The sequence below is a fragment of the Mirounga leonina genome, unplaced genomic scaffold, assembly GCF_011800145.1.
Source record: "Mirounga leonina isolate KUSES-001 unplaced genomic scaffold, KU_Mleo_1.0 Mir_357, whole genome shotgun sequence".
In the NCBI taxonomy this organism is placed as follows: domain Eukaryota; kingdom Metazoa; phylum Chordata; class Mammalia; order Carnivora; family Phocidae; genus Mirounga; species Mirounga leonina.
Genome location: NW_023270702.1, coordinates 12,949,628 through 13,417,200, shown reverse-complemented (window position 1 = coordinate 13,417,200; position 467,573 = coordinate 12,949,628). Strand labels below are relative to the sequence as shown.

General features: G+C 36.5%; 2 protein-coding genes and 1 pseudogene across 3 annotated transcripts in view; 2 read left to right on the top strand and 1 right to left on the bottom strand.

Moving 5' to 3' along the window:
- The first annotated feature begins 7,493 nt into the window (after positions 1 to 7,493).
- Positions 7,494 to 274,717, top strand: LOC118027114 (bifunctional heparan sulfate N-deacetylase/N-sulfotransferase 4). Its single transcript, XM_035030328.1, has 13 exons — positions 7,494 to 8,471; positions 117,333 to 117,420; positions 134,387 to 134,541; positions 164,775 to 164,960; positions 166,770 to 166,898; positions 235,783 to 235,965; positions 252,824 to 252,920; positions 258,705 to 258,828; positions 260,713 to 260,887; positions 266,509 to 266,679; positions 267,606 to 267,715; positions 271,205 to 271,307; positions 274,598 to 274,717. Exons 1-13 carry the CDS (start codon positions 7,494 to 7,496, stop codon positions 274,715 to 274,717), a joined length of 2,619 nt encoding a protein of 872 aa, XP_034886219.1.
- Positions 274,718 to 396,748: 122,031 nt separating this feature from the next.
- Positions 396,749 to 467,573, bottom strand: part of UGT8 (UDP glycosyltransferase 8) — a 124,820-nt gene continuing 53,995 nt past the window's right edge. For both annotated transcript variants that reach the window (XM_035030326.1, XM_035030327.1), the window contains 5 exons: positions 448,901 to 449,724; positions 405,245 to 405,387; positions 403,239 to 403,315; positions 399,872 to 400,091; positions 396,749 to 399,282 (listed from right to left, as the gene is read on the bottom strand). In XM_035030326.1, coding sequence (XP_034886217.1) covers positions 398,919 to 399,282; positions 399,872 to 400,091; positions 403,239 to 403,315; positions 405,245 to 405,387; positions 448,901 to 449,724 — 1,628 coding nt within the window. In that variant the 3' untranslated portion in view covers positions 396,749 to 398,918. The remainder of the gene's footprint in view (positions 399,283 to 399,871; positions 400,092 to 403,238; positions 403,316 to 405,244; positions 405,388 to 448,900; positions 449,725 to 467,573) is intronic.
- On the top strand, positions 403,619 to 403,941 carry LOC118027113 (annotated as a pseudogene).

Sequence of the window (467,573 nt, the reverse complement as noted above, 5' to 3'; positions counted from 1 at the left end):
TCTATCTCTATCTCTATCTCTATCTCTATCTCTATCTCTATCTCTATCTATCTCCAGGAAATGGTGATAAAAGAAATTGCCTGACATTTACTCTTCTATTTGCTGAGTTCTCTTCATAATCTTTTGAAGTGTGAAATATAGCTGATAGCTCAGAGCTATGTGCCTAGTATAATATTATGTTACAATACAATATGGTGGTAGTAATATTATCATTATGTTTGAAATGACACTTTTAGGAGTTTACTAATAAAAATGCACACTTTGGGGCCTAAAATAAATTTATGTCACTGAAATCAAGAAAATATGAAATGTATGAAAGTTCAGTGATAGTCAACTGGTTTTATATGAGTAATAAGATCATTATTTCAGAAAATCATAAACTAAGCATACTACTTAGATTTTGATTAAATATGACAATTACCCATCACTTTGTACCTTCATTCTGAGAAAAATATATATATATAGTTATGGTTGTGCTGAAAATATCACAATATTTTGAGGCCTGGAAGCTGAAAGGAGCTCCAAGGGATCAAACCATATGATATCAACCAATTAGTCTCAAATTCTGTTGAATTAATAATGGATATTTTCAGAAAGCACTCAGAATCTTAGGAGAATAAATTCTTCTTTAGCTAAAGCCTCTGTGATATTTATAATTCTCTTAAAACCAGGTTAAATAATTTGAATTAGCTGTGCCTTCTGGAGTAGTGTTTTTCAAGCATTTTTTATTCTGACCCAGAAAAGAAATAACCTTCATTGGGATCCAGAAACACAAAAAAACATACACATACAAAGCTATGAAACACACATTTCCTAAAGTACTACTTCCCCTCACTTCATGAAGTACATCAATATTTCTGTTCTGGCCTATTTCATTCCCATTTATGTGTTGGTGAACTATAATTTCAGAAAAAAAAATGCATCTTTCTTGAAAGATGATTATAAATTTTGGAATTCTCCCCAAGAGAGTGCAAGTATCATTAATATATGGGAATAAATGGTTAAGTGTTTACATAACAAAATTTTTAATTAAAAATCACTGCTTTATTAATATGAAATATGAGCTAGTTCTTTATAATATTCCTAAAATCAAAGAGAAAACTCAAGAAGCATGTGCAAATGCGATACTTGATAAAATATGTTCTCCCCTGCCCCATGTATCATGAAAAGTCAAAGTTGAACTACTGCAAATTCTTAGGGCATTTCAACTTACAACACAGTTTCTTTTGCGCTAATTCAGTTCACATCTAGACTGTTTTCTGCATTTTTGGTATATATTTCTGGCTTTGAATATCTGAACTTTTAGAATTGAAGTAAAACTGGCTGATATTTGGGTTAAATTATTTAATTATGCTAACTTCTAAGTTTTTGGTTTCATCTAACTTGGTTTTTCTCACCAGTGCAATGGTGGAACATAGAACCCTGGCATCAAAAATCACTCACAGCATGATCTCAGACCCTTTCTTAAATCTTCTAAATTTCCATTCCGTCATTTTAAAAATAGGCTAATAATGACTAAACAGGATGATGAATGCAAAATATGTAGCATAGTGACTGTCAAGTAGTGGCCTCTCATTAAGTGCTAGTAATTGTGTTTTTACCAGCATTAAATGCTGGTAAATATTGTGGGTTTTTTTTTTTTCAATTTCAGCTGAATTTTAATGAGCCTCTGTGATAATCTGTACAGCTCCTGACACCACCTTCAAAAAGGAAACAATCACTCGTACATTCATTGTGATTCCTAGCCCCCAGCTTACTTCTGAATTTCCTTCTTTCCAAAAAATAGCAATCATGTAATAGTTTCTACAGTTGCTTTGTTTACTAATTTTTCTGCTGCTACCAGAGATTACTAGAAATTTACAATGATTGAGAACCCTTGGTAAATGGATTTAACAGACTATTTTTAAAAAAAAAATCTATAAATGCATTTTGGAAATAAGTCAAAGAATATTTTTAAAATGGATACACTAAACAATATTTTTTTCACATTATTTAATCTTAAAAGAGAGTGAAAGATTCTGAGAGATATTTATTCCACTACCACTTAGGTGATGAGTCACACTTGGAAGGCTAGAAGAAAAAAGAAAGAAAGGAAAAAAGAAAAGAAAAGAAAAAGAAAAGAAAAGGAGAACAAGGAAGGCAGCACCTAAAAGCTTCTTTTTTTTTTCTCACCAAAGCCTGAACAGGGGACATGCACCCCCACTTTTTGGGATAGGTTGTCACAAAAAATAATAATTAGGCCTCCCTTTCCAAATTTTTATTTATTTTTTATTTTTTATTTTTTTAAATATTTTATTTATTTATTTGACAGAGAGAGAAACACAGCAAGAAAGGGAACACAAGCGGGGGAGCGGGAGAGGGAGAAGCAGGCTTCCTGCTGAACAGGGAGCCCAATGCGGGGCTCAATTCCAGGACTCTGGGATCATGACCAGAGCCGAAGGCAGACGCTTAACCAACTGAGCCACCCAGGCGCCCCCCTTTCCAAATTTTTAATGATAGATATATTAGGACATGTGAAAGGCAGATTTAGCAGACTTGGGATCAAAGTTTATTTAACTCACTTGGTATGATGGTTAAGGAAATAGATATTTTTCACAGATGCTTTTTACTTGGTCACCCATGCATTTGCCCATTCATTCTATAAGGAAAGACATCATGGTGTAAGGGGAAAACAGGGCAAATAGCTCCTGCTTGTGCCTTTTGTTGCTAACCAGCCTCAGGTTCATCTTGCACACTGCACTGGATTAAAGTAAAGTAAAAACTTTAGCATATCACCTAGACTCCTTAAGAACACATAGCACATCTTTTTAGACTTTTGGAATAGCATTTTAATGTCTTCACCATTATCCTCAAATGAATATCCCTAATTTTATATGTCTCATTTAACATGCGTGTCTTTTTAAAAATGATCTCAATTTTATTTGACCTTTCCAAGGTTCTTAAATTGGTGTTCCTACCCTACATGCTGCCTTGCTTTTTTTTTCTTTGTGACGCGCACAGCACTAGATAAGTGTATAGTAAACTTACTTTTCCTCGTTGTGTTTCTTCTTTACATTCACTCTACTACCACTCTCATAACACTTCTGACTCTAGATGTATGGGTTTTCCCACACAAGCAATGCTTTGTGACACCAACTGGGTGTCCTACAATTCAGTTCAATTTGGATATGACCCAGAGTTAGTGCAGACCACACAAGTTAAGGACTCAGTCCCAGGAGACTGACCCCACCCACTTCAGATGCCAATTGCAAGTAGTAGATCCCAGGTTCTTCTCGCTGACTTTGAGACAAATCAAAGATTCTTGTGACCTCACCGTGGATTCAGATTCGATTGTTTGCTAGAAAGCTCACACAACTCGGAATCACTTACTTTCATTTACCAATTTATTGTATGATAAAAAATACAGATGAACAGCCAGATGAAGAGATACATAAGATAAGGTATGGTAGGGTCCTAAGTGCAGGAGTTTCTGTCCCTGTGTATCACCCTCCTGGTTTGTGGATGTCTTCACCAACCTGGAAGCTCTACAGACCCCCAAATTTTAGGAATTTTATAGGGGCTTCATCATTTGATCATGATCCATCATTGACCCAATTTCCCTCTCCCCTTCCTGTAGGATGGGGGCAAAGCTGAAAGTTCGAAGCTTCGAAACAGGGCTTGGTCTTTCTAGTGACCACCAGGATCCCACCAAGCATTGCCTCATTAGGAAAAAAGCTACCGCTATCACCCAGGAAATTCCAAGGGCTTTAGGAGCTCTGTGTCAAGGAACCAGGGTCAAAGACCAAATATTAGAACAAAAGATGTTCCTAGTGCTCTTATCACTTAGGAAATTACAAGTGTTTTAGGAGTTTTGTGCCAGGAACTGGAGGGCAGACATATATGTATGATTTTTTCTATTATTTCACAGTAAGAGATTCAGACACATCACAGACTACATCGCTTTGGCATCAGTAACAATGCCAAACTGTCTCCTATCTCAAGCATAGAACATAAGTAAACATCTTTGGTATACCATCTTTTATTGTCCAGACTTCCTCATTTCCACTGGCTAATTTTTGTTAGGGAAGGATAAGTGGGAGGATTGAATGGAAGGATAACTCCTTAGGTTAAAACACACACACACACACACACACACACACACTCATACTCAAACTCACACACATTCAAATTCACATATCTACAATGGCAATAATATGTATCTATCATTCTTCTAACTCTGAACATATTAATGTTAAATAAATGTCACATTTAAATTTTATTTATTCTTTTGGTTGGCAGATTCTAGTTCCATATGCTTTTTAGTTTTTTTCACTATTGCTTATTAAGATGAGCTGTTCTAATATGCAAAGCTGACATCTCATCCTTTGTGTATTCAAAAATAAAAATCACATCTTTGGGAGTCTGGGTGGTTCAGTCGATAAGCGTCTGCCTTTGGCTCAGGTCATGATCCCTGGGTCCTGGGATCGAGGCCGCATCAAGCTCCCTGCTCAGCACAAAGCCTGCTTCTCCCACTCCCCCTGTTTGTGTTCTCTCTCTCTCTGTCAAATAAATAAGTAAAATATTTAAAAAAAATAAAATAAAAATCACATCTTTAATGTCAGAATAGATAAGGATGTAACAAAGTATTAACTTGTCATGCATTTAGTTTCTTTTTAAATTCCCAACTAAATTTATTTTTAAAATACTAAGCAAACCCCCAAAGTATGTGGATTAAATAGATTTCTGCTCTTGTGGGTGATATGGGGGGTGGGAAGATGGGGATGGGGCTAATAACATGTATGCTTAAATGGATTTCTAAATCTAATATGTAAGCTTGGAGATGTCTAGTAATAGACATCATAGAAGACTACATAATTTCCTTTGGCAAATTTCAATTTTCTTTCAATATTTATTATATATATTGTTTAATTTAACTTTTAGTTTTAAAATATACTTTATGAAAATTGTCAGATACATATAAAAGTAGAGGATATGGTATAATTGGTTTATATATTTTAACCAAACCAAAGCCTTTTTATTGCTGTATTTCATTTGTTTTTAGTAAAATGCAATTCAATTTATTTATAGGGAATAGAATTTTGAAACACTTGAAAAGTTTTTGGAAAGCAAATAATCATCTTAAAGAATTATGTTTCATATCAGTATTAGTAAGTCCCTGAAATGGAAGTAAATTTTCCCTTAAATTAAATATGAACTCACTGGGAAGGTTTTTCAAATGGGTTTACTGTCTTTCACAAGCAAAAATTCAAGTGTCTCTCTCTCTCTCCAAATATATACATACAGATGTATATATTTAGAATCTGAAGAATTAAAATGGTAGAAATTGTAAAATTTCAAATTATAGATTTTTGAGATTGTTTTAATTTTTTTCCAAAATCTAAGGTATAAATAAGTTATTTCAAGTTATTACTGAACTTTATTTAAATTACCAACTAAGAAAAATGTATTTCAGAACATAAAAAATATAAAATGGAAGTAGTGACATAATATTATAAAGTGCAATCATTTAATCTTTTAATCATTAAGTTTTTAATCATTAATAACCATTAATTACACAGATTCCTTAAATTTAAAAAACAAAATATAAAAACCCATAAAGTATTTACAATATGTTACAATATATACAATATGCAACTCTTATAATAGAGGCTACTTTGATTTTTTTATGATGTTGTATGTCAATAATATACAGCATTATTATATATTAAAGTATATGTATCACAGATTGAAAGCATGAACTTTTTTTTGGGCGCCTGGGTAGCTCAGTCGGTTGAGCGACTGCCTTCGGCTCAGGTCATGATCCCAGGGTCCTGGGATCGAGTCCCGCATCGGGCTCCCTGCTCCGTGGGAAGCCTGCTTCTCCCTCTCCCACTCCCCCTGCTTGTGTTCCCTCTCTCGCTGTGTCTCTCTCTGTCAAATAAATAAATAAAATCTTTAAAAAAAAAAAAAAGCATGAACTTTTTGATTGTTTCCACTAGTTTGACACTAGTTTGGCAAACTGGGAAATGGAAAATTCCATAAATAGTCTAAAACAGTTTTGAGAAGAATGAAGAAAAATTTTCTAGAAAACAATTCACTAAAAATCAGAGTCATCCATCCAAAAAAAAAAATCTAATGATGGAAAATTATGTCCATTTGTGGTGAAGCCATTTGGGGAAGATTTTTTTTTTAATTCTATCTACATTCCTTTTCTTTTGAACTAAAGAAAGTGATAGGGAAATAGAACATTTGATAGTTGGACAAAAATTAATAATGAATAAAAATATAAATTAATAAAAATTCCATTTTAATTCTGATTACAGGAGTAAGCCAAATTTAGGAATGCGCTTTGAGACAAACATGTCAAAGCTGTCCTTCTCATCTAGGTTCCTGGCCCCTTATTAGAGAGGTCTGAGGATGGTTGTTCCCATCTTGTTCTTTCTCCCATAGCTTCTCTCTCACTTTGCTTCTAAGAATAGAGGAGAAATCTTGTCTATGTGACAGTGAAGAAGGCCAAGTGTGTCCTTGTACCTTCAGAAAAGGATATGTTATTAAAGGGAAAAACCTGTAACAACTATATACTTAAGACAAAATCATTCCCTCAGGTTGGCTCTCCAGATACTTAACAGATACTTAAGAGCATGTTTCGGGCGCCTGGGTGGCTCAGTTGCTTAAACGACTGCCTTCGGCTCAGGTCATGATCCTGGAGTCCCTGGATCGAGTCCCACATCGGGCTCCCTGCTCGGCAGGGAGTCTGCTTCTCCCTCTGACCCTCCCGACCCTCCCCCCTCTCATGTGCTCTCTCTCTCTCAAATAAATAAATAAAATCTTTAAAAAAAAAAAAAAGAGCATGTTTCACTGTTCCAACTTCCACACAAATATTTGATTTCCTAATTCTTTATGTATATAATGTTTACTAGTCCTGTAGAAGCCATCTTTATGGTAATTAACATTTACACTAAAGCTTTCTTTCTTACCCCTCTTTTTTTTTTTTTTTTGAGATGGTTAGTTTGAAAAATTATCTCAATATGTGTGTATATATACTCTTTGGCAAAATCAAATAAGATCCTGTATTCTTGAGGACATGAAAAAAATCTACTCTAATAGTAAAAACCTAGACTATAAACTTCAGACTATTAATATTTTAGCATATTAACACACTAAAATTATCTTTGATATGTATGTTTCTTATATATAAGTATCTAAATCACATAAGTATTTCTATTTCTATTTATGGTTAGTCATTACATTTCTCCTTTTTTTCAGATAATGTTTAAAGGATTCTGCATCAGTATTTGGTATTGGACAAATTCAAAATCTCTTCTTCAACTTTTGATCTCCTGCTCTATTGCCTTCCAGCTTTAACTTACTTGTGATCCCTTCAAACATTTTACATGGTTTGCGATGGTTACATGAACTTGTGGGAAGTGATATTTGCACCACCTCATACTTTATTCACTATGGCACTTTAGGAAAAGAAATTGGAATAAACTTCCAAAGCAGTATTTTGAAAAATGAATCTTATTGTGAAGCTTCGGAGAAGTTTTCGAACATTGATTGTTCTCTTAGCTACCTTTTGCTTGGTGAGCATTGTCATTTCTGCCTACTTTCTCTACTCTGGCTATAAACAGGAAATGACACTTACTGAAACCACTACAGAAGCAGAATGTGCTGACATCAAAAGTCTACCATATCGGTCATTGGAGCTAAAAACAGTGAAACCTATTGATACATCCAAAACTGATCCTACTGTCCTCCTATTTGTGGAGAGCCAGTACTCTCAACTTGGTCAAGATATCATAGCTATCTTGGAGTCTAGCCGATTTCAGTACCAAATGGTCATTGCCCCCGGCAAGGGGGATATACCTCCTCTTACAAATAATGGCAAAGGAAAATATATTTTAGTCATTTATGAAAATATTCTGAAGTATGTCAGCATGGACTCATGGAATCGAGAGCTTTTAGAAAAATACTGTGTGGAATACAGTGTTAGTATAATCGGTTTTCATAAAGCCAATGAGAACAGCTTACCAAGTACACGATTAAAAGGCTTTCCTTTAAACCTTTTCAATAATCTAGCTCTGAAGGATGGTTTTGTCAACCCTCAGTCTCCTTTGCTGCATATTACCAAAGTCCCCAAGGTTGAGAAAGGCCCTCTTCCTGGGGAAGACTGGACTATTTTCCAATATAATCATTCAACCTACCAGCCCGTGCTTTTAACTGAATTACAGACAGAAAAATCCCTTTCATCCTCATCCAGCAAACCACTCTATGCGACAGTGATTCAAGATCTGGGACTTCATGATGGAATTCAGCGAGTTCTTTTTGGCAACAACTTAAACTTTTGGCTACACAAGCTCATCTTCATAGATGCCATCTCCTTCTTGTCAGGGAAGAGACTGACACTGTCCTTGGACAGATATATTCTTGTGGACATCGATGATATCTTTGTTGGGAAAGAGGGAACAAGGATGAATGTCAACGATGTGAAGGTAAGAACATTTATAAATAACATCGTAATTTTTATTTCACTAACTGTGGTATTAATAAAATATAATTTTGAATATTTTAGATTCCTAATTACACAAAATTTTCAGATGTCATATGTTTGAAATTAATTAGGCATTTAGAAAAATTTTGAACTAAGCCTTGAATACTCCTCACATACATCTCTCAGATGTTTCGGAAGGGATAGAACTAAAATATCCCAAAGAATATTTGAACTTAATCTCCTGGTCTCTTCTTAGACCTTGACCATCTCAGGTGGAACCCTGTAGAACTGTCTCCCCTTTCTAGATGTTGTGCTTTGTAGCTGTGAGACTAATATAGTCATAAAACTCGATCTCCACTGATCCCCTTGCCCTACTTGGGTTTGACAATGGTGGTTGAAATACAAGATGGAGAAGGAACCCAAGGTCTTTTGTAACTTCCAGGAAGCATAGTATTTGTTTATATGAAATGTCCATACACTTGTAAATATAGAGATGAGCAAAAATATAGTTTTATAGGGAAAATGTATTGGACTTGAACTTAGAAGTCTTCCATTATTATCTCTTTTATTAATTTATCATATTGTTTTGGGTAACACAACAGTGTTAGTACTTCCAGTTATGATCAAATTGACTATATAACAAATTCACCTTGCAATTGCTATTAGATAAAGAAAAAGCCAAATCTGGTATACTAGGTTAGGTAGGTAATTCTGAGAATAATTCCTTCTTTTTCATCTTGATTTAATATTCTCATTTGTGCCTGTCTTGTCCTGTATATAGCTAAATTCATTCTTGGACAAATAAGTTTAGCAAACATATAAACAGAAATCATAGGGCACGACTTAAAATTATAATAGAACTAAAGATTGTTAAGATCATATCATGTTTTTGAACTCCGGTTTTTTATCCCCCAAAGATGAAACCTCAATCAATACTACTTCAAAATGACAGCATTTTTCCCCATCCTAAGGCCTTATGACCACCAAAGTAAAATATGATTAAGACCAGTGATATAAGATCACTTTTTAAAAATCTTCAAAGTACATGTGAACCAGTGAACTTTGTTTTTAATGAACCACTGAATGAAGCAACACTTGACTGGTACCCACATATTTCATTTTTGACGTTGTTGTAAAGGGATTGAGTGATGCCTCTTGAGTTCTGTCTAGATTTTTCTGTTTTTTTTTTCTTACTTGTTTTGTATTTACTATTACTTTAGTATAAATTCTAGTTTTATTTTTATTTCAAAATCATAAACTTAAGAAGAGGTTATATGCTTCATAAGAGTCTCTGAGTGATTCCTATCCTGAAATCCTAAAAGGAGAGGGTTTCTTAATTCAGTTTAACAAAATATATGACTTGAAAAAGTTTTTATAACTAACAAATTTTTTTCAGTTCATATTCAGCTATTTCACTTACTCTGAATAAAAACAAACAAATAGCTATTCATCACTATACAATATTCACTGATGACTTCTTAAGTGACATAACCCCAAAAGGAGTAACAGAATACTGAAATTTAACGAAAACTAGAACAATGTCACAGGCAGAGAAAGGATCAGAAATGTTGTATGTGTATTTGGAATATATGTAGTTTGTGTATGTATGTGCACATGTATCTTAATTATATACTCTACACACACACGCATACACACACATACACACACATACTGTCACTTTGAAGAAAATCCTTTTTCCTGCCCCTTTTGGTGATTCTTCCTCAGAACTGTTAATCAAAGACTATCGGAAACTTGATTGGAACTGAGGGCTATTACCTTCTTGGTTACTTAAAGGTCAAGAGGAAATACAGTTTTCCACATATAAAAATTATAGTCCCAGTACTTGGCATTTGATTTTTATTTTGACCTTATTTTTGGATAACTCTGATTTTGTGGAAAAGAATTTTAAATTATGTGTAGAAAAGTTCTCAATACTCCCATGTTCTTCACCCTCATGTCCCTTTTCTGGTGTTGTAATATTCAATCATACACTGGTAAAAATGAGGAGAAATCCATCTTCCCTCAAATTCTCCCTGAATTTCCTAGAACAAGAGTATTGCATGGTCACTGAAATTTTTCTATATAATACTGAAATAGAGAGTAGAGGTATTCTGTTCCTCAGCAGAACACATATGGGAAAGCATATGGGTCATGGTTGAAAATTCTTGGTTATTTACATGATTGGACTCTCCCTGGGCCACTCCCACAATTAAACCTGGAGCATATATCTGGGAGCATTTACAACAAATTCAAACACAGTTTTGCCTGCAACACCACCTCACTCTGTTGACAAAAAATATATTAGCATATTTTAGCTTGAGCACATTTTCCCATTTTGAGACAAAGATTCTGGATACTGCTAAAGAATTAACATTTTTAAGGCACAGCATTTGATACAGTGGAAAGAGAACGAGTTTTGTTGTTTTTTTTTTAATTGAACTTGAAAACCCATATTCTTTTCACTTCATTCTTCTACCTAACCTAAACTACCATATATCTAGCTTCTTTTAGAAACTTACATACTTTATCTGATTTCATCATGCCTTCCTCCAACCAAAGCCCTTGAGATAGAAATCAGTAGGTTCATTTCCAAGGCAAGCAAAATTAAGCTCAGGCATTTGCAGTAACTATCATCTAATTGTTGCCAAAATTTTATCATATATATGTATAAACTCAAGATATAAGAGAAAAATTATTCATGTATATGATCTTATAGAAACTAATTATATTTCAAATGATTGTAAAATATTAGTTATCAATAACATCAGAGAATATGGTAATATTCCTGTGTGGTCTTAGAGGCAATCACAAAATATTCCTGTACATCTAAACTTCTATTAGCAGGATGACCTCAGGCTATTTAGGGTGATGTCTTATACACTTGAATCTATTCTTTACTAGAACAATTCTCAATTCATGATGGCCTTAATTATATGTATGTAATGTTAATTCCAAATGTGATAACAGTTGAGCAATAATGTATTTTTAGGGAAAGCAAAAATAATAAATGGCTATACTGATTATTAAAATTTTAATTAAAAAAAAACTTCTTGCAGCCCACTAATTTGATTTCCATGGAAAATGCTTTACCCTTGGTTGGAACATTTTGTATAGTCTTGGATGTTTGGTAGAATTAATGTGTTTTTTTCCATAGTTTCCAAAGATAGAATAAATGTTCTTTCCCAATAAGGGATTTGAAAACATGAACATGGTGAACATAAGCTTCCACATGGGCAATGAAATCAGATTTATTATTGATGTCATCAATAATTTTGGTGCTTTAATCAATTCTGTGACCTGTTGCTGCTTTCTCTGTTGGCAACAAAATATCATTATTAGCATTTTTATTTGTCTTTACATTTCTTAAAGAAATACATTTATTTATTTATTGAACATCTACTGTATATAAGACTATAAGACATTATCTGCCTAATAAATCTAAACTTCTTATTTTAAGGTTCTATATGGTCCAGTTCAATATACCTTCTCAACATTTATTCTTACTATTTCTCAATACATACTGCTTGTAGGGGCACCTGGGTGGCTCAGTCGTTAAGTGTCTGCCTTCGGCTCAGGTCATGATCCCAGGGTCTTGGGATCGAGCCCCACATCGGGCTCTCTGCTCGGCCAGGAGCCTGCTTCTCCCTCTCCCCCTCCCCCTTGCTTGTGTTCCCTCTCCCGCTGTGTCTCTCTCTGTCAAATAAATAAAATCTTTAAAAAAAAAAATACATACTGCTTGTATTAGGTTAGCCCACTGTCTATTCCTCAGCTATAGCTTGCTCATGTCTATCTTGACCTCTTTTCTCAGTTTCTGTGCCTTGACTAAAATATATTTTCTGAATCTACCTATATTTCAAAAGATATCTTAAGTCCTACTTCTTATGATAAGGTGATACATGTCCTAATAACCCCAGTAGGTGGGGATTTCTCTTTAAGTCCCTGAATAATCACTGGCCTTAAGTCTCACTTAGCATCCTCATGTACATGAGTCAACTTCAAAATTAGACAGAGACATTTTTCTCATACATGTACATATGAGAAAGTACATAACAAGGAAACTTAGACATGATTTGAAAACATTTAATTGACAATTATTATACTGTCTTTAACTATTTGGTGAGTGCAGGACTAATTAGTCATAGAATTGATTTACTACATTAAGACAAATAATTTAAGGGTAGTTTTGAGGTTTGTCTCAAAACAAGTGGCTTGTATATTCTAAGTAGGGGGCAGAACTAGAAAAAAAATTATGTTGTAAACCTGGAATAAAAAAAAAGAAGAAAGAAGAGAGAAAGAAAGAAAGAAAGAAAGAAAGAAAGAAAGAAAGAAAGAAAGAAAGAAAGAAAGAAAGAAAGAAAAGTCAGCAAGCTAATTGGTTTCTTTTTCTTTTCTTTTTCTTTTTTCCCTCCACATGGTGTTTTTAATGGATGTACCCTAGACTAGTGCTAAGCCTTGATCCAGATAAAACAATTTAGCAATATCTTAACCTGGATATTTTCATGCATTTATTTGACTATATATTTCCTGAGTTAAAAATCATTTGTTCGAAGATTTAAAATGCAAAATAAATTGTGTAAATTGAATGCCCAAAACATGAAAGATGTTAATTTATTAGATATAAAGGAGACAATTAATAAAGGATCTTACAATACAGGTAAATGAGTTTTGGTTACTTCCAATAGCTATTTGAAAGCTTTTACACAAGAAAATTATATAATGAAAATACTTGTGCAGTTTTTTTCCATTATTAATGTAAATATTTAAATAAAATCTCAGTTCAAACATTTGTAGGAATTGTCACATTTAACAGGGATCAGATTGCTATGAATAGGAAAGAAGAAATCTACCATAGAAAAAAAATTTAAAATCTTGATTAATCATTTGAATAAGGGTTGGAAGAGAAAAAGAAAAAAATCTCATGATTTCTAAAGTCATGATCTAAGAAAACAGGAACTTATTGGTGCTATGAATATTGACACAGAAGATGAGAAAGCCTACATTGGTAATTGAAAAGATTAGTTTTCTAACATTTTTATAATTAGAAATGAAACAGGTTGTTACATCTAACAAATTAATAGGGAAACATTTTTTTTTTTAGAATTCTTGATATCCTAGACTGAATGGATCACTATCAAAAAGGGAGCTGAAAAGTAAAAATTATATGTGATAAACGGAGTCCAGATTTGACACATATCAACGAGTGTAGATTCAGCAATGCAGAACAGTCCAGGCAATAGGAGTTGGATGGATGGCCCAGTCAGACAATCAAGCAAGCAGCAACTGAAAGTTCTTTGGCAGTTTCTAAGTTTGCAAAACATGCATCAGTATGGGTAGCAGAACAGCTAAGTAGTGGCCCAGGCAGATGGGAGTAGCTTTGATCAAAGATATTTCACAACAGACTGAAGGTACCCAGTCCTAGAATTAGTCTGTAGGCAAAGAAAGTCTTCCACCTGAGAAAAATAGCACAGAAAGCAGTGTCCTAATCATAGAAGAAGGGTAGGATGTGACAACATATGACAATATGTTGTTCAGCATAGGGGACATGACAGGGAACTTGGAAGGCAGGAGCCCAGGCATAACAATAATGCTGTACAGAAGAGAGGAGCCATCAGCAAGATTTGCTGAAATTGCAGTCCTTACACTGACCTAGGACTCCTTAATCCTTAGAACTCTAAGAAAAGGACTGCATTTAGTATCGCATGGAATCCTTAGATGCCCAGCTGCAAGAATTAGGTATACTATTTGAAGGTGCTCAGTTGGTTCAAAAGATAAGCAGACACTATCAGAGGCTTATTATAAGAATGATTCATTTTCTATATAAACATAGTTAGAATCACTGTGTCAATTAAGATATTTTTGTAAGCTGAGTTTGGCTTGATTGAAAAGAGATGCCCTACGCAATACATTTTGTCAAAGTTAGTAGTGATCTCAGAAAACCTCAAACAAAACCTGAATTTTGGTTCCAGGCTTGGAAGAGAACAGCCACCATATAGATGTATTTAATAAAAATTTTCCTTCTTTTATTTATAAGCTCAATGTAAATGTCTCAGATTTTCTTCTGAATTTTTGCATGTGGCACCATACATTTGATTTGTCAATGGAAGAAAAAACTGTCTCTTCCAAAAAAAAGATTTCTTTATGGAAGCAAATAGAGTCTGTACTTAAAAAATTACCAAAGTGATATAAAAGTACACTTTTAAATGATAAGAATGAAAAAAAGAGAAAATATATACTAGTAGTATCCCTTCCAAATTGGGCATTTAACTAAAAACATTTACATTTTGTATATTAACTTCATATAATTTAATTCAATCATATTTTTATATAAGTGAGAAATCATTATTTCTTACCTATGAGCTCCTAATGTCATTTTTTTATTATAGAATTTACACAAACATAAAATATTCAGTTCTTGATTTCATTAGTATAGGCAGGGCATGTTCACAATTATCTGCATTACAAGGTAGAATGCAATATATACCATGGCAAAATGTGGACAATGGGAACAAAGAAGGGGCTATAGTAGGAATTAGGGAAATTTCATGGAGGAGGTAAGATTTGAGTCCTCTATCATGGTATGACAGAACACTAGCAAATCCAGAAGGGGAGGTATATTCATGGTCAGTGGATCAGCCCAAGCTAAGATTTGGCTAAAACTATCAGATTTTGGGGAATGGTAAGTTGTCTGTGTTGGTTGGATGATTAAGTAAGAAAGAAAAGTAAGTGTTATTAAATGCTGAAGATACTGGCTGTGGCCATAATATAGAACTTTGTTGACAAAGGATACTATTTGAGTCACTGAAAATTTTAAACCAGAAAGTAACATGATCAGAGTTAGGATTGAAGAAAAATATATTGTTTGAACCAGGGATATGTTTTTTGTGGACACCTCTCAAAGAACCTATTACAACAATATAGAAATAATAATTCTTACATATTTTTAAAAATAAGATTTATTTAGCCTAGCAATACATCCTAAGCACTGTGCTAATAATTAACAGGAAGTAAATCATTTAATACTCATAACAACACTAAGAGGAAATATTTTGTACATTTGTGGAATGAATAAAATGAGGCTTGGCAATATTAAGATACTCATCTTGCTAATAAGTGGCAGAGCAAACAAACCCAGACTGTCATGAATGTCTAAGTTTTCTTTTAGAAAACAATATTGTGGTTTTGGGTTTGAGTCTCAGTGCCAGCAGTAACCAGTTAACTTTGGGCATGTTTACTAACCTCTCCAATTCTCAGATTATAGATCTGTAACACTGGTGTAAAAAGACCCACTTCTTAGCATTATAGTGAGCTCTTAATGATATAAGACATGGAAAGTTGTTAGGACAGAGCCTGAACTGTAAGATTTACTCAATTTAGTTTGGTGGCAGTTAGGATGGAAAGGGGAGATTGGGAGAGCCTATGCACAAGCAGAATTGACAGGACTTGGGCACATACTCATTGGAGGAGTAGAGAAAAAGGAGGAGATGTAATGGCATCATGGTTTTTTCCAGGGTGTATGCATTAACATATGCAGAAACAGGTGGAAGAAAAGGTGTTGGGAAGTTAGGAGTTGGTTTAAAGTCTAATGATTTAATGTGGGATATTCAGATGTAGGCATTTAAAAAAGCAAGTCTAAATTTTTGGACACTGTCAGAGGTGGCAGTATAAATTTAGAAATCATCAAGTTTAATCTTAGTGATGATCACTAAAGGGAAATGAATCAAAGAAGGAAACAGGTTGAACACATTTTTTGGATATCCTGTAAAAAACCCAAGATTATGACAAGTTAGTTTCAAACAGAGGAAAATTGTTTCATGTATTAAGATAGTAGCCTTCCAACATCCTCTTCATTAATTATATGAAGAAAGCCTGAAACCTCAATAAATGCTGGTTGTCCAGAGGAATAAAATTAAAGGAATGCCTAACTGAGAGCAGCATGGTGTTCATGCAACACAGAAGGCACAATCATTTGTCTGGAATTTGGCAATTTCAATTCTTTTTCCTTCTTATTTATGACCTCTTGATCAACAAGAATTGCAATATGACCCCCTCCTAACTTGACAGTGAGGTGTACCAAATGACTCTTTACCATAAATATCCCTGAAATGTGGAGTGATGTATAGGGGTTAAGAATAAAGAGAACAAGAAAGCTAAATCCTCATTTTTAGTTATTGTGTCCAGAAATTATATTTCAAAGAAAGATTTTTATTTAGTTTTTATGTGTTTATTCTCTTGATGACAGTGTTCATTCTGAACATGTCTGCCTTTTTGTTGAAAACAAGAGTTTAGAGGCATACTTTCATTTAAACCTGTTTTCTGGGTATCAACTAATTATTCTTTAAAAAGCACATTTTAAAACAAGACCTGTTACCAAGTTAGGATTTTCTGCTCAGAATAATTTTTAAAGCTTTTTATATAAAAAATCAATTTTAATTTAAGATTGGGCATTCCCTGAATTCATTTGCAACTCAAAACAGGTTAAATAGTAATGGATCTAACACTAACATGAGTGCTCACTTCTGTTAGTTTACAGTATAAGATAATTACTGAGCAGAGAACAATCTCTTGATACACCAGGGGAAGAATACAATTAAAGCCCATGAGCTCCATTTTGCTACTGGAGATGTAGGAATTGTATCCATGGGAAAGAGAAAATGTTAGAAAATATTTTGGTAAAAGCAACCAGGCTAGCCAGGTCTCAGCAAGGTAGAAAACAACCCTGATTAGAGTTCTTACATCTCACTTTTAATGCCTAAAAGCCCTGGAGATAGTTATGGGGATATTTTCTGATTAGTTTAGTATATTTTGTCATTCTCTGTGATGATATAAATAGTGATTAATGCTTAGATTATAATAAGCCTCTTTAGCTAAGGTCACCATGTTTTTGTTAGGATAATCATCAAAAGATACTACGAAATGGTTTCATTTCTAAAGAATAACTAAAGAGAAAAAAAAAAAAAACTTACTCCTTTTATACTCCCTATAGAAATACACAGCATGTTCTGAAATAAATAATCATATAATCCTGAGGCAGCTAGAATATTATTATTATTATTATTATTATTATTATTATTATTAGGATAATAGATTAAACTATCAAAGCATTTATAGACATTGAATTTTATTTCCATTCAACTCATAATTTTTCATGTCTACTCTGAGCTGCACTCTCTAGTTTCTTGCTGGGGTTGATAATTTCCACCTGCTATTTTCTTTTTTCAAATAAAGCAAATATTTCTCTGATGTGTTCCTTTATTATTAAACTTTTGAAACATTTCATACATTCTAAAGAGTGTATATGATGAATATTATTTAAAGGATGATAAGGAAAAAAAAATGGCTTTGTCCATACCACTTAGCTTAGGGTATAGAATATGACCACCACCTTTCCATCACATACCACTTTTTCTCCTGGAGAGGTAGTGTCCTGAATTTTGAGAGTTACCATACATTGTGAATGTTACCATACATACAATACAAATTTTCTGCCAATTTCCCCCTTTTATTCCTTAGATTTACCTACACTGATGCTTATAATTCTAGTTCATGAAATTTAATTTCTTTGTAGTATTTATTTTTTCCAATGTTGATATTGGCAGACTTTTAATTTTTTGGCTATTTGGTGGATATAAAATTGTATATGAGTTGTTATTTGCATTTCTTGATTATTGATGAGGTTGAAGAGCTTTTATGTACTTGATGACCATTATTGTTTTCAAATTTTCGTATTTTCAATTGCTTTGAAAGTAAGTTGCAAAACATCAGATTTCATCTTTCACTACCTCAGCATTGATTTCCTAAGAAAAGGATATTCTCCTTCAATAAACATAATAACAGTATCATACTTAAGAAAATTTAAAAGTACAATATTTATTATAGTCTATATTAAAAATTTATCCAATTGCCCCAAAAATTTCTTTATATCTTATTTTGGTTTTTCAGGATCAAATCAAGATTTGTAATGTAATAATGTTTATCAATGCAATCTCTTTATTTTAATCTGAAACAGTTCTCTCACATTTTTTGCTTTCATCACATTGACTTTTTTTGTTTTGACTTTATTTTTTGAGTTTTAGGTTTACAGCAAGATTGAGAGGAAGGTCCAGAGATTTCTTATATATCCTCTGCCCCCACACATGCATAGCCTCCCCCATTATTAACATCCCCCACCAGAGTGGTACATCTTGCAACTGATGAACCTACACATAATCATCCAAAGTCCATAGCTTATACTAAGTATCACTCTTGGTGTTGTATTGTCTATGAGTTTGGACAATTGTATAATGACAAGTATTAATCATCAAGGTATCCTACAGAACATTTTCACTGCCCTAAAAAATCCTCTGTGCTCCACCTATTCATCCCTCCTCTCCTACGTTTTCATAAATTCTGCAAAGCCTGTGTGTTGTTTTCTCATTTTAACTTTGAATTGTTTGTTTTTATACTGATTTCTAGTTATTTATATAGTCTGGACTCATCCTTTGTTGATGATATGTTTGCAAATATCTCCTCCTGGTATACTATATGTCTTTTCACTTCTTTTAAAGGTGTCATTTCAATGATGAAAAATATTTAATTTTTATTGTAGTAAAATATATCAGTGTTTTAAATACGTTATTTGTGGGCATTTTTTTTTGTATGTATGCTTTGTCATCTCCATCTCAAGAAGTTTGTGAAACACTGGCCTTATCTGTTATTTAAATGTTCTCTAATATTCTCAACCTAAAAATTTCATTTGGGGATACATTAAAATTAATCACTTTTAAAATGATTATTATATATTCTTTCTTTTTAAACTATCTTTATGAGTTACTTTATAATTTATATTTTCAAGAAATTTTTCCATTGCATTGCTTCAAAATGTCTAGTTTAAATTTGTTCACAGTAGAAATTTATTATATTTTAAATCTCTCTAGCAGTTGGTTATGTCATAGTTTCATTTCTAATGTTCATTTTTTTTCTTTTCCATTTTCTTGGTTGATCCATTTGGCAGAAATTAGCTAATTTTATTTTCTCTTTTTTCAATACTCTTCATTATTCCTTTTTATTTCCCTTTCAATGTTTGCTTTTATCTTTGTACATTCTTGTGAAATTTTTGTTTTATCCTCATGTTCTTTTTCTGTCTTCTTTAAATAAATAACTAACTCATTAAGTGTTACCCTTTTTCTCTCATCTATATAGCATTCAGGGTCATATATTTTAAGATTATAATTTAAATAATTGTGTACTTTCTAAAAGTGGTATAGTTATTATCATTCAGTTGAGTTTTGTCTAATTTTTATCACAATTTCTTTTTTTGACCTTTGAATCAATCATGACTGTGTTTTCAAATTTTCTTAATATGTAAAGTGTTTTAAGTATTCTTTTAAAACTGATTTCTAATTCAGTATGATCTGTATAATCAGTGTTTGCTAATTTATTGGGAGTTGCATTATGGGGGAGTACAACGTTCCATTTTCTTTAAGGTTCCTCCTACATGTGTGCTTGAAAAGGGTGTATCTTCTCCAGGTTCAGAGATCTAGTTAACAATCTTTGCACAATATTGTTAATTGTGTTGCTCAAATCCTTTGTATCCTTTCTAAGTTTTTGTCTGTTGATCTCTGTATATTTTACCTGACCTGTGAGAAGTATGTCTATATCTACATTGACTATGGTAAAATCAGTATTACTGCTAAAGCTTTCAGTTTGTGATTTATGTATTATAAAGCTCTGTTTTTTTTTTTTACTTCTTAGACATTTACTCTTATTATATCTTTCTGATGAATTAAAACCTGTATCATTATCATTATGAAATGACTTCCATCATATCTGAAATATTTTTTTACTAAGATTTTTTGTTGTTGTTTAATGTTATTATAGGTCCACTTCAGCAGTTTTGTTGACTAAATCGTTATGCGTGTTTTTATTCCCAACCTTTCTATGTCCTATGGACTTAGTTGTGTCTGGCAACAGAAAGAATTTCATATTATTAATTTTTTAAAATATAGTCTGACAATCTTTTTTTAAACTAGTGGATCTAATCAAATCTCCAGAAGATAATGAGATGTAATATTCAAACAATAATAGCTCCGACTTTTTCAAAATCAATGAATGACAACAATTTTCCAATACAGAAACCTTCCTCACAAAAAATCTGCAGCAGAATAAACCAGAAATAACTCCCTACCTATATACATTATAATGACACAAAATAACACAAGACCAAATTACTCCTCCCAGAAAGAAGAAGAAGAAGAAGGAGAAGGAGAAGAAGAAGAAGGAGAAGAAGTGGTTAGACTGGCAGGTGATTTTTGAAAAGCAGCAATGGAAGGCAGATTTAAAATAATCTTTTTTAGGGATGATAGTCTTCTTTTTGCAAAACAGAGAAACAGAGAGGCAGTTTTTGTTTTTTTGGTTTTGGGGGTTTTTTGGCATAGAAGCTGAATGATGGGAAGATGCTTCATCCCAATCTTAAAATTCTGCTTCAAACAAATCTGATCTAAATACAAATTGCTTGTTTTCCAGACATGAACATGTTTCACTGAAGGAAACTTGATTTGAGTGGGAATAAAACCATTATCTTTGTAGGCAAAAATAATACTTAAAACATTAGTTTGAGGTAAGGATTAAATCCTGACCCTATTGGTCTTTAACTATAATTTTGTGCAGGTTAATATTATGTGGCACACTTTTTCCTCATTTGTAGAGTGAGATCTAATAATAGCACATATTCAACAGGTGGCTGTGAATATTAAATAATTTAATTGAATAACACTGAGGAAAGTACCTGACATTTTGTAAAAATCAGCTAATTTTCTTGATAATGGAGTTCAAGAAAATGATTCCTTTGATTTTTTCAACAATTTGGTTACTATATTTTACTGATTCTAAGACTCACGTTTAGTTTAATATTTTATCATCTCAGACATTATGATATGCCTTTTAATTCATAGCCTCTTATATTTTATGAAGTGTAGTAAACTAATTTTGCTTACTTTTTAAAAAATATTTATTATTGAAACATAGTTAACATACAGTGTCATATTAGTTTCAGGTGTACAACATAGTGATTTGACAATTCTATGTGATTCAGTGCTCACCATGATAAACCACCATCTACCACCAAACAATGTTATTAAAATACTATTGACTATATTCCCTATGCTATACTTTTCATCTCCACTACTCATTTATTTTGTAACGAAATTTATACCTCTTAATCCCTTTCCCCTAGTTTGTCTCCCTCCACCTCACTCCCCTCTGGCAACCACCAGTTCATTCTCTGTATCTAAGAATGTCTGTTTGTTCATTTGTTTGGTTTTTTTAGATTCCACATATAAGTGAATTATATGTTATTTGTCTTTGACTGATTTCACTTAGCATAGTACCCACTAAGTCCATCCATGTCACAAATTGCAAGATTTCATTCTTTTTTATGGCTCAGTAATATTCCATTGCATATATATATCATCTTTATTATCCTTTCTTTCTTTCTTTCTTTCTTTCTTTCTTTCTTTCTTTCTTTCTTTCTTTCTTTCTTTCTTTCTTCTTTCTTTCTTTCTTTCTTTCTTTCTTTCTTTCTTTCTTTCTTTCTTTCTTTCTTTGTTTTTTCTTCTTTCTTTATTATCTTCTTTATTATCAATTCACCTATGGATGGATACTTGGGTTGCTTCCAGGTCTTGTCAACTGTAAATAATGCTGCAATAAACACAGTGGTGGCATATATCTTTTCTAAATTAAACTAATTTTGTTTAAACTGAGATCATAGTTTTTTTTTTATTTACCCACCTAATTATTTAATATAAATTCATATGATGAAATCTGAAGGTTGTCAATATTAGGTGTTTCACCTCCTTGTATTGAAAAATAAATCTACAAAAAACATCTTTGCTCATCAGAAAGATAATATATGAAAAAGTACTTCTAATTGTTTATAATAAAGTTGTGGGAAGTATATTTCATATAATTTTTATGATGTATTGAATGTGATTGCAAATGCATATAATGAATGAGGAATGCATCAAGCCATAGCACAAAGTTTTAAATGAAAAAAAGTGCTCTACTCATTTAATGTTAGAACACAAAAATAAAAAGTTTCTGAAGTCTGTATTCCATAGTTAAAATTTGCATAGTCATTTATTTAACATTAGCTAATGTCAAGGCATTGATGGTATTTTAAAAATTTTAACCACTTTATTGATGTATGATTGACATGTAAAAAGCTGTACATATTTTATATACACAACTTGATGAATTTGAAGTTAAGTATACTCCTATAAAACTGTCACCCCCAAAAAGGGCATACATTTATCCATTACCTACCTTCCAAAGTTTCCTCCCACTTCCTTTATGATTGGTTTTAGTGTTAGTCTTAGTCTTGGTGTTATGGTGGTAAGAATACTTAACATAAAATTTACCCTCTTAGCAAATTTTAAATATACAATACAGTAGGGCACCTGGGTGGCTCAGTTGGTTAAGTGACTGCCTTCGGCTCAGGTCATGATCCTGGAGTCCCTGGATCGAGTCCCGTATTGGGCTCCCTGCTCAGCAGGGAGCCTGCTTCTCCCTCTGACCCTCCCCCCTCTCATGCGCTCTCTCTCTCTCAAATAAATAGGTAAAATCTTTAAAAATAAAATATACAATACAGTATTACTATCTGTAAGTATTATGCTGCACGGTGGATCTACAGAACTTATTTATCTTGTATAACTGAAATTTTGTATCCTCTGGCCAATACCTTCTCATTTCTCCCTCCCCCACCCCTTGGCAACCACCATTTTACTCTCAGCTTCTATGAGTTTGATTACTTTAGATTCCACATATAAGAGAAATCATACAGTATTTGTGTTTCTGTGCCTGGCTTTATTTTAGCATAATTTCCTCCATGTATGTTCATGTTTCTCCAAATGTCAGAATTTCCTTTTTTTTAAGGTTGAATAATATTCCATTGTATGTGTTACCAAATTTTCCTTATGCATTCATCTCTTGATGGGTATTTAGATAGTTTCCATATCTTGGCTATTGCAAATAATGCTGTGATAAACGTGAGAGTGCAGATATCTCTTCAAAATCCTGGTTTCAGTTCCTTTGGATAAATACCCAGAAGTAGGACTGCTGGATGATATGATAGTTCTGTTTTTAATTTTCTTAGGAAACTCCATCCTGTTTTCCATAATAGCTATAATTTAAATTACTTTTAATAATCCTTTGTTAATCTTATATATTAAGAGAGTTAAATATTATAAAAATTATAAAGCAATTCTAATCTAAGACAATGAAACAAATAGAATTTATAGAACATATGTGCAAAAATATTGCATTTACATAAAAATAAATGTTTCAGAGCTGTAAAGCCAAACTTTTTTAGAATTTATAAAAATATATAATTGAAAGAACAGCACAATTTGTCAAGCATCCATTCTTTTGATTTGAAAACTGAATGGATTACGAATGAAATGTAATACAAGTGGTTTTTTTTTTATTTGCTTACAAATAACTGTTAGAGATAATATTTGGTAAAAGATATTTGATATCCAAATGCTTTATGAGATTAACACCACATATCTGCTATATCTGTTTTTCTTTTTAAAATCTGTTTTTCTTTTTAAAACTTTTCTTTTTAAACCTAAAAGAAGGTTGCGATGAACAAAGCACCAAATAAATGTAAGTTAAAAGGAAACAGGGGTTCCTGTGTGGTTCGGTCAAGTTAAGCATTAGACTCAGTTTCAGCTCAGGTCATGATTTCGAATCATGGGATGAGCCCCACCTCTGGCTCATGCTCAGCGGGGAGTCTGCCTAAAGATTCTCTCCCTCTGCCAGTTCCCCTCCACTCACGCGCACACAGGTACACACGCACTCTCTCTCTTAAATAAATAAATAAATAAATAAATAAATAAATAAATAAATAAATCTTTTAAAAAAAAGAAACAAAACTTTGCTTCCTTAAGAATGTCTGCATAAGTAAAGCTTATGTATGGCAAATATCTTCTTCTATCCTTGAATAATCTAACTTCTTTTTAAAAAATCTAATTATCTATATACAGTGCTAATGTGCAATGTTCAATTATTCTTCAATTAATTTTATAAATGAAATTGAATTCAATAAATAAATGGTTTTCTAATGTTAAGTTTATCATTTTCTATTCAACTTAATATTCCAGAATAGCCACCATACACAATGAACACTTCATATCTAAGATGAAACATGTAAAATTTGCATGTTTTTTACACTATTATTTTCCCAACATTAGTGTCATTTCACATATAAATAGAATACTCACAACTTTTAGACTATTTCACATATTTTAATAATAGAGCAATAATCCAAAATCTTATTTCAATTTACTCAGAAATTGCTCTAAAATACTTAAAGGATGAAATTTGCTTACTTTATTTATGTGTTATAGTTTCCCTAATTTGTTTAATTATTTTAAAAACTTCTCACTTTTAAAAATGCTGCATTCGACCTATAATGAAAGAAGAATAACATTTTGGGTATATGGAAAATGTTGGTACAAAATATTGCTGCTAGAGAAAAAAAATGTATGATTCCTTATTATATGAACTCCCAAATATATACCATCCTCCAAATAATGTTTAATACATACCTAAGATGGACCCTCATAATTTGCTCCTTTACTCCTTAAATTCAAGACATAAATTTTAAACTATATGCTGTGTTTCAAATATTAAACTCCTATCCTATTTGAATATATTTTTTAAAATTTTTTATTTTAATTTTTAATTAATTTAATTTTATTTTATTTTCTTATGTTATGTTAATCACCATACATTACATCATTAGTTTTTGATGTAGTGTTCCGTGATTCATTGTTTGCGTATAACACCCAGTACTCCATGCAGTACGTGCCCTCTTTAATACCCATCACCAGGCTAACCCATTCCCCCCACCCCCCTCCCCTCTAGAACCCTCAGTTTGTTTCTCAGAGTCCATAGTCTCTCATGGTTTCTCTCCCCCTCTGATGTTCCCCCCCCTTCATTTTTCCCTTCCTACTGTCTTCTTTTTTTTAATAACATATAATGTATTATTTGTTTCAGAGGTACAGGTCTGTGATTCATCAGTCTTACACAATTCACAGTGCTCACCATAGCACATACCCTCCCCAATGTCTATCACCCAACCACCCCATCCCTCCTACCCCCCACAACTCCAGCAACCCTCAGTTTGTTCCCCGAGATTAAGAATTCCTCATATTAGTGAGATCATATGATACATGTCTTTCTCTGATACTTATTTCACTTAGCATAATACTTTCTAGTTCCATCCACGTCATTGCAAATGGCAAGAAATCTTTTTAATGGCTGCATAATATTCCATTATATATATATATTTATATATAGATATAAATATATCTATATATAAATATATATAGATATATTTATATATATCTATATATATATATAAATATATCTCCAGATGAGTGGAAGTTGCTGCAGCTGAGGTTGAAGAGGTTGCTGCCTGTGTTCTCCTTTAGGATTTTGATGGACTCCTGTCTCACATTGAGGTCTTTCATCCATTTTGAGTCTGTTTTTGTGTGTGGTGTAAGGAAATGGTCCAGTTTCATTCTTCTGCATGTGGCTGTCCAATTTTCCCAACACCATTTGTTGAAGAGACTGTCTTTTTTTCCATTGGACATTCTTTCCTGCTTTGTCGAAGATTAGTTGACCCTGGAGTTGAGGGTCCATTTCTGGGCTCTCTATTCTGTTCCATTGATCTATGTGTCTGTTTTTGTGCCAGTACCATACTGTCTTGATGCTGACAGCTTTGTAATAGAGCTGGAAGTCCGGAATTGTCATGCTGCCAGCTTTGCTTTTCTTTTTCAACATTCCTCTGGCTGTTCGGGGTCTTTTCTGGTTCCATACAAATTTGAATATTTTTAAATGAAATTTTAATTTCTACATGCGTAACTATTTTAAGTTTAAATTTTGTTTTTAGATTTCTCAGAATGTCATTAATAATTCACTTGATTGCAATTAAAGCTTTTAGGATGCTTAAAGAAGGCCATCTTGACCTCTCAAAATAAAAATACTTTTTGTATTTTTACAGTGGAAAGGAAGTAGTAGTAATTTACAGTAAATATAATAAATTGCTCCTTCAAAGTTTTTCCAAATTGAGATGTAAGAATGTTAATGATGAGAATTGTTCATCCTAAGGTTAATAAACCCTTTTGGATTTTTTTCCCAAATGGCACAAATGAAGACCTAGCAGGCTTTGCAGAATGAAGTAGGAAGGCATGGATTGGTAATCATGTATCATTACTCTGGAGTATAAATAAATTCCACTTGAAGAATTTGTGCACCAGATAGCCACCATTTGTTACCATATTGTGTTTGTCACTTACTACATAGGACATAAACAATATAGAATTTATTAAATGGGAATTATGGGGAGGTAGAAGGGGAAATATTTGAGGAAACACCAGAGACAATACTTAAAACGACAGGATTTTAGAGGTGTAGTGGCAATAACTCTAAAGGTAAGACATTCCAAGTAGTTCCTATAGTAAAGCTTTAGGGAGAGCTAACCTAGAAGATTGGGTGAGTTCCAAAAAACTATTATAAAGGTTTTAAGATTTCTTGTGGGCTTCTTGTATATCTTTGTAGAATCTGTTTTCCTTGGTTACTACTAGTTAAAAAACTTGGGACCCCTGGGTGGCTCAGTCATTAAGCATCTGCCTTTGGCTCAGGTCATGATCCCAGTGTCCTGGGATCAAGCCCTGCGTTGTTGGGTTCCTTGTTCAGTGGGGAGCCTGCTTCTCCCTCTCTCATACCCACTGCTTGTGTTCCCTCTCTCGCTGTCTCTCTCTGTCAAATAAATAAATCAAATCTTAAGAAAAAAAAAAAAACTTAGAAAACTGAGATGCCTTGGTGGCTGTGTTGGTTAAGCATCTGCCTTCAGCTCGGGTCATGATCCCAGGGTCCTGGGATCGAGTTCCGCATTGGGCTCCTTGCTTAGCAGGAGCCTGCTTCTCCCTCTGCCTGCTGCTCCCCCTGCTTGTTCTGTTTCTCTCTCGACAAATAAATAAAATCTTTTTTAAAAAATTAAAAAAAATAAAAAGCTTAGAAAACTTTTAAATAGCTGTGACCAATTTTGGGGGGTTAGTGGATAGTAGAACAACTGTATTAATGCACTGCTATTTAAAGAAAGAAAGTGGGATAAAACACAAGACAGATTGGAAAAAATGGGTGAAAAGGGAGACTGTTTATGTAAAAAAAATTCTTCAGAAGAGTTTATAAGGAAAAATCATTGAATTACATAGGTTAAATAATGTTGTCTGTAGCTTTGACATTTTTCTATAGCTATCCTTGGTCTATGCACACCTGTATTTATTCTCAGCTTATTGGAAAGTCGATTGTATCTCTTTGTGGTTTTCATTATAAAATATTATATCTAAGTATGGCCACATGTGTACCATATGTAACCCCTTCCTTAATGAAGGTAATTGCATGGTAGAAATAAGATACTTTTTGCTTGTAGGTACGTGGTCGGTGTACTGTGAGCAATGGGGCAAAATGCAATTTTTATTTCCTAAAATTATATTGCTCATTCTATACCCAATTTAATATTCCTTCCGATCAATTTCTGGTCTCTTCACTTTGGTTATGACCAGTTTTCATTTTACTTATTGTTATAACCTCATTTTACTTATGTTTACTTATTGTTATAATATATAATCAATATATATATTTATATATAGTCATTATAATGATTGTTTTGTCTGTTTTATCTTGGTTGTTGAGGGATGAAGTTATTATACTTGGACAATTACTCTTCATCACACTAAGTAGTTTTAATAGCTTGCTGTTCAGTGTTATGTGCTATTAAGAAAAAAAGAAGTTCTTGGTTTGTGGCCTCTAAATCTAATTTTGAGTGTGTGTGTGTGTGTGTTGTGTGTTTACAACTTAAAAGCACTTTCTATACTGTCAGCTACTCATCTGTTCTGATTCTCTGAAACCATTTTTAAAAATAAAAAAGCACAATTAATTTTTGCTCTCTGCAAAGTTTATGTAATTTATTTAAGTCTTTCTACTGTACCTAAAAAAAAAAAAAACAAAAAAAAAACAACTTTGGTGTTCCTGTGGAGTATAATTTCACTTTGTACATTACGATTGGAAAAAAGGGAATTGAAAGAGATCTTGAATTAAAACAGGTCCTGGAAATGCTACACTCAAACTTTGTTGCATGCACCTCAAAGCAGGAGAAACCAATTCAAAATTTTGTGTTCTGCTATAGAAAAGCCCATCTCAATTGCAGTGTCTTAAAATGTTAAAAAAAAAAAAAAAAGAAAGAAAAAGAAAAAAAAAATGTAGGAAGGGTAAAATTCAACTGTGTCTTAAAATCTCAGAGCAAAATAATAAAATTTCACAAGAAACAAAAAGAATTGTTTTTTATGTTGGAAAAAAGGACATAGAAAGATCAAATATCTTACTAAGATATCTAGCTCATCAAACTTAAAAAACAGTCATATAATAATTACCTTGAAAACTCCTGTTGCAATAAACCCATCACAAAAAAATGTCAAATATATGGCATTTCCATTTACAGTGGTATTATTAAAGTTGTTTTGGGCGCCTGGGTGACTCAGTTGGTTAAGCGACTGCCTTCGGCTCAGGTTATGATCCTGGAGTCCGGGGATCGAGTCCCGCATCAGGCTCCTTGCTCAGCGGGGAGTCTGCTTCTCCCTCTCCCGCTCCCCCCTCTTGTGCTCTTTCTCTCTCTCACTCTCTCTCTCAAATAAATAAATAAAATCTTTAAAAAAAAAAGTTGTTTTGCTATTCAAATGAAAATAAAAGAATAAGCACTTAGGGAAATAATACAGTTAATATCATTAACATTATTCAAGCAGTTTCTAAAAAGTACTGTTAGTGTTGGTAATGGCACTGGTGGATGGACAGCTATATAAAAGTAAAAGTATTATTTCCTATGCTTAGTAAGGAGAACAGAAAGATGGGAAGGATCCCCTGTGCGTGTGCGTGTGTGTGTGTATGCATATATATATAGTGCATACATGTATAAATTAGCAGGCAAGTGCATGTGTGTGTGTTTACACATATATTTATATATGTATAAATATATCTGCATATATGTATATGTGTGTGTATTTACACACATATGTAAATATACAATATGCATTTGCCTACTAACTTTATTAATTACTAATATTCTACACTTTTTTATGGGCTTTGCAACAGTGATATAATCATATCATTGGCCTCTCTCTAAAAGACATCAAGCAGCTATATAAACAGGAATCACATATCTGAACACTGTCCATTCTGATATGTGTGTGCCCTGTAAGTATGTGTGCATGTGCGTAGGTATATGGTTAGCTATGTAGAAAATTTCTAGCCACAGATAACAAAACCAAAGCTGTGTATCCAAATCACTCATTCAAGTATTGTGGCTGAATTGATATGCTTATTAAGTCAGCTAAAATAATATCCCTGGAGAACTAAATTGAAATATTTAAACAGTTAATATTACATGTAAACTGTATACCTATAAGTAACTGGAACAAAATAATTGGATTTTCAATTTTTGTACTTTTTGCCAGATGTTTCATAACTTTAACATAGTTTTAATGTATTTATCAGGGTTGGTTAATTTAACTGAAAGAGAAATGAAATAAGGATGTCATAATAATGAGTGAAATGAAGTGTTGAAATGAAAAATTTTAACTACAAAGCAGTAAGTATAAAAGTAACCATAGTAAAAAGTGATCTTTTTTCTACTATTACTCCGTGCAAAGCATTCTTCTTAATGTTCTACAGATTTTAAAGTCAAATCTTCAAAGCAATCTAATTCATGGTTGCTTCTAGCACTCCATTTTACAGAAGAAACAGCAGAGATGCACTGTGGTTAAATAACTTGTTCAAGGTCATATTTTCAGAAGGTAGCAAAATTGTTTTTTGGATTCTGGAAGTCTGTCTTCAGAGTTTTAATACCTACTAACTACACTACAATACCTCTCAATATTGACTTTTGATCTTGAGTTTTTTCACCGATCATTATATTTGTAGATTTTTTTCTCTACCTCTTTTTACTTGAACAAATATTTTGTAATTTGACTGTCCTCATTGGAAAATGTGACTAGCAAATGGAACTTTAGGATAAGAACCAATTCAGAATTTTTTTCGTTGCAAATTCATCTAATACCTTTTTCTTTTTTAACATTTTATAGTGAAGGTTAAGTTAAAAATTAGGTATTATTTAGCTATTAAATTCATTCATGATGAGCATTTTGATAAACCATACAAATGCACATATGCATATGTGTTTGTGTATTTAATAACATTCATAAAAATGATTTTTTCAAAGGTCTGAATATTTGTCTCCATGTAGTTAGTCTATCCTCTAATACTAGAAGGGAGGAAAGCTTTTCAGAAATTATTTTTTCCCCTGAAGGCTAGTTTTATTTTCTTATTTGTGCAAAAAACACAAAGCCCAAAGCTTGAAATGGAAATGAGTATATTTTTTAGCTTCTCAACCAAAACTGGTTTTTTCCTTCATGTGGATTTATAATTTTTATATGGAAATTTGATTTTCCATTTTAGAAAAGAAATTTAAAACTATTTTAACTAATCAAGAATGTATAAGAAGTATGTGTGTGCCTTCTCAGTCTTATAGTAGCTGGAAACTATTTAACTGCTTTTAGACTATAAACAGGTCATATAAACAAAGTTGAGCTCCGTAAAGCATGTTTCTGATGATAGTTTTTTAAAAAATTATTGATCAATAAGTCATACCTCCTTATGCTTACTTTAAAATTTTATCTAATTCCAATAAATATACAAAGTACTATATGCTAATGTTCAGTTATAAAAGTAATAATACAGAAACATTTCAAATTTATCTGATATCTTCCAATTACTGGTGGTCATAGAGTGCAACAATATTTAGGAGATGGTTCTCTATATAGAACTAGATTAGCCATGGTTGAGAGTCAAAGGAATTGGATTTCTGTCAACAAAATGTATTAATGAAATTCCTAGCAATCAAAGTACAATTTTATATGTTTAGGGCTAGAACAGAGTATGAATAGCTGGAAATTTTGAATAAGATCTATAGTCAGCTATTATATGCAAATAATGTACTATTGTATGCAAAAAAAATTTCCGTGTGTTATAAAAATATGACAAAAGCACCTTACAAATAAAGGGTCAATTTTAGCTACTAGATTGCTGAATAGAAAATTAATCGTGATAAGAATAACCAGATAAAATTTTATGGAGAATGTGGCCTTTGAACTAGGTCTTCAATGAATAAGGGAATGCCACCAGAGAACAATCCAGGTAAAAAGAATCCCTCAGCAAAATTCTGAGATGGGAAGGTGCAATATTTATCGGGTGTGACTTGTTCTTAGATTTGTGTGTAAAATATGAAAGGGAGACTAAAATGCTACTTTTGTATTATTTAAATACCAAATGTAGAATCTCAAAGGACACATAAAAGAGTTTAGGCTTTATTCTGCAATAAATGAAGAATCAATGGATGTTTGGGTGTTTTGTTTTGTTTTGTTTTAAGCAGGAAATTGGCCAAAGTTATGTCTTTGAAAAACAGCAGAGCAAGATGTATGGGGGGAGTTGAGGCAGGAGACAAGCCCTTAGAGACATGGCTCAGGGAATTGTGGCAATAAATCGACAGACTTTAATAAGACCTGAATTAGCCCTCTGTCAGTGGGACTAGACAGGAGAGGATGGATATAGAAGACATCCAACAAATAAAAATTTACCACTTTAGAAGAAGGATAGAAAAGAAGGGGAAAAAAAGGATAATGGTGGTGAGCACCTCAAAGGAAAAGAAGAAAAGAAACATTTTAAAATTATTCTAAAGATTGAGCTAGGGTCATTTTAAATACTGGTGATGCCATTAGGAGAGAGAAAAATACCAGCATGCATTTTAGGGTCATGGTTGGGGAGTGGTAAGCGAGATAGCAAACTACAAAATAGTGAATGTATTACTGTTTAAAGAATGAAAAGGGAGTAAAATAAGGTTGAAAAAAACTTAGGCCAATTTCACGATGATGCTGAATATTGATCTGGTTGTTCAAGAAAGGTTAAAGGAGGGAAATGAGAAAGGGCTCCCCATGGAAACTGCAATAGGGAAGGACGGTAACGATGAATGATTTTTGACGTCCTTGTGGGGAAGCATTAAAAGTCACAAATGAAATTAGCTAACACAAGCGGTGTCTTTACATTTGGTTTTGCTCTTACAGACAGATCTATGGAAGGGGGTGGTGTAGGTTTGCCAGGAGAGACTTTCAAGGAAAGTTGTGGTATACTGAAGCAGGAATTATATCCTACATGAAATTATATCCTAGAATGGACTGTATCAGGGAAGCTGGGCAGCATGGAGTGCTGCTTCAGTGAAGTGGTGGATCTTACATCACAGTGGCCACAGTAAGTACTGGAAGGAAGAGATAAACCTGAGATACTGGATGAACATATCTCTGAGCTCAGTGAGTTGAATCTCTGAAGCAAAGATCACAAGTATAACTTCAAGTTTACATTATAAAACTAGGAAGAGAGGCAGAAGGTAATCCATTGACATAAACAGGACTGTTAAAGAAGAATCCAATTTGAGAAAGATTTGAAGCATGTAGACTTTGTGCCATACAAAGCATTAGAAAGACAACATTTGTCTAATGTTGGAAACACATATTTATAAATTAACAAAAGAGGGGAAATGAATGAGAAAGGTTTAGAAAGCATCTGGTGACTTTCTTCCTATTATTTATCAACAATGTGAAAAATTATACTTTTAATATATATTTTGAATGTATACATTGCGATAGGTATTTTACATTCCCTCTAACCTCAGTAATTTTAAAGTGGTTATATAATTATACTTATGTTAAAGATAAGAAAGATGAGATGCTATAAATATTGAGTGCTTTATTTAAAGCCATACAACCCAGAGGGAGACACAGAAACAGAACTGAGCATTCTGTCTCTACATCCGGATTGTTCCCTTGCATATTGCCACATTCTCTTGATTTTCCCAAAATACCACATAGAGCACTTATTTATAACAGATTTCGAAGGAGGTTTGTAGTTTCAAAGGAGACTATACTACAGTACTACATAACAATAAAAACAAGTAAAACCCAATACTGTATATTGAACTTCACAAAATCTTTTAGCCACCTCCATATCTGAAATGAATTTCTGGCTGGCATTTTTCTGCAAGTCCCTCATGGATTACAGTATTGCTGAGACTCTTTGTCCCTCCACTCCCCTGCTCCTTTCCCTCTTCACCTCCCTTCTCAGTTCCCTTTGCCTTCTCATCCCCCCTCCGCCTCCTCCATCTTTTTCTCCTCCTCTCCCTCTGCTTCTTTCTCCTTCCTCCTTTCAGTTGCTTAAGGTTCACTGGAGACGGCCAATTTGAGGTAATCTGTTGTAAAGAACAATTTACACAACTTTCTGTTTAGCTATTTCCTCTTCCCTTCCAATCTACTCCCACTTACAGGCTGAGGTTGCTGCACAGGGGTATACCTCCATTACTCCAGAGAAAAAAGATCTCTTTTTTATAAGCGGAAGAAGCATCAGCCTCTGGAATTATGTACTTCTGATTTACCTACATATATGTCACCTTGGGATAAGTAACTACAGTGCAATATACTAATACTCTTCCCATTTGACAATATATTAATACAAAATATCAATTCTTATGTTGGCAACATCCTCATTTAGCAATACATATTCATAAACACTGAATATATTGATGCCCTTCCTATTAGGCAATATATTATCTGCTATAAGGCAGTCTGTTGGGCTGATCTATTTGACTGCACTTTTCTCAAGTTTAGATGACCAACAGGCTATGATACACTGTTCACTAAACCACTGACATAATAGTGTAATATGGCTAGATCATTGGTAATAATAGCAACTCCAAGAAGGACAGCTGACCATATTTGAATTTAGGTGTTAAGTCTAAAGTAAATACTTGCTGTGATCATATTTATGATATATCTTGCTCTCAGGTTTCTTTTTAAATAAACTTCTTTACAAATGTGTGGGTGTGTGTGTGTAGAGTGGAAGTGGAGAGAAAAAATAAATAAAAATAGTAAACCAGGAGTATTAAGTTAAAACCTTTTAAAGCATTTATAACTACACATATACTAATATGAAAATTTAAGACAAGTCTATTTTTATTTATATTAAAGTCCTTAGGGAAATAAGTGCTGCCTGAAATATGTAATCTACGAGGAATACCAATTCCACTTAAATTAAAATTTTAATTCCTAAAGGTAATTTTACCATGTATGTGTGTGTGTGCATAAATAAGATACACAAAAAGAAAGCATAAAAATACAAAGAAGATCATCCAAATTGATGTAGCTTTTTCTTTCAAATTTGTTGCTATTTATTGTTATCATTAGAATTTACTACAGCATAGTTTTCAAAGTTGAAATATCTGACCATAAGTATCCAGAGACATAAAGGGTTTCTTTTTTTCTATAATTTAAATTTCTTAAAGGAAAAGCAATTAGCTTTTGGAAATAAAGAAATCATATTAATATTGAGATCCATGGTCTTAGAAGTCTATAAACTATGCTTAAATCATAGTATAAATATTTATTCACTGGACATGACCAGAAATATAGTGAAAAGCTTGGTTTTATGGTGATACAACCATTTCTAATAAAAGTTGTATGGCACATTGTGAAAGTGGCATTCTATCATAAACTGGGCAGAGGGAATGTGATTCTAAGTTTATTTCCTATGGCCGATGAAATGGCCTTTCAGAATGCTTTATGAAACTACAAATCATTTGAGCTGCTCCCTGACTGAGAAACTTAAATTGCAAAGAACCTCCAAGACAAATCAAGAGTCTTTTGAAACTGAGTTAACTCTATCAACATAACCATCACTCTTACGTGATTACAACTAAGTTAGAGGCAGGCCTACAAGGGTTGCTTTACTCTTTTAAAAAGTATAAGCTAATATCATAATTTTAGTGCAATTTACTATTCATTGTATTTTTAGTCATATCCCTATCAGTGTTTTTCAAATTCAAATGTTTTCTGAGTCCCTTTTAAAGAAAAACAATTATGAATCACAGTGATAATTTAAATCATTTTATATTACAACAAAAATTGTTAATATAAAACTATATGTAATCTTGTAGTTTGTATTCAATTATGGCCCCCCCAAATCTATAAATTTAAACAAAGTTACCCAATGGTTAGTACCAAAATAAACATTAATTTAAAGTGATAGATGATGTTGTTGCTTAAATTAAATGTTACCCACAATGTAAGTAATGTGAATGGTGTGAATACGGTACTATCTGCTGTGCAAAGATTCATTTGAGTCCAGCTTCCTCACACTTTCTTTTGACCTCCATGACTCTCTCATTTGTATATCCTGTTGGCCTTTACTTGGTGTCATCCCACCACTTATTAATTATCCCTATGTTCTTTCTCATTAACTACAGAATCAAATAAGTATTACTTTGTACAAATTACATTAAAATAGAGGACCAAATTAGGCATTAATATCACCTGTACAAGGCCATAAGATGGAAGGATAAACAAAACCACAAAATCTGTTTGGATTTAAGAACTGATATGAATGACAACTTGAATTAAGGTTAAGCTTATTTTTATTTTGCTTTACCTCCAAATGAAAACAACAACAACAACAACAACAAAACAGTGAAAGGATTTATACAAGTCAATAACATAGTAGAGAGATACAGCTTCAGATGTTTCCAATGGGCCATATAAATGTAATGGAATAAGGAAAACTCCAAGTCAAAGGTGATTTGAGTTTTTGGGTTTTTGGAATTTTATAAAGCAATCAACCAATGGGTAGGAATTATATCAAGAATCAAGAACCTAAGATTTCCAGATAATAGTAGCATATGAAGAAATTCTTGATTTGTAATTGTCAGGTCTTTACCATAAACCTCATTGCAGGCCAGCCATTGATGGCCTTTGGCGTTTCTCTAGATCAGCAGTCTACCAAAGAAGTTGCATGCACCCCATTGGAATGCCAAGAGAAAACATCAGTTTCAGCTCTTTAGGTTTTTATCTTACCTTTCTAATAATTATATTTTGTAGCATATCTGTTTAAGTCTACATAAAATCAAAAAGTTTGGTGATTATATTTCTATTTGATCTGAAACATGCATTATACTTTTTTAAGGATAATCATTAAAAAAATACAAAATTGTGTATTATATGAGTTTAACAGAGAATTTATATTATCACTACTATAAATCCAAGGACTCCAGTTTGAAAAATACTGCCCTAGATAAATCCAGCAAATCACAAAGAAAATGATTCAATTCAACTACTTTCTGTCTGATATTCCTTTTTTATTTGGTACAAATCATATGTAAGTGTGTGACTGCAATGATTTCTTGCCTCACAGTAGATATAAGAGGTTCTGTTTGTCTAGTTTTATGATTCTTATGTTGGGAGTGAACCTGTCATGTCTTATCTTTTTATACCATTTCATATCTTTTTAAATAGATTATGCTTTCAATATTGTTAATATTCATTTATTTTTAAATGTTATGAAATTTTTAAACTTAATAATTTTTGTTATTTTTTTTCCTTCTAAGAAACTCATAGTGACTGATTAGCATTTAAAGAAATCAGTGGGTAACATACATAGAGATTCAGTAGATAAAAGATTCTTTACTAAGAGCCAATATGATTAAGACCCAATGTTTCTATGCCTGAAATAATGAAACAATGAAACTTTAGATATTAAATAGATATCCCCTCATTGTAAGAAGGGGCAGTATCACTGTCAAAACTGAGTAGTTACAAAAGGCTAAAAAACCAGTATGGTGTTAAGGAAATCAGAAGTTCAGAGACAGTTTTGGGGGAAACCACATTATCTTGATTCATATTTCCTAACTTTCTTCATCAGACTACTTTCCCTCACAGTGTAAGTACGTGCTAGGACAGTAGTTATTATAATAATAATTTTGATAAATATACACAAGATTTTTGCATTTCTAGGAAAATTTTTATATCCTTGAGCACCATTTTGTATGTGATTGTGTTCATCATTTAAGTGTCAGAGATATCCAAGCATAGTAAAGTAGTCTGGGAGTACAGAGGATAGAATTTAATAGTCAATGAAAATTTCCCAGAGAAGAGCATAAAAAAGAAAAGGAGGGTGCCTGGGTGGTTCAGTTGGTTGAGCGACTGCCTTCGGCTCAGGTCATGATCCTGGAGTCCCGGGATCGAGTCCCGCATCGGGCTCCTTGTTCAGCGAGGAGTCTGCTTCTCCCTCTGACCCTCCCCCCTCATGTGCTCACTCTCTATCATTCTCTCTCTCTCTCTCAATAAATAAATAAAATTAAAAAAAAAAGAAAAGGAGACAGAATTAGGTCTCAGACAGTAATGAAGGGTAGAGTACTGAGACAATTATCTGATAATTTTTCATCTTTATTGAGATATAATTGACATAATACTGTATGTTTAATGTGTATAGCATGTTGATTCAATACATTTATATATTGCAAAATGATTACATAACTCTCATCATTTTTTTTTTAAGATTTTGTTTATTGGGGCACCTAAGTGGCTCAGTCGATTAAGTGTCTGCCTTCGGCTCAGGTCATGATCTCAGGGTCATGGGATCAAGCCTCACGTGGGACTCCCTGCTCAGAGGAAATCTGCTTCTCCCTCTCCCTCTGACCTTCCCCCCACTCATGCTCTCCCTCTCTTTCAATAAATAAAATCTTAAAATTTTTTTTTCTATTAATTTACTTGAGAGAGAGAGAGTACAGGGGGAGGAGCAGAGGGAGAGGGAGGAGCAGAGGGAGAGGGACAAGCAGACTCTGTGCAGAGTGCAGAGCCCAACCTGGGCTGACTCCCACAACCCTGAGATCATGACCTGAGCCAAGATCAAGAGTCCAATCCTCAACCAACTAAGCCACTCTCATCATTTTTAAAGGATAAGTCCATTCTATTTCAGTACATTGAGTATGTTTCCTGAAATTCTAATAATTCTTTACAGAAATATATGCTTTATATGAACTTAGGTAAACAGTATGTAGAGGCTCTAAAATTTGAACTACTGTTGGGAATACCTTTAAAACTAAATAAAATCATAAAGCAAGTAAGAATTTAATAAAACTAGAAAATACAAATAGCCTACTGTTGTCACAAACAGAGTAAAAAAAGGAAGCCAGTGAATAATGTCTGGTTCAGTAAAATCTTATAATTTAAGAAAGAATTTTACCTATAAAAATTGTTTGAAATTATAAAAGTGTATTCTTATTTAAATAAGTTTGGAGGTACTTAGAACAATTTTACTGCAATGCTTACAATCTAAATAAAATGCAATATATCACTCTAAGAAACCATTTTCCACTGCTTAATCAGAGGATTTATTTCTGGAATTGGATTCTCTGCATTACAAACCCATAACATTTTTCTGTTCAAAGGAGATTTTATATTATCAATGCATGTACAACCTACTTATTTCTACAGTCATAAGAATTTAATGTAGTGTAGCGTCTCATATCTCACATTTTAGAATTGTGACTAGTCACAGTCCTTTTGGGAGGAAACATGCAAACACAGACTATGAATCCTTTATGATTCTTACAAACTGTGCATGTCTCCTCGCAGTAGTACCTGCTAAGATTCATGGATACAATAACCAAGCATGATTAAGATATTATAAGCTAATTCTACTCGATTTGTTATTGAAAATGAAAACAAAGTTTTCCATAAAATGACATTATTATTTCTATAAAAACTGGAAATATGCTTCTAAAGCATAGCCATGACCATAACCATAAGTATCATAATATCTCTAAGCAGCCTCTGAATTATTTCATTCCATTAAAAACCAACTGAATAGTGGGGTGTGTGTGTGTGTGTGTGTGTGCATGTATTGCTTCACTTTCAAAGCAACATATGCCAAGTAAGCCAGTATAACTTATGATAGATTAAGTAAACTCTTACTGTTCACATACTTCTGGAAGGTCACTTCATAATATTTGCAACTGATGCTTTCAGAGAAGTTTCAATGGCGGTACAGTATATTTACAAGTTTGAGGATTGTGATTACCCAGGACACTGACATAGAACAGACCCAAAATATTATCATGAGGGTCTTTCCTGTGCATGGAAGAATAAAACTTTAAGAAATCACTTCATTTGTATTCTCTCTGGAAGAAAAATCTGAACTTTATAGGAGTTGGTAAGAATACATAACATGAAGGCAAGATACTGAAAATAAGTCACTTCTGGAGGGATGGAAAAAAAAGCAATGACCCAGATAATCAGAAAAGTCAGATTTGGGTCCTAACTTTGATAGAATTTTAGGCAAAACCCTAAAATCACTGGGTCTCAGTGTCTTCACCTGTTAAATAAGGATAATGGATTAGAGGTGCTATGATGAGGTATAAAACCTCCAAGTGTACAATCTGTTTAATCTCAGACACTCAAGGAGGGTTGGGAAAATCAAAATATTGTTAATTTTATTACAACTTTAAGACTGCATTATTTTTCATAAGATGCTTTATTGGAAATTAGAGAGAAAAAGAGAAAGATGATAGTTAATAAGAAGATAAAAATGTAGATACATAGATATATAGCCATCATAACTATGAAGTTGTGGATTTGGCTCAATTAACTTCAACATATCTGACATTAAACCTAAAAAAAAGCAAGTGTGGTCTTTACTATCAAGCCTACCAGCCAAATCAGACTTATTTGCTCTCAGAGAGAGCAAATTAATTGAAAAATATTCCAATTACATTTAAAAGAATGAACACCATTAAGTACTTAAGCTGTTAGAATGTGCTTTTTACTCCAGCTAAAGGTACACACTTGGGATGAATTTTGAGACTATGTGAGATATATTTATTCAAAAATATGAAAAGGAAGTATCTTTTAGGAGTTAATATTTCATGCCAGTTGTCTCTTTGATTTGCTCTTGGTGGACCTTTCCTTAAGTGCAATGAATTATTTGACAACAATTCAGAAATAAAAAATATATTAATCAATAGCTGTCATTACTCCTATCACCCCCTGTTTCAAATTTGTTTTTTCTTAAAAACTTATTTATTTATTTTAGAGACAGAGAGAGAGAATGTGAGTGAGTATGCAGGGAGGGATAAAGGGAGAGGGAGAGAAGCAGACTCCACTAAGCATGGAGCCCAAAATGGGACTTGATCTCACGACCTTGAGGTGATGACCTGAGCCAAAATCAAGAGTTGGTCACTTAACTGACTGAGACACCCAGGCGCCCCTCAGATCTGAATAAAGAACTAAAGGCTAAAATGCAAGCTTAACAGATTACTTTTAATACCAAATGTATCTCTATATCTATCTAATCTGATACAAACACACATAACAAACAGGGAAATATAAGAAATCGAATGAGTATATGGTGAATCATTAATAATTAAAGGAGGCTATCATGAAATCAATATCATGAATTACCCCTTTCTCCACCCCCACATACACCCAAGAGGTTTTTCACCTTTAGAAAATGCACCACAGTAAGACACAATTGAGGTAAGGGGTATAGCTTTCTTTATTGAGTGGCAGAAGGACTACTATGAATGCAGGAAAATACTAAGCAGATTTATAATAAAAAGAACATATGGAAGATAAAGATCTGGACAGTGATTTCCTTTAAGTTATCTTAGTTTGGGCTCTTTTTTTTAAAATTCACCACCATTTTATTTTTTTCAAATATTTATTTGGAAATTTTATTTTATTAACTAGTTAGTTAACATATTGGTTTTAAGAGTAGAATTTAGTAATTCATCACATACATAACACCCAGTGCTCAACACAACAAATGCCCTCAATACCCAACAACCATTTAGCACATCCCCAGCCAACCTCCCCTCCACCAACCTTTGGTTGGTTCTCTGTAGTTAAGAGTCTCTTAAGGTTTGCCTCCCTCTCTCTTTTTTTTTTTTCCCCTTCCCCTATATTCATCTGTTTTGTTTCTTAAAATCCACATAATAAGTGAAATCATATGGTGTTTGTCTTTCTCTGACTGACTTATTTGGCTTAGCATAATATACTCTAGCTCCATCCATGTCATTGCAAATGGCAAGATTTCAATCTTTTTGATGGTTGAGTAATATTCCAATATATATTCCAATATATATATCCCAATATGTATTCCAATATATACATAAATATATATATATATTTATATTTACATATATATACATATATATATCCACCTCTTCTTTATCCATTCATCTGTCAGTCGATACCTGGGCTCTTTCCATAGTTTGGCTGTTATGGACATTGCTGCTATAAACATCAGGGTTCATGTATCCCTTTGAATCAGTATTTTTGTATCCTTTGGATAAATACCTAGTAGTGCAATTGCTGGGTGGTAGGGTAGTTCTATTTTTAACTTTTTGAGGAACCTCCATACTGTTTTGCAGAGTGGCTGCACCAGTTTGCATTTCCACCAACAGTGCATGAAGGTTCCCCTTTCTCCACATCTTCATCAACATCTGTTGTTTCCTGTGGTGTTAATTTTAGTCATTCTGACAGGTATGAGGTAGGATCTCATCATGGTTTTGATTTGTATTTCCCTGATGATGAGTGATGTTGAGCATCTTTTCATGTGTCTGTTGGCCATTTGGATGTCTCCTTTGGAGAAATGTCTATTCATGTCTCCTGCCCATTTCTTAACTGGATTATTTGGGGCTTTTTTGGTTTTGAGTTTGATAAGTTCTTTATAGATTTTGGATACTAACCATTTATCTGATATTTCATTTGCAAGTATCTTCTCCCATTCCATAGATTGCCTTTTAGTTTTATTGATTGTTTCCTTCGCTGTGCAGAAGCTTTTTATCTTGATGAAGTCCCAATAGTTCATTTTTGCTTTTGTTTCCCTTGCCTCTGGAGAGGTGTCTAGCAAGCAGTTGCTGCAGTCAAGGTCAAAGAGGTTGCTGCCTGTGTTCTCCTCTAGGATTTTGATGGATTCCTATCTCACATTTAGGTCTTTCATCCATTTTGAATTTGTTTTTGTGTATGTTGTAAGAAAGTGGTCCAGGGGTGCCTGGGTGGCTCAATCAGTTAAGCATCTGCCTTCGGCTTAGGTCATGATCTCAGGGTCCTGGGATCGAGTCCCAAATTGGGCTCTCCGCTGGGTGGGAAGTCTGCTTCTCACTCTCCTTCTGTGCTCTCTCGCAAATGAATAGAATTTTTAAGGGGAAAAAAAAGAGAGAAAGAGAAAGTGGTCCAGTCTCATTCATCTGCATGTTTCTGTCCAGTTTTCCCAACACCATTTGTTGAGGAGACTTTTTTCCATTGGATATTCTTCCCTCCCTCGTCGAAGATTAGTTGACCATATAGTTGTGGGTGGGCTCTCTAGAAGCAGACCCTGAACTGGGAATTTTTGTTCAAGAAATTTATTGAGAAAGTACTTAGAAACAGGGCAGTGGGGAGACAGGATGGGGCAGGGTCAGGTAGGGAAGAAAGGGATCTCAGCTAGAAACTAGCTTCAGTCTTCCTCCATGGAGGATCTCTGGCATAAGCCACTTCAGAGTCATTTGTCTGGGATAGGAGTGGGGCCTGGGGCTAGTTCTGCATAATTGCCTGGCATTAAGGCTCCTGGGCTGCCTAGGTTGTAAGTGATTCTCCAAAGAAGGGAACTGCTGTGGGCCATCAGCAGACAGTACTTCAGTGGTTGGGAGATGGATGTACCTTTTGGTAAAGGTGATTTGGGCAAGGCACCAGCAGATCTACTTCAACTATTCATAACCCCCAACCTTTTGCCATTTCAAGAATTAGTAGACTTATATGTAATTGATTGCTCATGGACTGTGCAATAACAATTCTCCCTCCTCTCTCACACATCAATTTTTCCTTCTACTAAGTAAGACTCATTACACCCCCACTCTTGCTATTATATCTCCACCTTAATCCAAACAAAATAAAACACAAAAGTTCTGTAAACAGGGAAGGCAAATCCATGTCAGGAGCAGATGTCACTTCTGCAAAGATACTCACTGCCTGCTCCAGAGGAAAGCCGACTCAAGGGATGGTAGGAGATCAATTGTTCAATGTCAGTCTCTATGGCTGAGAGGTCAGGCATTCAGCAATAGCAAGACCTAGAACACCCTTATGAGAGAAGGTCCCAATTGAATAACTTCCACAGCTAAAAGCATGCCCATTCCTTTCATATATTATTCCTATGGAGATTACTACAGTACCCCGTTGAAGTTGAATTCCTCTAAGAGATCTACATTCACTTATATCAATCTCCTAGGGGACACTACCAAAAAAAGATAATTTTTAATTTAATTTCCTGGTGAGGTTTTTTGCTTGTTTTTGTTTTGCACATCATAGGTAGCATGATTTTGGACTTCAAACATATTTAAGAGTTGGCTTACCGCTTTAAACTCTTCTACAACCTAGGCAAATTTTCCCTACTACCTAGGCAAATTTCCTTGTTCCCCTTATGTATGTAGGTTTATTTTCCCCTTACCCTTCAACTATGCATGTAAAAACTTAGGTCTCATTTATATGTGTTTTTCTTATTAGACCTCATTAGAATTTTTCTATTAGTAGAATTGCTAAGTTGTAGAGAATGTACACATTCATCTTTATGATTAGTGCCAAATTGTTTTATAAAATGATTCTACCAATTTGCATTCCCACTAGGAGAGTATAAAAGTTCCCATTGCTTTGCATTCTTGCCAACATTTAACATTTCCAGACTTTAATTCTTCTTCACCCAGTGAGTGTGAAATAACATCCATGGTAATCTAATTTGAATTTTCATGATTACTAATGAGCTTGAGAATCTTTTCATATGTTTATTGGCCAGTTTTGTGAAATTTGCCTGGTTATTTTTGTTTTGTTTTGCTGGCTTATTTTATCTGTTTTTCCTTACACATTCATACATAATTATATTGTATTACTTCTCTAATAACACCAGTATCTGGTATTCTTGGTAGTCTAAATCTGCTCCCTCCCCTTCTTTCTTCCTGCTGACTTTTACTTATGGTCACATGTTTCCTTACATGTTTGGAATATTTGATTTTGGGTTTAACCTGTGAAAATGTGTAGGGACTAAATTTAGGGATGCTTCTCGCCAGAGTGAATTTGAATTTTTTTTCTACTACTGAATTAGTAGTTACAATTGATGTAGAACATTTTAATTCTCATCAAGGTCCTTGATTTAATTGGAGAATCTCTAGTTTGCCTTCCCATCTTGCCATTGTGCCAAGACTTAACTTGTTTCCCTATAGAGCACAAACATGGGTATGTGCCTTAATGGAAAAAGCACCCTTTACCGTATATACCCTCCCCTACTCACTTGCTTCTTCCTTATTGCTCCCTACTCATGTTTCAGTTTATAGTTGTGTGTGTGTTTATTACTCCTGAATCTTTAAACTTTCTTCTCTTAATTTTAGTGAGCACACCAATATAAAACATATATGCCATTGTAATTTATTACAAGTACTGTAATTTTATTGGGATATATCTAAGTCCACCATACTATTAGAAGGATCAGCCCGATTTCTGTATTATTTGATTCTCAAATAAAATTTCCAACTCCAATTCTGCTCATTCTTTAAACAGTTTCTGTCAAACTATGGGGCATAAAAATAATTTAGAAGGTTGTTTAGAAGATGCATCAAATATAAAAAGCAAATTATTATTTTGAATATATTAAAATTATATAAACAAAGTTTTAATGAGTCAAATAAAAAAGCATTTATTTGTATGTAGTCATGGTAAAAACTTTGAAAGTCACTTCTTTAACCTACTTTCAAAAGCCACTCCTCTAACATCTTTTTTGATCCCTCAAGCTGTAATTTCTTCCCATTCTGAAATACCACAGCCTTTTTTTATTGTTATGTTAATCCCCATATATTACATCATTAGTTTTAGATGTAGTGTTCCATGATTCACTGTTTGTGCATAACACCCAGTGTTCCATGCAGAACGTGCCCTCCTCAATACCCATCACCAGGCTAACCCATTCTCCCACTCCCTTCCCCTCTAGAACCCTCAGTTTGTTTTTCAGAGTCCATCGTTTCTCATGGTTCATCTACCCCTCCGATTTCCCCCCCTTCATTCTTCCCCTCCTGCTATCTTCTTCTTTTTTTTTTTCCTTAACATATATTGCATTATTTGTTTCAGAGGTACAGATCTGAGATTCAACAGTCTTGCACAATTCACAGCACTTACCAGAGCACATACCCTCCCCAGTGTCTATCACCCAGTCACCCCATCCCTCCCACCCCACCCCCCACTCCAGCAACCCTCAGTGTGTTTCCTGAGATTAAGAATTCCTCATATCAGTGAGGTCATATGATACATGTCTTTCTCTGTTTGACTTATTTCGCTCAGCATAATACCCTCCAGTTCCATCCACGTCGTTGCAAATGGCAAGATCTCATTCCTTTTGATGGCTGCATAATATTCCATTGTATATATATACCACCTCTTCTTTATCCATTCATCTGTCGATGGACATCTTGACTCTTTCCACAGTTTGGCTATTGTGGACATTGCTGCTATAAACATCTGGGTGCGCGTATCCTTTCGGATCCCTACTTTTGTATCTTTGGGGTAAATACCCAGTAGTGCAATTGCTGGATCATAGGGTAGCTCTATTTTCAACTTTTTGAGGAACCTCCATACTGTTTTCCAGAGTGGCTGCACCAGCTTGCATTTCCACCAACAGTGTAGGAGGGTTCCCCTTTCTCCGCATCCCCGCCAACATCTGTCATTTCCTGACTTGTTAATTTCAGCCATTCTGACTGGTGTGAGGTGGTATCTCATTGAGGTTTTGATTAGGATTTCCCTGAGCCAAGCGATATTGAGCACTTTTTCATGTGTCTGTTGGCCATTTGGATGTCTTCTTTGGAAAAATGTCTGTTCATGTCTTCTGCCCATTTCTTGATTGGATTCTTTGTTCTTTGGGTGTTGAGTTTGATAAGTTCTTTCTGGATTTTGGATACTAGTCCTTTATCTGATATGTCATTTGCAAATATCTTCTCCCATTCTGTTGGTTGTCTTTTGGGTTTGTTGACTGTTTCCTTTGCTTTGCAAAAGCTTTTTATCTTGATGAAGTCCCAGTAGTTCATTTTTGCCCTTGCTTCCCTTGCCTTTGGCGATGTTTCTAGGAAGAAGTTGCTGTGGCTCAGGTCGAAGAGGTTGCTGCCTGTGTTCTCCTTTAGGATTTTGATGGACTCCTGTCTCACATTGGGGTCTTTCAACCATTTGGAGGCTATTTTTGTGTGTGGTGTAAGGAAATGGTCCAGTTTCATTCTTCTGCATGTGGCTATCCAATTTTCCCAACACCATTTGTTGAAGAGACTGTCTTTTTTCCATTAGACATTCTTTCCTGCTTTGTCAAAGATGAGCTGACTATAGAGTTGAGGGTCCATTTCTGGGCTCTCTATTCTGTTCCATTGATCTATGTGTCTGTTTTTGTGCCAGTACCATACTGTCTTGATGCTGACAGCTTTGTAATAGAGCTGGAAGTCCGGAATTGTGATGCTGCCGGCTTTCCTTTTCTTTTTCAACATTCCTCTGGCTATGCGGGGTCTTTTCTGGTTCCATACAAATTTTAGGATTATTTGTTCCATTTCTTTGAAAAAAGTGGATGGTATTTTGATGGGGATTGCATTGAATGTGTAGATTGCTCTAGGTAGCATTGACATCTTCACAATATTTGTTCTTCCAATCCATGAGCATGGAACGTTTTTCCATTTCTTTGTGTCTTCCTCAATTTCTTTCATGAGTATTTTATAGTTTTCTGAGTATAGATCCTTTGCCTCTTTGGTTAGATTTATGCCTAGGTATCTTATGGTTTTTGGGTGCAATTGTAAATGGGACCAACTCCTTAATTTCTCTTTCTTCTGTCTTGTTGTTAGTGTATAGGAATGCCACTGACTTCTGTGCATTGATTTTATATCCTGCCACTTTACTGAATTCCTGTATGAGTTCTAGCAGTTTTGGGGTGGAGTCTTTGGGGTTTTCCACATAAAGTATCATATCATCTGCAAAGAGTGAGAGTTTGACTTCTTCTTTGCCGATTTGGATGCCTTTCATTTCTTTTTGTTGTCTGATTGCTGTGGCTAGGACTTCTAATACTATGTTGAATAGCAGTGGTGATAGTGGACATCCCTGCCGCGTTCCTGACCTTAGGGGGAAAGCTCTCAGCTTTTCCCCATTGAGAATGATATTCACTGTAGGTTTTTCATAGATGGCTTTTATGATTAAGGTATGTACCCTCTATGCCTATACTCTGAAGAGTTTTGATTAAGAAAGGATGCTGTACTTTGTCAAATGCTTTTTCTGCATCTATTGAGAGGATCCTATGGTTCTTGTTCTTTCTTTTGTTAATGTATTGTATCACATTGATTGATTTGTGGATGTTGAACCAACCTTGCAGCCCAGGGATAAATCCCACTTGGTCATGGTGAATAATCCTTTTAATGTACTGTTGCATCCTATTGGCTAGTATTTTGGTGAGAATTTTTGCATCCATGTTCATCAGGGATATTGGTCTGTAATTCTCCTTTTTGATGGGGTCTTTGTCTGGTTTTGGGATCAAGGTAATGGTGGCCTCATAAAATGAGTTTGGAAGTTTTCCTTCCATTTCTATTTTTTGGAGCAGTTTCAGAAGAATAGGTATTAATTCTTTTTTTTTTTTTTTTTTTTTTAGGTATTAATTCTTCTTGAAATATTTGGTAGAATTCCCCTGGGAAGCCACCTGGCCCTGAGCTTTTGTTTTTGGGGAATGTCTGTGAAGTCCATTTGGTCCAGTGTGTCATTTAAAGTCTTTATTTCCTTGTTGATCTTTTCCTTAGACGATCTGTCCATTTCAGTGAGGGGGGTGTTAAAGTCCCCCACTATTATTGTATTGTTGTCGATGTGTTTCTTTGCTTTTGTTATTAATTGTCTTATATAATTGGCTGCTCCCATGTTAGGGGCATAGATATTTACAATTGTTAGATCTTCTTGTTGGATAGACCCTTTAAGTAGGATATAGTGTCCTTCCTCATCTCTTATTATAGTCTTTGGTTTAAAATCTAATTTGTCCGATATAAGGATTGCCACCCCAGCTTTCTTTTGGTGTCCATTAGCATGGTAAATGGTTTTCCACCTCCTTACTTTCAATCTGGGGGTGCCTTTGGGTCTAAAATGAGTCTCTTGCAGACAGCATATCGATGGGTCTTGTTTTTTAATCCAGTCTGATAGCCTGTGTCTTTTGATTGGGGCATTTAGCCCATTTACATTCAGGGTAACTATTGAAAGATAGGAATTTAGTGCCATTGTGTTGCCTGGAAGGTGACTGTTACTGTATATTGTCTGTGTTCCTTTCTGGTCTATGTTGCTTTTAGGGTCTCTCTTTGCTTAGAGGACCCCTTTCAATATTTCTTGTAAGGCTGGTTTCGTGTTTGTGAATTCCTTTAGTTTTTGTTTGTCCTGGAAGCTTTTTATCTCTCCTTCTATTTTCAATGACAGCCTAGCTGGATATAGTATTTTTGGCTGCATATTTTTCTCATTTGCTCTAAATATATCCTGCCAGTCCTTTTGGGCCTGCCAGGTCTCTGTGGATAGGTCTGTTGCCAATCTAATGTTTCTACCATTGTTCGTTACATATCTCTTCTCCCAAGCTGCTTTCAGGATTTTCTCTTTGTCTCTGAGACTCGTAAGTTTTACTATTAGATGTTGGGGTGTTGACCTATTTTTATTGATTTTGAGAGGAGTTCTCTGTGCTTCCTGGATTTTGATGCCTGTTTCCTTCCCCAAATTAGGGAAGTTCTCTGCTATAATTTGCTCCATTACACCTGCCCCTCTCACTCTTTCTTCTTCTTCTGGGATCCCAATTATTCTAATGTTGTTTCATCTTATGGTATCACTTATCTCTCGAATTCTGCCCTCGTGATCCAGTAGTTGTTTATCTCTTTTTCTCAGCTTCTTTATTTTCCATCATTTGGTCTTCTATATGACTGATTCTCTCTTCTGCCTCATTTATCCTAGCAGTTAGCGCCCCCATTTTTTATTGCACCTCATTAATAGCCTTTTTGATTTCTACTTGGTTAGATTTTAGTTCTTTTACTTCTCCAGGAAGTGTTTCTCTAATAACTTCCATTCTTTTTTCAAGCCCAGCTAGTATCTTTAAAGTGATGATTCTGAACTCTAGATCTGACATGGTACTAATGTCCATATTGAGTAGGTCCCTGGCAGTCAGTACTACCTCTTGTTCTTTTTGTTGAGGTGATTTTTCCCATCTTGTCATTTTGTCCAGAGGAGAATAGATTAATGAGAGAACAAAATGCTAACAGGGTAACAACATCCCCAGAAAATATACTCTAAACAAATCAGAAAAGACCTGAAGCAGTGGGAAAAGAAAGGGAAAGAGAGAAAAAGAAAAAGAAAAAAAAAAGAAAAAGATAAAGATAAAAAAAAAACAAAAAACAGAATGTGATCAAATATGATCAGGCTGGTATATAGATCAGTGCCACACATTAGATTTGGGGCGTATTTTGGTGTGTTAGAAGAAAGTGCCTCCCAAAATTTTAAAGAAAGAAAAACTTATATATGTACAAAAATAAGGGTTGATATGATGAAGGGATGGAATATGACTGTAAAGATGGAAATTATAAAAAATTTTATAAATGGAATTGATAAGAAGTTGTTTGAAAAAAGAAAGAAGAGGATTTAAAAAAAATAAAAGAAAAAGAAAGGGAGAGAATGTGATTGGGCAGGGGAGTAGAAAAAAACATATACTAGAGATTTAGGGTATATTTTGATCTGTTAGAAGAAACGATCTCAAAATTTTAAAGAGAGAACAACTTATATATACATATGCCAAAAATACAGGTAACTACTATGAAGGGATAGAATATGACTCTAAAAATGAAAAATAAAAATGTTTTTTTGAAAAAGGGATTGATAAGATGTTGGTTGAAAAAGGGAAAAATTCAAAAAAAAAAGTTAAAGAAATTAATTTTGAAAGACTAAAGAATCATGGTAAAAAAGCCATGAATTCTATGTGCAGTATTCCCCTCATGCTGGAGTTCTGCCGTTCTCATTGATCGGTAAACTTGGTCTTGGCCGGCTGTTCTCGCTGATCTTCTGGGGAGGGGCCTGTTGCCGTGGTTCCCAAATGTCTCTGCTGGAGGCGGAAGTGCCCCGCCCTTGCCCCCTCCCGGCTCCCGGCTAAGTCATCTGCTCGGGTTTGCTCTCCGGGGCTTTTGTTCCCTGCGAGCTTTCCGTACAGCTTTGGAGGCGGAGAGTGAAAATGGCGGCCTCCCAATCTCCGCCCCGGAGGAGCCGAGAACTCGGGCCCCGCTCCTCAGTGAGCCCCAGAGAAAAGCCGTCAGTCACTCCCGTCTCCCCGGTCTCCGGCCGCACTCTGTGCTCACCTGGCCTGTGACCACGCGTTTCTATCTCTGGCACCCGACCCCATGTGGAGTCTCCAAACCCAGCAGATCCCTGCGGTGCACTCCCGCGTGGCTCCTCCCGGGGGAGGAAGGTGAGTCTCCCCGGATCTGCCGCTTGTTGGGTCCCTGCTGGAGGAGCAGGGCCCCGACTGTGCCGCGGGTCACGGTTCATGGCCACCCCGAGCTGAGAGCCCGCGCCTGGGCTCCGCCTCTGCAGCCAGCTTCCCCGCTCTGATACCTGGGAGCTCTGCCACACTCAGGTACCCCCGATCTTTCTGTGACCCCAAGGGTCTTGAGACCACACTGTCCCCACGAGAGTTCCAACCCTGCTCAGCCACCAGAGTGATGTCCCTCAGCGGAGCAGACTTCTAAAAGTTCCGATTTTGTGCTCCACTGTTCTATCACTTGCCAGAAGCGGCTGACAGAGGCCACTCCCCCCGCTGTCTATCCTCCCGAATATGGCCTCGGATTCACTTCTCCGCACGTCCTACCTTCCAGAAAGTAGTCGCTTTTCTGATGAGAGAGTTGTTGCTCTTCTTTTCTTCGATCTCCTGGTGAGTTCGTAGGTGTTCAGAATGGTTTGATCCCTATCCAGCTGAATTCCTGAAAACAGACGCAATCCAGGTCTCCTACTCCTCTGACATCTTGCTCCGCCCCACAGCCTTTTGATTATATTATTCATATACTACTTTATGAAGTCAACTTTTTAATATCCCTTCTTTTATTTATTCAATATTGATTCCATTAACAACATATATAAGTATTCTTGGTATCATTCAAATCAGAACAAGATGCAAATTGAATATTATTTGCCCATTTTATAGATGAAGAAACTGATGTGCAAAGAGATATTTGGTAGGTTGTCCATGGTCTCACAGTTATTCGTTGGTTGATCCAGGATTTTATTCCAGGTCTCTCATATCTGAAAACCTAGATTCTTTATCATGCTGCCTTCATGTAGCTTTAAAAGGCGGTTTCTGACTTCATATTTCTGCAAAAATTATGCCCCATGATGAACACACATATGTTAACTATACTCATGAATGTATCTTATATAAAGATAGTAATAAACAATTTCTGATGAGCTAGATATGCATGTAATAGTTTATTTCCACCATTCAATAAAATATATAGAAATGAAAGTACATTTTAATAACTGAATCATCTTTGTTTTTAAAATGTACATCATTCGGGGAGCCTGGGTGGCTCAGTCATTAAGCGTCTGCTTTGGCTCAGGTCATGATCTCAGAGTCCTGGGATCGAGCCCTGCATCCAGCTTCCTGCTCAGCGGGAAGCCTGCTTCTTCCTTTCCCACACCCTGTGCTTGTGTTCCCTCTCTCACTGTGTCTCTCTCTGTCAAATAAGTAAAATCTTTAAAAAAAAATAAAAAAATAAAATGTACATCATTCTCAAACCTTGCGTACTTTAGCTAATATTAAAGTATTCTTATAATACCTCTGCCAATTGTTAGATACATTCAAGTGTATCAGTAGACCATGACTGAGAACCAATACTTTAAAATACATATTTATTGGAATTTTATTTTGCTTTTCTAGTTATAATTTTGTTTGTATATTGCCTTGATTTTTTAAAAATAGTTTTTAAAATTGATAGGATATTTCTGGTTTCTTTGTGTTCAAAGACACAAAGACTAGGGATTGCTTTTTATATGTAAGCAGCATCTGTAGTGGTTAAACAACTAAATCTGCATTTCCCAAACTTTGTACCTAGGCACCCTAGAGCATGCAATAAATTCCCAGGAGTGCCACAAGATCTTTTAAATATTTGAGAGAAACACAGGGACATCTGTCAGGCAGGCACCACATATACTAGTATTATTAAGTTTAGGAAACTAAATACATAATAATGACACTCTAAGATTTTTCTTATGGTCTAGAAACACCATGAAGTAAATTACTGGGACACTAAAGTGTTGTGAATGGAAAAAAATTAAGAACCTCTGACACAAAATCTGGAACAAAACTCTGAGTTTAAATCACAGATCTGCCAGTTGTAAAGATGCCGCATATAATAACTACTATAAACTGTTAAATAAATTTAGTAAGTAAATCATCATATCTCTAGCACCCCCTTAGAAGTTGGCATATAATGGACACTTGATAAATATTTGATGACAATGAATGCATTACTGAGTAACTAAGCCCTCTCACAAGAAGCCATTACTTCATAAGGAAAAAATTACCACTTGTTGTTAATTTCTCAAGTTACACTCCACAAATATCTGAGGGATAAAGTCGTTACTGAGTCTGTGTTGAAAAAATTCATACCTATAGGCAGGGACTCAGACTATCTCACAAGTACATAATGTGCTGTGTCAGGAAAAAATAAATGGAAAACACCAAATTCTGGTTATAAAGATCAGTAACATTCTTGAAATGAAAAGGAGATAGATGTCAAAGTTGGTGATTAAATTAACTTCAAAGCGAGACATGATCTTTTTTCTTTACATTCATATTTAAGCGATACACTTTCATTCAGAGGTAATCCTTCTCAGAGAATGTCATTAGCTAGGCTGTCAGCACCGTGGCTAACCAGAAACCACCTTGAATTGATTTCCATCATAGCATTATTTAATATTGAGGATTTTTTAAACCTGTTTGAATTTTCCTTCAAGGAACTGGCAAAATTCTTTTGGAAGGCTGAGGCCCTTGATAATCACATGTTTTCATAGAGTCATATTTAATAAATAATAATAATGAGAACCAAGAAAAAACAATCATTTGTTAAATAATTTGTCTAATACTATGTACATTCTATAAATTGAGAGTTGGATCTAGAGACAAGGTGAGACTCAGATTCAATATTTAAGTAAGACTTCTTCAAAAAGGAGGTTGTCTTCTTTTATCAGAAGCTAGATAATATCTGGCTGTCTGCGTAGTTTTAACAGCCATTAATGATCAATGCCTAGCTCCATTAATTCATTAGGTGTTATAAAATGTTGATATTGTAATTCCTTATTTATTCATTAGCTGAAGTACCTCTATAAAGAGAAATGTCTCTACTATTTGGTTGCTACTGGTACAGTTCATAAAGGGTGAAATAAATGTTTATTTGTTTGTTTGTTTTACCTACTAGTTTTCAAAAGAGAGAGTTGATTAATTGGTCTTTTCCAACTATGGATAGTTATTTGCTTTTTATTTTCAGTATCCTTATGAGTGAATGAATTTAAATATATACATATATGTGTATATATAAGTTCATTTATATATATACATATACCTGCTCTGAGAATGTCCATTGTTTTAATATAAAATGCATTATCTAAATGTCATATTTTCAGCTCAAATGAACCACAAGGTTTTATTTGTTTCACATGTGTATCTCCTTTCTCCAATGCTGATACACATTTAATGACACTGACAGGAACTGAAGAACACAAATAATTTCTTTGCCATAGCTCACAATATGTCTTATCTCCCAACATTATTAGAACAATAATACCAATGTAATTATAATAACAAATTCTTTTGTAGTTCTTCTTGTTCTTGAGGTTTAGTCTAGTAGAAATGTACAGAACAATTACTTTGCTTAAAAGGCCCTTTGGATAGTACCCTACTGTGTGGTTATACCTCTAAATAAATACATATTTATCTTCATTTCTTCATTTTATTTTCACTATTTATAGATGGCTTTTTGAAAATTAATTTTTGAAATTTATGTAAAATTGTTAGGTGCTTCCAAAGAAAACTTCACTAAACAAGGCATAGTCAAAGAAGTCTGACTTTTATCTCTATCTTCTCTTCTGTCAATCCCATGTAGGTTACCTTTCAAAAACTAGTTTTGATTTACCATTCTATTTTTTTAATGTAGGTAGATACATATATATTACTCATATACCATCTTTTCTTAGATAAAAGTTTTATACACTGTGCACTTCTCTATACATTGATATTTTAACAAAAGAACCTAGAAATCAACCCATAATAGTGCAGAGAGATACCACTTACTGTTGGATTTAGCTTTGTTAGGCAATGTGAATACATTTTCTTCTAATGGATGAGTTAAACCATTTCTATTTATTGGTATAATCAGTATGGACAGCTTTGGTTCTATTATATCATGCGCATATGTGTGCCTACACACACACACAGACACCTTTTATATCAATGCATATGCCCTATTTTCATTTCTCCCTCAATTTGGATTCTACTACTAACAGTTTTTTTTTTTCCTCAGTATAGAATTTGTCCACACTGGAAGCTTCTGTAGGTGAGTTCTGAGGTTCGTACGCCTAGATCTCTCTAGCTATTCTAAATACAGAGTTGTCCTTTGACTCCTCTATGAAAAGAACGTGTAAAAACCTTTCCAGCTCAGCAGCTACTCTCCAATCAGCACATAGTACCTTCTTCAGGTCAGTGATGTCAGGGTACTTTTCTCAGGTGCTTCACACAACCAATTACTTTCCTTTGCTTCCTCCTCTACAGATACAAAATTACATGGATCTTATACCTCTAGGGAGTCTGACCCTACACATATACTTTGTGGGTTTCATTGGCATAAAAGTTCACCTGCTTTTGTTTCAGATGTAGTCTGTAATTTTTAGTTTCTCTACACTCTTATGTTTATGGGAAATTCAGAGAAATCTGCTACCATATTCCCAGAATATTGCTTATAATTTAATCTTACAGGAGAAAAAATCGCATGTTAAAAAGTTTTTTAAACAGGTTCTTTTTGAAAATAAATGATCATAAAGCTTTTCTTAATTAATTTTTTTTAACTTGTATATAGTTAACACACAGTGTTATATAGTGATTCACCATCCCTATATGTTATGCTAATCTTACCACAGGTGTAGCTACCATCTCTCATCATACAACACTATTACAATATCACTGACTGTAAAAAACAACAGCATTATTGACTATATTCCCTCTGCTGTGTTTTTTATTCTTGTGACTCATTAATTCCATAACTGGAAGCCTGTAACTTCTGCTCTCCTTCACCCATTTTGCTCATGCTTCTACCCCTCTTCCCTCTAGCAACCATGAGGTTGCTCTCTGTATTTACAGGTCTGATTCTGCCTTTTGTTTGTGTGTTTATTAATTTGTTTTGTTTTTTAGATCCCACATACGAGCGAAATCATATGGTATTTGTCTTTCCCTGTCTTACTTCACTTATTTCACTACCCTGTAGGTCCATCCATGTTGTCACATCCCTAAGCTATTTTAAACCATAATAATATATTTAATTTTCCTATATGAATATACAATTAAAGATTGGGTACCTATTTTTTTTAAAGATTTTACTTATTTATTTATTTGAGAGAGAGAAATCATGAGCGGGGTGACAAGCAGAGGGAGAGGGAGAGAGAAGTAGACTCCATGCTGAGCACAGAGCTTGATGCAGGGCTCAATCTCATGACTGCACGATCATGACCTGAGCCGAAACCAAGAGTCAGATGCTTAATGGACTGAGCCACCAAGGCACCCTGCTAATTTTTTTTTTTTAATTTGTAGAATGTTAAATTTAATGAGTGGATGTTAAGCCACTGCATCCTTTGTCAAGCCTAGTTTGGCTTCCTTAGCTGTCTTCTGTTGCATAAAATCAGAGAAATTTAGGCTTCTTTGACGGTTTTCATCATCCTTTCTTTTGCCTAGGGTACCCGTTTCTGTTGTCATCCTTTTCCTCAGCTTTCCTCTTCCCATTGTCTCTGAAGTTAAGAACAAATCTAATTGTAATGATTATTTTAGCCAATAACTACATAAAAAAGACCGAAGACAGCAAAAGAAACAAACATGGGAAAATTTCAAAGGTTATTGGACTTTCTAAAATTTATTACAGTAGTCCCTGTTTATAGTTTCTTACTCTCACAAAATAGTAAAGAAAACCCCACTTAAGTCCATTTATTCACTAAACAAATATTAATTGAACTGATATGATGTGTAACACAATGGTGCTTGACTCTAGATTCACAAATATATAGTCTATTTTAGATACATGAGGTTTGACTTCTGATTTTCCCCTCAACTTTCTGATTTTGCGTTCAGATGCAGTCAAAACATGTATTTAATATAGAAGTCACCTATGAACTTACCTCAGATTTCCATCTTTGATGACCTATTTATTTCACTGGGTCATTCTCTTGTCCTCTAGCTGCTCTCTTCAGATATTTTCTCATAAATTTATTTCTTTTAATTTAAATTTAGGGTATTGAAGCTAGCATAATATTGATGGCTTATGCTGTTGAATACCTGCATCAATAATGATGATTCAGAACTAACAGTTACTAGAATTACTAGGATTCTAACTTTGGCCTTCAGCATTGGCTATTTATTGGGAGTTATTCAAAGCAATTACTTATTCATTAATTATAAAAATACTTGTTGAATACAATGTTCCAGATACTAAATTTATGCCCTGAAGATATATTTAAATAAATACTCCCTGATCACAAAGAACATTCTGGAGACAAAGACATATATATCATACCTACATATATATACATATACATATACATAACAATATAGTAAGAACAACCAAAAATGCTCCTGCTGGGGATTTTGATGACCTGTAGATAGATACTTCAAAAGACAAAGTTACATATTTCTCGTTTGTTATGAATTTATAGACTCAACTTTTGATCCACAAATTAGCAATCATATATCCAATTCAAAATTCAAAAGGCACCCATAATCTCCTTCTTTTCCCTTGGTGTTACATTTTATTCATTTACCTTGACTTCTCTGGCTTTGACTCTATTTCCTCGGGTCACTAGTCTCTAGCAGTGTTCACTGTGATACAGATTACTGTCTCTTTTCCATCTTTTTTTCTTTCTGAAAGGTTCATTAATGGCCACCATTCTTACAAAGGAGAAACAGCTTTCGGATCATAGCCTTATTGATCTTAATTAAATTATCTGATTTCTCTTTTCAGGAAAGCCTTGTAGTATATATATCCTTTCTCTGTCCCCTCTCTCCTGTCCATCTTTCTCTCTCCTAAAATACAACATAATTTACCAAGTGAAATATTATATAAAAAGTTGTTTCCTGTCTTATGTATTTTAAAGGTTTTATTCTTATATTTTAACTAACTTTTGCTTCATATTTCACTTCTATTGCTGATAAAAATATTAGCTTGAGAATAAACAAATATGAAAGATATTATATAATTGTATTCCCTATTTGATACCAACATGATGTTTGAGAGTTTTTGTTACTATTCAATAATGGTTTTGTTTTAATATTTTTATAGTTAAGAACATCTTTAGACATCACACTTAGGAAGTAGATTAGTCATGTATCATTAAAGTATATCTTTATGTTGATGTTTTATATTTAGAAAAGATACAAAAACTTGTAGGAAATTCCTGGGAAGAATTTTGGTTTTGAATTCTGTCTGTCTTAGAACCACAATTTTATTAATTTTATTGATAATTTTATTAATCTGTTGTTTCAGAATCTACATACATAAAAAGAGAATACATAAAGATTTTTATTTTCATCCATCCACTGAAATGACTGGATGAAATAATCTATTCTAGATAACTTTATAAATTATATATATTTACTATTACTAGTTTTCCTTTTTAGAAAATTAAGACTGATTATGATCTATACATACACACACATTAGTATATTTAAAATTATAGATATGTATTGTTTAGATTAAGTCTATATAAAAAACAGTTTACAGATGTAAACTATTGAAACCAGAGATGTTTATATTAAAATAATAAGAAAATAAACAGACAAATTATAGTTTCCTTTGAACTTGTGTTCAAATATCTGGTAAAGTGGTTCCTGGGTAGCTCAGATGGTTAAGCGTCTGCCTTTGGCTCAGGTCATGATCTCCAGGTCCTGGGATCAAGCCCTGCTTCTGGCTCCCTACTCAGCAGGGACTCTGCTTCTTCCTCTCCTCTGACTCTCCCCACCGCCACCCCAGCTCATGCACACACTCTCTCTCTCTCTCTGTCTCTCTGTCTCTCAAATGAATAAATAAAATCTTAAAAAAAAAAAATACCCGGTAAAGAAAAAGCTCTATTAAGAAATGGTATACAGTAGTTACCTTAGAGAAAATTTTCTAACCTGATGAAAATATTCTCCTTTGAGAACTAAGATTATTGAAATAAAAAGCACAATTAGTATTTACTTTTTGTTAATTCTGTGTTCCCCCATTACCTGTTAAAACTGGTATGTCTTAAACAATCAAAGAAAGAAGTCTAAAATCTTTTATTTGAATCTTTGTTTCTGAAGATGACTACAAAAGCTCAGAGTCTCAATTATTTGGCCTGCATACAGTGGCATAAGATAAATCCAGGTTATGCTCTCATTATCTTTCTGTATCCTTACTGGTAATGACATTCTCCAATGTAAGCAAAACTTTATAACTGACTTTCATAGAATGGATTAGATTTTTTTTGCTACATCTTTGGTATGCAGCTGACAAAGGAGCCACTGAGCAGGGAGTCAGAAATCAACATGGTACTTCTATATCCATATGTGACTGATATATTCATTGTGTCAAAACATTCACAATGCACATACCTGTATGTGGGGTGTTCTTACTCCTTAACTAGTAGTTCAAATAGGTACACATACAGAATAAAAGTCAACTGATTAAACACTTTACTAGGTTATCTTAAAACTAAAAATGTTATTATATTTTAAATAACATGGCATATATTTTAATATCCAAATTTAATGTTGACTACGAACAATATTTCCACAATTTATTCATTACTTTTCAAAACTGTCCCATATTCCTTTCACTTAGCTATTCTATAGTTTCTGTGTCTTGTTATCCATACAATTTCTGCCATTCTGTTCCCTTATATTACTTTACCTTGAAGAACCAACTCCAATCCTATGATCATGTAGACTTTACTCACTATTTCAACCATGACTTTTATCTTTTCACAACTCATAGCCCTTGTTTTCTATTCTTCTGCATCACATAATTAAATACTACCTACAGAAATTTTTTATTCTATTTTGCATACTCTTATTTTTAAGTTAGACACAATCTTGTTTCTACCACAACTTTTCAAGTTCTTTAATGTTCCTTATCACTTAATGGGGTGATATTAAATGTATGTTAAACAAATTAAAGTTGCAAGCAAATAAAATAACAAAATAATGGTTTATAATTTTACTATTTTCTGCAGCTGAATACAAGAGCTTTGGGGAAAAATAAGAGAAAATTTAAAACCACCAATAATCCAATCAATAAATATTGTGTTAGTTCGAGTCCTTTGAGGTGCAGATGCCAAGTTGGGATTGTACATGCAAGAGATTTATTAGAGGGAAGGAAGATGGAGAAAGTGAAAAGAGCTTCAAATGGGATGCTGAGCTAACTACTATGAAAGAGATAAAGAAAGAGGGATGATACATAGGAAGAGTTTCAGACTGCAAAGCAGCTCTAAGAAAGTTTAGACGAGACTGATGAGAAATCCTTGATTCAGAGATACCTACTGGAGGAGTCATGTGTCTCTCAGGAATAGTCCTGAATAAGTACCCTTCCCATATTTAGTAATCAGGTGGGAGCAAGCTGGTATGAAGGTATGAAAAGTATGAAAGGCAGTGGTGGATCCAGAGGGGCCACAAATGGGATCATCAATTAGTGATGTTCCCATAGGAGATTAAAACAGCACATTTTTATAAGTGCCACAATTATCAGATGATATTTTAGTATATTTCTTCCAATCATATTAAGGTATTTATATTTAGAAGACAGTAACAAACATTTTACCCTGCATATTTCCGTTTTCTATTATAACACAAGTATTTCAAATGTGATTTAAATGATTGTAAATATTTGTTAATTGCATAATATTTCATTATTATTTAATTACCTCCTCTTCACCCTATTGGTGAGAGAGGGATTCCCACCCTGGGGTTGTGGAGATGGTTGAACACATAAAACTTGACATTGGGCAGATGAGATCGATAACAGTTTATCAGTCATATATGCACAAAGTCCGAAGGGAAGAGGACACCACAGACTATGCAGGGCCATATGGGGGTTGCACTTGGGGACAGAGTGAATAACCAGGGATGTGGAAAGCAGCCTTTGTCGTAGCAAAAGGATGGGGTGCCTCTGGTTCCCATAGAAGGATATAACTGGCTTGTTTGAACAACTGAAGGCTGGAAGGGAACTGAAAACTGCTCCTCAAGAATAAGGAAGAACTGTGCCTGGTCCCCTTGAGAGGGAGGAATTTTGGCTAGGGGGCCTTATCTACGGGAGCAAAGTGCAGAGGGGAACTTGCAGTTAAGGTCATTTGAGGCCCTCCCTATGTCACCAGATGTCAAGGTAACACATGCTATTGAACATTAATGTGCCTCACACCATAATTATTTGGTCAGTATAATTAAAATGTTAATACCAAAATACAATTAACTTATTTTAATATTGAGTTTTTCATTTGTTTATATCTAGTCTAAAATGTTAAATAATTCTTCAACTAGCATATTGAGAATAATTCCTTTGTGTAACTTAGATTAATCCTAAAATAGCTTTTTAGAGTGTTTCCTATTAAACAGGAAATAAAATTTTAAATGCTTGATAAACATTGTTCAAGTTCTATCCAAAAGACTGAACAACCTGCCACTAGGTTTATGAAGTGCAGCTTTTCTATACCATCATCACTAAGAAGTATTATCACTTTTTTAGTGATAAAAGTGGTAATCCTAATTGATGGGTAAATTCTTTATTATTAAATACATAAAATTGACTTGTGGGAAAAAACAAATGAGAGCTCCCATTCCACACAATGTATCAATCTAACTTGGAGTTAGATTTAAAAGTTGGATATTTGGGGGGCACCTGGGTGGCTCAGTCGTTGAGCGTCTGCCTTCGGCTCAGGTCATGATCTCAGGGTCCTAGGATCGGGCCCCACATCGGGCTCCCTGCTCGGCAGGAAGCCTGCTTCTCCCTCCCCCACTCCCCCTGCTTGTGTTCCCTCTCTCGCTGTCTCTCTCTCTGTCAAATAAATAAATAAAAATCTTTAAAGAAAATGCAAAAAAAAAGTTGGATATTTTTAAAAAGAATATAGAAGAAAACAATAATATGATGAAGAAATGTATTTTTTAAAAATTGAACATACATTTAACTACTTAAAAATTGATAACATCTTTATGTTAAAAATAACAGGTCAGCAAGTTGAAGCCCCTTAAAATCTCACCCAGTAGATAAATTGACAAAGATAATACTGAGACAGAAATAAAAGATAAAACATAATGGTAAATAGACATTTGAAAAAGATAGATAATAGTTTACTAATAATAGAAGAAAAATAAATTTAACTTGTTTACTTACAAAATTAGCATAATTCATAGCAACATTATATCAAAGTCATGAATGTTGTTGAAGAAAACATATCTTTTGGGAAACTCAAAGGATTTGATTCATCTTTCAGCCAATGAATTTGATTGTTTTTGGCCAAAGATCAAACTTCTAAAACAACAATGACAAAAATTCTTATCTATCATGTGGTCTTGCAATGAAGTAAACATTAATCAGAAGACTTAAGAATATATGTGACTACGAAAATATGTAATGTGTCTGAGAAAATTTCATAAACATCCTAATCAAAACCCATACATCACTCTATCATTTACTTATAGAGTCAACATAATTTTAACTCTAATTTTTGAGGCAGTACAGAAAAAACACCAAATTCTGTTAAATCTGGAACCAACATAATTTTCTCTTTTTATATGGTTTGAGTGAACACTGATATAGCTTTTACCCTGAAACTTCTCAAATAACTCCAGTGATAGAAAATAATTTTTAATATAATTTTATTTAATTAGCCTATCAAAGAAAACATTTTAATAAACATTTATGAACAGAGATTGTTCCTATATGAAAAATTAATAATGATGCCACTGAAAAACAGTAAATTTAAAGCAAAATAAGAAAACTATAAATGCAGTCAGGACTACTGCTGACTAAGTTTCTTTTTCAGATTGTTCCATGACTATCATTTTATTTTTTTTTTAAGATTTTATTTATTTATTTGACAGAGAGAGACATAGTGAGAGCAGGAACACAAGCAGGGGGAGTAGGAGAGGGAGAAGCAGGCTTCCCGCGGAGCAGGGAGCCCGATATGGGACTCAATCCCAGGACCCTGGGATCATGACCTGAGCCGAAGGCAGACGCTTAATGACTGAGCCACCCAGGCACCCTCATTTTAATTTTTTAATCAGAGAATTCAAATTCTTACTAAAGACTAAGAGGCAGATTGCATACTTTAGCATTGGAAAAACTTTGTGATCTTCCAGAAGAGGATCATGCTTAGATATGATTTGACTCTGCAAAGTCACTAAATAGTTGCAAAATCTACTTGAAAATTAGAGCAGCTCATTACTTTATAATAGATGGGACTCCCTTCCTCATTTGTATCACTAAAAATCAGTGATCTTGATTCTGCTTCTGGAGTTAGAGAATATGTCTCTAATAATCCTGGTCTCTAGATACCCTTAAGTACAATAAACATTAAGTCTTTTTCAGGATAACAAGAGTAACAAAATATTCTATGGGGCTTTTCTTTTTTTTTTTTTTTTTTTTTGAAGTCCATGGACATTAATTGCCAACACATTCTAAAAAGAGGTGTTGGATCATGGGTGGACTTTTTGTCCCTTTCTTACATCTCAGTTATAAAAAGGAAGGGAAAAATCAAAGGAAGCCGTTCAGAGTGATGATTTATTTATAGAGATGTATATTCAGAATCTTTTCTCCACTCTCTTCTATTTGGAGAGAGAAAAGTTGATTTCTACTCCCCAATCTGCATGCTTAAACTGTATGAGGGTGTTCAGAGAGCCCCCAAATTATTATGGAACCTGAATGGTGGGTAGGGAAAGAGTTCTTTAAAGAGCTTCAGTAGAGCTTAGTGGAGGTCAGAGGAGAGAAAGCTGTTGCCTTACTCTTACTTGGAATAATGTTAAGGAATCATATTGGCCAGAGATGCCTGTCAGAGCAGAGTGAAGAGGTGTTAGTGGGAGGAGCCACACTTTCAGAGTGGATGGCACAGGCTAGACCCATCTTGCAAAAGTTCCACCTAAGCAGTGAATTGATCTCAGCAATTAGTCTCTGCTATTCAAATAAGATCTTGGCCCTTTCCCACTCACCTATTCCATGGGCCATGGAAAAGCCAGGAGCAGCATGTTCCAGAGAAGAGGTATTAAAGGACCAGATAGAGCAAAAACAAATGAGTAGACTGCTTCTCCCTTCCCCCCAATGCTTTCTCCCCATTAAATCTGATCTGGGAGAAGAAGAGATATATTCAATCAGATAGGGGATCAAAGTTTTTTTACTTAATGGGACTGGTTGGGTTTTTGTTGTTGTTGTTGTTTTGTTTTTTTGGTTTTTTTGATCCCTGAAAATTTAACACTGTAAAGTAAATAGGTTATGAGATATGCCTGAGATCATAGCAGGGATAGAGAAGCAGGACCCAATATAAAGGGGATAATGACACTGTGAGTAAAAGAATTAATTCAACTAGTTGCATTGGCTACAGTTGTTTAACCATCCCTTACAAAATATGGTATCAAGATTTCTAATATCCTTGTAACACTTTTCTGAATTATCTATCATTTCTCCATTAAAGTGTGAAACCTCAGTACTTGCCTCATTGTAGCACTATTCTCAAAAGAATATGACACTGTTTTTTATTAATTCCTAGTTACATGTTCTTCATTTTATCTTACACACTTCTTTTGAATGCTGAGATCTTTGGAGAACTCTCCACCCAACCCTTTATTTTTCTTACCTTGCTTTAAAATTTTCATTGTAATCATTTACAACTGTATGATCAGAATTACATTTTTAACATTTTCTATTCATCCCTTTTGAGTTGGCTTTTCAGTTAGTATTTCTGACCATTAGATAACAATAAAATATTCCTGTTTTATTATTTTTTCTCAAAAGCCTGACTTATCTGTCAGAATTCCATTCTTTCTCTAATGAACACTGGATGACAGAGCTACTGTGACTTAAGGTTTCTGTCAAGATGACATTGCAAGTAAGCATTTTTGTGGAGGTCAGATTTAAGTTCAAAATAGCCATTTCTCTTGTAACTTCTAAGTAAGACAATTGTCTGCAAATTAGATTTTTATTGGAATTTATTGGATGCTCAGCATTAATGGAATAAAAATTATAAAAAGCATCCAAATAGATGCTGCTTCTGATCAGACCATATTTTGTATATTTTTATATTATAATTTGTGTTAGGAAAATGTCTTTTGCATCTTCTGGCTTGTTGGTAACTTCTAACATATTTCAGCAAACATATTACTTCTGTTTCTCTATTTATAAGCATTCAAAACTCTTCAACTCTCTAACTTACAGATTTATGCATAGGAATGTTCCTTCTTCACTGTCCCTCTTCACTGTATAGGAGAAAACAGTACTAACAATAAAATCACAAAATGAGATAAAATATATTGACTTCCTTGTTTTAAAAGAAAAAAATAAAGTAGGTATACATTATACTCACTTATTCCTAGTTTATAAAAAAAGTATTTTCTGGGGCGCCTGGGTGGCTCAGTTAGTTGAGTGGCTGACTCTTGATTTTGGCCTTGAGATTGTGATCTCAAGGTTGTGGGATCGAACCCCACATCGGGCTCCCATCTCAATGCAGAGTCTGCTTGAGATTCTCTCTCTCCTTCTCCCTCTGCCCCTGCCCCTGCTTGCACTTGCTCTCTCTCTCTAATAAATAAATATATCTTTAAAAAATTTTTTTAAATTATTTTCCACTCGCACCTATAAACACTACCCCAACCTTCATTCTCTGCAGTGTTTGTTTGCTTATGAACCAACTCCCTACTTTCTCAATCTTTCCACAGAAGGCTTTTACCTTATTTTGCCTTAACTGAAAGCTGTAACTTGTAGAGACATACCTTTCTGTATATCCCTCTCTGTACCTAAAAAGATACTTTATGTTGTCCTTTACTCAACAGCCTTCAGTCTTAGTAGTTTTATCCTACACTTTATAAAGAAAATGAAGGCCACCCAGATGATGTCTCTAAGATAATATTTCCCACACATAAAACATATCTATATATGCATAGATCCTTTTTTTTTCCCTAAAATATAAGAGGAAGAAATGTGTCTCTTCCTATTTAACACCAACCCCTCAACCTGTACCTCAACCCTAACTCCATCTCCTCTAGAATCTTGTTTTAATAATGAACAGTTCTGGTTCCTGTATTTTCAACCTGTCCCCTCTAAGACATCCTTCTTCATAGCCTGTTAACATGCTCAATGCTTGCTCACTCTAACAACCCATCTCTGACTTATCATGCCTTCTTTTCTGGTTCCAGCTGATTTTTCTTCTCTCCTTGTTATTGAGAGTTCTTTAACAGTCTGTTCTAGATCTTAACACTCTTTTTAATCACATTTGTGCTAGATATCTTACGTATGCCTCTCCAGATCCAGGCTGACCTGTATGGATTATATCAATGAACTACCTTGTTCTACAATGTCCAATTGAGTTTTGCCAGTATGAGGCACATGTAAAATCTTGGCAGAAGGAAAGTGAGATAAAAAATATCCATTTACTGTGGGAACTCTGGGTGAGTATCTTGACTGGAACTCTCACCTCTCTCAGGCAGTCTCTCTACAGAATTCTTTTTCTCTCAGTTCTGGCAACCTCTCCCACTTCATTATCCATAGGTTTGGAAGTGATAATGGAGCCCTACTTTTAGGTCCTAAGCTATTGTATTATCCTTTGTGGTTTTTCTATTTCCATTTATTATTTATTTATTTATTTATTTATTTATTTATTTATTTATTTATTTATTTTTATTATTTTTTTTTAGAGAGGGGATGGGCAGAGGGAGAGGGAGAATCTTTTTTTTAAATTTTATTATGTTATGTTAATCACCATACATTACATCATTAGTTTTTGATGTAGTGTTCTATGATTCATTGTTTGCATATAACACCCAGTGGTCCATTCAATACACGCCCTCCTTAATACCCATCACCAGGCTAACCCATCCCCCCCCCCAGAACCCTCAGTTTGTTTCTCAGAGTCCATAGTCTCTCATGGTTTGTCTCCCCCTCCAAAATCTTAAACAGGATCCAGGCCCAGTGCAGAGCCTGATGCAGGGCTTCATCTCACAACCCTGAGATCATGACCTGAGCCAAAATCAAGAGTCAGGCGCTTAACAGACTGAGCCACTCAGGCACCCCTACTCCCTATTATTTTTATAACTCACCCCTTCATAAAATGCCCCTCTAATTACCTTAATTTTAAGGATCCTTCCTGCAAGGATCTTAACTAATAAATACTATGTTCAGTTATCACCCAATGTCATCTGGCTTCTACCACATCTGTGTGGTAAAGCTGTTCTTTCTAAGTGTTCTAAGTACTACCTAATTTCTATTCCCAGTTAGTCTTTTTCAATTCTTACTTTATTGACATCACCACTTCATACAGTGATAATCTCCTGATACGCTTTTCACAAATTCAGACATACAATAGTTTTCTTGTTTTCCTTTAGCTATCTCTTCTTCTTTGACTCTTTTTTTTTTTATCTAATATCTCCTCAGAATATTGTTGCTCAAGGTGATTCCAGCTCAGCCCATTGTTATTTGTATTCTGCACCTTCAGATTTGTGGGGTTGATCAATAGACAGAGTTTCAGCAACCACCTATAGACTGATATATTCCAAATCTTTATTTGTACCTACATCTCTTCCCTGAGATTCAGATTTTAATACTAAGCCACCTGTTAGGCATCACCCTGGCAGTCCTTGTCCAAAGTGTACCCATCAACTCTACCCTTTTGGAAGGGTCTTTACCCTGCATTTTTAAAATTATTATTCTTTGATAGCAAGTTCATCCAACCAGACTCCCATGCTAAGAATCCTAAGAGTCATATCTAATCCTCCATAACCTCTAACATCTAATCAAGGCTTATTACTGACTATATCTCCTAAATATCTCTTGGAATTTATGCCCTCCTATCTGTCTCTACTGTAAGTGCTTTTATATTAATCATTGAGATAATAATTTCTTCCACTCAGGGTTATTGTGAGGAGTCAGTGGGTTGATACATGTGAAGCTTTTCTAACAGTGTCTGCCAAAAAATTTAAGTGCACAAAAATGGTGCTTTAATATGATGTTAAAATTTAAGTTTCCAGCAAGAAGTCAAGGTATAATAGATATCAAGTTATAAAATCAGATCAGGATATGAAGGATTTACAAAGGAAATAGTCAAAAACCATATCCATGATATTTGAAACTTCACTCTCGCTATGAGACTATAAAAAAGATCAAGAGAGCAATTTGAGAATTTTTCATAAAGATCTTGTGAAATCCATCCTCCTTCCCAAGAGAAGATAGAATGTAGGTTGCTCTCTTTTTCATCTCAAACACACAGACATTGCACTTCAGGGAGACAACTCAGAGAGTTTGATGTTTTACCTACACTTTTGAGACATATTGTTCTCACCCGTAAATCTAGAAATCACTATATGGAGTGACAGACCGGTTTGGGGGAGAAGTTAGGTGAGAGCAGGGTTTCACTTCCCATCTCAGATGCAAAGGATGCATCTCTGTTTCAGAGGGAGCAAATGTAAGATCTAGGGACAGAAAAAAGGAGTCAGTAGGTTTTTAAGTCCTGTTCAAGAGGAGCTTCTGGTAGTTTATGTATGGAGCTCTCACTTGTTAAACTCACTGGAAAGGAGTGGCCAACAGGGAAATAAAACACTTCACCTACATAGCATGCAGAAATGCAGCCTGAGAATATTATGGCATTCACAGCATTGGGAACATTCAAAGAACCTGTGAAAACACCCCAACAGAGAAGGGGTCAGCCAGGTTACCTCTTTTCCCTATCATCCTTCTTTAAAATCTGGATGGGAGTTAAACAGCAACTAGACTTTGAGGAAGTGTGGGGCTTAGTGGAGAAAGGAAAACTGAACATGCCTCGTTTTCAACACAAGTTGTAGACTGAGGTAGGGAGAGAAGAGAAAAGTTTTACTTTAAAGATTGACTTGTGGGGTGCCTGGGTGGCTCAGTCAGCTGAGCTCCGACTCTTGACTCTCAGTTTCCACTGGAGTCCTGATCTCAGGTTGTGAGGTCAGGCCCCCTGTCAGCCCCACATGGGTCTGGGTGCTCAGTGGGGAGTCTGCTTCTCTCTCTCTCTTCCTCTCCCACTCCTTCTGCCCCTCCCCCGTGTGTGTGTGCTCTCTCTCTCTCTCTAAAATAAATAAATAATCTTTAAAAAAAAGATTGACTTGTGATTAATGTGATTAATACTTTTGTCTGAATACTTTTAATTACCAGGTGAATGAGCCTGTGAAAAACTAGGACTGCATACTATCTAGGATTGAGCAGCAAAGTCAGAAGACTGCTCAAGTTTTCTTGCAGTGCAAGAAACACTACACTTATTGAATTCATTTTAAAAGAATAGTGGAACACAAAATAAAGTCAGGTTTTGGTTACGTCATAAACTGAGTACTCCAACCATAAAGGTACATTAGCTCCTATTATTATTTCTATTATTATTACTAATGATGATAATAGTGATGGTTACTTAAGGTTCCTATCTTCTCTTTTGTAAAACTGTAACACCCTCCTAACTTTTTACTGATTCTACTTAGATTCCTTTTAAGTTCATTTTCCATAAAATTACTAGAAGAATCCTTTTAAAACACAAATCAATTAAGTCCTATATAGTCCTACTTAAAACCCTTCAGTGGACACTATTTCTATAAACTTCTGTGCCATACAGTACCCACCACAATGCTGTGCCTGCTCATCTCTCTTGTGGTACAGAAGATATTGGAGATGAAAATCTGAATCAAGGCAACAAACAAACAAAAACATGGTGAATGAGGAATGGCAAGTTTCTCATATCTGACTTTAATTTGGCTGGCCTAGAGAAGCAAGACAGTAAACCAAAGAGGTGATGAAGGTCAATATCATGGTTTCTTTCTTTAAACTGGGATTTATGTGAAAACTAAATTCTGTGTGTGTGTGTGTGTGTGTGCGTGCACGCGCGCACATGTGTATGTGTGAAATATAGTCTTCTCCTTCAAGAAATGAGACTGAGAAAACGTGTACCTTAGTGTGGTTGTAGGCTGATGAGTGTGTGTGTTTGTGTGAGTTTGTGTGTTGGGGGGGATGTTTTGGGAAACATGTAGAAACTAGAGCTCAAATACATCTTACTGAAAAGTTAACCTCCATCATATTCTTTAATATAGACAACAACAATCATGATTTCTACTTATAATACATCTCTCTTTGAAAGCTCTGTCCTGACCCAAACCAATATGTTTCAGTAAAAATCAGCTTCAATAAAGTCAATGATACACAGTTTGTTACACTATGGAAAATTAATTTCAGTTTTATATATATATGCAATCAAATGGAAAATTGGCTACCCAAAAAAGTTGAAAGGGAAATAGAGTTTTATTATTCTAGAATTAGAGCAAAGAATGTTAGAAGTAAAGCACTCTATATTACATTCAATAATATGAATGGAAAATCATAAATAGTAATTTTTAAGACTAAAAAAATGACTTCAATGGTAATGTCAGTATTGCCTAAGTGACACTTTTATAAAAAGGAATAAGCCTAATAGATATTATTTAAGAAAATGGTTTAGTGTATAAGAGATTTTTGTAGAATTTACACAATTTTCATCAATAAAGTCGTATGGAGTAAGTATATACCTTGGGTAAACATGTCTTTAGAAATATATGCAGGACTAGTAAGCTTGAAAGTAAATAAACCTAAATTTAAGCACCACTTTAAATTATGTCCCTGTATACTAAATTCTAGTTCATCTAGTGACAAATAGACACCACAGGATATGTGAACTCTAAAAATGTAATGTCTATTATTCATGTGATAGCAGGCCAATAGTATTTTTATGGAATAATTCTCCTTTGATTGTTGCCATTATGTAGAACAAATAACAGAGATGGTAACTTACTAATGAGTTTAAATTCTCTCTGAAAATTAAACTGTCAGAAACTTTCAATAATATTCTTCAATTTTAAGTCTGTATTTGAGTGTACATTTTGTTCTTCATGTTTATGAGATAAATATTGTCAGTAAATAACCTATATTTGCCTCATCAAAGTCATTCATTCTCCAAATAAGAGTACTGGGCTAAGGGGCACCTGGGTGGCTCAGTCGGTAAAGCATCTGCCTTCAGTAAAGCATCTGCCTTTGGCTCAGGTTATGATCCCAGGGTCCTGGGATGGAGCCCCTCATCGGGCTCCCTGCTCAGTGCGGAGCCTCCTTCTCCTTCGCTTTGTGTGGCATTCTCCTAGAGAATTAAAGATGCTGAGTTCTGTTAGTAAAGATAATAATTTTCAGCCAGGGCATCATTCTCAGGGCATTTCAGAAGCCAGGTCTCTTCCTTCTAGCTATCTAATCAGTCTACTTACCCAAAGATTCAGATGACAAGATTAGACTGGGTCCCCTGCTTCTTTTTTCTGGGGATGTCCTCAATAAAGGGAGAAAATACATCATAGGTGAGCTGTTCTAAATCCTCTTTTTCCAGGTACTATATTCTATAAAATACTTCACATAAATGTGTAATTCTTCTTTAAAGGAATTTATATTTTTAGAGGATTTTTTTTTAAAGTGGTATACTTAGTGGTATATTTTGTTTGAAGGAAAACTTAAGAAGACCATTGGACAAGGTTACTAATTTACCCACAATTACATATTTGGCACAAAATGACTGAAAACATGCTTTTAAACATAGCTAAATGAAAGCTAGGTAGGTGATGAATCTTCCCTTAGCACAAGTTATTTGACAACCACATTGTTGATAAGGAAGGATCCAAGAGAAATGGTAGGCGAGAACAAGAATTGGGCTAGTTACATGAATATTTAGACCAAGAAAACAAAAAAGAAGAAAAAAAAGAAAGAAAAAATAGTTTTGAAGAGAGAGCTACACAGAAAGAAAAGAAGTATTCTCTCAAAAATAATTATCACCTTACAAAACTAGCAGTTGTTTTCTCACAGAGAAATTTTTATAGGAATTTACACATCTTTCTGAAAAAAAATGAGTTTTAGAAGATCCAAGTTTTCATATTCTCATATTTTTTATTTTCTATTGTATTGAGTGAAACATTTTGAGTAAGCATGGGCAATAAATCTAATAATTTCATAAGCACTTTATTAGCTCCACAATTTATTTTTAAAATATTCTGAATTTTGCACTCTTAAAAAAATAAAATAATACACATCTGCCACATATACCACTTAATTTTAGTTACTGGTATTTATGCAAAACTCTGCATAGGGTACTAATTGATAATGGAAGATCTATAGTTCATCTTGAAATAACTGACAAATCACTTATTTAAATAGAATAATTATAGAAACACACTCTAGGGGCACCTGGGTGGCTCAGTTGGTTAAGCGACTGCCTTCAGCTTGGGTCATGATCCTGGAGTCCCGGGATCGAGTCCCGCATCGGGCTCCCTGCTCAGCAGGGAGTCTGCTTCTCCCTCTGACCCTCCCCCTCTCATGCTCGCTCTATCTCATTGTCTCTCTTAAATAAATAAATAAAATCTTAAAAAAAAAAAAAAGAAACACACTCTAATAATTTTTATTGCATTTCTCAATTTTTACCCATTTGTGAAAAAATAATTTAAAGTCAAAATAAGACTGCTGAGATTGCTTACAAAGAAAAGACTATCAATTTAAAAGTATATAGTTAAAAACTCTTAAGTATATCAGCCCCCATATTGTTTATGTACAAAAGGAATTCCATAAACAAAGTCTAAATTAATGTATTTCCATATTATCCTGAGGATTTTAACTCTGTCTTCTACTAAGAAATCTGTCTGCTACACATCATACTCGTTAATGTGGCAAAATTTCTGCTGTACATATGCAAATACTGCAAGTTAGGCTAGACACTTAGAAATCAGTACATCAGGAGTAGAGTTGGTCATTGGTCTCAATGACTCATTTTTTTAAAGATTTATTTATTTATTTTAGAGACAGTGAGAGAGAGGCCCTGTGTGAGTGCTCACACACGCAAGGGGCAGGGAGCAGAGGGAGAGAGAATCTCAAACAGACTCCCGGCTGAGCTCAGAGGCTGAGGACTTGGGGTTCAATCTCACAGCCCTGAGATGATGAGCTGAGTTGAAATCAAGAGTCCCACACTTAACAACTGACCTACCCAGGCACCCCCATGACTATCATTTTTTTTATTTTTAAAAGTAAATTATTAGTTTAATTTCATTTATAATTACTAATTAAAATATTTTGAGTACAGATATGTTTAGTGGCCTATGCCTGCTTCAACAGCATTTTAACTAAAAAAACAAAAAACAAAAAAATCTAGATCTTGAGAAAAAATGTTTATTGTGGTTCAAACCACAACCATACCCTATTACTAACTCATAATGTCATACTTTTATTAATACAGTAGATATGTATTAAATTTTTCTTTTCCAATTTTTTTGTGGAAAAAGACCTCTAATATTCATACCCTATTACTAACCCATAATGTCATACCTTTATTAATATAGTAGATATGTATTAATTTTTTTCCAATTTTTTTTGTGGAAAAAGACCACTACTTGCTATAACCAAACAAATATGTCCTACCCTACACTCCCCTTTGTGCCCCCTAAATTAAGAATGGGCTATGAAGTTGGGCACGAGGAGCCTTTGCTTTGCTTATGGATCAAAGTTCAAAGAGTTCAAAGAATTTGAGAAGCACTGCTCTAGATAATACTTTTTTAAATGATTGCTTTATTATTCCTAACTATCAAGACATTCCATGGTAAAGCTAGGTAATTTTTACACTGGATTCACCACTTGTCATCTGAATGTTTTACTATGCATTCCTTTAGAAAATAAAATGGCTTCCTTTCAAGGGAATGAATTAGGTGGCAAGGGAAAATCAATCCTACACCTGATGTTGCCCTGACTAACCTGCTGGGTGTTTAAGTATCCACCACCTAAATGCAGGAAAATGATACTGAGAATTGAAGTGTGTTTAGGGAAAGAAAGAACAGCTAAAGAAAGAGTACCCTGGAGAAAAGAGTATTGTACATAGAAATGTTTCATGAAGAAAGAATATTATATGGCTCTTTATCTGGGTGATGTGTTTTGTGAGTAAAACAAAGAAGAAAAATATATGTGTTGAATAAAAATGGCTATGAAATATAATTGAACTCTATAGAACTTGAAAGTGTCATAAAAAAAGAAAATACTTAGTAATCCATCCTTTCTTTTTCTGTAATAGTATGCTGAAGTTTTAAAAAGCCAATTTTGTTTATTAAATAGTACGTTCTCCCTTAATAACAATTAGCAATGTTTGACAGTTTTTATGTGTTTGTTATATTTGAGTGACTTAATTATAATTAAAACAAATTTATAATTAAAAATCAAGTAACTAATTGAACAATAAAATTTACTTTTACAGCACAGTAAATCCCTAGCTTCTGTTAAAGAAAAACTATTTCCTAATTTTAAGATCTCTCAGTTGTTTTTTAATTGTTCTGAAGTCTGATGCTGATAGTTAACAATTCTTTATTGTATATTTGCAAGTTGCTAAGAAAGTAGATTTTAAAAATTATCACAAGTGGGGCCACCTGGGTGGCTCAGTCAATTAAGCGTCTGCCTTCAGCTCAGGTCATGAACCTGGGGTCCTGGGATCAAGCCCCGCATCAGGCTCCCTGCTCAGTGGGGAGTCTGCTTCTCCCTCTCCCTCTGCCTGTTGCTTCTCCTGCTTGTGCTCTCTGTCTAATAAATAAATCAAATCTTTAAAAAAAATTATCACAAGAAAAAAGTGTGTAATTGCATGAGGTGATGGATGTTAAGTAAACTTACTATGGTAATCATTTCACGGTAAAAACATACATCAAATCATTATATCAACCCAATATAGTTATATATTCAGGGTTCTCCAGAGAAACAGAACCAATAAGATAGATAGATATAGATTGATTTATAAATAGATATAGATATAGATATTGTAAGAACAAAAGAAATAACTATGAAACTTGGGGATTCTTCTAAGTTGAGGGAATATATATATATATATATATAGAGAGAGAGAGAGAGAGAGAGAGAGATAAGGAATTGGGTCACATGATTATGGAGGCTGTGAAGTCCTATTATCTGGATACCCAGGAAGGCTGATGGTGTACATCTCATTCTGAAAGCTGGCAGGCTCAAAACTCAGAAAGTGTTGATTTTTCATTTTGAGTCTGTAAGCAGGAAAAGACTGATGTCCCAGCTCAAATAGTCAGGCAGGAGGAGTTCCCTCTTAGTCTTTTTTTTCAAGTCTTCAACTGATTGGATGAGGCCCACTCATATTAGGGAAGGCAGTCTACCAAGATTACCAACTCAAATATTAATCTCATCCAGAAACAACCTCACAGACAAACCAAATAATGTTTGAGCAAATGTGTGGGTACCCATGACCCAATCAACTTGACAAATAAAAGTAACACAATGAATTTCAGTTAATTGAGCTACTCATTCAATAAATATTTGAGGCCCCACACTAAGTATGATGGCAGATACAAATATTATGGGCTAGTCTTAAATCTAACCTGAAATATAATGCATCAATAATATGCTCATGGCAAATGTTATCAAGAGGTATAAAAACTGTACTCAAGGTAGATTGTGTTTAAACACAGTCCACATGACAATGCCATTATTTCAAGCTTGTCGGTTAGGGAGGCAAGAGTGGCATCACTTCGACTCACAGGAGAAGACAGTATTGCTCTAGGTCTTGAATTATAGATTCAACTTGAATATGTGAATATGAAACATAAACAGAATGTCATTCTTCAAAGAGGATATGACATAGATGATGTCCATAGAAAATTTTTCTCATTTGAACTTCATTTAAAATGACTTGGACTTGGGTTGCATAAAGAAAAACCCTGAGAGGTAGGCCAGGAAAATAATGTGTGAGACATCTATTGGAGGATTGTGTATGCCAGATAATAGCATTTGAATAACTTTTGATAGATAATATGTAGCCATGGAATATTTTTGAATGGGTTAGCACTGACAAAGAGCTAGTATTGGGCTGATAAGAGTCCAAAGTAGTTAGAGACGATGAAAATATAAAGAAATGGATCGTGGATAAAACTCTTGAAGACATAGTAAGTAGATATTGGGAGAGTGGAGCATGCTCTTCAGCTTTTTAGACTGAGTAAAGCACTAGAAATGATTGTGGCATTAGAAGAAAAGGGATAACTGGAAGGAGTGCTGATTTTGAGATGGAGATGAATTAAAGTTTAGATTGTATTAAACTTGAGGTGAAGAAAGTCATTTGACTTGAGAGGTTCATTAGGCAACTGAAAAGTGGACTGTGACTCAGGAAAGAGTTCCAAGTTGGATGTGTATTTAATGGACAAATACAATATGGTGGTAGTTAAAATACATTTTTTTAAAGTAAGTGAATTTTATAGGAGTGAAAGAAATGAGTATGGAGCTTGGGAATTCTACATTGAAAGATAAGGAGAGCCCCTGCAATAGAAAAAAATAAAGTAATAGAAGGAAACCTACTCTATTCAATACCATGCAAAAATGACGAGAAAATTTTAAAAATGTGATCAAAGAAAATGAAAAATGGGAAAAAGATATATTCTACAGCTAGGTTTTATTAATAGAATGGTGTTGAATTTCTGATAGTGCTAATTCTAGCTAAATATTGGAGGGAAAGCTGTAAAGATAGCCTATTTTTTAAAAAACTGATAGTTAAAAGACAGAATAGTACTCTGAGAGTGCAGCAAGTTCTATTGTCAGGTTTTTTTTTTTTTTTCAGGAGAAAAAATTATTTGTATTCTTTATACATTTAAGTATAGTTTTTAAAAAGACAAAAAAAAAAAAAAAAGCCGCACCATTTAGAGGTAGGAAATTCAGTTATTTGAGAGAGATACAATAATTCATGAAGTGCTTGATAATTTAACAAAACTAATATAGTCAGCCAAATTATGGTATTAAAATATATTTGGATCAACCTTTATATTAAGAATCATGGGGCAAGCATATACCAAATACAATGTTTCTTTTACTTAATTTGGGTGAAAAAATGCAGAAAGAAAAGAGAACAAATGAAGTCACTTAAACTCTGGTGTTGGGATGATAGTTGTGTTTTGTAGCCATCAAGTAATAACACCTTTGATTTAGAGTGACATTGAGCCATAACATCAGGTAGTGAAAATTTAAGATGCTGGTTCAATTTCGCATCAGATAACCCAGCCATTTATAAGTGAAAGCTCCCATATATCAGTGATAACTGTAAAAACAAAAAGTTTTGGTGGTTGTAAAAAATGGTCTCAGGAAAACTGGGCTTTGATAGGCATAATATCTAGATTATAAATTGATAAATTGTCATTTGTTTTATGATGTTGTCATTGGTGGTTGAAATCAATTATGGCTTATTAGTTTTTATTTTGTTTTTTATTTTGTTTTCTGAAATAATGGATTAGCTCTAAGCCTCTAGCACTCATTCTAGGTGGTCATTAAATTCCCTTTCACTTTATCCACTTCATTCTTGTCCCTCCCCCCACACACACAAAGACTTTTTTTCTCTTTTTCATTTTGTTATGTATGTATCCTATTGTAAATTATTGTATGAATTATTAAAATTCTTCTACTAAAATTAATAAACTATATGTGTTTATTGTAAACAGGAGAAATTAACACTGGTCTATGTATCTGCAACACTATTCATGTAGAACCATGTAACTATCATAAGCTAAATAATGTTATTTCTTATTACTGTTCTTAGTGGTTGGATTCCATGTGAAATAAAGTTCTTTTACCTTAGGAAGATATATTGGAATATAAAATAAAATAAGTTATATAGTTTTTCATAGAGATAAAATATTTTTTAGTATTTTAATGGAGACTATATTGTTTATGATTCTGAAATGAGTGGAACTTGAAAAAATAGTTTTTTATTGTTTATTATTAACTGGAATTGCTATTTTTCTAACACATGAAATTCTTCACTTACAAAAGATAGTGTCTAAGTTGACAGCAGTAGTCCTTACAAGAAATGTCAGTTTATAAAACTATCAATCATTTTAGAAAAGCAAGTATACATGGGGATTGTAGCATGAAAAAAATGATGCCTTAATGTTTTTCTGAAACTGTTGTAAAAGTAGGAGGTTTGATGGTGCATGAAGTATAATGAAAGGTTAAGAAATAGACTTGAATGGAGTATCTGAAGAGATAAGTGATAAGACTTTTTTCAGACTGTAGAAATATAGATAAGTACCAGAATGGCATGACAGCTGTGAAGTGTGAAGTGAGGTTAAGGTAACTGTTTAGGGTGCCAGTAGACATGTAATATAGGGATGAATAGAAACTATTCAAAAGACAAGGAAGTCATAGAATGGGATATGATAAACACATTATATCTGACTACTACACTTCTGAAGGCAAACTGAATGAAAATAGTATGGATGATTCTGTCATTTTCCTTTTTTTTTTCTTTTTTTCATTTTTCAGTTGCCAGTTGCCCAGTACTGTGGTGACTGTGGAAAAAGAAAAGCTATGTAATTAGATTATATAAAAAAATCAAATTATGATCAACGTGAAAAAAGAACCCTGAAACATAGGCTTCATTGATTATCATTTTTTTAATTGTTTAGTTCTAAATTAGTGATAAACTTCAACTTTATATTTAATCAAATAGTTGTAAATTTTCCTAAGCAAGGATTCATTTCTTGTCTGTAAGCAAAGCACCTAACAGCTTCACTTTTAGAAACAGTTTAGAAGAAGTTAGATTGTGTTTGAAAAAATGAAGAGTTTAAAAAAATACTACCAATATCACACAAATTTTTAGAAAACAGAAGGAGATAAATTTCCAACTTGTTTTATGAAGAATGCAAAAACTTGATGTGAACTTGACAAGGACACAATAAAAAAAATAGAATATCATATGATATCTCGCATGAACATAGATGCAATTCTTCTTAACTAAATATTAGCAAATTGAGGTCAGTCATATAAAAATGATAATAAATCATGACCAAATGAGGTTTATTCCAAGCTTGCAATGTTTATTTTATAAAAGAAAATCAGTGTAAAACACCACATGAAGAGAATTAAAGAAAAAAAATGGGATCATCTCAACAGATGCAGAAGTATTTGATGAAATTCAACAATGATTCATGATCTAAAAAAAAAAAAAAAAAGAAACCTCAGCCCTCTAGAAATAAAGGAACATTTCATTAATCTGGTAAAAAGCACTTTAAAAATACCTATAGTTACCATCATATCTAATGTAAAACATTAAACCCTTTTCTCTTGTGATCAGGAAAAAAGTAATGATGTTTGCTCTACTTCAATCAACATTTACTAGGTATCTTAATCAAGGAAATAAGGCAACAAATAGAAATTAAAGGCATAAAGCTCAGAAGAGAGCTAAAAAACTGAAGATCATGACATGAAAAGTTTTCCAGGTCATCTATCTATCTATCTATCTATGCATATATATATCTTAAAGTGCATTGAATTTTAAATTTATACTGTAAATCCTTAAATTCTAATTCTCTCCTATCCTTTATCTCTTACTTCATCAGTAAATCATGTACTTTCTTTTGTTTTATATAGTATGTAAATTTAAATATATACAAATTTAAAAAGTTACTTTCCCTTTATATGTGTCCATTTCTTAACAGTTTTTTTTTTAAGATTTATTTATTTATTTGAGAGAGAGAGTTCGAGCAGGGGGAAGGGAGAGAGAGGGAATCTCAAGCAGACTCCCCACTGAGCATGGAGCAGACTCAGGACTCTAACCCATGACCATGAGATCATGACCTGAGCCAAAATCAAGAGTCTGACACTTAACTGACTGAGCCACCCTTTTCTTAATATATATATATTGCTTGTGGTTATTTGTAAGAATTAGGAAGCTGGGACTTCATATCTTACATTTACATTAAAAGTGAAAAAAAATCCCTTATACCCTCAATGAGCCTATTTATTAAATTAAAAAATAACCAGATAATATTACTTTATATAAAAAATATAATGGAATAGTGTGGCATAAAATAATAAGTTGTCATCTTGCAAGGTGATAAGAAGCAGACAGGAGAAGGTACAATAGGATTACGTCTTGAAGAGTTAATACTAGTCTGATCTCCATACAAATATTTTAATAAATGATTTTGAAGATGACAGTCCAGCTGCATGTCTTCCCCTAATTCAATTCTCTCTCTTGTTTAATTATCTGTTTTTGTGAAATAATTCTCAAAATTTTAAAGAGAACACAGCATATTAACAACACTGTCAAATATATCAATGACTCATTTGTCCAGAATAGATAGTTTAGGAGCAAGTGAGTGGTTAATTCGGTAAGTTATATGAGGAGTTTTTCCCCTAGGAATCCTTACCACAAGGTTACTCTAGTAAATTATTTAGTAAAGCACTGAAAGATCAAGGAAATTGCTGTGACCTCATCTCAAAACATTTGAAGCTCTGAAATTTATGGGAGGGCTAATAGGCAAATTACATCAGCCTCAAAAAACACAGTATACCAGCTGACATCCATATGTGGGAGTACCAGTGTATGTAATTCCTTGAGGCAAGAGTAATGGCAATCTACTGTGTTAACTATATGCGTGTGATATTTTTGTTGGTCCAATATTATAAAGTAAGCTGTTTGTAAACCCTATAAAGCTGTGCCCTACGTCTTCCAATCACATGACGTGACTGTCATTTACTATCGCCAAATAAATATAGAAGGTAAATTAAGTAGAGGCAAATGCAACAACTTCTAGTCAAAATTACCATCTAAAATTTTAGTTGAAATCTGGAAGAATTCTTAAGTAAATTATGAGTGTAGGTAAAAGGAAAATTTTCTAAAATATTAAATTTATGGGGACATCTTGGTGGCTCAGTCAGTTAAGTGTCTGCTTTTGTCTCAGGTCATGATCCCAGGGGCCTGGGATTGAGCCTTACATTAGGCTCCCTGCTCAGTGGAAATTTGTATTTAAAAAACATGGGATTATCTCAACAGATGCAGAAGTATTTCTGCTTCTCTCTTTCTGCCCCTCTCCCTGCTCGTGCTCCCTCCCTCTCTCTCTCTCAAATAAATAAATAAAATCTTAAAAAAAGAAATAAAATATTAAATTTATGGACCCACTCTTAGATGGTCAATGAATTTACTCATTGAAGAACCACAAAATCGTCAACACAGGCTATGAATATATGTAATTGGTAACCCCATGGAAATAAAGGAAAGAAGAATGGTATATTTATGATATAATAGTTTTTTATTATGCCCTCTTGAAATAGGTTACATTTGAGGTGTGTATGATGAAAATTATGATAAAAAATGCCTGAAAAGACAAAATTTTAATTCCCCCCAACTTATCTTGTCCATCCAGAAAGATCTATCAGAGGTTCTCATATCTCTGAAGTTAGTTTTGAGGTCACCTCAGAAATTCCCTTCTGGGTCAGTAACCTAAGAAAAACCCACTAAGCTCTAGGTCATTCCCTAGGTTTCTAATTAGATTGAAAAGAAAATAAACGAATTTAATAACCATCCTGTGATGGGTTTAGAAGTTAATTTTATTTTAGTATCCTCTGAACCCCTTGAATCCCAAGGCTAACCAAAACACAGAGCGAGCTTTTATTCAGGCCTAACTCCTTACAGGAGTGATACAAAACAGAGGCCAGATAGGAACCAGGCAAGATGGTCTTTGCCATATCACATTTATCTCTAGAGAAATAAGAGGAAATGCTTGGATGTACTGGATGTATCCTGGACAGTCTTCCTGTTGTCCTGATTATCTGAGGAGATGTCAGTCAGTGAGGTTTTCTGCTTTGTTTTGTTTTGGTTTCTTTTGGTTTGGTTTGGTTTGGTTTGGTTTGGTTTGGTTTGGTTTTGCACAGTAAATTATTACCTATGTTTTATATACCACCTCTCCCAACCTTCTCTGATACTTTACTCTATCAATCCTTCCATTTCTTTCTTGTATCTTCATTCCCTTTTTCTTTTTCTTTTTAAATAAATCTTTTTTAAAGATTTTATTTATTTATTTGAGAGAGAGACAAAGAGAAAGCACGAGTGGGGTGAAGGGCGGAGGGAGAAGCAGACTCCCTGCTGAGCAGGGAGCCCAATGCAGGACTCCATCCCAGTACCCTGGAATCATTGACCCTAGCCGAAGGCAGACAGTTAACCGACTGAGCCACCCAGGTGCCCCCATCATTCCCTTTTTCTGCTGGAATTTTCAACTCACCTTACTTTCCTCTTAAACAAACAAAAACAAAATCATTGTTTAAATCCACATATATCTCTAGTTCCTGATTCATCAATTTTCATCTTTTCACTGCCACACTTCACAAAATTGCTGCCTTTCTTTGCTTCCCACTTAACTCCTTAATGCCATATAATCTGCATCCATGCCCCTATCATTCCACTGAAATTGTTCTTGTTATTCCCCAGTCATATCGATTGTGAAAGTAAAAGCACATGTTTCCATCACCATTTCACAAAAACAGCAATAAACATTTGGAATGTGGAGCCAGACAGCCTATACACTTTGCTAGTTCCGTAACCATGAGCAAGTTTACTTAAACTTGCTGTGCCTCAATTACCATATAAGTAAAATGGAGTGATAATAGAACTTTCCAAAGTGTGATTGTGAAAATTAAATTATTTAGTCTATTTAAGATAATAACAACAGTGTCCAACTCAACAAGTTTAATTACTAGTATTTCTATTTTCTGAGATGTAAAATGGGAGAGTGTAATAGTTCATTTCATGCAGAGTGTCTGTGGGGCTAAATACCTTAACCAGTGTAAAGTGCATTAGTAAATATTCAAAAAAACCTAAGTATTGTAAGGCTTGATTACTCCTCCCCTCCATCATCATCATCTCTTGTTGTTTCTGGTTACCAGTCTCCTTTGCGGCCTCTTTTCCTCCATTCATGCCATAACTGTAAATATTCCCAGGGTGCTCTAGTTGGAATTTTGCTTTACCAATTCCACATATTCTGCCTGTAAACCTTATTCAAACTTATGGTTTCAACTTCACCAGATAAGTGACAACTTCACCAGATAAGTGACAACTTCAGACTTTCTGCTTATGTAGCTCTTATATATACCATTTTTGGGTATCTCAACTTGAATGTCCCTCAAGGACCTCAAATTCATCATGTCTCAAAATAATGCCATCATCCATTCCCACAAACTTCTTCCACTGCCTATGAATGTCATTCCTACTCCTTCACATGTTCAAAGCAGAAACTTGGGAGTTAAATTTGCAATCTCCTTCTGACTCCCCCAACCATCTATCTAATCTGTATCTATTTTTTTTAAAGATTTTATTTATTTATTTGAGACAGAGAGAATGAGAGAGAGAGAGAGAGAGAGAGCACATGAGAGGGGGGGAGGGTCAGAGGGAGAAGCAGGCTCCCTGCCGAGCAGGGAGCCCGATGCGGGACTCGATCCCGGGACTCCAGGATCATGACCTGAGCCGAAGGCAGTCGCTTAACCAACTGAGCCACCCAGGCGCCCCATCTAATCTGTATCTAGTACCTGTATATTATACTAACTTGATGACTCTCCTATTTATTTCTTCTTTCCCAGTTCAGGTTTATCCTAGATTATAGCCATAGGCTTCTAACTGCTTATGGATGGACTGGCTTAACTTCAGTCTATCTGCAATAAATGTTATCTGAATGTTCATTATTCCCCTGATTAAGAACTTCGATAGCACTCTCTAGCTTTTAGAATAAACTACAAATCCTTCAGTTTTAACATAAGACATCATCATCTCCTAATCAACTATTCCTTAGTCATATACAATTTCTTGTGGTTTCACGAATATATTTTTGTGTCCTCTCTCTCCAAGACTTTCAAATTCTCTTCTTCCTCTCCTTTCCAGATTTCCTCATCCTCTCATCTCAACCTTCAGATCGCACTAATTTCTTGGTCACCTTCTTTAGAAAGATCCTAGTCTCTTACAGAAGCCCCATTCACACCTAAGATTACTCTGAATATAGCAAATCCTGTACTGTACTTGAAATATCAATACTCTTGTCTTTTTTCCCACTGGACTATGAATTTAATAGGGACAAGGGCTTATCTCCCACTACTCTACCTCTTTCTCCCTCTACCCCAGTTATACTGGCCTCCTCGCTGGTTCCTAACCACCTTTGCCATTTTGTTCTACAAGGATATAAGCACTGCTCGTTTCTTCTGCCAAATATACCCATGGGTCACTACCTTCCCTCTTTCAAAGATTTGCCCAAATCTCATTACCTTAGTGACAACTGCTGTGACCACACAATTTAAAGTGAAAACCTCTCCCAAAAGGCTCAAACACATTATCTTATTAACCTCTATGACATTATGTAACTTATTCATTTGGTTTATAGATTGTCTCCTCCATCAAAATGTAATCATGAAAGATGATCATTTGTTTATATTATTCTCAATTGCATTCCTAGAACTTATTTGTATTGTTCTCTATTACATCCCTAGTGCCTAGGACAAAATACACAAAGTACACAAGTCAACACAAATCATGAATAGATGGGATAACAAATGAATTATTCTTCCTTTTAGATTATATAGCATCAAACACATAATAGGTATTCAGTGACTGTTCATAGAGTTAATGACAAAAATTCAAAACTTTGAACTATTTGATTTTAATAATTAAATATAAGCAACTAAAAAAATTAAGTTCTTGTTAAAATTAGAGGAAAAATTCCCCCTTTATGGTAAGATTGAAAAATAGTCAACCTTGTAAATTCAGCTATATTCCAATTTGATCACCTGAAAATTAAATTGATTGCAGCTTAATTTTCCTGTGAAAGAGGTTAAACTATTTCCCACTTTTTCTCCCATCACCAATTTAGAGAGAATCCACTGAACCTTTTGCCCAATTATCCCTGAAAAGGGTAAAATATTAAGTGCCGAGGAAAAACCATACAGGTCATGTACAACTCACCGAACTAATACATCTGTTATAGTAGAATAACTTTCCATCGTATGTTCAAATAGTCCTGTAATTTAGGGTTGACCGAGAAGGGGTGGTTAGTGTGACAAGCAGCAAGATGAAGATACATTTATACCAATTCCGTGCTCGAGGGCAGCTTTACCTGCAAAGTGGCAAATAGATACGCGTTTTGTCCGCCGCCGTCCGGAATGCCTATTGCATTAGTCGCACACGGTGCACTCACAGCTCAGGGGTTGGGGAATTAAGTGTCAACAAGTGCCATGTGCAAAAGCAGTCTGCAGACTTTCCTCACTTTGCAAAGGGATGAAAACTGAATTGTACCGTTTGGAAGACTATACCTTTTCTAGATCTCCACTGAAGAGTCTTATATATCTACTATTTTGTAACCAGTAATACAAATTTTGAAGCCAAAGTATGTATTAATGTTGAAGGGTGATCAGGATTAAAAAAAAAAAAAAAAAAAACCTCTGGGTTTTTGTTTGTTTGTTTTAGTGGGCTATGGCATTGTATTCGTATAAATCATTGATTTTTCAAGTGTTTATATTTTTGTTATTATTTTATTTTAGCTCCTTAATTAAAATAAATAAAAGCTTAGGAGATTAAATCCATAGAGATAGGCAAAGGGCAGGACATGTATTTAACTTCTAGAAGTAAAGGTGGCCACATATCAATAAGTAAGGACAGGGGCGCCTGGGTGGCTCAGTCGGTTAAGCGACTGCCTTCGGCTCGGGTCATGATCCTGGAGTCCCAGGATCGAGTCCCACGTCGGGCTCCCTGCTCAGCAGGGAGCCTGCTTCTCCCTCTGACCCTCCTCCCTCTCATGCTCTCTGTCTCTCATTCTCTCTCTCACAAATAAATAAAATCTTTAAAAATAAATAAGTAAGGACAGAGTAGAGCCTTGCAATAGTGATACAGAGACCCAAGACTTCTCCCCACCCAGCCACTTACTTCCTGACTACCTGAAGAGGCAAAATCCATTTAAACATTTTGGGCCTCATTGTCTTTATTTATAAGATGATTATAAATAATTAACATTTATTAAATCTTAGTACTAATTTTATAATACTTCTTTTATATCATCACATCGGAGCCTCACAACTTTAAGGTAGAAGTTATCCATTTCTTCTTTAATAAAAGAGGAGTCAGACTATATAAACATTGCATAACATGCCCCAGTTGACAGAGCTCCTAAGTGGTAGAGCAGGGTTCAAACCTCGGGCTGCTCATGCTCTTTCCAGTTTGTAATGCTGCCTTCAGGCACGATGATAACACCTGCCCTGGAAAGTGTACACAGTGGATATGGAAATAAGTTCATTTTATGAAGTAAATTGAAAACTCTAAATTGTTATTGAAACTGGCAATCATTTTAACAATTACTTATTAAGCAATTATTTATTAAGCAACTGCCCAGTTGAGGGATGCCTTGAAAATAAAGTATCCTACTTGTTTCAACCCTGAAGGAATTTGTAATTTACTATACACACAAGATTAATACATCAAGAAAAAAAATTTGTGAAAGCACTTATAAATATGTAACTAAAGTCTAAATATAGGACTTCTATAAAATTACCTAATATACACAACTATTGTTCTTTGTCAATCAAACAGGATTAGACTCTGGTTATCCATTTTTTTAAGATTTATTTATTTATTTTAGGGGGGGAGGGGCAGAGGGAGAGAATCTTCAAGCCAAGTCCCTGCTCAGCCCAGAGCCCAGAGGGACATGGGGATCGATCATACAACCCCTGACATCATGACCTGAGCCAAAACCAAGTCAGATGCTCAACCAACTGAGCCACCTAGGCACCCCAAGACTCTGGTTATCTTAAGCCAAATCGATTCTTTGGAAAGTATACGATAGTTCATATATTTGTATTGAAAAGCTGGAGGGGAAATTAAAAAGACAGGTTTCAGAACGGAGAGAAAGACACCTCTGATAGTCTAGACCATACTCTCTAGAGCATCATTTTGATGGGTCAATCTGCTTTAACTATTCTGTCTATGGGTTGCTCCACTGAATAATCATTCCTGGAATAAAGAGTCTGGTTGAATGCATGCCCATCCCTTGGATAAGGCAGGACCAGCATTAAGAGTCCCAGTAACACCTCATGCAATGGAGGAAAATTAAGGTGCAGTTACCAGTACAAGGAAAGTGAATGATTGGCAGGGAAAATTAAAATGACCACTCTAAGCAGAAGAATCAAAGATTATTATAGGTGTAAGACTGCTGAAGGCTTCAGGAAAGATGTAGATCTTGAAAGACAGGATTTGAACACTTGGGTGCAAAAAACTCTTGCAGAAGGAAAGGAATTTTTGTGTAAAAATTAGTGTCATACCAAGACTATGGACAATGAAGACAAATCTCTAAGTTTCTACCTTAGGGAGTTTGGGGCTTGTTTTGTTTTACTTTGCTTTATTCTTAAAAGGATTGTCAAGTCAATCTACCTTGAACTATGTTTCAACAAAGTCGTCACTATATATATGGAAAGGCGTTTAAAACATCTTAAAATCTTTTGTATCATGAGTTGATTAATGGAGATATTTGATTTCTTAGCAGACTTCTAAGAAGCAGATATTCTCATGAGACAATATAAAAGAGAAATGAAAGATTAAATTCCTGGGAAATCAGGTAAAATGTTAAAATTGCGTTACTTGATTTTCCCACATTATAATTTATGTCAATTAACTTTACTTTCACTTTATCAACCTTTTGACTTGGCATAATAGTCAAATCAACTCCCATTTAATGTCAGATGATCTAACTGCTATGGTATTTTAGAAGTGAATTCGATTAATAAAATACAGTTTTTAAGCAATTACAAAATTTAATATTTTAGAACATATTCTTTTACATTATGTTGTTGCATCATAACATAGAATAATAGGTGTTCATGACTGCTGATTTAAAAAATCAGAAGTATATACTTAATTACTGATTTTGAATGTATTCTAGAGAGTAATGTTGCCACTTAAACTAAGATTGGTGAACTGAGGATTGATAAGTATAGGTCTTTTCATTGAACACCTCCACCAAGGACCTTCCAAATAGTATATACTTCCTAACAGTCCTTATTATAATGATTCTTTCTCTACTGCAGCCCATATTTCAAAATAATCTTCCTGGAAAATCTCTGATTGCCCACTGTCTAAAAAATAACTTCCAACTTTTTAGCTAGAAATTGAAAGAAAGAACTCTCAGAATATTTCGCTATTTCGGGAACATGCTATACTTACGATAACTCTGTCCTTTTGCATGCATTTGTAATGCTTCAAATCTCCATTTGGCAAAATAGGGTATCCAGTTAGGTTTCTTTAAATGAATGCACATCCAGGTAACAATTATAATATGTTTTTAAATTTATCATGATAATATTAATAACTTATTTTTATTGAGCACTTTCTGTATACCAGAAAATAATTCAAACACCTTCTCTGTGTAGCATCTCAATTATTCCTCATAAGAAACCATTCGGTAGATGCAAATATTAGTCCCATTTTACAGATGATAGAATTGAGAGGTAAGTGAAAATCCAAATTGACACATGGCTAGTAGTTAGCAAACCAAGATTCAAATCCAGAGATCCTGAAAGGGCTCTGATGCAAGATCACCTATGATTAAAGCCAAACTTTGCCCCATACCAGCTGTTTTACCCTAGGCAATATACTTAACTTCTGTAAGCCTCAGTTTCTTCATCAGTAAAATGAAGTACTAACATAGTAATAGTAAAGTGAATGAGTTAATATGTATATAGTGCTTAAAACAGTGCTTAATAATTACTCAATAGAGGTTAGTTTTTTATTACCTATTAATTGCTGCGGAAGTAAAACCTATACGTATATTTGCAAAAATGAGCAGGTGATTAAATATCTTGATAAAACACATAAATCAAAGATACTGATGTGTTGATCTATCCATTCATTTGTGCACATGCACTGAGTACATGGTACAAACCAAGAACTGTGCTTGGCATTTGGTGATATAACAGTAAACAAAATATACACTGACTCTGCCTTCATGAAACCTATCCTCTCAATCTTTTGTGATTATAATAGGAGATGAGCAAGATACATTCTCAGCTTAATCCAGTTTTATCTCATTAGGGAAAGTATAGCAAATCATGCCTTGTTATGAGGCATGGTGGTTGAGGTGACTCCTCTAAGAAGGGAAAGCCAAATTTAAATCCAAGGCCTAAAAGAGATCTTTCTTTGCCAGCCAGAATCCCTCAACCAAAGGGGAAAGTATATGACATGACGCAGTTTCCTAGGCAAATAGAGTGAATACCACAAAATACTGTTGATGAAATCTAGGGGTAAGCTAAAAAAAAAAAAAAAAAAGCTCTGATTGCAAAACTATAGTCAGACCACAAAATTTCCTCTATCAGCAATGTCACTTTGATGATATATCTGAAAGCAATGAGGCTTAAAAGCCTGAATTCTAGCACTTATGTTATGAGGCTGCTTTTAATTCATGCCCAGAACCTGCTTTCTTTTAGAAACAATGTTTCCCTAAGGCCTTCATCAAGAGGCTGAGGTATGTGCTCCTCCAGAATATCTGCTATCCAGGGAATAGTTAATGGAGTTGCCCAACAGGAGCCATGACCTCTAGGTCTCTGCACTTTGGGGAATCCATTTTCAACTTAGATTCTAAGCTGGAAGTGATTCTTTCCATTAAAAGAATTTTTAAAAAGCCTCTCTCATAACCACAGCATGCAAGAAAAAGTTGATCTCTAGAAGAGGCTGTAGACGCAGGATGTTCACTTTAGAAACAAAGAAAGTTCCAGTGTGAAGCAGCCATTCTTGCATTCAGCAAAGCAAACACTAAGTTTTGTAGACAGCTGGAAGAATTCTGAGACTAGAAGACATGATAGGAAAGCAGGCAAGGGATAAAAGTTGCTGGTGGAAATGACTAATCCCCAGGTCCTCTAAGTACAGAAATCCAGTCCAAAGCAGAATGATTCCATTAGCCACACTACTTAAGTTATCATCAGCAGAGGAAAACCAGAGATGACTATCACAACATATTGTAGATGCCTATGTATCATAGACCACATATAATTTCCAATAGAGTGCCATTTCCAACAAATCCTTTAATCCTCTTCAAAAAGATACAAGTTTAAAACCCCTAGCACCAGGGAGATATTACTACTCCTCTGTTGAAATCAGAATTTTGATGGTTGAAGTGGGTGAAAAAGAACATCACTTACATAATTCTTTCATAATGAGTCCTATTTCTCTCTAGGAATATTAAGAAAGCTAATGGAGTATTTGAATCAAATAATTCAATCGAATACCTGCTGGGTCTGGATTATGGATAAGGTACTGTATTTGTTTATATAAGAAATATAAAGGCAAATAAGATTCAGTTTCTTCTCTCTGAGTCGATATCATGCAGGAAGTTAAGATCATGCAGGCCCACAAAAACTACCGTACAAGATTAAATTCATAGACACAACTTTCCTCAGATGTAATGTTATGCTTACACATTCAGGTTACTTGTACATGGAGGTAGACATTATTTTCTACCTTACTAAAAAAAAAAAATCTGTCACTGAACAATCAGAACAGTAACATGTTTCATACTTTTAAGAGCTGATTTTATGAATTTTTTATAATATTATCACCTATTTGACGGATATGTTTTTCCTTTAGGAACTTGGAGTGTGCATCTCCATTTTTGTTTCTCATTTTATCTCCTTCATATATATTGATGCTAAATATGCTAGATAAGGAAAGGAAAAAAATAGAAAGAAAGTAGTATGGAAAAAGAAATTATCTCCTAATGAGGAATCAGGAAAGTCATCATGAAGGGTTTGCATTTACAAGTGGATTTGGAGGGAGAAAAATTTTTTAATAGATAGAGCTAAGGAAGTGAAAAGTATCCTACATAAACAAAATGTCAAGTTGGAAAATGAAGCATATTTGCTAACCAACAAGTCATATCATCAGCCTGGATAATAGGGGCAAAGTGAAGAAATGAAAAAGGTATTATACAAGACTCCCTCCAGGGTCCCTATATTTAACCAACTAAGGAAAGCATAGCCAGATTAGGTAGCTGCTTCATGGATACCTGAAGCGTCTGTTCAGCAGAACACCTTGAAGCATCATTGATTTTTAGGAATGCGCTGAAGTAAAAACAAGTAGTTATTTATTCTAAACATGACTTTTTTTTTTTTTTTTTCCATTTTGGTCTGTGAGGCCACCTATGAAGACATGGAAGGAATTCTCCGGGGTCATTTTCTAATCTAGCCCAAATGAAGAGATGCACATTGGCAAGTAATTTGAGTTCTTGATTTAACTAGTGGAGGGAGGCATACTGAATGAAAATTGGATTTTTAATACTGGCCTTGTTTGAATAACCTAAGGAGTTTGTCCTAATAAAAATGATGGATATTGGGGCGCCTGGGTGGCTCAGTTGGTTAAGCGACTGCCTTCGGCTCAGGTCATGATCCTGGAGTCCCTGGATCGAGTCCTGCATCGGGCTCCCTGCTCGGCAGGGAGCCTGCTTCTCCCTCTGACCCTCCCCCCTCTCGTGTGCTCTCTGTCTCTCTCATTCTCTCTGTCTCAAATAAATAAATAAAATCTTTAAAAAAAATGATGGATATTTATCCAATTCTAGGCTGATCACCTTTCTGACAGGTACCAGGTGCCAGGGTTGGGGTAGGCAGGCAGACTTGCTGCAGAAAGCGAGTACCTCCAGAACACTGAGGCAGGACTTCGGAAGCAGAGATGAGAGAGGAAGATTCAGCCCTCAGAATGCTTCTTATATGTAAATACGTTCTCATCGTAAAAATGTGTTCTCTGACAGGACAATTTGGAGTTAGACGTGAATAATAGCAGTATGGCATAATAGAAAAAAGAGGAATCCAAAATCTGAATCCCAATCTCCACATAAAATGAAATTCCCATGGGAATTTAAGCAATCATATGATCATTCCAGTTTTCTACTCTTTATACATAAAAAATTATATGCACAAGGCAGACTTTTATGATTTATCTCATGTATATGTCATTGATTTTTTGCAGTAGGTTTTTTATTCCCATTTTAAGGGTAGCAAAAACAAAGTCTAGAAAACTCACTCTGTCAATAGACAACCCAAGTTTCTACTTTACATCTTTACTGCATTATCATTTTAATGCATCACGAAACCAGTAGAAGTTTTTTTGCATGGTAACAAGAGATTATAAAAGATTGTTATCATAGAGAAATTTTAAACGATATTTGTAAAAATCAAACACAATATAGGAAAGAAATAAAACCAAAGGCATTCCAATTAAAATTAATGGGAAGACAAGTTTGGAGAATTCAAATAAAATTCACACAAAAATGTTAGGATCACTTAACATCATTTAGTCTCTGATCATATTGGTGGCCTAGAAGAAATGCATTGGGAAATACAAAATGACTGCACTCATGTGTCTAATGTAGATGCTTATTCAAATTAACGTTGTACTTCAATGTCAGAATTTCAGCACTACCTAAAAGAGATGTCTAAATACTTTCACCTTTCATTACTGCTGGATGAAAATAGCAGAAGTATCTGTTTAGTGGAAATTAATCAGTATAGATTTTTGTGAATCTAATCTCTTCTTAATTTAAATTAAAATACATGTCAACATATCATTGTAAATATTTTATGTACCAATTCCATGTTCACAATTCCTTTAACAGTAATGAGATAGCTTTGACTTCATCTGATTATACTGTTAAACAGACAATTCATAACTGCTTAACTTCCTGCCCAGTTTAGATGAAATTAGAAAAAAATTAGAAACAATAACTTAAATGCTTCTTTGAGATTCTAGAAGAAGAACTGTGTGAATTAGAACAGCCAGTTCAGCACACATTTTTGTCTCTAAATTTATACTTCTGGTACCACTTCAATGATCTGTAATAGTTACAAATCAGACAGACTTTCAGAGATTTCTTGAAGTGACCTATTCCAAGAAAAGCAGATAATTTATTCAGAGGTTTTTCTGCTCCTGCTCAAGAAATCTATAGAGATTTTTATAATTTTCTCCATTTAGCTTGGCATTTTCTGGTTAGTTAGTCATTAGTATCTGGTTAGTTCCACCTTGCTGATTAATTAATAGGAAAAATGAAAGTCATTAATTTTTTTTAACTCTAGGGGTTTATTTTTTACAAGATCAAAGTGTTCTTCAAGTTGTAATTTTATTGTGGTATCATCTGATTATCTAACACAACAGGCTCAAATATCCAGCTATATAAAATGGCTCAGTAACTAAGGGAAACATAGTGTATATTTGAACATGATTCCCTATTCATCTCAGTCAACTGACGGTAATTGCAGTTGCACTGGAAATGTCTTCACCCTGGGGCTATGAAATTTGAACACCTAGCTCCCTGTAATTGATTTCCATCCGTTCCAAATACTACCATCATTCATTCTGTGCCTATTTATTGAGCATTCTATGTTCCAGGTACTGTTTTAGCCTCATGGGATACATTAGAGTACAAAGCAGGAAAGATTCTCTATCCTCATTTGAGCATGTGTGTGGGCAGGAGGGGGGAAGATAGTTAACATATAAAATAAATAAATAAATTATATGATACTTTGAAGGTGTTAAATCTTATGGAAAATGAAGAAAATGTAGAGCAAGTTAAGGGATACTGAGTGGAAGTTGGAGGAGGCTGCATTATTAAACAGTGTGGTGGGGGTTGGCTTTTGGAGTAGGGGAGATTTGACGGATGAATTGAAGGAAGTGCCTGAATTATCAGTATTGCCTCAAAAAACCAAGGACCCTATTTTTCCATGTGAAAAACAAGAAAATCATTGCTAGCCAAGTATAAGCTATTCAAAATAAATAATTACATGAAATGAGGCAACATAATTCACATTACATTTGAAATGTAAATTATACTGAATCACTTACCAAGAGTTTCTTTTTTTTTTTTAAGATTTTATTTATTTATTTGACAGAGAGAGACACGGCGAGAGAGGGAACACAAGCAGGGGGGAGTGGGAGAGGGAGAAGCAGGCTTTCCACTGAGCCAGGAGCCCGATGTGGGGCTCAATCCCAGGACCCTGGGATCATGACCTGAGCCAAAGGCAGACGCTTAACGACTGAGACACCCAGGCGCCCCTTACCAAGAGTTTCTTTCCAAGAAAAAGAGATTGGGCCACAGTTGTTTTGTTTTTAAATAATAACTTCATCAGATTATTTTTAGTCTCTTCTATTTAGTAAATATTTTTAATATATTCTAGCACATATTGAAAATCAATGTTCTAGAAGAGAGGGAGGAGTCTGCTAATATATCACAAAAGGAACTGACACAGGGGTCCCCACACCTTCAAAAATATCATATTGAAGACTGACAAAAAGCAAGGAGGTTTGAGGTAAAGCCAAATAACTCAAGCATATATGTACATTTGCTTTGTGGAGCTAATATAATAATACATTCTGTAACCTGCATCAACTCAGATGATTCTTTGTTGCCACCTAACAACAGCAACAACAGTTTATAGTTACTGAAGGCTAATTATATACTACACTTTGTTCACATTCAGGAGCATTATATCTTTTTTTTAAATTTTATTTTATTATGTTATGTTAGTCACTACACATTACATCATTAGTTTTTGATGTAGTGTTCCCTGATTCATTGTCTGCGTATAACACCCAGTGCTCAATTCAGTACGTGTCCTCCTTAATACCCGTCACTGGGCTAACTCATCCCCCCACCCCCCTCCCCTCTAGAACCCTCAGTTTGTTTCTCAGAGTCCATATCTGGGAGGTAAGAAACAGAAGGCATAGAGGCTAAGTGGTGGAGTTCATTTTTGAACCTATGCATATTGGCTTCAGACCCTGAACTCTTAACTATAATGTGACATTGACTCCTATAGGAAGTTTCGACAAGCACTACTCCAACGCAAATAAAATACAAGACAATGCATTATGATGTGTGTGGGGGGGAAGTATTAGGATATTGATTAATATTCATCTAAAAGTAAGAAAGATACTGACCTAAGATATTATTTTATAGAGATGAACCCCGATGCCCCACTAGGTCGAATCTCAGGCAGCCTTGTATCCCCGACCATATGCACAGTGTCCTTGGGGAAAAATGGGCATGTCACAGTGAACAGGACTGACAGTAGCACCTCACTGTTTTCTTCATTTCCATTCTTTTGCTACATATTGGAGTTTATGAAACAGTTTAAAGGCGTTTACCGATTTTGGCTCTGTTTTGACTAAATTAACCTTCACAGATAAAGTTAGCATTTGAAAACTCTTCCTATGAAGAGATTGACTACTAAACACAATGCTGATAACTCAAACAGAAATGAGCAGCAGGAAAATGGCACAGGAACATTTCTTCCACTTCCTTAGTGCATGCATTGTCAGTCAAGTCACACTACTGATTTCAAACAAGGATGTCTGATCTGACCTATTCAAGTAACATTCCTTTACTTTAAGACATTATAATTTTGGTTCGCACCAACAAAGGTGCTATGCTTTTAATAAATGGAATAAAATATTTAAAATAGTGTTCATTTAATTTGATTATTTCCATTTTGCATATTTAATAAAGCAAATACATTATAAGAATGCAAGTATATAATTTGTAAAACTAAATATTCATGTATTAAGAATGCATTCTCAAAATATTTGCTGATATTTGTGAGGACACAGATCTAGATCATCACAACAATTACCATTACAAATGGAAATGGATTTTTATTTTTTTATTTTTTTTTTAAGATTTTATTTATTTATTTGAGAGAGAGAGAATGAGAGACAGCATGAGAGGGAGGAGGGTCAGAGGGAGAAGCAGACTCCCTGCCGAGCAGGGAGCCCGATGCGGGACTCGATCCTGGGACTCCAGGATCATGACCTGAGCCGAAGGCAGTCACTTAACCAACTGAGCCACCCAGGCGCCCTGGATTTTTATTTTAAAATTAACATCAATTTACTTCTGCAGTTGACATACAAATTAATAGGAATTAAACATCCATATGTATAACTTTTAAATAATGTCCCTAAATGTCTGAATGAATCTTACTGCTTTGAGCTTAGTTATAACTCTGATTTTTTTCTGTTCTTTTATAAAAGGTTATATTTGAAACATATGTGTGCATTTATGCACGAATATCATATGTTTAATTCATTTTCAGGTGATTTTAATTCAATTAAATATGTAATATTGACTCTTCATTGATGCACCATCCACACTAGTACTTTCCTTTAACTTCATTATCTTTCTGTCAGTGGGCTCTGGTTATTCTCAGACAGTTAGGCTTAAAGCTTTCTCTATTTCCTCTCTATTTCTTGACATATAAGTGAACTGACAAATCATATTTTTCTTTCCCAAAAGGCGCTCTCATTTGTCTCTTCCTTTCCATTCATTGCCACGACCATCTAAGCTCTTAAAGTCCAAGTAGATACTATTTTAATAACTTCTTTTGTGTTAGTCTCCCCTGTCATGCCCAAACCCTACATAACAGCCAGGATTGATCTGTTCACAATTGCCAGATTATTCTAATTTAAAAGATTAAAGTTTTTTTTTTTATTTTTTAATTTTAATTTTAATTTTTCTGAAGAAATCATTATGAAGTAAATTCTCCCACATGACTCCTGGACTCTCTGCCCCACCTGTTCTATCTTGCACTCTTTGGTCCACTCATTCTGTCTGTTGTCTGGTACAAGACAATAATGCCAAGGTCCTTTTGAACTTTTATTGCAGTTTGCTGATAAAATACTTAGGACATTTTTCCTGCTTATTATTATAATTACTCAGATACATGTTTTCCCTTGTATTGATTACCCTTGCAGATAGAGACTATGTTTTACACATTCTTTAAAAATATCTAGCAACTTCCAGCATATTTGCCTGCTCATAAGTACTCAAAATTAATATTTGATGAGTAAAAGTACTCTAAAATAAAGCAATATTTTCCTGTTTTTTTAGAATGGACCTTAACATGTTTGAGTCCCTTAGAGGCCCTAATATTCTCTACTTGTCATCTATCAGTGTATTTGAGAAAATGTCAGCGAATAGAAAGTTACTGTATATGTAGAAACTACCTAGACACATCCCCAAAGAGGTTGAAGAAATTTGACAGTATGTCATGTTATGGGAAATGTGAAAATTAAGTATATTTTTACAGCCAGATTGTAGGACATTATTTAGCATAACCTGGTTTTCTCCAAAATCAGAAAAGAGAAAAGAAATACAATTTCTAAAAAAAAAAAAAAAAAATTATAGTAAATAGTTCACCTTTGCATATTTTCTCTCTCACATTTCCCAGGATTATTTTCTTTTTCTTTTTTTACTCTAAATCAAATATTACAGTTTCTTCAAAATCTGTTTAGTCGTTTACTTACTGAAACCTTCTCTGATCAACACTACCCTTCCACTGTTTTCCTTAATTTGGATTCATTAAGCATTTGCATCGGCTCATTCCTCCTATATCATTCTACACTGCCTTTTATACAGTTTTATTTTGTTTGTTCAAAAGAAAATTGCTTATTTTAGATGTAGGAACAATTATTTTATTTATTTATTTTGGTTCCTACTAAGATCATGGAGTGGTTTCAAACATATACTAAGTACTCCACCAATACAACTTTTATAGACTGGGAGTTAGAATATCATTTTTAACAGGTAGAACACTATATCACAAAGGTCAGCACATTCTTTTTGAGATTGTACCAAGGTATCTTAATAAATTAGCATGGATTACTGGACCAAATAGCAGGGTCAAATATGGCTTTCAAAAATGGGATAGATGTAGGATCATACTTCTAACAATTTCTTTAAGATTTGCCAATAGACAGTGTCCATATAAAAGAAGATAAGCAATATAGTTCACCACTTATGAATCATGAATAAAAACAGAGTTACTAATCTTTAAATCCTGAATTGAGGTGGTGCAACTAAAATTAGGGGAGCAATGTCTTTAAGGGGTTCACTTTAAGGACAAGATGTAACTTTTTGTTGTTGTTGTTTGTTTGTTTTTTAGAGAGGTGGGAGAAAGAGGGAAGGAGAGAGGGAGGGGCAGAGGGAGAGAGAGAATCTTAAGGAGGTTTCACTCCCAGTGTGGAGCCCAACAGGGGCTTGATTTCACAACCCTGAGATCACGACCTGAGCTGAAATCAAGAGTCAGACGCTTAACCAACTGAGCTACCCAGGAGCCCCAAGATGTAACTTTAAATAGCTACAGAACTACTTAACAGAAGAGTTTATGAGTGCACAGGTTTCAAGATTAATATAAACATATATAGACAGTTGCCTTCATCACTTGGTTTTGAAAACAGAACACAAATATAATTTTTTAAAGTTATCTTAACTTTCTCTGTCAAAAAGAGATGTGAAGAACACATTCTTTTTCAACAAAAACAGTATAAAAAGCAGCAGAATATGTGTCCATTGGAAGGTATCATACCAAGTTGGAATTAATTCTGAGATAGCTACTTTCTATGTCTTATTCCTCTACTTAACCACTACCATATTTAAAACTAGTCTCATTTAAAACAGAAACAATAATGTTAAGGTTAGAAGGCAAAGAAACACCCAAATAAGTTTGTTACCTATCTTACTCCTATCAGATAATTAAAAACTCATGAAGAAATACATTACTAAATCATACTATTGTCAAAATAAATGAGTCCTAAACTTTTTAAGTTGTTTTAAATCTTGGTTTTCTCCTCTGTGCATTGGGCAAAAGCCAAAGTGAAGAAATTGCCAAAGAGAAATTTTAAAAACCAATTTTACTGTCTCTCTTAACTGGATATTTTTGGCTTTGAGGCTAATCTATATTAATATTTATTGGATAACTCCCAAGTGTACAATTGACTATCTTTGATCTTATTTAAACATTTTTAAATGTTTAAGTTAAATAATTAATAAATTATTTATAAATTTTATTTATTTATAAGATAAATATTTATTATTAAGTTATATATAATATATATTTTATATATAAAATAAAATAATAAAATAGTATTTAGAGAAATATCTAAAGGGTTTTTTTAAAACAATACAGTATTTTAAGCTCCTTAAAGACAAGAAATGTTTCCTATATTGTCTCCTTCCCACCTCATTTTACTGTCATCCATATTGCAGTGCTATGTACATAAAAGATGCTCAATAAAAACTGATCCGACTTCTTGTATTGAATTCATTTAGCAAATAAGTTTTATTCCAAGCATGAGCCATGAAAGAAAAAATTAGTAAGTATGATTTAATTAAAATTTAAAACTTTTGCTTGGGGCACCTGGGTGGCTCAGATTGTTAAGCATCTGCCTTCGGCCTAGGTCATGATCCCACGGTCCTGGGATTGAACCCCACGTCTGGCTCCTGGCTCCCGGCTCGTCAGGGGGCCTGCTTCTCCCTCTCCCTCTGCCTCTCCCCTGCTCATGCTCTCTCTCTCTCTGTATTTCTCTGTCTCAAATGAAAAAAATAAAATCTTCAAAAAAATAAATAAATAAAACTTTTGCTCAACGTAGAACAATGCTGGGAAAACGAAGAAACAAGCCTGACTGAGAGAAAATATTTATAAAGCACATCTGATAAAGGGCTCGCATCCAAATATATAAAGAGATTTTAAAATTCAGTAATAAGAAAATAGGCAACCCAATTAAAAAGTGGGGAAAAGACTGGAATGGATAACTCACCAAAGAAGACAAACAGATGGCAATAGCAAATAAAAAGATGCTCAATATCATATGTCATTAGGGAATTGCAAATTAAAGCAATGAGATACCACTACAGATTGGTTAGAATGGCCAAAGCCAAAACAATGACAACGCCAAATGTGGGGAGTATGTGGAACGACAGGAATTCGAATTCATTTCTCATGGGAATGCAAAATGGTACAGTCACTCTGGGAAACAGTTCAGTGGCTTCCCTCGGAACTAAACATACTTGTACCATAGCATCCAAGAATTGTACCCCTTGGTATCTACAAAAATGAGCCAAAAACTTACGTCTCCATAAAAACCTGAACATGAATTTTATAGCAGCTTTATTCATAATTGCCGAAATTTGGAAGTAACCAAGATGCTTTTTAATAGGTCAGTGAATAAATCATGGTAATCCAGATGATAGAATATGTAAACGACAAATATTCAACTGAATAAATTTAAAGGTCAAATTTGCTTTATTCAACAATTTATGAATTGGGCAGCATCCCCTCTGGCAATAGAAAGAGCTCCATCAAGCTGTAAAAAAGCAAAGGTTTTTAAAGGTGGAAAGGGGGTAGTAAAAGGAAATTATGAGCAAAGGATGCAATGTTTTAGGCAAGGTTGCCCTCCTAAGGGAAACAAAAGGGGGTCTATCAAGAGGATCACCTCAAGAGTGTTGACCAGGTAATTTCAGGTTGACTGGTTAAGAGTTACATTCCTAGGAGACATTGAAGCTGCTATTAGGTTAGGTGTTAAGTCTTGGTTTGCTGGCATGACGTTTAGCACAAGTGACTCCATTTGGGGCCTGCTGTCTCCTTTGTAAGAAATATTATTCGGCATCAAAAACAAATGAACTATCGGGCGCCTGGGTGGCTCAGTTGGTTGAGCGGCTGCCTTCGGCTCAGGTCATGATCCTGGAGTCCCGGGATCCAGTCCCGCATCGGGCTCCCTACTTGTCAGGGAGTCTGCTTCTCCCTCTGACCCTCCCCCCTCTCATGTGCTTTCTCTCTCTCTCATTCTTTCTCTCTCAAATAAATAAATAAATAAATAAATAAATCTTAAAAAAAAAAAAACAACAAACGAACTATCAAGCCACACACACACACACACACACACACAACCCATAGAGGAATCTTAAATGTGTGTCACTAAGGAAGAGAAACAAATCCAAAGGACTACATACTGTATAAGCCCAACAAATGACATCCTAGAAAAGGCAAAACTATAGCAACAGTAAAAAGATTAGTGGTTGCCAGAAGGAAGGGGAAAGAATGAGTAAGTGGAATGTATAGAGTTTTTAGGGCAGTGAAACTATTTTACATGAAACTATAATGGTGGTTATATGCCATTCTATTTTTCTCAAAACCCATAGACTTTACCACCCAAGGAGCAAACACCAATGTAAACAATTTAGTTAATAATAATGTACCGGTATTTACTCACCAGTTGTAACAAATGGGCACTCTGTGGATACGGAGAAGAGTTATATGGTAATACTGTTCTTCCTAAGTTTTCCTATAAACCTGAAACTGCTCTGAAAAAAGAGTGTGAATCTAAAACCAAGAGGAGCCTAAGAAGATAACCAGTCAAATGTAATGTGATATCTTGATGGGATCCTGGAATAGAAAAAGAAAATTAGGGGAAAACTGAGAAAAATGAGAATATAGTATGGACTTTAGTTAATGACAATGTATCGATATTAGTTTATTAATTGTGACAAATGTATCAGAGTAACATAAGGTTCAGTGGTACTGGCATGTGGAAACTGCACTATCTGCAAATTTTCTGTAAATCTAAAAATACTCTAAAAAAGAAAAGGTTACTGAAATATTTATTGATCATATGCTCTAAGCCAGGAACAAAGCTAGAAATATAAAAAGGTACGTAGATTTTACACATAAAGTTATTGAAGATATATGTTTAAATAAATAAAAGTATAGGGGCGCCTGGTGGCTCAGTTGCTGGGGCATTTGACTTCAGCTCAGGTGTGATCTCAGGGTCCTGGATCCAGCCTTGTGTCATCATCATCATCATTGTCGGGCTCCTCTCCCCCTCACTGCCTTTCTCCCCGCTCATGTTCTCTTTCTCAAAAAAGTAAAATCTTATAACTAAATAAATAAATGTATATTAATAAGTTATTAAAAATTTAAATTTTAAAGAGCGATGTACAAGACTAAACAATCCATATGTAGAATGTGTATGTCATCAGCGCAAAATGAAAATATTTTGGATTTTAATGTAACCACACTATTTGTTAAATGCAAATGTTCCATTTGATTGTTATGCTCAAATGTCTTGGTTCCATTTATATTAAAATTTACAGAAGTAGCAAGTTGTTCATAATATCTGCTGTGACAAAACTATATATCATTTAGGTTCACCTTTCTCCTGTGGTTAGAGATATGCATTGCCAGCCAATGCAAATAACACCTGACATCCCCAGAAATTTCTCTTTAGCAGCTAGTTTCCTCTGAAGATACATATTCTTTTACCTCACGCTAGGTCAACATTAGTCCCTAAAATATTGAGTTGCCTTTGCTTCACTTTCTGTGATAAAATAATTGAGGATTAGTTTTTCTTGGCTCATTTAATATGGCATGTGTTCTCTGAACTCCATAACTCATTGGTCATGCGAAAGACGAATCTTGCTCCCGCAGCCGTATTGATCCACGTGGCCCTTTTGGTTAGGAGTAAAGCCTCTTTAATTACTTTGGCTGACTTTCATTTTTTACAAAGTCTTAGGCACATTAGCTATCATGCTGTAGTGTTCTCATTTGTCTTAAATTTAGATGCACCTCGGTCTCCTGAGATTGATTGACTGTCTATATTCTTGCGAAACCACCGCCTACCCCAGCCTACGCTAGCTCTGTTTAGTTAAGAAATCTGAAAGAGCTATCTCTCATCTTATCCCAGGGCTTGATAACCTCTTCCTTTTCCTTCACCAGAGGTGTTTTGACCTTTAATTAAAAGGAAAATTTGTTGTCTTCCTTTGAGAAGACAGCAAATAATGAACTCATTAAAATGAGGTTAGTGTTCAGGCCTTAGAGCAATAAGAGTTGAAGTCTCATTAGCAGCTAACAATGCAGAACACAGCACATAAATAAACCTAATATGGCACAGCCAAATGCCTCTGTGCATTAAATTTGAGCAGAATCAAATGTTTACCGTCAATGATGTCTAGGGCATGAAGTTTTAATGCACTTAATAAAGGAAAGCAAATTGCTTCCTATTAGCCATGAAATGTTACCACAGAAAACGCCCCCAAAAATGTAGTATGTAAATGTGGGATATGTTAGTAATTAACAAGGATATGTAGAAAAATATCTGCCTTGCTTAATAGATGCAGCAATTAAGAAGAATAAAGATGACTCAAAATCTCTAAAGGTAATTCTAGAGTTTAATGTCAAATAATGCAGAATGTGAGAGTAAGATTTTTTTAAGAGACTTTATCTCATATGTGACCCAAGGTGAGAGAAATTTGCAATGTCAAACTAGAGTCAGTTAATAAAATGAAACCTCCCTGTAGTTGATTAAATATGTTCTGGGAAAGAGATTCCTTAAGAACTTTAAATTTTAAAGAGCTACTATATTTCATTTACAGAAGCAGGAAGACTTTGTTTCAACAAATTCTAATGCTTTGTAAGTTATTTTATAATGCTAAATGATCCATAGTTAGTGAAATAATAAGTAGGAGTTTCATTTCAACAGTTCAGTGAATGGGCTAAAAGTATAAATTCTTTATAACATCTAATATCTGTACCACAATATTTACATAAGAAGATTGGTAATGATATGTTCTTTATTCTTCATGTTTCACATTTCTTAAGTAGGGTTAGATAGTTGTTTCACTATTACATTTCCTCTGCATTTAACACATATGTAATATACTTCTTAAATTAAAAATTGTTAGAGCAGTATTTTTACCCTATAATTTGTTCCATCATTTTTTTTGTCTAAAATATTTTTTTAAAGATTTTATTTATTTATTTGACAGAGAGAGACACAGTAAGAGAAGGAACACAAGCAGGGGGAGTGGGAGAGGGAGAAGCAGGGTTCCCGCCGAGCAGGGAGCCCGACGCGGGGCTCGATCCCAGGACCCTGGGATCATGACTTGAGCCAAAGGCAGATGCTTAACAACTGAACCACCCAGGTGCTCCTTTTCTCTAAAATATTTGAAAAAGCTTACCTTCATTCCATACTTCTTGAACTCTTATGAAAACCCAAGAAGAAGAAAAGCAAGCAAGAAGAAAATATTGTTTGAGCCAAAAATTTTAGTAGATTAGGGACACCTACTTTACATAGATGAGGCCAACTCACTCTGGGGGTTGAATGATATTGGGTAAATGATACTCTGGGAATTTTGAGATTATTTCACTTCTGGACAATAATTGCTACTTCCGGTGTTCATCTAATAGCCCAAATCTGAACAAATCCCAGCGTCATTACACCCCACACCCAATTCTTTCACAACTTGCCTTCAATTCATCACTTGATATTTAGAGTCCCAGAACCTTTATCCTCAAACTATATCCCAAATCTGACCATTTCCCTCCTATTTCACCACCCACTCCAAGATACTCATTTTGCAATTAAGGTATTTGTTTCTCTCTCTCTCTCTCTCTCTTTTTTTTTTTTTACTATGTTATGTTAATCACCATACATTACATCATTAGTTTCTGATGTAGTGTTCCATGATTCACTGTTTGCGTATAACACCCAGTGCTCCATGCAGTATGTGCCCTCTTTAATATCCATCACCAGGATAGCCCATCCCCCCGTCCCCTCTAGAACCTTCAGTTCGTTTCTCAGAGTCCATAGTCTCTCATGGTTTGTCTCCCCCTCCTATCTGCCCCCCTTCATTTTTCCCTTCCTGCTGTCTTCTTCTGTTTTTTGTTTGTTTGTTTTTAACATATAATGTATTATTTTTTCAGAGGTACAGGTCTGTGATTTAACAGTCTTACCCAATTCACAGTGCTCACCATAGCACATACCCTCCCCAAAATCTATCACCCAGCCACCCCATCCCTCCCAACCCCCACCACTCCAGCAACCCTCAGTTTGTTCCTGAGATTAAGAGTTCCTCATATCAGTGAGGTCATATGATACATGTCTTTTTCTGATTGACTTATTTCGCTCAGCATAATACCCTCCAGTTCCATCCATGTCGTTGCAAATGGCAAGATCTCATTCCTTTTGATGGCTGTATAATATTCCATTGTATATATATATGTCACATCTTCTTTATGTTTCTCTCTTCTAAATGCTTCCTTCCCTCTCCCATTTTTGTCTTCCCCTTACCTGGCCAATTCTTCATGCATTGGCCAAAGATTCAAAGTATGGTGAACACTGTATCTTTGCTTAAAACTCTCCAGTGGCTTGCCAGTACACTCTTCTTATTATACCATTATATTATTTGTTTATTGTATGTCTTACCCATTAGAAGATATACTCCTAAAGAAAGTACTTTTTTTGTTCAAAGCTGAATCTCTAATACCTAGAATAGCTGGAATATATTAGCTACTCAAATATATTTTGAGTAAGTAAATAAAGTAACAAATTTCATTTATTTGAGAATCTTTCTTAAAATTACAGCAAAATTCCTTTATTAAAAATATGTGAAACTTGGGTACGAGCAGTCACAGAACTCTAAAGGATACCATTTACATAGAAAATATTTTGAATATTGCCTTCTTTCTTTGGGAAATGAGAGCTGTGCTGGAAAATGTTACCATTAATACATTTTTGTTTCGTTGTTCTCCTTCACGAATATCTCACTAGTTTCCCTTCATCTTCAGGAAAGCAGAGTTGGTAGACTATCAGATGATGTCAAGCCTGCTTCATTATGAATGTGAATTATAATTAGGCTTTAAATAGGATTGAGCTTGAGGAGGTGACAACTAAATCTCACAGGAGCTTTTTTTATTTTTGAAACCCTTAAGTCTTTGTCAGAGGGAGAGGTTTGCTAGAAAATGGTTTGTCTACTAAGTACAGGAAAAGCCCACCTTAAAATATTATATATACCATAAACTGTAATATATTTTGGTAATGATTTCTATAACCAAATCAAGGTTCTGTATAGATAATGATGTATGTTTTCATATTTATAATAAAACCTAAAAATCAATGTATCTCTACCTTCCTAGCAGTGTAATGAGAAGATTCTATTACACTTAAGCTTAAACAATAAATAAGCTTTAATGCTTCAAATATGTATACATTGATTCATGATTTGATATTTAGTCTTTGGAAAAGATTTTTACACATTTAGAGATATATGTATCTGAATGTGTGTTTGCAAAATGTTTAACTATGTGTCATATGAAAAATTTTCAAATGTTTATAAAGTTGATCACGAAAATTGTAAATAATGCAGATTTATTCAGATATGGTAAGATAGCATGAAAATAAAACACAGAAACATTTTCATATGCAGACTACATATATGTATATATAACATATTTATATAATTTTTATATAAATATATTTATTTATATATAATTTTTAAATGTGCACAATATATTAGCAGAGCCTAGGGCCTAGGAGACTACTTGGAAGGTAAAAGTGGCTCAATAAATGCTTGCTGGAGTTGAGTTCCTTATGGAGACAAAGTTTTTGATGTTTACTTAAAGTGAACTTGGTAACTACAGGTAGTTGCATTTATTTACTTAGAATAAACTCATATTTGTTAAATACTGAATTTATTCTGTTACAATGTCTAAATGAAAAACCAGCAGTCATTGTATTTTCAATTCTATTATCAGTAACAATTTTTTTTGTTTTTCCAAGTCATCAAGGGGATGTTCCTGATTTTTTGACACTCCTATCCTTTTATCCAAATATGTCAATATCCTGATACAAAGATACTTTTAAAGTCTAGGCAATTAAGTTATTATGTATCATATCAATAGAGTAAACCCTGATAATAAGGATTTTGCTATTAGATATAGCCTGTTTGTTCATCTATTAGCCCAACTATGTATTTAAAAACACATATCCTTTTTATTCAGAAAGAAAACAGATATATTCATTGTGGGACATGAAACATATATTTATCAGCATGCCACCTATCTTACATGTGTTATGCAATATATCAGTACCCAACAAAGTCAATGACTTATCTTTGTTCAAATCATTTGTAGCATATCAGTTGAATCATTATTGCACACAACTGTTTTCACCATTATCAGCTTTTCTTATTTACTGTTGCTTGCTCTGCCCTGATGGTAAACTGGTTTGACAGAATTCAATCTATGAATATAGCAATAGAAGTAGAGCGAAATTTTCATTCTTTTAAATTATTAACAAAAAGACAGTAGTAAAGTTAAAATGTATGGTTTATAATTTCACGCCTGGTCTAAATGAAATTAAAAGTTTGGCCACTGGAAAGGTCATACAGACTTTAACCTGATAGTCATTTACATTTAAGGTAAAGAGAAATTGTGACTGAAGCCACATAGAAGAAGGGAAGAAACTATACCTTTCCTAAGAAAAAGTAGATAAAAACCTACAGACATCCTCAGATACTCTCAGTAATATTTCCCTTGTTCTTGTGAGACAGGAATGATGGATATTGACAATTTTTTTCTTTTTAATATTGAATGAAATGGCTGTGGACATAAAATTTGAAATTAAAATCCTGAATACCTACCATCTACAGAATTCCCCTTTTATGGTTTCAGAGCATTTTTAGGAGAATTATTATAGGACCAACACATGGCTGCCAAGACTATGCCAAGCATCTCTGAAACTTGTCTTCAAGACTCTAAAAATCTGATGCAGAGTTTAGGTGTCTCCAAGGTGCACTGACATATGAAAGGGGAGCTGTATAAAACTGGGAATAGAAAGTATACTTCTCTGTGCTCAAGAAACATTGTGGAATTGTTACAACACAATATTTAATCAAATAATGATACAATATAGCTAATAAGTGAATATTTTAACGATGAAGAGATTCCTAACCAGTATGTGAGCAGGAAGTATTTCTAGAGATGAAGTTAGAAAAGTCGGTTACAATACCAGCCAACAATCATCAAGTACCTGTGTTGCACGAGTATGGCTGTAAGCCCACCCTGGACTCACACTGAGTGAAGAGAGGGTAGGGAATGAGAAATGGAAATCACAGCCATGAGCAAAGGAAGAAGCAGGAGTCCTAGGAAACAATGCCAATATTTGACCTTGATAAAGGAGATGGTTGCTTTGGAGGCCTTCATTTTTTAAGGCCTAAAAAATAAAATGATAATTATACTTAGAGATTTTCAATCTTTAAAGTAAAAAGTATTTTTGTTAATGAAACAACTTAACAGTTGCCTTTAATAATTTCTCAACAAGAATAAGATGCTCCAAGAAGTAATACCATATTTATCGAAAGTGTAATTGTTATTTCTGAATTTTTTCCACAATTTTGTAATATTAAGAAATTGATCTGAAGTCATTTAGGGATATCTTGTAGTAATGGAAAAATACTTCTCTCTTTAGATCACTTACAAAGAGCTAAGTTATTACATGATTAAAGGCATACAGAGAATCACATTTTATATAAAATCACAACCATTATATTCTGCAACTTGCATTGGACACCAAACAGGGAACTATAGCATGAATCCAGGAAACACTTCTACTTCCAAGGGATTAACCATCCACTTAGTGTTTTTTCCTAAGACAGTATGTATCAAATTTGGGCAAGTGGAAATGTGTGCTCCTAGCTAACAGTTCAGAGAAAAAGCTAAGGTAAATCACATACAAATTTTTTCCTACTAAAGAGCTCAGTACATTAATGTGAATTAAGAGCCTCCCGAGAGGGGTATGATATAGTGTCACCCAAACATTTTGAACATGGAATTACGTTTCATAGAATTGTTAAATTTCACCGACCTAGTGAACCAAGGATCAGGGTTTGGAAAACACTCCTCTGTAATCAGGAACTCTGTTTCACTGGTTATCCCCTCATATAGTAAAATCATCCATGCCCAAGCTTCCACACTCCAGAGATCCCAATGCAACTCTGAGGAGGGTGATTCTGTGTCTGTTTTGGAGCTTCCATGGCAGTACACAGCATTTCTATCAAGCTGGCTCCCCAACATAGGAGCCAGGATTATGCAGAGTGATTCCGTTTACATTTTATAAGTTCCAACCGAGCACACAGAGATTTCGGACCAATTCAGTGCAGACTCTGACTGAGAATCCCTGGAAATACGTTGAATCATAAACTTCTTTCTGCCCACCCTCACCCAATAAAGGTTTGACTTTGTGATTTTGCTTGTGTTGTGTGTGCATGTGTATGTTTCTCTCAGCTATCTGATTCCTGATTATTCCTGGAACCATCTCTTAGTCACTGAGTTTACGATCACCATTTTCATTCCACATCCCCAAACAAGTCCTAATATAAGGTAGCTCTATCTCAATATTACTCTATCTACTTAAATATTTTAGCTTAGGAAAATAGACAGTCATTAAAAGCATGAAAGGCTTTCAAGGAAAACAATTAACAAACTATGAACTCTGAAGTTATATTTTTAACTTTTTATAACTCAAAAAAATTTGTAGGCCATGATAGAGACTTGGAGCAAAGCCTATAGGAAAAGTAAATTAAATAATATAATTAAAGACCAAGATTGGAGGCGAACTTTTAAAGGAGAATGCCAGTAGTTCAAATAATAAATGTATAAATTTATCAATTATGTATAATTTATACATAATGTGGGGCACCTGGGTGGCTCAGTTGGTTGAATGTCTGCCTTCGGCTCAGGTCATGATCCCAGGGTGTCCTGGGGTCGAGCCCCGCATGGGGCTCCCTGCTCTGGGGGAGTCTGCTTTTCTTTCTGCTCCTCTCCCTCCTCCCCACTCATGTGCTCTCTCTCTCGCTCTCTCTCTCAAAAAGATAAATAAAATCTTTTTAAAAATTTATACATAAATGTATAAAACTATCTGTACAAATGTTTGTCCTAATAAAAATGATGGATATTGGGGCGCCTGGGTGGCTCAGTTGGTTAAGCGACTGCCTTCGGCTCAGGTCATGATCCTGGAGTCCCTGGATCGAGTCCCGCATCGGGCTCCCTGCTTGGCAGGGAGTCTGCTTCTCCCTCTGACCCTCCCGACCCTCCCCCCTCTCATGTGCTCTCTCTCTCTCAAATAAATAAATAAAAAATCTAAAAAAAACAAAAACAAAAACAAAAACAAAAAACAAAAAAAAACAAATGTATAAATTATCTGAAGGATCTTATAGTTCATATTTGATTCAAATGTATTTAATTCAAAATTCCAATCAATTAGGTAGAACATGGAAAACATGGAAATAGAACAGAACCCACTCATAGTTTGAGATGATCTACACGGACTGAAAATGAGAATACAGTTGAAGAGAATTTGGGGCTGATAAGAACTGGGCAGTATTTTACCTTGCTTAAGGACATTTTCTGATTCCAGGGAGATCAGAAAGCAGAAGCAGAAGTTCATCTCACATACTTTCAGAATGAACTGAAGTAAAAATGGCTTAGAATTCCGTGAACACAAAGTTGCTCAGGACACTTTGCAGTAACAAAGTATAGGGCACAAGAAAAATCACACCCACTGGGAAAGGAATCAAAGTCATATGGACTGTTTTGCTGATGCAATCAAATAAAATTTACAACACTGTAAATGCTCTTCAAATTTAATTTGTATAACCTTCATTGTGTTCTTTGATAATCAAGCAGAAAATGCAAACTCTTCACATACGTGACATGAGTTAATATTATTTTACAAGGTCAAACCAATTTTCAAATTTTCTCTTCTCTTTGCCAGTATCTTTAATCAGCATCAATGTTTAACCTTCCAGTATGCAAAAAACACTCCTTACGCTATGAGGCTACTCCCCTTACCAATTCATACATTCCTTGTGCAGTTAGTTCCTGAAGTTTACCCTCCACTTATGGATAACACAAGTTTAAAAGCAATGATGTTTTAGGACTTTAAGCTCTGTCTTTCCTGTTAGGAGTGTTACAGAGGTTTCAACAACACAGTCATCCTGTTGTGAGAAATAATGTTTAGTGTAGCAGTGCAAGTATTGATTTTTCTCAACTCTTCCCCCATCTCATTGAATGTCAGAAATCTGAAACATCAGTGAAATTACACCCCACCTCACTTCCCACAACAGTCCATCAACAATTACACTACTTCCTTCCTTCCATTCCCAGTACCCCCAGTAGAAGCCATGCCTTTATTTTGTTCTTACTGGAACTTCTGCAAAAGCCTCCTCAATGACTTTCCTGTTTTTGCTCCAGTTTGCTACAATTCCTTCTCAGCAAGTAGTCAGAGGAATCAATTTAAAATGTAAAAATCGTATCTTATGTAAGATGAAGTAGAGTGTGCTGTGTCAAGATACCAGGGTTCTTCCTGACACTGAGCCTTATTCTTACTGCCCTGTTTCCCCAGAGCACACTCCTCCAGAGCCCTGATTTGGCCTTTTATTTTTCGTGCCTCGACTAAATTGCTACTTTTTCAGAGAGGCTGCATAGAGCACGTTGCCTATCCTGCTGAAATGTAGGTACTCTGTGTTTGTTTTAATAATAGCATATACTATAACACTATTTTTGGACCACTAATTACAATTTGCAATTAAATAATTATCTGATTGATTTTCCATGTGTGTCATCTGCGTGCCTAAACAGAACCTAAGTTCCACGAGAACGGCAAGCTTATCAGTTTGTCAGATATTTTCCAACTCCATAACCTTATGTAGCTTATTTAGTCTCTCTAAAGCAGGGTTAATTAGGGGATCACAGGGAGATTTAAAGAGATAATTCAAATAGAGTGCTTCTCAAAGTACCTAACACATAGTAAAAGCTCAATTATTATTAGCGTTCTTTCCTGTGTCCTTAGTACCTAGAAGAGTGCCTGAAACATAGCAGGTGTTCAGTTAATATTGTTTCAATGGATGGATGAATTCATAATGGCACAAGGAGGAAGAGAGCCCAGAGGGTAAGTTTCATATCCCTGGTTTCCTGGAGGCTTCGGCAAGATTGAGAGATGGGAGTGCAACACTTAAGTGATGGAATGAAAGACGAGAGGGTAATTGCTCTGAAATGCAGAAGTGTTTTTCTACTTAGCAAGTTGTTCTTCAAATTGAGTGTGATTTCTGCAGAAGGATCCCCAAACTTTTCTCCCCACAAAAGGCCCCCACATTTCTTCAGTATTATTATTACATTCATTCATTCTTCCTTAGTTAACTCATCCATTCCAGAATCATAGCCAAACCGTTCAATGTAAAAACACTGTGGAAGACTTGGTGTGTTGATGTGATAGATTTCTCTCAATGTATAAATTATATCAGACAGTTTCCTTTCTGAGTGGCAGTTAAGAGTTCATTTTTAGGGCGTCTGGGTGGCTCAGTCGTTAAGCGTCTGCCTCAGCTCAGGTCATGCCCAGGGTCCTGGGATCGAGCCCCACATCGGGCTCCCTGCTCAGCGGGAAGCCTGCTTCTCCCTCTCCCTCTCCCCCTGCTTGTGTTCCCTCTCTCGCTGCCTCTCTCTCTGTTAAAAAATTAAAAAAAAAAAAAAAGTTCATTTTTAAAAAGAGAGGGAGAGGGGGGTGCCTGGGTGGCTCAGTCGTTAAGCGTTTGCCTTCGGCTCAGGTCGTAATTCCAGGTCCTGGGATCGAGCCCCGCATCAGGCTCCCTGCTCGGCGCGAGGCCTGCTTCTCCCTCTGCCTCTCTCTCTCTCTGTCTCTCATGAATAAATAAATAAAATCTTTAAAAAAATAAAATAAAATAAAAGAGAGGGAGAGGGACCCCTGGGTGACTCAGTCGGTTAAGCAGCTGCCTTCGGCTCAGGTCATGATCCCAGGGTCCTGGGATCAAGTCCCACAGTGGGCGCTTTGCTCAGTGGGGAGCCTGCTTCTCCCTCTGCCTGCAGCTTCCTCTGCTTGTGCACTCTCTCTCTCTCTGACAAATAAATAAATAAAATCTTTAAAAAGAGAGAGAGAGGGAGAGTAGGTTTCTGAAAGAGTGAGGATTGCTTCTAAGTGGAAGGAGATGAACAAGAAGGGAGGCAGACTATCAAAGGCAAACTTCAAAAGCTTCATACATTCACCCTGGGTCAGCCCTATTCATCTTCATTTGTACATTGACAAATAGTGTGCCCAAAAGTTCATGGAATCCTGAGTCATTTCATCCTGGGTGGCCACACAGACTTACTGTAGTGAGACCTGAAGTTATTAAGGTTGGACCAAGTGTTAAGGCAAACATACTCAATTTTGGCCCTTTCCTTGTGTTATCTGGGTAGGCCATTTAAATTTTCCATGATGCGATTTTATCCACTTGGACAATAAATATAGAGGTAACCTCTTCTGATTCCCACCTTGAGATCTTGTAAGATAAATAAGAATTTATGAATTCCTGTATATATTAAAAAAACTGTACAAGACAGTTAAAAGAACAAAAACTATCACCCTTATGTATTCAATTTGAAATTTTGAAAGTATAAGACTGTATCAATATATGTACATAGTCATGCATTATTAATTATGTATATTTAGGGAAAGGGTTAGTCTTATATTAAACTACCTGAATATCTGAGTGGATTAAAATTTATGTAATCTACTTTGAACTTAGATAAATAATGCACTAATTTAATATTTCCCAAAGTTCCTTGATGGTTATAATCTCCAATTTGAAGCTATAAGAATCATTGTTAAAATTAGTTTCCTAGGTTCCATTTTTTATAATCTAATTCAGAATTCCCAGGGCATGGGTCTGGAAAAGTTATTTTATAAGCATTCTGGCAATTCATCTCTTATGGGTAACTTGGAAACAATTGCTTTTGGCCGTTTTTATAACCAACTGGGGTCCATGATAAAATACACAAGCCTGGACCTTATCACATAAGACTAAATCAATAATTCTTCAAGTGGGCCCCAGAATTCACAATATTAGCAGTCTCTTCTAGAAAATTTTGTGAACAATAAAGTTTGAAAGCCATTTCTTTAACATTTTGCAGTAGGGTAAGTTGGACTTGCTTTATTAAATACTGAGGAACTCATTATAAGAACATCAAGTGAATGTAAGTAACATTTATTAAAAGAATGAATTATTGATTTTTCTTAAGTTATATATATTTATTCTCTTTAATATCTAATCAAGTAACTTAGTAAATTCTTCCTAAATAATGCAAGGGAACACATCAAAGCTGTTTATATTTTTTATGACATGTACTATTAAAGAAATAACTGAGATGTATTGTCCAAACATTAAATACATTTCATTTTACATTTATGTTCAAAAGTTAGTCAAACTTCCTCACAAATATTCAGATAAAAATAAACATATTTACAGCTACATGCTATTTCCTAAGCTTTACAACTTGATTTTTGTCTCTAATTGAGACATATTACTTCTACTTTATAAACAAGTTTTTCCAAAGTAAGTTTTCATGATATTTCATTTATTCATAATTTTGTATTTGTATTTTTCTTGTCTAACATTTCTTCTGACATTTTACGCTTTTCCTGTATTTATATTCTTTATTTTTTTCTACATTTTTTCTTTATTTTTTTGTGGTTTAACACTTTTTATTTTAAACTTATTTCTGATTTTTATTTTAAAAATTAGACCTATTTTTTCACTCATTATTATTTGTGTCTTTTTCCCTCTACCATTGAAAGACCACAGAAATTTTCTTTCCCTGAATTTTGGAAATCAAAGAACATTTTTTTTTTTATACTGAAGTAAACAGGCTTGGAACCTTTTAGGATTTGCTTTTTTAATCCATTTGTTTTATTTTTTTTTTACTTATGGAAATTGTCATTTTTACTCCCACATTAATCAAGATTACATGTTGGGAGAATATGACTAGACAACTTTATTTCTTTCAACAATGGAAAGGTCTGTCAAATTCTTCATAGAGTTAATTAACACCGGTGGAAAAATATTCATCTGTCCTCACTTCTTTGAGCTTATCTTACTAGGCAATCTATAAGATAAGATTATAAAACATCCATGATATAAATGTGCTGGTGAAATGTAACATCCTATTCATATTGTTCTGATATCATTTAATGGTATGGTCCGTGAACCATGTTTATCATTTTACCATCAGGAATATGTTACTAATAAAAATAAATGAAATTAATTCAATTGAATGCCTTCTACATATACAAAAAATATATTTTAAACATAAAAATAAGTAAGGTTTGATTGACCTGAAGGCACTTATAGACTAGGAGAAGTTAGATAAAAGGCGATGTAGTAAAGTGGAAAATAATGCAAGTCTTAAGAAAAATAATTTGGGAACTTACTTTGGGAGATGAGAAAAGGAAAAGGTTTGAGGCATCAGGACAGCTTCATACAAAAAGGGTGGCATTTGGACAGAGCTTTATTTTTTTAATTTATTTTATTTATTCATGAAAGACAGAGAGAGAGGCAGAGGGAGAAGGAGGCTCCCCGCTCCGCTAGTCCCATGCGGGACTAGATCCTAGGAGGCCAGGATCATGACCTCAGCGGAAGGCAGATGAATAACTGACGGAGCCACCCAGGCACCAGAGCTTTAAAGAATGGATGGGTTTGGGGAATGTGATGGGGAACAGCTGGAGGCTAGCTAGGCAAAGGGAACAGAGTGAACAAAGGCATGGAGAAATGTAGGCAATGGAGATAGTCCTTCAGTTGCAGTTGAAGAATTGGCAGAAGGACAAGGTGATTTGGGGGAAATAGCAATGCATGTAGCTTAATTGGAAATGAGGAGGCACCAACAATACCTAGTTGGTTGGGAGAGAATGACATATTGAGTGCTCATTAACAGCATCTATTGAGTTCCTACTGTGTGCCAGGGACTTAGCTGAGCACTTTGTATGCCTTATGCAATATAATCCTCACAATAATAGTGTGAAACAGGTGTTAAGCATTATCCCATTTACAGATAAAGGAAAGGATTAGAGAAGTGAAATGACCAACAAGGCTGTCATTAATTGAACAGACTCCCTGACCCCAAGGGTGAAGTACTTTTACTGCCTTTGGGGTGTTAGCATGATTTCAGAATATAAGGCAGAGTAGAGGAAGATAAAACTGAAGGGTAGGAACAGGTTAGCGGACCACAGGGTTTTAAAAGCCCAAGAAAAAGACAATGAGGGAGTTCCTAAAGTCGTGGCAAGTTGATTAAGGGAAAAATAGATTGATGTTTATTTGATTGTCCCTAAGGAAACATCAAAATTGTGGGCCCACTCCCTCCGTATAAATTAAAATCCTTTACTGCATCTCTCACAGCATGCTCTAGAACTTATGAGCTGTAATTACACATTTGTTTGACTATTTAAAATCTCTCCCCCTTTCTAGGCATTGACATCCTAGAAAAGGACTATGCTTGTTACACTCAACACTGTATGCAACTACAATACGTACTTAGTGGATTTAAGGATGGACAGTGGAGAAGTAAATACAGAATAATGACTTCAAGAACTCAGAGCTAGAGAGTTGGAAGGGGGTTGGAGTGATAAGGAATACAGGGGAAGGGAGAAATGTTTTTAAAAAACTCAGATATGGAGGCCCAAGGATTGTGCATTGAATAAAATGAGAAAGCCAGAAAAAGGAACTAAGATAAAAAGATGCGTGATGTTTTCTATTTAAGGCTGTATTCCACAGGATTTACCAATATGCCCAACTAGTTCAATAGACTTTATTTTTACTCCAACTTCTTTTTAACATTTAGTTGGTTCTTTGTGAGAACTTTAAAAATATATTTCATACAACTGACTTAAACTAATTTATTTTTTTTCCTTTTTCTGTTTAATTCATAATATTTAAACAAAATTGGCCAAGATTACACTCAATGCAACTAACTGTAACCTTGGATAAACATTGATTATATAGTTACCAACCTTTTAGTTATTCTCTTTTCTTTTATTTAAACTAAGTTGCAGGAGTCCTCTTAATTCTGGGGGAGTAAATAGTTTTACAAATTTTTAAAGCAAATGCTTAGCCACTGTGACTAATACTCAGAAGAATTGTCTAAATTTCTGACTCTTTATTCACCTTAACATACAGATAGCAGTAACCAAAAATAGTTTGAAATAAGTTTCTCATTTTCATCAGAATAAAGTAAGTCCCCTTTAAAAATTTATTTAAAAACAGGAAAATCATTCTAATCAATAAGCAAACTAAAAAACCCAAGGATATGAGAGTTCTGAATTATGCTACATATGTTGGTATAGGAATAATTGCAGTTGAAGGACGGGCAGAAAATTTACAGGACTAAGTATGACTCTAAGATTACTCTTCATGTGTTCTTATCCTGTCTACAAATAAGAAATTAACATAGAATAATTTCAAATACAGAAAATAGGGACATTTTGCCACAGTTGGAAAATTTTTCTTTATGAAATTGGCTATGTACTTCCTATCTGTCCTTGCCTTATTCATATCTCAACATTTGCAATCAACACCCTTTAAATTATACATTTCTCTTTAGTTTGTATAGTAAAAACCCAAGCCTTAAACTCAATGATTATGCTTTTAAAAAACGATAGGGAAGGAAGCACAGTTAAATAAATACTAAATTGCAACTCAGATGTTACCTTTCTATTCCTTACCAACAAATGCAAGACTTGCCTACATTCAACAACTCTGAAAAATTTCCCCCAAGGAAAAAAAGTGTAATAATCTGAAATCAAGAAATGTCTCACATGGAAATGAAAAATGATTTCAGTGCTGTGTGGTTAGAGAATTGCCTCTCAGCAACTTATAATGTGCTTAGGACTTAACTGCTTCATAATTTGGTGAACTTCAATAAAAATAACAATAGTGATTATAATACCCGAAATATGAATAGCAAATAACAGTACCCATCAAAAACCCAAAAAGCAAGAAAGCCCATATTATTTTGTTTCACTCATGCATACACATTTGAAAAAGAGGCATCCCAAAGCTTCATATTTATTTTTCTAAAATCATGTTAATTTCTTATTTATTTCAGGCATTACTAGAGACTCAAAATTTACTGCGCACTCAGGTTGCAAATTTTACCTTCAACCTTGGATTTTCAGGGAAGTTTTACCACACAGGTAAGAAGGAACTTTGTGTTCTCAGGCAGCTACATATAAATAGGAGCGAGGATTTTAAATGTTTCATAAGTAGGAGGAATAGAATATCCGGACTGATTATGGGAAAAACTCGGGTGCATTATATGAGTAGCCAAATCCAAAATCAATGAGCTTGTTTACTTTGGCAAATACTGTTAGAATCAAGGACAAAGGAGGAAGACAATTGACTTTTTCAACTCAGTAAAAAAAGAAACCATGATCATTGTTCTGTGACTATGCATCTTGTCTCTCAGCATAGTCCAAGTAGAAAGCAAAGTGATTGTGATGATGATGATGATGATGTTGATGATGGCAATGACATTCCAATAATACTAATAGTGGGCAGTGTTTTTAAAATGTCAGATACTCAAGGTGACAGACATTTTTGTATATATTATTCCTTTGGAAAACATCTGGTGATCAGAGAGGAACTTTATAGCCTCAAAGAAAATTAATAGAGGGTCATCTTGCTTAACTTACCTTCCCTTGCAGGATTTTTCCCTAAAAATATTACAATTTGGCCCAACATGCATTAAAGCAATCGTAATAAGGCTTGTATTTCTTTCCATCTCTATCCAGCCACAGTTGCACTTCTTTTCAGTGTCGGCTTCTCAACAAATTCTTAAAATGTGATTGGTGTTCATGCACTACTCTATGTTCTGATATTTCTCACCTCTTTACCCATCTTCACCTCCAAAATATGACTTTTATTTTATGGGTATCAGCATTCTAATGTCTGGCACTCGTATGGAGAAAAATATGTGCAGAGAAGTGACTATCTTATAATAATGACAAAAATAACACAAAATGATGTGTTAGAGCCTGTAAGCAATACCTAGTATCTGCTCCTATTTCTGCATTTGTGGTATAAACCAAATACTTTATGACTTTGCACTGTTGTTACTTCATAGTTTCTTAGTGAAAACATTCCATGGGATTCTCTATGCATGCATGCAAGTTATTGACATTTAAAATATCCCATGCAAAGGTAGTCTTTAATTATCATAAATGCAGTTCATTTTACCCAAAGAAGCTTTTTAATGTTTAACCAAGGAGGCTCAGCATGGTTTATTAGAATATTGAAGCAGTGATGTCTTATTGGCTTTTCTTTAATGCCTTTTCCCTCCTGCTTTGAAACATGTAAATCTGTTTAAAGTAATAGAAGGAAAATTAGTATTTAGACCATTTGATAAATCAAATGATTGCATATTTTAAAAGGACATTTTGCAGAAAGAGATTTGGGTCATCGTATCTGCACAGGCAGAGTAATTCCAGCTTACAATTTTGAAAATGGACATGGTTTTTTAAATCTTCTTCAAAAGCCCCCTCAAGAAATGAGTTCAGGCCTAAGAAGCTCTGACTCTGAAGTTATAAAGCAGATAACTCTAAAAGCTATATCTACTCATGCAGGGGAAAAATTATGGGATTATCTGGAGTTCACACACAAACAATACTATTTTGTCTTAAATAGCCATATAGTGCAAGTAAAGCCATTCTTTTGGTTGAAATATATCTGGATAACTGCCTCATCTCTTTTATTCGCTTTTCCTATTCAGAACTATTAAAGCTGCCAGACATTCACAGAGTTAATGTTGATAGCAGGTTATAACACTTCTCATTTCTTCTTTATGATCCTGAACTTGTACACAGTACACATCCACCAGGAAATGAACAACACACTAGTTAATATCACAGGGATAGTTGTTGGAGGAAGATACCAAAAAAAAAAAAAAATCATTTTAATTTTATTTTTAAGAAGACCTTATTGACTCTTTTGACTCTTTATGTTGGTACTAACCTAACAAAAATAATGGAAGAAACACTTTATTCTGTTATGCTGTGGTGATAGTACACTTTAGAGATCAAGCAATATATATAAATTTGTAAATCCTAGAAGCTTACTTTCCTTCACATAGGATGAAACTTTCACTGACTTGATACTTTAAGTGTAGAATCATTGAAAGGCATCCATACTGTATTTCAAAGGTGCAATCATATTATATTGAGTACTTACTAATTTACTCAAGAGATGTCAAGTTTTCTCCTAGAGTGGAGTTAACATTGGTGATGTCCACTCTAGGGAGGGCATACTTCTGTCTTATCTAGTTACATTCTTATATGCAGGCTTAACTATATGGAACAAAGTTTGCAAATCAGGGAAGTGCTTTCCTTATACTTGCACTCCGCTGTGATATGTAACTATTAGAAGATGGCCTTGTCACAATGACTGTCTCAGCTCTCTCCCAGGATGTTCTGATTTCCCAGTGCATGAGGATGCTGATTGATGAGCCTCATTGTATTGAAGACATTTAATCACATATGCCCAGTGTAATAATGATAGATTCTTCATTTCTTAGACTGCTCCACTTATTTGTATTTCCCGTGTATTCTTTCCTGTTTGGTTTCTCTGCCCTTCACATGCTACAAACAACCTCACCCAAAAGGACATATCCCTAAGCTTTCCCTCGCAGTCAGCCACTCACAGGTGCCAAATTGAAAAAGGAAGGACATACTGTTGATTAAAAGGAAAAAAATAAAAGTATGGAGTTTGAAATAAAATGTTTTAGTCTGAAAATATGTAAAGCTTGGTTAGAATTGCACAATGAAAACTCAGAGAATGAACACATTAGAGTGTTAAGATGTCTTCTAGGGGTAAGGTGTTACAAATATTATTTTTGTAGGGCATAATTTCTAGTGACAATCATTGCCACTCTTTGTAATTAATAATAAATTGAATATGACTCAATCAATTACTTCATGGAGATTTACAAATTGTATTAATATTGTTTTTTCATGAGAGTTCATTTGACAAAATATAGGCCCTTTATATAAAACTATTAACTTTTAAACATGATTTTTTTTTAAAAAGTATTACATTCATTTACCTTTGTTTGCTTTTTGTTTTTTATTTTCTGTAGAAATTACCAGTTCAGAGTAGGTATTAGAAACAGACTGCTTTTGGGGCGCCGCCTGGGTGGCTCAGTTGGTTAAGCGACTGCCTTCGGCTCAGGTCATGATCCCAGGGTCCTAGGATCGAGCCCCGCATCGGGCTCCCTGCTCAGTGGGAAGCCTGCTTCTCCCTCTCCCACTCCCCCTGCTTGTGTTCCCTCTCTCGCTGTGTGTGTGTCTCTCTCTCTGTCAATTAAATAAATAAATAAAATCTTAAAAAAAAAAAAAAAAGGAAAGAAACAGACTGCTTTTGTTCAAATCCAGACTGACATTTACTAGGTTTGTGAACATAAACAGGTTACTTAAACTTTCTGTGCCTCAGTTTCTTCATCTCTAAATGAGAATCATATCTCCCTCATCTAGAACAATGCATAGCATGTTCTAAGTGCTATGTGTTTATTATTATTACTTTAAAAAGTATTTTTGTATATGATTGATTTTATCAAAAAAGTAAACTGAATAATGTACATCACTTTATTTTCTAATTTTGAAATTGTAGGTTACATACATACATTTATTTATTTCTGTATTTATTTTTTTGCCTTTAAAGAGAGTTTGCACTGCAGTGGGGGGAACACAATCATTAATTGAAATAACACTGCTCTTATTCACATACAGAAGTAACATTCTTAGAAACAACTTTCATGTATGTGCCTTACAAGTTATTCAGTGAAACAACGCATAATAAACATATGTATACAATGGAAAGATAAACTATACTTATCGATACAAGTAACATTCTTAGAAATATGTTTCCCACGCGTCTTTGAAGGTTTTACATGCATTGCAATGTACCGAACACATTTTCTGAAGTTAATTTTTAAAAATTTTTAATTGAAGTATCATTGACATATGTATGATATTAGTTTCAGGTGTACAACATAGGGATTTGAAAACCATATCCAGGGGCACCTGGGTGGCTCAGTTGGTTAAGCATCCCACTCTTGATTTCCACTCAGGTCATGATCTCAGGGTTGTGGGATCGAGCCCTGTGTTGGGCTCCACACTCAGCATGGAGTCTGCTTGTCCCTCTCCCTCTTCTCCTCTCCCTTGCTCATGAAAGAGAGAGACCTCTCTTTCAAATAAATAAATAAAATCTTCTTAAAAATTAGAAAAAATGATGGGCACCTGGGTGGCTCAGTTGGTTAAGTGACTGCCTTCGGCTCAGGTCATGATCCTGAAGTCCTGGAATTGAGTCCAACATGGGGCTCCCTGCTGAACAGGGTGTCTGCTTCTCCCTCTCACCTCTCCCCTCCCCCCTCTCATGTGCTCTCTCTCTCAAATAAATAAATAAAATCTTTTTAAAAAATTAGAAAAAAAGAAAGTCATATGCATTACAATATGCTCACCATGGTAAGTGTAGTTTCCATCTGTCTCCAAAGTTATTACACTGTTATTAACTATATTCCCTATGCTATACTTTTCATCCTGGTGATTTATTTATTTTATAACTGGGAGATTATACCTCTTAATACCCTTCACCCTGTTTCACCCATCTCCCACTCTCCTTCCTTTAGCAACCACTAGTTTGTCCTCTCAATATATGAGGTTTTTTTTCTCCTTTGTGTTATATTATTTGTTTTGTTTTTTAGATTTCACATTTAAGTGAAATCATAGGATATTTGTCTTTCTCTGACTTATTTCATTTAGCATCATACCTATCCATGTTGTCCCAAATGGTAAGATTTCATTCCTTTTTATAGCTGAGTAATATTCCATTATGTATATATACCACATCTTTATCCATTCATCTATGGATGGACATGGGTTGCTTCCGTATCTTGGCTCTTATAAAAAAGGCTGCAGTAAAGATAGGTGTTCATATATCTTTTCCAATTAGTGTTTTTGTTTTCCTTGGGTAAATACCCAGAAGTGGAATTATTGGATTGGATGGTAATTCTATTTTTAGTTGTTGGAGGAACCTTCGACCTGTGTTCTCCAGTGGCTGCACCAGCTTACATTCCTGCCAACAGTGCACAAAGGTTCTCTTTACTCCACATTCTCGCCAACACTTCCTAGTTCTTTATATTTTGGGTACTGGCCATTCTGACTAGTGTTAGGTGATGTCATTGTGGTTCTGATTTGTATTTTTCTTCTGATGATTAGTGATATGAGTATCTTTTCACATGTCTTTGGGCCATCTGTATGTCTTCTCTGGGAAAATGTTTATTCAATACCTCTGCCCATTTTAATTGGATTATTTGTGGATTTTTTTTTTTTTGGTGTTGAGTTGTATGAATTCTTTATCAGATGTATCATTTGCAAATATCTTCTCCCTTTCGGTAGGTTGCCTTTTTGATTTGTTGTTGGTTTCCTTTGCTGTGCAAAAGCATTTTAGTGTGATGTAGTCCCAATAATTTATTTTTTTTATTTTTTTTTATTTTTTATTTTTTTTTATTCTTATGTTCATCCCCATACATTACATCATTAGTTTTAGATGAAGTGTTCCATGATTCATTGTTTGTGCACAACACCCAATGCTCCATGCAGAACGTGCCCTCCTCAATACCCACCAACAGGCCAACCCATCCTCCCACACCCCTCCCCTCTAGAACCCCATTTGTTTTTCAGAGTCCACCGTCTCTCATGGTTCGTCTACCCCTCCGATTTCCCCCACTTCACTCTTCCCCTCCCGCTACCCTCTTCTTCTTCTTTTTTTTTTTTTCTTAACATATATTGCACTATTTGTTTCAGAGGTACAGATCTGAGATTCAACAGTCTTGCACAATTCATAGCGCTTACCAGAGCACATACCCTCCCCAGTGTCTATCAGCCAGTCACCCCATCCCTCCCACCCCACCCCCCACTCCAGCAACCCTCAGTTTGATTCCTGCAATTAAGAATTCCTCATATCAGTGAGATCATATGATACATGTCTTTCTCTTTTTGACTTATTTCACTCAACATAATACCCTCCAGTTCCATCCACGTCGTTGCAAATGGCAAGATCTCATTCCTTTTGATGGCTGCATAATATTCCATTGTATATATATACCACCTCTTCTTTATCCATTCATCTGTCGATGGACATCTTGGCTCTTTCCACAGTTTGGCTATTGTGGACATTGCTGCTATAAACATCGGGGTGCATGTACCCCTTCGGATCCCTCCTTTTGTATCTTTGGGGTAAATACCCAGTAGTGCAGTTGCTGGCTCATATGGTAGCTCTATTTTCAACTTTTTGAGGAACCTCCATACTGTTTTCCAGAGTGGCTGCACCAGCTTGCATTCCCACCAACAGTGTAGGAGGGTTCCCCTTTCTCCGCATCCCCGCCAACATCTGTCGTTTCCTGACTTGTTAATTTTAGCCATTCTGACTGGTGTGAGGTGGTATCTCATTGAGCTTTTGATTTGGATTTTCCTGATGCTGAGCGATATTGAGCACTTTTTCATGTGTCTGTTGGCCATTTGGATGTCTTCTTTGGAAAAATGTCTGTTCATGTCTTCTGCCCATTTCTTGATTGGATTCTTTGTTCTTTGGGTGTTGAGTTTGATAAGTTCTTTATAGATTTTGGATACTAGCCCTTTATCTGATATGTCATTTGCAAATATCTTCTCCCATTCTGTCGGTTGTCTTTTGGTTTTGTTGACTGTTTCCTGTGCTTTGCAAAAGCTTTTTATCTTGATGAAGTCCCAATAGTTCATTTTTGCCCTTGCTTCCCTTGCCTTTGGCGATGTTTCTAGGAAGAAGTTGCTTCGGCTGAGGTCAAAGAGGTTACTGCCTGTGTTCTCCTTTAGGATTTTGATGGACTCTGTCTCACATAGAGGTCTTTCAACCATTTGGAGTCTATTTTTGTGTGTGGTGTAAGGAAATGGTCCAGTTTCAATCTTCTGCATGTGACTGTCCAATTTTCCCAACACCATTTGTTGAAGAGACTGTCTTTGTTCCATTGGACATTCTTTCCTGCTTTGTCGAAGATTAGTTGACCATAGAGTTGAGGGTCCATTTCTGGGCTCTCTATTCCGTTCCATTGATCTATGTGTCTGTTTTTGTGCCAGTACCATGCTGTCTGGATGATGACAGCTTTGTAATAGAGCTTGAAGTCCGGAATTGTGATGCCGCCGGCTTTGCTTTTCTTTTTCAATATTCCTCTGGCTATGCGGGGTCTTTTCTGGTTCCATACAAATTTTAGGATTATTTGTTCCATTTCTTTGAAAAAAGTGGATGGTATTTTGATGGGGATTGCATTGAATGTGTAGATTGCTCTAGGTAGCATTGACATCTTCACAATATTCTTCCAATCCATGAGCATGGAACGTTTTTCCATTTCTTTGTGTCTTCCTCAATTTCTTTCATGAGTATTTTATAGTTTTCTGAGTACAGCTCCTTTGTCTCTTTGGTTAGATTTATTCCTAGGTATCTTATGGTTTTGGGTGCAATTGTAAATGGGATCGACTCCTTAATTTCTCTTTCTTCTGTCTTGTTGTTGGTGTATAGGAATGCCACTGACTTCTGTGCATTGATTTTATATCCTACCACTTTACTGAATTCCTGTATGAGTTCTAGCAGTTTTGGGGTGGAGTCTTTGGGGTTTTCCACCTAAAGTATCATATCATCTGCAAAGAGTGAGAGTTTGACTTCTTTTTTGCCGATTTGGATGCCTTTGATTTCTTTTTGTTGTCTGATTGCTGTGGCTAGGACTTCCAATACTATGTTGAATAGCAGTGGTGATAGTGGACATCCCTGCCGCATTCCTGACCTTAGGGGGAAAGCTCTCAGTTTTTCGCCATTGAGAATAATATTTGCTGTAGGTTTTTCATAGATGGCTTTTATGATATTGAGGTATGTACCCTCGATCCCTATACTCTGAAGAGTTTTGATCAAGAAAGGATGCTGTACTTTGTCAAAAGCTTTTTCTGCATCTATTGAGAGGATCATATGATTCTTGTTCTTTCTTTTGTTAATGTATTGTATCACATTGATTGATTTGCGGATGTTGAACCAACCTTGCAGCCCAGGAATAAATCCCACTTGGTCATGGTGAATAATCCTTTTAATGTACTGTTGGATCCTATTGGCTAGTATTTTGGTGAGAATTTTTGTATCCATGTTCATCAGGGATATTGGTCTATAATTCTCCTTTTTGATGGGGTCTTTGTCTGGTTTGGGGATCAAGGTAATGCTGGCCTCATAAAATGAGTTTGGAAGTTTTCTTCCGTTTCTATTTTTTGGAACAGTTTCAGAAGAATAGGTATTAATTCTTCTTGAAATGTTTGGTAGAATTCCCCTGGGAAGCCATCTGGCCATGGGCTTTTGTTATTTGGGAGATTTTTGATGACTGCTTCAATTTCCTTAGTGGTTATAGGTCTGTTCAGGTTTTCTATTTCATCCTGGTTCAGTTTTGGTAGTTGATACATCTCTAGGAATGCATCCATCTCTTCCAGGTTATCTAATTTGCTGCCATAGAGTTGCTCCTAATATGTTCTTATAATTGTTTGTATTTCTTTGGTGTTGGTTGTGATCTCTCCTCTTTCATTCATGATTTTGTTGATTTGGGTCATTTCTCTTCTCTTTTTGATAAGTCTGGCCAGGGGTTTATCAATCTTGTTAATTCTTTCAAAGAACCAGCTCCTAGTTTCATTGATCTGTTCTACTCTTCTTTTAGTTTCTATTTCATTGATTTCTGCTCTGATCTTTATTATTTCTCTTCTCCTGCTGGGTTTAGGCTTTATTTGCTGTTCTTTCTCCAGTTCCTTTAGGTGTAGGGTTAGGTTGTGTACTTGAGACCTTTCTTGTTTCTTGAGAAAGGCTTGTATTGCTATATACTTTCCTCTTAGGACTGCCTTTGCTGCATCCCAAAGATTTTGAACAGTTGTGTTTTCATTTTCATTGGTTTCCATGTATTTTTTAAATTCTTCTTTAATTTCCTGGTTGACCCATTCATTCTTCAGTAGGATGCTCTTTAGCCTCCATGTATTTGAGTTCTTTCCGACTTTCCTCTTGTGATTGAGTTCTAGTTTCAAAGCATTGTGGTCTGAAAATAGGTAGGGAATGATCCCAATCTTTTGGTACCGGTTGAGACCTGATTTATGACCTAGGATGTGATCTATTCTGGAGAATGTTCCATGGGCACTAGAGAAGAATGTGTATTCCGTTGCTTTGGGGTGGAATGTTCTGAATATGTCTGTGAAGTCCATTTGGTCCAGTGTGTCATTTAAAGTCTTTATTTCCTTGTTGATCTTTTGCTTAGACGATCTGTCCATTTCAGTGAGGGGGGTGTTAAAGTCCCCCACTATTATTGTATTGTTGTCGATGTGTTTCTTTGCTTTTGTTATTAATTGCCTTATATAACTGGCTGCTCCCATGTTAGGGGCATAGATATTTACAATTGTTAGATCTTCTTGTTGGATAGATCCTTTAAGTATGATATAGTGTCCTTCCTCATCTCTTATTACAGTCTTTGGTTTAAAATCTAATTTGTCTGATATAAGGATTGCCACCCCAGCTTTCTTTTGGTGTCCATTAGCATGGTAAATGGTTTTCCACCCCCTCACTTTCAATCTGGGGGTGTCTTTGGGTCTAAAATGAGTCTCTTGCAGACAGCATATCGATGGATCTTGTTTTTTAATCCAGTCTGTTAGCCTGTGTCTTTTGATTGGGGCATTTAGCCCATTTACATTCAGGGTAACTATTGAAAGATAGGAATTTAGTGCCATTGTATTGCCTGTAAGGTGACTGTTACCGTATATTGTCTGTGTTCCTTTCTGGTCTATGTTGCTTTTAGGGTCTCTCTTTGCTTAGAGGACCCCTTTCAAGATTTCCTGTAGGGCTGGTTTTGTGTTTGCAAATTCCTTTAGTTTTTGTTTGTCCTGGAAGCTTTTTATCTCTCCTTCAATTTTCAATGACAGCCTAGCTGGATAGAGTATTCTTGGCTGCATATTTTTCTCATTTAGTGCTCTGAATATATCCTACCAGTCCTTTCTGGCCTGCCAGGTCTCTGTGGATAGGTCTGTTGCCAATCTAATGTTTCTACCCTTGTAGGTTACATATCTCTTCTCCCGAGCTGCTTTCAGGATTTTCTCTTTGTCTATGAGACTCGTAAGTTTTACGATTAGATGTTGGGGAGTTGACCTATTTTTATTGATTTTGAGAGGGGTTCTCTGTGCTTCCTGGATTTTCATGCCTGTTTCTTTCCCCAAATTAGGGAAGTTCTCTGCTATAATTTGCTCCATTATACCTTCTGGCCCTCTCTCTCTTTCTTCTTCTTCTGGGATCCCAATTATTCTAATGTTGTTTCGTCTTATGGTATCGCTTATCTCTCGAATTCTGCCCTCGTGATCCAGTAGTTGTTTATCTCTCTTTTTCTCAGCTTCTTTATTTTCCATCATTTCATCTTCTATATTAGTGATTCTCTCTTCTTCCTCATTTATTCTAGCAGTTAGCACCCCCATTTTTGATTGCACCTCATTAATAGCCTTTTTGATTTCTACTTGGTTGGATTTTAGTTCTTTTACTTCTGCAGAAAGGGTTTCTCTAATAACTTCCATATTTTTTTTCAAGCCCAGCTAGTATCTTTAAAGTGATGATTCTGAACTCTAGATCTGACATCGTACTAATGTCCGTATTCAGTAGGTCCCTGGCAGTCGGTACTACCTCTTGTTCTTTTTGTTGAGGTGATTTTTTCCATCTTGTCATTTTGTGCAGAGAAGAATAGATTAATGAGAGAACAAAATGCTAGCAGAGTAACCACGTCCCCAGAAAATATACTCTAAACAAATCAGAAAAGACCTGAAGCAGTGGGAAAAGAAAGGGAAAGAGAGAAAAAAGAAAAAGAAAAAAAAGAAAAAGATAAATATAAAAACAAAAACAAACAAAACAAAACAACAACAACAAAAGAAAAACCAGAATGTGATCAAATATGATCTATATGGTATATAAATCAGTGCCACACACTAGATTTGGGGTGTATTTTGGTCTTTTAGAAGAAAGTGCCTCCCAAAATTTTAAAGAAAGAAAAACTTATATATGTACAAAAATAAGGGTTGATATGATGAAGGGATGGAATATGACTGTAAAAATGGAAATTATAAAAAATGTTATAAAAGGAATTAATAAGAAGTTGTTTGAAAAAAGAAAGAAGAGGATTTAAAAAAAGAAAAAAGAAAAAGAGAAAAAAAAAGGGAGAGGATGTGATCAGGCAGGGGAATAGAAAACACCATATACTAGAGATTTAGGGTCTATTTTAATCTGTTAGAAGAAACTATCTCAAAATTTTAAAGAGAGAACAACTTATATATATAAGCCAAAAATAAGGGTAACTACTATGAAGGGATAGAATATGACTCTAAAAATGAAAAATAAAAATGTTTTTTTTTAAAAAAAGGGATTGATAAGATGTTGGTTGAAAAAGGGAAAAAGAAAAATTCAAAAAGAAATAAAAAGACAAAAAGACAGTTAAAAAATTAACTTTAAAAGACTAAAGAATCATGGTAAAAAAGCCGTGAATTCTATGTACAGTATTCCCCTAGCGCTGGAGCTCTGCCGTTCTCATTGATCGGTAAACTCGGTCTTGGCCGGCTGTTCTCGCTGATCTTCTGGGGAGGGGCCTGTTGCCGTGGTTTCTAAATGTCTCTGCCGGAGGCGGAAGTGCCCCGCCCTCGCCCCCTCCCGGCTAAGTGATCTGCTCGGGTTTGCTCTCCGGGGCTTTTGTTCCCTGCGAGCTTTCCGTACAGCTTTGGAGGCGGAGCGTGAAAATGGCGGCCTCCCAATCTCCGCCCCGGAGGAGCCGAGAACTCGGGCCCGCTCCTCAGTGAGCCCCCAGAGAAAAGCCGTCAGTCACTCCCGTCTCCCCGTCTCCGGCCGCACTCCGTGCTCACCCGGCCTGTGACCGCGCGTTTCTCTCTCTGGCACCCGACCCCGGGTGGAGTCTCCAAACCCGGCAGATCCCTGCGGTGCACTCCCGCGCGGCTCCTCCCGGGGGAGGAAGGTGAGTCTCCCCGGATCTGCCGCTTGTTGGGTCCCTGCTGGAGGAGCAGGGGCCCGACTGTGCCGCGGATCCCGGTTCATGGCCACCCCGAGCTGAGAGCCCGCGCCTGGGCTCTGCCTCTGCAGCCGGCTTCCCTGCTCCGTTACCTGGGAGCTCTGCCACCCTCAGGCACCCCCGGTCTTTCTGTGACCCCGAGGGTCCTGACACCACACTGTCCCGGAGGGTTCCACCCCCCACTTAGCCACCAGAGTGACGTCCCTCCCCGGAGCAGACTTTTAAAAGTTCCGATTTTGTGCTCCGTGGTTCTATCACTTGCCAGAAGCGGCCGCCGGAGGCCCCTCCCCCGCCGTCTATCCTCCCGAATATCGCCTCGGATTCACTTCTCCGCACGTCCTACCTTCCAGAAAGCGGTCGCTTTTCTGATGAGAGAGTTGTTGCTCTTCTTTTCTTCGATCTCCTGTTGAGTTTGTAGGTGTTCAGAATGGTTTGATCCCTATCCAGCTGAATTCCTGAGAGGAGACGAAATCCAGGTCTCCAACTCCTCCGCCATCTTGCTCCGCCCCTCTCCCAATAATTTATTTTTGCTTTTGTTTTTCTTGACTGGAGAAACACATCCAGAAAATTATTGCTGAGGTTGATGTCCACAGATTACTGCCTATGTTTTCTTTTAAGAGTTTTATTGTTTCAGGTCTTATATTTAGATCTTTAGTCCTTTTTGAGTTTATTTGTGTGTATGGTGTCCAGTTTCATTCTTTTGCATATAGTTGTCTAATTTTTCCAACACCATTTATTGAAGAGACTATTTTTCCCCCTACTATATTCTTCCTTCTTTTGTCATAGATTAATTGACCACATAAGTGTGGGTTTCTGTCTGGGCTCTCTATTCTGTTCTATTGATCTATGTAGCCTTTTATTGTGTTGTTCTATACTGTTTTAATTACAATAGCTTTGCAGTACAGTTTGAAATCTGGGAGTGTGGACCCCCAGTTTTGTTCTTCTTCCTCAAGATGGCTTTGGCTGTTTGTGATCTTTTGTGGTTTCATACAAATTTTAGGATTATTTGTTCTTGTTCTGTGAAAAATACTATTGATATTTTGATATGGATTGCACTGAACCTATAGATTGCTTGGATAGTTTGGATATTTTAATATTTGTTCTTCCAATTCATCAGCGTGGCATATCTTTCTTTCCATTTGTTTGGAATTTCTTCATCTCCTATTTCTTTCATCAATGTCTTATAGTCTTTAGAGTACTGTTGTTACACTTCCTTGGTTAGGTTTATTCCTAAGTATTTTATTATTTTTGGTGCAATTGTAAATGGGATTTTCTTAATTTCTCTTTGTGCTCTTTTGTTAGTAGTGCATAGAAATGCAGCAGATTTCTGTATATTGATTTTTGAACTCTGCAGCTCTGTTGAATTTATCAGTTCTAGAACTAATAGGTAACCATAGGTAACTTTTAATCGATTTTCATCACCACACAGTTCTTTTATTTATTGTAATATTTAAAATTAGTTTAGTACATACCTACCTATATGGAACCATGCCAGATTCAATATACAGAGAAAATACAAACATCTTCTTACCATTCAGGAATTACAATATTTCATACATAATGAGCAAATATAAAGCAGACATTTGTACAAAAGCAATAATGCAGACACTGGAATTTTATAAATTGCATTTTAACATTGCCTTATGGGAATTAACCTCTAGCCCAGATCTTGCTAAAATTATCCTTATATTGGCAGACTTAAAGAACTTTTAGAAGTATGCTATTATTTCATAACAAGATCATCTACAAGTGGTAACAAAAAAGTAAATTCTTCAATATTTTACTTCTGAATTTAAAAACTTCCTATTTATTGAGAATTTAGAGAGGTAAGAGGGAAAAACTATTAAGTGAGAACAAAAAATGCTACATTTTTAATTAATAATGATGTAGATTTGGGGGCGCCTGGGTGGCTCTGTTGGTTAAGCAGCTGCCTTTGGCTCATGCCATAATCCTAGGGTCCTGAGATTGAGCCCACTGTTGGGCTCCCTGCTCAGCAGAGAGCCTGCTTCTCCCTCTTCCTCTGCCTGCCACTCTGCCTGCTTGTGCTCTGTCAAATAAATAAATAAATAAATAAATAAATAAATAAATAAATAAATCTTAAAAAAAAATAATAATGATGTTGTAGATTTGAATCTAGATCAGATTAGACATAAAAGGCTAAATATGAACACAAATTCTTTTAATGGATTGTAACTTGTGTTAAATATGGTGATGTATGAACTACAAATTATATCCTCACATATTAAATTAGGTATAGAAAAATATGTGTTAATAGTATAGAAAAATATGTGTTTATAGTGATCTGAAAATTTAATATTTTCATTTAGTTGGATTTTAAAACATTTGAAATTCTGCGTTGGTCTCTCAGCATGACTTGGTATCATATTTTTCTTTTTTTTTTGGTATCATATTTTTCATTAAGCTATTTCTAGTGTCACAAGCTTGCCTCACATGGCTTTGAATTATAAGACCTATATAAAGTAAGAGAAAGGCTGATGGGAAATTAATCTATGAGGTGAAAAAATAGTTTTAAATATCACTCTCAACCTTGTGAGGAGTGTTTATAAATTAACTCAATCTCTAGTATAAAAATTATTAATATTTTATGATCAGTCATGTATCTGTTTATATCAATAGTCTACAAATTTCATTTAAGTTGATTAATTGACCTCCTTCCTGGTCAAGTATGTGTTTTGTGATTCCTGCTACTTTCAATAACGATCAGTGAAGTTTAAGGTGAATGGAAGCATATCTCAAACATTCTGTATTCAAAGCACAACAGAAGGGTGGGAGAACTGTCAATTCATTCATTGCATGTGACACAAAGTAACTCTAATCTGTGCTTCAGTGGGCTAAATTATGGCCATAAGAAACATGGTCTAAACACTTCATGCTTGAAATCCATCTGAGGAAATGATAAACTTTTCTCTATTTGGATTTCAACATTTGAAATTCTCTATATTAACAAAGTCAATGAATTGCAAATCTGTCTTATAACAATTGTAGCTAAAGTTAATAAAAATTAAGGATTCTGTCTGCTCAACTGATTCATAAGACTTTATCACATTCAAAACTTCTATTTCTTTACCCTTTGTATAGTAGCAATTATTACAAGTAGTATGGTGCCAAAACTCTAATTAAACCTGATGGTCCTTACACCCTCTAAGAACTATGCATTATGAATTGTACCATAGAAATAATTCATATACATAAATACACACAAAAGTTTCCATGCACTTCGGTGGACATATGAAAGCTCTGAAGTTCACTGACATTATATTAATATGGATTGAATTAAATTATTCACCTACTCACTGCTCTGGGGAAGTGGCATAATACTGTGCAAGTTAAAGGAATCCAATCTCTGACTTCAAGAAATTAATAATCTAGGCAAGCAATGTTTTCAAGAATTTGTAAAAATATATAAATTTAGAACACTGTAAGTATAAACCTGTAGATATTATTTTTAAGAAGAAAGAGATCCTGATATTTATGAAGTGCTTGCTATCTGAAAGTCATGATATTAAGTGCTTTAATAAATCAATCTCATTCACTTTTCACAAAGACCCAATGAGATAGGTATTTATATCTCCATTTTAAACCAGGAAACTGAGATTCAAAGAAGTTGACTTGTCCAAAATCACATAGTAAAGCAAATGGCAGAAGTAGAGACACTACTTTTGTATTTATTGATATCAAATATACACTTTAACCATTTCACAGCACTCTTTACTGCATGATCAGTGAAATCTTTATTATGAGACACATAAATGAAACATTTGGAGAGGATTCTTTAAAAAAAACTTTAATATTTATTTGCTTAGTATTAAATTAAGCAGCCATCTGTAAAACATATTATATTGTGGAAAAATAAACCAAATAAATACACCTCATACTCTAAGACAGAATCTGTTATTTTACTTCACTTATTTAGTTAAGTATCTAGAGACCAAATAGGAATCAATTCTTTTTTTTTTTTTTTTTTTTTTTTTAGGAATCAATTCTTATATTACTGATCCAGAACGTTTTAAAATTAGACTGCATATTGTAAAATTGTGCAAAAATTGTATGATTTCATACAGTGAAAATATTTGTTGGTATCTGCAATGAAGAGAATTCCCTGAGAATTAAGTTGTTATTTCGTTCTTTTTTTTTTTTCACTTGTGGCATGACAAAGGGTTTTTACTATGCCTTGAACACAAATTTTCTTAAGAGAAGATGAGAACTTTATATTAAAGTTCCCAAGCCAAGGTTCTATTGTGTTAATAACTTCATTGTTTAAGTTTTAAGAAATATTGGTATCAAAATAGGAAATGTGTATGTTCATAATATTTATGTTAAAAATGTAAGGATACAAAAGTAATTATACAGTGTTAGCTCAACTTTTAAAAAAGCAGAAAAAGATTTAAAAGAAAATATCAAAATACCAAAATGTTAGCTCTAGATGATGATCTTTGTTTTTGTTTTGTTTTGTTTTGTTTTTGAGATTCATATATCACTAGTCCGTGCTTTTTTTTCACTTATTCAATAAGCATATATTATTTTTCTAATCAGAAAAAAATTAACAAACTTTATCACTTAAATTTTAAGCTCAATTTTAGACTCATATGCAAGAATATTTTTAAGAATAAAAAAAAATCATCTCTGATCAGGTTTCCCCTGTGCATGCAAGAGGAAAAGAATTATCAGTTAATAATTTTAAAACAAAAATAAATTGTCTCAAATGAAGTTTGTTTATTCATTTCTTACCATACGCTAGCAATCCTGAACAGTGTCAGTGACAAAATACCCCTAAGTTCTAAACTAAACAACTATCTGCACTCCAACTCATCACAACCCCCAGCCACATTGCCTTCAGTGTAATTTAGACTATGGTCATTTCTTTTTATTATGATTAAAACAATGCAAAATAGGATTTATGTATCAGTAGTAAGAAGAATAACAAAAATCTGACAAACATCATCTTCAAGCCAATACGAAATATTCATTCAAACCATTTTTAACCTCATGTTTTACAGGGACTGAAGAGGAAGATGAAGGAGATGACCTTTTGCTTAGGTCTGTGGATGAGTTCTGGTGGTTTCCTCATATGTGGAGCCATATGCAACCCCACCTCTTCCACAATGAGTCATCTTTAGTTGAACAGATGATTCTCAACAAGGAATTTGCACTGGTGAGCATATTTTATTGCAGTATTTTTCAAACTCCAAGTTGTAATGTATAAGTGGATTGCAAAATCAATTTACTGGAGTGAATACAACAGAAATAGAACAGACAATATCAGAAAGTGCCTCACACGTATTAGGGTACATATTCCTTTGTGTTATTTTGTTCCAGGCATGTGTGTGTATATGGATAGGGCCATGATATACTATAAAATGTATTTCAAAAAGTAGGTCATTGTCAGAAAGTTACCATTTTTTGTTTTATGGAAGAATTATTCTTGCACCTATGAGGAGGAAATCTAGTACTTTATCCACTGTATTCCTGATACATTATAATTACATCTCAAAAAGCATTTATTGTAAGGAGAAATGAATGGATGGGTGAACTGAATCATCGAGAACCAGTGGTTCTCAAACTGCAGCATGTATCCTTTTCACCTAAGAGACTTTTTAAAACACAGACTGCTGGGTCCAATTCTGAAGTTTCTGATTCCATAGATTTTCAGAGAGGCCTGAGAACTTGCATTTCTAACAAATTATCAGATGGCCCATGGGCCAAATTTGGCCTGCTGCTTGCTTTTTCTTGTCCCTGAGCTAAGATATTTTTCATCTTGGGGTGGGTTTTGTTTGTTTGTCTTTTACATTTTTAAATGATTGGCTAACAGTCAAAGGCACAATAATACTTTGTGACATAGATGTTATATAAAATTCAAATTTTAATGAACATAAATACAATGTTGTTGGAACACTGCCATGCTTACCTTTATACCTCTATAGCTGCTTTTGCACTACAGTAGAGGTGAATAGTTGCAAAAGAAACCGCATATGGCCCACAAAGTCTAAAATATTTACCTTTACTGAAAAAGTTTGCCCACCCTGCTCTATATTAGGTAAACCATATATCCCTCTAACAATCTAAGGAAAAACATTTTTTTTTCCCAGAAAAATACTCAGATGCCCATTCTCACATCTTCACACAGAAGGAACAGATAGTCACAAGGGGTATGTGGATCACCCAAAGACCCTGGGCCTCAGTTAAACCTATCTTAAAATAAGCAGTTTTCATTTAAAATAAACGACGTGCATGGAACTGGAGGGTATTATGCTGAGCGAAATAAGTCAATCAGAGAAAGACATGTATCATATGACCTCACTGATATGAGGAATTCTTAATCTCAGGAAACAAACTGAGGGTTGCTGGAGTGGTGGGGGGGTGGGAGGGATGTGGTGGCTGGGTGATAGACATTGCAGAGGGTATGTGCTATGATGAGCACTGTGAATTGTGTAAGACTGTTGAATCACAGACCTGTACCTCTGAAACAATACATTATATGTTAAAAAAAAAAAAAAAGAAGAAGATAGTAGGAAGGATAAAATGAAGGGGGAGGAAATCGGAGGGGGAGACGAACCATGAGAGATTATGGACTCTGAGAAACAAACTGAGGGTTCTAGAGGGGAGGGGGGTGAGGGGATGGGTTAGCCTGGTGATGGGTATTAAAGAGGGCACGTTCTGCATGGAGCACTGGGTGTTATGCACAAACAATGAATCATGGAACACTACATCTAAAACTAATGATGTAATGTATGGTGATTTACATGGCATAAGAAAATTAAAAATAAATAAATAAAAATAAATAAATTAAAGAGTTAATTTGCACTGCATGATCGTTAATGTTTTCTTTTTTTAAAAGCCACATTAGGAGGCATAGACCTAAGGCCAAATAAGCACTATGATATTTTCTGAAGTTATGCTTAGTTATTATGTTAATGGTTCACCATTCTTTCCATCTCTAAATCCCCAGACCTGTGTAAGATCTGTGCATAGTATCCTTACAAGTAAGTGTGTGTAGCACAAAAAGCAGTTAAGATCATGGACACAGGCACCACAGTGCTTGGGTTTAAATCCCAACCTTCCATCATGGTGCTTGTTCTTGAACAAAAATTACTTACCCTGTGTCTCAGTACCCCCATCTGTAGAAATGAGGATAATAGTAGCAACTACCTCATAGGATTATACTGATACATATTTGAGGATATGATACATATTTGAGGACACATATTTGAAGATACATGCTTAGAGCAGTGCCTGCAATACAGTAAGCACTCAATAGGTGTTAACCAATTATGATCTTCCAAAATCCAGACAAGCACACAATTATGTTTCCCTTTATAAAAGCCAAATATTTTTTTAAAATACAGATTTACAAGAGGTTGATCTTCACTTAACTTTCAAAGAATATCTAATAAATTTTGTACTACTTCATAGCATTGTAAAATTAAGTAAATATTCCCTTTTCAAAAAATAAACTTACCTTGAGTAAGCATGATGAATTCTCTCTTTGCAGTTACCTTGACAATAAACTGTTTATCATTTGACTTCAACCCCACCTACCTCACTTTCACTGTGAAGGCTTGCTTTTTAAGCATGTGGGTTATATTTCATAATGGTTGATTTCGCCTGTTTGTATAATTTCTGTTTTTAAAAGGCCATGCCAAAAACACTGGGAAAGACTCAGATGTAATTGCTTTGTAATGAAATGTTGAAAGCTATTTAGAGTTCATTCAGAGCAATTACATTGTTTAGTCAGTGTGGCTAAATGCTAGACTGAAACTTATAAATACATTTTGTAAAAAATAATCTTATTATATGTTGCATAAGCAAAATATTACAACTAAAATGAAGTCTGTTAAACACACATACTGAAATGACATTGTTCTTTTCCTTCTGGAGTTCACCTCGATAAAACTTCTCAGGACTCTTCAAGCAGTGACATCCAAAACCCATCTTTAGCTGTAAACATAGGATGACAGTAAGTGTGTTGTCCAGAGAGCCAGGGAATGTATTTCTTTCCTATTAAATTTTATCTTTCCACATCCAGATGACACTTCAAAACCATCAACAGTATCAAGATGGGATAGGATAGTGGAAAGCACTACATGAGATATTGGCAGGCTATATTTTAGTCCTGACTGCAAGTAACACGTTCTAATACAGTTGGCATCTCATTTAATGTCTTCATGCCCCAGTTTCCTCCCCTGAAATAGTAATGATTTCTTTTTTCATTCTCTTAACCACAAAGTTTTTAGATAATTAATTTACATCAGCTCATCTGCCAACCAAAAGTACTGGACCAGATAATCCATTGATCATTTCCATTTCTAAAATTCTGTGATCATTGACATCGGCGGTCCACAAATCTGGAATGAACGTCTTGAAATACTCATCTAGTTGCAACTGAAGCAATTATGGAAAGAGATTTTCAAACTAAATGACCAATTTAAACTGAAAAAAAAAATGTTTAAATCTCTTTTTTTTTTTTATTCCAACCTGATATTCTTTGGTATGACCTTGGCTGTCAGAGGGGTTATCAGTCAAAAGCACGGTTATTCTCACACTTACAAAAATGATTCAAATGATGTATTACTAGTTTTATATTGATGTTTCAAAAGCAGTTAAACAATCAGAATGGTTTTATTTGTAGTGTTTGTCCAAATTCTGTATGGATAGAGTTCATTTTCTGTTGTAATATGCCTAAAAATCAAGAGAGAAATATATTGCAACACTGTTTCTTTACTGTTTCATCGTTTTAGAAGAGCTTTTATTACTGTAAAGCATTGCATTTCTTTTTTTTTTTTTGTCAATAACATTTTTTATTGAAGTATAGTTAGCAGTGTTATATTAGTTTCAGGTGTACAATATAATGATTCAATTCTCTACATTATTCAGTGCTCATCACAGTAAGTGTACTCTTAATTCCCTCTATCTATTTCATCCATTCTCCCACCCACCTCCCCTCTGGCATCCACCAGTTTTTTCTCTGTATTTAAGATTCTGGGTTTTTTTCTTTTTCTCCTTTTACTTCATTTGTTTCTTAAATCCTCTATATGAGTGAGATCGTATGGTATTTGTCATTCTCTTCCTGACTTATTTCACTTAGCATTTTACCCACTAGTCAATCCCTGTTGTTGCAGATGGCAGGATCCCATTCTTTTCTATGGCTGAGTAATATTCCATTGTGCATATACTACATCTTCTTTATCCATTCATCTATGAGTGGACACTTGGGTTGCTTCCATATCTTGGCTATTGTAAATAATGCTACAATAAACATAGGGGTACATATATAAGGATACATATTTTTTTTCAATTAGTGTTTTCATTTTCTTTGGATAAAGAAAATTCTGCTACCCAGTAGCAGAATTGCTAAATCATATGATATTTCTATTTTTAGTTTTTTGAGGAACCTCCATACTGCTTTCCACAGTGGCTGCACAAATTTATATTCCCGCCAATGGTGCACAATTGTTCCTTTTTCTCTACATCCTCACCAATGTTTGTTATTTCTTGTCTTTTGTATTCTAACCATTCTTACAGCTGCAAAGTGATATCTCATCATGGTTTTGATTTGCATTTATCTGATGATTAATGATTTTGAGCTTCTTTTCATGTGTCTGTTGGTCATTTGTGTCTTTTTTTGGAAAATTGTCTATTCAGGTACTCTGCTTTTTATTTTGGTGTAGTCCCAGAGGTTTAATTTTGCTTTTGTTTCCCTTGCCTGAGGAGACATATCTTTAAAAAAAAAAAATGTTTCTATGGCTGATGTCAAAGAAATTACAGCCTATGTTTTCTTCTAAGAGTCTAATGGTTTCAAGTCTCACACTTAAGTCCTTAATCCATTTTGAATTTATTTTTGTGTCTGGTATAAGAAAGTGGTCCTATTTCATTCTTTGCATATAGCTGTCCAGTTTTCCCAACACAATTTGTTGAAGAGATTGTCTTTTTCTCATTGCATTTTCTTGCACCCTTTGTTGTAGATTAATTGATCATATAATCATGGGTTTATTTCTGTGCTCCCTAATCTGTTCTGTAGATCCATGTGTCTATTTTTGTGCCAATACAATACTGTTTTGATCACTACAGCTTTGTTCTTCTTTTTTAAGATTGCTTTGACCAGTTGTAATCTTTTGTGGTTCCATATAAATTTAAGATTATTTGTTCTGGTTCTATGAAAAATGTTGTTGGTATTTTCATAGGCATTGCATTAAATATATAGATTGCTTTGGGTAGTATGCATATGTTAACAATATTGGTCCTTCCAATCCACAAGCATAGAGTATCTTTCCATTTGTGTCATCTTCCATTTCTTTTATCAGAGTTTTATAGTTTTTGGAGTACAGATGTTACACCTCCTTGGTTAGGTTTATTCTTAGGTATTTTATATTTTTGGTGCAACTGTAAATAGGATTGTTTTCTCAATTCCTCTTTCTGCTACTTCCTTATTAGTGCAAAGAAAGTCAACATTTTTTTGTATATTAATTTTGTAATTGTAATTCTATAATTTGTGACTTCACTCAATTCAATGATCAGTTCTGGAGGTTTCCAAAGTACTATTATTTTTAAATCCATGCACACTTATATATGTGGTGTGAATGCATGTGTGTTATATATAGGAGGTTATGTGTATGTATATGCTTAATCCATGAACACATGTATATTCAATATATGAACGTGTTTATGTGTGCATATATATATGTATGCGTGCCTACTGCATAACCATATATGTCATGTGAGTATCTTTATGCTTGTGTAGAGGGTGTTAGTTGAATGATAAATATAGTCAACCAAGATATGTTTTTTTTTTTAAAGATTTTATTTATTTATTTGAGAGAGAGAGAATGAGAGACAGAGAGCATGAGAGGGAGGAGGGTCAGAGGGAGAAGCAGACCCCCCTGCCAAACAGGGAGCCCGACGCGGGACTCGATCCCGGGACTCCAGGATCATGACCCGAGCCGAAGGCAGTCGCTTAACCAACTGAGCCACCCAGGCGCCCCTCAACCAAGATATGTTAATTATAAGATACTATACTTGTATGGCAGTAGGGTAGGGAAAAAAAATTTTGGATTCTTTCTTTTAGCAAACCATACATTTTTTGTTTTCATTCTGTTGCTTGAAAATCTCACTAACTAGAAGCAACACTTCAAAGATGACAACAAACAAAACCTCGAGAGAATAAGAAACATGGGCTAACATTAAAGTGCTTGATGAAAATGTTCCCAAAAATCATTCCTGACTTAACCTACACCTCTTTTTCAAACCTAGAGAGCAAGAGTGCTTGTAACATAAGCCAGGATTATTTATTTTTATTCCACAATAGATTTGTGAGGGAAAAAAGAAATTAAAAAAAATTGTTTTGTGTACAGACTCATTAACATTTTCAAAGGAATGAGGCCCTTCAGTTCACTAATAGTAGTAGTAGACCATAAATATCCTGAAGGAAAAAAAGAAAAATACAAACTTGTCTTCAATGATACCTTTCCAATAATTATGTGTTTTTCTTGATATTTGGTTAAATAGTCATGCATTTTATTTATGAGTAAATAAGTTAGGAATTCTTGAAATAAAGGCATAAGTTTTAAATTCTACTTTTAAAATGCTACACATAGGGGCGCCTGGGTGGCTCAGTTGGTTAAGTGACTGCCTTCGGCTCAGGTCATGATCCTGGAGTCCCGGGATCGAGTCCCACATTGGACTCCCTGCTCGGCGGGGAGTCTGCTTCTCCCTTTGACCCTCCTCCCTCTCATGCTCTCTGTCTCTCATTCTCTCTCTCTCAAATAAATAAATAAAATCTTTAAAAAAAATGCTACACATATTTATGAACTCTGTATATTTTTTTTCATAATTAGACAAATTTTCTGATAAGAAAAATGCTGACATTTAAATTCTTCTCATAAAAACTCAAACTCATCAAAGAGTAACTATGGAAAATTTTTAAGTATCACTTATGTAGAGGTTTTAATTAAAAAATAAAAGGAGTGGGGCATGTGGCTGGCTCAGTTATTAAGCGTCTGTCTTCGGCTCAGGTCATAATCCCAGGGTTCTGGGATCGAGCCCCTCATTGGGCTCCCTGCTCAGCAGGGAGCCTGCTTCTCCCTCTCCCACTTCCCCTGCTTGTCTTCTCTCTCTGACTGTGTCTCTCTGTGTCAAATAAATAAATAAAATCTTTTAAAATAGGGCGCCTGGGTGGCTCAGTTGGTTAAGCAACTGCCTTCGGCTCAGGTCATGATCCCGGAGTCCTGGGATCAAGTCCCACATTGGGCTCCCAACTCAGCGGGGAGCCTGCTTCTCCCTCTGACCCTCTCCCCTCTCATGCTGTTTCTCTCTCTCTCTCTCTCTGTCTCTCTCTCAAATAAATAAATAAATAAAATCTTTAAAAAAATCTTTTAAAATAAATAAATAAATAAAAATAAAAGGAGTGTAATATTGGAATTCATGACACAAAGATATAAAACTGACAGCTGCCTTTCAATAGCTGCTATGCCTGTATCTTTACTAAATTATGCAGTATACAGACTTATGCTGTACAACAAATACAAGATATCAAAAAACCCTGATAGTTACAGTTAATAGGGTATTTCAAAGATAGAAAATTTAGAGAAGGGGGTGCCTAGGTGGCTCAGTCATTAAGCATCTGCCTTCGGCTCATGTCATGATCCCAGGGTCCTGGGATCGAGCCCCGCATCGGGCTCCCTGCTCAGTGGGAAGTCTGCTTCTCCCTCTCCCTCTGCCCCTCTCCCCTGCTCATGCTCTCTATCACATGCTCTCTAATACATAAATAAAATCTTTAAAAAAAAAAAGAAAATTTAGAGAAGGTAAGAATATTTAATAAAAAATAAAATTGTGACCAAATATTGGCTTAATGAAAGTTCACTAGGTAGCAAATAATGTATTTTAAAGGTTCAATAATGAACAAGGCAGTCTGTGCACTCAGCAGAATAGACACTTACATAAGCATGAAGCATTTAAATAAAAGATAAAGAAATAAAAATATATATATAGTATATTAAAAAATATATATATATATATATAAAGAAGCAAAACATCCAAGCATAGATAAATTTGAGACATTTTTGGCAATAGTGTGAGCTTTTAAGAGATCTGGAACTTTTATAACCTAATCTCAGAAATGAGATCCTATCATTTTTACCATACACTACTCTTTGGAAGAGAGTTATTAGGTCCAGCACATCATCAAAGGGAGGGGAATTCAACAAGCTAGTGAATACCAATAGGCAGAAATCATTGGAAGTCATTACAGAAACTTGCCTTCACATTTAACTAGAAATAAGAGACATACGGACTCCTGTATGGTAGAAGTCACATTTATTCTTTCATTAATTTGAAAAATATTTGCATATGAACTCAAACATTAAACTCCAAATCTTTATTCTGAATCTTAATGCCCATTATATCCCACTGAGCCAAAAATATTGATTCATCTAACACTTCTCTTTCTCTCATCCAGTCCATTGCCTTTAGTTGAAAATATATTTAGAGCCATTGAATTCTCACCACCTCTACTACTAACTACTTAGTCTAAGTTATAGTTGTATCTTTTTTATCAGCTTTATCGATATTGATATTAACATGTCATACAATTCATCCATATAAACTTCAGTGATTTTTAGTATATTTACAGATTTGCGCAAATTTCACCAAAATGAGTTTAAAAACATCTTTATCATCTGTACCCATCAGTAGTCATTTCCCTTTCTCCAACTCCCCAACCCTAGGAGATAATTAATTTACTTTCCATTTCTATAGATTTGCTTATTTTGAACATTTTATTTTATATAAATGGGATCATAAAATATGTGTGTGGTCTTTTATGATTAGCTTTTTTCATTGAGCATAGTGTTTTGAGGTTCATATATGTTGTAGCTTGTGTTAGTAGTTTGTTCCTTTTTATATCCAAGTAATATTCCATTGCTATATTTGTGTTATATTTTATTTATCCATTCATCAATTGATAGACTTGTTCCTACTTTTTGGCTATTATTTATAATGCTGCCATAAGCATTCATTTACAAGTTTTTGTGTGGACATATGTTTTCGTTTATCTTTATATTTACCCAGGAGTGGAATTGTTGGGTCATATGGTATCTCTATGCTTAACATTTTGAAAAACTGCCAGACTGTTTCTAAATTTTCTGCACCACTTTACATTCCCACCAACAGTGCATGAGGATTCTAATTACTCCACATCCTTGTCAATCCTTGTTATTAACTGTCTTTTCTATTGTAGCCATCTTAGTGGGGGCAAAGTGGTATCAAATTATGTTGTGATTTGCATTTCCCTAATGGTAATGATGTTGAGCATTTCTTTTTCATATGCCTCTCAGCTGTCATATGTCTTAATTGGAGAAATGTCTATGCAGACCTTTTTCCACCTTTTAGTTGAGTTAGTGGCCTTTTGTTATTTACTTGCAAGAAATCTTCGTGTATTCTTTATACAAGTACTTTATCAGACCTATGATTTGCAAAAGTTTTCTCCATATGTGGATTGTTTTTCACTTTCTGAACTGTGTCTTTTGAAACATAAAAGTTTTTAACTTTTACAAAGTCCAATTTATCTGTTTTTGTTTTTATATTGTTTTTTTCTCTTGTACTTTTTGTGTCAACCTTAAAAAGGCTTTGCCTAACCCAGGTCATAAAAGTGTAATCCTATATTTGCTTCTACGAGTTGTGTAGTATGACTCTTATGTGTAGTTCTGTGATGCATTTAGTTAATTCTTTTGTGAAATACAAGTTCATTCTTTCACATGTGGATACCAGGCTGTACCTGCATTATTTGTTGAAAACACTATTCTTTCCCCCACCAAATTGTCTTCATACTTCTGTCAAAAATAAATTGACTTAAATGTAAAGAAGTATTTCTAGACTCTCAGTTCTGTTATTTATCTCTATGCCTGTCTTTGTGCTAGATCTCATCATCTTGATTACTATATATTCACAATAAGTTTTGATATTGGGAATTCTGAGTCCTCCAACTTTGTTTTTCTCTTTCAAAATTGTTTTGTCTATTCTGGGTCTTTTGCAATTTCATATGAATTTTAGAATCAGCTTATCAATTTCTGCACAATGGCTAGGTGGGATTTGGACAGGACAGCATTGAATCCACAGATCAATTTGGGAAATGCGCCCATCTTAACAATATTAAGTATTCTGATCTATGTACATGAGCAGTTTTTCCATTTATTTATGTCTTCCTTAGTTTTTTTCAACAATATTTTCTAATTTTCAGAGTCTGTGCTTTACACTTTTATTAAATACATTCGTAAGTATTGTATTCTTTTTGATGCTATTATAAATGGAATTGTTACTTAATTTCACTTTCACGTTGTTTATTTTTATAGAGAGAAGTACAATTGGTTTTTGTATATAAAGCTTGTAACCTTCAAATTTACTGATTCTAGAGTTATTTTTATTACTATTTTACTATTTTATTTTTATTAGTATTATTACTAATTCTAGAGTTATTTAAGTGGATTCTTCAGGATAGTTTATATATAAAATCTTATCATTTGTAAATAGAGATAGTTTCATTTCTTTTCTAATCTGGATGCATTTTATATCATTTTCTTGTCCAGTTTCCCTGGTGAGAACCTCCCCTATAATGTTGAATAGAAATGGCAAGCACAAAAATCCTTGTCTTATTCCTGATCTTAGGAGGGAAGCATCCAGTCTTTCACCATTAAGCATGATTCTAGTTATAGGCTTTTCATAGATACCCACTATCAAGTTGAAGTTCCGAGGTCTATTCCTACTCAGTTGAGTATATTTTTATTATTAAAGAATGTTGGCATGTTCATACATTTTGAGGGAGGTCTATTCAGTTGGTTATGTTTTTCCCTTTGTCTTATTGATATTGATGTATTACACTAATTGGTTTGTAGATGTTAAACTAACCTTACATTCCTGTGATAAATCTCAATCCTGGTGTATAATGTTTTTTATATGTTGCTGAATTTAATTGCTAGTACTTTGCTGAAGATTTTGCATGTGCATTCATAAAATATTGGTTTGTGGTTTTCTTTTATTATGATATCTTTTTCTGGTTTTGGTGGTAGGTTAATACTAACCTCATAGAATTAGTTGAGAAATGCTCTCCCCTCTTCTGTGTTTTGAAAGAATCTGTCCATGATTGGTACTAATTCTTCACATGTTTGGTAGAACTCACCAGTGAAACCTGGCCTGGTTCTTCCATGTGGAAAGCTTTTAAATTATTAAATCAATCTCTACTTGTTATAAGTCTATTCAGATTTTCTATTTCCACTTGAATCAGTTTTAGTACTTCATGTGTTTCTATGAATTTATCCATTTCACCTAAGTTAGCTAATTTTTTTGGCATAGAGTGTTCATAATATCCCTTATGGCTATTTTGATTTTTATAAAGTTAGTAGTGTTGTCTTCTTTTGTTCCTGATTTTACCAGTTTGAAACTCCACTAATTACCAGCAGCATGCTCTACGGTTTTCAATGCCTTAAGGTGCAGACTTTACCATAGTCTGAATCAATAAAGTGCATTCCTTTTTTATAGAAAGTAGTCTTTGAGGTAGGTCTATGAGACTTTTTCCAACCACAGGAGTGTTCTTAGCTGTCCCTTTCCTTGGTTCTCTCTAATAAACTTCTTGTTTGGTCTATTATTAGCTTGTTGTGAATTTTAATTAAAATAACAACAGCCTCCTCTAAATTGCTTACCATCAAAATCTCCATTGTTTTCAAGGGTGACCTTAGGCTTGAACTTTTCCATACTCCGTCCCAAATAAAGTAACTTCCTTTGGAGAGAATTTAGGAGCTCTCTCTTTCTATGAACTACATCTCCTCCTAGGCAAAATCTGTGCATCCACTGTCCGAAGCTGAAGTGGGGACAATGACCTCCTTCTCTCAAAGTGACACCCAGATTTATGAGCAGGGTGCTAGGTTGGGATGGTAGTCTCTGGGCTTCTCAATTTGGGTCTCCCGGCTTAGAACCACCACCCTACAACTGAGCTGGAGCAAGGACAAATCATGGTTTCAGTATTTTTGGTTTCTGCCATCTAAGATACAAATGAGGAAGAGAGCTCTAGATTGCTCAACTGTTCTTGCCTAGAGTAGAACTTCTGTGCACAGAGCTAGGAGAATGAGAAATTCTCATGGCCTGACACTCCCAGGGAGAATCACAGCTTTAGACTGGAATCTAAAGAAAGAGAAAAACCTCTGTGTTCCTAGCTGCACCTTCCTGAGGTAGGAATTTTGTCATTCTAAACTGAGGCAAGTGGGGAAGGGTGGGGGTACATGGCTCAATTGACATATGCTTTCACTGTTCTTTCCAATCTTCATAGATTTTCTTGAATAATATTCCTTCATTTGCTGTACATCCTTAGTTCATTTCCCAGAGATTTTAAATGGTTGAGGTTTTTTTTTTTTTTAAGATTTTATTTAGTTATTTGAGCAAGAGAGAGAGCACGAGTGGGGGGAGGGGCGGAGGGAGAGGGAGAAGCAGACTTCCCACTGAGCAGAGATTCGGGACAACTCAGGGCTTGATCCCTGGACCCCGAGATCATGACCTGAGCTGAAGGCAGATGCTTAACCAACTCAGCCACCCAGGTACCCCTAAATGGTTGTTTTTTAAATAATTTCTATAAGTTATGGTTGTCAGAATTCTCCAGAAGTCAGAATTCTACCATGATATCTTGACTAACTTAAAACAGCACCCTACTGGTGTCCAGTTCCACTCTTGGCCCTCTTGAATCTATTCCCATCAAAGCAGCTATAGTGACCCTGTTAACTTCTAATTCAGATCCTGTTACATTTTGTCTCAAAGCCCTCCAAACTACCTTAAAATAGCCCGTATGGCCTTTGCATCTGACCCCTTGTTTCCCATGCCCCATGTTCCCATCTGATATTTTAATGGCTGGTACTTGAAAGTCTCCAGTAATTTTCCCTGATGTGCTAGAATTTCTAGACTGGGTTTTCAAATAAAACCCACAATGTTTTGAAATAATTTGTTTGTTAAATCTGCTGTGTCTATTTTTTTTTTTTTTGTATTAGTACTTTAAATCCTAAAGCAGGGTAGGCCGAAAATATTTTTAAGTTTGAAAAAGCATTAAATAATGAAACCAAATATTAATGGCATTTCCTTGGAAGACAGAGCAGTAAAAATTTGCTAAATGTTTCATAAATGGACTATTCATATGATCCTGAATATATTTAATAATACTTATTGGAAACCTATGATGAATGAAATGGTCTTAGGAAGGAAGAAAATAATAAAATCACAGTGGGAAGATTATAGAATAGCAATAGAAAACTTGAAGCTCACTTATATGAGCACTTAAATGATTTTGTACTGAATACAGAGCATTTATTTATAAATGGCATTTTATAACAATTTAAAAGTATTTCCATATATACACCATGTGGTCAGTAGAGATCTCTCTTCATCATTATAACTATTATTTTTTCTCTTTATGTTAAATATGCATACATTTCTCATATATTGTTCAAAAATATCATTTATAGACACAATTTATTTATCACCATGTTCCTTTACCATGACAATATTTTGTCCATCATAATTCTTTATACCTTCCTATTAATACTTGTGTGTTTTATCTGGGATACTCAAAATTACACACCTATAGATTCAATCTTTAATATATGCTGTATCAAGATGGAATATTTGTATTACAATGTGTGATTTATCCATTTGTCACTGAAAAGCTTTAGCATCTGGGTGATTTATTGTTTTAACCATTTCAGAGAGTAACTTTCTGAAATCATAACTTACTGCTTTTAAATTAATAAATGCATACTAAGCATCATGTCTCATTTTTCACAAGGACTAAAGGTTTTCACTGTTAATACAAATGATTTTACTGTGTTCTCAGAGTCTGCTGAGAATATGTAGACTATTTGCTTCTCAACTGTGTTCTTAAAATATTTGAATTTTTGCATCTACTTTTTCAAGTTTTCCAATTTATGGTTTATAAGATTGTTAACTTTCTCTTCTAGCTATTGTCATGTTATCTGAGTATAGCAGCCAGATTCACATTTTATTAAAATGAAGTGGTCAAACTAAATAACCATTGAGGTCCATGATATCTCTAAAATTCTATAAATCTGAGTTTCTCTGAGCTTGGAAATCAGATATAGCAAGCTTCTTAAGCTTGTTTCCAAAGAGATAGTTAAAGCATTCAATTTCACAAATGAGAAAACAACTCATGTGTAAATGGTCACACTGAGAACCCATACTCTGCTTTGTGGTTCCTAATCCAGTGACCTCTGCAAAGCTGAAAAATTGTTGAAGAACATAGACCTTTCTTTCTGTATTGAAAGAAATAGATGTTATTGCATACAAATTTAAAAAGTTAATATGGAAAATTGAAGTGTGTAAGTGGTATAATGATCAGAGTATTGCATAGTAAGTGAAAATATTTTTCTTTTTCTTTCAGCTACCCATTGCCAGGAGATTTTTTACCCTTTTTACAAGTAGAATGATATTGTTTCATAAAGTTATTAGCTAGCTTATTCAAGCAGCCTCTAAGGTTTTCATCAATTCCTATTTTCACCAAACCTACAACATGAAGAATAGCATGAACTTTTTGCCTAAAAATTAGAATTGGTATTTCATTAGCTATTAATATTCATACTGCTTAGCAATGGATTTAGAGGGGAAAAATGGCTTTTGTTGTCATGTGTTGTATCATGGTAAGTCTTTGACTTGCTGGTCTGATATTGGCAAGTAGATGAGAGAATTTCCCTTAGACAGAAAATCTCTACAATACATATTTATCTATTTGATTTTCCTAGCAGAGGGCAACATCAGACCCACCTACCCCCCAAATTGCTATTTTAGTTGCAGCATCTTTTTTCTGTCAAGGAGCTATTTTATTTCTGAACATGTTTAACCTCAAAGGAATAAATGCCACCTACAAAATTAACTTTAATAATGGGCAGCAATAATTGAAGGAAATAAATATTTATGTCATTCAAAATATTTTAAGAGTAAATCTATCAAGGTTTGCACCTATCTCTTCTGAATACTTTATTGTCTTTACTTTTGGTAAATGTAAAGCCTTGAAAGTCATTCCTTCTGCTTTATGGTTTTTATGCATTTAAATAATCTTTTAAGATTAACTAGAGGAGCTCTAATTCTTTTCAAGTGTTGATACATGAAACAGTTGAAGCAGAGGATTTCCCCCTAGGAGATAAGCTGATAACTGCTTAAAGTAGTTGTTAATATTTAATTTACTTGCTTTAAGGCAAATAAATATTTCCTCTAAATATTAAGTTTTGTTTATATTATACAAAACAGTAAACTATGCACAAAATACAAAAGACAAAGTTATGTTGCTCTGAAAAAACAAAACCTTAGCTATTTTTACACATAAAAATCTTTTGTGACATGAGTTTACCCTGTGCAGGCCTTTGCCTAATTGTTCAGTGTATTAGTTAAGACCAGGCACTGGACTTCAGACCTATCTTAATTCAAATTCCATCTTTGCCAATTACTAAATGGGTGACCTTAGCAAGCAACTTAAAATTCTTGTGCTTTTTATTTTCAAATATGTAAAAGGGGGATGATAGTAGTTCGTACCTCATAGGTTTTTATGAGGATTACGTGATGTATGTACATGTTTGTATATGTATAATGCTTAGCAAAGTATTTGGCACATAAGTGTTTCAAAAAATATTTGTCATCGTCATCATGATCATCGTCATGGCTACCATCATTTTCACCATATTTTTTCAAGAAACATATGATCATTCCTTTTGAAATAAGAGGTTGGTGGTGACAATAATACCACCAAATGACTTTTTCAAAGTTATGTAATATGCAAGTTGGGGACAGATACAACATATTCTCATTTACCTTGCCATTCTCTCTCTATCCATAATTAAATACTGAATATGATCACTAATTTTTAATAATTAAAAGAAACTAGTATCTTACCAAACATTCCAAGAAAAAAGAACATGGATGATAGAAGTTGGGTTTTTTTTTTTTTAATATTTTTTTTATTTATTTATTTGTCAGAGAGAGAGAGAACACAAGCAGGGGGAGTGTCAGGCAGAGGGAGAGGGAGAAACGGGCTCCCTGCTTGGCAGGGAGCCCGATGCGGGGCTCGATCCCAGGACGCCGGGATCATGACCTGAGCAGAAGGCAGACGCTTAACCGACTGAGCCACCCAGACGCCTCTGATAGTAGTTGTATTTTTAAAGAAATAAGTAAAAAAATTAGAAAGGGTTGATTTATGTACATGTGAACTCTTAACTCTGAAATTATTGTTTTCCAATTATGTCCAAAAATGTTCAGATATTTCTTCCAGTGTGAAAAAGTAACTCTCTCCTTTCATTCACACATTTGTTCCTTCCTTTCTTCCTTCCTTTTTCTTTTTTGCAAAGAACACAAAAATACTAATTCTTCTTTCCTATCTTTCTTCCTCTTTTCCTTCCTTCTTCCCTTTCCTCAATAGACAATTAATGAATATCTATTATCTGCTAAGCATTTACTTGATATCAAGGATGCAGAAATGAATGAGATGCTGCTTATTCTCAGGGTTTTTATGTAAGTGTAATAAGACAGTATTTTAGGTTTTTGAGAGAAATATGCAGTTTAGAGCCACAAAGGAGACACTGGTTAGTTAAAAGGGGGAGTAAAAATTTTAAAAAAACAGGACAGACCACTGAGATAACATGAGTGAAAAATAAATAAGTGTGCTTGAGGGAGAAGACAGGAGAGAAGAACTAGGCAGAGAGAGCAGCATTCAAAAGAGCACAAGATAACGCCCGAATAACATGTTCCACTCTTCTGGTAAAATATATATTGCTTCAGCACTGACCTATCAGTGGCTCTGGAAACACTGCTTGTGGGATTTGGCCTGTAGTCTGTTTTTATAGGGCTGGTGTACTAAGGATTGGTTTTATATTTTTATTTTTTTATTTATTTTTTTTTAAGATTTTATTTATTTATTTGACGGAGAGAGACACAGCAAGAGCAGGAACACAAGCAGGGGGAGTGGGAGAGGGAGAAGCAGGCTTCCTGCGGAGCAGGGAGCCCAATGCGGGGCTCAATCCCAGGACCCTGGGATCCTGACCTGAGCCGAAGGCAGACGCTTAATGACTGAGCCACCCAGGTGCCCCGGCTTTATATTTTTAAAGGATTATAAAAAACAAACAAAGAACAATGTATGACAGAGGCATTATGGTGCTGGCAAGGTCTAAAATACTTACTACATAGCTCTTCAGAGTAAAAGTTTGTCAAACTGTGACCCACACACCTAATGATCCAAAGGAAAGTATATCAAATTGCAATCATAATGATGAACAGTATTCCATGAATCCATAATTAATCTATCCATCAGTGATTATTGATAACCTCCTGTGTCCTTAGAAGGATGAAATTTGTAGAATATAAAATAAATTTCTGATAATTCTTACCTTTACGAATCTCCAAAAGGAGCATAAAATGTTGAGGAAAGGAAGAAGAAATTGATTTGGTGTCAGAGAAAGCTTTGAGTTGGGAATTAGGAGATGAGCCTGAGCAGCTCATGTGGGGCCAGAATATGCAGGAAATTTATACTCTAGGCCTCAGGGCCTCAGGGACCTAAATCCAACCGTACTGATCACCTTTGCATAGAACTCTGTCTACCATTTGAAATACTATTTCTCCAGATTCTTCTATCATCTCCCAACGTTCCTAATTATTCATCCTAATTATTCATCCAATAATTCATTGCTCTTCTATAACCTTCCAGATCATTATTCTTGTCTTTTGTACGTAAGATTAGGAAGTGAACTGCTTAGCAGTAGGGCATGGGAATTCTCATTTCTGCATTCTCATTTCAGGGAATAGATGTCTTTCGTTCTTGGTTGTCACTTCTTTTTTTTTTTTTTTAAAGATTTTATTTATTTATTCATGAGAGACAGAGAGAGAAAGAGGCAGAGGGAGAAGCAGGCTCCCAAAGGGCAGGGAGCCCGATGTGGGACTCAATCCCAGGACCCTGGGATCATGACCTGAGCCGAAGGCAGACGCTTAACCATCTGAGCCACCCAGGCACCTTGGTTGTCACTTCTAAATGCATACTTAGTATCCATTGTTTACATTCTTCCTTACTGAATGAACCCAAAGTTTGCTTGTGGAGCCAAGTGTCTGGCTAAAGGACTGATTTTTCACCTTTTATTTCAGGTAGAAAACCATTAACATGTTTCTGGCCATTTAGATATAAGCCTAAGGTGTGGTATGAGGCTCCAGGAAAGCAGGTTAGATACAGCTGATGCTTGCCCTTCTACCCTTTGCCTTTGCTCCTTTGTTTTGCCTTGCATTTGGTCCGATTGGCTGGAACTAAGGTAGCATCTTAAAACTATGAAGGAAAGGCTGAGAGAATAAGAGACCTCACGTCTGGCATTCTTGAACCTCTGAGCCAACTGCTTGTCTCCCAAACTCCCATTACTTAAGTAAGCGCCTTTCTTTTTTAAGCCAAAGGATTTAAAAAAGAGTTCTTTGTTTTCATTTTTGTCTTTCTGGTACAGAGTTTGAACCCATTCCCTACACAATGTTTTTACATTGCATTTGTCTTCAGCTGTTTTGACATTTGCCTACATTCAAATTGTCCCAGTGTTTAAAATTTGTAGACCATCCAAAGGAATATTTATATAGAATACCCTGAAGATAATGGCCCAAAACTTTTTAAGAAGTGTTGGTAGCAGACTTTACAGTTATTTATCAATCAAGACAGTAGTTTTGTGAGTAGATTCTTAGAATGGTCAATAATAGCATAATTAACTTTCACTGACAGATTTTAATTTAACTGCTTCACTGACCAAACTTGTTTTTAATTATTAAATGACTGTGAAATAATCAAGAGCCAAGATTTTCAAGAATTTCTTTTTTTTACTTAACTCCTACTGTACCAAGTAAACTCTATTCAAATTGGATAATCCATCAAAGGTGTTTGTTACCACATATTTTTCTTTTCTTTTTTCTCTTTTGCCTTTTTCAACTTGAAAAATTCTTTCAGCTTAATAGTTTCTTTCATACTTTATCTATAGTGGCTGAACATTTTCATCATTCCATGATTACCTCTTCATAGTTGACATTTCAGTCCCCTACAGTCATATCTGCAGTAACTTGAACAATATGGGAATATGAGAAATTGTTTCCAAGCATGTTGACATTGGAGAGAGGTAAACTGATTGATAATACAGGAGAATTAGCGGGCTTGAAGTCAGGTTGTTTTGAGATGAGAATTGTATCAATGCTGTGATTTCCAAATATGATACCTCTTTAATATGATGATAACAAAATGGAAATATAATATTTTGGTATGATTTTAATCTGAAACATGTCAACATATCTACAGAAAAGTATAATAATGTAATCATCTGTATAGGCAGTTACTTAAGTGGTAGTAATTTAAGGGATTTTTATTAATATATAGGTACCATTTAATAACATAACTTACTTTTTGTCTAATGAAATTTAACCTATTTTAAATGGAGTAAAGCTTCCCCAATATTGGAAACAATCACAGATATGAATATTTTAACTCTTAGAGAAGGCACAGGATGTCACAGAGGGATTTTAAAATGCATTAAGACCCTGTATTTTGGGGGTAGGGGAGGGAATTGACAACCTAAGGGATGGCACATGCCTATACCAAATGTTTAACGCATTTTTCCATAAATGCATTAAGATGACATTACAGGGAAAAAATGACTCTAAGAGAAATCTCAGCTGTACTCAAAAATAATATTAGAAATGTATTCCATTGCTCAGAGAAAGTAATAGTTTATGCAAATCTATATCTGCAAAGTAATGTGTTTAAATTACTGATTCCAACCCATCAGTTACATAATTGTGTAAGCACCCAATAGGTTTGGAAATGTGTTCAAAATCAGAAAATCAAGGGCATTCTAGCCAGCCTTAAAAAGGGCAAGTTGCTCTCTTCGACATTTCTACTTCACACACACACACACACACACACGCACGCACGCACCCTAGCCATCCCACCTAAAATAGTGCTTTATTCCATGAACATAGGCAATCAGAGAATTAAATAATAATAATAATAAAATTTTAAAAATAGCAAATGTATAGTGTGTATAAATTCTTGAGGTACTAAGAATGGAGAGAAGATATGGCAAGATAAATTGAGAATATTATTTGAGATAAAATTACAAATGAAACAGTGTGAAGATAGTTTAATTTGTATTAATCAAAATTATTTTGAGTACCTTCTTTTTGCATGTGTCTGCTTACAGTAACTATAGGAATGGTGTCATAATGGGATGGGTAGTACTATGCTTGTTTCCATCTGACTCTGAACACATCTAAGAGTCTTTAATGTTATCATTTCTTTCAGGTTAAGGGCATTGTGAGAAGCTCTAAATACTTAATATCTGGTACTGTTTCTCTTGTTACTAAATTAAATCTAGAACTAAATCTTTCCATGTAGCAGAGGCAACAATGAAGGGAAAAAGGTACTGAAATGCAGTCTGGCGTTTCATGAGATATTCTCATACCACATCTCTGCCACCCTTCACTCTTCTCAGGTTCTTGCTTTCCTCCTTATTCTACTTATTTCAAGAGCCAATCAGCATAAGCGTTCCCTTGAATACACTCTGAACTCCTTTGCACTTCTTTGTTCATCATACTGCAAAGCCTCAACCTTGTTTGGATCCAAATCTCCACCTAATCTATGCCTGTACCCCTGAAACAATGTTTGACTGGGGCCAACATTTGATTTTTCTCACTTTAAAGTCATGAACACAGACCTCAAGTAGACCCTCAAAACTTCCCAGAAGTTACGCTGCAAGTCCTCACTTTGTTCATCATCTTATTCTCCTAGGCCACTGTTGCATCCTCTCTGCAAACTGCTTCACATCTCCCCCATCCTCATTCTCAGCTGATGATCTTATTTCACTGAAAAAAAAATCAATAAATTAGAAGGAAACTTACAGGGGTGCCTGCGTGGCTCAGTCGGTTAAGCATCTGCCTTTGGCTGAGATCATGATCCCAGTATTCTGGGATCAAGCCCCATATCAGGCTCCCTGTTCACTGGGGAGTCCGCTTGTCCCTCTTCCTCTGCGCCTCCCCCCTCCTCGTGCACTCTTTCTCTCATTTGCGTTCTGTCTCTCTCTCTCTCAAAACAAATAAGTAAAATCTAAAAAAAAAAAAAAAAAAAAGGGAACTTCCACATGCTCCCATTACTACAACTAGCCCTTCAACATGATGATAACAAAATGAAAATATAATAATAGGTATGATTTAACATAGTCACAGAAAAGATATATAATTATAATAATCTTTACAGACAATTACTCAGTGGCCATTACTATTTAGTAAAAGCTTGTGGAATATATTGTTACCACTTATTAACATAAGCTGTGTTAATAATAACATAAATATAAATTGTGGACTGACATCCCATGAGGGAAGCACACAATCTTGGCTTCTGCCTTAAAATGATGAATAAAAGAACTAGAAACACAAAGGCCAAATTCTCCACTTTTGTGCTCAATCCCACCCCATTCCAACTGTTCAAGAGCATTATTCCAGCAATTCTCCCCTCTCTCCTAAATCATTTCCCTTTCTGTACAAACATACTACTATTACTCCCATCTTTAGGTAACCTTGCGCTTAGGTTTGCTGCTCCCTCCAGCTACGGCACCATTTCTAGATTCTCCATTTTAGCAAAACTTCTTGAAATAGTTATTAATACTCACTGTCTCCATTGCAGATCCTCGCATTCTCTCTTAAATTCATTCTGATGTGCTTTCCCTTCACCTGTCCGTCTGAACTCATCCGGTTCACCAGTGCATGTCCAATAGTAAAACCAGTGGGCAATTCTTAGTTTCTCATTTAACTTCATCTATTAACAGCACTTGACATTCAGACTCTTTTATCAAACACTTCTTCAGTTGACTCTCATTTTGTTGTGGGTTCCTAGTATTCCTCCAGTCTCACTTGATACTCTCTTTCTCAGTATATTTCCTGGATTTCTTCTCTTCTCCCTGACTTTGTAATGTTAAATGCCCCAAAGATCTATCCTTAGACTTCTTCTCTATTTATGCATTCATTCTGTTAATGATCTTAATGAGTCTTATGACTCTAAATAAAATTCATGTATTGATAACTCACCAAATTTAGATCTCCAGCTGAACTCTCTCCTCTGAATCCTAAACTTATTTATTTGACTTCCTATCTGACATACCCAGTTGGATGTCTAATGTCAAACATATGTCCTATCTTTCTCCCCAAAACCTGTTTTAACTTCCCAGTCTCACTTGATGGAAACCCTATCCTGTTAGTTGAGCATTTCTCTCATGTTTTCTAGTCAATCAATCATCCAATCCTGTGGCTCCACAATATATCCAGGACCTAAATGATCCACACCTATTCCTTCTCTGCAGTGATGCTGCATTATAGAGCTTCCATGAAAACATGATCAATGTGAATAGTGCCCCTTGGAGTTGTTCAGTAAATAACTTGTAAGGTTATTTGCAGCAACCCTGACTCTTGACATCACCTCTTATGACTCTCCCCCTTTACTAATTGCACTCCAAAAAACAATTGAATTTTTATTCATCCTAAAAAGTACCTGAGGAGCTTTTAACTCAGAGTAATGTATGTACTGTCACCTCCTCCCCCAAGTTATCTGTATGGCTTAATTCCTCACAACTTCAGATCTTGATTCAAAATATTAGCTGCCCTAGGAAGCCCTCCTGAATAACCTATTTAATATTGCAACCCATATCCCTTCAAACCTCCCCTTTTCTCTGCTTTATTTCTCTCTGTAGCTCTTAGCATCTTCTAATATATTGTACAACTTAACTACTTATTTTGTGTAATCTTGGTCTCATCCCATTAACATATATGCTTCCTGATGGCAAAGATCTCTGTCTGTTTTGTTGATTGATATATTTTCAGCACCTAGAATGGTTTATAATACATCATGTATATAATAAATATGTATTGAATAAAGGAAATTAATGAACCAAAGTGTATTGAACATTTTGATTATCAATAAAGTAAGAATTCTAACCACAAAAATTAACAATGTAAATGCCTGATCAACTACATTTCATACAGTGTGAATGAAGATTTAAGTTTTTCTGTTAGTTCCATTTAGGCAACAAAGTAGACCTTCAGCAGGATCAAGAATATTAAAGGGATGAGTCTCAATTGCTCAAAATGGCTCTACTTAGAATCGGAAAGTTCACACTAAACAAGCAACACCATTGTTATGCTATTTCTTTTTCAAAAGAAAAATCCATTTGTAACACAGAGCTCTCCAGAGATTTGTCACCATATACTAGGCTTCAGTCCAAAAAGTGTCAGGATTGACCCAGCCAATTTCCAGAGTCACACAGTCATTGCTTTTATCACTTATGAAAACAGAAGACAATTTCAGTTCCCAAAACACAGTGGAAAATCAATAATCCTAGGGTCATCCTCAAAGTTGACAATATGATTCCAAGTCCTTATTAAAAGGAAAAATAGATAATAAGATCTATTTTCTTTAGCACTAGTGCTGTTCCCTAGAAGTTGTGTATATGGGTGTACAAATCAATACTTCAAGTTCAACAGGATATTGTTTAATGCATTATATTGTTACTGAAGAAAATGAAGTATATTCATATATGCAGTCATTATTTTACATATTTTCCTTTTATAGTCATTCATTAAATATCTATGATTAATTTATTTAATAACTTTTTTTACTTATCACTTCCTTTAAAAATATTTATTAAATACCAACAATGTACCAGGCATGTTGCTAAGTGCTGGGGATATAAAACTATCTTAAATGTATTGTGGGCTGTTTTTACAAACAATATCTCCTGAAATGCAAACATAAGGACATAATAATAGGAAAAATACCATTTGTCTGGTTCTTCATCATTCCTGTATCAAGACCTCCATCTACTCTTCAGGTTTCTGTCCAACTGTTTGTGGGAGATCTGGGGATCTCCTATATGGCCATGAGCCTATTTTTCTCCTTTTTATCTCTGGTTCCCTATGGTGTATCAGGTCTTCTAAAAAATATCTACAGTGGGGGCACCTGGGTGGCTCAGTTGGTTAAGCGACCGCCTTCGGTTCAGGTCATGATCCTGGAGTCCTGGATCGAGTCCCGCGTCGGGCTCCCTGCTCGGCAGGGAGTCTGCTTCTCCCTCTGACCCTCCTCCCTCTCATGCTCTCTGTCTCTCATTCTCTCTGTCTCAAAATAAATAAATAAATAAAATCTTTAAAAAAAAAAATATCTACAGTGACTGACCACAAAATGCAACTCAAAAGTGCTGCTCATGTTCAACCTATGGGCCTCTCTACATTTGCATGTGATACCTACAAATCCCTTTGACTATTTGTTAGTATGTGGTTATCATTTTGAAGGAATATTGCAATGCATGTTGGCACAGAGGCACTTGTGGTCATCCAGATTAATCCACTGGACCAACGTTCCTTCAATAGAATTTGTCCCCCTTCTTTATATTACCTACATTATGTGGTTTCACCACATGTTGGCCTATGTTAAATACCTGTGGTATTTATTATTTAAGTAAACTGGTCTCATATTTATTTTCTCTGTACGTTACCCCTGGCTGACCAGTACATAAAATTAAACAGTCATACATATTACATTATTACATGAAAGTATCCAACTAGACAAATAGGTGTTTGCCATATATCAATGAGTTTTCTTGAAGAAATATTGAACAGAGCTTTAGCAAACTCTTCCTCTGTTTTCCTAGAATTCAAACCACTGACACCTGTATGAATCCTTTAAACCTTTCATACTTATTACAAAGGGGCAAAAACTACCTGTATCAGTCAGGATTCCGTGGTAGAGGCAGAAGCCACTTGGAGTTATTTGAAGCAGGGGGAGTTTCTTTTTTTCTTTTTTATTATGTTATGTTAATCACCATACATTACATCATTACTTCTTGATGTAGTGTTCCATGATTCATTGTTTGCTTAAAACCCAGTGCTCCATGCAGAAATGCCCTCTTTAATACCCATCACCAGGCTAATCCATTCCCCCACCCCCTCCCCTTAGAACCCTCAGTTTGTTTCTCAGAGTCCATAGTCTCTCATGGTTCGTCTCCCCCTCCAATTCCCCCCCTTCATTTTTCCCTTCCTACTATCTTTTTCTTTTTTCTTTAACATATAATGTATTATTTGTTTCAGAGGTACAGGTCTGTGATTCAACAGTCTTACACAATTCACAGCGCTCACCATAGCACATACCCTCCCCAATGTCTATCACCCAGCCACCCCATCCATCCCACCCCCCACCACTCCAGCAACTCTCAGTTTGTTTCCTGAGATTAAGAATTCCTCATAACAGTGAGATCATATGATACATGTCTTTTTCTGATTGACTTATTTAACTCAGCATAATACCCTCCAGTTCCATCCACGTCGTTGCAAATGGCAAGATTTCACTCTTTTTGATGGCTGCATAATATTCCATTGTATATATATATATACCACCTCTTCTTTATCCATTCATCTGTCAGTGGGCATCTTGGCCATAGTTTGGCTATTGTGGACATTGCTGCTATAAACATCGGGGTGCACATACCCCTTTGGATCAGTACATTTGTATCTTTGGGGTAAATACCGAGTAGTGCAATTGCTGGGGCTTATGGTAGAGCAATCTACACATTTAATGCAATCCCTATCAAAATATCATCCACTTTTTTCAAAGAAATGGAACAAATAATCCTAAAATTTGTATGGAACCAGAAAAGACCCCGAATAGCCAAAGGAGTGTTGAAAAAGAAAATCAAAGCTGGCGGCATCACAATTCCGGACTTCAAGCTCTATTACAAAGCTGTAATCATCAAGACAGTATGGTACGGCACAAAAACAGACAGGTAGATCAGTGGAACAGAATAGAGAGCCCAGAAATAGAACCTCAACTCTATGGTCAACTAATCTTCGACAAAGCAGGAAAGAATGTCCAATGGAAAAAAGACAGTCTCTTCAACAAGTGGTGTTGGGAAAATTGGACAGCCACATGCAGAAGAATGAAACTGGACCGTTTCCTTACACCACACACAAAAATAGACTCCAAATGGTTGAAAGACCTCAATGTGAGACAGGAGTCCATCAAAATCCTAAAGGAGAACACAGGCAGCAACCTCTTCAACCTCAACCACAGCAACTTCTTCCTAGAAACATCGCCAAAGGCAAGGGAAGCAAGGGCAAAAATGAACTATTGGGACTTCATCAAGATAAAAAACCTTTGCACAGCAAAAGAAACAGTCAACAAAACCAAAAGACAACCGACAGAATGGGAGAAGATATTTGCAAATGACATATCAGATAAAGGGCTAGTATCCAAAATCTATAAAGAACTTATCAAACTCAACACCCAAAGAACAAATGATCCAATCAAGAAATGGGCAGAAGACATGAACAGATATTTCTGCAAAGAAGACATCCCAATGGCCAACAGATACATGAAAAAGTGCTCAACATCGCTCGGCATCAGGGAAATCCAAATCAAAACCTCAATGAGATACCACCTCACACCAATCAGAATGATTAAAATTAACAAGACAGGAAACAACAAATGTTGGTGAAGATGTGGAGAAAGGGGAACCCTCCTACACTGTTGATGGGAATGCAAACTGGTGCATCCACTCGGGAAAACAGTATGGAGGTTCCCCAGAAAGTTGAAAATAGAGCAGGGGGAGTTTTATTCAACAATTTAAGCACCTTCAAAAACTTTAGAAGGGCTGATGGAGCAGATTCTAGGCTGTATTTCTCAGGGGACTCACAAAGCCAGACAGAACTGCTTCCCTAGGAGGATGGCGGGGACACCACTTCAAAAGCTGCCACTGGGGCTCAGGCAGAAGCAATAAGTTTCCACTGCCTCCTTGCAGTGGGGCACCAAATACTGCTCCAGGAAACCTTCCTGTTTTCACGACCTCACGTATCAACAACAGGGGCCAGGAGCTGCCATGCTTTAGCATTTGCACACCTACTGCCTTCTGAAATATGTCCTGAGTACATCTAATTGGCTGAATTGTGTTTCCATAAAAAACGATAGCTGCAGAGAAGTTTGGGAAATGTAGAATTTTGCTTTATAATCTCTCCAAGTAAAAACCAGTCCAAGTGGATAGGAGTTCCAGTTCAGAAATACATACTGAGGTCAATTCTCTTTGTAAAGTGCTTCCAATCATTAACTGGGGTTGGGTTGGGTGGGGATCACAGTAGCAGCAACTTAGTAGAAAAGCAAATGAAAAACCTATGAATTTAGAAGACTTGGTTATAATTTTAGCTTTGACATTTAGGAATGTGAGCAAGTCATTTGCCTTCCCTGTGCCTCAGTTTCCACATTTGATAATAATATCCGGACCACCTCACAGGGTAATTATGAGGATCTCGTTAGACATAAATGTGAAAACACTTCATGAATATTAGATACTCAGCAACTGCAAGCAGATACGATCAATAAGAATGATTAAACAAAAATAAAATGAGATCATTTCAGTTACTATTAGATGTTTAGTGTTAAATGCCTTTTATTTTATTCTAGGTCTTGAAAAATGGCAACCCTATTTATATATAGTCTGTAAATTACCACATTATCTCATTTCCTAGTCAACTGAGACCGTAATGTAACTGGGAAGATTTAATCAAGTTAAACTAAATATTTGTGGTGTCATACCATAATATCATAGAAATCTTGGGTCCTATAAGGGACGTTGTTTTAATAAATAATAAATACCATGTTGGAGTTAGTTTATTCTGTCACTTTATGTCTATTCTTATAGTTTCAAATGCTTCCTTTATTCATGTTAGCAAGTCTTTTAAATTTTGTAATTTTTGTCATCTTGTATAGATATAATGTTTAGTTCACTTTTTAGTTGACCAAATCTCTGTGAAGGGTGTTTTAAGCTCTGGACAGTAAAGAATGAAGGTTTCTAGTTCAGCAAGCTTTTTGATAACAGAAAAAGAGTTTCTGGGGAATTACTTTTCATTTTGTGTTATCATTTAGATTGAAAAAGCATAAACTCATAATTACCTAGTGTGATTTACTGTTTTGATTGAGCTCTGGTTGTCAGTGTGATAAGATGACCTTATGAGCAGTATAACATTGAGCCCCCAGAAATCAATAAATATAATAAAATCCTTTTACTGCTCCTTCCTTCCTACTCACTAAATCAATTGCTTTTTACCTTCTGGTTTTTCATGAAAGTTCTACAATTCATTTTACTACCTGTCAAAATTGAAATGTCTTTTTTTTTTCCTGAGGAGATACAGTTGTTTGATATTTCAATTCTGTTCATGATTTCATTTTTCAACCCTTTGTTTCTAGGACATTTACATACTTACCTTAATGTTCTAGGTCCCAAATTTGGAATAACATATTATACAGGGATAGAAAATGAGGACTAGAACAGTGATCAGTATAGATTATTAGGATTCATACACTGTTATTTTGCAAATCATGGAACAAGATGATTACAAAACTCCATATGAATCATGACAAAGTAATGAGAGTATAACAGATTGTTTTTCCTTTCTTGCAAATCAGGAGTCCTTCTCTAAATAGTCACGTGAGTTCTATTTACCACATAGAAGGCTTTGAACACCCTCAACCCTATTACTTCTCCCATGAGGAAGTTCATCTGTATCTCATACCCAGTGCACCCACACTGGCTACCTGATGCTACTGCTCCTCAGAACACTTTGCCTTGCCTTGTATTGAAAATATAAGCTGGGAAAAGTATTTTTCTTCTGCACACACCAAGAAATGAATTTTCCCCAGTGCCTAGCGAAAGACTCCAGCTCATTTTATAGCATTGATTTCATAATACAGTCTTTCTACAGAGTCATTTATTGTAATAGATGTTAGAAAACACATCGTCTTGGTGAAAGAGAGGTAAATTTGGCTAAACGATGAGAGTCATTCCATGAAAGGAAAAATGATGGAGCCTTGCAAAATATTTAGGGCCCATCTTCTGAGCTGAGTGTGGCATGTGACTTAGGCACTGCAGATATTTGATCCATTCACCATTTGCTTATTATGCCAGACTGAATTCTTTTCCTATGCTGTGTGCCATATAATGGAAAATATAAATGGCAATTGTCAACACTTTTGTGTTCTGTTTATTGATTCAATCAACTTTTATATAATACTGTACACTATCATTTATAACCTCACTGATGAGATTCAATCCTAGAAGGAGTCTTATAAAGCAGATAAGCATTTAAACAGAGAGATATAAAAAAGGAGAAATTAGAAAACTGCAGATCTGTATCATGTACTTTGCAATATAATATCATTCTTCAACATTTTTTTTTCCATTTTCTTATTTTAAATTTGTTTTCCTTTAGACTCAACTGTTTATCCAAGGCAAGCATCTCATAGTAAAGTTTATGTTTCATAATAAGTAAATTGAATTGGTATGAACCAAAACCAAAGGAAGAACCTTAATTTTGCTTTTCCTACCCTCTGTAACCAAAACATCACTGGGTGTCATATGACATTTGTCCCCTGGCTTTTAATTGGATCACCAATAATCAGTCTAGTCTGGATACCCGTGTTCCCTCTACTCTGCACCATTTTACAGTAACTTCTAATGCACAGCCTTACTTAATTCATTTCCTCCCCACTTTTAGTTCATCTTAACGTGTTGTCACTAGGTCCTTCTGCCAAAAACATAGAGCAGATCATGTCTCTCCATGCTCAGAGAGCTTCCTTATCTACACTATCTAAGTGGAATTCATTCCAAATCCCTTAGTTAACAGTAAAAGCTCATTACTTTATAGTTCATACTTACCTTTCTGGTCATCTTCAATGTTACACACACACACACACACACACACACGTACAGCGTGCTCTTCCATCTCTCATATTTGGCACTTGCTCAAGTGACACTGCTTTTCTTTTTTTTTTTTTTTAAGATTTTATTTTTATTTATTTTTATTTATTTATTTGAGAGAGAGAATGAGAGACAGCACAAGAGGGAAGAGGGTCAGAGGGAGAAGAAGACCCCCCGCCGAGCAGGGAGCCCAACACGGGACTCGATCCCGGGACTCCAGGATCATGACCTGAGCCGAAGGCAGTCGCTTAACCAACTGAGCCACCCAGGTGCCCCGACACTGCTTTTCTATCTGGGGAAAGTCCATGTTCTATTCCTATCTTCTTCCAAAACTTCCTGTACTCAAATTTCAGAATTAAACTCACCCACATACCACATGTCAAAGTATTTACTATGTCTATGATACCATGAGTTCTGTAAGATTATGAGCTGTTGAAAGACAAAAGTTCTGTCTTAGGTTTTGGATTTCTTGTGCCTAGTATAGAATTCAACATATACCAAATAATGCTTATGGAAACAGTTTTAATTGGATTCAATTGCCCACACTCCATGTGATGTTCTCGCTTTCTTTTAGGAACATGGAATACCTATCAACATGGGTTATGCAGTGGCACCACATCACTCAGGGGTCTACCCAGTCCATATTCAGTTGTATGAAGCTTGGAAGAAGGTCTGGAGCATTCAGGTCACCAGCACTGAAGAATATCCACATTTGAAACCTGCACGGTACCGAAAGGGCTTCATTCACAGTAACATCATGGTGAGCATATACTGCTGTGTGTAATGAAGGCTCTCAATACCTGTATGTGGAATAAATACGAGACATGACGTCAGAGCTCTCTAACAGAACATCATAAGTTCCTAACATACCACGGTGGTAACTGGTCACACATTAACACATTGTTTGGCTAGTAGCTTGCTTCATAAGCTGTGGGTGGTTTTGCCAAATCTAAGACAAGTTCAAAATCCTGAAAATGAATTTCAAATAAATCATCCATGCAGTTTCTCAGTTAAAGTTTCGTCTGGAGACCTTATACTTCTGGGAGTTTCTCCTTGTCTTTTGGAGTTTTCCAGGCAAAATGTCAGTCCATAGATCAAGAAAATAGCTCCCAAATCACTACACTATCAACAGACAGAATCAAACAAATAGCATCTGAAAACTAAACTTATCTACTCAGTTTATTTGGTTTTCAGACACTTAGAGTATCTTAGGATATTTTTTTCTTATTCTTCTATCGTTTCCTTGCATTCTCTAAAAATGGAGGTAGATATATCTTTTTTCAGATATATTGATTGAAAAAAATAATCTGATGCAACAATGGTGTATCAGTTGCTATAAATGAGAATAGAATCAAATGAGTTTTACCTGGTAATTTATAAATACTCATTGGAATGAAAAAAAATATGGTATTCTTCACTTTGAAATAAAATAGCCCATCTTAAAATGTCCATCTCTAATTCCAGTGCCTGAGGTTATGTTCTCATTATCAGTTGCCTAGATCATAGCAAGGGTCTACAAACTGTTCTCCTACTTTAAATATTTACATCTTCCCAATCCATTGTTCAGATTGCTATTAGATCATCATCTATCTAATTACTATCTAAAACCAAAGAAAAGGCACTAACACACATGCCTAGCCACAGCCAGTACTAGAAGACCTTAAAAAGCCTCAGATTTAAATGGAGCTATTCATTATGCAAATAATGGTATTGACATTCGTAAAAATCCAGGAGGTATGGAAAGAATTGCTCTTATATAATTTTGAATTAGAGTGAAAATACCATTTCCCTTTACTGAGTTACATGAACATTTGACTATTATAAAATAAAACATTCATTTTAACCAATATTACATGCATCCACTTAGTTTGAATTTAATACAAACTATTATAGACATAAAGCAAAGAATAGATAAAATTATACTCTGTTCAATTGGATGCATTTTTCCATTAGATTATAAACAGTTTATTATTCAAAATCAACTTTTGGAATAAAATTCCCCATTTGCTTCCTCTGTTGAACATTCAAATTTATAACAGAATTAACCACAGAATGTATCAGAAGCAGTCATTAGATGGTTTGACTACTACTGTGACTAAAATTTAAAATCAGAGTGTAGTAAAAACAAAATTTATAAAAGTGGAAGAAGTGATGAAAGTTTTGAATCTTAGAAACTGAGTACCATGAAAGATTGTATTTCAGAAGCAAGCAGAGTAATGGCCCAATACCATGAAAAATGTAACTTTGGAGAATCTCTACATTTAAATTAAATTAATCCTAAGAAGACTTTTATTTTTTGGCAGTCCTTTAACATAACTCAGCTGGTGGGTGAGATTTATAGCACTTCGTGAAAATGCTTTAGCCTATATGTCCTATAGCCTTGATTTGGCAACTCCTTAGTATTTACATACTTACACCAACACCGGGTCTTGATTTCAGTAAGATTTGACTTTAGCAGCCAAGGAGAAACTCCAATAGGAAATGATAATCTGCAGACTCTGAGGTCATGAGACAGTGGGGGAGCTCTTAATTAAGTAATGCATATGCTGCTTTCCCCCCTTTTCCTCAGGTTCTCCCTCGACAGACCTGCGGATTGTTCACCCACACTATTTTCTACAAAGAATATCCAGGAGGACCCCAAGAATTGGATAAAAGTATCAGAGGAGGTGAACTTTTCCTCACAATCCTTCTAAACCCGGTATGTATTCTATTTATGCTTTTTATAATAACGTGAGAATGTTCAAATACATGTTTCGCTTTGTTTCTATTGCCGATCCTTTCACAAGAATAGTTGGTAAATACTAGCCCTACTAGAAGGAAATTAGACTACATCTCCAAGTTATTCCAATTTGATTTTTAATTTTTATGATCTTCAATCAAGAAAAACACAGATTTGTTAAGAAGCGTATGTTGAATTTAACAACTAAATGTAATATAACATCTCAGTGCTGACTTCTATTCTTGAATTGTAGTAAAGACATAATATGCAGCTCTCTAGCCCAGAATTAACATTCACAATGTCATCAGTGAATGCATATTTTGTCCATAAGTCGAGTTTGCTTCTGGCTCCAGATCTCAGTAGGCATACAATTCAGTCTCTAAAAATAATCACCATGTAAAATCACATTGAAAATATGTAACTAGGTATTATCTTTGTATACCAGGGCCCTCTGAGGCCTATTTTAAAAATCTCCACTAATTTTATTTGGAATCAAAGTGGAAAATTTGACCCTTTTTTCTTTAATTGTGTCCCTTTATCTGTCAAAGTTTTACAGTTTTATTTCCTTTTATGTGTGTAAAAGTATATCAAGGTAGGGATATGGTATAATTAGATAATGTTGAAATTATTTCAGCTTTCTGATTTTTCTCCCATAAATGTTCCATTTCTGAGGTTTTACAAAAGCATCTCCTCTTTTACATCTTTGTGTGCCTCAAAAATATGAAGTAGCGGGTAGTATGCTATGCCCACTTTGCTTAATGTAACAAATTTTCATACTCAGAGAAAAAGATTCATGCATTAAACAAAATGACAGCTCAGTTGTCCGTGGTGAAGGTGTGTTTAAAATGAATTATTTAGATAATTTTTCTATGGTATTTTAAATTCCTGAAGAAGTCAAATAAAAACCTACATTGTGTAAAAAACGAAAACTTGCAAAATGGATTAAAGGTGTAGGGGAGTGGGGGTTAAAATGCTTTAAGTATGAATAAATATGAATAATCAAAAAACCTTTCCCTCAAATGGCATAGTTATTGAAAACAAAACAAAATTTAAACAAGGTATGTTGTGTGGCGTGGCACTATTCTAGCGAAGAGCTTGAACACTCTATGATCTTTTACAAGAGACCATTTCTCAGAGCTTGCTTGCTCTTCTGTAAAACAAGCTAGTTGAGCTAAATAATCTTCAGCTTGCCTCACAGGTATCCCTTATGGACATAAATCTGAGATATTCCAATGTTTTGTGTATAATTCAAACTCATTGACACTTAAAAGATACCAGGATATTCTGTAAGTATTTTTTTGGAAATTGAGGTGTGCATGTAAATGTTAATGAAAGCAAATGTGGAAAATCTTTCTGTTTACCCCTTTCCCCACTAGTTGAGATTTTGATCTCCACAAAGGCAAGGGTCATTTTTTCATACCTTTTTCATTCCATGGCTACACTCTTGACCCCAAATCTGCTCTACCATTTCCTAAGGGGAAGTGGATAAGCATCAGAACACTGATGATTGCCTCCCCTAAAACTCTTTCCCCCAGATCTGATTGCTGTTGCTATAAATTATCTGAATACCTGTCTACTTGTCATTAAAGAGATGGATTCAAAACTTTTTTTTTTTTTTAATTTTGAATTCAGTACCATTCTCCTCATAAAGGGTCGTTCAGGGACTCATAGTTGGTTCTTTAAATAAAATCATCATAAGATGACATTGGCATCTAGTATTTCTACCAAACTTGTGAACTCACAAAACAACACTAACTACTGTAAACCTTGCTTAAAAACATTATCAATGTCATACAGATCGATTTTAATTACAGGAGGAATGGAACAGTGGAAGAGGGATGTTTCAGGAGGCTTCTTGTATCCATTCACAACTGTGCTTGCTTTATCATTGTGAATTGATGGTGAACTCAAAATATGATACATGAATAAAGAAGAGAGACCTGGATAGACACAGCAGAAAGAGCAATGCTAGAAATGGTTAATAGTGTGGATAGGACATCATGAAGTATGGTAATATGAAGCCTGTACCTGGCAAATAGTGGCCCACAAAGATGTGAAATTAAGGAACGATGTTGCTTAAAACATGGATAGTGTACACCCATAAGCAATCTAGGGAGATGCTACTCGTCAGCTCTCTAGGGAGACAGGCAGCATCTGGTGGTGGTATCCGTTAAAATGGGGATTAATTCCAGACCTGTGTAGGCAGAAGTACAAGTCAGCGTTCTCCAGAGAAACAGAACCAGGAGGGTGAGGGATGGGAGGGAGATAGAGAGATTTATTATAAAGAACTTGCTCATGGATTATGTAGGTTGACAGGTCTCAAGATCTGCAGTTGGCAAGCTGCAGACCCAGAAGAACCAATGATCTAGTTCTAGTACAAGTCCTAAGAACTTACCTTAGGCCTGGGAATCAGGAGAGCTGATGGTGTAGTTCCAGTCTAAAAGCTGCCAATATCAAGACCCAGGAAGAGCCAATGTTTCAATCCAAATCTGAGGGCAAGAAAACAAACAAACAATCAATATTCTAGCTCAAAGACCATCAATCAGGAGTTCCCTGTTACCCAAGGATGGTGAGCCTTTTTGTTCTATTCAGGCCTTCAACTGATTGGATGAGGTCCACCCACATTAGGGAGAGCAATCTGCTTTACTCAGTAGACCAATTCAATTGTTTATCATCCAAAACACCCTCACAGACACACCCAAAAAAATATTTGAGCAAATATCTAGTCAGTCTGGGGCCCAGTCAAGCTGACACATAAATTAACTACCACACCAGATGAGAGACTTAATGTGAATGAAATGAAATGGGCCACACTGAAAGAGGGGAAGAAGTGATGAATGAAGAAGCTTGGAATGTAAGCTTTGAAGTTTTTGTGCATTTGTCCCATTATGAATGGAGAGGCACCTTAGGTGGTGGGCTATGTTCAATACACTGATATGGAGAAAAGAAATAAGATGCTTAATTACAGTTTCAGGTTAGATGGTTCCAGCAAGTCTGGCTAGGAATGGGCTTATGGGAATGGAGTGAGGAAAGAAGAAAACAAAAAGAGAAAATTCATACTGACCCCCAGCCCTCCCCTTTGATCTATTCTTTTTCTCCAACCTTCACTTAATTCTTTGTCAGAGTAAAAAATATCTCTTTTACTCTTTCACCAAAATCATGCTCAAGAAAACATCTGAAAGTTCATTGATGAGAAGGTATGCTATTGATATGAGTTAATTAATATGTTAATTCTAAGAATATTTGTATTCTAACAGAGCCAGTTCCCAAAGGAGAGGTCTATGATTGCATTATTTTAGATATCAAAGTCCCTTGTGAAAATAAGTATTAGGAAACATTCAACATCCATGAAATCACCTGCAGATGACCACTTCCTCTACCTACTGTTCCAAATGACTTGCAATGTGGAAAAGTGATTTTTGTGAGGACTTTTAAGTAGGACAAGTGATCACTAGTGTTAGCATAAACTCTAAAGATTAAAGGCCAATCTAGCTTTAATTTGTTTTTCATTGATGAACTATATTTTCACATCACAGAAATACTATAGTAATCATAGATATGACATCTTTCTTGTATGGTCATTTTCTCTATGGGTTTGTTAAATAGTGTATAGATTTCCGTTTGTAGCATTGGGTATTTTCTATGTTGATGAATGGATGAATAAGGATATAGACAGCATGACACAAAGCTAGCTGTGATAGTAAATACTCCAGAATAATATTAATATCCAGTTTTTCTTAGCACATTAGAATGATAGACAAAATCTAGCAAGATGAAAATTAATAGGAAATAATGCAAACCCCCAAAATTGTTTTCAAAGAAAATAGTGGTACAATTTCAGCATTATATAAGGATAAATATTGTATAACAGTAGATTAAGTCTGCCAGAAAGTTGTATGGGCTGCATTATGACACATTAAGTTCCTTGTCTTGAAGTTTCCCAAACAGAAATGTTGTAAGAATATGGAATCTATTACATTAACATCTCATTTGATGCTTACAAATCTGTGATTCTATTCTTACTCAACTAGACATGGAGTATATTTCTTTCATCGTAAAACATTAAAACATATAAAGTAGGTTTAATGTTAAATATTACAAACCAGCATTATAAATTGGTTATACTCTGTGATTGTAAGGTCAGAGGAAAAGAAGAAAGAGTAACTTATCAACATGTATACAAATACGAGAAGAGACAAAATGGAAAGTATTTCAGTGGCAGATGTATTAAAGGAAATGTATTGAGAAGAAAAAAAATTTTACATCATCAGTATACTGAAAGAAATATTACTGCTGGATTTTGCAGAACTATTTTGAATAGATTGGTAGTGTCTGGATTCATTTGTATGTAAACATCCTATGAGGCTAATAAAAGCTGGAAAAAGGATATGAGGGAATGTTCTGGAATCTCCTTCTCTAGAGTACTTTAAAATAGAATCAACAACTATAAAGTTCTTTCTTATTGCCTTGGGAGTTCATCTGCCTAAAGGAAGGGAACTGGATTAAATAACCTTGAAAAGGTCCACATATTTTTTTTCCTGGTTTATAACTTCCACAACTCTGCTCTGAAGTCAAAAAAGCACAAACCTTTCTGCAGAAATGGACCCATAAATACACAGAACAAACTGGTGTTGCCAGTGGGTAGGGAGGATGGGGGATGGACAAAGTGGACGAAGAGAATGAGAGGCACAGGCTTCCAGTTAGGGAATTAATTAGTCATGGGGATGAAAGGCACCAGATAGGAAATAGAGTCAGTGGTGTTAGAATAGCAGTGTATAGTGACAGTGGGAGCTGTACTTGTGGTGAGCTGAGCATGACATAGAGGCTTGTCTCATCACTACGGATACACCTGAAACTAATGTAACATTGTGTGTTAACTATACTTTATTGTTTTTTAGAAAATGATACCATAACACAAAAGGGGTGGGGGGAGCGTGAACCACATCAAGACCAGGGCAGTTTCGTCTAGCTTCCGACTTAGGGATTCACATTATTTTGTATTGTTCCCTCTAGAATAGACCTGTATCATTTCTGTACTCAAAAGTCTCTAATATTTTTTCTTTATGTATTTTCAAGGTTTTGGATTTTTTTTTTTTTTTTTGGTAACTCTAACTGGCATCCTGCTTCTATGCATATTTTAAAATATGTCATTATTTTCTGGGATGCCTGGCTGACTCAGTCGGAAGGAGCGTGGGACTCTTAGTCTTGGGGTCATGAGTTTGAGCCCCATGTTGTGTGTAGAGATTACTAAAATAAACAAACTTTTAAAAAAGTAAATTAGGGCGCCTGGGTGGCTCAGTCGTTAAGCGTCTGCCTTCGGCTCAGGTCATGATCCTCCTGGGATCGAGTCCCACATCGGGCTCCCTGCTCAGCAGGAAGCCTGCTTCTCCCTCTCCCACTCCCCCTGCTTGTGTTCCCTCTCTCGCTGTTTCTCTCTGTCAAATAAATAAATAAAAAATCTTTAAAAGAAAGTAAATTAAATTAAATATGTCACTATTTTCTAATCTACCATAAGACAGAAAATACAAATCGGAATGTATTTTACATCTTGACTCACATATGAACTCCTGTTACTCTTGTGTGTTAGATCTTTTGATTCAACAAACTTCAAAGAATAGGGTTTCTTGATTTCCTTCAATACCACTTGTTTTGCCCAGATGAATCTAAATTAAGTGATATGAGGGCCATTTGAATGGCATTTCAAAAGAATAGCTAGGCATCTGTCCACTTAACATTCGGATAACTTCCTCCTATTTTTCTTAGATTCTATCATGACCTCATCACATATTGATATTTTCTTGCACTGTTCCACACTTGTCAAATACTAACATGTATTTCCCTGGTGCCGAATCCTTCCTGTATTTTCAATATAATCTTTGTTCAGACAGGAAGAAATATAATTTAATCATGTATGAGGTGAAACAGCTTATACCAGGTTAACCCACCATCATTCAAGTCGAGACACTACCCTATAAAATATGCAGCAACTGACAATAATAAAGGAAGTCTGGAGTCTTATCAGATGGTGTCACCAGTAACTATAAAAGCTTGAAATGAGTATGTTCTACCGGACTGAATTTTTTTTGACTCATTTTAATTTTGTGCTACACAAAGAACAATATGAAAATAGAATTTTCTAAGTTTCTTAGCAGATAAGCTTTAAAAATGTTCAGATTCTAGAATGTTTTAAAATGGGAGTACTGGGGTCAGGAAATCTATGTTTTCCGAAGTTCAAAGCAGTGTCTAGACTCACTAACCCTTACCTGTATTTTGGCCAATTGCAAATCCAAGTGAAGAAAAAATATGTGCCCGAAAGAGCGGTGTTCTTGAAACTGACAGTAGAGTATAATGGAACTGCAGTGATATACTTCTCCATGTGCTGTCTGCTGAACGTTCATTCTCCGAGACTGCTTAATGAGCTTTCCTTCTTCATGTATATCAATCTCCAAGTTTGTGGAATCTAATAGCAGGTGCAGTACCTTTTTGGATTAGTGCTGGCTCTTAAGACAAAGTAGGTAAGGTATAAGAAAACATCAACATGAATAGTCTGAACCAAACTTTAAGTTCTTTTAGTTCTGAACTAATACAGAATCAGATATGTAAGATAATTCCCAGGAACATATTTTATGTGCAGCACAATAGGAAATGCAAGAAACATCCCAAGTCTATTTTAGAGCAGATTATAAAGAATTATTGATTACTGATATCAAGACATCCAAGTATTCTTTGATGATCTTGATTTTGATTTCTTATAAATGCTGTGCTTTATAGAAAATTGTAACAATCAAATAATATTTCATGTAGAACAAACAATTACATATTCTGTCAAAATATACTTCTCTACAAAATAATATATTAATAATTCTAACTCGGGGTCACAGGAGATTTTTACATGTGTTCCAGCACTGCTTATTTAAAATAAATAAACAAATAAATTGACTTCTAACTTTGCTCTACTATAGTGAAATCTGCTTCTTATCTGGGCAGGGGTTTTGAAGCAATTAGTGTTACCGGGAGCTGTGGGGCATAGAGCCTGGAAGAACAGCCACCAACTGTGAAAAGAATGGACCCCTGTAGAGTATATAGATTGTGGAAAATTCTATTTCCACTCACTGAAAGATCTACAGTCACCTCTTTTTTTTTTCCTTTATCTGTTTTTTTTTTTTTTTTCCTTAAAGATTTGCAGGACTAACCTTTACAAAAGGACATGAATCACCACTTCTGAAGTGATTCACATTCACAGCAGGGACTTTGTAAAATCTGGAGTCACCTAAGATCCTTGGCCTCACTATGTATGATATTATTCTTTCTATTCACACCAAAAATCAGGATCAGAGTTAGTACAAGGATCTAGAGAATGTGAAGAAATTTTGCTCTTTTCTAATTTGGGGGGGTAGTGCAGTTTTTGTTTAATTTTCCATAGTAGGATTTACACAGAAATTAGAACAGAATATTTTTGTCTTCTAAACCTGAACTTTCTCTTCATCAAATAAGAGGAAGATTGCTATTATTGTGTAGGCATGCTTCTTTCTAATGCAATGGTTGCTACAGATCCTGATGGAATATAATTTACATTCATATATATATTTCTAGACCATGAACAAATCCATAAAATTGCTTTGGTTTTTTTCAATTTTGTTTCCCTAGAAAAATAAATGAAAGAGCAATATTTTATTGGGGAAGTGTATTTCATCTAGCATAACTGGATCATTTAGTTTTCCCAATGCATGTTATGAAAGGTGGTGGAATAGCTCTTTAGCATAAATAAATTTTCAACAGCAAAAAATACAACCTCTTATTTATGTGGATGTTAGTCAATAGATAAACCTTTTTTTCCCTTTTCTTTATTTTGAAACTTGTAATATGGAAGTATTAGGTGCATGATGTTCTTGACATTCAGGTATAGTTTGGAGGCGAAATCAGTCCATTTGTGGTAATAAGAAAAAAATAAATAAAACCTCTCTGCATCACTGTTTATATGGCTTAGTGGGCTGGTGGGATAGTAGGAAGGTAAGTGGGTTTTGTAGGACTTCACAATGTATGCTTTTTTCGGTTTGTGAGTTTTCACCTCATTCTTGATTTTATCATCTCTTTCACTAATTATGTAACACCTAACTATTTCAATATACCTTGTTTCTTTTTCTTCATATTTTTTTCCTAATTTTGAAGTACAGTGAAGTAGAAAGACCATTTGTATCACTTTATTTCACTTTGTTTATTCCTACTTCATTTTCCCCTGGCTATTCTGAGGAGTCAGACTAATGTGAAGATAAAAATATGAGCTCTTTCCTAAAACATGTTGGTATTTTCATATTTTTTTAATACCTGGAGACCAAATTATTTAGTCTCAATTTTCCATTAGTGGTTACATGCTGATATAATGAGTATTTATGTAAATACTTAATTAACTGGTATCCATTGAGGAATTGAAAAGAAAAAGTCTTATAATTTCTATCCTTAGTCTTATCAGCAGATGGCCAAAAAGATTCTATCACTAAAGTTAGCTTGAGCTGACATTTATTTGTTAAATTTTTATTTGAGATTGACCTACTCTTAAATGTAAGAATTATTGATAAATATAATTGGAAATCTGGTGCTTAATTTATAATGAATTGTTACAGTTGCTTAGAGAGCAAACCCCCACCGCTATTTTTATCTCAATTATTTCATTTCTTTTTTTATTCGATTTTTTAAGGAGATCATCCTGATGACACTATCAATTAGTTCTAGTGTGTGGATATTCATATATGCGCATAACTCAGTCAAGGAATGCAGGGGAATGCTGTCCAGCGGAGTTGATATTTAGTAGAGATTCATCAGGCAAATGAGGTGGCACCATGGGGCTGTGGAGTGGGAGTATGCAGTAGGAGGTTTTCCAGTCAGAGAGAAGAGATATAGAAAGTTAGAGAGGGTAAAATAGCCGTCGCAAGTTTGGGAACTGTACATGTTTGGGTTTTGCAGGAGTACAAGATGAAGATAAAGTTCTAAGAGTAGGTAAGAGAAAGATCATAAAAGTTTTGTATGACATGTCAACAGTTTGAATATCATTATTCTGTTGTAGGAAGGGAAGGAATTTGAGCAAGGGAGCGACGGAATCAAATATTAACCGTTACTTGTAATTTTAGCTGACATTTCAGGGTCTGTCCTAGATAGAGGACATTAGTATACACTCCCCCTTATGCCGACAGTACTTCGTGCCTCCACCTCACTCTTTATGCCTCAGATTTCATCTCTACTGTCTCTTTCTCACCTGTGCTGTGTGTAGCCCCAGGCATGAAGTGTTGGTTTAATAAGTATTTGTTGAATAAACCCATAAATGGGTGATAACATCACAGCTGCGTCTGTCTACCATGTGCTGTTTCACACAAGTTGTTAGAGCAACGTCAAAAGCAAAGGGAAAGGAAGGGAGAACGAGGGAGTAGAAAGGAAAGTAGAGGCAGGGGAGAGGTGACAAGGAAAGGAGAGGGGGAATATGGAAAGGAAGGGAAAGAATCAAGGATGGAAAGAAGAAAAAAATGGAAAACCATTCCTTTCTCTTTCATCAAATCAGACGGGGCACAGGAATGTAACTTATCTAGTAACCAAAATTCAGAAGATCTTATTTTATTTTATTATTTTTATTAATTATAAGAAAAAGTCATATCATATTCCTAAGGCTTCCGAATTTCTGTTTATAAAATGAGGAAAATAATGTTAGTCCCCTTGCTGTTTTACACAGATAGTATGAAATGTGGTAAAACAAAGTAAGTGCTTTGATTTTTCAGAGAAAACATAAATAATTTGGATAGAATTCTTATTTGAAAAAGTAGAAGTATATATCATTTTTATTATCAAATGATATTTGAGGTATGTTAGCAGCCCATAAACTCTGGGTTTATTTACAGTTTGAATTTTGCTTGATTGTTCCTCCCTGCTTGAACACATAAATCAGGGATAAAGACATTCTCTTTTTACCAAAGCTTTTAGTTCATTATGTTTTGCTTCTGAAAACATTCTTGGTTGTGTTACTTTATTGTGCTTTCTGAGCTATTTTTAAATGATAACATTTCTATCATTATTCTTTATTCCAGTGAAACAAATTGAGTCATCAAATGCAGTGCTTTCTTGGCCCCTCAAGACTGCTTTTTTAATTTGGCTTTGGTATCTACCAAAGTACCTCAGATGTTTTTGTCAAAGGTTTTGGTTTTGTGGTTAGTGTTGCTGATTATATTATTATTGCTAACAATAGAGAGGTTTTCTGGAAACGCTAGGTCCATACTTTTTTAATACTTTATAGTGAACATTGTCTGTTGTGGAAATTTTGCTCAAGTGAGGAATACATAGAATTATAGCAATCTCTGTGTTTAGTACATAAAAATTATATGAAAAATGGAAGATTTCCCAATTGTTACATAATTATAGATAATTTAGATGAATGAGTTGAACTCAATAGAAATAAGAAAACCCAATCCCACAGACTAAATAGAAAACTCTAGACTGGATTTCATTACTTATCACAAAGGGAAAGGATACTGTTCATGTCTACAATTATTGATCCTATAGATCTGTCTCCATTGAACTTCACACCTAACAGAAGAGTCAGTGTTCAATTACCTCTGTGAAAACATTAACTAAAACTAGAGAAGGAGCCAAGAGATTTAGAAGTAAAGAAAATGTCGTGTTCTTGTAAACGGCAAGTTCACAACTGCCAACATCCTTTAGAACTATGTGAAAATTACTAGCTTGAACAATATAAAAGATTCCAAGCATGAAGTGTTTCCCTGATTTATAATTGTCACTTTTAACACGATTTAAGGTATCCAATAATGGCATTCAAAGTATAAAGTGTAAGTAGCGGAATTTTGCTCCTTCTTCAAGCTGTTATTATATCCACTTAAATTCTCTTTCACACACAGGTACACATTCAAATCAAATGTGAATAAAAGATGTGACTTGAAAATTGCCATCCTCCTGAAATTTCTTCTCAGAAGCCCATTCTGTAGTTCACTTAAACAACTTGCTCAAGCAATCAAATCTATATAGGCAGAGCTTTCTACATGGGCTGATATGTTATGCTCATAAACACAGAGTTTAAGAATTATGAGCTATTTAGAGAAATAAAAAGGAAACTTAAACACATCACATTGCCCCGAATTGGAAGTAGCTTTTATCCTATCCTTTGCCAAATGCTTCTTTAAAAAGTATATGCTGTAGCATATAATGACTCTTGAACCTTTAGTAATTTAGATTTTGAAAGAGAAACTCATCTATAAGCAAGCACAGCCATAGTGACTCACAGTGCAAGGAACCATTGGCTGAATTATTATGGTTTTGGTAATGACTTTCTAGTGAGCAAACTCCCAGTAACATCAGGACACATTACTTTTACAAGATGTGCCCATAGTAGGTCCTATTACATATCCGTTGAACGAATAAGTCCATCAGTAAGTACTGCCAACCCTACTTCCAAAATATATCCCAATTAGTGCTTTTTTTCTTTCCATCTCCGCAGTGAGCCTACAAGACAGTGGCTCCATTATCTCTCTCCCAGACAACTGCCACCATTCCGGCCACACAGAATCCATTATTCCAAGAGCAGTCAGGGTGATGTTGTTAAATGTACAATAAAGCATGTCACAGCCATTCTTAAAGCCCTCCAGTGGCACCTCATTTAATCTTAGAGTAAAATTCAAGTTCTGGGCCATGACCTGGCCATCTTCTCTGCACTTATCAAGTTCCATTCTGTCCTTTACTTACTACACTCCAACCACACCATCCCTATTTCTGTACAGTCTAAATATGCCAAGATTGTTTGTCCATCAGGGCTTTTGTGCTTTTGGCACCTTGCTTGGAACAAGCGGCTTCCAGAAATCTGTACATCTGCTTTCTTCTTCCTTCCATGTCTCAGGTCAAACGTCACTTCCTCAGAGAGTGGTTGCCTGACCTTTACCCAATAACCATCTATCACTTAAATGTCTTATTTTTTCGTGGCAGCTATTACTCTCTGAAGCTATCCTGTTGATTTATGTGTTCACCATCTGTCTCTTTCCCCCAATTCCATTTCCTGTCCTTATGCAACCAAGGACCTACTCCACATTAGCTCCACGAGTCCAGCAACATTTATGTTGGGGTGGAGGGTCAGGGAGGATATGAGTGGCGTAGAGATCACTAAACCACTTGATTGTTAACCACTGTATATTTCTGGATAGATGTCTCTGTGAGCTTTAGCAGTGATCTTTAGCCAAAGATTTGAAATGTTAATGTGCCATTGAAAACAATTCTATATTTTGATCACTGTCTGCTTGTTTGTTTTGGCACACACAGATACCTTGTGATTTTTATGGGAAACAACATATACTTGAAGTGCTTTATAATGTTTATGCAAATATGACTTAAAGTAATATTTTATTTTATCTTACCAAACTGGTTACATTAATGTCTGCCTAAAGTTAGAAAAACATAACTAGTAATAATTTCCTAAGAAACACAAATCTGGGGGCACCTGGGTTGCTCAGTCAGTTAAGCGTCTGCTTTCAGCTCATGTCATGATCCCGGGGTCCTGGGATGGAGTCGGGCATCGGGCTCCCTGCTCAGCGGGGAGCCTGCTTCTACCTCTCTCTCTGCCTGCCACTCCCCCTGCTTGTGCTCTCTTGCTCTCACTCTGTCAAATAAATAAATAAAGTCTAAAAAATAAAATAAAATAAACAAATCTAAATCTGAGATATGAGGGTAAATCTGTAAAAGTTTCTGTGATATCCAAGCTATTTTCAACACCCACTCAAATATTATTATTATTTTATTATATTATTTTTAATATGATGAAGCGCTCTTTGTTCTATTTATAGTAAATAGCTAGCTAGTACTTATTCAATGTTTACTCTACCTAATATTCTAAATGATTTACATGTATTAACTCATGTAATCCTTCCAACAACCATATGAAGCGGATGCTATTATTATCTCCATTTTCTAAATGAAGAAACTATCCAGAAGAAGTTAACTAATCTAGTATCATGCAGCTAGGAGATGGGAGAACTGCAAGTTTCACTTAGGAAGTCAGGTTCCAAAGTCGTCGCTCTTTTCGCAGTACATTTTGCTGTCTCTCCTAGTCAGACAACTGTCAAAATAGTAATTTAACTTGGGAAAAATCTGTCTCTTTGAGGGAAAGTGATCTTAGCAGCAATAACTGTACTCCATCAACTTCCAGGGTTGAATACGTTTGTGTAATTGCAGAACTATATATACCTTTCAGAGTTCGGTGCTCCGTCAAAGCCGTAGGCGCCTCGATTCATTTAACAAGCACCTATTAAATACTGTTCGTGTATCGGACAAATAAGAAAACAGGGTACAGTCCTCATAGACTGGTGGAAGAAATAAACATAAAACAAAAAATTTGGATAAAGTTTGATGAACGCTATTTTAAAAAGGAATAAAGGGGCGCCTGGGGGACTGTCGGTTAAGCGTCCGACTCTTGATCTTAGCTCAGGTCTCGATCTCAGGGTAATGAGTTCAAGTCCCAAGTTGGGCTCCACATTTAGCGTGGAATAGCGAGTGACTTTTGACAATGTGACTTTTGAGCTGGACAGAGTATATAGAATTTTGACTGTCATTGAAGGAAAAGGTGTTTCATGCTGACAGGAAGCTAATGAGCTAATGAGCTTAAGGCATATACAGAAAGAACAATAGAAACAGGGATAAGAGTGAACGGAGAGGGCGCCTGGGTGGCTCAGTTGGTTAAGCGACTGCCTTCAGCTCAGGTCATGATCCCGGAGTTCTGGGATCGAGCCCCGCTTCGGGCTCCCTGCTCGGCGGGAAGCCTGCTTCTCCCTCTCCCACTCCCCCTGCTTGTGTCCCTCTCTCGCTGTGTCTCTCTCTGTCAAATAAATAAATAAAATCTTAAAAAAAAAAGAAAAAAGAAAAAAGAGTGAACAGAGAGGAGGCTGGAAGAGGCCTTGGGGTTACACTGTACAGCTTTTTATGCATCATGCATAAGGGCATTCAAGTAGGTGAGTGACATGATACTCAGGTTTAGAAATAAAGTGAATATTCTAATTTCTTAATATTCAAGCTATTCCATCAAAATGGTGACCTTCCTTGAGAAAGGATGTTTTTTCTTTTGTGAGACGAGGAGTAGTTTGGTCCCTTGTTAGAACCTTCAAAAAACTCTCCTCATCTCAATAATAAACAAAACTTGTTAGTCCATCGCTCACAAAAAAAGAGGCGGTAGTTTGAATGTGTTATCCTTTCTTCCAGGCTGTCTTTGCAAAATGAACAATCTCAAGGACTTCAGATTAACCTTTTTATTTTTTTTTAATATTTTATTTATTTATTTGACAGAGAGAGAGCACCAGAGGGAGAAGCAGGCAGAGGGAGAGAGAAAAGCAGGCTCCCCGCGGAGCAGGGAGCCCGAAGCGGGGCTCGATCCCAGAACCCCGGGATCATGACCTGAGCCTAATCAATTAATTTAAATTAATACTGTGTAACAATGGAAACACTGCAGTTTTGAACCCATAGTCTTTGTGGGGTTTTTCCCTGTTTTTCCTTTTCTATTTTCCCTTTCCTTTTTTCTTTCTTTACTTCCTTCTTTCTCTTTGTTTCTTTCCTTCCCTCCTCCCCCCCCACCTCTCTCCTTCTTTTCCTTTCCTTCTTCCTCCCCTCCTCCTCCCACTTCCCCCATTTTCCTCCTTCTTCCCCTCTCCTCCCCCTCTGCCCCCCTTCTCTTTCTCTTGTTCTCTTTAACGAGCAACTTCAGCTCATTATTTCTTTTTTTTTTTTTTTTAAGATTTTATTTTTTTGACAGAGAGAGAGAGGGAACACAAGCAGGGGGAGTGGGAGAGGGAGAAGCAGGCTTCCCGCTGAGTGGGGAGCCCGATGCGGGGCTCGATCCCAGGACCCCGGGATCCTGACCTGAGCCGAAGGCAGACGCTTAAGGACTGAGCCACCCAGGCGGCCCCAGCTCATTATTTCTAGAATCATTATATTACTAGACAACAACAAAAAAAACATGTAATAATATTACATGTTACTGTCCACTGACTTTTAATGCCATCATAATGATAAAAATAATGACTTCAGTTAACAACCAATGAAGTAGATTTTAAAACAAACATATTTAGGAAAACACACAGGCTTTATACTACTACATTTAGTGTCTTTAGTGAAATGTTTTCTGTATTTAAAAGAAAAAAAAAAAAGGAGTCAGTTCTTGAGACTTCATCCCTAAGAAAAATGACTTTATCTTATAATTCAATCATGAAAAGAAGGGTTGTAATTCTTTGCATATTTTGACTGCTAACAAGTAGATGATTATAAAAGAAGAATGAATTTAATATCTAGTATATTTATCTTAACTTCTAATTTGACTCATTAGCCTCATTGCATACTACCTGGGGTCAGTGGGAAGAAAATAGCAAGCCGTGAAGAAATACAACTAAATTCACGTACAATTGGTTCACTGGCCCCATTATGGCATTGGCCAGTCTTTTGAGGTTCCCTCCTAGAGATGTGACAGCTTTGTGATTTTGTTTTTAGCAGACTGAGCAGAGAGGCCACAGAGGAAAGGCCTATTTGTGATTGCTCAAGAACCCCTGAGAAGGGGGTAAGGTTAGTGAGAACATTTGACTTTAGGGATCTTCTTACCAATTCTCTGGAGGACCTTGGTTTCAGTATTTATATCTAACACCTTTGCTAAGCAGTATGTTATTCAATTTTTCTTCATTTTAAAAAATTCTTTAAAATAGTGCCAGTTTAATATTTTAAGTGAAAATAAAAATCAGATCAACGTCTGTAGCAAAAGAGGAATTATAGGAGCAGACATAAATAATGTCCCTATTTTCACATGCCACTGTCTTGTGTCCAAGTAACCTATTCCCTGTTCTCTATCCGGCAATGCCAGGAGTGAAAAAGAAGTTAATGAAAGATTAAAGGGAAACAAGCAGTTGCTCTTGTTTTTCAAAAGATAGTGATTTAAAGCATGGACTGGAAAAGTCAAGTACTCTCCACCTCAATTTCCTGCCGCCTCAGCTTTACATAAGCAAATTGCAAAACAGGAGTTTAGTTAGTGCCACGACTGTTGAAGTTTCAAGGAAATATAGAAATAGGGGTACTAATTCTGAAAGGATGATTGTTACCTTATTAAAAAGTAAAATGTTCCCTGTAGTTTATACACAGTCACCAACTTGTATTTAAAAGTATTTCCAGGCTATTAAAATATGTTTATTATTTCTCTCCCCAGGGTGGGGAAAAGGAATTCCCTCTAAGGCAGTGGTATCTAACATTTTTAGACGTATACCATATCAATAAAAATGATTTTGAACAGGTTGGGCGCCTGGGTGGCTCAGATGGTTAAGCGTCTGCCTTCAGATCAGGTCATGATCCCAGGGTCCTGGGATCGAGTCCCGCATCGGGCTCCCTGCTAGGCGGGGAGCCTGCTTCTCCCTCTGCCTCTGCCTCTCTCTCTCTCTCTCTCTCTCTCTCTGACTCTCATGAATAAATAAATAAAACATTTAAAAAAATGATTTTGAACAGGTATCCACAAAATATTCATAAATATTTATTTATGTATAAGTTCATTCCCACTATGCCAACGCATTACTATACCACACATTACATTGAGATGCAAAATAAAGACAAATAAAATTGTAATGTTTTCGGGCGCCTGGGTGGCTCAGTTGGTTGAGCGACTGCCTTCAGCTCAGGTCATGATCCTGGAGTCCCAGGATTGAGTCCCACATCGGGCTCCCTGCTCAGCGGGGAGTCTGCTTCTCCCTCTGACCCTCCTCCCTCTCATGCTCTCTGTCTCTCATTCTCTCTCTCGCAAATAAATAAAAAATCTTTAGAAAAAAAATTGTAATGTTTTCTCGTGGAGATGAGTTTATTAACCCTGCTGGCATTCTTGCATTCTGGGGACCACTGCAGTAGTAGATTGAAAAGCTGATTAAGAGATAGAAAAGTATTATAAGTATGCAAAAGAATTTTTACATGTTATTTTGTATATTTTGTATATTCTTCTAACCTCTCTTTAGTATCAGGACCAAATCATGCAATGCCGTATAGGCCATGGAAAGACATTTTACTCTTTATATTACTATAAGTGTGTTTTTATATTTTTATAAGGATTTTATTTACATAGGGGTGATGTGAGCCATGGGAAGGTTTGAATAGGGATCTGATACAATTAGATTACGTTTTGAAAGAAATAATCTGGATGCCGAATGGAGAAGAGTCTGAAGTCAACCAGTGTGGAGGAAAGATACCAATTAAGAGGATATTTTAAGGCAGAAATTAATGCTCGGACTAGGCAGTATTAGTGGAGGTAGTGAGACGTGGTTGATGATAGCATACATTTTAACTAGTGATGGATTCTATGTGGTGTGGAAGAAAGAAGAGTCAATGATGACCTAAACGGTTTAGTTTGAAGAAGCAGATGGATGAAAGCACAGTCACTAATATGGGGAATATTGGGAGAGGAGCCAGTTAGAGGAAGGGGCTATCAAGAGTACATTTACTGATAAGCTGGGTTTGAGGTATACTTTCACATCCAAAATATTAGTCATTTGGCTACGTGAGTCTGCACTTCAGGAGATTATACTAGTGAGATATATTGGCATCAAGATGTCATATAAAGTTATGGGACCGAACGAGCAAAATTATAGATTCAATAACATGCAAAGTATCTTTCTCATATTTAGGAATATTATCCTAGACACTGCTATTTCTTATTCGTAATTGCAAGGAAAATCATCTCATTTTCTCTGGGACAAAGAACAAACCACTATACACACACACAGGGCGCCTGGGTGGCTCAGTTGGTTAAGCGACTGCCTTCGGCTCAGGTCATGATCCTGGAGTCCCGGGATCGAGTCCCGCATCGGGCTCCCTGCGACTTCTCCCTCTGACCCTCCTCCCTCTCATGCTCTCTCTCTCTCATTCTCTCTCTCTCAAATAAATAAATAAAATCTTTAAAAAGAAAAAAACTTTTATACACACACACGAGCCCCTTCCTTTGAGTGACTGTCATCATATTGAAATATGATAATGTCGGGCGCCTGGGTGGCTCAGTTGGTTAAGCAACTGCCTTCGGCTCAGGTCATGATCCTGGAGTCCTGGGATCGAGTCCCGCATCGGGCTCCCTGCTCAGCAGGGAGTCTGCTTCTCCCTCTGACCCTCCCCCCTCTCATGCTCTCTCTATCTCATTCTCTCTCTCAAATAAATAAATAAAATCTTTAAAAAAAAAAAAGAAATATGATAATGTTCTAGGGCCTCCTTTTTCTCTAATAGAAATGTTCAGTTCCTGAAATGGCAATTCCGAGAAATTAAGGACATGGATGATTGAGACGAGCTTTTCATTTTTGCTCACGTACTACAGTTTATGCCTCATGGATACCTTTAATTTTCCCCCTATTTCCTTACCAAGCTTTTGAGTGGGTCTGAAAAGAACGTGCTTTGACATATTTAAGGCATTCTGAGACAGAATCTGTACCCATGATCATATCTCTTCAGTGTCCACAAGGTCTCATAGTATCTTTTTCCAGCTCATCTTTCTTGCTCCCTTGCCATTTTGGATGATAAAGAACCAGCTCATAAATGTTTAACAGACAAGATAAGCTAATAAATACTTCTCGAAATATCACCCTCTTACAATAGTCAAAGAATTATATGTCCTAGAATAATTCCTTATGCCAACCAAAAAGAGCTCTCTATAAAGCCAAACTGTTTAAGTCAAAATTAAAAATAAAATCTACATTTCAAATGAGATATTAGCAACTCTTCTGGCATTTTAATGTTACATCTTGCTACTCATCTCAATAACCTTTTAATTTCATACTAATGCATAAAATTGTCTTTACTAACGAGTAAGGATTTACTCAAGGAAATTGGGGATATCTTAAATTATAAATTCTTGAATGGCCATTGAATTAATCTAGATTAGAAATTTAGATTTCTAATAGGTCTCAGTGGCTGAGAATTTTTAAGCCTCTAACCCTGAGCCATGTTAGCCTAGATGTAATGATTTACCACAATTTCTCCTTCCTCGATATGCTTTATTCATAATTGTCATAATGATTAGAGGTAAACATTATTTTTTTTAAATGACTGTCGTTTCCTTTTCATTGAAGGATATCACTAATTAGGAGGGGGTAATTTTTTGATTAAGTGAATTTTAAAAATAATAAAATTCTTTAATTATAGGGTTTGGATCAAATTGACATTTTATTTTGATTAAGATATTGGTGGATGGCATCATATTGAGGTAATAGAAAAAGAATCGGTCCATTCCAAGTCTTATATCTTGTAACATGTTTCATAAAATTTTCCCTTATATATATTTAAACCTAATAATATCAGAACACTTTTCATGTTAGTTAATTAAACAATTTTAAAATATATTATTTAAGCCTATGGTTTACTTTCTTCACTATAATTGTGAAAGTAGAAAATAATGTTAAATTGAAATTGCTTCCGAATAGTAAAATTACAGACTTATAAGCATTAGTTTGTTGTTCTAAGAAAAAAGGTTTGAAAAGTTACTGTTCGTGTGTGTGTATATGTGTATGTATTAACGTGTTTCTGGATTTTGCTCTATTTTTCTGAGTCTAGTTATAGTAAGGAAAAAATCTTAACCTTGGATAACAAAAAATTATTGTCTAAATCCAAATAAAATTCATAATTGAAACTGTACCAGTCTCCTGCAGCAGTTATCCAATAAAATGACTTTGTATATCATATTGAGCAAAATGTAAGGGTCGAACATTTTATATTTAACAAACTCTATGTAATTAAAAAGTAAGTTAACATAGTTTTTTTTTACTACCCCAGAAAAGGAGAAAAACTCACAAGAATTTAATTCAACTGAGTTGATTTAAAATGTTTAACAATATGTGGATTTTTTTCCTAATGATAGAGGTAATAAATGCATGCTTACTTAGGACAATATGAAAAATAAAGGAAAATAAAACAAGACAAAATCCACCTACCTCCTGCCACATTTTACAGTACTGGGAAGTGCTTTTTCAATATGTATGACCATAGATTATATAATTTATATCTTGTCTTTTTAATTTAGCATTATAGCATGAGGATTTTCCCCTGACATTAGAATTATTTAAAGTTATTCTATGAATGTTATATTATACACAAAAATATGACTTTAACATTATTCACTTGATCATTCTCCTGTTGCTGTATATTTCTTACCAGTATTTCTCCTTTAATTCATCTTCTATACATCTGCCAGAGATATATCTTATGTTAAATAAAAATCTTTTCATACTATTCCTCTCAAAATTATTTAATGATTCTCCTTCAAGTCCAAACCTCTATCCTAGATACACATCTCTTCTCAGTGTAAATCTAGTCAGCACTGGTCTCACACCATCCCAAGGTTGGCAACATCCAGCCATGTGGGTGTTGGCTGCTTTCCAAGAGCCCTTTTTATTCATGCCTATAAGATAGGGCCTATTCTCTCCCCACTCTTGTTCACTTTCTTTACCTAACTTTTTGCTCTCTCCACTCAGTTTAGGTACAATATCTTCTTTGAAGACTTCCTGACTACCCCCCACACCAGGTCAAGTTAGGTGCTTCTCTTCTAAGTTCCCATACTAGCTTGTATATACTTCTAACTTAGCACCTATCATCACCCCCTTTTAACTTGTCTGTTTACATGATGAGCAGTTTCTGGGCTGTTTGCACATGAAATTATTTTTTGCTTTACCAATAATGCAACTTAGTGCTTATAAGTGAATATGTTAATTAAAATAAATTAAAACTTTTTTTTTTTTTAATTTTCCTATGTACTAGGCATTGGTATTCCTGGTCCTTTGTGTGTATTAACTTAATTTCATCTTCAAAATAACCCTTTGAGAGAGGCACTATTATTTACCTTTTTTTTTAAATAGATGAAGAAACTGAGGGATAGCAAGGGTAAGTAATTAACCTGATTAAAGTTAGACATTTAATAAATATCAGAGCCAGGTTAGGAGAACAGCCCTCATAAAAAAGACCTTATGCTCTGCCTCTGAGCCAGATGTGTCTTCTTAAAGTTTACAGTGAATCCAAGGACAAGCATAAGATTTGACTTTGGAACAAAGCAACCAATTAAAACAGCACACACACGTTCAACGCCTCCACTTTATTTCCCAGAATTTAAAAAAAAGAGAGAGAGAGTAAGCAAAGGTAAATAATTTGCTAGTTAGGGTCTTAGCAGAGAACAATTAGTTCTCCTTTTCCTCATTCTAATGTACTTTCAGACTAGATTAAGTGGACTTAGTACTTCTTTTCTATAAAATTAAGACAGAGTTGCAAAGAAAATAGAATTATAAATCACTAAAAGAACAAAGAGTTATTACTTTTATTTATTGAAAGCCAAAATTTTACAAAATATGCAAAGACTTCAGTCTTGATAAACAGACTTAATTGTGAAAAATAAATGCACCACAGTCCCTTCAGAAGAGCTAGAGTCCTAGATCCATTCAAATGCAAATCAATTGGAAGTTTGTTTCTAGTCTAGACAAAAGCCACATATATCTATATATCTATATCTATAGATATATCTATCTATCTATATATCTTAAGGTAGATATACGTTTAAGGTCAAGGCCTAAAATAAGATAAAGCAAATGATTTTATTGTGCTTCAATAATATGGGGGAAATGTAACAATTAAGTATTTTGCATATCTGTGTCTTTATTAGCATGAGAAATTAACTACAGGACAGAATGGGTTAACCATATCTATTTGTTTAAGTCTGGAAATTCAAAGATCACATTTATAATGAAAAGTATGTTACTAAAGAATGCTTATCTGTGCAATAATCTCCCCCAAATATCTCCTTTCATAACAAGAATTGCTGCTAGAGGTGATAACATGATAGAAAAATTACAGTACAAACGTAAAAGTCAAAGGGACTTTTATCATCCAACTCTAGATACATGATTAAATCTGTTTCTTCTTAACTCAAGTTTTTCTGCACAATTTTTCTTCCCTAAATATGCTTGTGTAAGTCTATTTTTCTTTTCAATCCTCTCCTTCATTTTCCTTCTTAATACAGTTCCTAAATGGAGCCAAAATATCAGGGCCTACTGAGAATAATACTTTACAGCTTCACATTTTAGAGTTAATTATGTTAGGACTCATAAAAAAAATTGATCCCAAAGTTCATAATTTTTCTTTTTTTTTAAATTTTTTATTGTTATGTTAATCCCCATACATTACATCATTAGTTTTTAGATGTAGTGTTCCATGATTCATTGTTTGTGCATAACACCCAGTGCTCCATGCCGAATGTGCTCTCCTCAATACCCATCACCAGGCTAACCCATCCTCCCACCCCCCTCCCCTCTAGAACCCTCAGTTTGTTTTTCAGAGTCCATCCTCTCTCATGGTTCATCTACCCCTCTGATTTCCCCCCCTTCATTCTTCCCCTCCTGCTATCTTCTTCTTCTTTTTTATTTTTTTCTTAACATATATTGCATTATTTGTTTCAGAGGTACAGATCTGAGATTCAACAGTCTTGCACAATTCACAGCGCTTACCAGAGCACATACCCTCTCCAGTGTCTATCACCCAGTCACCCCATCCCCCACTCCAGCAACCCTCAGTTTGTTTCCTGAGATTAAGAATTCCTCATATCAGTGAGGTCATATGATACATGTCTTTCTCTGTTTGACTTATTTCGCTCAGCATAATACCCTCCAGTTCCATCCATGTCGTTGCAAATGGCAAGATCTCATTCCTTTTGATGGCTGCATAATATTCCATTGTATATATATACCACCTCTTCTTTATCCATTCATCTGTCGATGGACATCTTGACTCTTTCCACAGTTTGGCTATTGTGGACATTGCTGCTATAAACATTGGGTGCACGTACTCTTTCGGATCCCTACATTTGTATCTTTGGGGTAAATACCCAGTAGTGCAATTGCTGGATCATATGGTAGCTCTATTTTCAACTTTTTGAGGAACCTCCATACTGTTTTCCAGAGTGGCTGCACCAGCTTGCATTTCCACCAACAGTGTAGGAGGGTTCCCCTTTCTCCGCATCCCCGCCAACATCTGTCATTTCCTGACTTGTTAATTTTAGCCATTCTGACTGGTGTGAGGTGGTATCTCATTGAGGTTTTGATTTGGATTTCCCTGGTGCCGAGCGATATTGAGCACTTTTTCATGTGTCTGTTGGCCATTTGGATGTCTTCTTTGGAAAAATGCCTTTTCATGTCTTCTGCCCATTTCTTGATTGGATTCTTTTTCTAATTTCTCCTGTTCGAAAGCTGCCTTTTCACCATCTCCTCGTTAATGTAAACCGATCATGGTCCTTGTTTGAAAGCACTTCATCAGAATTAGCCTCAAGTGAGTCAGCTGATGGAAGAAATAGTAATAAATGAACATGTGTCAATGAGAGAGCTGTTGAGCAAAAAAAATTCAGTTACCTTCCAGCACAGACCACAGGATAATTTATTAAACTGTCAGAAGCAAACCTTTAAGGTAAAAAATAGAAAAAAATAGCTGATACAAAATTCTCTGATTATCCAAAATGAATCTTTAATATAAGTAAATGGAAAAGAACAGAATTGCAACTGTGCTGTTCACCATTCTAAATTAATTGGAAGATGGTTGGCTTGAAAATATGATACTCAGGCGCCTGGGTGGCTCAGTCGTTAAGCGTCTGCCTTTGGCTCAGGTCATGATCCCAGGGTCCTGGGATCGAGTCCCACACCGGGCTCCCTGCTCGGCGGGAAGCCTGCTTCTCCCCCTCCCACTCCCCCTGCTTGTGTTCCTGCTCTCACTATCTCTCTCTCTGTCAAATAAATAAATAAAATCTTTAAAAAAAAAAAAAGAAAATATGATACTCTACAATGAACTGACCAAATAGTGAATAAAATTAATTCCAAGGTTTATTTATATATAGAACTCCAAAATGAGTGTTAATTATCATTTCCAAGCACTTTGAATCATAAAAGTTATCTTAAAAAAAAAAAACGCATGAAATCAGCTAGATAAAGGAAAACAAAGAGAAAGTTCATGTAAACAAATAACATCTTTTTATATCTCAATTGCACTAGGTCTTTCCCATTTTTTATTACTTAAATGTCAAAAAAAAAAGCATCCTTAATCTAAGGCAAAGTCAAATAAAACCCTTTATCTACACTTATAAGGACATTCTGATTAAAAAGTCAGATTAAGTCATCTCTGTGAGTAGCTGATAAATTGATAAGAAATCCCTATTAACACATTATAGAGAGATTCAATTTGTGTGTGCTACACAATGACTTTAAGAAGAAGCTAAATATTATCTGTATAATTCTATTGAGGATGAATAGCCTACTTAATCAGCTTTTATGCTCACAAATTAGCAGTGAAGTGGCCCACGGATGCATAATGTAGGAATTTTATAGGGTGGTATATTAATTAGATTAAGGCTATACATGAACCACAGACTATTTGTAAGAGAAAAAAAAGAAAGAAAGAAATAATATCCATCATGCAACTGTATTTTGGGCAATGCAGATGGAAAAAAGAAACTGACTTCAAATAACTTATTATAACCTCTTTTTCATTTGTTTGTTTATTCGTTTTCCATCTCCAGCTTGGTTTGATAGTGTATATAAAGTAGCTTTAAGTCAGATTCCTTCATTTTAAATAATTATTGATGTGTTAGTTGTGAGAGGACAAATAGATGAAAAATGTGTGATATGTATTAGAGTAAAAAATTATCTCACTTGAGTGGGAAATAGGGATTACTTCATAGTCAAAAGTACTATTACACAGATTTAATGCATATGGAAAAGTACAGCATTTTGTGAATTAGAGGGTTTCTCTTATATGTCTGCCTCTTTTTCCTAAACAATGCATTAATCAAAGGGAAAGATTTTCATATTTAAATCACTAACATTGTGAAAGATATGTGACATTAGAACTAACATTTTTTAAAAACATTAATATAATAAGAATTATAACGTCAATCCCAAAGGAACTCTAAACTAAACCCTGCAGAATCTTATTTCATTCCATTAGCTTTGAATTTGGCATCTGTAACCTAAGTGAAAATTCCCATAGATGTCAATAATCTAGAGATTTCCAAATATGGAGAGTTAAGATGGGAAACCAAAGTCCAGATCACAAGTGCTTCAAGTTTAAAGATAGTGCATGTGTTGTTTTATAATTTTATTTCTCCTTTGCTTTTCTTTATTATAAATCAATCTAGACTACAGTTTTGTGGTCTGGCATGTAAAGAGCTTGGAAGTCATCATTCCATCCCAACAGCAAATAAAAAGCTGAACAAACTAAAAAATTAGCAACTCTTCTTAGATAGGTCAGGTAAGTACAGTCACAGGGCAAACTACTGTCCCCCAAATTGGAGATACAGACAAGTGAATAGAATCACAACTTCCTGAAGCAGAAACCTCCATGGGAACCAGTGGCCAGGTAAGAAAACATGAACTGTAATTAAGAAGTTGCTGGAGGCTCAGTGGGGACAAGTTGTAGAGTCAAATACTTCAGGGAGACCATACATAGGAGAACCCCTACACCTTTGTAAGTTTTGCATCCAGATGCTCAACCTCATTCTAAGAGTGAATATCTGAGAAAAAAATCATTTTGTGCTGCTAGCAGAGGGAGGAAAAAGGAAAAATTTCAAAATACCCCAAAGCATTCTGTTCTCCTTAACAAGGTCTTCCCTAAGGAGGAACTATTAACCAGAGCCTAACCTACAGGGTTTTATCAGAATGTAACTGACCTGTGGGAAGAAAAATATATAACTCCAGGCCAGTCTAGTCATTCTCTCCTACCTAAGAATGGAGAGGATGGTTGAGAAACAGTTGAGAAATTCAGTCTGAGACATAGGCTCACTACAAGACTGAGACCTAATCATAGGACTATAGAATGCTTCACACACACACACACACACACACACACACACACACACACACACACAGCTCTTCACTACCACATCAGTAAAGGCCTATTTACAGCAATTCCTTTTACCCAGTACATCATGTTTGGCTATCAAGAAAAACATTACAAAACATACTACAAGGCAAAAAATCGTATAGTATACACATAAGAGGAATATCAGAAGGAGAAAAAAAGAGAGAAAGGAAGAGAAGGATATTTGAAGCAATAGGTTTTTTTAAAAGATTTTATCTATTTATTTTGGGGGGGAAGAAAGCACAAGCAAGGGGAGCAGCAGACAGAGAAGAAGCAGACTCCCCAATGAGCAGGGAGCCCAATGTGGGACTTGATCCCAGGGCCCTGGGATCATGACCCGAGCCAAAGGCAGAAGCTTAACCGACTGAGAATTTCCCCAAATTAATTGCAGACACCAAACCATCAATCCAGGAAGCTGAGAAAACACCATGCAGGACAAACGCCAAAACAAAACAAAACAACAAAAATACCTACCCTTAGGTGTATCATATTCAAACTACAAAAATCCAAGATAAAGAAAAAATTCTGAAAGAAGCCAGAGGGAAAAAAATATCTTACCTGTAGAGGTGCAAAGACAAGAATTATATCCAACTTCTCCTCAGAAACCAAGCAAGCAAGAAGAAAGTAGAGTGGAGGGGCTCCCAGGTGGCTCAGTCATTAAGCATCTGCCTTTGGTTCAGGTCATGGTCCCCGGGTCCTGGGATCCAGCCCTACATCGGGCTCCTTGCTCAGCAGGAAACCTGCTTCTCCCTCTCCCACTCCTCTGCTTGTGTTCCCTCTCTCTCTGTCTCTCTCTCTCCATCAAAATAAATAAATTAAATGTTAAAAAAAAAAAAAAGGAAGTAGAGTGAAATACTTAAAATGTGAGAGGGGATAAAAAAAAACTAACCTAAAATTCGGTACCCTGAGAAATTATCCTTCAAAGTGAAGGAGAAATAAAGACTTTCTCAGACAAAAATTGAGGGAATTTGTTGCCAGTAGACCTGCCTTGCAAGAAATGTTAATGGAACTTCTTTAGAAAGAAAGAAAATTATATAGGACAAAAACACAGATCTACACAAAGAAAGGGAAAACATCAGAGAAGGAATAAGTGAAGATAAATTAAAACCTTTTACTTTTCTTGTTTTTAATTGATCTAACAGATAACAGTTAGTTCAGGATAATAACAACAATGTGCTCAATTACGAATGCATGTATGTGTGTGTATGCTTCTGTATAAATTTAAATGAATGGCAGCAATTATTCAAGGAATGAGAGAGCAGAATTGGGATTATTTTGTTATTATAAAGTACTCACCTGTGAAGTACTACCTGTGAATGTGTATAGTTTATTTGAAAGTGGACTTAGATTAGTTGTAAATGTATATTGCAAAGTCTACAGCATCCACAAAAAAATGTAAAAAAAAGAAGTATAATTGATATGGTAAGAAAGGATAGAAAATTGAACCATAAAAAAATGCTCAAGTAAAGCCACAAAAGTCAGAAAAAAAAAAGAGTGGAAGACAAAAATAGGAACAAAGAATAAGGGTAACAAATAGAAAACAATAAATATGGTAGATATTAATCCAACTATATCAGTAATCAATTATGAGTGTCAACAACTTAAATATACCAATTAGAAGACAGAGATTGTGAGAGAAGATCAACAAACAATACACAACTATATGTTGTCTACAAGAAATCGACTTTAAATATAAAAAAGTGTATACATTAAAAGAAATGGATGCAGGCAGATATACCACACTTAGCACTAGTAAAAAGAAATGTGTGAATATCTACATTAATTTCAAACAAAGCAGACTCTAAGGTAAAGAAATTTATCAGGGATAAAAAGGGGCATTACATAATGAAAAAAGGGTCAATTCTTCAAGAGGACATAATGTGTACACATCTAACAACCAACTGTCAAACTATAGGAAGTGAAAACTGATAGAACTGCAAGAAAAAAATAGATAAATGTAATATGGTATTTGGATACTTTAACACCACTTTCTCAGAAATGGATAGATCCAAAAGGCAGAAAAACAGCCAGGACATGGTTGTACTCAACACCATCAATCAACTGGATATAACAGACGTCTGATAGACTAATTCATCCAAAACCAGCAGAATACATACTCTTCTCAAATTCACATGGAACCAAGATAGATTACTTTCTGGGCCATAAAACACACCTTAACAAATGTAAAAGAATATAAATCATACAATATCTTCTTTCAAATCACAATAGAATTAAACTATCAAACAATAACTGAAAGATAACAGGAAAATCCCAAAATATGTGGTGATTAAACAGCATACCTCTAAATAATACATGGAGCAAAGAAGAAATCTCAAGAAAAATTAGAAAATATTTTGAAATAAATGAAAATAAAAACACAATTTATTAAAATTTATGGGACACAGCAAATAAAGTGCTTAGAGGTAAACTTATAACATTGAATGAATATATTATAAAAGAGGAAAGATCTAAAATCAATCCTCTAAGCTTCCTCTTTAGGAAACCAGAAGAGAGAAGAACAAATTAAATCCAAAGTATCCAGAAGACAAATAAAATAATGAAAAATATAGCAGAAATCAATAAAATTGAAAATGAAATCAGTAAAGAAAATAAATGAAACGAAAAACTGGTTTGTTGAAAAGATCAATAAAATTATTAAGATCCTAGCAGGGTAAGAAAAAAAGAGAGGACACAATTACTAGGATCAGAAATAAAAGAGAAGACATCACTATAGATCCCATGGACATTGAAAGTATAATCAAGGAATACTATGAACAACTCTATACCAACAAATTTGATAACTTAGATGAAATGCATCAATCCTTGAAAGATAAAATTTGCCAAAATTCACATAAGAAGTAAGATAGTTGGAGAAGATAAACCAGATTGGGAGAAAATATCTGCAAAAGAGACATCTGAAAAAATATTATTATCCAAAATATACAAAGAACACTTAAAACTCAAGAGTAAGAAAACAAACCACCGAATTGAAAAATGATTGAAAGACCTTAACAGACACCTCACCAAAAGAGATATATGGATGGCAAATAAGCATTTGAAGAGATGTTTCATGTCATATTTCATCAGAGAAATGTAAACTAAAACAACAGTGAGACACCACTATGCACTTATTAGAATGACCACAATCCAGAACATTGATAACACCAATTGATGATGAAAATGTGGAACAGTAAGGACTCTCATTCATTGTTGGTGGGAATGCAAAATGGAACAGCCACTATGGACACAATTTGGCAGTTTTTTACAAAATTAAACGCACTCTTACCTTATGATCTGACAATTGCTTTCCCTTATATTTCATTAAAAGAGTTGAAAACTTATGTCCATACAAAACCTGTACATGGATGTTTATAGCAGTTTTATTTATAATTGTCAAAGCCTGGAAGAAACCAATGTCCTTCAGTAGGTGAATGAAGGGGTAAACTGTTGTACATCCAGAAAATGGAATATTACTCAGAACTAAGAAGAAACGAATTATCAAGGCATTTAGAGACATGAAGAAATCCTAAATATGTATTACTACATGAAAGAAATCAACTTGAAAATGCTACATACTGTACAATTTCACCTATATGACTTTCTAGAAAGGGAAAAACTATGAAGACAGTAAAAAGATCAGGGGTTAGGAAGAGAAGAGAGGCAAATAGTTGGAGAACAGAGTGTTTCTAGGGCAGGGAAACTATGTACTTTGGGTGATAAGGATGTGTCACTGTAGGTTCATCAGTTGCAACAAATGTACCACTCTAGTGGGGGATGCTGATAATGGGGGAGGCTATGTATGTGTGGGAGCAATGGGTTTACGGGAAATCTCTGTACCTTCCACGCAATTATGCTGTGAACTTAAAACTGCTCTAAAAAAATAACATCTATTTAAACCAATCAATCAATTTTTAAATTTGATATAGTTGACTCTGGCAAACATTTTGGTGACAAATTATAACTTTCTTAAAAATATGCAAACAAGCAAAAAATAGTGATCCTAAAAAACAGGTAAAATAGCTATTTGCTTTTGTTTTCCTGCAAATAATTTGCACTCAATCTGAATGATCTACCCAGAATAATATTGATTTTTCCAATACATAGTTGATTGTTGGTTTTTTTTGGGGGGGGGTCAAAAGCAAATAATTTAGAAACAGGCAATGATACCTACCTTCACCCTCACTTAAGAGGCTATCATTATTGAAAATCACACTAATCAATGTCTTTGTTCTCAGTTTTAACTAAAAGAAATACAGACAAATGATCTCAAAGACTGAGTCAGGCCAGTACCACAGAAACAGATGTTCATAGTTGTCACTGGTTAAAAGTTATCAAAGCTTCTATATCCTTAAAAATTTCATCTCATAATTCCATGAATATGAATATATGGAGTGTTTTATATTGTTCAATTATTCTTTTATATCAGAACCACATTTATTTTTTGCTTTGTTAGCTTAAATACAACATACTGGATTCTTAATGCAAATTTGTTAGGTAGATTTAACCCTTTTGAAAATGAAGAAGCAGATACAGACATGATCTCAGAATTCTACAGTACTGTTCTAGGCCTTCTCTTATCTCTCTAGCATACCCATTTCTATCTCAATACATACTTCTCTAATAATTAATGAATTAGTTGTGAGAAGCGTAGTGTACATGAATGCCTTTACTTGCATTATATTAAAAGCGCCTGGGTGGCTCAGTCATTAAGTGTCTGCCTTCAGCTCAGGTCATGATCCCAGGGTCCTGGGACTGAGCCCAGCATCAGGCTCCCTGCTCCGTGGGAAGCCTGTTTCTCCCTCTCCCACTCCCCTTGCTTGTGTTCCCTCTCTCACTGTCTCTCTCTTTGTCAAATAAATAAATAAAAATATTTTAAAAATAAAAAATAAAAGCTTTAGTATGATATGAAATAAGGATTTTGTGGTAGTGAAATGTAGTGGTCACTCAGGCATTATTCTTACACAAAAGGATAGCATTTTATGACTCTCGGAAAAGGAAAAAAGTAAGACAACTCGTACTAGATATGAAAGCTTATTGTAAGTTAATTTAATGTACCTTTCTGTATGTGTGCTATATTTTAAAGCATATTTTAAAAAATTAGGATAGAAAAACTTAAGTAGGCTAATAGTACAAAATTATTCATAATATATCCAACTATAAATAATGTATATGTATTTATGATCAACTCTTAAATTCAATAATTAATATTAATTGAGCAATTATAAAAATAAATATGCTGGGGAATTTACAAAAACAGATAAAACCCAATTCTACCTTTAAGAAGTTTCCAGTTTAATAGGGAAAAATATTTGGTTCTACCAAGTAAAATCGCCTCACAATTACTTTTGGCCTATATAATAGTAATTTCATATGGTTCATCTAATATAACAAAAATCTCAAAGAGTTTATGTGGTAAAGGCAGTAAGAGAAGAGTGAAGTGCTATAATTATTTAGGAGGTGAGCTTGAAGGCATACACTTTCCAAAATTGGAAAGGTGAGCACACAGACAAAAGCATATACAAGGGTGTGGGTAAGAAATATTATACTTGAGGAATGACAGTGGCATGCAGTTATATTGGAGTCAAGACCTGGGTTTGTAGGATTAGATCATGAAGGGTCGCAAATCCTGTTGAATCAGCTTTAATTCTAATCAATAGATAACTAAAAGCAATGAGCATTTCTGAGGGAGTAAGGTGGATATATGCTTTGTGGGAATATGTGATGGTTGTTGACTGAATGAATTATGGGGCAAAGATGGAAGTTGAGACCAATCAGGAGATTCTTGCAAGAAACTAAAGAGACATGAAAAGACTCTACATTAGAATGATAGGAATAGAAAGGAAAGGACTAGACTACAGCAAGAGAAGTGCCAGAATAGGGCGCCTGGGTGGCTCAGTTGGTTAAGTGACTGCCTTCGGCTCAGGTCATGATCCTGGAGTCCCGGGATCAAGTCCCACATCGGGCTCCCTGCTCGGCAGGGAGTCTGCTTCTCCCTCTGACCCTCCTCCCTCTCATGCTCTCTGTCTCTCATTCTCTCTGTCTCAAATAAATAAATAAAATCTTTAAAAAAAAAAAAAAAAAAGAAGTGCCAGAATAGAATCAAAGTCAAATGCCATAAAGATTCCAAAATGATGGAAATGGTGGAGAAGGTAGTTTGGAGGGAAAAATAAGTAGTTGAGAAGAATGTGAAATGATCTAAAGACATTCATATGGAGAGGTCTTACATCTCAGATTGGAAATGTGACACAAAAATGTTTCAGCTTTTAAGGTATTTCTTCTTTTTTTTTTTTTTAAGGTTTCTGATTCCTTTAAGATTCTAATTGACCTTTTGTAATATTAAGAGAGGACATCATATAGAAAGAGCAAAGGGAGGGGCACCTGGGTGGCTCAGTCGGTTGGGCATTTGCCATAGTAGCCTTGGGTCATGATCCCAGGGTCCTGGGATCGAGCCCCACGTGGGGCTCTCTGCTCAGCGGGGAGCCTGCTTCTCCCTCTCCCTCTGCCTGCCACTCCCCTTATTTGTGTGCTCTCTCTCTCTCTGTCAAATACATAAATAAAATTTAAAAAAAAAAAAGAAAGAGAAAAGGGAAAGATTGTATGCAAAACTCAGAGGACTTTTCAAGTAAAGGGAAGAAGAATGAATACAAGAGAAAAAGGAAATGTGAACTGAAAGTTATCACTGTGGAAGATAAGCACATCAAAGACAGACAAAGGTCATCATTGTCGAATAGGGTTGAAATGTCAAGGGGGGATGAAGACCTCTAGACTTGGCAAGTAGAAAGTTATTAGTGACTCTCAAAAGAGAGAGTTTGTGGTATAGAGCAAAATCAAAGCCAAATATAAAGGTACAAATGAATGCATGCTAGGGATAAAAATGAAGGAATTTGAAAAATTCAGTCAGAGGGAGATAGTAGAAAGTTTGCATAACAGCTCCAGGGCATAAGTAAATTGAAAGCTATTTTAGAATAAAGAGACTAGAAGATTGTAGGCAAAGTGATAGTGGAGAGTAAGGAAAATAAATTTGCAAGAGTATAGAAGGGAGTGGGTAATTAATAGGAAAAATTCCCTGAAGCCAAATGAGAGCACACAGGATTAACTTTGGGTGGGCCAGCCTTGTCTAGTCTATTTGGAGGAAGCAGGAGGAGTGAAAAAGATGGGATAAAGTTGAAGTTATTTAGAGATATTGGAAAAGAAGTTGCAGGAATTCTTAGCACCTTTCTTATACTAAGATTGGAGAACAACTGTTACTCCTGTTGGGGGAAAGTTTCTGCATTGTAGTCAACCTCCGTATTTTTAGTGAAAATATTTGGTGGTGATGACTTGAGGAAAAGGTGTTCTGGGGCTTCTCCCAGAGCATTTCCCATAAAGAGTCCTATTCTGTTACTTGTCAGGTGATTCTCTATGCAAGGTTTTGTATGTTAATGAAGTTTTATCAAAATGCCCCTGGTGGCCTGTTGTTGCTTATTTAAAGTTGCTCTAACATTTTATTTATATTCTTATCCGACTTACAGTTTTCTCAGTAAACTATATTAGATTTGTAAATATTCTTACCACCAAACTGTAACTTGGAAAATGGTACACATGTAGGATTTACAAAAATAGATATCAAGAGACTTCAGAAAGCAGAACTTTACATTCTTAACTATTCGAAATTTGTATACTTGCTTTACAATGACTGAAAGAACTATCGGGGATAAAAGAGCAAAAGCTTTAGAGTAATACAAAGCCTGAGTCTCCAAAGAATAGCTTGAGGAAAATACCACAATTTCTTAAGGCCCACCTCTGCCATTGCTGTACTTTCATTGTACATTCAAAACCACAAGTTTTGTGTTTACTATGAGCCAAGTATTTTCCTTCTCACAACAACCTTACAATGTGGTCATTATCCCCAATTTGCAGATGGAGTCACTGGGGCTATGAGAGGAGAAGTAAATTCCCCAAGGCCATTAGCTACAAAATGATGAAATCAGGAGTTACCAACAGGTACATCTGCTGTCAAATTCTGTGCTTTCTCCCCCACCTAAGACTACTTCCTCGGAAGGTGCAGCCATTTCATTTGGAGATAGCACACAACATTTTTCAAAGAAGTTTATGATTGATGTTTGCTTTGACATTTTCTAAAGGTCTTTGTAAACCTCAATGGGGATTATCAATTTTGCTACACTTCTCTTGAATTTTGTGCTTTGTTCCAAGTACGGCTTAACTTCAAACACTTTATTACCTAATGTGAACACACGTTTTATTATCTCTGCCAGAATGTTCACATTCAGCATAGACTTTACGATCATGTGCTTATTATTTGACTTAATATATTCTTCAAGGTCATCTTCAGTCTACTCACTTCTTTGTTTGACTTCTTAATATTTGATAAGCAATAACCAGTTATATAATTTGTATATTCGTCACCTGCCTAGAGTGAGTGGGACTCAAATCCATTTAAGATGCACTAAAATGAGCAATTTTCAAGCATCTTGGGAAAGAAATCTGAAAGAATAGCCCCATTTTCCAAAGAAAGGATACAAATTGAAGTATTCGATTTGGTGACAAACTGGGTAGCTGTTCTTCTGCTCAAACTCATGTGCTTTTTGGAGATATAAAAATCCATGAAAGTTGATTTGAAAATGTAGATGTGCATGTTTTATACCGTGAAGAAAGTTATTTAAGAAAGTATGATAATATCCAGTATGCCTAAATGTGGGTGTGAGGAACTGACGTGTGGATGAGGACCTGGAGGTGGAAATGACATTTAAAAGAGAAAAGAAAGGAAATAAAGGAAAGCAAAATTGAAATAGAAATAAATTAATGGTTCTGATCTTCAAAGTATCAAAAATTTATGATGAGAAAAAATTTTAAAAATCAGCATGCATATGGGATGTAAGATCCTGTAACTAGATTGTCATGATCTATACAGAGGAAATAAAATAATGATAGACTGCATTTATTAGAGCCAGAGTCAAGGGTTACTCACTGAGCTGATCAGGAAAGCAGTAACAGGCCAACAAAATTAAAGACGTCAAAGAAGGAATTGGTATCGAATATAAGAAAGAAATTCAGGCATTAACAAAAAAGTTCTACATTGAACACAGAATAGTGTTGAAGAGCCTGGGTTTGGGAATCGCAAACTTGTGTTTAAAGCTTAGTCTGTATTATTGTATTATGTAATCTCGTTGAGTTTTAGCTTCTTTATCAATTAAGTCAGTGCTATAAGGCAGTTGCAAAGACTAAAGTGTAGGTGCTTTGTGGGTGTTAGTGATTAGACGTTTTTAAACTTCATCTATCCTCTGACTCCGTGACTAGGCAAATAAATGCTTTTTAGCTTGATCCATACTGAATGAGCAGCTTAAGACTGAACTGATTATACTTCTCAGGTATGTTATTCCTCCCTGGAATTTACCTCACTTGTAGTAAAGTGTAGTTACTTTCTAAAATGAGTGCTAGCTGCAATGAACAGGCAGAGAGCAGAGGTGTCAATATACAAAACCAAAGATTAGAAGGCTTACTAGGACCCAGATACCAATTACTTGTGAAGATCCACCTCCTTTTTTTACCCTCATGGATGCAGTAAAGAAAACTTGAGATTGCCTAGTGACAGCAGTTGGGAAATTCCTGGGTAGATTATCAATGTCCTTTGTTCACCTGTAGTCCAAAAGGTGAAAAAGTAAGTTGCATGTGGAAAACAAACTCATTATTTTAATAAATGCATTGAACATGCTCCAAGTGAGCAGATGTATTATCTAATATTTGAAGGATTTTAAATGCCAAATTACTTTAAGCTAGATAGTTTGGGATTTCATAGAATAATTATTAAGCAGACCCACGCATGGATGCCAGTTTGTTTTTGTGCCAACAGACAGGCAGTCTTTATAAGTTTTAATCACAGAGCCTTTTCTGTGTACCTGCAGTTGAATGTCAACTTCTCCTTGTTAATAGATAAGTCAGCGCTAAGCCTTATGGACGTATGTCCAGGCATACATCTCCTTAAACAGTTGTCACTTAAGTACTGAGCTCCTGTTCTGGTTGATAATCTTCTCCTACATGATTCTTTTTTTTTTTTTAAAGATTTTATTTATTTATTTGAAAGAGAGAATGAGATAGAGAGAGAGCATGAGAGGGGGGAGGGTCAGAAGGAGAAGCAGACTCCCTGCTGAGCAGGGAGCCCGATGCGGGACTCGATCCCGGGACTCCAGGATCACAACCTGAGCCAAAGGCAGTCGCTTAACCAACTGAGCCACCCAGGCACCCCCTCCTACATGATTCTTAAAATAATTCAGATTTGATTGTCATAATATTTGCTAATTTCTATTTATCTAGTTTCTTTCTGTATATTACAAATCACATTTAACTTTTAAAGTAAAATAATTTTTACAAAGAGTTTGCTGTTGTTCCTAGGGATATCTGAAGATAAACCAGATATTCTTAAAAGTCTTTCTTCATAATAACCTAGTTTTTCATATAGAACATGATTCTGAATTTAGATTCTTTGAGAACAAAGCTTTGGCACATTTAGGAATACTTGGTTTTAAATTTGTCTCTTTTGTTGCTGGGCAGTCCTTTTCTGAGTGTAATTCACAATGGATTTATTGCTATTATGCACCTCCTAAAAAGAATCTACATGAGCCTATCTAATAGATAATTCCACATACTCACAAAAAGGTATAACTCTTTCTTATCTTTACTGTTTTTTTTCAGTCCTCTAGTGAGTTCTTTTGTTTGCAAGGGGTTCATAAATGTAAGCCCTTGATACTCACCTATAAATACTCAAAACTTCAGTTTGTTATTTGCCAACAAGCAGGCTAGGAAATAAGGACATGAGGAAAACCCAGTGCCATGTAGCTGCTGGATTTCTTTCTCTCCATCACTCACTCCTTCCTCGTGTGTTTCTCATTTTCTTACTGAATGAAGAAGCTGATGGTATCTCGGAGAAATTAATTTTCCGATCAAGAGTGATTATTTCTACCAAAATCTACGAGGTAATGAACAAAACCATAAACTGTAAGCACAAAAATTTAAGAGGTTTATAGCACTTCACAAATTAGATAATACTCGATGGTGTGCAACTTATTCCATTATTTCAAGTTCAAAACCCGATTGCTTGTGTTACAAATATTTATTTCTCTTCACCACGAATTGGGAATGTGAAATCTTCACACAAAGTAGACAGTAACTTTCAGGAAAACAGCAAACAGCTCCCAGAAAGTGATTTCTGTGTTCATCTCAGAGTTCCTTAATGACTCCAGGCACTTTTCTTTATACTTAGAATGATGTGATGTACATTTGGTTCCATGTTCAATTCCAAGAATGAAGAAGGAGGACAGTTACACATACTGGCCCTTACTACATAAAACAGTGAGACAAACCCCCAGCCTCCCACACCACCCATTCCTTTGCCTGTCACCCTATAATATCGTTCTCAATGCTGATTGACACAGAGATCTCCTCCATCTGGCTAAGCTTTCCTAAGCTGAATCCCACTGCTTCTTCTTCCTCTTCTTCTTCTTCTTCTTTTTTTTTTATTAACATATAATGTATTATTTGTTTCAGGTCTGTGATTCATCAGTCTTACACAATTCACAGCATTCACCATAGTACATATCCTCCCCAATGTCCATCACCCAGGCACCCCATCCCTCCCACCTCCTTCCACTCCAGGAACTCTCAGTTTGTTTCCTGAGATTAAGAGTCTCCCTCTCTGGTTTCGTCTTGTTTCATTTTTCCCTCCCTTCCCCTATGATCCTCTGTCTTGTTTCTCAAATTCCTCAGATCAGTGAGATCATATGACACTTGTCTTTCTCTGATTGACTTATTTCGCTTAGCATAATACCCTCTAGTTCCATCCACTTCGTTGCAAATAACAAGATTTCATTTTTTTGATGGCTGCATAATATTCCATTGTGTATCTATATACCACATCTTCTTTATCCATTCATCTGTTGATGGACATCTAGGCTCTTGCCATAGTTTTGCTATTGTGGACATTGCTGCTATAAACATTGGGGTGCACGTGCCCCTTCAGATCCCTACATTTGTATCTTTGGGGTAAATAACCCAGTAGTGCAATTTTTGGGTCATAGGGTAGCTCTGTTTTCAACTTTTTGAGAAACCTCTATACTGTTTTCCAGAGTGGCTTCGCCAGCGTGCATTCCTACCAAAAATGTAGGAGAGTTCCTCTTTCTCTGCATCCCTGCCAACATCTGTCATTTCCTGACTTGTTAATTTTAGCCATTCTGACTGGTGTGAGGTGGTATCTCATTGAGGTTTTGATTTGGATTTCCCTGGTGCTGAGTAATGTGGGCACTTTTTCATGTGTCTGTTGGCCATTTGGACGTCTTCTTTGCAGAAATGTCTGTTCATGTTTTCTGCCCATTTCTTGATTGGATTATTTGTTCTTTAGGTGTTGAGTTTGGTAAGTTCCTTATAGCTTTTTGATACTAGCCCTTTATCTGATATGTTATTTGCAAATATCTTCTCCCATTCTGTCGGTTGTCTTTTGGTTTGTTGACTGTTTCCTTAGCTGTGCAAAAGCTTTTTATCTTGATGAAGTCCCAATATTTCATTTTTGCCCTTGCTTCCCTTGCCTTTGGCGATGTTTCTAGGAAAAAGTTGCTGCAGCTGAAGTTGAAGAGGTTGCTGCCTGTGTTCCTCTCAAGGATTTTGATGGGTTCCTGTCTCACATTTGGGTCTTTCAACCATTTTGAGTCTATTTTTGTGTGTGGTGTAAGGAAATGGTCCAGTTTCATTCTTCTGCATGTGGCTATCCAATTTTCCCAACACCATTTGTTGAAGACACTTTTTTCCATTGGACATTCTTTCCTGCTTTGTCGAAGATTAGTTGACCCTAGAGTTGAGGGTCCATTTCTGGGCTCTCTATTCTGTTCCATTGATCTATGTGTCTGTTTTTGCACCAGTACCATACTATCTTGATGATTAAAGCTTTGTAATAGAACTTGAAGTCGGAATTGTGATGCCACCAGCTTTGCTTTTCTTTTTCAAGATTCCTCTGGCTATTGGAGGTCTTTTCTGGTTCCAGTCAAATTTTAGGATTATTTGTTCCATTTCTTTGAAAAAAGTGGATGGTATTTTGATAGGGATTGCATTAAATGTGTAGACTGCTCTAGGTAGCATAGACATTTTCACAATATTTGTTCTTCTAATCCATGAGCATGGAACATTTTTCCATTTCTTTGTGTCTTCCTCAATTTCTTTCATGAGTATTCTATAGTTTTCTGAGTACAGATTCTTTTCTCTTTGGTTAGGTTTATTCCTAGGTATCTTATGGTTTTGGGTGCAATAGTAAATGGGATCAACTCCTTAATATCTCTTTCTTCTGTCTTGTTGTTGGTGTATAGAAATGCCACTGACTTATGTGCATTGATTTTATATCCTGCCACTTTACTGAATTCCTATATGAGTTCTAGCAATTTTGGGGTGGAGTCTTTTGGGTTTTCCACATAAAGTATCATATCATCTGCAAAGAGTGAGAGTTTGACTTCTTCTTTGCTGATTCAGATGACTTTTATTTCTTTTTTTTTGGTCTGATTGCTGAGGCTAGGACTTCTAGTAATATGTTGAATAGATGTGGTGATAGTGGACATCCCTGCTGTGCTCCTGACCTTAGGGGAAAGCTCTCAGTTTTCCCCACTGAGTATGATATTCACTGTGGGTTTTTCATAGATGGTTTTTATGATATTGAGGTATGTACCCTCTATCCCTATACTCTGAAGAGTTTTGACCAAGAAAGGATGCTGTACTTTGTGAAATGCTTTTTCTGCATCTATTGAGAGGATCATATGGTTCTTGTTCTTTCTTTTATTAATGTACTGTATCACATTGATTGATTTGCAGATGTTGAACCAAACTTACAGCCCAGGAATAAATCCCACTTGGGCGTGGTGAATAATCCTTTTAATGTACTGTTGGATCCTATTGGCTAGTATTTTGGTGAGAATCTTTGCATCCATGTTCATCAGGGATATTGATCTGTAGTTCTCCTTTTTGATGGGGTCTTTGGTTTTGGGATCAAGGTAATGCTGGCCTCATAAAATGAGTTTGGAAGTTTTCCTTCCATTTCTATTTTTTGGAACAGTTTCAGAAGAATAGGTATTAATTCTTCTTGAAATGTTTGGTAGAATTCCCCTGGGAAGCCATCTGGCCCTGGGCTCTTGTTTTTTTGTGAGATGTTTGATTAATGCTTCAATTTCCTTACTGGTTATGGGTCTGTTCAGTTTTTCTATTTCTTCCTGGTTCAGTTTTGCTAATTTATAAGTCTCTAGGAATGCATCCATTTCTTCCAGATTGTCTAATTTGCTGTCATATCGTTGCTCATAATATGTTCTTATAATTGTTTGTATTTCTTTGGTGTTGGTTGTGATCTCTCCCCTTTCATTCATGATTTTATCTATTTGGGTCATTTCTCTTTTCTTTTTGATAAGTCTGGCCAGGGGTTTATCCATCTTACTAATTCTTTCAAAGAACCAGCTCCTTGTTTCTTTGATCTGTTCTATTGTTCTTTTGTTTTCTATTTTATTGATTTCTGCTCTAATCTTTTATTAATTCTCTTCTCCTGCTGGGTTTAGGCTTTATTTGCTGTTCTTTCTCCAGCTCCTTTAGGTGTAGGGTTAGGTTGTGTATTTGAGAACTTTCATGTTTCTTGAGAAAGGCTTGTATTGCTATATACTTTCCTCTTAGGACTCCCTTGCTTCATCCCAGCTATTTTGAACAGTTGTGTTTTCATTTTCATTGGTTTCCATGAATTTTTTTAATTCTTCTCTAATTTCCTGGTAGACCCATTCACATTTTAGTAGGATGCTCTTTAGCCTCCATGTATTTGAGTTCTTTCTGACTTTCCTCTTGTGATTGAGTTCTAGTTTCAAAGCATTGTGGTCTGAAAATAGGCAGGGAATGATCCCAATATTTTGATACTGGTTGAGACCTGATTTGTGACCCTGGATGTGCTCTAATCTGGAGAATGTTCCATGTGCATTAGAGAAGAATGTGTATTCTGTTGCTTTGGAGTGGAATGTTCTGAATATATCTGTGAAGTCCATCTGGCCCAATGTGTCATTTAAAGCCTTTATTTCCTTGTTGATCTTTTGCTTAGATGATCTGTCCATTTCAATGGTGGGGGGTGTTAAAACCCCCTACTATCGTATTATTGTCGATGTGGGTCTTTGATTTTGTTATTAAGTGGCTTATATAATTGGCTGCTCCCATGTTAGGGGCATAGATATTTACAATTGTTAGATCTTCTTGTTGGATGGATCCTTTAAGTATGATGTAGTGTCCTTCCTCATCTCTTATTATAGTCTTTGGTTTAAAATCTAATTTGTCTGATATAAGGATTGCCACCCCAGCTTTCTTTTGGTGTCCATTAGCATGGTAAATGGTTTTCCACCCCCTCACTTTAAACCTGGAGGTGTCTTTGGGTCTAAAATGAGTCTCTTGCAGACAGCATATCGATGGGTCTTGTTTTTTTTATCTAATCTGATAGCCTGTGTCTTTTGATTGGGGCATTTAGCCCATTTACATTCAGGGTGACTATTGAAAGATATGAATTTAGTGCCATTGTATTGCCTGTAAGGTGACTGTTACTGTATGTTGTCTCTGTCCCTTTCTGGTCTATGTTACTTTTAGGCTCTCTCTTTGCTTAGAGGACCCCTTTCAATATATCTTGTAGGGCTGGTTTAGTGTTTGCAAATTCTTTTCGTTTTTGTTTGTCCTGGAAGCTTTTTATCTCTCCTATTTTCAGTGACAGCCTAGATGGATATAGTATTCTTGGCTGCATATTTTTCTCCTTCAGTGCTCTGAATATATCATGCCAGTCCTTTCTGGCCTGCCAGGTCTCTGTGGATAAGTCTGTTGCCAATCTAATGTTTCTACCATTGTAGGTTACAGATCTCTTATCCCGAGCCACTTTCAGGATTTTCTCTTTGTCTCTGAGACTTGTGAGTTTTACTATTAGATGTCAGGGTGTTGACCTATTTTTATTGATTTTGAGGGGTGTTCTCTGTGCGTCCTGGATTTTGATGACTGTTTCCTTCCCCAAATTAGGCAAGTTCTCTGCTATAATCTGCTCCAATATACCTTCTGCTCCCCTCCCTCTTTCTTCTTCTTCTGGGATCTCAGTTATTCTAATGTTTCACTTTATGTTATCACTTATCTCTCGAATTCTCCCCTCATGATCCAGTAGTTGTTTATCTTTTTCTCAGCTTCTCTATTCTCCATCATTTGGTCTTCTATATCACTATTTCTCTCTTCTGCCTCATTTATCCTAGCATTTAGAGCCACCATTTTTTTATTGCTCCTCATTAATAGCCTTTCTGATTTCGACTTGGTTAGATTTTAGTTCTTTTATTTCTCCAGAAAGGGATTCTCTAGTGTCTTCTGTGCTTTTTTCAAGCCCAGCTAGTACCTTTATAATTGTCATTCTGAACACTAGTTCCAACATCTTACTAATGTCTGTATTGATTAGGTCCCTTGCAATCAGTACTGACTCTTGTTCTTTTTTTGAGGTGAGTTTTTCCATCTTGTCATTTTATCCAGAGGAGAATAGATGAGTGCGAGAACAAAATGCTAAAAGGGTAACAATGACCGCAGAAAAATATACACTAAACAAATCAGAAGAGACCCGAAACTGGGGCGGAAAAGAAAGGGGGGAAAAAAAAGAGTATGATCAGGCTGGTGACTAGAACAGGGACACACCCTAGATTTTGGGTGTCTTTGGTCTGTTAGTAGAAATTGCCTCCCAAAATTTAAAACAAAGAAAACCTTATATATATACAAAAATAAGGATAAATATAATGAAGGGATGGAATATGACCGTAAAGATGAAAATTTAAAAAGATTTTAAAAAAAGAATTAATAAGAAGTTGGTTGAAAAAAGATTTTTTTAAAGAGAGAGAGAGAATGTGATCAGGCAGGAGACTAGGACAATGTCATACACTAGATTTAGGGTATATTTTGGTCTGTTAGAAGAAACTGTATCACAAAATTTTAAAGAAAGAAAACTTAGATATACACAAAAAAATAAGGTTAAATACAATGAAGAGATAGAATATGACTGTAAAAATGAAAATTAGAAAAGATTTTTAAAAAGGAATTGATAAGATGTTGGTTGAAAAAGGAAAGAAGAAAAATTCAACTAAAAAAAATAGAAAAAGAAAAAATAAAAAAAATTAAAGAATTAACTTTGAAAGAGTAAGAATCATGGCAAAAAAGCCATGAATTCTATGTTCTGTATTCCCCTAGCTCTGGGGTTTTGCCATTCTCATTGATTGGTAAACTTGGTCTTGGCTGGATGTTCTTGCTGATCTTCTGGAGGAGGGGCCGGTTGTGATTCTCAAATATCTTTGCCCGAGGCAGAATTGCACTGCCCTTGCCAGGGATCAATCTAAGTAATTTGCTTGGGTTTGCTCTTGGTAGCTTTTGTTCCCTGAAAACTTTCTGTAAAGATTTGGAGGATGAGAGTGAAAATGGCAGCCTCCCAATCTCTGGTACTGGAGGAGCTGAGAGCTCGGGGCCCCACTCCTCAGTGAGTCCTCAGAGAAAAGCAATCAATCACTCCTGTCTCCCTGGTCTCCGGCTGCACTCATGCTCACCTGGCCTGTGACCGAGCATTTCTATCTCTGGCACATGACCCCATCTGGAGTCTCCAAACCCAGCAGATTCCTGCAGTGCACTCACGTGCCACTTCTCCCCAGGGGAGGAAGGTGAGTCTCCCCAGGTCTGCTGCTTGTTGGGTCCCCACTCAAAGAGTAGTGCCCTGACTGTGCCTTGGATCATGGTTTATGGCAAACCTGAGCTGAGAGCCCACTCCTCAGCTCCTTCTTTGCAGCCGGCTTCCCCACTCTGAAACCTGGGAGCTCTGCCTCACTCAGGCACCTCCAGTCTTTCTGTGACCCCGGGGGTCCTGCAACCACACTGTCTCAGCAAGGGTTCCACCCTTAGCCACTGGAGTGACATCCCTCAGCAGAGCAAACTTCTAAAATTTCCAATTTTGTGCTCTGCTGCTCTATCACTTGCTGGTAGCCAGCTGATAGAGGCTCCCTCCCCCGGCGGTCTATCTTCCCAAATATCACCTCAGATTCACTTCTCCACACATCCTACCTTCCAGAAAGTGGTCGCTTTTCTGTTTATAGAATTGCTGCTATTCTTTTCTTTGACCTCCTGTTGAGTTTGTAGGTGTCCTGAATGGTTTGATAACTATCTAGCTGAATTCCTGGGACCACATGAAATTTAGATCTCCTACTCCTCTGCCATCTTGCTCCCCCCCCACTGCTCCTTTACATACATCCTCTACTCCTGCTAAAATGACATGCTCACTGCATTAGATTGCTAGGGCTGCCATAACAAAATACCACAGACTGGGTGGCTTAATTAACAGAAATTTATTTCCTCACAGTTCTGGAGACTAGAAGTCCATGATCCAGGTGTCAAAAAGTCTGGTTTTTTTCTGAGGTCTCTCAGGCTTGCACATGGCTGCCACCTAACTGTATCTTCACATGGTCTTTCCTCTGTACTCATGCATCCTTGGTATCACTTTCCTTTTCTTTAATGATACCAGTTAAAAATGGATTAGGGCTCATCCTGAGGGCCTCATTTTAACTTAGTCACTTCTTTAAAATTTCTATCTCCAAACACAGTCACATTCTGAAGTACTGGGGGTTAGGGTTTCAACATATGAATTTTAAGAGGACACAATCAGGTCATAAAATTGTCTCTTCCCCAAAGTACCTTTGTGTCTCATTTTCATGCTTTCCTTTTTACCCATAGCAAAACAATACCAAGCACTTTCTTCTTGAGGTAGTTAAAATTTACTTATATTCAAAGTCTAATCGAAGTTGCTCTTATTTCATGAATTCTTCCTAAACTACACACATACCAAAACACAGAAGACCCCCTCTCTATTCTCAAAGCAAATGCTATCTATTGTGTTCATCCAAAATGCCTTACAATATGTTAGCATTGTTTGTTTTCATAATTTTTATCTTACTTTCTTTGTTGACATTTTTATTGGATTATATTTTGTTTCCACACAATAATTGTCAATGATCTCTAGTAAATATAACTCAGTAAGACTAGGAAAAATGCTGTAACTGTTCAATATTCTCTTTTTGCATCTGATATTTCCCTATTAAACAGCGATCTCATGGAAATATAAATATTATATATGATAATTTTATTATGAGCATAAAAAGTTTTCAAATTGCATGAGTGCCTGCAGAATTTGAATAGTTGCTTTCCCTTTAATTTAAATATTTTAAGCCATCATATACTGATCAGGCAGTCTTCCACTTATCTCTGTGAATTTCTAAATTTTGATATGTATGTTTAAAAAAATGTTTTTAGAAAGCTCAATAATGATTTCATTGTATTTGTAATAATCTTATACATTTGCCAGAGAGCCACATGGATCTTATTATTAAATTTAGAGATTTATGAAGAGATAAGTAAAAGACTGTTTAATCAATAAGTGGTGGCTTAAAATATTTAAATTAAAGGAAAAGCAACTACTCAAATTTTGCAAGCACTCATGTAGTTTGAAACTATATCTTTATGTTCTTCATTTATAAGTTTGTATAGCCAAAAAAGAAATTTTACTGCATTTTATCTTTTCAAAGTATCTGTAGAACTTTAATCTCATTATCAGTAGAATTTATATTAGTTTTATTAATTAATGTAAATGTATGTGATTTGATAAATGATAAATTTAAAAATATAAACAACTAGTTAATGAACCATGTTTCAAAATGCATAGGCTATGGAAATATATATTTTTTGATGCCTTGCTCTTAGCCATGTATATAGCCATTTATTGAGTACCTTCTTCAAAGTTTGAAAAAAATGCCAGCAAATGACTTCAATTCAGCTCACATGTTTTGCTTGGGAAGTATATCGTTCACCATTAAAAAAAAAAAAAACTGTAAATGTATTAGCAAAAATTTATAAGTCTTTTTAAAAATAACATGGCCATCTATTGGACAGTAGAGAGCAAAGTGTGAGCTTAGCTGGTCAGTACTAACACCACCATTCCCTGCTGTCTTGAATGTGAATTTGAATTTTCTATTATGTATTTCTTTTTTTTAACTGATAAATGCAAGCTGTTTTATTAGAACTTAATTGCTGACCTCTATATGCGTCTGAGTTTGGGGCTCTTGTTCTGTCTTATGCCAGGAAGTACACAGAGTCCAAAATAAAAAAATTTATAAAATTTATCCCTGCTCCAGATGTGCTTAGAGTCTAGTGGAAGAAATAATTAATTATTTAAAATATAGTAAACAGGAGGAGGGGGAAGATGGCGGAGGAGTAGGGGACCCTATTTTAACTGGTCCCTGGAATTGAGCTGGATATCTACCAGACCACTCTGAGCACCCACAAAACCAGCCTGAGATGTAAGAAGATCTGGATCTCTACAAACAGAATAGTCACAGGCGGTTGGTTTTGAGGTACGAAGCTGGGAGCCGTGGTTCCACAGGAAGATATCAGAGGATATATGGCAGCGGGAGGGGGAATCCTACACCACAGGTGAGTGAAAGCCTCGCGCGCTGTGGACGGGGCACAGACTCACAGACCGGTAGTGGTGGGGAAAGGACTCTAGGGCATCCCCTGGAACAGAAACCTGGAGCGGTGGGGTCGCACGTGTGAACTAGGAGCAGCTGGCAGTTTTAGAAGCACAAAGGGCAGAGACGTGCCCTGACCTGGAGGCAGGACTGGGAGCACTGCTGAGGGGCGCACAACCCAGGCCGCTGTAGTTTATAGCAGCACAGACAGAAATGGAGATGGTGTGGCCTGGAGAGCTCACTGAAGAACAGACTGAGGTCTCTCTGCTCTGAGGCAGAGGGCTGGAAATGGTCTCTTCTGCTCTGGCTCGCAGAAGAGATGCAGAAAGCTGCCAGGGAAAGCAGCCAGAGAACAAAAGCCCCCAAAACTGATTCCCGCCAAGCCCAACCCCCACCACGGGAGGCAGGGCAACTCCGCCCAAACAGGGTTGCCTGAGTAACAGCACGGCAGGCCCCTCCCCCAGAAGACAGGCTGGGGAAACAAGAGGCCAGCAACCCTAAGGTCCCAAGAAAACAGGTACTTCTTGCTTGGTTCTGGTCAATAATTTGGACTCTATACATTCCCTCAAACACCCATCAACAGAATGACTAGGAGGAGGAGCCCAAAAAATAGAAAAGACGCAGAGATTATGACTTATGCTACAGATTTACAAATGGATGCAGGTATAACCAGGATTCAGGCTAGCAATTGTGAAGACAATGGCTAGAATGGAGAAATCAATTAATAGCAACATAGAGTCTCTAAGGGCAGAAATAAAAGGTGAATTGGCAGAACTTAAAAATGCTATCAATGAGATCCAATCCAATTTAGATAATCTAACAGCTAGGGTAACTGAGGCAGAAGAACGAATAAGCATCCCAGAAGACAATATAATAGATAAAAAGGGAAAAGAGGAGGCCAGGGAAAAACAACTCAGAATCCATGAAAATAGAACCAGAGAAATAAGTGACACCATGAAGCATTCCAATGTCAGAATAATTGGAATCCTGGAGAAAGAGAGAGAGAGGACTAGAAGAAGTATTTGAGCAAATCGTAGCTGGGAACTTCCCTAATCTGGGGAATGAAACAAACATTCGAGTCCTAGAGGCAGAGAGGACCCCTCCTAAAGTCAAGGAAAACAGGCCAACACCAATAGTAAAACTTGCAAATCTTAGAACCAAGGAAACCATCTTAAGGGCAGTTAGGGGGAAAAGATTCCTTACATACAAAGGGAGGAACATCAGAATAATGTCAGACCTATCCACAGAGACCTGGCAAGCCAGAAAGGCCTGGCAAGACATATTCAGGGTACTAAATGAGAAGAACATGCAGCCAAGAAGACTTTATCCAGCAAGGCTTTCATTTAGAATGGATGGAGAGATGCAGAGCTTCCACAACTGGCAGAAACTGAAAGAATAAGTGACCACTAAGCCGGCCCTGCAAGAAATATTAAGGGGGGGTTCTATAAAAGGAGAAAGACCCCAAGAGTGATATACAACAGAAATTTACAGGGACAATCTATAAAAAGAACATCTTTACAGGCAACATGATGACAATTAATTCATATCTTTCAATAATCACTCTCAACGTGAATGGCCTAAATGCTCCCATAAAACGGCACAGGGTTGCAGATTGGATAAAAAGACAGGACCCATCCATATGCTGTCTACAAGAGACTCATTTTGAACCTAAAGTTACATCCAGACTGAAAGTGGGGGTTGGAGACCCATCTTCTATGCCAGTGGACCTCAAAAGAAAGCTGGGGTAGCAATGCTTATTTCAGACAAATTACATTTTAAACTAAAGTCTGTAATAAGACACACAGAAGGACACTATGTCATTCTTAAAGGGTCTATCCAACAAGATCTAACAAATGTAAATATCTATGTCCCCAACATGGGAGCAGCCATCTACATAAGTCAACTGTTAACCAAAATAAAGAGTCACATTGATAACAATATGTTAATTGTAGGAGACCTCAATACTCCACTCTCAGCAATGGACAGATCATCTAAGCAGAAAATCAACAAGGAAACAAGAGCTTTGAATGATACATTGGACCAGCTGGACCTCATAGGTATTTACAGAACATTCCACCCTAAAACAACAGAATGCTCATTCTCCTCGAGTGCACATGGAACTTTTTCCAGAATAGACCATATACTGGGTCACAAATCAGGTCTCAACTGATACCAAAATACTGAGATTATTCCCTGCATATTCTCAGACCACAATGCTCTAAAACTGGAACTCAATCATAAGAAAAAATTTGGCAGAAATTCCAACACTTGGAAGCTAAAGACCACTCTGCTCAAGAATGTTTGGGTCAACCAGGAAATCAAAGAAGAACTTAAACAATTCATGGAAATCAATGAGAATGAAAACACATTGGTCCAAAACCTATGGGATACTGCAAAGGCGGTCCTAAGGGGGAAATACATAGCCATCCAAGCCTCACTCAAAAAAATAGAAAAATCCTGAATTCACCAACTAATTCTACACCTTAAAGAACTAGAGAAAAAGCAATAAATGATGCCTAAGCCAAGCATTAGAAGAGAAATAATTAAAATTAGAGCAGAAATCAATGAATTAGAAACTAGAAACACAGTAGATCAGATCAATGAAACTAGAAGTTGGTTCTTTGAAAGAATTAATAAGATCGATAAACCACTGGCCAGACTTATCCAAAAGAAAAGAAAAAGGACCCAAATTAATAAAATTATGAATGAAAGGGGAGAGATCACAACTAACACCAAGGAAATAGAAACAATTATTAGAAATTATTATCAACAACTATATGCCAATAAACCGAGCAATCTGGATGAAATGGCCTTCCTGGAAACCTATAAACTGCCAAGACTGACACAGGAAGAAATTGACAACCTGAATAGGCCAATAACCAGTAATGAGATTGAAGCAGTGATCAAAAACCTCCCAAAAAATGAGAGTCCAGGGCCTGATGGATTCCCTCGGGAATTCTACCAAACATTCAAAGAAGAAATAATACCTATTCTACTGAAGCTGTTTCAAAAAATAGAAACAGAAGGAAAACTTCCAAACTCATTCTATGAGGCCAGCATTACCTTAACCCCCAAACCAGGCAAAGACCCCATCAAAAAGGAGAATTTCAGACCGATATCCCTGATGAATATGGATTCCAAAATCCTCAACAAAATCCTAGCTAGTAGGATCCAACAATACATTAAAAGAATCATCCACCACGACCAAGTGGGATTTATCCCTGGGATGCAAGGGTGGTTCAACATTCGCAAATCAATCAATGTGATAGAACACATTAATAAGAGGAGGGAGAAGAACCATATGGTCCTCTCAATTGATGCAGAAAAAGCATTTGACAAAATGCAGCATCCTTTCCTGATTAAAACTCTCCAGAGTATAGGGATAGAGGGAACATTCCTCAAGTTCATAAAATCCATCTAAAAAAACCCACAGCGAATATCATTCTCAATGGGGAAAAGCTGAGAGCCTTTCCCTTAAGATCAGGAAAACATCAAGGATGCCCACTCTCACCACTATTGTTCAACATAGTACTAGAAGTCCTAGCAGCAGCAATGAGACAACAAAAAGAAATAAAAGGTATTCAAATTGGCAAAGAAGAAGTCAAACTCTCTCTTTTCACAGATGACATGATACTTTATGTGGAAAACCCAAAAGACTCCACCCCTAAATTACTAGAACTCATCCAGCAATTCAGTAATGTGGCAGGATACAAAATCAATGCACAGAAATCAGTTGCTTTCTTATACACTAACAATGCAACTGTAGAAAGAGAAATTAGAGAAACGATTCCATTTACAATAGCACCAAAAACCATAAGATACCTCGGAATAAACCTAACCAAAGAGGTAAAGGATCTATAGTCTACAAACTACAGAACACTCATGAAAGAAATTGAAGAAGACACAAAAAGATGGAAAAATATTCCATGCTCAGGATCGGAAGACTAAACATTGTTAAAATGTCTATGCTACCCAGAGCAATCTATACCTTCAATGCCATCCCGATCAAAATTCCAATGACATTTTTCAAAATGCTGGAACAAACAATCCTAAAATTTGTATGGAATCAGAAAAGACCCCAAATCGCCAAGGAAATGTTGAAAAAGAAAAACAAAGCTGGGGGCATCACGTTGCCCGATTTCAAGCTATATTACACAGCTGTGATCACCAAGACAGCATGGTACTGGCACAGAAACAGACATATAGACCAATGGAACAGAATAGAGAACCCAAATATGGACCCTCAACTCTATGGTCAAATAATTTTTGACAAAACAGGAAAAAACATGCAGTGGAAAAAAGACAGTCTCTTCAATAAATGGTGCTGGGAAAATTGGACAGCCACATGCAGAAGAATGAAACTTGACCATTCTCTAACACCATTCACAAGGATAAACTCAAAGTGGATGAAAGACCTCAATGTGAGACAGGAATCCATCAAAACCCTACAGGAGAACATAGGCAGTAACCTCTTTGACATCACCCACAGCAACTTCTTTCAAGATACATCTCCAAAAGCTAATGAAACAAAAGCAAAAAAAAACAAACAACTTTTGGGACTTCATCAAGATAAAAAGCTTCTGCACAGCAAAGGAAACAGTCAACAAAACAAAGAGGCAACCCACAGAATGGGAGAAGATATTTGCAAATGACACTACAGATAAAGGGCTGGTATCCAAGATCTATAAAGAACTTCTCAAACTCAACACCCAAAACACAAATAATCAAGTCAAAAAGTGGGCAGAAGATATGAAAAGACACTTCTCTGAAGAAGACATACAAATGGCTAACAGACACATGAAAAAATGTTCATCATCATTAGCCATCAGGGAAACCCAAATCAAAACCACATTGAGATTCCACCTTACACCAGTTAGAATGGCAAAAATGGACAGGGAGAGAAACAACAAATGTTGGAGAGGTTGTGGAGAAAGGGGAACCCTCTTACACTGTTGGTGGGCATGCAAGTTGGTACAGCCACTTTGGAAAACAGTGTGGAGGTTCCTCAAAAATTTAAAAATAGAGCTACCCTATGACCCAGCAATTGCACTACTGGGTATTTACCCCAAAGACACAGATGTAGTGAAAAGAAGGGCCATATGCACCCCAATGTTCATAGCAGCAATGTCCACAATAGCCAAACTGTGGAAAGAGCCGAGATGCCCTTCAACAGACGAATGGATAAAGAAGATGTGGTCCATATATACAATGGAATATTACTCAGCCATCAGAAAGGATGAATACCCAACTTTTACATCAACATGGATGGGACTGGAGGAGATTATGCTAAGTGAAATAAGTCAAGCAGAGAAAGTCAATTATCATATGGTTTCCCTTATTTGTGGAACATAAGGAATAACATGGAGGACATTAGGAGAAGGAAGGGGAAAATGGGGGGCGGGAATTGGAGGGAGAGATGAACCATGAGAGACTATGGACTCTGAGAAACAAACAGGGTTTTAGAGGGGAAGGGGGAGGGGGGATCAGTTAGCCCAGTGATGGGTATTAAGGAGGGCACATACTGCATGGAGTACTGGGTATTATATGAAAACAATGGATCGTGGATCACCACATCAAAAACTAATGATGTATTGTATGATGACTAACATAACATAATAAAATTAAAAAATAAATAAAAATAAAGTAAAATATACTGAACAATAATATAAAGCCATGTTCAAGGTGCAGTGGGCATGTAGAAGAGCAAAAAAAAATTCCATTCACATGTTAATCTCTGACTTTTCATTGGATAAATATTACTAAGAAAATATTTAATTCATGTCAGGTGTGCTGAAATAAAAACACATGATATCTAGAAGGGTACCAAATTAAACACAGAGACATTTTTCTGGCATGTAAATTACTTTGTTTCAGGAGCAGAAGGGTCATGAATATGAAAAGTGTTGATTTGTGAGACAATTTGTCATTATTAAAATTAGTGCTCTGTCAACCCAAAATCTCTTTCAGCAATCCTTTTGTGTTATTGCAGCTGTTTGTTGAGTTACCAGATCCAAATGTTCTAGGAGATCCAACAGTAGTGAATGGACTATACTTTTTAATCTATAATAGCAGACTATCATCTGTAATGGGAGATTATCAGGATATGACACATGTTAAACACTCAAATCTCAAAGAACTGCTGTGACAGATAACCAAGGATGGAGCTGTTTTGGTACTGGGAAATGGACACTTGACAGGAATGTTTTTGTTCCCAATGCTATTCATGTATTTTAAAATATAGCCTACTGGCATGCAGATCAGATTTGACAGCTTGGGAACTATAGAACATTTTGCTAGTATAACAAAAATACTGAGGCCAGCAAAACCCATAGTTATAATAGTATACAATTGAGAGTAGAAAAGAAGAAAAAGAGAGAAGGGGGAATAAGGTGAAATGGTGAGATAAAATTTTAGTTTTTTTTTTTTTAAAGATTATTTATTTATTTATTTGAGAGAGAGAGAATGAGATGAGAACACATGAGAGGGGATAGGGTCAGAGGGCAAAGCAGACTCCCCGCCAAGCAGGGAGCCCGATGCGGGACTCGATCCTGGGACTCCAGGATCATGACCTGAGCCGAAGGCAGTCGCTTAACCAACTGAGCCACCCAGGCGCCCAAAATTTTAGTTTCTTAAATCTTATATACACATGGCAAAACCACTGTGATGTTACTATCACACAGTAAGGTTGGCCCCCAAACCAAACCCATTTTAGCCACCTGGTTCACTGTAATCAAAATTTCAGTACCTCCATTTTTAAATATCATAATATGTACTTTGATATTATTTGTCACTTGTGATGTTTCAGTAGAGGATTTATTCTAATATGCTTTGTTTAGTGCAAGCTGGAGAAACATTCATATCCTTTACACAACTTCTCTACTAAAAGGCAATGAAGGCAAACAAAAACAAAAACAAAAAAACCCACAGATACTTCCATATAAGGAACAAATACTTTGTTCCTCCCTATAAGCTACTTCAAATCAATAATACAAGTGATATTGATTTAACACATGTTAAACCAAGTTTTAACATAAATGTTCCCTCTGTTAAAGTATTTAGATAAAATATTTTTAAAAGGTACCATATCACTATGATCCATTACAGAAATATTGTTGAAAAACATATGAATATATACATTTATGAGAACTCTCACCTGAGCTACACTGAACGCAGCTTCCTGCGAGGTAAAGGATTCCATAAGAATATCTTAAGCAAGAATCCATAACTCTATAGCCACTTTCAGTTATAAGAACATTATAGATATTTTAAGTTGAAAGTTGTGATTTTAAACCCAAATCAAAATTCTTTTCTTCTCCCAGTGCTGACTATGTCAACTTGTCTCCCTGGTAGCTTGGAGTTGGTGTGTATGTGCACACATGTGTATGAGTGAATGTTCAAGTGAATGTGTGTGAATACATGAGTATATCTGAATCTGTGTGTGTGTGTGTGTGAGAGAGAGAGAGAGAGAGAGTATATGTGTGAGTGTCCAAAGTCTGGTGTCTACTCTTCACAGTGTATATACTATTTATCCATGATAATCTTTCTTATTCTGAAGCCTGCTTTTCAGAAGTTAATGTAGGTACTCTGACTTTCTTTGCTTTGTGTTAGCATGGTATATCTTTCCATCCTTTTACTTTTAACTTAGTTAAGTCTTTATATGTAAAGTCAGTTTTTTGTAGACAACATATAGTTGGGTCTTTGTTTTTAATCAATTCTGACAATCTCTATATTTTAATTGGTGTACTTAGACCACTTACAATTAATGGGATTACTGATACAGTTGGATTAGTACCTACCATGTTTTAACTGTTTTATATTTGTTGCTTTTGGTCTTTGAAACCTTTTCTTTTCATGTTTTCACTAGTTTTAATTGAGCGTTTTAGATGACTACATTTTATTTTCCCTTTTATTATACTTCTTTAAAAAATTAGTAATGGCTCTGGAGTTTGCAGCATACATTTTTAAGTAACCAAAGGCTATTTTTAAATAACACTATTCTGCTTCATGTGTAGTGCAAGTACCTTGTAACAGATTATTCACAATTCTCTCCTCCCATTCCTTATTCATAAGGTATAGTTACTCAATGCATTGTTACTATTATTGCTGCATACAGTTATCTTTTAGATCAACTAAGAATAAAAAAAACTAAAATATTTTAGTTTACCTTTATTTATTCCTTCAAACACTTTTTCTTCTTTATGTAGATTCTGAACTACAACATTTTTCTTCTTCCTCAAGAACTGCTTTAATTTTTTTTTATTAAAAATTTTTTTCGGGGCGCCTGGGTGGCTCAGTCGTTAAGCGTCTGTCTTCAGCTTGGGTCATGATCCCAGGGTCCTGGGATCGAGCCCCGCATCAGGCTCCCTGCTCTGTGGGAAGCCTGCTTCTCCCTCTCCCACTCCCCCTGCTTGTGTTCCCTCTCTCGCTGTGTCTCTCTCTGTCAAATAAATAAAATCTTTAAAAAAAAAAAGAAATTTTTTTCAGCAAGTTTGCTGGCAAAGAATTTCCTCAGTTTTTCTTTGTGAAAGTATTTATTTCTCCTTCATTTTTCAGGGATAATTTTGTTGGATATTGAAATTTAAATCATTGGTTTTTAATCTTTCAACATTTTAAATATTTTCTTCCATTCTCTTCTTGTTTGCATGGTTTCTAATGAAGAGTCCACTGTAATTCTTATCCTTGTATGCCTACAGGTAAGCTGTAGTTTTCCTCTGGCTTCATAGGTGTGGTTTATTTGTTTGTTTATTTATTTGGCATTTATTCTGCTTGGCATTCTCAGGGCTTCCTGGATCTGTGGTGTTATATCTGTCACTAATTTAGAAATTTTGCAGTTATTATTACTTTAAATTTTCTTATACCCTATTCTCTTTTCTTATTCTGGTATTCCAATTATGCATATATTATACTTTCTGATATTTTCCCACAGTTATTGGATGTTTTGTTTTGTTTTCATCATTTTTTTTTTCTCTTTACACTTCTATATGGGAAGCTTTTCCTTACCTCTCTTCAAACTCCCTGATTCTTTCTTTGGCCTGGTTGAGTCTATTCATGAATCACCAATTCACTGCTTAACACCAGTTCATCCAGGATAGTCTCAGCATGGCAGGCATTCAAATGCTACCCCTCTCAGGAGGCCTGTGTGTATTCATTAGAAGTCACAGCAGTGATGGTTGGCACCCATATCACATAGCACAGAGAATGGATATGGGAGATCCAAGTTCTACTCAACCTCTTTCACCAATACCTTCAGCTGCCACTGAAACCACATATCCTAAAGCCTCTTGCTCTTTGGAATCCCTTGCCTCAAGGGAATTTCTCTTTGTAATTATATGCAAAATAACTAAAGCCAAGATGTTTTCCCTGTTGTCACCTTGACACAGAAGAAATTTATGAGTCTTACCATGGAAAACTGAGCTAGACCTAGAAAGAAGCTTAAAAATCCTTCTATATAGTTTTAACTTGAATTCTAACCTAAGAAGTCATTTTTTCCCCCTTTTCAGGGATCCTACTCGCCTTCTTCATCATAACTCTCCAAAGGTAGGAGAAAGAAGAGAATCGGCATAAGTGAATTCTTTATTCTTTTGTTCCTCTTTTAAAAGGGCATACTGCATATCCCCAATTTCATAGTTGTCATTTATCAGACTACTTTCTTGCTGTTTAAACAGTTAGAAGGTAAGCGAGTTCTGTGGAGTTAAAAATGGGTAATTGTCAATGTTTCTCAATGCTCCTTGGTAGAAAATTATAGGTAAAAGTATTTTTTTTAATATGGTTAACCAGTAGCCATAAGGTGAGTTAATTAAAAAATAAAAATAGGGGTGCCTGGGTGGCTGTCATTTAAGCATCAGACTCTTGATTTCAGCTCAGGTCATGATCTCAGAGCCCTGAGACTGAACTCTGCATCTGGCTCTGCGCTCAGCAGGGAGTCTGCTTCAGATTCTTTCTCTCCCTCTGACCCCCAAAATAAATAAATAAATCGTTAAAAAAAATATATATATATATATATACTTTAAAAGATTTAAAATGGGTGTGCCTGGGTGGCTCAGTCAGTTAAGTGCCTGACTTCGGCTCAGGTCATGATCTCAGGGTCCTGGGATTGAGCCCCACATTGGGCTCCCTGCTCAGCAGGGAGTCTGCTTCTCCCTCTCCCTCTGATGTTTCCCCTGCTCGTGCTTTCTCTCTCAAATAAATAAATAAATATATATATATTTAAAATAAATAATTGAAAATATTACTACTTTTGGAAAGGACGGTGGGGATAATTTCTATCTCTATCTTCCAACAATTACTAAGAAATCCCTTGTCCCACTTTTCTTCCATTTCATTAATTTGTCAAATCCCCAATTCTATAAGAATTCAACTGTCTTCATCCTTCAGATCTTCACCTGGCTTCCAACTAGTGCAATGCTGGAGAATATCATGCATATTGAAGTCTATATAAATTTTTATGGGCTTACAAGGCTCTCAGAGCAGCCACACCAAGAGTCTAAGCTTTCCTTTTTAAATCTCTGGTTCTCTATAGCCACTATTTTAAAGTTTTTATTTCTCTTAATATTTTGTTCTATTCATTCTTTCATTGTTTCCTATTTTGTTAAAATTGTTCCAGTATCCGTTCAGTTGCCTAAGCCAGGAAACAGAGTAAAATATTTGATCTGTTCTTTTTTTATCCCTTATAAGCAATCAGAAATAAATCATTAGAGATTTATTACCTTTTCCCCTTCATTGAGCTATAATTGACATATAATATTGTGTGAGTTTAAGATGTACAATGTGATGATTTGTTACACATATTTCACAACATATTACCACAGTAGTTAGTTAATACCTCCATCACCTCACATAATTACTATTTCTTTTTTTGTGATGAAAACAATTAAGATTTACTCTCTTAGCAACTTGCAAGTATATAATATGAGGTTATCTATAATCACTATGCTGTACATTAGATCCCAGAACTTATTCCTCTTATAAGTGGAAGTTTGTATCCTTTGACCAACCTCTCCCCACTTCCATAGTCCATCCATATTGTTGAAAATGGCAGGATTTCCTTCTTTCTCATGGATGAATAATATTGCACAATCTCCATGTGTTTAAGGTCAGTTACTGTAAGATTATTACGATCCTTTGGTGGTGTCATGTTTTCTTGATTTTTTATGTTCCTTGAGCTCTTGCATCTCTGTTGACAGATTTTGAAGTGATAATCACCTCTTCCAGTCTTCACTAATTGACTTTGGGAGAAAAACGTCATCCTTCAGCTCTGCTCGGGATTCTGAGGTTTTCTCAGTCTTTTTATGAACACACTTGCTCCAGGCTTCTTGCTCTCTCTTTTGGTCAAATTCTTAAACTTATATGACTTCTCTTAATCCTGCAACACACCAGGCTGGGTTCTGACAGATTCCCTTTTGCTTCCCCAAGGGTGGGGCTAAAGCTCACATTTGTGGTTTCTCTGTGGCCAACAGATTCCGACGTTTTCTGCATGTGCTCACTAGTTATCTTTAGTGCTTGTTCTTGCCACCCCTTGGAGCATGCACTAAGAGACAGCCACAGGGTGAAAGAGTGTGAGGGGAGGGATGCAGAGCACCGGGGTTGCCTGTGGGCTATTGGGTGGGGAATCTGTGGGCAGATGTGCTCAGAGGCTGCTGGACAGGCTTTCCAATGGAGTCTGAGAAACAGTTAGAAGGATCCATGTCCCTTTAAATAAGAGTCTTACTTGCCACTCGCCAAGCCTGTTCCCACCTTCCGGTCACACAGTCCATGACTCAGTACTCTGGATAAGTTGTGAGGGAAATGGGCCTCTTTGGCAGCATTCTGTACAGCTATGGAAGGCTAGTGCTGGCTCACACCATCTCACTTTCTCTCTCAGGAGAAATCATAGCTTGAGAAAATCTCTCTTGGCCCTGACTGTGCCACTCTGGGGGAGACATGATGTGGGTAAAGTCAAACTATTTCTCTTAGCCTCTCCAACATATCCAAACGTATTTTTTTGCTATAACAGTGATGGGCTGGAACTTCTCCACTGGGAGCCAGCTTTCACAATCTCTCTTATCTATAGGTGATTGTCTAAGAGAGTATTCTCCTGGACCACATCCAAGAGGGGATGAAACCAGTTTACAGGCCACTGCAGGGTCCACAGTTGGGACCAAAGTCTGTATTCCTATTACCCGATGCACTACTGGGAGAGACTCCTTCCAGGTTCCTTGGCATATGATACTGGATCCTATAGCTCCCTCAATGTTACCTTTGTCTATGGATATATACCAAATTGTTGTTGGCGGGGTAGTGGGAGAGGGGGATGGACAAGAATGAGAGACCTCTTATTCAGCCATGTTGCTGACATCATTACTTGAGATTCACTATCTTAACATCACTTGAATCTTAATCTCTCTCCTTTCCTATTGCTATTGTTCAGGTCATCATTATGTATCAATCATATGCCTATAAAAGCCTCCTAATCTCTAATTTATACCTTTTTGTAAGACAGTCAGAAATTTCCTAAAATGTATATCTGACTATGTCTCATCCCTACTCAAAATCCTTCATTGTTTCCCTGTTGTTTTTAGTATTAAAGTTCAAACCCTTTAAGAATTTAAAAGATATATATGAACTGGTCTTTTCTTTTCTCTTATTACCTGACTACCTGTTATGGGTCACATTGCAGTTTTAGTTTCTAAAATGCAGTTCTCATCAACCACCTTTTACATACACAGATCCTTCTATCTAAGCCCCATGACCTCAGCTATATGTCACCCACCACTACTCCAACCCATTTTTCTCACCTGAAGTGTCTGTAACTTGCCATATTTCAGATCTCAGCTCCAAGGTCCCATTTTTCAAGAACGCTTCCACAAGTCATAGGATCACAGGATTTCCAAATCACATTGTATTATAATCTGCTATTTTCTTTTCTATATCCCCCATTTGATCCTAAGCACCTTTAGTCAAAAAGCTATGTGTAATTCATTCATGATTATATCTCTAGTTCCTAATAGACTGACAGGCACTTAGTAGGCATTTAATAAATATATGTCAATTGGTTGAGTGGATAAATAGAGATGACTTTTTCTTTTTTTCACTGAAAACTGTCGAACTCTGAGGCTATTAGTGCAGCTTACATTGATGACTAATGGACATGTTTTCCCTACCCATTGGCATGCCCACAATTATTCCTGGGGTTATGATTTTGCACTTCAGTGACTTTTATGTGGCATCACTGCAACATGGTTGGAAAGTAGATTGATCTCTTGAAAAGAGAGTAATGCTAGGTAGCTCACCTGGGAAACAGTTTTGGTTGTTTGTCTCTTTGTGTGCAACAAAGGCAGATCTTTGCTCAAAATCAGAGAATTCTAAAAGGCAATTACCATGACATCTAAAACCTCAGTTCTGACTTGACTACTAAAAGGAAAACAAAACACAAATATATGCAATAATGATATGGTTGGGAGCATGAGTTGCCTTTTAATGACTTAGGCCTCTATTAATGTACAAGAAAAATGAAGAGTAAAGCTCCTGCTCATTGAAATATAGCAGGAGCCTTCTGTTCTCTGTTAGAACAGCTGCCCTATTTACTGCTGCTTTGGTGAAGTCACTGCCCAACTTCTCTATTCGGGAAGATCAGTGTTTACACTTTAGTTGGTCTTGAATCAAAACAGTTCTGATTTGTTAATAATTCACTAACCAAATATTATGACTGAAAAACTGGGACACCAGTAAATAATCAGATGCAGAATGGAACTTCTGTTGCATTTAGCCTGATAATGGAAATGGAAAACACAAAAAGAAAATGTAATTTAGCAATCCATCGTATCCTGTTAAATGCCAACTCTTTCCAGGGTTTTAGGATAGTGTTTTGTTTTTCGCCTCACGTCTTTAGAATATGGGGAATAGTTAGAAACCAGTTAAGTCACTCCACATTTTCTATTAGCAAAAGAAATCTATGTTACCAAGAACTCATTTTTTATTTAATGAATATTTGTTGTGCACCTAGTTTGTGCCAGGCATCTTACAGAACACTGAGCATACAGCAGCAATAGCGTGGCTGGGCTCAAGGAGCTTCCATTCTATCATGCAAGTGAGGGAAGCAACAATAAACAACCAAACAAATCCATAATCTGTCAGTGTCGTGGAGGGCAAGGAGATGGGGAGAGGGTTGGGGGTGCTCTTTGATTTAGAGTGTGAAGGAATAAGGCAAAGAAACATCAGTTCATTGCACAATAACCCTTGAGTAATGTCTGTTTCTAAAATCTACTCATTGCACTTCTTGAAATGAAACAAAGGATTCCATTTAACAATCTCCCCCATATTGATTTTTAACTGCAGCTGTCAGAGGTGATTCTGGAGGATAAGACTTGCATTTATTAAGAAATAACATGAAGACTACAAAAGAACTTCATGTATTAGGTATTAAACTTGGTAATTTTTACTTTGTATACATGTATCCAGCATTTTTTGGTTTAACTGGAAAACATGTTAATTATCATAAACATGGTATATTTACAGTTGATTTCACCAGAACAAAGAAATACCAAATTTACTTAAAAATATATTATCTCTGAGATATAAATCAAATAATTTAAAATTGTATTTGATATGTTAACTATCCTATAAGTTACTTTAATTGAATATGCATGATGATGATAACTTTCATATGTTTTTTATTTTAAAAAATGTTTCAGCATACCCCAATCCATTGAGCATCACCTAGACCTGTAAACTAAGTTAATGTTTTCCTTTTCAGTAGAGAAGTCTGAGATTCAGGGAAATTAATTGGTACAATGAGGCAGAGATAGTCCTCATACCCAGGCATTCTGGTTCCAGATTTCATGTTGGTACTGTCCCACTGTAGGCAGGCTAAACCAATGTGAATTATACCAGCAACCGAAAATCATTTTCTGTATTTTCCGACTTATGTGATAAATAAAGACTCCAATAATAATATTTTAATCACTATCTCTTAATTTTTACATTGTTTGATTGGCATTATTTTCTTCATTAAACCTGCTCCAAATTAAAAACAAAGGTCTAATTTTTTTCACACACCCAAGCAAGTCTTCCTTTCAATAGACAAAGGTATGGGATGTTAAAACATCAACTAAAAGAATAGTAATTAATTATTAATGCCTGTGGTGGTGCACATTTTACATGAAACCACACTGAAAGTCACATAGAGCAAGAGCCTCCTTTACTTAGTGAAGTAGCCTGAGTAGGAGAATCAATAGTTGAAGTTTAATCTGTGGATATTTAAAGACATGAACTAAATCATTCTTAGTAGCTTAATTTTTTCCCCCTGTCCATCTGACCTACAGATGATAAGATATGTTTGATTTGGGAGCTTTTCTGTGCTTCTCTCTCCTTCCTTCCTTCCTTCCTTCCTTTGTTCCTTCTTTCCTTCCTTCCTTCCTCCCTTCTTTCCTTCCTCCCCTCCTTCTTTCCTCCCTCTCTCCCTCCCTCCCTTCCTTTCTTCCTTCCTTCTTTTCTTCTTTTCCTTCTACTCTTCTTTCTCTTTCTAAGAATAGTTCTTAGACAAGCCTGTTAAAATCAAATGTGTTTCTTTAAGATGGGAAGATTAGAGTTACTTTCTAGTTCTATGACACATTTCCATTAAGAAACATCTTAATCTTCCCAAATGAGATAACAATTTCTCTCTTCAGTTTATATTATCTTGAAATGTTCAGAGTCAATTATCAGTTGAAATGTACATGTGTGTAGAGATGTAGATATTGAAATATAGACTTTTATTTTGTCCATTTCTAAAAAATATATAAAAATATGTAGATGAAATGTTACTGGGCCAATTCTAGGAATAGTATACAATGAAATGTTGTTAGTTTTAACCTAACATTATTACAAATAAAATCTACCAGGTAATTAAAATGATAAAAAGAGAGAAAGCAGGAAATACAAGGAAGTTAGATGAACTTGTTGCCAAAGCCTTTGGCAGAACCTTATGTGGGAAAGAGCACTGATTCTGAATTCACATGCCCTAACTTTGAGCACTGGATTTTCTGGGAGTCCCTGTATAACCTCACAAGGATCACTGGAACCCTTTGGGCCTTGTTTCCTTTTTTTCTTAAATTGGATAGTTTTTTAGTACCTAATCAAGCAATACAACAAAAGAGAACCTAGGACCATATGGCAAAGTTATACAAATAAATTAACACTATGATTCAACAACATAGTGTGTTAAAAAAAGATGAACCATTGACCAATTATTCAGTATGTGTTACATTTTTAAAAAATAAAGTGGTATATCTCAATAGTGAATTCCAAGCTAACGATGGTCTTTTAGATTGAGTGGCAGAATAATATATTAGGTTCAAGTAAATAGTCCTTACTTTTGGTATCTGAGAACATAGATGTAAACATTTACCAAGTTATTAGTTGCCCAGGACTTGAAAGGTATTGCTTGGGGTGTCTATAATTATTATATCCCGTGTGGGGCTATTTTTGTGTGTGTCGTGTGTGTTTAAATCTATAAGTATATTGACATTCACATTGGTAAAGTCTGACACTCACAGTCTGACACTGAGTATCTCCTGTGTGGTTCCAGCCTGTATCCAAAATAAAATAAAGACACAAATTGCTTTTTATAGGAAAAATATGAGTAGAATGCCAAAGCCCATCAGATGGGCAGTCAGGGATGTCTTCCCCTATATTCCATCTATCTTCACATTTTATGAGAACTAAAAGCCTAATCGATAATTTAACAAGCTAATGGGGCATATTTTTAAACACAATGGAATCATTCTGAAAAGGGGCACACCAGCAGGACCACAGAAGCAAAGATGGAAACTAACTGATAATATTGAGTGCTTATCTTGAAAAGTACTATGTTGTGGCATGAACATAGGGCATGCTGCCCTAAAGAGGGGTGTATCTCTTATTCTGCGAAGCTATTGTTTCTTTCTGTATTTGTTACAATAACGTATTTTTTTCTGATGAACATGTATCTGACTACTCTGTAAATGACTTGCTTTTCAAAGGTACTATAAAGCACAGCACTAATATCCAAATACTTAATGTCTGCTTCATGTAAAAATGTATGCTCTGAAAAATGATTTGATATTCTAATTTAAGATCCTGTATTCGATATTGTGGCTATGGATATTAACATCCACACAATTTACCATGACATTCTGTTTGTCATACAAGTAGGAAAAGCAAGGAAGCTCTTCTGGTATTAGAAGTCTGAAAATATTTTAACCCAATTCAGAGGAGGCTGTTGCTTCATTTTATGAATAAAAATTAGGCCTTTGTGTTTTTATTTCATTTTTCTCTTTTTTCTTTCTCCATTATTTTGGATGTTAGTGACTTCATAAGAGGCAAAGTAAAATGCTTACAAAATAACAAATTGTATAATTTGCAACTAAACAGGAGGATAACCACTTGCCCACATTTATATAATACTTTTCCATTTGTCAGTATGACAGTCCTTCTGCCCATATTTAAGGATTTTCCATAGAGTTCAATTATTTTTCTCCAATTCCTTACTATCAAGATTTATATATTACTGTATTTAAATCCTCCCTTTTCCTTGGACTATAGATACATCGTTAAGTGGATTTATTTCACAGGTAATGATCTCAGATTTGGCGGAAGCATATTGCGTCTAGCGTTCAGAAAAGCTGTTTTGTTTCTAATGAATAATTAGACTATGAGAGTGCCTTCAAGTTTGGCTTTCAGCTTTACACCAGATAAAAGGGAGTGATGAGACTTGTTTCATGCTGGTTATAAGGGAGTTAAGAATGTCGCGAGTTGAGGGAGGGACTTAGGCCGAAGTGTGGAAAGTAATGGAGAGGCAGCCCAGAGGCCGCTTGATGACAGAAGCCAAGGCTCCCAGACCTCAGGGACTCCCTGGGAGGCCTGCCACAGTCAGCCTGCAGACATGAGCACTTGATATCTTATTCGCAAGCTCATTCATTGAACATGATGTCCTTGCCTGTCTTGGTGGAATGAGTGAATCAATGTGCATCTCTGAGCCGCGATATCGTGAGGTACTGTGCGTTGCATCTCTAACCATTTGCAAGAGTGGAGGATAGTCATACCTTTTCCAGGTGATGCTTTGGGGAGTATTGAGCAAGAGTATTCTTACTATATAAGTAAGAAAATAACACTCAAAATAAATAAATAAAAAGGGCAGGATAACCAGAGGGACATGCACGGTCATGTAAAAAATAGGAGCAATATATCACCAGCCTGTGAAAAATTAATTTGCTGCTATTTCATATTGCACATTCTTTGACTTCCCTTCTTTATACTTCAAACTACAGTGATTCTTAATTTGTCTTATTCTCCCTACACTCTCCGAATAGGTTTTGTTTTTTAAGCAAGTCATTTGTCCAGCAATGCTAAAACTAAAATGTTCTCTCTGCACAATAGGTGTTTTTAGCAAGTCAGATATGCACAGTTAAGCTGTGCCTGCAGAGTTTTTCTTCTTAAAGTGCAGTCAGTTGACCATGTCCCAGCACTAATTTGTTTCTAACAGGTAAGGCAGGTAAACAGGTGGCCCCGTACAACAGTGACGGCAGCCATCATGGCCGGGGCGCTCCTTCTGTTCTCAGCCGAGGGACGTTTAAATGCAGAAGCATGCCTCAGCTTAGAACCACACGTCTCCAGACTCTGATTCCCTCGAAAGGCAGATTTTTTTTTCCATTTGCCCAGCATTAAGTTTGATACTTCCATTTAGAAAACAAGGCTTGTTCTCCTAAGGAAATTCTGCATAAATGACTTAAAACTAGTCTGGGACAAAAATCTTTTAAAGGCATTATGTTAACACCCTAATGAAATGATAATATACATCTGCCCATGATATAAAAATAATCTTTACAGTACTCTCCAAGTAGTATTTTTATTTACAATTTGGTCAGATTTTAGACACTCACAGGTGCCTTAAATTTCCATCTTAAAATAATAATGCTAGAGGGCAGGTGGTAGATTTCTAGGACATTATTATATTTCTTCAGGCATTTAGCCGGCAGCTTGGTTTTTCATAATAATTTCAGTCCTGAGAAACTATAATTATCCTGAAGCACACTACTTATACTGTCTTATTTCTTAATTACAGTAGCGACATGAGATAAATGCATACTTACTGGGATCAAATGCACATTATTTTGTGGTGATTATAAAGGAGTTCTCATGACAACAATTGCAATTATATGGTCATCAACTACTGATACTATGTTATGTTCTAGAAACTCTGTAATTAAGTCCTGCCAAAAGGACACTTCCTATTTGGGGGCAGGGGGTGGGGGGAGCGGTGGCGGGAAGCTTAGAGGGAGAGAAGTTAGCCAATGTAAAAATTACTGAGAGACATAGATCCCCCGAGCCTGTTCAAATGATTCTACATGAATCTCAAGTAACAACATTGTATCAACAAACATTTGGGGAATTTGATTTAAATTTCTATCTAAACAAGCTATATAAAGAATCTTCTTTAAAATAGCCTCTCTCTTTTCTGACCTTTAGAATAAAGAGCTTTGAATACACCCCACCAGGGAAAAATGGACTGGAAATATGATAGGAGTGATACTGCCTTCAAAAGATAAATCTGCAGGCAATCAGTAATATTCTTTCAAATACTATAATTCATCGTTTTAAAAGTTTTCATGTAAGATTCCAAAAATAATTTATCTTCTGTCATTCCAATTTAAAAGAAGAAAAGAAAAAACTTTAAGTTACCAAGATACTACTTACATAGATTTTCCACTTTTTTCTATAGACAGATAGATGTCTTTGCCTTTTTTTTTTTTTTTTTTTTTTTTTTTTTTTTTTCAAAAAAAGCAGAAGGAAAGAAAAAAGATGGATGTCAAACTCTATGTATTAAACTCTTTGGGTGAAGGTGTCAGATATATCATGTGTCAGATTTGGGAATCAGATGGCCTGGGTTTTAAATTCTGCTCTGCCTTTGACTAGATGTGGGACTTGGACAAGTTCCTTAACTCTGCCTCAGTCTCTTCATCTGTAAAAAGGGACAATAACTGTATCTACCTCATAAGAATTATCTGTTAAAGTATTTAAACTTTTTGTATATATAAAGGGCTTAGATTCATGCCTTGCACATAGTAAGCATTATATACTTTATTATTATTATTATGGTATTATTTTTTGTAATTATTTTATGGTATTATTTTATGTAATACAGGGATATGAAGGACAATGGGCCAAGCTCTCCCACTCTCCTTCCCACCTTCATCCATGGTGAGGAGTATCTCTAATCATTTTAATAGGCTTTCCTCAGAGAATTTTTTTCAGCATTCTAACATAGCACATTGAAAGAGAATGTTTTTTTTCCAAGGTAAAAAGGACATTCAATGAACCTGATATCTTTAACTTATAACTTACTCTGGCAATACTTTGCCAGCCTATTGTTTGTTTTATTTTGTTTTTTAAATTCTGGAACAAGCTAATGCCTTGTTATCTTTAACACCAAAAGTATCCTCTTTGGACATTTGCAGTTATCCAATGACATGTTAGGTCTTGGACGCAATAGTTCTGCAATGTATAATCTTTATTGCATGGCTAGCATTCTAACCAGGTTGCAATGACATGATATTGGAATGGTTACTGCAAACCGGTTTTTATTTTCACAATATTTCAAACAACCCAAATAAGCACACCAAGAAATGTAAACCCTTAAAAAAGAGGCAGTAAGCACCCATAAAAAAATTAGCCATGCAATACTTGACTTTCTATATACTGACGTGTGGATATTATTTTCTGGTTAACATCACATGTTGTATTTGTTTTAATGTTATTATTTCTAACATTCTATTACTGTTACTTTTCCAATGAAGTTAATAAAATATATGTTAACTTCTCTGAAATATTTATAGTTCTAAATAATAAGTAATAAAATGAATTTTTGAGATACATGCAAATATAATGAGATTGAAGAACAAGTACAAATACTGTGTATGGTAGAAAATTATTAATTCCCTTTTTATGACTTGCATTAGTCATCTCTACATGCAATCTCTACAATTTAGATCAAGAATATACAAATTCTCCTTCATTTAATATTTTAATATTCCAACTGCAATCTCTGATGGATTATATATCAGATTATATCTGTAATCATATTCAAAATTTTTGTTGCTGTTTCCAGAACAATCAACCTAGATTTTACTTTTTCTTAGTCTCTGATCTACAAAAATACAATACCAAATGCTATGATATTTTTAGAGTTAATATAGAAATAGGAAATATTGCAAAAGGATTAATAAGTATGGAGGAGTTTTTTGGCTAAATGCAATCAGTTTCAATGCAAACATTAACAATTTCTTTATTGCAGTAACTCTTCATTAGACCTTTGAGTCTAATTCCAGTTTGAGTCTAAATCTAATTCAATCTATGTACATACCTAAACCAGTAAAGATCTGTAACAATTGTTTTATTTTAGAACTAGTCTAATTTCTAATTCTGGTTCTTCACTAGCCTGGAAGTTATTAGGTTATTCGGTTTGATGATGTTGATTCTACAATAGGGAAAAACTAATATGGAAATTAACTATATTTTTAATGAACAGTGAGGGGGAAAAGAAAAATGCAACTTCAATTTCCATTTTAAGAGTGAGTTTAAGAGTGATTTTAAAATAGAAATCAAATGTGTGGCTTTCCGCTTGTGTTAGCTGTGCAAACTGCCATAAGAAGATACCACAGACTGGGTGGTTTAACCAACAGACATTTATTTTCTCACAGTTTTGGATGCTAGAAGTCCATGACTGAGGTGCCAGCAAATTTAGCTTCCTTCTGGCTGTGATAGAGGGAGGGAGGGAGATGGGGGTAGAAAAGGAGAGGGAAGAATGCAGAGAAGAGAGAGGGAGGGAGAGAGAGATGGAGGAAAGGAGGGAGAGAGAGGGGAAGTGAGGTAGGGAAAGGAGGAGAGAGGGAGGGAGCAGGGGAGAGAAGGAGGGAGAGAGAGAGAGAATGAGTGCAGGTATCTTCCTCTTATAAGGGCTCAAGACCTATCAGGGTGCCTGAGTAGCTCAGGTCATGAGCCCAGGGTCCTGGGATCCAGCCCCGTGTGGAGCTCCCTGCTCAGCTTCCCAGCTTCCCCCTCTCACTCTGCTGCTCCCACTGCTTGTGTACTCGCTCTCACTCTCGCTATCAAATAAATAAATAAAATCTTAAAAAAAAAAACTATCAGGACTAGGGCCCTGCCCTTATTACCTTGTTTAACCATAATTACCTTCCTATAAACCTAGTCTTCAAAAAGTCACATTGGATGCTATGGTTTCAACATATATATTTGGGAGGAACACAATTCAGTTTATAACACCACCTCAAATGATAATTACACTCTCAAGAAATTCCAAGGTTAGGTGAGGTCCTGCCTAGAGCTTCTATGCCGCTTCTGAACTTAAGTATGTTATATTTTATGGTCATTTTTATTTATCTTTTATCTTTCAGATCAGCATTTTCATGACCCATTTGTCGAACTATGGGAATGACCGCCTGGGGTTATATACCTTCGTGAACTTGGCCAACTTCGTGCAGAGCTGGACCAACCTGAGATTGCAAACTCTGCCCCCAGTGCAACTAGCACACAAGTACTTTGAGCTCTTCCCTGAGCAGAAAGACCCTCTCTGGCAGGTAATGCTGAACATTCTGTCCTGTAGTGGAAGGAAAGAAACCAGTACCTAATTTGTATTAGGAACTCTGGTGGAGGTATTAAAACTGACATTTAGCCCAAACTTTTTTTATTCAATAGTTTCGTTCACTTCAATAGCATTTTTTGTTTTACAGATTAAGTGTATTTTTTGTTTTTCTGGGGTTTGGTTGGTTGGTTTGGTTGGTTCCGAATTTTTGCTTTGAGGAGGCTGTTTTATTGTTGGTGTCTTCTCAGTGTTAATCATTTTGACTCTCATTTAGTGTGAGCACTAACTGGCAGTAAAATAGTTAGGCACTGGGTATCTAGGGAGATAGAAACCAAGAGCAGTCATAATCTAAGACCCTATAACTAAACCCTAATATGCATGTATAAACACAGATAGTATAAATAAAAAGGGAAAAGCAATTTTTATCACATGCTTATACAGATTCTGTCTTTAATATGTCTCCATATTTCTTTTTTTTAATATTTATTTATTTATTTGTTTGACAGAGAGAGACAGAGCGAGAGAGGGAACACAAGCAGGGGGAGTGGGAGGGGGAGAAGCAGGCTTCCCGCGGAGCAGGGAGCCCGATGTGGGGCTCGATCCCAGGACCCTGGAATCATGACCTGAGGCAAACGCAGATGTTAGGGGCCCTTCCCTATTTCTTTTAAATCTAAGTAATCTTTCACCAGGACCAGATCTATTGGTAAAAGAAAAATTGTCAGTTTTAGGATTGCTTTTACAAATAATTCAACTTCATGTGGGAGCCACGCAGCCTCCATGTATGAAAATGTAAACTATCTGCTTCTTAGCAGTTTTCTAGGAAAGTGCCACCTCCCACTTTCTCGGTTCTTTATGCACTACATTGCATTGACGCACACAGTCAATAAGCTGGCTGCAGAGACAGAGCACGTTGGGCCCTGCTAAGCGGCTGGTAGAGGGGTAGCATCATCATTACTGAGAAATCATTGTGAAACTGACTTTTTACCATCCATCCTCTCTCTCTATCTCCTCAAAACTATGTGTTTCTCTTTATTCCATAATTCACGTTACATGCATGGACTCTGTGTCTATGCAGTCCGGAATTCATCCAACACATGTTTCTTAAGCATCTACTATGTGTAAAGCAAGGCTAGTTGCTCTAGAGAATGCAAAGAAGAAAACACAGTGTTTTCTCTCAAAGTCAGTGAAGGGTTTCCTTGTTACTCTGATTCACTAGTATGTATTTCAGAATGTGCTTTAAAACTGACTGCTACAGTAAGTCATACTTTATTCTGATGATTTATTCAGGAACTCTTCACTATTTGTGTTTATGTTGAACTACACATTCTAATTCTTTCACACTTCTTTTTTTTTTTAAAGATTTTATTTATTTATTTGACAGAGAAAGACACAGCGAGAGAGGGAACACAAACGGGGAGTGGGAGAGGGAGAAGCAGACTCCCTGCCGAGCAGGGAGCCCAATGCGGGACTCGATCCCGGGACTCCAGGATCATGACCTGAGCCGAAGGCAGTCGCTTAACCAACTGAGCCACCCAGGCGCCCTCTTTCACACTTCTAATAAGTTGCTTGATCATCTGTCTGGTGTATAATTATTATGGTGTATATAATACCAAGTAGCGGCTGGATTTCATAAAGGCAAAGCATAAATAGTGTTATTCAAAAGTGCTCACACACTTATAGAATTGATAAATCATTGATAGTAAATCAATTCTTTTCTCACACGTGTTTATTTGTGAGATATCTATAATTCATGGTATGGTAACAATAAAAAGTAGCCAACTTAACAAAGGTTGCAAAGAGTTAACATATAAAAATGAGTCAATAGCCCCAAGCTCTAATCTTCCTTTTCCTTTAGAGGCAGAATTTTTTTTTAGATGAAGGATTTGTATCTCTTACTATTGTGTGAGTTTTTTTAATTAAGAATTGTATCTATTGATATAGGTTCAATATCAGTGACACTGTTCCTTTTTGGTAAGGAATGAATATAATCAAAGATACACTAGTTCTGAAGCACCTGGTGTTCAGTTGGTTAAGCATCTGACTCTTGATTTCAGCTCAGGTCATGATCTCGGGGTTGTGAGATTGAGCCCGGTGTCAGGCTCTGTCTGCACTGGGCTTGGAGCCTACTTAAGATTCTCTCTTTTCTTCTCCCTCTGTCCTTCCTTTCTTTCTCTCCCTCTTAAAAAAAAAAAAAAAAAAAAAGATATACCAGCTCCAATATGATTGGTCAATTTGATGATTCTAAATATTGATTGAATTTTTGTTATGTATGAAATACTGTGTTAGTTGATTGGGAGTGTAAATGAAAATTAGAAACAGAAAATAGAACTATTTCTTAGAAAACTATATTATTTTGAAAACATAAGAACATAAATATATACACAACATTTGTAAGTGCTGACAATTAATTTTGAATAGCATCATAGAGTTAATTCTTAGGCAGTTCTTAATAAATGATAAAATTAATCAGAAAAGGCTTCAGAGAGTTCACAAATTTTTGTTATTGCTGTTGTCATTTGTATGTTTAGCAATTTTAATATATATTATCAAAATAGTTTATTATAAACATATTTAAATAACACTGAAGAGTAAATATTTACTAAAAGAATCCCATTTTATCAAGTGAATTATATGGTTTCTTTGGACTGAAAAATAACGTTGCAAGCATTTCTCATTAACTAAAGTGCCATGTATTCTAAATATGTTTAAAAAGGAAAACAAGAAATAGAAAGCAGAAGAGCAGTTAAGTTCAAGAGAGAATTATTCAGGTACGTGAGATTGTGAAAACAGTTGACCTATTGAAGCAAATCTGATAAACTGCGCCAGTGATAAACCACGTTCATGAGACTGCAAATGGTTAAGTAGAGATAAAGTGCATAATACTGTCTGAGTTCCTTTCCCTGGCAGTTATCTCTTCTTTCCATATTCAGATTTATAATGATAAACAAAGCAGCTGTAAGCATTATCATCATGTTCTTTAAACAACATGAATTTAATTTTACAAAAAAACATATGAGCATAACCAGCACTAATTGTGTTGTAGCCCACTCATCACAGGCCTACAGAGTTAAGATAGATTAATATTATGTGTCTGTCATCGTTACATATTCTCAAAATTGAGGTACTTTTTTGTGTTTCAAAGCATGCCTTCTTATTTAGTGTATTTCACTTTTAAAAAGTACGTCAACTGTTATTTTTCTCTAGATTTTTAATTCACACTTTTTTATTACTACAAATAAAAATAAAACATGAAGAATGATGATCTTCACATCTATTTAGTTTCCTTTGGTTCTTTATGCAAATTTTCATTAGCACCAACTACCATGTCTATGAGACTGCTTTGTCACCTAATTAAAAAGTGCAATATGAGTATCTATCAATGGACAGCATGGTAAGAACAACACAGAATGTGTCTGTGCTCCCTTCACTGGAAGCTGCTTCTTTCAAAGCTGCTAAATGTGAGAATATATGCTGAGGACACACATGGAACTCTGTCCCTTGAGTTTATCCTCCTCAGTGTAGTCCCGAGTGTGTAAGATTCTTAAAAGTATTCTCACGGGTTCCTGTTAATTCCTACCCCTTTTTGTTTGGGGAGAATAATTACTATGAAGCATGGAAGAATAGGATTTCCTTTTTTTTCTTTTTTTTTTTTTTAACTCTCATTATAGAAACCAAAACCACAACATAGAGGCATTTAGAAGGTCAGATTCTTGCACATTTGCTAATCGATGCTTTTAAGCTCTCAAGCTGTCAGGTTAGCTCAGCCTCAATCATCACTCAGTCACTCCAGACTCTCACTATCAACAAACATGCCAAGCATGATGTGGATTCCTGCTTGCCCGCGTGACCAAGGGAATGCTCAAAGAGCTGCAGGGTCTCTCTCTCTCTCTCCATGCCAGTATTGCCAGGATTAAAGAAGTAGGAAAGAAAATCACAGGGTGCTAACCTTGGGAGGTTAGCACCTTTGTTGACTCTGGCTGTGAAATCATCCAACTCCAGCTTACAGAGCATGAGCTGTAACGTCACATGTCATATGTCATATGTCACATGTCATATGTCACATCCGTGACATACACAAATCAGAAGTTCTAGTGACACACACACTGCAGATTCTATTACTATATGCCTGTTGAAGGAATAAATGAATTCTGACCCAGAGAATTATAGATTGTAAGAGTAGGAGAAAAAGTTAGGGACATCTAGCCCAATCTATTCAGTTTAGAGAAGACATAAGTGACACCCAGCGAGGTGAAATATCTTGTCCTAAGTCACTCGGATTACTGGGGACAGGTCAGGAGTAAAGCTCAGGTTCTCTTATTCCTACTCCAGTGTATTTCCGGCCACACCAAGATGGTGGTTTTACATTTAGAAAAATAAATCTACTTCTATCTTGGACTCTCTCTGTAGGATGGTTTCAGGCATACATTGTTACTTTAGAAGAATCTGGTGGTGTATTCGGTGTGAATTTATTTGACCTATACTTTTGAAGTACCTACGTAATAGAAAGGTCTTTGCTTTCACAGAACTTACAAACCAGAATAGCTCCTGGTTATGTGAACAAAATGACATTATGAATTTGTTTTCATATTTATTCCTCTCTCTTCCACTCTAGTCCTTATTTATGACTCTATTATTGCATTTACTGTATGGTCTTGCAGAGGCTTATGCCTGTCATACACCAGCTCACGCAGACCTTAAGGGGTAAGACTAGGTTTATACATGTTTGTAACCTAGAGCCTAGCATGGTACCATAGCTGCCGTCATTACAATGTCATGAATGAATAAGCCAAAGCAGAGGTGGGTGCCTGTGCACAGAGAACAGTCAAAGTGGCACACTTGTTTCTTAGAGAACAGTAGGGATCCAATGGGAAATAACCTTGAAAAGCACATACAAGGCAGCTGGGAAAACTTTGAAAGCTACCAGAGTCGTCTGGATTTGGTAGGCAACAAGGAACCTATATGTGTAGGTTCTGAAGATGAGAGTAAAGTAATTAAAAAAAAAAAAAAAAAAGGTTGGCCAATAAAGATTATACCAAAAGTCTTTTTGCAGGACAGGTAAGAACAGGGAGGTACCAAAGTTAGGACAGTAATGTAGCCATGAGAGAGGGAAACCCCAAGTAGCTTCATGGTTGGGAAAAAAGTGAGACCTTTAAAGAAGTGTGGCAGAAATTGTTTGTGGGGGAGACACTGAGATGAAAGGAAAACTGATCTGCAAGTAATCACTCCACAGCTGGGGAAACAAGAGTTCGATAATACCATAATTTACATTTCCATTTATTCATCCTTTAGCCCCTTCCAGTGAAATAGACAGAATAGTTCCTCCTCACTTCATAGATGGTACAGCAGAGGAATAGACATCATTACCATCTTACGTATTTTTTCCTAATCATAGTTTGAATTTATGTATTTGTTACATTTATCTTCCTAATTCTAGTATTCTAAATTCTAGTATTCTAAATTCTATTCTAAATACTAGTAAGACTAGTATTTAAACCTTTCAGGAATGCTTCCCAAATATGTAGATAATTTCTCATGATTTTAATTTTTTTAAGGTTTTTTTTTTATTATTCTTTGAGAAAGAGAGAGAGGGACAGAGCGGGAGAGAACATGAACACAAGGGGTGGAGCAGAGGGAGAGGGAGAAGCAGACTCCCCCTGAGCAGGGAGCCCCATGAGGATGCACGAGGCTCGATCCCAGGACCCTGGGATCCTGACCTGAGTCTAAGGCAGATGCTTAACTGACTGAGCCACACAGGGGCCCCTAACTTTTTTTAATTTACACTGAAACACTTCCCTACTTGGTTATACAAGGCTGTCAGACATTCTGACATCCAGAAATGGTGACATAAGTCATGGATTTTCCCTTTCCTGTCAATTTGTTGCAAATATGATCTTGTCAAGTGTCAAATTCCCCACACAACTTACTGAGGTTTAGTAATAGAAAAACTACTTGCAGATAGTGCCATAAAAAATAAAATATAAAATAAAATAAAATAAAATGTTATACATACTTCCATCCTTTCTGAATCAAAATCATCATAAAACATGGATTTTTCAGAACTAATCCAAATATAACAATGAAAAAAACCTGAATTTTTTTGCATGTGTGCCCTACAGATATGTCTGATTACTGTGAGTGAATATGCTATAGTAGATCAACCTATTAATAAGAGTTTTAAAATACAGTTTTTCTTAATTGAGTTTGCTATCTAGATTCTCTGACAGGATATTCATAAAACCATAAATAATAATATAAGGTACTATCTGCAGGAATGTGAAGTCATCTGTTTGAATGAACTCAGAGCTTCAGAGTAAACCTGTCATCTCCTGGGGTCAGTTTTACTCTGAGACTATTTCATGGGAAAATGCCAACAGTATCAATTTACTTAAATCAATATGGGTATAATATGGTGACAAGTGCATAGATGTTTAAGGTAGATCAAAGGTCCTTTGTGCTTAAAGCAGCTTTTCATGGAGCTGTTACCCCAGACGCATACAGAACCACAGGCTCTTTTCTACCCACTCCCACCTCGGAAGTGGGTATTTCTGCTTCTCTGTATTCAGACCACTTTAGGAGGCAAGTTTGAGAAAGAATCAGACTATTAAGTGCTACAGGAGCTCTGTGGAGAGAGCATTCATTATAAATCAGTGCACTCAGAAAGGAAAGGCTTTTCAAAGGAGTTGATGGACTAGCTTGAGTTTTATATAGCACGCAGGGTGGAGTCAAGCTTTGTAAAGATGGTGTGTGTCTCCAAGTTTCTCCAAAAGGAATTGCTGGTTGAAATACTGAGAATAGACATCCATGGCCTATTAAAATTCCTCATCAGTGTATGTGGATTGTATTAGGCTTAAATGACATTGAGAGACAAAAAATTGAAAGTCACCCGCTTGTGTAAAACAGATTGGAAAAGGATTTTGTTTTAAAGACAGGTACATGGCAAAACTCGGTAAGAAGAACTTTTGAAACAACACAACCAGATAGGGAGGAAGAAGTATAATGTTAAAAGAAAAACAAATACACCTTTCGTAGCATTCTTCTTTAAACAGTGCGGTCTGAACAGCAGAAGGTGAGCAGAGAGGAAATGAAGAGGAAACCAATAACCTCTGAAACGTTCATAATCAACAGAATAATCCTACCATGAGCACTGGGTGTTTTTAAGGTTCCAGTTAAGTCTAGGTATGTCCCAGGTATCTGCAACAGGCACATGACTTGAGAGCGGGTAATCAATCTAACTGATGATTCCATGGCGTCCTTGTCAGTGAAGGATGTGGAGAAGCAATGAGCAAAGCAGATTCTTAGTAGAGAAAAGGCAACATAGGTTGGAATAACTAGATCTAACGAGAACAAAAGTTGTTTTCATGTATATATTTCATGTATTCATAAAAATATGAACTTCAGGATAAGGTAAGTAGTGTGATTTTTTTTTTTTTAAATACGTATTTTTAGGGCGCCTGGGTGGCTCAGTCATTAAGCGTCTGCCTTCGGCTCAGGTCATGATCCCGGGGTCCTGGGATCGAGTCCCACATTGGGCTCCCTGTTCGGCGGGAGGCCTGCTACTCCCTCTCCCAGTCCCCCTGCTTGTGTTCCTGCTCTCGCTGTCTCTCTCTCTGTCAAATAAATAAATAAAATCTTTAAAAAATAAAAAATAAAAATAAAAAATAAATACATATTTTTAGCTTGGTTATGAATTTGAAATTTTTACTTAATTGGAGAGGAAAAATCTGGGTTTTCATCAGAATTTACTCCCCTTTCTAAGCCTGGCCCATCACCTCAGAGAATCTTCTCTCCACCTCTTTTATGCCTACTTAAAAGCAAATCATCCTCACCTCATCATATAGTCCATGTATGAAACCACCTGCGTCCCCTTTACCTGTGTGAGAACTGAGTTACCTGCATTTTTACTAGACTGGCACAGTAACCATACGCTGCTTACAGCAATTTTAGCTAAAGTTTTTTTAAGTTTCAATATATCTATAGTGCTAGGTACTTAAAACAGTAAATTATTGTTTACAACAGTTTCAGATTCAGGGAACAATCAGATTAGAGAATGAAAAAAGATATAATTGCTTTATAATTTTCTGACTTTTGAAATTAAAATAATAACAATGGAACAAAGTATGAAAGTGCAAGCAAATGCTTAGCTTTTTCTTGGGAAGACTCTTTTGACCTTCAAAATCACTGCCAGACACTCTTTTTCCCTCTCTCATTCTCTCTTTCTCTTCCCTCCCTCTCTCTCTCTCTCTCTCTGTCTCTCTCTCTCTCTCTCTCTCTCTCTCTCACACACACACACACACACACACACACACACACACACACACGATATTTAGCTGCAGAGACAACCCGAGCTTTGGATTCCAAATTTGAAACTAACTTGCTGTGTGACCTTCGGTAAAACCTAAATAAAACACCTTGCATCTCAGCCTCCTCAGGTGTAAAGGAGGGATAATGATATCTGTCTTGCCAGGTTGCTTTGAGGATTAGAAATAATCTATGCCAAGCAAGTGCCTGGAATATAGAAGGTGATCAATAAAGGTCAGATATTATGTTAGCTGTTATTCAAATATTCAGACAACATAAGAAAAACCAGAGTAGGAAAAAATCTAAACAAATATTTTCAGAGTATAAAATAGGAAATGCAAACATCTTGTTAATAAAGTTACGATTAAGAGACACAAGGGGAAACATGCAGGAAAAGAGGTGAAAGAAGAAATACTGGGCATCTGGAAAGTCTTAAAATAGCATAACATAGAAGGAATGCAGTTATAAAGATAGGCAATCTGCCTAGACTGAGGTATACACATGCCACCACCTATAAAGTACATACAGGAAAAACCAAAGTAGTGTAGGTTGAACTGTTAGTAATAAAAGCATTTGGAACAAAAGGTATTATAACAGCATTCAGGGAATTTTATTTGATAGTTTACATCTATCAGTATAATTTCTTGGGAGAGCACAACTAGAAATAATTAGTGTCTTTATCTACCAGAACAGGGCATGTTTATTCATGTTCTGTATGTAAAAGAAAACTCTTTTCAAGTCTTATATAGCATTTGCCCATTTCTGTGAATGATTTATTTCACTGGTTTTGCGTGCAGAAATTTGAATGGCAAAGGCACATGTACTGTGATAAAGAAAATAAGTGGCCTAGTTGAACATAGAGAACCAGAAAGATCTCATGAAAGACACTTTCAGCAGTGGTGCTGAATAATTGATCAGTTTGCTCATTTACCTTTGCGAAGTATAAAGAAACCATTAGAGCAAATGAATTGAGCACCTAATCTGAGATTTGTTCTTCACTGGGATATGTGTGCGGAAACTTGGTAAGTGTAGGTCATGGGAACTGCCTTTCTATTGTTTAATATATAAAATACAATTGAAAACTAAAGTTCTTTACAAATGAAGCAGTTAAATAATATGAGGAAAATAATGTTTAAGATATAAAGTGATGACTTACGGAAATAGCAAAACGAGCTTCTGAGCCACCCTGAAAAACATCATTGGAGATTGCAAATATTTTATTTTTGTGGGAGTTTTGCAAGTAAAATGTCTACCCAGTTCATATTATGTTAGTTTTCAAGCATATATCAAAATCTGTCTATGCCTATTACTAAAGGTTTACTGTGCTTGTCTCAAGTCAGTTATTCAGTCATTCAACCCACATTTATCAAGCACCTTTCATCTATTAGACAAACAGAGGTCTTCTCTTCAGAGAACTTACTTCTAGTTGAGATAGAATTATTATAAACATAAATGTATTATATCATATATATGTAATTTAAAATTGCTATAAACACATACCTGAATAGAATCATTTCAGGTACTGAAATACAATGAAGAAAATATAACCAGCAGCTATCACAGAAAGACAGGAGTGGGAGAAATTGCTTTGGTTCTGGTCAGCAGGGAAGCCCTCTTGCATGGGGTGATATTTCAGTAGAGACCTGAGTGATGGCAAGTGCTAAAACAATAAAACAGATGAGTTGCAGGAGTGAGACAGCAAGCATATTCAAAAATAAATTGAGTTGGGATTATATAGGGGTCTTTGGGTCTGGTAGGGCAATCTATATTCTGAAGTTTGCCTGAAGAAACACCAAGCTATTTCCCTATCAAATAAGTCATACGTCCCAGAAATCCAGTCACCAAACTGTGAATTTGTCCTGAGAAGGGGCAGCCACCCCAGGTGCTAGAGTTCTGACAGTGGACCAGGAAGTCTGCTCTCAGGAAGGATATCTAACATAAACCAGTCCATCAGCAACTGTAACTTCTTTCTTTTGCTTCAACTGACTAATCTGGACAAAGGGGGAAAAAAAAAAAAAAAGGTTAACCTGGGATCACATAATAATTACTCTCTTTTATAGAGAACAATTTAATCATTTTAAATATATTAACTCCTTTAATATATAATAACTCCTCAATAACCATGTGAGGTAGATACCATCAATCATTATTTTCTTGATAAGGAAACTGAGCCCAGAGAATTTAGGAAAATTCCATAAGACACAGGCAGTCTCCCTCCTGAGGTCACACTCTTAACAACTGGACTATGCCACCCCTCTAAAATAAAAAGGAAAGTTTATGGGACATATTAGCTTACACTAGAATAATTGGTGAAATTTTGATTAGATTGGTAAAAAAAGGAAATAAGAGCATTCCATAGAAAAATAAATTGTTCAAATAAACTTCAAAGAATCAGGTGCAAATATGAGTTTATCTATAATAGTGAATACAGATTAACTGAAACATCAGATTGGTTTTGGCAAAGGAAAATTTTTTTTTTTGTCTTTTTAATTGAAGTATAGTTGACACAATGTTTCATTAATTTCAGGTATACAGCATAATGAGTCCACAAGTCTATACATTGTGCTAAGCTCACCACAAAGGGAGCTACTGTCATCATAGACTATTACAATACCGCCCACTATAGGGGCGCCTGGGTGGCTCAGTCGTTAAGCGTCTGCCGTCGGCTCAGGTCATGATCCCGGGGTCCTGGGATCGAGCCCCGCATCAGGCTCCCTGCTCAGTGGGAAGCCTGCTTCTCCCTCTCCCACTCCCCCTGCTTGTGTTCCCTCTCTTGCTGTGTCTCTCTCTGTCAAATAAAATCTTAAAAAAAAAAAAAAAAACCAATACCGTTGACTATATTCCCTAGGCTGTACCTTTTATTCCTGTTACTTAGTCATTCCATCACTGCAAGCCTGTACTTTTCGCTCCCTTTCACACAGTTTTCCCACTATTCCAGCCCTCTCTCCTCTGGCAACCATCGGTTCTTTCTCTGTATTTATGGGTCTGTTTCTGCTTTCTTGTTTGTTCACTTTTATTTTTTAGATTCCACATATAAGCAAAATCATATGGTATTTGTCTTTGTCTGACTTACTTCACTTAGCATAATACCCTCTAGGCCTATCCATGTTGTCACAAATGTCAAGATCTCATTCTTTCTTATGGCTGAGTAATATTCCATTGTATGTATATGCCACATATTCTCTATCCATTCATCTATCGAGGGTCCCTCAGGTTCCTTCCATATCTTGGTTACTTAAAAAATTCTGCAGTAGGGTGCCTGGGTGGCTCAGTTGGCTAAGCAACTGCCTTCGGCTCAGGTCATGATCCTGGAGTCCCAGGATCAAGTCCCGCATCGGGCTCCCTGCTCAGCAGGGAGTCTGCTTCTCCCTCTGACCCTTCCCCCTCTCATGTGCTCTCTTTCATTCCCTCTCTCAAATAAATAAATAAAATCTTAAAAAAAATAAATAAATAAAAATAAAAATTCTGCAGTAAACATAGAGCTGCATGTATCTTTTCAAATTAGTGTTTTTGTTTTCTTTGGGTAAATATCCAAGGGTGGAGTTATTGGATCACACAGTATTTCTATTCTTACTTTTTTGAGGACCCTTTATACTGTTTTCTACAGTGGCTGAACCAATTTACATTACTGCCAACAGTGCCCGAGGGTTCCTTTTTCTCCATGTCCACACCAACACTTGTTATTTCTTGTCTTTGATTCCAGTCATTCTGACAGGTGTGAGGTGATATCTCACTGTGGCTTGATTTGCATTTCCCTGATGATGAGTGATGTTGAGCACCTTTTCATATATCTGTTGGTCACCTGTATGTCTTCTTTGGAAAAGTGTCTGTTCAGCCCCCTGCCCATTTTTTAATCAGATCTTTTTTTTTTTTTTTTTTTTGGTGTTGAGTTGTATAAGTTCTTTACATATTTTGAATATAAACCCATTATCATATATTTCATTTGCCTATGTCTTCTCCCATTCAGTAGGTTGCCTTTTCATTTATTGATGATTTCCTTTGCTGTGCAAACGTTTTTTATTTTGGTGTAGTCCTATTAATTTATTTTGGCTTTTGTTTCCCTTGCCTGAGAGGACATATCTAGGAAAATGTTGCTAAAGCCAAAGAGATTACTGCCTTTTCTCTTCTAGGAATTTTATGGTTTCAAGACTCATATTAGGTTCTTAATCCATTTTGAGTTTATTTTTGGGTATGGTGTTGGCAACTGTCACTTCAGAACAGGGCTACTCAAAGTGTGGTCCGTGGACGGGTTTGAATTGTTTGTTATTGATTTGCCATGAGATAGGAAGTTTGTGCCATCATATGAGCCAACTATATCACTGAGCATGCTGGCTGCTTCAGGTGGAATTTTGCTTTTTTTTTTCTTATAGCAGGATGTTCTTATTGAAGTAAGTAGTTCAGTAATTCACATGCTGACACAGGTTCTTTACCTTCTCACAGACAAGTGCTCTGAAACACCTTGAGTTAGAGTACAGGCAATGTTGCTATCATGATGACATTCCAAACAGTAAATGGACTAAATAAAATAGACACGTATTTCTCACTCACACAGCTGTCTAAAAACGGGCAGGCCATTTAGGAGAGTTAGACAGCTCTCTTCCACATGGCCATCCAGGGCCCCCGGTTGGCAGCGGTTAAACATCTCTGAGTCCAAGGCACCTGCTGTAATTGTATCCATTTTACAGCCAGCAGTCAGTCAGAAAGGGGAAATCCAGGGAGAGTGGTTTTATCCTTAAGAAGATAATTGACGTCATTTTGGCTTTCTCTCCTTTGGACTGAAATGATTCATATGAAGAAAGTTTGATTCAAAAGAGTGAGTGAAATACAGTCTCTAGCTGGAAACTTACAGACTACGCAAAATAGGGAATGTTCTATAACTGAAGGAAGAAAAGGAGACTAGAAAGATTACCCTTGTCTGCCATAGTGAAAATTATGGCTAGAGAGTTAAACTGAAGCTAGACTATTGAGTATTTGAGATTAAATACCAGATAAAATGATGGCAGAAAGACACTGGTAAAAATAAAATAAAATTTCAATTATTATGCAAAATAAATTTAAAAATGTGAAGTTTATTGGCTTGTAATTAACTCCTTTTATCACAGTTTCTACAGATGAATTCATAGAAAAACCCAAGATATATAGCCTAACTTTTTCCAAGGTGAATTCTCACATAGTGCAGTTGTCTTTATATATCACTGGTCTTTTTATATTGCACTCCACTCTTGTTCCAATGGAAGCTGGGGATGGAAAATATGTTAGGATCAAGTCTGAGATAAGAAATTTGGTTCCAAATGATTTATTGAAGAGATGCTCTCAAGAAAAACCTATAAGGGGAAAAAGTGAAACAGGAAAGAGAAGTGGAAACAGTTTCTGTGAGTAGAGAAGGCAAAGTCATACTCTGAATATGTGTGAGCGGGGCTCAGGATGAATCAGTGCCCTTTTCAAAATGGAAATGTCCAATATAATCAATTTTCTACTAAGTGGTAGGCTAGTGCTATTTCTGGGATTTAGAACTGGTCTTTGTTACTGACAAGTCAGATATTCAACAGTGGCTATAACTAGAGCAGACTTAGGAGAAGGAGGCCCATGAATGGCCTCCATCTTGCTATCATGGCTACTCCATTACTTCAGCAATGGGTTGGCTAAAGACAGAGGTTAGGTGGTATGTGGGAATATTGGGAACTGGCTGAATCATTCTGTCCACTTGGTTGTTTAGTGCTTCTACACTGAATACCCTCAGGTGTACATTAATGTGTAGTACAAGTTCCTCACACTTTTTGATCACTATCATGCGTTCATCCACATGCCTTTTTCCTAGAACTTATTAGCCCTAATATTTTCATGCTGCCCCTTTTAGTCCCTTGGCTAATCCATTCACCACTGCCTATTCATCTGCTATATTCTTACACTGCCCTATTAGTCTATCCACAAAAAAGTAGATGACCAGGAACATTGCCCAGAACTCTGTTCACTGGAAGTTTTCCCTTAACTACTGGTTTTTAGGAACCTCTCTGAATGGGGCTGTGGTGCAACAGCAGTCTATCTTAGCCCTCTGCCAACATACGACTCAACCTATCTACAAACCAAGCTTGAGTTTCCCCCCTTCATCAGCAGATTGTAGGGGGCCTTCAGTGAAACTGTAGGAATGAGCTGATATAGAGATATTGGTGAACAGTGATAGTTGACAGAAGGGTCTGGGCCACTCATTTATAAGGTTACTTGTAGCCTTTGGATCTGCTTGAGACCAATCCCAGACATACCACTCCCGCCTTACAATGAACTGCTACTGGGTACAACCCAATATTCAGCTTATGATGACCACTTATGGCCACACAATCACTTTGAAACTTCATGGCAAACACTATCTCTTCTAGGGCTCTGTAGCATACAGGAGTAGATACCAGTTGGGATGGTCCGCTGCAAATGGCACACCTGCTGCAGAACCTTGGGGGTGTACTTCGTGCTTCTCCTCCGGGGCTTGACCAAAACTCTATTTGCCATCCTTTTATACCACAGATGCCGAAGTACCATAGGTCTGCCCAGATGTGAGCCAAGTGGGAGGGCTGCTTTTGCCTCAGTCTTATCTTTTGCAGGACTCTTTCTTGTTCTGGGTTCCACTCAAAACTAGCAATTTTATGCATCACCCTGTCAATGACTCCGAGCAGTATTCCCTAGTGCAGTAAAATGCTGCTTCCTAAACCCAAAGAAGCCTATCAAGCCCTGTGCTTCTTTCTTAGTAGTAGGAGTTGCAAAGAACAAGAACAGACCTTTGCTTTGGTGGGGATGTCTGGGCATGGTCCAGACCACTGGACCTTGAAGAACCACCAAAGGTGGTAGGCTCCTGAAACTCTGCTGGCTTTTCTTTCACCCTCTGGAGTGCATGTGTCTTTCCAAGGCAGCCAGAATACTTGACACCTGTTACCTACAATTAACATCACATCATTAGTATAGTAAACCAATGTTAAGTTCTGTGGAATGTCAAGATGATCTAGGCCCTTTCAGTCTATATAATGACCCTGAGGAAAAGCAGCTTTGAATATGATTTTTGAGAAAAATATTAAAATATTATTTTGAGAAAAAATATATTTACATAATATTTTTCTCTTCCCTTAGTGCTTTTTGTCATCTTAAAAGAAAAAGGCTTCAAAGCAAGAAGGGAGGAGACTAGACAAATTAAGTAATGAGAATTCAAATAAACTAGAGGGTTTAATTTGGCATTCTTTAATTGAACTTTGGAAGTTCAACTGTGGTAAGCATTTCTTGATGGATCTCCTATTTTTAATTAGACAAATTTATATTCTGTGCTGGAATGCAATGTTGACACTTTTGACCATTTTGCCAAATACAAGTGCTGCAAAATCATAGACTTCTCAACATTGCATATTTTTCCCCAGTTAAAAATGTAGTGGTCTATAGAGAAGAGTGCATTGAAAGTATCAACATTTTCAAATTTATTAATCATGAATGGAACTTTGAAAGAGATTGCAGGCAGTTTTATGGAAAAGTAAAACATAATAGGATCATACTGAAAACATTCTTTAGTAGAACTTTGCTGATGTGGTATTAGAAAAAGATGTGACTAAAGAACTGATTAAAGTACATAAATATGAAACATAAATGATTAGTCATCATATGTCATTTTTAATATTTGGATAATAAAAATAAAATTATAATTGTTTTAATGCCTAACATATGGTTTTAGACAGAATTTTATGAAAATGATTTTAATATATTATTTAGATTAACTATTAATAAAATCAACTTGTCAGTCAATAAGTATTTTAAAAATTGTACTGTTTTCATTTAATGGCCCTTTTAATTCTCAAAAGTGTCATGATTTAGATAATAAATGTGGGTCACTTAAATGAAATGGAAGGAGAATGGAACAGGAGAAGGTTGAGATGGAGATAAAATTGGACCTGTGGATATGTTGGATCTGGCATTTCCTCACCACATCTATACAGCAATTATACAAATGCAATTTAAAAATAGGTTAAGAGCTCAGGATGGAGGTATAGGCTGGAAATGCTTATCTACTTGCCATCAGCTTATAAGGAATAGCCAAACATTAGGATTTGCTGGATCAGCACAGAACAGTGCATAGTGTAAAAAGGAAGGGAAAAGTTGGCCAAGTGTGGAGTTCAAGGATGGCCCTTCAGCCTCTAGGGAAAAAGAAATAGGAAAGATTAGGGCAGAGCTCAGATATCTGAGAAACTATGGTCAAATGAAGTTAAGTGAAAGCTCAGATATACAGACATGAAATGTAAGTCCAGAGATGGAGTGGAATCCCAGCACTTAGAACCTGGTCAAGTTGCAGAAGAGGATAACAGCAAGATCAACTTGATGCTGAGTTCTAGCCTTGGGGCTAGAAAAGGAAGGAAGGTGCCATTGTATAAGGAAACAGTTTGGAAATCAGAGAACCAGAACCAGAACAGGGTCTAACTCCTAGTTCTAGGGTATCAGGCAAGATTTTGATCCTGTCCTTTGAACAATTTTTACATTACACAGCCAGAGGTTCATTACACAATAAGATTTATTATTCTTCCTTCCTGCAGAATCCATGCGATGATAAACGGCACAAAGACATTTGGTCCAGAGAGAAAACTTGTGACCACTTGCCAAAATTCCTTGTCATCGGGCCACAAAAAACAGGTAGGAATAGCCAACTGTGCTGTCTGATTCTTTTTCTTTTTTTTTTTTTCTTTTTTTTTTCCTTTTTGTCATGAAACACACTGTCATACAGTATAGTTGGATTAGGTCTCACTTTGTGAGATATCTAGATATCCATCCAAGTTCATTATTTGAATTGTTCTTCATCCCTGTGGATCATCCTTATGCTATGATCCTCAAAGGGACCCTAAGGCTGCCTATTAATTAGACTTAAGGACAAAATTTTAACTATAGATTTTAAAGCTGTTCAACAGATGTCCAGTTTTTGACAGCTTTGTGTTAATGTACCACAGTTGCAGTGTCTGATTTTTAATCCCTACTTTTTTGTAGCTTTGCCTTAATTATCTCCTAAATTAAGTTATAAAGCAAGCACTTGGCTTGATTTAAACTAATTTGCACTGTATATCAGCCTTGAATTGATTTTTTTCAGAGCTATTGCCATTATTACTTTCAAATATTCCACATGTGTGATTTGTTTTTTAAAAATAATTATTAAGTATAAATATGGTTTGGACTTATTTCCTGATACACCTGAGGTTCATCAGGCATTTTTCCCTTAGTGTTTTCTCATATGCTGAAGGACAAGTGTATAAGACTGCAGTAAAAGGAGTGAAAGTATTTCACCAATGAGATGACACTTTCAATTAGAATATTTTATACTTTCTTCAGCATGTGACAGTTTTATACACTTTGCTCATGTTCTGATTAATTAAAGTTTTTATTGAGTTGCTGTATTTTGAATTCACTACTTTGACCAGAAGCATTTTCATCAGTGAGTGCACAAACCATAACACAAAACAAACAGTCACAATAAATAAGCCTGGCCCAGATGAAGATATTTGTAATACAAGCAAGTAGATCATTTTAAATGTTGTGGGCAAAATTTCCAGACTATTAGATATTGGTTGTTGAAATCTTTTCTTCCTTCAGGAATATAAATTGTATTACAACAGTAAGTTACACATGTGCAGGGAGGGGGAAAAAATCAGCACGTATTTTCAGATATATCACTTGTGTTGTTGTTGTTTAAAATGTGCATTAATTTTCTACCAACTCTCTTATAGCAGTGCTAACTCTGGAAAGACTACTAAAGAAAGAAAACATTCTTGTGTTGTAAAATTATGCTAAAAATTTAATTTAAAGTCATATCTTTTATCATTTGTCATTGAATATTATTACTTCTTAGTTCTGCTAGAAAACTACAGGTTAGTAAGTATAAATCTAGTTTTCCTCCTTGTTGTTTGTATTTATAAAGACAATAACTTACACCTTTAGATTTTAATATTTGACCTACCAGTATGAAAATAACCGAGTTTTCAGCGGCTTTTGGCATCCCCAAGGCAAACAAACAAACAAACAAGTTAAAATAAAGGAATTGGATGATAATAATATTTTATATGCTGTGCAAATGCTATTCTAATGTGAAAACGGTTGTGATAATTCTTAAAATCTGTTCAATCATAGAAGTCTAAAGTCTTCTTTTGTTCTCCTTATTGCTTTAGTTGGCAAAATTCCCACTGCTGTCAGAGCTGTAAATTTCCTGGACACAGCAATTGCTAAGAATCTGGTCTTCAAAGCGAAGTTGTCTTTAAACAACTTAAACATGGCCTACACATCCTTTGCAATAAACATGAGATATAAAAGTAGTCCTCAAAGCCCTATTTTCTCAATTGTTGTGAGGTGCGAATGGAAGGAACCGCTGTCCCACTTCTCCATTGCTGAATCCTGGAAGGAATTCCTGTCAGCTGATAGTGGGGCAGTGAATGAGGCCAGGCAGAGAGCAGGGTAGGCCTGGGTTTATGGCACTCAAAGCTTAAATCTAAGTCCTACTAGGATCCTTAGGACAGGTAGGCATCTTTCATGATTCCAGGTCAAATTTTGATATTACCAGGTTAGGAGGGGATTTCCAAAAGGGTTAAATTTAGCACAATAATTCTTTTTTCTTTTTTTTTTTAAGATTTTATCTATTTATTTGAGAGAGAGAGAGAGTGCAAGCGGGGAGAGAGGCAGAGGGTGAGGGAGAGAGGCAGAGGGTGAGGGAGAGAGAGAAGCAGACTCCCCACTGAACTCGATCCCAGGACCCCAGATCAGGACCTGAGCTGAAGGCAGACGATTCACTGACTGAGCCACCCAGGCACCCTAGCACAATAATACTAAAAGCATAACTTGTTGGCCTTACCTCTCTCAGAAAATCAGTGTCCCCATTGTCAATATTATTTTCTCATGATTTGATTGGCTTACTCTGGTAAAACTAAAAACAAGATTGTATATAAGATAGAATGCAGTTTCTCTGAGAGTACTGTCAGGGATGAGGTCTTTTTTACTTCTTCCACAAAATATTTATATCAAAGGCATTGGATAAAAACAAATGTCAGTAATAGATGAAAATACAGGTGTTAATAAAATAAATACACATTTTTGGGCAGTGGGCCCAGGTTCTATGACTGATTATGTGAATGTCAAGCCACATACCTACTGTCCCCAATTGAAAGGGCTTTCTCCTTCCTGTCCTTTCTCCCTCCTCCTCCTCCTCGAAGTCCCTCCTGCTCTCGGTGGCATGAAGGTGCTGTGCCTTTGACTTTATATAACTCTGGGGAGATCTGGTATAAATCTGTGACCATCAGGGTGATTAAACATGTGTACGTGCTACTGAGTGAGATTATAAAGTATTTATTTTGCGATATTCAGCAATAATTCAAAAATATTCCTTTATCTGTACCCTGGATCCATCCAGTCTCAACATCTCAGGGATATTAAACTATCAATATTCTCAGCTCTCTTGTGTGTCTCAAATCTCGCTCTCTCGCTCTCTCTCTCTTTCTCACGCATGTGCACACATGCACACACACACACCATTCCCATCATCAGTTAAACATTTTTATGTAGGTCCTATCCTAGAAGGTATATAGAAAGAACCCTTCTGAATTCCCTGCTCCCTTCCAAATACTACTATACAGTACTCTAATTTATTTCTTCTCCCTGGAACATTTTCTTTTTTAAGATTTTATTTATTTATTTGACAGACAGAGACACACAGCGAGAGACGGAACACAAGCAGGGGCCTGGGAGAGGGAGAAGCGGGCTTCCCGCCCAGCAGGGAGCCCGATGCAGGGCTCGATCCCAGGACCCTGGGATCATGACCTGAGCCGAAGGCAGATGCTTAATGACTGAGCCACCCAGGCACCCCTCCCTGGAACATTTTTGTTCCTCCTCTCATAGTTTTTCCTTTTTGAACTGTTATTTTCAGGAGCATTTCAGATCAGTTCTTGAGGACTCCATTGCTCCTCATAATTTTATGTCTGTGTTTTTCAGTGTGTCTGAGACAGTTCTGCCTGGTCCTTTGGGCCTCTAATTCAGTTCCTAACTAGTTCTGACTCCTTTAATTTTTAAATTGAGTTTATATGATTTGATTCCATTTTTGCTAATTTTCATTTTATCTTTTTTAAGATTTTATTTATTTATTTGAGAGAGAGAGAGAGAACACAAACAAGGTGAGGGGCAGAGGGAGAAGCAGCCTCCCTGCTGAGCAGAGAGCCCGATGTGGGGCTCGATCCTAGTACTCCCGGATCATGACCTGAGCCTAAGGCAGATGCTTAACCTACTGAGCCACCCAGGCGCCCCTATTTTTGTTAATTTTTAAAAGTTGTTTTGGGGCGCCTGGGTGGCTCAGTCGGTTAAGCGTCTGACTCTTGGTTTTGGCTCAGGTCATGATCTCAGAGTCCTGAGATGGAGCCCTAGGTGGGTTCTGCACTCAGGGTGGGAATCTGCTTGAGATTCTCTCTCCCTCTTCCTCTGCCCCTACCCCTGTGCTCACTTGTGCTCTCTCTCTCTAAAATAAAAAAATAAATCTTAAAAAAAATAAAAATAATTAAAAGTTGCTTTTAATTAGTAATTAAATTTCTAAGGGCATTTATTAATTTTTACCCTCCCGTTTCACTAGGAGCCACCTATTCTGTATTCCTTTCACCTTTCTTCTGTCCAAGGTGTTGGTCCCCTTAGATCTGTTATCACTTTCCTTTAACTACTCATGCCCCTATTCAGTCTTGGTGGTCACGTAAAGCTGTGAAGATCCAATCAGGTGGCCATCTCATTAATACTTAAAGCACAGTAGCCTTTGCTCCTATGAGCTTAAGATACGTTGGAATAAAATGCCAATTCTCTGATGATCTGCTCGGCTTCCAGATCCCTAGCTGCAATTGTAACTGTCCTACCAGCCCACCTGTGTAGCTCATCTCCCCCTCTGCTAGGGCTAGGAAATCCAACTAACCCTCCTGGGTCCAATGTGTTACAAAAGGGATCTTTTCCAGAAGGGAAATTTTGATTCACGAGAACTATGAAAACCCAGTCACTCCATGATTCTTTCCACCGTGGCCCTCAGTCTCTGGCCCAACTCAAACAGAAACAAGGGTCAGAGATTACATCTGAGCCTTCTGTGATGTGTACGCTCTGTGGGTTCTATCAGCCGGTCTGTCCAGCCTAGTGCTTCAGTTTATCAGATCAGATTGCCTCATTTAGCCAGGTAGGACATTCAAATGGTCATCTTTCCAGATTCCTGCCCTCCTCTTTCAACCTTACTGGGAACACTTAAGTTTTTAAGGTACAAGCTGAGAAAATGCTTCCTTTTGGAAGCTTTCGCTGACTTCTCAAGTCTAAGTCACCCATTCTCTCATGTGTTAGAAAAGCACTCTGGTCTTCTCTCACTATGGAAACTGTCTCACTATGTTGCAATTACTTGTTTACTTGACCCAAGTCCACACATACACTTTAAGATGATCAAGGCCAGCAAATGAGTTTTTCTTCTCAAGAGTTCTCACCAGGGAAAAAAAAAAAATTATCACCAGGGATTCACATAGAGTAGCACCAGTCAGCATGTGTTGAATAGTTTGATTTAATTTAATTGATTTGAATATAATATTGAGATCTACCAGGTTCAGGTATAGTGCTGGATGCCCTTGATGCTTTAGCCACTCACCTGACTCCCAGAGGGAAATTGAACCACCAGTTTCTGAAGTTCTCTCCCAGCTTAAAGCACAGTATCATCCCCTTCAGATGCCCAGTTTTGTCTTACCTTTGTACAACCACCTATGTGTTTTTTGCATTTTTTGTATGTTATACATCTCCTGTGGTATCTTATTTCATATTTTTCTTCAAATAAACTGACTTTTACCTCAAATAAAATAATTTAAAGCAGAAACTCTGTGTCACCCTATAAACAGGAGAATAGGTATTGCATATCAAACAGAAAAAAATGTAAAAAAAAAAAAATCAGAGAGGGAAAGAGCTGTATCATCAGTCTGCTTCACTTTGCTTATGTACTAATATTAAATCAGATGTTTAGGTAAATGGAATCATGAAGACTAACAAAAGAAAACTTAGATTGTTGCCACATGAAATGCACCTAATTGATTTTAAGGAAATCATTTTTTTAAAGGTTTTACTTATTTGAGACACTGAGAGAGAGAGAGAATGAGAGCATGAGCAGGGGGACTGGGGGGGGTGGGGAGGATAGAGGCAGAGGAAGAAGCAGACTCCCCGCTGAGCAGGAAGCCCTACATGGGGCTGGATCCCAGGACCCTGGGATCATGACCTGAGCCGAAGGCAGACGCTTAACCGACAGAGCCACCCAGGGGTCCCTTAAGGAAATCATTTTAATACCAGAAAATTTGGTCTTCTGGATATTACTTTTTGAGCAAAAATTTTGCTAAAATAGTATTTGTCTCTTCTTTTGTTGCCATATATAACCCTTTGCCTCCTTTTTTGCTATAGGAACAACTGCACTTTATTTATTCCTTCTTATGCACCCTTCCATCATCAGCAATCTTCCCAGTCCCAAAACATTTGAAGAAGTTCAATTCTTTAATGGCAACAACTACCACAAGGGAATCGATTGGTAAGGAAAATAATGAAAAATAAAGACCATTATTAACACATGCTCAATCACAGCACAGCGATTATAGATGTATGTGTGGCATCTACATAATTACAGCATAAATTTGTTATGCTCAATTCTACCATAGTGAATTAGAAATTAATTTATAACAATGATATGTTTAATCAGTGTTGCCTATAATTTGATTTGGACAGTGCAATAATGATAATATTTTTCTGGTAAATTAATATGATTGAATAAAAAAGATTATGGAATTTTTTTCAGAATTATTCATAAGGAAATTTAAAATTCTGCTTAAGCATATTATTATTTTACTGCGTCTAGAATTTTTTTTTAACTACATAATTTGTCTTCACAAATGATTCTTGAGGAAACAAATAAATAAGTTATTTTATACTCTGTGACATGTATCTTCATTAACCACATAGACTATAAAATGTTGTATTATAAGATAAGCTGATATTTGTCATGCAAATAATAACATAGCATTTCCAAAACCGTATTAATGCCAGCCGTGCACATGCATAAAAGGAATACTACTTTGCATTTAATAAATTATGAAAAATTTTAAAATCACAATATTTTCCCTAAACTGAAATAGAATAAACCTGATATTAGAACTGGTCTTTACTCTGGGGCTTTTTTCTAGCTTTATTCCAATTTTCTAAGAAACTATCACACTGATTCCAACTTCCAGTTATATAAGGCAAATCTCCTCCAGGGAAAATTCCCCTAAATGCATAACTCTGCAGTGTGTAACTTTATGTCAACACCACATATGAGCCTGTCCTCAACAAGAGGCCTGTTCTGTTTAGACCCAGCTAGGGCTAGAGTAGGGGAGGGGCAATGCCGGTAAGCAGATCTGGCTTCCTATCACGGGTAGAGATGTGCCCACTCTGCATCTAAGATATGACTATTCTACCTTACTTTAAAAAGACTAAATGAATTTTGGAAGTGCATGCAAGTTACTAAAAGCAGAACAGCAATTTTTTCTTATCTCTGAGCTCAAATGGAACACAAATTGTTAAGCAGGAATATAGATGAGGCTTTTCACCACTTCACATTTGGGAAACATAATAACAAATGTCAAAGAGGAAAATAAGTGTCTTATATGAATTCTTAATTGCTCTCATTATTTATTTCTAGAATATTTGAGGGTTAGAGAAGTGATGAGCTGTAAGGAGGATTACACACATAATTAAAGCCTTGCACTGAGTTAACCTCCGAACATATTGATTCCATAATCTACACACAGAGGAATGTTCCGACAGCATATGGAGGAGTGAACCTACCAAGGCACCACAGGATCAACTGGCAGGAAATATCCTCTTAATGACTCTAGATAGACTATAATGTGTTCACATTGCTACACATACAACAAATTACGCAGAAGTTAAAAAGGAGGAGGGCAGCTATGCCCTACTCTGCTTAGGATTTTATAGCTCTTCTGACTTACATCCTCCTCTCTTGTGCACTTTCATCTCAAATTAAAAATTTTGCATTCAAGCTTGCAAACAAGAATTTACTATTTTAAAATATTTACTAGGCAAGACTTTGTAATTTGCCTTTTGCCAAGGGTAAACTTAATTTTTCTGGATTTGACTTATGATAGCAGAGATCATCATCCGAAATCTAAAAGATTTTCCCTCTGTTCTTAACAATCCACCTATTTCATCTCCCTTTCCCCTGCCCTACATAGTTCATTAAAACAGTAATACTTCAGATTGTCTTACTGCCAAAGTATATAGCATAGCCATGATTTCAACTATTATGACACTAATAAGTAGACATCAATATAAATGAATGTAAAAATGTTCAAATATTTAATATCCATAGCATGTTGAAGAAAAACTTAAATCTCTGATTATTTTTCTCTGCCTTCAGGTATATGGACTTTTTTCCTACTCCATCCAACATTACAAGTGACTTTCTATTTGAAAAGAGTGCTAATTACTTCCATTCAGAAGAAGCTCCCAAGCGAGCTGCATCTCTGGTCCCCAAAGCCAAGATCATCACCATCCTCATCGACCCCTCAGACCGGGCATACTCTTGGTACCAGGTATGAAGCAGTAAAAAATACTTTTAAAAACATTTGGCCATAGCTTAAATGTAAGCAATGGTAAATACCAAAATAAAGTCTAGATGTCCAGATGTATTCAACAGTCAAATGTTACAGAGCTAACACCCTCCAAAAAAAAGAAAGGAAAAGAAAAGAAATTACAAGTGATAAAAGCTGAATATTTGATTCGTGTGAAGTTGGGCAAGGAATTTCAAGCATAAAGTAATAGAAAACATCAGACATAAAAGATTAATAGATTGAATAGACAGTATAATGTAAAATATTAGTCTGTCAGAATTAAAATAAAAGTACATATCTAAGTAGAGCATCTTTAATAATACATGGTAAATGGTTTAGTACCCTTAATTTGTAAAAAAAAAAAGTTTCTGTAAATTGGTAAAAATAAAAAAATATAATATCTCAGTAGAAAAATGAGCAAATGAACAAAACACATAGATAGACATTTCACATGCACAAAGACACCCACAAATGTAACTGCTCAGCAGTTTATATGAAAAATGATCAACCTAATTAGGAAGCCACAAAATATAAATCAAAATGATATTCTTTTTGAATATCATTTGACAAAAATTGTATTGTTTATTCTCCTTGCTGGCAAGGGCGTGATGGTAAAGATATTCAAACGTTGCAATATAGATGGAGATCTTTTCTGAAAACTAATTTGGCAATAATTATCAAAATAGTTTTGTAAGGGTCCTGTTGTGCTATGGATCCTCTTCTGGAATCAATCAGAAACTTCAAAGGGATGGACAAATATTTATCCCCTTATACATCCCAGTACTAGTCAAAAAATGTGGGGTAGAAGGAGAGTCGGGGGGAGGGAAAAGTATATGTGGTCCCCTGGGTGCAAGGAACCTTAGCACATTTACAGAACTGAGGAAACTTCCATGTGGCTAGAGAGCAAAACCTGAGGTGACCTGTGGGAGATCAGTCTGAGACGTACACAGGGGACAGAACTCAGGAGGGGGAATCATGTGGCTGCCATTCTTCAAGCAACTGAAAGCCTTTGAAGAGTTAAGCCAGTGTGTGACTACCAGATTTCCTTTTAGAGGCAGGTAAGAAATAGAGGCAGCATTGACAGTGAGAGTAAGAACAGACTGAGTGAAGTATAAAGTATCAAGGGACATGTAGGGATTAAAACCAATAGAACCTGGTGAGGAAACAGTCAAGGATGAACCAAATTTCCGATGTGGACAACTGGATGACGAGTATAGATTCCCATAAAAATAGAAGCACTGAAGAAGGAAACAGGACTGGTTGGGGGGAGGGGTGCTAAAGATGTGGCACAGGCGGTAACCATGAGGTCCGGACTCACTGTCATACGGAGACGAACCGCAGAGTCAGCAGGCACTCTGGGGAGAGGTCGGAGCTGGAGACAGAAATCTGTGAATCAGAGGCAAAAAGCCACAAACATGGGGAAACTGCCTAAGGAGAGAGTTTAGAGAAACAAAGTATAGAGAACGATGAGGCAGCCAGGGAGACAAGAGAACACAGCCAGAGGAGTAGAAGAAAATCCAGGAGTGTGATGACACTGAATACAAGGGGACCGAGTACTACCAAATGGAGGAGGTGACAAGTGTCAAAGGGCTGCTAAGAAATTAGACAGTTGGACCAAACAAGGCCTGAATTATTTTCACTGAGTTGAAAGACATTGAGAGAAGTGGAACCTTTAGTGAGACAATGAAAAGAGCAAAACCAGATGGATTTGGTGGAGGAGAAACTAAGTGGGAAGAAGAAAAAAAAAAATGTGAGATTTCAAAGGGGAAAAACAAGACACAGGCTTGTTTCAGAGAAGTTAAAGTGGGTTCAAGGAAACTGTGCTCTATGGTGGTCGTGATTTGAATCATGAGATGTTTCCAAAAAAAAAGGAGAGATGTTTAAGGCCCAGGAGAGAAATCTGGGTATCAGTCCCATGAGGATCCTGAGGAGCTAGGAAGAGATGACTATAGGAAATAACTTAGATGGGAGGGAAGCATCCATTTCCAGACTTCACTCTTCTGGTGCAGGGAGCCTCCTGGCAAGCTGCTGGAGTCTATGGTCCCATTTCAGAAACACGTTTGAAAAGCATAAAACTACATAGAATTACAAAGAAACAACTTTTTAAAAATATAATTATCAAAGTAATTTTTAAATCAGTAAAAAATCTTTATTTATTTAAGAATTAAATGGCCAGGGGGCGCCTGGGTGGCTCAGTTGGTTAAGCGACTGCCTTCGGCTCAGGTCATGATCCTGGAGTCCCGGGATCGAGTCCCGCATTGGGCTCAGGTCATGATCCTGGAGTCCCGGGATCGAGTCCCGCATCGGGCTCCCTGCTCGGCGGGGAGTCTGCTTCTCCCTCTGACCCTCCTCCCTCTCATGCTCTCTGTCTCTCATTCTCTCTCTCGCAAATAAATAAATAAAATCTTAAAAAAAATAAAAATTAAATTAAAAAAAAAAAAGAATTAAATGGCCAGATCTAATGATGGGACCAATACTGCTGTAATGTTGAAGTAGGATTGAGCATGAACAGCATTTTGATATATCTGAAACACCTGTATTGTGATACAAAAAGACCTGATTTTTACTGGTATAATACATGCAAAATTTCATTTAAAAGTTACTGAAAATAAAAAGACTATTTTGTTGTTGTTGTTCAGATCCAAGTTCATAGACCCTCTGAATTATATCAGTAGGGCTCTGGTTAAGAATCCTTCCATTAAAACTTAATCTGAAGGTCTGAGATAGAGAAATTGAAATGATTCCAATGGTCTCTCCTTCCTTTGGAAAGTTGAGAATGAGTTAATCTGATGAAAAAGAGGGGGATAATTTGGGCAATGGCAGTTTGAGGAGAGAAAAAAGGCAGTGTGAAATCTTTGTACAGGGGTGAGATAAAGTTGACCACAAAAATGTAAAATTGCCTACAGCAGTAAAAGCCTAATTAAAGGTTATCCTGAATTTGTGGTGGTAATAATGTACATGTACTAAAATCCCATGATATGAGTGCATTTGTGTATGTGTATGTTTAATGCACATATAAATTAATGCCCAAAAAAAAGGACTAAAGGGAATTTTTAAAGAGCATACGAGAAATTTTCATTTTTTATTACTTTTTTTTTCATTTATTTTTTACCCATTCTTTATTTTTTTATTCATACTTTTTCTTGACTTTCTTCAATAAACATTTATGGCCAAGAACAAATAATAATGGACAGAAAAATGTGACCCTGTACATTGGGATTACAAGAGGTCAGGGATCCTAGGAGAACACCCGGATTGGGAGTAAGATCCAAGTGTTATTAGAATCCATGAGTCACTGTCTCCCTCAAGATAGAAAAATGTGCCTTTCTCACTTTATGAAAATTCATATTGCAAAGCAACATAAACTTACTTTAAAAAAAAAGTAACAAAAGCATTGAAATATTAAGCCTTCATTAAAAATGTTGAATATAAGTACTTGGGGTCAAATGTTGCACATTTCCTAGCAGAAAACATAGAACAAATTTATATGAATCTTTTCTCACATAGATTAAACTATTTAAATAAAAGAGAATCTGTGCCTGCTTCTTCAAGTAAATTCTTTGAACATACATGTTTGAAAGGAATTATTTTTCCTGATATTTTTATTGCCATATTGCTAAGAGTAGGGTCCCCAAACTGCTCCACATTTCAAAATAATGCAGCCTATTACTTAGCTAAGCCTGTCTATTCAGTAAATACCATAAATCCAAAGCTCAGCAGGTATAATTCAGAAACTCCTACAAATGTCACCTGCCACTGTAATTTCTATCCCACATTTTTAAAATGGGCCTCACAAAGAAGCTATAGTGCTATTTTTTCCATAAAATATGTCCTTTTGTGACTTCTGGTCATATTTTTATGCTAATCTTCTACTTGCAGGAATATAAAGAAAAGTTGGTGTTAAACTTTTATAAATCAATGTAGAGAAGATTAAGTACAGTTCCATATTATCACTGCTTAAAATAGAAATTTTAGCATTAACATATTAATATGCACATAGTATTTTTAGATTCCTTTATTCAAGTTATGTAGTTTCTACACATAGTATTAATTCAGTGTATTATGTAGTCTCTATGTACTCAGCATAATGCATATACATATAAGAATGTCAATAAATATAAAATAATGAGAGGCCTTCAAAAGTTTTATTCCACCAATCTACCACTCACTGGTTACTGTTTAACCACTTCTTACTCATCTTTACTTTTTTCATTTTTCTAACTCACATAGATAAACTGCGATTACACAATTACATCAAGTCCTAATACACTCCCATCCTCATCCTGTAGTTAATTTTCTTTATGTTAAACTTTTAGATATCTTGCAAAATCAGTTCATCCATTCCCACAATTCACACACTTTCACTCAAACTTAAGAGATCAATTTCTCTTAGTTTCTATGTTTATTTTTTTGACTTATAAAAATCTCTGTTATTACATTTTAGCTCAAAATTTTCAACCACTTAAAAAGATCCTATCATCGGGCGCCTGGGTGGCTCAGTCGTTAAGCGTCTGCCTTCGGCTCAGGTCATGATCCCGGAGTCCCGGGATCCAGCCCCACATCGGGCTCCCTGCTCGGCGGGAAGCCTGCTTCTCCCTCTCCCACACCCCCTGCTTGTGTTCCTGCTCTCGCTATCCCTCTCTCTGTCAAATAAATAAAATATTAAAAAAAAAAAGATCCTATCATCTTTCATTCAGAATTGATCACCTATTGGTCTGGCTACCAAAGCAATATATATGACTCTAGTCAAATATCTGACTTTATTATAGTCTGTTAATCTATTGCCTCCCATAGAAAATTTTTATTTCTTTGAAGATAGAGATTACATTTTGCTTGTATCTTTCTATCTCCAGAATCTATAGCAGTTTTTTGTTCTGGTAAGGAGCTTAGTGAATGCTTATGAAATTGTATTGACTGCAAAATCTCTTATTGTATTGGGCTCTTGAGCTTGACTATTGATGGTTTGGTATGAAAGACTCAGAGATTTGGTACTGAAAAGTAGTAGTGGATCAGTACTTGTAAATTAGCACAGATAGATGGAAATTCTTGGGAGAGCAAAAGGAAAGGACTTTGGGCAACACCAACATCTTTATGACACCTAAACAAGTATTTGGAATACACATCCACTTTCTCTATGCTCATAGCCTCTGCCACAGAGGGATATTGGGGAAATGTCAGAACCTGTAGGAATAACTATGATGAGACGATGAGCAGAGTAATATATGAATCTGCTCTCGCCAATCTAAATCTCTTTTCACTGGGCTTGATTTGTCTAGTCCCCAATATCTATTCACTTTTAATCAGACCCATGAAGAAAATCCTGTACTCTCTCTCTCGCCTTGTATGTAAACGCAAAGACAACCACAGGCTTATGTGCATACCACTTGATATACATGGAAGGCTTGTACTTTAAATAAGCAATATGCCATTGCCTGGCTTTTAATATATGCACTCTTTATTTTTTCATTCTAAAATTAATTTATCATTTTCATTACTTTTTGGAAATAAAAGACACACCCATGTACATACATCAAACACAAACATGCACACATACCGTGCATGCATAAAGAACACCAATTTTACAATTGACTTTCTTGTTAAAGCACCAACGATCACATGAAGATCCAGCTGCCCTGAGGTTTAATTTCTATGAAGTTATCACAACCGGACATTGGGCCCCATCTGACCTAAAAACTTTACAAAGGAGATGCCTAGTACCTGGATGGTATGCAGTCCACATAGAAAGATGGCTAACTTACTTTGCTACTTCTCAGGTAAGGTCCTAAAATTAATTTCTTCTGTTTAATATACCTTGGCTGTATTGCACTTGACGAACAGAAAATAAGAAATAACATTGCCACAGACAATTCATAATAAGACAATCATACCTAAAGAAGATATGTGGATTTTTTACATTTTTAATGTCAATAATAATGTTAAAATGTTAAGTGGCTGTAAAACATATTCTTGGGATCTTCTTTTGGGTAGTAGCTGGTCTCAGAGTGCTGAGTCCTCACACAGGAGACATCATGTGATCCGTAAGTAGTAACTCAACTACTCATAGAACAGCCATTTAGACAATACCTTTATGGAACACCACATGCAGATAGTCTGACATCTGTCCTCTAGGGCTCTTAGAGAGGAAGAGGTCACACATTAGACTGTCAAAATGGAAAATGATGTAACAGCTCCAGGAGTGTGGGATAGAACAAGAGGTAAGGATTTGAGGGAACATTCATACTATTTATATTCTTTACTCCAGATTAGGTCATCACTAAAACCTGAGTTCTTTGTCATGGTTTATAAGGAAAATAGATAAGTAATTTTCATCTGAATGACATTTCTAAGTCTTTGGCTCCAAGGTTAGCTCATGGGATTCCATAGGCTGAATAATTATCTGATTACATGACAGATGGAAAATTGAGTTTCTCCTGAACTACTAAATCAAGAGAGTTTCTGTGTTTATTTCTGATTTACAATCAAGTTAGTTAAGGGTTATAAACAATGCCGATGGCAAACTTCAATTGTTGTTTATTTGGAAGGACACAATAGTAAACATTAAAATGTATCCTAAGTAATGCATATTTTCTTCCTATTCACACTGACCTAACTGATTAATGTCATACCAGATCAAGTGAGGCAGTTCAGTCTATTTAATTTAGTCTTGTTCTTCACAAAGTGACTATTTTTGACTTTATAGTTGCTAATTATTGATGGACAGCAGCTGAGATCTGACCCAGCTACTGTGATGGATGAAGTCCAGAAGTTTCTGGGAGTTACACCTCATTATAATTATTCTGAAGCACTAACGTGAGTCTATTCTCATGCTTGATTTCATTTCCATTATTTGCCATCATAAATTATCACTGGTAGGTGTGTATATAGCATTATTAATACTAGCTATGAATTTATACATCATTATGCTACTCAAAAGCAGTCAAAGGAGTATCATTATTCATGTAGAGTCTTCCTTTAGAATACCACAGATACTTTATTTTGCCAAGTGTTATCCTATAGGCATTTTATATATCACAAACTCCCTTCTTGGTGGGCTTTTTCCCAATATAAGTTTGGTTAAGTAAATTTTTTAGATGCCTACTCTGCAAAAATTGTCCTAGAAATTGAAGTTACAAAGGTGAAAAAAATTTGGGAAGACCCCAAGTAATTCACAGGTTAGAAATGAAGTGCTGATGACCATCATTAATTCTGTGAAAGTGACCAGTATTTGGGGTAGAATTGGAAAAAGGATAAATTCATATTACTTTGTATTTATTAAATTATGTCTAACCAAATGTAATCACATGCAATGTTCCAGTTATTTATTGTTGCATGACAGACCATCCCCAAACCCATCAGCATATTACCACAGCCATTTTATTATGCTGATAAATTCTGGGGGCTGGGAATTCAGACAAGACACAGCCGTAACAGCTTGCCTCTGCTCATAAAACCTGGGGACACAAGGGGGGAAATGTGACTATCTGGGTATGAATCAAATGTCTGGGGACTGGAATCTTCTGGAGGCTTCTTCACTTCTTCACTCATATCTCTGGCTTTTAGACTGGGATGGCCCAAAGGCTAAGCTCAATGGGATGAGACCTCTTTGTGTGGCTTTTCGACAGTGTAGTGGCTGTGTTCTGAGAGGGAGTGATATGTTAAGGAGGTGTGATCCAGCACAGCCATAGCGTTCTCTGACCTAGTCTTGCAAGTCGCACAGCATCCTTTTCACTTCACCTCATTTTATTGGTTACAATCAAGTCACTAAAGCCAATACAAATCCATAGTGAGGGCAATGGACCTACCCCTCTTGATGGGGAGGGGCAAGAGCATTCTGCAGAAAATAATATGGGAGGGGAGATATTGTTGCAATCATCTTAGAAAAATAAAACCATATACTTGGGTAACTAAAGATGGGGGGGAAGGTAAAGAAGCACAATAAACAATCAAAACCTCCAAGGAGCCAAAACATATTTTAAAAGGGCATGTACTTGACTCCCTCACAAGGCTTGATACAAAGCCTGTTAAATTTTAGACAAAATTCTAACAAGCCTGATTATATAATTTCCCAGGTCACAGCAGATTAGAATTAGCAATTAGACAATTAGAGAGGGTAATGGAAGGACAGGAAAAGCAGTAATAAGATTGGGTTGTTCCTGATCCACTCAAACAACCCTAATGAAGTTTTTACCTACACATGGAAATAACAATACAAGGCATGCCCCTGTTGATTAAGTAGACAAAGCTTCCTAGAATACATTTTACATTAATAGTTATTGATGTTAGCATGTCTTTCCCTGCCTCCCTGTGGTAGTTTAAGGAATGGTTCTATCTTGTTTACTACAAATAGTTGCTTATGGTTCAGTAAACCTGTAAAATCATACTTTTCAAGAAGAGATTACAAACAAGTACCAAATATATGGTTTTTAATATGTCTCACATCACAAAAATTAATAACTGTAGTGATGTTCAATGTAATAAAAGAAGTCGTGTGGCAACCAATTCGTTGTTGTCTCAAAGTTGTCCAATAGTTATTTGAGAAAGGCTTTGCATCTTCATTTCACAATTTCATGCCTACTAAAATAAAACCATAACAATGAATTCATATAACTTATAAAAAGTAAATGCCCTCTGTTAGAGTATATAACATCAATGCAATAAATGAAACCAGGACAGCAAAATAATGTGGAGTCAAAGCTATGACAGCCCTATCTAAAAGCCCTATCTGACTTTCAATATGGCCCTTCTTTCTCAAGTTGTATTACGGTCTGCCTAACAACAGCTGCTGTGGAAACAGGGAGAGACTGCAGCCCGTCCTGGGATCTCCACACACCTGAGAGGAAAAGAGATGCTCTCAGCATGGGTATAAATATCTTGGCTTTGTTGCCAGAACTGTATTTTACCTTAATGCAGTTAAATATTCTCATCCTAAGGCAGAAAATGCTGTTTAGGGGCACAGTTATGCCGACTTCCCCATCTCATTTTGCAGAGCATGCTGAATTGTTTTTCCTCTTGGGAAATTAATGAAAACTAGAGAAAGGACTGTGATAGACAAGGAGTAGATTGAAAAGTCCAGGTTGGAAATGACTTTGTCTTCCTTTTATCCATTTAACCAGTGATGTATTTAATTTTAATTGATAACATGTACTAGGACAACCTGGACTGCAAGGATCAGGTCTCTAAAAATAGGATGGGCAGGGAACTGTGAAGAAAAGTTCCCTCTCCCTCCTAAATGAGTTCACATATGTGCAGAGGCAAATTGCAGGTGCATGTATTATAGGAATGGGCCCAGGGCAACAAAACATTCTGCAACTAATTAACTTTACATCCCCGTCAATTATGCTTCATCCTTCTAAAACATCTGCTGAGCAACAAAATGCAAACCTTTTCGATGTTTTATGCATGCAGCAAGTCCCATAGCAATAAATTTAAAATTTCTCTTCTTATTTGAGTTATTCTTCCATTTTTCCTATCTTGTTATTCCTAAACAAAAGTTCTTATATATCTGAGTTTAAATAATTAGGCCACACATCCTTTCTTTTGTAACTTTGTGCAGCCATAGGAGCAAAACATTAGAATTTTCTTTAAGAGTATAGGGACCTGAATTATCCCATAGGATCATTTGCCTTCAACAAAAGAAATGAAGAGTTGTCTAATCTTCCATTCACCACTTGCATGGCCTGTGCCTCATGTTGTTTGAAAAAAATATAATAAATTCTATTTTTAAAATTTTAATTTCCTCCTTAAAAAGTGTAAACATTTTGAACTTGAAAAACTATAGTATTCTTCCAAATTAGAAGCTTTAATTCATGTTTACATTCACAAAAGTATACTTACATTACATTCAGTCACTTTAATATATACCATTGAATGATTTCAAAGAAATCTGTTAACATATTTTGACAGGGAAATCATATTAATAAGTAAATAAATATTTTAAAAGTCCTGTGTATATGGGTTGCAGTTTTGATGATTGGTCCTTGATCTTTTATAGATGAATAGGTAAAATATGAAATTTAAGTTAATAATTTCAGTCTAAGATTGGATTAAAGATTTTCAGGTCTTTTTTCATTCAGTAGAAATATTAAAAAATATATAATAACATAAAGCTTATTTAATCTCAATTAGACTTTTAAATCAATTCATTGAATATTTGTAGAACTGAACTAAATTAAATTGAAACAATGGGCATACCAAAGTGCATTTCTTTATCCAACTGGTGAGGCTCTCTCACTTAAAATTCTGTATACAATTTATGATCATTATATTTTTATAATCATGTATATGTTTGATCTTTTGTAGGTTTGATCCCCAAAAGGGCTTTTGGTGTCAACTACTGGAAGGAGGAAAGACCAAATGTCTTGGAAAGAGCAAAGGCCGAAAATATCCATCCATGGATCCAGAGGTAATATTTTCCTAATCTTTGAAACACTCTGGTAAAATTTCATGCATACAACTCGGTGTTTCAAAATAAGGGACATTGTGTTTGCTTCCTTTTCTTCTCTTTCTTTGCTATCAATGTTTTATATATTTAGAAAATAGGCTCACAGAGATCAATAATTGAGAGATAGTCATAGGAATTGTTTGCCTTTAGGATGCAGTTGAAACATAAATACCTACTGAAGAGTAACTATTTTCCAAATGTGTAAAGTGCTTAAGTGAATTGTTTACTAAACAAGTAATTTTGGATAAAATACATAGACATTATTATTATATATTAAATATGCGTATGCTATGCCTGTACCATGCATGGGTACTGAGGTGAGCAATGGAAAGCCAACATGTGGGTGGGGAAGTTTCTCCACACTACCAATCAGTGCTCAGACACCAGCTAGGTATCCAACAATTCAACTCCGTTCTGACAATATCTACCCTGAGATAGCATTAGATTTTTTTTTTTTCCAGGAGGTCAGGAAATATTTTATTGACAACTAGGGACATGGCCATAAGAGAGGGAAGCACACAGGACTGCAAACTAAAACCCAACAGGCAGCAAGGGCCCTTTGGGCCAGGAACCCTGAGTCCTGGTGTCCTCACGGTCTCCCACCAAACAAGACTGGGCATCCAGGAGAAGGGGCAGTGGCTCTGGTGTCCCACAGAGTGAGAGGATATATGATGCCTCATTACGAGCGACAGGGTAAGGAGGTAAAATGGAGGGAGGGTCCATCACTGCCTAAGACCACCTCCTCCTCTCAGAGCCAACACGAGGTGGAGGACTGAACCACCTAGGATCTTGTAATCAGCTGCTGTCTTCTCATCATTCATCTGTTTTCCACTGTAGATGAGCCGCTGCTGCTGTGGGGGGATGCCCTCTTTCTCCTCCACACGCTCCTTGATTCGCTCCACCTTGTCTGTGGGTTCAATGTCAATCTCAATGTTAAGGGCTCTGTTCTGTAAGGCTGTCTCTGCCCACCCCCAACTTCAGACACCCGTTGCAAGCTCAGGTTGTCACCTGTGCTTTTGACCAACCAGCCAGCCATAGATTGAAAGTTCCAACATTCTTCTCCCCGGGTTCAGTTCATTTGCGACAGCGACTCACAGAACTCACAGAAATGTCACTTACTAGATCATGTGTTAATCATAAAGGGATATAACTCAGGAGCAGCCAGATGGAAGGGATGCATAGGGCAAGTTATGGGGAAAGCCCTCTATGTGAGCCACTCTCCCCCAATCTCTTCATGTTCACCAACAGGGAAGTTCTCTACACCCAGTCCTTTTTGGGTTTTTATTGGAGGTCTCATTACAGAGACATAATTGATTAAATCTTTGGTAAATGGCAACTGATTCAATCCCCAGCCCCTCTTTCCTCCAGGCCAGTGGGGTGGGACTTAAAGTTCCAACCTTCTAATCACATGGTTGGTTCTCCTAGCAACCAGCCCCCATCCAGGCGGGTTCCAGAAGAATGTTAATTAACATAACAAAAGATACCTTTATAACTCTTTCATTCAGGAAATTCCAAGGATTTTAGGAGCTTTGTGGCAGAAAAGGGAGCAAAAACCAGATATATTTTATATCATAAATCACAATATCACAAAGAGGATACAGGATAAAACAGTTATGAACCCAGATTTTTTATAGGAGAGTAAATTAGTTATTGTCATTGATTTATAATAAGATACATAAAACAATGACAAACTACAAAAGCAGGAAAAGAAATTCTTAATAAAAGCGATGGTACGGGGCACCTGGGTGGCTCAGTCGGTTAAGCATCTGCCATAGGCTCAGGTCACGATCCCAGGGTCCTGGGATGGAGCCCCACATCAGACTCCCTGCTCAGCGGGGAGTCTGCTTCTCCCTCTCCCATTCCCCCCTGCTTGTGTTCCCTCTTTCGCTGTCTCTCTCTCTGTCAAATAAATAAAATCTTAAAAAAAAAAGAAAGTGATGGTATGAGGAAGTAGACTAAGGTTGGGAAACCAATTAGTCATCAGCTGGGCCAGATATAATGAGTATCTCTCCCAAGGCAAGGTGGGCAAAGGGAGGATGGAAGTGATTCAGGTGTTACTATGGAAATAGAAGTACCAGAAAGTCCTTAAACTGTACCTTTGAACTCAATAATTTCAAAAGAGTTTCAGAAATCACTAATCTGCCAGGAAATCAGTGTGATGTTCTCACTACTTTTACAAACATCTTATCCAGACTTTGAAGTGTTTACAATCTGGTTTAAGGGAAGAAATGTAATGAAATATTCGATGGATGGTACAAAACGAAATGTAGTTGTCTTAAGTCCATTTCCACAGTATGCACCAAAGTTGCCAAGGGAGTTTTATGAAGAACAAGACTCATTTGTGTTAAAATATTGGAAAGGGCTTAAGTGAGATGGTATAAATTCAACAAGACCGAAAACTGTTTGGGCCATTGCTCCTATACTTCCACAAGGAAAATTGTTCATCTGTACTATTTTATCAGAGACACAAAACAATGTTCATTGGGTTATAATATAAGGTAAGTGACATCCAGAGACAAAACCCAATTATAAATTTTCTGGTTTCCCAGAAATACAAGAAAACATAAAGACTACTGATATAGTTGAGCATTCTTTTTTTACCCACTCATCTAATAAGGGCCAATCATTCCAGTTTGACTAAGAATTTAAGAATCACAAGAAAATTCATTATAATGATTTTTATAATGAGATCTTATACTATTTTTGAAGTAAAAACTCTTGCTTTAAAAGCATAAATTTTTGTCCTGAACAAACAGAAAATATTTTTGCAAAGTCATAGGTTATTTCTTTAATCATGAATTTCAGCTCTTAGGGTTATTTATGTTCACTTTTTATGCTATGGCACAATTTTACACAAAGTGACCAATTTTAAAGGAAATGTCTGTGTTTTTTCTAGCTCACTTTTGTAGATTTGGTACCACTTCAGGTCCCTACCTCATTCTTCTGTAGTGTCACTACATCTCATCAAATTTTCTCTCTGCATAGACTTGACCAATACTGAATAAATAAGTGCCTCAGTGGTATATAAGCCAGAAAAGATATACCTGTACCTATTTTTATTTTATAGCTACAGTTCTGCCAAATCTTTTTAAAAGGTAAAGATGAGCGATATCTAGCGAACAATCCAAAGAAATGCATATTTTATAGACACCTATATTGTAATAGAATTTCTTAAGAAATGTAGGTTGCATAACTCTGTTTAATGAACTAATAACGTCCTTCAAGTTTTTTTTTTTCTTTTTGCTTTCCAGTCTAGAACTTTCCTCTCTAACTACTACCGTGATCATAATGTGGAACTGTCGAAACTGCTACACAGACTGGGGCAGCCTCTGCCATCCTGGCTGAGACAGGAGCTGCAGAAAGTGAGATAGCAGTGGAGACAAGAACCAAGGCTTGAAGGATGCTTCCTTTTACTATTAAATAGAATAGCAAACCCCACAACTTTTACCCCCGTACTGCACTTGTGATTGTCAACAGAGGACTGTGTGAATAAATTTCCTTCTATCTTTTTCATAAAATGAAAACTGTTATATATGCACGCATTGGCAATTACTAGCATCCATCCCTGTGTGAGCTTCTGGGAAGTAATGTGGGGTTTTGTAGCATTATCTAGTTTCCAGTATAGGGATCATAACAGAGCCCAGTTCCTCTGTTAACCACAAAGTTTCAGAAATTCTACATAAAACCGAGAATCCTAATTATATGCAAGTGACAAATGAGAATCTTGAGGAAAATATAAGAACAGAGATATATGTAAATGAAGGTAGCAGGAACCCAATATCTGAATTTAAGGGCTTACATTTTCTCTTTACTAATTTAAAAACAAGTTTGTTTTTGTTGTGAAAAGAAATCGTATGATCCCATACTCTTATTTTGAGCAGTTATTATTTATTATATTTAGCCCACATATTTTCCTCCGTTACTCCTCTTTATGAATTTCCTTGGTTTGTTAGAGAAGTTGTAAAGTTGTAGCCTCCTCTGTTTGTCGTCTCTTTTCCTTCTATAGAAGGAAAAGATCCACATTCACGGATAGTACTATTTTATCTGGCAGGGCAATCCATTCTGAGTGAATTCTGCAATATGGGTCCAACAAAATCTATCAGAGATTTTGGGGAAAAGGCGTGAGAATGCATACTCTGTGTAGTATTAACTAATATGTATAAGGCCACCTTTCCATGGGACCATAACCTTACCATATTAGTAATCTAGGTATCTCCACCTTGACAATGATGCAGTATTTATATATTTTTTTCACTATCTATGGAAGAAAAAAAACTTTATTGATAAGATATGGAATGAAACCATCACCATGGGTTTACAGGTAGAGTGGCGCACTTGTGCCTTCTGTGGAATATTATGTCAATCATTTTAAAGCATGGACTTTTATATATACCAGTACATATATTATTGCAGAAGATTATGTTTTTAATGCCTATTTAAATATAAAATCTAAAACTTACCTCTTTAAACATTACTAATTCTCTAGCCTGAACCCTATTTCTCAGCCATGCTACCCAACAATTAATTTCTAGAGGAGAAGTGATGGCTCCTCCTCTCTTAGAGCTTTAGGTTTCTCTCCTATTTGGAGGTTATTGTCATGCTGGTTGAATTTTTATCCCATTTTTCAATGAACATATATTAAGGCTTTGTTAATCTCTTCAGTGTGATACATGAAGGTAAAATTTCAAGAGAACGGTAAATCAAACGCTTTAGTAACATTACCTGTCAATCCATCCTTCCTCCAGAGTAATTTTTCTATAGACTATAAATAATACTACTTTTTCCTACAATTTGAGAAATTATGCTTAACATAATTCAATGTCTTTAAGGAATCTGAAGATCTTTGTTTATATTTGTTCAGTTTTTGTTGTTGCTGTTGTTGTTGTTTTAAGCAAGCAAATGAAATCAAATCTGAAAGAGAATCAAGAATTTTCACCTATTTTATTTCAGAATTCAACTTTGGATTTATACTTCATTAAAATTTTTGTTTTCCTGTTGTTTTCCCTTTGTTTTCCCACTGTATCTAGAGGCTTTGGATCTTTTTGAGAAAATGTGAAAATTTTTCTTGGGCTTGAGTTAATAGAAATCACAAATTATTACTTTGGTTGTTCCTTTGTTAACTGTGAGACTAAAATTCTCAACCTTACTGTTACTTACGTGATCGTGCGCTTGAAAGCATTGCACTAAGCACACTATAATCACAATAGTTGGGTATTTAGGCCTCTAACATTTGACTTATTTGTTCACTAGCTTCCTCCAGTTTATATTCTAATATTTTCTTTTTTGAACTACAGATTAACTTTTTTTCCCAAGTGGGATAACAGAAATGTTCTTAGGAAAAAAAAGGGAGATATTTTTCATATTAAGTAAAATTCAGACAAGTCAAAGTCCAACTCATCACCAGATTTGTAAAAATGTAACTCATTTTTGGCATTCTCATTTTTCCTAAGTAATGTATACAGTATCATTCACATATCTATAGACATCAGAGAACAAAATTCCCCCAAATTCAACCAGTTGTTTCTCCCTGGTTCATTTCAGTCAGTGTGTACATTTTTCTTATTAAGATTGTAATGAAGAAAAAATAAATTTTAATTATATAATTCATCTTCATCTCATAGTAAGCTACTTAGAGGGACTCTGGGCTTTGGGAATATTATAATAAATCAGGAAAAATTTCAGCTTTAAGAATATCTTGATTTACCCACTGGCTACTTCAGAATTATTGAGTCAAGTTTAATATATGTAACTCTTTAAAATTTTAAGTCAATTCTATTTCTTGGTCTTGAATTACATACTTTTTTAAATTTTAAAGAACTTCCTAAAACCTTTAAGCAAGACAGTACCTTCTCCTCTTTTCTTCTTCCAATTGCCTACTCACAAATACAATCACTGATTACTTCACATTAATAAAGGCAGGAACAATATTTGATTACAAGCCTAAATCAAGATATAATGGCATGCTTGTCAAATACCAGCCTCTAAAAATTATATTACAAATCTCACCCAAAACCAAATTTTGCTCATATTTAACAATGCCCCCCAAAGAATTGAATAAGCAACAAGGAAGAATGTTAGTGAGAAAAATTTATAGTCCTCTTATTACTGTATTTTTTTCTTAAAAAATGCTCTTAGTCCATTTAGAGATTTTATTTGCCTCAATTTTAACAAATTCATTTATATTTAGCTTAGGTAGTTTTTATCCTTCTATCCTACTGTTTTAATATCTCATAAAGTGTTCCATTTGCCATGAATAATTGATTTATTTTTAGTTACACAGACAATTCATAGTGGAATAATATCTTAACAGTCTGGTTTTGGTGGCTAGATAATATATCACCCATTTGCTTGATGGAGGTACCTCAAAAATAATGCTGACCAACTATTTTGAAAAGAAAGAAATCTAATAGTCTTGTACATAGGATTTTATCTCAACTACAGGAACACAGCTTAGCCATGGGTACATATATATGCCCAATATATGTATATATATTCAAATTAACATTTTTGTGTGTGAGAGCTGGTGAGTTGGATGGGAAAAGCAGAAAGAGAACTTGAGTTTACTGATATTGTTAAATAACGGATATAGTACACGCGTAACATATCTTTGGTTCTTCTTCAGAATGAATACTACCACTGGTATGGCCACTAGAGTAATGTTTCTCCTCTAAAATCTAAGGTTTTAATCAGTAGGTGGTTCTTTTTCACTATCTTTTTTTTATCTTCCTATTCTTTATCTGTATACATATTCCCTAAACGGCAAACATATAACTACTGTAACCAAGAAGTTATGAGAGTAGAGTTTGGATATCTGGATTCTCATACCAGTTCTGCCTCGCACTAGCTGTGTGGCCTCAGACAAGTCATGGAATCCCCCTGAGTCACAGTTTCCTTTTCTGTAAAAGAGGGACAATAAATGTTACTTACTCATTTGGTTATTGTAAGCATTACATGAGAGTATATTTAAATAACTTAGCACAAGGCCTGATGTAGTTATGCTGGAACATATTTGTTACAAAAATAATGTATAATATTCAAATCACTATCTCTTCTTTCATCAAACAAGAATATGTTTTCTATTTCCTTTAATAATAAAACATGTATGTCTTAAACATATAATTAATTGTATTTAGTCAAAATGGGAAACTGTCTTCTGCATCACTGTCCAAAAATGATAATGTGCTGTTCTCTGCTATTGTTCTGATCACCATTTGGAGCAAGGTAGTTCCATCTCAGTCCACCCTGTTGAAATCCCTTTCCTCCTACCTATTTTTCCTCAATTTATTCAGAAGAGTGTCTCCCTTGGACCCTTTCTTTATATGACTTTCTTCAGTTCTTTTGCAACCCAACAGATATTCTATCAGGAATATCAAATCTACAGGTATGACTTCCTCAAACCAAGTAACAGTCACAAAATTTAATGAAAGTATAATTATAACAATGAATCAATACTTAAAAAATCATTAAAAAGTACAAGAAAATTTCTCTGCATTCTTCACCAGTCTTTATCCCCAATTTCACCTTCTTCCATAGATCTCTTTTCCACAAAAGAAACATTTTATTACCCCTTAATATATTACTTCATATTATATTTGTTAATATCAAATATTATTATTTTTTGAAATTTTTATTACAAATGCACAATATTTCAGGTTTGAAATAAGACATTTACATAAATAATTTCCATCCAAAAAATATTTTATTGTTTCTCATATGTCTAAAGTCCGACATACTACCAAAAGCCAACACACAGTAGATACTCAATAAAAATTCATTGAAATATGTTGAAATGTGTTGAGGACTACCAATATACTTAATTATTTGCCTAACTTTAATATACATCATTATCTATCTTGTTAATTTACATTCCAGATGTAGAATTTATTCAATGCTTTTGATGAACTACTGACTCCACAGAACTAGTAACTCTAAAATCTGTATCCCAAGCCCCTGAATTCCAGAACTATTACCACCTTACTCTGTTCATCCAGATCAAAATATCTGCCTGACTCCTAAATTGAGCACATCCTTTTGAATTCTTGATTGAACTTTTCTCTTTTCAGGGAAATTTTCTGCTTCCCCTCAATTTCCTTTTCTTTTTAAAAATACACCCAATCAGATCAACTTTCAATCCTTCTACTAATCTTTCTCTTCCACAAGCCTGAGGTACACTGATTCTTTTCCTGAATGTTTTTCATTAAACCATATTTGCCCAGTAGAAATATGTGAGTCACAAATGTAAACCACATATATAAATTTAAGTTTTCTAATAACCACTTTAGAAAATTATGAAAAGATTAATTTCAATACTTCATTTAATATATCCAAAATACTATTTCAATATGCAATCAATAAAAAATTATTAATGAGATATTTATATTCTTGTGTTCATACTGAGTCTTCAAAATCTAGTTTGTATTTCCCTCCTAGAGCACATAATAATTTGGACTTGCCACACTTTAAGTGCTTAATAGCCACATGTAGTTAGAGGCTTCCATATTGGACAGCACAGCTCTAGCCTCTACCTTCTTCATCCACTTATTCTTGATCACCTCCTATTCACCCTATTGGTGAGAGAAAGATTCCTGCCCTAAAGTTCTGACCAACACACAATCTCTAGCCAAACACACAATGAGCAGCACTGGACAGATGAGATCAACAGCAGTTTCTCTGTTACATATATTCTTAGTCTGGGAAGGAGGGCACTGCACACCATACATTGCACTTGAGAAGGAATAAACAACATGGGCTGTGAGAGACAGGTTTTATAGCACCAAGGGTGAGATCACCCTTTTTTCCCACAGGAACATGTGATTTGCTTGTTTGAATAATTCTGCAGTCTGGCAGGAAATTGAACTCCACTACCCAGGAGAAACTGAACTCCACCTGGTCCACTAGATAAGGACAATTTTGGGCTAGGGTACCTTACCCAAGGACCAAAGTGAGAAGGGAAACTTGTGGTTAAGCCATTCAAGATCTTCTCGTTTAGCAGATGTCAAGGCAGCACATAATTTAAGTCTTTTAGGCATCATCCCCCACCTCTCACCACTATTTTACTACAGCCTCTCTTCATCTCTCTTGTAGAATTTTGTCACAACTTCCGAACGGGAGCTTTCACTCCTCTCTAAATCTTATACCACATTACTGATAGAATGGTCTTTATAATTTGTAAATAGGACCATATTATTCATTATCTTAAAAACCCTTTAGGTTCCCCAAACCTAAAAGACATGCAAGCTCTATAACATATTCAATGAAGTTCTTGTATGGTCTGGGATTTTGTCTACCTGACCATTCTCTTTTAATTATCTTTTTAAAAATTACACTCCAAATTCTAGTAACAATCAATGATAGTAGTCCCCCTTATCCATAGTTTCACTTTTGATGGTTTCAGTTACCCAGTCCATTGCCATCTGGAAGCAGATGGTCCTGCTTCTGACGTATCATCACAAGGTTAATCAATAGGAAGTAGCTTAATGTTGCATTACCATGCCTATGTGTTTCACCCCACTTCATCTCATCACATAGGCATTTCATGATGTCACATCGTTACCAGAAGAGTGAGTGTAGTACAATAAGATATTTTGAGAGCGAGAAATCACATCACATAACTTTTATTACCGTATGTTTTTATAATTGTTCTATTTTATTATTAATTATTATTGTTAATATCTTCCTGTGCCTAATTTATAGATTAAACTTCATTATATGTATGTATGTATGTATGTATAGGAAAAAACATAGTATATATAGAGTCTACAGTTTCAGGCATCCACTGAGGGTCTTGGAAAGTATCTCCCGCGGGTAAGGGGGCACTGCTCTATCTGCAATTCTCCAATTACTTTGTGATTTTTACATTTCTAGGCTTTTGTATGTGCTGCTGCCTAGAATGCTTTTCATCCCTTCCTCAACCAATCTCCTATATGAATTGGCATTGCTGATTCACTCACACAGTAACACTTGAATCTCAAGTAAACTGGCTATGAAAGTCCACTCCCTTTTGCTTCCTAATTGCTTTATATCTAATGCACAGAAATATCAATCCTCTCCACTTTAGGTCTCTGGCTTTAAGTTGTACCAGAAATCTTCCATTTCCCTTGGCATTACACCATCAATATCTGGGATATAATGATAATCCCAAGAACAAGCTTACTAGTCATATTAGACCATTATTATTGCACCTACATTGTACTGTAACTTTTCATATGTAAGTTATCAATATGAGAAATAGCTTTTAATTTTTGTATCTCTCATGCATGATACAGGATCTGGCACAAAACTAGTAACTGTTAAATGAATGTATGCATTGCTTTATATCTTATGGTGGTGGGAAACTGGACTTCATTTTGTAAGCATAAAACAAAAATATAAAGTTATCCTTGCAATCATAGCACCAAGATATACATTTTCAAGACCGTTGGGTTTAGGAGTATTGCTTGTTCTCTAAGAGGCTCTTTGTTTGTACATCTAAGTCACCTAATCTTATCAATAAGACCAACCAAACAGACCAAATTAAGCATCCCTAGACACATTAGGAATTGAACCACATGGACTGCTGTTCTTTCAGGTTGGTTTAAAGATCTCACAGTATTGCTCCCTAAAAATGTTTGTTAATAATCAGAACAAAGCCGAGAGCTGCCTGTCTACAATGCACTTTGGGTGGTGAAATACATGGCTTAAAATTAAAAAGAATTCACCATATTGAAGAGGATAAGAGGTCATTGACTTGCTATTTGATCACTGAGGCCCTTGAGTTATACTTTTTTTACTGAAAAAAAGAACAATGCTCATTGTTTAATGATGCATTTATAATGTTTGTGGAAACAATGCCAAGAAAAAAGATAGGTGGAATTGTTATGTCAAAAACATTGGCACTTTATTTTTTAGTTCAACTGAAATTAAAACATCCTCATATAAGATATTTCCATGTAAACACAATTATTTCTAGGATGTTCTTAATCATATAAGACTCCATTCTGATTTCTGTAAACCTTACAAGTCTGTTCAGAAATCTAAATGGTGTGGCAGGAATAAGACACTAGCAGCAGGATAAGAATATACAGCAGAAAAGAGAAAACAGGAACCAATTTGTGAGGACACAAGAGAATCATGACTGCATTCTTATGCCTACCAATGACTATTTCTAAATCACATGGTTTGGTGCAAGAGAGAAAAATCACTATGGGTTGTATAACTGTCAACAATGTTTGTAAAAAAGCAGGATGAAATTTTCACTGCTTTTGACCTAGAGTGAAAAGTGGTGTCTTGGTACATGGACCAAGCCACACAGACATACAAGAGAGAGTATGTAAGGAGAGGAAATTTTACATTGAATATATTTTCCTCTATTTTGTTTGCTGATGAAGATGGATCATAAGTCAAAGATAGAGTAGTATGTGGTGGGAAGTTTGAGGACTGGTAGGTTTATTGTAACCCACTTGCCATTTGAGGTTCAAATCCAACAGACTTTCGTTTGTCTAGGGTATTTAGACAAAAATAATAAACAAAATAGTAAACAAAAATAGACTCTCTACACTCTACACTCTACAGAGTGAAACTGTAGACATGTTTTTCTCTCTGTACTTTCAGATGCCAAAATCTACCTACTAAACTCTCACATGTCCAGGTCAAGTGTTTTTGGTTTGGGTTTTTTGTTTGTTTGTTTGTCTAATTTTTTTTTCAGTTTTGATTTAATGTCCAGGTCAATTGGAATTCTCTCCTTCATGTTCCAGGATGTTGCCTGGAAATTACAATCATCCAGAAGCCTTTAACCTCTTGATAAAATTAAGCACATGTAAACCTATAGTTCTGTATTGAAGAGATACATAATGTCATCCACAAACAAGATCCTGGAGACACTTGGATCCCATTTTAGTAGAGTGGGAAAGCTAAAAAGAAATATGACAATAAACTTAAGTTAACAAGAAGTTATGCCTTTGTCACAGGTAACACACATACAATATATGTAGATGCCAACCACCTCCTCCCTTAGCCTTCAACAAAGCAAGCATTTAGCATTTTGTGTGATATTCTCTGAAATGAAAGAATGGTATGAACCCACCATAATTTCCATAACAAGGTCTATCAAACTATTTTAAACTATTTCAACCTAAAGAAATACAGTGCATAATGTGGTACATGGCTCTCTGAACCAGAGCCACAGCCCAAAGCCTGGCAGTATCCCCTACTCATAGTGTGAGATTCCTCGAGCATCTCTTACACTCACCGCGCTATGATTTCCTCATCTTTACAATGCAAATAATAATAACGCCTATCCCTTGAGCTTATTATGAGGATTATGGGAGTTAAAATATGTAAAAGCACCTAGAACAATAGCTGGCACATAGCAACCACTATAATAGAGTTTGTTGTTATTAGTTATTTTGTACGTATCTATTTGTAAATGTAAAATACACATTTATAAAATATGTACCAAAAAAGTTGGCCTCATATAAAATTAATTGCATAAAAAAGTAAGCATACTTGGAAACACAAGAATCTACAGCCACAAGAGGTAGATAATAACAAGGCAATAGCGAAGTAATCAATTGCAATATTTCCACATTTTAAAATTCTAGTTCTGGCAACTATTTTCATGTGCTTGACCAAATTACGGAATTCTTCTGAGCCTCATTTCTTCCTGCATAAAGAATTGAGGATAGGCGCCTAAATATAGAGCACTGATAAATGAATCTAAAGTCTAAGATTGATGAATAAAGAAATTATAATAGAAAACTGAAATATTCTCATTACATTCAAGTCTCCTGGAAGGGTTGGATTTATTCAAAACATTCTGAAGGAATGTGCAATGTAGATCATCATACTTATAAGAAGATAAATTGATTAAGTGCTATTATTGAAGAATAGTAAAAAGAGAAGTGCCAGAAGACAAGAGAGTAGAATATATCAACTTATATACATACATATTTTTCAATCTTTATTTTTAATTGGGTTTAACAATTAAAATATTATATCCTGTAAACCATAGACCATTGAACTTAACAGTATTTACTTATGGGGAAGATTCTGGAATTGAGGGTTTACAACTAAATTTGGCAAAAGTATTCCACAGAAAACTCATTGTCAGTACACAAATTAAAATGAGATAGAATATCCAAATTCCTCCCGTCATCCAAATACAAATGGCCTTCTGATAACATTTTTTGAAGTTTGGAAGAACGCAGATATTTCAGCTTTTGAAGCCCCAAATTTAGGTAAAGTATCTATCTAGACCTCAGGAGGTAAGGGGCAACGTTTCTTTTATTGTTTAGGTGAACAACCAAGAGCAATATGAACTTCAGACTAATGAAGTTTGGTAAATCAGCAAATGGTTGAAGAAGCATAGTCAAAGAATATTATTAATTAATAAATGTCTACCTAAAAGAAAATTTTAGTGGTTCACTCCACAGTTTTGTCCAAGAAAAATTTTTTAAAAGATTTTACCCATTTATTTGACAGAGAGAGAGATAGTGAGAGAGGGAACACAAGCAGGGGGAATGGGAGAGGGAGAAGCAGGCTTCCCGCTGAGCAGGGAGCCCGATGTGGGGCTCAATCCCAGGACCCTGGGACCATGACCTGAGCCGAAGGCAGACACTTAACAACTGAGCCACCCAGGCACCCCCAAGAAAATTTTTATAAACATATTCAGATGAAGGTTTAAATCAAAGATCCCAATACTACAGTCTTTGGAGATACCAGCAATAGATTTTTTTTAATTAATTTATTTTATTGGTGCTAGGTGGAGCATGTACTTTTCAGTTCCCTAGGATGCACAGCCAACCATTTTCCTATTACCAGCTCTCTAGATTCTGAAAGTGTTGGGTTTACAGGCCCTGATCTGAAATTTATCACTAGATAACTGGATATGGGATAAAATTGGAAAGGATATAAATCTCAGCAAGCAGTGTTGTGATCTGGATTCAACATGAATAAAGTAATTAAATACAAGTTCTTAGTCTTATGTCCAAAAACCCAAATGGTCAAGAAAAGGGGATTTAGTTAGGATTTCTTAAACTATTGTGCTATAGTAGATAAATTGTGCAAGCTTAATAAATCAACACAATCAAACTTTATTTTGCACTTACCTAAAACCCAATCAGTGGGGAGGGAGAATGGGTAAGGGAAGAAATTTTGCTCCATGTTGTCATTCAGAAATCCAGTCTGTTCTAAGTTTGACATCTTTAAACACAAATATGGCTTCCCTTGTCACTATAGGTTTTGGACATCCAGCCCTGCATGACAGAAGAAGGGAGAATCAGAATCATTTAGGAGTATTTTATGGGACTCAGAATAATATATAAGATGCTAGTACACATCACATTGGCCAAACTTTGGTCACAAGCCCAAATTGACTGAAGGGAGGTTGGGAAATGTTGTCGAACTGTATGCCAAGAGGAAAGGGAAACAGAATAAACATTCTCTGTTGTAGTCCACCCTTCCAGTTATCAAATATCCATCACATTCTTCCTCCTACACATAGAAGACATTCACCTTTTCTCAAAGAAGATGATACAAAGTCCTATCTGGTCACTTCATTCAGTTCAATGTAGAGATGCTCTGAGTCCTCTGTCAGCCTCTTCTCTGGGTCCAGACATGGTTCTCGTGGTCTGATAGTCTGTGTAAAAGGCATCTTCTTTCATCAAAGACAGATATACAATGATGGGCCCAGGGCATAAGAACCACAATAAACACTCCCATTTAAAAATGGGAAGGATAGGAGACCTATGGTTGTCAATAGATGGCAATGATGATGCATTTCTGCTTGGAAGACAGGGAAGTGTGAAATTTTTTTCTCAATTAGAACCCAATTTTCCCCACTCAAAGGATCTGCCTTGATCATTTTTTTCCATCCTGATAGTTCCCATCTCTACCCTCTAGGAGTCTTTTTTACCAAAAAAATCTGGACTCATGATTTCTTTGCCAATATACTTCCCTCAAAAACTTAGTAGGTATCTAATCTAGTTGTTCCCATTCAGTTCCATGTGCCAGTGATCATCACCAAAACTCTTTCCTAGAACTAATACTCAAACCTGCTTTATTCCTTCCTTTTCTTGGCCCAGGACTCTCTCATTGTCTCTACTCCTCTCTCTGTTTCTTCCTTCCCCCATCCTTCCCTTCATCCCTCAATTTATGGCAGCTCCCATTGTGCCATCAGGCTTGTCGAAAGGTCATATTCAATCTCACTTTTATCAAAGAGCTGAGTGTAATGGGTCTTTGCTATTGTTTTTGTTTGTTTGTTTGTTTGTTTTTAGAGAGGGGGAGGGGTGGAGGGAGAGGGGGAGAGAGAATCTTAAGCAGGCTCCATGACACAGGGCTCAATCTCACAATCCTGAGATTATGACTGAACTGAAATCAAGAGTCAGACGCTTAACCAACTGAGCCACCCAGGCACCCCTGTAACAGGTCTTTGTAATTGAAGTTATCTTTCAACCTTCCTCATAGTTTGAGGTTTAGAGGATTTAGATTTTTCAGACTTTTGAAGCTTCAAATATCTGGAGTCTATTTCATTTTATGTTTGCCTATAAACCAACCAATTCTTGACTGAGTTCATCTCTTCCTTCTATTATCTTCAATTATAAATCAAAAGTATTCTATTACAAAATGTCTCTACATAGCAATATAGTCTTGGAAGCTTTGATCTGTCTTTCAAATTATCATGCATGACAGTTCTACCAAATGTTTTGCCACTCTTATCCAATCTCCTATAACCATTTTTTCATTAGCATGTACCCACACTCTGGGACAATGTCACAAATGTTCATTTACCTTTCAATAACATCACATCTTGAATTGCCAATATTAAAAATAATTAAGGTACTACTAGCTACTGTAATAGGTTAACACCAAGTTCTTAGTAGTAACATAAAATAAAAATTCATTTTTTGCTCACATATACTTTAAATAGTGGAGGGATAAGTGTTCTCTTTCACCCAGAAAATATGCCTCTTGACTATGTAAAGCCCAAGATTGACTCTTGTCAATATTTAGAAAGCAGCAAGGGTAGGAGAGAATGGAGACTTCCTAAGTGAGAGATTTTTTGAAAGCCAAGCTTAGAAGTTATGTTTATCATTTCTACCTATGTTCCATTGGCCAGAACTCAGTCACATGTCCACTCTTCACTGCAAGATAGACTGAGAAGTATGGTTGAGCTGTTTGCAAGGAAGAATGGGATACACATTTGGTAAACAAACATCTAGCATCTGGAACACAGATTGGGGATGAAAGGGACACCAGGATCTAAATTAATGGTAAACTCAATATGAAAAATAGTGAACATCCACAAGTGGTAATGCAATATTGGTGCCCATGAAAAATAGTATATTTAGATCATGTGAGTGAATAACAGTAAATCTAGATTATAAAAGTTGATCATTTTGCTTTATTTTGTGCTAAACAGATCACACCTTGAACATGGAATTTCTCAAATAAACGTCATATTATGAGAGGGTGATGTGTGAAAACATTATAACCAAATGGACTATTTTTCCCTTCTAAGAAAAATAGGTTACCCGTTTACAGAAAGGGAGATTTCATTTGTTCAGCCTAAAAATTACAGTCAAATATGACTCCCTTCTTTGTTTCCACAACCTTCCTCTATCAATAATTCTTGTCAGCTCTATCTTTAAAACGACTCAGGTTCCAAGAACATCCTATCACATCCAACCTTAACACCCTAATTAGAGCTCCCATTATCTTTTTCAGAGGGAATTAATAGCATTTCCTACTTACAGATTTGACTTCCTACAGCCTATTTTCCATTCTGGCCAGAGTAATTCTTTGACCAACTTACCTATCACTACTCCCTCTTAAGGCCACACAATCCTCCTGACTGTCCTCTGGACATGCCAAACAGGCTTCAACAGTAGAACCTTCACATTCTCTGTTCCCTAAACATCTGCACCCCTCACATTCCCCCTTTCTTCAACTCTTTGCTTAAGTGTCACCTTATTATGCAAGTCTTTCCAGAACCCCACACCAGCATTTTCCCATGTACTTTCCTTTCTTGATCCTTCCCTACCACTTATCACCAACTGACACATGAATGATCTGTCTGTTCATTTGTCTGTTCACTTCCTTAACTGTATCATAACCTCCATGAGAAAAGGTTCTCTTTTGTTCATTGTGGTATTCTGTATGGCTGGTGCTCTCTGGGATTTTGTATTAAGCCCTCAATAAAGATCAGTGAAAAAATGAAAAAAGAAACCAAGATGATGAAGGAACATAAAACCCTAACACATGAAGAACAAATGAAGAAACTGGGAAAGTTTTGATGGAAGTTTGGGTATAAACAAGGAAAATGAAGAGTTGGCCAGAATAAGATGGGTCTCAAGAACTTATCTATCTCAAGAACTTGTTACAAAAAAAGATGGAAGTTATAAAAAGGTAAATTTCTTTTTTAATTGAAAAAGTATTTTTCTAATAAATAGGGCACATGTGGAATGAGCCGCTTGGAAGATGTAATATATAACTTGCACATATTTTTAAGTGTTCAAGAATAGACTGAATTAGAATTTTAAAGGGAAGTCATAAATTAAATCTAAAATTCCAGCCTTATGTTCCTTTCTAATTCTGAAGAGGATAATGTTTAATAGTAAAAGAAAGAGAGGGAGATCTAACATTTGATGAGGAATGACAGCTAATGTTTGGTTAGTCGGTTGTCTATCTATGTAGGAAGTTTTCTATTTGTTTACTTATTTAATTTGTTCTTTTATTTAATAATGCAGTTCAACAGGTCTTAATCTTATCTATGGGCTAGGAAAGAAGCAAGTGAACAGGAGACCTCTATCTACTCCAAATTTCTATAAAAGAGGAACAATTGTTCTCATTTCCAAATCAAGTCATCTACCCTAGCCAGGAAATACAGGCAAATAAATATATCATGGCATGTTTGCCTATGTGCAACATACATATTTTATATAATATTACATAGTATGTTTGCATAGTACACATATGCATACAACCATATATAAATGCATACATATATACTATGTGTGTATATGCGTGTGTTTTGTGTGTGTGTGTTTGCATGCATTATAGTGATGCAGATATAGTAATCATGTCTTCAGTACAGCAAGCATTCAACTATGCCAAACCACTGTAAAGTTTGCAAAAAATGGAATTTATCATCACTAGGAATGCAGTGTTGTTATCTTTTTCAAGCTATTTCACTTCTAAAAGCAGTAAATAAATACTTTTATTTTGTCTGTAGCACTTTATTCTTCACATTATGACACTTATACCACTTATCACCAAATCCTTTCTTTCTGGTTGACTTTATGATTCAACTTCTCCAATAAAAGTTTTATAGCAGGAGTCTAATGAATTAGACCCTACAGAAAGGAAAGTAATTTGGTCTGTTTCAAAGCTCAAAGCTGCAGCAATAAGTTCCGTGGATTTATTGCAGACCTCTCCACTGCTCCAGAGAGGATCCAAATGCATTGTTTCCCAGCTTCCTTTACAACTTTTTTTAAAGGCAGAAATTGCTAAGACCTATTCCATCAGAAGCACAGAAATCCAGGGATTCACAGAGACGTCAAACAAGAAAAACCCTATTGGATTCACTAGCATGAGCACCATGAGAAATGGTGATTGCATGGGGCACATAAAAAAAGACTCATTTAGATATTGGCCTTAGAAAGCCTGTATCATGACTAAGCCAAGAAAAAAACGAAATAAACCTGTTCTTCAGGATAACATCAGTCCCTGCGGTAAGCCTCGCCAGGCCAAGGCACAGAGTTGTAATAGACCCTGAAGCCTGGAGGAGAAGAGCACCCAGGAAGCTAAGGGTTTGTATTTCAAAGAGTCCAAGGCAAGAAACTTAGAGGAAAGTTCTAAAATAAGATGCTTTACTTTTTCAATTGTTAAATTCTAGAGAAGAATTGTTTTTACTGTTGTTGCTATTTATTTACCTTGCTAGGAGGAAACCAAAGGGGGTTGGAAATGTGACCATGTGTTTACCATCAGATACACTGACACTAATTAATTTTCCCAAAGCCTGGAATTCTGCTACATATGTCTTGTTATCAGATTTATACAGGAAAGAAAAGAAATCATTGAATTCATCGGTAAAACAAGTTAAAAAATAGAAAAAATAAAGATAGCATTTGCATGATTAAGCAAATGACATGAATTTTAGTTGGTATAAGTGATACTTAATTCCCTATATGTAAATATCAAGTCATAATTTAGCAACTGATAATTTAATTTAAAAGGATTTTGAATGTAAGTGAAACACGTTAAAAGTACAAATGAAAAGCTGCTAAAAATTCAGTTTTCCTTCTTAATATGCTTAAATCTTTTTTTTAACAAATAAATAAAGTTAAAGTTAATTTGGGCAAATGATCATTGCAGAGCTCCACAAAGGAACAAGAAATTTGGGGACATTAAATAATAGGCAAACTTTAACACATTATATTAGTAATATTATGCAAAATACCACTTTTATGAGTCCTTATAAACCTGGAATATATAACAAAAAATATTGTCTATGACACTCAAACATATAACAAAAAGTTGTGGATTCTTTTGTCCATGTGTTATATATTACCAGCAGAGCCATATATGATTAGAAACACATCCTTAATTTACAGTACATTTATGATTATTGACATTATTTTGCAGCTATATGGCTGCAGAAAATACCAATTTTATCAGAAAAATTAGTTTCTATTCATACTAATAAAATTGTTGAAAGCACATTATACTATATGTATTAGAGTTACTTTGCTTCAGAAAGAGGCTATACCAAATATTAACCTGACTTTCACTAATTGTTTCTGCTGGAGGAATGATGGTACCTCATTATCCCACAATAAACCACTGCCCACATGTCAAGTGATACTAATTGTCTAAAGTTCTCTCCTTCACTACCCCTACAGTCTTATAGTGCTATTTTTATCAAATTAAATTACGTAAACTAAGCTATTCACTTCTATTGAAATATTACTATTATTGATCCCTCTGGCTTTTAGGTTATATTATTGGAATTATTCTTGATTTCAAAAGTGCTCTATCTCTTTTTACTTGTTTATTCTCTAACACAATTTTAATAAGATCTTGTCAAGTATATAAACATGCTAATCCTATTAAGGTTTTGAATGGAGTTCCATTATACTAAGTATAATTTACAATACTGTTAAATTGGAGCACCTGTGTGGCTCAGTCGTTAAGCGTCTGCCTTCAGCTCAGGTCATGATCCCACAGTGCTAGGATCGAGTCCCGCATCAGGCTCCCTGCTCTGCGGGAAGCCTGCTTCTCCCTATCCCACTCCCCCTGCTTGTGTTCCCTCTCTCACTGTCTCTCTCTCTCTGTCAAATAAATAAATAAAATCTTTAAAAATAGTAAAATAAAATAAAAAATAAAATATTGTTAAATTATTCAGTCTTTCCATAAAAAATATTGTGTACTTAAGTCTTATTTTTTTGTATAAAATTATTATATATATAAAGTAAGATTTTGGAGATGTCTTAAAATTAATCCTGTTTTCTCCACACATTTGATAATCTAGCTCATATTATGCATAGGGGTACATTTTCCCCAGTATGATTTCTAAAGCTTTAGTTTTCATTATGGGGAAACTATTGTTTCCATAGAAGAGCTATGGGACTCTTTTAATTATTTTGTTATGGTACAATAGGATGATTTTCCAAGAATTTTAATTACTTTGCAGTTGATTTCCTTGGTGTCTTATATAAAAACTTTTAAATAGAAAAATCATAATTTTATCTCTTCTCCTCATACAGCCATATATCATTTTTTATTGCAATATTAAGAACTTCAAGGGGCAGCTGGGTGGCTCAGATGGTTAAGCATATGCCTTCAGCTCAGGTCATGATCTCAGGGTCCTGGGATCAAGTCCTGCATCGGGCTCCCTGCTTGGTGGGGAGTCTGCTTCTCCCTCTCCTCTGCTCCTCTCCCCTGCTCAGGCTCTCACTCTCTCTCTGTCTCAAATGAATAAATAAAATCTTTTTTAAAAAAAGAACTTCAAAAAGGTTGAACATAGTCTTTTAAATTAACAAAAAACTCACGCAATTTAGGTAAATTGGGTTCATATGGCTTCATTTCTCCATACTCTCCATACCCTTGAGGGACATATGAGCTTTTCATGCACTTGCAGGGTAGGCTCATCCAATCTTAGATTTTTTAAGTTTAATATTGTTCAAATTTGTTACATATCTCATTATGTTATATGTAGCAAACATTACCAAGGTTTAGTGACTGGAAAAAAATCATGGGATTTTCAAAGCACAGTATGAAATATGAATAAAAAAGAAACATATCTAGAAGGTTTGTAGAATATGAGTGATTTCACATGACCATTCCAGGAAGAACTCGTTCACCTAATCAATTTCCATCACCAACCTGCAATGCCTTGTGAGATCATCTCCTATGCTACAAAGCTTACAGCCATTCGACATTGTCTCACTACAAATACTAAAGCAATATATCTGTAAATGGGCATATTTATTTTAACTATAGAAATAAAAATATTGTCAGGATATTGTAGACAAATCTTTCTGTGATAGGAAGAGAGTTTAGAAATGCTTATGTGTGGTCAGCGTGGACTGAGATCCAGAACAATATTAAGTTCTCAATAAATATTTGCTAAACTAAATTCTTTTCTTTTATTTTTTAAAGACGTATTTATTTATTTTTAAAGAAATGAGGGAGAAGGGGCAGAAGGAAAGAATCTCAAGCAGACTCCCGCGCTGAGCAAGAAACCCTACTCAGGGCTCCATCTCACAACAGTGAGATCACGATCTGAGCCGAAATCCAGAGTCCGATGCTCAACCAACTGAGCCACCAAGGTGCCCCTAAACGAAATTATTTTAAATCAAACTTGTTGAATTGAATTTGAAGAGCACACTAGTGGCATTTTCAAATTTGCTTTCTATAGTATCTTTTTCTTCAAAAGGAGTTATACATAAGATTAAATATCATCAAATGAAAGAAGAGTTAAAACAATATTTCACTTCATAAATCATGATTTTAAATAATGACATAACAGGCAATAAAAATGTATATGGCTATGGTGCTTTATTACTGAGCTGTCTTTAATTGCTTTATGACCATTACCATATGAACTCAATAATTTATTCTGTAAACCTATTTTTACATTGATTTCCATCCAGAATATAAAAATGAAGAAAATAAAATTAATCAATCTGCTCTTAAAATATATCATTAAGCTTGCTTAATCAGAAAAAAATAAATGCAAGTGATAAAACCATACTTACGAATTTCTTTCAAAAAACCTGTTTGGACTTGGACCAAAATCATAGAAATTAAAATTCTTTGTGCTGACCTACCAATGCCCAGGCCCATACATATTGTTCTGATTGTTCCCAGATAATTGATTTAAGTATGTACTGTAATACCAAATATTCTAAAATACCCCCTCTAATGAATCAATTGAAGTCTTTTTCATAATCAGACCCTCCCAGAGTAGAAATCAGAAGTGCCTGAAACTGGCCGAACACTTTCAGATGGATTGAACCTCAGTCTAACTTCACATACACCAGTGTCATTCATTCACTTAGTAGACATTTATAGACCCCTTAAAATAGTTCAGGATTACTAGGTTTAATGAAAAAGTTACAGCTTCTGCCTTCAAGTTGTTTAGAGTCAAGTGGGGGAAGAGAAAAAGTAAGTTTTAATACAGAATGCTAATATTCTGGTAAAATAATACATGGGTTTCTATGGGAGAAATGAAAAGGGACTTGATGCAGACAGTAGATTTGGGGACATTTCCTAGAGGAAGATACACCTGAATCAAATTCTGAATTGTGAATGTGAGTGAAACAGTTACATATGAGAGGGGAGAACACAGGAATTAGAGAGGGCAGGAGTGAAGACAATTCACAGAAGAAACTCAATGCAATGAAATAGATGGTTATGATATATGTTCAGTGGATTTCTTTCCAACTGGAACATGTGTGTTTATACACATAATATAGGGAGGAAATTTGATGGTCTAGCAATATCATTTGGGTCCAAAAATTCTCTAACATGATATAGCAGGTGGTCAGCGCAAAACCAAATTTTTCTAGGTACAGCAACACAGAAAACCTGTTTCAGGATTATAGTACCTTTTAAAAAGCTTTACTGCATCTGCAGCAATTGGTACAACTTGTAAATTCTGGTCTACGTCCCCCCAGAATTCTGATATCTAACACACAGAAATACCATCCAACTGACAGGGGACAGCTGACATGTTAAGCAATCTGGCCTTGCACAGTTTAACTTAAGGAACTGAGTATTCTACATAATTCTTACCTATGTGAGTATCAAATGTTTTAGACTCTGAAACCACAATGTTTATTATTCTAAGGAAAACTTAACCAAACATAGCATTCATTTAATAATATAATAGTATATAAAAAGAGCTACCTGGAAGTTAGTTACAAGATGGAAAATATTGCACCTCGATTTTGCATTTTTCAGAAATAGCAAACTATTAGAATGGATACTTCACTCTAAGTTTTCTCAAAATGTGACATTTTAAATTTATATGTAAAAAAGCCCTTTAACCAAATGTCTGTCAGCTTCAATTTTTGCAAATAATACACCAACAGCAGTGATACTTTTAATAAAGTACACACTAAATAAGGCACCCCAGAAATAAAGTGAAATGACTATTATAACTCAATATAGACATAGATAAATATTAAAATTAAGACACTGACAGCATAGAAATGATGTGGAATCTTAAAGAGGATATTTGCATGTTCATTGAATGCACGATATCTCCTTTTTATTTGAAAAATATCTATTCTTTGAAAAGTAACAATAAGCAGACAAGTTACCTTGAGGAGATGTCAAGGAATATGAGCACAATGTCAAAACAGTATTTGGAAAAATGCCCTCTTTCACGGTCATCTACAGCTCATTGAGTGTGGTTTTTCTCTAAAGTTAAGGGCACTTTTAAAATTTAGTTTCACAATTGATTCACTTAAGTAACAGTAAGTGCATTTTAGATTGATAAATTTGTAATAAGTCTAGACAATAAAAATCTACTGCAGTTTTTACAAACTCAGTCGCCTTCCAAATGCTTATATGCTCAGGGATGACATTATATTTTTAAGACTTCTTTGTTGCATCTGAAGAATGAAACAGTTCTCCAAAGGGGAGACTAAACTGTGCTCATGTTTACTGAGTTCCAGGTGTATATTTTAAAGGAATATACTAATATGGAAAGTGCCAAAAAATAAAAGTTTATGACATATTGTAGAATATTCATAAACTAAGCATGCATCATTTTAAATGTTTCAATCACTGTAAATATATTATAGGCATGTCTACATTTACTGAGAAGAATTCGATTACTGAGTCTAAACACTGAGTTGGGTAAATTAGTGATAGCAATATGTTCTCTATTCAGCTGATTTGATGAAAAAATAAAAACTGTGGTTTAGATTACTAGATTTTATGTTTTAAAAATTCAAAATGTTGCTGAACCTTTAAAAATTTCCCTAAATGGTGCCTGGGTGGCTCAGTTGGTTAAGCGACTGGCTTCGGCTTGGGTCATGGTCCTGGAGACCCAGGATCGAGTCTGGCATCGGGCTCCCTGCTCAGCAGGGAGTCTGCTTCTCCCTCTGACCCTCCCCCCTCTTGTGCTCTCTCTCTCAAATAAATAAATAAATAAAAATTTTCCTAAATATGAATAAAAGTCTCTTTTTTGGTAAAAGACTAGACTTAAATAAATATCATAAATATATATGATATTTGGCAAGGATTTAAGCTTTAAATTTCAAACTATTTCCTTACTACCAAAATTTATTTTGTGTTTTTAAAAAATATCACGTTATTTTTGTATAACTTATTTTGAAATAACTTAGTAGAGAATTAGCAAAACTCTATTTTGTGGGGTGTATATGCAAAGTAACAAATGTGAGATTGTTATTTTACTACCTAACATCCTAAATCTCTTAATACCAATGCATTAGACCAGGGAGGTGAAACAAAGTCCTTCACATCAGTATTCAAGCTGAGAAGAGTGACAAAATATAAGCAGCAAGGACAATGAATGACAAAAAGTAATATTACTTTAAAATGCTTTTTTCTTATAATATGATATGTAAGAAAGTCATTAAATTAAAATAAAGTGCATTCTGTAATCACCTGCATTGAACAATCGAAAACAAAATTGTAGAATACACATTCGTTTTACATTGCATTAATTTCCTATTTTTAGGAAATTGACAAGACTTCAAAATTATTCATTAAATTTCACATTCACTTAAATGGATATCTACATAATTAATATTGTATATAATATGACAACATGACATACAACTTCAAATGTATTTGTGCTTGTTAGTGTCGATCCTACTTCCAGGCTTTTCCTCTGTTTCCGACTAGCTTCAAATGTCTTATCCATACTACTATGAAACCTACAATTATTTCCCCTTTCTCTGATTAAAAATAACAATGATAATTATATGTATGCATATATGTGTATATGTGTGTGTATAGATAGAAATAGAAATAAAGATCAACAGGGGCGCCTGGGTGGCTTACTCGGCTAAGTGGCTGCCTTTGGCTCAGGTCATGATCTCAGGGTCCTGGGATTGAGTCCCACATTGGGCTCCCTGCTCAGCAGGGAGTCTGCTTCTCCCTCTTCCTCTGCCCCTCCCCCTGGCTTGTGCACACACTCTCTCTCTCTCATATAAATAAGTAAAATCTTAAAAAAAGAAATAAAGATCAACATAGATATGGATATATAGATATAGGTATAGATATAAATATATACCTCACCAGAGAAGATAGAATCCAGCATAATATATTATCACACTGTATCTGTCACCCTCATTCCTTTCTCCCCTCCGTCATGCCACCCCTAGAAATGGAGAAAGGTAAACATGCAGATAGCACCACAAAATACTGCATCTTGGAACTCAGAAACTGAATTGATAGCCCACTCAAAAATTTGGCAAAAGAAAAGAATAGGCAAACCAAAGAAAAGAAAATGTGAGTGGCTGGTATGTGAAAAGATATTCAAATTCATGGATTACTCATCCAATACTCAATTCCATGGCATAAGTCCTGTTAGGACACCCTTTTATTGGATGGGAAAGCTAACACTCAGAGAGAGTAGGTATAGTAATTGTCCAGGTCACATAGGTAATAAGTTACAGAGTTGAGATTCAAATGCAGGTACAACACTAGGGGAAGCCTGATTAACTGGCTCAGTTTTTTTTTCATAGGAATGATAACCTCACCTGAGCACTAGGTTCCAGACTCTAAGAAAGCAAGAAAGAGTAGTTACTACCCTATATGAGAGTTCTCGTAGAGTTTTTGAATGAGCAAAATGAATGCTTTCGTAAGGACGAGCATAGCAAACAATATGCAGTGTAATGAATTTGCCATTAACATTCCAACTATAAGGCTATTTGTTGTTGTGATGATAGCACATACATTCCAGGGTATTCCTCTCTGCTGGTGTTTCCTTCTACTCCATCTTCTCACCCTTCATCAATTACAAAAGGAATTCTCTTTCTAACTATAGCAGCTTTACCACTTTTTTCCTCCCAATCCCAAAATTAATGACCAGCTTTTATTTTCCAAATGTTCACATTTGTCACAAGAGTATAGCATGTTTTCCTCCCATGTACCTATCATCTTCTCCTCCCATGCCTTGTCTGTGATTTCAACTTTAACTGAGACACCAAGATTTCCAAGTCACCAACATCAAGGAAAAGAATGCCAAAGAGGATCAAGAGAGACTGTCAGAGAACTCATCAGACTCAACACCCAAAGAACAAAGAATCCAATCAAGAAATGGGCAGAAGACATGAACAGACATTTTTCCAAAGAAGACATCCAAATGGCCAACAGACACATGAAAAAGTGCTCAATATCGCTCGGCATCAGGGAAATCCAACTCAAAACCTCAATGAGATACCACCTCACACCAGTCAGAATGGCTAAAATTAACAAGTCAGGAAACGACAGATGTTGGCGGGATGCAGAGAAAGGGGAACCCTCCTACACTATTGGTGGGAATGCAAGCTGGTGCAGCCACTCTGGAAAACTGTATGGAGGTTCCTCAAAAAGTTGAAAATAGAGCTACCATATGATCCAGCAATTGCACTATTGGGTATTTACCCCAAAGATACAAAAGTAGGGATCTGAAGGGGTACGTGCACCCCGATGTTTATAGCAGCAATGTCCACAATAGCCAAACTGTGGAAAGAGCCAAGATGTCCATCGACAGATGAATGGATAAAGAAGAGGTGGTATATATATACAATGGAATATTATGCAGCCATCGAAAGGAATGAGATCTTGCCATTTGCAACGACGTGGATGGAACTGGAGGGTATTATGCTGAGCGAAATAAGTCAAACAGAGAAAGACATGTATCATATGATCTCACTGATATGAGGAATTCTTAATCGCAGGAAACAAACTGAGGGTTGCTGGAGTGGGGGGTGGGGTGGGAGGGATGGGGTGACTGGGTGATAGACACTGGGGAGGGTATGTGCTCTGGTAAGCGCTGTGAATTGTGCAAGACTGTTGAATCTCAGATCTGTACCTCTGAAACAAATAATGCAATATATGTTAAGAAAAAAAAAAGAAGAAAAAGAAGGTAGTGGGAGGGGAAGAATGAAGCGGGGGAAATCGGAGGGGTAGACGAACCATGAGAGACGATGGACTCTGAAAAACAAACAGGGTTCTAGATGGGAGGGGGATGGGAGGATGGGTTAGCCTGGTGGTGGGTATTGAGGAGGGCACATTCTGCATGGAGCACTGGGTGTTATGCACAAACAATGAATCATGGAACACTTCATCTAAAATTAATGATGTAATGTATGGGGATTAACATAAGAATAAAAAAAATTTTAAAAAAAAAAGAAAGACTGTCAGATATCAAGCTTTGCTCCCTATATTAGAGGTATTCTTCTTCCAACTAGCCTTTATTCACCCCCTGGTTTCTACCTCAAAATAGCTAGAAATTTGGGGCTCTGGTTTATTCTCAAGATATGGTGTTTCAGCCGTTCTAAAATTTATGATGGGATGAAATTACAGAATTTTAGGTAAATATATATTTTTAGTAATCATATCAAGAAAGATTTCTCAAGAAATAGTAACTGAACAGAGAAGACAAAGGTATTACCTGTGTAATATCCTAGGAATTACCAGAGGTGGTAAATCTCTCAACTTAAAGTCATACTGAGAATGCCACAGACAAACAAAATCCTGTTAGTCCCTGCAATTTTAATAATTTTGTGTTATTGCCATAAAGTACATTGAATACATTCCTAGGATGCCAGAAACTGTATTAATTTGTCCTCTCATGTTGTGTTGATCTAGTGTTTCCGGAGGGTCTGCTGCGTGCGGGGTGTGGAGCCCGTCCTAGGTGCCTGCTCTCCAGAGGAAGTGATCTTCACAAGCACTTAACAAACATACGACAAAATTATTCCTATCTTGTTTCTCGGTGTTCTTTCCAAACTGTCACTTGTGTCTGTGCCGGGAGTATTTCTTTGTATATTATTGTCAAACTTTTCTACTTTCTTGCATCTTCATGTGTCTCCTCTCTCAGAATGCGGGAGATCTCAGGTCAAGGGAAATCAGAGCGAACCAAAGGGTATAGAGATGCCAAGAAGCACAGACGTCAAGGCAGTAGTAATCTAATTTCCCTGCAAGGAGCTGCAAAATAATGAATGCATATGCAGAAGACAGTCAACTAACAGGCAGAAAATTAAACAAACATATTTATGTTATCAATAAAATTCTTTATGGACTTGATGTGATTCATGGGAAAGCCTAGTTAAAAAAAAATCAACTCTCTCAAATGCATTTTGCCTCATAAATGCAATAGCTGTATCACACTTGCTTTTTTAAAAATCATCATACATTTAGGACTGAAATCTCAATAGAAATCCAGCACACATTTGTACTTTGTTCATCCCTGTGTATCTGCTCCTTCCCAAAGAGTTGCTTTGAGTTATGCAGGACCCCCTTTAGCCACACTCCTTCGTCTTTGTTATGTACCTATGGTCTTGCTCCTCTGTCATTTTCCTTGGAAAAAATAGCTTTCCAGTTTATCTCAGAAAATACATTACCAACTCTGTCTTAACCTGAAGAGACCCTGCTTGTGACAGACAGCAAATAGTTTTCCTTGTTTCTGGGTCTTTTGGGGTGTCCGTTGTTTTGCAATTTCGGCTTGTAATGGCCACACTGGCCACTTAGTTGGAATATTTCACAGATCCATAAACATTGCCATTCCTTACCTGATTCTTAAACCGATGCCGTCAGGAAACCCTTAGCCCACTTGGCATTCAGGAAAGAGCAACTTAGAAGTGAGGTGGACGCTGTGACTCGTACACCAGATACCCTTTCAGTTCACTGTTAGGAAGTTAGGACTTTCTGCCTCGGCTGCTGTGAGCGCCATCAGCCGCCGGCCCCTCTGGGACAGCCCAGTGGCTGAGGACCACCTCACCCAACGTCATGCGTCTTTCTCTTGTGGCTCACAGTCAGTGGCTGGTTGATGTGGGAATAGGAGGCACTGGGCCTTCTCAGCTCAACTTGGAATGACACTGAAGAGCCAGCCCAGCTCCATTGCTCCTCGTGGGATCCGCCTGCGTCGCAGTTTGACCACTCTGCCCACTTCTGCTTCCTCGCCTCTCTTCCACAGGTGTTGATCTTAAAAACACTCATAAGCATTGTGCGCGCCAGACTCCCTCTTGGAATCTCCTCTTTGGGGAACCCACGGACCCATTCATCCTTCAAGTCCTTCTTGCTCTGCAGTTTAATGGGAAGAAGTGTTGCACCAGAATCAAACAGAATGACATCTGTATCCAACTCAAACAATTCACTGTCTATCGAAACTACTTAAACATTCTGATCCTCAGCTTTTTCATCAGTAAAATGGGAATAATAATAACAACTCACAGATGTTTCTGCGGGGGTTAAATAAGGTAACCTATGTGAGAGGTACAGCACATGTCAAGAAAAAGGATAAGCACTCCATAAATACCATCTTACCCACCCTTTTCCTCCGCTATTCATTACTTGATTTATATTCTGGGTGTATGCTGATAATGATGCCTTTAGAATTTTTTTTTCTGCAAACTTTGCACTTAGTCATATGAAAAATGGGTTAAGCAAAAAACACCTCGGCCCAGTTATAGTTCCAGGTTATTCATTAATTGCAGTACTACTCAGCTTTTTTACGTAATTTGCTATGTGGCTACGACCCAGTTTACAATAATGCTTAGTAACATTACTTCCTTGTTTCTATATTGGGAGGTAGATGCCATGTTTTATTAGTCATGCAACTGTTAAGGAGTTCTGGCCGCCTGCGGAAAAAATGGAGAAAATAAGCAATGCTGCTCTTCATTAAGTTTCAGGGGCAATATTACAATGTCTTCTATGTATTGGATATTAAAGCCTTACAGTTAAGATCTTTGAAAACATTAAGGTTATCTTTCATTAAGGTTAATATCAACAGAAACAAGTTACAAACAGCCTTCCTAAAGTGAAAATGAATATGTGATTAACAAGCCAATCTCCAATCATAGGCCTTAAAATCTTAGAAGACATCCAAATAACATTAATTCACAGGCATATTTTAATATTAAATACATATTAAACATTATCAGAAGTCTACTACAAGAATGATTATACATAATTCATTTGGTTCATTCATAATTTGTAGCTATTTTCTTGTAAAGAATTTTTCTTATTTTTCTGGTAGAGCTCTTAAGAATCTATGCCTTATTGAAAGTCTCAAAATTTCATCATCATTACTAAATTTATTTTGGAGATATCTCTCTGACTTGAGTATACATTTAGAAATGGAAAATTCTGTTAAAGACTTTATTTAAAGTGTAATGGTGAGTACTCATGAAAGTGATATTCATATTTCATTATAGAGCTATCCTTCATTTAATAGTGTTAACATTAACCACTGCATAGTTTAAATAGCAAATCCTCTGAGAGTAGAGACTCTAAACTTTCCCCCTTCCAGCTCAGGAGTAATGTCAGATGCATTTCAAATACTGGTGCTTTATTACCACATGGGTTGGGCATAGCTTAAGTTACTTACTTCCTAGGGTCTCAATTTTCCCATTTATATAATGGATGTAATAATAAATTTTGAAGAAGATAGGTAATATCTGGATAGGGTTGTTTTCCAAAACATTTAGGTACTCCCTCTTCTATCTGTAGTTTTTGTGTGTGTGTGTGTGTAAATAACTACGGAAAAATCAGAGGTAAATGTTCAGAGGGGCTTAATAGTAGGTACCAATAGGCTCCACTGCTCAGACTACAGAAGGAATAGTAGAAAAGGGGGAACATTTTTTGTACCCAGATGCAGTAAAATATAAACACATGCATGACAAACATACATACTGCCTTGTTACCTTGGGCTTTAGATGTATTTGCAATATTTAATTTTGTTAAAACATCTAAATCACCATAGCAAATTGTAATATTTTTAATCTTGATGATTATGATTTTCTTCAGGTTTGAGATACATCAGAATTGGGGAATTAAAATTCCTTGCATAATTATCTTAAATGTTATATGCACTGTGAGCTGGGAAAAGTCTTGACATATTATGGTGCCATCTGGAAAATATTTCTTCTCTTCAATATGAATGTAGACTGTCTCTGAGCCGCATGCATTGTTGGTGTTTATATTTCTGTGAGTGTATTACTTTCCAAGATTTAACAATGAGACAAAAGCCTGGAAAAAAATGTGGAGAATTTAAAGGGCCCTGGATTTGAAATGACTAGTGTTGAAGTCCATCTGCCCCATAATGTTATTCCAGCCAAAAAATAGTGCATAGATTATTTTAATCATTGATTTTTTTTTTTTGATAAGAGGTTGGAGGAGTGGAGGGTGGGGAGAGGGCTAATTATGTGGTGAAAAAATTCTTGTAAGTGTAAAATAAAGTCTTCCAAAAGTGGTTGGATACTCACACTAAAAAAAATAAATAAGTGGCTTATTCTGAGAAATGTAGATATAGACTCAGGGCAGTAAGACTAAGAATAAGAATGTAGTCATTAGGGGCACCTGGGTGGCTCAGTTGGTTGAGCATCTGCCTTTGGCTCAGGTCTTGATCTCAGGTTCCTGGGATCAAGCCCCACATTGGGCTTCCTGCTCAGTGGGGAGCCTGCTTCTCCCTCTCCTCTACCCCTCTCCCTTGCTTGTGCTCTCTCTCTCTCTCTCTTTAAAAAAAAATTAAAAAGAGAATGTATTCATTAAGGAAATCTTATAAAAGATACAGTTCTCTTCTCTGGTCTGGAAACAGATATATTTAACATATAACTTAATTATTTTCCCTGTAATGTACTTATTTCTGATTATTCTAAAGTCTTCCAAGTCAGATATGCATAATTGCCATGAGTTCCTTGGAATATGGGAAGGATTGCAGCGCTGAGGTCTAGTTCTACCTATGGGTTTAGAACTGACCTGGGTGGGAGAGAATTTAGTCCTGGGATTCTCTGGTTACAGGGAAAACAAAGGATATTCAATAATTGGCTGAGAATAGTAGACAGAAGTCAGATGAGAACGGAGAACAGATTCTAACAGAGACTGGTAGTAGAAGATGGGAGAGAGCTCTTTCCCCTGTCCTACACAGAACTACCAGGAGATGAAGTTTAAGGGCAACAGGAGGCTATAGATAGAACTGCAGATTTCTCATCTATTTCTACAACTTTTCAAAGTGTGTGGAGTCCTAAGAAGATGCATCCATGAATTGGGGGGTATATGGTAAAAGACTGCCTGAGAAAGGTTAGCTGGCTGCGAATGCAGTAATCCTCTTCATCACAGTTTTCATGGACTTCCAAGAATTCATTTGTTAAAAAATTCCTGTGACACAGAAAAGGAGTGAATAACAGGTCTATTTGTATTAAATGAGAATACTTTTATAATATAGATAAAAATAAATAAAATATATTTTTAAGCAATGGCATAATATGAAGATAAAGTAGTCAAGGTATTTGTCATGGCAGACTGGCATTTTAAAGATTTCTATAATACTACAAAAAAAAAGAAATAAGATTTCCGTAATACTGTGGAAGAGGTTACTTTTTTTTACTCTAAATTTTTTGTCTTTGTAGGATTAAGATAATCAATTCCTTAATGCTTATAAGCAGAGGTTTTAAAAGAATGAAAGGAAGAAAGTAGTTTTTTGTTGTACAGAATTTAAATGTACAGAAATTAATCCCACGTTGAAGAATTCATTAAGGTAGAGTTTCTTTCTGTCGTTCAAACACCTGCTTAGCAAGTAATTAATAATAGGTCAATTGGTCATAGTAAGAAGTAAGAGAGCTGAGCCCCCAAGTCTTTACTATGCCTTTTGGTGAATGCCTGATCTTTATTCCACTGTTCTGAAATTTAATGCTTTCATCCTCCCTCCTTGACTATCTAGACATCCCAGAGATCCCCTTTGAAAAGTCTTTTATAACTTATTGGGTCCTGTGCTCTACTCCGAACTCCATCACGAACTGTATCATCAGTGAGCATCTTTGAGATTGTCCTTCCTCACTTGTAAAATGAGAGTGTTTATTCTTTAGAATACTATTTTCTTTAGATGTTAATAAGCTTTAAGAAAAACGATAAGCAACATAAAGTAGTGTTATTTAGTGAGTGACTTTTCAGGACTTTTACTGTGCAGATGCTTACTGCGTATCTTCAAAATGGGGCCATGGTGTGCAACATTTCTCAGCTTTATTTGATCATGGAACCCTGTGTTACCAGCACATCTTACAGAAGTAGTACTATGGACAGCAGACTTAGGAAACATGGGTCTCGACATCCCTCAGTTCTAAGATTCTACCCTACATCCTTCAGAACGTAAGAGAAGTAAAAATATAAATGTCCATTAGTAACATGGTAGTATTAATGGGTTTTCTCAGACATACTCAATCAGAATATCTAGGGCAAGGGGCTTGGGAAACTAAAAAATCTGGTCACACAGGTGAGGGTAACACAACTAGTAAGAAAAGCTCAGTGAAAGGAAAAGAATGTCTTCTAAAGCTTAAAACAATGCATAATTGGGAATCCAGAGGGGCGGTTTGGTATTGGAACTAACTTTTGCCCGGAAACCTTTGCAGGTTAAGAAGCCATAGAATCTAAATATTTGAAATAGGCCAGAGGAAGAAGCAGGGTGATGGCCTCTGGGAGTGAGCCTGAAAAAAGTTACTCAAAGAGGGAAGTGTGAAGATATTTACCAGTCTTCACCTTTATAATTCTTTTCTTAAAAAGATTTAAAAAAATTTTAAGTAATCTCTACACCCAGTCTGGGGCTTGAACCCACAACCCCGAGACCAGGAGCTGCACATTCCACTGACTGAGCCAGCCAGGCGCCCCTTCATCTTTATAATTCTTAACCACAAACCTAAATGAGTTTGGTGCTAGAATTCACTCTACTTCTGTAGCCCAAAAATTCCAAGAAAAAATGTAATCTCAAGTGGGCGTAGTTACGATGGTCATACGTACCTGTAAGAAGTTCAAACAAACATTCTTTGAGGAATGGCCAGGGGCCAGGCTCTGGTGGGTGCTGGCTATGGAGGTTACACTTGACTACACTCCAGCATCCACCAGCAGCGGATGAGAGAAGACAGGGAAACATACCATGCTTTGCCTATTAGGTGTTAACCTTTAATTTTAATGTGAAGATGGTTTACCACTATAAAATTAATTAATGGAATTCACCATGTTAGCAGATTGAAGGAAAATAGACAAGCATATTAACAGAGGCAGAAACAAAAGCACTTGATGAAAGTCAACATCTACTCATGACAGAACTTCTGCTAGACATAGAGCGATAAATTCTTAACCTGGTAACACATCTGTATACATATATGCTCTTATAAGTGTATATATAAAATACTCCTGATAAATATGATTAAACATTAGCATCCTATGTCATTGGAATTCATAGTCATATCTAGTAACACTGCCCTAAATGACTCATTCTGTGGGGAGTAAGTGTAAATATATTGAGCAAAAATAATAGAATTTTTTTCTGTATAAACTCTAAGATTTAAAAACTGGCCTATATGAAAGCATAACATCTCCCACTATGAGTACTAGCTAGTTCTAGAATCTCGTGTCAATAATGCAACAGGTATAAATTCCTGTTGTTTTCACTTGAATTTTCTTCTGCTCGTTTTTTAATGAGCTTTACTGAGATCATCCCCATTCCATAAAATTCACCTTTTAAAAGTGTACAATTCAATGTTTATTATTTTCACAGCTGTGCAACTATCGCCATTATCCTACTTTTAAAGATTTTATTTATTTATTTGACAGAGAGATAGCGAGAGCAGGAACACAAGCAGGGGGAGTGGGAGAGGGAGAAGCAGGCTTCCCGCTGAGCAGGGAGCCCGATGCGGGGCTCGATCCCAGGACCCTGGGATCATGACCTGAGCCGAAGGCAGACGCTGAACGACTGAGCCACCCAGGCGCCCCGCCATGATCCTACTTTTAATAAATGAGAATGTACAAATGAAATCCAAATGGGACTGCCCAAGCCTCTGGCACAAACTGCCCTTCCAGAGGTATACTAGACCTTGCGGATCGTATGGGAACTTGCCTGGAGCTTGTCCTCCTGCAACAGTTGGTGCTCATCTATTCCCACTGCCATGAAGTCTTGGGCAAATTGAATCATTTCATATGTAAATTTCCCACAAACCAATCAATTTCCTGCTGGCCAGTAAACTTGTTAACATTATTAGAACTTTATTTTTTTCTTTATTTTTTTATTATGTTCAGTTAGCCAGCATACAATACATTATAAGTTCTTGTAGTGTTCAACGATTCATCAGTTGCGTATAACACCCAATGTTCATCCATATAGCACTTAAGAGCCACATTTACCTCCTAACATAAGAAACATGTATCCTTTGAACCACCAAACATACCTTGCAAGCCTGAGTGTCCAGTAACAGCCAAGGGGGAAAGATTCAGCAGTGAGGGAGGCAGCCTGGGCTCCCTCTGGAGGGAGGCTAACCAGCATTCCTCACAAAGCAATGTGCTGTGTGTTTTTTCCCTCTAAAATGATTCTCTAGTTAATTTCTTTTCCTACATTTATTTATTCAGTTATTTGTGAAAACTAAGTGCCTACTAGGAGTCAGGCACAAGCTGGGGAAGAATAATACAAGGGTATGTAAAAACAGATACTGCCCTGGTCTCCTGGGACTTTAAACTTAGTGATGAAGATCCACATTAATCAAATAAACCAGACAACAAATACACAACTTCAACTGAGACATGGCTACAGAAGAAAGATTCACAGTGTTGTGAAAGTCTTTAATGGAAGTCCGGATGGGACATTGCCAGAAATCGGGGGAAATATTCTCAAGGAAATATCTCTTTTTCTAAGATCTGAAGGTAGAATGATATTGAAGAGATTTAGAATGCACTGAGAAGGGGATCCTGATTTTGCAGACAGCAAAGTATTATCCACAAGTTAAGTGTGTTTGTTTGTTTACTTTTAAGTCAGTGAAATACGCTTAGATGCTTCTTCTTCAATTTGGGGAGCAATGCTCAGTTCTTTTGTTTTCATGATCACTTTTGCTATTAGCCTTAATATACTTCTGGCTATTTGTTTCTTCTGCACAACCCCACATTCCTCCTCTAGCAACCTGCCATTTACAGTTAGTTTAATTACTAGACAGGACTATGACATTGTGGAGGGGCCTTCAATCCAATCCATGTCCCTTCACAAGACCTTCAAAGCCCTCAGAAGTCTGCTCTGTGAAGATCACTGGCAGGGAGCCAAGATTTCTGTCCTCTTGTCCCAATTCTGACACAAGCAAGTTATAAGACATTTACCTTATGCAACCTCAGTTTTTTCATCAAATAGCTTTTAATGACCCTTCTAGCTATAAAATGAGAAAATTCTATTTCCAACTTTCTACATTTCCTCTGCATTTGAATCTGGCCTTCCCATTCCCAAAGGTACTTCAGTTTAGCCTAACTGAGACTTTTTCCATCAAGTAGCCCATGCGGAGGAGATCTATTCATTTCCTGCACTGGAACACTGAGCTGTCACTCGAAGCATGGTTCCAAGTCTGCCCCTTTCAGGAATTTCTGAAGTGCCAAAAACAGAGTTAGCTTGAGAGGGCAGAAAAGAAAAATGATTTAATGAATCACAAGAGTTGACTCTCCTCACTCAGTGTAAATTGCAATTTATTTCCTGTGAGTGGGCAAATGACTATTTACAAAGCTATTACAGGTCTCATTAATTGTCATTATTATTCACAGATATCACTGCAATTACCAGAGTGCCTCTGTGTGCTTTACCTTGGAGTTCTCTTTTTAATTAGTCATATTGAGTGTAACTAGCTGACCTCCTTGCATAATGGATAAGGGGAAGGAAGTACACAGCAAGGTGATTAAAAACAGGATCTTTGTTGAAACGAGGGGAAAGGAGTGAATCTATGAGGATCAATCAGCAGCACTTCATCACCAAGCACTGACTGCAACTTTACCTGCAAGGAACCAAGAGAAATGACATTGTTACACATGCAGAATAATGACATTTTGATGGACTTCCCCTCCTCCAGGGAGGGAGAGGAGAGACTCTGTCTTCCAAAGCCTGGAAATCAAGAATTAAATTGCCAGAAAGACTTTTATCATCCTGTTATTTAAACATTTAACCCAATACCCAAGTGAAGCATGATTAATAAGAAATCTACCCATGGTATCAATTTATGTTGATGGAACTCATTGTCAAGTGACACGAGCACACTGCAGACTTTAATTTATTATTTAGGCTGTTTGTCCTTGTGGGTCACTTGAATACAAAGATCAGAAGTTTCTCTATATTTAGCAATTTCTAATCTATAAAGTAATAATTTTTATCTTGTTCATATACCGCAACTTGTTCATCAGTTCTTTTGCAACCAATATTAGGAATAAGCTATTTTAGAGAACGATTTGTATTTCCTACATAATACAATGCTTGCTACTTATATCAGTCAACCAAAACTATTATTGTGTACCTACCATATTCACCACAGTATAGTAGTTGTTAAAGGGAAAGCAGAATAATAACAACAGCAACAAAAGTGTAATTAACCATTACAGTGAGTATTGTAACAGGCTGTAAGTGATAAAGTTTAAAGAAGGAAGAGACATATGAAGATTAGAATGGAGGAAAATTATTACAGAGGAAATAAAGATTCAGCTGGATCTAATACTCTATCTTGACAGATGTGTGTATAAGAGAATGATAATCCACACAAAGAAAAATACCAAAAAAATATATAAAGGTAGGAAGACATTTATTATGTTTTTAAGTCTGTAAAAGCCTTACCCTAAAGAGTTCATTTTGAGAGCAGTGAAGAAGTGTGGAACAGTATATATAGAAAAATTGTGTATAGAGTTTCAAAAGGAAAGAATAAATATAAACTTAATGTGTGATTGTAATAATTTAGAATCTTGACAGATCTTCCAAGCATTCTCACAATGATTACCAGCAGTGGGCAGGCCAGGCATTATCATCAGCCTTATTCAGTAGATGAGGAAACAGCCTCTCTATAACTCAGGAACTAGTAAGTGGTATCCACGGCTTGTCGAGGTGGTCTGACTTCGGCAGGGATCCGACCATTCTGTGGGCCTCATAGAGCAGTAACAAGATGAATGTGTCAGTCAAGGAAAATTAGTCTTATGTTCCAGATGGATTGGAGAGATGAGAAGCAAAAATTGAAGGCAGTTGGAATCAGGCATGTGCTTCAGTGTCTCCCTTGACTCAGATGGTGAGAATGGACATGCACTAGTCTAAGAAGTGTGATGAGCCAAAGAAGACTAGTTCAGAAGAGGGATAATGAAGAAGTTAATAAAGATTCAAAATTCAGTTAAGAAGATAGACATCAGTTAGTAAGGATTGAGTTCATATTCATATTTGAACATTTGAATCTAACACCCAAAAGGAAATAAACATTCTGTGTGAAAAGATAAGCTTAAAGACAAAGTTAGTGTGGAGGTAAATGATGACATAAGGAAATTAAGGAGCTCTGCAAAAGGAGCCCAAAGAGCATGGAGGACTTCTCACTGCACTGTCCACTCAACACCTTACTCAACCTTCAAGACTTGGTTCATGAAATACACACAGTAGAATTCCTGACTCACCTGTCCAATTAGAGTTCTATTCTGTTAACATGCTAAACCCAACCATACCTCTGTAATAGCACTTAGCATGTCATGTGGGACTTCCTGACATACTTGCATTTCTCCCTCTATAAATCCAACATCTAGATCATTGACACATAGAAAGAATTACTAAACATTATAAAAGAAGAGAAACAGGTGAAGGTGGCTAAAGACACAAGTTGTTCCCCCCACCACAAGCCCAGAGTTATGATTATTCATTTATTAAGTCTTTGATTTCCTTTGAAGTAAGGGCAGACAAGAGAGTTTTGAGGAAAAGTGGAGCATGTTTGCAAAAGTCATCATGGAGAATGGGAAAGTGAGCTGACAAGAAGAACATGGCAGTTTTCTCAGGTGATGTTAGAAGACCAACTGAAGTCACAGCTAAACATTTAGAATAGTTAATAAAATCTCATGTTTTCTTAAAAAAAAATCTCATGTTTTCTTGAGACCTGTTGGAATGGAGCTAAATGCTGGTTTAGAGCAATAGAAGTGCACATTTCCTATGTTTAAAAAAAAAAGACCTGTTTGGAGGGGAAAGCAGTATCTCAAGAAGATAATTACGTTCATGAAAATCTGTGAATCTTTTGGACCCATGCAAATTGACTTGTAAACGTATGGCTGAGAAGAAATGGAAAGAGAAGCAGAGATAATATTATTGTGGAAGTGTTCTAGATCATCTGATCCACTCTCAGCACAAAGGTAGGAAACCATTGGCAACTTCCAGACACTGGGAAATCCTAAGGGTTTGTTTAGCTAATAAGCATAGTTCCTAACAAGTTCTTGTCTTGCTGAAAAATTCATCTTAGGAAGAAAGAAATCCACTACTCCAAGCCAATAAGAATGAATTTGTGATGAAGTAAAATTAGCAGGAATCAAGAAGCATCCTCCATCAGCCACAGAGAATTTGAAAACAGAAAAACAAAATTATTTTTAAAGAACTAAACAACTGACAGATAAGAGTGTAGAGCAGAAATAGGTAAATTTGCCTTGGGGAGTGTGGGCCTACAAGGAAATGATTTTATGTTTCTGCTCAGTAGGACTTTCTGATCAAATCTTACTGAAACTTTAGACTTGAATTAAAAACAAGCCACTGCAGGCTTGTGATCATTATGAATGATTGACAGTGAAAGACAAGAGAGTTTTTAGCTTTTAACAAGGAGATAAATGGCTTTGGACAAGTCTGTAACCTGAATCAATGAGCTATGGTATCTAATGAAAACTGTAGTGTATATGATTAGATATGGAAGAAAAGAATTGGGAGAAATCATACTTTCAAAGTTAGTAGTGTCTGGTATTATCCAGGGCCAAGGATCTTAATCAACTATAACAGAGTTCCTCAAAATTGAATGGGCAATAGAGCTTATTATAAGGGAAAATATGCTAAGAGACCTTTGAAAATCTTGTCCTCAAACCTCCAGGAGTCTACTGACATCTATTTTAGAACATTTACTTAAGAAATAAAAATTATTTTCAACTGTGAATAATTTCTATTAAAATGCAGCTTGGTTCTTATAACTCATTTTTTATAATTGTATAAATAAAAATCAGAAGTAAAAAAAAATCAGAAGTAAAACATAATCATAGAAATAACAAATTTCCAAAACATATTGAAAGACTTTAGGAGTTTCTGAACAGCAGTGGGAAAAACACTTTATATTTAAGATATTTTTCTCTTACTAAAGTTGATGTATCAGTCTTTCATAGAATGAAGTCCCAATGATTAAAAATCATCCAACTCATTTTAATTTTATCTGATTTTATGATTTTTTATTACAATTGGACATTTTGTGTACACTTGACTACAGAAGAAGAATAAGCTCATCAGTTAATGCAAGCATCTGCATGTCCTGGTTGATATAGGTCTATTAGCATAAATTCATAAATTGTCATCCTGGTTTTTAAATTTTATTTTGCTGTGCTCTTGGCTAGTTCTGCAGCTAGGCTAGTGACTCTGCATACATTAACAGTTATATTTCCAAGGTAGCAAATCTGAGAACAAAATCCTAAAACGTGATCATCAATCACTTATTTTAAATGATGACTAGCCTTCCCCAGGTAGTGCTATTCCTTCTCATGGCAAAGATGAGATAAGGACAAAGAAACTATGGACTTTAGAGTTTATAATAACTGAGAAGATGAAGACATGTATCCTTGAAGGCAGAAACCCAAATATCTGGGAAAGACATAGTATTGATCTCATGATATGAGATTCTATCATAGACGGTGCTTACGGGTTCTTAGAAACATAACCTTTATTTTTTCAATCATAAATGATCCCACTGAGAAAGATAGAAGATACCTAAAGAATGCCAAAAAAAACAAAAAAGTATATACAGTGTGCTCTGATAAGCTCATACTTTAAAATCCATATACAAATGGTAGGGAACGTGCATTTTAAGATCAATAAGAAGATGACACATACCAACAAGTTTAACGTCCCTGCATCTAAAGCTACTAATGAGTTTAGGCTTTAAAAAATTGCTCTGAACAACAGTGTCCACTCTTGTGGTTGAATTCGAATCAAGAAAGATGATAAAATACAAAGGCTTGCTTTCAGCAGCCTAGGATGTGTTATCGGTGGACAACATGAAGCATATTTTCTCTGTTATCATGTTTCTATCTACCTTGTCAAGGAGAATGATCTTCGGCACGATAAGAAGGAAGAAAAACCTAATATGAATGAGGAGATTGTAAGAGAATACCCTGGCTGTTGTAAATGAATTAAACTCTCATGGTGGGAGGATAATTATATCTCGGGATATAGGGAAATGTGTAAATGAGATCAGTGAACTACTGTTAGAAACCTTTGAAGAGTCTGAAGAATATAAATGATGCCAGAGGCCTGTGGAGAAATAAGTACCACTGCTAATTTAAAAAGCGGAAAGAAATAGAATCCTTCATCTATTTATTATTTATACATTTATTTATTTTTGCCATACTAATTTCATATAGGCTTTGAGGGTTTTTACACAAAGGCATGATGGAAATAATAACAGCAATAATTGAAATATAACAGAAAAAAAATTAAATGGGGCGGGGAGGAGAGAATCCTAACAGGCAGCCTGGGAAGTGCACTGAAGAGACTCCAAGTTTTCTCCACATTGGACTCCTGTCCACTGGGCACAGCTCAAGAAACTGATCCAGGGTGAGGCAGCTGATCACCTTTGGATCGTTCAGAATATGATTTTCAGTAAACAGAAGTTCAGAATGAGGTAACAGGGAGGCTGGTAGTTGTTGGAGCTCAATTACATATAGTTCTCTAAATGTAAAATTAGTGAAATACCTGCTAGAATTTTCATATCTGGCCTGGATGCTTCTCTTCCAGATACCGGATTGTTGAACTTGTCTTCTAATACTGTCTTCTATAGGCCAACTGTTATTTAATAAATAAGAATCCCCCGGATTTCAGTGGCTTACCACAGTAACAATTAACCTGTTGTTCACAGGGTACTCAGAGTTGAGCAAGTGTTAAAGAAGTATTTTTATGGTTCAGACCAGAAAGTGCCAGAATCACTTCTATACCACCTACTGGCTGGAGCTCAGTCCTATGGCCACACACTATACGTCAGTACGTCATCTAGCTGTGTGCCCAGGAGAGAGAAAAACAGTTTGATGAACAGCTAGTCGGTCTCTGCCACTGTCAACTCTTCTGGCCACCAAATGCCTCTTACTCCGTCTCCCACAGAAAGAACATACGTCTCCCTGCTCAAGGGACAATGTTCAAAAATCATGCAGATACTACATCCAGCTCACATTCCCAGAAAATGTCGAAAGCTTGGTGCCAAGCAGCTATCATACCCCAAATTCTTTGTCTAAGCTAGGAAGAGTAGATTTATGATGCTTGCAACCAAAAATGTTACCTAAAAGGAAAAACTAAAGAGACTTTTAGGGCAGTATTTTTTAATACAAGTTGGTTCTTGGAATTACTTAGAAGGGGTTTGTTTGTTTGTTTGTTTTAATACTAATGGGTCCTGCCTGCAAAGATTCTGGTTTAATTTATCGGGATTGGGGTTCTGGCACTGGTATTTTTAAACACTCCCCAGGTGAGTGTAAATGTGCTGTCAGGCCTAAGAATCTTTTCTCTAAGAGAAAAGATTGCAACTGCATGTGTAAGTAACCACATTTATGAAATCAGTAGAACCAACAGATTGTGAAGAAAACAGTCCACACGGGAGAAATGTACTAATTTTTTGACCCTTGTTAATAATCATCTGACTAATGAGCTTTCTTTATAGCCAACTAATCTTTATATCCAACTAATCTTTCTTTACATGTTCTAATCCTTTGTTGACAGGGTTACATATTAGAATAAAGATTTTTAATCTCAGGAAACAAACTGAGGGTTGCTGGAGTGGTGCGGGGTGGGAGGGATGGGGTGGCTGGGTGATAGACTTAGGGGAGGGTATGTCCTATGGTGAGTGCTGTGAACTGTGTAAGACTGTTGAATCACAGACCTGTACCTCTGAAACAAATAATACATTATATGTTAAAAAAAAAAAAAAGAAGAAGATAGCAGGAAGGGAAAAATGAAGGGGGGGGAATCGGAGGGGGAGACGAACCATGAGAGACTATGGACTCTGAGAAACAAACTGAGGGTTTTAAGAGGGGAAGGGGCGGGGGGATGGGTTAGCCTGGTGATGGGTACTAAGGAGGGCACATATTGCCTGGAGCACTGGGTGTTATACGCAAACAATGAATCATGGACCATTACATCAAAAACTAATGATGTAATGTATGGTGATTAACATAACATAATAAAATTTAAAAAAAAAACATTGCCCATAGAATAAAGATTTTTAAGATGCCGTCTGAAAGGACTTGCATTCTCATTGAATAAAAATCATCACAGAACCTAGAGATTGCAATCATCTGAGCTAGAGAGAGAAAAATCTGGCTCAAGAATGCTGTTTAGTGTTTGCCTAAGAATTAAATCTGCGTCTTGAAGGAAATGTAATCTTAAGATGCCTCTGTGGCTTTTCCTCCTTTTTAAAAATTCTTCTTTTTGACATTTTTTTTTTTAAATAACAGTTTCAGATGAAAGAAAAAATTAGATGCAAATTCACCAAACAGGTTGTTGGAGAATTACAGATACTGGTTTTCAGGTCCCCTCCCTACGCTGAGTCCTCTATCTTGCTAGACTTGTTCTCTCCTTCTCCCCCTCCCCCCACCCACATCTGGTCCTGGGCAAGTGAGCCTGAAATCCTACCCTCCATGACAGTGGGGGGAGCTTTTGGCAGAAAAGCCCCAGAGGCCACTTGGGTTTTGGACTTAACACTAAGTTGGGGAGCTCAGACTAATAAGACGTCCACCCTGAAGTTTTTTCCTAAATGTTGTTAACAGGATACAAATAGAATGTATAGTCATTCCTTTAAAACCACCTTAGGATTTAAGCAGACTTCCAGAGATTATTGAATCAAGACTTTCAGAAATGAAAATAATGGATGTGGACAAGCAGGAAAAATACATTCTCTTAAACAATGACTCAGACTTGGAAGAGTTTGACAAAAGTAAAGTTTCACTAATGCATCAAACTCAAAAGGGGTAAGTTTTATGATATGTGGATAGCCTAATTTTATTCAAAGCAGACGGCCCAGTTTACAGCTATGTGTGTCTATGTGGCCATAGTGAAAATGAACACTCAGAAGTTCTATCTATAGACGTGCAAAGGTATTAGATACATGACGGTAAAATATTTCAACTAAGCATTGGAAGATGAGACAATGGGGTATTATATTACTGTATCCAGTTGCCAAGTCATATTAATAATTTTAAAGAGACAGTTTTAATGCACAAATATTTATCAAACTACCTATCTCTTAACAAAAAGGTATCAGTGTAACAAAGGAGTGTCTTTTATTGAATTGCCAACTCATATTCAATTTATGGCTACTCTGTCTCTGTACATTTACAGCTAGGCATGACAGAAAAAAATAAAAATCCATGTGGTTATTGTCCAATATTGATTAACTATAAATAAGATCAGTTTGGAATGTTTGTCTCCGGGTGCCTTCTATTTATTTTTCTAAAATCGTAGGCGTATGGATGGATTAAAATTGAACCACTTTTTTTTTTTAAAGATTTTATTTATTTATTTGAGAGAGAGAGAATGAGAGACAGAGAGCATGAGAGGGAAGAGGGCAGAGGGAGAAGCAGACCCCCTGCTGAGCAGGGAGCCCGATGTGGGACTCGATCCTGGGACTCCAGGATCATGACCTGAGCCGAAGGCAGTCGCTTAACCAACGGAGCCACCCAGGCACCCAAATTGAACCACTTTTGATACACATATAGATTTGGCATTTATAAGAGCATGGGTTTAGAGCTTGTTTCAGACTAATTGGCCAAATACGATAAGACAATTTTTCAAGCTACTTTATATATTTCCATTTTACAATCATTTTATTGTTAATTTTCTGCCCGTCACTCTCTTTCAAACATCACTTATTCTTTAAAAGCAAACTGATTATAATCCTTTGGGGGAAACAGCTCCAAACTGCCAACAATAACAACAGTTTCGAAGTCTTCAGCTTAACTCCAAAAAAGGCTGATCCTACACAGGGCAAAGACATTTAGATTAAAAACTTGCAGACAACAATGAAAATGAGACACTGATTGGCATAGAATATAACACCTTCCCCAGCTTTTGTTTTGCTTTGGTAATTTTATGTATTGTGAAGGCTGCAAATGCTTTGCGTGTCCGCATTTGTGGAAAATAGTTCCAGTGCCTTTGGTAGACTGTTTAACTCTGTCATGCCATGATGTTAACTTTCAATGTCTATGTGCAAGAAGTCTCCAGTACCAAAAGAGGCTGGAAGTAAGCACGGTGTAATCCTAAGGATTTTCCAGGATGTGCTTGGGTAATCAACTCTGAATGAACCTTGTTGATAAAACAAAACAAAACAAAAACAAAACAAAACCATATTTTATTTGGAAATGATAACATGCTTTACATACCCTCAGTAAAGATAAGCTTGTCATGCAGAAATCAAATGCTTTGTTGTTATGACACACAAGCATTAAAGCAACCAGCGTATTGTTAGGACAGTCAGTGATATTCAGACATCATAATCAATCTAGGGTGAAAACTGTGGAAAAAATGGTCTGCATGATATGAAAAATAAAGACAGGTCTGTTTGTTTGTTTTTACCCTCGGAGATATATTGAAAGGGTAAAAGAAGTATTTTCCTGTTTTGTGTCCCAGTTGAAGAAGTATATTTTTCACATGATACAAAGTGACACTCTCTTGTAAAACAGATTAAAATTGAACCCACTAAATTTGCTGTCTCTAAATCACACAGCACTCTAACAATCGAAAATGTCATTTAGTAATCCCCCTTCTCCTGGTGGCATACCCCAAATCCCTTCTCATTGGGCGCAGAAAATGAGAAAGGACTTACAGGTGAAAGATTTCTTTTAAGACCCATGAAGTACTACATTGTTTGTCTAATGATTCCATAAAAGAGAAGAAAAATGTAAAGAATGGGAAACAATGGAAATCAGATTTTCTCCCTCCTGAACAAAAAATGGTCTCTTTTAACTGAAAGGATAGAATGGGGTTTTTTTGGTTTTTTTTTTTTAAGATTTTATTTATTTATTTGAGAGAGAGAGAATGAGAAAGAGAGCACATGAGAGGGGGGAGGGTCAGAGGGAGAAGCAGACTCCCTGCCGAGCAGGGAGCCCAATGTGGGACTCGATCCAGGGACTCCAGGACCATGACCTGAGCCGAAGGCAGTCGCCCAACCAACTGAGCCACCCAGGCGCCCAGGATAGAATGTTTTTAAAAGGAATTGTTCATATTACTGACATTTTAAGCCCTTCTTGCTTAAAGTTAATATATTCATTCCTTAAACAGACATGTTAACTGAAAACTGAATCGGAAGAATAATCACTTATGTGGAAATAATTTAAATATACAGATTTGAGGTTAAAAGCCTTGCTTATTCAGCTGTGACTAGTGGGTTGGGGTACATTAAGAAGAGCATAAAGAAAACCTGCACCAAGGTTTTGTTTGGTTTTCTCCAGCTTCAGTTTATCTATTTTTTTGTTTCGTTTTATTTTGTTTGATCCTGTTTCTGCTCATTCATTGACTCCCTAAATGCCCAGGCTACTAGAAAAGTTCATATTTGGAATACTTAGAGTTAAATTTCCTCAGATTCCAGAAGAGATAAGCACAGACTAGGTGGTTTTTTTTTTTTTAACCTGAAAACTTTACCACCCCCACTTCCACTCCTCCCCAGAAAGACTAGACATAATAATTCCTTCAACAAAGACAAATAAAATGAACCCCAAGTGCTGAAACAGGGAAAGAAAGAAGGGAAGTAGGGAGGGAAGGAGAAAGGGAAAGAGGTAAGGAAGGAAGGAAGGCAAGAAGCAAGGGAGGCCAATGTGACCAATATTCCCTCCAGACTGTTCCCAAGCTTTCTAGGCATCAGTATTACAGACTTTTCCAAGCAGGTTAGAAGCAGTTTTGAACTGAATGTAAGTAGGAAAAAGCTAAACTACAGTCTGTTTAAAAAATCCTATGTTTTTCTTTTCAACCTCCATTATTGGAAAGTTCCTGCGCAGGGTCTTACTGAAATCAATAGCCACCACTTGTTGAGCACTGTGTGAAAAGCACTACATTGAATGGATCAGTTCGGCCTTCACAACAATACCGGGTAGATTTTCTTAGTTTGCAGATCAGAAAATTGAGGCTCAGGAAATGCTGTTTACTCTGTTTCTAAGGATTAAAACTAAGAAAGTAACCCTCGGTCTTCCTCCTTACTCTGTGTAGGGACTGAAACCTTTGTGCATTTTACTGACTGAAGGCCGTAGATTAGGAGTATAAATGCTTACACTCGTTTCGATGAGGTCTGGGGCAAATGATCTATGCCTGATGTGGTCCCTCTCATCTGTGACCTTGGTTAGGTCACTCCAACCGACCTTCATTTATTGTCGGAATGTCTCCTTAGTAGCAGTCGTCCCACTGGTATTAATTTGCTTGATGCCCACGCTCCCCTCTGGCTCCAGCATTCACCACTGAACTTCCACACACTGCTAGAGCGCTAGGAAATGCTTGCTGAAATAATTGGTTATAAATTGTACCTATAAAGGTATAAATATGATTCCAATGTACTTGGGAGAAGGAGAAAATTCTGTGCCAATGGTAACCTTCTAACAGTGGCTGCTTGAATGACTAATGGCAGATATATTGTCTCATGGTCAGGTATCTGCCTCTCTGGTTGGAGCGGGGAGAGGCAGTGAATGCAACTTGGAGGGAATTGCGTGGGGATCCCATATGCTAATGTTTGGCTCCAGTTCCATTGCCTAGTAAGGCCCTTTCTATCCATTGTTAGAAGGTGCAAACCGGGTTTCCTCTCTACCTTTACGAAGATGAGAGCATAACTTCATTTGGAGAAACTGATCTCACTAAAGTTGCAGGAATAAGGCTGGATATGTTATTTAAGATAGGAGGGGAAAGAAAAAATGGTTTCCCTCATCATTTCTGCCCAGTAGTGTGTAAAATGTATTTTCTTCAAATTGCAAAAAAAAAAAAAAAAAAAGACAATCACCTCAGTTATGTGTGCCAAATAAACCCTCCATTTGCATCCATTATCCCCTTGGCTAACTATCTCAGGTCATTTGATTGTTCTGGTACAATAACTTGCCATCTGAGAAATATAATAGTTATAGCAGAGAAGACTGTTGAATCTTATAGTGTGCCTGGTCTAAGCAAAAACATAGCAAGTTTGTAACTAAAGTGAATTAAACAATTTTGCGAGAATGGATAAAGTCAATTGATATCCGCAGACATATATATTAAGACAAACATAAGAAGCAAATTGAGCATGTCATTATTTCAAATTGGAAATTAAAAAAATAATAGATTACTCATAAAGCTATCCAGGAACACAGAGAAATTGGTCATGGTGGAAATTTTAACTGTGAAAAGTGATGCAATTAAATATAATTGGACATTCACTCTGAACAGCAAGATGCTACTCAGGGCAATCAAGAATAGATTCAGAATTGGAAAGAAAAAATTGAAGAAAGCACCATCAACAGTCATATTTTTAAAAATGTAGTCAGGCAGTGTGCATTAGGGCTTTCAAGTAAAATTACTTTAACAGTTTCATTTGGCCCTTAAATGAAATCTTTTGTTCACCAAGCCTCTATAGTACCTCAGAACTTCCAAAAGTCATTTGTTCTCCTTAGAACAAAGGGCTGTGAAACTCAGGCTTGAAATGCTCACAATGGTATTTCGAAATACACCTATTTTTCATTTATTCATCAGCTCAACAATCTCTAATATATCCTACTATGCATCAGGTAATAGGAAATATAAGAGTGTATGATCCTTGCCCTCAAGATACGATTGTGTGAAGAGATGTGCTACATACAAATTGCTAGATAATCCCAGAAAGAGAGCTACTAACACCCCGGAATTATTAAGGAATCCAGTTTGACCTAAGTCTTGTGGAATGTGTAGAAATTTGCTAAGTAGAGAAGGTATAAAACATTCCAGATCTGAAAAGATCAAGTGAGGGGGGAAAAGTAGGGGGGAAGACTCTTTAGCTATTAGTGCTAAATCATCCATCAAGAAACATTACATCTCGGAATGAATTATCTCAAGAGAAATACTGTTTCATTAAATGCATACCTGGCAGCTTTGATGCATCCACATTATATGCTCTTGGATACTTCCCCGCACAAACCTAGACTATACATCTTCTCGCTACACTGATGAAAGAAGTTGCTCCTATTTTAAATACATTTCTATAAGTCCTCCACTCTCCACATGATGTGACAAAGTTGGAGATGAAAGGAAATCCATGGTTTGGAATTTTTACATGAAGTTACAGACGTGTTTTTCAAAGCCAACATAAAGTTTGAGAGTCAGGTATATTTGTTAAGAACTGAGATTCTGGGATCAGAGTGCTTGGATTTTCATCCTTCCCCTACTGTTTACCAGCTTCAGGAATTTAAACCAGTTTTTTTTAATTTTCCTGAGTCTCAGTGTCCTCATCTGTGAACTGGAAACAATAGCACTACCACCTTTAAAGGTTGCTGTGAGGAGTTAATCTAATAATGCTTCTTAGAGCTTCATATAGTTCCCATCACTGAGTAAACGTTCAGTAGTTTAGTTATGGTTGTAATAACTGTGCTCAATGCATAATCAAGAGTCACATGCATGCACACGTGTATTTGCAAAAGGAAAAGAGAATCTTGTTTTTTATCTTGAACAAAACCCTAACCAGAATCGGCTGGCACAACTTAAACTTTCTCATACCCAGTTTTTACCTCCAGTTTTACTATCCATTATCATATCTTATGACTTTTTATTGAAACGAACCTCAATGGCTAGGACAGTGTGCTTCCCTAACTAGCATTAAGACCGCTTAGTATGTGAACAGCTAAGATAACTGATGAGGCTGTGCCTTCAATGTGGACAGTAGATGTACATTTTTCTAATGCATTTTTTCTCTCAAATTATATCTATTGCCACCACTTTCTCTCTACAATATTTTACTCTCTTTCTTTTCTATTATATGTATTGCCACCATTTACTCTTCATCATAGGGACGCCTGAACCTTTAGCTACAGCTATTATCTCTCACTCCTCAAATAGCTAACTGCAGGTCCCTCTGATTCCTCCTTTTCCCAACTATTTCCTCTTCCCCTCCCTTTGCTGCCAACCCAAGCCCCAGTCTCTCATGTGTGGCCTATTGTAATAGCCTCCTGTCCCTCAGACTGTAATCCTACCAATCCGTCCAGCAGTTTATGGCCAGAACACACCTTTGCTCAGTAATCTCCAATGATACCATTAGCTGTAGGATAATGTTAAAATTGCTTAGTAAAGTATTCAAAATGGAAAATTCAAAGGAGAAAAAAAAATCACACTAAGATGTTTTCTTCTAAATAGGCAATAGTTTAAAATATGAGCACATGGAAGGAAAAAAAGGAAGACAGGAAGGAAATAAGGAAGGAAGGAAGGAAGGAAGGAAGGAAGGAAGGAAGGAAGGAAGGAAGGAAGGAAGGAGGGATGGAAGGGAGGGAGGAAGGAAGGGAGGAAGAAAAGGAGGTAGGGAGGGAAGAAGGAAAGAACTCTTGCACTTAAAAGATCAAGGTCAAGCTTACATTTAATGTGATAACAGAGCAGTTGCCCTGCTTTTCTCCCTGTGTACAAAAGGAGTAAAACTGCACATCATCGACTGCAGACCATTGCAAGATCTCCTTTCAGATATATTAACTTAAAATGTTAATTTTTTTCTTAAAAATTGTCGTTATTAATCAAATGTATAAAAACAAAATAATTTCACTGTCTCGAGTTTAGGTTATAATTTCAAATTATAGCTCTGATTTGGTTAAGCTATCCAGTGTATTATATTGTGCAATTTTTCCTGTTACATTTCATGTACTTTTCATAATTTCTAACTGTAGTAACTGTACTAATATAATGTATTTTAATTAAAACAACTTATTGTCTATATTTTGACAGGAAAATCCTCTCAAGAAGTCATAAAACGAAGAAGTTTTCATCCTATGATCAACCCCAAAGTCTCTGTCATGCTTTTATTGTGTTGCTGATATTGATTTCCCAGATATTTTTAAGTTTCTTTGTCCTAAAAATTCATCAAGATTTGAGCACACTTAAAAAAAGGGGGGCATCGACACCAATGAAAGGTAAATGGACGATGAATTTCTTGTTTGCTTATTAATCACATTTTTAGTTTTAAGTTAGAGAAGCCCCAAGTAAAAATCTAGACTTACATAGCTCAAATGATTCAGTCCTATTTTTTAGAGTTTACAAGTTTTTCCAGTTCTTTTCTCTAACACAAAAACAGAAAATCTTCTCACAGTTTTCAGCCATGGCTCAGAAAACATTTTTTTCCCCTCACACACATTCTATCTGAATAGATTTTATCTGAAATCTTTTGAAACATAGAGCTTTCTGCCATACATATGTATATATTATACATGTAACGTAACCTTTTTGAATGTATTCTTGCCTACCTTCAATTTTTCTGTGAACTGTGAAATCCACATCTTCCCAGAGACCAGAGCAAATTTTATGGATCTCCTTATAATCTTCTAAATGGTGCACATGTGCCAGAAGTAAAATAAAAAATGAAGCTAGCCACTTTTATGTGGATATTTTGGGAAAATGCCCTTAAGAAATTAAAATACATGGTTTTTTTCTTACCACAAAACTACCTCAGGCCTGCATGTCTCTTCCACTGGGAACCAGCCCCACTTGCCCTCCATATTAAGATATTTTTCTGGGAAAATTTTTTCACACTTCTTGAAGCTGTATTTGCTCTTGAAAATGAAAATATTTATTAATTACTTTGAGAGAGTGTTGTTAAGCACAGATAAGACAATAGATACACGTGCAGAGCATGATAAGACATCGCTGCCCTTTTAGTTTTAGATGATTTGACAAAAGCAATAACAGATTTGTCATTTATGAATTGATGAAAAATTTGTGGTCAAACAAAACCCCAGCAAGAGAGTCACTTTTTTATTTATTCTGATTTCTAACACAATCATACATACTTTAAGAACAAAGCAAAGAACAAAAAACTCTGGGCAAAAGAAACTGATATAAAAATGTATACTTAGATAGTAAGCAATCATGACTACAAAGTTTTACCTGAACATCAATTTTCAATTTCTCTTCTTAGATACAAGTGGATTTATATGTTGAAGATACAGCCTTTGACAATTTCAAAATCCAAAGAATCCACAGCTGCTGGCTCATAACTTCTCGTCTAACGTTGTGTCTAACTAATCTCCCTGCCACCACCCCAAAATTCATTCCCTCCTCACAGCCAGACATCATAAAACTTCCCCGCTCAAAGCTTTTCGATGGCTCCAGTCACCTCCCGAGTATAAACTAAATTTCCTTGCAAAGCCCCTGGTGATGTGGTTCTGCATACTTGTGCTTAACTGACTCACCTGTGCCATTCACGCGGTCTCCACCCTAATGCTGAAAATAAGCACGTCATGGATTTTATACATGGCACTCCCTTCTGATTCCTCTCTTCTTGTTTCCTACCACTTCTCACTTTGGAGTCAGCCCAAATATTAATTCTCCTGAGAACCCTTCCTTAATCATTCATCCCTTTATGCCCAAGACTCTGCCCCCTGAAACCCTAGGAAAAGTATTCCTCACATTCAGCTGTACTTGGGTATCTGTGTCTCTTCTTCATCAGACAGGAAACTCTTAAAAAATTAGAACACTCTCTTTCTCATGATTGTGTGCTGGTCCATGGCCTACTGCCTATCACAATAAGTATCTGTCAGATTCTGCCCTCATCAGTAGTACAGAAGAACAATCAGGAAGCATTGTCCTAAAGGGCAATAAAAAGCACAAAAGGCTTTCTTAACTAATCCAAAAATATTAATACAGAGAGGTGGCATTTAATCTATTTGAAGGCATATAGCCTTATAAGATCTCCTGAGGACAGAGAATGCATTTTAGAAGAAACTTGTAAGCTTTTCAAGTCTAAAACATAATACGGATAGTTACCTAGTGCTAGTCACTAAGTTCAAAACGCCAGTTGACAGATTTGATCAGTGTATGTGACCATTCACTTCTTTTTACTCCGCCTGCCATAAATACCATCTCATATTCAACAAACCTTCTTACTGTCCATTTAAGCTTTTCAAGCTTCTAGATAACCCCCTCACTAATGAAGAGTAAACCAAATCAGAGGACCTGTTTTATGTGTGTGTGTGTGTGTGTGTATTTTTGTGCTTTTTACTGCCCTTTAGGACAATCTTTCCTGATTGTTCCATATACTACTGATGAATGCAGAATTTGACTGATTCATATCATGATAAGCAGTAGGCCATGGACCAGCACACAATCATGAGAAACATAGTGTTCTGGTCTTCTAAGAGTTTACTGTATTATATAAATATATATGTATATATATGTGTGTGTATATATATACATACATATGTATAAAATATACAAATAAAAATAATAATATTGATATATTTATTTATAATATTTATATCCAAAGAACAATGGTGGTAATAATGAAGTTATCAAAAATGAAAGAAGCAATTGCTGAGCACTGACAATTTTCCAGGTATTATCTGAAATGCTTTACAAAGTTGGATCCCCCCAACCCCATGTGCCCAGTTAGGAGATGACTATTACTACCATTTTACAGATGAAGAACCCAAGGCTAGAGAGGTGAACCATCTCACCCAAGGACATGCAGCTAGTAAAAATGAAAAAGCTGGGATTTGAACCCAGGGAGTCAGACGACAGTGCCTGTGTGATTAACCATTCTAGGATAGCCTACATTCTGATTGAATACTATGCCATTCCTGAGCACATGACTAGTACTTAATAATAATGATAATAATAAGTTATGTATCAGCCTCTTTCATCTTCTTAAATCATCTTTAGGGTAGAATTTAACATATAATTTTGATCAAGGTAGGTAATTTGGAATGTACGTGAATTTGTAACAAACATCACCGAGTTTTGAATTGCTGAGTTGCCTTTAATAGTTTCAGGAAGACATGCAATTTGCAACATTCACTTTGTTCAGCCACTGCTGGTTCGTCCTCCAGTTATATAGCCTTTCTTTATAATGCAAGCTGTTATAAAAAACATTACATTGTGAAGCCTGAAATACTGGCCAGTTGAAAAGAGAATATCCAGCAGGGCTCTTTCTATATATGTTTGAGAGTTAAATCATGTGCTGCTGGGTAGATGTTTGGCCTGTGAAGGTTACACAGTGGTCTCTTAAAGTGTACTATAAAAGTGCTTGTACGGGAGAAGGATCTGACAGGCTGATGGAGCTTCCAACCTCGGCAATTATTTCAGCAAATCTCCATACCATGGACTTCGTAAACCACATGACCCTTTTCATGTCCCTGTTCTATTAATTGGAAACAATGTCACTTAGGAAAAATAACTCCTTCCATTTTCTTCCTCTTCTGATCTTAGCGGAAGGGAAAGCTGTTATATGCTCCTGGCCCATCAAGGAAACGAAAATTCAAGCAGGTTTCTGGATTTTATACACACACACACACACAAGCACATACACAGTATTTGATTATATAAAGTTGAGGAGAAATAACATTGTATTGTATTCAGCTGCCTTGAAACCATCTGTTTTTCTCTCCAATTTTTGGACTTTGCCAAATATTCAATATCCAGAAAACTCTTTTGATCTCCTGGCGAGGCATGTGAATCGTAACATTGATTTCTCCCTGCAACATGTTCCCCCTGGGAGTGTTAGTGAGTTACATGATCCTGGTGCACCAGTGAAGCTCTCAATAACACCCTTGAAAAGCCAACGTTGCCAAGATGGGCAGCCCGGTATTAAAGATCATTCTGAGATTGTCATCATGTTCATTTGTGGTCTGCTTGGGACTAAGCAGAAACTCAAGATGGACCTTGAGAATAAAGTCTGCTTTGTGTCATTTGTCAACAAAGCTATATTACTGTTTTGATCCAGATGACTCTCTAGATAAAGGAGAGATGCCTGTAAATCATACAATGGGTGTAATTTAAGGAGTGATGCGCATAAATGGCCCTGAGCAACAAAGAATATGGGATTCCTTTTGTTGTTGTTGTTCCTGGGATTATTAGTGTCACATCCTTCGACCATTCTCCCCATTAATTCTATCAGCTGGGAAAATACCTATAACTGAGAAGGGAAAGGGAAATCATGGTTAGCAGCTCCGGGGTCCTGCTGAGAGGGGGAGTGGTGATGCCTGCAGCAGTTTCTCTCTGTGAGACCTCATACAATCTTCCGGTCCAATCTATAAGATAAAATTGCCAGCCCTTATTGTTAATGAAAAAATGAATTTACAATGAGAATTTTCATCTTAAAAAAATCCAGAACATTTCCTTTTTAATCAGAAATAGGTTTTATTATATACCAGGTCCTACTGGTCTTATTTTTCCCTTATGCTGTATATTTATGACTTTTTATTAACCTCAGCACTGCCCTGAGAATCTGTTCTATTATTCTGTTCTTTCTGTGAGGCAGAACTTAAGTTGACGTCAACAAGGAATGTGTACTGAAAGGTGTAGGCAGATTAGATTCAAAAGTCAGCCATTGTGAATTCGAGCACATGTTACTGTTAGAATGAGAATAAGGAGACACGTCTGGCATTTTAGATATTGTTATCTGATTATTTCTGCTCTCGTTAATTTATTTGGAGATTGGATTTTGACTTGCAAATGTGTTTGCTGTTTTTGCACACATATCCAGTTTTCCTAAGCAAATAAAATAATTCCAAATATATATGAACTTCTGGTAGTAATTTTCCAAATTTTGCATACTTTTTTCCAAGTAAAATACTATCCCGCATTATAGCCTTTGTATATAAGAAGACAATGCTCAGGAGGGAACTGGTGGGTGTTTTGTTGTTGTTGTTGTTATTTAACATGTTCTCTTTTGACATATGTTTTACTAACAATATATAAAATTTCATTTCCTAAAAGAGCACACACTGCATTTAAAAATTTCCTTAGGAAAAAGAAGCTTTTATAGCCTTTTATTATTTTTTTAAGCCAAGTATTTTTCTTCTTGACACTAAAGACTAAAACCTGTTAATAGTGAAGCAGTGCTATATAAACAATGTTTTGTTCACAGGGTCAGAGCATAAAGTAGTAAAAATAGCTCTGCTTTGGAGTCAAGCACACTTAAGCTCACATCTGCTATGTGACTTGAGGAAGCTTCTTCCTCTGAGATCCATTTTCCTCATGTCCTGATAAAGAAACTAACACTGCTTTGTGAGATGGTTAAGAAATTCAAAATAATGATTGGGAAGTGTCTCTTGTCTGTCAAACTCAAAGTCAAAGCAGGATGACTATTTTAACAATGTTGCAATTATTTTCTTAATCTTTTTTTTTTAATTTCAGTGAACTCTTTTTAATTTCTCTCAGTGACTTCATAGCACTTGGATTTTTTTTCAGCCCTGACTAAATCATCAGTAAATCTCCTAACAGCCCTTTCTTAAAGTTATTATATACATCTTCTTAACCAGTACCATTTATTAATTCAGAGCTGGAGAACTACTTTCTCGGTTTTCTCTTTCTGTATCCAAGTCTTACCATATTCCTTGGTGACTTCAATGTAAGACATAAATTCATTCTTCCTTGATTGCTTTCATTCTGTCTTTAAATAAATATCTTTTGGATTATAAACCTTGTGCAAGGCAACTGAAATACTATGGTAAACAAAAGAGACACTTTCTCTGCCTTCATGAACTTGACATCGCATTTGTGGAGCCAGCCAGTAATCACACAATACTAGAACATCCAGAATAATAAGGATGAATTACAACTGGTTAATACCACATAGGAAAGAAACATGGTCTTTGTGACTATCTAGAGGAGGAATCTGGGGGGGGTCAAAAGTCTTTATTAAATAACAATTAAAATCGATATGAAATTTTATTTATTTATTTATTTTAAAGATTTTATTTATTTATTTGAGACAGAGAGAATGAGAGACAGAGAGCATGAGAGGGAGGAGGGTCAGAGGGAAAAGCAGACTCCCCGCCGAGCAGGGAGCCCGATGCGGGACTCAATCCCGGGACTCCAGGATCATGACCTGAGCCGAAGGCAGTCGCTTAACCAATTGAGCCACCCAGGCGCCCCGGAATCGATACGAAAATTTAAAGATGGGTATGGATTAAGTAGGTGAAAGGCCCTATTGGGGGTAAGAACAGAAGCGAGCAAGGTGGAAGAAAGAGCAGGAGGCAAGGCCCTGTGGTGGGAAGAAGCAAGGCGTGTGTTCAGGTACCTGAGACAAGGCCAGAGTGGCCGAAAGGGACACAGGTGGGAAAAAAGGTTGGAGGAGGGAGATGCATGACACTAAACTGGTGCCTTCTCAGATATATTTGTGATGTTAGTCTTTATTCCAAAAACAATGGAAGCCACTGAAATGTCTTTAAGAAAAGGGTAGGTGACATAATTACATTTGCATTTTGAAAGATCTCTCTGGATGCTATTCAGAGCACTGCTTTTCAGACTTGAACATGCCTACAAGTCACTTAGGGATGTTGTTAAATGCAGATTCTGATGCAGTATTTCTGGGGGTGGGGCCCTAGTGTCTGCCTTTCTAATAAATTCCCAAGTGAAGTGGCTGCCACTACACTTTGAGTAGCAAAAGTTTAAAGAAAAAGTGTGGCTAGAGTAAGATGGGAGGCCAGGAAATCAGTTAGGAAGCTATTCTTTGATCCATTCAATCAATATATATTCAGTATTTACTAACTGCCAACCCAGGTTTGCTTCCAGACTATGGGAATAGCACGGTGAACAAAACAGACTGTGTCAGTTTGTTAAATAGCTTACACACTGCTGGCTACTGCCTTGTGTAGGGAAGAGAAGACAGAAGCTTTGGCTAGAATAACGGCAATGGGACAGAGCGCAAGTAACTGACTGTGGAAATACGTACACGGCAAAACAGACAAGATTAGAGAGGCACTGGACTTTGAAGGATGAAAGAGAAGATTTGGCCAAAAAGATGTCTACGCTTCAGGCTATCTTTAAGAGAGCCACATAAAGGACTTGTTTAAATCTATGGATTTAGAGTGCAAAATAGAGGTCAAGGTTGGCGGGGAGATCATAAGTTAGGTTGTCTGTAGGTTGAACGTGGGGTGCCTGAAGTGTATTCAAGTGGGGGTGTCGGGTAGCAACTCCCCTCCTCCAGTCACCTGCGCTCTTGGGCAGCCCATATCCCTTGTCTCCTACTTTTCTGAGAAAACTCAGATGTCCTCAGGTATTTCCTGTTCTTACATACACATTCAGCTATAGCAGACCTCATCACTTCTCCTATTTGTAAAGAAAGGATATCTCTTCTTTAAAATTAATCTCAGTCACATTCCTTAAATTAATAACCTATGCTCATTGTGTCCATTCTCTCACCTGGCATTCTTGGTCTACTCTCTGCAAAATAATTTCTACCCTGGCAAGTCAGTTCAATCTACAGTTTTTCAGTCCTCAACTTGTTTTGACTTCTCTGCCACAATATTGTATATTCCTTTCTTCTGGAAACTTATTCCTTGGCGTCTACTATCTACCTCACATACATTTTCCTTTTATCTCTCCACACATTCCTTCTAATCACTTCTGCTGACTCCTGGTCTTCCAGGAACCTGTTTATATCTTAATATATTATTTAAATATATCTTATAAATATAAAATGTATCTTAATATATTTAATATATATTGAAATGTATCTTAATATATTACAATATTAATATAGTGTAAAATTTTATGTACTCCTTCTTCTCCTTACACACTAATACTTCTTTTTATACACTTAACCCAGTGATTCTGCTGCTATATTTATGTGCTTGAGATATGTATCATTAATCCTTCCTTTTCTGAGTTCCAGACCCATATTGCCAGCTGCCCACAGGACACTGCCACTTGGATGACTACAGGTACCTTACAGTCAGTATATATGAAACTGAATTCATCTTCGTTTATGAAATGAGTCTCCTAGCTTGTCTTACTGAAATGAGTCTCCTACCTTTGGTTACCTTGTGTTACTCCTACCTTGTGTCACTGTTCTTGGTAAATGTTCTTGGCTGAAGCCTGAGAGCCAGCCAAGACTTACCCTTCTCCCTCCCACCTGAAAACCAGATGACAAAAATCTATTAAATTCTTCTTTCCCTCCACCATTGCCTCCACTTCTGCTTCCCTTCAGGATCTCACCAGCCCTTATCATTGATCCAGCCTCAAAAAATCTCTACATCTTTGCTCTTTCTCTCTTCTATTTCATCTTCAAACCTTCACCCATGTGATTTTTCACTCTGTGGCCTAAAATTCTTCACTGGTTCCCTACTCTACAAGAAAATGGAATCCCGTTAAGGTTCTCTATAATCTAGGTCCTATACATTTTCATAACTTTGGTTTCTCAATATAATCTTAGAGCCCGGGGCGCCTGGGTGGCTCAGTCGTTAAGCGTCTGCCTTCGGCTCAGGTCATGATCCCAGGATTCTGGGATCGAGTCCCACATCGGGCTCCCTGCTCGGCGGGAAGCCTGCTTCTCCCTCTCCCACTCCCCCTGCTTGTGTTCCCTCTCTCGCTGTGTCTCTCTCTGTCAAATAAATAAATAAAATCTTTAAAAATAATAATAATAATCTTAGAGCCCAACAGCAATGAGTTCTTGCCATTTTTAATTCCTCAGACTATTTTATAACAGTATGCTTTCTAGTTCAGAACATTTGAGATCCTCCTGAAAGGCCCCTCCCTAGTCATTTTTGAGGAAATATACTCATCTTTCCAGACTCAGGTCAAGTATTTCCTTTTTTCAGAAACTTTCCTGATCCACCTTATACTGTACCTGGGCACATGTTTCATAGAATTTATTTGTGTAATTGTTGATATGCCTACATTCACCAAACTGCAAATTACTGAAGGACGAGATTTTATCTTTGTAAGTCTGATTCTCCCAGTCCAACTCATTGCATAATAATATAAAGTCAACACAAAATCTAATGTAGTAGTACCCTCTTATCCATAGGGGATATGTTCCAAGACCCCCAGTAGATGCTTCAATTCAGAAATAATATAGAACCCTATATATACTATGTCCTACACATACATACCTATGATCAAGTTTAATTTATAAATTAGGCACAGTGTGAAATTAATAATAACTAATAATAAAATAGAACAATTTTAACTACTGTAATAAAAGTTATATAAATATGGTCTCTCTCTCTCAAAATATCTTACTGTATATACTCACCTTCTTGTGATGATGTGAGATGACAAGATGCCTACATGACGAGATGAAGTGAGGTAAGGGACACAGGCCTTGGGACATAGTGTGAGGCTACTGTTGACCTTCTGATGCTACATCAGAAGGAAAATCATCTGTGTCTGGACTGCAGTTGACCGTGGATAGCTGAAACTGCAGAAAACAAAACCGTGAATAAGGGGGGGACTCCTGTATGTATGACAATAATTCAGTTTTTAACCCACACCTGCATAGCACTGCAGCTGGTCCCTTGCCACTCTGAAAGCCATTGTCCTAGTCAGCTCCTGATTTTGCATGGAGTTAGTTCTTCCTAATTTCTTTCCCCTTATACACTTAGGCAGCATTCCAGAATAGTCTCCCTTCGTAACTACCCATAATTTGAAACCCAGTCCTTTCGGCACTTCTCTACCAAGCTTGGATGCCTAGACATCTGGCTGTGAGATCTCTCCTTCTTCACTGTAAACCTTAGATTGCTGTCCTCTCCTGGGAGCCCCAGACTTTCCCTTCCCTCTCACTTGCTTTATACACATCAGTTGTACACTTGAGCCCTTTTGGGGGGTGTTAATACCCCTCTACCTGGTGCAAGAATTATACTCGTCATTTTGGATGGTTTATTCTGGGTACACCCAAGTTTATCAATTGTATTTTTTTTAAGATTTTATTTATGTATTTGACAGAGAGAGAGACAGCGAGAGAGGGAACACAAGCAGGGGGAGTGGGAGAGGGAGAAGCAGGCTTCCCAGGGAGCAAGGAACCCGAGGCGGGGTTCAATCCCAGGACCCTGGGATCCTGACCTGCGCGGAAGGCAGACACTTAACCAACTGAGCCACCCAAGTGCCCGTAATTTATCAATTTTAAACTGACTGTAATTTTCCTTGTGTGGCCAAGACACCACGCAGTGAAATAGGACTTCTGTTTGTAAAAACTGTCATCTACTGGGCATTTACAAAGTGCCAAGTACTCTTCATGATGCTTTTCTTATGAAACCAGGATGGTTGGAATCTAAGAGTATCAAGTCAGCTGAAATTAAAAAGAGCGATAGCGAGAATGAGAGACAGAGAAAGAGAGAGAAGGGAAGAAAAGGGGATTTTTTTCTTTTATGTTTAACAAAACTAAGTTTCCCTACAAGGGTCACTTCCTGTTTGGCGGTGACTAATCCTGCTAGAGACATAGTAGATATGAATCAAAATGTACTCACATTCGGGTGAATGTTTAATGTAATTAATGTATTGATCTCTCAGCCAATGCTTACAACTCCCTCCCTGATCTCCCTCCAATTCTCAAAAGTCCTTCCCTCTCACTCCACCTGTTCCCATTTTCAAATTTCCCCATCTCACTCGTGCCAGCAGCTGAGAGCAGCAAGGACAGAATGGAAGTGTCGCTTGGCTCATGGCTGGGTGCACATCGGCACAATTGTAGGTAGTGCGTCATTTCTTCAGTTTCATCTGCTCCTCCAGCTGGTGCAGGTACCTTACAGTCTCTCTTGGCATGGATGGCGTCTGAGGTTGGCTTTTATCGTGTGGCCATGAGAATGACCTTCATGGGCCCATATGGGCCCTCTTGCAGCCTCCTGACGGCTAATTCTCTAGAAGCTTGACTGAAACTCCCCCTTTCCATCCCTAGTCGGTGACCTACCCTGTGTTCTCTGCTGGTGTGGTCATCGGGCCTGCCGGGCTGACATATATGTTTGTACTCCCACTCCAGCCTGCTGAAGCACTTTAAAAGAAAACATCTAAAAATAAATGTGTTATTTCTCACAGCTTCGTGTAATGTGCCAATTTGATCAGCATGCCTTATTAATTGAAATAAAGTTATTAATTGAAAACGTTGAGTATTAACTGTGAAGAAAATAGAGCTCTGAGACTTCACTTGAGGTATCTTTCTACATTAACAACTCATTAAATTTCCAACTTTTGCATCCAATTAATCAACTACTTACAATTTTACCTAATTATGCTACCGTTCATCACTCATTCTCATCCATGAAGATGTTATTAAAAGTTATTGTCAATGCCTTGCAGGAGATCAGACCCTACATGTCTAGAGAATCGTCTGGTAATCTTAATAAGCAAGGAAGGAAGGAGGAGAGGATAAGGAAGAAAGAAACAAAGGAAGGAGGAAGGGAAGGAGAGAGAAAGGAGAAAGACATAGAGGAAGGAATAGAATAATTTTTTTTTTTAAATAAGAAAGGACAACTTCCATTATTGATCCTCACTCAACTCCCTGTGGGTAGTGATGCTTACTGCAGTTCTCCCCCAGTGTTCACAAATCAAGGGTTTATTAGTCCATTGTGTACTTGTGAGGTTTTTTTCATGATTTTCTTTGAAATCATAGAACTCTTCTTCCCTACCAAAATCTTATCTGAGAAAAGCAAAGCATAGATATTTCAGTTGGGGTTTCAGTGCAGGTACTCGGCCTCTCCCTGTACTTCTTCCTCACCCCCAGCCACTTCCTCTTGCACTGCCGGCCTTCTGGTTTCTGGTAAGAACCCCAAGGCATAGACAACCATAAGGCATGGAAAACACAAGTTTTTAAAACTGCAGTTCTGTAGATCATTTTCTGGAATCACTTCAAGCTCAACAATCTGCAGTACAGAAGACTACTTTGTCTTCCATTTATTGGAAACCAGAATGTTATTTTCCACCTCCAATTTTGTAGCATTCCTTCCATTTCCCACAAGTCCTCAAAATGTATTAGCAACAGACATGCAGACATCGCTTGGGCTAGTTCCTGCAGAACCTAGGATGCAATTTGTCTGGATCATTTGGAACGCCAGGTCCACTCTATAAATTATCTCACTTCTTTTGCAGACCAATTCCCACCTGACAATCTGTGTTCTACCCTCTCTGGCTGAAGGATCATTTCCTCTGACAAAGTAGCTAAAACTCTGTGAAGTGAAGGGATTCTGTTTTTCCCCTGTCGTCTGTTAACATTATACCATCTGTCCCAAGCAGCAGGCTTATACTTACTTTTGTCTTTTCCTTGCTTTTAACATGTCTGAAAAAGCCCTTTGGTACTGTTGACATTTTTCTGAAGCCACATTTTATCCAAGGTTATAGATTTTCTGATGTAATTTATATAAGTTTATAGCACTTTTAATATTAGCTCTTGGTCATGTCACCTCATTTCCATGTTTTGTACATGACAAATTCCAGTCTAAATCAACAGAACCTAAGTGTTAGTTGATGCCCTATATTATAAACTCGAGCTCTTCAAAATGGTCTTTCTAGAAAGAGCAATGACACTATAAATCCCCCATCCCCACCAACTTTCACTCCCCCGTGTTGGGATCCTTCATTATTGGGAATTTTTTGTTTTAGAGCTCTCAAATCCTGCCTAAATACTTTTCCTTTTAAAGCCCCAGGATGAAATTCTATAAATACGTTTACTCTTACCTATTACAATATACCTCTCTGTATTTTCCACTGCACATGTGACATTGTTGCCTGGTGTTCCTTTCCTTAGTGACAACCATCTGTGTCCAACACCTCCAGGTATCCATTCACCACTATTTGATGGTCACCATTAAGTCCAAAGTACTAGCCCCAATTAGTAATTGTTTTGTGTTCTGAAAGATGAAAATATCTTTCAAGAATTTTCTTATGGGTTGAATTGTGTCCCTGCAAAAATTTATATATTGAAGTTCCAACCCACAGTGCCTCACAATGTGACCTTATTGAGAAATAGTGTCATTGCAGTTGTAATTAGTTAAAATTAAGTCATACAGAGTAGAGTGGGTTTCTTATCCAATATCACTAGTGTCCTTATAACAAAAGGGAAATTTGAGCGCAGACACCCACCGAGAGAGCCCCATGTGAACATGAAGGTGGAGATCGGGTGATTCATCTATAAACCAAAGAATGTCAAAGCTTGCTAGCAAACCACCAGAAGCTAGGAAAGAGGCATGGAACAGATTTCCCTTCACAGCTGTCAGAAGGAACCAATCCCATGAACACTTTGGACTTCTACCCCCAGAACTGTGAGAAAATAAATTTCTGTTGCTTAAGCCATCCTGTTTGGACTGCTTTGTGATTCCACTGTAGCAAACTAATGCAACCAATTATAAGCACATCAAATAGTATGCTTTTAGAAGAATCTGTCCTCCCCATGGATCCACATGATCAGTAAATCCCATTGCTATAGGAACTTGTATATTTCCTTTATCAGTGTTTTCTGTTTTGTTTTGTTTTTCATTTTTTTTTTCCTGCAGCCCAATCATCCATTTTCTCCATCTGGCTAGAAAGTGTTACCTCTTTATTTTCTTTTCATTTATTTTCTTTTCATTTATTACATGTTCACCTTAGAGGGAGGAGAAATATGTTTCCTGACACTCAATTTTTTGTTTTTACCAAATTTCTTGGCACTTATTCTGTTATTGCTACATGCTTATGTCAAGAAGACCAAGAGAATAGTATTCAAGCACCTGGGCACAGGAGCTGGACTGCTGATGTTAAATTTTTGCTAACAATATGAACTTGACCAAGCTTCTTAATTTCTTCAGGCCCCATTTTCTTCATCTGATGATTTAAAAATAAATAAATAAATAAATAAATAGGAAAAAAAAAACCCTATCCAATAAGTTAGTAGACATGGTTAAACAAGCTAACACACAGGAGAATCTTAGTTTTCAAGATCTATATACTCCAAGTTTTTTTGTTGTTTTTGCTTTTAGTTTAACCAAAGAATTTTTCTCTCTCTCTTCTCTCTCTCCACTTTTAGATTAAAATCCTACTGGTTCTATTGGCAAGTGTGTGGGTTGCTCTTCTTTGACCTTTTCAAATAATTCAATCCAAATCAAGAACACATTCTCATAGATGAAATCATGTCAAGGAAAATAAATCATGTTTTCTACACAGCAACCATTTGTTCACTCCCAATTTTCTTTCTGCTGTAAAGTGATAATCTGCCATTGCAAGAAGCGGCAAAATCGGATCTTCAAGCCTTTTAGTTTTTCACCTGAAAATCCATAGTTTCTTAGAGATGCCTTGCCAGTTGACTCTGACGGTGGCATTTGTCCTTTTACCGGCCAACAAGAAGAAGGTCATTTCAAAATTTCTATCAGATTCTCTCCCACATAAATGATAATTAGTATGGCGAAATTAATAATTAATAAGATCTTCCCTCCTCACAATAGCCTGTCCACAAAACCCTCTTTGAACGCTCCAGTCAGTGGCCATTAATTGCCTCAGGCTTTCTTCCCTGAAGCCACAGACAGATTTCCCCAAACCTGCCAATGACTAGAAGTCCTCTTTACTGTCAGGGAAACAAAGGCTGTCTTTTCTCGCGCGTATCTGCATTCTGCTCCAGTGTCACAGAGCACTGTTGGTTCAAAGCTTCTTCTCTCTTTTCGCATCAGTTTTTCCAGTCACCAGCAAAGTTTTACCAATTTGATTGCCTTCAACTCCCTCACAATACTGTTTTTCCCCCTTGTTTTTATTCCGATTACTTATGTGCTATCTAGGAATATTTCAACGCCAATGAAGAAGTCGTCCTCAAACACTCACACCTTCTTCCCATTCTTTCACCTTCTCTTTTGCTTTGAAATTCAGAAGTTCATAAAAATTTGCCCAGCGATTAGCATGAGGCCCCTAGTTATTTTTCAATCACAAAATGCAGAGATGCAATCAACCATATCACAGACAGTATTGCTAACATTTTTTTAACAAATTTCCATTTTCTCAGTCTTTTTCTTTTTATCTGCTTCTCTCCCCTCTTTGGCAGGCCTTTAACTAGTTCTAGAATTTTTTTAATAGGTCAGGTACCGATAGTGATGAATTAAATCAAGAAAAGCCTTCCCTAAATTTGTCACGCAGCAGCATTGCCAATCAAAGGCAATCCTGACCTGAAACCCCTGTTGCTCCCTTTTCTTTAGTTGAAGACCACCAAATATATGACGATTTAATAATCCCACTCCTGGCTTCGGAGGTGTACAGACGGACATCTCAATGAGACTAACAAACTCATGATTCACATCGACCTAAAATGTGATCCTTGAATTCTAGTGGTGAAAGGTTAATGGTATAATTCACTAGGCTCCTTTGAATTTTAATTAAAATTATAAAAAAGATTTTGAATCTCAATATGAACTGGAGCTTTCCGTATTGACTATCATATATGTTATCGAACCTAAATCTCCTATATGAAGTAAATGAAGAACTCTGAGAATACTTCTCATTTTTATTTATGAATTTCATTCTATGAACACTTCTGGCAATGCATTTCAAATTATCTTTGTACTTCTTTAGTGAGAAACACTACCTACTATTTGTTGATGAACTACACACACCACATTCTAAGAACCAGACTCTGAATGATTTTGATAGGTATTTTCAAAATATATAGTGTGGGTCAAACCTGTATGTTCAACCCATAGAACATTCTTTACATGTGTTTATTTACTGCATGTTTTCTTTTTACTAGGCCATGCTTAATTTCTTTAGATCTTAAAGGGGTGATATTCAGTATCATCTACAGTAACACTTTTAGAAAATTAAATTAACTCTTGTTTCCTTTTGTTATTAAATACAAAAAGAACTTCTCTCTTTGGGAATCACATTACATAGTACCATACTAATAACACTGATAATAACAAATATGTTGGTAACAGCACATAGCCACACAGCACTTATTCTATGTCATGCACTATTCTAAGTGTTTTACATATATAAACTCAATTACTTCTCACAATAATCTCATACATAAGCACTATTACTATCCCAATCTTACAGGTGATGAACCTAAGGCATAGTGAGGATAAGTAAGTGGCCACACGGGAATTCAAAGCTGAGCATCTGACCAAGAAACCACAATTCAAGTTAAATCAGCTGTTGTCTCCAGATCTATATATGTAAAAAAGCCTATTATTTAAAGCATGGAGAATTTCTGCTTAAATAAAACCTTATGCTAAGTATGGCAATACTTGGAATACTATCAGATACCATGGTGTGATGTGAAATGCTGCAATTTTGTTTTCATATTATTCTACGTAAAAAGGGAGAAAGGAAACAGAAGTTCAAAAACCAAAAATGATTTATTAGGTGCTCCGGAATGCAAGCAGTACAGCAAAAGGAGTGGCCTAGGACAGCCAGGACGTCTCCATGGCAGAGAGGGCTCTATCTTTCAGCACGCGTATTATGCATTGTATTCTCCAATGTGCCATCTGTACTGGGACCAAATGCCACGTAATGCCCTTCCATGATGAAAGTTTTCAGATATTTCAGTGTGTTATTGTGTGCATCATTATGTATTCACATGATGTGCATTCATATTACTTTATACAGGATATATATAAACTCATCCGGACTGTTTTTTCCCTCAAAGATAGTAATAAATAATGGTTCTTCTTACAACGATTTTCTTATAACCAACTTTGTTAGAAAACATTGATTCCGTTTGATTAGGTATGCTTGTATTCATAATTAAAAACTCAAAATTCTCAGTATAATTCTGAGCTATCAAGCCTCATTACACTGTTCATATGAAAGATTTAACTTATTTATATGATAGGTGTGTTATTTAAAGCATATATTCCATATACTCTAGTGAGGAAAATTCATGTTCTGAAAAATATTTCAAATGCGATCTCACTGTATTTTTCTTTTAACAGTATCTTTTAACATTGCCAGTGAGCCGACGGATGTGGAAACAATTAATAGCAGAAAAGAACAGACGGAATCTGAATTCAGAGGCTCGAACCAGCAGGTAAGGACAGATTCATGGTTTACCAATCCTAGAACTGTAGTTTGGAACGGCAGGTGGAAAGAAGACATGACTTAGGTGAAGTACATATTTTTTGTTTTAAAGATATCGTCAATTAAACAGAGTAATATTTTTGAATTGCTGATGGACACATACTAAATTGACTTATTTAGGAGAATCAGCTGGCATGTTTTTAGTCTCCATTTTACTTCTCTTTTTCCCCTTTTTAGAAACATGAAAATCCAATTCTTTTTTACCCTGCTGATTCTTTGACATTTTCCATTTGGCAAAAAGGAATTTCTCTCCCTCTCTGGTGTTTCTAATGGACCTGAAACCCGTGTGATTAACATGGCTTCCTTCCTCACTCTAGGCTTGGCATCAATAACTGCTTTCAGAAATAATGTGTGTATCTCCTGAGATCAAGTGCTAATTTCTGTGAGTTCTAGCTAAAAAGCTATTCTACGTGGCATCCCTTATTCAGCAAAAATTTTTTTTTTGGTGCTTGGGTCTTTGTCTCTAAATTATCCAGGAAGAATTAAAATCATTATCAAGATCAAATATGAATATCAAGAATCAAATTATGAACTTCTTTCTCTTTGGGAGGCACTCTTCCCCCTGATCTAGTACAAGCAGGCAATGTTTCAGAGTTCCCAACCCTGTTATATATTAGAATCGCCCAGGCGACTCTTAAACTAAAAAATATCCATACCCAGACACCACCTTCAGAGAGTCTCAGTTAATTGTTCTGGGGCAACACCCGGCATCTGATAGTTTTTAAAGTTTTCCAAGTGACGCTAATGTACAACCAATTTAAATCATGGGCTTACTCTACCTAACCTCATATACTTGAAATGTTTAAAAAAAAAAAAAGGCACTGGTGGGGCACCTGGGTGGCTCATTGGGTTGAGCGTCTTTTGATCTCAGCTCAGGTCTTGATCTCACGGTTGTGAGTTTGAGCCCCGCATTGAGCTCTGCGCTGGGCAGGAAGCCTACTTAAAAAAAAAAAAAAAAAGCCATTGGTTAAGTCAATGATTTGGGATTAAGTCATATGAAATAGTTCCATTTAAATAAAAATTCTTTGCCAAGGTAAGGTAGTCAGTCATGTTAGTTTAATATTTCATGCTTACCAAACTTCAGCTTCACAACGGGAGTTTAAAGTCAATTCTGGTAAAGTAATCTTTCTTCCTGTTAATTCCCACAACTAATTTATCAGTAAATCAAAATATGTCCAGAATCTGATCATTTCTCACCAAATCCACTATACCCACCCTTATCCAAGCCACCATCCTCTCTTACCTGGAAAACTCCTTGTCCTAAGGGGTCTCCCTTTTCCACTATTACACCCCTGAAGAACAATCTTTTAAAAATGTAGGTCAGCTCATGCCATCACTCTGGGCAAGACCTTCAAATGTCTCCCCATTCCATTCCCAATAAGAGCCATGGCCTTGCAATGTCACAAGGCCCTTCACGGTCTGGATCCTCCCCCAGCCCCACCTGCCACTGCTCTCTGCCTCACTTATGTGCCTCTCAAGCATTATAGGCGTGCTCCTGCCTCAAGATCTTTGCATTCTCTTCCTATTGCTAGAATGTTCTTCACAGCCATGTCCATGTCTAACTCCCCCACTGCCTTTGTTTTTCTTAGAATGTCACCTTCTCAAGAGACCTATCCTGAGCTCTAACCTGTCACACTATCTGAATTATAACTGCCCCTCTTCCCAATACTCCTTACCCTGCTCTCTTTTTTCTTTGTTCTACAACACTTACCAATTTTAAATTTTATTTAACTTGCTTATGTATCATTTCTATTAGATATAGTCTCCCTCTCTTAGAATATGTGCTGCCTAAGGGCAGAGTTCTTTGTCTATTATGTTTAGGGATCTATTTCAAGGACCTGAATCTGTGTGGCACATACTAGGAAAACACAAGTAAGTATTTGTTGAATGAATAAGTGAGTGAATAAAAACAAACAGCAATCTTGTATCATCATGCTTTCTACTAGTAATTGATCATTTCCTTTAAATATGGTAATATCTTGATTTTGCAGGAATATCTTCACATTTCTAACTAGTTTTACATACTGACTATACTGTTTGGAGTTCTTCGATCCTCTTGGCACCCTCCACAGGCCCTCAAATACTTTATGCTGAGAAAGAGGTATAAAAAATGAACTATTTCAGTATTAAGAGAGCGTTCCCATAAAACTATCCCTTTATCCTGAAAATTATTGTCATTTCGTCTATGTAGACACAACCCTCCATTTCATCTTCATATTTATTTACCTTATAAAATAAACCCACTCCACTACATATCGAGCAACTCGTATTCCCATTATCCTTCATCAGCTACTGACAAATCAGAATTTTTTATCAGGGCTTTAAATAATTTCTTAATTGGCAACTTCAGCAATTAAAGTGGTCTGATAATATACCTCACCTGATCTGAAAGCATTTGAGAGAAGTTAACTCCCGATACAAAGAAGCACCACCACTATTCTCCTCCCATCAATAAATGTGATTCTTGTGTTTTTGACTAATTTTTCTCATTTGTCATTGTCTAATTCAACAAATACGAACATAATTTTAGTGCCAGGCACCGTTCTAGGCACTTGGGTTTATCAATGAATCTATCAGCCAAAGATCCCTTGTCTAGCTCACGTTCTCATCTTTTTAATTCAGTGACCAACTCAACCTTTGGTTTCATCTGAGTGCCTAAAAATCTCTATTTCATTCAAATCTTGATTAGATGCACTATAAAAGGTGTGTGGACATATATTAAAGAATAGCAAATGCAAATACCAGCCTCATGCTGATGAACATGCTTGCTCTGACTGGGGTGGCGTTATATTGCCCTGAGGGTTGCAAAGCTTGTCAGGGTTGGAGACACCAGGCTTGTGCACCTATCTCAACTCCATCATTTTCTGCCTGGGTGACGTCAGAAATGTTACTTCAGTTCTGTGTCTCTCATAATTTCTGTATCTACTAAATGGGAATAATGCTTCACAGAGTTGTATTAAAATCCTGGGAAGCCCCTACAACATTATTGGCCAATAGCAAGTATTCACTAAATCACAGTTATTATTAAGTCATGTTTAGCAAAAGGGGAAAAAAGGACTCAGTACTTTATATCTATAACATTGATAAATTGAAAAAAAAGTAATTCTTGATGATAAAGACCCAGCAAAAATACATTACCAGTAGAGAAAACTACCTATCTCTGATGCCACTGATCTCTTTATTAGGGTTCAAGTCCTATATTATCTACTCTAGAGAGAATTTATTTAAGGTGTATTTCCTTATTCTGTTCGCATCTTACCTAACATTGCCCCTTCCCCACACTTGTCACATTCATAATTACATGATTCACATCTGACTCTACCACTTCACTGCAAGCTGCAGGACAGCAAGAGACGGGACTTAGCATCCTATAACATACTTTTTTTTTCCCCCCTGCTGAATGCCCAACACACAGCACAGGGCCTGGGATGCAGAAGAAACTCAATAGATTTTTTTTCAATTGTAACAGAATCAGTAAGAAATATGTAATTTGCCTCAGGGAAGGCCAGTTTATATTTTTGAGTATAGATAGCCTAAGCCATCTTTATGAAATTTAGGTGTAAATATCCTAGAAAACAAAACAGACCAATAGTAACAGTTTTTATTTTTTCCATAAATTTTTTATATCTGCTGTGACTTTTGTTGATTTTCTCACTTTCATTTTGTTTTTCAGAAAATTGCCTCCACAGACACTCTTACTTCCAGGAACACCAAGAGCAGTCCACATCAGCTGAGAAAAATGAAACTGGCATCCCTACCGCTGAAAGCCAGGTACTGTCATGCAGGTATGAGGAACAGGCCAAGGGCAAAAGGATGCAGCTCCCAGGGCTGCTGGTCAGTCCTTTCTTGTGCCATTATGTGGGAGGTTCTAGACCAAGTCCTTCCATAAAGTACACATTGAATCCTCACAATAATCCTGTGGTGGGCCTTCGACTATTGCCTCCATTTTGTCAACGAAGGAAAGTGTCTTAGAAAGATGAAGTTAAGAATTCTCAGGGTAAGGAAGGTAAGAAGGTGAGCAGGATTTCCAGTGCAAAACTTCCAGTCCCAAGTCATGAGCTCTTGACAGTCACTTGTTCTCATGAAGTCCTTTATGATCCTGATTCTGAGTTTAAATAAAAACAGTTTTACCTATATTTTGTACAAAAAGTAGACTCATGAGAGTCTACATAATCCAAATCCAAACAATGGATGTATTTTTTTCTAACTTATTTGTCTAAAAAGATACCTAAGGACTTGTTTCATATTTACAACCTAGTTTCAGAGAGCAATTTCTTTCTCCAAAGGAATCCCGTTGGGCAGCTGCTATCTTTACAGTTAGAAGAGGAAAAAATATCTTGTAATATTACAAAGTAACATTCAGTAGTAAGCATTGCTTAGGACTTCCTCAGACATGGAAGAAAACAAAATGGCATTAAAAAAATTACTATCAGCAGTAAACATCTGGGAAATGTTTTCATGCTGTTTGCAATATAATTCTATCATGTACAGAAAGAATTGGTATATATAAACTAAAATAAATAAATTTGTATGTTTAATATGTACGTGACACTAATAAAAATACTAGATTAAGTTTAAAGCAGTGGAAAGCTTCTAGCTATATATCATTTACTAGGTGGGGTTTTTTGTTTGTTTTTAATTTTTTTTAAGGGGGGCGGAGAGCAGACCAGTGAGGGTGGGGAGGACAGGCAGAAGAACAGGGAGAGAGAATCCCAAGCAACTCCACACTCAGTGTGGAGCCTGACACGGGGCTCAATCTCACAACCCTGAGATCATGACCTGAGCTAATCAAGAGTCAGATGCTTAACCGACTGAGCCACCCAGGTGCCCCTAAAATTTCTAGAAATTTAAAGAACCTCACAACAATGTGCAAATTATAATTTTGGATATTATCAGTTTTTAAGACTATAATAGAGGGGGGCGCCTGGGTGGCTCAGTCGTTAAGCGTCTGCCTTCGGCTCGGGTCATGATCCCAGGGTCCTGGGATCGAGCCCCACATCGGGCTCCCTGCTCTGCGGGAAGCCTGCTCTCCCTCTCCCACTCCCGCTGCTTGTGTTCCTGCTCTTGCTATCTCTGTCTCTGTCTCTGTCAAATAAATAAATAAAATCTTAAAAAAAAAAACTATAATAGAGGGGTATTACATTAGATTAACCACCTTTCTCTTCATTCAAACACAAGCAGGTGACTTTTTCTAAATGACTCCAATTGCCAACAAAGCCAGGGATGTGAAAGAGGTTCTCTTCCGCAAAATGTCCCCTTCATTTCCACCCATCAAATGCACACACCAAAACCTTTATTTTACCTCTAAACTATATCAGAAGTTGTTTGCTGTTAAACTTGGAGTTGAATGGTTTCAAAAAAGAGATAGCTTGAAATTTTGGTGGAAGTGTTGAGGTAATATCAAATACATGAAAAAAATCTAGGGAAATAGTGAAAGAAGCGAGATGTGGGGGAAAGAAGATTATTCTTTTGGAAACAGGGCTGGTGCCATTCTCTAGGTTAACAGTTTTCATGGCCTTAAACCCTTTGGACTGTCTTACAGCTCTTGTAGAAGCCAGAACCCTCAACATGAGGATTACTAATCCAATTGCTACAAGTAAATGCCCAAAATTAATTTCACGTAGATGTAGTAGCAAGCACAACAAAGGCAAAGAATTCTCAAACTATGCTTTCGTTCAGCTTTTATACAGTACTACTGATTTGAATCTTCCTTTCTCACAGAACATCATTTTGCAAGTCTATTGGGTCCATTCAGGAGTGTGTGTGTGTGTGTGTGTGTGTGTCTCCCAGGGTCACCCAATGCTAACCTTCGCTGTCCTAACGTTCTTTCATTTGCATGCACTTTGGATTAAAACAACTGCAAAGCACAAATGTAGATTGTCAGCAAAGGTGACCTTTCGTTAATACTTGAGTACAGCCTTGTTTCTATAAAAATGAAAGTTACCTTTGAGCATCGCGGTCCTTAAGTCTGGTGAAAAGAACCAGCTGCTTCCCTAGCTTATTGCTGGTCAAGACTTGACCATTTAATGAGGCCTCTACAGGAATGCATTTGAGTCTATATCGGTTCAGATGTTCTTGCGCTGCTACGGCTCGCAGTTCCCACGGAGGAAAACGAAGTAGCGACACAACAGGCGGTTACGGGTATTCATGGAGAAGGTCATTCCACGCAGACACGACATGTTCTCTCTTGCCAGCGCAGGTGGCTGGCTGACTGTTTTAAGAGTGGGGCGGTGTCACCCCTTGCGTTCTCAGAGAACTTGAGCAGGGTCGACGCCGGGTTTGAACGGCTGACAGAAGCCCCGACCAGGTTACTGCCGCCCAGAGCCCCCGGCCAGATGCACGAGCGGCCTTCTGCCAGCCACAGGCTCAGCGCAGCTGCCTCCTGGTGCTCACAGCTGCCGCAAGACGGCGCCTGCCAGTCACACGCTGGGACCCCTGCCAGCTCCACAGCAGTCCCCACCTGCCACACGGCAGCCCTCCACCCGTTGTACCAGCCCTGCTGGCGCGGGCCGAAAAATCAGTCCACGGCATGCCTAAAATTAACTTCCCCACAGAGTCTCTTTCCCCTGAGTTTAGTGTCTGCGTGAGGTGTGGTTTGATTTTCTTCTTTCAGACAGTTTGCAGATTTTTTTTTTTTTTTTTTTTTTTTTGCAAAGGGGCTCTTTTGCTCGTACACTGGCTGAGATGCTCTTGCAAACCTAGGTTTGCTTCTGACACCCTGGACCACGATCTCCTTGAGCTTAAGATCACTGAATGAAAACACCCGAATGTTAAGTTTGGAATCCAGATTCTAACAAAGTACAGCAACTTTAAATGATCTTCTCCTAAAGTATACAAAAAGCGTAAGTTGTAAAAGTACCTTCCGGTACTTTTCAAATCTCCAGAATTCTGTCTTGAGCAAACACTACCACCAAAAAAAAAAACCTACAAAAAAAGGTTTTTTTAAAGAGTAATCAAGTACAAACTGAGGTCTAAGATATTAGAATAGATGGAAAGGTACAAAATGCTTAAGACATGGGTTCTGTTCATAAGCAGATTTCAATTTACTCTGGGGCTGGAATAACATTTTACAGAGCCCTACAACATCAAAAACTCAGCCCACCCTTAATTACACGTTGTACTCCACAGCCTAGGTGTACATGACGGTGCCCAAGTGATAAGGGAAGGACAGATAATTGGTTGCTACATCAAGCTGTGACATCGTCTAAGAAAGTCGGTCTTGAGCTCTGCCAACTGGATTGGGTGAGAGAATGTGTGGTAGAAAATGTGGTGCCCAGACTGTGAAACCTCTTGAAGGTCCAGGTTATGGAGCTGGAATATCACATTGTCGGCAATGGGAAGCAGTGGGAAGTGTCTTGGGTAGAGAAGTGACGTGATGAACTTTGGAGTAGGCCGAACCATATGAATTTGCCTATTTTTGTAAGTCAAAAACGTTCAGTATTGGTACTTTCATAAGGTTCAACCTACTACAAAAGACAAAACGAAGAGAAAAGAACCAGAAAAGTTTTCTTTTCTCACGAACCTCTTGTTCTACCAACTAATTTGCCAAATTATTCCCTTTACCAGTGTCTACTTTCTTAAACAAAGAGATAAAAAAAAATAATAAGAAAAAAATGAGAAGACAGAACAAAAGGAGAAGGGAACCAAAAGGCAGGAAATCGGAAAGAATCATGGAGCATCTTAAAAATTCCTTAACAAATAAAAAGTAACTATATCTTCTTGAAGAGTTCTCAAGTAAACCTGTACTAACACTTCAGCTAGGTCACAAGGAATAGAGCAATTCTGAAAAATTTACACATGGACCTATTTTGAGTTTAACAAAATAGAATTTGACTTATATATTTTCCCTTTCCTCCCTAATTAGCTATTATTTACATTTTCTAAAAGAAAATTAATTCCTGGGGTGCCTGGGTGGCTCAGTCGTTGGGCGTCTGCCTTCGGCTCAGGTTATGATCCCAGGGTCCTGGGATCGAGCCCCACATCAGGCTCCCTGCTCGGCGGGAAGCCTGCTTCTCCCTCTCCCACTCCCGCTGCTTGTGTTCCCTCTCTCACTGTCTCTCTCTCTCTGTCAGATAAATAAAATCTTTAATAAAAAAAAAGAAAATTAATTCCTGATTCCAGGCACTGAACAAATTCTGGCAACTTGTGTCTTTATCCATTACTTCAATTTACAATTTAGAGATAGAAGAGGATATCCATTTATTTGCACTGTGTTTGAGGGAAAAACTGGATTTTCTTCAGATGATACAACTGAAATGTCAGACATTTGGCTTCACAAAATATAAGAACAATGTCCTGGTGCTCTATAATCTTCACAGCTGGGATCATTTAACTCTCAGCCCACACTCTAGGACCTCTCCACCTACACAGAAGGGATTATAAGGAACCCGCTAAGGACTGGAGTCAGCAAAATATTATTCTTGTTGTTGATCATGTATCATGCCATGTAGAGCCTCCTACCATGATTAAAACCTCATGTTGACCCCTTTACCCCCTTCATTTGGCCCACATCTTTCTGCTTCCTTCTCTGCAACAATTCTTCTCCCAGCTGAACACTTTCTCTAGGTCCTTTATGGAAAAGAGTGTTATTTCTTGTCACCTCCTCACCCTTTTTTTTCTGACATAGCTACAAGGAAACAGAGGAACAATATAATAGACAATAGTAAATTACAAAGACAATACTGGCCATGAGAACTACAGTCTTTATTCAAGTAAAACTAGGTCTAGACATGTTCTCACCTACTTTCTATATTATTTTTCACTGGCACAATGTTTTCTTATTTCCATAAAATTTGGGATCCAACAAAACTTCTTTCTCTTTCCTTCCTAGGAAACTACTGTGTTTCCTTTGTTCTGGGGCAAGAAGCTTCAATGTTGGTCTCTGTAATTCTCTGAGACAGAAAATAAAATTGATGAGGGCCTAACTATGTTAAAATATATTTAAAAAAAAGATTCATTTACATGTGCCAAAACCTCTGCCAATGGCCTGTATTTTAATCTTTGAACTTCCATTGATTGTCTGCACCAGTCTTTGCTTAGAGAAATACACTTCATCTTAGGTTCACTCTCCAAGTGTCAAAACTCAAGTTTCTAGAATGTTCAGAAGGGTAATACAAATGAATGACAGGGAGCCAGGTATAAGAAAAATAAGGAGCAATAGGGACTGTGATGGTCTAGAAAGCTCATGCCTCATCTTAAGGAGGCCACAGCAAATAAGCATAGTCAATGATTGCTTCATAAAAACTGGGCCAGTGTTTCTAAACCTTTTAGTGTTTTTTCATATATTTTTAATTTGAGAAACTAAAAATTATTTTAAATATTTTATCAAACAAATGACAAATCTTTATAAATATAGCTTAAGTTTTTAAGTTCATTTATTCTAATGATAAGTAGAGTTATGCATGCGATTAAGTAGGTCATCCATACCAAGCGTTGGCAAATATTTCTATAAAGAGCTAAATAGTGAACATTTTCTGTTTTGCAGGTAAAATGGCCACTAAGATCTGCCACTGTAGTAAGAAAGCAGCTGTATGTACACAACAGATTCATGATTATGTTCCAATTAAATTCTTTTTACCAAAAAAGGCTAGGAAGACAGATTTGGCCTATGGTCACAGTTTGCTGAACCCAATCTATACATACCTTTAAAAAGTTACCCATTGAGAGTTTTACTGAGTAAATATCTAATAGTCCATCCATTCTGTATATGTCAACTTAAGTGATGCTTGCTTCTCTGGGTTCTGCATCAGCTTAGACCCCCTCCTTGGTGTTTCCATTGCATCTGTGCCTGTCCTACCATCATATTCATCAAAACATCACATTGTTTTGTAACCGTTAATTGGTTCTGGTTTTAGTAGACTATAATCTTAGGTAGAACAGTGACTTTGTCATGTTATTTGATATCTACTGTGCACGGCATACAGTAATCATACAATAAATATTTTCAGTGTATTTTCTGGTCCTCTTCCCTAATTAATTTAAATTGGAGATGTTTTACTATTTTATTTTCAGAAGAAGAAGGCAGGAAGCTGTAAGATGTCAAATGTTAACGCCTTCATCTAAACTGGAATGTATCTTTATCAAAATCATTCCTATGAAATAGCACATTTAATTGTTGTAGTCTTTGCATTAAGAAATTATGGAACTGATTGTAGTGTTTTTTCTGACATAACGTAAGGATTAAGAGTCAGATTGCTGGATCCACACTCCTTGGGTTTCAAATCCTATCTCCACCACTTACTATGTATTATTATTCACGTTGTTTAGCTTTTCTGTTAATTCAAGTTTTTCTGTCTATAAACAGTGGCTAATATTCATGCTTTTCTTGTGGAAAGTTAATGGATATAAAGTCCTTGGAGAAATACCTAGATATCCTAAGCACTCAATAAATCTGAGACAATCTTTTTATTGTCCATGCTTGAAATCATCCTTCAGTCTCCTCCAGGACACTGCTGAATCCACCCAGTTGAGCCTTGTCCTGGCCACCCCACAGCAACTCTCTTTGTCACACTTAGCACTGATCTCCATGTTACCACATCTAATGGTCATTGCCACATCTATTAGCACTCTGAGACACGTGATCCCTCCTTCCTTCTGGAAAAATATTCTTCATTTTGCCACAGGATACCAGTTTCTTTTTTCTTCTTATGCCCAGTTCACTAGCCACTTCTTCTCAACCTCATTCCTGCTGCATGCCTAACTTCTCATCCTCTTGATCTTAGAATGCCCCCAAGCTCAGGGCCTAAATCTCTCCATCTCAACTCATTCCAAGGTGATACCATTCACATTCAGGTCTTTCAATTTCATCTAGATGCTGACTCCCAAATTTATCCTCTAGCACTGAACCTTTGGGTGAACTGCAAACTCTCATACCCAGCTCCTACTCAAACCCTGGACTTGGCTATCTAATTAGAATCCCAAGTTCAGTATGTCTGAAAGCAAACCCTTTTTTCTTTTTCCAGTTCTATTAAGAAATAGTTGACATATATCACTTTATAAGTTTAAGGTGTACAGCAAGATTGTTTGATTTACATATATTATGAAATGATTAGCACACACACAGACATACATCAGCTTCTTTAGTAGTCCTTTCTATCTTAATAAATGACAACTTGATTTTTACCAGTTGTTCAGGCCAAAATATGTAAAAGCAATCTTAATCTTCATTCTTATTACCCACAGCCCACACATCCACAAATCCTGTCAACTCTACATTTAAAATACTTCTAGGATTCAAAGCTGCTCACCATATTGACTATTTCCACACAATCCAAGCCCTGTCATCTCTTACGTTGTATATTCTGGTAGCTTCAGGACTCATATCCTGGTCTTCAACTTTGTCTTTCTTGTGGCCATACTCCACATAGCAGCCAGTATAATCCTTTAAAATGGAAATCAGACCACACCACCCATCAGCTATAAACTCTCAATGGCTCTGCATTTCACACAACAAAGTTCAAAATCCTCAGCATGGCCTCAAAGGTTTTCCATGATCAGCCTCTTCTAACCTCTCTTACCTTTATACTCTCTTTATCATTCATTGAGCTTTAACCCCACTTCCTATTCTTTGATAACACCAAGAACACTCTTGACTTAGGGCCTTTTTTTTTTTTTTAAAAGATTTAATTTATTTATCTGACAGAGAGAGACACAGCGAGAGAGGGAACACAAGCAGGGGGAGTGGGAGAGGGAGAAGCAGGCCTCCCGCAGAGCAGGGAGCCCGATGTGGGACTCGATCCCAGGACCCTGGGATCATGACCTGAGCCGAAGGCAGTCGCTTAACCAACTGAGCCACCCAGGCGCCCGACTTAGGGCCTTTGCAGTTGGAATGTGCTTTACATAGAATTCTCTTTTCCCATCTAGCCTCAGCTCCTCTCACAAGTCTGCACAAATAACACCTTATCAGAATGACTTTTGTGTCTACCCTATAAAAAAATAGTACCCCCAGGTGTACCTTAGCCTCCTTGTTCTGCTTTGATTTTCTACAGAATACTTTTCACTATTTGACCTATGATGCATATAATATACTGTCCATTCTCCATACGTACATTAGAACGTAAGCAGTAGGAGAACAAGAACTTTTTACTCTTTTGATTGTTCTATCTACCACATTTTCAGTAATGCTGGATGTACTGTACATGCTCAATAAATGTTTTTGAATGAATTCGTCATATTTAGACAGATTTTATGTGTATTTGCCAATTTGTGACAAGTTTATCTCTGTGATATTCTGTGGTTCTAAGTAATATTGCCCTCCCAGAAATATCAGCCCCCTCCTCAAGTAGATTCTAAGTGGATTCCAGAGGCACATACGGGGGCACATTAAGACCCAAGCCAGTGGCATTCATGGGTATGTAATTCACGTAATTCATGAGACTGCTCTAGTTAAAGATGTTAAGGACAAAGTTACAAAGTGACATAGGCCAAAGGTCCCGGATTACAGTTGAGAAATAGGAGCCAAGGATCAAGACTTGGTAAAAGCAAGACAAAGTTACAAGAAAAAAAGAATCCAAATACAGACACTGAGTGAGTCTATTTAACTCTGGCAACACAGACTGGGTCTTTCTCCTGTGAAGCTGGTCTTAATGCCTGGGCAACGTTCTATTACACGAATCAAAGCTACCACCAAATATCTTCCCAGTGGAAACTCTGCTTTACTAACTTTTATAATGTTAGTGCTTAGTAAAGTATTCTATACATAGTAAGCACCTAATGGGCATGCAATAAAGCCAGTGATAATAATAATTTTTTTAAAAAGTAGGAGATTTACCGTCCCATCTTATTAAAAATGCATGTGAGATTCTCAGCAGGTAAATACTCTCAGAAATGTGTTCCTTTAGCAGATAAAGCACTTTCTTTGCATTTTGTTTGTATCCATGTTGAAGTGCAAATTACTGATTACCAGCTAAGCAAACTGGGGAAACAATCTTTGTGTCACATTTATTGGAAAAAGCTGTGAAAAGCATAAGGAACTAGATGTCAAAGAGAAAAGAGGATTCGTCTTTGGGATACCCCCGGTGGTGATGACAACCTTTCAACACTATGCTTATTTAGTATTTTCATACCCGTCATTTCATTTCTTTCAAGGAACACTCAGTAAGGCTTTTAACTTAACAGGTGTCTTCCTGGCTTCATGCACATATTAAAGAAAATCCCCAAATTTCTCTATTGTCTCAATAGCCCAAAGAAGCTTACTGGCAGCTGGACATATTATATCTTACATATGGGCTATTTGTCCTTACCACATTTAAGAAATTGTTCAAATTACTCTTCTCCCTCATCAAAATTAAATTCTCAAGGAATTGATAATCTGACAATTACCATTTTAATGGGTTTTGATTACATATATCATACATCACAAAACCTAACAAAGGTAAATTTGGCTTTATCCAAAAGACAATGACTGACTTGGGTGGGGTTTTATGTTAGATAATAGATTATTTGATATTTATATGGCATTGGCATAATAAATGATGTTTAATTTTCAACAATCCAAAAACTGTATCTCCCTCAGGAAAAAAAATATCCATTGAATTAAGGTCACTTTAGGGGGAGGGACTATCTTTGTTTATTCTTCTAGTCTCGACATGATTATCAATAATATCTCTTTCATTCTGAAAAGTGATTGGATAATTAATTACATGGTCATCCGAACCATAAAACTATCTTATGCTGCTGGTATTTCTCCAAACACTTTTTTAACTCATCTGTTCAAATCACTTTCAAGGTCAATCACCCAAACTGGAATAATAGAACAATATTTTCTAATCAAATCACATCTTTTGGCCAGAATAGTCTTAAAAAACTTGATCACTCATTTTATAAGAATTAAATAAAAATGGGGCTCCTGGGTGGCTCAGTCAGTTAAGTGTCTCTCTTCGGCTCAGGTCATGATCCCGGGGTCATGGAATCAAATCCCGCATCGGGGCTCCCTGCTCGTTGGGAAGCCTGCTTCTCTCTTCTCTCCGTCTGCTCCTGCTTGTGCTCTCTCTCTCTCTCTCTGTGTTTCCCTCTGTAAAATAAATAAAATCATTTAAAAAAAAGAATTAAATAAAAATGTTTTTCAGTTATTTCTAATAATCAAGCACCCTTTCAGAAAAAAAAAAAATTGTCACTGAGAATTTCAAAAAGTGTTAACAACTAAAGACAAAAACAGCTCCCCTCCAGTAAGAAGAGCAACACAAACAATAGATGCAGCAATGGAATAATAACTACTATTTATTGACCATCTGCTATCTTCCAGTCCTTGTGCTAAGCACTTTATATAAGCAAGTGGACATAATTTTCATGTCAACCATGAGGAGCAGATACTATTATCCCTATCTTATAGATGAGAAACTGGGGCTCGGGCTTAGTAATTTTAGGTGACTTGACCAGGCCTCGTGGATAGCAAATTGCAGAGCAGACACTCCAGACCTGTTTAAGTTGATGGCTCTCAACACTGAGAGATATTGCTTCTCTAATCTCTCATTCTAGGAAGGAGATCACCCAGTGCATGGATAAGGATGGTATGTCTCAGGGATAGCGAGGCTCCCCTTCCAGGCATGCATAAGAAAGGTGGTGTGAAGCCACCTTCTAAAGGATCTCATAAGCCAAGTTTAAGAAATGTTTAGTTAGCACACATAAAATAAGGACTTTATAATAGAGTTTTTCAGTCAGAATAGTGACAAGATTAAATTTGTTTCAGAAACACAAGTTTGAGGGAAAGAAAGAGGTAAAATTAGAAAGGAGAGAGACTAGGCATAGGAAGCCCAGTTTGGAGGCTAGTTCTAGAAAAGAGATAACAAGATCCTGACATGAAGTTTGACAGTGAGAATGAGATGGAGGGAGTTTGTGTGAGAGATATTTAGGAGATACAGAAGGCTTTATGAGTGACTGGCTGAGGTAAAGAAGGATAAATAAGAAAAGAAGGAGGACTGAGCTATGGCTTGAGTTCTTGAGCAAAAAGTGATGCTATACATTAAGGTAATGTAGGTAAGTTGCAGGTCAAGGTCTTGGCTGGGGGGGGGACAGGTGGAAATAAAGAGTTAAAATAAAGAAATAAAGAGTTGAGTTTAAGAATTGTTAAGTTTATAGTTCCTACTGTCCATTTCATAATGACAAGGGATAGATGGGAGAAAGGGAAGGCCAGAATTATTGTGATAGAAAAGATCATGAGTTAAAATATTTTGAAAACTCGAGTACAGCAAGTTATTAAGGTAAAAAACATGTGAATTCTAGACTAAGGAATTTCATACCAACTTTTACCAGTCCAGATTCCTATCTTGTATCAGAAAATTCATAATGATTCTTTGCCATTCCTCTTACAAGTAGGAAAACACACTAACTCTTTTCTATTTTGTCTGGTATAAGGTATAGAGGATATTATTCAAATCTAGATAGTTAGTGCAGTGATTCCTTTAAGCCAAAAATAGTGTGTTTTTATGTTCAGTGCAAGTACTACTGTGATTTCTGTTCTATTAGTTTTTAAAGCCACTTTAAAATTGCAAAAAATAAAAATAATAACCTTAGGGCTCTTCCATTACTATCTTTTGTCCCCTACATTTATGCATCATGGTATAGCTTGCCCAAGCAATAAGATTTTGTGTAGGAACAAACATAAAACAACCAAGGGTGGTCAGTTCTTTCTAATTGCTTGGTAATCTTTTCAAAGGAAAAGGGGGAGAGACAAAGTAAAGTCTTCTCATTCATTAACATTTAATGGCTTTAATACCAAGTATTATACTCTTTTTCACTCCAGTGATTAAGTTCTGTATATATTCAATCACTAACAATAGGCAATAGTATATGCTGGGAAATTGTAATTCTAATGTATGCTTTATTGTTTTATTCTAATAAGTGTATGACTCAGCTAATCTCTCCTTAAGCTTATTTTTGCTTAAAATGGTGACATTTCAAAATACCATGTGAAACTCAAGAGTTGTATCTTGTAAGAAATTAATCATAGATACAAAGAACAGAGGCAACTTCGTGTAGTGTCAGACATCTGTTAACTTGTTCATTTCCACAAATACATTAAAAAATCTGAGGCTGTTCTTACAGGTAATCTAGAAGAGAATACTTAATAAGAGCTTTATTTTATGTACTATGGAAGTATATACAGACAAAGATGAGAATGGTACAATAAGGGCCCTGTTTGTTAAGCTCGTGGCATTTTGGTGCACCTTGGCTGCTTTTTGGTGATCAATGCTTCTCATATCCAGAAATAAATTCTTATGTATAAACAGAATTGATCTGATGACAACACTTTCTCTGAGGTTATTTTCTATCTGGAGCAAATGAGCTATTTCTTTTAAATCTATGGCCCTGTCATTATATTTATACAATTGCTATAATAAAAAAATAAAACTTAAGAATTCTGTCACTGCAAGTACATCTGATTCATATCCTTGATAGTCAATTTCCTTAACTATTAAAGTAAATTTTAAAAGAGGAAACTTTTAGAAGTCACAAAAGTAAGTCAGACGTGAACCAATCAAATGGAAATTGAGCTTTGCATACACATTGTTTTCCTTTGTTTATATTGGATCTGAAATCAAATATAATTACCTTTCTCCAAAATGGCTTTCTCTCACATTTGGAATTTATTTGATGGAAAAAAAAAAAAAAGATTTCTATTCAGTCATGAATAGACCTTGAAGAAAGTGATGAGAAACCTCTGCAAAAGTCAAAAGTCTAGACTGACAGCATTTGAAGAACCCAGGCACAGCATATGCCTGAGGAGTGTCTGAAATTTTACTCTGATTGAGTGGAGATGGAGCACTCAGATGGCCAGCTTTGTGAATAATTAATAAATTAGTGTAGGAATAATTAAAATCCTTTCTTAACCTGAGGTGAGTGGGAAGAAAAATCTCTTCTAGCATTCTCTATTCTCTTCCATGAGGGTCACGATATTATTAGCATTTTAATATACTAAAATTGACATAGATAATTTGCTCTATTTATTCCAAAGACTAATCTGTTTTAGTGAGGTTTACTTTTAAACTATATTTTTTAGTTTGATATTAATTCAATATATATTCAGTATTCATAAAGCATGTCAGTAACTTTGACCACTAAGATGAAAATATATGTCAAATACAAATGATTTCATTCACCTGGAAACCGTGTCTCCTTGACTCTGTGTGAGGCATGGTAGAAACAGAGAAATACAAATTCCTTCCCTTTATGGTTTAATGATCAGGAAGGGAAGATTGATGTGCAAATCGATAATCATAAACACAATCATAGAGATATAGAAAATTCTTGATTATCTTGTTGAAGAGAAAAAATAACTGCCCAGAGAACTGAGAAAATTTTAGAGAAGAGTTGAGATTTGTCATGTGTTTTGAAGGTTGAACAGAAGTTTACAGGTGAGGGGCGCCTGGGTGGCTCAGTTGGTTAAGCGACTGCCTTCAGCTCAGGTCATGATCCTGGAGTCCCGGGATCGAGTCCCGCATCGGGCTCCCTGCTCAGCGGGGAGTCTGCTTCTCCCTCTGACCCTCCTCCCTCTCATGCTCTCTGTCTCTCATTCTCTCTCTCTCAAATAAATAAATAAAATCTTTAAAAAAAAAAAAAGAAGTTTACAGGTGAAGCCAGGGAAAGGTATCCTAAACTGACTAAATAATGTGCAAGCACAGAAGATGTAAAGAAAGATGGCCCATTTATTACTTAGGGTGAATTCTAAAGGCTATTACAAAAAGACTCAAATATATATAAATAGAAACAAAAGTTACCTCTCATTCACATAAAACAGATGTTCCTGCTTGACATGTGGCTTTTCTCCATGCAGTGATTCAGAAACCCAGGCTCCTTCGTGATGGTCTCTGCTCTTTCCTAAAGCATGATTGCTTTCTGCCTCCCTGCAAAGATAGGATGAGAGATCTTGGAGGGTTCTATCTGCCAGCCCAGAAATGGCACACTACACATCTATTCATATTCAGTTTGCTACAACTCGGTCAGCCATATGGCCCCAATTAACTCTAAGGGAAGCTGGGAGCTATACTTTAGTTTTGCCTTCTGGAATTCAAGTCTTTTTTTTTTTTTTTAAATTTATTTATTTATTTGAGAGAGAAAGAGAGCATGAGCTGGAGGGGCGGAGGGAGAGGGAGAAAAGTCTGCTTGGCAGGGAAGGCTAATTTTTCTGGAGGAAAACAAAAACCTCAGTGGCTTGTCACTGTAAAATGTAATGTAATTGACTTATTTCATTCAGCATAATACCCTCCAGTTCCATCTCAGGAAACAAACTGAGGGTTGCTGGAGTGGTGGGGGGTGGGAGGGATGGGGTGGCTGGGTGATAGACATTGGGGAGGGTATGTGTTATGGTGAGCGCTGTGAACTGTTTAAGACTGTTGAATCACAGACCTGTACCTCTGAAACAAATAATACATTATATGTTAAAAAAAAAAAAAAAAAGAGGATAGTAAGAAGGGAAAAATGAAGGGGGAAATCAGAGGGGGAGACGAACCATGAGAGACTATGGACTCAGAAATAAACTGAGGGTTCTAGAGGGGAGGGGGGTGGGGGGATGGGTTAGCCTGGTGATGGGTATTAAAGAGGGCACGTTCTGCATGGAGCACTGGGTGTTATACGTAAACAATGAATCATGGAACACTACATCAACAACTAATGATGTCCTGTATGGTGACTAACATAACATAATAAAATTAAAACAAAAATGTAATGTAAATGTTTGCTTCTTGCAGACATCACCATACAATGAGGGTTGTCAAGGACGCTGTGCTGCATGCCTTCATTCAAGGACTGCTTTCTTCCACATAGTAGTCGGACCATATCCCGGGCCCTTAAGGCTTCTGCCTGACCCTTAGCAGCGACCAGAAGGCAAAAGGAGAGAAAATCATGCAAGGGGCCAGGTCTGCAAGTGGTGGACATCCCTTCCACCCATGATCCTGTGAGCAGAAATTAATCATCTAGTCCCACCTATGAAATGCCTGGGAAGTAATGTCTAGCTGTTTGCCAAATAAAATAAATATTTGTGAACAACTAGTGAGTCTTTGACCCACGTATGTTCTGAAGATACCTTGTGATTTCCACACATAGAATGCCGTTGTCACTTCCCCAAAAGAAGACAGCCAGAATCTCATCCAGTCACCATCTTGAGCTCAGAGTCTAGAATCTCCACAAGATGTGCTGTCCCTAAGTGCAAAGGCTGTTCCTGGTGATGCTATATGTACTAAGAAGATACATTTGTTTAGATACCATATATATATAAAGCAGTATATACAGTATAGAACAAGGGTAGAATAATTACAAAATTATGCCCATTCAAAGAAAGGAAGAATAAGAGCAGTAATTTGACTGCAAAGACTCCGAAATCCTTTTGGGCCAACATGGTAAATAAAGTTTCTTTTCCTGGCACTTGGTAAAGGTTTCTAAATTCGACCCTATTTCCACCTTCTGGAAGGAACTCAGGAACTCTTCATTTTCCACTGTTGCCCAAGTGCCCTGACTCACCCTATTAGAAGGTTCTCCATTTTCCATCATTTTCCACTGGAAAAAAATGCCATCATTTGGGGGTGCCCAGCTTTCACAGCTCACACATCTTCTCTTGCAGTAAGCTTGGTGGCCTGAAATTTATTTAATAGTTTGAACATTCAACGGCTTTTGTCATTGATATTGTTTCATTGACAACACCAGTCCTTCAAAAACTTAGTGGGAGGCTCCTGATTTATTTGCATCTAGCTACTGTCATACAATGTTATATTAATTTCAGATGTACAACATAGTGATTCGACAATGCATTACTCAGTGCTCACCACCATAAGGGTAGTCTCCGTCACTGTACAATGTTATTACAGTATTATTGAATATATTCCCTATGCTGTAGTTTTCATCGCCATGACTTATTTGTTTTATAACTGGAAACATTTAATTTAATTTATTTTTCTTTTTTTATTATGTTCAATTAGCCAACATATAGTACATCATTAGTTTTTGGTGGAAGATACCTTTAATTTTATTTGTTTATGGGATTGAGTAATTCACTTCAACTGAAAAGTCTCACTGGGTTGTCAGTGATCAAAGCCTTTTTTTCAATCTCATCTCTTATGTCTCTTAACCATTTGGAGTTCAGAATCAATTGACTTTTCCACCTTAGAAAGGCCTCCAAATTACTTCTATTGCTTTTTTGCCAACAAATAGGCCAACTATTTTCTGAGCTCTTCTCTTTCTTGCAATGCCTAACCAGACTCATCCAAAAGCAACCGATACTCATATATAATGTTTTGTTTAGCAACATCTCTTCATAGAGATAGTATTAGCAGGCTTGAGGTCTGCCTTTCTAGTTATCATGTTACATTTTTACCAAGTATTTTGCCATAATAAAGGATGAACCTCAACTGTCATCCTGTTACATCTGCTCCTTTGTAGCTCATTTCCCAGCCAGGGAACAATAAAATGTCAATGGAGTATCACCCCCCCAAAAAGCTTCTTTTTAGTTTGCATCACATCCAATATAGGTTGCAGGGAAATACCGCCTCACGTAATCATTCACAGATCCAAACTTCTGTCGTCTCAAGTCTCTGCCATACCTTAGAGACTTAAAGTCCCCCACTGTATTGTCCACATCTGACCTGCAGGTGAAGGAAGAGAAAGTGAGCATGGAGGATTATGTAAGACTTTAAGGACCAGGCATGGAAATGGTATATATCATTTCTATGTAAATTCTGCTACCCAGCGCTCAGAGCCATGGCCCCATCTTAATGCAAAAGATTGAAACATAAAGAATATAAGGAGTGAGATAACACAGATAGTGATTACACCTGTAAGTTTCTGCTACAAGAAAGAAAATGGATTTTTGGTGAGCAACTAGCAGTTCCTGCCTTAGCCCATTTCAAGGATGCTGCACTACCTAGAAATTGATCTATGTGAGTTTAGTGCCAACAGACTCTTTATAATTTAGGGCCACAAGCTGTGGCCAAGGGTAACAAAGAAAAATATATGAGGGCCAGATAATTGAACTCCTTTTATGTCACGGTAGAGATTTCTTTTCCATTCTGTACCCAGAAAGAATCTATTTGAGATTTTTTTTTATAGTAGAATAACACAATCACATTTACATTATAGAAAGATTATTCTAGAAATATAGGAAGAAGGAGGAAATTTACATTAATTGGACTTCATTTAGCACCATAAAATACCTAGGTGCTATTTCATTTAACTCTAGGAACAACTTTGTAAAGTCGGTAATTTTACTGCGTCCCATTTTGACAGATGAGGAAAGTTTAAAACCATAAAGCTTTAATTATCTTTCCTCTTGTCCCGCAGTAAGTCTCAAAGCCGGTATGCAACCTGAGAAATATTTGACTCCAGAATTCATATCTTTCACTAGATAAGCTGGCTAATTGGAGATGAGACTAAAGATGTAAAGGCATTCTCAAAAATTCTTCTAATATCTCATGCAAGTAATAAAAAATGGTATGTATTAGGTCAGCAGTTATGAGGATGGAAAAATGGGAACTCATTTGGGAAATACCTTGAAAGTATAATAGACAGAACCTGGGTACCCACTGAATGTGAGAAGTAAGGGTAAGGGAGGAATCAAGGATGCTTCAGATCTCCAGCTTGGGAGAAAAGAAAGATGTTCTCAGAGAAGAAGTATGTTTAGGGGGGAAATAATGAATTGGGTCTCAGCTGTTTTGAGCTTGAGGTGCCTGGGTTTATCATATTGAGATGGACACTTGATGGTGGGAAATAAACACCTGAAAATAAGAAAGAAATCAAAGCAGAACACTTACCATTGTGCTGTGGAACTATGCTGTGCACCATCATTAGCAAATTCCTACATCTTCAGCTTCTTTAAATTTTCTCTTCACCTTCTTGCACTAATAAAAGTATAGGTCTTCTCTGTGAATCTTGATTCCTTTGAAAGCCCTAACATCGAGTTTGATTTTCCTCAAACTTGTAATGCTTCTTAAAGTCTTTGCTCAGACCTGGCACACTTTCACTTATCTTTACATTCCTCTGACCAAAGCAAGCTCCGTAGCCAAGGCTAATATTTGCTAAACAATAAAAAAATCTACCACAGTGGGTGTCACTCCTCCTTACTGATTAACTATTTTATCTCATGGATCCCTAAAATTCTCTCTCAAGTTGGTTATGTCATAATGTCAAGGGCATTTGAATAACCCTTGAGAAATGATCATTTCAATATTCTAGTCTCTCAGATCTTTAGACTACTCTTCTCCACTGAAGTCAGCTCTTTCCCTTGTCACCCTCTGGAACTTCTCATTACCAAATAACAATTTCAAGCTGCCCACTCTCCAATGACCTCTTTCTTTATATGTGTTTCCTCTCATCTCCCTCCATTATTCCTGCTCTGTGATAGGCAGAGCAAAGGCCCCCAAAGAAATCAGTGTCATAATCCCTGCTATGTTACACGGCAAGGAGGAATTAAAGTTGCAGATGGAGGGGCGCCTGCGTGGCTCAGTCATTAAGCATCTGCCTTCGGCTCAGGTCATGATCCCAGGGTCCTGGGATCGAACCCCACATCGGGCTCCCTGCTCAGCAAGTAGCCTGCTTCTCCCTCTCCCAGCCCCCTGCTTGTGTTCCCTCTCTCGCTGTCTCTCTCTCTGTCAAATAAATAAATAAATAATTTTTTTTTATAAGTTGCCAATGGAATGAAGATTACTAAAGAGCTAACCTTAAAATATGTAAATTATTCTAGATTATCTAGGTGGGCCCAATGTAATCACAAGGGTACTTAAATGGTGAAGAGGAAGGTGGAAAAGTCAGAACCAAAGAGATGACATCTTGAGAAAAGCACAAATAGACATTGCTGGCTTTAAAGATAAAAGGGGGCCATGAGCCAAGGAATGGGAGCAGTCTCTAGAAGCTGGATAAGGAGAAAAAAAAAAAAATCTTCTCTGCAGCCTCCCAAAAGGAGCTCAACCTCGCCATCATCCTGATTTTAGCCCAATGAGATATATTTCAAACTTCTCACATCTAAGATTGTAAAATAATAAATTTGTACTGTTTTAAACTTTAAGTTTGTGGTGATTTGCTATAGCAAAATAGGAAGCTAATATGTACCCCAACTCAAACAATCCTTTAACCCCAGGAAAAAAAACCTATTCTTTTATCTTACTACATTTTCACAGACTCCCACTTTCCTCTCACTTCACTTGATTCAATCAATTCACCAACTTAAATTCCATGGCCAATTATTATAATCATCCCCCTCTCTTGCTCTGTGATACTTAGCAAAACCCAAACACCAGCTCTCAGCCCACTCTCGGCCTGCACTCACGTGACCGAATGGTGGCTTCAGCACATGGAGACCAGAATCACTTTAAATTCACTGTATCTTCCAAGGGTGTCTCTAATATGGTTCAGCTAAAATCTTATATTTCTCTAGTCCATTTACTAATCCACTGTCCTGGATAACATGTCTAGGCCTATTTCTCTTTCCTCAAAACCTTCACATATATCCCCCACCCCCATACTATAGGTCGATGACCTTGCTTCATCAAATGAAACAATCTAAAGATTACATCTCCCTGCTTGCACTACTATAAATGCCCAACTCTCCACATCTGTGCCCTTTAATTTTTTTTTTTTTTCTGTTACTAAGGATGATTCACCTGTGCTTCTAGCTAAAGCCAAATCTTTTAGCTGCATACTGGGTTTTCTCTGCCTTCACCTACTCAAGAATCCAGAAATTTTCATGTGTCTCTCATGCTTCAACTTTCTCTCTCCACTGGACTATATCACTCTATAGATGAACATGCTATTATTTCTCCTGTCTAAAATATTAAATATATCCCCTTGGTTCTTACCCCTTCCCACAGCTACCTCATTTCCTTCTTTTAGCTAAACTTTCCAAAAGAGTTGTCTATATTCATTGTCTCCTATTCCTTTTCTCCACACCTTGCATGCTTGTCTTTTATGATCCATAAAAAAAAAAAAAATTGATAAGCTGGACTTCATTAAAATTAAAAACTTCTGCTCTGTGAAAGACAATGAAGACAAGCCACAGACTGGAGAAAATATCTGCAAAAACACATCTGATAAGGGACTATTATGCAAAATATACAAAGAACTCTTAAAACCTAACAGTAAGGAAGCAAACGATTAGATTAAAAATGAGCCACAGACCTTAACAGAGACCTTGCCAAAGAAGACCTACAGATGGCAAATAGCCATATAAGCAAATACACAAATAAGCACAATGTATTTCATATCATATGTCATCGGGGAAATTCAAATTAAAACAACAATGAGATATACATTACACACGTATTAAAATGGCCAAAATCTAGAACACTGACAACACCAAATGCTGACAAGGATGTGGAGCAGCAGGAACTCTCACACATTGCTGGCGGGTATGTGAAATTGTATAGCCATTTTGAAAGACAGTTCCATGGTTTCTTACAAAACCCAACATACTCTTACCATATGATCCAGCAATTGCACTCCTTGGTATATTTCAAAGGAGTTGGAAGTTTATGTCCACACAAAACTTGCACATGGATGTTTATAGCAGCTTTATTCATTCAGAATTTGTTCAATTCAACTTGGAAGCAACCAAAATGTCCTTTAGTACATAAATGGATGAATAAACTAGTATATTCACACAATGAAATGTTATTCAGTGTCAAAAAGAAATGAGCTATCAAACCATTAAAAAAAAAAACATGGAGAAAACTTAAATGAATATTACCAAGTAAAGTAAATCAATTTGAAAATGATACATACTATATGATTTCAACTCTATGGCATTCTGAAAAAGGCAAAAGTATGGAGACTGTAAAAAGACCAGTGGTTGCCAGGAGTTGGGGGAAGGACAGATGAATAGGCAGAACACAGAGGGTTTTGGGGGCAGTGAAACTACTCTACAATACTACAACGGTGAATACATGTCATTATATATTTTTTTCAAACCCATAGTATGTATAAAACCAAAAATCAACCCTAATACTATGGACTTTAGGTGATAATGATGTGTACATGGACATTCATATTTGGTAAAAAATGTACCACTCTGGTGAGTGATGTTGAATAATAGAGAAGGCTATGTATGTGTGCATGGTACATGGGAAATTTCTGCATCTTCTTCTCAATTTTGTTGTAAGCCTAAAAATGCTCTAAAAATACAAAATCTTTTAAAAAATACCATAAACCTCCCCCGCTCCTCTGGTAAATACAGCCCCATAACAGGGCATTTGGCATAATAAGAGCCTTTTACCATCTACCCTATGGATAGTTGTGACACTGCTCCCCACTCCCTGCTTCTGTTCAATCTCTGATTATTTTATTTATCAGAGAGAGAGAGAGAGACAGAGAGAGAGCACAAGCAGGGGAAGCAGCAGGCAAAGGGAGAAGCAGACTCCCCCCTGAGCAGGGACCCCGATGCAGAACTCAAACCCAGGACCCTGGGATCGTGACCTGAGCTGAAAGCAGCTGCTTAACCGACTGAGCCACCCAGGCATCCCAATAAATAAAATCTTAAAAAAAAAAAAAAAACATTATGCAAGGACTGTGTGAGTGTGACTGTGTGTGTGTGTGTGTGTGTGTGTGTGATTGGGAGATAGGAGAGGGAAAGAGGTAACTAACAGGTTTAGCCTTAACTTCAAAGATCAGAAATTTAGAATTCACACCAATTAATGGACTAGAATATATGTTTGGAAAACCTCAGACTAGAATAAGTAAAAACAAATGCTCAATTTCATTCTTGTTTAATTTTTCTCTGATTGCTGTGAGTCTTTCACAAAGTACAAAACCATAAGTTGTGGAAATATATGCCAACATCTAAAAAATCAAGGTAACTAGCACTCACATTTGAAAAGCAAAATATAACCTTTTGCTATACCAACTTTCTAATAGAGCATCTAAATTTTGAACCATGTTGACTTTACCAAAACTTCTTTCCTTTGCATCAATGTATCTTTCTGATACTTATTTTTTTTTTCAGTTTAATTGTGATTCAATCAATTCCACAGAAATTATCAGTAAACTAACTTTTTAAAAAGTAGCTTCTTTGCTTTCTGTGCTTCTCTGTTTTTGCCCTCATAGGAAGTATCCCGTTTGTTTGAATGCGTTCACAAACTGAATATATCCACTACACTGGAACTTCATGAAATAAAAGGCAAAATCATCCAGCTGCACAATTATGTGCATAATCTATCAGATCAGTTTCTTTCTATGGAAACAGCAGTGAATTCTCTGTTCTATACTGCCAATTTTCAGGTCTGTATTATTGTTCATCACCATATTACTTGCTGAAATGACTAGCATGAATAGCATGACTCTATCCTGTGACATTCGAGTCCAACTGCAAAAATACCAATTGCCATGAACAGCATGCCCTGGCTGTTCGCTCAGATGTAACAGACTGTTCAAGCCAGGTTTTTTCCTTGCCCTTCCCATTTGCCTAACATTTGTCCTGTTCTACTAGCCAACTGGTATAAAATTAATTGCTTAGAAATGACCAAACGATGTTTAGATTATATAGTAAGTAACCTGGTAAATTCTTTCCCATTTAAAATTGTTTATTGAGCAAACATATCATAAAAGACTTTTGGGGGACAAAAGCAAAATTTGACAGCGGGCTGAGTATTGGATGACATTAGGAAATCTTTATTTTCAGATGTGGTAATGTTATCTTAGGTGTGTGAGTGCGATTTTTCCAAAGATGTACATTGGAAGTACTTAGAAATGAAATGTAATGATGTATATAATTTATTTCACAATAGCTCAGCAAATAAAGAATAGAGTTATAAAGTGAAAAATAAAGCTATCAATTCCCAAAACATAATTGATGATTTTCATTAGTTCCCCTCTTGACATATATTCTTCTAGCTATAAACTAAGTATTACTATGTAACAGTTATTGAGTGCTTATTATGTACCAGGCACTCTGATAAGTATTTCGTATGCATGCTCTCATTTAAATACCCAACAAACTTTTTGTTAAATAATAATATTCCTGTTTTTAAAATGTGAGCAGTTCCTCAGACAGATTAAATAATTGTCCTAGATTATACTTTTGTCAGTTATCCTCCAACGTGCACACACACACACACACACAACCAAGAACATATATATATTTCCCCAAAAGCATTCATTCAAATATGATTTTTGTTTCATATATATATATCTCCCTCACTACTTCGTTTCATATATATATTCATATATATATATATATATATATATATATATATATCCCTCACTACTTTGTTTCATATCTATATATTCATATATATATATCCCTCATTACTTTGTTTCATATATATATCCCTCACTACTTTGTTTCATATATATATGAATATATCTATCTCTCTTCTTCACTACTTTCTAAGTATTTGAGACATGGAGTCATTTACATTTACCTGAGAGAGCCTCTCAAGACATTTGGGCTTGCAAGCGCAGATTAGAGCAAGGGTTTTCAAATTTTTCATTGCAGAGCTATGAGTTCCTTGGAAGATATCAGGGTTTCACCTTGGTCAAAGGAGACTCCATGGGGTAGACTCTTCTTTTAATCCATTTTATTTATCAGGCTGCATGTAAAATCCCATTTGATCAAAGTAGCCTGCTACTCAAAAAGTGTGTTTGGAGATACATATCTAGATGAATGGATGGATAATATAATCTCTATGCAGTCCTTTATGACTATTATTTATCTCAGCCAAGCTTTTGAATCCTATTGAAAGACAGGTCAATTATCCTCTTGGAAAGGACCTTGAGTACAGTTGCTTTACTGTGGGAGTTAAGTGCAGTGCTGTATGCTTCAGTAGGCAATTGCGCTGGGAGGGAGCGGACCTCCTCTTGTAAAAATTAAGAATCCTGAGAAGGGCATGTGCTGACTCGAGGGACTCTTCTCCTCTTCTCCAAGGTGAGCCAGGGAATACCCATGGGTAAAACGAAGATTATCATCAGACAGCAATTCTGGGTGTGCTCTTCTATAGCAACAACAGACAAGCAAGCTTTCACAATTCATAGAGCATGACTGACTAATTTTAGCTTGGAACATGTTTATTGGGTATACTACCCATTGCCCCTTAAACCATATAAAAATGTCCAATAAACCACACAGTGCACAAGATGAGCATATATATATATATATATATATATATATATATATATACACTAAGTAAGCCAAATGTTTTGCTATTTTACTTCATTTTAGAATATTTATTTGCTGCTCTTTTTTTCTGCCAGGAAATAGTTGTTGGAGCTGGTTTCTATTAAACCCACTATCATAAGTGATGAATCACTAAATTCTACTCCTGTAACCAATATTATACAATACGTTAATGAGTTAGAATTTAAATAAAAATTTGAAAAGAAATAAAAAATGCATAGTTTTAGTTACTATAAAAAAAAACCCACTATCAGATCCTGGTAATAATACTAATTAATTTCCATATATAAGATAAGATATGCTTATCATTGATAAGGAAGCTTGCCGTATAATTGTCCATAGCACGGGAATATTCATCTACAGATATAAACTATTTATGGAGTATGTTAAAATGGGGGAAGAAAGAGTGACCACAACATGTCTCTATTTCCTTCCTCTGGAAGGCATTATCTTGATGCATCAATAACCCATTCCTACTGACTTTGATTCTCTTGGCAGTATTACAATATAAATCTTTATACGTTGTTAACCATTTGATGTTAGTCAGTGCAATGTAATCCTTAATAATCTCTGTCCACAAATTTAAGACGGAGAAAACATCAGTGAAAGCCACAGCCTTAGAATTCTATGGAAATGTTTGGTGACAAAGAAGTACCAAGTGTGATAGTGGTTAGTCCTTAGAATAGCAGTGCATAAATAGAGCTTACAGTTCTAACAGAATATTGACCTGAGATACCTGTATTTGTATTTAAGCAAGAAAATAGCAAGCATTTCTGATATGAATCTTAATGGATTCATCATTCAGGTGAAATAAAGAGCTGCCTTTTAAAAAATGGGATGGACTATGTTCAGAGTTACATCAACTAGTGACAAAAGCAAAACAACATGAAAAACCTTCATAGTCATAAAAGAACCACCTTTCCCATGCTCTCATACACTCCTAGCCCTACCTTACTATTTCAGCTCAATTACTATGTAGGGCACAATCAGAGACTAGCTAAGAATCTGGCGATTGGTATTGGTGTGTTATACTGAGAAAATTAAATCGTCTTGTGTGAATTTGGATCTGAGCTTCAATGCTTTACTTATCAAGTTCAAATATAGATGGCATGTCTCCTTTTCTCTCTCCTCCTTCCCAGATACATCCACCAAGTTGGGATGTCCCATAGAATTATTTGTAACTAAGTTATAAAGTAAACATATACACTTTTACATTTAATCAGACTCTGAGTGAACACTTAACAATTTTCATTTTTCTCATTAACTCACTAATCTGGTTAGAGGTTCTTCCACTGCCTAATCTTTGTCAAGGGCAGATGCTTGCCAGAAATGTCTAGTTTCCTGAGAGGTTGAACAGATAAAATAAGTATAAGTTAGTGACCTCTGCGGTGGGGAAAAGAGAAGCGCTCCCTCAAATGCCAAGTTTTCAAATACAGCAAATTTCAAAGATAACCTGAAAGCACCTTGTTCCTCTTAGCATTTTCTCTGCTCCACCCATGTCTTGCTCAGTTCAAATGTGTATACAGAGAGACCCAATATTGTGGAGGAAAATGTGCTTATTAAAATTATGCTTAAGGGCACCTGGGTGACTCAGTCAGTTAATTGGCTGCCTTCGGCTCAGGTCATGATCCCAGGGTCCTGGGATCAAGCCCCACACTGGGCTCCCTGCTCGGCAGAGAGCCTGCTTCTCCCTCTCCCTCTGCCTGTTGTTCTGCCTACTTGTGCTCTCTCTCTGTGTCAAATAAATAAATAAATAAAATCTTTTAAAAATTTAAAAAAATAAAATTATGCTTAAAACCACTCTACCTCCTTCATCTGTTCCTGTCTCAAATAACCCAGCATCAGTATCAAAAAATAGAAAAATACTTTTGCAAAGTGCTTAGCAAAGTAGGGATTCAGTAAGTATGTGTCGAATTTAGTTGTTGAATAAATGAATGGGAAAATTCCACTAATCTGACTTTCCACATTCTAGTGAATACATGCTCCCTTTACACTTTTCCACTGTCTTGATCTCTTTTATTTTTCATTAAACTTTCCACAATAGAATTATAAGGAAAATGGGGAAAATTCACATCGCTAAATTTCACAGCACCCAAAACATTGTATGAAAGGCAAAAGGTAAACATAAGAAAAAAAGGAATAAATTCCTTGGTTGAGATGTTTATGAAAAAAGGAATACTGAAACAGATTACCTAGGGTATTAGAATCTCATACACATATTTTGTGTTCGATTTTGTGTTTGTCAGTGTTTTCTTTTTTGTTTCTTTTGTTCTTGTGTTTTTCCCAATTGGCTTCCTGCAGGAGATGATCAGAGGTCAGTGCATACAACCTGAATACTGGCAGGGATAGGTATTCAGTATGAGTTAGATGTATGTTATGGCAGCCAGCTCCTGTGTAAAGCATATAAGTAAAACAAAAACATAAGATGTGTGATTTGTTTAAGATGACTGAGTTGATGAGCAAGAAAATTATTAATAGATTCCACCCAAATGTCCCCACAACTACTTTAGTGCTTTTTGACTTTTTATTAATACCATATTTTTTCTGCGTGGATAATAGCAAATTTCATATGTCTTCAAAGGGAATTCTTTGTAAAATGAAATACGTTCTGGTAGAGTTAATCCATGATTGTAAAGAAGTATTGATGATTTGTTTCAAAATTCTTATCACTATGTGGTTCTCTGCATTCTTCTTGTTATAAGCAAAGATAAATAAGCTTATATTAAACTAAGTTAGGTATACAAATGTATGGATTAACTCATACAACTAAAAAAATCCAATAACTGGTTTCAGGTACAACTGGATCCAGCGATCCAGAGCCACTGGCTTTAAAGCTTCTATCTGACGGCTTTAGCAATCCCGGCAGCCTGAAAAGATAGCTCCCTCCGGTTTCTTGTGCTCGTCCCTGCATTAACCACAGCGGACAGGAGATGGGTTCTCAGACTGCCAAGCCTGGTGCATGTGCACATCTCTGTCACTGGGGGGAAGGATCTTCCCACCAAACTATATGGAATACCACAGAGAAGAGAGGTTCCATTATCGAAAGAATGAGGAGGTACCCTGCATATGCACACACATAAAGATGTCCATCATGGATCTCTTTTCAAGTTGTTTTTGTTTTGTTTTCTCTTTTTCAGTGTGGCTCTTGAACTCTCAGCCTAAACTACCAAGCTTATATGAATGTGGATAAGAACCCACTGGTCCCCGTTGGGCAGCATCTACATTGCTATCTGCTGACAGGAAGACTATAGGCGGGAGGTTCTGATTCCCATTGACATCAGTGGCCTTCTAGAAACATTCATTTACACAGGCCATGATTTAATACACCAGCACTAATAATGGCTCTTTCATATTTTTTATTTGTTAAAACATATCTGATTATGGAATATTAGAAAATCAACCGAACATTGATTCAGCCCAGCGTTACCAAATTATGGGGGGAAATAACCAATTCTCTTTAAGATGAACAACATATCTTTTATAGGTTCCTTTTAATGTCAGAAATATAATTATGGATAAGCAAATGATATATATTTACTTAGTAATGATAGCCTGATGAACTAAGAAACAGGTATTTGCCTGCAGTAAGTTTCCAGTAATCAACCACAACAAAAAGAGATCACACCAGGACAATTTTAACATATTTATACAACTACGTTGATCATTGTAACACTGTTTTAAAGGTATGATATGGAGGGGCGCCTGGGTGGCTAAGTTGTTAAGCGTCTGCCTTCAGCTCAGGTCATGATTCTGGGGTCCTGGGATCGAGCCCCGCATGGGACTCCCTGCTCCACAAAGAGCCTGCTTCTCCCTCTTCCCACTCCCCCTGCTTGTGTTCCCTCTCTCGCTGTCTCTCTGTCAAATAAATAAAATCTTAAAAAAAAAAAAAAGGTACAATATAGAGATAGGAATTTACGTAAGTTAAAACCAAATGAATTCTTTGATGTGGACAATTCCTTAGAAACAGCATAAATGACTCTTTTCTATCTTAAAAAAAAAAAAAAAAAACAGGGCGCCTGGGTGGCTCAGTCGGTTAAGCGACTGCCTTCAGCTCAGGTCATGATCCTGGAGTCCCGGAATCGAGTCCCGCATTGGGCTCCCTGCTCGGCAGGGAGTCTGCTTCTCCCTCTGACCCTCCTCCTTCTCATGCTCTCTGTCTCTCATTGTCTCTCTCGCAAATAAATAAAGTCTTAAAAAAAAAAAAATTTGTCTCTCCATTGGATGTCAGTATTGTACACTAAAATATCACTGGCACCTTTACCTCATTAAAAAGGAACTGGATATTTTACCAAGAGACTCAAAAATCAAACTAAGTCATTTTACCTACAATCCAACTAATGATCTCTTTGTTTTTGCCTGGTGTGTAATGCCTTTGTGATGCTTCTCTTTCAGCAGCTACAGAATCCTGTTGGTTCAAAAATGAATGCATTCGAAAAACGACTTGAAAATGTCACCACCGCTTTGAATAACCTTCACAACAGCTGAGAGGAGGTCAGTACTCTGTCTAGGTTGGTGCACAAGTGAGGATGATTAATTTTTTAAAAGGATAATAATTCAATTTTAAAAGATACACAGTTACTCACCTTGAGTGCAATAGCCTATTTGTTCATTTTGGAGGTGGTTGGCAGGAAGCTACACAATGATTTCTGAAACTGCAAACGGAGGTATATAGCATATCATAATATATTTATTAAGGACTAATGCAAACCACATTGAGTTAGAGGAAGGAAAATGTATTCCCCAGTGCTTAGAATATACTGAACATGAAGAACTCAAATGCGATTGTTTAGTGAGAAGGGGGAGGACTTTTCCATACCTACGCCCCAAACAAATAAATCACTACTTATATCCTGGGAATGTTTTCAAATAGACTATGTTTAATGATATGAATAGTATTAATAATGAGTTTATGTTCACGTGGCTTTTCTGCTTTATTTTTCAAATGTATGCCTCACACTAGGCCTGCAAATACCAAATTTATGTTCAGGACATAACACAAGGGTATCAAGGTCGGTTATCCTTGAATTGTTCTTTTGTGTTTAAGACAGCAGCAGAGTTGCTGCACTGAATGGCTGGCCTGTATTCATCCACAAACGGTACAGAACAATTCCTTGCAATGGCATAAGTGCATCTTTGAAAGCGTCCCTATTTCATTCCAGGAATAAGGGTCAGTGGGCTCCATAGAAAAAAGAAGGCTTTCTTTCCGCGATTTGCCATCTGTTCATGCCATTTTGTTTAAACTTTTCTTTGTTTCTGAGTCAGTATCTTGCGGCTAATTGATCAAATGTTAAGTGACTCACAAATGTGCAGCTATGTAGCTTTTCTTGGAAAAAGTGCTGCGAGGTTTTCAGAGGTTCCCACATGACACATCTGAGATCAGACATATTCAGGAGATACTTAAAAAAATTGCACTGAAATGAGCAAAGGAACAAAATGTAAAAGACAGATAACTAGTCTTGAGAGAGCACAAGCAGGGTGGGGAGGGGCAGAGGGAGAGAAAGAATCTTAAGCAGGCTCCATGCCCAGGGCAGAGCCCAATACAGGGCTCAATCTCACGTCCCCGAGATCATGACCTGAGCCGAAATCAAGAGCTGGAGGCTTAACCAACTGAACCATCCAGGAGCCCCAACACATACCTACTCATTAGTCAGAAGATCTAAAGTGCTAATTAGCTTATCAGGAGATAAAAACATTAAAAATTATAGCCAAATATTCATCAATGTCAATGACGGGCAAAGCATGTCAGAGTACGAAACCTGAGCAAGAAGAAAAAGAAACCCTTTACAAGACACAAATATGGGTCCTGAAAAACTTAAAAACGTCCACATGACAAAGAAAGCACAACCAAATCAGAGTAAAGAAAGCATACAGTGAAGAGAGCTGGAATAACTGTTTATCAACTGGGGAGAAAATTAGTTCAGGCAAATATCTCATTTCAAATACTAGAGTTAATTTATATTGACTAAAAATTAAAATATCCAAAATAAAACAATACACAACTAAAAGAAACTACAGCTAAAAAATTTATCAACACTCCGGAGGGGACACAATTGACTTTGTAAGTCTGAAAACAAGGGAAAAACTCATAAAGGAAATGATAGATTAAGAAAAAATTAAGATATTATACACAAACATTAAAGACAAATAATATAGAAAGAGATATATTTGCCAAAAACTTCTCAAACTTTATGGAAATCATGAAGAAAAAAATTAAAACACTTACAGAGAGACAAGAAAATACATGAAAATTAAAATCAAACTGAGGCACTTTTTACTTAGCAGACTAGCAAAAGAAGAAAAAATAACCTTAATTCCTAATAATGATACACAGTATTCCAAAAAAAGGTACTAGTGATATTGTAAACCACTGAAGGCTTTTGGAAAGCAGTTTAACAATGCTTATCAAAAGCTGTAAAATATTCCTATCCATTGATCAGTTGAATTTCAATTCGAGGACTCTACCCTAATAAAATAATGTAAATATTCCAAAAGTAGCAAACACAAAGATATTCCCAAAAGTATATTTCTTAACAGTAAACAGTGAGAAATGCACAACAAAATGAATTTATATATTTATGTAAATGTAAATATACAATGATTAAGTAAGCTATGACATATATACTCTGATAGACTACCTCACAAAACTACAACTGATAAATATAATCCTTAGTCATGTGGGAAAAATGTATACCCTACAAACCAAGTGAAAAAAAAAGAAAAATAATGTACATACACCACCATAATTACACTGATTTAAAAAAGCATTAATACTTCAGCGAAGACAAGAAAGAATTTCTTAAAACAAGGACATTTACGTTTGTAGAGTTTCATACTATTTTGCTTTGTTCTCTTTGTTTTTCTAACTTTGTTAGTTCTATGTCTCTCAACCTTTCTTAACTTCCATTTCTTTACTTTAAAATTGTGTTGTGGGAATAGCATAACCCGGGCAGGGCTGGGTGCATATTAATACACAATTAGAGTTGTCCAATCTGAATCCCATGGCTGAAAATGCCAATTGCAGCTTTAACATCTGTATTTTGGGGGCAAGAAGACGAAAACTTGCCCACTCTTGTGGAAAACGGAAGGGTCCAAGAATCACATATGACACCAAATCAGAGAAAAATTAAATACTACAGAAGATACTCAAAAGCAAAAGTAAAGGCTTTGCTTTCCTCAACCTGGACATTCACCACAGTTGGCATTAACAATACCTTCACACGAGCCTATGAAATTCCTAATGGCCCAGCTAGGGACACTTCTTCCCATTCACTGCAACATCAAGATAAATATGAACAAGAACATCATTATTACAGAATGACTTTGAGTTGGCTCTATTTTTCGAGAAGTACGTCACCACTTGTGACACATTACATCTGATAATAGCCTCGATGTCTTTTAATTCTGTCTTGGAGTAAAGCTCTCAGTTTTAGTTCCTGCAAGAACACAGACGAAAATAGCTTAAATATCTTTGGGAGGCATCAAAAAATAGTGGCTAAAATGTGTCTTTTTATTATGCATTCTATATTTTTTGACATTAGGGTTTCTTGTCATTATAAATTCCCATAGGATCTATATGACTGCATTCAGTTCGAATTCTGTCAATGCCCATTTTCTCAGCTACACTGACTGTATTCTCCATGAAGCTTGGAGCCTTCTGTTCTCCATTGTCTTCCTAAACTTGGCACTTAGTAGGCACTCAGTATATATTTTTAATGAATTAATAAAAATAATAACTGTCCTTAAAATTTTGATCATGCATTTCAAATATTTTATTGTTTATGATTAATGCAATGGAACTCATCTAATGTAAAGAAAATGTGTATTTCCCCTGAGAAACTGTGGTAATTTACATTATTATGTACTCACTCCCTTATTACTTTCCTGTTGGTTCACAGGGTTAAATCAACGTAGCTTAGTGCAGACTAAACATTTAATTTAATCAATACAGACACATTAATGTAGGTAAATGAGGCTATGAAAAATTAAGTTTGGATTTAAATGCCTAAAGTAATTAAATTAACTGGATAATTAACAAAATTCCAATTCCACTCGCAATATGTGGACATGGCCTTTAAAAGTATAATTGGGATTTTTTTTTCCCCTACTTTTTGGTAGAATTTTGTTCCAAAGAGTCAATAATGCATATAGATAGTCACAAAAATCAAAGACAGTTGGGTTTGGAAAAGCTTGGAGTTTGTCAAATGTATTTCATTAGTTTATCAATATTTTCATTCTAAAAATAAGGTTCTGAAGCTTAAAGATGTTAAATAATTTAAGCCGATTTTTGTTACTAGATATGCATCTGAATATAGGCTCTATCTAGAGCACAGTGTTTCTGCTATTGAAACATGCAGATGCAAGCTCTGAGTTCATTTGTTAAAAATATAGATAATTTTGTCCCTCACAGCCTACTAAAAATCAAAGACTTCATAGTTTGGCAATTTACCTTGCTTAAATAACATATAAAATCGAATCTGGATCAATAAAATTTGCAACCACTCATCATAAGTACATATCTACTCCATAATCCAAAAACATAATGGCAATAAAATACAATGAATAATGGTAGATTACAGAACATAGGAAATATACACACAGGCCCTCCTATTGGCTTCCATCTAAATTCTGTTCGACGTTTACATTACTGTGATTCACCTCATTAGAACCAATAAATGTGGTACTTCTGCTCAGAATCAGAGCCTATCCACACAAGCTAACTATAATTCCAGAAAGAAACATATTTATAATATAAGCTGGTGAACTAATTGTTTTTACTTCTATTCTCTACACAAATTTCTCACAATAAAATATGAAAATTTTTAGTAAAAGCTGATTCTCTTTTCTGCCTACCCTTTTATTTTTAACCAGTTTTAAGGTATTGTCTTCTGAAGAAAAGAAATTTACTAAGTTTTTCCATTTTGTTCCAATCTCCAGTTTATTTCAGCATCTCTCAAGATTATATACAATTTAGGCATCTTAAAGCTTTGAAAAAAGTGAATAAATCAATCTGTATTTTACCACTAGATGTCACCAAAGATTTGTTCATAATATCAGCGACTTAGCAGTTAGTCATCAGACCCCTCTGCCTCCTGTCAGAAAAATGATTTGCTCCATTTCTCACACACTATTTATATGTATATGATGCATATAATATTACATTATATGTATGTATGTAATAATGTATATGTAGAATATTTATAATATAATAATATATGTGAATATAATTTCCCTCCAGTTTTCATTAGAAAATGAGCATAGGATATCACCCATGATATACCTAACTGATGTGGGAAATTATAACTCTAATTCACAATTCAAACTGTTCATATCACTATGAACATTATTATGACCAAGATGAAGAATTTGGCAATTTTACAATGTTTAATTGCCTTAAATAATTTGAATATATAGTCTTCATTCATTGAATTTATTTCTATAAGAAATAATAATGAAATTATTTGCTTCATCAGTTTTTATGGTAGAATTCCTTTAAAGAGAAAACTTCGATTCCACATGTATAATTTTATTTGAAAATCCGATCTAATCATCTCTTTTCTTTGTTTTGGGTGAGTGCAGTGCTGTTTATTGGATTGGCAGACTTTTAAACCTAAAGACATCAAGAAGGAAAAATTGATAATAAAATAATTTAAATAATGAATAAGTTATCTTAAAAATTGACTTTTTTCTTTATAATGTGCTATCAGAAAACACTTTGGGTATTAAATATTTTCCCTGGATGTGCTTTGTAGCATCTCTTTTTTCAAGACATAATGTGATATAATTGATCCTATTTTGACTAAGCATTTATTTTTATCTTTCTTTAACCACTCACTAATTTTTAATTTGCTTTCTAAGACCTAGATGATGTTTTCTTGAAGCTTTCTCAGCTTAAAGAGAATCCCTATATTTTGGAGAATACATTGAATATAACCAGGATGGAACTTTTAAGTTCATATTCATCACCAGCTCAGTCCTTCCAAGAAAAAGATAAGAAATTCTATACTCCAAGATTGCCATATGTAATGTCTAGTCAAAATTATGATGTTTCTGGTATGTTAATCATTGGTTATACTGATAATTTTGCTTTAGTATGATATTCAGAAAAGGATGGGCTTGGTATATATTTAATTCATTACCTATCTTCCAGCACATTTTCTGGCACATCTTAGGTACTCTGTATGTATTTGTTGAAAGAATGAATAAATGCATAAATGATACATGAGACTAATCGTGAGAAGAGAGATGGTGTATTTTTCCATACCAATCCCTGCTTCTGTAAATAATCTAAATGCCATATGTAATATTAATGACAGTAACGTATTGGCAAAGCATTTTAGCATGGGCAATATTTTATTTCTGCAAGTTACATTGGCAAGTAGAAAGTGATTATTATCAACAATTCATGAATGAAGAAAATGAGCAGTCTGTGATGAGTTAATTAATAAATTGAGTCACTGTATTTCACAAACCTTTCTTTGAAATTTAAGTATGGATATTCCACATTGCTTGCAACCCAGTAGTTTTGGTATTCAAGTCCCTGTGACCAGGGGCAGGGTTTGGAGGAAATTGGTATGCCTTAAAGTTTTATTTATATTTAAGGAAAAGATATTTATGAGATACAGCATTATCAACAGAGAGAACATTTGGATTGCCTTTGGTGTTTTTCACCCTTTATTGGAAATACCACCTCTTAAGCCTTCACTTATTCAACAATATTTATTTAACAAGTATCATGTATCAGGGGACCCAGCACCTAAGAAGATCTCTGCTTTCATAAAGGTTGCAATCCAATTGAGAGAAATAAACATGAACCACAAAGAAAAACCAGCATAGGTAAGATAATGATAAGTCTCGTGAAGAAATTAAGAGTGATGAGATAATAAATGACTGGAGGGGCGCCTGGGTGGCTCAGTTGGTTAAGCATCTGCCTTCGGCTCAGGTCATGATCCCAGGGTCCTGGGATCGAGTCAGCATCAGGCTCCCTGCTCAGAGGGGAGTCTGCTTCTCCCTCTCCCTCTGCTGCTCCCCCCTGCTTGTGCTCTCTCCCACTCTCTCTCTCAAGTAGATAAATAAAATCTTTTTTTAAAAAAGATAATAAATGACTGGAGAAGAGCAGTTTAAATTGAGTGATTAGGAAAATCTCTCTGAGCAGAAGGCACTTGGAAAGAGGCCTTGAATGAGAAAAAGGGGCATCCACAAGAAGATCTGAAGGAGGGGAGGAGGATTCCAGAAGAGGGGATAGCCATGCAAAGAACTTAGGGGGGAAATGAGCTGAGCATGGGAGAGGAACAGAAAGAGTCCTGAAGGTTGAGGCTGAGTGAGCAAAGTGGAAAGTGTGGTCCAGCTGTTTGAAAGCACAGGGGGTGGTGAGACCCTGTGGGCGCAGGTGGGCCACGGTCAGATGTTTGGGAAGCCAGAGGGTTTTGAAAAGGGAGTGAATGACAAGGATATATGAAGAGGACTCTGGCTGTTGAGTAGAAACTAGATATCAGAAAGCCAAGAATGGGAGGCGAGAAGTCTTTCAGGAAAGCTTTATGCATTAGGGTGGTGAGAGGTCATCATGGCTGAGATGGAGAAAAATGAAAGGTTTCAGGAAAACTCCTGGTGGTATAGCCAAAAGAACCTAATTGTTTGGTTGGAGAATAAGAAAAATATAGTAACTGGGTGTGTATTATTACTAAATACAACACTGGAAAATCTTGGGGGAATCTAAAAATTCTGTTTGTCATCTTAAATTTGAAGTGCCGTTAGACTTAAAAGCAAAGATGCTACATAAGCAGTTAAGGTGGGAACTCTACGAACAGTTAAGGGCTGAAGGTATAAACTTGGGACATCAACATCTGTGTAATAACCAAAGGCATGATGCTCTGTGGGATTATAGAGGGAGGGAGTTTTGATAGGAAAGAGAAAAGGGCCCATTACTGCAGTTCTGGGAAGCTCCAACCTTTAGAGTTCTGACAGCAGAGGTGTAGCCAGAAATCAAAACTGAAGTGGTCCTTGAAATAGGAGGGGGGGACAAGATAATACATCTTACAAGACATCCAAATGGCCAAAAGACACATGAAAAAGTGCTCAGCATTGCTCAGCATCAGGGAAATCCAAATCAAAACCTCAATGAGATACCACCTCACACCAGTCAGAATGGCTAAAATTAACAAGTCAGGAAATGACAGATGTTGGCGAGGATGTGGAGAAAGGGGAACTCTCCCACATTTTTGGTGAGAATGCATGCTGGTGAAGCCACTCTGGAAAACAGTATGGAGGTTCCTCAAAAAGTTGAAAACAGAGCTGCCCTACGACCCAGCAATTGCACTACTGGGTATTTACCCCAAAGATACAAATGTAGGGATCTGAAGGGGCACATGCACCCCAATGTTTATAGCAGCAATGTCCACAATAGCCAAACTATGGAAAGAGCCCAGATGTCCATTAACAGATGGATGGATAAAGAAGATGTGGTATATAAATACAATGGAATATTATGCAGCCATCAAAAAACCCCAAAATCTTGCCATTTGCAAAGATGTGGATGGAACTAGAGGGTATTATGCTAAGTGAAATAAGTCAATCAGAGAAAGACAAGTATCATATGATCTCACTAATATGAGGAATTCTTGATCTCAGGAAACAAACTGAGGGTTGCTGGAGTGGTGGAGGGTGGGAGGGATGAGGTGGCTGGGTGATAGACATTGGGGAGGGTATGTGTTATGGTGAGCGCTGTGAATTGTGTAAGACTGATGAATCACAGACCTGTACCTCTGAAACAAATAATACATTATATGTTAAAAAAAATAAAAAAAGAAGAAGATAGTAGGAAGGGAAAAATGAAGGGGGGGAAATCGGAGGGGGAGACGAACCATGAGAGACTATGGACTCTGAGAAACAAACTGAGGATTTTAGAGGGGAGGGGGGTGGGGGTGGGTTAGCCTGGTGATGGGTATTAAGGAAGGCACGTATTGAATGTAGCACTGGATGTTATATGCAAACAATGAATCATGGAACACTACATCAAAAACTAATGATGTAATGTATGGTGACTAACATAACATAATAAAATTAAATTTAATTTAAAAAAAGATAGTACATCTTACAGAACAATACCAGCTTTCAGTTATTGAGCTGTATTATTTGCCAGGTACCATTTTAAACTCTGTTCATGTACTAACTCATTTAATCCTCACAACAACCACGTGATGTAAGTCAGCATACGTACTATTCAATTCTTCCTTTAGAGAGAGGAGTTTGAGAAAAAGTATCTTGAGAAAGGGGGAATTATGTCAAATACGTTGAGAGGTTGAGGTCGAATAAAATAAGGATGCAAAGTGATCCTCGAATTTGACAAAATGGAGCTTACTGGTGATCTTGCGGGGGGGGGGGGAAGTTTCAATAGACTATTGAGGGTGGAAGCCCAACAAAAGTGGGTTATATAAAGAATGGGGAAAATTTTTGATAAGTTTTGCAATTAAAGGAAAAGAGAAAACATTAAGTAGTTGGAGGTAGACACTGTATTAAGAATTTTTTTAAGTTGGGAGATACCACCAATACATATTTCTGTTCTGTTGGAGATGCATATGGAGAGAAATTAATATGTGGGAAAGATGGTGAGTAATTGCTGTAGTAAAACTTTGAAAAATCGGGATGGGACCAAACTGCAAGTAGAGGACTGACCTTTGGTGGGAGCTGAGACACTGTGCATTTTAACATTTATCAATGCAAACAGAATGTAGATACTGAAGTAGGGAAGGCTGGTAGAATTGGTGGTGAGTACATAAGGAAATTCATACCTATTTCTATTTTATGAAAAAAGTATGATGTAAATTCATCTGAACCTGAGGGAGAAAAGGGACTGTGGAGGGATTAATAAAAGAAAATGTAAAAATAGCAGATCTACTAAGACAGGGAAGAAGGAAGCATGAAGAGTGTTGTGAGTCCATTTAAGATTAGGGTTAAGCATATAATACAAGACTGGCCCGCACTGTGGTGTTTCCCATCAATATTCCCCTGTTCTGCTGCAAGTGTAGAGTGGATAGATAGTTGGATCATTCCAGGTGAATAAGCAGATAAGGTTGGGTTTTCTCAGGGGAGTTTGATGAAGATCTACACCTGGAAGTTAGTGCAATGGTTAGTCCAATGCATAATATTTAGAAGTCTGTCTTTGCTGGACCAAAATGAGACTTTTATCTGTCTTCACTACCTACCTCTGAGGCAGAGATTTCTACTTTGTATGTGTGATGCTTACTCTCACAAAGTCCAGAGCCAGAGTGGTCTTGCATTTGAAAAGTTTGGGATCTCAGTTTTAACTCATAAGGTTTATATGGGGTCAGTGAAGTGAATCACAAATATTGTCCTTTCCTACTCTCCAGGACCTCCAAAACTCCTGGGAATCTTCCATTCTTTTAGCCTCATGAACTCTTTTCATTCATGCCATCTGATATTTGATATTTAGTCAAAATTTCTCATAGAGTTCTCGAGCAGTTAGCTGTTGCTTGGGTTCTTGAGCTATTTGGAGTCATTCTTTTTATGTTTGTCATTGTCACCACATCTGCTTTAACAGAGTGTCAGTTGAAACTACATTGCAGGATATTAATTGTACTAGAAATCTCAACCTGGGCACTTTCTACATCACACCTCCAAAAACCTCTTGTTTATCATTTGACAGTGGAGTCTTCATGCCAAAGACAATGTCTTATTCAACCTGATATCCACATCAATAGTCCTGTGCCTAGCACAGAGTGGGCTCTCAATAGATGTGTCTTTGAATGAACAAAGAAGTGAATGATTCTGCTGAGGAGTCTAAGACACATGCACAGACCAACACTGAGTCAAGAAGGGAGAAGGAAATGAAACGTTAACCTGTGGGAATAGATAGGCCTTTTATTGTGTTTACAACTGAAAAGAGCATGGATTCAATGTTCTGTTCCAGATCACTATAATCCAGATGATTACAGAGTCAGAGTGGTGATTTAGACCTACATTTTGTTTGCCTAGGTAAGCTACATGAAATATGTGACTATTCATTTTCTCACATCTCTTAGACCAGAGTCACTGACTGTCTTGTTTTCTTTGAAAAAAGGTGTTCCAGAACCAACAACACAAGACCATAAAGATGTAGTAGATTGGAATATTGGAAGAGAAACCCAAGATATTGAAATATTGGAATATTGGAAGAGAAACCCAAGATAATTATTTCATTCATAAACAATCTTACAGGTAAGTTTCATAATATGATGCACAGATAGGTGCCCACTCTTATCATCTGGAAAAGATGCAACAAGTAAGAAGTCATTTGTCTCCCCCTCTCCTTCCCACTAGCCTTATTTTTAGCAATACCTATCCTATAAATACTAAATGTCGGATTTTAATTATATGTACACATGCTTTTTCTTTTGCTAAACCATTTAATATATTTTTATATATTTAACTCTAAAATAACTCTGGAGCTAGGGATGACTGAAAAAATACAATTTCTTCATTTTATCCTGCAGTTCTAGTATATATAGTTTACAAAATGAAAGGAAGAAACATAGAAACTTAAATGATTCACATTCAAGTTTTAGAGGCATAAAACCAAGCCACACTAATGTTGTAAGTGAAACTTGTCCAATTATAAAACTTTTGATGAATCCTCTATTACCTGGATATTTGTGAATAACATGTTAATAGTAATTCATGAAAAGATAAAGCCTTCCAAAATGGGGAAAATTATGGTTAAAGAACTTAAGAAAATGACCATGTGTTCCCTCTCTCTTTGACATGGCTATAAGTTGTTATTCTTTTGAGCTTTCCACTTGGGTTAAAATAATATATTTACATTTGCTTGTACTTTTTAAATAAGATCTTCCTTGAGATATAATTAGTACCATATAACACATAATTATATTTTATACAGTGTATAAAATCATGGTAAACATGGTATACTGAATTCATGTTTGCCAATAAATATGGAAAACTAGTGTGTTTATGCCTTAATTTGTGACACCTATAACTTAACCAGGGTGACAAGGAAGAAAAGGAACTACCACACACATGTAAAGAGAATTAAGGTGATCTTTAGAGGATCAAGAACAATGTGAACTTGGGGCGCCTGGGTGGCTTAGTTGGTTAAGCGTCTGCCTTTGGCTCAGGTCAAGATCCTGGGCTCCCTGCTCAGCGTGGAGTCTGCTTCTCCCTCCCCCTGCCTCCTCCCCCTGCTTGTGCTCTGTGTTTCTCTCTGTCTCTCAAAATAAATAAAATCTTAAAAAAAAAAAAAAGAAAAAGAACAATGTGAACTTAAAGAAACAGAGTCTCTCCCACTCTTCCCCTCGACTTGCCCCCTAAAAGGAATTACTTTGTTAATTCCACAGCCTCTGTTGAGAACCCAGCCTGCACCAGACACTGACTAAACATCAATGAACAGGCCAGACATGGTTGCCCCACTGGAGGAACTGAAAGCTCCGCAGAGACTGGAGGACAATAAAGACGTGCTTAGTGCTAGGAGAAACCTGGAAAGCGGGCCTTACCTGAGACAGAGTGGTCAATAGACAAAATTAAATATGTGTGTCTCATCATTCATAACTTTAGCCCTATTCCCAAATCCAAATTCTCATCCCAGATCCAAATATGCTGATATGGAAGTGGTAAGGCAAAAAAGAGCTAGAATGTTTTTTCATTCATTCAACAAATATTTTGTGTGTTTTCTTTGTGTCTTAGGTCTGTGCTAAGTACTAAGAAAACAGATGTAAAAAGTAACTAATACAGTGTATCTACTTAAGAAAATAATATGTGAAGTTATGATCAGTGGCCACTACAAAAAAAAAGAAAAAGAAGAGAAATTGGGGGCATAACTCAGACTGAGAAGTCTTCATCTAAGATGTACCATCAGAGGTGAGATTTGAAAAGCAAAGTGTTAGCCAAGAAAAGGGTGAGGACAGAACTGGGGAAAGGTGAGGAAAAAGAAGTCAGTGGGAATGGGGCGGGGGAGGGGATAGGAAAGACGAAAAGAAAAAACAAAAGAAAGAAAAAAGCTAGCAAGCATAACACATATGAGAAAATGCAAGTTGCGTGATGTGACTAGTGAGACAGTGTAGTAAGTAGCAACAAATAAGTTTGGGGATATTGCCAAGCACCAAATACAGAAAGGCCTTATATGCCAGTCTAAGTTTTATCTTATTGTGAATAGGAAGCTACTTTTTAAAGACTCCGAGTGATAAGAAGTAATATGATCAGATTTACAGATTTACAGATTTACAGATCTTTCTTTAAGTTGAAGGAAAATAGTTTGTAGAGAAGGAAATTTGTAAGCTGGAAGAACAATTAGAGAGGTGTGTCAGTGAGTCAGGTAAGATGGCCATATACACTAAGGCAATGACAAAGGAGTAGAGACCCAAGGGACACTAGGGAGGTAGAATTAGCAAGACCTTGTTAGTGGATGGAGGTGGTGAGTAAGGAAGAGGCCTGAGATGATCCCAGGGTTTATGGCGCATATATTGTATTAATGCTAGTGTCATTAATTAGGAGAGCACGTGAGCATGAAGAAGAGCTTAGGGAAATGGAGACAAGGAACAACCGATATTATTGTGTTCTATGTGCCAGAAACTTCTCTTCTGCCACAATTTAATCTTTATTTGTGACTAAAACCCAAATGGGTATCTCCAGCCAGATCTTCTTTCTTAAGTTCCAAATCTGTATATTTGAATGTCTCCTAGATATTTTTATTTGTATATTTTGATGGCATCACAAAAACTCAGAATTGCAAAGTGGAACTTATATAATGAAATCAGATCAAGAGGAAAAGTATGTGAATTTTGTCATTATTTTGTTAGATCATGATTTTTTCACTGAAACTATAGAAAGGAAGAAAAAGGTAGGTGTGGTATAGATGCAAATAAATTAGAAGTGGCAAAATGATGAAGGAACACTTGCTTATGGATAGTACTTTTTTTCCCAATAAAAACAAGATCATTCACTGAAACCAATGGAGGTAAATTGGCGAATTAGAAGACCTGAGGGGAAAACAGTGAAGGTTTGAAATAGTTATGGAGAGTAAGAAAGCCAAAATGGAGCAAATGAAATGATGAGTGTGTAGCGTTGACAGTCCCACTAAGATGAAGCTGGTGGTTTTTTAGTAGCAGCAATCCATGGGGCTGTTTGATTTTTGCCAGGATAACTTACCAATCCAGGCACAGGAATGAAGAACACAGGTGGTCAGGTTGATCCAGGATTGGACTCTTGCTACATGGGTACCCCAGGGAAGTAGAAGCAAGTGTTTTGTGAGTATAGATCATAGATTTTTAAGTTAGGGTTCAAAGGCCCAGGCTTATTATCAAAGAAAACGTTTCAGAAGGAACCTTTTAGATCGAGATGAAAAAATGAAACAGTTATGGACCGAAATAGGAATCAAATGTAGTGGAAAAGATACTGGGATGACAGGAGACTAGCCAGAGAGTGGAATATTCAAGTAGAATGTTTCACAAGTGGGGTCTGGGTGATAAAACAAAACAAAACAAAAAACACCCGTATTTGCTTGGAGATTGTGACTGAAGAGAAAGAGAAGAAAAAGTTAATGGCTTTGACAACACGAAGGAAATATGATACTAATTTGTCAGATGGTCCACCCAGTATTTGGAAGGACTTTAAAGGCCACTAATCCAACTTCCTTAAACAGAAAGTTAAGGTGTAATCTTCCATAAATCTTGGCCAAGTAGCTGTCTTCCTAAGCACAAAACCATGACTCATAATAGAACCTCCTCTGGGAATTATTTAACCAGTGTTAGAGAACCAACGTTCTCTAAAATGAGTGTAAAATTAGTCAGTGATACGTTTGCTTTTTATTTAATGCCTTTTTTTGTGTCATTTGTATTTTTTTACTTTTTTTCTTTCTTCTTCTTCTTCTTCTTCTTTTTTTTTTTCTTTTCAGAAAACAGTTGACAGGATTTGGAGAGAAGGAACTCTAGATTCCCTCTCAGTCAAATCACTTGAATGAAACTTCTAGAGGGAGGAGCGACGGAGGTTGTAATGAAAGTTCTCTTAGAGTTGACATTTAAATTCTTTTTCATTGAAGAGGCATGCAACCAATCTCAGTTTTCCCACCCCAGCTACTGAAGCCAGCTCTGTTATCTTAAACTCCCAGGTTTGGCAGTATATCAGACAGCTGAATCTTATTTTTTTTAACCCTCATATGAACATAGCCCTGGACTTAATATGGGACCAAACATAATTCCAAATATCAATATTTAGACTTACGAGTTTTAAATCTGTTAGAAGATCACACCGTTATCAGCCTCTAGTGGGAGGAAACTCAAGTCTGCTGACTTTCCCACTTTCTCTCCAAAATGAAACAAGATCAAGGAAAAAACTTTTACTTCCCTTCATCCCCGAGGAGGAGTGTTGCTTGTTGCTAGCTCCAAGGATAGAATGGGCCCACTGAGCTAGAACAACCTAATTAAACCTGAGTAGTAAAAGGGATCAGAAGGCAGGTGCAGGGGCTCCACGCACAAACCCAGAACTTCGCCTAAGGCTCGGTTAGGACTCACTTCCTCTCTCACTGGCAGAGAGAAGTCATTGAATCCTGGGAGAACCAACTATTGAATTGATAGTTGGATGTCGTGATTGCTTCGTTGACCACACTTGGTTTCCACACTTGGTTTCTTCAACCATCCTGAAGTTCGGTTCGCCTATCCTTTTCCCTCAATGCTTTTGGCAAGCTTAGAAGCCAGGTGATCTGATCTGGGGACCCTAGGTTGGTGTTTGAAATAATGTTTTTGTGACATGGAGATTAATACCTGCTAAAGCAAACCCCAAACCAAAAACTGTAGGAAGAACAAGCGTTAGGTGGATAGTATGCACGGCTAGATTTAAAATCTCTAAAATACATAACATTCAGTTACTATATTTACTGTTACTATAGGAATTTCTCTTTTCTTGCCATAGACAACATTCCACTGTAATCTCTGTACTTCCATTTAACCCATGACCACGAAGATAATCATAATCCTTACTCTGTCACTATTATTCTTAGGCACTCAGTCAGTATTCCTAGGCATTTAATTTTACCATGTTAAGAAAAAGTGTATAAATTGTTGCTTTTGCTGAATCCTTTCATTACCAGAACTTACTCTATCATATTTTTAAATGAAAAAAAAAATTCTCATTTCTTATACTTCAAACCAGCTAAGAAGAAGGTGGACATATTACAAGTATTTTGCATATTTCCTAAGCCAAGCACAAGTAAATTTAAAAGAGTTATGCTTTGGTCTTTCTCTACAATTTAGCTTGATAGAAGAGCTTATGTCAAATGATCTGCAATGCAAAAAGCTTGATACTAACAGTTTTTTTATTTTTTTAAATTTTATTTTATTATGTTATTTTAATCACCATACATTACATCATTAGTTTTTGCTGTAGTGTTCCATGATTCATTGTTTGCGTATGACAGTTTTTTGAAAGCTGTGTCCTATGACCAGATATTCAGCACTCAGGTACAAAAACAGGCATCCTGGGGAAAGTTATTGAATAGCTAATGCAATGCACATCGTGTCTGACAATGATAAAATGGAGATCCAAAGGGGAGACAGGTCAGTTAGAAATATTTTTCCTCAATATGGTGGTCAGGTGTCCTTCACCACATACACTCCCATCAGACCAAACTCCCTGCAGGTTCCTGCTGAGCCAAACTTTCTCGTAACTCAATGCCTTTGACCACACGTCACACCTTCCAAAACTTACCTCCATCCACTTCTCCACCTGGTGAACTTCTTTTCATTCTTTACACTTCAACTAAAACAACCCCCCGGGGGGAACATTCCCTCATCCTTCTGTATGCTTCAGTGGCACATTGTCTACACCTGAATTAAAATGTGTATTCCACTGCTTACTGAAACTGCTTACTTGCTGGTTTTGTCTCCTTGAAATCAGGGACTATGGCTTCTTCATCCTTGCTGACCCAGGATCGACCCACATACAGTGCCTGGCACTTTAGAAACACAGAAAACAATGTTTGATTGTGTTTTAAGAAAGGCAGTATTTATAACAGTGAGCTCGTGAAGATAATAAGAATTCCGACAAAGGCATGTTATTTAGTGGTGTTATAAATGAAGAAGCAACATTTGATTATATGTAAACTAAAATAAATTTAAGAGATGACATCCAGATTAGCTAAGAGATGTCGGTATGTTCAGAACTGATAACAAAAAGAGTGGGCATCTTTTGATGTAAAATTAAGAAACGTTAGACAAATAGGACATAGGAAATGAATGTAGTAAGGAAGGTAAGTCAAGTACTTAAGTAGAATAAAAAGAACATTACAGTTAGTCAAATGGATGTTTTTAGTAACATTTTAGGGGAGAAATGAGATCCAATAGATATCAAAAACTGTAGTATACACGAAGAATATTCCATTAAAATGTTTAAATTGATAAATGAAACAAATATAAAACAATTAAAATACTGAGTTTATAGTTAACTACAAAAACACCATGAGAACACAAATAACAGAAGGATAATTAGTAAAGTGAGTAATCAGATAATTCAGAGTATAATAAAGAGAAGAGGACAAACTGGCTGTTAAAAGAAAGGAGAGGAAGAATTGATTTGTTGAAGAGCTATCCAGCAAAAGCCAAGGTGGAAGATAATGATGACCTAGGTATGTGTGAGAAACAAAAAAATAAAATAAAAACAACCACAATGAGGACACAGTGCTGTTCTGAAGGGCGATAGGTGTTTGGGTTGACATTCAAAATCTGAGTTGAAATAAGCAAAGCCTGGGCGCCTGGGTGGCTCAGTTGGTTAAGCGACTGCCTTCGGCTCAGGTCATGATCCTGGAGTCCCGGTCCCGCATCGGGCTCCCTGCTCGGCGGGGAGTCTGCTTCTCCCTCTGACCCTCCCCCCTCTCATGTGCTCTCTCTCTCCTCTCATCCTCTCTCTCAAATAAATAAATAAAATCTTTAAAAAAAAAAAAAGAAAGAAGCAAAGCCTTTCATTTTCGTAGATCTTCAAGTGTTTTTCTATGGTACTGACAACAGTGCAAATGGATATTTAACTTATAATGAAATAGAGAGTCTTCTAGGAGAAGAGACACCAGAACAAGAGCAACTGGAGCTATTTGCTGCTGACAATAACAAGATGTTCTCTTACCTCGAACTAATGAGAGCGTTTGCACTGAAAGGTAAGGGCCTTCAGAGGCCAAAATGCCAGTGAAGGTCAGGGAACAGATAGCCTTGAATATTATAGCCAAAAACTAGCAAGCCACTCGCAGCTTACAATTTTTAGTTTACAAAATGGAATCTAAAAGCAAAGACTATTAGAAAACTTCAAAAGTAACAAAAAACATGGCATCCCATGCCACACACTGATGGTAAATGGAGTAACAGATCATTCAGCTTAACTGAATAAAGAGTTTAAGTCTTCCAGAGGTTAAGGAAAAAGCATTAAAATCTTCCTCTGTACTTGCTTAAGGGATTTGAGGATGGCACTCTTAAGACGAAAACTTTAAAGCCCGAGTAGTAGAAAGTGATGCCGTAGAAGAAACTAGAAGGCTACCATTCATTTAATAGAATAAAAAGTTAAAGCAATATAGATGGCATAAAGATGTAGGGAATCTAAAGCATCTTGTAAAATTGTACTATTTCCCCCATCTACTTCTTTTCTATTTCATTTTTAAAGAATCTATCATGGAAGGAATTTGAAAACATTTACCATAAATACTGAGTACTTTCTTAACCAGTGATGTGAGGAACAGTAGACAGAAATATAGATGGTTATGAAGAAGAGGTGTTTGGTAAACTGAGAAAATTTTGACATAGAAAATAAGGGAATATAGTTGAATTTAAATTTTAAAAAGAAAAGAAGGGAACATTTTTTAGCTCTTAATTCTTTTGAAGACATGCTAGAGCTGACATCTGAAACTGGTAGAGTAATAGGACAAGCTTGGTCATAAAAATTCCATGTAATCAAATGCTGATTCAATCTATTTACAATTGAAGACTAATAAATGATTGAATTGCTGTCATTTCCCTCTTATTTGAGAAAATAAACGATAGCCAGCAGAGAGATGTTTTGCAGCTTTCCATCTTGGTGTGCACAAACACGAGCGGACTCTTCCTCCCCCACCCCCACCCCCCGCTGTAAAGCTCCATTCTCGGGATCATATCAGTTTATGTTGAAGCTGCACTGCTAGATGATAAGATGATCTGTGACATAGTAGGGCCCACATGCTTAGAGATACCTGGATATTGCCAAAGTCTTGCATTTGCCAAATTCCATCGACTTCTCTGGGCTCTAGATTCAAGAATTTTAAAGGTCTTTGCTTGCTTTTGCTTCCTCCCACCTTCTTTCTGGTGGGATAAATAAAATAAATAAATAAATAAATAAATAAATAAATAAATAAATAAATAATTTTTTGTTAAAAGATTTTATTTATTTATTTGACAGATTGATAGCGAGAGCAGGAACACAAGCAGGGGGAGTGGGAGAGGGAGAAGCGGGCTTCCTGCCGAGCAGGGAGCCCGATGTGGGGCTTGATCCCAGGACCCTGGGATCATGACCTGAGCCGAAGGCAGACGCTTAACAACTGAGCCACCCAGGCGCCCAATAAATAAAATTTTTAAAAAGATGAGTTGCCATTCCAAAATATAAATTGCATGGCTGTTGAAAACCATCCATCCAATGCAGCTAAGCCTCCCTGGAATATCACTGAAATATACCAAGTGGATGAAAATATATTGTGAAAAGCAGACGAGGCATTCTGAGGCAGTTTTCTATCTGAAACTGCTGCTCCTTCCCAGGTGGCCCTTGCTTTGCTACCCACACCTTTCTGTTTATTCCTACAAGGAAGATGAACCTGCTGCAACCCTAGGATGAGAAAAGTTTTTGAATGCCTGCCACCTGTCAGTCCTGCGCCTTTCTTTGGCTCTACCAGACGGCGGGCTGCAGTTGCAGCATCTTCTGTTAATATGAGCAATACTAAATAAGTGAGAGTCAAGAGAATCAGAGATAAAATGCATCCTGGTGCAGATCCTTTTAGGAGCACCAATAATGAACGTAAGAGGCAGGCTTCCCCTGGAGAAAGGTAAGGTCTCTTCGTACAAACCAGTTGTACAAGAATTTTGACTGATCAAGCGGGGATTAAGAAGGGGTATGCAAGGCTTGACAGTTTAAAGATCACTGAGCTATGCCCTGAACCAGGTCATGGGGTCCCACAGCCAAAAGGGGATGCAGTGCTCACTCAGCCACAGGCTTCCTCGCCACACCTGTAAGGAAGCACGGTCTATATGTTTTTGATGGACCTTACATCCTAAGGGCATTCGGCTAGAGCAGACAAAAGATTTTTTAACACAGCTGGACATTTTCTCAATTTAGCCTTCTGTAATTTGGGATTTTTAAGCTTCCAATTGTGTTTCCATAGCATCATTAGATACATAAGCACAATCTACGCACCATGCACCTGGAAACGGTAGGGCAACTCAGAAAACGCTGAACAGTGGAAAACCCAGGAGAGGGAAACTAAAAGCTTGGAAGAGAGATGTGAGGGGGGGAGCGGGGGGCTGGGGGGAGGAGACCAAGTAAGGGAGGAAATCAGATTGAGCAGTACGTAGTTTGAAATCTGGAACCAGAGGCTGACATACTCAAAGTTAATTGTTTTCACACATGGTAAAATCGACCCATCCATTCACTTGGATCTATGAAATACCTAATTAAATTTCGTCCTTGCTTTCTTCTTCTTGAGACCCCCAATGAGAAACTGTCATGTGTCAGCTGAATTCATTGTAAGAGAAACTGTTATTCATAACTAGAATCTAAATCTCAAAATATTTTTCTTCTAGAATAACTTAGAAGATGGGAGATTCCAGAAAGAAGATATTCAGAGCGGTGGCTTGATTTTGTAACAATTTCACCCTATCTTCACAATACTTTAGCAAGGAATGTTATGGAGGTACAGCTAACCTAATTGTTAAAACTTGCTAGTTCTTTTGAACTCTGTTCAGTTTCAAAGCCATTTTTGTTTCTTGAAATTTTAGGTCCATATACTGGCCTTAAAAAATAGAGAAGGAATTTTTGGTTTGAGTTGATTTTTTAGAATCTCGGTTCTAAAGAATTGTTTGGTATAATTTAAATGTTAACTACACACATGCACACCCACGCACAAAGAGAGTTAGTATTGATATTATATATTAATATATTTTTATCACTTTGGTATATACATCATTAGTATTTGCTTTGTTTTCCTATTGGCCAAGGCTTCACTAATTCTGTTCACACTGGCATTTTTAAGCACTCTAGAACTGTCTACTTACTCAGAAGTTGAACTTCTTGTTATATCCAGAGGACAGGATCAGGATCAGAAGCAGAATTGGCCATTTTCATGATATCATAGACTTGGGCATTTCTAGACTGGCCAGTTCCTTTGATTTGGGAACAAAATGCACTCACCCAGAAATATAGTAATACCACACATCATCATCAACATGAAATTTAACATTACATGCAATTTACCTAAGATATTTATACTCAAAACTTCCAATTTTCTGCTAAAAGTAAGTAATACTCACGGACTTCAGCCAAAATTTCATAAGGGTAATTAAAGCAAAATTAGCATACATTTAAAAAAAAATTTCCTTTTAAACATATTAGTTGTTTGACATTCCAATGCAGTGTTATGGTAAGTAAAAGAGTAATAGGTCCTTCAATAGCAAAACTATCTGTTTGTATTTAAGATCTCAATAGCAAATTATTCTTGGTTACACTGTCTTTTACTTATTTCAGACCTAAATGGAAACTTGACCTTAGTATTAGGACTAAGGATCCATGGTTTAGTAGAAATTACCTTTTAAAAGTGTGGATGCTATATTGAATTCAAGCTAATTGTGTCTTTGTAAATAAGGAATGATTGCTTACTGTACAAAATAAGTTACTGAAAGAGTAAAAACTAATTAGAATAGTTTAATACTAGAAACCAACATAGCAATAAAACATTTTTAATCATAAAAAATTCAGTGAGAACTTCAGGTTTTATTAGTGAATAAATGAAAATGCTTTGTAATATCTGAGATAGTTAACGTTGGTGTTAGACTTGAATAGATTTACACTATTATAATTGGTTTATTTGAATAACATAACTTTACATGTAATTCTAATTTTTCAGTCCACTGGGATTACATATTGCTCTGTTGAAAAAAAATCTGCTGGTTTTATTACACAAACTAAGCATATTATCAGTAATGTTGTGGACTATATGAATTCTTTCTTAAATTTATGTCTTACTTACCCAAAAGTAAAGAATGTCAATTATATAATTATTGTGTGCCTTTCAGTGTATATCTTTTGACAAATAAAGAGCATCCATGCTATTCTTCCCCTAAACCTAACTTAACAACCCAAACACCCAAGTAATAGGGAGCCTGAAACATCGTGCAGAATCTGTAGAAAAGTGACAATATGAAGATCTTAATTGCATGGATTCCTAAGGTACTTGTAACTAAAATTTGTTAGAAAAATGTTTTTGCTGTCTTCTAAAAATTTCACTAACATATTCGCATGAAACACAGATTTTCAACGCTGGCTGAAAATCTTACCCTCCCTGAAATAAGGAGAATAAGAAGCCCCTTACTGCCTATTTTAGAGAATTTTCACCAACAGAATTCATCTAATTCTTAAACTTTGTCACATTAAGATTTTAAATTTTTCTATTTCAAACTTTTTTGAGTATTTATACCAGTTATAAATAAGCATTCTCTAATTTGATTCAATATTTAGAAACCAGCTGAATTACTTAGAAGCAAAAACGAAAATGAATTAATTATACTTTCAATAATAAAACAGATCACTGAACTATTCCTTGAAATGGTTTTGTCACCTTGTTTTGGTTCTCTCATTTTTAAACCTTTTCTTTTCACAGTGCAGTCACTCAATTTTAATAGCATGTTGGGCGTTGGTGAGGAGTTGGGTTGTGAAGAGAGAAGACAGGACAACTGGGACAGACTAGGGATCCACCAGCACCTCGGTCACCACCGGGGTGAATAGAAGACTCGGGAAAGGGCTGCTGAATGAATAAATAAAACGTATTTTTTCAAACAACTTTCAAAAACTGCAAGTGCAACACTGTGACAGAGATTCGTCTATTCAGGACTAACCACCACAGATTTGAGTGCTCATTTCACACTGGCCATTACGCTAAAATGTTTTAAACACACACACACACACACACACACACACACACAGTGTTTAAAACATTTAGCATCGTGGCCAGTACAGAGAAAGGGGGTGTGTGAGCGTGTATTCATGATAAGCCCATGGAGTAATTATCACTATCCTAATCAGAAATACAAGAGTTAAAGATTAGTCACCGCTGGAGTTAGCCTCCAATGTCAGGACCCTCAGACAACCAGCACTTGGGTTCAATAGTCTCTGAAAAAAAAAAATGGGGAGGCTGTTCCTGATTAAGCAAGCCATAGGAGTTGTATTACCAACAACCACCAAGCGAGTCAGTAGTGAGTGTGGGGTTCACTGGGACGGGTCTTCTTGGCTACTCTGTGCTTCCGCAGCACCTTGCATGGGTATCTGCTATAGCCGTCAGCACTTTACATTATAACTACTTACGCGTCTGTATCTCCCACTAGATCAGGAGCTCCTTGAAGGAGAGACTGACTTTGTCACTTGTAAATCCCCCTGGTATCTGGCATATTGTCTGCCGTGTGATGGGCATCCACTGAATGTTGAAAGAATGCCACTCTGCATGGCAGTTCTTAAATTCTGTTGGGTAAATATATTTTTTCTTTAATTCACTACCAGTTGTGTATTTCAGAGAAGGTGCTTACCACTTATCAATAGTAATAGTCCACAAAATGTTCTCCCAATAAAGTGAACTTCATTTTAATTTCAGTCCATGTATTCAGCCCCATAACATCTAATTACAATGTCTAATATGCCTAATTATGGTGCAGAGCTGGAAGCAGGACACCGAGGCAGGTTATCAGAATCTATCAGACACAGATATTCTTACAGTCGTGGCCGAAGCAGGAAATGTGCGGGGGATAAAAACCAGGATGCTACATCTTGACTCTGGAGTGTCTGGCCACCACTAGTCCCCAGCAGGGAAGGAGGCAGGCAGGGGCAGACAGCAGGTCACAGAGTAGGTTTTGCGAAGGACAGTCCTCTGAGGACCCAGTGTCGTGGATTCTCGCCCAGTTGGAGAGGGGTGCTGTATATCACAGCCTAGGGGAGGGTGGTAAAGATGTGGTTGGGTAACTTTCAGAGGTGATTATTTGAGGACAGTATCCCTGAGCCTACATTGATAAACACCAGAGAAGACCCTTACCAGAAAATGACCAGTGTAGTATCGCGAGACTGAGATTGTCCTCAAATTTTAATACAAAATTTCTATAGTCTCAAGAAGGATCTCTAACGTTCAACTTCAATCATAAACAATTGCTTTCACCCAAACATTAGCTCCCTTCAATCCTGGACATCCGAATTCTGCCCCTATGTCTATGTTATTAAAAGTTATGGCTCTAAAGGAAAAATGGATCAGTGTCTTAAGAATTCTCACATTTGCATTTGATATGATGATGACCAGCTATGAAAATATTTAGAGGCTCCTTTAAAAAAAAAAAAAGAAAAAATACCTTCTTGAAAACTTTACTTTATTAGAGAATCTAGCCCAAATGTGGAAAATTTAAAATCACTCTATTTACCAAAACTGGCTCACAATAAGCTTACTAGGAAAAAAAAAAAAAAAGAACAACAATGATCAGTAAATGCCTACACTTAACATTCTTAATTGTGGGATAATTTTAAGATCCATGTTGATGTACTTATAAGGTAAATCCCTCTGTTTAATAATAATAAAAAAATTCCCACATAACATTTTGTTTTTTACACTCATATACACATATAAAAGTTGGGAGACAGGTCTTAGAAATATGTTTATAATGGATATACATAATATTGTGAAATAAAATCTGAATAAAAATTTTATTCCAACAACATTTCTCTATTTTTAAATCATGTTTATTGTTTAAGTTTTTATCACAGTGGAGATTAATTTATGCTTAATCATCCAGTGAGTGCCTACTGTCAACTTCATCCAATTCCAAAAAAGTAAAGTCAACTCATTCATACACTCTAAGCTTGTTCCCATCCCACCATTCATTGCCTGTGTCTTTTTCCCCTTTTAACAGCAACATAATGGTAAGATTGTGAAAAGGTATAACTAATAGGCTTATATGTAAAATACCATTTCTTCAAGTATTCAGAGAGCAGTACATTTGTCTGCATTGTACATTAGAAAACGATTTGTGACATTATTTCTAAGTAGAGGAGAGTGGCTCCTGGTGGGAGTGTAATGAAGTTGTATGTCATAGTGTATGACAAGGATTTACAGCATTCTAGAATTTTCACAACTCTTCCCATGTTAGTGAGTGTCATTAGGTGAACGTATGTTTCTAGTCTCAGCTGTCAGACATGGGATCTCCAACTACGAATAAATAGAGCATACACTCAACATGTGTAGTGCAAATACTAAGTAAACAGAATGACATAGAATAAACTCATAGTTGCCAACTAGTGAATGGTTCGGCCGGGAGGTCCTGATTTTATGATGTCTGTGACGTGCATCCCTATTCTCAAGTGAACACTGTCACTGTTCCGTGTCAGCCACAATGACTGGGAAACGCTACTGAGGTGGGGAGAGGGGGTGAAGAAGAGAGAGGGAAGTAGAAACTCATTTCACAAGCAACAGATACAATTTCTCTGTCACTTCTGTAAAACAGGTGAAGTCTGATCTGTTAACAAGATCTCAAACCTCTCAGACAAAGAAGGTACCAGTATGGAGAACTGTAAATGTTCCATTTAATGAAGTGTTGGCACCTATGTAATATGGATTGTGTGGCCCAGACAACAAAAAGGATGAAGAAGATGTTTTTTAAAGTTAAAACTTTGGAAATACAACACCTGAACATTAAAAAATCACATTATAAAAAAGCCATCAGTTACAAAAACATTCAAATAACGGCCCTGTTTAAAGATGCCACATAAGCAATAATCTTTAGTACTTTGAACAAAAGTCAGAGCTTTGTGGCTTTGTCTTAATTATGCATTTAACGCAATGTTATTCATTAAAATGAAATAGAAGAAAAACTATAAAATTCTTCCAGAGGCAAATTATTGGTAGGGGGAGAACAAAAGTAAAATATGACAACCGATTTATACATTTACTTAATTGCATGTATTTTTCCCCCAGAAGTGTCCACAGCTTATAAGAAAAAGAAAACAAAAACATAAAGCAAAACAAAACAAAAAACTAACACAAACAAACAAACAAAAAACCCAAAAAAGTATAAAAACGGTGCCATGTATCTTTTCATTTTCTTCCACTGCATTCAGTTTTGAGGGAAAAGTGTTCTTTCATGGTAAAGTGTTCTGAGTTTACATATGTTAAATTCTAGAAAAGCAACATTTGGAGCCTGTCTTTCAAATTCATTCTTGAATGCGTTGCACCCTCAACAGATATGCCAAGCAGCCAGCTAAAAATTCTCTTAATTAGGAAATAAACATACATACACACATACACGCAAACAAATCTTTTTAAGAGAAAAGAAACCATTCCTCATCTGGGACACACACATATCAAGACTCAAAACTAAGGTCTGACATGGTCACTTAATTGATTTAAATAATTCAGACTTCTAAAAGGTTCAGTGCCAAAACTCTCTGTATCAGTATTCGAATAAAATACATTTTTGCATTTTAGGTTTGTGCTTTTTACAGCTGTCTTAATTCCATAGAATCTTGTTAGTAAGATCAGATCAGGGAGTGTTAGAATTGTTTACCAACATTTTTCTTTTAGTAGTTGTTAGACTAAATTATAGTGATAAAAATCCAATGACTGAACAGATCCGTTACTATCCTGTGGGCTGTTGGCTCATTTCACCTTCTTTTCATGTTTAATATGGCCATTTCTTTTGTACTTGCCATTGAGGATCCCATTATGGTAATGTCCATTAACTGTGCTATGCTTATTTCTAGACCACAAACTTTTGATTTTTCTGTAGATAAATTTTGTCACCCAGGACAAGAAGAAGTAGAACAAGGCAGCACCAAGCAAAAGCACAAAGGCAATATCCAGTAAAAAATACTGACAGAAAGAGATTTGATGGACAGCGGCACGTAGGTGATGGGCTCCGTTGTGACGAAGAATGTAATCTATCCAATAGACAGTCCGATTGACAGGGTGACCAGGTTGATCCTTGTGGATTTCTGAAAGCTTCTGGGCCCTCTGACGGTAGCTATGGAGTGGAGAGGCAGAACACAGAATGATCATGTCAATACAAGGTTCAGTATTATGGCTTTCTCAATATAAAAATGAGGAAAATAATAAAAGCAACTATTCTTTATTAAGTACCTAGTATGTGCCAAGCACTGTGTTAAGTGCTTTAAACACAGTATCTTATGTTAAGACAATAAATTTTAAACAAGTGAGGAAAATGGAACTCGGGAGAGACTAAGTGACCTGATTATGATTACAAAGTTGAGATTCAGATTCAAGTGTTTCTGACTCTACACTCCAGTTTTTTTGGTTTTGTTTTGTTTTTTGCTATACCATACACCTCTTACCCACACATACTCCTTCTCTCAATATGCTTTCTCCCCCAATTTGGGAAATCCTGGTAGAATATTATTCAAGGTCATACATGCTAGTCATATGATTGCTATCTTTATTTTTCAAATTATAGAAGACATGCAGAAGGCATTAGACACAGGAATCTAAAGGATATTTCTATACTTGGTCTATTGACAACCTCTTGGTAATAATCAGTTTATTGACAATATGCTGTGGTATATATATATTTCATCTGCTTTCAATTGAAAACTTACCTGGGATTATTGATAACTTTCACCAGTGCTTCATATAGCTCTCCTTCAGTAACTGTCTTCCATTCTAGCAATATCCCCATGCCTTTTGCCTGGACCCGAGTCATAGTATCATAGTGGTCTCCAAAGAGTGGGATTCCCACTACAGGTACACCGTGATACATAGTTTCAAAAATACTATTCAAACCACCATGGCTCAGGAAGGCTTTAATATTTGAATGCCCTAAAGAAGGATTAAAAAAGAAAACAACTTAACAGTACTGTGAATTACTCGAAAAAGAGATTTTCCAGAAATCTCTTAAAAGTCAACACTATAATACACATTTTAGATACAGGATTTTTAAAGGCATGATTTCACTGATTCCTGCTCTACATCACTTAAAATGCTTATTATATAAATAATTAACTGATCTGTATATATTAGTTAAGAGCCATTTTTAAATCACTGAAATTTACAGCTTTAGGGAGTGTATTACAACTTTCCCTCAACTGTAAGTATCCCCTGACTAGCCACATCTATTTAAATGGCCAATAATAAATAGGAAGTCAACAAAAGCAAGAAATGCCAAAAATACCAGGGTGCAACCACATTCTACTAAAAGTAGACATCCAGGGCACCTGGGTGGCTCAGTCGGTTTAGCATCTGTCTTTAACTCAGGTCATGATTCCAGGGTCTTGGAATCGAGCCCCGCGTCGGGCTCCCTGCTCAGCAGGAAGCCTGCTTTCTCCCTCTCCCTCTGCCTGCAGCTTCCCCTGCTTGTGCTCTCTCTCTCTCTGTAAAATGAATAAATAAAAATCTTTTTAAAAAATAAAAATAAAAAAAAAATAAAAGTAGACATCCATTTCTGGATATCCAAGTATTTACCTCTCTATACATATATTTTAAAGATTTTGTTTATTTGAGAGAGAGAGAGAGCAAGAGAGCACAAGCAGGGGGACCGGCAGAGGGAGAGGGCAAAGCAGACTCCCCACTGAGCAGGGAGCCCAATGTGGGGCTCGATCTCAGGACCCCGAGATCATGACCTGAGCCGAAGGCAGACGTTTAACCGACTGAGTCACCCAGGTGCCCTGGCATTTATGTATATTAATAAGTAGAATGCATTTTGTAAAAAAGAAAAAAATGTTGAGATGCGGGGCTGGACTCCTGAAATCCATGAAGAGTTTATGTGCTTATCCAAGGAGGAACACTGTACCGTACAAAGTATTTACAACATTCAAGTCATGTCAGCTTCTATGCTTCACAATTTTAGGGTCCAATTTCACAGTTTGGGTATATAAACAAGTAGGGACTGACACATAAAAATCAGTTGTAAGCGATGGAACATCATGTAACATCTAGTTGTCATGGGGATAAAAAAAGATAATTTATCAAAATTAATGAGGTATTTCAAAACCCAGATCTCCTCCTGAGCAGCCTATATTCAGAAAGGGACCAAAAGCCTTGTATAAGAAGTGTAGGACAAAGAAACATTGCACTTAGGAATTGTGTGCCATGGCCAGAAAGGAACTACAGCTCACAGAAACAAACCTTTTAAATATTCATACACCAGGTAGAAAACGGACTCTGGGTGTTGAACCTTGGTCTCAACTGGGCACCGGGGCCCTCTTTACCCCCTGTCTAGCGGGGTTAGTCACTCAGTGTCACCTTTGCCTACAAATGGCTTCTCAACTCAGCCCACCTAATGGATCTGCCCTCTCACTGCAGTTCAAACTTTCTTTTTAGCAGCAAAACCTTTTCTTTGAACAAAACCTTACTACCAAGCCCAGCAGTGACAAATGAGACAGTGCTGGTGGGTGGAGGGCAGGGGGGGAGTATGGAAGGAAGGGAAGGGAAAGAGAGTGGTTCAGTTCCTACTTCTCATCCTGGAGGAATCTTCTGATCACGGTTAATAGCCAACAGAGGACCCACAAAGTCATACCTGGTGATACAAAGGACACTAATCTCGGCAAAGGCAGAGAACTGAGATTCTGAGGAACCCGGAAGAGCTATGAATTTGAGGAGGACCATTGGGTGTGGACCACTGAGTAGCTACACCTTGCTGTACAGCCTCTCAGAAAAAAACCGTGAGAACAGTTCAGATGTTCTCCGATAGCGGTATCACACCGTGGCACTGAAAGAGCTGACAGGCGATTAATTTAAATTTCCTGCTTCTTTCTACCTTCTATGGAATCTGAAGTCATAATAGTAAAGACATAAAAAAAAAAGAAAGAAAGAAAACAAAATACAAGCATTAAGAAAGGTAAATTGCCCTGTTTCTCCTTCAATTTTGTCATTTATAGAATAATACATATAATGGACTAGATGAAAAGGAATTATATATATAAAGAAAATTCCTCACTGTTTTTTAGTTATAAAAATCAATTTGCTGTTTTTTACGATGGGTCATTTTATAGCTTCTAAAAAATACTTTTCAAAAGCCTATTTTTAAGAATATTATTTAGAGCCACTTACATACCTCACTGTTTTTCAGTTACAAAATTCAATTTGCTGGTTTTTAGGACGGGTCATTGTAGCTTCTAAAAAATACTTTTCAAAAGCCTGTTTTTAAGAGTATTGTTTAAAGACAACTTACATAATCAGTTAGATTTTAGTATTATTGAACAGATGATAGTCAATATTACCAAAACTCAATAACATTTTTATAATTTCCTTAATATCTTAAAGGATAATATGGCATCATGTTTTCCTAGATATTTAATGAAATTACAGTTTTACTAACTATGCTTATTCAACACAGAGTTAAATTACTTATTTCAAATATCTTAAAAGAAGTGCATATAATTGTTATTTTAGTTTTTATCTGAGGATCAGAATCCCAATAAATAACTAAATCATGTGTTTATTTAATAAAATGTTTCAAAAATGTCTGGTGATTTAAGGGAAAATCTAAACATATGAACCAAATAAAGATAAGACAAACTGACTGTTTCCTTGGCCTTCTGCTTCTCTTTGGTTTCAAACAAATGAATAACTTTGAATTTTTCTGAGTTCTCAGATACATCTGTAATAAAACTCTAACACAAATCTACATTTTCACTGTTTTAATTTTACTATCTTTAGCTGATTAGTCTAATCAGGTATAATTTTATTCACTGCTAGTTTACACAGCTTACTAAGTATATTTTCCAGAAAATTAAAATTAGTAACTGGTCTAAAATTTTTAATTTATAGACCCAAATAATTATACTTGACAAATTATTTTCCAGTAAATAAAGACTTGACTTGTTGGTTTGAAATCTGAGATACTGGATGACATAATGACTCTCTCATAAACTACACACATTATTACAGAAGACGTTCAAGTGCAAAATCACATTTACACAATTAAGATCTAAAAGCCAAGTAAGTACCTACATGTCGCTGACTTACCAAGCAGGTCATTTTGTGGTAACCATTCTATGAGCTTCGTGTTGTTTCCTAGATTCTTTGGTTTGGTTCCAGAAAACCTAAAATGTATAGAGACAATGAATCTATCAAAAATCAAACTTTACTCCTGGTACGGACTCTGGTTAAATTATTAAATTTAAAATAAACGTTAAATGATCTTTTGTTGATATCTTAAGAAGGAAACCATGCTTTAGTAACAAAAAAAATTGTGATTTTCTTTTTCACATTTTCACTGATTGAGAGAGATCTAAAAACAAAACAAAACAAAACAAAAAACCCAAAAAAACACTTGGTTTGTCTTTTCCCGCCATCTTGGAGCCTGTGGAGGCCTGCTGGGAATAGGACTCCTATAATGCCAAATAATGTCTGGAAGGCTGTGGTCCAAAGCCATTTCTGCTGTCTATAAGCAGGGTTTCTGGAACCAGAGGGAGCACACAGCTCTTCTTAAAATCGAAGGCGTTTATGCTATGAATTCTATCTAGGCAAGAGATGTGCTTACGTGTACAAAGCAAAGAACAACACAGCAACTCCTGGTGGCAAACCAAACAAAACCAGAGGAATCTGGGGAAAAGTAACTAGTGCTCATGGAAACAGTGGCATGGTTCGTGTCAAATTCCGAAGCTACCTTCCTGCTAAAGCCATTGGCCACAGAATCCATGTGATGCTGTACCCCTCAAGGATTTAAATTTAATGAAAAGTAAATAAATGAAGGTGTAGATCTGTTCTCTTGTAAAAAAACAAAAAAGACACTTGGCTTATATTGGGATCTATTTTCCTTCAGTTCTCACCCAATTACAGAGATGGGGGTGACTTTCTGTGCTAGAAAGTCACTCTCCAGGGAACCCAGAAGGAGAAATGTGAAGAAGCAGGGAGAGTCACTGGGCAGTGGATGGATAGCTCCAGTCTCTGACACCTGGAGCCTAAAGGAAGGTGTGAGAATTGAAAGAAAGCAAAAAGGACTCTTCTCTAGCTTGGCCCCAGAGACAGGAGTTCTGTGGGGCGAAGGATATCACTAAGTGGTTTCTTGCCTTGATCTTTGCAAGATAAAACATGAACATGCTTAAGGACTGAGGGAGTGGCAAGAGTCTGAACTGAGCAGACACAAACTGCCCTAAATAAAGCAGAAGGGTACTTTCTGGGTTAAGCCTAATAGAGGAAACACAATTGGACTGGCATCCAAAGGAAAATGTCTTAAACAGTAGGGATAAAGTACGTATCCATTTCATAGCTCAGCCAGGAAAAGTGGGAGCTAATCTTTACACAGTTGTTATAAAGGAAAAATCCCTGTTACTCAGACCCTACTTGTAATGGCCTGAGACTTCGGGGACGATGTTGTTCACTGCAGTATTCCTGGATCCCAACGGCAATGACATTCAGGTCTGATGTTTACATGCTGGGTTGGGAAGTCCAGAGACAGACACTTCTTGGCAGGGCCTTCCAAAGGAAGCTGGGCGTAATCTATGGATCTGTTTTAACCAGCATTAACTGGCAAGTGATTGTGTTTTTTAAAACCTGGTCTCTTGGATAAATGAAATAAAAAGCATTTATAAAGGGCAAAAGGTTCCATGAAATATTTTACCTGTTTATTCATTCATCCATCATTCTTTACCTCATTCCAACACTGATTTGAAGGTATATAGAAGGTATGTAGAAATGCATGTAATTACAACAATTTTTTAAAATGACAATAACTAACAGAAGGAGAAACAGGATATAAAGCTGAGGGGTAACATAAAAGGATAAGGATAAATCATTCTGCATCATATTTTCCTTGTAGGCTATAGACTTGATATCTCTTTCTTTATCCATCACAGAGTCTTAGAAATTAGTCCCTAGATTTCAATACACTAAGAAACAAAATGAAAATTGAGGGGCATCCTGCTAATCTTGCCAGGGAGTCAGTGTGCTGTGCTTGACCGGGACCTGCAGGCTAAGCAAGGAGATACTGAAAATCAACAGTGAAGAAACAATCGACATTATTACCTTACCTCCAAATCACTTTTTGGGGCAATCTCCCCAGAGCTCCAGCCAGTTTGTTAGCAATGTCTTCTGACAGATACTTGACACCAGCTCCGAAAGATACCAGGACAAAGCCATGTTCATTAGCACCATTTACCCATCTTTGGAGATCCTACAAATCAAAATGTAGCAGTTAATTTTATGAAAGACCAATATAGTTCATAATCAGCTTCAACAAGAGCCCAGTTTTTAAAAAGACTTCAGGTAATTTTCTTAAACCATTAGGAAGTAAAGGACATAAAATTTTTCTTTAAATAACTGCTTGTGTTTAAAATATTTCACCTGACAACACTAACTGAAATAAGGAGGGTGGATGGCTAATTTAGTAAGACCAACAAATAACAACAACAAAAAATCTGTAGCTAACGGCCTAAGATCTCAGTCAAAAAATTAAAACTGATGCTTAAAACACAGTCAGTAATAAATTTGTATGAGGAGGGCGCCTGGGTGGCTCAGTGCATGAAGCGTCTGCCTTCGGCTCAGGTCAAGATCTCAGGGTCCTGGGATCGAGTCCCGCATCGGGCTCCTTGCTCATCGGGGAGTCTGCTTGTCCCTCTCCGTCTGCCTGCCGCCCCACTCTTGCTTGTGCTCTCTCTCTCAAATAAATAAATAAAATCTTGAAAAAGATTCTTCTATGAGGATACAAGTGAAAGATGTGGATTGGACATAAAACAAAAACATTAACTACCACCCTCACCCCCACCCAGGAAGATTTTTGTTTTTAGGAGTGGGCTGACTTTATCTTGGTCTAAGCTTGGTAATTTTCATCTCTGAAGAGTCATCCTGTGTTATATGATAAGAAAGAGAAGGAGTTAGCTAATAGTTCCACAGATCCATAGGCCTAATGAGTTTTACTATTTCCCTAAATATTTCTCCAACTCACAGAGAACACAAATCATACATGCTCTATAGTGAGGCATCCAGGGCTTCTAGAAATCTCTGACTGGTTGCTCTCCCTCATGGTGCAGGAAAATGCTAAATTCCCAAACCTGTCCTTAGACAGCCAACAGATGCTCATGTAACTCATGCAGATCCGAGGTTAAGTAGGGACAACTCTAACACTGCAGGAATCACTCATTTTGGAGGAAGACACATGGATAAATTTTTGCCAGTATGGTTAATTTATACGGAAAATGAAAGCAGTTAGTTTTGAGGGATACTATCCTTGCTTTATTTTATTCTGTAGGCACAAACTTGCTTTTACGGTACGTTAACCCCTTGAATAAGTCTTTGTCAAAGACACTGAGCTTCAGTTTCCCGTAGGAAAACTAACAGGGCCACAGCACTTTGAGGAACAGGTAATTCCACAGTAAGGAAAACAAACGTGCTGTTGACAACACCTCTGCCATGATACCAGGCATGAAAACGGGACAGACCACTCTGTATTCATGATGTGCGGAGTGAGCTGTCCCAGTTAGGTCTCACAGACCCTGCAGGTCTCTCATTCAGAATGTTCTTTGCATTTCACACCCCTTTCTGACATACCCTGATTTACTGAAGGGGGAGTGGGGTGATAACTGCACAGTAAGAAGAACTGTCACAATGACATCACCACCCAGCTCAACACCAAGTATTTACATGGAACATTAGCCCCCCCATGTCTTCCCTTCCTTTGCTTTTCCCCCTTTTCTTTTATCACTTAATGAGATCTGTATTAATGACTCTATTGTACTCATTCTTAGCAGGGAAGAGGGGGCCACATTTTATTTGTGTCCGAAATGAGTTAGTGGGTAGTGTCGCTAGATGACTGGGATCATGATGGAAGGGGGTACACCCTTCTAGCTACTGAGTGGGTAAAATAGGCTGTGATTATTAATACAGCTTTCAATTTACATTCTACTACATTTAGCAAGAATATCACATGTACTGAAAATATAACAGTATTATCTGCGGATTCAAAGTAAGAAACAAGAACAAACGGATTTAAAATTTTCATTTTAGATGCAGTCCTAAGCCAGATGTACTTAAAACAAATATGAAGGCTGCATGGTAGAATGACTCTAATACTACATTTTATCCCTATGGTTTGTCTTCAAGTAATTTATCACCTACTACCCAGTTCTCTAAAGATTAAAATTTCAGGGTCAACGCCATTTTTAAAAAAGCTGACATTCACATATACTAAGCCTTACAATAATAATGTTATTTAAATTTTGTTTCCCAAGGACTTAAAAGGTCTTTGAGTTTCAACCGACTCTATGCAATAAATACTTCAGTTGTTTGTTCTTTGTTGTGCATGGCATAAAATAAAATCCATTAAGCTATTTTCCTAGATTTTTTCCAGCCATACTCATTAACCATTTACAAGAATATACTCAACCATCTAGCCTTTATTGATAAGAAAGGGAGCAGAGAAGATGTTAGTCATTATAGTTCCCTTCAGGAAAAGCGCTCAGCATTTTTAGAAGATAATATCCAATTGGCTTAGAATGAGGCCTCAAGGTAATTTCCAAACTGCTCTTCCCTGGGCTGGAGGGAGAGGGGATGTGAAAGGTCAGAGAAGGAACAGTGAGCCTGACACTGGGCTCCTGGACGTAACCCCCTCCCCCATGAGCTCTCATCTTCAGCTTGAATTCACAAAACGTTTGGTGTGACTTATGTTTTATGGGAACACAGAAGGGGTTGGGTTTTGGGCTTGGCTGACAAGCGTGCCAGACAGCAGGATGAGCTGCAGCAGGCAGAGGCTGAAGGGATCCCGAACGTGATGAACTCACGGTCAAGATTTGGGAACCGGAACTTCTTGAAAGGGCTGAGAGGCCCCAGGGGGCATCTTGCCTTTATATACATATTCAGTATTGTCGGGAATTTAAGACCCCGCAATTATAAAGTGCAAATTGATTTAATAACAACTCTTCAAAAAAAAATAATAACCTTCATAATAAGTGTGTTCAATGTAAAAACAAAACAAAACAATTCTGGATATTTAACACTGTCAAAGATAAAGGTACTTTAGGGGCGCCTGGGTGGCTCAGTCGGTTAAGCGGCTGCCTTCGGCTCAGGTCATGATCCTGGGGTCCTGGGATAGAGCCCCACATCCGGCTCCCTGCTCAGTGGAGAGCCTGCGTCTCCCTCTCCCTCTGCCTGCCACTCTGCCTACTTGTGTTCTCTCTCTCTCTCTGTCAAATAAATAAATAAAATATTTTAAAAAAAGGAATAAAGGTACTTTAGAATGTCCCTGCCCCCCTGACAAATACCAGGTAAAAATATAGAGTAAAAACAAAAAAACCTCATTTACAGTATCAACAAAAACTATATATATCTAAGAGTAGAGCAAGCCTAACAAAATACACAAGATGTACATGAAGAAAAATTTACTGAAGGACAAAAAAGAAAAACTGAGGAAGTGGAGATGTAACATGTGCCAGGAAAGAAACATCAATGTTCTGAAGATGCTATTTTTTAAATAAAATTTTTATTTTAATAAAAATAAAAATTTTTAATAAAAGTTCAATGCATTCCCCGCCTACATTCCGAGAGGACTGCTACGGAACTAGAGCAGTCTAAAATTCATCTAGAAAAGAAAGTGTACAAGAAAGGCCAAGAAGATTTTGAAAAAGAACAGGGAAAGAGAGTTCTCCTTCTAGATAATCAGAATGCACTCTAGAATCTAGAGCCATCTCTATGAAATGTTCAGTGTTAGGAGAAGAGACAGCAATGAAGGGGGCAGCAGAGCCAAACCCCTGCCTACACAGGAACCGAGCATTTCCATCAGCGGGGTGAAGAGTCACCTACCACGAATTTAGAAAAAAAATGAGGTTAGATCCCTCTACTAATATCGAGAAGGATTAAAAAGTCAAAATGAATTAAAATATAGGAAATACTTGAAAAAACTCCTCAAAAGATACTTTTATTGTTTCTGGGTGTGGAAGGCCTTCCTGGGCCAGTCACAAATCCCAGAAGTCATAAAGAAAACACTGAGAGGGGCACCTGGGTGGCTCAGTAGGTTAAGCATCTGCCTTCAGCTCAGGTCATGATCCCAGGGTCCTGCGATCAAGTCCCACATCGGGCTCCCGGCTCAGCGGGGAGCCTGCTTCTCCCTCTGCCTGCCGCTTCCCCTGCTTGTGCACTCTCTTTCTCTGACAAATAAATAAATAAAATCTTTTTAAAAAATAAAAAAGCAAAATAACAATAATAATAGTAATAAATAGATGCAGAAATAATTTCAATATACATAATAAAAGATTGATAAGACAAAACAAAATAATGAGAAAAAAATTTCCACAAAATACTTCAGGAAACACCCATTTCACAGATGGAAAGCAAGTGGCATTCACATGGAAAGACACTTAGCTTCACATGCTAGCCAGAAAAACACAAATTCAAACTGTTTTCATCTCATATTCTCTGTAGTCTCTACAGTCCTCTGTTAGATGGTATCAACATAGAATTTAATCCATTTTAACTTAAAAAAAAAAAAAACCCGAATACAGTATTTACCCTTAAGTATTATTGTTTTCTAATTTTCTGTCAACTTTTTTGTTTTGCTATAAAGATAAAATGTCTTTTCCTAAATGGCCTCTTGGTCTATTGACTTAGTTAGCACTTTTCCCACATTAAGATTATCTTTTAAATACCCATAGTTTCCTTTAGTAATTTTATAGTTTCATTTCTTCAATTTTTTGGGGGGGGGGTGTTGCAACACTGGTTTTATTTTTTATTTATTTATTTATTTATTTATTACTAACACATATATTATTTGTTTCAGGGGTACAGGTCTGTGATTCAACAGTCTTACACAATTCACAGCGCTCACCATAGCACATACCCTCCCCAATGTCCATCACCCAGCCACCCCATGCCCCCACCTCCCTCCACTCCATCAACCCTCAGTTTGTTTCCTGAGATTAAGAATTCCTCATAACAGTGAGATCATATGATACCTGTCTTTCTCTGAATGATTTATCTTGCTTAGCATAATACCCTCTAGTTCCATCTACGTTGTTGCAAATGGCAAGATTTCATTTTTTGATGGCTGCATAATATTCCATAGTGTGTGCGTATATATATATACATATCCATTCTTTATCCATTCATCTGTCGATGGACATCTACGCTCTTTCCATAGTTTGGCTATTGTGGACATTGCTACTATGAACATTGAGGTGCATGTGCCCCTCATTTCTTGAATTTTTAATCCTTCATCATCCAGAATCTCTTTTTGGAGGAAAGAATGAGGCTAGATGCATCTTTATTTTTAACCCAATGGATAGCCAGTCTTTTCAACACTATTGAATATTTCCTCTTGTTATTAATGTAAAATTCTGCCCTCTCAGCGGATTTCTGAATTCTATTCTGTTCCATGGATCTATATATCTGCTTATTCCTGTGCCTGGGCCAAAGACTTTTATTTACTGGTATCTTATAACACATTTTAATATCTGCAGTGTTAGATTTCTCTCATTAATTTTTATTCTGGGGATTTTACTAGTTATTCCTGTATTCAGCATCTTCTTTAAGGACTCTTCTTTTTTTTTGTTATTAGAAAATAGTGTATTATGTCAAGTTTTAAAAATCACAAGAGCTTTGGTTACAGTTTTGCTAAATACATCCACGGACACATTACTGCAGCCCCAAAAGTAGTAAATACTGCAGTGTTATATGAGTGAATTTAATTATTTTAACATTTCCTTTATTGTTGCCAAGTTTGTGAAATTTATAAATATCAAGGAAAAACTTGGAGAACAAAATAAACAATATGAACTTGTCATCGATCATTCTACTCCTATCTGCTCTGCAATATGTTGAGTGAGCTCAAAAATACAGTTTCATGGTTACAGGTAACTGCATTTGCAGAAGTAGACAACCGACAAACCCCGACTCTTCTTTCTGAACACATCAACCGCCATTTACTCGCAGTACCACTCCTCACGTAGGTTATGACGATTTGCGCATATACGGACTGATAACACTTCATTTCACACACCCTATCAGTTAAAACAGTGCCTTCAGTCCTTTCTACTCAACTGGCTGGCACACATGCCGCATACTGCTCCCTAGATGGCGCAGCAAGCACGGAGTACGTGTGTCTGGTGTCTGCAGAGCGCTCCCCAGGCTTCTGACCATTAGGACAGGTCCAAACCCCCAGCCTATCTCTATGGTATTTCCTGCTCCTTGTCTAGGGGAAGAACTTGGTCATTTTCCAAATGCAAAGGAAAGCAAAATTATCACAATAACAAATCAAATATTAAGCAGGAAATCAGCAGTAGGCAGGTGCTTCCCTCACTATATTACTATGAATATTTCCATTCCTATACAATTAAAATAATCAATTTAGATATTTGCGTAGGATTTGCTATAAGGTAATTATACACACACACACACACACACAGCTTTTGAAAAGAGAACCTCACAATAAAAATTACCACTTTAGGGGCACCTGGGTGGCTCAGTTGGTTAAGCGACTGCCTTCAGCTCAGGTCATGATCCTGGAGTCCCGGGATCGAGTCCCACATCGGGCTCCCTGCTCGGTGGGGAGTCTGCTTCTCCCTCTGACCCTCCTCCCTCTCATGCTCTCTGTATCTCATTCTCTCTGTCTCAAATAAATAAATAAAATCTTTAAAAAAAAAAGATATCTAAAAATTACCACTTTATCTTCTTGGAAGGTTAAGTTGTCTTAGTCTTTAATGGGAGAAGATAGAATAAGGAAATGTGGATAACATATTTTCATAATCAAATACTGTATGCTAATGTATTTGCTTTCTTTATTTGTTATAATCATGACCTGGATACACAATGATTTGTTTTCTAGTACTGCCAGATTTCTTTTCACCAAATGCCTTCACTTGGTCATAGGGAGAAAAAGGCACTCTCCCCTGTTCCTTCCATGGAGAGCTGTTCAGGACAAGCCAGGGGGAAGCAGCCTGGCTCTGTGAGACTGGACAGAGGCTGGAACAGGAGCCAAGAGATATGCCAGAGTTGGGGGGGGGGGGGGGCAAGTTGCTCCCAAAGTATAAATTTTAATGATTTTATATCATATTTTGACATGATGGATATTAAGAAATGAAGGATGTGAAAAAATATTAAAAGAAGGAGTACAGGGATGCCTGGGTGGCTCAGTCCATTAAGCGTCTGCCTTCAGCTCAGGTCGTGATCCCGGGGTCCTGGGATAGAGTCCCGCATGGGGCTCCCTGCTCAGCGGGGAGCCGGCTTCTCCCTCTTCCTCTGCCCCCCACTTGTGCTTGCTCTCTCTCTCTCTAGTTCTCTCTCTCTCAAATAAACAAAATCTTAAAAAAAAAAGAGGAGGAGAAAGCAAGATCTTGAGAAACTTAGAGCAGACAATCATTGGGTGACTCCTTTTTTATATACTTAGCCACCATCCAAAAACAAACAGAAACTTCCTATTAGCTGTGGCCAATGTGAAAACACCCCAACTCCAGAAATGTAAAAGCATATTTTAAAAAGATAATCCACTTCAGAACCAATGAAAGAAGTTGGCTAGTGCAGGCCCAGCTCTGTCCTGTCTAGGCTTCATTCTGAGGGCACACGGATCTGAGGAAGACTCCTAGGGAGATCTCTCACTGCTCTCTGAGACCTGGGGGCAGAGCGGGTGGCCGTTAGTTACCATCACATCTGTCCTGATGGCAGCCTGTGACCCAAACCTACCCTCTTCTCTCCCCACAAAATAGGAGCCTTGAGCGGGGGCCAGCACAGTTGAGAAAGCAGCAACACTGCGTCCTTTGTCAGCCTCGTCCATTCTGAGACGAAGAATGCCTGGACTGTGAGAGAATCCTACTGAGAGAGGACGATGGAGAAGCGGGACTTTTTTCTTGTTTCCAACACCAACATCAATAGGCCTCTTTTCCCATTTTAAAGGGCCTGACATAAAGAATGTTCCGCTTTGGTCAGGTGGGCTGCAGAGAATTGGAATATTCATCTGCAAAACTCAGTAGGTAAGATAATAATGAACATTTTGATGTAAAATGTTCAAAAAACATCGTGGGACATCTAACCTGATCTTTGGCTACTGCTAAGATAGTTAACCAAGTCTTACTAAACAACAACAAAAAATGCCATTGAAGATATAAATATGAAAGTTACCACTCAAAATGAAATGTACCAACCATTATTTGCACTGATCTGACTGGCAAAGGATTTCATTCAAACCTCGGTTCCACAAGTTGCTGTGTGATCTTACTCAAGTTTCCTAGTCTCTCTCCAGCCCAGATTTCTCATCTCTAAAAGTGCTGATAATATTCACAAGGTCATTGTGAAGATTAAATGAGATCAAATATGTAAAAGTGCTATGTTAAGTAAAAATTACGCTGTTCTTTTTCCCTAGACAGGATGTGCGATAAACAATAGACTGAATAGGGCCTGAAATGATAGCCACATTGAGATGAGGAGAAAAAAAAAAGTCATTCTGTACCAAGATATTTTCTCTCAGTTATACTCTGTTCACCATGTTTGAAATTCTTCCGAATAAAGCTCCTTCAAACAAATGAGAAGTAGAAAAACAAAAAAATGTTTTACATGCAGTATCAAATCTAGTTGTCAGTTTTTCAGAACATTTAAGGGATTTCCAAGATTATCCAAAAGGCTTAAGCCACAACTAACCTAAAGAAGCAATACAGTGATGAATGTCCAGGTGATGGTTCAACTTTTTAAACATCTCAGAAGATGATTTTTTTATTAACACACTGAACATTTGGGAGAATGAAATTAAGTACCTAGAAGCGTGTGTTCATTTCCACTGGGATTCTGTAGTATCTTCTTTCTTTCTCATAAGGCTTTTAATTTTTGCTATTACAGTTACAGTGAAGAGCAGGCAAAATTTGAAACCTTGATTTGACTCTGAAGAGAGTAAAGTTTTCAAGGTTCTGAAGAGCTTCCAGAAATTGCACACAGTCGGGATGTCCCAAGGTTACGATCATGGCAAGGTACTGAGGCATGATGGAAAGTAGCCGCTGGGTATAAAACAATGAAAATCTTACCAGAAAAAGAAAAAAAAAAAAAAAACAGTCCAAAAAATAACATCTAAATGTTTCTTTGTTACAAAAGCAAGTTAAAAATCCAGAGATTTGGGAGAGTAAGAGAGATTGGAGTATGCTTATTTGCAATAGAGTGAGAATGAAGGGGAGGGATGAAGATGCAGAAAGAGGAGGCAAATGTTTTCTTTGCACATCTGAGTGTAGTGTACAGATGTGAGATCCAGAACAGTCTTTCCTTCACAATCTGCTGTCAGCTAAATGTTCTAAGTTCTGCTAGAAAAAAAAAGGTCATGACTATCAAATAGTGTCCCAATAAATTAGGTGGGTTTCAAAGTCCATTTATTAATTCAGCAAATACTATTGAGCACCTGCTATGTACCATACCTGACATTCTTTTAGGCACTTGAGACATATCAAAGAACAAATGAACAAAAATTCCTATCTTCAGAGAGTTTACATTCCTAACAACATGGCCAAAACCGAACTTTCTACTGTTATCTCCCATCAGGTTTGGACACCTTATCTGCTCTTCATTCCTCCAGATGCAGCCTGCCCTGTGGTACCTGAGATTTCCTCCTTACATCACAGTGATTTACCAAAGCTCTGAAAAAGGATATTTATTCTCTGTTGATCTCCTCTGTGGGAGGTACTCTCTCCCAGGACACTTATCACCTCACTTGAATGTGAACTTACACACAAGACTTTCTCTCTTCTTGGTGCTCACTGCTTATTTTAAGAAATCAAGAAAGCTAATGGTAATCTACATCCTTAAACAGATAAACAAATGCATTCCTTTATTTTTTTTCTTTCCGTTACTTAGATAAGCAAGATTGTCTTTTCTCTAGAGTTTGAGCCAACAAAGAGAATGTCGAACATTTTAAAGAAAGGTCTCATTTTTTAAATTCAACTGTAGCTACTAAATTATGTGGCTTGCCTAGAGAAAATAAAGGTAGGTGTGCCAGCCATCTAGCTGTCTGTCTTGTTTCCTTCCAGCAAAAACCCAAAACTTTTTTTGTGATAATCACACTGTTATGTCACAGAGACAGAATGAACAGGGCAAAATCCATGTCTAGGATGGAGGCAGATGAGTGAAACGGCTGTAATAAAGTGAAATTCATACAAGGAGAGATTATCATGGGGTGTTTAGAAGAGATGGGGAGATAAGGGAGGACCAGATGAGGATCTAAACCAGGAATGGGCTGGTGAAAAGAGTAAGGAATGAATGCGTTTAAGTGTGTATTAGAACCAAAGACCTAAGTGAAGGCTTGGGAGAAGGTGGGGTTAGCATGATTTTCAGGTTTCTGGTCTTGGAATCACTGTAGAATTAACCAAGGGAAGAAACATATAAGGAGAGCATGTCTGAGGGAGTAAGAAGAAAAGCTTACATCCGGACATGAAGAATTTGAAATTTCTGTGTCCACTTCTGTTCCAAGTGGAACTATCTAGAAAGCAGTGGGAAATAGGAAACTTGGGAGGGAAAAATGAGCTACAGATATAGATTTGTACCTCAAGGGGAAACATGAGTGTTATGGACAATAGGACTGGTGGTCTCCTCATTATATCTTTCTCCCAACGAGAATATATGCAATTCTTTTTTTTAAAAGATTTTATTTATTTATTTGAGACAGAGAGAGAGAGGAGAGGCAGAGGCAGAGGGAGAAGCAGACTCCCCGCCAAGCAGGGAGCCCGATATGGGGCTCGATCCCAGGACCCTGAGATCATGACCTGAGCCGAAGGCAGACGCTTAACTGACTAAGCCACCCAGGCGCCCCAAAATTACTGCAATTTTTAAGGAGGAGTGAGGAAAAGAGACTCTGGGTATAGAATACCCAGCAGGATAAATGAGTAACACTTCCGTTCACAGCACTATTTAAAACACGGTCCACAAGTTCAGTAAGTTGGAACGTAAGAGTTGATGGTATGTGTCTTCTGCAGTCCTAGTCCAGGCAACCCCACAAAAGGTCAATTTCATCCTCTTCTCAATCTAGTTCCTTTGGGTAAGATTCCAAACCAGATCACAGTCTCAAAATGACCATGACTCTCATTCCAGAATGAGTCCAACTTAATCTGGTCATGGCAGTCCCATGCTAGGACTCTCCAGACCACCTTCACGCTGAACAGAAGTGGTATTCAGCACTGTTCAGGCAGAAAAGAAAAGAACTTCCTCACTAGAAAAATCAGCATCTTGTTAAAAGGGAGAGAATAAAAAACAAAACAAATAAAGGAAGTTTGAGGAAGGGAGATCATATCAATTTTGGTATTTCTTAGAAGTCAATAATTCCTGCATAAAATATCTCTATAACTCCCTGTTCAATCACATAATAGGGTTTAGAACTATAAAGTATGCCATCGCTATATGTCTGAACTAAGATGCCTTGGATTAAAATTAAAGGCAAGAGAAAAGTTAAATAGCATATAGCAAAGAGAACTGGAAAAAATTACCTAGAAGCTGAGTATTCATTATTTACTTCTGTAAGAGAAGAATGCAGTCATTTTACTCCTTTTACAATCTCATTTTATTATAAATCCTAACTAATCGCTCTCCCAAATATTAACAAACCTGTAATCACCACACTGCGAAATACAAATAAAGCTACTATTTTTTACTTGTAAATTCAAACTCTCCTCCATCAATTCAGCATCTGTTTAACACATTTAACTGCAGGTTGTTTTTTAAATGGATACAGGGAATTGGCAAATAGTCTACTTGGTAAAAGCACTCTAGGGAGCTATGAATTATTAATCACAGGTGAACATTTTAGCAAAACACATGGGAGCTACATCGTGTGGAAGACTGCATCTTCCCAGCAATACAGCAATGGCTGCAGCCCCACGTGTGTTTTGAGGATCTTGCTACTCCCCAGTCAAGTGAGGCTCTCTGTGTCCGCCCCTCGAAGCTGGGCCGGCTTGTGACTGCTCCGATCGATATAGTAGAAGTAATGTGACAGGAAAAGCTAGGTCATCAGGAAGGAAACAGATGCCGCCGGCTTCCCTCTCTCTCTCGCTATGCGCACCCTTGATGCCCAGTCACCATGCCATGGGCTTTGAGCAAATCCAGGCTACTGGAGAAGCCGCAAATGAGAGTTCTAGCTAACAGCCCCCACTAAGGTCTCAGCTGACAGCCAATATCAACAGCCCAACATCTGACTGAGTGAGCCTGAGGACGATTCCAGCTTCTACTTCTCAAGTCTTCCAGCCGAGACCGCAGACATGGTAAAGCACAGGCAAGTCATTCCTGCTGGACGCTACCTCAATCCCTCACCTACAAATTCTACGGGAATTAAAAAGTGGTTGTTTAGGGGCACCTCGGTGGCTCAGCTGGTTAAGCGTCTGCCTTCGGCTCAGGTCATGATCCCAGGGTCCTGGGATCGAGCCCCACATCGGGCTCCCTGCTCAGCGGAGAGCCTGCTTCTCCCTCCCCCACTCCCCCTGCTTGTGTTCCCTCTCTCTCGCTGTGTCTCTTTTTGTCAAATAAATAAATAAAATCTTTTTTTAAAAATGGTTGTTTAAATGTCACTGAGTTTGTTTTTACAGTTCTAGTAACTAAAACATCCCAGAGGATCTTTACTTGGTTACTTTCTCGAGTCACAGACGGATTTTAAAAACAAGGCTAAGAGATCCATAGGAAGTCCTAGAATTTTTTTCTCAGAAAAGGCTGAGAGAATAGGAAGTAACTATGGGCACTGAAAGCCCAGTTTGTGATTTTAAACCCATCTAAATTGCTTCTTTTAAGAAAATAAGATAACGAATAAACTTGAGGCCCAAAGAACCTAATTCTGAGCAGCGGACCTATGGTCCACATCAAGACTTCAACAGAGAAAGACGTAATATCCACCTGGTATTTTTCCAAAAGAATTCTTCTAGCCGTGTTCCCTTTTGAAGTATACTGATAGCACCAAGGACCAAGGGCACTGCCCTTAGTTAATCTGCAGGTATATTCATTTATTCAATAATTCAATAACAGTTAAACTTTCATTGGTCAATTTCTATGTGCCAGGCACTAGGTGCCAAGAATACAAAAGGGCAAGTTCATAGTCCAGGTCACCCAGAAGTTCATAGTCCAGGTCAGGCTTCACTATCAGCAGCACATGAATGCTACCTTTGTCCTATTTCTTCCCTCTTTGCTGGGGAAATGGACACCCTGGAAATAAATAATTTCAAACAACATATTTACATTAAATTTCTGTCAATGATAGTTCAGTTTTCTCTTAATTTCGGAGTTGAATTCCCAATGGAATGTGTGGCAACCAGCAATTAAAAGTTGTATGCAAATGGTTCCAAAACCAATTAGAAACACATTAATAGTTAAATGAAATGCCAAAAGTTCTTCGGCAACTAACGAATCCCTTTATAAATCAAAGAAAATCTCTTTTTTCTCATACGATAATGCTGGTGTTTGGTGTTTCTAGATTATAAACCTATAAAGAGAAGAACAGTAAGTGCAGAAATTGGTTAAAATCAGTCAGGTTCATATCATTTCCAGGGTAAATCACTCAATTAGATCCTTCCAGGTCAATAATAGCATCAGAGTGCAGCTGAGTCAGTTTCTCCCAAATGTCTAAAAAAATGTGTATGAAGCTAGACAAAGACCAGATATGCGGTAAGATCACACCCTATGACCTCATAGACATCTCCATGAACTCTAGTGTCTTTCCACGCTGAGCATGAATACTGTACATGGACAGGAAGAAGGCAGGAGAGGTGTTCGGTTTACTTCTGTAGTTGTTTGGGGAGAGTGATGATACAGACTGCAAAACTAGGAACTGACCTCCCCTTGCCCCTCAACCTCACTCCCCTTTTAGATCATCTATTCCCACAACTATTCAGGAAGTGCAACACCTCCTATGCAAGCAACCAAGCCAATGACCCAGAAGGGCATGGGCAATGGTGCACTGATCCTGGCATGAGTAGTTGCGTCATCTCAGGGAAAGCATTTTGACCTGAAACATGCAGAGCCATGGTAACAGTGCCTGCTAGATGGTGTAATCTTTCATGTACTAACCTATATAAAGACAATTTACAGAACAAATCTCACCCACTGCTTGGAGAGAGAACAGGAAGATCAGAAAAAGATAAAAATTCTAGCTGGTCCCAGCAAAGGCTGTGTAAATGAAGGACAAACATCATAAGGCTGTTTGGGTTTGTCGTGCCTCTCAGTCCCTCTCTGGGCACCGCTCTTATAGGAGCATGCCATCAAATTATTCACACTCTCAAGTCAACCCTGTGGAACTAAAATGTGGATTCCTTTGGTCTTCTAATTCACCAATATCACAACTTCCTTCCATTAATACAATTAACCACTATGGTCCCAAAGAAGTTTGTAGTAGAAGTCTATCTTTGAATGAGCAGCCCAAAATTTCTTTCTCGCCAATTTCTCTTTATCCTAATTCCTCAGCCCTTTCATAAAAGTTGACTGCCCAATCCAAACCAGTATATTAAAAAAGTCTTATTCAAGTACTCTCCACTCAATGCTCAAGTTCTTAATTCCATTTTTTAAACATCATCCATGAAAAAAACTTCAGATTTTCATGGACAATCCAAGGCCAATCTGTTTCTCACTTTCTACACTGAACCATACTAGATCATTCTACATTCTCATAGCCTGTCCCATCACTGCCCACACTGATGACTTTGTTCACTCTGGTTCCCCTCATCATGGTACTTCCATCTTTCCATATTGAACAGGACCTTCAAGGTCAGATCAAATGCCACCTTCTACACCAATCCTTGATCTTGCCAACTTTAAAAAAAAAGTATTATTTATGTCTCTCCTTTGATAGTACTTTATATCTCTCTTATGGAATTGTTCATATTTGAACTTGTTATAAAATTATTTGTACACATATGTCGTCTCCTTTAGCAGACTACAAATTCCTTGAATATCAAAGCACCCAAAACATTGTACTGACCATAACTCATGTACACTCAAACATCCACTGAATACCTATCTATCTGATAGCTTATATTAAATTTTCATTATTGTTTTGCTAAATCAAACCCACGCAAACATTCGTCAACTTATAAATGGATTTATTCCAAAGGTTCATTTGTAAATCTTTTTCTGAAATCTATGTACGTTTTCACAAAATGTTATTGTTATACGTGGTATGGTATTTAGGATACTTGAAGTTGTATTTTAGGACTTCAGTATGTCATGGATCACTTATTAATTTAAAAGACATTTGGAAGATGTCTTAAGAACCTAGATGTGATGCATAATAACACTGTTTCAAAGGGAACTTTGAGACAACAAATTCACATTCTCTACTCCCATTCCTGGACACCAGTGACTGATAGACATGCTATACATTGTCCAAAAACCACTTCTCTATATAGGTTTAACAGTAAGCACTTAAAGAGTTTATGAAACTGAGCATGTTTGTAGCAGAGGGGGCATGAAGGAAACCCCTGTCAGAGCATGTAGGAATGAGAGCAATAAAACAAAACAAAATCAAACCAAAAGAATGCGAGCAAAAATGATGCATATATGGAAAACCAACGTATTTGTTTTAAATCTTAAAACTGTCTTGAATTTCACATAAAATTAAAACATGAGAGAATTTTATATTGTAAAAAAGAGGCATGGCTAAAGAAAAAAGCTTAAGAATACTCTAAGAAGAAGATTCTTCAAATATTGTCAATTGAGGAAAAATGGAAAGAATCAAGACTTGCCAAATCTTTTTTAAGTCAAACTATTGACATATTTTCTTGATAAATGGGATTTATTTTTACTCTAGGACTCCAAAGGAAAATTTGTATGACAATCATTCACTAGAATGAAAAACAAGAAAACTAGATAAAAAACACTCCCTCTCCCTAACAGTTACAAGGAAAATGTTTGTTGACAAAAATCTCAAGTATCTCACCTAGCTCTGAAAATCTGAGTCTAAGACCAGGCAAACTGAGAACAAAAGCACAGAAGGAACACTGTCAGGATCAATAACGTGAGGAGTTTTTAAAGAGATGAGTTTCAGGTAGAAAAGTTTATAGTAGAGACAGGAAATGGTACGGTAAAAAGAATTTTTGGGCAAAGGGAAGGGCATGTTCAACGGAAAAAAGCAATAAGAAAGATGTTGCAGAATAGAAAGAGAACTTCCGCATTTACAGAAGAAAAGATCATTTCTATGGAAAGAAAGAAATGAGCATGATCAGTTAAAGGGTAGAGGCCAGAGAACTCAAAGATAAAAAAAAACTCCTGAGGTTATGAGATCATCCTGATTCCTCTTACCTAGCAGATGATTCCGACAAATTGAGTAACACTTAAAATATTAGATTAAAAATCAAAAACCAAGCATCAAAAACATCACCAAGAAATAAATTCTTTTAATGGAACTAGAAACCACAGTCACAATACTGGGCTAAATATTTCATAAAAATTTAAGAATGCAGGTGCCTGGGTGGCTCAGATGGTTAAGCGTCTGCCTTCGGCTCAGGTCATGATCCCAGGGTCCTGGGATCGAGTCCCACATCGGGCTCCCGGCTCAGCGGGGAGCCTGCTTCTCCCTCTGACCCTCTCCCCTCTCATGCTGTTTCTCTCTCGCTCGCTCTCTAAAAAATAAATAAAATCTTAAAAAAAAAAAAATTTAAGAATGCATGTATATCATTTTAAAGTAAAAACAGACAAATTAACTTTAATATATCTGTATGGAGTAGTAGTATATATATTGCTTCAAAGCCTATGAACCTTTAAAAAAATAGCTCATACGGAAGAGGAATGTGAATGTGGGAAATTACCCAACAAGTGCTATTTATAATACAGTAATATGCTCCAGGAAGATAAGACACAGGTGAGATTGTAAGAAGGGCTCCAGGCCTGGCCAATTGCCAGTCATTTTGAACTAATACAACTCCAAAGGCAACTAATGGCTGGCATCACTGCAAAGAATTTAACACCTGGGAAGAGGGGACTCAGTGATCCTAACATCAGGTCCTGGGGCAAATGCAGAATCTCCCTGTGAGCTCAATCAGGAAAAATCTCTGCATTCCAATCCAATGTAGTTAAAAAATAAAACAAAACAAAAGACAAACAAAAACAAACAAAAAACACTGGTCCAAAACATTGCTTTTAATTAACAGCTCATATAGCATTTAAATCAGTGCTCATGAAATTTAAACAATCACATGTAAACCTGTATTTCTTGGTGGGGAAACAACCAAGTGTACCAGGAATGCACACCATAAAGCCATAAATGAATACCCTGGAATGTTAATTTTCACCCATAAATAACATTTAAATCATTTTTTATAATAAAACAAATAAAGGTATATCATTGTAGGGGAGACTTGCTAGTTGCCTCGCAAAATCCGCTTCCTCTACTTCCTTAGTAACACTTCCCAACCTTTAGCTGAGCATATTGCAACCCAAGTAAAGAACATTTTTCAGCCTTTTGAAGAAGCTGAGCATGAACATGAGACTAGCCAATGTTCTGGACCGTGACGTGTAAGCAGAGTGAGCCTTCCAATGGCTGAAACACAGCAGGCATCTTGACCATGAGGATGAGAGCTGCATTCCAGGCCAGTAGGACAGAGGGCTGGATCCCTGCTGGTTGTCACAACCGCCATACTACCTGGGACGGCCCACCTCAGTACTTCTTTAATGTGAAGCAAAAATAACCACCATTGTGTATGAGGGCTCCTTAGTAGTTTTCTGTTATTCGCATTCCTAATCCTAAGTGATGAAATCATGAAGAATGCAAAATAAAAGAATTCAAATAAATGTCCATTACTTTTGGTGGACTGGACGCTGCTTTCTCGGTATCACACAGGTGACTGTGCGGCGTGCAGGTTTGAGAAACACCATAAGGCAAAGTATGAATGTAATACTAACGTCTGGGTCATTTGGGTTGCTCTGAAACTAGAATACTCTACCTATACTATATTCTCAATCCAGTACCTCAGGGACCAGACAGAGGCTGTACCTGAAAATCCAACATCATCCCACCCATCATAGAGTTTGAAGACGAGCTAAAATTCATGTTATCCTACCAATTTATTGTACAGCTGAAGAAACTGAAGCAAGACATTAACTGACAGGAAGTAATGCAAAAATTCCTTTAAGTTCCTCAGAAGGATCATGTTATGTAAATTGAGGGTATTAATCCAAGTAGTTCATAAAAAGTTTTGTTTTTACTTGCTCAGTGAAAAGATACTACATTTTACCTTTCTCTTTGCAGTGTACTAGAAGGAAGAGAAAAACAATGACATGCACAAAGAAATCTTAACCAATTCTGCAACTGCTAAATATTTTGTGTTTCCTATTTTCTTATTTAATTGTTTTATTTCCTTTAATTCCTTTTTTTTTTTTTTGCTTTAGTGCATAGGTATTAATCCACCTGAAGCACTGCTAATGGAATTTTAAAAAAATGTGCCTACTGCTTCTTCTTCATAAATATATTCTTATTTAATTATGATTCATGACAAAATTGGATGAAAAGTACATAAAACTCAAATCTCATTCTTGTATCATAGGGCAACATTAAAATAATAATAATAATGTTTTTCTCCCAACCTGTTACAGACAGCCTAAATATCAGACATTAAGTATTCTGGATCTGACTAAAAGAAAATAACAAATAAAAAATAGGCTCTGTGTCTGAGATTACATATAAATGATACTACTCAGCATGTTCATGACACAACCCTCCTTCCCCATCACAGGCAAGAAGCGCATACTCTTCATTGCTCATACACTGCTGGGTATTAGTAACACACACAAATGGTAGCGCATACTGACCTGCTCAGACTAAGCTCAATATGCTGGAATGGCATTCCATCTTATCAATGAAGATGAATAAAGGGAATCAAAACAAGGAATCTTTCATTATATACTCCAGGTACTGAATAGGCAAAGGTCTTGAGAAGAAAGGCTGAATTCATTAAATTTTAGAGTCTTCAGGGTAGAAAACCACCCCAACTGGCAAACAAAAAACACTGAATTGACATACATTTAACTATGAGCAAGAACACTGTATTATGCAGAGGTTAAAACATCTGCTTGTGTTCACAACATGTCTTCCACAATTCTGTCAATTAACAAGTCTGAATATAAAATGGAAAGAGGCCTGGGAAGCACTCAACCCCACGCCTCCTCATGGTAAGTCCGCACCAAACGACATCCATTCATATGATTTTCAAGGACCTTTGAATGCTTACTCTCATTCAAGAAATTCTACAATGACTTTCCTAACAATTTTTGACCAATTTCTAGACTTGTTAATTTATTTACCCATTAAATTTTCTCCTCTGTCAATACAGTTTGAACTCCTCCCACAAAGTTTCTTTATTTTCAATCTTGAAGATGGTTTGGGATCCCTCTGTCTCTGTACAGAGTATGTAGTGGGTGTTTTATACATGTTTAATTATAATAGAAACTGAACATGACTTTAATGAGGTAATAACCAGGTTAGGAACATTAATACATAAAGACCTGAATGAATAACTAGCAATGTGATGATTCCCAGTGAAGCAGTGCATCAGAATGATAACGTAAGAGGCGAGCACACCACCGTCAGCCATGGACGGAACCTGCAGAGAAGTATACTCAGCACTACATACTAAGCACCCAGTACCATGTCTTGCAGATACTCAGCACTCAATAGACTTTAACTGAACAAAAGAAAGGAGATAAAGGATTTTAATAAAGCAAGGATAAGACATTTTAGGCAGGTAAAGACTTAAAAATATATAGACCACAAATTATAAGTTGCATGAACTCATTGACTCCATGCATATTTATAGAAGGCTTACAATATTACAAGTCCAGGGATACATAAGAGATGAAATAAGGTGCCTACCACAAGAGGCTCACAGTCCAATGGGGGAGAGGAGAGAACTACAATTTAATGTGATGTGCTGAAATCGATTACGGAATTCAAAAAAAGGATCCAGGAAGCCTTTCAAATGGAGCGATGTTAAAAACAGGGAGCAGATCAGTTGTGAGTCAAATGAGAGAAATAACATAGGAAAGATACAAGCAAAAAAAAAAAAAAGAAAAGAAAAAAAGAAAGATACAAGCAAGCAGGTAGGCCTGACTACTAGACTTAGGTTTTTGAACTTGATCATTTATGTAAGGGAATGAGAGAATTTGTCATGAGAGAAATAATCACAGTGCTATAGTACTTGAAGATTAATCCGTCATTGTTTTTATGGAACATTAGCGTCAGGGAAAAGGGCACCATGCCGGCCAGGGGAAGCGGGGGAAGGAGGTCAGCACGTTCTGTAATTGTTCACATGTGAGGTCATTAAAATTTGCAAAAAAGTGGGAGTGGACATAGAATGAAACAGAAAGGGATAGAATCATTTCCAAGGAAGAACCACCAGTATTTGCTAAAGCCAGAAAGAAAGAAACATTGAAGGAGTTTAAGAAAGATGTATTTCAGGGCGCCTGGGTGGCTCAGTCGTTAAGCGTCTGCCTTCGGCTCAGGTCACAATCCCAGGGTCCTGGGATCGAGCCCTGCATCGGGCTCCCTGCTTGGCGGGAAGCCTGCTTCTCCCTCTCCCACTCCCCCTGCTTGTGTTCCCTCTCTCTCGCTGTGTCTCTCTCTGTCAAATAAATAAATAAAATCTTTAAAAAAGATTAAAAAATGCAGAATATTAAAAAAAAATAAAGTAAAAAAAAGAAAGATGTATTTCATTTTTGATGTGCCACGGCTTCCAAGAGTTTTCAGTACAACATTAAAAAAGAATGCCTAAGTTCGCCAAAAAGAATCCCTTTCTATAACTCTGCTATGTATTATGCTTGAAGGCTGAGTTTCCATCTAAGAAACTAACATAAAAATTATAAATGCATTCATGCATCTGAAGGAGATTCACTGAGTACCTACTTTGCCAAATAATGAGCTCAGCACTATCAGAAAAAAAAATAAAGCTTGAGTGATTTATTTTTTGGTTTGTGAAATAGTACCTGACTCTAAAATACTGCCTTGAAGAAGCTATTTAAAGGCCAAGTATTATTGGCTCACACAGGAAAATACGGTAACATTTTTTCTAAGCCCCATGAGTGCCTTTTCATCAGCACCAAATGGAATACCACAAAACACACAAACTATTTCTCCCTGATACCATAGGGCTTAGCACTACTTTTTTTCCAAGGATTTTCCTAATTGTCCCAAATGTAATTCAAGAGGCTTACTCGGGTGCTTTATCATTCGCCAATAATATGGAACTAATAAATTTGGGACGCCTGGGTGGCTCAGTCAGTTGGGCATCTGCCTTTGACTCCGGTCATGATCCCAGGATCCTAGGATCAAGTCCTGAATCGGGCTCCTTACTCAGCGGGAAGCTTGCTTCTCCCTCGGCCTCTGCCTGCCACTTCCCCTGTTTGTGCTCTCTCGTTCTCCTTCTCTCTCTTTCTGACAAATAAATAAATAAATAAATCTTTAAAAAAAATTTTTTTAATTTATGTTGACAGTATTTCTCTCTGAACACGAGGGCCTAATCACCTAAGAGTTGCATTTGAGGTCACTGCCATTATCTTGCATCCAGACATTGTTTTTAGAACTTAATATAAATAAAACGATCAGAGAGAGTGTGACCGTGCATCTTAAGTACTGGGCCCTGCCCTTCCACAGTTTTTACCATGAACCTTAAGCCAAAATTATACAAGCTAAAACACCATTAAAATAACAAGAACCAAAAAGGTTTTTTTGTTTTTCTTTCAAAACCCCCAAGGGTGATTTCCCATTTTGGAGAAAAAGAATCCTTTAAGGGGACAGCTGTTTCTAGTTTTGTTCTGACTGTAGTATGACACTAATCAGAAGTCACATATCTCAGAGGCTTATGGATAATAATTCACAAAAGAAAACACCATATTCTGCATTAAAAAAAAATTCTCTAAATGCAAGAGGAGAGTGTCTTCAAACCCTATTAATTTTTCTATGACTTATCCTTTCATGGGCTTTTAAAACAACATTTTTTTTAAATAAATACATTTTTCTTATAAACCAACCTAAAGTCAAACAGCAAACTTTTATCCCATCGCTTACAAACTAAAATAGCTATGAAAGAGAAAGGTGAAATAAATAAAATGAAGTTTTATTTACTGAATTGTTGAGTGCTAGTTTATCCAGCTGTCTATGCTGGGAGATTTATTACACAGCTGCTCATTCAAGTGAAAATACAGCAGTGGAATTCGGGAAGCAAAATAGTCAGAGCCTCGCAAGTTGGTAAGAATAGCTGAAGAATCTCACCACTGCAAAGAACATATCAATAAAATTCTAACTAAAACAATTGTAACATAATGTTCATCCTGCTATAAATTAATAGCTACTGATTACTGAACATCTAGAATATGCTGGTCCTGGCATTAAATAATGTGCTTTATTCACTCTACTGTCCTATTTAGACAGCAAAACATCACTATAAGGTAGATAGTTTTCCCATATATAGATAAGAAAACTGCAGGCTCAAAGTGCTAATATTTCAAAGATATAAATGGCTGGAACAAACAAACAAACAAACTTCACCAAGGCTAATGCACGTTGAAAAACCTCATTATCTTTCTGCCAGTCATTGCTGCATCTGACATTAAAATTCTATTAAATATGTGAGGGCCATGTTAACAACTTTAGCAAGAGACTATTACTCAGCTTGTAAAGAGCACCTACTCCCAGAGCTACTACGTTACAAAGCATAATGAGCCCATTTCTTCCTCTTATTGATGTTTATTTATTTTTCCTTAATAAGAATTTCCATATACTTAAAAACTATGAAATTTCCTCTCATTATAACATTTCAAATTCACTTTTTAAATTATCAGTTGTGTTGCAATATCTTTCAGTACACAGGTGGATGGGAAATAAAATGATTGCAAATTTTTGTTTTTCTGTCAAATTGCAAATGAAGATGAGAAGACCAAGTCAAGCAATGGAGAAATTTAGACCCTATAATTCCTTCAAGTTTAACTGCATCTGTTTTAGGTTCAAAAGATCTAATAAAATCCCAGGCATGTGAGGCTGGTTTAACGTGCAAAAATACATTATTATAATCTATCACATCAATAAGCTAAAATAGAAAAATCACGTGATCGCATCATAGATGCAGAAAAAATATCTGACAAAATCTAACGCACGTTCATGATTAAAAACTCCTAGTAAACTAGGAATAGAGAGGTATTTCCTCAAATTAATAACCTCCAGCTAATATCATACATAATGGTGAGAAACTAGAAGCTTTCCAACTTACATCAGGTACAAGGCAAGGACGTCCCCTCTCATTACTCTTTTCCAACACCATACTGCAAGTCCTAGCTAATGCAATAAGGCCAAAAAAAAAAAGAAAAGAAGAAATTAAAAAATATACATATCTGAAAGGAAGAAATAAAACTGTCTTTGTGGGGCGCCTGGGTGGCTCAGTCCGTTAAGCACCTGCCTTTGGCCCAGGTCATGATCCCAGGCTCCTGGGATGGAGCCCCCGCAGGGGGAATGTTCCTGCTCAGCGGGGAGCCTGCTTCTCCCTCTGCCTCTGCCTGTGGCTCTCCCTGCTTGTGCTCTCCTGCTCTCTATCAAATAAATAAATAAAATCTTAAAAAAAAAAATTCTTAAAAAAAAAACTGTCTTTGCTCATAGATGACATAATCATCTCTGCTGGAAATCCAAAATAACCAACAAAATAACTCCTAGAACTAACAAGTGATGATATCAAGGTTTTAGGATACAAGGTTAATACACAAAAGTCGATCACTTTCCTAGATACCAGCAATGAACAAGTGGAATTTGAAATTAAAAACACAGTATCATTTAAATTAGTAACCCCAAAAATGAAGTGCTTAGGTATAAGCCTAATAAAATATGTGCAAGATCTTTGTAAGGACAACTACACAACTCTAGATACTAAAAAAATCAAAGAAATACTAAATAAATAAATAGATATTCCATGTTCATGGGCAGGAAGAATCAAAACTGTCAAGCTATCAGTTCCTCCCAACTTTTTCTATAGATTCAGTGCAATCCCAATCAAAATCCCAGCAAGTTATCTTGCAGATATCAAGAAATGATTTTAAAGTTTATATGGCACATCAAAAGACTCAGAATATCCAACATAATATTTAAGGAGAAGAAAAAAGTTGGAGGATGCTACCTGACTTCAAAACTTACTATAAAGCTATAGTAATCAAGACAGTGTGGTAACGACAAAAGAACAGACAAACAGGTCAATGGAACAGAAAAGAGAGGCCCCAAATAGACCCAGATACAGTCAATTAATTCTCGACAACGGAGCAAAGGCAATACAATGGAGCAAAGACGGTCTTTTGAACAAATGGACCAGCTGGACATCCACATGCAAAAAAAGTGAATCTAGACACAGAATTACAGCATTCATTCACAAAAATTAACTCAAAATGGATCACAGATCTAAACATAAAACACAAAGCTACTAAACTTCTAAAAGATAATATAGAATACCTAGAAGACTTCGGGTATGGTGATGACTTTTTAGATATGATGACAAAGACACAATCCATAAAAGGAAGAATGGATACACTGAACCTAATTAAAATTAAAACTTCTGTTCTGTGAAAGATAACTTCAAGAGAATGAAAAGACAAGCTATAGTGTAGGAGAAAATATTTGCAGAAGACACATAGGATAAAGGACTGTTATCCAACATATACAAAGAACTCTTAAAACTCAACAATAAGAAAACAAATATCCTGATTTAAAAATGAGCCAAAGACCTGACCCAACACCTCACCACGGAAGATATACAGATGACAAATAAGCATATGAAAAAAATATTCCACATCATATGTCATCAGGGAAACGTAAATTAAAATAACAAGGAGGTACAACTATACACCTATCAGAAGGGCCAGAATCTGGAACGATGACACCACCAAATGTTGGCAAGGATGTGGAGCAATGGGAACTCATATTCAGTGCTGGTGGGAGAGCAAAATGGTACAGGAAAACAACCTCATGGTTTCTTATAAAACTAAATATATTCTTAGCATATGATCCAGCAAGCACACTCCTTAGTATTTATCCAAGAGAATGAAAACTTATGTCCATACAAAAACCTGCATATGGATGTTTACTGCAGCTTTATCCGTAACTGCTAAAAACTTGGAAGCAACCAAGACGTCCTTCAGTAGGTAAGTGAATAAATAAACTGTGGTACCTACAGACAATGAAGTATTTTTCAGCACTAAAATGAAATGAGCTGCTGAACTATGGAAAGACATAGAGGAACTTTAAATGCATAATACTAAGTCAAAGGCATCAATCTGAAAAGGCTACATACTATATGATTCCAACTATATGACATTCTGGAAAAGACAAAACTACAGACAGTCAAAAAGCTCAGTGATTGCCAGAGACTGGGTGAGGAGGGACGAATAGGTGGAGCACAGAGAATTTTTAGGGCAGTGAAACTACTCTGCATGATACTGTCATGATGAATACGTATCATTATACACTTGTCCAAACCCAAAGACCGTGCAACACCAAGAATGAACTGTGCTGTAAATTATGGACTCTGTGTAATTATAATGTATCAGTGTAGGTTCATCAATTGTAACAAACATACTACACTGGTGGGGAATGTTGACAGGGAGAGAAGCTATACATGGGTAGGGGCAGGGCATCTATGGGAAATCTCTGTACCTTCTACTCAATTTTGCAGTGACTATAAAGCAGCTCTAAAAAAATTAAGTCCCTTAAACAACCTCATAATTTTTTTCTCTTCCCTTCTCTCTCATTTTTCTATCAATTTACTTCAATGGTTAATCCCTTATTTTATGAATCAGTAAATACTATCAATATTCTTGGGTCTTATCTCATCGTAACCCCTCATATAAATGTGTATGAACAAGCCTCTGTCTAGCAACCATCAAAATTTGTAGACACCAAACATTCTTTCTTTCTTTTCTTTCTAATTAACATTATACTATGAAAAATTTATAGACCTATTATTTTAGAAATGACTAAAATAACTTTCTCACCACTTGCATGAATTAGAACCTAGGATTATGTCATATAGGACAGTCACCAGACCAAAATTTAATACAATCCAATTCAAGTATTGCTTTGTTTGTGGAAATAAAAACAAAGTGAGATTGAGCAAAGAGGGACAGATATCTTAGATGGTTGGAGGAATGAGAAGGAATAAATTAATAATAATGTATTTTAAGATAACATTATCTATGAAGATAGCAATTCCACCAACAGTAGGCCTTGTGTGGTTCTTTGTCACCAATTGAGTATCGGTTGACAAAGATTCATTGCAAATTATTAATTCAAACTTCATCCTTAGCCTTTCGAAAGGCTATTTATTTTAGGTATTAAATTTGGATTTTGCCTGTCAGGTTTTTGAACATAGCAACATCAAAAGCTTAGCAGAATTTCTCCACAGAAATTACTCTAAGATTAACAACAATAATTAAAGTGTCACAAAAAGCAAGCCTTCACTTTTAAGGTGAGACTATCGTTTTGGTGATATTTTCTAGGATAGGTCTTTGAGTTGAACAAAATCCAGCAATGCAGGTGTCCCTATCTGGCTCAGGCTGTGGAGCATGCGACTCTTGATCTCAAGAGTCATGAGCCTGAGCCCCATGTTGGGGCTTAGAGATTACTTAAAAAAAAATCTAGCAATACATGACCCATACATTTGTTTTACTTTAACACTATTTTTAAAAAATATTCTATTTACTTTGGATGGCAGCTAATATCTACTGGAGCAAACAACTATAACTTTATTCTTGAAAAATATTACACAAGTGGGAACCTGAGGAATGTTTCTCTTCTAAGAAAAATTCTTAGGAATTTTTCTCTTCTAATATCTCTTTACATGAAAATTATCCATCTATGAGATGATAATAGTGAAAGGGAAAATGCACGAAAGGTCACACAAAAGTCAAGTCAACACTTTGTGTTTCATGCCTCCAATAAAGCATCCATTATCTCCATTCCAATTCAATGTTTACCTGTAATCCAGTTTTCCTCCCACCAACCATTTCTGGGAAACAACACTAGGCAACCAAGGGAAACTAAGTCTACATGTGTCAGGTACTTACAATTTACCTTGTGTATTTTGACAACCAAATTACTTTTCTTATTTTGTGGATAAAGAAGTTGAGGTTCAGAGAAATTAAGTAACTTGCCCAATAACCTAAAACTAGTAATAAGTGAAATCACAATTAAAACACAAGTCTGCCTTGTGTTAAAGTCTGTGCCCAGTCGGTACCAGGAGGCCTCCGTAGGTCAGTTCCAACAAAGATGGTTTCTGAAAGTGAAAGTCAAGGAACCATAAACAAAGAAAAGGTAAAGTGAAGGAATGGGAAAGATCACAGGGCACAGATTCATCATTCCAAATTACCTACAGACCGGCAAGGCTGCCTTTCCCGGGACCATTTTCTGAGCATGAGATCTCATTCTGACTCTTGGTTTCAACTGGGTGTCTAGGCATAATGGGGATATGAAAGTCCTTGTTAAACAAAAGAGCCAGGGACGCCAGAATGCCCCCAACATCAGATTTCGGGGTGGCGAGCTCTTCTAGTTCCTTGAATGGAGGGCATGGTTAATATACTATTTGGCCATGGTATTTAGAACAACACCTAACCTCAATAAATATTTGGTGACAGAATTGATGGACAGATGAAATGAGTGAAGGGAGTCTGATAAAGAGGGTGGCAGAGCTCCAGAGATTGCTATCCTTCATTTCCACCTGGGGTTTTCTTCCGCAGTTGGAACTGGCACTAGATGCCCAGCGGGCTATAAAACTTCACAGATTGCATGTAAGATCCTTTGGAGTTTCAGGGACTATGAGGTTTTATTCTGCATTCGCAGCACCTAATGGAGTACCTTGCACATGGCAGACACTCAACAGACATTGCTCAATAAGTGAATGAATGAATGAATCAAAGATACAGGTATGAAGAGGATTGGGCATTTTCTAAGGATGAATAAATGTTCTCAGCCGAGATCCTCATCAGATTAGAAAAGATCTGAGAGACCTAGAAATCCTCAGTGCACGTCGGATGGAAGCTAGAAAACTCCTCTGTGGTTTAAGAGCTATCTAAGAATGACCGTTGAACCTGAGCATGGATGCGCTGATGACAGACAACCTTTAAAACTGGGTGAAACTGCAAAATGGAAAAGAGAATTCATTACTCAAACAAGCAGCTGGTGGGAGGGAATAACTTTCCAATAAGTAGAGAACATTTAGCATGAACCAAAAATCAGAATGATCTAAAATGTTAGCCTCAGTGGTTGGGGTTGGGGTTAGGGTTAGGGTTAGGGTTAGGTTATGGTTCTTGCTCCCTGTCAAAAGAGATGAGTTTTAAAATGGGAGAATGCATACTGCCTCATACATGGTGACCATCAATAAATTATGGAAATGACCGCAAAAGACAGGAAAAGAGAGATGGAGGGGTGGGGGAGGGGGGGAGAAAAACAGGTGACTGCCCCTCAAAATCTGCCTAGTCTGGGTTTTCCTTACTATTCGTTTCAAGAAGTTTTAGTCCTGACTGTCCCAAAGGGTCTTGCTGTAAGGCACTGGTCTTACCCAGGAAGCATTTCCATAGCACAGATCCAGAAAAACTACAGTGGGACATTCTTAGGACCCTCGGAGGAAAAGCTCTTAGTGGACCCTGTTCCTTATCCTTAGGTTCTAATGCCAAACTTTCCAGGTGCCTGTCATTTCCATAGCACTTCCAAATGTTATTTAATGTGATTAGAAGTTTAATATCTGTTTTCCTACCAGATTTATGTTCCTTGAGGACACAAGACCGTTTTGCTAAATCCTGTGTTCCCAGGAGCTAATGCAGTCTCTGGATTTAGGAAAGTGCCCAACACATATTTGCTAAATAAACAAATAAATGACCTAAAAGTTTCTAAGTCTTATTTTAATGATAAAAGCATTTGTGATGTTTTTAAGTGAATAAAGCAAGTACCACATGTCATTCTAAATCTATACTGTTTGTATCCGATTGGAAAATTGGTTGTAAGAAATCTGGCAGAGTTTTAAAACATAGTAATATTAATCTGATAGAGGGATATATGAGGTTACATATTTTGGCCTGTAACTCTAAAGGTTCTTTTAGCCCACACTTCATTTCGCAAATGAATTAACTGGGCTTATCTCCATGAGATATTTCTGAATCCCTTAACCTAAGTACAAACACAATTATCTGAAGCCTGTTGTGAACTGCATCATTTTGGGTCCTGCGGTTTACATGATAGCTAAGGCCTATTGTTAGTGACAGTACTTATAAAAGGTGCTATGCATTTCTGTCCTTGATTACACCAAGAATATATAACACATGGACCCAATTATATTTTGTGTCAGTGTAACAGAGAGACGGCCTCAGCATCTACAACACTAAACGGCCCCAGAGGGCTATGCTATACTCTTCCTATGGTTATTTTAGAAGGGTCTCCTTTTTCTGTCAAGTTATTAAATTGTCACTTTTCAGTTTTCAGCATGCCTATCTCAAAAATTTATTTGCTCTTTTAATCTCCAATGGGCTTGAGAATAAAATATCCAAGGTGTTTCTTTCTTTTTTTTTTTAATTTTATTTTTTAGCAATCTCTACACCCAATGCGGGGCTCGAACCCTCAACCCAGACATCAAGAGTCACATGACTGAGACAGCTAGGTGCCCCCAGGCAACTCTTCACCTTGGTTTCTTGCCTCTCAAGATCTTCAGAAGATGAACTTCAGTCCCCAACTTCATAAAATAAGGAAATTGGCTCAAAATATTCCAAAATATTCCACACATTCTCAAATAGTGTGATTTTATGTCATTTATACATCTGTCATTTAAAAGCGAGTATTAAAAAATAATAATAATAAAAAAATAAAAAATAAAAAAAAATAAAAGCGAGTATTAAGCTTTCCAAAGTTACTTTTCTTGAAAGCATGAATTAAAAATAAATCTAGGGGCGCCTGACTGGTTCAGTTGGTAAAAGGCACTACTCTGGATCTTGGGGTGGTGAGTTCCAGCCCCACATTAGGTGCAGAGATTACTTTTTTAAAAAGTGTATTTTAAATGTGTGGGCAGAGCTTGTTATTTATCAATATTCTGAAGTTACTTTGCAAAGCAAAAAAATTATTTTGTAAAGTGAATTAATTTTATTTAAAAAAAGAAAAAGTGGCCCAAGAGGAGAGGGGTCCTGGCGCCTGGCCTCGCGTTGGGTGGCCACCAGCTCTGCCAGAACACTGGATGACATTTTCCCAAGCTGTTTCATAATAGACATAATGGAGAGAGAAACTGGACATAATGAGAGAGAAATTAACTCGGGGTGGAGAAGACCTAAAGGTATCTATCAACCATTAGTCAGGTATAACAAACTTTCGTTCCTGGACATCTGGGCATTTATTTTGGCTTCTCAAATGTCTTTTCGACTTGCTTTTTCAGCTCTTGGTTGTCATCCAGATAAATGAGACTGCCAGAAAAAAGCCTGTCTGTAATTGGAGTTAGCAGAAAAAATGGCACCCAAACTCAGATCTCCACTAAATGTTCTCTTAAAAATGCAACGCATCGGGCGCCTGGGTGGCTCAGTTGGTTAAGCGACTGCCTTCGGCTCAGGTCATGATCCTGGAGTCCCTGGATCGAGTCCCGCATCGGGCTCCCTGCTCGGCAGGGAGTCTGCTTCTCCCTCTGACCCTCCTCCCTCTCATGCTCTCTGTCTCTCATTCTCTCTGTCTCAAATAAATAAATAAAATCTTTAAAAAAAAAAAAAAATGCAGCGCATCTTAGGTAAATGATACATCTTTTAAAATTCATAATGTATAGTCCCCACATAATACTTCAATAAGCCTCTATTTTATATCATGCTCTATAATTTATAGATCCCTACAAATATTATTTAAACTGATCTTCAGTGAACACTTTTTATATAGACAAAAATCTTCTCCTTTTATAAATAAGAAAACTGCACCTGAGAAACTCCTGTGGGCAGGCCTCGTGATGACAAAGCTAGTAAGGGGCAGACATGGGACTCACGCTCCAGTCTCTGGAATCCCAGGACACTTGCGCTACGCAGGGACACGGGTGTGATCACATGAGTCAGCAGAGCAGAGGTAGAGTCTACAAAGGCTACAAAGGCTACTAACAACCATGACACTACTAGAAGCGTGCCCTTGTTGAATTTCAGATGATCACGACCTCAGGACTTCCCCAAACGCGTAGTTCTCAATGAGGAAACATTTTCAACAAAATCTGTGCCATTTAAACACTCACAATGCATTTAAATATTTTCTGCACACCTTAGCTTCTCACCATAGTATTATGACTTGTCTGGCCTATTGAATCCCCAAACCAGAGAAGGGAAAGTCCAGTCTACAAGAGGGTTAAGCATGCCTTGTATGAGCACCATGTCAGGCCTGGTAACAGTCCTGTTACCTCTGAACTCACAATGACTGTGGGATCAAGTTCTGGAAAAGCTAAAAGTGCTGCATTTTCTCCTCCCTAGAAACAGTCTGAACCCTTCAGAGCATAATCACCCGGATGAGTGAGCAATAGGACCTGATATGAAGGATACCCAGAGCGTGCTCCTCATCCTCCAGACCCATTTGCCTCTGCCTTTTACTAACCAGACTAATAACGCTACTGGTATTGATTCTTCTGACTTATGTCTTACTGTCACTAGACCTCCGATTTCAGTATAAAATATTCACTACTCCTAGAAAGGTAATACTTTAAATTGCTGTCGGCCATTAACACAGCACTAAACATATTTCTCAGACCTGATCTTCGCTTCAGCTCACTGAATCGGCTATTTAGGAACAAGGTGGTTTTAATAAAAGAAAAGGAGACGGGGATTTTGAAACATAAGGCAGTCTGAGCCACAGTAAGGTTGACTGAGGTGCTACAGAGGGGTTCCTGGCACCGGGGTTCAGATTAGGCGTAAAAACAAAGCACAGGGGAGGAGAGCAGAAGAAAGTTTCTGTGTGTTGGGGGGCGGGGAGGGGGGGCAGTCAGGCTGGTCGGGGGTGGCTGCTGAAAGGGAGCAGAAAGAGGAAAGTGAAGAACAGAAAGAGAAATCGAAAGGCCGCATGTAAACTTGACAGTTTTTACTAAGGCTGGCCATATTTCAGAGAGATCATGGATCTTGATGAAAGGATGATATTGCTAAATTATTCCTAGCAGGTTAAAACATTTTGTTAAAGATTGCCTGCTTTACATACTAGACACAAATGCTTATTAATGAAACCAGTAATGTGCAAAGATTATTTATTTATGTTTTTCAAACAAAAATGGTATTGTATCAACTCCACTGGGTACGCTTTGTCCAGTTCGATGTTCTAATTAGCAATTCTTAGCATGATTAAATGCTAAACACACAGCTGTGTGAGGCTTCAGCTGGTAGTAACCAGTAGCGCCTAATACTGACTTTTTAAAAGAGAAAAACAAAAGTACTCAAATACTGGATACAAAACTTTTGAGGCCTATTCAGCTGAAAGAAGAAAAGTTAGCAATATAAACAGCAATTATACATAACATGTCAATAAAGCTAATAGCTCTGTAGTATTCGTCAACTGTTGAAAGGCTCTTTCGACTAAAAGAAAATAAGCCTGGCCTAAGTCACTTACTAGTCAAGCTCACGTTATTACATAAATATTACATATGGAGCTCCATTAAATCATCCTAATTTTAAAAAAAACACTTTATTACTAAGCAAGTCTAGAGAGATAAACTAAACTATCTACATTCAAACATTATTATAGGAAACCCATAAACTTTTTGAAAAAATGAACTCTTCTGCATTCACCTGAAAAAAAAAAGTTGTGCATCATCTAGTACATAAATAACTTCACTCTCCACCTCACCCTCTTCCTGAAAACACCTAACACTTCTAAATAGCTAAAAATGATGGAGATTTTTCTATCTTCATAACAGAAAAGTGACCCAAATTACATGTGTCTGTATAAATTTCTACCCTTTAAATGGTAAAAATCCTGTAAACAGATCTCATTTGAAGTTTCATTTGTGAAGCAAATTACCCAAGGCTTAACTGAAATAACTGTAAGTTCAAAAAAACAAAACAAAACAAAAAACCAAATGCATTGTTTGGTAGGCATAGTAATAAAAAACAGGTTACTATTAAATGCCTCAGATGATTGGTTATTCTCAATTTTACGTATTTCTAACCAAGCCAAATTTTTATCCTCTGAGCTTTGGCAGCACAGGGGGCGAGTTCCTTTTTTTTTTTTTTTTTACTACTCTAAGACTCAACTAAGTATGAACTTTACCAAAATGAAATCCAATTTGCAAAGGCTTTAAGCATTTTCCTGTAATTTCAATTTTTGCCTTTCAGAAGAAACACATTTTGCAAAATCTACTCACAGATTATCTATCATAAAAAGCTGAAAGAATATTTCAAGTGAGAAGAAATCAAATTCTGTATATGGCTTAAAATTCTCTTTAAGATTACAGTTCAAGAAAAAAATAATTGTTCAACAGAAGAGGTAATTCAACTATATTCTCTGAAAAAAAGCATTTTCTGTATTGTATAAAATAAAACCAAACGATGGTTTGAATTTTTAATCATAAATTTTTATAAGTCAAAAACTACTTATCTTAATACTGTTTCTAATTATTGCTATGATTTACTAGAAAATCAAAGTTTCACTACCTATAAACTGTAAAAATCCTTTTCTACAGCTCTCCCCGTCCATCCCCTGTGAGCTTCCCCCTTCATGAACTATTTCTGAGACCACAGCTACACAGAGAGGTCTGCTTGACTTTGGTTCTGTCAACATAACTGAACCCGAAATCAAAATGTTTCAAGAATACAAACTGTATTGTAATGTATGTATTGTAACGTACGGTGCTCAAAATGTTCTCTTTCACACCATCACTGAAGCAGAAGAAACTTACAAACTAACCCAGTCCCCACCCACTGACCTGACCACAATTTAGGAATAAAGAAACGGGCCCAGAAAGATAAAGTGATCTTCCCAAGAACCTCGCTGGAGACGTTGGATGTGTGTATCCTGCCGGTTCCTAGTGAGTGCTCTTTCAACTTTACCAGTGGGCTGACGCAGATGTAAGAGGATGTTGAAGGAGAGCCTAAATTTAGTGTTCTGTTGCTCTTTCTCTACTCAGCAAACCACCAAAATTGTCCAGTGACCTAGGACCACCTGTGTATGTCCCCAACTAAAACCTAATTCAGCAGTAGTGATAACTGGTGGACTGTCCCTTCTTGAAACACTTATTTCTTAGATTCTAAAACACCACTTTTTCCTGAATATTCTTCACTTCTTAGGTCATGACTTCCCAGAGTTCTTGAAGACTTGTCTCCCTTTACACAGCCTCTACATGGTTGTGTGTGCTTGGCTCAAACCAAAGTCCTCCTTTGTTTCCACACCTCTTTGTAAGTAACTTCATTTATTCCCACTGCTTTAGTTCAGTCTTTTGGTAGATAACCCCCACATCTGAATACCCAGCCCTGACCTTTCCTATCAGCTCTATGCTCATATCTGCAAAGGTCAATTTGACATTTGTACTCATAGATCCCCTGTTTCTCAAATTCAATATGCCCAAACTGAGCGGTGCCTTTTCTCTTAACAACCCACTCATCTGTCAGGCTTTCCCATTAAGGAAATGTCTTCTGCTAGTTACTTAAGCAGGAAACCTGCTGTTTTTTTAAGAATTCCCTTCACCCAACTCCACTCCAGTTAAATCCACCTCCCAAATATACTTGGAATCATCCCTTTCACCAGCCCACCTCTCTCCTGAGTGAAGGCAACATTCACTCAGCTGGTGCTCCTGTCTTCTCTCTCCCCTTCTAACAGAATTTCCCCACAAAGCAACCAGAGCAATTCTTTCTAAAAGCAGATGCAAGCATATTTAAACTCAATGAATAAAACCCAAATCCCTTAGAGCGTATAAGGCCTTCTGTGAGATGATCTCTGCTCAGTGGTCAACAAGTCCCTGAGCCACTCTGCCCTAGCCCCTTGCCTCCAGCTCTTCAGCCTCACTAAACTTTCTCAGGTCTTCCAAATGTACCTTGGGCTGCTGTGTTCATTGACAGGAATGTTCTCCTTGCATGGCTGGCTCCAACTTCTCGTAAGGCCCTACTTTATCTCCTGAGAAGACTCCTTCTTCTCTATCAATGCACCCTGGTGGGTTTCCTTCACAACACATTCGTGCTGAAATTATGGATCTTATTCATTTATTTACATCTTTATTAATCACTTACAGTCTAAGTGGCACAGAGAAACTGAGACTTGCACTTAATATCGCTAGCCCAGGGCCTGGTACATATTAGGCTGCCGATAAACACGCGCTGGATGCATAACAAAATAGCTATCTATCCCTTTCATGAATGGCCATCCGTCTGTGGTATGCAAAGCTTCTCACTGCCCCACCCATGAAAGAGTTCTACAAGGACTCTGCAGTGAAAAAGACAGTGTCAAGCTGGCTTTGCTCCTCATGATGGCCTAGATGTCTAGAAGAGAGAAAACCTAAAATGATCAGAAAGAAATTGATTCTCATGCAAAATATATTACATAATATAGTTAGAATTCAGAGATCACACAGCTTGTCTGCAAAGTACGGTTGGTCCTCGGACCAGCAGCAGCATCACCTGGGCACTTGTCGCAAATCAGTATGCCCATCCCAGACCCACTAACTGGCCCTACAACCCATGTTTTAACAAGAATGTCAAGGCCTTCTCATCTAAACAATACTGAGGAGAGTAAATACAAGTGGGGCAAGATACAGAGACATAGAAAGAAGTCAAGATAAAGACTGGGGTTGGTTGCTGAGTCTGCATTCTAGATCTCAGAAGAAAACCTTCAATTTATTTTTATCTTATTCCTTACATTTCCAGGTCATCTCATCTAACAGGGTTAGTTTACAGGGTCTGAGTGTGGAGGGGAATGTGAGGAGAGTCTCTGGCTAGAAGGCGGGCAGCCATTTATCTGCCCTAAGCTCCTTGAGGAATGGAGAGCACAGAGGCAGGAAAACGGACAGGGGTAGAGCGTGCAGAACAGGGGCTAGAGTCCCAGCTCCTCCATGTAAAAGACTGAAACACCGCAGACAAGATCACTGAGCCTAAAGAAGCCAGCGTTCCCAAGGACCATGAAGCTACCCCATAACTCTCACCTTTGAGAAAGATACCTACCTGTCTGCTTCTGCTAATTTCTTACCGGTCAGATGGGCTAATGCCCACACATCTCACTCGTCATCTTCCTTCTATTTCCGTGGGAAAGAGGATGAGAGAGAGGATGAAAGAAAGAGAAATAAAAATCCCCAAGACAGAAGTAGAAGGACCAAGTGCCAACTCCTAAAATAAGTAGAGCGGAAGCCATAGAGACTTCCTCTGCATGCCTCCTTCGCCCTTGAAACCATTCTATTCGCCATGTGGAAAACAGCAAGGGAGAGTGATTCAGGAATTAGAGCTCATCTTACTTTTTTATTTATTTGCCAGAGAGAGACATAGCGAGAGAAGGAACACAAGCAGGTGAAACTGGAGCGGGAGAAGCAGGCTTCCCGCGGAGCAGGGAGCCCGATGCAGGGCTCGATCCCAGGACCCTGGGATCATGACCCGAGCCGAAGGCAGACGCTTAATGACTGAGCCACGCAGGTGCCCCTAGAGCTCATCTTAAATGACAAGAGTTACTAAAACAATAATAAAGGCAAGAACTGCCCCCACCGGCTATTGCCATGGCTCTCCTCTACCAGCCCCTCCGAGGTAAGCACTGCCATCCTCACTTAAGTGAGGCCGACGCGGCCGACGCCCTCATCCAAGAGTCCTATTAAGGCCAAGATTAAAAGTCAAGACCATTTGGCTGAAAAAGCCCATGTTTTCCCACTTCACTACTTCTGCCACGAGCTCCTGGAAAGTTGGTATAAAAAAATTCCATAAACAAAACTATGAATTAGGTAGTTTGTCTCCAGTGACACTGACTTCAGAAGCTCCAGGCTCTCCATCAAAATCTGCACTCAGGAGTCGGTCTGGCAAACTCAACTGACAGTAGAGATTTTAATTTCAAAAATAAAACTGTTTGGTTTAGAATGAGAGCATTTGTGATAAATATCGTACCAAAAACCTAGTACCAGCAGCAGTTAATGACGAAAATTATAATTCGTAAAGATGATCGGTTAAAAATATTTCCCCTGACATGGCCAGTGTTTGAATTAATATCTAAACGAACAGTTCTGTAGGGCATCCTAAAGCTTAAATACGTAATAGCAGAGGGAGGAGAGTGTTTAAAAATCGTATCAGACTCTGCAACTCCAATTATATTTGGGTCTCCTATCATATCAGGGAATCTCTGTAAACCCAAAATGCTTCCAGAAGCAACTGATAAGCTTTTTAAAACTACAGAGCTGCTCAGAAAATTATCCTATCAGTGAGGTGAACAGTAAGTTATTGATGGTTTTAACAGGGCCCAATTTACTTCCTGGACAGATTCATTTAGCAAGGTGATCTGGTTTCTCACCACAAAATAAAGACAAAATATATGATCAAACTATAAAACTTTTGCAAGAAATATCTGCAACAACATTTTACGTGAATGAGTTCCCATAGCGAATCTATCATTTCTGCCCAGCTACCATGTTGTAGTAACTATTTAAGCTCAGAATTAGTAATTGGAATGAAATCATTAGTCTCTTCCAAACATTAGAGTTATCAATTTTCTGATCCCCACATAGCTACCAACAGCACAGAAGTACTATGTAGAAGAAGACATTTTACAAAGTTCTTTGTGAGTGATTGGTATTCAAAATAAGGAACCAGCTATGAAGGATATATATTTTGATTAAATGACACTTATTTAAAAGCAGACATTTTGATCAACATGGTACAATGGTTATAATCCCATCTCTAGCTTTATATTTCATGATAACATAATTTATAGGTTACACAGTATTAAAATGGCCTTAATTTTCCACATCTGCTATAATCCTGGATCAAGTCTATTAGCCCCAGCGACTCTGGTCCCATTTCTCAGCCTCGACACTTCACTCATGATTGGGGAAGTCCGCTTTCCATTACCATATGTAATAGTAAGCAATGGCTTCCAGGCGAATCAATAAAAACTGAAAATAGAAAGCCATTGTTTTGCTCCTCAGAGTTATTCTTCTCATAACCTGATCAGCTCACAAGTAGTTAATCTAATGAATCTGTTGCTCAATGTCTCATTCTCCCTAAAACCCTTCTCTGTGAGGGAGTTCTGGCAATAACAAAAGGACAAACAGTGAGTATTGCAAGACCCTGTCCTTGGCCTCATGCTTTTTCTTATCTCTGTTGATCTCTTATCTGTATCTTTCCCCAGGACTGTTTCCCTAAATTAAAAATGTCCCCACAACTGGTGAAATATAGTTGCCCTTTATACTCCTAGCCTGGCAATAAAGCACCCCTGAAGTATACCAAATGAGTACCTCATCATCCCAGAACATTTTTCATGACAGCAACAGCTGAACTGATTTACGCTACTAACCCTGGTCGTGTGCATACTGGGGACACAGTAGAGACCATTCAGTTCACCAACTGAGTAACGTATGATGATCTTTTGTCAATATCAGTAACATTATGTATAACTTAGCCTGGAATGCTGGGTTGCTTAGTGGCTGGGATGGTATGTGGACATAAATTTAAAATAATCTGAACCTCTTAAGGTAGGCTAAAGCACCTTGGCTTGTTCTTGCCTCTACTTGGATTGTCTAATTATGTTCATTCTGTTGTACCCATTATCCATTTATCCAGTTCAAATAAGAAATAAGGGTATGCCTAACTCCATAGTGATCTCTTTGTCTCCTGTCAGGATCACTGAGTTGGCCAGTAATTTGCAGATTTCTAGATTCCATCTCAATCCTACTAAACTAAAATCTGGAGTTTAGCCTGAAAATCTGCATTTGTTTACAAACTGTGCAGTCAAGTCTTAGATACACTAAAGATCTGAGAAACTATCTTCAAGAGAATTTGTCTTAGAATGCTTGGCATCTGACTACTGGCTGCTTGATTAATATTTGTGTAATATGAAATAAAACCACACATTAAGTCATTAAAAAAAAATAAGCAGATAATGGCCATAATATTAACACTGTTGTACTAGCTGAAACCTATTTTTTTTTTTTTTTGGCAACTATTTCTATTTGATGCAGTTCATTTAATCTTAAACACTCATTGAATTCCTACCATTCTCCAGATACTCAGGGTACAAAGATGACTAAGTAGAGGATCCACCCTTTGAGGCATCCACACTCTAGTTAGGGAGAGAGCCATGTGAAAAACCAATAGTTAAAGTACAATCTATTAAGTGCAAAAATAATTCGGGGCTGTAGAAGCAGAAAAGTGGGAGAGATCAGCTGCCTGGCAGGGTCAGGTCATTTCAGTCAATGAGAAATCATTTAAAAATTATCACCTGCAATACGTTAATTTTAAAAATGAATAGACTCCTTAAGTAAATGTACTCTTCTTTGGTTGTACTATTATTCCCCTCCTCCCCAATAAAACTGCTAAAAGCTAGAATGGCTCTCTGTTAGATATTATTTCATTCACATTTAATACTTAAAGGACCTAGTCAAATAGGGACCTGTTTACAGACCTCCTTCCTGGCAGAGGCAAAAGTTCTTTTTTAAAGAAATGTATATTCACGTTCTCTGCCGCCCTTCAATAATAGAGCAGATGTGATCCAATCCAGACCTCTTCTCCTTCATTGACACATTTTAAGGACTCACACTCTAGGCAGTCAGGTAGTAAACAGTATGATAAGGTAGGCACATTGCTAACATGCATTTTAAAATGATTGTATTACTAAGGCACACAACTGCTTCACTTTATGCCAAGACAAATACTTTGTAATCAAAAGCATTTGGATTCTGGCTGATTGCTATTACTAAATTTCTAAAGCATAAGTAAGAGTATGCATGATTTAAAATTTGACTCTCACCTTAAATCCTCATAATCCTTGAGATATCAAAGAAAGAACTGAGAAATATTTGTCTCTGAAGTTTTGTATACACTATAAATGTGTAAATGAGTGATATGAGTAACAAGAGATGTGGGCATCTTGACAAAATATCCAATCACAGCAAAATAATCCACATTTTACTTGGCTATGCCACAAACTAGCTTAATGGCCTTGGATGAGACATCCAAACTCTCTGAATCTCCTAAGTGACAAATGAATGGCCTATTCTCTGTATTTTGAGGTGGGGGGTGGGATAAACTAAATTAATAGAACTGAACTAGATGCTCTCTGAGTTTCTCTGAGCTCAAACATTATGAAAGCTCCTAAAAAGTGTCTTTTAGAAATTTTCTGTACCCTTTCATCCCAGGTTTTGAAATGAAATCCCACTGCCAAATCATTTCCAGACATCTGGAAAACCTAATCCATTTCCAGTGTAAGATACCAAGGCAGTTAACAATTAAGCTGTTATTAGTGAATCATGTGTTCTAAACGGTCACTTGCTAGGCCCTATTATTTTAGTGTCACAACCATGACCTGTAAATAATACAGGCATTTGAGAAACTAACTTGTAGAACCCTGAGGTACAGTTTATCGTATCAGACAAATCTACTAGAGAAATCCCAGTAGGAACACATGTGTTCCTAAGCATATAAAGCCTCACCAGAGTAAGAAATATCTGAAAGGGTAAGACACCTCATCCTTCAAAATACTCCCTGGTGAAAAACTTAGTAAATGGCATACTGAAAGAAAATGGCCCTTCACACTTATGGCCTAAGATATTTTCAAAGAACAGACTTATCTAGGTCTACATATAAAACATGTGCACATGCCATATTTGTATGTATCTGTGTGTGTGTGATCTCACCAGCACAGCCAAAGTGGTCATTGTAAATAAAAAGCACATTTTCAAAAGAATTATTACAAAAAGCCAAAAGAGGGAAAAAAGAACAGGGAAGCCCACAAGGTAAGTTAAGCCAGTATCAAACTAGAAATTATGCATGGGGCGCCTGGGTGGCTCAGCTGGTTAAGCGACTGACTGCCTTTGGCTCAGGTCATGATCCTGGAGTCCCGGGATCGAGTCCTGCATTGGGCTCCCTGCTCAGCAGGAAGCCTGCTTCTCCCTCTGACCCTCCTCTCCCCTCTATCTCTCATTCTCTCCCTCTCAAATAAATAAATAAAATCTTAAAAAAAAAAAAAAACTAGAAATTATGCAAATCAGAAAACATTTTGGGTAATAATCTTACATAAGGTTCCAAAACCACTCAAAAGATGCTTTAAAAGTAAAATAAAATAGTGAAACTAACAGGCAGAGGGACCCATGGGGGAAAAGATAAGCATGGGTTATAGGGAAAAAAGAAGCATTCTCACATGCTATGTATCTTAATGAAGGGTAGAGGATAGAAAAATATATATAAAAAATATTATTCTGTGTATTAATATATAAAATATTATTCTGTGTATTATTATGCTATGTATTAAGTTGCTGCAACTCAAGACAAATGTACAGGGACTGAAGATTCATCAGAACATTCCTTTTATCATCCATTCCTTCTTCAATCCGGTGGCTAAAGAAGGGAGACAGCCCCCAAACAGAAACAAAAGGAGCAAGGCAGAAGGGCAGGGTTCTGGTTGGGAAAAAATGAAGACCTGGAGGAACGGGGCTGATCTGTGTAACATTCTGAATGACTCAGAGTAAAGACAGACTTGCTTATCAATGAGTCTTTTAGAAGCTCCTTCTCAATCTGATTTTCCCTACCTTTAGGAAAGGGAGTTAATACAACACACGGTGACTCTGGCAGAGAATATTTAAGGATTTGAAATGGCTTGGCTAAATTCAGGAATGGCTGAGAAAGGCTGAGATTAGTTCCTATCCTTTACACTTGACATCAGAGAGAGCTATGCCCTCAGCCTCCGCTGGCATCAGAGGTATGAAATGCTCGGGTGGTGTGGGCCGCAAATCTGGCAAGCTCTATTTCTTCATCTTATGTGAAATATATCAAGGTATTATTTATTGAAAGTACTTCCAAAGGATTAGAAAAACCTACAGACTACATCTTCCAATCACATTATTTCTCCATGAGAAAATTCTGCCCAGTGATTGTCCTTATCAGATGCCTAAACGAAAAAAATCTGGATTTGCTCTTCAACAAGGCTCTGGCAAATTTTTTGATATGTAGTGACCAGAGATTTAGCAGAGTTGTTGTGTGTCTTTTCAGATTTTCAAAAGTAGAAAGAGTTTCAATAAAGAGCAAAATCATAGAACAACTTGTTGCTTCCAGGTAAATGCCATCAGATGTTGAGAGTAAACCCAGAGAGCCAGCCTGAGATAAGAAAACCCTACGACGACAGATATCAAGTTTGGCTCCTGTGAGTTTGAGTTGCCAAACACAAAACAAACTAGGATGGAGAAGAGAACACAAGGGATTCACTGACAGCTCAATCAGAAAAAGAACTGAGGTTTGACTTAGGAGACAGGGTTTTGTTCAAGTGCAATCAATTCCATCTTTGAAATGAAATCGCAATGGGGCAGGATTTCTTTAAAACAGTTACAGTTGCTTACTAAAAATTAGTTGGCTCCCGAGTTTGATAGAAGTGACTACCTCATTTTCATTGTTGGACATAAGCTTTCTAGTGGCTATGACTGCTGAAAGAAGAACCTCTCTTCACATGGTTTCGGTTTATTTGACTTGACTGAACCTGATCTAGACATGGAGACCGGTCGGTGATTGTGCTATCTGGGAGAAAATAGAGCGAGCTCTGTGTTTCATTAAAAGCAAAACCACTGGGCGCCTGGGTGGCTCAGTTGGTTAAGCGACTGCCTTCGGCTCGGGTCATGATCCTGGGGTTCCTGGATCGAGTCCCGCATCGGGCTCCCTGCTCAGCAGGGAGTCTGCTTCGTCCTCTGACCCTATCCCCTCTCAGGTGTTCTCTCTCTCTCATTCTCTCTCTCTCAAATAAATAAATAAAATCTAAAAAAAAAAAAAATCCCTGTAGGCTCTTAAAATAAGAGCAACTTTAAGAAATAAAAAGGAAAGGGCGCCTGGGTGGCTTAGTTGGTTAGGCGGCTGCCTCCGGCTCAGGTCATGATCCTGGAGTCCCGGGATCGAGTCCCGCATCGGGCTCCCTGCTCAGCAGGGAGTCTGCTTCTCCCTCTGACCCTCCTCCCTCTCATGCTCTCTCTCTCTCATTCTCTCTCTCAAATAAATAAATAAAATCTTTAAAAAGAAAAAAACTTTTATACACACACACACACAAGCCCCTTCCTTTGAGTGACTGTCATCATATTGAAATATGATAATGTCGGGCGCCTGGGTGGCTCAGTTGGTTAAGCGACTGCCTTCGGCTCAGGTCATGATCCCGGAGTCCCGGGATCGAGTCCCACATCAGGCTCCCTGCTCAGCAGGGAGTCTGCTTCTCCCTCTGACCCTCCCCTGTCTCATGTGCTCTCTCTCATTCTCTCTCTCTCAAATAAATAAATAAAATCTTTAAAAAAAAAAAAAAAAAAGCAAAACCACTTACGCTCATTAAAGCAAGCTAACTACACTCTCCTCCCATACTACAGTTATTACTTAATCAAAAGTCTATTTCCCAGCCCGTCCATTGACCATACGGCAGAATGGCCTCTCAGCATCGTAGAAATGCTCCATCAAAGCCGGAACGTGCTCCAAGGGAACGGAGCATCCTCAAGGGAAGGGACCTCAGAGTAGGCTCTACCTTTTAAGAGCAGCACTTGTTAGCCAACAATAACCAATCCCATCTCTTCCAAAAATCAAAGCTGATAAATTGACCTTCATATTTAGAAAAGATTACCAAGGAGTTCAGCAAACCTTACTTCTGGTAGCGGGCTGGCCGGTTTGGTGAGGATTCCTCCTACGTACACAACATTAGGCAGAGTGGGTCTCGGAAACTCCAGTGCCACATCTGTACACAGCATCCACAGACTGGACCCGTGGACCAAGTCGTACATGGACTTCTCTGGCAGCAGGTTGTACTTCTGCATTATCCTTTCATACTTGGGAAGAACCAGAAAGCTGACCCCTAATCTGGAAATGAGGTAAACGCCGGTATTTTTCATCCTTTGCAGCAGGTTCATGTGGTCTGTGAGGAGTGAGTTAAACTCTGGGACGTAAGCTAATGGGGCAGGAGCGCCCACTTCCGCAGGATACCAGAGGCCAGTTGAAAATACAGCATATTTAACCCCTAAAAGATGGGCTATCACAAATCCACACATGTCATTAGGGTCCACCAGCAGCAGGTCAAACTTTTCCTTCTTCAAACCCTGAATCAAGGCACGGTTGCCAACCATCATATCACAGTTCTTGGTATAGTGATCCAGTATGTCAAACAGTTCGATGGCTGTCAATCTCCCAGAGAAAATATTCCGCATTTTGGACTGCAGGAAAGCATCCGAGGTGGTACTGTTAAAAATCCCTGGGTAGCGCTGGAGGCTGTAATGATTAGATGGCGCGATGTCTCTGCCTTCGGAGAGAAGAAACACTGTGCGGTGGCCTCTCTCGTGCAAGGCTGAGGCTAGTGTCTTGAAAATGTACATATGGCTTTCGAACATAATTGGCGGCACGATGATGATTTTGGCAGCCTTCGCCATCCCAACAGCACTCCACAGGAGCATGAAATACGGAGTGTAAGACTTCATAGCTGAAACGAGAACCAGAAAACTACTTAAAACAAAGTACAATCCTTAGCATTCAAAACAATCACAGAGGCTTTTTTTCCAAGTAGCTCATGATCCAATACTTAGTCGGTGTAAAAATATCCTGATATTTGTTCTAATTACCTATTTTTGAAAGACTAAATTGTTTAGAGTATCGAACTGACATGACAGCAAAGTGGACAGAAACTGAAATATATTTAAAAGGTGTCCATTTCAGAGCACACACTGCATCAATAATAAAGAACTAGATTTTTTTTTTTTTGAGAACTAGATTCTTGAAAATCTGAAATAAAACTTCTGTAACATGGAATGTCCAAAGATCTCTCTTCTTTGCATAATCGCTATGAGGTATCTATGAAACATGTTTATCTTTTAATTGAACATCAACGTTAATCCCAGGAAGAAGAGCCAAGATTTTTTATTTCTGGGTGCATTAGCATGTATATCTCCTTTTAAATCATTTTATCACAGCAGTTACATTTCCAATTAAGACCAAAGCATACCAAAGAAAGGTTACATTTTAAAAAATAAAAGATAATCCTTTCAGGTAACGGTTCTATAGAAAAGACATTTTTCTACAGGAAAAATTACCTTTAATGTGAATTTCCCCTTTACCTAAATACCCTTATATACCCTGGCAGTCTCTATTTATGTAATCTCTATCAATTTGCCAATTCATTTCAGGGCATTACATGAGAAACTTTTAATAGAAAAATTCGAGAGAGTTAACCGGATCTTTGTAAATGCTTATGGAAGAAGTGATGATGAATGACTATATCCCAGACCACACTTCCTTTGTGTTGTATCTGTAACTCAGGTGCAAAGGGCAAGTTAGATGAAGGCTGTACACGTGACACCTATCACTTCTCCTATCCTTTCATGGTAGGAGATTAGGTACAACAGTTAAGAGTTGTCCTCTGTCACTTTTTAGAAAGACGTGCCCTGGGGTGCCTGGGTGGCTCAGATGGTTAAGCGTCTGCCTTCAGCTCAGGTCATGATCCCAGGGTTCTGGGATCAAGTCCTGCATCGGGCTCCCTGCTAGGCAGGGAGCCTGCTTCTCCCTCTGCCTCTGCCTCTCTCTCTCTCTCTGACTTTCATGAATGAATGAATAAATAAATAAATAAATAAATAAATAAATAAATAAATAAATAAATAAAAAGAAAAGAAATACGTGCCCTACCTGTGGGGGCTATATAATGTGCCAACTCCCCCTACCCTACTCAGTATAGTTTTTACTTAGATTCTAAATTAGCCTCCAAGTAGCGAAAACATCTAAACAATAACTACTCATGCAAACTGGATCTTTTTACCTGAAGGAACAACTTAAAATAGGTTTATATGCACATTACCGAATCAATACCCATTTTTACTCATTATCACATATTAGCCACCCTACTCGTACGAATTCCCACCATCTAAACGCAGTTTTAGCAACTACACCTTCTCCACATTCAACTACTGCAAGCAACCTAAAAAAACAAAAAAGAAATCAACAGCAGGCAAATGATAGATTCTTCCATTATCAAGATTAAACTATGAAATGCGTTATATTTCCAGATGCCTTTTCCCTGTCTCAATCCAAGGAAATATTCAAACTTTTCTAGATGAGCTGACACTATACCATTAAGAATAAACAGAAGTAAAGCACATTATAAGCATGTATAGCCTATGTTAAATGTTGTTTGAATTAAATGAGGGCTTTAAAAAAATAAATTTGGAGAAAACACTATTTCTATAGCAATCAAGTAAGTTTATTCTATAATTACAAGGTCAACAAAGAAAAAAATTAAATAGCCAATCTTGGAGGAAATTTTCCAGGCCTTTATTCTACTGTACTATCTCTCTATTGTGTCTCTCTGGTGCAGCCTTCCAATTCCAAGGACTTAAAAATTAGGGATTCTCAGTAGACCTGTTCTTAATTCTAGGGATGAGATTTATGCAAATACAGTTATTGCAGAAGCTAGAGTCTGCTGCTGTGATTACTACTACCTGTCACTGTTTGCATGCCCACAAAGACAGACCGGTTGATGGACCAGTTGCAGGAACTGCTCCGCCCACTGTGTTTTGCATCTGGCTGAGCACTGAATGCACAGTCCATTCAGCTACAGTTAAAACCACTGCTTTATCTATCATAAGTAACTAAGACACAAAACCAATAGTCGGGAAACAAATCCTTTCACTGAGTTTTTTATTCTATTCTTCGTTTTTTATTTTAGTATTTTATTTCAGTAGTTACTACGAAGTAAAAAAAAAAAATCACAAAAAATGGTTGGTTTGTTTTTTTTTTTTTAAGATTTTATTTATTTATTTTGAGAGAGAGATACACAGCGAGAGAGGGAACACAAGCAGGGGGAGTGGGAGAGGGAGAAGCAGGCTCCCCGCAGAGCAGGGAGCCCAATGTGGGACTCGATCCCAGGACCCTGGGATCATGACCTGAGCCGAAGGCAGTCGCTCAACCAACTGAGCCACCCAGGCGCCCAAAATGGTTGTTTTTTTAATGCACAACTGCTTATGTTCAAGAAGAGCACTGTGCAATAGAACTTTCTGTGAATATGAAAATGTTCGATATCTCCACTATCCAATATTGAGCAGCTGAACTGTAGTTGGTGTGACCGAGGAACTGAATTTTAAATTTTAACATGCGGCTAAGTTAATTTAGTACCAGTAGTTACAGTAATAATATAAGGTCAGAGAAAGTGCATACATTCTGTATATATAGATTCCAAAAGTAACTATGCAAACATACCAATATCTGTGTGACAAAATAACTTCTAAAAATAATGTTTACTAGATCTTCATGAAAAAATACTGATTACCAACAAAGAAGCATCATTTGTTTTTTTTTCGATGTCTTGACAATTTTATTTTTTCAATGTTTTATTGTTATGTTAATCACCATACATTACATCATTAGTTTTTGATGTAGTGTTCCATGATTCATTGTTTGCGTATAACACCCAGTGCTCCATGCAGAACGTGCCCTCTTTAATACCCATCACCAGGCTAACCCATCCTCCCAACCCCCTCCCCTCTAGAACCCTCAGTTTCTTTTTCAGAGTCCATCGTCTATCATGGTTCGTCTCCCCCTCCGATTTCCCCCAATCATTCTTCCCCTCCTGCTATTTTCTTCTTTTTTTTTTAAACATATAATGTATTATTTGTTTCAGAGGTACAGATCTCTGATTCAAGAGTCTTGCACAATTCACAGCGTTCACCATAACACATACCCTCCCCAATGTCTATCACCCAGCCTCCAACCCCCGACCACTCCAGCAACCCTCAGTTTGTTTCCTGAGATTAAGAATTCCTCATATCAGTGAGATCATATGATACATGTCTTTCTCTGATTGACTTATTTTGCTCAGCATAACACCCTCCAGTTCCATTCACGTCATTGCAAATGGCAAGATCTCATTCCTTTTGATGGCTGCATAATATTCCACTGTATATATATATCTCCTCTTCTTTATCCATTCATCTGTTGATGGACATCTTGGCTCTTCCCACAGTTTGGCTATTGTGGACATTGCTGCTACAAACAGCGGGGTGCATGTACCCCTTCGGATCTCTACATTTGTATCTTTGGGGTAAATACCCAGTAGTGCAATTGCTGGATCATATGGTAGCTCTATTTTCAACTTTTTGAGGAACCTCCATACTGTTTTCCAGAGTGGCTGCACCAGCTTGCATTCCCACCAACAGTGTAGGAAGGTTACCCTTTCTCCGCATCTGCGCCAACATCTGTCGTTTCCTGACATGTTAATTTTAGCCATTCTGACTGTTGTGAGGTAGTATCTCATTGAGGTTTGGATTTGGATTTCCCTGATGCCGAGCGATGTTGAGCACTTTTTCATGTGTCTGTTGGCCATTTGGATGTCTTCTTTGCAGAAATGTCTGTTCATGTCTTCTGCCCATTTCTTGATTGGATCATTTGTTCTTTGGGTCTTGAGTTTGATAAGTTCTTTATAGATTTTGGATACTAGCCCTTTATCTGATACGTCATTTGCAAATATCTTCTCCCATTCTGTCGGTTGTCTTTTGGTTTTGTTGACTGTTTCTTTTGCTGTGCAAAGGCTTTTTATCTTGATGAAGTCCCAATAGTTCATTTTTGCCCTTGCTTCCCTTGCCTTTGGTGATGTTTCTAGGGAGAAGTTGCAGCAGCTGAGGTCGAAGAGGTTGTTGCCTGTGTTCTCGTTTAGGATTTTGATGGACTCCTGTCTCACACTGAGGTCTTTCAACCATTTGGAGTCTATTTTTGTGTGTGGTGTAAGGAAATGGTCCAGTTTCATTCTTCTGCATGTGGCTGTCCAATTTTCCCAACACCATTTGTTGAAGAGACTGTCTTTTTTCCATTGGACATTCTTTCCTGCTTTGTCAAAGATGAGTTGACTATAGAGTTGAGGGTCCATTTATGGGCTCTCTATTCTGTTCCATTGATCAATGTGTCTGTTTTTGTGCCAGTACCACACTGTCTTGATGATGACAGGAAGTCCAGAATTGTGATGCCACCAGCTTTGCTTTTCTTTTTCAACATTCCTCTGGCTATTCGGGGTCTTTTCTGGTTCCATACAAATTTTAAGATTATCTGTTCCATTTCTTTGAAAAAAGTGGATGGTATTTTGATGGGGATTGCATTGAATGTGTAGATTACTCTAGGTAGCACTGACATCTTCACAATATTTGTTCTTCCAATCCATGAGCATGGAACGTTTTTCCATTTCTTTGTGTCTTCCTCAATTTCTTTCATGAGTATTTTACAGTTTTCTGAGTACAGATCCTTTGCCTCTTTGGTTAGATTTATTCCTAGGTATCTTACGGTTTTGGTGCAATTGTAAATGGGATCGACTCCTTAATTTCTCTTTCTTCTGTCTTGTTGTTGGTGTATAGGAATGCCACTGATTTCTCTGCATTGATTTTATATCCTGCCACTTTACTGAATTCCTGTATGAGTTCTAGCAGTTTTAGGGTGGAGTCTTTGGGGTTTTCCACATAAAGTACCATATCATCTGCAAAGAGTGAGAAGTTTGACTTCTTCTTTGGCAATCTGGATGCCTTTTATTTCTTTAAAGGTTGTCTGATTGCTGAGGCTAGGACTTCTAATACTATGTTGAATAGCAGTGGTGATAGTGGACATCCCTGCTGCCTTCCTGACCTTAGGGGGAGTTCTCAGTTTTTCCCCATTGAGAATGATATTCGCTGTAGGTTTTTCATAGATGGCTTTTATGATATTGAGGTATGTACCCTTTATCCCTATACTCTGAAGAGTTTTGACCAAGAAAGGATGCTGTACTTTGTCAAATGCTTTTCCTGCATCTATTGAGAAGATCATATGATTCTTTTCTTTCTTTTGTCAATGTATTGTATCACGTTGGTTGATTTGCGGATGTTGAACCAATCTTGCAGCCCAGGGATAAATCCCACTTGGTCATGGTGAATAATCCTTTTAATGTACTGTTGGATCCTATTGGCTAGTATTTTCATGAGAATTTTTGCATCCATGTTCATCAAGGATATTGGTCTGTAATTCTCCTTTTTGATGGAGTCTTTGGTTTTGGGATCAAGGTAATGGTGGCCTCATAAAACAAGTTTGGAAGTTTTCCTTCCATTTCTATTTTTTTGGAACAGTTTCAGAAGAATAGGTATTAATTCTTCTTTAAATGTTTGGTAGAATTCCCCTGGGAAGCCATCTGGCCCTGGGCTTTTGTTTGTTGGGACATTTTTGATGACTCCTTCAATTTCCTTAGTGGCTATAGGTCTGTTCAGGTTTTCTATTTCTTCCTGGTTCAGTTTTGGTAGTTGATACATCTCTAGGAATGCATCCATTTCTTCCAGGTTATCTAATTTGCTGGTATAGAGTTGCTCATAATATGTTCTTATAATTGTTTGTATTTCTTTGGTGTTGGTTGTGATGTCTCCTCTTTCATTCATGATTTTGTTGATTTGGGTCATTTCTCTTTTCTTTTTGATAAGTCTGGCCAGGGGTTTATCAATCTTGTTCATTCTTTCAAAGAACCAGCTCCTAGTTTTGTTGATCTGTTCTACTGTTCTTTTGGTTTCTATTTCATTGATTTCTGCTCTGATCTTTATTATTTCTCTTCTCCTGCTGGGTTTAGGCTTTATTTGCTGTTCTTTCTCCAACTCCTTTAGGTGTAGGGTTAGGTTGTGTACTTGAGACCTTTCTTGTTTCTTGAGAAAGGCTTGTATTGCTATATACTTTCCTCTTAGGACTGCCTTTCCTCCATCCCAAAGATTTTGAACAGCTGTGTTTTCATTTTCATTGGTTTCCATGAATTTTTTTAATTCTTTTTTAATTTCCTGGTTGACCCATTCATTCTTTAGTAGGATGCTCTTTAGCCTCCATATATTTGAGTTCTTTCTGACTTTCCTCTTGTGATTGAGTTCTAGTTTCAAAGCATTGTGGTCTGAAAATAGGCAGGGAATGATCCCAATCTTTTGGTACTGGTTGAGACCTGATTTATGACCTAGGATGTGATCAATTCTGGAGAATGTTCCATGGGCACTAAAGAAGAATGTGTATTCCGTTGCTTTAGGATGGAATGTTCTGAATATGTCTGTGAAGTCCATTTGGTCCAGTGTGTCATTTAAAGTCTTTATTTCCATGTTGATCTTTTGCTTAGATGATCTGTCCATCATCACTTTTAATGTCCATCATCATCACTTAAGTGAAGGGGGTGTTAAAGTCCCCCACTATTATTTTATTGTTGTTAATGTGTTTCTTTGCTTTGTTATTAATTGGCTTATATAATTGGCTGCTCCCATGTTAGGGGCATAGATATTTACAATTGTGAGATCTTCTTGTTGGATAGACCCTTTAAGTAGGATATAGTGTCCTTCCTCATCTCTTATTACAGTCTTTGGTTTAAAATCTAATTTGTCTGATATAAGGATTGCCACCCCAGCTTTCTTTTGGTATCCATTAGCATGGTAAATTGTTTTCCACCCCCTCATTTTCAATCTGGGGGTGTCTTTGGGTCTAAAATGAGTCTCTTGCAGACAGCATACCGATGGGTCTTGTTTTTTAATCCAATCTGATAGCCTGTGTCTTTTGTTTGGGGCATTTAGCCCATTTACATTCCGGGTAACTATTGAAAGATAGGAATTTAGTGCCATTGTATTGCCTATAAGATGACTGTTACTGCATATTGTCTGTGTTCCTTTCTGGTCTATGTTGCTTTAGGCTCTCTCTTTGCTTAGAGGACCCCTTTCAATATTTCGTGTAGGGCTGGCTTCGTGTTTGCAAATTTCTTCAGTTTTTGTTTGTCCTCGAAGCTTTTTATCTCTCCTATTTTCAATGACAGCCTAGCTGGATGTAGTATTCTTGGCTGCATATTTTTCTTATTTAGTGCTCTGAATTTATCATGCCAGTCCTTTCTGGCCTGCCAGGTCTCTGTGGATAGGTCTGTTGCCAATCTAATGTTTCTACCCTTGTAGGTTACATATCTCTTCTCCCGAGCTGCTTTCAGGATTTTCTCTTTGTCTATGAGACTCATAAGTTTTAGTATTAGATGTTGGGGTGTTGACCTATTTTTATTGATTTTGAGAAGGGTTCTCTGTGCTTCCTGGATTTTGATGCCCGTTTCCTTCCCCAAATTAGGCAAGTTCTCTGCTATAATTTGCTCCAATACACCTTCAGCCTCTCTCACTCTTTCTTCTTCTTCTGTGTTCCCAATTACTCTAATGTTGTTTCATCTTATGGTATCGCTTATCTCTCGAATTCTGCCCTCGTGATCCAGTAGTTGTTTATCTCTCTTTTTCTCAGCTTCTTTATTTTCCATCATTTGGTCTTCTATATCACTGATTCTCTCTTCTGTCTCATTTATCCTAGCAGTTAGCGCCCCCATTTTTTATTGCACTTCATTAATAGCCTTTTTCATTTTGACTTGGTTAGATTTTAGTTCTTTTATTTCTCCAGAAAGGGTTTCTCTAATAACTTCCATGCTTTTTTCAAGCCCAGCTAGTATCTTTAAAGTCATGATTCTGAACTCTAGATCTGACATCGTACTAATATCTGTATTGAGTAGGTCCCTGGCAGTCGGTACTACCTCTTGTTCTTTTTGTTGAGGTGATTTTTTTTCATCTTGTCATTTTGTCCAGAGGAGAATAGATTAATGAGAGAACAAAATGCTAACAGGGTAACAACGTCCCCAGAAAATATACTCTAAACAAATCAGAAAAGACCTGTAGCCGGGGGAAAAGAAAGGGAAAGAAAGAAAAAAGAAAAAGATAAAAACAAACAAAACAAAAAAAACAGAATATGATCAAATATGATCAGGCTGGTGCATAGATCAGTGCCACACACTAGATTTTGGGTGTATTTTGTTCTGTTAGATGAAAGTGCCTCCCAAAATTTTAAAGAAAGGAAAACTTATATATGTACAAAAATAAGGGTTGATATGATGAAGGGATGGAATATGACTGTAAAGATGAAAATTATAAAAGATTTTATAAAAGGAATTGATAAGTTGTTTGAAAAAAGAAAGAAGAGGATTTAAAAAAAAAAGGAAAAACAAGGGAGAGAATGTGATCAGGCAGGAGAGTAGAACAAAACCATACACTAGAGATTTAGGGTATATTTTGATCTGTTAGAAGAAACTATCTCAAAATTTTAAAGAGAGAACAACTTATATATATATATATTATGCCAAAAATAAGGGTAACTACTATGAAGGGATAGAATATGACTCTAAAAATGAAAAATAAAAATGTTTTTTAAAAAAGGGATTGATAAGATGTTGGTTGAAAAAGGGAAAAAGAAAAATTCAAAAAAAAAAAAAATATTAAAAAAATTAACTTTGAAAGACTAAAGAATCATGGTAAAAAAGCCATGGATTCTGTGTGCAGTATTCCCCTAGCGCTGGAGTTCTGCCGTTCTCATTGATCGGTAAACTTGGTCTTGGCTGGCTGTTCTCGCTGATCTTCTGGGGGAGGGGCCTGTTGCCGTGGTTCCCAAATGTCTTTGCCGGAGGCGGAATTGCCCTGCCCTTGCCCGGTCCGGGCTAAGTAATCTGCTCGGGTTTGCTCTCGGGAGCTTTTGTTCCCTGCAAGCTTTCCGTACAGCTTTGGAGGAGGTGAGTGAAAATGGCAGCCTCCCAGTCTCTGCCCCGGAGGAGCCGAAAACTCGGGGCCCCACTCCTCAGCGAGCCCCCAGAGAAAAGCAGTCACTGCCATCTCCCCGGTCTCTGGCCGCACTCCGTGCTCACCCGTCCTGTGACAGAGCATTTCTATCTCTGGCACCCGACTCGGTGTGGAGTCTCCAAACCTAGCAGATCCCTGCGGTGTGCTCCCGCGCCGCTCCTCCCAGAGGAGGAACGGGAGTCTCCCCGGATCTGCTGCTTGTTGGGTCCCTGCTGGAGGAGCAGTGGGCCGACTGTGCCGCGGATCACGGTTTATGGCCACCCCGAGCTGAGAGCCCGCTCCTCGGCTCTGTCTCTGCAGCCGGCTTCCCTGCTCCAATACCTGGGAGCTCTGCCGCACTCAGGCATCCCTGGACTTTCTGTGACCCCGAGGGTCCTGAGACCACACTGTCCCACGAGGGTTCCACCCCCCACTTAGCCACTGGAGCGACGTCCCTCAGCAGAACAGACTTCTAAAAGTTCCGATTTTGTGCTCAGAGGCTCTATCACTTGCCAGAAGTGGTGGACGGAGGCCCCCACCCCCACCGTCTGTCCTCCCGAATATCACCTCGGATTCACTTCTCCGCACGTCCTACCTTCCGGAAAGTGGTCGCTTTTCTGTTCAGAGAGCTGTTGCTATTCTTTTCTTCGATCTCCTGTTGAGTTTGTAGGTGTTCAGAATGGTTTGATCCCTATCCAGCTGAATTCCTGGGACCAGACGAAATCCAGGTCTCCTACTCCTCTGCCATCTTGCTCCACTGCCCCCCAAGGAGCATCATTTGTACAAGTGTGTTATTCTGTTGTTCAAATACAAGACTAATTATGAAGGACTACAATAGCACTTTAATCTCATAAACATCACTGTGGTGGATAACAGAATGACTAACACAACTACCAACAAATGGTAAGATCCTTGCTAGTCCAGACTTATCAGAGTGTGTCTACTGATAAGCTGGAGTTCATTAATATTAAAAACTTCTGCTCTGAGAAAGATAATGTCAAGAGAATGAGAAGACAAGCCACAGACTGGGAGAAAATATTTGCAAAAGACACATCTGATAAAGGACTGCTATCCAAAATACACAAAGAACTCTTAAAATTCAACAATAAGAAAGTAACCAACCTGATTTTAAAAAGGGCCAAAGACCTTAATAAGCAACTCATAAGGAAAATATACAGATGGCAAATGAGCATATGAGAAGATGCTCCACATCATGTGTCATCAGGGAAATGCAAATTAAAACTACAATGAGATACCACTACACACCCGTCAGAATGGCCAAAATCCAGAACACTGACGATGCCAAATGCTGGAGAGAATACGGAGCAACAGGAATTCTCATTCATTGCTGGTGGGAATGTAAAATGGTACAGTCACTTTGGAAGACAGGTTGGTGGTTTCTTACAAAACTAAATATACTCTTAACATATGCTCCAGCAGTTGTGCTCCTTGGTATTTACCCAAAAGCGCTGAAATTTATGTGCACACAAAAACCTGTACATGGATGTGCCTAGCAGCTTTCTTCATAACTGCCAAAACTTGGAAGCAACCAAGATGTGCTCCAGTAGGTAAAGGGATAGATAAACTGGAATGGAGTATTACTCTGTGCTAAAAAGAAAATGAACTATCAAACCATTAAAAGACAGGGAAAAACTTAAATGCATATTACTAAGTGAAATGCATATTACTTATAATATGCATATAATAGTGTAAGTTACAAGGGATTTTAATTTAACATTTTCTATAATGGACATGTGTTACTCTTCTCTTAAAATAGTAAGTACTGTTTTTAAATAATATGTGATCAAAGTATCTCATTTACAATAACAAAAAAATACATAAAGTACCTTTAAAATGAACTAAAAAGCATATTTGTTTGCTATACTAAGTATGACAAGCCTTTCCCTAAAGACATACACATAGTAATAATACTAAGTGTATAGAGATACTCTGTTATTTTAATGAAAGATGGTATTTGATAAAAGTCAATCCTTCCCATATTATAAATAGACTGAATAAATTCCCCATGAAATCCCACTAGAGACTTCGTTTTGTTTGGTTTGGAATTTGACCAAATTATACCCATGTTCACTTGTTAGAATATGCAAGAAGAGAGAATACACTTTTAAAAAAGAAACAGTAAAGTCTTGGGACAGCAAGGTAAATATTAAAGCATATTTTTAAAAAGAATTAAAACACTATGGATTTAGCCCAAGAATCCTACTTCAAATAAATGGATCAGAGTAGGTAGCCTTTAAGAATTCCTTGAATAAATATGAACATAACATGAGATGAAGGGAGCACAAGTAGATGAGGAAGGAATAACTTACTTGAAATGGAGTGTTAAAAATTGGCTTTATATTTGAGAAATAAAATCACTGAATTATTTACCCTAGACTTTCCCCCAACTAAATCAGATAGAAGTGTTATTTTTTTTTAAATACAGCCGATAAAAGTGCTGAGCTTTAAATGATCTCTGGAAAGAGAAAAAAAAAACAATCTGAGCATAAAGCAAAGAAAGAAATCTTTACTGCAGATATTATTAGATTTGACTACATAATCATAAAATCTTTTTGGAATGTTTAAAACATCTGGGGCAGACGTTTCAGTCCAAGATGACTGACTGAACTCAAACGTTTCTACTCCTTTCTTCCTAATGTTTCTTCAGAAATGATAGGAAAGCAGATAAAAGGGAATACCTAATTATCTCTGAGAAATGGTACAAGGTAATGAGTTGTGGGCTGGGCTATAGTCATCAGTGTAATGGATTTTTGAGAAGTTTCTAGAAAACGAACAATAAGTATGAGGAAGTCCTGACCCAGAACACACAGAAGAGGATCCTGTTAGCAGAGGTGAAAACTGCTTCCAGAACAGCTGTGTGCTTAAGTGGACAAGCTGGGGAGCAAGAGTAGTGGGTGGAGCAAGAAATCAAGGAAAAAAGAGGAGCTAGAGCAGTTTTCCCCATACATTACATCTTCCCTTCACTCCCATGGGAGCAAAGCAGAGGTGGCTGCATTTACTCCCCAAACGCACATCAGTTCTCTAGATACAGAGATGAGCTGCCTGAAGAGGGATCAGAACTGAGCACTCAGGGTAAAAGCCTCCTACTGCTGGGATGCAGGAGGTGGAGGCTGGCTCCTCCTCTGAGCACCCTAGAGAAAGCACTGCTCCCCGGACATGCTGCATCCATACACACGGTTTGAACCCAACCTCCCAGTTAGAGGCAAGGAGCTTAAGGCTGCTGAATGACTGAACAAAACAAACTAGACTTTTCTTTCATAAAATTAGCAACATCATTTTTAATGGTAACGTAGTTTTAGGCAGGTGGTGAAAATGTAAATTGGTGCAAATGCTTTGGAAAACAACTGGCATTATCATTTTACATTTCTGTAACTACTCTAAATCAGAAATACCAACATGTACACACAAAGATGTTCCTGCATTCGCTTGTAACAGCAAACAGCCAGAAACCACTAGGAATCCAGCAATACAGGATTAATCTCATCGTGGTACATTTTACAATGGAGTATTACAGAACCATTAAAACTATGTTTTAAACATTTTCAACATGAGAAAATGCTCGTAACATAAAAGAAACCAAATTATATATATCATATACATACATAAAATGATGATGCCGACTCACAAAGTAGAAAACAAACTTATCGACAGTAAATTTGAATTTTCCAAATGAGGGATTTTGTTTTCTCTTCCTACTTTTGTATTTCCAGGTTTTTGAAGTTTTCTACCAAAAATACATAATATTTATAACACACTCATTCCACTGCCATGCCCCTTTTGCTGGAACTTTACTCCCACTCCCACTCTTGGAGTCAAATGTCTTAAAATATCAATGTGTATTTGCTGGCTTCCACTTACTCCCCGAATGGTTCCAGCCTGGCATTGTCTCCACCACCACTCTGCCCAAACACTCATTGTTAAGGGCACTAAATACTTCATAATATTCACACAAATGCCCTTTTCCCCCCACACTTATCTCATTGGACTCCTCTCCAACACTAGACACTAATGCTCCCCTTTCTCCTCCAAATTCTCTCTTGGTTCTGAGATGCTACTACTACTTGACGGTTCTCCACCGTCACAAGATGGGAGAAAATCCAGAATTCCAAGACTCTAAACAAATTTCACGTTGCTTATCAGCCCACCCTTTCTTCTTTAGGTTAAAAATTATTTCTCTGCTTGCATGCAAGACAAGAAACAGGGCCAATTTTACTCACAGTGCCCACCTCTCACCAAAGGGAAGCCAGTCAACATTGAAGTGCAAATTAGTTCAGCAAGGATATCAGGGTAGCACTTTACTTGACTGCTGCATATCCAAAACACTCATTTGCAAAAGTGATCCCTCTAAAGCCAAACCCTTAGAATACCAGAAAAAAAATAAATTAGCTATATTGTTCCTGCTCCTAAGCCTCAATGGTTCACTTCGGCTGAAATGGACAACAGAACATCCCAATATACTACTGAGATTTTTTTTTTTACCTCACTTTTTTTTTTATTAACATATAATGTATTATTTGTTTCAGGGGTACAGGTCTGTGATTCAACAGTCTTACACAATTCACAGCACTCACCATAGCACATACCCTCCCCAGTGTCTATCACCCAGCCACCCCATCCCTCCCATCCCCCACCACTCCAGCAACCCTCAGTTTGTTTCCTGAGATTAAGAGTCTCTTATGGTTTGTCTCCCTCTCTGGTTTCGTCTTGTTTCATTTTTTTCTCTCTTCCCCTATGATCCTCCGCCTTATTTCTCAAATTCCATATATCAGTGAGATCATATGATAATCGTCTTTCTCTGACTAACTTATTTCACTTAGCATAATACCCTCTAGTTCCATCCACGTTGTTGCAAATGGCAAGATTTCACTCCTTTCGGTGGCTGCATAATATTCCAGTGTGTGTGTTTGTGTGTGTGTGTGTGTGTGTGTATACACACCCCACAACTTCTTACTACTGAGATTTTTTAAAAAGATTTATTTATTTATTTTAGAGAGAGAGAGCTGGGGGGAGGGGCAGAGGGAAAGGGAGAGGGAATCTTTACTTAAGTAGACTCTGCTCAGCACAGAGCCAGACGTGGATGCTTAACCGACTTTGCCACCCAGGCACCTCTATACTACTGAGATTTTTTAAAGATTAAAAAAAAATAGACTTCATGAATCCCTTATTTTTCCCATTTCTTCAAACAGGAGTCTAAAATACCAGATTTTAACACCTACCTTTGTAGGCCTCTAGCAACCTTACTTTAAAATGCTATTTCCATCTACTTATTAAAAAAACAAAAAACAACAACAACAAAAACTAGAGAATCACCACTGGCTACCACATGAAAGAATCATTTCTCTGGTTTTTACTATTTGAGGTTAAATCATGAATAATGCTGAGCTGTAAAGCATACATGAGGATGAACTATATAGGAAAAAAAAATGGCAAACACCTAAACTACAGGAAACAATTTAAGTTTTGACAGTCTACCAGCCCAGCAGCTCATCAATTCAGGAGCAAAGCAGGGGGAAAAAAGAGAAAGATAGAAGGCCAACCAAGAAACAGACTCTTAACTATAGAGAACAAACTGATGGTTACTGGAGGGGAGGTGGGTGGGTGGGGGAGAGGAGACCTAGGGGATGGGGATTAAGAAGTGCACTTGTGAATTAGTACCAGGTGATGTGTGGAAATGGTGAATCACTATATTGTGCACCTGAAACTAATATTACATCTATGTTAACTGGTATTGAATAAAAACTCAAAAAAAAAAAAATAGACTATCATTTTAAACAAGAATTGATCAAAGTGTGTTTTTGCATTAAAGGAAAAACAAAATAAAGGCTATTGGGAAATTTAAAATCATGTCTGTATGTGGTGAATTGAGCTATTTAGAAAAACGAAGTGAATGATTTAGTCCTCAAAGCAGATTATGTAGTCTGGTAAACTGACAGCTAAAATTCTCAGGACTTTTAAGTTTCCCTGGCACTGAGTATTATGAGGACTGCAATAACATGAAAAAATATATCAATCATAACTACCACCAGAGGTCAACCTCGGTACTACATGAAATACTGTTAGAATAATTTCATCTCTCTTCAAAGCATCTTTTATAAGTAAGCCTAGGAAAATACCATCCAGTAAAATGAAAAATTAACAAATACCAATCCATCAAAGTAAAGACTAATTAGGAATCCTTACTAGTGCTTTTAAATAAATGTCAACAGCATTTCTCACAGAACTAGAACAAATAATCCTAAAATTTGTATGGAACCAAAACAGACCCAAATAGCCAAAGCTATCCTTAGAAAGAAGAACAAAGTTGAAGGTGTCACAATCCAGATTTCAAGATATACTACAAAGCCATAGTAATCAAACTCTATGGTACCAGCACAAAAACAGACACATAGATCAATAGAACAGGATAGAGAGTCCAGAAATAAACCCACACCGACATGGTCTAACCTGTGACAGATGAGGCAAGAACACACAATGGGGAAAAGATAGTCTTTTCAGTAAGTGGTGTTGGGAAAACTTACAGACACATGCAAAAGAATGAAATTGGACCACTTTCTTACACCATCCACAAAAATAAACTCAAAATGAATTAAAGACCTAAATGTGAGACTTGAAACCATAAAACTCCTAAAAGAAAATACGGACAGTAATCCCTTGGAAATCAGCCTTAGCAACATTTTTCTAGATATGTCTCCTCAGGTAAGGGAAACAAAAGCAAAAAGTAAACTACTGGAACTACACAAAAATGAAAAGCTTTTGCACAGCAAAGGAAGCCATCAACAAAATAAAAAGGCAACCCAGGGAATTGGAGAAGATATTTGCAAATGATATATCCAATAAGGGGTTAATAACCAAAATATACAAAAAACTTCTACAACTCAACACCAAAAACACCAAAAAAATCTGATTAAAAAACAGGCAAAGGACCTGAATAGACATTTTTCCAAAGAATACATAAAGATGACCAACAGACCCACAAAAAGATGCTCAGCATCAGGAATCATCAAGGAAATGCAAATTAAAACCACAGTGGGATATCCCCTCACACCAGTCAGAAAGACCAGTATCAAAAAGACAAAAGATAACAAGTGTTGGGGAGGATGTGGAAAAAAAGGGAACCTTGTGCCCTGCTGAAATGTAAATCAGTGCAAGGCACTGTGCGAAACAGTACAGAAATTCCTCAAAAAATTAAAAATAGAATTGTCATAGGATCCAATAATTCCACTACTGGGTATTTATCCAGAGAAAATGGACACAAATTTGAAAAGATATATGCACCCCTATGTTTATTGCAGCATTATTTACAAAAGCCAAGATATAGAAGCCACCGAAGTGTCCATCAATAGGCGACTGGATGAAGAAGATGTGGTGTATATGCCTAGTGTATTACTCAGCCATAGAAAGGAATGAGATCTTGCCATTTGCAACAACATGGATGGACCTAGAGGGTATTATGCTAAGTGAAACAAGTCAGAGAAAGATAAACACCATATAATTTCACTTATATAAGGAATCTAAAAAACAAAACAAATGAACAAACAAAAAACAGACTTTAAATAGAACAAACTGGTGGTGGCCAAAGGGGAAGGGGGTGGGGATGAAATAGATAAAAAGGTTTAAGAGGTACAAACTTCCAGTTATAAATAATTAAGTCATGGAATTGAAATGTAGAACACAGGGAATACAGTCAATAATACTGTAATAACAATAACATTGTGAACACTGAGTAATGTGTAGAATTGTCCAATCACTATGGTACACCTAAACTAATATGACACTGAATGTTAATTTGACTTCAATTTTTTTTTTTAAGATTTTATTTATTTGCAAGAGAGAGAATGAGAGACAGAGAGCATGAGAGGGAGGAGGGTCAGAGGGAGAAGCAGACTCCGTGCTGAGCAGGGAGCCCGATGTGGGACTCAATCCCGGGACTCCAGGATCACGACCTGAGCCGAAGGCAGTCGCTTAACCAACTGAGCCACCCAGGCGCCCTTGACTTCAATTTTAAAAAGCGAATCAAAACAAAACAAAACCTAATTTCTGTATCCTCTAGCATAATTTAAGCTCCAAAAGGTTGGAGATTTTAGTAAAAGTAGGTAACTATTTTATTCCCTTTGCTAACCATGTAGTAAGTACTCAATAAATATTTGCTGACTGAATTGACTGCACTTGTGATTTTGAACCTGGATATGCAGCTGGACCACAGGCATTACCATCGTTTTCTTTAATCTTAAATGAATGAAATGCAATTTTATCAATTGCCTTACTTCTAAACAAAATTCTAAATCAAAAGCTTTTGCCTGAGGCACTGAAGTTAGTTACACATCTCAATTATAGAGACAATTTCTAAGGTAATGGGTATTGCAGTTAGAGGAAGAAAGTAGCAAAGTACAGATTCCATTTCAGCTTTTCCTTAAGTCTAGGGACCTTTTTGCATCTATTTATGAACTTCTTACACATTCAATGTGTAAATGACCAAAAAAAAAAAAAAAAGCTTGTATATTAAATAACAAAAGAATGGACAAGAAGCTGGACTTTGTTGGATGCCACTGTAGGTATACGAGAGACAGCAATGGCATATATTTTTTTCGTCTTTTCTAGTAATGGGATCCTCTAGTTTGGCTCACCGCCAGGAAGGCTGAAGCCACTTCCCAGCGTCTCCGGTGAATGGACACGGGCT

Excerpts from the sequence above, each read along its gene's own strand:
- LOC118027114 (XM_035030328.1), top strand. The coding sequence starts at position 7,494 with ATGAATCTTATTGTGAAGCTTCGGAGAAGTTTTCGAACATTGATTGTT. Across the intron at positions 134,542-164,774 it reads TCAACAAGGAATTTGCACTG|GAACATGGAATACCTATCAA; the intron begins GTGAGCATATTT and ends GCTTTCTTTTAG. Across the intron at positions 267,716-271,204 it reads AATTATTCTGAAGCACTAAC|GTTTGATCCCCAAAAGGGCT; the intron begins GTGAGTCTATTC and ends GATCTTTTGTAG.